Source organism: Loxodonta africana, chromosome Y (genome assembly GCF_030014295.1).
Source record: "Loxodonta africana isolate mLoxAfr1 chromosome Y, mLoxAfr1.hap2, whole genome shotgun sequence".
NCBI lineage: Eukaryota > Metazoa > Chordata > Mammalia > Proboscidea > Elephantidae > Loxodonta > Loxodonta africana.
The window spans coordinates 16,934,281-17,493,555 of NC_087370.1; the positions used below are offsets into that span (position 1 = coordinate 16,934,281).

A 559,275-nucleotide genomic window follows, 5' to 3' on the forward strand; every position below is an offset into this window, starting at 1 on the left:
TTTTCGCCAATGCCTTCAGAGTAGCTTGGACTTCTTCCTTCAGTGCCATCGGTTCCTGATCATATGCCACCTCTTGAAATGGTTGAATATCGACTAATTATTTTTGGTATAATGACTCTGTGTATTCCTTCCATCTTCTTTTGATGCTTCCTGCGTCGTTTAATATTTTCCCCATGGAATCCTTCACTATTGCAACTGGAGGCTTGAATTTTTTCTTCAGTTCTTTCAGCTTGAGAAACGCTGAGCGTGTTCTTCCCTTTTGGTTTTCCATCTCCAGCTCTTTGCACGTGTCTCTATAATACTTTACTTTGTCTTCTCGAGAGGCCCTTTGAAATCTTCCGTTCAGTTCTTTTACTTCATCGGTTCTTCCTTTTGCTTTAGCTGCTCGACGCTCAAGAGCACGTTTCAGAGTCTCCTCTGACATCCATCTTGGTCTTTTCTTTCTTTCCTGTCTTTTCAGTGACCTCTTGCTTTCTTCATGGATGATGTCCTTGATGTCATTCCACAGCTTGTCTGGTCTTCAGTCACTAGTGTTCAATGTATCAAATCTGTTCTTCAGATGGTCTCTAAATTCAGGTGGAATATACTCACAGTCATATTTTGGGTCTCGTGGACTTGCTCTGATTTTCTTCAGTTTCAGCTTGAACTTGCATATGAGCAATTGATGGTCTGTTCCACAGGCAGCCCCTGGCCTTGTTCTGACTGATGATATTGAGGTTTTCCATCGCCTCTTTCCACAGATGTAGTCAATTTAATTCCTGTGTGTTCCGTCTGGAGAGGTCCATGTGTATAGTCGCCGTTTATGTTGGTGAAAAAAGGTATTTGCAATGAAGAAGTCGTTGGTCTTGCAAAATTCTATCATTCCATTTCCAGCATTGTTTCTATCACCAAGGTCATATTTTCCAACTACTGATCCTCCTTCTTTGTTTCCTACTTTCGCATTCCAATCGCCAGTAATTGTCAATGCGTCTTGATTGTATGTTCAATCAATTTCAGACTGCAGCAGCTGATAAAAATCTTCTACTTCATCTTTGGCCCTAGTGGTTGGTGCATAAATTTGAGTAATAGTCGTATTAACTGGTCTTCCTTGTAGGCATATGGATGTTATCCTATCGCTGACAGCATTGTACTTCAGGATGGATCTTGAAACTTTCTTTTTGACGATGAATGCATCACCATTCTTCTTCGAGTTGTCATTCCCAGCATATTAGACTATATGATTGTCTGATTCAAAATGGCCAGTACCAGTTCATTTCAGTTCACTAATGCCTAGGATATCAACGTTTACGCGTTCCATTTCATTTTTGACGATTTTCAATTTTCCTAGATTAAGGTATTTCCCCTCTATTTCTATTTTGTCAAAAGTTTTAATAAGGAAATGGTGTAGGGTTTTATTAAAATAATTTCCTACACATATTCAGATGATCGTATGGTGTTTCTTTTTTTTAGTGTGGTATATTACATTGATTGATGCTAAATGTTGAACCAGGCTTGGATTCCTGGAATAAATACAATTTGATCGTGGTATAATTTTTTGTTGAATGTGCTATTGGATTCTGTTTGCTAAAATTTTGTTGAGAGTTTTTGTGTCTATATTTATGAGGGATATTGGTCTGTAGTGTTCTTTTCTTGTGATGTCCTTGTCTGGCTTTAGTATCACAGTCATGCTGGCTTAATAGAATGAGTGAAGAAATATTCCTTTCTGTCCCATATTTTGGAAGACTTTGTGTAGGATCAATGTCATTTCTTCTCTGAATGTTTACTAGATTCTCCAGTGAGGCCATCTGGTCATCTGCTTTTTTTTTTTTTTGCCTGGTTGGGGGAGAGCGAGGCGTTTGATGACTGATTGAATCTCCTCTTTTCTTATGGGTTAGTTGATATTTTCTTATTTCTCTGTGTGTGTGTGTGTGTGTGTGTGTGTGTGTTAGTAGCAATAGGTTATGTGTCTAGGTATATGTTCATTTCATCTAAGCATTCCAGTTTGTTGAAATGTGACTTTCCATAGCATTCTCTTATGTTCCTTTTCCTAGAGTCACTATGAGTCGTATTGGCTCCACTTGTGCTTGGTTTTCTTCTGTTTAGAAACCTCATTGTGCCTAGCTTCTTCAAACCTTTTGCTCATTCTGGAGTCCAAATGGACTCCCTACAGAAATAGAGAATAATTGCTCAGAATAAACCATATGTTCACATTCCAGGGAGTTTTGATTATTTTGAACACCAGATAAATTCCACCCAAACTCAAGAACCCTGCTCAGCCCTCCATGGCCAGCTTCCTGTGTGTGTGTGTGTGTGTGTGTGTGTGTGTGTGTGTTGTACCGGCACATGAGTATGAGTTCAGCCTTAGCACTTGACTACTAACCAAAAGGTTGATGGTAGGAACTCCCCAGTGGTGCTGCAGAAGAAAGGCCTGGAGATCTGCTGTTGTAAAGACTACAGTCATCAAAACCCCACGGAGCACAGTTCCACCCTGTTTACGTGGGTCCCTATGAGTCGGAGTCAACTGAACAGGAAATGGTTAATCAACTGATTTAGGTTCCTTCTAAAGGACAAGCTTCAGTCTATGCCAGTTGAGGTAGGGAGCATTAAGGGCGGGTTCGAACAACCCTGTCCGTGGGCACTACGTGCGCAGGAAGTACTCAGCTCTGACGGCTGAATTCCACCATGGTCGCCCTGTGTCCACTGTTAGCGGGGGGGCAGGCATTCTCTGCGACCCATGGAGCGGTACTGTCAGCATCCTCATTCAAAGTGGCAATTCCCTGTGATTATCCCGACCTCTCAAACCCAAATCTGCTTTTGAACAAGCTCTGCAGGTGAGTCGAATGCACATGCAAGCTGAGAAGCATTGGTTTAGTGGTTTTTCTACCATAATTTTATACTTGATTATTTACTTGAGCTAGATTTCATTTGAGTGCAGACACTTTTCTGGGGCAGAGAAGTGAAACATTCCCTCTTCAATATTGCCGTGTGTGTGGGAGATGAATTCCAAGTTTTACGGAACGTAGTGTAGTGAAGGTCTGTGAAGGAAAAAAAGAAGAAGACAAAAGGCCACGTTAGCCCAGACCAGAAGGCAGGTCTCAGCATTCGCTGTGGCTGTGATGTTGTGTTGTTTGAGTTTAATGTTCAACAGGGAGCATAGGAGCATTCATTGTTTTCAACGAAAAGCTGACGATTTCCAATTCCCTTCGGTTGATCAATTGTCTCTGAGTAGACCAGGTGAGGTATTATGGGCTGTAATCTTTACAGAAGCAGATAGCCAGGTCTTTCTCCAGTGGCGCTGCTGGCTGGGCTTGAGACTCCAGCTGAAGGAAAGGACCCAAGTGCTTAAGCACTGCGAAACTATCCTTAATGACCAATATGTAAACCAATGCTGGAATTCGGAAACCTCTTCTCCAATCAGGATGCATTCTCCGGTTTTTCCACTAGAGGGGAGCATAAGCGTACGTGTTAGCAAAAACCATTGGCAAGGGTGTCTGAAGCTGTGCTGCCATCTTGTGGAGAAACCGTGCAGTGCTTCCTGAATGGAGATGCCCGCTGCTATTTTCTGTTCAAGGAGCCCTGGTGGTGAAGGGGCTAAGTGGGCGGTTCCAACCCACCAGCTGCTTCACAGCAGAGAAGACTTGGTGCTCCGCTCTGGAAAGATGACAGCCCTCTGGGGCAGTTCTCAGCCACGCAGAGTCGCTATGAGTTAGAATTGATGAGTTAGAATCGACGCTGTGGCACACACCCTCCGACAACAATCGATTGCTTATTCTTTTATGACGTTACCTGCACAAGCAGGTTATTCATTAGACTCATTTTTCTGATAAAAATGACTATATATTCGTTTTAATAGTTGCATAGAGAAGAAAACACAAGTCACGTATACTCACACTACTCAGAGGCAGCCAAGGTGACCAAGTTGGTATTTATTTGACTTTTCTAGGCGATAAGTACAGAAAATAAAGGAAGCTACACATTTTCGAAGAAAATACGCCCTCACCGTAAACTGTTTTCTCATCTTCCCTTTCACATCATGTGTAACTTGAGCTTTTTCCTTGTACCCCTAGAGACTGTTTGATATTCCCAGCTGTAAAGTTTGCATGGTGTTCCATCCTGTGGCTACCTTGCAGCTTGTTTAGCAAATGCAAGTTCATCTTTTAGGTGTTTTACTGGTCTTTAGATTATAAATGATTTCATGTAGAAACTCTACAGAGAAAAAAACAAATCAGACAGCCACGTAATCACTACCCAACTTTGACACAGGTGAATTTTTTGGCATCTTTGCTTCAATTTTATTCTGTGAAATCAAAGTTTATAGGTAAAGTTGAAGCACCCAGTGTACAATTAATTCCTGTCCTCCTGTACCAAAGAAACCTTGAGTCTGAAGTTGCTGTTATCCTTCGTATCCTTAAGCTCATATTTTAATTAAAAAAGATGTATACTTATGTCTCTAGGATATATTCCAAGGAGTGGGATTTCTGGGTTTTATGGTAGTTCTATTTCTAGCTTTTTAAGAAAGCGCCAGATCAGTTTCCAAAGTGGTTGTACCATTTTTCATTCCCACCAGCAGTGTAGAAGTGTTCCAATCTCTCACAGCCTCTCCAACATTTATTATTTTGTGTTTTTGGATTAATGCCAGCCTTGTTGGAGTGAGATGAAATCTCACTGTAGTTTTGATTTGCATTTCTCTAATGGCTAATGATCGTGAACATTTCCTCATGTATCTGTTAGCTGCCTGAATGTCTTCTTTAGTGAAGTGTCTATTCATATCTTTTGCCCATGTTTTAATTGAGTTATTTGTCTTTTTGCAGTTGAGTTTTTGCAGTATCATGTAGATTTTAGAGATCAGGCGCTGATCAGAAATGTCATAGCTAAAAGCTTTTTCCCAGTCTGTAGGTAGTGTTTTTACTCTTTTGGCGAAGTCTTTGGATGAGCATAGGTGTTTGATTTTTAGAAGCTCCCAGTTATGGCTTGGTTGGGCCCAGTTATCTAGTTTTTCTTCGGTGTTCTTAATGTTTTGTATGCTGTTTATGCCATGTATTAGGGCTCTAAACGTTGTCCCTATTTTTTCTTCCATGATCTTTATCGTTTTAGATTTTATATTTAGGTCTTTGATCCATTTTGAGTTAGTTTTTGTGCACGGAGTGAGGTATGGGTCTTGTTTCATTTTTTTGCAGATGGATATCCAGTTATGCCAGCACCATGTGTTAAAAAGACTGTCTTTTCCCCATTTAACTGTTTTGGGGCCTCTATCAAATATCAACTGCTCATATGTGGATGGATTTATGTCTGGATTCTCAATTCTGTTCCATTGGTCCATGTATGTATTGTTGTAAAAGTACCAGGCTGTTTTGACTACTGTGGTGGTATAATGGGTTCTAAAATCAGGTAAAGTAAGGCCTCCCACTTTGTTCTTCTTTTCAGTAATGCCTTATTTATCCGGGGCCTCTTTCCCTGGCATATGAAGTAGGTGATTTGTTTCTCCAAATCATTAAAGAATGCCGTTGGGACTTGGATCAGAATTGCATTAAATGTATAGATTGCTTTTGGTAGAATGTACATTTTTATAATGTTAAGTCTTCCTGTTCTCAAGCAAGGTATGTTCTTCCACTTACGTAGGTCTCTTGGTTTCTTGCAGAAATGTGCTGTAGATTTCTTTGTATAAGTCTCTTACATCTCTGGTAAGATTTATTCCTATGTATTTTATCTTCTTGGGGGCTACTGTAAATGATATTGATTTGGTGATTTCCTCTTCGATGTTCTTTTTGTTGGTGTAGAGGAATCCAACTGATTTTTGTATGTTTATCTTGTATCCCAATACTCTGCTGAACTATTAGTGTCAGTAGGTTTCTGGAGGATTCCTTAGGGTTTTCTGGGTATGAGATCATGTCATCTCCATATACAGATAATTTTACTTCTTCCTTGCCAATATGCATGAACTTTATTTCTTTATCTACCCTAATTGCTCTGGCTAGGACTTCCAGGACAATGTTGAATAAGAGAGGTGATAAAGGGCATCCTTGTCTGGTTCCCAATCTCAAGGGGAAAGCCTTCAGGCTCTCTCCATTTAGGGTGATGTTGTCTGTTGGCTTTGTATAAATACCCTTTATCATGTTGAGAAATTTTCCTTCTATTCCTATTTTGCTGAGTTTTTATTATGAATGAGTGTTGAACTTTGTCAAATGCCTTTTCTGCATCGATAGATAAAATCATGTGATTCTTGTCTTTTGTTTTATTTATATGATGGATTACATTAATTGTTTTTCTAATGTTGAACCATCCCTGCATACCTGGTATAAATCCCACTTGGTCATGGTGAATTATTTTTTTGATATGTTGTTGAATTCTGTTGGCTAGAATTTTGTTGAGGATTTTTGCATCTAAGTTCATGAGGGATATAGGTCTATAATTTTCTTTTCTTGTGGTATCTTTACCTGGTTTTGGTATCAGGGATATGGTGGTTTCTTGGAATGAGTTTGGGAGCATTCCCTCCTTTTCTATGCTCTGAAATACCTTTAGTAGTAGTGGTGTTAACTCTTCTCTGACAGTTTGGTGGAACTCTGCAGTGAAGCTGTCGGGACCAGGGCTTTTTGGCTGGGGGGCGGGGGGAGCTTTTTGACTACATTTATCAATCTCTTCTTTTGTTATGGGTCTATTTAGTTGTTCTACTTTTGTTTGTGTTAGTTTAGGTAGGTAGTGTGTTTCTAGGAATTCATTTCTTCTAGGTTTTCAAATTGTTGGAGTATAGTTTTTCATAGTAATCTGATATGATTCTTTTAATTTCAGTTGGGTCTGTTGTAATATCACCCATTTCATTTCTTATTTGGGTTATTTGCTTCCTCTCCTGTCTTTCTTTTGTCAGTTTGGCCAGTGGTTTATCAATTTTGTTGGTTTTTTCAAAAAAGCAGCTTTTGGTCTTGTTAATGCTTTCAATTGTTTTTCTGTTTTCTATTTCATTTAGTTCAGCTCTAATTTTTATTATTTGTTTTCTTCTGGTGCCTGTGGGTTTCTTTTGTTGCTCTCTTCCTATTTGTTCAAGTTGTAGGGATAATTCTTTAATTTTGGCCCTTTCTTCTTTTTGACTGTGTGCATTTATTGATATAAATTGGCCTCTGGGCCCCGCTTTTGCTATGTTCCAAGGCTCTGATATGAAATGTTTTCATTCTCTTTGGATTCTATGAATTTCTTTATTCCATCCTTAATGTTTTCTATAATCCAGTCTTTTTGAGCAGAGTATTGTTCAGTTTCCAAATGTTTAATTTCTTTTCCCTGCTTTTCCTGTTATTGATTTCCACTTTTATGGCCTTATGATCAGAGAAGGTGCTTTGTAATATTTCAGTGTTTTGGATTCTGCTAAGGCTTGCTTTATGACCTAATAGGTGGTCTATTCTAGCAAATGTTCCATGTGCACTAGGAAAGAAAGTATACTTGGTTGCTTTTGGGTGGAGTGTTCTGTATATATCTACGAGGTCAAGTTGGTTGATTGTGGCATTTAGATCTTCCGTGTCTTTATTGAGCCCCTTTCTGGATGTCCTGTCCTTCACTGAAAAGGGTGTGTTGAAGTCTCCTACTATTACTGTGGAGCTGTCTATCTCACTTTTCAATGCTGATAGAGTTTGTTTTCTGTATCTTGCAGCCCTGTCATTGGGTGCGTAAATATTTAATATGGTTTTATCTTCTTGGTCCTTCAATCATTATATAGTGTCCTTCCTTATCCTTTCTGATGGATTTAACTTTAAAGTCTATTTTGTCAGAAATTAATATTGCCACTCCTGCTCTTTTTTGATTGTTTGCTTGATATATTTTTTACCATCCTTTGAGTTTTAGTTTGTTTGTGTCTCTAAGTCTAAGGTGTGTCTGTTGTAGGCAGCATATAGACAGATCTTGTTTTTTAACACATTCTGCCACTCTCTGACTCTTTATTGGTGCATTTAGTCTATTTACATTCAGGGTAATTATGGATAGGTAAGAATTTAGTGCTATCATTTTGATGTCTTTTTTTGTGTGTTGACAGTTTCTTTTTCCCACTTGATTTTATGTGCTGAGTAGATTTTCTTTATATATTGTCCTTTCCTCATATTGTTGTTGATTTTGTTTTTGCTGAGTCTGTATTTTTCTCTTGTATTTTATTTTGATGAGTAGGATAGTTTGTCTCCTTTGTGGTTACCTTATTATTTACCCCTATTTTTCTAAATTTAAACCTAACTTCTATTTCTTTGTATTGCCGTATCTTCCCCTCCATATGGCAGATTTATGATTACATTTCTTAGCCCCGTTTTATTGTTTTAATGTTGTCTTCTTTTATATTACCCTGTTTTGGGCTTTTTTTTTTTTTTAATAATATTGCTTTGGATTTCCCTGTCTGGTTGACTTCTGGTTTCTCTGCCCAGTGTTCTAGTCTTGGGTTGATACCTGATATTATTGATTTGCTAACCAAAGAACTCTCTTTAGTATTTCTTGTACTTTTGGTTTGGTTTTTACAAATTCCCTCAACTTGTGTTTGTCCGGAAATATCTTAGTTTCACCTTCATATTTAAGAGACAGTTTTGATGGATATATGATTCTTGGCAGGCAATTTTTTCCTTCAATTTTTTAAATATGTCATCCCATTGCCTTCTTGCCTGCATGGTTTCTGCCGAGTAGTCCGAGCTTATTCTTATTGGCTCTCCCTTGTAGGTGACTTCTCATTTATCCCTCGCTGCTCTTAAAATTCTCTCTTTATCTTTGGTTTTGGCAGGCTTGATTATCATACGTCTTGGTGACTTTCTTTTAAGATCTACCTTATGTGGAGTTCGATGAGCATCTTGGATAGATATCTTCTCATCTTTCACAATATCAGGGAAGTTTTCTGCCAATAAATCCTCAACAATTTTCTCTGTATTTTCTGTTATCCCTCCCTGTTCTGGTACTCCAATCACTCGTAGGTTATTTCTCTTGATAGAGTCCCACATGATTCTTAAGGTTTCTTCATTTTTTTTTAATTCTTTTTATCTGATTTTTCTTCAAATATATTAGTGCCAAGTGATTTACCTTTGAGTTCAGAAATTCTAGCTTCTACTTGCTCAATTCTGCTCCTCTGACTTTCTACTGAGTTATCTAATTCTGTAATTTTATTGTTAATCTTCTGAATTTCTGATTGCTGTCTGTCTATGGATTTTTCCAGCTTATTAAACTTTTCATTATGCTCCTGAATAATCTTTCTAATTTCTTCAGTTGCTTTATCTGTGTGTTCCTTGGCTTGTTCTGCATATTGCCTCATTTCCTTCCTGATGTCTTGAAGGGTTCTGTATATTAATCTTTTGTATTCTGCATCTGGTAATTCCAGGAATGCACTTTCATCTAGAAGATACTGGGATTCTTCCTTTTGAGAGCCTGTTGAGATGATCATGGCCTGTTTCTTTATGTAACTTGATATTGACTGTTGTCTCTGAGCCATCTATAAGTTATTGTATTAGTTTATGCTTGCTTACTGTGTCGTAGCTGCTTGCTTTGTTTTGTTTTGGTATACCCCTACGGGTTGCTTGAGTGAGCCAGCTTGATTATTTTCACCTTTGGAGCTCTGGTGTCCTGTCCCCAGCTGGCTAGAGCTGTTATCAGCTATATCAGTCTAGGAGTCCATTCAGTTTTCTTGTATGAATTCAGCTCAGGTGTCCAGGTAGCTGATCATCAAGTGTGTGGTACAGGCTCTGTCCTACAGACTTAGAGGGGCAGGGGTGATTGGCGTATATACCGGTATCTGATTGCAGCAGGGGTCACGCTCTGAACAAGGCAGGGGGGTGAGAACCGACCCCCAAGTGTCTCTGAGGAAAGCACGTCTCTGTTCCCTAGAGCGTGCTGGTGGGTGGGTTGTCCCGAGGGACCATGGGCACCCAAAGTTTTTGGTTGTAAGGATTGGGAGGTACGAGTTACCTTTGGACCCCTGTTGTGGGTGGCTAGGTGACCTGAGTGGAGCTATCAGTCTTTAGGTCCCTGATATGGGTAGGTGAGGACCTTGTTTAATAGGCAAAGCAATGTCAAACGTCAAACACCCACCTCTCCATCATGCAGCTGAAATGATTGGAGTTTGCCAACAAGGGCCTCACAGGTCCATGCAGAAGGGAAGGTGCTCAGGGTCCACGGACTATTTATGCCCAGACAGGAGCTGCTTCTGTCCTGAGCTCCCCCAGTTAATGGAGCTAGCAAATTGTCTGTTCCCCCTAATTGCAAATTTTTTCCTTCTCCAAGGCTGGGAGGATGGCTCTGGGTGCTCACCAGGGTCTATCTCAGGCTCAGGAATTCAGCTACTGAAGCCAGCTTGGAGGTGGGGGGGTAGGTGGGCACAGTAAAATATATGCAAGTACTTAGCTTTTGCCAAGAGCGCTGTTCTTCTCAGGTTCCGGAGGTGTGAGTAGGCTGTGTGGCTGGCTGCTTCTCCCTGAGAAACTGTGGCCGAATGCTAGTACCAGCCCGCTGCTGCCTCCGCCGCTGCCTCTGCCGCTGCTCTGAGAATGGTGCCTGAGGGCTCCCTGTGATTCAGGTCCAGTAACTCCTCTCCACTTCTGAACAGCCTCTTCCTTCCCTTGCCCCTCAGTTCGTTGTCTAAGCTTGCCTTTGATGCTCAGGGCTCCCAGCTTGTCACAAATATACTCGTTTCACTTGTTTTTTTAGGTCTTTGTTGTAAAGAGGGCTCGATGGAAGCGTCTGTCTATTCCACCATCTTGGCTCCGCCCCATCTGGAACTTTTTAAGAGAACTTAAGTTTCACTGCATTTGTAAGTTTCATTTATTATATTTTAAAATATTATTTACCTGGGAAGGTGTTTGTTAATTCAGACCATTGAAACATTCAAACAGGATCTGAATGTGTTAGCTGGTGGAAACCCCAGGTTCTTGCTGGGCATGACTCGCATTGGCCAATAAATGAGAGACCAAGGTGGGAGGACAGGAAAGCCACCTTTATTTTGTTGTACAAGGAAAGGAGTCAGTGGGGGCAGCTGCTGCCAAGACTGTTCACCAAGGGTAGGCAGGCAGGTTACTTTTAAAGGGGTTTACATTATACAGGATTCACACAGGTTGTGCCACAACATTCTTAATCATACTACACAGGTGCAAGGGTGTTACCATAGCCACTCCAAGCAAAAGCAGGATTCAAATGCAAAGCTGTGGGTAAGGGGAAGCAAAGAAAAGGATTTCTCAACACAACACTGTAGGGAGGGGGGAAGGCCAGGTAAAGAATACAGCACTGTGGTGGCCCTGTCTCAAGTGTAGTATACCAAGAGATTCAAATGGGCTTTAAAATGGATTATGGTGATTAATTGATTTGCAAATGCAGTCAAGTACTTACAACAAGCCCCATAAAAGTGGCTGCTATTATTTGCTAGACTTTGAATAGAATAATAAGAATACCAGGTTGAACTTAAAAGGTTAAAGTATTTGAACTTGTAAGTTAAATGAGTTGACTATCAAATTGTAAAACAATAAAGCCTTTAGGCAGACCCTTGGAAATAATGACAACCACCACTTTCAAGGGTCATAATGAACATTGAAGGATGTAGAATGCCCAAATAAATGTGTCCTCAAAGACACACACACACACAAATCTCAAATCTGTTTGTACAACCTATGTAAATAAGACAATCAAATGCCAATCACCAGTGTTGAATAGGAAAATTATAGACATCTCATTTTTATTTTAAGCCTTTTCTTATCAATGAAACCAAATATTAGCCATAAAAACCTGACCCAAACTGCAAAAGACAGGAGAAACTGCTCTACAGCAATGCAAATTTGTCTTATCCTGCTGGAAAGGAATGGTCAAGAAACCTTTACTTCCTAATTTTAATCTCATAAAAAGTCTCTCTGTCTCAGTGGGTGCAGGGCCAAGTTACTTCCAGCCAGACCGGAAGTAACCTGATGCCAGTGGATCTCAGTAGAGGGGAAGGCAGGGTTCAGTCAGTCATGTTAAGATCAGCCTGTGGTGGGTCTTCTCTATTTCTCCCTCCTCTTGTCTTTACAAGCCCCGTTGTACCCAGCTTCTTCCAGCCATTGGCTTTTTCTGGAACCCGAATGGCCTCCCGATATGCATATGGAACAACTGCTCAAAATAAACCCTATGTTCAAATTCCAGTGAGTTTTGACTATTTTGGAAACCAGATAAATTCCACCCAAGCTCAGGAACCCTGCTCAACCCTCCAGAGCCTGCTTAGAGCCCATAAGGTCTGATAGGATTCAAATGGTGTTCCTCCAAAAAAGATGTCTTTCTATTCTTGCACGGCCTGAAGCAAATGTTCTGCCCTTGTCACATTCTCCCCCTTTACAGATTTGTGTGTGTTGTACCTGCACGTGAGTGTGATTACATCATTAGCGCCTGACTACTAACAAAAGGTGAGTGGTTGGAGCGTAAAACTAGTGGCACAGAAGAAAGGGCTGGCAATTTGCTTCTGTAAAGATTACAGCCAGCAAAACCCTATAGAGCACAGATCTACTCTGTTACACATGGGGTCCCAAAGCGTTGGAGTCTACTCAACAGGAAAGAGTTAACCAACTGACTTACAGTCCTTTTAAAAGACAAGACAAGCTTAAGTCTATGCCAGTTTAGGTAGGGAGCTTCTATGGCTGGTCCAAATAACTGTCCGTGGGCGCTATGAGTGCATGAAGTACTGAGCTCTGATTGGTTGAATTCCACCGTGGGCACCCTGTGCCCAACGTTAGTGGGAGACACGCATTCTCTGGCCCCCCCAGAGCAGTACCGTCAGCGTCAGCATTCAAAATGGGAGATCTCTGGGCTTACCGCTGACCCACCGAATCCAAATCTGGCTTTTAACAAGCTCCCCAAGTGAGTTCTATGCATATGCAATTTAAGAAGCACTGGCCTAGTGGTTTCTATACCATAATTTTATACTTGATTATTTACTTCAACAGGAGTTAACTTTAGTGCAGCCACTTTTCTGGAGCAGGTAAACGAAATATCCCTTCTTTATGATAGCCGTGCATGTGGGAAGATAAATCACAAGTTTTACGTATTGCAGTAACATTCTAGGAAATAAAAGGGAGAAAAACATTGGTGCAGACAAGAGTAACAAAACAAACAAACAAACCGAAACCCACTGCCATCGAGTGGATTCCGACTGATAGTTGACCCCAGGTCACAGCAATCGCTATGGGTCTGATGTGCTGTTGTTTGAGTTTAGTGTTCAACAGGAAGCATGGTAGCATTTATTTGTTTTTGGTAAAAAGCTGACAAATTCTATTAAGTTGATACATTGTCTCTGTTGTTGTTGTTGGGTGCCATGGAGTCAATTTCAACTCATGGTAACCCCACGGACAGAGTTGACCTGGTCTGGTTTTCTGGGCTGTAATCTTCACTGAAGTAGGTAGCCAGGTCTTTCTCTAGTGAAGCAGCTGGCTGGGTTTGAACCTCCACCTGTTTTTTCATGCCTTTGATTTTCTTGTTGTCATTTATATTTTCATTGTGGTGGTAATATATATAACAAAACACACACCACCTCAACAATTTCTACTCGTACAATTCAGCAACATTGATTACATTTTTTTGAATACGATATTTTTTATTGCTTCATCAGGGCAGTATTTTTTTCTTTTTTGCTTTAACAAAGAGAAATTTATTCTCTTACAGTCTACCCAGTGCCGTCGAGTTGATTCCGACTCATAGCGACCCTATAGGACAGAGTAGAACTGCCCCGTAGAGTTTCCAAGGAGCGCCTGGCAGATCTGAACTGCCAGCCCTTTGGTTAGCAGCCGTAGAACCACCAGGGTTTGCTCTTACAGTCCAGGAGGCTAGAAATCCCAATTCAGGGTGCCAGCTCCAGGGAAAGGCTGTCTCTCTGTCAGCTCTGGAAGAAGGTCCTTGTCTTCAATCTTCGTATGGTCTACAAGCTTCTCAGTGCAGGAACCTCGAGTCCAAAGGACACACTCTGCTCCCAGTGTTGATTTCCTGGTGGTAATGAGGTCCCCCTCTCTCTCTACTTGCTTCTGTCTTTTATATCTCAAAAGAGATTACCTTAAAATACAACTTAATCTTGCAGATTGACCCTGGCCTCATTAACATAACTGTGACTAATCCCACCTCATTAACATCATAAAGGTAGCATTTCCAATAGGAAAACCACATCAGATGACAAAATGGGAGACAATGACACAACACTGAGAATCAAGTTGAAATGCATTTTTTGGGAGACACAATTCAAGCCATGACAATAGTATTCTATGTGTAGTTTTATTTAGCTAGTTCCCTATTGCTGGTCACTTGGATTGTTTTCAGTTTTCTACCATTCTAAGCAATGTCTGAGTTAATGTTTATATAAATATCATTTGCACAAGTGTACAGATGTTCAAGGGTGTTTGTAGGACAAAGTCCAGAAGTGGGGCTGCTGGCTGAGAGGGCGGACAGATAGTGAAGCCGATAGATAAAGCCAGAATCCCCTGCACAGGAGTCAACTGTACTCTTCTAATAATATCTGAGAATGTTGGTTTCCTTCGGCCCCAACCAAAAACTGTATCATCAGATTGTAGGATCGTTTGACATTCTGAGAGTTGAAAATATTTCAGTACATTTTTAATGCTTACTTCTCTTAATATGTACAATTGACTATCTACTCATGTTCAACACGTGATTTCCTTTTTTGTGAACACTTCTTTTTAATCTTCGTCCATTTTTTATGGGACTAGTGTTTCTAAGCCCTTTTTTTTTAAAAATATGTTAAGGATATTAGTCTTTGGTTAACACTTTAAGTTGCAAATACTTATTTCCAACTCGTCATTTATCCTTTATCATTTCTCCTCCTTCTCTTCCTTTTTTTTTTTTTCTCTCCTATCATTTTATAGGCACGTAAACTAAATTTAGAGCAACTGGAACCATAAAGACTGCCCTAAGAACTAGTCTGATGAACAGTTAATTCCATAGGTGAAAACAGATAATTCTAATAATTTATTTCGACTTTCAGTGAAAAAATCTCCCAACGGCTAAACAAATCTAATTAAAAGCAAACAATAAAAAGTAAACTTGAATTATCTATAAAGCATTCTGATTTTCTCTTTACCTGGGAATCTTGAAGTCAATTAACTTCTGTAAAAATAACTAGTAGTAATGAGGTAGAACCCAGAACCTATTCTACTAGATGCCAAAGCCAATTACACCTTTTTTTTATATATAATTTTTTTGGTGCTTCAGGTGAAAGCTTACAGCTCATGTTAATTTCTCATTCAAAAATGTATACACGGATTGTTTTGTGACATTAGCTGCAATCCCCACCATGTCACAGCACATTCCCCCTTTCCACCCCGGGCTCCCTGTGTCCATTCAACCAGTTCCTGTCCCTTCCTGCCTTCTTATCCTGCTTTTGGACAGGAGCTGCCCATTTGGTCTCTTACATCTGGTTGAATTAAGAAGCACATTCCTCAGGCGTATTGTTTTTGTTTTATACTCCTGTCTAATCTTTGTCTGAAGAGTGGGCATCAGGAATGCTTTCACTTGTGGGTTAACAGAGAGTCTAGGGACCATAGTTTGGGGGGTTCCTCCAGTCTCTGTCACACCATTAAGGCTGATCTTTTTACATGAATTTGGGTTCTGGTCTACATTTTTATCCTGCTCTGTCCAGGACTCTCTGTTGTGTTCCCTGTCAAGGCGGTCATTGGTGGTAGCCAAGCACCATCTAGTTCTCCTGGTCTCGGGCAGGTGGAGGCTCTGGGTCATGTGGTCCCTTAGCCCTCTAGAATAATATTTTCCTTGTGTCTGTGGTTTTCTTCATCCTCCTTTGCTCCAAGTGGGATAGAACCAATACACGTAGCTTAGATGGCTGCTCAAAAGCTTTTAAAGACCCCAGACGCCAGTCACCAAAGTGGGATGTAGAACATTTTCTTAATAAACTTGGTTATGTCAGTTGACCTACATGTCCGTGAAACTATGGTCCCCAGGCCCCACCCCCAGCTACTCTGTCCCTCAAAGTACATGGTTGTGTTCAGGAAACTTCTTAGCTTTTGGTTTAGTCCAGTTGTGCTGACTTACCCTGTATTGTACGTTGTCCTTCCCTTCACCAAATTTGGTAACAGTCTTCGAGTGCGCCCATTCTCGCTATCCTTTTTCAAACCATTCCACCCCCATTAACATAAACAATGCTTCCAAAGCAAAAACTTTCTTTCCTGCCTTTGATTTTTGACAGTGTATGTACAGAAGGAGCCCTGGTGGCACAGTGGTTAAGTGCTCAGTTGCTAACCAAAAGGTCGGTGGTTCAAACCCACCAGCGGCTCCAAGGGAGAAAGATGTGGCAGTCTGCTTCCATGGAGATTACAGCCTTGGAAACCCTATGGGGCAGTTGTCCTCTCTCCTATGGGATCACTATGAGTCAGGTATATATAGAAGGTGATTACCTGCAGATCTCAGGAAGTGAAGGCTTCAAAGAAAGGAACAGGTTTATAGCAAGGGGCACAAAAGGACAAAATCAGTTTCAGACACAACCTGACAAGTCAAATAAGGATGTTTATTTCAAATGAGTGGATGGCTACGACAATGTTATGTATATGTAAGAAATTTCTTCAGGAAAAGTATATGTTGCCATTCCAAAAAGTAAAAGCCCTCAGAAGACTCTTTGTTTTGAACTTCTGCCCCAAATTATGGGCTCCACTTGAATCTGTGGTAGTAAATACTGCTCAAAGAGGAAGCTGAGGGCACTGATAAAAGACATGGCGGCAGTTGTGATTCCTAGTGGGAAGACATAGGAGCTCTTTTCCCGTATCAGTGCTTCTTTTTTAACGGGAAAGGTCTCTGGAAAGTCAAAGGTGGTTTCTCCAGAAAAATCCGCACTGAAATTCCAGATCACTGCACTCAGGGTACAGCAAGAACTGAGGAAAAGAAGGCAGGTGCAGATTTTGTAATACATTCGAAGAAACTCTGGGTACGGAGCTTTGATCCAACTGACCCAAAGGGTCATTGTGCCAAAAATCAGGACTACTAACTTCATCAAATTAGCTAACAAGATCAGCTCCTGCCCATATGTGATTTCATCAGGAAGGGCCCAGCTCTCATCCATAATGTGCATCTGCTCCGTCTTGACCATCACACCAGAGATGTTAAGGTTTTGAATATAAAAAACTTCCCAAAGTCCAATAGACACCATGGGAACGATCTCACTCTCCAACTCCCACACTCGCCAGGATCTGCTCGTTGCCAGGATGATGCCACATGTCCAAGACACGTAGCTCAATAGGACGCCAAAGAGTTTGCGGAGAAAGTGCTTCATTTCAAGTCGACTGCAGACGGGGTAGAGGAGTTATGAAGTCAAGCCAGGAACACCAAGGAGGAAAAAAAAAGACAGATTGGATGAGCTACAGTTTCAAAGGTGCTGACTATTTACATCTTGCCCTTCTTGCCTGAGGTGATATTTACCTATTCTATCTCCTTCCTGGCCTTCAATTAGTGCTCTAAGTATCTTCTGTAAGAATAAAAGAAGCCGAATCTTTAACTTTTAAACCAAAAATCTCCCCTGAAGTCATCTTAACACCTAACAATAGTTTAGCTTAACTGGTAAAAAGGACATTCGTTGCCGTCAAGTCGATTCCGACTCATAGCGACCCTACTGGACAGAGTAGAACTGCCCCATAAGGTTTCCAAGGAGCGGCTGGTGGGTTCAAACCTCTGACCTCTTGGTTAGCCGCCAAGCTTTTAACCACTGTGCCACCAGGGCTCCATAAAAAGCAAGGGAGGAAGCCAAAGAAGTTAAAGAATGGTCCGTGTCCCATGTAGAAATACACATAGACATTTACTAATGAAATACCAAGGCGAAAGGCACGCTTCCCTGGCTGCACACAAAATCTCCCCAGAATGGTCGTGGGACTTCCCCTGGCCTGGCATATAAAGTAAACAATAACACAAGTGAGGAATGTGCTTCTTAGTTCAATCAGGCAGTGGAGACCTAATGGGCAACACCTGCCCAAAAGCAAAGCTGAGGAGGCAGAAAGGGACAGGAACACTGGACAAGTGGAAATGGGGAACCTGGGGTGGAAAGGGGGAGAGTGCTCACACATTGGGGGGATGGCAACCAATGTTCTGAAACAATTGGCGGATACATTTTGGAATGAGAAACTGATCTGCTCTGTCAACATTTACCTAAAGTATATTAAAAAACAAGTGAGGGAGGAACAACTCGGAAAAGGAGGGTGAGAACGGTTGCCCAGCTTGAAGCATGTAATTAACATCACTAAATGGTACATGTAAAAACTACTGAACCAGTGTGTGTTTTGCTGTGTATATTCTCAACAACACCACAATAAATAAAATCTAGAAAAGAAAAGAAGTCTATAAGTCCATGACCATTGTGGGAATATCTACTTGTAAGACATTTTTGGGGTGTAATTTCACTGTATCTATGAAAAACTGACATGTTGTACCTTGCTCAGCAACTCCAATTCCAGGAATTTGTACTAAGTATTTAGACTGTGGGACAGTTCTACTCTGTCCTATAGGGTGGCTATGAGTCGGAATCGACTCGACGGCACTGGGTTTTGGTTTTTTTTATTTAGATTGTGAACCGACTGAAGTGCCTTCCTTGTCAATTCGAACTCTTGGGAGTAAGAAGCAGGGATACTCAGAAAACTGTCCTCATACGACTTCCCCCTCAGTTGCTTTGCACAGAAGGGTATGATATAGGGTCTGCTCAGAGTCACCAGGTGTGTGGCTAATGTAAGTGACTGTCCATATGGAGCATTTTGGAGCCTCCAATCTCTATCCCCTTGCTGCGAAGCCTGATATTCCCAACAACTTCAGAGTTCTTGCCATTAGACACATGCTTCCTGGCTAATAGTCCATGGCGTTTATTCACATCAAAAGACACCAACATACAGACAAATTCCATGCCCACTAAAATCACGGCGATCTGTGGCCTTCTCTATGTCCCACAAAAAGTGAATCTTGACTAATAGCAGCATATGGGAAGATCTAAAATCTACTTCCCTTCTGGTCTCTGTTCTCTCGATTTGACTCAAGACCTTTTAAGATTAGATACTTCATAAAGAGCAAAGATGCAATGGGTTTATTAAAGGAATTACACCCTGTGGTTTGGTGACACCATCACATATAGCTAAGTCACACATTAGGCATTTACTTTCTTCCCACATTGACACTAAATCCTGTCATGGTTCTCATGTAAAGAGCGATGTGGCAGTGGAGGTAACATTGGCCAATGTGAGGAGTTACAACTCACATTCAAAGTGATACTCAGATGGCCTCATTTTAACTGCCAACAGCATACAGCCTAGCAGTCCGTGATGAAAATGAAATGAAGCTTGTTTACAGCAACAGAAAGGCGGCCTAGGCTTACCTGCTTTGTTTGGCCATCACGGGACATCTGATCTTTCACAGAGAAGACTAAGAGATTAAAGGCGGCCACCAAAAAGCCTCAGTGACCTCAGCCAGGGCAAAAATATAACTAAACCACAGTGCTTCACCCTGACAAAGAAAAAAGGAGAAGAGGACTTCTCAGGAGTGCTAACAGCCCTAACTGCCAGCTTGAGAGGTCGTTGGAAATTGAAACATTCTTACGTTTCCATAACTACCAGGGCTGGTCAGAGAATTCTGAAAATGGCAGTCACATGACAGAGGCAAACTAGGGGGCCAGAGGAGTCAGATACCACTTGAAAACTGAAGGCTTTCTAGATTTAAAGTTCTTTTTTGAGGTCCTAACCCACCCACAGAGCCCTGGTGGAGCAGGGGTTAAGAGCTATGGCTGCTAACCAAAATGCTAGCAGTTCAAATCCAACCGCTGTTCCTAGGAAACCCTATGGGGCAGTTCTACTCTGTCCTCTAGGGTCACTATGAGTTGACTTGACAGCAATGGGTTTTCATTTTTTTTTAACCCCATCCCCATGTACCTCGGAAGAAAGGCCTGGCAATCTGCTTCTGAAGTATCCTATTTTAAAAAAAGTAAAACCATTGCCATCAAATCAATTCTGACTTCTAGTGACCTTATAGGATTTTCTTGGCTGTCATCTTTATGGAAGCAGATCTCCAGACCTTTTTTTTTTTTCAATAATTTTTATTGTGTTTTATTTCTTTGTATTGCCGTATCTTACTCTCCATATGGAAGGTGTATGATTACATTTCTTAGTCCCTCTTTATTATTTTAATGTTGTCTTCTTTTATATAATAACATTGCCATTACCCTGTGTTGGGCTTTTTTTTTTTTTTTTTTAATCTTGCTTTGTTTTTTTGGATTTCCCTGTCTGGGTTGACTTCTGGTTCCTCTGCCCAGTGTTCTAGTCTTGGGTTGATACCTGATGTTATTGATTTTTTAAAGAAATAACTCCCTTTTTTTTTAGTATTTCCTGTAGTTTTGGTTTGGTTTTTACGAATTCGCTCGACTTGTGTTTATCTGGAAATGTCTTAATTTCACCTTCATATGTAAGAGACAGTTTTGATGGATATATGATTCTTGGCAGGCAATTTTTTCCTTCAATTTTTTAAATATGTCATCCCATTGCCTTCTTGCCTGCGTGGTTTCTGCCGAGTAGTCCGAGCTTATTCTTATTGGCTCTCCCTTGTAGGTGACTTTTTGTTTATCCCTTGCTGCTCTTATAATTGTCTCTATCTTTGGTTTTGGCAAGTTTGATTATAATATGTCTTGGAGACTTTCTTTTAAGATCTACCTTATGTGGAGTTCGATGAGCATCTTGGATAGATATCTTCTCATCTTTCACAATATCAGGGAAGTTTTCTGCCAATAAATCCTCAACAATTTTCTCTGTATTTTCTGTTATCCCTCCTTGTTCTGGTACTCCAATCACTCATAGGTTATTTCTCTTGATAGAGTCCCACATGATTCATAAGGTTTCTTCATTTTTTTAAATTCTTTTTATCTGATTTTTCTTCAAATATGTTAGTGCCAAGTGATTTACCTTTGAGTTCAGAAATTCTAGCTTCTACTTGCTCAATTCTGCTCCTCTGACTTTCTACTGAGTTATCTAATTCTGTAATTTTATTGTTAATCTTCTGAATTTCTGATTGCTGTCTGTGGATTTTTCCAGCTTATTAAGCTTTTCATTATGTTCCTGAATAATATTTCTGATTTCTTCAATTGCTTTATCTGTGTGTTCCTTGGCTTGTTCTGCATATTGCCTCATTTCCTTCCTGATGTCTTGAAGGGTTCTGTATATTAATCTTTTGTATTCTGCATCTGGTAGTTCCAGGAATGCACTTTCATCTACAAGATTCCTGGATTCTTTGTTTTGAGAGCCTGTTCAGGTTATCATGGCCTGTTTCTTTATGTGACTTGATACTGACTGTTGTCTCTGAGCCATGTATAATTTATTGTATTAGTTTATGCTTGCTTACTGTGTCATAGCTGCTTGCTTTGTTTTGTTTTAGTATACCCCTATGGGTTCCTTGAGTGAGCTAGCTTGATTATTTTCACCTTTGGAGCTCTGATGTCCTGTCTCCAGCTGGCTAGAGCTGTTATCAGGTATACCAGTCTAGGAGTCCATTCATTTTTCTTGTATGAATTCAGCTCAGGTGTCCAGGTACTGATCATCAAGTGTGTGGTACAGGCTCTGTCCTACAGACTTAGAGGGGCAGGGGTGATTGGCGTATATACCTGTATCTGATTGCAGCAGGGGGTCACGCTCTGAACAAGGCAGGGGGCTGAGAACCGACCCCGAAGTGTCTCTGAGGAAAATGTGTCTCTGTTCCCTAGAGTGTGCTGGTGGGTGGGTTCTGCAGAGGGACTACGGGTACCCAAAGTTTTTGTTGTAAGGACTGGGAGGCACCAGTTATCCCTGGACCCCTGTCGCGGGTGGCTGGGTGACCCAAGTGAAGCCACCAGTCCTTAGGTCCCTGTTCTGGGTAGGCGAGGACCTTGTTTAATAGGCAAAGCAATGTCAAACATCAAACACCCACCTCTCCACCGCACCGCTGAAATGGCTGGAGTCTGCCAACCAGGGCCTATTCTCCCGAAATAGGCCCACACGGGTCCATGCAAAAGGGAAAGGTGCTCAAGGTCCACAGACGGTTTATGCCTGGACGGGAGCCACTTCTGTCCTGAGCTCCCCCAGTTAACGGAGCTAGCAAATTATCTTTTACCCCCAGTTGCAAGTTTTTCCCTTCCCCAAGGCCGGGAGGACGGCTCCAGGTGCTCACCAGGGGCCATCTCAGGCCCAGGGATTCAGCCGCTGAAGCCGGCTTGGGGGTGGAGGGGGGCGCACAGTAAAACATAGGCAAGGACTTAGCTTTTGCCGAGAGCGCCCTTCTGCTCAGGTCCGGAGGTCTCCGTGGGCTGTGTGGCTGCTGCTTCTCCCCCAGGAAGCTGCGTTCTCCTCAGGTCCGGAGGTCTCCGTGGGCTGTGTGGCCACTGCTTCTCCCCCAGGAAGCTGCGTTCTCCTCAGGTCCGGAGGTGTGAGCGGGCTGTGTGGCCGCTGCTTCTCCCCCAGGAAGCTGCGTTCTCCTCAGGTCCGGAGGTCTCCGTGGGCTGTGTGGCTGCTGCTTCTCCCCGAGGAAACTGAGTTCTCCTCAGGTCCGGAGGTGTGAGTGGGCTGTGTGGCCGCTGATTCTCCCCGAGGAAGCTGCGTTCTCCTCAGGTCCGGAGGTGTGAGCGGGCTGTGTGGCTGCTGCTTCTCCCCGAGGACACTGCGGCGGAACACTAAGACCAGCCCGCCACCACTGCCTCCGCCAATCCCGGAATGGTGCCTGAAGGTTCCCCGCGATTCAGGTCCGGAAACTCCTCTCCGCTTGTGAAAGGTCTCTTCCTTCCCCTGCCCCTCAGTTCGTTGTCTAAGCTTGCCTTTGATGCTCAGAGCTCCCAGCTTGTCACAAATATATTCGTTTCACTTGTTTTTTTGGGTCTTCGTTGTAAAGAGGGCCCGCCTGAAGTGTCTGTCCATTCCGCCATCTTGGCTCCGCCTCTCCAGGCCTTTTCATTGGCAGTACCACTGCTGGTGGATTAGAACCACCAACCTTTAGGTTGGTAGTTGACTGCAAATTGTTTGTACCACCCTAAATCAAACGAAAGCCATTGCCATTGAGTCGATTCCAACTCACGGCAACCCTATAGGATAGAGCAGGATTGCCCCATGGGTTCCCAAAGCTGTCATCTTTACGGAAGCAGACTGCCACATCTTTGTCCCGCGGGACGGCTGGTGGATTCGAACCATCGACCTTTCAGTTAGCAGCTGAGCATTTAAGCACTGCGCTACCGGAGCTCCATTGTGAAAAGGTGACAGCCATGAAGACCCTATGGAGCACAGTTCTACTCTGCACACATGGGGTCGCCATGAGTCGGAATTGACTCAATTAACAACAGCTTAAAATCACTGTAATTCCTAAGAGTCTTAGTAAGTTGGGAAACTTTGGGAAGGTACACAGTGGATGGAAAGGTCTTCCATGATAGGAGTCAGAAGCCACCACCAGAGAAGTCAGGGTGATCTGGAATGTACCTTCCTAAATTTCCTTGCACAGGCACCCACGGTTAGAAAGCAACAGTCTGAAATTCATACGACCCTTAAAACCTGTTGACCATTGCCATCGAGTCGATTGCGACTCATAGTGACCGTATATGACAGAGTAGAACTGCCTCACAGGGTTTCCAAGGAGCAGCTGATGGATTCGAACTGCGAAACTTTTTTTTTTTGGATTGTTTGTTTTACTGACCTTTATTTATTGTGTTTTAGGTGAAAGTTTACAGCTCAATTTCTCCAAAAATTGTACACACATTGTTATGTGTCCCTAGTTGCTACCCCTATAATGTGGAAGCCCATGCCTCCTTTCCACCCCAGGTTTCCCGTGTCCATTCAACCAGCTCCTGTCCCTTTCTTCCTTTTCATCTCGTCTCCAGACAGGAGCTGCCCATTAGACTCATGTATCTACTTGAACTAAGAAGCACACTCTTCATGAGTATTATTTTGTGGTTTATAGTCCAGTCTAATCTTTGTCTGAGGAGTTGGCCTTGGAATGGTTTTAGTTCTGGGTTAACAGAGAGTCCGGGGGCCAAGCCTTCTGGGGTTCCTCCAGTCTCAGTCAGACCATTAAGTCTGGTCTTTTTACGTGAATTTGAGTTCTGCAGCACACTTTTCTCCTGCTCTGTCAGGGACTCTGTTGTGTTCCCTGTCAGGGTGGTCATTGGTGGTAGCCAGGCACTATCTAGTTCTGGTCTCAGGCTGATGGAGTCTCTGGTTTATGTGCTAAACTGCCAACCTTTTGGTTAGCAGCTGAGCTCTTAACCACTGTGCCACCAGGTTTTGTTTTGTGTTTGGTGACAAAGGTAAATTCCATTCTTCCCCCTCTGTGCTCTAAGTAAGGTTATCATCTGATCAGGCTTAAGGTTGTAAATTTACATCATTTTCCTGTAATATTTGTTGATGTTGTCAGGTGCCATTGAATCGATTGACTCACAGTTTCTGCATGTGAGAGAGTAGAACTGCCCCATAGAGTTTCTTAGGCTGAAATCTTTCCAGGAGCAGATCGCCAGGTCTCTTGGAGAGCTCCTGGGTGGGTTCAAACCGCAGTGGAGTACTTAAGCATTGTACCACCAGGGATCCTTACAAGGAGGAATAATTATGAATGTTTTGGTATAATGTGGCTATGGAAGGAAATGTTCATAGTTTTAGTCCAGAATACTGAACTATGTGGGGATGAAGGGCCATGATGTCTGGGGTTTGCTTTAAAATATTTCAGAAAAAGAAACAGATAAGAAGTGGGGCGGGGAGATCTAGCTAATACGGCAGAATCTTGACCGTTGCTGCATCTGGTGAGGGACATAGGGGATTCCTTACACTATTCACCCTACTTCTGTGCATCTTGAAAAGTTTTATATAATAAAATAGAGAAGTTATTACTGTGCCAGAGGACATAAGGTCAGTTGCTGGTTTTGAAGACAGCTCGAGAAAACTGTGAGAGGTTAACATACACAGAAACTCTTATTTCCATACTGTGATGGTTAAGGTTATGTGTCAGCTTGGCTGGGCCATGATTCTCAGTGGTTTGGCAGTTATGATGCAGTTAAGATGATGTGATCACTTCCATGATGAGATCTGATATAACGTGATCACCTCCATGATGGGATCTGCTGTGAGTAGCCAATCAGTTGAAAGGGAATTTCCATAGGGGTGTGTCCTGCATCCAATAGAGGTGGACTCTCTAGCAAGGCTTTGGGACTTTTGCTCTCTCTGGATCCTGGATCTGTCTCCTCTTTGTCTGACCTTCCGTTCCTGGGACTTGAGCTGGCAGCTTACCTGCCATCTTGCCTGCCGATCTTGGGGTTCATTGGTGTTCGCAGCCTGTGAGCCAGAGCCCTGCTGTCTGACTTGCCAATCTTGGGTTCACCAGCCCCTGCAGCTATCTGAATCAGAAGCCTCCAGCCTCACCCAAGGACTTGGGACAGTCTAGCCTCAACAACTGTGTGTGCCATTTCCTTGAAATAAATCTCTCTCTCTATATATATCTATACGATTTACTATTTTTGCTCCTCTTTTTTTAGAGAAGTCAGCCTAAGGCAATTGGTGAGCACTTTAACCACTACACCACTCTACTCTCTGGTGAAGGACATCAGGCTTGTAGAGGGTCAGTGAAAAAGAGGAGGACCCTCAACTAGATGCACTAACACAGTGACTGCAACAGTAGGCTCAAATATAGCAAGGATTGTGAGGATGAAAGCGGACCAGGCAGTGTTTTGTTCTGTTGTACATGGGGTCGCTATGAGTGGGAACAGACTTGACAGCACCTAACAACAATAATTCAGTTACACAGTGGCCCCGGCTGGGCAGGAACAGAGCAGCGTGTCTTCACCACTTACTTAGTACAATGCTATGCAAAGTTTGTTGAAGGGGCCAAATGGGTACCTGGGTGGGGGCCTTTCCAGAACTTTCTCATATCTGAATTCACCTGTAGGGTGGAGACCCAGCCCAGCGCTGGAGACCCAGCCCAGCGCTGGAGACCTGTTGAAAGCAGGGCTTCCCTAGAGAGTTTTTCCCCTCTCTATAACCCATGCCACATGGTCATGAGGGACAGGGTGACCTTCTGTTACATCAGTGTGGTAAAGCAACACCACCTAAATGGGGTAAAGGATGGCCCTGTATAGTCATCTGTTATGGACTGAATTGTGTCCCCAAAAATATTTGTACAAAAAAAGCCCAGACTTACTGGTCTGACAGAGACTGGAGAAATCCTGAGAGTATGGCCCCTGGACACCCTTTTAACTCAGTACTGAAGTCACTCCTGAGGTACACTCTTCAGCCAAAGATTAGACCAGCTCATAAAACAAAATGAGACTAAATGGACACACCAGGTCAGGGGTAGGGACAAGAAGGCAGGAGGGGACAGGAAAGCTGGTAATGGGGAAACCAAGGTTGAGAGGGGGAGAGCGTTGACATGTCGTGGGGTTGGCAACCAATGTCACAAAACAGTATGTGTGTTAACTGTTTAATGAGAGGCTAGTCTGCTCTGTAAACCTTCATCTAAAGTACAATAAAGAAAAAAAGGGAGGCAGAGCTAAGGCGGCCAAATAGATGCTTCCGGCGAGCCCTCTTTACAAGAAAGCCCTGAAAAAAGAAGTGAAATGAGTATATTTGTGACAAGCTGGGAGTCCTGAGCTTCAAAGGCAAGCTTAGAAAATGAACTGAGGGGCAGGGGGAGGAAGAGACGGTTTAGAAGTGAAGAGGAATTACTGGACCTGATCGCGGGGAGCTCTCAGGCACCATTCCTGGAGTGGTGGCAGCAGATTGGTACTAGCATTCGGCCGCAGTTTCGTCAGGGAGAAGCAGCAGCCCCACAGACTACTCACACCTCCGGAACCTAAGAAGAATGGCGCTCTCAGCAAAAGCTAAGCACTTGCGTATATTATACCACACCCCCCGCCCCCAAGCCGGCTTCAGCAGCTAAATTCCCTGGGCCTGAGATAGGCCCTGTTGAACACCTAGAGCCATCCTCCCAGCCTTGGAGAAGGAAAAATTTGCACCTGGGGAAAAAGATAATTTGCCAGCTCCACTATTTTTACTATCTGGAGGAGCTCAGGTCAGAAGCGGCTCCTGTCCAGGCATAAATGGTCCGTGGATTTTGAGCACCTTTCCCTTCTGCATGGACTTGTGTGGGCCTATTTTGGGAGTGTAGGCCCTTGTTGTCAGACTCCAACCATTTCAGCTATGCGGTGGAGGGGCGGGTGTTTGATGTTTTACATTGCATTGCCTATTAAACAAGGTCCTCACCTACCCACACCGGGGACCTAAGGACTGATAACTCCACTCAGTTCACCCAGCCACCCATGATAGGGGTCCAAGGATAACTGGTACCTCCCAGTCCTTACAACCAAAAACATTGGGTGCCCAGGGTCCATCTGCAGAACTCACCAACCTGCACGCTCTAGGGAACAGGGACGTGCTTTCCTCAGAGACACTCAGAGATTGGTTCTCAGCTCCCTGCCTTGTTCAGAGCGTGACCCCCTGCTGCAAACCAACTATTGGTACCTACACCAATCACCCCTGCCCCTCTAGGACTGTAGGACAGAGCCTGTACCACACACTTGATGATCAGGTACCTGGACACCTGAGGTGAATTCATACAAGAAAAGTGAATGGACTCCTAGACTGATATACCTGATAACAGCTCTAGCCAGCTGGGGACAGGACACCAGAGCTCCAAAGGCAAAAATAATCAAGCTAGTTCACTCAAGCGACACATTTGAGTATATCAAAACAAAACAAGAAGATGCTATGACACGGTAAGCAGGCATAAACTAATACAATAACTTAGAGATGGCTTGGAGACAACACTCAATATCAGGTCACATAAAGAAACAGACCATGATCACCTCAACAAGCTCTCAAAACAAAGAATCCAGGGATCTTCTAGATGAAAGTGCATTCCTGGAATTACCAGGGCCAGAATACAAAAGATTAATATACAGAATCCTTCAAGGCATCAAGAGGGAAAGAGGACAATATGCAGAAAAAACCAAGGAACACACAGATAAAGTAGTTGAAGAAATCAGAAAGATTATTCAGGAACATAATGAAAAGCTTAATAAGCTGGAAAAATCCACAGACAGCAATCAGAAATTCAGAAGATTAACAATAAAATTACAGAATTAGATAACTCAATAGAAAGTCAGAGGAGCAGAACTGAGCAAGTAGAAGCCAGAATTTCTGAACTCAAAGGTAAATCACTTGGCACTAATATATTTGAAGAAAAATCAGATAAAAGAATTAAAAAAAAAAATGAAGAAACCTTAAGAATCATGTGGGACTCTATCAAGAGAAATAACCTACGAGTGACTGGAGTACCAGAACAGGGAGGGATAAGAGAAAATAGAGAGAATTGCTGAAGATTTGTTGGCAGAAAACTTCTCTGACAATGTGAAAGATGAGAGGATATCTATCCAAGATGCTCATCGAACTCCACATAAAGTAGATCTTAAAGTCACCAAGACATATAATCAAACTTGCCAAAATCAAAGATAAAGAGAGAACTTCTTTTTTTTCCATAACATAATGGACCTTAAAGAGAGAATTTTAAGAGCAGCGAGGGATAAACAAAAAGTCACCTACGAAGGAAAGCCAGTAAAAATAAACTCGGACTACTCGGCAGAAACCATGCAGGCAAGAAGGCAATGGGATGACATATTTAAAAAACTGAAGGAAAAAAATTGCCAGCCAAGAATCATTTGTCCAGCAAACCTGTCTCTTAAATATGAAGGTGAAATTAGGACATTTGCAGATAAACAGAAGTTTAGGGAATTTGTAAAAACCAAACCAAAACTATAAGAAATACTAAAGGGAGCTCTTTGGTTAGAAAATCAATAATATCAGGTATCAACCCAAGACTAGAACACTGGGCGGAGCAATCAGAAGTCAACCCAGACAGGGAAATAAAACAAGATTATTAATTAAAAAAAAAAAAGCTCAAAACAAGACAACATTAAAACAATAAAGAGGGACTAAGAAATGTAGTCACAGATCTTCTACATGGAGAGGAAGAAACAGCAATACAAAGAAATAAAATTTAGGTTTAAATTTAGAAAAATAGTGGTAAATAATAAGGTAACCACAAACGAGACAAACCATCCTAGTCATCAAAATAAAATAGAAGAAAAAAATACAGACTCAGCAGAAAAAAAATCAACAACAATGAATATGAGGAAAGGGCAATATATACTCAGCACATAAAATTAAGTGAGAAAAAGAAACTGTCAACAACACACAAAAAAAAGGCATTAAAATGATAGCACTAAATTCATACCTATCCATAATTACGCAGAATGTAAATGGACTAAATGCACCAATAAAGAGACAGAGAGTGGCAGAATGGATTAAAAAACAAGATCCGTCTATATGCTGCCTACAACAGACACACCTTAGACTTAGAGACACAAACAAACTAAAACTCAAAGGATGGAAAAAATATATCAAGCAAACAACAATCAAAAAAGAGCAGGAGTGGCAATATTAATTTCTGACGAAATAGACTTTAGAGTTAAATCCATCAGAAAGGATAAGGAAGGACACTATATAATGATTAAAGGGACAATACACCAAGAAGATATAACCACATTAAATATTTATGCATCCAATGACAGGGCTGCAAGATACATAAAACAAACTCTATCAGCATTGAAAAGTGAGATAGGCAGCTCCACAATAATAGTAGGAGACTTCAACACACACCTTCAGTGAAGGACAGGACATCCAGAAAGAAGCTCAATAAAGACACGGAAGATCTAAATGCCACAGTCAACCAACTTGACCTCATAGACACATACAGAACACTCCACCCAACAGCAAACACGTATACTTTCTTTTCTAGTGCACATGGTACATTCTCTAGAATAGACCACATATTTGGTCATGAAGCAAGCCTTAGCAGGATCCAAAACACTGAAATACTACAAAGCATCTTCTCTGACTATAAGGCCATAAAAGTGGAAATCAATAACAGAAAAAGCAGGGAAAAGAAATCAAACACTTGGAAACTGAACAATACCCTGATCAAAAAAGACTGGATTATAGAAGACGTTAAGGATGGAATAAAGACATTCATAGAATCCAATGAGAATGAAAACACTTCCTGTCAGAACCTTTGGGACACAGCAAAGGCGGTGCTCAGAGGCCAATTTATATCAATAAATGCACACATCCAAAAAGAAGGGCCAAAATCAAAGAACTATCCCTACAACTTGAACAAATAGAAAGAGAGTAACAAAAGAAACCCACAGGCACCAGGAGAAAACAAATAATAAAAATTAGAGCAGAACTAAATGAAATAGAGAACAGAAAAGCAATTGAAAGCATTAACAAGACCAAAAACTGGTTTTTTGAAAAACTCAACAAAATTGATAAACCACTGGCCAAACTGACAAAAGAAAAACAGGAGAGGAAGCAAATAACCCAAATAAGAAATGAGACGGGCGATATTACAACAGACCCAACTGAAATTAAAAGAATCACATCAGATTACTATGAAAAACTATACTCAAATTTGAAAACTTGAAGAAATGGATGAATTCCTAGAAACACACTACCTACCTAAACTAACACAAACAGAGGTAGAACAACTAAATAGATCCATAACAAAAGAAGAGATTGAAAAGGTAATCAAAAAACTCCCAACAAAAAAAAGCCCTGGTCCGGGCGGCTTCACTGCAGAGTTCTACCAAACTTTCAGAGAAGAGTTAACATGACTACTACTAAAGGTATTTCAGAGCATAGAAAAGGATGGAATGCTCCCAAACTCATTCTATGAAGCCACCATATCCCCGATACCAAAACCAGGTAACACCACAAGAAAAGAAAATTATAGACCTATATCCCTCATGAACGTAGATGCAAAAACCCTCAACAAAATTCTAGCCAACAGAATTCAACAACATACCAAAAAAATAATTCACCATGACCAAGTGGGATTCATACCAGGTATGCAGGGATGGTTCAACATTAGAAAAACAATTAATGTAATACACCATATAAATAAAACAAAAGAATCACATGATTTTATCAATTGATGCAGAAAAGGCATTTGACAAAGTTCAACACTCATTCATGATAAAAACTCTCAGCAAAATAGGAATAGTAGGAAAATTTCTCAACATAATCAAGGGCATTTATACAAAGCCAACAGCTAACATCACCCTAAATGGAGAGAGCCTGAAAACATTCCCATTGAGATTGGGAACCAGACAAGGATGCCCTTTAACACCACTCTTATTCGACATTGTGCTGGAAGTCCTAGCCAGAGCAATTCGGCTAGATAAAGAAATAAAGGGCATCCAGATTGGCAAGGAAGAAGTAATACGATCTCTATTTGGAGACAACGTGATCTTATACACAGAAAACCCTAAGGGAATCCTCCAGAAAACTACTGAAACTAATAGAGTTTAGCAGAGTATCGGGATATAAGATAAACATACAAAAATCAGTTGGATTCCTCTACACCAACAAAAAGAACATCGAAGAGGAAATCACCAAATCAATACCATTTACAGCAGCCCCCAAGAAGATAAAACACATAGAAATAAATCTTACCGGAGATGTAGAAGACTTATACAAAGAAAACTACAATACACTTCTGCAAGAAACCAAAAGAGACCTACATAAGTGGAAAAACGTACCTTGCTCATGGATAGGAAGACTTAACATTACAAAAATGTCTATTTTACCAAAAGCGATCTATACATTTAATGCAATTCCAATCCAAATCCCAACAACATTCTTTAATGAGATGGAGAAACAAATCACCAACTTCATATGGAAGGGAAAGAGGCCCCAGATAAATAAGGCATAACTGAAAAAAAAGAACAAAGTGGGAGGTCTTACTTTACCTGATTTTAGAACCTATTATACTGCCACAGTAGTCAAAACAGCCTCGTACTAGTACAACAACAGTTACATAGACCAATGGAACAGAATTGAGAACCCAGACATAAATCCATGCACATATAAGCAGCTGATGTTTGACAAAGGCCCTGAAACAGTTAAATGAGGAAAAGACAGTCTTTTTAACAAATGGTTCTGGCATAACTTGGATATCCATCTGCAAAAAAATGAAACAAGACCCATACCTCACTCCATGCACAAAAACGAGCTCAAAATGGATCAAAGACCTAAACATAAAATCTAAAACGATAAAGATCATGGAAGAAAAAATAGGGACAACGTTAGGGTCCTAACACATGGCATAAACATTATACAAAACATTATTAAGAACACAGAAGAAAAACTAGATAACTGGGAGCTCCTAAAAATCAAACACCTATGCTCATCCAAAGACTTCAACAAAAGAGTAAAAAGATTACCTACAGACCGGGAAAATATTTTTAGCTATGACATTTCCAATCAGCACCTGATCTCTAAAATCTACATGATACTGCAAAAACTCAACTGCAAAAACACAAATAACCCAATTAAAAAATGGGCAAAAGATATGAACAGACACTTCACTAAAGAAGACATTCAGGTAGCTAACAGATACATGAGGAAATGCTCACGATCATTAGCCATTATAGAAATGCAAATCAAAACTACGATGAGATTTCATCTCACTCCAACAAGGCTGGCATTAATACAAAAAAACACAAAATAACAAATGTTGGAGAAGCTGTGGAGAGATTGGGACACATATACACTGCTAGTAGGATTGTCAAATGGTACAACCACTTTGAAAATCGATTTAGCACTTCCTTAAAAAGGAAGAAATAGAACTACCATAAACCAAATCAAACCCACTGCCGTCAAGTCGATTCCAACTCAGAGCGACCCTATAGGACAGAGTAGAACTGCCCCAGAGTTTCCAAGGAGCGCCTGGCAGATTTGAACTGCCGAACTCTGTTAGCAGCTGTAGCACTTAACCACTATGCCACCACGGTTTCTACCACTACACCACCAGGGTTTCTACCATACGATCCAGCAATACTACTCCTTGGAATACATCCTAGAGAAATAAGACCCTTTACACGAACAAATAAGAGCCTTTACATGAACAGACAGATGCACACCCGTGTTCACTGCAGCACTGTTTACAATAGCAAAAGGATGGAAGCAACCAAGGTGCCCATCAATGGATGAATGGATAAATAAATTATGATATATTCACACAATCGAATACTATGCATCAATAAAGAACAGTGATGAATCTGTGAAACATTTCATAACATGGAGGAATCTGTTATGCTGAGTGAAATTAGTCAGTTGCAAGAGGACAAATATTGTATAAGACCACTATTACAAGAACTAGAGAAATAGTTTAAACTGAGAAGAAAACATTCTTTTATGGTTATGAGAAGGGGGAGGGAGGACGGGTGGGAGAGAGGTATTTACTAATTAGAGAGTAAATAAGAACTACTTTAGGTGAAGGAAAGACAACACACAATACAGGGGAGGTCAGCACAACCTGACTAAACCAAAAGCAAAGAAGTTTCCTGAATAAACTGAATGCTTCAAAGGCCAGTGTAGCAGGGGCAGGATTTTGGGGACCGTAGTTTCAGGGGACATCTTAGTCAACTGGCATAATAAAATCTATTAAGAAAACATTCTGCATTCCACTTTGAAGAGCGGTATTTGGGGTCTTAAATGCTAGCAAGCAGCCATCTAAGATGCAGCAACGAGTCTCAACCCACCTGGATCAAAGGAGAATGAAGAACACCAAGGACACAAGGTAATTACGAGCCCAAGAGGCAGAAAGGGCCACATAAAGCAGAGACTACATCAGCCTGAGACCAGAACTAGATGGTGCCCGGCTACAACCGATGACTGCCCTGACAGGGAGCACAACAGAGAACCCCTGAGGGAGCAGGAGAGCAGTGGGATGCAGACCCCAAATTCTCCTAAAAAGACCAGACTTAATGGTCTGAGACCTGGTGGTCTTGGCTCCCTGACCTTCTGTTGGCCCAGGACAGGGACCATTCCCGAAGCCACCTTGTCAGACATGGATCAGACTGGACAATGGGTTGGAGAGGGATGCTGGTGAGGAGTGAGCTTCTTGGATCAGGTGGACACTTGAGACTATGTTGGCATCTCCTGCCTGGAGGGGAGATGAGAGGGTGGAGGGGGTTAGAAGCTGGTGAAATGCACACGAAAAGAGAGAGTGGAGGGAGGGAGCGGGCTGACTCATTAGGGGGAGAGTAATTGGGAGTATGTAGCAGGGTGTATATAAGTTTTTGTGTGAGAGACTGACTTGATTCGTAAACTTTCACTTAGAGCACAATAAAAAGTATATAAAAAAAGTTAAATAGGATTTTTATTGCAGGTGTTTTTTTTTCTTTTTTATTACTATGCTCTGTGAATCTCTATAAGAGGAATACAGTATGGGCTTCTCTAACTCACTAAATGGAGCAAAAGGAACCCGTTATTCTGCTGGATCAGACTGCTGTTACACTGCCAGCCAGCACTGCTCTGTCGTGGACTGTTCCTGATTTGCACCTTTGAAAAGAGGTATCTTTCATCAGTTACATCCCTGGCTTCACTGAGCACTCCCACCTTCCTTATTTGAGGGGTTAGAAGATTAGCACTAAGCATGCTTATGACGAAACTTCCTATTAGGGTTTGCCTCAATGCCCTCTCCTGTCTTACCTGCCTGGGGCACACATAACGCTCCTCCCTAGCTGGATCCTGGAACAGAAGAGGCTGAGGTGGGGAGAAACCAGGAGGATACAGGGAGCAAAACTGAGAATGAGGCTGAAGAAGTTCATATTTGTTTTCCTCAAGCTGTTACTTTTGGCTTTTTGAGCCTTTCACACATACTGTCATTAGCACTTAGTCCACAGTACTGCCTGTGCCTGTACGTGGTGGGTATGCAATACACTACACGTCATGAAAGAAAAGGATGGCAGCTACTCTGCTCAGTGAATTGTACTGTGCTCCCAGCTGTTCTATTTATTCACTTTTGTAAAAATAATATTTTGTTTCTGATGAAGGTTTACACAGCAATTTAGGTTCCCATTCAACAATTTCCGCACAGGTTGTTCAGCGACATTGGTTACATTCTTCAAAATGTGTGAACATTCTCATTTTTTTTTTTTTTTCGTTCCAGTTGTTCTGTTTCCATTAATGTAGCTTCCCTGTTCCCTTACATTCTCACCTTTGTTTTAAAGTAATTGTTTGGTCTCATATAGACGGTTTTTTAAAGAAGCACAGTACTTACAGGTGATATTCATTATTTTTTTAGTCAATTTGCTGTTTATCTACAAGGTGTCCTCAGGAGTTAGTTTCAGTTCAAGGTATGGAAGTATCTGTTGTAGGACAATAGTCCTGGGGAGTCCTCCGGTTTTGGCCGGTCCAGCAAGCCTGGTTTTTTTGTTTTGTTTTAGGAACTTTAGGTTCTGTACCACATTTTTCTCCCACTCTATCAGGGTCCATCTATTGTGGCCCTGAATAGAACGGTTGGTAGTGGTAGCGGGGTACCACTATCTAGTTCTTCTGGTCTCAGGGTAGATGAGGTCGTGGTTCATGTAAACTATCTGTCCTATCAACTAATTTCTTCTTTGAGTCTCTGGTTTCCTTCTTTCTCTTTTACTCTGGACCTATTTATTCACTCTTAATAATCACTCTTTTAAAGAATAAATTAATTGTCCTCTCTGTACCAAGTACTGGGTCAACAATCACAGGTAAGCAGGAAACCTGCTCCTCGAGGGGCTTCAGGACTAGTGGGCAAGTCTCTTATGTAAACTAATAAACTCAATAAGGGATTATAGGTGCTGGAATTAGCTTTGCATGCTGCCATGACCCACACTATGGAATACTGATCATATTAGATCCTTCTGTTTATGATAAAATATGAACTTTAAAGTGCCTCTTGGATACCACATTAAAGCACTAGATGGTTACAACAAAACACAAGAAAAGGAGCTTTGGATGAGGCTGAAGGAAAAACTCCCTTAAAATTAAAAAAAATAATAATAACTTTTCATTTTGCAGTAATTTCAAACTTAGAAAAAATTTTGCCAATACCACAAATAACTCCACATATTTTTTCACCCAGATTTCCCAAATGCAAACAACCTACATTAGCCACACCGCAATGATGAATACCAAGAAATTAATGTCAATACTTTCATCTACAGACCTTACTCACACTCCACCAGCATGTCTCTTGTGGTCCAGGATTCGATACAGAATCACACGAGTTGCCTTTTGTTGTCGTGTTGTCTCCTCTCAGTAAGAGCAGCTCTGCAGTTTGTCTTTTATGACCCGAACCCTTTGAAGAGAACTTCAGTTTGGTTTTTGAAGACTCTTCCTCAATTTGGGTTTGTCTGATGTTTCTCAGTTAAACTCCAGTTGTCTGACCTTCAGTCCCAAGAACCTACTCCAGGACACACACTTCTCGTCCTACCAGCCAGAGAACTCAACTGTCTCTTTGGAGTGGCTGTGACACCTGTGACCACAGATGGCATTTCCTCCAGGTCCCAAGGACGGAGGAGGAAAACAGGATTAACAGCCAACACGCTCCTGCATCACACATGATTTCTAAGCACTTTAACATATATTAAGAAATCCCTTGGTAGTGCAAACAGTTAAGCGCTCGACTGCAAAACAAAAGGTTGGAGGTTCGAGTGCACCCAGAGGCACCTACGAAGCAAAGCCTGGGGAATCTACTTCTGAAAAACCAGCACAGTTCTAGTCTGACACACCTGAGGTCGCCATGAGTAAGAGTCAACTTGAAGGCAACTGGTTTGGTTCGGTTTACCATGTCAACCTATTTAACGTCACAGCGGCCCATCTCAAGTTACCACTGAGGAGAGTGCAGCCCAGAGGCTACGTCACTTGCTCGCAGCCAGATGACTAGGAGGGGACCCAGGTGGCTTTGCTCTAGGCAACATGGCTCCAGGGTTCAGGAAGCTTAGTGGATTCTCCATCAAACGGACCCCGGTGTGGGAGGCTGAGTCCTTCAGGCCCCAATTCTTCACCCCTGCCCGTATCCACATTCTTTGCCATGGGACTTCACGGTTCCTTCCATTGAAGGGGGTAGGGCCCAGCCACGTGACTCTCTTTGGCCAACGGAAGGTTAAAAGCCAGTTGCTGTTGACTCCAACTCATGGCGCCCCTGTGTGTGTTAAGCAGAGCTGTCCTCCACAGGGTTTTCAATGGCCAATTTTCCAGAAGTAGATGGCCAGGCCTTTCTTCTGAGGTGTCTCTGGGTGGACTTGAACCTCCAACCTCTAGGTTATAGCAGCTGAGCACACTAACCGCCCAGGCACTCCTAATGGAAGGTTAGCAGGTGTGATGTGATCCACGATGTGAAAAGCACCTTTGGGACTGGGCTTGTTGTGCATTTGCCATGGACATGCCCCCAGCCTGCTGGTCCTGTGAAGCACAGCCCAGCCTAGGTGGGCCTGCTGACCTATAGACTCATGAGCTCAACAAATACCCCTCGATTACACTGCTGACATCTCACAGGTATTTGTTATGCAGCCTTAGCACGGCAGTAGCTAACTGATACACCCCATACCGTGGACTTCTTCCTGGAGCCCTGGTTGCGCAGTGGTTAAGAGCTCGGCGCTAACCAAAAGGTCAGCAGTTCGAATCCACCAGGCACTCCTTGGAAAACCTATGGGGCAGTTTTACTTTGTCCTATAGGGTCGCTACGAGCTGGAATCAGCTTGATGGCAATGGGTTTTGTCTGGTTTTAGCACATGCATCAGGCTTTAACTAGACTGGCATCAGTAGTCACACACCTACACACAATCACTTAATAGATAATTTACTCCATGGTTTAAGGCTCTGACACATGGTAAGGATACGTCAATTTTTTAAAAAGACGGACTGTGAGTAAATCAAAGACATGGTGCATTCACTCGAACAGACAGTAAATTTATTTTGTTACACAGTCAAGCAGGATGATCTGTTGATAGGTACATGTTAAGTGTCCAGCATGAAATCTGTACACATTTTCCACGGTGGGTGGGCTGCAGGAAAGGAGCCCCAGGCCATTCTCCTGACTGAAATCTTGCTACAGAGCACTCCACAGCTGAGTTCAGACAGACAGAGGTGAGGAGTCAGCCACACCCTGCCCCGGAAAGCCCAGGGCCAACCCTAGCACCAGATTGTTTTTATATGCCAGAAGAGAACTATATACAGAGTGTGTACATCGACTCCCTGGAATCTTTGGGTCCCCACTAAGCAGACAACTGAAGAGACATGTAGGGGAATGGACGGGCCGGTTGTGATGAAACGGGCTTTGCTTTGCTAAAAGGAGAACACAGTGCGGTATATGCTACGTACGAGAAAGCCCAAAGGCAGAAAACCAAAAGGCTGAAGACAAGACACACGGATTCTATTATTCCCATTTGGTACACACAGCACAGAGGTGGTGGAGGGGAAGAATCACAGGTGAAAGAATGTGTGTTTTGTCTAACTGAAAAACCAAATGCACTGAAGCCATCCATGTCTTCTCTGCTCGGAGAGAGACGGAGGTTTGGGGACAGTCAGCTCCATCTTTTGTGACCCGACCAGGTCTAATAACAAGTGACAAATGGGCAATAAAGAGGAGAAACACAGGCTTTTCAAATCAGAAAGAGCTGGCTTTAATAGGAGTACCAACCTGTGAAAGAACACTGAGCTTTCTGAGCTGGGGTGACTGCCAGAAAGGTGGTTGACCCCTGTGTGACTGGCACATGCCAGTCTAGCTCCATGGCTCCACAGGGTGCATTCACATTAGGGTGGCAGCTCTGCAGCCCAGCACACGGCTGATGGCTTGAGCAGGGTGCGTTTCTCCTCCTTAAAACTGTTCCGTGTTTTGGTAAGGCTGTGGTCACTGTTGACCCAGGGAAATCGCCCCACCTTCTGGAAACCTTCGTTTATGGAAATAAAGGGAAAAGAAGATGAAAAGGATCCCTTAATACAACCAATGTCCTAATATTACTGAACAGGAGAGCATCCAGGAACTCGCTCACCGTTAACCATGCATTTAACTGGATGGAAACTTTTGAAGAAACACATGAGATGACTAAGGAGGTTCTACGCCGGCAACTGGAGGTTGCACATCTTCTCACGTGCATATCTTACGTGTGTGTCCTCTTTGGTGAAGGTCTGTTCAAGTGTCCCACCCATTTTTTAATTGGGCTGTTTGTTTTCTTACCATTGAGTTCTCAGTGTTCCTTATACAGTCTGGATACAAGTCCTTCATCAGATACCGGGTTTTCAAATATTTTCTCCCAACTGTGACTCGCCAATGGGAAATGACAGCTAGATAGTATGTTTTCCACGAACAGACTCACTTTAGAATCCCGGAGTCTCCACCAATCAAAGGAGCACCAAATCTCTCAAGTCCATGGCAGAACAAAATGGTATTTTGACGTTGTAGGGTTTACAGGCCCTCTGAAGACCAGCGGGAGGGTTCTGACAATAAATGGAATGTTCTCTCACAGCATGGTCACAGGTTTTGGGAGGCAACAAGAGGACAGCAGCCAACTGTCATGACAGATCACCCATCCACAAAACAGATGGGCAGGGGGAAACATAACTTAAAAAATACTAAGTTGGTCTCATGAAACAAATATCCAACAAGCACATTATCACTAGACACACTTCTTAACCCAACTAATTTGCTTGGCGGGAAAACGTCCTTTGAACCGTGCTGTCGAGCAGGAAGCACCTGAGCTACCTGTCTGCTTTGTGCGTGAGTGTGTTTAACGACTGCGTTAAGTGGCGACTTTCGTCTGAGAACGAGTGAACCCAACACTTGGGCTATTTATTTCACAGCAGGTTTTTAACCACTAGGAAATGATCCACCACACCAAACCGTTAATAAATTATTATTATCTCCACCATCACGATGTTTGCTGGGCCCAGAAACACCAGGATACGGCTGAGACGACCCATGCTCATGCTGCCCCTTCAGCAGAGACAAAACCCACATGGCGGCTGTGTCCTGGAGGCAACGTGAGCGACAATGGCACCAGGCTCCCAGTGGCAAATGCTCACTGGTGTCCCAGCGTCAGTACAGCACCCGAAGACAGGGGAACAGCAGGCTGACCCTCCAGGTAACCACTGCATGTACAACTGCGCCAGCGTCCAGTGTGGAGACTCGGTGCAGGGTCACATTTGAGGAAAGGACCAATAACGAGCTGCCCAGCTCAGCCATGCAAAGGGAAACCAAACAATTAAATACAGCATCCCAAACAAACAGAGGAGTTATTGCTTTTCCAAGAGCCATCTTGCAGGGGACAGTCTCTCCAAGGCTCAACCACAGGGTGGGCTGCCCTGGCCGCTGGAGTTGGGCTGGGCCTCTCCCTACTCACCACGGGAGACCCCTATTTGTTATGCTCAGGCTGGAGGCTGTCGAGCAGACATTTGAGCTGCTCCTCGCCGAGGTGGATCTTGTCCTCCAGCTCCCGCTGCTCAATGATGAGGGCCGACTTCATCTTCACAAAGTGCTTGTGGTCTGCCAGGTTTTCCTCGCTGAGGTAGCTGGCCAGGATGTCAAACACGACGCGCTCCCGTCGGTCCAGGTTCTCCTTGAGCTCCTTGGCATCTTCATGCTGCTGGGTGAGGACCCTCCGCTTCTCCAGCAGCAACTGCTGTGGGAACAGAGACACAACCCAGTCAGGCAGGACCACAGCACGGGTCACCCTGCTTGTCACCCTGGGGTCTGCTCCCACAGCTGTCCACCAGGTTACCAATGGGGACCTGGAGTCCCCTACCCCAAGGACCAGAGACCTGATGGGTTCTGCATGGCTCTCAGTGTGTGAGGTGGACAGCGCCACCTTGTGGCCACAGCAGACCCAACCCTAGCCCTCCCTAAGCCCCTCATGGCCTGAGTTTCCTCCCACAGTTCCTAGGGAGGAACAAACACTTAACATGCTTGGCTGCTGACCCAAAGGTTGGTGGTTCGTATCCACACAAAGGCACCTCGGAAGAAAAGCCTGGTGATATCCTTCTGAAAAATCTGCCAATGAAAACCTGTGGAATGGAGTTCTACTCTGACACACATGGGGTTGCCATGAGTCGGAATTGACTTGATGGCAACCGGTTTTTACAGGCCTTAAGTGGTTAGCAAGAATAGTGGTAAGCAGAACAATCAAGGGACTAAAAGATACAGAATTTTGAGATGTTCCCCCCCAAAAAAGGGATTTTGAGATGCCCAAAAGGATAGTACAAAGGACCAGCACTAGGAGTGAGCCACTAGGAGTGTGCCAACGCCCTTTCTATGACGTAATTGCAGAAAGGTTGGCAAAAGGAAAATATTGTAAGGAAACTCCAGAGAAGGATTTCCAGACCCTTCAGGCAGAAGAGGACGGAGTCTGTGGGTATGTTTATGAAAGCGGACATGTGACCATGCTGGGGGAGGCAGGAGACTGAGATGACACAGGGCTGTGAATGGGGTCTGGCTGGGGATTGGGATCCTTGATCCTAACAGGAGTCCTGCTCTGGCGGACACGGAAGACCCCGCTTCCGAAATGAGAGCTGCCACAACACGCCACTCACAATCACACTCTGCCTGCAGAACACCCTCCTGGGTTCCCTAAGCTCAGCGCTTAGTGAAAAGCACACAAGGACACCATGGAGCTCAAGGAGGAAGAGATGAAGACCATGGAGCTCAAGGAGGAAGAGATGAAGTCGTTTAATGTCTTCAGATGCAGGCTGGTGGTTTCCAACAAGCACCTGCGGCCCTGGCTCAGAGCAGCAAGGCCCTGATAGTAGCTGTGCGTGCCCATGAGCCTAAGGGTCCCACATCTGCCTTACTGAGCACAAAGCACTTTGAGCCAAGGTCAAAGAATTCAGGTCTAAAAGTCATGAATGCAATCAATAGCTTGGTCAAGGTCACTGTTGCTCATGTTATAGAACTGTACCTTCCATACCAAATTTCGATGTTATGAGATTCCTACGTGAAATGCTGTAAAAAAAAAAAGAAAGAAAAGAAAATGTAGGCTGGCAAATGCCAGGGGCTCATTTATGGCACGTGAGCTTCTGCATTGTATCCGGGCATCAGGATAGCCACAGCCTCCTGCCGCTGCACAGCTTTGCGGTGGAAGCTCACCTATCGCCACACACAGGCCTCCAGGATGCAGCAACACTTTGCAAAACGCGGGACACACAGAAAGCATTCCATAAAGGCTAGCTGGTGCCATGGTTATCAAGACAGAGGCTGATAGCAGGAACTGCACTTTGTGGGTTGCTTCCATGATGGGCCGGTGATAGCCTTTCAGGGCACCTGCCTGCAGTGACCACACCAGTACCCCTGTGGCTCTGCCCTTGGAAAGCAAACTGCAAACTGCCCACTTTTAACCCTTGTCTGGGAACACCTGGACCTTTGGATACAGTATTTTCATGCGAAAGGGCAAAGTAAAGCAGGCGAATCCTATCCAAAGGGGACAGAGACACTCACGGACTGCAGAGATGGGGACTGGGTTATTAAAATCAGCAAGGGTCGGGACACACTGAATAAAGAGAAGGAGTTTCGTGGGTACCCTCCGCCTGCATGTTTGTTTTCTATCGGGAAAGGGGGCACTACAGCTTTTAACACGTTAGCACACCCATCTCGGAACGTCTCAGCCTCCCCACAGCTCGGCTGCCTGACACACTGACTCTCCCCCAAGCTGGCCATGCAGGAGGTCCAGGCCGCGGCTCTGCACCTGTGGCATGGAAACGGAACCACTTCCCATAGGCCCAGGAAGGTGAAGCTGAAGGGCGGAGCCTCTCGGTGCCTCGGGTTCCTCATCTGTAAAATGGGCCTCAGGAGAGGCGTCCCTGGGTGGCGCCAGCGGTTAAGCCCTGGCACTCTATTCTGAAAAGTCAGCCACTGAGAACCCTGTGGAGCACAGTTGTACTGTGGTACACATGGGGCCACCATGAGTCCGAGTCAACTCGATGGCAGCTGGTTTTAGGGAAGCAATCACACACAACTGCGTGTGGTCAAAGTTAAAAAGAAAAGATACCATCTAGGAAGAGACAATGGGTAGGAATGAGCAGCGGGAATACGTGAAAAAATGTTAATAGGAGCCAACAGCTCTTTCTGAAGTCCACAGCAGCCCTCGGGCCGTGACGGTGCTTCAAGTCATTGCATCTTATTGGCAACTTTTTCCTTCAATTAAAAGGAAAGAGAGGAGTCCTTGGTGGTGCAAATAGTTAAGTGCTCAACTACTAAGTGAAAGGTAGGCAGTTCATACCCACCCAGGGCGCCGTGGAAGACAGGCCTGGTGATTTGCTTCTGAAAACCCTATGAATCGTTCTACCCTGTACACATGGGGTTACCGTGAGTTGCAATAGACACAAAGGCAAGTAACAACCACCTCCACCAAATGCTACACGATTTTTCCAAGAGGGGAGAGGGCGTGAGCACTGCTCAACATTTCGATAGGGTTCTGCATAAACTGGGCCCGGCTTTAAGGAATTCACTCTCTCAACACCCCAGGGCATGCCCTCCCGGGGACCACCGTCCCACTCCCAGCACAGCCGCGTGTATAGATACCCGGTCCCCAGGAGAAGCACTGTCGTCCAGGTTATTGAGGGCGTTCTCCACACGGGCCAGGCGGCCTGACAGTGACAGCAAGAGGTTCACCACCTTGTCCAGGTCCCCGATGAACATACGGAACTTGTCAAACTCGTTGGGCTTGCAGACATCTTTGGCGATGGCCTCCATTTCATCCCCGAGCTCGTTGTTGGCCTGGATGTCCTCCAGCAGCGTCTCCCGGGCTTCCCGCAACACCTGCAGCTTGCGACTGATGCTGTCAATGAGTTCCTGCTGTGCACAGGGCGGAGGGACAGTCATTAGGTCCCCCAAACGAGCACACCGCTTCCTGCTGGCCGCAGCGCCTACATTACCACACACACCATCCGAACTGGGGGAAGTTCGCTTCTGCAGCATTTAATAAGAACAGAGTGAGCCCTGGTGGTGCAGAGGCTGGGTGCTCGGCTGCTAACCGAAAGGTCGGTGGTTTGAACCCACCAGCCGCTCTGCTGAGAAAGATGTGGCAGTCTGCTTCTATAAAGATTTACAGCCTTGGGAACCCTATGGGGCAGTTCTACTCTGTTCTACAGGGTCGCTTTTAGTCGGAATCGACCCGATGGCAATGTGGTTTTGGGATTTAGATAATAAAGGAGTCATAAGACTGAAAGAAAATTAAAAAAACAAAACAAAACAAACAGTTACCACTGAGTCAGCTCCAACTCATGGTAACCCCATGTGTATCAGAGTAGAACTGTGCTCCACAGAGTTTTCAGTGGGTGATTTTCTGGAAGCAGATTATCCTGGTGGACTCAAACCTCCATTTGGTTAGCAGCTAGGTATGTTAATCGTCTGCACCAGCAACCCCTCTCAATAACAAAAAGAAAACAACCAAACTCATTGCCAGTGAGTCAATTTCAACTAATAGCAACTGTACCACAACCCCATAGACAGGGCAGAATTGCCCCATAGGGTTTCCAAGGCTTTAATCTTTATATAGAAGCAGACTGTCACATCTTTCTCCTGAGGGGAGGCTGGTGGGTTCAAACCCACAACCTTTCGGTAGCAGCAGAGCACTTAACAACTACACCACCAGGGCTCCTTATCTGCACCACGCAGGGACTCCAAAATCAGTTGCTGATGAGTTGGCTGTAATTCATGGCAACCCACGTGCGCTACAGCAGAACTGTGCTCCACAGGCTGACTTTTCAGAAGTAGCTCGCCAGGCCTTCCTCCTGAGGTGGCCGAATCACTGGCATTTAGCTTAAAGCAAAATAAGTATGTCCTTATTCTGGTAATGTCCTGTAAAATAATACTGGAGGCACGGCCTTCTGGTGATACCGAAGGTAGATTCTGTTCTAACCTCCATCTTCCCAAGGATTCAAAGGACCTATGTGGCACTTTGCGCTTCATACTTTGAAACTTGCAATTTAGATTCTTAAATGTACAACAGTTAGTGTGTCTATGTCCAGTACCCACTACTCGCCTGTCACTTTGTCCTACCGTGGGGCTTCTGTGTTCCTGTGAGGCTGGAAGCTATGCCACCGGTATTTAAAATACCAGCAGAGTCACCCACAGTGGACAGGTTTTGGCGGAGCTACCAGACTAAGACAGACTAGGAAGAAAGGCTTGGTGATCCACTTCTGAAACAACTGGCCACTGAAGACCTTATGAATTGCATCAGAACACTGTCTGCTGTAGTGCCAGAAGATGGGCCCCCAGGTTGGAAGGCACTCAAAATATGACTGGGGAAGAGCTGCCTTCTCAAAGTAGGGTTGACCTTAATGACGTGGATGGAGTCAAGCTTTTGGGACCTTCATCTGCTGATGTGGCACGACTCAAAATGAGAAGAAACAGCTGCGAACATCCATTAATAGCTGGAACGTGGAATGTATGAAGTATGAATGTAAGAAAATTGTGGTAGTCATCAAAAATGAAATGGACCACGTAAAGATTGATATCCTAGGCATTAGTAAGCTGAAATGGACTGGTATTGGCCATTTTGAATAAGACAATTATATGGTCTCCCAGGCCATGAATGACAAATTGAAGAGGAATGGCATCGCATTTGTGGTCAAACTAAGAACATTTCAATATCTATCCTGAAGCACAACGCTGTCAGTGATAGGACAATATCTACACGCCTATGAGAAGACCAGTTAATTCGACTATTATTCAAATTTACACACCAACCACTAAAGCTAAAGATGAGGAAATTAAGATTTTTACCAACTTCTGCAGTCTGAAATTGATCAAACATGCAATCAGGATGCACTGATAATTACTGGTGATTGGAATGCCAAAGCTGGAAACAAAGAAGAAGGATCAGTAGTTGGAAAACAAGGCCTTGGTGATGCCGAAGATCACGTTACACAATTTTGCAAGACCAATGACTTATTCATTGCAAATACCTCTTTTCAACAACATAAACAGTAACTATACACATGGACTTAATTGGATGGAAAACACAGGAATCAAATCGAAAACATCTGTGGAAAGAGACGAAGGAGAAGCTCAATATCATCAGAATTAAGGCTAGGGGCCGATAGTGGAACAGACCATCAATTGCTCATATGCAAGTTGAAGCTGAAGAAAATTACAGGAAGTCTACAGGAGCCTAATTTAGAGATCATCTAAAGAACAGATTTGAGGCACTGAACTCTAATGACCAAGAACCAGATGAGTTGTGGAAGGACATCATACATGAAGAAAGCAAGAGGTCATTAAAAAGACTGGAAAGAAAGAAAAGACTAATATGGATGTCAGAGGAGACTCTGAAACTTGCTCTTGAACGTTGAGTAGCTAAAGCAAATGGAAGAAATGAAGTAAAAGAACTTAACAGGAGATTTCAAAGGGTGGCTTGAGAAGACAAAGTATTATAATGAAATGTGGACAGTTCTGGAGATGGAAAACCAAAAGGGAAGAACACCATTGCCATTTCTCAAGCTGAAAGAACTGAAGAAAAAAGTCAAGCCTCGAGTTGCAATTTTCATGCATTCTATGGGCAAAATACTGAAGGATGCAGGAAGCATGAAACAAAGATGGAAGGAATACACAGTGTCACTGTACCAAAAAGAACTGGTCGATATTCAACTATTTCAGGAGGTAGCAAATGATAAAGAACGGATGGTACTAAAGGAAGAAGTCCAAGCTGCACAGAAGGCACTATGAAAAAACAAGGCTCCAGGAATTAATGGAATGCCAACTGAGATGTTTCAACGAAGGGATGCAATGCTGGAGGTGCTCACCCATCTGTGCCAAGAAATTTGAAGACAGCTACCTAGCCCACCGACTGGAAGAAATACATATTTGTGCCCATTCCAAAGAAAGGTGATCCAACAGAATGCGGGAATTATCGAACAATATCAATATCGCACATAAGTAAAATTCCGCTGAAGATCATTCGAAAGCAGCTGCAGCAGTGCATCGACAAGGAGCTGTCGGAAATTCAAGCTTGATTCAGAAGATGACACGGAATGAGGGATATCACTGTTGATGTCAGACAGATCCCGGGTGAAGCAGGAAATACCAGAAAGACGTTTCCCTGTGTTTTATTGACTACCCAAAGGCATTTGACTTTGGGTAGTCAATAACAAATTATGGGTAATACCGTGAAGAATGGGAATTTCGGAACACTTAATTGTGCTCATGTGGAACCTGTACATAGATCAAGAGGCAGTTGTTGGAACAGAACGATGGGATACTGGGTGGTTTAAAATCAGGAAAGATGTGAGTCAGGGTTGTATCCTTTCACTGTACTTACACATTCTGTATGCTGAACAAATAATCTGAGAAGCTGGACTACATGAACAAGAGTGTGGCATCATGACTGGAGCAAGACTCATTAACGATCTGTGATATACAGATGACACAACCTTGCTTGCTGGAAGTGAAGAGGACTTGAAGCACTGGCTGATGAAGGTCAAAGACCACACAGCCTTTCAGTATGGATTACAGCTCAACATAAAGAAAACAAAAATCCTCATAACTGGACCAATAAGCAACATCATGATCCAAACCGCAAAATTCACTGCCATCGAGTTGATTCCCACTCACAGCTAGCCTACAGGACAGAGTAGAACTGCCTTGTAAGGTTTTCAAGGATCAGCTGGAAGATTTGAATTGCCAACCTTTTGGTTAGCAACTAAGCTCTTAACCACTGCGCCAACAGGGCTCCCAATATCATGAGAAAATACTGAAGCTGTCAAGGATTTCACCTTACTTGGATCCGCAATCAACGCCCACGGAAGCAGTAGTCAAGAACTCAAACGATGTATTGCATTCAGCAAATCTGCTGCAAAAGACCTCGTTAAAGTGTTCAAAAGCAGAGGTGTCACTTTAAGGACTAAGGTGCACCTGACCCAAGCCATGGTGTTTTCTTAATCGCCTCACGTGCATGCAAAAGCTGGACAATGAGTAAGGAGGGCTGAAGAGCTGATGCATCTGAATTGTGGTGTGGGTGAAGAGTATCGAATATAACACGGACTTCCAGAAAACAAACTGTCTGGGAAAAAGTATAGCCAGAACGTTCCTTAGAAGTGAGGACAGGGAGACTTCGTCTGACCTACTTTGAACATACTATCAGGAGAGACCAATCCCTGGAGAAAAACATCATGCTTGGTAAAGTAGAAGGTCAGTGAAAAAGGGGAAGACCCTTAACGAGGTGGACTGACACAGTGGCTGCGACAATGGGCTGAAACATAGCAACGACTGTGAGGATGGTACAGGGCAGGGCAGTGTTTCATTCTGTTGTACGCAGGGTCATTGTGAGTCTGAACCGACTCCACAGCACCTATCAGCAACATATAAAACAAAGAAGTCCCCAGGTGGTACAACTAGTTAATGTGCTCAGCTGCTAACTGCGGATTGGAGGTTCAAGTCCACCAAGACGGGCCTTGGAAGAAAGGCCTGGTGATATGCTTCCTAAAGGTCCAGCTATTGAAAACCCTACAGTGGGCAGGTCTACTCTGGCACACAAGGGGTCGCCATGAGCAGGAGTCGACAGACCAGCAACTGGTTTATATAAAACAAAATGAAGTTTAAACAGTTGATTTGAATATTCAAGTCTGATGAAGGTTTTTAAAGCTCAGGCTGTTATAACAAAGACTATCCTATGTAAAACGGACCCCTGGAGGGCCAGGCACAGGGCAGTTTAGAAACTCTGATCCCAGAGGGAGTCGGCTCAGCTCAGCGGTGAGCGGCACACATGCCAGGGTGGGCACGCAGGAGTTTGGAGCCTTGCTGAAGCTCGCAGGACCGTGTTCTAGGGTCAGATGGGGGAGTCCTACCACGACCTCTAAGACTGCCGTGAAGGGGCTGAAATGAAGTAAGTGCAGTGTTTTGAGGCCAGTGGTTGGCATGCACTAAGTGCCTGGGAAATGAAAGTCATCATCGATCCCAGAAATGTGGGGTGAGAAGAAGCTGCAGAAATCGAACATAAATCGACTCTATCCCAAGGACTGATTCAGGCAGGAGAAGCCACTGCACAGGATACTATGCATTGCGTATGTAACCTGATTACCCACTGGGTTTATGTTGTTGTTGCTGGGTGCCATCGATTCTGACTCATAGTGACCCCATGTGGCAGACTAGGACTGCACCATAGGGTGTCCTAGGCTGTAATCTTTAGGGGAAGGAGCCCCGGTGGCGAAGTGGTTAAGCACTGGCCTGTGAACTGAAAGGCTGACTGTTCAAACCCACCAGGGGCTCCACAGGAGAAAGATGTGGCAGTCTGCTTCCACAAAGACTTTAGCTTAGGAAACCCTACAGAGCAGTTCTACTCTGTCCTGTAGGGTCACTATGAATCCGAATTGACTTGATGGCAATGGGTTTGGGTTTTGTAATCTTTGCAGGAGCAGATCACCAGGTTTTTCTCCGGTGCAGCCAATGGTGGGTTCAAACTGCCAGACTTGTGGTTAGCAGCCAAACACTTAACCTTTGCGCCACCATGGCTCCCTTCATCTTTATGACAGGTTAATTATTTTTTTACTTATCCCTGACAGGTGGGTGGTTTTGAAGGCATTTATGTACTTAAAAAAAAAACACTCCTCAAAACCAAAAACACATATTTGGAAGACAAGAATTCCAATCACGTCATACTGCATCAAAGCTCTCTCTACAAAAGAATTTCTTTGACTCAGCTTGTTCCCTTGCTCTGCAAGAATTTTCTTATCACCTGATGTCCTATCTCAGGTGGTTAGCAAACTTTTTCTGTAAAGGGCCAGAGAGTAAATATTTTAGGCTTTGTGGGCTGTATGTTCTCTGTGGAAACACAACTTTGCTGTTGGAGTGTGAAAGCAGCCAGGTCAATGAACAGAAAGGAATGAAGGTGGCTGTGTGCTAATAGGAGTCCCTGGTGGTGCGAATGGTAAACGTGCTTGGCTGCTCATCGAAAGGTCGGAGGTTCAAGTCCACCCAGAGGCTCCTCGCAAGAAAGGCTTGGCGATCTACTTTGGAAAAATCAGCTCCTGAAAGCCCTGTGGAGCACAGTTCTACTCGGACACTGATGGGTTGCCATGAGTCAGAGTCGAGTCAATAGTGACTGGTGAACCAATAAAACCTTATGCAGGTGGTGGGCCACATTTGGCCCCTGAGTTGTAGTTGCCAATCCCAATATTATAATTTTTATTGATCTGTTTGCTGGTCGTCTCTCCCATGAGAACATAAGCTCCCTCAGAGAAAAGTTGTATTCTGTCTTGCCTACTTTTCTCTATCCCCATGTACCCAGGCAAATTTTTGGAGCTGAAAAAATGATACGTTTTGGTTTATAAAGCACTTTTGGATCTACTGTTGGTTACCCAAGATACCTGGACTTGATATTCAGGGAAGGATATGTGACTGGCTGATACAATGAAGTCCACTCAGTTTTTATTGGTGTAGAAGGGACACCCCAGCTAAACTTAAATAGAATGATGCCGATTTAGATAACTGGACACTGGACCCCGTAGACAGGTCCAAGATAGGAACCAAACACTTAACCACAACGGGCTTAATGATGTTGCCCCAAATTTCATTGTTCTGTAGAAGCCGAACACAAGGGCATCTCAGATATCTGGCTGGGGCTCAGAGCTGGGGTACAAACGGTGGAGCTGATGCCGCCTACTGTCCCGCAGGCTGAGGTGACGGCTCTAGCTGCAGGCCTACCTTCTTCACCGACAGGTCATGGTCCAGGTCACTCCCTGAGTCCTCCTGGGCATCCTGCTGCTCCTTCAGATCCTTCATCTTGATTAGCAGCTCCGCCTTAGGGGCCGATGTGCTGTAGTACGTGGAGCTGGTGGCCAGGGACATGGCCGTTGCCACACTCGGCTCCTCTTTCCTGGAGGGGAACGTCAGAACGTGAATCGCTGACAGCGTGTGTGGCCGTGCCCCACGGCCCCTGCCCCCAGGTGTGACAAATAAGTGGTAGCTCTAAAACAAGAACACCAGCCAGGGAGACAGAATAGTAAGAGGGGAAAAAAAGAGGTGACCAGGTTAGAACTCCAAAGGCCTTGACAAATGGATAAAGTCTAAGCAGTCCCTGGGTGGCAACAACAATCAAGCTCTTGATGACTGGCCAAAAGGTTGGCAGTTCAAACCTATCTAAGGGTTCCTCAGAAGAAAGGCCTGACGATCTGCTTCCAAAAGGTCACAGCCTTAAAACCCCACGGAGCACAGCTCTACTCTAACACACAGGGTCGCCGTGAGTTGGCCCTGACTCGATGGCAGCTAACAACAACATGTTAGATCACTATCAAATTAGCACTAAAAACCAAAATGCAGGCTCTTCCAAGATTAGTAAATGGATAAAGTCTAGGGAATGCAGTTTTAAAAAAGGGCAAAGCACTGAACTGAGCAGGTGTGTCTAGAACTCTCCACTGTGGAGGCAAGGGTGCAGGCTGTCTTCACCGGGGCTCGAGTCCACGGTGACGGCATGTGTGTAACAATACAAACGGGACCCACATCCCAATTATGGTTCCTTCACGCCTTTCTGCCGGCTGCCACTCGTCCCTGTCGCTTTGGTCTGTTTTGTCCCATTTCCCTTTTTCTGCTGCATCTCTTTGGCTCTCCGACCTGCTGCCAATGGGGTGTAGAGTGACGACGTCCAACAGGAGAGATGGAACCACGTGCACTTTTGGGGTCAAATTGCTCAATAAGAAAGGCATCAAAGTGCTATTTACAAAACCAAGAAAAATTAATTTAGCCACTCATGTATACATAAAAAAGCCAACAACTCTCTAGCTCGGCTGCTAATCAAAAGGTCAGCAGTTTGAATCCACCAGCCACTCCTTGGAAACCCTATGGGGCAGTTCTACTCTGTCCTATAGGATTACTATGAGTAGGAACTGACTCGACGGCACCTACCAACAACATATTCAACCTGAGCCTTTACTCCTCTGATGATGGGATTTCTCCACCTTGGAGGAGTCCCTGGCTGCCGCAGGTGATTCAGTGCTCAACTATTAGGCAAATGGTTGAAGGTTTGAACCAACCCAGAGGTGCCTCAGAAGGAAGGCCTGGCAATCTGTTTCTGAAAGGTCACAGCCTTGAAAATCCCACGAAACGTGGTTCTACCCTGCACACATGGGGTTGCCATGAGTCAGCAACAACTTGACGGCAACTAACAAGTCCACCTCGACACGACTGACATTTGGGACCGGATCATTCTTTGTGGTGGGGGCTGCCCTGTGCATTATAGGATGTTTTACAGCACCCCTGGATTCTGCTCATTAGATGCCAGCAGCATGCCCCCCTCATCCCAAGTTCTGACAGCCAGGTCATCGCCAAACGTCCCCAAAAGGCACAGCTCTCCTTGGTGGGGGCACCTGGGCGCCGGGGGGCTCGGGCTTGGCTGCCCGGGGTTCGGGCGGCTCCCCGGACTCGGCGCCCTGCCACGTGTACACGCACAATTGCCCCCAGCTGACAACCCACTGTCTTACAGAAAGGAAACCTGTGAGCATTACTCTAGGTCAAATGCCTCAAGCCAGGAAAGCTGGGGGCTGGGGGGTGGGCTGTAGTGGGTATTTTCATGCCCTTCCCAGGTCCCCAGGTAATTGCATCCAGGGATAACACCAGCCAGGGTGCCTTTAACTTCTCTCTTGAGGCATCACAATCAAGCCAAAAAGGGCTAAGCATCGCGGCAGGCCCCCTGAAAATCCATCCACTCCAAAGCAATCCTGGAAGCAGGAGAGCCCTTGCTACTTGCCACCACCCCATTTCTGCCTACGAGACAGCAGGCGGAATCACAAGGGTCAAACGCCCCAACTGGGGACAGCGTTACTCACTTGTCCTCCATTGTCCGCGGGGAGGGGCCTTTGGGGAGCAGCTTTCTCCGCTGCTGGGCCTCCTCCAGGAGTTGCTCGTCCTTGGGGAAAATGCCCCCCATCAGGTCCATGGTGGTCTTCATCTTCACACTGGGGTCCAGGACGTCAGCCAGGGACCGGTCCTTCCCCACGATCTCACGGGCCAGCTCCTCAGACTTAAGGTCCTCTGCTGTCTTCTCTTTGGCCTTCATGTAGCTGAGCCCCCCAGGGGAGGCACAGCTCTCCTTGGTGGGGGGCACCTGGGCGCCAGGGGGCTCGGGCTCGGTCGGCCGGGCTCGGGGTGGCTCCCCAGACTCGGCGCCCTGCCGAGTGTACACGCAGAAGCGGGAATAGGACTGCTCTGATGTGCTCAGCGTCTTGATCTGGTCGCGCTCCAGCCCGCTGGGCAGGGTGGGCGGCTCGGCAGGCTGGGCCAGGCCCTGGCGGCTCTCTTTCTCGGGCTGGCTCTCTGAGTGCACGATCTTGATGGGCACCATCTTCACTGTCGTGTTGTTCTCCATCAACCGCTCAATTCTACAAAGAGCAGAACTGTCAGAAGGCAAAGCATGCCCTGGCCAGCACTCCGCAGGCTGCTGCCCTCCCTCCCCTCCCAGCGGGGGAAACCTGGCTCAAAGACCCCCAGAGCCGGAGCTGGGGGGGGTAGCCACAATCCATCGCATGTGCCCAGACAGGCTCGGCACATTCCCTGCACCCCTAACTCGGTTTCCTGTCATCAGCCGCCCAGGGACCTTCCCACCGGTGCACAGTATTCCCCGCCACCATGGGTTCTGACGATGCCTTGTGGGGTCATGTGGCCAGCGTGTGACAACTGTTTGATTTTCTCAAATCTGCAACTGATGAGCAGTCTTCACAGAATTGTTGTGTCTTATGTCAGTGCCCCTCGGAGCACAGCCGGTGCTGGCCTGCAGATGCTGGGCACATTCTCAGGGCACCGGACACGACCTCTTCTATAAGGACTGGGACTATCTTCACCTGATGCTGAGCTCCACCCGCTCCCCCCGCCCCCGCCAAGCCCGCATCAAAGCTCGCTCACAGGCTCCTGTGCATCCCACATCTTGCCCTCAACCAGGAGTCCACCTTCCATCCAGCTCGCAGCCCTCGACTCACCTCCCATCCACCACACAACCCTCTACTCACCTCCCATCCACTTCCCAGCCCTCCACTCACCTCGCATCCAACTCCCAGCCCTCCACCCTACCTCCCATGCACCACACAACCCTCCACTCACCTTTCATCCACCTCACAGCCCCCACCCTATCTCCCATCCACCATACAACCCTCCATTCACTGCCCGTCTACCTCCCAGCCCTCCACTCACCTCCCATCCACCACACAACCCTCCACTCACCTTCCATCCACCTCCCAGCCCTCCACTCACCTCCCATCCACCACGCAACCCTCTATTCACCTTCCATCCACCTCCCAGCCCTCCACTCTACCTCCCAGCCCAACACCCCACCACCCAGCCCTCCACTCTCCTACCATCCACCTTCCAGCCCTCCACTCACCTTCCATCTACCTCCTAGTCCTCTACTCACATACCATCTACCTCCTAGTCCTCTACTCACATACCATCTACCTCCTAGTCCTCTACTCACATACCATCTACCTCCCAACCCTCCACTCACCTTCCATCCACCTCCCAGATCTCCACTCATCTTCCGGCCCTCCACTCATCTTCCATCCACCTCCCAAGCTCTCTACTCTGACTCCCAGCCCTCCACCCCACCTTCCAGCCCATCACTCCAACTGCCAACCCTCCAGTGCACGTCCACTTCACCTTCATACAGTCTTTTCATACCAGTGAGATAAGGATCCCAGCAGCAAACAGGGAACACAGTGGCTTTGTGTCATTTCAAGTGGCTCAGGAAGAACATATTTCCTTTTTTTAAAGCCTCTCCGTGAAAGGAGCAGGGGAGACAGGGAGGAGGAGGAGGAGAGGGCAGAGAAAGTGCCTGGTCTACGAAGTGTTCTGTCTGTGACAACTGAGGCCCCAGTGTTTTCAGCCACACATGTCGGGGGCAGGGAATATGCCAGCGAGTTCCACCAGGACCAGATCATTTTAAAATATTGTTAAAAGTCATATCTAATAAACACAGCAGTCTGCTGCTGCCCAGGCACGTACACCCAAGGTATACAAAAAAAACAAAAAACCCAACCCCACTGCTGTTGATTTCGACTCATAGCGACCTTACAGGGCAGAGGAGAACTGCCTCATAGGATTTCCAGGAATGGCTGGTAGATTTGAACTGCTGACATTTTGGTTAGCAGCTGTAGCTCTTAACCACTGCACCACCAGGGCTCCTGCATGCATAGGACAGTGGGAAAAAAAGACCAGGCAAAATTTGCAAAACCAAAAATCAGGACTTGTGTCTAAGTCATTGAGCTGAAGCTACTCATACGACGTTGCACTATGGACCTGATTTCACTCAGCACAAGGAAAGCTATTGTGCCCCCAATTCAGTGTTGCTTTTCTCCTTAAACTGGTGGCTGGGGATGTAGTGTGGTTCTTGCCTGTTTCTAACAGTGTGGTCCTCAGGATAAAAGGAAATTATGTTGTCTTTTCTTCCCTTCCTCCTAAAGGAGGCATGGTGGCACAGAGATCAAACACTCGGCTGCAAACCGAAAGGTAGATGGTTCAAACACACCGGTGACGCCACCAGAGAAAGATGTGGCAGTTGGCTTCCGTAAAGATTACCCAAAAAGAAAAAGAAAAAAAAACCCGATGTCCTCTATAGGGTAGAGAACTGCCCTATAGAGTTTCCTAGGCCACTCTCCCCTTGTTTCAACAATTCACGGGCACTCAGGGAGTTGGTGTTTTTATATGGAAGAAGCCAAACCACCAGTGTCCTGGTATGCAGACTCAGCCTGTTGACACTGATCAACATCTTCAGGCCAAGGTCAAACCATGCCTGAACTTGTGACAATGGCACCATGGAATGGGACTGGTTTTCTCCCACCAGAAAAAAAGGTGTATGCCAGCTTAGCTTTGTAACTTCAAAAGATCTGAAAAAGAGGCAACGTGGAAACACTGGACGTCATGGCAATCACCACTTTCACCTCAGCGTCTAGTGCTTAGGTTAAGCCTGATTCTGAGTACAAATATGGCAAGTGCTTAGCAAAAGCGCCCTCTGGATCTGCAGATGGAGCAGTGGTGGCTCAGTGGTAGGACTCGCATCTTCCAGGTGGGAGGGAGACCCAGGTTCAATTCCTGGCCGATGTGCCTCATCCACAGCCACCACCCATCTGTCCGGGAAGGCTTGTGTGTTGCTGTGATGCTGAACAGGTTTCAGCAGAGCTTCCAGGCTAAGACTAGGAAGAAAGGCCTGGCGATCTGCTTCTGAAAATCAGCCAGTGAAAACCCTATGGCCCACAACAGTCTGATCCCAAGTGATCATGGGAATGGCATGGGACCAACTCACAGCAGCTAACAACAACAGTCTGCAGAAGCACCTAGAAAGGGACAGCTGGGATGGAGGGGGAGGGGGGACGCTGTCACTGACTTTACATCCCTCCTGTTTCCTGTGAAGGTGGGCTCTCCCCAATTCATTAAAATTTCGATGATGATAGTTATGGTTTTCCCACTGTGGTTATGCACCGGAACTGCCGTTAAAACTAAATGTTTTGAGCGGAAGCGAGGAGTCCACCAAAAATGACCCCAGAACCATCCACTGAAAACATACAGTGGCCAAGGAGCCACCTCCTGTGCAAGGAGGCTCCATAAATGGAGGAAGGTGTGGGGCTCTGGGTCCAGGACACTACCTTGTTGAGCTCTCATCCTGGATGAGCAGGGGGGGCTTGTCAGTTAGCTTCTGTGGCGCAAACTGCGGGGAAGGGGAGCGGGAGGTCTCCATGGTGGCTCTCTGTGGGTGCCCAGGTTTGGGCGGGTCCTCATTCACATGCTGGTGGTCATGCTCACTGGGGGCGGCCGGCGGGGCGTCATGGGGCCGGGCGACGGCAGGTGGGCTCTGGGAGACAGACAGTCGGCTCACACACACGTCCAGAGGGGCAGCTGGCGGGGCCTCAGTAGGAACAGCTCCCACGGCTGCACTGTCCAGCCCCCTGGCCCTCCGGGGCTCCCGCTTGGGCGGCGGGGGCCTCTGTGGGGCCGGCCGCTTGGTGAGGGGTACAGCGCTCACCACCCAGGCGTCCCCACCTCGCCCAGGCAGGGACGAGGAGGCGCTCGGGGCCGGGGGTCCTGAGCAGAGCAGTGGGAGCAAGTCTGCCGGGCTGTCCTCCTCTGAGTATCGATAATCACGAGGCAGCGTCCCCGCTCGGCACCGGCCTTTCTGGAGCAGCTCCGAGGCTTCTTGTGGGTGGGCGCTGCCCGCAGAGAGTGGAGACTGGCCCTGTGTCCGTGGGTGCGGTGGGTCCCCGCCTCCTCCTGGACTATCTCCCCAACGCTGCACACTGGCTGGTCTGCAGGAAAGATGAGAACATTAGCAAACGATTCCAATTCACAGCTCACTCCCACATTCCCAGTCCCAGCAACCAGTTAGGAAACCAGATGCCGTGGGGTCAGCTCCAACTCGTGGCGACCTCATGTGTGCAGAGTACAAATGTGCTCCACAGGGCTTTCAATGGATGTTTTTTTTGGAACTACATCACCAGGCATTTCTTCCAGGTACCTCTGGGTGGACTTGAACCTCTAACCTCTTGGTTAGCAGCATCTGTACCACCCAGGGACTCCAGGCTCCAGCAAGGTGACCTGAAAATCCCCTTAAACCACTTTAAGTTATTAAATCCCTGTACATTTTCCCACACCTCTCCCCGCTGCAACTCCCAACACAAGGTAAGGTATCTAAACGCACGTCAGATGACGTTGGGCTACATACTACATAGGAAATCAACTGAATACAAGGCATTAAGATACACACACACCAGATATAGATATACATACGTGTACACACAAACTATTTTTTTTTGCAAAAAAAACAAAAGGTTACACAGCAATTTCAGAAACAAATATGTGAAAGTTGTCACATGTTGCTATATTCAGAGCTGTGGCGGTGCCCTGATCTCTCCCTTTCTCCCCACGTTACGCATACCACGTACATGTTCATATGCACATACCTACACCATGTGCCGACAACTCATAGACACGCATGTTCATTGGCATGTTTACATGTGTCTTAGCTAAAGCTTCTGGGCCAACGATTGCCACACCTGCCATGCAGTCACCTGCAATGCCTTTGCAGACACCCCACTTCTGCCCACCCAGATAAAATGGGGCTCAGACAGGCTGTTTCCTTCAAGGTGACAGTTGAGTCATCCACTTCTCAGCAAACAGAGGCCCAGGAGGTAGAGACCAAGGGCGGAGAGAAGATGTAAGCTGTTCGCCAGCAGGCCAGGTGACACTCAGCACACAGAAGCCTGGGTCCCGGCTCCTCATGTGGCCAGGGGACACTCTCCTCTCTGTCTTACTAAAGGGGTACCTTCCAGTTACTGAAGAAGCACACAAAAGAACCCCGGCACTAAGGACTGGCTGAGGCCACTGGGAGGCAATGTGTCTTTCTAGAGTATCGGACAACTGCGCTCTTTATTCTCGGTGTACCCTTGTCTCAGTACCTGCCTCGCTGGCCTCTCATGGGAACATGAGCATGCCGCCTGCTAACCGCGACATATGCTCAGCATTCCCACTGCTGTGGATTTGACTGGACCTGTCTACGACGTCCCTGCCTCCCTGTTCCACGCAGGGATACCTGTTCACAGAGGTTCACTGCAGGGGAGCCTGGAAGGGCAGTGGCTATGTCACTGTTTGGAGCCCCTGAGCAGTGCAAATGGTTAAGTGACTACTAGCCAATAATGTCAATAATGAGTGTACGTGTGGGTACGTGTGCCTGTATGGTATCTGTGTGTAGATGTGTCTGTGCTGTGTGTATGTGTAGATCTGTTTGTGTGGTGTGTGTGCACACTGTGTAGGTGTGTCTGTGTTGTATGCGTGCACACTGTACACGTGGATATTGAGAACGTGTGCACATTGTGTGTGTGTTGTGTACGTGTGTATGCTATATACGTGAGTGTGCTACGTATGTGTGCAGATGTCTCTTGCTGTGTATGTATCCATGTGTCTGTGTGATACGTGTGTGCATGCTGTGCAGGTTGTCTGTGTATATGCTGTATACGTGCGTGTGCTGTGTACGTGTCGATGTGTGTCTGTGTGGTATGTGCATGCTGTCTGGGTGTATGCTGTATACGTGCATGTGCTGTGTATGTGTGCAGATGTGTCTTGCTGTGTATGTGTCGATGTGTGTCTGTGTGATGTGTGTGCACGCTGTCTGTTGTATATGTGTGCACACTGTGTATGCGGATGCTGAGAATTGTGTGCACACTGTGCGTGTGTGGTGTATGTGTGTATGCTGTATACGTGCATGTGCTGTGTATGTGTGCAGATGTGTCTTGCTGTGTATGTGTCAATGTGCGTCTGAGTGATGTGTGTGTGCATGCTGTGCAGGTTGTCTGTTGTATGTGTGCACACTGTGTATGTGTGGATGCTGTATACGTGCGTGTGCTGTGTATGTGTGCAGATGTGTCTTGCTGTGGATGTGTAGATGTGTGTCTGTGTTGTGTGTGTGTGCAGGCTGTGTTCTGTATGAATGCACACTGTGTATGTGGATGTTGTGAATGTGTATGTGTGCATATGTGTCTCTGTTGTGTGTGTATACTGTATACGTGTGTGTTGTGTATGTGTGTAGATGAGTGTGTTGTCTGTGTGTATGTTGTGAATATGTGCAGATATGCCAGTGTATCCGTGTATATAACCCTTTTTTGTACTTTTAAGGATAAAGTAAACGGTGACAGCAAACGCAGGGATAGAAAACCGGCAGGCGCGAGGAGTCTGCCGGGGAAAGCACGGGGGCAGCGTGGCTGGGTTTGCCCTGGGTCCTTGCACAAGCTCCCGGGGAGGTCAGTGACATCACACAAAGGGAAATTGGAAAGGCCCCTGCATTCCAGCATTCGGTCATTGATATTCCAGCCACGGTGGCTGTTCACTGGCAGGTAAACATGCTAACTGCATGTCGCCAAGGAGAGAGCTGCCAGACTATTCCACGGGCAGCTCCAGGTTGCAGAGGCACCCTTGGCCACCTGCCCAGGTGGACACTCACGGGCTCTGCTGAAGGGACGGGGAATGGACAGGCCTGAGCCAGGACTGCAGCCAACCAACCTACAGTGGAAAACTGGACTAAAAGCTGCTCAGAGGTTCACAGACACCATGACAGGACAGAAACCACCGGCTGCTGAGTCAGCTCCGACTCATGGCACCCCCATGTGTGTTAGGCTAGACATGTGCTCCATAAGGTTTCAGTGGCTGGTTTTTCAGAAGTAGATAGCCAGGCCTTTCTTTCAAGGCACCTGTGAGTGGACTCGAACCTCCAACCCTTTGCTTAGCAGCGCAGCGTGTGAACCACATGCACCCCCAGGGAGCCCTTCTACTATACAAGGAAAGAATCCCTTCAGCATCATTACTCAAATCGACGTTTCTGACCTTGGTGTGGGGACACTGAGCACCAGTCAGCCCCACCTCTCAACACCAGGTTCCCATGTCTGGGAGGTGGTGGTTTATTTCTGGAGTCCCTCACTGGACTGGGTCTCGGTGTTCTCCTCCCGGCCCCCCAATCTTCTGTACAGCTGGCTCCTTATCATGCAGGTCCAGCCCCACACCCTGCCGTGCCCTCTCTCATCATCCTGCACTCCGCCATCCTACGGATTACAGCATGCTGGCTGACTTTTTTTCTTTTTAAATCACCATATTCCTTCAGATTAAATGGGTGAAAAACAGGGCTGTGATAAATACTATCTTATCGTGGCAGACATCTTCATATGCCTCAATAATAATTTTAAGAGCATCTAGGTTGTGTAATTTTTATTAGCTACGCTTTACTGGAGCCCTGGTGGTTTGGTGGTTAAGTGCTCAGCTGCTAACCAAAAGGTCAGCAGTTTGAATCCACCAGCCACTCCGTGGAAACCCTATGGGGCAGTTCTACTCTGTCACATGGGGTCACTGTAAGTCCAATTGACTTAATGGCACCCAACAACAATATTCAGTATGCGATTTACTTTTTTAAGAAATCGTTTCTCTATTAAAACTGTTCAGTAAAGTACCTGCACTATTGTTCATTCCCACCAAGAGTGTATGAGGGTTCCAGTTGCTCCATACCTTTGCCCACACTTGGTCTTGGTGGTCTTTTCCATTTTTGCTTTGCTAATTAGTGGACGTGTGCGTAGCAGTATCTCATTGTGGCTGACTGGCATTTCCCCAAGGACCCACGATGTTGGGCATCTTTCAATGAGCTTGTGTGTCAATTGTCTAGCTTTTTCTGCAAAGTACCTGCTAAAACTTTTGTCCATTTTTTATTAGTTGTCTTCTTTTTATTGAGTATTGAGAGTTCTTGATATATTCTGGGTACAAGATTTTTGATACATGTTATCAATAATTTATAAATGACTTCTCCCAACTGTGGCTTGACTTGTTATTTTCTTAACAGTTGCCTTTCAATCCGCAAACTTTCTAATTCTGATGAAATCAAATTTACCTTTTTTTTTTTTCTTTACGGCTTTTTGTGTCCTATCTAAATGCTCTTGGCCTAACCCAAGGCCACAACGATTTCTCCTGTGTTTTCTTCTAGAAACTTTACTGTTTGGGCTCTTATACCTATGCCTATAGTCCATTTTTAAATAATTTTTATGTATGTATCACTCTTCTTCTGCATGATGGATTATACATTTTTCTGCGATTCTATGAAGGCACCCAATAAAATGTTCAACTACTCACCTTACTTTATTCATAAAAATGATCATGTTCTACATTCTGTTTTGTTATGAACATGGTTTTTATCTGCAAAATCCAATGCATTGAAAAAATGGATGGAAGATAAAAACCCGTGTTCGTCGAGTAGATTCTGACACATAGCAAACCTCTACGATAGAGTAGAACTGCCCCATATAGGGTTTCCAAGGCTGTGATCTTTACAGAAGCAGACTGCCACAGCTTTCTCCCACGAAACATCTGTTGGGTTTAAACCGCCGACCTTTTAGTTAGCAGCCGAGCGCTTTAGTCACTGTGCCACCAGGTCTCTTTAGTTTGAAGATAGAAAAGGAGAAAAATGTGGACCAGAACTTGAAATTCTTAAAGAATCCAGACTTACCGGACCCACTGAAGCTGGAGGAATCCCTGAGATCACCACCCTGAGATACTCTTTAAATCTTGAAGTGAAATTATCCCCTGAACTCACCTTTAAACTAAATAACAGTTTAGCTCACAAAAATAAAGAATGTTGCCCTCGAGCTCTGTGCTCTTTAAAAAAAATTATGTATATGAGACCAAATAGACAACAGGTACTCAAAAGCATAGATGAGAAGGTTGGGGGACAGTGAATCTAATGCAACGAGAGTGAAACAACTAGAACACAAGTAATGACAATGTTGACACAATGAGATGAATGTAATCAATGTCACTGAACACTGTGTGTAGAAACTGCTGAATGGAAGTGTGTTCTGCTATGAATATTTTTACCAAAAACACAACAAAATATTTTTTAAAAATACTTTGAAGTCTTAGCAAAGTCTGAGCTGACCACCACCAGCTGATGACAAGCTGCCTCTGCTCCCAGGCAGGGTAACAGTTGGAGCTTAGAAAATGGTTCTCGGTCCAGCTCACTGGGTGAGCAGTGTTTACAGAAGGAGAAAGAAAAGGAGAAGGCACAGTAATTCCCCACCCCTCAATCCAAAGATTTTTCTAGGCATACGCAGAAAGATGGCGGCCAAAGAAAAAGAGCGAAGCTCACACGTGATACATTTCAGCAGCAGAACCAGCCCTAGAGGTGAGGGCAAAGATGGACGAGACCCCAGTTGAAACTCTTGTGAATTACAGCCTGTTTTTGTCTGTAAGGAAGCCCAACTTTACGCAGCAGGTGTTAAGGGATGAGAGTTCTTCAGAACTACAAATCAAATCATGCTCGACGTACAACAGGGAAACACCCCATTTCTACAAATAGGAGGGTTAGTCCACTGACCACGTTCACAAGCTAAGTTTTCTGAAAGCAAAGCCACGTGGCGATAACTTTTCCACCAAGTGCTGAAGCATTCCGTGTGGTGTTGACCTACCACGGCCGTATCCAGTCCTCCTTCTCCTCCATTCGTTTCGTTTCACACACATGCACACACTATCGTCCCGGGCACAGGGACACAAAGTCAGCATGGCAAGTCAGCTCTGCTTACTCCTCTGGCCCTGAATCTTCCGGCCTGCCCACACACCCACCACCAAATGAAGGTCAGAATGCCTGCTTGGATCTTTTAGGCTCACCCCGTTGGGAGCCCCTAGGTGGTGCCAACGGTTAATGTGCTCAGCTGCTAACCAAAAGGTTAGAGGTTCGAATCCAACCAGCGGCGCCTTGGAAAAGGCCTGGCGACCTACTCCTGAAAAACCAGCCACTGAAACCCTGTGGAGTGCAATTCGACTCTGACACACACGGGGTGGCCACGAGTCAGAGTCAGTGCCACGGTACCTGGTTTTCTCTTCCTCCCCAATCACGCTGCCTCTGGTGTCCACTCCCACACCACACACTTTGACTAAAAGCTGGCCCTGCCTGTGCACACCCATGTTCCCCCATCTCTGCTTTGATGCACACTCTTTGGAATTCCCCCTCCTAAATCGGTTCTGTTCTTGAAGATCCAAATTAAATGCGACCTTCCTCAGGAAGCATTTCTACACCTGTTGACAAATATAATCCTTTCTTCTCCCACAGATGGGTGGGTTTGAACTACCAACCTTTTAGTTTGGAGCCAGCACTTCACCGTTGCACTACCAGGATTCCTTTCAATGAGGCTTACTTGCCGCTTAAGGGCAATCTGAAGTAACTGAAGTCTTCCATAAAAGGACAACCATAATGAAAATATTAACTTCTTACTGAGAAACCCTTTACTCTTTAGGGTGTGTTTATAACTAGAGTTACATGGCCCCAATTTGTTTTATTGAAATATATTTAAGCCCCGAATAATCAAATGCTTTGCAGTGCTTCCCAAAGGAAAACCAAAACCACAAGCATTGAAATGAACATAAAACGTCATATGCAGAGAAAATAGAAACCAAAAGTGGAAAGGTATGAGCAAGGAAAAGCATGTGAACGTTATGAGCCCAAGAGACAGAAAGGGCCACACGAACCAGAGACTCCATCATCCTGAGACCAGAAGAACTAGATGGTGCCCGGCTACAACCAATGACTGCCCTGACAGGAAACACCACAGAGAACCCCTGAGGGAGCAGGACAGCAGTGGGATGCAGACCCCAAATTCTCATAAGACCAGACTTAATGGTCTGACTGAGACTGGAAGGATCCCGGTGGTCATGGCCCCCAGACCTTCTGTTAGCCCAAGACTTGAACCATTCCCAAAGCCAACTCTTCAGACAGGAATTGGCCTGGACTATGGTTTTTTTTTATGGGACAGAAAATGATACTGGTGAAGAGTGAGCTTCTTGGCTCAAGTAGACACATGAGACTATGTAGGCAGCTCCTGTCTGGAGGTGAGATGAGAGGGCAGAGGAGGTCAGAGGCTGCCTGAATGGACATGAAAAGAGAGAGTGGAGGGACGGAGAGGGCTGTCTTATTAGGGGGAGAGCAATTAGGAGTACATAACAAGGTATATATAAATTTTTGTATGAGAGACTGATTTGATTTGTAAACTTTCACTTAAAGCACAATTAAAAAAAAAAAACATGAAGGAGCAGACACTCAGATGAATGAAGTTACTATGATGTGTCTCAAACAGAACTGTGAGTTTCCTGTCAACCAGAGCAAAAACGGAGGTACAATGAGCTGGGGATATCGGGAAGCTGGGCACGTCTTAGTTCTTCAACAGGGACGACTAATTATATTACCAACTTAGCATCTGCAGAGGGCAAGCATGACAGAGTACCAGCACGGCCATCTTACAGATGACGACGCCCAAGCCCCGGAGCTTGCCTGACCTGCCAGATCAAAGCTAGATTTAGACATTCATTTCTCAAGCTTGGTATTCTCGCTGCAACCTCCCCACCCCTCCCCGCAAAACAAACAAACAAAAAAAAAAAAACACAGTTGTCATTGATTCAACTCATGGTGACCCTAGGAGTGTCAGAGTAGAACTACGCTCCATAGGGTTTTCAGTGGCAGGTTTTGGGGAAGGAGATCGCCAGGGCTTTCTTCCAAGGTGCCTCTGGGTACCCTTGAACATCCAATCTTTCAGTTAGCTGCTGAGTGAGTTAGCTATTTGTGTCACCCAGTGACTCCACAACACTCCACTAGACACTAATCTGAAACCCCCGACTTCTTTTCTTCCTTAACGGTCTTTGCAATACACTAGAGACTATATCTACACCTCACGTGGAATTTGTGGCAACAAAGCCACTGGTCGTTACACTGCACAGCGCAAGCAGTAACCACGGCATACACAACTGCCAGGAGCCACCGGAACATGAAACTGGCTGTGCTAACCCTCCAGCTGCAGGGGCAACTACAGGACAACAAAGACACCTAGACGTCCAAAAGACCTAACCCTAACCACGCATCCACGTTTGAGAAGCACACCACACATACTGGCGGGAAATATTTGCAGCATAAACGACAGTGCTCAAAAAAGAAAAAAAAAAAAAAGGCCCCACCCTCAGCAGGAAAAGGAACTTGAGATCTGAATAGTAACTCCCAAAAGAAAAAATGCAAATGGCCAGCAAATCCACAAGAAAAGTTCAAGTGAAAAATGAAGTCACTTTTTCGCTTATCAAAACACAGAATTTTGGGGGGGGGGGTGGAATTTCAAATTCTCAAGGAATCTAGACTTTTTGGAACTACTGAGGCCAGATGACCCCTGTCATGAATTGAATTGTGTCCCCCAAAAATATGTGTCAACTTGGCTAGGCCATGATTCCCAGTATTGTGTGGTTGCCTTCCATTTTGTGATCTGATGTAATTATCCTCCATTTTGTGATGTCTTGTAAATCCTAGCCTCTATGCCTGTGGTTATGGTCCCATTTGGGAGTGAGCTATCCATTATGTTAACGAGGCAGGATTAGGTTATGTTTGTTCAGGATTCGGAGGGAATGCATCACCCTTGCTTGAGTCACACCTTTTATCATACAAGAGATAAAAAGAAAGAGAAGCAAGCAGAGCAGGGAGACATACTACCACCAAGAAAGAGAAGCCAGGAGCAGAGCGTGTCCTTTCAATCTGGGATCCCTGAGCTGAGAACCTCGTAGACCCAGGGGAAGATTGATGAGGACCTTTCCTCACAGAGGAGAGAGAAAGAAAGCCTTCTTCTAGAGCCTTCCTCTAGGCACACTGCTTTCCTACTTCTAGCCTCCTAAGCTGTGAGAGAATTTCTGTTTGTTGAAGCCATCCACTTGTGGTATTTGTTATAACAGCACTAGATAACTAAGACAACTCTAATATTATTAAAAAAAATTAACCCTGAGGAAATCTTTAAACCTTGAACTAAAACTATCCCCTAAGTCATCTTTGAAAAGAAAAGATGCACAATTAGAAAACAATGCCTGCATTATCCATGTGATCAAATTGACAACAGAAATTCAAAAGGATGTTCACTGCAGTTTTATTTATAACCGTGAAAGGCTGGCAATTAACCTAAATATCCACAGTATCTCTACATACAGCCGTATCTCTGAATGTCACGTGAGTTTAAAAAAAGGCAGTTTACGTACAATATGTATAGCACAATCTCATCTGTATAAAAATGTGTATTTACCATGAAAAAAGATTTTGAAAAAGATATACTTCAGTGTTGCACAGTGGTATATCTGGGTGGTAATATTAAGGGTGATGTTTAGTTATTTCATTCTGCTTTCCAGAATGTCCATTTTTTTTTGTTTGTTTTACTTTTTTTTTTTAAATAATATTTCATTATGTTTTCAGTGAAGGTTTACATAGCACTTTAGGCTCCCATTCAACAATTTCTACACAAGTTGTTCGTGACACCATCTACCTTCTTCACTCTTCACAATGTGTGAACATTCTCAATATTTCTATTCTGGTTGTTCGGTTTCCATTAATCTAGCATCCCTGTCCCTTAACCTTCTCTTCTTTGTTTTAAAGTAATTGTTGCCCATTTGGTCTCATATAGAGGAATTTTTAAAGGTCCACAGTATTCATGGGTAATAGTTTCCATTTTGTGAGCCAATTTGTTATTTAGCTACCAGGTGACCTCAGGGGCTAGCTTCAGTTCAAGTTTTAAAGAGTTTCTCAGAGTGGTAGTCTCAGGGTGTGCTCCAGTCTCAACAGGTTCAGTAAGTCTGGATTTTTAAAGAATTTGAAGCAGAACTTCCACATATTTTTAACAGAAACATAATTTAGGAAGCAAATTTAAAAAAAGAAAAATATTATAAAAATTGTATATGACAGCCTGGGAAGTTGTAACACCAGATTAGTATAAATCCTGACTCGAAAACAAAGGTCAAAATTATAAAATATGGATCAATTTATGTGGCTTTTTGGATAGATGTTTGGATATATTTATGTGGCAATTTGGGCAACCTTGTTGTGAAATATATTTAAATATAGTTAGAACTGCATGTCATCACCATAAATTAAGAGAAAATCATTTGATTCAGTCGTCCTTCTATCATAATTGCATGTGACTCAAAATTCTGAAAATACCACATCACAGATTATTTATTGCTTATTTATAATTTATTTATTGTTACTCAACTGAACTCAGGGCTTTCAAACTGGTTACAAACAGTCTGGTAATTACCAATGTAAATGAAGGCCGCATACATGTTGACTAGATTCTGACTGAAGTAGGGAACAAACCTAGCGTTGGCGAAAAATATTGAATATACCATGGACGCTAAAAGAATGAACAAACCTGTCTTGGAAGAAGTACAACTAGAATGTTCCTTAGATGCAAGGATGGCGAGACTATATCTCCTGTACTTTGGACATATTATCTGGAGGGACAAGTCCATGGAGAAGGACATCATGCTTGGTAAAGCTGAGGGTCAGCAAAAAAAAAGAGGAAGATCCTCAGTAAGATGAACTGACACAGTGGCTGCAACAGTGGGCTCAAGTATAACGATTGTGAACGTGGCGTAGGACTGGGCAGTGTTTCGTTCTGTTGTACGTAGAGTCGCTATGAGTCGGAACAGACTCGACGGCACCTAACAACGACAACAACAGGAAACAAACAGCAGTGCTCTACTCAAAGATGGCGGCCAACCGCACTGCTCTGAATGTGTGCCGCTCTCCACAGACCTGCCAATAATCCAGTCTCCTGCATGGATCCTGAAAGATTCAGAAGCCTGATGCAAGAGATTAGATTATTGGCGGCACTGTGGAGAGCGACACACATTCAAAGTGGTGAAGCTGGCTGCCATCTTTGAACAGAACACTGCTGTTTCTTTCCTAAACCCAGAACCCAGTGCAGTCGAATCGATTCCGACTCACAGTGACCCTATAGTACAGATTAGAACTGCCCCATAGAGTTTCCAAGGAGTGCCTGGCATATTCGAACTGCCAACCCTTTGGTTAGCAGCCGTAGCACTTAACCACTACGCCACCAGGGTTTCCCACTGGGGTCAAAATCCAACAGGCAACAAATTAGGTTGCTAGGCAACACATATATGCTACCCTTGTTTACATCAGCAATTACTGAACAGTTCCAAACTGGTTCTAAAGCCGTGGCTAAATCACGTTTAGAAATGGATTATTACCCAACAAACTTCAAATATTTATTGTCCATGAAAGCTTCTGCTTTATTATTATATAAAACTACCTATTTTACAGATGAAGGGTGTGTGTGTGTGTGTGTGTGTATATATATGTTAACTATCTCCTGGCATTTCTAGTTACTCTACCTTTCATGGCCTTCAAATATGCTTAAGGGCCCCCTAGCTAGGTTTTTTTTTTTTAAACAAAATACGAAAACAAATTTTATGAAAGTTATACCCAAGAGAACCTCATTTGTTAGCAACTGGCTTCACTGGTCTTTACTCCCGAAGACTTAAGTGGGTTTAACTGTCAAAGACACTGCCCCTGCATCAACAAAGAGCAGTAGGCAGGAAATTTAGCCTGTCAACAAAAGCTAATTATATTTGTAAATGGGTATCCAAAATATTATGTGTGTGTGTGTATGTCTGTCATATGCACGTCTGTGTTTCACCCATATGAATGTTGATGGCAAGCGTACAAAACCACACAGCCTCAAATCAGCCGATGGGAGCTAGACGTAAGATTTTAAGAGGAACTGAAGTTCCTGGCTTTTCTTCTTAAGAATCAGAAATATTACAGATGAAAGGAAATTAAGGTAATTATTACTGCTTTGTTAATAATAACATAGAAGTAATATAAAAATAATGTAATCCACATTCTGACAAATAATGTCATCCACGTCCTTATTTGAGGGAGAAAGCCTAGGCTATTTGAAAGTCGCACAAGGCAGGCTTACGGCACAATGCCCCTGTAGTGGTCAAGGGTATGTGTCGACCTGGCTAGGCCATGATTCTCAGTAGTTTGACAGTTATGTAATGATGTAGTTTGGCAGTTATGTAGTGATGTAGTCATCCTCCATGATGCGATCTGATATGATCAGTCACTCAGTTGTAAGAGGAGTTTCCTCAGGGTGTGGCCTGCATCCAATATACATATGGATTTTCTGGCAAAGTTTGCTCACTTGCTCTGGATCCTGCATCTGGCTCATGAAGAACCTCTGGTTCTTAGGACTCAAGCCAGCAGTCTGCTATCCTGCCTGTCGACCTTGGGATTCATCAGCCTGTGTAGCCCGTGAGCCAGCAGCCTACCATCTAACCTGCCAATCTTGGGTTTGTCAGCCCCTGTGGCTATGTGAGTCAGAAGAAGCCTCCAGCCTGACACCTGACCCACGGGCTTGAACTTGCCAGCCTGTACAACAACATGAGCCATTTCCTTGAGATAAATCTCTCTCTCTACACATCTGTCTACCTCTCTCTCTCTCTCTCTCTCTCTATACCCTTCGCTGGTTTTGCTTCTCTAGAGAACCCAGCCTAAAACAGCCCCCACCCCTCACCCTGGTGAGTGGTTCCTTCTACCGCATCCTACTGGAAACCCAACCCAAATTCCTGCCCCTGTCTTTGTAAGAGCACCGGATAGCAGATGCGAACATTAATAAAGCGAACCTCTTGAACCGGATCTACGTTCAAGCCCTACACCATGCTTAACTTTAGGGCCTTTGGGATCAGGGGTGGTATGGGTGGGCAGACACCCACCAGATGAACAATCAGTAATACTGCAATCGTGTTCCTTACTTGTAAAATGAATACCATGCCCATGTTATGAAGCCCAAGATGTGTATGCAAAAAGGTCTCATGCACTCTAAGGAATTTCAGGAAAAGAGATCTGCAAATTTTTTTAAATAATATTTTACTGTGTTTTTAGTGAAGGTTTCTGCAAATATTTTTTAAAAGTGAGTACTTCAGTAATCCTAGGATTCCTTGAGACATTCCAGGTGGTACAGAACCCCCCCCACCCAGGAATGCCTTATCTATCTAGCCTGCTCTAGGCAAGCCATTAGAGACCACAAGTATCCACACCAGGGAGAGGTGGGCTGATCAGTGGCGTGAACAACACGCTAGCTCTTGGTTGTCCTGCTTCCCCACCCGAACCTTAAGTACTCCTTAGTGCACATAAGAGGAAAAGACAGTGAAGGAAACACTTCCTAAAAACCACATAAAAAGTCAGCTTCCCCAACCTGCAAAATCAAAGGCAGGTTTTGGGGGAGCAGCCAGTCCAGCCACAGCAAGCAGCAGCAAGTGTACACGCCAGGGTCATCTGTCACCCCAGTGAGCCCCAGGCGCGTATGCGGCACCCACGGTGAACATCAGCACGGATGGTTTCCTAGGACTTCTTTCAATATTTGATGTGTGTTTTGTTCATGCCTCTATGAATGAGGCTCCCCCTGTAAATTTTTCCTTAAAAAGTGTGTGTGTGCACACACACGCATGCAGGTGAGAGAGAACAGGGAAAAACAAAATGTTTCTTCCACTATGCATGATAAAAGAAAGCACAGACGTGTCCCCCTTTCTCCTACCTCTGGAATACTTTCCTGCAACAAAGTCACCTAAACCGTTGGTAGAATACGCCCTCTGAAGTTCTGTGTTCAAGGCAAAGAGATATGCCTACCACTCAACTAATCTATTCCAAATCCTCGCTTACCTTCCGTGAAATCTTAACATGTTATTTTTCATTCATTCACTTCATAAATCTTAAGACGCTATGGAAGGCAGCAGGCTGTTTAACGAAAATCCTGCAGGTGGATATCTGAGAACGTTTCCCCAGACGGCTTTTCCTTTTTTACCTTGCAACCAGCATGACCGCTGAACATGCATTTCAAAACGCCTCGTACTCCTGTGAGCCACGAAAGGCAGACCCAATTTGTGTGTGTGAGTGTGTGTGTGAATGCATGTGTGTGTGAGTACATGTGGGTATGTGTGTGGCTTAGGATGTGTGACTGTGCATGCACGAGTGTGTGTACACGCATACATGCAGCAATTTCCCTGTGAAAAAGGCATCCTCCCCACACACAAAAAAGAAGCATCATTTGGTAACCCAAAAAAGACATTTCCGTCATTTAGAAATAGGCCAAAAATAATCATCTGTTCGTTTTATCACAATATACAAGGCAAGGAAAGCCTAAGCAGAAAAACCGTGAGGAAATGGCATGCTTCTAAACTGTCACAACTGCTGACACCAGACAGACAAATCAAATTGGAAGATGCTAAGAACGGCAGAGGTTCCATTTTCTGCATTTAAACCTTCCCGTTGCGATTAGGGGGCTATGCCTGAATTCACCCGGAGCGCATTCTTCATGACTAAACATGCACACCTGATTTCCTCGCCTTTCTCATTCGGATGGAGCTGACTCACCGTTTCCTTTCAATGTCCACATTCAGTGCTTCGCTAGACAAAGTGCCTGCTTCTTACTGCTACTGAGAAGGGAAAGGGGAGGACAAGCAGGCAGGTCTGCACGTGATGCCTCGGTGGTCAGTCTGCAGAGAAGCAGGGTCTGCAGACTCCACGGGGAGCCGCACCCCCCACCCCCCACCCCCGTCCAGGGCCACCAGTCACACCAGGTGAGGGGGCCAGCACTGCGGCTCCCAGCCCAGAATGCGGGCTGAGGCGTTGTCTGCCTTCCAGCTCTGCTGTGCTGTCAGCCAACTATGCAAACAAAAGCTGCAGGAATTGCATGTACATCCATGCACACGTGACCCACGTATGTGAATGCATGCAGAGTTCCAGTGGAGTCAGCACCCGGCTTGCAGGACCTGCCACCCGCGGCCAGAATAATCACCCCACGGGCACGCCTGTACCTCACCCACTGCATTGGGGGTTGTCAGGCAACCTGTCCCCAGAGCCAGGAGAAAAGAGCCTGAAGATAAACCCCTAGAAAACATGCAGGGCATGCATCCCCGATGCCCCAGGAATGAGCACAGTCGTCTCTTACCCAGTCTCTGCCTGTGTCCCTTAGACTCGGGGGTGCGCAGCTCACCCAGCCTGCGAATGTGCTTTGGGGGCACAGACACAGCTGCTGCAGCCCGGGATCCCAACGACTCCACCACCACCAGCTGCCTGTCTGTGCCTATGCCTTCCGACTGACAAGCTCCCACAAGCCCATCAACTGAAACCTCGGAGACTGAAGGCTCCGGTCATGTTTTATGTCATTTCATAGGGAACGCCTGACCTCAGCCACACTTCTGGGACTTCAAAGCTGAACCCCCAAAAGGGTGATCTTTCTAAACTCCAAAAGGCTTGGGTGTCTGTCTTTCTTTTCATCATTTAAAAGGAGATAATACGGAAAAGCAAAGCAGTGCACTCATTTTCTGCAGCTTTATCCATTTAACTCTACTGCTAGATAACCAGACAATGTGTACAATACGTGATTCAACTCCACAATCACAATAAAATCAGAGGAATAATGAAGAAAAGAAAAAATTCAATAGCCCATTTGACATCTATCTATATGCCTGGGGTTATTACACACTCATTAGGAATGTCATCCATCAACCAACTAACCAAGAGTTTCCGGAACTTTACTGTGTACAAGGCACTCAGGGAAGAAGACAAAGGGTCAGGGGGCTGACCCTGACTTACTCAAGTCGTCCCTTTCACAATGGGTCCCTTTCACAATGGCCGTATTTAAAGTCCCTGGGCACCACCTCCACTCCCGTGCGGCCCCAAGGCCTCTCCCTCCCCATGGGAAGCACCCTCCCCGCACACAGAATGTCTGACCCTTTCACGTCCTGCCCTTAGCCACAGGCCGGATTTTCTTTTTCCAACCTGCTTCTAGCAACCTCTTCTAAATTCACAGCAATTTTTCCCGGCTCTTGCTCATTTAACAAAAAATCCGGTGCTACCTTGTAATATCTCCTTTATTACTGCTATTTCGGTTACGGTGACTTTAAAACAAACAACAAAAAAAAACCACACCTACTTGATCCCCCCTCACACACACTTCTTTAAAACACAGCTACTTAATCCTAGGAGTCCCTGGTGGCACAAATGTTTACTATGCTCAGCTGCTAACCGAAAGGTTGGAGGTTCGAGTCCACCCAGACGTACCTCAGAAGAAAGGCCTGGCTATCTAATTCCAAAAAATCAGGCACTGAAAACTCTGTGGAGCACATTTCTACTCTGACACACATGGGTTTGCCGTGAGTTGCAGTTGACTTGACGGCAATTGGTTGGTTTAACTTGATCGTAGGCACTGTGCTGGACACATCGATGCTAGATCCACTAAGCATTTAAGCAAGCCTGGAGGAAATGTGACTCTTGCTATCCCCATCTTGAAGGCAGGCGAGGTTAGCGAGTTTGGTTGGTCTGATGTAATCACACTGAGATGCAGGACGAGGATTTGTCTCTGCGTCTTGGACTCCTGAGTCCACATCCTTCCCACTACTTTTTTTCACATACTGTTTCACCAGGTCAAGGCTCCTGTCACTAAGAGCGCACCATCCCACCTCGTGCTATCTCCATATCCCTAATCCTCGCCGTGCCACGCAAGGCTGCACCCATCACACGCACCCAAGGAGTGCTGGGGGCTGATGAAATATTTCATGACGCTTCCTGCCAAAAGGAGGCATTCCTAATATTTATAAACTGAACAACTTAAAATGCATGATAAGAATTCATTCTTAAATGGAAGTGGGGCAGGGAGACTAGATGAATGGAAATAGAACAACCAGGGTGGAAACAGCGAAAATGTTCACACGTTGTGAAGAATGTAACCAATGTCACTGAACAACTTGTGTGGAAACTGTTGAATGGGAACCTAAACTGCTATGTAAACCTTCACCAAAAACACAATATTATTAAAAAAAAAATTCATTTTTAAATAAACGTTTTATTTTTAGAACAGTTTTAGGCCTACAGACAAATTGGGAAGATAGTCTGGAGAGTTTCCATATACCTCCTACCCAGTGTTCCCTACTACCCCCACACATCTCTCAGTTTGTCGTGCTGTGGGGGCTTACGTGTTGCTGTGGCCCTGGATGCTAGGCCAATTCAAATGCCAGCAGGGTCACCCCCAGCGGACAGGTTTCAGCTGAGCCTCCAGACCAATAGAGACTAGGAAGAAGGACCTGGCAGTCTACTTCTGAAGTGAATTAGCCAGTGAAAACCTCGTGAACAGTAGCAGAACATTTTATATTACGCTGATACGCGTCATGACTAATGAACCGAAATTGATAGATTATCAACTAAAGTCCATACTTTACTCAGATTTCCTCAGCTTCCCCCAGTGTCCCTTTTCTGTCCCAGAATCCCCTCCCCACTCCCCCCGACACCACATTACACTTAGTCTCAGGTCTCCTTAGGCTCCTCTTGGCTGTGACAGTTTCTCAGAGCTTCCTTGTGTTTGATGACCTTGATAGTTTGAAGAGGACGGGTCAGGCATTTTGTAGAATGCCCCGCATGTGGGATTTGTCTGATGTTTTTCGCAGGATTAGACTGGAGTCATGTGGGTTTCCCACCACCTGTTAGTCTGTCCTACTGTGGTGGCTTACGTGTTGCTGTGACGCTGGAAGCTCTGCCACCAGTATTTCAAATACCATCAGGGTCACCCACAATGGACAGGTCTCAGTGGCATTTCCAGACTAACAGAGACTAGGAAGAAAGGCCTGGCGATCTACTTCTGAAAATTCTGTTGCTCAGAAGAGATCATCGTCCGATACGGTGCTGGAGGATCAGAAGAGATCATCGTCCGATACGGTGCTGGAGGATCAGAAGAGATCATCGTCCGATACGGTGCTGGAGGATCAGAAGAGATCATCGTCCGATACGGTGCTGGAGGATCAGAAGAGATCATCGTCCGATACGGTGCTGGAGGATCAGAAGAGATCATCGTCTGATACAGTGCTGGAAGATGAGCCCTCTAGGTTGGAAGGCACTCAAAATACACAGTGGCCACGACAATGGACTTGAGCACACCAAGGATCACGAAGAAGGCATATGACTGAACGACATTTTGTTCTGTTATACACAGGGTCTCACAACTCAGAGCCAACTCGATACCAACTACCAACAGCAGCTTCTGGGTTTAGAGAAGAAGACTACAGAAATAAAGTGACCCTCTCCTCACATCACAGCAAGGGCACATGCTACCAGTATGATTTATGTATTTGACATTGACCTTGATCACCTGGCTAAGGTAGTGTTTGTCAGGACTCTCCACTGAAAGTTACTCACTTCCCCCCTTCCCGTACTGCACTCTTTAGGAGGAGATTTATGCGGGCCCTCCTTGAGGGTGGGACATCTACATAAATGACTTGAAATTCTTCTACATGGGAAATCTCTTTCCCTCATTTTTAATTTGTTCAGTCATTTATATCAGTATGGGCTTACAGATATTTATTTTATATATCGGGTCAAAAGCCAATATAACTCTGTTGTTGTTGGTTTGTTGGAGAATTTCCTCACGTCCTGGCACTACAAGGGTCCATGTTCATCTTGAATATTCTCTGCCCTGGCTCCAGAATCAGCCATTTCTCCCAGGAACCCTGGCTCCTACTACTGAGAAATGGATTTCGCAACCAAGGTGCTGGCACTGGGTGTGCTCTACAAATCCACTCTTAAAGGAGACCCTCAGTGAAGTCTTTCTAAACAGAGTGCTTTTATTTATAATATTAAAACAGCCGCCCATAGCCTATAATTTGGGCTTTTATATAGCAATGTTTCTTAGAGTTAGGCACAAATAAAAGGCTCAGATCTTTCACAGGTTGCGGTGTGTTGATATTATTAAGACTTTCAGCAGTAAATACTTGTAATAAATTACATACAAACCCGCACTTGTATGTAATTTGACACAACACATTCTGAGTATAAGTGCCCTTGAAAAATTCTACAGATACAAAAAAGGAACAGAACAAAGTAATCGGCCTTGAGCCTCCTCACCTCTGGGAGTCTTGGAGAAGCCAGGAACCTTTTCCCAAGAGTCATTTCATGTTAACTGAGCAGCATGTTAGGCTCCTGTGGTCCAAGGACACCTTCCCCTGACCCATGCTGTCCCTAAGCAAGCAAAAACATCACAAAGGCGCGTTTACAGCGTCCTGAGCTTGCCGACATTTCATACCGTGAGCATGCCACAGCCAGCTCTACTTGGGAGGACTAAGCAAGCCACAGCCAGCCCTACTTGGGAGGACTGAGCAAACTCCCCAGAGTAAAACAACCACACTGGAGACAAGTGAAATCAAAATGACAGAGAAATGGTCATCACTGAGCAAAAACACCATAGAAACCTACAAAGGAGCCACTTTGAAACCATCCTGACAGATCGCCCTTCGCCCCCAGGTTCCCAGACCCAGAAGCACACTAATTTGAGACCATTCCTTCCATCTCTGAGCTAAACCAAAACCATTAGACCAGTTGCTGTCAAGTCCATGCCGACTCATGGTGGCTTGTGGTAGAGTAGGGTTTTCAGTGGCTGATTTTTTGGAAGTAAATTGCCAGGCCTTTCTTCCGAAGCATCTCTGGGTAGATGTGCGCTTCCAACCTTTTGGTTACCAGCCAAGCACATTAACTGTTTGTACCACCCTAACTGAATGCAAAGGTCAGCAATTTTTTTCTGTAAGGAGCCAGACGGTAAATATTTTAGACTTCATGAGGCATATGGTTTGCATTGCAACTATTCAACTCTACCGTTTTAGCAGGAAAGCTGCCACAGGCAATATGTAAACAAATGGGCATGGCTATATGCCAATAAAACTTTATTTACAAAAAACAGGCAGTGGCCCAGATTCCACCTCTGGTCTAACCCCTGACTCGACCAGTCCCTACGAAATCCTTCCTTCTGTTAGGCCAGCACCTGCTTCCTTCTAATGCACCCTATTCCCATTTCTGTCCTCCAAGGGAACACACAGTACCAAAAACCAAACCAAACCCACTGCCACGGAGGGCATTCTGACGCATACCCACCCTACACAACAGAGAAGAACTGCCCCACAGGGTTTCCAAGGCTGTAAATCTTTATGGAAACAGAATGCCCCATCTCTCTTCTGCAGAGCGGCTGGTGGGTTCAAGTCTCAGGAATCTTTATCAGATTCTTCCAAATGCAGAAGAAAGCTAGCCTGCTCCCCCATAACCCTGTTCTTCCATAGGAGCTTTATCTAGTTCCTTCACTCCTTCCTGGTTCTACCACTCAAGACCACATACAATCCTACTTAGTTTCATGTGCTGCACAAGGGAGTATATCATTAAAATCACAAAACATGGAGACCCAGCCTTGGTAGACAACTCGACAGTAGTCAGGAGAGGGATTCGAACATGTGGCTTGGTGGACATGGGGGGGTCTATGTTTGCTTTTGACGATGAATGCAATACCATTCCTCTTCAAGTTGTCATTCCCAGCACAGTAGACCATATGATTGTCCAATTTGAAATAACCAGTACCAGTCCATTTCAGCTCACTAATGCCTAGGATATCAATCTTTATGTGTTCCATTTCATTTTTGATGATTTCCAATTTTCCTAGATCCATACTTCCTACATTCTGGGTTCCGATTATTACTGGATGTTTGCAGCTGTTTCTTCTCATTTTGAGTCGTGCCACATCAGCAAATGAAGGTCCCAAAAGCTTTACTCCATCCACGTCATTAAGGTCGACTCTACTTTGAGGAGGCAGTTCTTCCCCAGTCATCTTTTGAGTCCCTCCCAACCTGGGGGGCTCACCTTCCTGCACTATATCAGACAATGTTCCGCTGCTATTCATAAGGTTTTCACTGGCTAGCGCTTTTCAGAAGTAGACTGCCGGCTCCTTCTTCCTAGTCTGTCTTAGTCTGGAAGCTCAGCTGAAACCTGTCCTCCATGGGTGACCCTGCTGGTATCTAAAATACTGGTGGCATAGCTTCCAGCATCACAGCAACACGCAAGTCCCCACAGTACGACAAACCGACAGACTCGTATTTCATACTAAATTAGGTTTAAATGCAGCAGATGGAAACAGGTAGCCTATGGACTTCCCCCAGCCCAGAGATGTTTGATTTGGCCAAGGTTTAAAAACCTCTGGGGCTACTGATCAACATTTTAACATTTGGAAAGATTCATGTAAAAATCTCTATTTCTGGCTTGTCTTTAAGAAAATCTGCATATCACTGGGCTCCTACACCTCCAGCTGGCTGTAACAAGTGCTCTCTGTTGGCCACAGTCTCTACTGCTCCTTATTGGTTCACCCTTGTCTAGTCTCGCCTATTCATTTTCACCAACATTCACTGGAGCATGCAACCCTCTCTGTAATGTAACCTTTGAAAATGGCTTAAGAGCTTAAAATAAATAGAGGAATTCCTTAATTTCAAAAGCAGACTGAGAGACCTAAATGTTGGTATTACATGTTCCTTAATAACTGACAACTTTCTCCTTGAGTACTTGACATCTGTGGTATTTTAAAGTGGCCAGATCAGCCATCCATGATTCAACAATATGTCTCTATTTTCCTGGAGCAACAAGGAGAGTCAAGACTAAGAGGAGGATATGGAATGTGTGGCTCCATGAACAACTGCCTCCTTTGCCATGAAACCAGAAGAACTGGATGGTGCCCTGCTACCATTACTATAGACAAATCTTTGATCAAAAGGGGGAAAATGAAGAACAGAATTTAAAGTTCTCACGGACTCCAGAATTTCTGGAGCCATAGAGGCTGGATGAAGTTCAGAAACTACTGCCCTGAGATAATCTTTAAGACTTAAACCAAAAATATCCCCTGAAATCTTGTTTAAACCAAACAATAAGTTAGCTTACTTAGTAAAGAATGCCTGCCTTCAGCATAGGGCTCTTTTGAAGAACTATGTATATGGGATCAAACTGACAACAGCAACTCGAAAGATTCAATGGGAACTTTAGGCAACAGTGAGTTTATTTCAATGGGAAAGGAACAACTCAGAAAAGGAGGGTGAGAATGGTTGCACAACTTGAATAATGTAATCAATGTCACTGAATTGTACAAGCAGAAACTGTTGAATTGATGTATGTTTTGTTGTATATATTCCGAACAAAAAGTTGTAAAAGTTAAACAACACTAATTATTAACGTGCAAAAAACAAAAGCAGCCAAGTGTCAGCATTTCAGGTGGCTTTTCCGTTGCACAGATATTGCACATTCTCAAGATGACAGGCTGTTGTCAGCCCGTAGGCATGAACACTGCCCCTGGACAAGGCCATCAGTGGTTTCTAGAGTTCACTCCCAGACTTTTGTGTGGTCCTCACTTGCAGGTCCACCTTCCCTCCCATCCTCTCTGAGGCACAGATGCTCTGTAAGCCTCCCTTGGGTACTCCCTCTGCCTGGGCCCCCCCCTGCTCTGCACCACTGCTGGAGGACCAGGGGGCTCTGGCCACTATCTGCTCTGCCCCCACCTGTGGCTAGCCACAGCTCCATCTCTGCCTAGTGAGGAAGTGCATGTGTGGTTCTCTGGAGGTGAAGGCAGTGGGAGCTGGAGTAGGGGCTGGCAAGCTGCCAAAAGCAGCCTGCCGCCTGCTGTTGTCAATAAAGTTTTATTGATGCACAGCCACACCCAATCACTTATGTGTTGTCTATGGCTACTTCTGTGCTATAATGGCAGAGCTGAGTAGCAGTGACAGAGACCATACGGCCTGCAAAGCTTCAAATATTTATTATCTGGGTTTTTTTTTTTTACAGAGTTTGTTATCTCTGAGCTGGAGCTGTATTTTTTAGACTTGAGTAATGCACAGACCCATTTTAAATAATTTCTTGTAGATTTCCCAAATTGACTCAGGTTTTTTTAACTGCAACATAATCCACATACTATAGCTTACTCTTTTACAGTATACTGTTAAGTGGTTTTCAGTAAATTCACAAAGTTGTGCAACTATCACCACTAACTGCAAAACATTTCCATCACCCCAAAAAGAAGCCCTGTGCTCCTTAACAGTCACTGCCCATTCAACCACCCCCCCACCCCCGCCAAGCCCTAGGCAACCACTAATCCTGTTTCCATGCATTTGTCTATTCTGGGTGTTTCATGTAAACGCAATTATACAACATGTGGCTTAGATTTCTTTTTATTCTATTGTTAAATATGTCCAAATACAAAACTTGTCTGATTTCCTTATTTTTATAGCTCTTAGGCTACAAAGGAGTCCCTGAGAGGTGCAAATGGTTACCACACTCGGCTACTAACCCAATGGTTGGTGGTTCAAATGCACCCAGAGGCGCCTTGGAAGAAAGGCCTGGCTGTCTACTTACAAAATATCGGGCACTGAAAACCCTCTGCAGCACCATTCTACTCTGACTCACATGCGGTTGCCATGAGTCGGAGTTGACTCAGTAGCTGGGTATTTTTTTTCTGGTTTTAGGCTAACGAACACAAAACACGTTGGCCAGTTATATGCAGACAGAACTCTAAAGCCAGTGTTTATTTAACGGGACAGGTGCAGGTGACGTGGCTTTGCTTAGAGTAACTGTTACTCTCGCTCCGACAAGGTCGCAGCCACCGTCTGTAACTTCCCTTGGGCTCAGTGACTATTGTTTCCTGAGCACCATAGTGGAGTCATTTCACACGTCCCTGTTCTTCCAGCAGTGGCACGCAGAGCCGTGTTTCTTCCGCACCCCGATGTCTTTGAATCTGGTACAGTGAGAGAGTTTTACTTACGTGTGAGCCCTGCACTTCATCTTTGCTCCCAGAAAGAACCAGCTGGAACTGGTTCTAAATGAGGCGACCCCGTGTGTGTCAGAGTAGAACCGTGCTCCACAGTTTTCAGCGGCTGATTTTTCAGGAGATTGCCAGGGCTGTCTCCCCAGGCACCTCTGGGTAGATTCAAACCACCGACCTTTGGGCTAGTACCCAAGTACTTAACCATGTGCGCCACTCAGGGACTCCTTCTCCCAGCCAGGGACAATGACATTATCACCACTGACACTGATACACCCCTACCCAAAAGGGTCCTGGTCATGCAGACTACCTGGAATATCCTGACACTAATGTCAACATGAACATGGAAACAGAAGCCTCAGAATTTAAACTCTCAAGAGAAGGCACGTGTACCCAAGGATATGTCCCCAGGGGCATGCCTGAGAGAACCTGAAGGAGACGGAATTTTCAGGCCACTGCTGGGCCACTCGACTTCTGTCCTCCTCCACCTGGATTCTGGCGGTCAGGTCTGAGTGGAGGTCAGGTCTGAGTGGAAGCGGGACGGGAGGAGCTGCTTGGTGCTGCCACTCGACTTCTGTCCTCCTCCACCTGGATTCTGGCGGTCAGGTCTGAGTGGAGGTCAGGTCTGAGTGGAAGCGGGAGGGGAGGAGCTGCTTGGTGCTGCCAGAGCGGGAAGCAGACCTAAAGCAGCGCCTGGCTCTGACGTGCTTCCCTGTGAATTTCTGGGGCTTATGCAGCCTTCAAACGCATCTAAGGAGTACTGGTGGAGCAGTGGTTAGTGCGTGGCTGCTAACCGAGAGGTCAGCAGTTCGAACCCAGCAGACACTCCACGGGAGAAAGGTGTAGCAGCCTGCTTCCGTAAAGATTACAGCCTTGGAAACCCTGTGGGGCTCTTCTACCCTGTCCTACAGGGTCGCGGTGAGTCGGCATCAATTCAACACAACTGGTTTGAGCGTTTTTTTTTTTTTTTTTTTTTAATGCATCTGGAAATATTTGAATGTATTACATACTGCGTAAGAGGAAGCCAGGACTCACAGTACAGTTTTCCTTTTTCATTTCAACTGTGTGGGACTCCAGAATATTTGTAACTTAAACAGATTGAGACGAATAGATACAAGAGCCTAAAAACCACTTAAAACATTGATTCTGTGGGAAATGAATTCTGGCAGCCAGCTACGCACTCATCTCTGACTAAAGACGACTGTTTATAGTAAACGTTTACAGTAACTGCATGTACCCGTTGCTGTCGAGTCGATTTCGACTCATAGTGACTGAATATAGTGCTATTTTAAATTATCTTTTTTAATGGAAGATTAAAACAAGCACATTTCAAGGCGGAAAAGTATGTAAGAGAAAAGTAACCTCACAGACAGACAATGGCAACGTGGTCCTATGTGTGTGTATCTACCAGGTCTGTGAGTCCAAGGGAAGGCAGGAAAACTTAGAACCACGTGGGATTTCCAGTCCTGGCAGTTATCTCCGGAGGGAGCTTAGCTTCGGTGGGCCTTAGATCCCTCAACAGTCCTTTCTAGGCACAACGATTTCAGAGTTCTAATGCAAAAATGAGGCGGTGGTGATTCGGTAGCAGCGCTCTCCTTGCATGTGGGAGACTCAGGTTCCACTCCCGGCCAGTGCATCTCATACTTAGCCATCACCTGTCTGTCAGTGGAGGCTTGCCTGTTGCTGTGAGGCTGAACAGGTTTCACGAGAGCATCCAGATTAAGACAGACTAGGAAGAAAGGCCTGGCAATCTACTTCTGAAAATCAGCCAATGAAAAACCTAAGGAGCACAATGGTCTAATCCACAGCTCACCATGGAGATGGCAGAGGACCAGGCAGTGTTCCATTCCATGGGTATGATATGAGGTTGCCATGAGTTTGGGGCCAGCTCAATGGCAGCTAATAACAATATAAAATGTCAACATAAACAGAAAATAGCAAAGGAAAACTGCTACAATGGTACTGCCTTGCCTTCACCCAGAATAAAGAGACTGCCTGTATTTGCTGCCATTTTCCAAAGTTCCTAAACGTGAATGATGTTGAAGGGGTCTAGGCAGCAAGGAAGTAGAGAAGGAAGGCATCAACAGAGCCAGGGCCTTCATCGGTCACCAGAGATGGCCTCATCCACTCCACACGCTCAGCTGCGCGAAGCCGGCCTTCAGCCTTACGGCAGCTTATATCAACCACTTATGCAACGATACTTATTCACTCCACCATCCCTTGCCAAGAATGGCACAACGACCTCTTCTAGGGAGTACCTTCCTCAGGGGATATTCACAATTGATGGGTGACGTATATTTATATTTCTAACACAGGTTAAACACATAGGTTTAATCAAGACATTTGACTTCCCCCATTAAAGGCAGAAAAGTTGACAAAACCTGTATCACAAAAGGCACCAGGCTAGGTCTCATTAGAGTAAACGAGCATCTAAGACCCGGTATTTTAGAATTTGGTTCTAGGGTCAAGAGGAATGTACCTTAAATAAACGAGGAACCAAAAGAGGCTGCAAGAATTTAAGGAAGGCAAAGATGATTTGAAGAGTGGCGGGTGGAGGCTTGCTGTAAACAGTGACTCTGCAAACTGAAATAGCATGAATTTAAGTGGTATTTACCCCCTGTTTGAATCCACCAGCCACTCCTTAGAAGCCCTATGAGGCAGTTCTACTCTGTCCTATAGGGTCGTATGAGTTGGAATCAACTCAACAGCGACGGGTTTGGTTTTTGGTTGGCCTCACCAGTACGTGTTAATATCCTCTCAGCCCGCTCTGTGCAGGGGAATCAACCCAAAATGTAGCAGAAACGAAGCATGGCTGGGAGAGTCTCAAAGAAAAAATGCATATCTCATTGTGTTCAGACTGACTTCAGGAGAAAGACACAAACATGTGAAAACTAAGCCCAGGTCTCCACTCCTGGGTGCACACACAGAAGACTTAAAAACAGGGACTCAAAGAGATACCTGTTCGCCAAAGTTCATTGCAGCATTACTTGCATAGCCAATAGGTGGAAACAATCCAAGCGTCCATCAACCCATGAACAGACAAATGCGTGGGGGGAGAGGAAAAGGGGACATTATTGCTGAAGGGGGTGCTGAGTTTTTGTTTAAGCTCGGCTAAACATCTGGAACGAGTGGTGCCGATGGTCACACAACATGGCAGACGTAACTGCATCATCACTGAACCATACATGTAAGAACGCTTGCAACGGCCACTGTTTTCTTATACATATTTTACAATTAAAAACAACAACAACTAAACCAAGGTCAACCGACAAGGGTGCAGGCTTTGAAGACAGCAGTCAGACAAGGGGATAAAAGAGCCAGGCAGGCTCTCGAATCAGCAAGAGCTACAGAAGACTCTCCATCTGAGAAGAGCTGCGGAGGCTCCCAACTTGTTACCAAGCTACAAGGTGAGCTCCTGTGCAGTCACCATGGGCAGGTGTGAAGGAACAGAGGGGTGGCTTTCTACAGGGCTGCGATCCTCCCAGGGAAGCAGTCCCCAGGCCGGGGCATGGAGTCACAGGGGACAAAGAGACCATGCACTTACGCCTGTGTGGATCACACCCCAGTCGGAAGGCAGGAACTGCTTTCCAAAATGCTTTTTGGATAAGACTTTGCTTCCCTGCCCTGCCTAGGACTTTAGATGCCCATGTTACATCTTTGTCCATATTTCCTCCATTTGGCATTCTAATTGATTCAGTAACTCCTACCCTCCTTTAGCCTGGGGGTGCCTTGTGGCCCTGTCTCCCCGGTCTTCTTTCTGCTCTCCAGCCCCACACCCTGTAACCCTCAAATCTTTGCCTTCAAACTGTTCCATCTGAACAGTGTGAAGTCACAAGACCAAACCCACAAGTAAACAAGCCAGCAGTCACGAGCCCTGGGTCTGCATTTCCTGAACCCATGTGGGCATAAATAAATATAAGGGGGAAAACACAGTTACAAATTAAGACGTAAAAGCAAACCCGCCAGATCCCTGCCCCAGTCTTTTTCCTACGGTTGCCGTTGACCATTCCTGGGATGATGTATGTGAATGTGCTCTGTGTACAAAAGAGAATGTTCTGTGCTCTGCGCTACGCTGGAACAAAGCTACGTGGAATGCTGGAATCGGTCCTAAAACATTCCAAGCTTGCGTTTTGCCTTGTTATCCTGAACTATCTAGCATCGGCTTTATAATTACCTAGCAGAGAAGTCTGGAATGGAAAGCTTCAATTGGCCCGTAGCTAATTGAAGGCCAGGAGAAGTGAATGTCTTCCCTAAAGCAACAAATGGGAGCCAGAGCTTGGGGAATAATCTCCGTTACTTATTCTGTAATCCACTTGGAAGAAGCTTGGTTTGTGAATGAAAACCAGTGCTCCCATTAACCTCTGTACACCAAGTAACTTCTCAGGGAAAACACACCTGAGACGACCCTGGGGTTAGTGTTGCTTGCTTATTAGTTTTATATTAAAGCAAGTTTTCCCAAAAGAGCTCAGTTTCACATGTATTCCATGTTGTGGCGGTAATGTGATAGAACTGACACCCCTCATGCGGGAGACCCAGGTTCGATTCCAAACAAATGCACCTCACGTGTTTGTCAGTCAGGCTTACGTGTTGCTATGAAAAAAAGGAGTCCCAGGGTGGGGTAAACGGTGAGGCACTCAACTAGTAGTTGAAAGGTTGGCAGTTCAAACCCACCCAGAGGCACCTCAGAAAAAAGGCCTGGCGATCTACTTCTGAAAAGGTGACAGCCTTGAAAACCCTACGGAGCCGAGGTCTACTCTGCACACATGGGGTTGCCAGGAGACAGAACTGACAACAATACTGGGTTTTGTGTTGCTCGCTACTCCTCTCCCAGTCCATGCACCCCAACAATACACGAGTCCCAGTGTGTCGGCCCCCGCCCCCTGCCCCATGAGCACTCTGCAGCAGCTCCTAGCGGTGGGAGGAAGTGGCTGGAAGAAGGCGCAGCCGATGGACGCTCCCAGCGCCCACAGTCACCGTACCACTCCTTGGACCTCCTTTCAGCCTCAGCCCCAGGAGCCTCCCAGGACACTGTGCATTGAAGACACTCGTATCTGAGGAACAATAATCAAACTTATTTCGCCTTAGCTTTCTCACAAGGTTTAAAATAGGATTACTGGTAAACCAGCCCGTGTTACCAAATTTTCTTTGAGATATTTGTGTCTTGATTCTAAATGCTATGTCAGCACAGAAAGATAAGTAAAGGCCATTTCACCTATTATGATATAAACTAAACCCTTAAATAAAATGTCAGCACATGGAATGTGCCGACACAGTATTATTGTTCATGACAAGCAAGAAGGACCCGTTCAAAAAATGCAGGGCTGGTACCCAACCACCCATCTGCCCACCCATCCATCCATCTGCCTGCCCTTCTATCCACCCATCCACCCACTGTCCACCCTCCCATGCATCCACCCATCCATCCATCTGCCCACCTATCCATTCTATCCACTCATCCACTTACCCACCCATCAATCCATCCATGTACCATCCACCCATCCACCCTCTCATCCACCTGCCGACCCACCCATCCATACATCTGCTCATCAGCCTAACCATGGTCCATCCACCGGCTCACTCATCCAGCCAGCCACCCACGCCTTGGTCTATCTATACATCCATCTATTTACTGTGCACCTAATTTGTGCAAGTAACTATGCTAGGTACATGAAATGAAATGAAAAAGTAAGATTCCAGATCTCCTGGAGCTACCATGGCAGAGACAATTCCAACATGGTACTTAACCAGTGGTACTTAACCGCCCGCAATGCCTCTGTATCATAAAGGAGGGCACTTAATACCCACAGCACGTACAGGCAAGAACCTGAGCGGAGTCTGAAGGACAAGCAGAAATCATCCAGGTGGTGAGTGGGGAGAAGGGTACTTCAGAAGAAGGGACAAGTTGTTCTGAAATAGGGATAATGAGAGTGTCTGCCTTAGGGTTATGCGAGGTAATGCATATAAACCTCCTAGCAAGATAGCTGGCATACAGTAAGTGTTCGATAAATGGTAGCTGCCATTTTTTTAAGCCTTGATTTTAAATCTGCTGCACATGTAGTACACACATGGGGGAAAAACCCCACAACTGATGAGAAATTACTTATGTTTAACAAGACAGTCTAAAAAACACCTGGGAAGCTGTCTGTGGTAGATGGAATAATGGCTCTCCAAAGATGTCTACCCAACTGACCTCCTTCCCCAGCTCTTGTCCTACCCATCCAGGGGTCCACAGGGCATTTCCTATTAGTCCAGGAACATCTCAAAGTCCACAGTTCTAAAGATAAACTTCTACTCTCTCCTCCCATAAAAAACAGCTTCCAGGGTGCGAACCCAATTTCTGCGAAGGCTGATTGACATCTTGTATCTGGAATTCACGAATGTTTTATCCCAAAAAAATCTTTCCTCTCCTCATCCAACTAGGTTCTTTTTGACACCAACAGTGGCTCAATGTTTACAAATACTAGACGGGATTCATGGGTAATTTAAAATTGTCTTCTGTATGCCTCTTAATATTTAAAAAATTTACTGCAAAGGACATGTATTACTTTTACACAAAAGAAGAGTGACTAAAATAGTATATTTCCATCAGACTGGTTTCACCTCTTAGAAACATGGGTCACCAAGTTCTATATGAGTACTCAACGGGGGTTCCAGAGACTTCGGGAGTCTGTAAACGCTCCGAAATTGAAAATCCATTTTCACTAGGTTTTCAAACAGTTCTATGATCCCACCCGCTCCTCTCAACTGAAGGGAGAGAGAAAGAACAAAAAAAAAAAAAGGAAAGAGAAACTTATAAACAACCACTGTAGAGTGTTTTCTTCCCCAAAACTTTCATTTCTGTTCTTTGCTCTTGATTCGAGGCATGGTATACCCCAGCAGTCACTTCAATCTTGAATAAATCCTCAAACACCACCAGATCATATTAAAACACCTAACTGATAACACCACCACCTTGTTCAACAATGTTCCAGAGAACCTGAACTTGGTGTCTGTGGGCCAAGTTCATCTGGGTCCCAGCCAATCAACAGCCTTGTTTCCAATTTCACACCATTCCAGCCAGATCCTTTCTCCCTCTCCAGAAGTCTCAAGAGACTTTGTGACTTCACCCCCATCCTATCACCTGGTGCATCCTGCCCTGTTCAGGATGACTCCGCCCTTCAAGACAACCCAGCTTGGTATCAAAACTTCACGCAGCCAAGGCCGTCACATGAGGCCCATTCATGCCCAATTCCCGACCTGCCATGGTCCCAGGGTCTCTTTCTGATGGCAGGAATAGGGGGAAAGAGGGAAGACATAGTGAGGGGGGGCAGAGAAAGAAAGGACAGATGGGAACTCATGCTCCCAGGGGTGCTGGGCGTTCCAGGCCCTATGCCAGGCCCCTTCATAGGACATTCCTGCTCATCTTCAAATACCGTGGCACCTCATTTTCATGGACAAGGAACACATGCCCCAAGACAGGAAGTGACCAGCCCAGAAGTCAGCTGGCCCGGAAGTGTCAGCGCTAGAACCGAGCTGCCTTACTCTGATTCTGGGCTCACTTCAAATGCAGAACTGGGTAAGACCCCCTGGTTCCACCTGGGAAAGTGTTACGGGTGCTAACCCAGAGATAACCTTTACCAGCCTATGCTGCTCATTTTCAGTTCAGGCTCCTTGACTCAGGAACACATGGCATTTGCTCACTGCATGCTGTCTGGCTATTCTTCCTTTTCTCCCTCCTGTGCCCCTTTCTTCTTTCCAGTCTTTCTTTCTTCCACAGCTGCCCTTTCACCCTCATGTGTAATACAGTGAGAATCCTAAAACCTACTTAACAGATGTCTCGTCAACACAAAGCTCTGATTCTCCCTAAGTGTTCCAAAAGGAATTTTTTATAGTACATCCTTTAATTTGTCCTAAATCACCAACTTCAAAAGCTGCGAGGGATGCTTCTAATTTGTAAGGTTCCAGAAGCTAATGGGCAAGACTCTCACCCTATTCATGATGTTGTGGGTTGAACTATATCCCCCACAAAGCATGTGCTCAAATCCTAACCCCTGGTCCCTGCGAACGTGACCTTATTTGGAAACAGGGCCTTCGCAGAAGTAACCAAGTTAAAATGAGGTCACAATGGATTAGGGTGGACCATAAATCCAATGACTAGTGTCCATATAAAAGGAGGAAAGTCTAGGGACAGGCACAAAGGAGAAGGCCACATGCTGGCAGAGGCGGAGGCTGCAGTGACATTGCCTGAAGCCAAGCAATGCCAAGGACTGGCAGCAGACAGCAGACGCTGGAGCCAGGCATGGAAGGGATTCACCGCCTGAACCCCTGCAAAGGAACCAGCCCTGCTGACGCCCTGATTTCCTTTCCAGCCTCTTGAACAGCGAGAGAATCAACTTCTGTGGTTTGAAGCCACCCAGCTTGTGGTATTTTGTTACAGCAGCCCCTAGGAAACTAACACGCATCCCACCGATGGTGTTAAATATTTTCATTCTATCTCCTCCTAACTTCCATCTTTTCAGTCTGAAGAGTCCAGTGACCCTTGCTCTGCCTCACGGGAGGCCTGGAAAGAGTCGGGTCGCAAGGAGTCAAGGGAAACTAGTCATCTGAAAGCCTGCTTGGATTTTCAAAGCTTTCAAGAAACCATTTCCACTTCCAAAAAAAAAAAAAACAAACAAACAAACCCATTGCCATCGAGTCGATTCCGAATCAAAACGACTCTATAGGACAGACCAGAACTGCCCCACAGGGTTTCCAAGGAGCATCACATGGATCTGAACTACTGACATCAGAAGGTTCTTGCTCTGATGTTCTCCACGCCCCCGCATCCCAAACTTTTCTCTAAAATGTACTTATTTCCTAAAGGTCAGCCTCCTTTGGGGGAAGAATCTCTCTCCTATTTGTCTCCTATTTTCCTCTCTGTTTGTAATATGAGGAGCCCTGGTGATACAGTGGTTAAAGCACTCAGCTGATAAGTGAAAGGTCAGCAGTTCAAATCCACCAGCGGCTCCGTGGGAGAAAAGACCTGGCGATCTGCTCCCATAAACATTACAGCCTAGGAAACCTTATGGGGCAGGTCTACTCTGACACAGGGGGTCACTTTGAGTCAGAATTGACAACGGTACACAACAACGGCATGTGTAACACAGGATCTTGAACTGCACAAAAAACTTATCCCCATTTGACTTACATGAACCACCAACAAATAAATAGTTCCTATCTCAACTCTCTTCTGTTATCCCCACCGAATACTACAAAAGGCATTTTTCACTCTCATGCATGCCTTATCTAATCAGTAATTTATATTCTTTATACAGACATCTTACATTCCTTTAAACTTACACAAACATTGCGTGTCTTGAAGTCTCTGCATTATAGATGATGTTTTTGGCAGGTTACCCCTTGCATTAAAAACAGGGCAGTCCTTTACTCAAAATATTTGTTTCTATTATCCCCAAATTTAATTCTGCAAGTACACTATTTCTTGCTGATACTTGGGAAATTAAATGTTGTCTGGAAAAAAGTTGATGACATTTCAGCACTCATATTCTAAAATTTCATTGCGTGTAGCCACTTAAAAAAACACCCACATACAACAATTCTGAAAACTGCTGAAAATCGCAGAAAGCTTCTTAGGCAGTCTGCTAGGAGGCACGCCATGATAAAAGAAGCAGGGCCCCTTCCCCCTCCTCTTGGCCCTCTCACTAGTGATAATACTATTTACCAAAAAAAAAAAAAATACATCACCTACATTCTAGCTATTCATGACGCCTCTGGCTCCATTCACAGCCAAGAAGCTTTGTTCCCAAGCAGGACGTTGTTGAGAGCAAGCACCACGAGGGCCCTCTGAAGGGCTTAAACGCTCTCAAATGAGGCGGAGCAGACAACCCCAAGAGCTCCTCCCCATACGCCCCCTCCCATGTGTCCCACTCACCACACACCCCTTCCCCACAGTGCGTGGAAGCTGGTACCTTCCGGCTCCTTGCTTGGATACCACGGTCATAAAGCTCTCATTGTGCTTCTCCAGCACTGTTCCACAATGTAAGTGTATTATCCATCGGCCTTTGTTGCCCACGGGTTCTTGGCTTTAGACGAGAAGATTGCTAAGTAATTGCACTGACGTCCTACCCAGACACACAGAGAATGTCAACCCTGTTCCCTGCTAGCCACGCACAGATTGGGTACTGTCTTACAAGGTGAACAGGGCCCCGTGTAAAGCCAAATGAAACCAAACCTCATTACATACGGCTCTTGAAAAGCAAACACTCAAATCTCAGTTATTTGTGCAACAGGACCTTGAATTTCAAAGTTAATGTTTAATTTCAACAACACACCAATTACACAAGACTCTCAAGGCCATAGGAAAATAAGCCATAGGTGATCTTACCGTGCACACATTTCCATTCCTACGTGAGGCCTTGTAAAGTAAGGTTATACTACTGGGGGTCATGGGGACATGACTAGGTGGAGCCCAGGGCGTTGAAACTCTTCTGCGTGATACTATAATGGTGAACACGTGGCATTATGCATTTGTCAAAATTCACAGGGCTTACAACACAGAGCAAGCCCTGATGTCAACTATGGAATTTAATAATATTGTATCAGTGTTGTTTCATGCATTGTAACAAACGCACCACACAAATGCAATAGGTAAATAATGGGAGAAACAGTGTACAGGGAGGCATAGGTATACGGGAACTCTTTACTTTCTGCACAGACTTTGTGTAAACTTAAAACTGCTCTAAAAAATAGCCTAAGAATTGATGTCTTTGAGTTACGGTGTTGGCAAAGAATACTGAATATACCACGGACAGCCAGAAGAACAAACAAATCTGTCCTGGAAGAAGTACAGTCAGAATGCTCCTTACAGGCAAGGATGGCAAGTCTTCGTCTCATGTACTTTGGACATGTTATTAGGAAGGACCAGTCCCCGGAGAAGGACATCATGCTTGGTAAAGTAGAGGGTCAGCAAAAAAGAGGAAGACCGTCAAGGAGATGGACTGACACGGTGGCTGCAACAATGGGCTCAAATACAACAACAATTGCTAGGATGGCGCAGGACCGGGCAGTGTTTACAGGGTTGCTATGAGTCGGAACTGACTTGACACACCAAACAACACACCACATCTCTTCAGTCATCTACGATTTCTTCTCTGCCCTCCTCATGCGCGAAGAACAAGATGATCCTGCGTACCCACTGCCATTACCCACCGCCATTGAGTCAATTCCAACTCATAGACATCGTACAGGACAGAGAAGAACTGCCCCACAGGGTTTCCAAAGAGCGCCTGGGGGATTCTAACTGCCAGCCTTTTGGTTAGCGCCGTAGCTCTTTACCACTACACCACCAGGGTTTCCATGATACTGCGTAAGTAATGTAAACTCCTTTGCCACAATTAAACAACTACACTTTTAACATCTGAAAATGAAGGCCCCGTTTTCTCAGATGCTCTGATTTTCTCAGATGCTCTGATCCTCTCTCTGGGGAACCCACCGACTTGATTTCCATTTTAAAGCTCCAAAGTAAACTGACGAGCAAGTTCAATGGATACAATTTTGCCCTGTTCCTTTCTGACTAACAGTCTTTGGAGGTAACTTCCATTTTCAGGCAGGGACCCAGTGACCCAGCTGCACACTAGATTGTCACACCATTCCTGGAGTCTGGCGTTTTGACTAAAGCATCTAATTCCAGGGTATTCATTTGGCCTTCTCATGATGTGGGCATAAAGAATCTCACTGGACTGGAAAGAGACCGGCTATTTTCAGAACCCAGAAAGCCCACTCATCAAAAAGTCGGTCGCCCTTGGAAAGCTTCTCCTGGTGCTCTGCCCTGCCCCAGCATCCCAGGACACCTCGGCTAGGGAGACTGGCTCCAAGTCACATGGGCTGGCATCCACTTTGTGTTGGGCAAAAACAGACAATCGGGCTGTTAACCAAGCATTCATTCACACACCACAAAGAAGCGACCCCAAGACATAGCTGCCATCACCCTACATGCACACTTCACCTACCCCAGAGTGGAACCGCCCTCCTGAGCGGGGTCGGCAGGGGTGCCGTGTTCTCTGGGCTCCGCGGGGTCTTCTGCCTGTCTCCTGGACTCCACAGACACTTCCTACAAAAGGCAGCAAACAGAGGCACCAAGTCATCACACCACGCCTTCAGCACATCTGTTATTATGAAACCCCTCATTTGTGGCCATGGAGCCGGTGACGCTGCCCGCTGCCCGTGCTGACGCGGCCATGTGACCGGCTCGGTCAGCTCTGGAGCTGGTTTCAACAAGGGGACTGAGCAACTCGTGTGCCCACTTCTGTCCGGGGCAGAGCACAGAGCTCCTACACAAAGTTGGTAAAACTCTGCGCCACAGCTGGCCAGAAAAACAAAAAACTCCTTGCAGTGGCCCCTAGGGCAAAGTGTGGAAGTTTCTTTGCTCACCACCAGTGCGGCAGCCGCAGAGGTCACTCCAGCGGTCCACCAGCCAAGGACGTCACTGCGGACGCCAACCCCTGCTGTGTCTGCATGTCCTCTCGCCCAGGCGCCGGGAGGCTAACGGGTGAGTTCCCTTACAGACACCTGCAATATGCTGCATTCAATCTACAACTGCTTCAGTTAGAGAGAGACTGCCTCTGACACTGCAGAAATGGTTTCCTTTGAAACGTACAAATGCCGACTTAATAGGCAGGGAAGAGACAGATGGACTGTGTATGTCAGCTCTGAAGTACGGATGAGAACGCGTACTTTTCTACGGAACCTTGACTGCAGCCATCTTTAGAAATGGCTAGCTAGGACACACCTGTACAGTCCCCAGGCAGTGCAAGCGGAGGCTAACGGAAAGGTGAAAGTTAACACTCTCACCATCAAAACTCTCACAAAAGTACAGTAGTTTAGGCACTCTTAATTACACTTTGCCCCAGGGCAATCCCTCAAAATAGCTGCAAATAAAGAAGACTAGGAAAAAGGAACAAAACTGTATGAAATGACTAGCATCAGTATTTGAAAAGTGGCTATATTATGGCATCTTGAAATAAAGCACCGCCTTTTCCTTTAAGAGGAGTCCCTGGGTGGTGCAAACAGTTAAGTGCTTGGCTACTAACCAAATGTTTGGAGGTTTGAATCCACCCAGAGGCTCTGCAGAAGAAAGGCCTGGCAATCTATTTCCAAAGGTCACAGCCATTGAAAACCCAACTGAGTGCAGTTCTACTCTGACATGCATGGGGTCACCACGAGTCGGGGTCAACCTGACAACAACTGGGACTGGTTTTCACTCAGGGTGGGAAGTGCCTCTTGTTCTAATTTTTCCAGGTTCTTTGCTTAATATCCAGGTGGGGCCAGCACTTAGGGGCAAGTAAAACAAGAGACTGGGATTCCAAGGCTGGGAACTAAGGATGTGGGTTTGTGAAAACACAGCACTTCCGAAGGTCCCGAACGTGTTGATTTTTCCCCAAGTGCACTCGACACAGCTGGTGCCAGAAAAGTTGGGGAGCGTAAATGCTCAAACAGCTCGATATACGCGAAACCGATATCTGGCAATTACCCTGCGGGTGTGTGCTAAAAAAACGGTTGCCATCAATCTCGACTCACGGCGACCCCATGTGTGTCAGGGTAGAACCGTGCTCCACAGGGTTTTCAATGGCTGATTTTTTGGACGTAGATCGCCGAGCCTCTGATTGGTTAGCAGCCGAGCGCACTAAGTGTTGCACTACTCAGAGGCTCTGTGGGTGCGACCTTGCCATTCCTAAAGATGGCAGTGGTCAAGGGCAGGCTTCGCCCTGCCTGGATGGGAGCTCACCTCTTTATAGTGGTCCGTGGATGGCGACGACCTGGACCTCGCATGCATGTATTGTGGTCTCTCGTGCTGGTTCAGCCCCACATCCAGAATGTCATCTGCCGAGTGATACCGTCCAGAGCTCCTGGTTTCCAGAGGCTCCCGTTGTTCCTTCCAAGAGGCTTGATACTCAGCAAAGGTCCCAAGTCTCTGGGGCGGCTCGAATTTCCCCACCTTTTCTGCTTTCCTGTGACTGCTGGGGTTTTCCCCAAAGGAGGTGGTGCGCCCCCTCCTCAGGAACCAAGGTTCCGTACCCTCATACCCATGACCAGCTGTCTGCAGCCGCTCTGGCTTCTCTCTGGGGAACCCACACAGAGCCTGTCTCTGCTCTGGCCTCTGATGAGCGGATCTGCTTGTCTCCTCAAAAAACTTCCGCCTGTCAGCAAAAGTGCCCACCGTGTCCTCAACTCTGTTGGGGACCTGGTGAGGACGGTAATTCCCTGAGAGCCCCACCTCATGTATTTTCTCAGGCTCAGAATACGACTTCAGCTTCTGTTCTGCTGTGAAGCGTCTCCGGCCCCCAATGCGGAGGATGTGGGGCACGCCCCCTCCAGGCAAGGACAGCTTGGCCGAGTCCCCCTCCAGGAAATGGGGGGCAGCATCCAGACCCAAGGGGTACAGGGATGAGGTGTCACGGTCCCCAGGCCTGTGCTCCGGTGGCACTGGGCAATGGTCACCGGGGCTGGGGTCCAAGTCACGACGCTTAAATGACGTGGCCCTCAGGACCCTGGCTTGGACCTCCTTCAGGTGGTCTTTGTAGGTGCTGGTGAAGGAACCTTCTGGAGTGGCACCAGTGACAGCCCCCAGCTCCACCCTCCAACCACCAGGGTCTTCCTTGGGCTCATCTGTCCCTGCCAGAGTCACAGTACTCTTGCTCTTCTGCAACTTGGCTCGCCGCATCTGGATCTCATTCCTCAGTGTGGTGGCAAAGCGGTCACTTCTCCGTATTGGCTTTCCTACCTGGGAGTCAAACGGGAGTGGCTTCCCCATGCCACTATCTTGGTGGTGCCCTGGGCGGCGGCCATCTTGGTGGTGCCTCAGGCAATCATCTTGGTTGTGTCCTGGGCCACCAACTTGGTGGTGTCCAGGGCCGCAATCTTGGTCGTGCCTCAGGTGGCCATCTTGGTGGTGTCCTGGCTGGCTCTTCTTCCCTTCTTGAGTCAAGGAGTGCAACATAGGTGTCTTCTGAGGCGAGATCTTGCTGCTTTCTCCGTCCACCCACTGGAAGTTGCCGTCTGCAGTTCTCTTCGGGCTGGCTTTCTCTACATGGCTGGTTCTGGGGGGCTCCTCGGTTCCCATGGGCCAGCCCTCCCCACCTCTATCCAGTGGGTGCCACTGTTCTCTTTCATTGGGGTCTAGCATCTTGCCATGCTGAGGTAGGTAACATCGTGGTTTTGGGCTCATCCGGTGTGTAGAAGGACACTCCTGGACCCCCTGCGCCACGCCAGCACCTGCTACGGACAGCCAACACTCCTTGCTGAGCTGTGGTGTCTGAGCACTCCCCTGGACGGGCTGCTTGGAGGACGCACAATAATAGCGGCTCTGTCCGCCACCCTCCACCTTCTGGTCTGCAGCACCAAGCCACCTCACAGGAGCGAAGCCATTGTCCTGGAAGTGGTCGGCAGGAGACTCCTGGCGGCCTCTGAGGAGGGCCAACTGCCACAGCTCCCTGGGTGATGCAGGGGGCCTGGGGCCCTCATGGAGGATGGGGCTCTCATCACTGTACTGGCGAGGGTGCTGGTGTCCATAGGGGGACTGGGCAAAACGCACATCACAGCTGGACAGGGAGGCCTGTAGCCTACTGGGGGTCCCAGGGAAGCCGCCCACCCGGCCATCTGAGGGGGGCCAGCCACCATCCAGGGGCAGGTCCACATGGTGGCCACAGTTGCCAGGCCACCTCCTGTCCCCAGCCCGGACCAGCTGTCGCGGCGCTTCTGTGGGGTCTGTTCTCCACTCGGCTGGCGGTAGGCCCTGGGACAGGATGGTCAGATCCTGCGTGGCAGCCACCTCTGAGAACAGGGGGCCTGGAGACTTCTCATGGCCCTTGGTGGCGGCGAAGCTGTCGCTACGCAGAGGTGGAGGGGGAGGAGGAGGGGAGGTGGGAGGCTTCTTCTTGTCAGGAACATACCAGACAGGCCCAAAGTTGGACTTTCCCATGCAAGCAGCCAACTTTGGCTCAGGGCTGTCCTCCCGCCTGGGGCTCTTGCCACTCTCGTGGTGTGGGCCGGTGGGCATATAGCTGAGCCTCTCCTCCAGGCCGTGAGTGAGCTCGCCCCCGACCTGGCCCTGCCTGCCGCCTGGCCGGCAGCTCTCCCACAGGCCCACCTTGTAGAGGAGGTTCTCTGTGGACGAACCGTCGGCCCTGGGCAGTGTATGGTCTGGTGTGCTGGAGCTGGTGGAGAAGGAGCCATAGGCCGAGTCCCGCTTGTTTGAGCCACTCAGGTGGTCGATGCTGCTGCTGGACTTGGCGGCCGAGAGGCGGCCAGAGGAGTAGGGCTGGGTGGGGGGGTCCAGGCTGTCAACGCTGCCCAGGGAACTGAAGTGGTCTGAGGTGCGCTGCAGGTTCGTCTGCTCCCACGTGCCAGACAGGTCATGGGAAGAGGAGCTGGAGCAAAAACAGCACAGAAGAGTTTGCTTTAGGACCACACAGCAGCAGAGGGCAAAGGTGGAGGAGGACGGCCATGTGTATGCCACCCCATGTGGACAGGGAGAGATAGGGGAGAGGACGCTTCCCGCAACAGGGTCCCTGGGAGCATGGCCATGTGCACGTGGCCCCATGTGGACAGGGAGAGAGGGCGGAGAGGACGCTTTCCACAACAGGGTCCCTGGGAGCACAGCCATGTGCATGTGGCCCCATGCGGACAGGGAGAGAAGGAGGAGAGGACGCTTCTCGCAAGATGGCCCCTGGTCTGAGGGTCTACCTCACCACATTCAAGTCTTCCCGTTCTAAAAAGCAGCTTTCTGAGGGTGGGTTGAAAAGACTGGGTCCTACCCAAGTAATGCCTTTTTAATTTACACAAAAAAGGCAACTATAAATGCTAGGAGCACATTTTCTCATGTTAAGCCCACTGACTGGCCAAATTCCACCAGGCAATGCCAACCAGGGCTGGCCAAGGGCCCACAAGCTTCGAAGAATGGTTTATATATTTTTAAACGGCTGGGGGAAAAACAAAAGTAGTATCTCGTGACACGTGAAAATTATATGAAATCCAAATTTCCATGTCTATAAATAAAGTATCATTGGTACACAGTGGTGCCCATCCATGGGCGCTTTTGTGCTGCGGCGCTGAGGCAAACAGTTGAGACAGTGACCGCACGGCCTGCAAAGCCAAAAATAGACTATCTGGTCCTTCACAGAGAAAAAGGGCTGACCCCTGGCCTAGTGTGTGAAACGACTCTGAGTATGGATTATTAACACAGAACAAGCTATCTAACTGGAACAGCTTTAAAATTAAACGAGAAAATTCAGGGATAGCATTACTTTTCCAAGCCCACATAGTAATGTATTAATAGCTCCTTTCTAAACTGGTAATATAAAATCAAAAAACCAAACCCACTGCTGTCATATCGATTCTCACTCATAGCAACCCCACAGGACAGAGTAAAACTGCCCCACAGGGTTTCCAAAGAACAGCTGGTGGATTCAAACTTCCACGCTTTTGGTTAGCAGCCGAGCCCTTAAGCACTGCGCCACCAAAGGACAGGCTTTATTAGCCATATGCAGCTGTGCTCAGGTGATGGAGTAAATCTTAACAAGGGTAATAAAAGGGGGACATTAACGCCTATGATGTTGTTATTAGGTGCCGTTGAGTCGGTTCCGACTCACAGCAACCCCATGTGACGGAGTAAAACTGCCCCACAGAGTTTCCTAGGCTGTAATCTTTATAGGAGCAGATCACCAGGTCATTTCTCTCGTGGGGCCACTGGGTGGGTTTGAACCGCCAACCTTCAGGTCAGCAGCCAAGGGCTTAAATGTTGCTCCACCAGCATTCCTTAACGTCAGTAATACAGGGTCATAATCAGGATGGCATCTAAGACAAGGAAATAAAAAGCGAGGCTTATTAAAGCAAGCCAAGCTATAAAAGGATAATTAAGCAATGAATTATCCCGTGAGATGTTAACGGTGTTACATGTGAGACTGATAACGATGGATGGTGAAACTATTTAATCCAGATGTTAAAAGTTTCATTAAAGCTCAATAAAGATGGAACCTTCAGGTTTCAAGGGAAACAAAAAAATAGCTGTGGCTACAATAGCTTTGGGAGCCCTGGTGGCGCAGTGATTAAGCCAAGGACTGTTATCCGAGAGGTTGGCAGTTCAAACCCACCAGTGGCCCCGCGGAAGAAAGACGTGGCAGTCTGTTTCTGTAAAGATTACAGCCTTGGAAACCCTACTGGGCAGTTCTACCCCTACAGGGCTGCTATGAGTCGGCAGTCGGTTTGGTTTTGGATTTTTAGGAGAAGAAAGAAAAACATGTAAACAGTGCAAAGACAGGAAAATGAACTGGCCAAGTGATCTGAGGGAGGGGGATGGCCCGTTAGGTTTTTATAGATGTTCCCAAACACCAAGTACTTTGCTGTCCACTCTGCCCCCAATACTCCTGGGGTGATTTTTCCAAGCAATCCCAAGTCTGAGTGGATATAGGGAACGCTAAGCACTGTGTGGACACAGATGTGGGCAATATTATTCTTCCTTAATAAAGAAACTGCCACATGGGCTTAATGGAGATCATATTCGACAATGAAATCGAAGGCCCACTCTTCATTAAATTTCCCACTCAGATGAGGGTCTGTGGTTTTCAGGATACCGTGGACTCTAAGCACATTGTCCCTCGTGGCTTTAACGAGGTGACATAGTATTTGAGATGCAGTTCCTTCCATCACATACACACTTTACTTTGCGATTGTGCAGCAGACTTGTCATTTGTTAAAGGCCAAAAATGGATTTTGGACAAAAATGAGTTTTGAGATGGTTACGGTTGCTCCAGACACATACAGGCATGCTCTCTCTCACACACACACACACACACCCTTACATTCACACAAACACACACATTCTCATGAGTCCACACATCACACATATACAAACACACATGCACACACGAGTCTCACACCCTCACACTTTCTCATTCTCCCATGCACACACACTCACTCTCTCACGTGCACATGCAACACACACACACAGGCATACACACTCCCACTCAAACACACTCACACACACACACTCCAACACTCTCACACACACTCAAACACAATTTCACATGCACACACAGCAAAAAACACACAGGCACACATTCTCTGAAACACACACACAACAAACACACAAGCACACACTCTGACATGTTTGCACACACACACTGAAACATATCACATGCACACACCCTCTAACATACACTCACATGCATAATCACACACACACACACACACACACACACACACACACACACACCCTAAAGCTACACTACTATTCATCCTCCAGGCAGGAAACCAGTGAGGAATTTCACCACGAACCACTTGAGGTCCCAAGTCAGCAGCACCAGGGACTGGAGGGAGCCATGTGGTGCTGCCGCAGGCCTCGCCCGACGTCAGCCCACCTGACCCTGGGATGTGGGCTCAGCCCCGGCCCATGACTCATGCAGCAGGAAACCACAACGTGACCCCTGACGTGGCTGAGGAGCTCTCTGGTCCCCTGTGTCTCCCGCCAGCACTCAGGAGGCAGGGAAAAGGGTGCAGATGCTTCACAAATCACCCAGGAAAAAAAAAACCCAGGAAGCGCTGGTGAAATATACCTCCCCACCCACAAAGCTGCCATCCCATCCCTGAGGGGACATCTCCAGGAAGAGTAGGGGCTGCAGGTACGTGGGGTACATTCACATCGTGCCACCTGGCTAAGAACTGCCGACATCCTGGCTGACAAGCCTTTCGTCCTAGCGTCCCCGTGATGTTCCCAGAGGGGTGTAGCCAGAAAGGGACCCCAAGGCTCTCCACTTGTCCCTCACAGGGCACAGAAGAGAAAGCACACTCAGAAGTCCTTCCTCTGGTGTTTTCAGCTTTCTTGTTTTCAAGCGCCACAAACCTGCCTGCTCACTGAGACATCAAGACGGTTCCATCTGAAACGGGGCATTGATGGCCTTTTCCTCATCAGAAGAAAACAAAAATCATCCAGAACGGGCGGCCATGCGGGGGTGGAGATGCCAAGGAAGCTTCCCACCTGGGTGGGAGAGCGCCTACCTCGCATGTTGCCGGGTGTGCCAGGATGGGCAGGTGCCGGCCGTGGAGAATGGAATGGCTACCGCCTCAGGGGCGCCATCACAGAACTTGGTGGCATGCCAGGAGTGTGGCCTCCAGCTCAGCTCACTCCTCCTGAAAAGAGAATGCAGAAGGCTCAGGACTCACCCAGGACAGCAGTGCGCCAGGGCAGGACACAAGGCCCATGCTGCAGGGCTATATGTTCGCTTCCAGGGCCTGCCACTGCATCCAACAATCTCTCCTGGTGCAGGCAGTTAATGAGCTTGGCTGCTAAACAAAAGGTTTGTGGTTGAAGTCCACCCAGATGGACCTAGGGAGAAAGCCCTGGCCATCTCCTCCCAAAACATCACCCACTGAAAACCCTATGGGCACAGTTCTACTCTGATACACATATAAGTCCCTGTGCCTCACATTCTACTCAACAGCAACTGGTACTGGTCCACTGCATCTGGGCAAGAACGTTCTGTTTTCAGGATTATTCAGGACTGATTTGCCCTAGTGCCAGGTGGGAATCAGAGGATCCAAAATGTGAACCAGCCCTTAGTCTCCAAAATGTATTCTAAATAAGTACCAGACCAAAAACCAAAGCAGGCACCGCGGAGTCAATGCCAACTCACGGCGCCCCCATGTGTGTCAGAGTACAGCCTCGCTCCACAGGACTTTTGATGGCTCTGATCTTTCAGAAATAGATCCCCAGGACTCTCTTCTGAGGAACCTCTAGGTGGACTCGAATCGCCAACCTTTCAGCTAACGTTCAAGCATGTTTGCCATTTGCACCACCGAGGGGCTCCTCTAAATAAGTAAGAAAGTAAATAAATACTTACTTTGTCCACAAAAACAAAGCCCAAACCTTCTCCCTTACCGGCTTCTGCCCAGCTTTGTGTACGGCCCTGAGCATCCCTGAGGAGATGGGACTGGGCTGGGATACAGTCTAGACTCCGTGTGTGTGTTTACGTAATTAGTTAAGGAAGTAAATAAAGGCTGTCTGAGAGCTGACTGAGACAAGTGGCTGTATCTTCCTCTGAGCCTCTCAGTGCGTACCCCATGATGTCAGTGTGCCCGTGACTCGGTTCATGCCTATGACGTCAGTCCATGCCCGTGGTGTCAGCGCAGGCCTGTGACATCAGTGTGTCCATGCCTGTGATGTCAGTGCATACCTGTGATATCAGTACCTGTGACTTCAAACAAGGGTCCCTGTGAACAGGATGGTGTGAATGGTAACTGCCAAGACAAAGAGCACAAGTGGGTTGAAGCCAGGACTTCTGAATGTGGTGTGAGCCTCCTGGGCCCCCACTGCACCATCCCCACCACCTGGTGTAAGTCTTATTGTTCCTCTGGCCACACCTGCCCAGGGGTGATAAAGTATGTTCAGTTGAAAAGTCCCTACAGAGGCCACAGCTGTAATCTGTGTCACTGAATCGAACACATAAAACATGTTGAAACGGCAAACGTTTTGTTATATATATACTTACCGCAATTTTAAAATCAAAAGAAGTTAAAACCAAAACAACACATAACAAAAAAACTCTACTGAGTCTCTTTATGGAGACCATACCTTTTTCCAAGCCGGCAGAAACATTAAAGAAAATTACCTAAGTAGGAAATAAAACCAAAATGCATTTTAACACCAGCTATTTGATGGCTCAGATCAGTTTAACGAGGTAAAAAAAAACACAGGTGGCAAAACGTAGAACATACGAACTTCATGCTAGCTTCACACGAACTACAGGGAAAACATACGATAGACTAATTCATTACAACACAGATGCAAAGGAATCGTAAATCCAAGACTGTACCTCATAGAATTCCTCAGAATCCTCGTAAGGAAGGTTCTGGCCACGTGAATATCATTTTCAGACAGCTTTTCCTGTGCTACCATATCCACAACTGCTTTCATCTTCCTTTATAGTTAATTAATGACAGGAGTAAACTAGGCTGATTGAGACTGGAGGCAAAGAAAAAAAAGAAAAAAAGAAGGCTCGGAAAAGCCAATGCTCTCCACTTGCAGGGGGTGGTATTTCAACCCTGCAACCGAAAAGGCTGGGGTGTTGGCTGGGGTTACTGGGAAAGGGATGCTCCATTCATGGGCTAAATGTTTTTTCCAGAAAAACTACCACCAGCCAGAGAGCTAAGTGAGACAGAGCAGTTGGTATCACGCCAACAGCCCTGTCCTACCATCTGGATCCCAGGAGATGCCCTCCTTCCCTCACCAGGTATAGCAGATACTCTGGGCCATGGCAGCACTGCGTCAGCAACTTTCTTCTCTGGTCATGTCCAAGACTACCAGAGCCAGCCACCTGAGCTCATCACCAGTTCAGGCTCTCAGACGTTGGCCTGGGCCCCACGGTCGCTTGGACAAACTTCTAGACACCTCTCATCACAAGAGAAAAGCACGCAATGACCTTCATAGACTCCCAAATCTGTAAATACGCATCAAGGGAGAATAAATATGATTCTCTTGACCTGCTCATCTGTAAAATGGGTGCGACGCCCTGCCTCACAGAGAAGGAGCAAAGCTTTCATCTACCAGAAGCGAACAACCATGGGTCAGTGCAGAGTAGATGCTAGGGGTTGCCCAGGCCTGGTCACTGGCTCAGGAAGTGACTGAATTGTTCCTGCTCCAATACGTGTCTCAAAACCAGTGTAAATGACCCTGTGCTATGGGCCTTCAGGACTATAACAGAGCTGATATTGTAAATAGCATGGCCCTGGGTGGCCCACAAAGACCAGCCCAGCACTGCCAACACTCGTTGGCGGCCATTCCAAACACAAGCCAAGCTCGCCGCCTCCTCCAAGACATGGAACCCCACCACCTCCCTACCTCCATGTAGTAATGAAGCACTTCATATCAATGAGCTCATTAAGCCCTGACAATAACCCTGAAAGGTAGCAAGGAGAAGTTTTTTCTATTTACGCTTCAAGATAAATGAAGCTCAAAGAGGGCAGTGACTAAAGCAAGGAGAAGACAACAAGCCGAAGTCGCCTGTCCTCGGATGGATTAAAATGTTCTTTTCACCATGTCCTGCTCATCTCAGACAAAAAGCTGAGACTAAGAATGCATCCATCTCTTCCAAGGCAACACAGGTTTCTAACATTTTGAACTATACCAAAAAAAAAAAAAAAACCTGTTGCTATGGAGTCGATTCTGACTCATAGCAACCATACAGGACAGAGCAGAACTGCCTCGTAGGGTTTTCAAGGCTGTAATCTTTACTGGAGCAGACTGCTACATCTTTCTCCCGCGGGGGGCTGGTGGGTTCAAACTGCCAACCTTTCGGTTAGCAGCCAAGCGCTTAACCACTGCACCAACAGGGCTCCTCTTAGACCACACAGAACAGAATAAAATGGCTTGGTGTACCTCCTGATTCTAATCATGTAAAATCATTTGATATACTAACTTCTGTAAACCAAAAAAAAGCATATTCAATTTTCTGGGCATTTAACTCCAATTAGGCCTGGAGGGTATTTTTGTTGTTGTTGTTGTTGTTTCTGTAGTTCCATAACACTTTTATCAAGATACACAATTATACAGTTCACTCATTTAAAGTGGACAATTTATTTTTGATATATTCACTAGGTTGTGTCTAACAATCATATTGTCTAATGTTGGAATACTTTCATCATCCCCCCAAAAATCCCATATTCCTGAGCAGTCACCTCCCAACGACCCCATACTTGAGCCGTAGACAACCACTAATCTACTTTCTGTCTCTCTGGATGTACCGACTCCGGACATTTCATATAAATGGAATCATACAATACATGGCCTTTTGTGTCTGGCTTCTTTCACTCAACATAACATTCAAGGTTCGTCCACATTGTACCATGTAGCTGAACTTCATTTCTCTTTATTTTTGAGTAAAATTCCATTGTATGGATAGGCCATATTTTGTTTATCCATTCATCTGTTGATGGGCATTTACGTTGTTTTCACTTTTTGGCCCCTGTAAACAGTGTTGCTATGAACATTTGTGTACACGTTTTTGTGTGGACATATTCTCTTGGTAGACCATGAGGTTTTCAAGAACACTCTTATTCACGAATTCTTCGTATCTTGTGAGACTCAATTATAAGCTGCATGTGAACTTTTCTACATTAATATTTTACAAGGAGGAAAACCTCCAAATCATAGATAACATTAATTGTAATTTGCCATTCATCCAGAATATAAGAAAAATATATTGAGAAAAAAAAAAAGATGAGTTTCCCAGCAAATTCTAAGTAACAATTTAAAATAACAGATTTTCTGTGAAACATTTCATAACATGGAGGAACCTGGAAGGCATTATGCTGAGCGAAATCAGTCAGAGGCAAAAGGACAAATATTGTATAAGACCACTATTATAAGTTCTTGAGAAACAGTATAAACTGAGAAGAACACATACTTTTGTGGTTACGAGGGGAGGAGAGAGGGAGGGTAGGAGAGGGTTTTTTACTGATTAGTTAGTAGATAAGAACTGCTTTAGGTGAAGGGAAGGACAATACTCAATACATGGAACGTCAGCTCAACTGGACTGGACCAAAAGCAAAGAAGTTCCCGGGATAAAATGAATGCTTCAAAGGTCGGCGGAGCAAGGGCGGGGGTTTGGGAATCATGGTTTAAGGGGACTTCTAAGTCAATTGGCAAAATAATTCAATTATGAAAACATTCTGCAACCCACTTCGAAATGTGGCGTCTGGGGTCTTAAATGCTAACAAGCGGCCATCTAAGATGCATCAATTGGTCTCAACCCACCTGGATCAAAGGAGAATGAAGAACACCAAGGTCACACGATAACTATGAGCCCAAGAGACAGAAAGGGCCACATGAACCAGAGACTTACATCATCCTGAGACCAGAAGAACTAGTTGGTGCCCGGCCACAATCGATGACTGCCCTGACAGGGAGCATAACAGAGAACCCCTGAGGGATCAGGAGATCAGTGGGATGCAGACCCCAAATTCTCACAAAAAGACCATACTTAATGGTCTGACTGAGACTAGAGGAATCCCGGCGGTCATGGTCCCCAAACCTTCTGTTGGCCAGGACAGGAACCATTCCCGAAGACAACTCATCAGACATGAAAGGGACTGGACAGTGGGTAGGAGAGAGATGCTGATGAAGAGTGAGCTACTTGTATCAGGTGGACACTTGAGACTGTGTTGGCATCTCCTGTCTGGAGGGGGGATGGGAGGATAGAGAGAGTTGGAAGCTGGCAAAATTGTCACCAAAGGAGAGACTGGAAGGGCTGACTCATTAGAGGGAGAGCAAGTGGGAGTACGGAGTAAGGTGTATATAAACTTATACGTGACAGTTTGACTTGATTTGTAAACGTTCACTTGAAGCTCAATAAAAGTTAATATGAAAAAAAAATCAGTTTCATACAAAAAAATAAATAAATAAAATAACAGATTTTACAAGAACAGCTGAAGAATTCCTTGTAGAAGGTTAGCCTGGAGTATAAGACATAAAACAGTACTTGTGAAGAGCGTGCTTCTTAGTTCAAGTAGATACACCAGACTAAATGGGCAGCTTCTGCCCGGAGGTGAGATGAGAAGGCAGAAAGGGACAGGAGCTGGTTGAGTGGACACAGGAAACCCGGGATGGATAGGGGGAGTGTGCGTCACATTATAGAAAGAGCAACTGGGGTCACTTAACAACATGTGCATAAATTTTTGTATGAGAACCTAACTTGAGCTGTAAACTTTCATCTAAAGCACAATAAATAAAATAAAATGTAAAAAGAAGCCCTTGTAGATGTGAGTCGAGAGGCTAAAACCTCAAACATAAACGTTGTTGAAAATACTGCTACTGAACGATAACCACTTAGAATGATAACAAGTTTTATAGTTGCCTAAACTATAAAACTTGGGAATAAAATTCTTTAAGGTAAGAGAAACAAAAACAAAAAACAAACATTTCCTGAATTACATTCTTGCGTACACAAAAATGCAGCCCGGGTGGCACCGTGGTTAAGAGCTACAGCTGCTAACCAAAAGGTTGGCAGTTGGAATCCACCAGACACTCCCCAGAAACCCTATGGGGTAGTTCTACTCTGTCCTGTAGGGTCGCTGTGAATCAGAATCGAAGGCGACGGGTTTGGTTTTGGGTTTTTTGGTACACAACAAGATAGCTGTTGCTATTAAATGTGCCACTTCCGGGTCTTGGACGTCAGACCCTTCAGCCAAACACCAAACCCACTGTCCTTGAGTCGATTCCGACTCATGACAACCCCATATATATAACAGGGTACAACTGCCCCCATAGGGTTTTCTTGGCTGTAATCTTTATGAAAGCAGATCACCAGGGCCAGGGCTTTCTTCCGTGGCACTGCTGGGTGGGTTCCTACTGTCAACCTTGAGGTGAGAAGTCAAGCACAAACTGTTTGCATCACCCAGGGGGCTTGTACCAGACCTTTAGACGCACATTTTTTAAAAGCTCTCAAGTTTGTCAGTACAGACAATTCATGATAAATGCAACTAGACTTCTGTTTTCCCTGCTTGTCAAGAGATTTCTGGATCTCATATGGTTAAGGACTCAGAATGACTAAGGGGACTGAGTGAAAAATTACAAAACAGAAAAATCTGCAAACCGTCAGGCAGCTGTCACGATGCTGGCCATACCCCGGTATAGGCTGAGGGTGCCCAGAAAGCACCCTTCGCTTTAGGCGCAGAAAGAAACGAGGGCGCAGGACAAAGCAACAGAAGGACCGGCTGAGAGTAAAGAGATCGAGTCATTGACATCTCCCTCCTCCAGCCTGAGAAGCAGCCCCTGACCTACGTGAGATCATTGAAGCCTGGCCACGCGTTTAGAAACGAGGCTCAAACACCATGGAAGAGCAAACGTGTTCAAAACATACGTTTTTGAAACAAAAGGAAGCCTTGATACTTCACTTCACAAATAATAATTCTAATCTAGCAGAAAGGGCTGGTAATGACCACTACCCACCTGTCAGTGTGACACACTGTGTGGGCCTGTGTGTTGCCGTGAAGTTGGAAGCTATGCCCCCGGTATTTCAAATACCAGCGGGGCTACCCGTGGTGGACAGGTTTCAGCAGAGCTTCCAGACTCAGACGAGGCAGAAAGGCCTGGAGATCTACTTCCAAAAACCAGTCAACGAAACCCTAAGGATCACAACAGAACACTGGAGATGAGTCCCCCAGCCTGGAAGACATTCAGAGTACACAGTGGCCACAACAATGGACTCAAACATACCAACGATCAAGGATTTCTACACAGAAAGCGGTTGACTGGGTGGAACCTGAGGAAGAAGCAACCAATCTTCTAGACGCTGAGGCTGTACGTATTTCATAGGTGATGCCGGCTATAAAGATCCTCCCCACCCTGGGCCCTGACGGTGGTAAGACGGGCGCCCATGCGTAATAGCTGAGTCGCGGCCCAACATTCTGAGATGCTTTCATAATCTGCAAAGCCAGGCACACTGTTCCCTGGCCACATTTCAAGATGCGCGTTTTCAGGATTCAACCACTGGGTGAGCACCAAGTACGTGTAAAAATCTCAGCAGTCTGCTAAGTGAGAGATGCCAGGACGTAAGGGCAAATGCTGTATGACTGCATTTATACCAAACGTCCAGAACAGGCGAAGCCATGGGAACAGAAAACAGATTAGTGGTTGCCAGGGGCTGGAGGGGAAGGGGCCAGGAGGAAGGCGGAGCGACTGCTAACCAGTGTGGGGCTTCTTTTGGAGGTGATGGAAACGGGAACTAGATAGAGGTGATGGTTCTACAAAAGTACTCGGCTGCTAAATGAAAGGTCGGCAATTTGAACCCACCAGCTGCTCCAGGGGAGAAAGGTGTGGCAGTCCACTTCCATAAAGATTTCAGCCTTGGAAACCCTACGGAGCAGTCCTACTCTGCCCTGTAGGGTCCCTATAGTCAGAGTCAACTCGAGAGGGCAATGGGTTTTTTTGATAATCTTTATGGGAGCATATCACCAGGTCTTTCTCACGCGGAGCTGGTGGGTGGGTTTGAATCACCGACCTTTCCGTTTGTAGCCGAACGCTTAACCGTTTGTGCCTCCAGGGTACCACTAACCCATTACCATCAAGTGGATTCTGACTCATACTGACCCTACAGGACAGAGTAGAACTGCCCCCATACGGTTTCCAAGGAGCGCCTGATAGATTTGAAATGCCAACCTTTTGGTTAGCAGCCATAGATAGCTCTTAACCACTATGCCACCAGTCCATACCCACTAGGGAAGGTGAAATTTTCCCAAAACACAATTGCTTTTCTCACCAATCCTCTGAAGCTCCTGGTGCATAAGGAATGTACTCGGAAATCAAGAAAAATTCAGGCTGGTTTCTGTTTGCTACCACTCTGATGCCCTGAAATGGCTGGATCTGTGCTGCTCAGGAGACAGAGGGACATGTGGCATTTGTCTGCTGGTTGTCCAGTCACAACCCTGTTATGAAGCTGGACAGGGGAGCCTTGGTGCCACCTGGAGTCCTCAGACACTTGTCATTCCTTCAGCGTGGCTCCAACTCCTTTGGGCCAGACACGACTAGAGTGGGGAGGTCTACAGGGTGGCGGTGTGTCTTCCCAAACAAGACACAAACTCACGGGGCTTCAATCCACAGGCTGTTGACTGCCATCGAGTTGGCTCCAACTCATGGCGACCTTGCACAAAGCAGAAAGAAACACTGCCTGGTCCTGCACTATCTTCATGATGGTTGGTATGTTTCAGCCCGTTGCTGACCTACAGCGCTTATCTTCCAGCACTGTATCAGACAACATTCTGTCATGATCCATACAGTCTTCACTGGCTGATTTTCGGAGGTAGACTGCCAGGCCTTTCTTCCTAGTCTGTCTTAATCTGGAAGCTCCCCTGAAACCTGTCCACCATGGGTGACCCTGTGGGCATTTAAAGTACCAGTGGCATAGCTTCCAGCACCACAGCAACATGCAAGCTGCCCAGTAGAACACACTGACAGATGGGTCATGGTTAACCCACACTCACTAGAGCTGTGGATGGCATGAACAGTATGCACGCATGCCACGAGGGGGACCACGATGAAAGGGAAAAACACACGCACTTTGGGGCCCTGACAGTACAGACCACGTGGTATTCAGTTCCGTTCACCACAGCACACCTGCCACATAACAGAGCCACGAGCATCTGACACAAATACAGACCGAACGTATGAAGGGATCTGCCCTTGACCCATTTGTTCACACTTGCACGTCTGCTGTGGTGGGTGAGGTCGTTGCACTGCAGGGAGACACAATATCCAGTCGTAAACTCCCAACAGAAACGAGGGGGAAAGCTGAGGCATAAGCTGGGCCTGGGGGTGATGCGGGTAGACAGAACGGCCTGGAGACCAGGAAGGACACACCTTCCAGGAGGGCAGAACAGACCGGGCGATGGCAGACATGGTGCTGGTGGAAGAGGGTGTATGTCCATGGAGATGACCCAATGGCTCTTTACCTTTGTTCTGCTATCGTGGTAAGGAGCCCTGGTGGCACAGGAGTCAAGCACTTGGCTGCTAACTGAAAGGAGGGCAGTTTGAACCCACCGGCCATCCCATGGGAGAAAGACGTGGCAGTCTACTCTGTCCTGTAGGTTCGCTATGAGTCAGAATCGACTTGGCGGCAATGTTTTTTTTTTTTTAACTAATGTGGTACATTACATTGATTTACTAATACTGAACGACCCGATGGGGTGCTCTGAATGCATACTAAATTAATACGTTAAGCCATGTTGCAAAGCACTCTATAAATGATGCAGGGGTGTTCAGATTTGGGTTGCTAGTTACTATAAGGAAAAGTAGACCCCAATAGCCTTTTAGGGATATCTTAATATGCAGAGAAGGAGCCCTGGTGGTTCAGTGGTTAAGCGCTCAGCTGCCAACCGAAAGGCCAGCAGTTTGAACCCACCAGCGGCTCCATGGTTGAAAAGACCTGGTGATCTGCTTCCGTAAAGATGACAACGAAGGAAACCCTATTGGGCAGTTCTACACTGTCCTAAAGGGTCGCTATAAGTCAGAATCGACTCGACAGCAATGAGTCACACAGCAGAAGTCGTCCCTGGGTTGTGGCTGCTGACTGAAAGTTAGAGGTTCAAGTCCACCCAGGGGCTGGAAGAAAAGCCTGGTTATCTCCTTCCAAAAACTGAGCCATTGAAAACCCTATGGAGCACAGTTCTACTCTGACACACAAGGGGTCATCTTGAGTCAACTCGACAGAAACCAGTACCAGATACGGCAGCGAGTGCTCTCCCTGGGCAGTGGTGCAGACCATACCACGTGGTGGATGGTGACATGATTCAGACAGGATCTGACGCGCTACAGGATATCAGTCAAACAACTCGGGTTAACTGTCCAACATAAACTTCTGCATTGACTCTGTTTCGGCAAGAAAATAAGCACAGTAACAAAGGAGTTCCTGCCTTTATACCCAAGGAGAATTAGGTAAAGATAAAAATTCCCCCATGACCTCAGTAGCTGAAACCGATACAAGACATCAAAGCCACGTTCAAACAAATGCCAGAGCGAGAACCAGCATTCGCCCAAGATGAAAGCGCCAGAAAGTTCCTGCCCCCAGGAGGCCGGGTGTTCCCTCATCTCTCTCAGCAGAGTCAGCAAGAGCACGTTTCTCGTGCAGCGTCAGAGGCTGCTCCTGGTACCTGAGCAGAAAAGACAGCAACGGAGAGGTCATGTGATGAATGGAGCGAGAGGGCACGGTGGCTTCTTTTTCTAGCCACTTTTATAATCGGGTTTTTTTTTTTCCATACCTATGACCCTGATAATGTCCAGAAGAAAGAAAAAAGTCCATCTCCCAGGTACCTGAGAGGTTTGCCAGACCACCTGGACTCGGCACTATATATCCCCTCACTGTCTAAGGCATCATTTAATTCAACTCAGCTTTAGAAAGGGAACCGCCACAAAGTACTGGCAGGTATTCAACCGTGTACGCTACATTTCAACATAAAAGATGGTTGGCGAAAGGAGTCGGGACATTCAAATGCGCAACCATTAACTAATTATAAACAAGCCTGAGGATCAACAAGACTGGGTCTGCTGTACAAGAATAATGAAACAAAAAACTTACCAATACGTTGAGAGCCAGCATGACAAGTAGATAAATAAGAGAAAGCTACACAAAAGAAGCAACAAGAGACTGTGGACTACTGTCATTTAAACAGGAGTGTCTGGGTGGCACAAACTGTTAAAGTACTCAGCAGCTCTCCGAAAGGCTGGAGGTTCGAGTCTACCCACGAGTACCATGGAAGAAAGGTCAGGCAATCTACTTCCAAAAAATTAGCCATTGGAAACCCTATGGAACAGAGTTCTGTTCTGACATACATGGGGTTGCCATGAGACAGAGTCGATGCCACAGTAACTAACGGGGAATAAAAAAAAAAAACATAATATTAAACATGTCACATAATTAGAGATTCATCTGATTAAACTGCCTAAGCCATACACTAAATCCAAATCTAAACAGTTAACCTTCCACTAAGTATAAAACACTCACCATCTGGGCGGTTTTATCTTTTCTCTGGACTTTACTAATAGAAACAAGAATGGAGAAGAGACCAAAGAACTCAGGATATCCATCCAACATAAACTTCTCCATCGACTGCTTCAGCAAGAAAATATGCACAGCAACAAATGGTCACAAGCCCCAAAAGCTTCAGCACAGACACTTTTTACCCGAGTCTGAACAAGCTGACAGCTGACAACCCCGTGAAGCACAGGGTTCCCACGACACGCAGCTCCCCCACCATGGCGCACACCCTCCATCTGAACACCCATGCGTCCGCACCCATGCTGTTTCTGCTCTTGGAAAGGAAGAGGAGAAGACACAGCCTTCCAGCGTCTCAGCCAGCCCCTTCCTCCTGCCACACCAATGCATGTAGTGACCAAGCTGCCCTGGCTTCTGGGAACATCTGTGCTAATCAGCGCGGTGTCCCCTCAGTCACCTGCTGGAGGACAGCTCCAAAGAGCCAGCACAGGAGGGGGGAGCTCAGCCAGATCCCGGCTAGGAGCAGAATTCACTGCTACGGAGTAGCATCCCGGGACGAAGGCAGGGGGCAAGCAAGGTTTTCTGCAAGCATGGGTGCTGTCAGTAAGCTGAAACCGCCCTTCTTCTAATGTTTAAGCACACCACATAGAGCCTGGCTGACCCTCTCAGCTCCAGCACAGTACTCTCCCCCTCTGCGCTAATCTGCTCCCCAGTGCAAGCTTAGTGCACATAATTAGATTCACAAAAGGGTTTAAGGCTGCAGGCAAAGAGGCAGCAGGAAATAATGCAAGTCAAGCCTATAGGTAATTTGGCTTTGCAGCTCCCTAACAAAAGTGCTGGCAACACACTGTACGTTCAAGAGAAACTTCATGGAAAGAGACCAATGATTGAGGGGCAGGTGTGCTTCACCAGAAACAAAATTAATATTAAAGTATAAACGTGGAGAAAAAACTGAAAGCAATTACAAGCTTAAGAAAATAATTTATGATATGTTTGAAAGAAATTTTCTGTAGGGCATTTGAAATTTAGTATACTTTTTAGGAGCTGGCTGTTCTGGGTGGCGCAAACAATTAATGCACTCGGCTGAAAACCGAAAGATCGGAGGTGCGAGTCTGCCCAGAGACATCTCGGAAGAAAGGCCTGGCAATCTACTTCCACAAATCCAGCCACTGAAAACCCTACGGAGCGCCAGCCTACTCTGACACACACAAGCGCAGTCAACTCCACGGCAGCTGCTGCTTTAGGAGAACCTGTGGTTTTTAAAGCCCGTTCATTTGCCTCTGAAATAGGCAAATGGATGGACATGTCCTTGTAGTTGTTGCCAGGTGCCGTCAAGTCGGTTCTGACTCATAGTGACCCTCTGTACAACAGAACGGAACACTGCCTGCCCCTGCGCCATCCTCACAACTGTTGCTATGTTCGAGTCCCTTGTTGTAGCCACCATGTCTATCCATCCCACTGAGGATCTTGCCCTTTTTCACGGACCTCTACTTCACCAAGCGGGATATCCTTCTCCAGGGACTGGTCCCTCCTGGTAACACATCCAAAGTACATGAGACGCAGTCTCGCCACCCTCACTTCTAAGGAGCATTCTGGTTGTACTTCTTCCAAGACAGATCTGCTCATTCTTTTGGCAGTCCATGGTATAGTCAATATTCTTCGTCAACACCATAATTCCAAGGCATCAATTCCTCCTTGGTCTTCCTTATTCATTGACCAGCTTTTGCACGCAAAAGCATGTTGTTGTTAGCTGCCCTCAAGTTGAACTCTGACTCATGGACACCCCATGTACAACAAGATGGGACCACTGTGATCCATGAAGGTTTTCACTGGCTGATTTTCAGAAGGAGATCTCCAGGCCTTTCTTCCTCGCCCATCTTAGTCTGGAAGCTCCACGGAAACCTGTTCCGTGTCACAGCAACACACAAGCCTCCACTGACAGACGGTGGTGGCTGTGCACACGGTGTACTGGCCGGAATCGAACCCAGGTCTCCTGCATGGCAGGTGAGAATTCTACCACTGAGCCACCACCGCCTTCGTGAACGCGTCCAAGTGCTCTCCATAGAGTTTCTAATTGCATATTTTAGGGCACTGGATGGCAGTAACCATAACTCCTAGCAACGGGCAAGAACTATATGCCAGGCATTTCCTGTTTAATTCTCAGCCCCATCATCACCATGCTGCCCCTTCTCAACACCTCCCATGTGTATCCAGCAGCCTGGCACCGTCTTGTGTCCCCAGACAGCACCTACTCCTCTAAGTTCATCAGGAAAATGATGCAAGCAACCTGGTCTTTGGTCCTCAATCTTTTGCAAGCATGCTGGCTTAAGCCTTGGGTGCACCCACCATGGCCATCCATCCAAATCGCCCATGGCACTTTGTGAAAACACAATCACTCAACATCCATCGCAGACATGGCCGTGAGGACCCCCAGGGGTGGACTGATACCTAGGGAAAAGATGTAGCCCCGTACTTTGTGCAGAGATGATGAACAAAGCATAGAAGGGGACCACGTGTGCCTGGGCCTTCCTGCATAGGAGCACCTGCTTGGCCGCGGAGAGATGGAGCAAGCAGCTGCCTGGGAGACAGGGCATGGCACTCAGCCTCCCCCCAAACCTGGCGACGAGCCTGTCACCACACCCCTGGACACCTGGCTGCCTGCAGACACCACCTGGGACAGTGAGGCGGGACATATGTGCCCTTGGCTAGGATCACCGTCATGGCCCTTTGTCTTCCTCCCAGGCTCCTCTGGGAGAAAGGAAGCAAGTGCTCCATCTCGCATGTCTGGGAAAGAGATTCCACTGGCGCAGATACCGATCCGCACGCACATCTCCCGGCGGCTCACATTCCCAGCACCGGTTTCTACGTGATGACACGATACGCTGTGACCACGCGCCAGGGAACAAGAGACCAACCCTTTGTAACCCAGCCCGTCGCAATCCGACCCGGCTGTTCCGTCACCTGGCCACCGTGCCCACCAAAATAAAAGATGCCCACAAAATAAATGGTATATGGCAGCTGTCATTAGGGGGGCAGGTGAGGGACAAGTACATGACCCATGATTAGAATTTGTTTAAAAACTATGTGCATACCAAACACCTTGTGGGACCAGTTTTCTGGGTTTGAAGGCTTCGGGCCATAGTCTAGTGACACAAGTCAATTGGCATAATACAGTTCACAAAGTCTATGTTCTACATTCTAGTTTGGTGAGGAGCGTCTGGGGTCTTAAAAGCTAACGAGCAGCCATCTAAGATACTACTCATCCAGGGAGAAAGAGAAAGAAGGAAACCAAAGACTCAAAAAAGAGTCTACGTGAACCACAGCCTCATCTACCCTGAGATCAGAAGAACGAGGTGGTGTCCAGCTGTCACTACTGACCACTCTGATCACGGCCACAGCAAAAGGATCCTGATGGAATGGGGAAAAAAATGTGGAACAGAGCCTCATATTCTTAAAAAAAATAAAACAGACTTACTGGACTGGTTGAGACTAAAAGACTCCCCGAGACTACTGCCCTGAGATACTCTTTAAACCTTGAACTGAAAGTAGCCCCTAAAGTCACCATTTAGCTAAATAACAGAGTGGCTCACGAAATAAAGAATACCACCTGTGAGTGCTGTGCTCCTTTAAATAATCATCTATATGAGACCAAATGATCAACAAGCACCTTAAAACAAAGATGAGAATGTAAGCAAGCAGGGAAACGAGATTAATGGAAACACAACAACCTGAACGGAAATAAGAAGAAGGTTCATGGGTTGCAAAGAATGTAACCAATGTCACTGAACAGCTAGTACAGAAATTGTTGAATGAAAATCTAAACTTAAAGAAAACTATGTGTATGTGTCTTGGAGCCCCTTGGTGGTGCAAATAGTTAACAAGCTTGCCTGCTAACCACAGGGTTGGTGGTTTGAGTCCACCCGGAGGTGCCTCAGAAGAAAGTCCTGGCCATCTGCTCCTGAAAAATCGACCATTTTAAACCCTGTGGAGCACAGTTCCACCCTAACACACATGGAGGTGCTGTGACTTGGGGTCGACTTGACAGCAACTTGTTGGTACGTGTCTTAGATTTAGGTGAATATTCCCCTTTCCCCACCATCCCCCCAGACAAGCAAACAACCCAACCACGCAGGTGCCGGCCAGAGCTCACCCTCAGGATCCCTACCTGATTTCAGGCCCTAGAAGCAGAGTCCCGCTTCCTGAGGTGCCACAGGTGGGTAGGCAGCTGATTCATGTTAGACAACGGCTGAGCAACCTAATGTACCATTTGGTCATGCTTTTGAATGTTAGTGGTTCACTCTATGGAGCGCCTTTTAAGAGTATCCAATCCTTTTTTGGAGCTTTATATAAAATTCTGGAAAATGCAAATTAATCTATAGTGACAGAAGCAGATTACTGGTTGCCTGGTGTTCGGGACTGAGCTGTGTCCCCTCAAAAGATACGTCCTAACCCCTTTACCCTTGAATGTGACCGTGCTGGGGGCGACAGTTTTTCTTTAAAGATATTACCAGTTAAATCATGTCAGGAAGGAACCCTGGTGCTGCGGTGGTAAAGGTCAGTGGTTCCAACCCACCAGCTGCTCCAAGGGAGAAAGATGTGGCAGTCTGCTTCCGTAAAGATGACAGCCTTGGAAACCCTATAGGGCAGTTCTACTCTGTCCTGTAGGGTCACTATGAGTCAGAATCAACTCGACAGCAATGGGTTTGATTTTGTTGGTTTTAAATCACATCAGAGTAGAGAGGGTACTACTCCAAACCCCTTCTGAAGAGTGAGAACAGACAGGCAGTCAGACTCAAAGAGAAAAGATGCCCCGTGTATATCTGTCTACACGGCAAAGAACACCAGCAAATGCCCGGGGCTACAGAAGCTGTTAACAGACAACGCCTAGAACAGACAAAGGACAAGTATGACACCCAGAATTTACACTTCTAGCTTCCAGGACTGTGAGAAATATCAATCTGCTCTTAAAAGCCACCCATTAAGTGGTATTTTTTGAAACCCTGGTGGCGTAGTGGTTAAGTGCTACGGCTGTTAACCAAGTGGGTTAAGTGGCATTTTGTTATGGCAACTCTAGGAAATTAAGCTACCTGGGGAATGAGAAGGATGAAGAGATTTAAACAGATTTATACGTAGGTAGAAAAGAACACACGTTAAGGATTTAAGAAAAATAATCTAAAAGACACTCCTGGTGCTTTTGTAACAAGGAAAACCATACAAAGTTAGTTGGGTGTTTCCGGTGTCCTTATGATGTGCGTCTTTAGGGATTTACAGCAGTATTCTGCCCTGAGCGGGACGCCAGCAACGGAAACTAATAACCACTAATTAATTATTTTAATATAATAGTAAAATACAACAATTTTAAATTACAACTAATAATTAATTATTAGCACCGGACACTAGCGTAGGCAGGCCCTGCTCTTAGAATTCTGCCAGCAGCCTCAACTGAGAGCTGAGCCTTCCCCACAGAAGAGACAGGCAGCCACCTGAGCAGCGTGCTGCAGCGTTTCAGGTGCTCTGGCACCCCTGCGACCAGGGCGTGCAAGAAGGGGGTCCGCACTGCGCCTGGGGGCAGGGGAGAGGGTTGGCGTCAACCCCAGAGGCAGTGTACAACCCTTGTCACACCTGTGGGGAAGGAGCTTCCCGCCACTCTCATGGCCTCGGCTCTGCCTCGAGCTCCATGTGTGAGAACAGACTGCCTGCCTCCCGAGGGCCAAAGCTGTGGGGGCAGAGGAGCTATCATGCCACCAGATAGCATCTCTCACTTCCCATCCTTCCCACAAGGCTCCAACACTGCCAGTCCCAGGTTTTCTCTTCTCATTTACGAGGACAGAAAGGGTGGAAGGGGTTAATAAAACTGCTCAAGAATGGTTCACGTTGTTGTTGTTGTTGGGTGCCCTCGAGCGAGTCCGACTCATAGAGACCCCAAGTGACAGACCAGAAATGCCCCCTTGTCACGGACTGAATTGTGTCCCCCTCAAAATACCTGTCAACATAGCTAGGTCATGATTCCCAGTATTGGATGACTGTCTACCATTTTATCATCTGATGTGATTTTACCATGTGTTATAAATCTTATCACTATGATGTAATAAGATGGATTAACAGCAGTTAATTAGTGTCTTAAACCAGTATCTTTTGAGATATGAAAGTAAGAAGGCAGCAGAGAGACATGGGAACCTCATACCACAGAGAAAGCAGCGCTAAGAGCAGAGCGTGTCCTTTGGGCCTGAGGTTCCTGCACAGAGATGTTCCCAGGCTAAAGGAAGACTGATGACAAGGACCTTCCTCCAGGGCCGACAAAGACAGAAAGCCTTCCCCCGGAGCTGGCACCCTGAATTCAGACTTGTAGTCTACTGGACTGTGAGAGAATAAACTTCTCTTTGTCAAAGCCCTCCACCTGTGGCATTTCTGTTAGAGCAGCACTAGGTGACTAAGACACCCCCACAGAGTTTTCTAGGCTGTAACCTTAACAGGAGCAGATCACCAGCCTTTCTCCCGCAGAGCCTCTGAGTAGCTTCTAACCGCTGACCTTTCAGTTAGCAGTTGTGCCACCAGGAATGGCACGTACCACTTAGAAACGAGGTTGCTGATGTGGCAAAGAAGGCAGATTTTCCCTTCCTCATTTCTAAAATGGCTTCTTGGATACTGTTTTCGACAAAACTTTAAAAAAGATCAAGTCCTTTGGGGAATACATCTTCCAGTTTGTCCTAGAACCACACAAAATGCTTGAGTCCATTTATTTTTTAAAATTAACAGCCAATCTTTGAAAGAGCACACTAATTCTGCAAAAAAAAATGCATGTAAACACTTTACTATTAATTATTTAACTATGAAAACCGAGGTGGAAAATTATTTCTACATGAAAACAACAAATGGCAAGTACCCTTGGGGTGCCCAGGAATACTACTTTACTTCCTATACATAATGGCATCACCTCCCTAAGTTTGCTTTCGAATCTCTTAAAATCATCCACATTCCTACCAGCAACCTAATTTATAGGACTAGGCAGCGTGCTTCCCCCACACAGCAGCCAGGCACTAAAAACAGCTTGTAGCCGGTTTTGAAAAGCCTACTTAACAATCGTCCTTATTTCCTAGCATACAGACTGAAAACGCCACCTTGTGAAAACAGCAGGCAATAACATGTGGCTGTATAAGAAACATAAGCAGAGAGTTTTCTCCGTGCCAAGAGAATAAACTACATGTTGTTAAATAAAAGATATAAGTATTCAAACTCATGTGTTAAGTAAAAAATAAATAGTCAGTAGTAATAAAATACCACCACCTGTCAGTTTGTCATATTGTGGTGGCTGGCATGTTGCTGTGACGCTGGAAGCTATGCCACCGGTATTTCAAATACCAGCAGGGTCACCCACGGTGGGCAGGTTTCAGTGGTGCTTCTAGACTAGCACTAGGAAGAGAGGCCTGGCAATCTACTTACAAAAATTAGACAATGAAAATCTTATGGGTCACAACAGAACACCATCCGACTCACTTGCTTTGGGCACATCATCAGGAGGGATCAATGACTAGAGGAAGACATCACGTTTGGTGAAGCAGAGGGCCAGTGAGGTTGAGGGAGACCCTCGGTAAGACGGACCAGCACAACAGCCACAAGGACGGACTCCAACACGTCAGCAATCATAAAGATGATCTGGGGCCGGCAACGTTTTGTTCTGCTGTGTCAGTCAGTCAACTCTACGGCACCTATCTATCTGTCTACTGATAAAATGAGGAATCTTTTGAGGTTTTGGTGCTGGATTCATCCTTGATCAAGAGACGTCATTCTAAGAACAAATACCCCCTGCCCCAAATCAGCGTCACCCAGTGACACAGGATGTCTGCCGGGCTGCGCTCACAGGGTGGCTTTCTGCCTGTCTGGTGAACACGGACAAGACACAGCTCTTACCTCTTTACCACCAGCTTCAAGGTCTTGTGGGAACCCTTCACCAGGCAGATGGCTTCCTGCCGGAACCCCGAGAGCCCGATGTCATTGATGCCAACAATCTCGTCTCCAGCCAGTAACTTGTCCACAGCCGCGGCTTTGCTTCCTTCTTCAATCTGTAACAAACAAGCGTGCCCCATCAGCCTTGGGGATGACTGACTGACTGACGAGTCAAGGGTAGTCTCCAGAACACAGCCGGCACACAACACTCCCGTGACACACGAATTGGGCACGTTCATGCACCCGGCTTCAGATGACCCCACAGCCAAACATCACATCTGGGCCGGTGAATGGCACAGTGGTGGGTGACCTTGCTTCCACGTGTGTGTGGGGGTGGGGGTGTTTATAAAAAAAGACAAACCAGTTGCCATCAGGCTGACTCTGACTCACGGCAACCACATGTACTGCAGAGTAGAACTGAATTCCATATGGTTTCCAATGGCTGTGACCTTTGGGAAGGAGCCCTGGTGGCTCAGTGGTTAGGCACTCCACAGCTAACTAAAAGGTCAGCAATTCAAACCCACAGCTGTTCTGTGGGACAAAGGTGTGGGAGTCTGCTTCTGAAAAGATTACACCCTTGGAAACCCTGTGGGGCCGCTCTACTCTGTCCTGTAGGGTCTCTATGAGGCGGAACTGACTAGGTGGCAACAGGTTTGGCTTTTGGTTTGGACTTTTGGGAGCAGATCGCCAGGCCTTTCTTCCGTGGCGCCTCTGGATGGGTTCAAACCACCAATCTCTCAGTTAGTAGTCAAGCATTTAACCGTTTGCACCACCCAGGGACTGCAGGGGGCAAGGGGCAGGGGCAGGAATGCCCCAAATCTTTGTTTCTCTTACAGTACCTCTCGCTTTGGTCTGCCTTTCCAATGACACAGAGCGAATTTGGAAAAAGATAGAGTTCAAAGGGACACACACAACCAGAAAGGATTACATCCAAAGATATTGGTTCATTTTCTAGATTTCCTTTACCCAAACAATAATTATCAACCATCTGTATTACTTACTAATTATTTCTCATGTGTTTATCATCTTATACCTAGATTGTTTCTGCAACAGCTTTACTGCAAAATTGATGCATGTATCATATAATTCACCCATTTAAAGTACACAACCCAAATCGCTCTTAGTGTATTCTGAGTTGTGCAAACATCCCCACAGTCAACTTGAGAACATTTCCATCACCCCTAAAGGAAACCTCAGGCTCAGCAGTCACCTCCCAGTTTCCCCCCAGCCCCTGGCAACCATTCATCAATTTTCTGTCCCTATGGATTTGCCCGTTCTGGACAGCTCATATAAATGGATTTGTACAATATGCAGTCTGCTGGGACTGGCTACGTTCACCCATGTTGCAACACGTACCAGAACTTCATTCCTTTGTATGGTCAGGTAATAGTCTACCATATGGATAGACAAGGAGTCAAAAGATTGGCAGTTTTAATCCACTCAGAGGCGCTTTGGGACAAAGGCCTGGCAATCTACTTCCAAAAGATAAGCCACTGGAAAAGCCTATGGAGTACAGCTCGACTCTGACACATAGGGTCGCCATGAGTCTGAACTGACTCAAAGGCAGTTGTTTTTTTGTTTTTTATAAATAGACCAGACTTTGTTTATTCATTCATCAGTTGATGGACTTTTTGACTATTGTCAATGACGCTGCAATGAATAGCTGCGTTTTTTGTGTGGACATGTTTCCATTTCTCCCAGATACATACCTAGGAGTGGAAGTGTCTGAGGAGCTGGTGACAAGTTTTGCCTCCTTGGGGTGTGGGTGCTCAAGGAAGATGTTCAGGGAGCCAGGGGCACTAGGTATGTCCTTGAAGCTGTCTGGAAAGGACAGCCGGACACCTAGGGGCCAGGCACTCTGAGGACACAGGCCTACATAAAGACACCCAACTGGACAAGGGGCCTAGGTGAGGAAGGAAAGAGGAGTAAAATCAGATCAGGGGCTGGGGGCTGGGGTGTCCTCTGGACCAGGAGGAGCCCCTGGAATGTCTGAGCATTGGCAGGGCTCCCGTTCTGGGAGGAGGATGAATCCAGAGGTATGGAAATGTCGGTATTCCATATTTTTGTCGTTGCATGCCATCGAGTCTATTCTAACTCATAACAACTCCATGTGACAGAGCAGAACTTCCCCATAGGGTTTCCAAGTCTATAACCTTTGCTGGAGCAGATTGCTGGGGCTTTCTCCCGCAAAGCCACTGGGTGGGTTCAAACCGCAGGCCTTACTGGTAAGAGCCCCCGCTCCCCCCAAAAAAACAAACGTGTTGTCGTGGAATCAGTTCCAAGTCATAGCGACCCTACAGGACAGAGTAGAACTGCCCCACAGGGTTTCCAAGGAGCAGCAGGTAGATTCGAACTGTTGACCCTTTGGTTAGCAGCCTTAGCAGCCAAGCTCTTAACTACTGCACCACCAGGGTTCCCGTTAGGTACCCAGGCAACTGCTAATAGTTCTGACTGGAGTATTCCACCCTCCATTTACATATCGGTGCCAGAAAGCCTGACTGTGTGGCTGACCTTTCTCCCTACTCTCCCTACTCTGAACCAAATAACAATAGGTGGGCAGTGTGGAAAAGAATTTGGCTTCTAAAATAACAAAAATAATAAAGTGGGACGAGGAGGCAAATCACCTTAAGCTTTTCACAGTGCCAGGAGCCCAGGGACCCCAAGGCAGGCCCCAAGGCCCAGGGGTTGGCCCTTTCTTTTGTAGACTTTCTGCCTCTAGTAACTTTCTGACTCTGAGGAGTTCGCCCTTGTTCAAAGATCACAGAACTGCTTTCTATCCATGTGCATCCCATGGCGACAAACCCTATGGAATTCTGATTTCTTTTTTCCTCTTTCCCTTGTATTTACAATGAATGGGCAATAATACAGTTTACCTCCAAGGCAGACACTCAGTGCAAGTCAGTAATTTATAAAAAAAAAATTTAAAGAAAAGCAACTCTTATATCAAAAGCATAAATTCAAGGCTTAAACCAAAGTAAATCAAAACTCGATGCCGTGGAGTCAATTCCAACTCACAGCGACCCTACAGGACAGAGCAGAGCTGCCCCACAGGGTTTCCAACGCTGTAATCTTTACGAGAGCAGATCAACAGGTCTTCCTCCCTAGGAGTCACTGGGTGGGTTCGAAGTGTTGACCTTTTGGTTAGCAGCCAAGTGCTTAACCACTATGCCACCAAGGCTCCTGATTCAAGGCTTAAGTGAGAAATAACAAATCATCCTAACAAGCTGTTCCAACAACTTTTAAAGTGTCAACAAAGAACAGTATTCAGAATACATAATAACCCCTTTCCCCAGAAATGAAGACATACAATTTATTTACTACAAATAGGTGGAAAAATCAGACTCTCTCAAGTACATTCTGATAGTAGGTACTTCTCCCAATACTTTGCCATTGTTGGTTTGGGAAATCTGCTTTAGAAGAAAGCACAGGAAGAAATAATTTAAGCGTATTTATATCCACATTTATCTCTTTTAAGTGAGAAAATTAAACACTGACCTCTATGATTACAGACTATACTTTGCAATTTCAACTCTACTGTCAATGGAAACAACGTATAAACTGAAAATACAATCTACACGGTTCTTGACTTAGAAAAAAGGGAAGAATCGAACATCTCAGGTAAGCCATATAAAAGCAAAACATCAAACAATGGTCATAACCACAAGATTCTGAGAATAATAATGCCAGCCACAGGCTAATAAGGCATCTGCTTGAAAATATTAATTTGGCTTTTATTTTGAAGTGTCCAAAAATGCACACGTACAGAGCATAGTTGTAGCATCACAAACTTCGAAGGCCAGAACCCTACCGTGTTTATGACTTTAAAAGGTTATGCATTCCTCAGGGTCTAAAGACATGAAAACTATTTAGATCCAGTATAAAGCCAGTCACCACTGGGTCAGCTCCAACTCATGGCAACCCCATGGGTGTCAGAGTAGAACTGTGCTCCAAAGGGCTGACTTTTTGGATGTAGATAGCCAGGCATTTCTTCCTAGGCACTCCTGAGTGAACTCAAACCTCCAACCTTTCAGTGAGCAGCCTAGTGTGTTTACCATTTGTACCACCCTAGATTCCAGACCCACTAGAAAAGTTAGCATATGTGCTAAATTTTAAAAGTTTCCAAGTGGCCATCTAAGATACACCTATTGGTCTCTACTCATCCGGAACAAGACAGAAAGAAGGAAACCAAAGACTCAGAGAAGAACATAGTTTACAGGACAAGCAGTTTACACAAACCATGGCCTCATCTACCCTGAGACTAGAAGAACTAGATGGTGCCCAGCTACCACTGCCAAAGTTCCCATCAGGGCAACAATAGATGAATCCTGGTAGAACGAGAGAATAATGTGGAACAGAACTCAAATTCCTAAAAAAGTCCAGACTTACTAGACCGATTGAGACTAAAAGACTCCCTGAAACTATCGCCCTGAGATACTCTTTAAACCTTGAACTGAAATTATCTCTTGAGGTCACCTTTTAGCTAAATAAGAGATTGGCTAAAATAAACAGTATCACCAGTGAGTAATGAGCTCCTTTAAAAAATCATTTATATGAGACCAAATGGTCAAAAATGACTCTAAAGCAAAGATGAGAAGGTAAGGGGGCAGAGAAACTAGATTCCTAGAAATGGTACAACCAGAACAGAACAAATGAGAATGATGACAGAAACGAAAACCAAACCCATTGCCATCAAGTCGATTCCGACTTGTAGAGACCCTACATGACAGAACAGAACTGCCCCGCAGGGTTTCCAAGGAGCGGCTGGTGGATTCCAACTGCCGACCTTCTGGTTAGCTGCCAAACACTTAACCGCTACACCACCAGGGTCCCGAGAATGATGACACACTAAAAAATGTAACCAATGCCACTGAATAATTTGTGTGGAAATTGTTAAATGGGAACCTCATTTGCTGTGTAAGCTTTCACCTTAAACACAATAAAATGTTATTTAAAATAAAAAAAAAAAAAGTTTGTCCTGCTCCCTACCATGAATATCTTTGAATTCAATCATCCAGGAAAATCCTTAGGCAAAAGCAATGTATGACTAATTGCCTGCAGGGTTTGGACAAACAGTTTTTGAAGGTAGCAGTTCCTCAGGGTGACCCAGTATCCACGGGTATGCCTGGGTGGGCTCTGAAGCCCCAGTCCCACATAACTCATAGAGATCCTTCAGGGCAGAGCAGAACTGGTCCGTGGGGTTTCCAAGGCTGTAATCTTCACAGAAGCAGACTGCCACATCTTTCTCCTGCGAAGCAGTTGGTGGGTTCGAACTGCTGACCTTTCGGTTAGAAGCTGAGCGCTTAACCACTGCACCACCACCTCACCACCTCAACCAAAGAAAAAAACCAAACCCATTGCCGTCCAGTCGATTCCAACTCATAGTGACCGTATAGAACAGAGTAGAACTGTCCCATAGGGTTTCTGAGAGCACCTGGTGGATTCAAACTGCCAACCTTTTGGTTAGCAGCCATACTGCTTAACCACTATGCCACCAGGGCTTCCAGGGCTCCCACACTCCCACAAACTCTGTATAACAAGTCCTAAGAGACTGCCTCACGGTGCTGTCATTGGCTGCCTGCACCAGGAAGTACGGCCTCTTGTTACTTTTTTTTCTCAGCTGTAAGGGTTTCTTAAAGCTTCTCCTTAGAAATGAAGGCTGCATTCCAAAACAGCTTCTTCCTTCCCCTAGCCACACCCCACCTGCATTTCCCAGCAAAGACTTGTTTTAGTTTGGGAGATAAAGCTGGGTTTTCTTCCCCTCTGTTCTTACTCTCCTCCTCACCAAGAGCAAGCATCTCTTTGGTATTCATTGTGCTCATGGAGAAAGTAGTCCTAAGAGAAAAGGCAGCTTTAGAAAACTCCACTCCAGGCTCTTACCCCACCAAACTTCTCTAGCAGGTAGAATTCATTAGGCTTGAACTTGGTGAAAAGAAAACCTATTTTTTTTAAAGGATCATGGCTTGGAAACTCTGTGGGGCAGTTCTACTCTGTCCTATAGGGTCGCTAAGAGTCAGAATCGACTCAATGGCACTGTTTGTGTGTGTGTTTGTTTGGCTTTGACTGCCAGCACCACTAATGTATATTGCGTATGATACAAACTTTCACATCTTGATGTGAACATTGTAATAACCCCTGTGCATCACAAGACAAAGATAGCACTTGGCATTATAACTATTTTTGACTGTTGCCTAAGTCTGTAGAACGTGGGAGCCGTGAACCACGGCAGTCAGGAAAAATGCTAGGTCTGTTACCCCAAACCATAAGAGCCCCTTTGCAAAAAGCCAGTTGTTGTTAGGGGCCATGGAGTTGGTCTCTGACTTATGGCCAGCCTGTGCACAATAAGATCAAACCGCTGTGATCCACAGGGTTTGCACTGGCTGGTTTTCAGAAGTAGATCACCAGGCTTTCTTCCTGGTCTGTCTGAGTCTGCAAGCTCCGCTGTAACTGTTCAGCATCACAGCAACACACAAGCCCCCAAGGACAGACGGGTGATGGCTATGCATGAGGTGCACTGGCCAGATTTGAACCTGGGTCTCAAGCATGGAAGGTGAGAACCACCACTGCCTCGTTCCGCTGTATTACTGGTTAACATAAAGGTGACACAATTACGTATGTCTGTGCTGATACACATGATGAAGGTCCCATGTGTCCTTACAGATGAAAGCATCGTGCTTCGTACAGCAGGCCGGATGTTTTTGTTTTAGGTATTCATTGGTATAAGGTATCAAAAACTCACTCTATGGCCTTAATTAAGGCACCCTCGTGGTGCAATGTAACACTCAGCTGCTAACTGAAAGATTGGTGGTTTGAACCCACCCAGCGGCTCTGCGGAAGAAAGACCAGGCAATCCGCTCCCTTAAAGATTAAAAAATAAAAAAAACATGGCTGTCAAATCAATTCCATTCTGACTCATAGCGACCCTACAGCATAGGGTCTCCAGGGAGCAGCTGGTAGATTCAAACCGCCGAACTTTTGGTTAGCAGGCGAGCTCTTCGCCACTGTACCACCAGGACTCCCCATAAAGATTAACCAAAACCTAGAAAACCCTGTGGGGCAGTTCTACTGTCACATGTGTTTTCTATGACTTGATGGCCCCCTAACAACAACAACAACTGGCCTCGATTAAGAGTTAATTGTCCCACCAGGCGCAGAATGCCTTCTTGTTCTTATGGAAATGAAGACAATGGCCCACACGGGGAAATGAAGAGATACACAATAGTCTTTTTTGGAACAAAGCTTTTCCATACTCCAGCTAACAGGCTACAGATGATCAAGGAGGAAGACCCACCTAGCCTGAGGATATTCTAGCAGAGGACAAGATCACACCTGAAGGATGGGTATCCACTGTAGCAGGACTGTGAGGTGTGAGTGACGTTCCCTTCCCCTTCCGTGCTGGGTGGAGATGCAAAGACCACAGGAACAACTTGAAAAGGCAGACAGACAGGGAAGGCTCACAGAGAGGCACCAACTGAAGAAAGGGGCCGGAGCAGGAAGCGGGACGCGTCTGAGCAATGAGTCAGCCTGCGGGGTGTAGTGTGTGCCCAGGAGTGTTTGAAGATAAAGGCCAAAGGGGGGAGATTAGCAACCTGACCTTGAATCAGCATCTGGACAGTATCCTGTAGGCAGTGGGGGCCTGGAGAGGGGGAGAAAGCAGGGGAGTGAACCGAATGCTAAAGCAAGGCTTCGGGAAAATTAATCTTGCAGCTCTGCATGAAATGAATGTCTCTGGCTGAACAACAGAACAGCAAGGAAGACAACCCTGACAAGTACCTACTTAGGAAGCCTTTGAAGGAGGCCTAGTGGTGCGAAAGGTTAATCGCTCTGCTGCTAACCAAAAGGTTGATGGTTCGAACCCACCCAGTGACTCCGTGAAAGAAAAGACCTGGTGATCCGCTCCTGTAAAGATTGTTGTTGTTAGGTGCCATCGAGCTGCTTCCAACTCATATACAACAGAAGGAAACACTGCCCGTTCCTGCACCACCCTCACGATCCTTGTTACATCTGAGCCCACTGCAGCAGCCACTGTGGAAAATCTGATGGGGCAGTTCTACTCTGTCACATGGGGTTGCTATGAGTAGGAATTTGCCTAACTGCAACAACAGGAAGCCTTTGAAGTACTCCAGACAGGTGGAAATAAGGATTTGAATGAATACAGGCAGAGAGAACTACAGCAGGCAAGGACTCCAGAAGTGAGGGATAAAGACCCAAGGACATCATCAATGATGGGTGTCAAGGGCAAGAGGAAAGGCAGCTAAAGAGGCTCTGAGGGTCTGAGCTCGAGAGATTCGGAAAATCGTTAATTACCAGAAAACAAAAGGAAAGGAGGAAGAACAAAGAAAAAAACACCAGTCTAAAATCCTATTTCAAAAGCCGTGGATCACACAGGCAATGCATGGGGGTTCTGACTATCCCCACTCTCCAGAGATCTGGTAACAGCGCCTTTTGTTGGCAGAACAATAAGGGAAGTCACCTCCTTCATCCGCTTCACTGAACCATTCTGCTCATTCTGTCTGAGCTCAGAACCTCCAGAAAGGACAACTGACTCATCCAGGAGAAGCGTCCAATTGTGAAACCACCTGAGAGTGCAACTCGCCCACACTGAAGGGTCAACCCAGCACAGCTTTTTGCTCTGAAAACAGTGAAGCCTGTAGGTAATTGAAAACCACCACCCAAATGTGTTGAGACTTAAAAAAATTTTTTAAGAAAAATAATAAAACAAAACAACAAAAAAAGTAACAAACCAAAAGACCCTCCTCACGTACTTTGGACCTGAATGACCAAGGACGTATTTGGTACAGTGTTTAAGAACAGAAAGTCCCACTTTGGAGATTCTAATGCACCCCCTTTGTTGTTGTTCAATCCATTCTGACTCATAGCCACCCCGTGTGACAGAGGAGAACTGTCCCCCAGGACGTCCTAGGCTGTAATCTTCACAGGAGCAGATCGCCAGGTCTTTCTCCTGCGGAGACGCTGGGTGGGTTCCAACTGCCAACCTTTTGGTTACCTGCAAACACTTAAGAGTACTATCACCAGTGTTCCTTACACTCCCTTTTTGTTGTTACTGTTGTGTGCCATTGAATCAATTCCATCTCATAGCAACCCTATAGGACAGAGAAGAGCTGCCCCATAGGGTTTCCAAGACTGTAATCTTTACAGGCAGCCCTGGTGGTGCAATGGTTAAGAGTATGGGCAGTTCAAATCCACCAGCTGCTCCTTGGAAACCCTATGGGGCAGTTCTACTCCTTGGAAACCCTATCGGCAGTTCCTGTAGGGTCACTATGAGTCAAACTCAACTTGATGGCAATTTTTTTTTTTTTTTTTTTGATGGGTTAATCTTTAAGGAGGCAGGCTGCCATCTTTCTCCCACAGAGAGCTGGTGGGTTTTATCTGCTGACCTTCTGGTTAGCAGTTGAGCACTTAACCACTGCACCACCTATGCTCCTACATCCCCTTTCCCCCTCCCTAAAATGAGGGCTGGGTCCCACGTGGCACCAAGGCAAGGAAGGTCAGATGTGGCCTTGAGAAGGGGACAGAACCAGGTTAATGGAAAGAACCAGGCCAAGCAGATGTGTGAGAGACAACAGCTGAGTGACCAGTTCACAGACAAAGAACATCATCGAGGGAAAAGTCCATCAGGGTCTTTGCAGCAAAAGACAAGGACAAGACTGGAAGTTGGTGCAGGCTGGGATTAGCAATCAGAAGCTAACCTCGTTGTCCAAGGAGAGATGTGATGAAACTAAGTCCGGGGAAACTGGCAGGGAATGGAATTTGCATCAGGCGATGGAAAGTGGCAAAGGAGCCCTGTTGGCACAGCAGTTAAGTGCTAGGCTGCTAACCTAAAGGTTGGTGGTTCAAACCTACCAGCTGCTCCTTTCTCTGCGTGAGAAAAGACCTGACAATCTGCTCCCATAAAGTTTACAGCCTAAGAAACCCGATGGGGCAGTTCTACTCTGTCACGTAGGGTCACTATGAGCTCCACAGCACCCAGCAACAGTAAGATTTGGGAGTGGCAGCTCAGACTCCAGACCACCTGGAAAGGAAGCCAATGAAGGAAGCGGTGGCAAGGGTTTACGGGCTTCATGGTAGGCCAGGATAAAGCCCAACGGGTGTGTGCTTCCTCCCGAGATGGGGGGAAAGCTCACGGGATCCAGGGCCTCGGGATGCTGCAAAGTCCTGCTCATCACACCAATACTGAGACCAGAGGTGAATCCCCATAAGAAACTGAGCGACATTCAGTGAACATTTTCTGAACACCACTGCATGTCAGAGACGTTACAAACCAGAAGGAGAAAGATTCGCAACCAACCTATTCTGTCTCCTGTGTCAGCTAGCAACGTATGATTGCCTCTCTACTCTCAACGCACCCTTGATTGCCCTGCTTTGTGATACTGAAGCTGGACCCTGCGGACATTTCTCCTGGGCCATCTGGCACGATGTCAAGCTTTGTCAGTAAAGGGCGCTGTAGGGACACTGGAGGAGGAAAGGGGTTCCCTTCCTAATCCCAATATGCTCTCCTGGCTGCTCGCTCCTGTGGGACATGGCACGCAGTGGTATTAACTCCGTGGCCAGCTTCTTATCAAGTTTCACACTTGCCCCAGCGGCTTCCTAACAAGTTCCACGGGCGCTCTAGCGGGCAGCTTCCCAGCAAATTCTAGCCAGTAGTGATCCCTCTGTTGGCTTCCCAGCCAGTTCCACAGGCACCCAGCAGGCTTGCCAATGAGTTCCACCAGCAGTGCAGCCAGCTACCCAGGGAGTTTCACTGGCTTACCAGGGGCAGCTTCCTGCTTGCCAGCTGGCCCGTGGCACTCTGTGAACTTCTTCACATCCATTGGGCCCCAGCCACTCCACTCCAGCAAGATCGGAATCTGTCTTCCAGGAAAGGTGTGAGGGGAAGGGGTGTCCAAATCTATTCCTTCCCTAGGTACCCTGGCTCACCCCTTGAGGTAGTGGCTGCTCCCTATATCTGCTCTCCTATACTCTTTAGGGAGTCCTGCCTGGCAGTGCAGTGATTAAGCTCCGAACCAAAAGGTCGGCAGTTCAAATCCACCAGGTGCTCCTTGGAAACCCTATGGGGCAGTTCTACTCTGTCCTATAGGGTCGCAAAGAGTTGGAATCGACTTCACAGCAATGGGTTTTATACTCTTTAGAGTTCTCTTTACTTCTTAGTAGTTAATCCCCTGCCATTGTATTGTTGTGTGCCATCAAGTCGATTCCAACTCATACTGATCCCATGTAACAGAGTAGAACTGCCCCACAGGGTTTCCTTCTATGCTGTAATTTTTATGGGAGCACATCATCGGGTCTTCTCTCCTGTGAAGCCGCTGGGTGGGTTCCAATCAGCAACCTTTCAGTTAGCAGCCAAGTTTTACGGAAGCACATCATCGGGTCTTCTCCCCTGTGAAGCCGCTGGGTGGGTTCGAATCACCAACCTTTCAGTTAGCAGCCGAGTGCTTAACCGCTGTGCCACCAGTGCTCCTTAATCCTGTTACTAGCTCATAATTCTTTATGTTGGGGATCAGTACGCTTTTTCAAAAAGAGGCATACAGTAAATATTTAGGCTTTGCAGTCTCTATGGGTTCTGGCACTCGGTTAGTCTCTATGGTAACTACACAACATTGCCTTTGTAGCCCCCAAACAATAGACAGTCCTACACAAAAGCACATGGCAGTGATTTGGCCAGTTTGCCAAACCCTGCTTTATATTAAGCTTTCCCTGGTCAAATTACTGTGTGGTTTCTGTCTCCTATCTGGACCCTGGCTGATACAAATTCCACGTGATGAGGGCAATAACAGAGACATAGAAAGGGGACCCTGTTGGCAGAGAAGAAGGATAATGGGTCATGGGGCGAGGAGGGGCTGAAGGTGGCAGCTGAGTCTCACAGAAGGTCCCAAAAACGTGAGAAGCTGTCAACGGTGTAAGACCTACCTCTACCCCTTATTTAAATATGTGATTTGGAGACAGTCACTTATCTTTTCTTAGTTTTGTTACCCAATATACAGTCAGGACATGGGGTATAGATAAAAAAGAATGACGTTGTAATATAAGCTACAGCATGGATGAACCTTGAAAACATTACACAGAGTGTGAAATAAGCCAGACACAAAAGGAGAAATGCTATATGAGTGCACGTATATAGAGTATCTAGGACAGCCAACTGCATAGATGGAGAAAGCAGATTAGAGGTTACCAGGGGCTGGGGGTAGGGAGGATGGGAACGGGAGTACTTGGTGCTTAAAGGGCACTTAGCTTCTGTTTGGGGTGACACAGAAGTTTTGGAAACAAACAGCGATGACGGTTGCACAACTTGGTGAATATATAACTATCTTTATGCAAATAACGGCACTTTCTGCATTTGTTTGCTGGCTGCAAGCACTCTACCTTAAATTTTTTTTAACGTCAACAGGTGGGAGAGGATTGGCATGGTGGCAGTTGTGAGGGTGCCTTGTGGGAGGAGGGTGTGGCCAGCAAACAAACGCAGAAGGCACGTGTTATTTGTGTAAACATATGGTAATACCACTGAATTGTACGCTTCAAGATGGTAGGAGCTGACTGTCTTATACTGCAGGACAATGGGGAGGGGAGGTAAAAGCAAGACAATTACGAAAACGTTCTGCAAACTCTAACGTACCATAGAAACATCCACAAATCATCTCATTATTACTGCAGTAGTCAGCTAAGTGCACAGATTGGGCTAGCAACCAGGCAGCTCCCATCCAGTGATCAATGATCCCAGTCTTGATTTACACCATGAGGAAACCAGCAGCTTCCGTGGTAAGGGGAGCCAGCTACAATCACAAGACTCAGCGCTATTTGGGGACTGTGCTTTCCAAGTCCTTTACAGAAGACCGTTTGAAAGAAAACTCCCGACGCACAGTTATCCTAGAGGTTCTCATTGTCGACTTCCAAACTAATTTAAAGTTTCCTTGTTCCCTCGCTTAGCTATTATAGCATTACAGAAAACTTCAAAAACAACTAAAGCGGCAATGTACAAACAGGGTGCTTTACAAAAGATTAACCTCAGTGGATTTATTTGGAAACCAGACCGCATTGCCCCCACAGAAAATATGTTTTCACTTCTAGTTGCCAGCTGAGTGGATTCCGACTCATGGTGACCCCGTGTGTTACAGAACAGGACTGTACTCCGCAGGGTGCTCTTGGCTGCATTCGTTACGGAAGCGGATCGCAGGTCTTTCTTCTGAAGTACCATTGGGTGGATTCGAAACCACCAACCTTTTGGTTAGTAGTTGAGAACGAACCATTTGCAGCACCCAGGGACCACAGAAAATATAAACGGTACTTAATTCTCAGGCCTCATGGTATAAGCGCTGTGTGTCTGCAATCAAGCAAGGAAGCGGAAGGAGGTGTACGCATCTCCCGGATGGCCCTTTAATCTCCATCCCTGTATGGTTCTTTGCTGGGATTGGTCAAAAGAGGAACTGGCCCCAGGTTTGAAAGAAGCAGTGTCGTGGACTGAATTGTGACCCCAAAAATATGTGTCAGCTATGGGTTGGAGAGGGATACTGGTGAGGAGTGAGCTTCTTGGATCAGGTGGGGACACTTGAGACTATGTTGGCATCTCCTGCCTGGAGGGGAGATGAGAGGGTGGAGGGGGTTAGAAGCTGGCGAAATGGACACGAAAAGAGTGGAGGGAGACAGCGGGCTGTCTCATCAGGGGGAGAGTAATTGGGAGTAGGTAGCAAGGTGTATATAAGTTTTTGTGTGAGACTAGCTTGTAAACTTTCACTTAAAGCACAATAAAAATTATAAAAAGAAAAAAAAATACGTGTCAGCTTGGCTAGGTCATGATTCCCAGTATTGTACCACTGTATACCATTTTATCATCTGATGTGATTTCCCTAAGTGTTGTAAATCCTATCACTACAATGTAATAAGACGGATTAGTGGCAGTTATATTGATGAGGTCTGCAGGATTAGATAGTGTCTTAAGCCAATCTCTTCTGAGATATAAAAGAGAGAAGCAAGCAGAGAGACATGGGGACCTCATACCAACAAGAAAGCAGCACTGAGAACACAGCGCGTCCTTTGGACCTGCGCTGAGATGCTCCCAGACCAAGGGAAGACCGATGCAAGGGTCTTCCTCCCGAGCTGACAGAGATAGCTTCCTCCCTGGAGCTGACACCCTGAATTTGGCCTTGTAGCCTACTGGACTGTGAGACAGTAAACTTCTCTTTGTTAAAGCCCTCCACGTGTGGTATTTCTGGTATAGCAGCAGCAGATGACCAAGACAAGCGGGGATGCAGCAGACACCCCTCTCAAAAAGAAAGCCCCAATGGCAGCTCCGTGCCTCCCACCAAGCCTCTCTCTCTTCACGCTGGTCTCCATGGTGGTGCAGACGGCCAGCTCCGTCAGGCCAGCAGGGCGCGACAATGTTCAATCAGACTCCTACGATTTCCGTGCAAACAGGCCTTGTTGTTGTGGACGCCATCCACCCTGCCCCAAACCCATTTCCGTGCAAACAGGCCTTGTTGTTGTGGACACCATCCACCCTGCCCCAAACCCCACACGTGGCAACAATGAACCCTTTATCCCTCCTCTTGAGAGAAAGGGGTCTTTCTTGCCTCCAGAGCTTTGTTTACATGGTCCCCTTCGGCCACAGCCCCCAGCCCCGTCGCCGACATGCACACACTTTGACTGGTGTGCCCCAATCACTCTGTAGGATGCAGCAGCTGCCCCCGGCCCCACCAGCCTCCACCACACTCTGGGCCCATCACCCACTGCTGCTCTGAACCTCTGTGTTGATTACCTGGTCGTGCTTCCAGTGTGACGACACAACTGGCATCTCTTTCAGGACAAAACCCAAGCCATACCTCCGTTTCTTCAGCTCCCATATAAACCACTGTCCGCTGGCCCAGTGGCAGAATTCTCCACCTTCCACCCAGGTTCCATTCTCACGTGCAGCCACCACCTGTCTGTCAGGGGAGGCTTGTGTGTTGCTATGATGCTGAACAGATTTCAGAATAAAACAGACTTAGGAAGAAAGGCCTGGCAATCTACTTCTTGAAATCAGTCCCTGAAGACCCTAAGGATCACAACAGCCGGTCCGATCTACAGGTGATCACAGGGGCGGTACAGGGCCAGGCAGCGTTTTATTTTCCATTGTGCACGGGGTTGCCGTTGCCGTGAGTCAGGGGCCCACCCTACAGCAGCCACCAACACAATAGGCAACGCTTCTGGAAAGAATGAACAGGGAGGAAAAGAATCAGCTAAGATAAGCAGAGTTCCTGCCTGAAGCCCAACTTTCATCTGAAGAAGATGGGGGCGGGGTGGAAAGGAACCCCCACCATGGTCCCGGTTTTTCAAGCTATATGGCTGGTTTTAAAAGTGTCAAGAACTGTCCAGGGATAAACACACCCCAAGCAAGCTTCCCACCAGTCTAAAGAACAACCCACTGCTGTCGAGTCAATTCCGACTCACAGCGACCCTACAGGACAGAGTAGAGCTGCCCCATAGGGTTTCCAAGGCTATAATCTTTACAGAAGCAGACTGCCACATCTTTCTCCCACAGAACAGCTGGTGGGATCAAACCACCAACCTTTCAGTTAGTGGCTGAGCACTTAACCGCTGCGCCACCAGGGCTCACAGGTCTGCTTTTATTCCAGCCCCTTCCTCGTAGATCCTTTGAAAACGAGTGGTCGGAACATTTCAGAGCCCAGTTAAACAGAGATTCCTGAACTTACCCAATTCCACAGTTTTCAAAGTGAAAACGCCATCTGATAGAACTGACAGGCCATCAAGGAAAAGGAAAAGGAACTGCTGGACAGCAGAACAAAGTGTCCCCAGTTTCCAAATACAGGGCTGTTTATCTTTAATGCGGGTTCCCATCGTACTGCTATTTCAGAAAGACAGCACTTGCTCCTTAGATAACGCTGCCACTGAGCGAGCGGAGAGAGGCGCTACTCGGGACAGCGTGGCCAAGGTTATGTCACCGTTCCTTTGAAGGAACTCGGAGTTCCCCTTTTATTGGGTAAGTAAGATACAGGTGATCCCACTTATCACAACGGCTATCTTTCTCTTTGAAAAGGTCTTTTCAGTGACATGCTTTCACGGCCAGCTAAGCAATGTGGGCAGAGTGCACTAAACTCTAGGCGCACACCAGGGGCTCAGAGGGTCCGGGAGGGCCTCAATGTTGGATTCGAACTGCTGACCCTTTGGTTTGCAGCTGTAGCTCTTAACCACTACGCCACCAGGGTTTCCACTAACTAAACAGAAGACAAGAATTATCTTAGGTGAATAGAAGGACAACACACTATACAGGGGAAGTCAGCACAACTGGACTAAACCAAAAGCTAAGAAGTTTCCTGAACACAACCAAACACTTTGAGGGACAGAGTAGCAGGGGCGGAGGCCTGGGGACCATGGTTTCAGGGGACATCTAAGTCAATTTGCGTAACAAAGTTTATTAAGAAAATGTTCTGCACTGCACTTTGGTGAGTGGTATCTGGGGTCTTAAAAGCTAGCAAGAGGCCATCTAAGATCCATCAATTGGTCCCAACCCACCTGGAGCAAAGGAGAATGAAGAACACCAAAGACACAAAGAAAATACTAGCCCAAGAGACAAAAGGGCCACATAAACCAGAGACTCCATCAACCTGAGACCAGAAAAACTAGACGGTGCTCAGCTACCACCAATGACCGCCCTGACAGGGAATATAAGAGAGTCCCTGACGGAGCAGGAGAAAAGTGGGGTGCAGAACTCAAATTCTAGTAAAAAGACCAGACTTAATGGTCTGATTGAGACTAAAGGAAACCCCGAAGACATGGCCCTCAGACTCTCTGTTAACCCAGCACTAAAACCATTCCTGACGCCAGCTCTTCAAAGATTAGACTGGACTACAAAACATAAAATAATACTCACAAAGAGTGTGCTTCTTACTTCAAGTAGACACAGGAGACTAAATGGGCAGCTCCTGCCCAGACGTGGGATAAGAAATCCGAAAGGCACAGGAGCTGGTTGAATGGGCATGGGAAACCCGGGGTGGAAACGGGGGAGTGTGATGTCACATTACAGGGATTGCAGCTAGGGTCACATAACAACGTGTGTATAAATTTTTGTATGAGAAATTAACTTGAGCTGTAAACTTTCACCTAAAGCACAATAAATAAATGAGATCTGGTTGCTACGCCAAAGTGCATGCTGCCCTTGTTTTCTAAGAAGGAGATTAAGTTCCTGGCAGGGCTTTGACCCATAATTTCTCCTGTTCCGCTTCACACACATTTTAAAAATTCAGGTCCATTAGGGTTTCGCTTCATCAGCTATGACTGAACCAGGCAGAACTGGTTCGAAGCCCTGTTTTGAACAAAGGCTTTCCTTAAAAGGCATGGGCTTTGGTTTTTGCCTTCTTTTTTCCTTTTAAGATGATCCCTTCTATTCTTTCATCCAGAGTTCCTGGGTGGTGCAAAGAGTTAATGCACTGAGCTGCTAACTGAAAGGCTGGCAGTTTGAATCCAGCCAGAGGCACCTCAGAAGAGAGGCCTGGTGACCTGCTTCTGGAAAAATCAACCACTGAAAATCCTAGGGAGCACAGTTCTACTGTGACACACGCGAGGTCTCCAGAACTCGGAATCAACTTGACCAGCAACTAGTTTGATTTTTGTTGGTGTGGTTTGATTTTAGCTGGACATTCAGAGCATTTCCAGGTTTCTTTTACAAACAGAACCCCGTGAGCACCCTGGAACACACCCCCTGGTTCGCAGGGCTAAGAAACTCCCCAGTGTCTTCATCCAGCGGCAGACCGGCTGGACCCAGGCAAGCACAACCTCAGCCACGGACTCTTGGTGAGGTGGGTTTAACAGGTTCGATCCCCCAAGCTGAGTGTACGAATTCTTGTCTGTCGTGCCCTTGTCTGCCCATGGTATTGCCAGACATTCTTACTTTCCCCAGTATGCTGGGTAAAAACCAATATAACTTTAATGACATAGTAGTTAGGAGTAAAAACAGGAATTTCACAAGATTCCTACCCTGGAGGCGAAGAACTGGGTCAACCTTTGTGCCCAGAAAAGTTCACCCAGGTCTAAAGCCTCCGGGAAACAGCAAAGCCTTCCTCCCAGTCGCTGTTAGCTAGGCAACAGTAGGATCTCGTTGTCGTTCGTTATTGTCAAGTCAGCCCCCAGCTCACGGTGACCCCACACAGGGCAGAATGAAACGCTGCCCAATCCGGCGCCATTCACATGATTAATTACAGGTGGCACCACTGTGATCCACAGGGTTTTCACTGGCTGATTTTTCTGAAGTGGATTGCCACGTCTTTCTTCCTGGTCCACCTTAGTCTAGAAGCTCCGATGAGACCCGTTCAGCATCACAGCCACATGCAAGCCTCCCCTGACAGACAGATGGTGGCTGTACATGAGGTGCACTGGTTGGGAATCAAACCCGGGGCTCCCATATGGAAGGCGAGGAGTCTACCAGTGGACCACCACTGCCCTCTCTACTAGGAGCCATGTTCAAGGAATCCAGGAGACGACGGAGCAAGGTGTGGCAGACGGGAGCATGGGGCTTGCCCACAGCCCTACTTTTGTAGGTGTGAGTCATTTTTCCTAAGAGGTTAAGAAAAATCATGGTGGGGCACTCGTTGGAACACTAACACAGCGTGGCGTGTGCCCCAGGGAGAGACTGAGCATATGAGCAAGAGTCGTTGGAAAGCAATTTCCCAGGTCCGGCTCTGGACAGAGCATCCTGTGCCCACTCCTCCTACTCAGGCGGAGGCATGAGAAGTGAGCCTCGGACACTAAGAAAAACAGGGCATCAAACTGGTTCATTCCAGTTCCAAGCGCTGCTGAGATTTGCTTTTCCACTCCCAGGTATACTGAATCAGAGTCTGCAGTTGAACAAGATCCCCAGGTGATTCTCATGTAAAATAAACCCTGGGACCCACTGCTCTACTAGTGGTGCTCGGAATCGGTCCCTAACCAGCAGCATTAGCACCACCCGGGAACTGGTTAGAGACACATGTTCTCAGCAGGGGTTCAAATCTGAACTTTCAAGCTATGAAGAAAAACCAGGAAGGAGCAAGTCAGGCGTTTGCAGGGAACCTCTGTAGGTGTTCCGGAATCAGGGCTCAGGGCGTTTGGGAGCTGGGCCAAGGCAGGAGGAGCCACTATCCAACGAAAGCACATAGAAAAAACGTAGTTAATTGAAGGTTCCTATTAATCAAAGGAAACCCTGGTTTGGTTTTTAAACTACTCTATATCTCATTGATAGTTCCAATCACACCACTGCTATTACTACCACTGATAGTAGCATTTGGAAGCTACTCCTGCTAGCCAAAAGGTCAGCAGTTCGAATCCACCAGATGCTCCTTGGAAACCCTATGGCGCAGTTCCACTCTGTCCGGTAGGGTTGCTATGAGTCAGAATCGACTCGACGGCAATGAGTTTGCTTTTTTGGTTTAACGTTCTCCAAGGTATTTTCATTGCTCGGCCAGCTAAGAGTCGTATCTTGCATTCCAACGCATCTTGACGGACTTTGGGAAACACTAACAGAACATGCCTGTTTTACCAGACCAAACAAAAAAACCAAACCCGTTGCCTTCGAGTGGATTCTGACTCGTAATGGCCCTACAGGACAGAGTAGAACTGCCCCATAGAGTTTGCACGTAGTGCCTGGTGGGTTCGAACTCCTGACCTTTTGGTTAACAGCTATAGCCCTTAACCACTACACCACCAGAGTCTCCCTCTACTGGACCAGAACTCCGTAAAGAAACAGAATGCGGTAGATACAGGCTTCTTGCGTAACACAAACTTGTATTTGTTCTAATTTGCCATGGAGTCAGCTCCAACTCATGCAAGGTGACCTTATGTATAACAGAAGGAAACGCTGCCTGGCCCTGCACCATCTCCTTCACGCCTGTTGGCACGTTTCAGTTCACTGTTGGAGCTGTTGCATCAACCCATCTCACAGAGGGGCTCCCTCGTCTTCATTTACTACAGACACCCAAGGGAAAACGAATCATCAAACGAATCAAAAGCCATGTATAATAATCTGTATTAGACAAGAGTTCGTGCATTATAAAAATCCTCGCACACATATTATTGTACCATATTCGTTGCCATGGAGGATAAAGAGAGTTTTCAAATTAGAGAAAAACAAAAAGCTTTGAGTCTTCAAGTAACCCTCGCTGGAAAAGCCACATTTGGCAAAGCAAGCTGTATGCATCTATTCCTCGTTTTCAAAATTGTTGGTGATGTCTGAGTGAGGATTACAAATTGAAGGGATAAAACAACTCGGTCACCTGGGGAACATGCTGGCTCTAAATTAAATTCCAGTTTAGACAGTCAGATACAGACTAACAATTTTATACACAGTAACAACGTTTTACCTTCATAAAAGTGGGATAGAGATGGCAGCACAGGCAGACGCCAAAAGAACAGTGTAACCAAAAAAGGAAGACAGCAATATTTTGACAGAGCACTAAGGGTTGTGCACCTTCCCACAGGTCTGTGCGCGCACCTGGAATGGAGCGGTCTCCACACACGCAGGCTCACAGAAAAGACTGCAAGGATGAGCCAAGAATTCAAACGCACCTGGGGCAGGTACTGTCCTGTTCTCTCCCTAAACTCTACTCTCTCTCTCAAGGAAAAAAAAAAAAAAAAAAATGTTGGCTTCAGTTGTAGTTGGCTTCCACTGTTTTTCAGTTCTGCAAATGGAACTGTTTAGCAGTGGTGAGATGGCCTTTGGCTGAATCTGACTTTACGCTTTTACATAGCTAATCACCACAAGGCGTGATTGATGTGACACAACACTGCTGAGCTTTGCCCTAATATGTTCCATTAGGACCAAGTAAGGAGCCTGGTTAGTGCAGTGCTTAAGAGCTCAGCTGCTAACCAAAAGGTCTGCAGTTCGAACCCACGAGCCACTCCATGGGAAAAAGATGGGGCAGCCTGCTTCTGTAAAGGTTACAGCCCTGTCCTACAGGGTCGTTATGAGTCAGAATCCACTTGCTGGCACACAAGAAAAACAAGGCCAAGTACTCTGGACACGTCATCGGGAAAAACCAATCGCTAGAAAAAGACATCCTGTTTGGTAAAGTAGAGGGTCCGTGAAAACGAAGGAAACCCTCCACGAGATGAATTGACTCAATAGCTGCAAAAATGGACTCGAGCATGCCAATGATCATTAAGATGACGCAGGAGCAGACAACACCTCACCCTGTTGTTACACGTGCGGTCACCATGAGTTGGGGCCAATTCCACAGCAACCAATAACAATAACAATAGCTGGGCTTTGGGGTATGAGGGTTCTGATTGAAAGTGCCCATATCAAACTGATTCACAAAGCAAAGGGGTATTTATCACAAGGTGATGGGGGCTCGTAGGATCCACAGGACTGGCATTTCCCCAAAAGGTCCACAGAGTGGAAAGAGGGAATCAGGAAGCTTCCCAGGGCAGACACCAGCTAGGCGGGGCACCAAAGACCGGGAAACACCTGCATGGATGTGCATAGCCACCACGCTTTGCTTGCTACCCTACACAAAGAGCCAAGGCCCAGGGGTTTGCCATATGAAAATACTGACCAATGCCTTTCAATGGGTGAAAGCTAAGGACTGCTATTCAGCAGTAAAAAGAAATGAGCTACTGATACTCAGAAACCTGGGTGAGCCTCCATGGAAGTATGCTGAGTGGAAACAGCCAACCCCAAAAGGTTACATACTGTATGATACCACTTTACAATATTCTTCAAATAGCACCATTACAGAAATGGTGGCCGTAGATTAAGGCATGAGTCGGGTGGGAGGGAAGCAGGATGGCTTTAAAAGGGCAACACTTTGTGGAGATGGAATGTCCTATATCTTGACTGTATCAAGGTCAATATCCTGGTTGTGATGTCACTATTACAGTTTTGAAAAATGTTACCACTTGGGGAAAACTGGATAAAGGGTACACGGGCCCTCTCTGCATTATTTCTTACAACTATAAACACTTGGCTGCTAACCAAGAGCTTGGCGGTTCAAACCCACCCCGCTGCTCTGTGGAAGAGAGGCCTGGCGATCTGCTCCCATAAAGATTACAGCCTAGGAAACTCTATGGGGCAGTTCTACTCTGTCACATGGGGTTGTTATGAGTTGAAATCAACTGGACTGCACTTAACGGCAAAACTAATTATCAATACCATTTCACTGATGTGCACATTTATATAATGCAGTTAAGCCCAAGGCTCTGTGAAACAGATGTGATGGTCCCTTCTCCACTTACTGAAATTGTAACGCCGTCTCTTTAGCAAGAGATTTTTAACTGTATGTTCATTTGAAAATATATTTAATGGGAAATTTTTAAATAAACAATCCGTTGAGGTTGACAAATTAAAGTCTGTCCTGTCTAACTTTTGCTTGGATTCCTAGGTAGTACAGCTTTTGCTTGGAAGCCCTGGGTGGTACAGACAGTTAACACACTCAGCTGCTAAGCAAAAGGTCAGAGGTTTTAGGCCACACAGCGGTGCCTCGAAAGAAAGGCCTGGTCATCTACTTCCAAAACTCAGCCAATGAAAACTCTATGGAACACAGTTCTACTCTGACACACACGGGGTCTCTGGCAGTGGAAGCTGCCTCCCGTGGCTAAGTCCCCCCCTCCCGCCTTTTCTCTTTTTTCCCCTTTGCTATGGCTGCATTCCAACACACTGTGGTCACACAATTCAAAGCGTGCCTGTGAAATAGTATTGCCAGTCCAGCTGACCGTGATATCACCCTAAGAGTCCCTACAGGACGAGGAACGCCCCGAGCACTATAATCTCGTTCACCCACCTGGTCAAGAAGCACAAAGCCCCAGTCAATGAAGGGTGTAGAGAGTCTGACACACGGCGATCCCATGGCCTAAGTACTTTTCCCTGGGCTTGGATGTCATAAGCCTGGTTTGCGAGGTGCACTCTACAAGGCAAGTCGTAGTTGTCTGGTTTTATGGATACTGAGCTGAGGCCAAGACAAACACAGAACAATAAAAATGCCTAACAGCCTCAAAAACCAAAAGGAGAAAAACCAACAGATCAAAGGCCACATTCTGGCGGTCCCATTACCTTTTAAAAGTGGAAAACTGGTACATCTGGGAGCCCACTTTCTGTCTGTGCGCTTCCCCCAAACCTTTAGAACCAGCAAATGAGCCAGATGCAGAAGGAAATAAAACCTAGAAGCAGGGAGCATGGACCCCAACACTCTTCTGAAGTTAACTGTGGGAAAACAAAGAATTTCTGGAAGGTAGTCTCCAACTGAGTGTGGAGCAACCAGGCATGGCTTCTGAGGCAACACAGATGCTAATCTCTGCAGAAGCATGAAAAGGGACCACAGGAAGTTTAAAGCCACTAAGACCTTGGAAAATTACCTTTTTTTCTTTTTTTTTTAAGCTGAGGTTCAGCAATATAGATGAATAAACTACTGCTACTAGCAGTAATATGGATCTTAAAAACCAAAAAAGCCAAACCAGTTGAAGTCAAGCTGATTCTGACTCATGGAAATCCCATGTGTGTCAGAGTAAACCGTGCTCCACCGGGTTTTCAATGGTTGATTTTTCAGTAGATTGCCAGGTCTTTCTTCCAACGCACCTCTGGGTGGACTCAAATCGCCAAGCTTTTGGTTAGGAGCCAAGTATGTTAACTGTTTGTACCACCCAGGGACTCCAAATGAATCTCACGCACCTAACACTGAGCAAAAGAAGCTAGTCACCAAAAGTATGCACTGTAGGACTCCATTTATTAAAAGGTCAAACAGAGGCTAACCTAATCTCCATGTGAGAAGCCAAGGCGGCGATTCCCTTGGAGGGTGCTCGCCACGTTCTGCTTCTTTGTCTGCACAGTGGGCTACAGAGCTGTGTTCATTCTCTGACAACCCAGCCAGCTGTCTCCTCACGTTCTGTGCCTTTCTGAATGCAAGCTACATTTCATGATAAAAAAAAGTTTAATTTAAAATAAGCAGGTGTTCAATGGTACAGTTTTCGCCTTTCACGCAGGAAACCCGGGTTCAATTCCTGGCCTGCACATCTTGTGCACAGCCAGGACCTGTCGGTGGAGGCTTGTGTGTTGCTATGATGCTGAACAGGTTTTAGCAGAGCTTCCAGACTAAGACAGACTAGGAAGAAAGGCCTGGAGGTATACTTCCAAAAAATCAGCCAGTGAAAAAGCTACGGATCACAACGGTCCCAATCTGCAACCCATTACGGGGATGGCACAGGAGTGGGCAGAGTTTTGTTCTGTTGTGCATGGGGTGGCCATGAGTCGGGGCCAACTAGACCACAGCTCACAACAACTATTTTAAAGACATAACAGAACAATAGAAATTTAGGACAAAGGTAGCGACACAGCCCCATCAGTTCCGTTCTAGGGAACACTCTGATAGCTGGATCAGCCACTTCTTGGGGTGTGTAGAGATATTTCCGTAAACCAGGGTTACTATCATTCTTATGTCAATTCAGTCACAACACTGGGCTTGGAGACCATAATTGGAGGACTGCATTCAATGCCAAGACAGCTCATTCCCTGGTAAGGGGACCAGGCCACCTCCACTGAGGGAATTCATCTCGGGACAGGTGTCAAGGCGCCCAAGCTCCTTTCTTCAACTCCAAAACATTTAGCCGTTGGGGGAACTGGGGTGGAAGCCTCAGGTGAACTCAGCAAGAGACTCTGGGCAGAGAGGGCGGTGGTGGGAAGCAGGGACGTCACAGAGCTCGGCCCCCACCCCAGCCAGGCCCGCACCCACCCGGCTGCTCCCGGCGGCCTGGAGAAAGCTGCCAAACTGAGCAGGGCCAGGCTCCCACACTGAGCATGACCTCCGGAATGGGCCAAGTGCAGCCCCTGGCAGGGCACACAGCGCCCGAGCTGGGGAGTCACCAGGCCTGCCCGCCCTTTCCCTCTGAGAGGGTCTGCCTGCCGAGATCACACTGTGCTCTGGCTTTAAGAAAAAGCCACAGCCTAAACAAATGCCTTCATCCCTGCTGCATCCTCCAGTCTCTCCCCATTCCCAGGGGAGAAGGATAGCAGGATTGATGGAAGAAGGGCGAGTCTGGAATCCCAGGCCAGACCCCGGAAAGGAATGCAGTCATTGCTGCTCCATGCAGCTCAACTTCAGGATCCCAGGCCTGCGGGGGTGGGCATTGCAGGCCCAGGGGTCCTATCCATCCCCACAACATCCCCCTGGTAAAAAAGAAAGAAAAAAACATGATTTCAGGACCATTTTGAAAGCCAACTCCGAGCAGCTCAAAATGTCAGGAAATTCATTGTCTGTCTACTTACAGGGAGGGCACGGTGGTGGTTCAACAGGATGCATCTTACATGCGGGAGACCTGGGTTCAATTCCCACCCAGTGCACCTTGTGTACAACCATCTGTTTATCAGCTCTCTATCTATCCTTCTCAGCTGCCTTTACACAGAGCAGGTGCCCAGTAAATATCTGCCAAATAAACAAATGAGGCTGTTATCTAGAGACAGGCTCTGTTAGAAACGCAGGAAGAAAAATCTAGTAAAAAAGGTAATGGCAGTATATACTTTTGCAGTAGGGCAGGAGTCTGCAAACTACAACTCGTGGGCCAAGTTTGGCCTGCCACCTGTTTTTGTAAATAAAGTTTTATTGGAACACAGCCACGCCCATTCATTTCTTTCACGCTACAAAGAGAGTGTGGCATAGTTGCCACAGAAACCATGTGACCCATACCAAGCAGAAAACATTTACTGTCTGGCTCTAAAAGAAAACTTTCTCCATGTCTTGCACTAGGAAAACACATTAAAATATATACACAACCATAACTACCGTGGCTTCCAGCAGACTGAGTCCAGTACAACTAGATAGTACCCAGCTACCACCACTGACTGCTTTGAAAGCAATCACAATAGAGGGACCTGGACAGAGCTGGGGAAAAATGTAAAACAAAATTCCAACTCACAAAAAAAGACCAGAGTTACTGGTCTGACAGAGACTGGAAAAACCCCAAGAGTATGGCCCCCGGACACCTTTATAGCTCAGTAATGAAGTCACTCAAGAGGCTCACCCTTCAGCCAAAAATTAGACAGACCCATAAAACAAAACAATACTAAATAGGCATACCAGCCCAAGGGCAAGGCCAAGAAGGCAGGAGGGGACAGGAACCCAAGGTCGAGAAGGGAGAGTGTTGACATGCTGTGGGGTTGGCAGCCAATGCCACTAAACAATATGCGTATTGTTTCACAAGACAGTAACTTGCTCTGTAAACTTTCACCTAAAGTACAATTAAAAAATTTTTTTAATAAATAAAATACATACAACATTTGGAGCAATGAGAGACAATTCTGCAAGAGTAAGGAAAGGTGAACAAAGTTGCAGATCAATTCACCAAGAAGTCTCAAAACTTACTTTGAAACCTAAAAATACTTATTTCCGGGGCAGAGGACAGCACAGAGAAAGATAAATGGGAGGTCCACAGGACATCTGTAATGGGCTTTCCTGTCTAAGACATTATCTCTACAAACATCCATCCACCTCAGCAACACCAGTCACCACCATCCCACCCCCCCACTCTGACCAGCCCACCCCCCCCGACCATCCCAGCAGCGTTTCTTTGCCAAAACAGTTTTAGAAGGAAATGAGTTTTCTCCCCAAAAGAAATTTCATCATCAAAGGAAAATTTCCAAAACACAGGAGTTACAAAATTCTTCATGAATCCCCAGCGTTAACAAAACTTGGAGAATCAGAGTCAAAAATCAGACCATGGGTGATGAGAGAGGTCCTTTTCCTCTGCGGTTTTCATCCCAAACAAGGCACCACTCCCAGCCTAACCAAGAGGAAAACAACAGACAAATCTCAATTGCAAGAAAAAAAAGCAAACAAACTCATTACCATCGAGTTGATTCTGACTCACAGAGACCCTAGAGCAAGACACCCTGTCTGCCAGCACTCCTCAAAACTGTCGAGGTCATCACAAACAAGGAACGTGTGAGAAACTGTCGCAACCAAGAGAAGCCTAAGAGACATGAGGACTATATGTAGTCTGGTGTCCTAGGTGGGATCCTTGAGCAGAAAAAAGAAATGAAGGAAATCTGAATAAAGTATGGGCTTTAGTTGATATCTGGAGTCCCTGGGCGGGGGGGTACAGAAACCCTGGTGACGTAGTGGTTAAGAACTACAGCTGCTTACCAAAAGTTTGGCAGTTCGAATCCAGCAGGTGCTCCTTGGAAACTCTATGGCGCAGTTCTACTCTGTCCTGTAGGATCGCTGTGAGTCAGAATTGACTCGATGGCAACAGGTTTTTTTTTTTTTTTTGGTCTGGGTGGTACAAATGATTAAGACGCTCAACCGCTAACCCAAAGGTAGAAAGTTCAAGTTCACCCAGCAGAACCTCAGACAAAAGGCGTGGTGATCTACTTCCCAAAACTCAGCCACTGAACACCCCACGGCACACAGTTCTACCTGACACACACGGAGGCGCCACGAGGCAGAGCTGAATCTATAAACAGCAACCGCTTAGTTTTTAGTTAATAATAATGTATCGGTCAATGCTGATTGTGACAAACGCACCATATGTAAAACTACTGTTACTGTATAACTATCTCTGTAACTGTTTTTGTAAACTTAAAAGTATTCTACGTAAAGTTTTTGTGGGTTTTTTTAAGTATCATGTTTGGACGTGTAAAACACAGTCCTGTAAGAGGCAGGACTCTCCTGGACGCTAAGGAGCCCCAGGAGCCTGAGCCAGCTGCTTTGGGGTGGGGTGGGGGGGACAGCGGCTGCCGACTCTGCCAGCCAGAGGGCACACGCTGCCTTTCTGATGAGGGGCATGGTGTCAGCTAAGAGGGTGGGCAAAGCCAGCAGCCCAGCAGCGCTGGTAGCAAATCTGGGCTTTCTATCCCTCCTACCCTGCCCCTCTTCCCTCCAAGGACAGACAGATGCAGACAGACCCACAGCCAAACCAAACCAAACCAAATCCATTGCCATCGAGTCGATTCCGACTCATAGCGACCCTATAAGACAGAGTAGAACTGCCCTGTAGGGTTTCCAAGGAACGCCTGGTGGATTCGAATTCCTGAAGTTTTGGTTAGCAGACGTAGCCCTTAACCACTACGCCACCAGGGTTTCCGACCCACAGCCAGTGGAATGTAAATCTGCATTCCTGGGCCATGGCAGTGATCTGGTTTGCTTTCTTGTTGCAACCAAAACGACCAGATGCCCCCACCCCGACAGCTGCCCAGTTCCCCCAGCCTCCGGGTGGGAGAGGGAGGGGAAAGGGGGATCCTTTTCAGCATTTATGCCCTCAAGTTAGGTCAGACCCTAGGAGAGGAGGTGGAGAGGGGACGTCAAGACTCACTCTCAGCAGTCTGCCACGTTTGTGGTTTATGATGAAAAGTTATTCAGCTGCTGTGTGCCTTTTTATATGAATTATCTCGTGAGGTCCCTCAGACAGCTACTGTAAAAAGGAAAAAATATATAAGAATACTTCAGAGAAATTTCTCAGAATCCCACACAGATTTCAGGAAATTAAAAAAAAAAAAAAAGTATCAATCATTTAGTAGAAAAATCGCTGAGAAGGGAAACTGTCCAAAGTAAATGTATGTTGCTTCAACAAGAATTAGACGAAAAGAATGTCAGGAAGTCATAAATATAAATAGCTTACAACACAAACCGCTTATTGAATGAATTGCCAAATTCTCACATGACCCCAACACGGGGATCACAAAAAAAAACCCAAACCCGTTGCTGTCAAGTCAATTCCAACTCATAGCGACTCTATTGGACAGAGTAGGGGTGCCCCATAGGGTTTCCAAGGAGCACCTAATGGATTCGAACTGCCTACCTTTTGGTTAGCAGCCGAAGTCCTAACCGCTACATCACCAGGGTTTCCAACATGGGGTATCTCAACATAAAAAGATACAATTCTGTGACACTTTAAACTCTTGGTCATCATTTTTGCATGCAACCGCTCTGCTAAGAAGTGCCCAGCAATGATGGACTCAGACCAACCCAGCCTCCGGTGGTAACTGCCACTCACCACACTGTGTGACCCCGGGCCAATAAATAGGAAGTAATAACCCTGGACCTCACAGAGCTGTGGGCAGGGTGACAGGCCATGTACAGCCAATATCTTGTGTCTAGCACACAGCTGAGCCCAAAAAAAAGGAAAAAAAAGGCTACCGTGATTCTATAACCTTCTCCAATATCTTCTCTCCTTTCACTTCCTCCCTTCCTAGGAATTCGAGATGGCCCAAGATGGAATCCCTGCACAGTTCTCATCAGTTATTGCTTTTAACTGCCATTCAGTCCATTCCAACTCACGGCGACCCTATGCATAACAGATCGAAACATTCCCCGGTCCTGCACCATCTTCGTGATTGCTGGCATGTTTCAGTCTATCACTGTGGCTACTGTATCAATCCATCTCATGGAGGGTTCCCCGCATTGTCATTTACTACAGACACCACACAGAAAAAGCATCATCAAATAAAAAAAGGTGTACAATAACACATATTAGACAAGAGTTCATGAATTATAAAAATTCCCGTACATGTATTATTTTGGAAACCCTGGTGGCATAGTGGTTAAGAGCTACAGCTGCTAACCAAAGGGTCAGCAGTTTGAATCCGCCAGGTGCTCCTTGGAAACTCTACGGGGCAGTTCTACTCTGTCCTATAGGGTCATTATGAGTCAGAATCGACTCGACGGCACTGGGTTTGGTTTTTGGTGTATTATTTTACTGTATTCACAGCCATGGAGAACGTGAAGAATTTTTAAAATAGCGAAAAACAAAAAGCTTTTAGTCTTCAAGTAACCCTAGTTGAAAATGCTGAGTTCTACAAAACAACTTGTGCAAAACACATTTATCTGCTCTCTTAAAAATAAGTATTTGCTACACAGAGTTTCAAATTATATAAAAGTATAAAGTGGGGAAAAAAAAAAACAAACTTAGCCACATTCCATAACAAAGGACAACCATTTCCTATTTTGATACACTTCCAATTCTTTTCTCTCTATTGCATATGCAATTTTACACTGAACCATGAGATTATTTGCCCCATTATAAGCTCCTCATAAACAGCAGCACGCACTGCTGCAGAATATTCCATGATCTGAATAATTTCACCAAATTCTAAATCTGTTTCCACTCAGCAACTATGAAAATACTAGCAGCAACAGCCTTTAACCTTGAGGTTAACATTTTTGTTTTTTAACATATGCTCACAAAGATTTAAAATAGGATCCACCCATATACTAAGTCCAATTCACAAGGGTATTTTCTGTATAACTGGGATTTCTCTGAGTACACACACAAACATCCTTTTCATTTTTAAAAACTAATAATATGAAAAAGATGCTAAGAAATGGCAAACTGAAAGGGTAAGACAGGACACAATACTGGGGAAGCCAGCACAACTCGTCCCAGGCAAGGTCATGGAAGCTCCACAGATACATCCAAACTCCCCGAGGGACCAAACTACTAGGCAGAGGGCTGGCGGGGCCATGGTCTCGGGGACATCTAGCTCAACTGGCGTAACAGTTTATAAAGAAAATGTTCTACATTCTATTTTGGTGAGTAGCGTCTGGGGTCTGAAAAGCTTATGAAGAGCCATTTAAGACATGATACTTCACTGGTCTCACCCCAGCGGAAGCAAGGAAGAATGAAGAAAACCAAAGACACAAGGAAAAGATTAGTCCAAAAGACTAATGGATTACAACTACCACAGCCTCCACCAGACTGAGTCTAGCACAACCAGATGGTGCCCGGCTACCACCACTGCCTGCTCTGACAGGGATCACAATAGGGGGTCCTAGATAGAGCTGGAGAAAAATGTAGAACAAAATTCTAACTCACAAAAAAAAAAAGACCAGACTTACTGGTCTGACAGAGACTGGAGAAACCCTGAGAGTATGGCTCCCAGGCACCCTTATGGCTCAGTACTGAAGTCATTCCTGAGGTTCACCGTTCAGCCAAAGATCAGACAGGCCCATAAAACAAAACGAGACTAAAGGGGCACACCAGCCCAGGGGCAAGGACAAGAAGGCAAGATGGGATGGCAAAGCTGGTAATGGGGAACCCAAGGTCAAGAAGGGGAGAGTGTTGACATGTTGTAGGGTTGGAAACCAATGTCACAAAACAATATGTGTATTGTTTAATGAGAAACTAGTTTCCTCTCTAAACCTTCATCTCAAGTACAACTGAAAAAAAACCTAAGTAGAAATAAAATGGAAAAGTAAGTCAAGCATCTGATACAAAGTCAGGATTTAGAGATGAGGCAAGCACCATTGCTTCATGTCCTAAGAGAGCTGCCAAGTCTCCTTCACAGGCAGGGGAAAGAGGGGTGTCTGCTCTCGACACTGGCTGTCCTCAACCATTTTCTAAAATCTAGCTTTGTAAATATATACATATACATATATGTATAAATATACATGTGTATGTGTGTGTGCACATGAGAGTGGCACCAACTGTTAAGCCTTGATTACTAGCTGAAAGGTTGGTAGCTGGTTCGAACCCACCCAGAGGCACCTCTGAAGACACGCCTGGCGATCTGCTTCCAGAAGGTCACAGCCTTGAGAACCCTATGGAGTAGTTCTACTCTGCACACGTGGGGTCGCCATGAGTCAGAATCAACTGGACAACTAACAACCACAACAATATGTGTGTGCGTGTGTTCCACCAGCAAACAGCCTACAACCTTACAATGGAACACTAAAAAAAAACACCCAGTGCCACTGAGTTGATTCCAACTCATAGCGATCCTGTAGGACAGAGTAGAACTGCCCAACAGAGTTTCTGAGGAGCGCCTGGCGGACTTGAACTGCTGACCCTTTGGTTAGCAGCCATAGCACTTAACCACTACGCCACCAGGGAATGGGACACTACTCAGCAATAAATAGGAATGAGCGATTGGTACATTTGATAATATGGGTGAATCCCCAAATAATTACTCTGAGTGACAGAAGCCAGAGAAAAAAAGTACCTTTTGTATGACTCCATTTATATAAAATCCCAGAAAATGCAAACTACACTGACAGAAAGCAGGTCAGTAGTGGGGTCGGGGGCACAGGCAGAAGTGGCCACTCACTCAAGGAAACTTTGGGGGTGATGGCAATTGTTTATCATCTGGACTGCGGTATATACAAACGCCCAAATTTCCACTCAACGGTTCATTTGCATCCGGTCCTTTGTCAACTTCCTTAAAGGATTCTTTTTTTGGGGGGGGGGCGGGGAGACAGGGGGGCAATTCCTCTTGATGGACTTTAAAAGTTCTAGAGGTCTGGCTCCGAGCAGCTCCGAAGAGCCAAAGGCCATCTGAGTTTCAGGTGTGGTTTTCACAGACTCACTAACCCCGCATGGCCCTCTCCATCACCTGTCTTCTGGAGGGTCAGGGCGGGCACACCTGTTCTCACCTTACTACTACCAGGATAACCCACGTGGTTTCTTTACAGCCAGGCTGCTGACCTGGTGTCTTAGTCATCCAGTGCTGCTATCACAGAAAAACCGCAAGTGAGTGGCTTCAACAAACAGAAACTTACTCTCTCCCGGTCTAGTAGGCTAGAAGTCCGAATTCAGGGCATCGGCTCCAAGGGGAGGCTTTCTCTGCTGGCTCTGGGGGAATGTCCTTGTCACTGATCGTTCTCTGGACCAGGGGCTTCTCTGCATAGGAACCCCAGGTCCAAAGGACGCACTCTGCTCCTGGTGCTGCTTTCTTGGTGGGATGAGGCCCCCAACTCTCCACCTGCTTCCCTTTCCTTTCATCTTTTGTAATATAGGCCACATCTCAGAGAAACTCCCTTTACATTGGATCAGGGATGTGACCTCAGCAAGGATGTTACATCCCACCTCAATCCTTTTTAAGATAATCTAATCTTGCCTCATTAACCACAAACAGAAATTAGGGTTTACAACACATAGGAAAATTATATCAATCACAAAACGGAGGACAACCACACGATACTGGGCCAGTGGAGACCATGTCCCCTTCCCATTCCACCCTCCTACTAAGGAAACTGATAACACCTACCATGTCCACTCAGACTCGGCCCCTGACACAGAATGCCAGCGGCAGGAGTCAGGCATGCCAATTAGGAGGTGACAGAGATCATTCGTGTCCTGTGTCACCTGATAGCGCTCAATGCTATGTTAACACCAAGCCTCACCGGGTGAAATTTCAGCCCAGAATATGAACTCCATGGCTCTTATAATAATTCCTCCAGCTCTCTTGTTTGGGTTCTCGTTGCTTTTCATGGAAGAATACAAGCTGCCTCTTAGTGGATAATTTCCCTCACAAGTAAGTAAACTCTGTGAAGCTGGTTCTGGAGAAAAGTGGCAACTCACTGGACCACCATATACAAGTGTTTTCCAAATAAACAGGGGCATTAAGGGGAGGGTTGTTTCTGGCAGCTCAGTGGTTAAGCACTTGGCTGCTAACCGAAAGGTAAGTGGTTTAAACCCACCAGCTGCTCTGAGGAAAAAAGATGTGGCAATCTGCTTCTGGAAAGACTGCAGCCCTGGAACCCTATGGGGCAGTTCTACTCTGTCCTGTAAGGTTGCTATGAGTAGGAACTGACCCAACAGCAGTGAGTTTGGAGTTATTTTTATTTTACTTGTTTAGCTCATGTCACCAGAGGGCCTAAGCTTGCACTAGACTTGATGTGGACAATCTGAGAAGAAACAGATTATCTGCTGAGTTGCTTGCTATCTAGATTGGTGGTGATGTTGTTAACTGCCTCGAGTTAGACTTCTGTGATCCATAGGGTTATCACCGCTTGACTTCCAGGCCTTTATTCCTAGTCCATCTTAGTCTGGACGCTCCGCTGAAGCCTTCTCAGCACCATTGCAACATGCAAGCCTCCACCGACAGATGAGTGGTGGCTGTATACGTGATGCCTTGGCTGGGAATTGAACCCAGGTCTCCAGCATGGAGGGCGAGAATTCTACCACCGAGCCACCACTGCCCCCGCAGACATGGTAAAACTCGTGCCTATGGAAACAGCACTTTTCTTCTACCTTCATTCACATTCCACAGTCAGGAGGGCAGGACGGGACATGTGCACACCACAGACCTTATCATAAGAAAAATTACTCAGAGTCAACACCTCCAGAAGTTCCTCTCCATCTCACTGTCAGTTTAACGAAGCTGGGGATTTTCCTCCATACTACAGGAATTTAGAGTGACTTCCTGAGGTCAGACAGAGACAACATGAAACACATTTTTCAAATATTTGGTTTATTTGATTTTTATAACAGTCCTGTGATATATGAAAAAATCATTCCTACTTCACCCATTGCCATCGAGTCATTTGCGACTCATAGCCACCCTGTACAACAGAGTAGAAGGGCCCCAGAGGGTTTCCAAGGCTGTAGTCTTTACAGGAGGAGCCCTGGTGGCGTAATGGTTAAGCGCTCAGCTACTAACAGAAAGGTGGACCGTTCAAACTCATCAGATGCCCCAATAGAGAAAAATGTTGTATGTGTCAGGGTTGTATCCTTTCACCATATTTATTCAATCTGTATGCTGAGCAATTAATCTGAGAAGCTGGACGATATGAAGAATGGGGCATCAGGATTAGAGGAAGACTCACTAACAACCTGCGTTATGCAGATGCCACAACCTTGCTTGCTGAAAGTGAAGAGGACTTGAAGCATTTAACGATGAAGATCAATGACTAAAGCCTTCAGTGTGGATTACACCTTGACACACAGAAAAAAACAAATATCCTCACAAATGGACCAATAGGCAACATCATGACCAACAGAAAAAATGCTGAAGTCCTCAAGGATTTCACTTTACTTGGATCCACAATCAAAGCCCATGGAAGCAGCAGTCAAGGAATCAAATGACGTAGTGTGTTGGGCAAATCTGCTGCAAAAGACCTCTTTAAAGTGTTCAAAAGCAAAGATGTCACTTTGAAGACTAAGGTGTGCCTGACCCAAGCTGTATTATTTTCAATCGCCTCATATGCATGCAAAAGCTGGACGATGAATAAGGAAGACCAAAGAAGAATTGATGCCTTTGAGTTATGGTGTAAACGAAGAATACTGACTATACCATGGGCTGCCAGAAGAATGAACTGTCTTGGAAGACAGAATCTGTCTTGCAAGAGTATATAGCCAGTGCGCTCTTTAGAAGAGAGGACGGCAAGACTTCGTCTCACATACTTTGGACATGTTATCAGGAGGGACCAGTCCCTGGAGAAGGACATCATGCTTGGTACAGAAAAGGGTCAGCAAAAAAGAGAAAGACGGTCAACAAGATGGATTGACACAGTGGCTACAACAATGGGCTCAAACACTGCAGTGACTGTGAGGAAGGCAGAGAAACAGGTAGTGTTTCAACTCAATGGCAGCTAACAACAACAACATAAAGAAGGAAGACAGAGAGAAAACAGCAAAGAAGGAAAAGGAAGAAAATAGGAGAGGGGAGCAGAGGAGAGAAGGAGAAAGGAAGGCTGACTGGGGGAAAGGCTGGCGTGGGAGTAGGCAGAGGAATCAGGACAGGGCAGAGAGGGAGAGAGGAGGACAGGAGAAGCTCCAAAGCTGCACAGACAAGGCCTGAACTGTTCTCGGTCATTTCCAGCTCCGATGTATCCAACACCATCTATGTGTCAGGCGATATATCTGCTCCCATTGTTAACTGCCATCAAGCTGATTCCAATGGATGACGACCCCAATATGTGAGACACTGTATTTGGCTCCACAATTCCCCAAACAATCCTGCAACGTTGGGTTTTTGGGGTCCTGGTGATGCAGTGGTTAAGAGCTATGGCTGCTGACCAAAATGCCGGTAGTTCAAATCCACCAGCCGCCCCTTGGAAACCCTATGGGGCAGTTCTATCCTGTCTCGCAGGGTCACTATGAATCAAAATTAACTCAACAGCAATGGATTTTTGTTTGTTTACAGATTAGGAAACTGAGGCAGACAAGGGTTTCATATTTCACCTGTGGTCCCACATCAAAGTAGCAAGGAGCTGAGAGAAAGACATGTGGACCACTGTTTTACCCTATCGTGCACACTGCCTTGGGTCTGGCCATAGCCTTTCAGGGCTTCAGGGGGTGGCCTGAGCCTGCCCACCTCAGTCCACTGATCTGCTAGTCTTTCTCCTCCGGCCTCCCTCCCTGGCTCCTAACCATCACAGAGCAGTCTGCAGTGGGCCCAGAAGTACCTCAGGTCTGCTGCCTGGAGCTCCCAGGAAGACGAGGGGGCGTGGGTCAGCCTCCAGGCCACTCTTCAACTGCTCTCATTCCTCTGCTCCCTGACTACAAGGGGTGGGGGGCCCAGCTGGAACACCTTTGTGTTGGAGCCCCGGTGGCACAGTGGTTAAGAGCTCCCCTGCTAATCAGAAGGTTGGCAGTTTGAATCCACCAGCTGCTCCTTGGAAACCCTATGGGGCAGTTCTGCTCTGTCCTAGAGGGTCGCTGTGAGTCGGAATCGATGGCAACAGGGATGTATGTATGTGTTTACTCCCCACACTGAAGCCCAGTCAGGGCCCCAGGATTCTCAGACCATGAGAAAGAGAGGAGGGGACTAAGAGAAACTGAGCTTGGTTCCCAGTTGGTATTTACCCCATATACATCCATACTCACATAAACACAACCCGCACTTCTTCCCATGGACCTCTGGCCCTGGAAACCACCACAAAGTCCAGGTCCTTTAGCACTGGGGGGTCAAATTCCTGACTCCCAGTTGTGAAATGACAACATTAGGTCACCCTATTTACAGTAAGCACTGGCACTGAATGTTTTCCACCAGTGAGCTGTTTTCAGAGTTAACACAATAAAGCCTACTTTACGCAAAGGTTGGGGGAGGAAAAAAAACCTCCCTGTAAAATAAATTCAAATCAATTAGGATTAAGGGAGGGTGACCTTGACCTCCAAGAGCAGCCACCTTCCTATGGAGCCACTTGTTTCTTCACGGTGTGGGGGAAGCTTCTGGGGGGCCCAATGCAAAGCTAAAATGTGAGCCCTCCCGCAGAAATCACACACTAGGTGCAGTCGCACACACTAGGTGCAGTCGCACACACTAGGTGCAGTCACACACACTAGGTTTAGTCCATTGCACTTCTTCCGAGGCCCCCTTCCTCCCTCACCTGGAGTCCTCGCTCATCTGGGCTGTCCTGAGGAAAATCACGGAAGCTGTTGGCGTCTGTCTTTTCGAAGGCCCGTTCACCACTGAACACTGCTGGTATGCGTGTTTGGCTCACCCCCAGTGGTCTTCAGACCACAGTCACACTCTGGCCTCTCCCCAGACGCCTGCTCTTCCTGATGGCTGGCATCCCAACTCCTCACAAACAGGTTAAAAGAGCTGCGCTGGCAGTGTGCAGGCAAATCCCAGGAAGCAGGTAAGAAGCACCCCTCCTGTGTGCCAAGCGGGTTCCCATTCTGTGTGCCAAGTGGGTTCCCATCGGTGCCTTCACACACATGCTGCCATAACAGTTTCCTTCCTGCTTGGCTGCGGCTTCTGTCTTCTTTGCTGAGTTCTCCTCATCTCCTTGCCACCTTCCTCACCCACCGTCCTCCTCCCTGTCCCCATCCATCCCTGGGTCACCTTCTCTAATCCAGTTCCTGCTGGCAGCAAACCCACAACCACTAAATGGAACCCTCTAGCCTCGTCCTCCCTTCTGGTCGCCGGAGCCCTCTAGCCTCGTCCTCCGTCCTGGTCGCCGGAGCCCTCTAGCCTCGTCCTCCTCCGTCCTGGTCGCCGGAGCCCTCTAGCCTCGTCCTCCGTCCTGGTCGCCGGAGCCCTCTAGCCTCGTCCTCCGTCCTGGTCGCCGGAGCCCTCTAGCCTCGTCCTCCCTCCTGGTCGCCGGAGCCCTCTAGTCTCGTCGCCTGCTGAGAGAGGGCATCTCCGGCTCCCTGTAGGACATCCGGAGCACTGGTGGCGCAGCGGTTAAGCCCTTGGATGCCAACCAAAAGGTCAGCAGTTCAAATCCACCAGCCACTCCTTGGAAACCCTATGGGGCATTTCTACTGTGTCCTGTAGGCTCACTACGAGTCAGAATCGACCCGACAGCAACGACCTTACAGAGCATCTAAGGAGCCCTGGTGGCGCAACAATTAAGCACTCAGGCTACTAACAGAAAAGTTGGCAGTTCAAACCCACCCAGCAACTCTGCAGGAGAAAACCTTGTCCACCTGCTTCTATAAAGACTGTAGCCAAGACAACTCTACGGGGCAGTTCTACTCTGTCACATGGGGTTGCTGTGAGTCAAAATCAGCTCGATGGCACCTAACACAACATCAACTGAGAGCATCTTCAGTTACAAAAAGGAAAACGCAAAATGGATCTCGGCGGTGGAAGAGTCCACAAGCTGTAATTCATGTACTGGGTTTAACACAATCCAAGTCCGCTACCCCAGTGGGACGGGGGGCTGTGTGGGTAGAATGCGCCATGAAGCTGTGGGAGAAGAGGCTGAGCTGAAGGACAGGAGTGCTGGGAGCCGCAGCGGAGGAAACACATGCGCCGAAAACAGAAGGAGAGAGAGGAGGCTCCCCAAGAGACTGCGAGAAAAGACAGATAAAGAGGGACCAGGGATCGACTCGTGGGTAAAGAGAGGTGGGGAAAGAGGTATGTGAGCACAACGCAGACAGGTGTTTCTGACGACAAAGGTTCGTGCGCTGACTGCTCTGACGGGGATCACAACGGAGGGGTCCGGACAGAGCTGGAGAAAAATGGAGAACAAAACTCTACCTCACAAAAAAAGACCAGACTTACCAGTCTGACAGAGACTGGAGAAACCCCCAGAGAATGGCCCCCGGATGCCCTTTTAGCTCAGTAATGAAGTCACTCCTGAGGTTCACCCTTCAGCCAAAGATTAGACATGCTCATAAAACCAAATGAGACTAAAGAGCACACCAGCCCAGGGGCAGGGACAAGAAGGCAGGAGGGGACAGGAAAGCTGGTAAGGTCGAGAAAGGGAGAGTGTTTACATGTTGTGGGGTTGGTAACCAATGTCAGAAAGCAATATACATACTAACTGTTTAATAAGCTAGTTTGTTCTGTAAACCTTCATCTAAAGTATACCTACTTAAAAAAAAAAAAAAGAAAAAAGGCTTTTGGATCTCCTACAAAATATTGGATTAATGTAGGCTTACGTTTTGGTTGATGAGAGTTTTTTTTTTTTTTCACCAACTGATTCCGGATTACAGATTTGTGGAGTTTTCTTTTCATGCTATGCCTGTTAATTTCACAATTTTCAATACAGGGCCAGAAGAAATCCTAGCAATGGAACAGAGGAACCACAAAAGAAAATCTCTGTGACTCTGACATAGGGAAATAGTTCTCAAATATGAAATAAAAAGCATTATTCAAAAAAGGAAATACTGATAACTTGACCTTCATCTAAATAATGAATTATTCATATATTCTATATATGAGCCCTTTGTTATGTATGTTGCAAATATTTTCTTCTCTGTGGATTATCTTTTCATTTATCCAATGATGTCTTTCAATAAAAATAAGTTCTCCATTTTGGGGAAAAAAAAGATAGAAGTTTATGAACAACGTCCAAAGCAAAACAGTCTGGATGATTTCAAAGACAGGGACAGACTCTTGTATATCAGCAAGAAATATAAATTCATTAGAGAAGCTTTTAGCCAAAGATAAGAGACAGTGTTTCCTGCACTGTTTTGTCATCTCCAAGAGCAACTTTCAAGTGACACAGAATGCCACACAGTGTCCTCATGGACTCTCGAGCCTGCAGGCTCTGCTCTTCAGAATGCCAACATTAAAACGTTGATTACCTGCTGGGAACAGCACAGGATTCAAAGCGTGCATCATTTGCCACGAGACAGCCTGGACTTGTTTGAGCTCTGGTTTCCTCATTTATAAGCAGATATGATAACACCTAACTAGTAGGTTGTTCGTGAGGCAGCGGTGGCTCAGTGGTAGAATTCTCGCCTTCCACATAGGAGACCTGGGTTCGATTCCTGACCAATGCGCCTCAGGTGCAGGCACCACCTGTCAGTGGAAGCTGTGTGTTGCTGTGATGCCAAACTGGTTTCAGCGGAGCTTCCACACTCAGACTAGAAAGAAAGGCCTGGCAACTACTTCTTAGAATCAGCTAAGGAAAACCCTGTGGATTACAAGGGTCCAACCCACAACCAGTCATGGGGATGGTGCAGGACGGGGCAGCTTTTCATCCCACCGTGCATGGGGTCCCATAAGTCAGGGGCTGACTCAATGGCAGCAAATGACAACAAAGTCGTTCTAGGTTAAAACGAGAATGTATAAATAAAACGGAACCTTAAAACGCCCACCTATTTAAAGAGTCGTTTGTTACTTGTGCTTACTGTGACAAGGCCCGATTTCGGGTTGTCTTTTTGGAGGTGCACGCTGTCCCTGTATTGGGGTCCACACTGTCAGGAGAAAGAGCTGTTACAGTGACCATCTTCTGCACAATCCCGGACTATTCCGTTGGTGCAGACAAGCCTCACAGGGATGCAACACGAGGTCCTGACACCCAGACTCAATTTCCTTCAACTTCCCTGAAAGGAAACAGAGCAGGCCAGTGACATGAGCCTTTCTGCACACATTTCACAGACAGTTCTTAGGTATGTGTGTCACCCCAAGGTGCCCAGGCTGCCTGGCTGGCCGTGGCCGACATGTTACAAGGTCCTCTGGCTTGGGGAAAGGTGTTGTGACCTGATCTAAAACTGATCTGAGTATCGGCAAATCCCAGATGATGTGACCTCAGAGTACATCTCACCCACCCCCAATGTTACCTGGGAGCCCCTAACCCCCAAATCCATTCTGATTCATTCCTTTGCATCTCAAAAAATGACGTCTTCAGCCCCCCGCCAAGACTCTGGTCCCTGGGCACCGCGTTAACTCAGAACTGAAGCCACTTCAGAAGTCCACCTTTCAGCCAAAGTGTAGACAGGCCTACAAAACAAACAATAGCACATCTGAGGAACATGCTCTACGGTCAAGTATACGAGACCAGGTGGGCAACACCTGCCCAAAAGCAAGACAAGAAGGCAGGAAGGGACAGAAAACCTGGATGAGTGGGTACAGGCAACCCAGGCTGGAAAGGGAAAGGGGGAGAGTGCTGACACATTGTGGGGATTGCAACTAATATCACAATACAATTTGCGTATAAAATTTTTGAATTAAAAAAAAAGTATTCAAATTGCTCAGACCACAGAGAGACACGGGGAACCTTCAAGCAGTGAGCAAACTCCAGGTACAAATCAGGGTATGATATCACCTAAGAGTCAGCCTAGCACCCAGCAGATGGCCTGGAGGCACAGGCGCCAATTCGGGAGGCCAGAGGGGAAGTGGACAGCCATCCAGCCCGGCAGGGCTCTGGTGGAGACCCCACGAGGGTTTTCAGTAAGCGAGGAGCTGCCAGGAGTGTCTGTGGAAGAACAGCATCGCTGACAGTGCAGAGAAGAACGGGCAACTCCACGAGCAGGGCAAACACAGGGAGACTGGACATCAGGCACACACAGGAAGGGGCTAAGCTACCCCCAGCAGGAACCCAGAAGGTGTGGACACGGGGTGAGTGGAGGAGTAGGGGCGTGGAGACAGGCTAAGTGGAAGGGTGGGGGCGTGGAGACGGGGTGAGTGGAGGAGTGGAGGGGTGGGGGCGTGGAGAGGGGGTGAGTGCAGGGGCGGGGGCGTGGAGAGGGGGTGAGTGCAGGGGCGGGGGCGTGGAGAGGGGGTGAGTGCAGGGGCGGGGGCGTGGAGAGGGGGTGAGTGGAGCGGTGGGGGCGTGGAGAGGGGGTGAGTGGAGGGGTGGGGGCGTGGAGAGGGGGTGAGTGCAGGGGCGGGGGCGTGGAGAGGGGGTGAGTGCAGGGGTGGGGGTGCGGAGAGGGTGTGAGTGGAGGGGCAGGGGCGTGGAGAGGGGGTGAGTGGAGGGGTGGGGGTGTGGAGACGGGGTGAGTGGAGCTCAGGGGGTGGAAACTGGCCAAAAACTGCAGACGGGAAACTGGGCCAGATGTAGGACATATCACCCGTGGTGTTGGGACCTCGCCCTAAGGCTAAGAGCAGTATGTCTTTATTATGGTATAGTCATCCAGTTGCTCTGGAATCACAGACCAGGAGTGAAACTCGGGCTTGGTCCCTGAGGAGCTGGGTGAGCTGCGGTCAGCGTGGGGGTCTTAGGAACGTTAAGCACCCCCCTAAACCCCAATCTCATCTTCTGCAACACAGGAAACAGCTCCTCCCTGGCGGCTGGTACAGGCTTAAGTGGGTGATTTATGTGCTCCGCTCAGCAGGGCTCTGATACATAATACTCACTCACTAAGTGACACTATTTTGGTAACAATATTTCCAGGGCCATTGTGCAAGAGCAACTGAGCCGGGAGAGAAACTGGCCAGCTGGCAGGATGAGGTGGGGGAAGGTAAAGAAAAAAGGGTCAGACTTTATTGACAAATATCAACATTTCACTCCAAAGGAAGCAGCAGCACGTTCTGCACCTCTGAAATTTTTGAAACTATGTTTTACTTCTGGAGCTTCAGATTGCTAGACCACAGGTTTCCAACGGAACAAGAGCCATGCAACAAAGAGGAGCTCAGGAAAGGAGTCTGCCTTTATCCTGCTTGGGAATGGATCTCTGAAAGCCCGAGGCTGGAAGGGGGATTGTTTTCATAAAGATTAACTGCACTGCTTTGATGACTCTCTTTAGAAGTAATTACGTAGTTTTGTACCATTCATATTAATATTTTTAACCAATAGCCCCAAACAGACCCTGTATCGGACACCTTTATTGCTCAGTCCATACTGATCCCATTTGACAGAGCAGAACTGCCCCACAGGGTTTCCTAGGCTGTAATCTTTACGGAGGCAGATTGCCAGACGTTTTCTCCTGCGGAGCCACTGGTGGGTTGCAACAGCCAACCTTTTGGTTAGCAGAAGAGCACCTAACTACTGTGTCCTCAGAAGATCACCATGAGTTGAAATTGACTTGATGGCACTTAGCGACAACACTGTTCAGTTATTCTGCCATAAACGAGCTGTGTGACTTCGGGACGAGTCCATTGGCTCTCAGGTCTGAAGTATGTTCCCCGTCACACAAGTGGGTAGAACGAGAAGGCCCTTCTTGCCCTAAGACATTACCAGGTTTTGCGGACAATTCCTGAAGAAGTGCAGGGGTCATGATTTTAAGAAAAGAGATCTGCCTGGTGGGGAAAAGGAATGGGTGGAAAATAGCACCTGCGGAAACTCGGAAACTGAATTTCATTTCCGAAATTTCACATTGCTAGTGAGGTGGAATCCACTCCATGGATATGGGTTTTTTTTTTTTTTTTTAGCATCCTTTGTGCAATTCCAGATTCACAAAGGACACGACAGAGTTTGTAAACACAAAGGTAAGACAGAGAAAGGGGGAGCGGATGCTAGAGGACAGTGATGAGCAGTGGTTACCAGGGGCCAGGTGGAGGGGAAAGGGGAGTCACTGCTGAGGGGTACAGAGCTTCTGTGAACAGTGGTGGAACCACCTGGAAACGGATGGTGTTGATGATGTCATGACATGAGGTGTGCAATCACTAAATTGTACACACAAAACATGTTGAATTGACAAATGTTTTATTACATACATACTTTTTACCACAATAAAAAAAAAACAATCATAGACCTCGCAAAGAACATAGGAACTGCCCTTGATCTTCTCAGGTTTACCTCTGTGAACTCAACTCCACTACACCCGACCAAAGCACTCAATGCTGAGCAATCCGTCTCCTCTCTGAAGAACTTCGTATTCTGTGATGGCTTGACTCAGCGAGTATTTATGGAGCACTTGCTACGGACACAGGACTCAGGAGCACACGACCCAAGTGTCCTCTGGGGACCCACAGTCTAGCACCAAACCTGCACAGGCACCTTCTTTTCGTCTGCCGACATTGCTTCCTCTTGAGGAAATCACCTCCCTACACGGTTTCCTGTTACTGTCCTGTTCTCCCTACCCCACTTCCAGCAGCCGGGGCACATAACCTAAATCCGTACACATTCTCTAGGGCTGCAGTTCTCAACCCAGCACTCTCAACATGTTGTGGTGGGGGCTGTCCAGGGCATTGTAGGGTGTTTAGCAGCATCCCTGGCCTTTACCCAGCAGATGCCAGTAGCACACGCCCCCCCACCCCCGGCAGTCATGACAACCAAAAGGGTCTCCACACATTGCCCAATGTCCCCTGGGCAGCAGGATGACTCCGTTGAGAACCCCGGTCTAGATAAGCATCTCTGTGAGATTGACAGGGAGATGCAGGGAGTGAAGGGTCGATTCCCTCCTTGGAGGACTGCAAGGCTGTAGAATATGGGCACAGACCTACTAGGGGTCATCTGTCATGCCCTGTGGGGCAAATCCGCCTGAGAATTAAGAAGCACAAAGAGAATCAGATCGTGGGGCGGGGGGGGGGGGCCTAGAGGGGCTCCTCCACCATCTGTGTGGGCCCTCCCTCAGCCATTCCTGAGTGTCTTTGAGACTTTTCTGCTGGGTGAGTCGGTAAATTCCCTCTTCTACTTAAGTCATTCATCTGTCACTTGCAACCAAGATAATTCTTGCTCACTTGAGTTCCCTTCCGAGAATCAGATCCAGGAGCATGCATACGCTTGCATGTTTCTCTACTGTGAGTATTACTCCAGTACTCAGTGCTCTAGTAAGTGAGCTGCTGTTGTGGTTGTTGGTAGGGTCTGTTGAGTTGACTTTCAACTCAGAGACCCCTGCCGACAAACTAGAATTGCCCCATAGGGTTTTCTAGGCCGTCATCTTTACAGGACAGGATCGCACTTAAAACCAGCTGCCATCAAGTCGACTGCAACTCATGGTGAGACCCCGTGCGTGTCAGAGTAGAAGAACTGGGCTCCATAGGGCTTTCAATGGCTGTGATCCTTCAGAAGTAGATTGCCAGGTCTTTCTTCTGAGGTGCGTCTGGGTGGACTCGAACCTCCAACCCTTTGGTTAGCAGCTGAGCGCATTAGCTGTTTACAGCACACAGGGACTCCACTACAAGAGTTAGGAGGCCCCCAAATATGAGGTCTGTGGTGGGGGAGGGACTGGAGATTCACAAAACAGTTTTAAATAAAAACAATTTACAGATTGCACATCACCCAATACTTTGAAACTTTTTCTCAACCACAAACCTAGAAGAAAGGAATTTCAGAAACGTTAGGAAAAAAAACAGGATTTTCCGTCTCCAGGAAAAGTGGAGATAAAAAAGCTGAAAAGATGTGTATTCATTTCCACACGGGGCAAAGAGAAATCACGGGTGACAGACACTCACCCTGCACAGAAGTGGGCTCCTGTTACAGAACGCGAACTGACATGCTCGTACACGCAGACAGTTAAGAAAGTTTAGCAATGCTTCTATGAGACTGGTTTTTAAGGTGTGTCACTTCCTAGTCAACAGAGTGTAGGGGGATCGCCTGCACTTTTCCTTTGCCAAAACGATACAAAAAAAGATTTGTTAATAAGGACAATGAAAACACTCCTTATCCTGCTGGAAATGTTGCCCCTCCTGCCTCCTCCCCTCTGCACACACTGAGGAGTGTGTCTGGAGCCCCTGGATGGTGCAGGCGGTCAACCAACTCAGCTCCTAACCGAAAGGTTGGAAGTTCGAGTCCACTGGACGTGCCTCAGAAGAAAGGTCTGGCAACCTACTTCTGAAAAAAAAAAATCAGCCATTGAAAACCCTATGCAGTGCCATTCTACTCTGGGGAGAACACAAAATCCTGGCCAGCATCCCTCTCCCAACACCTCTGCTCTGCGTAAATTTCAAAGAGAGATTTCAATCAGTCAGCATCAGAAGCCAGAGACTCCAAAGAGCTCTCATTTTTCAGCTTCTTTGGGTTTTTTTTTTTGTGTGTTTGGGGAAAAAAATTGGAATGTTCTTCTTGATTATATTGCCCTAAAATACGTCAAACCAATGTTAGTTTAAAAAGTGATATTCTAAAAAAGACTTTAGGGAGAATTTAGAGAGGAAAAAAAAAAATCACAGCAAATTTTTTTCTGACCAAAAAACTTCAGCAATCAAGAGCAAGAGAGAAGGAGGTTGAAAAAGTTGTAATTACCTCCCTAGCCTGCAGAACCATTAGAAGGAAGCATGACAAGCATCTCAAAACCTTTAAAAAGCTATCAATTTCAAAAGATTTCTTTATGTGATTAAAATAAAAAACCCAAACCAGCTGCGATCGAGCCGACTACAACTCATGGTGACCCCATGTGTGTCAGGGTAGAACTGGGCTCCATAGGGTTTTTAATGGCTGATCTTTTCAGAAGTAAATTGCCAGGTCTTTCTTCCAAGGCACCTCTGGATGGACTCGAACCTGCAACCTTTCGGTGAGCAGCCGAGCAGTTCACTGTTTGCACCCTCCAGGGACTCCAGATTCATGTGACTGGGAGGGGGCAGAATAAGTCAGAAAACTTGAACTTTGCTACAAGGCAAATTCCCTTCACATACAAGGCAGAAAGACCCTCCTGATTATTAGAACGGTCTGGCATTTTTCACTGGCCTTTGGGGTGAGACTTGCAGGTGACCAAATTCGCCTTTGAGGTGCCTCCCCCCTCCCCCGCCAGCTTCCACTTAAAGGACTCAAACAAGCTGAACGTAGACACGTCTCTCTAAGTCTGAAACTAATTAGATCACGTCCTGAAACTATGAGCTAATGATCTCCAGGAATAGCTGGTACAGACACCCTCTCAACTCAGCCGGAAACCTGAGTTTAATACTGTATTAGGTCTGAGTCCTGGAAACAGGAACAGTGGCCCTCTGGGTCCCTTCCGCAACTACAATGCCATTACAGCACACTCAGATTCTTCCACCGCACCAAACAGGCGTGTACGTTTTCCCAAACTGAATCACACTCTCTATCTGCCTTGGATGCCAAGGTGAAAAGGTATCTTCCCTGGTGATTCATCTTCAGCCAGTAGCTATTTCTCCAGCCCTGAGGTTCCTAGTCCCTGTTTTTCTGTATAACAAAAATTCCTCACACTAAGACTGGCTCCCAATCTTAAGGCCCTACAACCTTCAGTGCAGGCTTGGCACCCAAAGGGCTGAAATCGAAGTGGTAGCAGCCACCTGTGCCATGGGTAGGTGTTGGCCCTGGTATCACCTACCGTGTCATCGTGACTGGACGTTGCTATCACCTTTGATGTCATCGTGATCAGGCATCCCTCTGAGTCCGTTCCCAGAAGATGGCTCTGGTCATTGTCACCATGACCTCCTGGTCAGCTCTTGGCCAATACTGCAGGGGTGTTTGCAAAGTGAAGAATCTGACCTGTACCGTTAGCAACTCGCATGCTGCGTACTATGAGAACACTTCTAAAACGCTTTGGCTCGGTGGAGTCCCTCGGCGGTGCAGACGGTTCGCCTGGCTGTTAACTGAAAGGTTGGAGGCTCAAGTTCACCCAGAGGCACCTCAGAAGAAAGGTCTGGAGATCTGCTTCTGAAAACTCAACCACTGAAAACGCTCTGGAGCTCAGTTCTACTCTGACACACGTGGGGTTGCCGTGAGTCAAAACTGATGTGAGAGCAGCTGGTTTTCCCACAGAGTAGATGTGAGGGTTAAATGAGATAAAGCACAGCGTCGAGGCTCCCAAATACCAGTCTGGAGAGCTGTTGGAACACAGATTGTGGATCCCACCCCAAATACCAGTCTGGAGGGCTGCTAGAACACAGATTGTGGATCCCACCCCGAGTTCCTGATTCTGCAGGTCGGTTGTGGAGCCTGAGAGTCTGCATTTCAGACAAGCTCCCAGGTAAGGCTGACACTGCTGGTCCAGGGGCCACACTTTCAGAATCCATGCTGTGAAGTGTTTAGCCAGGTACATGGCTGGTACCCCATAAATCGCAGCTCTTCACCCCAACTGGGGAGACAACTCCAACCTCGCTAGAAAGGAAGGGGGTCTCCTCCACTTCACAGACCTGGTGGCACCAATCACTTTCCAAGCCCCACTCCCATCTGATCGTGTCTGCTCCTCTGCCCACTGATCCCACAGTAGGGCCCGTGAAGGCCATGGTCTTTAGAACTCCTGCTGTAAAACCCTGAAGCTCTAGCCTTAGCAAAGAGGCTGCCCCCTTCCTTTCCCATGACCCCGCTGGCCACCAGAGCTCAGCCACAGCCTAAGCCTGCTACCCTGCCCTTGCCCAAAGGGAACCAACATGGCCTCCTTGGGCTCAGAAAACATACCTGCTCTGGGCAATATATACACAGCGACAAAACAACCTGTTGCCGTCAAGTCGATTCCAACTCATAGCAAGCCTATAAGACAGAGTAGAACTGCCCCATAGGATTTCCAAGGAGTGCCTGGTGATTTTGAACCACCGACCTTTTGGTCAGCAGCCATAGCTCTTCACCACTACGTCACCAGGGTTTCTGGGCAATATACACACAGCAGCACTATTAGCAATAGCTAAAAAGTGGAAGCAGCCCAAATGTCCATCAACAGGTGGACAGATAAACAAAACGCAATACAGCCATACACTGGAGTATTACTCAGCCATTAAAAGGAATGAACTATTGATACAACGTGGACGAATCTTAAAAACATTACGCTAAGGGAAAGAAGCCAGACACAAAAAGGTCACATAGCGCATGATTCCATTGACATGAGCCATCCAAGAGATGTAGGTCCATACAGACAAGAAAGCAGATTGGTGGTCGCCAGGGGCTGGGGGAAGGAGCGAAGGGTGACCGTTTAAAGGGCATGGGGCTTCCTTTTGGCGTGAAGAAAGCCTTTTGGAACTAGACAGGGGTGATGGCTGCACACCGTGAATGCACCAAGTATCAAGGAGCCGTACACTTTAAGATGGCTACAACTGTACACTTTAGCGTATTTTATGATTTAAAAAAATGCGGTGGGCTGGACCTGGCCCATGGTCCTTACTTTGCAGACCCTTGTGGATATATTCCAAACCCTATGAGTTGATTCTGACTCATAGCGACCCTAAAGGACAGAACAGAACTGCACTATAGGGTTTCCAAGGAGCGGCTGGTGGATTCGAACCGCCGACCTTTTGGTTAGCAGCCGATCTCTTAAGCACTGCACCACCAGGGCTCCAGGTGACTCGAATCTGACCTGGCTCAGCCCTGGCTGAGCGAAGCAGCTACTTAATTTTCCTCGTTGAGACATACACGGTCTGTTTAGCATACCATGGACCCGGCGTGCGCAGGCAGTCCTGTTGTTGCTGTTAGGTGCCAGCCAGTGGGCTCTGACTCATGGCGACTCCATGTACAATCCCAAAAATCGCCTGGTCCTGCACCATCTTCACAATTGTTAGTAAGCCTGAGTCCACTGGTATGACTGGTGTGTATTTTGAGTGATTTCCAACCTAAGGGGCTCACCTTCCAGCACTATATGCAACAATCTTGTGTTGTGATCCATACAGTTTTCGCTGACTGATTTTTGGAAACAGAACACCAGGCCTTTCTCCCAAGTCTGTATGGAAGCTCTGCTGAAACCTGTCCACCACGGGTGACCCTGCTGGAATTTGAAATACTGGTGGCGTGGGTTCCAGCATCACAACACGCAAGCCATCTCCATGTGACAAACTGACAGGCAGGTGGTGGCAGCTGTTTATAAATGCCCATTTTCCAAGTGCTGTGCAGATTGTATTTAACACCGGAGATCCTGAAGAATGAGCTATATACACAAGGTTGCATTTTTATCAGTGTGGACAGACATACAATGGGGACGGGAAATAACAATGTTACTTTCTCTACAATACCAGCCCATTAATGTTCTCATCCCCAATTGAGTTCATGAGAACAAAACACCAAAAGACACGTGGCAGGGAAGGTGGTATTATTCAGCCATAAAAAGGAATAAAAACTAAATGAAACTTAAACACTAAAATGAAAATTTCATGTTATCACAGGATTATTGGTTCAAATATTCTTTTCTTGAAGCAAGAGCTAAGCAACAAAATGAACACAGTCTGAAGGGAGAAAAAGTCGTAATCCAGATTAGCTCAATGAATGAACCAGTTTAAAACACATCACTCACGATCCCTTTCATTATTTTTTCAACAGCTGTCTTCTTTTCAATACTGAGAGCTGGAAAGGAATTTTTTTTTTTTAAACTTGACTTTTCTAAAAGGAGGGTGAGAATGGTTGGTTGCACAAGTCGAAGAATGGAATCGATGTCACTGAACTGTGCATGTAGAAACTGTTGAACTGGTGTGTATGGACCCTTCGTGGCACCATGGTTAAGCGCTTGGCTGCAAACCAAGAAGCGGGTAATTCAAACAACAAAAAAATAAAAGTTTTCTTTAAAACTTGCATTTTCTAGATACAGAGCTTTAAAGCTAATCGAAACACACATCATTCCATAACCTTTGTATTTTGCTATTTAAGGGGATTGTTCCAAAGCTTCCAATGTAAAAATAGTTAACTTTCATCCAATGGAAATCTTTGCTGCTTTACTCCATCACATCTGAAAATGAAATACTTGAGTAAAATCGGACTAAAATTTTGAAGTTACGAATAAGTTTCACATAAGTGATCCCCCCCTCGCCCCCCCAACCAGCCAGTGCCCCAGCTCTGAGAATATTGCACAGACGGGGTCCCAGTGAGCTGGCTGCCTGAGCTGCTCCCCACAGGAGGCTTCTGTGAATGTTTGGCTTGGAGCACCTCTCCTTAACTCACCAGGCAGGCCCAGCTCCGTAACTGGCCGTCCCAACAGGGAAAACAGCCACATGAACTGGTCAGGCCCAACTGAAACCTTGCACAGTTCAAAAGAGGAGTGTTCTCGTGTGTCGGAATCTCAGAAGCACAGCGGGGCTATTGATGCACTCGCTGCAACCCAACGCCCTGAGCGCTCCGCCAGCTTTCCGCAATTGTTCCCGAGACTGGATACTCTCAATTCTGGAAACTAGCTAAGAAAGCCTTCATGCAATTACTTTTGTCCAAAAGCATTGTTTCTGGGAGGAAAAAAAAGAGGCGAAAAAAAATCAAAAGATCTCAGGTTTATGTGCTCCAACCTACGTATGTACGTCTCATTCTCTTATTAAAAACCAGTGATCTCTTTTAATTTTTAAACAGTCATTTGAACTTAAAAGATATAGGAAAGGGAGGGGAAATCACTAACTAGATAGTAGACAAGGATCAACTCCGGTGAAGGGAAGGACAACACACAATACAGGAGAAGACAGCACAATGACCAAAGCAAAAGCAAAGCAATTTCCTGGACACATTCCAACACGTTGAGAGACAGAGTACCTGGGGCTGGGGCCTGGAGACCATGGTTTCAGGGGACATCTAGGTCAACTGGCATAACGGAGTTTATTAAGAGAATGTTCTACATCCCACTTTGGTGAGCAGCATCTGGGGTTTTAAAAGCTTGTGAGCAGCCATCTAAGAAGCATCAGTTGGTCCCATCCCACTAGGAGCAAAGGAGAATGAAGAAAACCAAAGACACAAGGAAAATACTAGCCCAAAGGACTGAAGGGACCAAATGAACCTGAGGCTCCACCAGGCTGATACCAGAAGAACTAGATGGTACTACCACCAACGACCACTCTGACAGGGAACACAACAGACAGTCCTACACAGAGCAGGAGAAAAATGTAGAGCAGAACTCAAATTCACATAAAAAGACCAGACTTACTGGTCTGACAGAGACTGGAGGAATCCCCAAAACTTTGGCCCGCAGACGCTCTGTTAACCCAGAACTGAAGCCATTCCCAAAGCCCACTCTTCAGACAAAGATTAGACAGGGCTATAAAACAAAAAATAATACATGTAAGGAATGTGCTTCTTAATTCAATCAGATATACAAGTCAAAATGGATGACTCCTGTCCAAAAGCAGGATGAGAAGGCAGGAAGGGACAGGAACTGGTTCAAGGGACAGGAAATGGTCAAATGGACACAGGGAACCGGAGGTGGAAAGGCGGAGAGTGCTGTTACATTGCGGGGACAGCAATCAATGTCACAAAACAATATGTGTATAAATTTTCAAATGAGAAATTAACTTGAGCTGTAAACTTTCACTGAAAGCATAACAAAAAGAAAAAGAAAGACAAAAGACTTAGGAGAAAACCTAGAATGCACTAACCTTATCCACCTCAAACCTAAATAAATCCGCAACACCATTTCCCCAATCGCTAACAAAAACAAAGAACAAAAATGACTGTACAGTTCTTGCCTCTGTCTGGGAAAAGTGGCAATACCTGATGAAGTTTTCATGGCAAACTAAACAATTTTGCATGCATCGAATGCATAGATAACTATAAAAATAAAATCTCATTGCTTATAAGGAGACCTGGTAGCGAAGTGGTTAGGCAGTCGGCTAGTAACCGAAAGGCTGGAGGTTTGAACCCACCAGCCACCCCGTGGGAGAAAGATGTGGCAGTCTGCTTCTGTAAAGATTACAGCCTTGGAAACCCTATGGGGCAATTCTACTTTGAGGCAGAATTAACTGGCCAGCAATGGGTTTATGAGAACAAAACAATGCAAAGATTTATAAAATTACATAACGACTTTTTTTTTTTATAGAGCAACTTGAATTGAGATAAATTTGGCAGTAATCACATCACCAGAATGATTATTAATCTGTACAAAATTAGGACGGTGCTTCACTGGATGAGTTAGTTTTGTGGTGATGATTACTATTTATATCGGGCTACAGAGAAAAGATTGAAGTTGCCAAGGATTTCATTTTACTTGGATCCACAATCAGCGCTCACGGAAGCAGCAGTCAAGAAATCATGCAACGTATTACATTGGGCAAATCTGCTGCAAAAGATCTCTTTAAAGTGTTAAAAAGCAAAGACGTCACTTTGAGGACTAAGGTCTGCTTGACCCAAGCCATGGTGTTTTCAATCACCTCCTACGAATGGGAAAGCTGGACAGTGAATAAGGAAGACTGAAGAAGAATAGACGCCTTTGAATTATGGTGTTGGTGAAGAATATTGAATATACCACGGACTGCCAAAAGAATGAACAAATCTGTCTTGGAAGAAGTATAGCCAGAATGCTCCTTAGAAACAAGGATGGCAAGACTTCTTTTCATATACTTTGCACATGTTATCAGGAAGGACCACTCCCTGGAGAAGGACCATCATGCTTGGTAGAGGGTCAGCAAAAAAGAGGAAGACCCTCAACAAGATGGACTGAACACAGTGGCTACAACAATGGACTCAAGCATAAGAACAACTGTGAGGATGGCACAGGACCAAGCAGTGTTTTGTTCTGTCATGCACAGGCTCACTAAGAGTCGGAACCAACTCGATGGCACCTAACAACAACATACCCAAACCAAAACCAAACCCACTGCAGTCAAGTCGATTCCGACTCATAGCGACCCTATAGGACAGAGTAGAACTGCCCCATAGAGTTTCCAAGGAGCACCTGGCAGATTTGAACTGCTGACCTCTTGGTTAGCAGCCGTAGCACTTAACCACTACACCACCAGGGTTTCCAACAACATACTGGGCTACAGTTGGGGACTGGGTTCCACAGGCAAGTGTGGCTTTAAATGCCAGTACTGGGATTGGGCGCTCACAGGTCAGGCAGCTCAGCCCACTGTGGTTGACTCCTCACTGCTTCTCCCTAGTTAAGCTGAATCGTGTAATTACCATCTCCAGTAAGCACAGGTAGTTTCTACCCAGGCTCTGTAATCCCTTAACGCACTAAACACAGTTAGACCTCTTCAAAACAGTTAATGATGGGGACAGATGATCCTTCAGCTCTCTCCTCACTTCTTAAGCTGCTGAAATGATAAAGTTTAACCCTCTCCAGGAACTGCTGGCTACATGAAAGAGAGCAAGAGGGAGGGAGTGAGGGAGGGGGTGTAAAGGTTCTAGCCTTCCCTTCCAGAAGCTCAACACCTCTCTCCTTTTGTCTGCAGCATCTTGACTTAAGTTTCATAAAAAGAAGAAACAATAAGTCAAAGCAACTAAATTGCTTTCCTTAGAAAAGCACTGTTTAAGAAGTCTTATTCTCAAAGTGGAGTCTTTCCCAACAAGTTGCTTCTTTTCCAGCAGTGTGGCTGAGCATGGAAAACGCACCCTCCCCGCCCCCTCACCCCCCCACCCGCTGTCGAGGCCGTTCCTACTCAGAGCAACCCTATGCAACTGCCCCATAGGGTTTCCAAGGCAGTAAATCTTTATGGAAGCAGACTGCCATATCTTTCTCCTGGCTGAGGGGTTCAGACCACCGACATTTTAGTTGGCAGCCGACCACTTTAACCACTGCACCACCAGGGCTCCTGGGAACACAGCACAGTGGGTGTTTGTGCAGAGCCCTGGAACTGGCCAGAGGTCCTGGAGAGTCAGATGGGGCACAGTGCCAGCCCCACGCCCCCAGCACACCTAGGGAGAAGGGCTGGGGGCTGCCCTCTGCACCAGTCCTCCTTGGGGCTTCCTGAGGTGTGCCTACTCTACGTGGGGCTCAGGGTTGGAGCCAGGCCCATCCCTGGCCAGCCCTTCCCCACCCCCCCACCCCCGCCGAGGGAAAAGGCGCAGCACCTGCAGACATACTCTCTGTTCAGGGACCACCTTCTGCATCCTCCAGCCAGGTGTGGTCACTGCACCCAGGTGCTCAGAGACAGCATGCCAATCCCTTCACTTTACTGCCACCAGCAGCCCAAACTCCTAACAACAACAAAAAAGTCTCCCCAAATCCTCTCCGACCAATGGCCCTCCATTTGCCTCCTCTAACCATGGAGCCACGCTGCCGTCACCACCCCGAGCTGAAAAACCTTCCATGCTTTCAAGGTGTCTAAGGGACGGTTCAACTGCAAGGCACCAACCCACCCAGGGTCTCTATGCATACGTGAAAACTCACGAACTATCCACCTAAGAATTGTGCGTTTTACTCGAGGTAAATCATACTGCAGAATCCTGCTAGCTCAGGGTCCTATGAGGCAGAATTGACTCCATGGCAACAGGTTTGGGGTTTTGTTTTATTGAGGTATACATAGTTCACAGAGCATAAAATCCACCCTTTTACAGTGTATGCGTGGGCCGTCGAGTAGAGTCCAACTCACTAGAACCCTATAAAAACCAAACCCACTGCCTTCCAGTCGATTCCGACTCATAGCGGCCCCATAGAACAGAGTAGAGCTGCCCCACAGAGTTTCCAACGAGCACCTGGCGGATTCGAACTGCTGACCTTTTGGTTAACAGCCGTAGCACTTGACCACTACGCCACCAGGGTTTCCTTGGAACCCTATAAAAAAAAAACAACAAAAAATGGAAACCCTGGTGGTGTAGTGGTTAAGTGCTACGGCTGCCCTATAGGACAGCGTAAAACTGCCTCATAGGGTTTCCTAGGCATAATCTTTATGGAAGCAGATGAGTGGTCTTTTCTCCAGAGAAGCGGCCGGTGGGTTCGAACCACGGACCTCTTGGTTAGCAGCCAAGTGCTTAACCACTGCGCCATCAGAGCTCCTTTTAAAGTGTACAGATCAATGCTTTTTGGGTGTATTCACAAGGGTATACAATAATCCCCCCAAAAAAGACCAGTTTCTGTCTGGTCATTTCCTACTTATGATGACCTCATGTGTATCAGAGTAGAATTGTGCTACATAGGGTTTTCAATGGTTGATTTTTTGGAATTAGATCACCAGGCCTCTCTTCAAGCTTATGGGTAGACATGAGGCACCACCCTTTCATTTAGCAGCTGAACTTGTTAACCACGTGCATCACCCAGGAACTCCAAGTTATATTTAAGCCGTGTTTAACAGACTTGAATATTTGAAGACCTACTATGTGCCAGGCAGTATGCTTGGGACAAACCAAGAATGAAGGTGAGCTGGTGGTCTCTGCCCTCAGGGAACTCCTGGTAGATGGAAGATGCTGGGGGATTAGCAATTAGAGAGGTACGGGAAGGCCACTAAGAGAATCTTGTGTCGGGTGGGGAAGGACAGAGACACAGTGTAAGCACAGCCTTCCACGAAACTATAAATGTTTCAGGGAGAAATCAAGAGAAAGAACCTTTGTAAAGTCTCAAACAACTTAGAATGTTGGGGGAGAACCAGGAAATCGGTCTCTAAAGCAGCAATTTGCAAAGCTTATCATACATATAAATCATCTGAGACTCTTTCTAAAAGGCAGATTATGATTCAGAAGGTCTGGGGTGGGGCCTGAGACTCTGCATGTCCAGCAAGCTCCCAATGATGCTCATGCTGCTGGCTCAAGGACCACACTGTGCCTAACAAGAGTCTAACACAGTGTTCTCCAAGAGAAACATGACAGCAATGTATGTAACTAAATTTTTCAGGAGCCACATAAAAGGGAAAAAAAGTGTCAGGAATAGGCGGAGGGTATGGAATGCATAGCTAATTGCCTCCATGAACAACTATCTCCTCTGCCATGAGACCAGAAGAACTGGATGCTGACCAGCTACCACTACTGAACATTTTGGTCAAAGATTCTACATTAGAATCACAATCAAAATGGGGAAAATGCAGCAAATTCTCATGGACTCCAGAATTTCTGGAGCCACGGAGGGTGGATGAACCCCTGAAAGTATTGCCCTGACATAATCTTTAAATCTTACCCCCTGAAGTCTTCTTAAAACTAAACAATAATTCAGCTTAACTAGTAAAGAATGTCTGTCTTGAGTGTTAAACTTTTTTAAGATCTACCTATATGGAATCAAATTGACAACAGCAACAGATTAGACAGGTATCTTAGGGGGCAGTGAGTTTATGTTAATGGCAGAAAAACAACTCAGAAAAGCGGACAGTGAGAATGGTTGCACAATTCAAAGAACATAATTAATGTCACTGAATTATACATGCAGAAACTGCTGAACTGGCATATGTTTCACTGTGTATATTCTCGACAACAAAAATAAATTGTAAAAAAAGAAAAAACTATGTAAAGATTATTTTAATAATGTATTTATTTGACCCAATGTAGTTAATTATCATTTCAACATGGACTCAATAAAAAAATTAGTGTGACATTTTACATTTTTTCCCCAGACTAAGTATAAAATCCAGTGTATATTTTACAGTTACAGTACACCTCGATTGGGACTAGGCACATTTCAGGTTCTCGGTAGCCACATATGGCTAGCGGCCACCATATTGGACAGTACAGGACTAAAGGACCAAGGAAGGTGGAGATAGCTGAAGATGGGGCTGGAAAGCAGGCAGAAGCAAAAACATAAAGACCCTTCTATACCCAGCTAAACTGCTATACAAGGAGTTACCAGAAAATAAGGCTGAAAAGTATGCAGAAACTAAAACACAGAGAACCTTCTATACCCAGCTACGGTGTTTTAAGAGGAGTGGCTGAGACCTTTCCAGCAAGGGCATGAGAACCAGATTAGTGTTTCTGCACATCCACTCTGTTGGAGCTCTAGAAGACGCTGACACATTGACTGTTTAGAGGCTACTGCCATTGTCCAGACAAGGAATAATGCAGGCAGCAACACTGTGGATTAAAAAGAAGGCCCAAAGACAAGGTATTTAGACTCAAACAGACTAGGTGATGAATAGCCTGTGGAAAATTAAGGAGAGGGAGGCATCAAAGACAATTCCTGGATTTGGGAATAAATCTACACTCATGATTAAAAATCCAGGAGAAGTCAAGAAGAGAAGGGAATGCGAATGGATTCCATCTGGGTCACGCTGAACCCAAGGGATCTCAGCAAAATCCAAGGGAAGTCTTGGAATTCAGAAGAGAAGTTGAGGCTGGACATACACATCTGGGAGTTGTCTATGTCCGTGTGTTATTTCAAGAAAGTGCATGAGAGCACCTAGATGAGAAAGAATCTTCAAGAGAAAAACCAACGTCCCAGTAGACAACGAAGGAATAGAGCCAGGGAAGGTCACTGCAGAAACAAAGTCCGAAAGGAAGGCAAACAATGAGCTTCGTGTGAATTAAATATCATTATCACAACAGCAATTATGGCATGAGTAATCTGAAAATTAAACGCTCCGTAAAAGAAATCTCACACCTCGGGGCACAAGATGAGGCATCGTTAGGAACCAGGGACGAATGTAAAACTTACCTCTGTGGGTAAAATTTCCCAGCTATGAAGAGTGGTATGCGGTTTTCATTACTTTCCTCCCAAATACCAGCTACTGCAAATGGCAGGAAGTGAGGAGCCTGGAGGGGCATAACTTCCCCCCCACCCCAGCTTATAAATCCTAGTGGCATCAGCTGTGTAAAATCTGTGTCTTTAAACCAATACAAAATAAATACGATCCATGTAGTAGCAAGCCTACCCTTTCAAGTCCAGGTGTTTTCTTCTAAATTTAATACAAGATTCTGGGCATCTAATTGTAATGAAATGCTACACGTGCCAAAAAAAAACAAAACACAGATGTTTGAAAGACTGACATATTTGACCAAAACAAAGTACTTGGTTTCCTAGGAGTAGTTTTTTCTTTCTTTTTTTTTTTCATATGGCTGTCTACAAAAAAATGTAAATTATGAAGGTAAATAACCCCCTCAAAAGCAACACACGCCATTTTTTATTCCAAATGGCATTCATAAAATTGAACCTCCTTTAAGCTACCATCCAACTTCAAAGATGTCAACAACAAAATTCTTTAGAGAATTACCTTCAAACAATAATTAGTTCTATACGCAACAAAGCAAGGAATTCCATACAGTGGGGAAAAAAATATCAATATAGCCAGAAATAAGATTATTCTATGTTTGGGGCTACCGACCAACCTTTTACTTGAGTTTTCAATATTTTCAATATTGTCTTAATGTTTGTACAAAAAAAATTATCACTTTGCTTATAAAATGTATGAACACATGTACAATTAGCGCAGGTAAGTATCAAGGCGTTTACAAATTTATGAACACTCGCACAATGTGTTTATACATAAGCAGATGCAGAGTTTCGTCACCTTCAGAATGTGCAATCCACAGGCAAAGAATCACCTTCACCTGCTCTGAAAGTCCCAGGCTAGCTTTCGGTTAGGAGGATCACCTGAGGGACCCAGGGCTCCCCCCCCACCTCACCTTTGTAGATGTCCCAGTACCTGGAAGAGTTCTTCCTTCTCTCTCTTCCCCAGTACCCCAGCCCCAACCCTCAGGACCCCCACACCAGGTCCACATTCCATGATGGCCAATTATCTCCACTAGGACTTCTTCCTGCCGCCTACCCCACCTCATCCACTGCTCATAGGCAATCACCTGCAGGGAGGCAAGGAAAATAAATAAATAAATAAAAGCAGGGCGTAAATTAAATTATTAGCTGAGAGCAAAAGCTGAGGTGGAAAGAAGCCTAAACTAGAGATATACCAGGCTCATTTTATATAATAAATAAGTTCCATGCTAATTGGACACCCACAGTGATCCCTTCTATAAGGTAAATAATAACTCCCTCCTGTATGGGTGTGAATTCAGTACAGTATATTCAGTCTTAAGTTAGGTGTAATTGTTAAAAGGAAAACTTTTGATTTCCCTCAGGATCTCATTAGTTAGAATACTCTGTCATGGCAAATAATTTTTAAAATGTATAATAGCGTGGCCACACCAGCCCAGGAGCAAGGACGGGAAGGCAGGAGGACACAAAAAAATGTACAACAGCCCATGCACAAGAAAACCGTTGCAGTGAGTCCACTCAGACTCATGGCACCCCCATGTGTGTCGGTGTAGCGCTATGACCCACAGGGTCTTCTGCGACTGATTTTTCAGAAGTAGATCACCAGCCTTTCTTCCAAGTCACCTCTGGATGAATTCAGACCACCAACCTTTCTGTTAGCAGCAGAGCGCTTAACTGTTTACACCACTCAGGAACTCCTGGCCTAAGCACAATAGAGGCTTATTTCTTGCTCTTGTAATAATACTGAGAGACTGAACCTCCTCTGTCGTTCAGAGATCCGCTGTGATGAGGCTGTGCCCTAGCGCCATCTTCATTCCAGCCAGCGAGAAGTGGGGAAAGGTAGGGTGAGGTGCCCCACGGGAGGTTATCAGGGACCAGGCTGTATATGGCACACATCACTTTCACTCGCATTCCATTGGGTAGAACTGTCATGTGGCCAGATGCAGCCGCAAGAGAAGCTGGGAAATGTAGACCAGCAGCACGCTCAGACGGAAGAGATCTGAACACTGGTGAGCAGATAGCATCTCCACCATGTTGGTAGGTCGAAATGCACCTTCAAAGATTTTCTACTGCCAAAAGGTGAAGCAGTGAAGAAATGGTGCCTGTCACTATGGGGCGGGAGAGGGGGGGATTAATCTTCATCTTTCCCATGATTTTACTTCCCAGTCACTTTTCTAAAATCCTATTCTCTTGAATATCACATTGATCTGAAAAAGTTACTGTTCCTTGATATTATAAAACAAGAGACACTATTATTCAAAAAAAATTTTTTTTGCTGGAAAACCAAACCAAAAATCCATTGTCATTGAGTCGATTCTGACTATTTAATATTTTTAGTGGAAAGAAGGAAGTAATTGCTTCCACTGGGCTGTAAAATAACACAGCCAATGTACTGGTGTCAGGCATTAGCTATGTGTTTTAATTAAATGCTTTCCTAGAAATCCCATACCAAATAGTCAAAATCACTAATAAAATCTCCAGGAGACTCATTAAAATTCTGCCACACAAAATCCAGCCTCAAGTCTTTTTATAATAAATTGGTGGCTCAATTCATTAACATTACTTTTTACAGTTTCAAAATTCTTAATCAACTAGCATTGAGTAGGAATAAAGGGGAGAGGGAGGAGAGAAGGAATTTAAATTTACCAGAGCTGTGTTTTATTGACTGTGCAAAGGCATAACCCGCAAAGAACGGGAATTCCAGAACACTTAATTGTGCTCACGTGGAACCTATACATAGACCAAGAGGCAGTTGTTTAAATAGAACAAGGGGATACTGCATAAAGTCAGGAAAGGTATGCATCAAGATTGTATTCTTTCACTGTACTTATTCAATCTGTACGCTGAGCAAACGATCCAAAAAGCTGGGCTATATGAAGGAGAATGCGGCATCAGGACTGGAGGAAGACTCATTAACAACCTGCGTTATGCAGATGACACAACCTTGCTTGCTGAAAGTGAACAGGACTTGAAGCACTTACTGATGAAGATCGAAGACCATAGCCTTCAGTATGGATTACACCTCAACATAAAGAAAACAAAAATCCTCACAATCAGACCAATAAGTAACATCACGATAAACGGAGAAAAAGGTGAAGATGCCAAGGATTTGATTTTACTTGGACCCACAATCAACACCCGGGGAAGCAGCAGTGAAGAAATCAAACCACGCATTGCATTGGGTAAAGCTTCTGCAAAAGGACTCTTTAAAGTGTTAAAAAGCAAAGATGTCACTTTGAGGACTAAGGTGCTCCTGACCCAAACCACAGTATTTTCAGTCACCTCATCCGCATGTGAAAGCTAGACAACGAACACCGAAGACCGAAGATCAATTGATGCCTTCGAATTATGGTGCTGGTGAAGAGCACTGAATATACCGTGGACTGCCCCAAGTGGATGGCTTCAACACACAGAAGTTTATTCTCTCGGTCTTATAGGCTAGAAGGCCAAAGTCAGAGCACCAGCTCCAAGGCAAGGCTTTCTTTCTCAGTCAACTCTGGAGGAAGGTCCTTGTCATCAATCTTCCCCTGGGCTAGGAGCTTCTCTGCACAGGGACCCCAAGTCCAAAGGACATGCTCTGCTCCTGGCACTACCTTCTTGGTGATATGAGGTCCCCATGTCTCTCTGCTTGCTTTTCTCTTTTATATCTCAGAAGAGACTGACTTAAGTTATAACCTAATCTTTTACATAGAGCCCTGCCTCATCAACGTAACTACTGCTAATCCCACCTCATCAACATCATAGAGGTAGGATATACAACACATAGGAAAATCAGATCAGACGACAAACCAGCGGACAATCACACAATGCTGGGAACCATGCACTAGCCTAGTTGACACAGATTTTGGGGGGACATGATTCAGTCTATGACATCCATATCACAGAAGTCCCCAGAAAGAGAAGAGAAAACAGATGGGGTCAGGGGGCGGTTATCAACAGAATAATTCAAGGAAATTCCCAGAAAGGAAGGACATGAGTTTGCAGACTGAAAGGACCTTAAGAATGACACACAAAAAGAGTCCTCACACCAAGACACACCACTTGGGAAAACTGATAACAAATAGAATAGCCCAGAAGCTTTCTTGAGAATAAGAACAGATTTCATACAGAGGATCAAGACACAGAATGGCCTAACATCTCAACAGCAAGACTGAACACCAGCAGAAAATGGAAGCCCGTCTTCAAAGTGCGGAAGGAAAATGGTTTCCAACCAAGGCTCCTACATCTGCCAAATAATTGATTCACTGTTCAGGTAAAATAACGACATTTTTAGACAGAGATGTCTCACCACGTGTTGGAATGGATTAAGAAAAGGTTTTTCACATTTGGGAATGTACAAGACAGGCCCTATATCAAAGAATCGTCCGACTCCAAATGTCACTACTGCCGAGGCTGAAATCCCCTCTTCTAACCAAAATCAGAATGTAATTATACTGAGAGTATAGGGACCCAAGATATATGCCTGGGTAGCTGGGGGGACCACCCCGTGCCTGTCAGTCTGTCGTACCGTGATGGCTGGCCTGTTGCTGTGATGCTGGAAGCTAGGCCACCAGGATTTTAAATACCAGCAGGATCACCCGTGGTGAACAGGTTTCGGCAGAGTTTGCAGACTAAAACAGACTAGGAAGAAAGGCCTGGCAATCTAATCCCAAAAATCAACCAGTGGAAACCCTGTGGATCACAACAGAACGCTGCCCAATACAGGGCTGCAAGATGAGTCCCCTGGTGGGAAGGCACTCAAAACACACAGTGGCCACAACAATAGACTCAAGCCTACCGGCAACTGTGAAGACAGTGCAGGATCGGGCCACATTTTCTTCTATCGTACATAGGGTCCCCATGAGTTGGAGGCCACTCAATGGCTACTAGTTGAGGGGAGGAGGGTGGGGGGGTATGTGGTGAGGAAAGCTAAACCCTCCTATTTCTACAGTGGGAAGTCCATGTCGTTGTTGTGTGCCGTCAAGTCAATTCCAACTCAATAGCAACCCTAGGTGACAGAGTAGAACTGTCCCATAGGGTTTTCCTTGGCTGTAATCATTATGGGAGCAGATCACCAGGTGTTTCTCCCGGGTAGACACTCACCGGGTTCAAACCACCTACGTTTCGGTTAGCAGGCCAGCAGAAAGCAGCCAAGCGCTTAACCATTGCACCGCAGGGCTCCTTGGGAAGTCCATCGGTCTCCGTAAACCGTACAAACCAGAGTAGCAGTGATACACACTACAAAACCATCATTTCGCAGTGTGGAAGCAAACACCAGAAGAAATCAGCTAAAAAAGTTTCAATGGCTACGGGGAGAAACACAGGAGAGAGCAGCTGGTATGATAACAAACACTGGCCAAGGATGTGACTGTTTAAACTGGGCCAGAATTCCTTTGATAAAAATAAAAACAAAATCTTAAAAAGATACACTAACACTCTGTCTCTTTTCCTTTCACCAAGAAGTAAAACGAAGCCTTGAGAGTTCAGACCATCTACCCTGCCTACACTCTTGCTGACCTTCAAAAACAGGCTTTGATCTGAAAGTCTTAGAGTCACCTTTGGCCAGGAGAAAGATAAGCCCAAACTTCCCACCGGATCCGGAGCACTGTTTTTCTTCCTTCTCCCGTCTAACAGAGGCAGCTGTCATCCTGTGCAACTCAATGCCTCGGGGCTTAGGAGCAGTCAGGTCCTCCTTGTCCAGAAAAAACAGGACCTTTGCTTTGCAAGTCAGAACTTCTGAGCTCTCTGAAGTTCAATCAAAGCAGGTTAGTCCATTTTTTTTTAAATAATACACTATTATTCTTCTAACTATGAAAAAAAGAAACTGAACCCATAGCTATCGAATAGATCCCAACTCACGACAGCCCCACGTGCTTCAGAGTCGAACTGTACTCCACAGGGTTTTCTTAGCTATAAAATTAGGGAAGCAAATCCCAGTCTTTCTTCTGCAGCACTACTGGGTGAATTCAAACCACCAACCTTTAGGTTAGTTGTTGTGTGCTGTCATGTCGATTCCAATTCAAAGTGACCCTGTATGACAGTAGAACTGCCCCGATAGGGTTTTCTAGACTGTAATCTTTATGGGAGCAGATTGCCAGGTCTTTCTCCCTCGGGCCACTGTTGGATTTGTACTGTCAATCTTTCTCAGTTAGGAACTGAGCCCTTAACCATTGATGCTCCAGGGCTCCTCCTTCAGGTTAGTAGTCAAGAGCAAACTACTAACCAGGGACCTTCTAACTAAGGTTAAGTTCCCCCAAAGAGAAGGCTTAAAACACTCACACTGGGAAGCAGTGCCGGGTCCATCCACCTGGGCGATGCAAATATGTGATCAACCAAGGTCACAGAAGACAGTCCTTCCAGAATATACCCTCCCTGTGTTGAAAGGTGGGTGACGCTGGCCATGTTCTATAACGGCCCACAGAGCAGCAGCACACAATCGACCCACAACTCTTTGCAGACCCTTTATCTGGGTGAAAGTTTTCAGCCTGTGTTTGCTGGAGGAGCTGTGGCTTGCAAAACCTGAAGATTTTCTCCTCAAAGCGGCGCGCCACTCCTGACTACAGGGCCTCAAAGAAGCAAAACCGGAATTAAAAAATCTATTCAGCCTGTCTACCCTCAACCAACTCCTAGGATGTTTACACCGTGGCCCAAGATGCAACAAAAGCTCCGTGACGCCTGGGGGGTTCTTGCCAGCGCCCCAGGGTTTCTCTCCTGCCCCCAGGAACTTGGTCACAAGACCTGAAATTATTTGCATTCTGACACAAAACAACTTTGGCAACAGGACAACTCCAAAATGCTTTCTGAAGAGAAAGATCAGCCCTTCCCAAGCAAGGAAGCCCGGCTCTTCACGCAGGAAATAGAAAAGTGAGTTAAGATATCCAGGCTCACTAGGACACGGTGAAAACTCTGGTTTTGTATGCGTCTTTCACTACCACACTACTCTACACTTGGTTCCTGAGCAAACTAGGTTCCTTTACGAAAAGGTGAATGTTACGACATGTTAAAAAATGCTCATAAGTGAACCACAAAGGATGAATTCATGGCACAGAGTGCAATGCGTAAGCTGAAGTTTACAGCTGGTAATAACCGTAGAAGCCTCTCCATCTACAGGTGTGAGTCAAGGGATATTCATGTCCAAGAGAGGAAGAATCTTCCACACATCGGACCTCGGAGCTTCCAGCCTCCAAACCCTGGAAGACGGCTTACGGTCTTGGGCTAGCTGCCCACCCCCGCACCCAGCACACCTCTGGAGGAACAGGGACAGAACCGGCAGACTGGTGAACGCTCATGCACGGTCTGGGCCCGAGTAATGAAGACACATTCCAAAGCCAGCTGGCAGGACAGGTCTACCACCGAAAGGGTCTTTCAGCACAGGAAAGAAGACGCGCTTCTTTCTGCCACACTATTAATTCTTAAATACAAATGAGACCTCAGGATTACACTCGTCCTGACAACTCGAGAAAATGCTGCAAACAGTGACTCAGATGTCACAATGCTGAGGAATCGCTGCACCAGAGTGGAAACCACAGCACCTGGGCTTTAAGAGCTCGGCTGCTGACCAAAGGGTCGGCAGTTCGAATCCACCAGCCGCTCCTTGGAAACCCCATGGGGCAGTTCTACTCCATCAGATATGATTGCTAAGAGTTGGAATCCACTCAACGGCAACAGGTTTTTTGGTTTTTTGGGGGGATGGGGGGGTTGCCAAGGCAGCAGAGTCTCAAGCCCTCACTCATCCACCATTTCTATCAGATAACCTGAAACGGGAGCATATTTCCCGACTGCAGTCACGGACGCCAAATTAAATTTGAACACAAAAATCATCCAAAATCCAATCCATCAATTCCTCATCCGCTGCGTTGGTTGTTCAGTGGTAGAATTCTCACCTCCCAATTGCATGACTCGGTTCGATTCCTGGCCAGTGCGCCTCACACGCAGCTGCCACCCATCTGTCAGTAGAGGATTGTGTGTTGCTAGGATGCGGAACAGGTTTCCACAGAACTTCCAGATTAAGACTAGGAGGAAAGGCCTGGTGATCTACTTCTAAAAAATCAGCCAGTGAAAACCCTAATGGATCACAATGGTCCAATCCACAACCAATCATGGGGACAGCCCAGGAGCAGGCAGTTTTTCGTTCCACTGGGCGTGGAGTCGCCATGAGATGAGGGCCAACTGGACAGCAGCAAACAACTGAATTCGACAGACCCCTATTTTTCCTTTATTCATATTTGGTAAAGAATTTGGCTCTTAGGACAAATATAAGGGCATAAGGTGCAACACCTTGTCCTTACCTGAGAGGTGGCTCTGACTTCGTCCCCCTTCTCTCCCCGCCCCGAGTCACCAGGTCTCTGATGAAGGTTACTCATCATGGCCTCAGAAAATGGGAACCCTTTTCAAACCATTTGGGGTGGTATACTGGGTATTCAGCACCTCTCATCCCCACCCATCACCAAGCCCTGCCTTGGACCTGAACCTTCAGCTCTCATGGAGCCTGGCCAATAGTTTATAAAGGACATCTGCCACCTGGCTGTGTACTCCCCAAAAACGTGCCCCCACTTTCTCCCATCCCACCTTCTGCATCCAGAGTAGAAAGGAAGTAAGGCCCTGGGTAGCACAGTTTGCAATAGGCTGGTAACCCAGAGGGTGACCACCTAGGACCACCACAGAAGAAGCAGGCTTAGCGATCTGCTCCTGCAAAGATTACAGCCAAGAAAACCCTGCGAGGCAGTTGTGCTCTTAACACATGGGGTCTCCTAAGTCACACATCAACCACAGAGTAAAAAGGAGGTTCTCATAGCCAGTGAACTGTTTCAATGGTCTGGGGCCCCCTGAGAAGAAAGTCTGTTTGGGGGCCTGTCTATACACTGCCCCAATCCAGGGCTGGGGGGCTCCAATCATCCCAAGCCACATCTTTTCCACCCCCTCCAAGATGGCTCCGTTCCCAAAAGGCACCCTGAAAATCAACGGAGTCACAAAGGAGACTCCCCTGGCACCAGGCCAGCCCAAAATTAACTGAGGCATTCATGTCTTACAGAGCTTCTGGCTGAAGCTCTGGCATTCTCAGAGACAGAACTCCCGCACTGTGAAAAGGAGGGGCTGGGGGCTTAGGCCTCCCCCTCAGCAGACATTCCTCAGGCTGCAGGGGGCGGCTGACACCCAGCTGGCGCGCAGAGTGCTCCCTAATGAATCCCAAAGACCTTCCCTTCTTGGAATGCAAGCCCCTCCGCTGACACTTTAGAAGTGGCCCTCTCCCCCCTCCGCCCCTTGAAGTTTTACTGTTTGCTGCTTGGATGGAAAGAACATGGAAGAATAAATGGCTGCACCACGGTGACTTACACAGGCTGAGATACCCTGCATCCAAGTGCAGCGTCGGCAACATTCACAGGTCAGGATCTTCATCACCTCTTAGGACCTGGACAGTATTCCTGGCTCCCTCTCCATCCAAAAAACCAGTAGCTGTCCAGTCAACCCTGACTCACGGCGACCCCATGTGTATCAGAGTAGAACTGCACTCCGTAGGGTTTTCCAAGGCACCTATGGGTGGGTTCAAACCACCAACCGTTTGGCTAGCAGCCTAGCACTTAACCATCTGTGCCACCCAAAGGAGCTAGCTAAGACCAAGGTGGGGGGGGGGCGGGCAGTGGTAAACAGCAAGTTAAATGGCAAGTAACAGGAAGGGTACAGGGGACTGAACCTGACTCCTGATGCGGAGTCCCTGCTTCTCCCCAGTGCCATCTGCTTGTGGCCAGGATCACTTGCAGTACTGTATTTAATAGCTTTGTCATATCCAGTATTAAATAACACTGTCAGGTCCAATAGATAAGGCTTCCCACCTCTGCAGTACGGACTTCGGGGCCAATCACTCTTTGTGGCAAGGGCTGTCCGGTGCACTGTACAATGCTGAGTACCAGTCTATACAACCTCTACCCACTAGAAACCAGTAGCAACCAGCCCCCGCAGGTTATGACAACCGACAAGGCCTCCAGATATTGCCAAACGTCGCCTGCGAGTCAGAGGGCAAAGCTGCCCATGGTTGAGAACCACGTCCCATCTTTGCTTTACTGAGTAAGCGAAAGGATACAATTCTGATGCAACCTGCGCCTGACCCAAAACCAAAACCAAACCTGTTGCCATCGAGTCAATTCTGACTCACAGCGACCTTACAGGACAGAGCAGAACTGCCCCACAGGGTTTTCAAGGAGCAGCTGGTGAATTGGAACTGCCGACCTTTTGGTTAGTAGCCAATCTCTTAACCACTCCACCACCAGGGTCTGTGCCTGACCCAAGCCATGGTGTTTTCAATCGCCTCATACGCATGCAAAAGCTGAACAATGAATAAGTAAGACCTGAGACAAACTGACGCCTTTGAATTGTGGTGTTGGCGAAGAACGGCCTGCCAGAAAAAGGAACAAATCAGTCTTGGGAGAAACACAGCCAAAACGCTCTTTAGAAGCGAGGACAGCGAGACTTCATTTTGCTTACTTTGGACACGTTATCAGAAGGGATCAGTCCCTGGAGAAGGACATCATGCCTGGTATAGTAGAGGGTCAGCAAAAAAGAACACCCTCAAGACATGGACTGACACAGTGGCTGCAACAACGGGTTCAAGGATAGCAACAAACACAGCGCAGGACCAGGCAGTGTTTTTTTATTCTATGGACAAAAGGTCGCTATGAGTTGAACCCACATGACAGCACCTAACAACAGCATGTTTGCTTTAACGGGTTTATTAGCTTTTTAAGCCTGTGCTTAAGTCTTCGCAGACACAGGCCTGTAGGGTGGCGTATATGGAGGCACCTAGCAGGGCCAAAGTTTGTGTAAAGGGCTGTTTTCTTCCTCTGAGCCCAGTCACCGCAGCGTTGGCCCTGATAATAGGCTTTATTTACATAGTAAAACTCAAACAAATACTTGCTTCATCTGCATTTTTGTAGCTGGAAAATGGAAACAGAAGCAAGGGCTCCTAAGTCCTGTGTTTTCTGTTTCCCAGAGGGCGATGGATAAGGACTGGCTTTCCTCTGGGCATGGTCTGACCAAGCGTCCGTGGAAGAGGAAGTAACAGGACCCTAAGTCCACTGTAGAGTGGCGTTCTCGGAATTTGAGGTGCCGGTGGGAAGCCCACCAAAGACTTCAAATGACAGAGTGTACAAGATTCTTTGCTCTATAGCGTATCTACATTGATTTGTAGCAGGAAATTTCCACCATGACTAGAGAAAAAACATACGAATTCCTCTTTCTGGAACCTGGGTGGTGCAAACGGTGAATGCATTTGGCTGCTAACCAAAAGGCTGGAGGTTCAAGTCTACCCAGAGGCACCTAGGAAGAAAGGCCTGGCGATCTACGTCCAAAAGGTCACGGTCATGAAAACCTTATGGAGTAGAGTTCTATTCTGCAACACACGGGGTCACCATGAGTCAGAGCCGACTCACCTGCAGCTGGTACCGGGAGGCTCTGCCGCTTCACCTATAAATCAAGCCTGACTCAGGTGACCCTGTGTTTGCCAGAAGGTTTTCCGTGGCTGATTTTTCGAAAGTCCATCACTAGGCCTTTCTTCCAAGGCGCCTCCAAGTGGACTCAAACCTCCAGCCTTTTGCTTAGCAGCCTGGCACGTTCACTGTTTGTACCACCGAGGGACCCCACTTCACCTATAAAATGGGCTGATACGACGTGTCCATCTGAAAACAAGCGATTGAACCAGACTTGCTCTTGACATCTCTTCTGGATAAACTTCCAAGAGGCTTTCAAATGACATCCTCATTAGCACAGAAGTCTCAGTGATCTCTGATATCACATCAAGCTACTCCCAAGATTCTGAAAAGTACAAAGTGGACTGGATAACATGCCAGGGCTTTATATGTAACTATTTAATTACAAGGTTTTTTTTTTTCTTTTAATACAAAAAAAAAAAAACTATTAACAGGAATGATTATTGAACAAGCCTTGACAGGATGTTTCAGTAGTTATTGGGGAAAAGAACAATAATGCCTGGATTCATCACAATTCCGGGAGGGGGCAACAATTTGCCCCCAGTCCTTATCACAGGGAGCCCTGGTAGCACAGTGGTTAAGTGCTTGGCCGCAACCGCAAGGCTGGCGGGTTCAAACCCACCAGCTGCTCCTCAGGAGAAAGACGTGGCAGTCTGCTCTGTAAAGATTACTGCCTTGGAAACCTTTTGGGGCAGTTCTATTCCGTCCTATAGGGTCGCTATGAGTCAGAATCCACTCAACAGCAACGGGTTTGGTTTTTGGGTTTTGGTCTCTGTCATAGCGCTCTCTTTCCTCTCTTTAAGTCACCGTGAGTGGACACTTTTTTCCCTCATCCTTTCCTAATAATGTGAGAGTCAATCCCGCTGTCAGACAGTGGGCACGCATCAGGGCAGGTCTGCAAAATGCTGCCAATACATGGAGAAAGAAAATACCAGACAAAAATCAATCCCGCCAGTAGCCCCATGTGGCTAAAAAGTATGTGTGTATCTATGGGGGGGGGGGCCAGAATTTAGTACAAAAGTCCCAAACTATCCCGGGTCCTCTCCACCTTCTAACCAAAGACACAGTCCAGCCACATAGGGGTATCCATAAACACTAAGAAGCAGCTTACCCAGTGCCAGTCGAGTCCGACTCACGGAGTACAACTGTGCTGCACAGGGTTTTCAATGACTGCCTTTTCAAAGATAGATTGTCAGGCCTTTCTACCAAAGCACCTCTGGGTAGACTTGAACTGCCAGCCTTTGGGTTAGCAGCCGAGCATATTAACTGTGCCACCCAGGGAGTCCAAGCAGCAGCTTAAGGGAGGGACTACGGACATCTCGGACAGATAAGAAGCTTAAGCATTTTGTTATTTTTCTGCAAAATCCTGAAGCACAGTCTGGAAAAGCCAAGCATATACCATGCTACGAGCACCGCCACACAAGCTTTCAAAAAAAACACCTTAACTACTTTGAGAGAGAGGGAACCAAAGGGCAGAATCAAGAACAAATCATCCCATCTGCCCCCAAAAGCCCACGGTGCGTGTCCACCGGGTTTTGCTGCCAACCTCACCTCCTTGCACTTCTATAACGGGGACCTCTCAAAGAGAATAGGAGCTACAAAGAATACGCCTGCAGTTTTAGAACTTGGGGTACCTGTGGAAAGGATTAGGGACACCAGGGCCCTGTTCTCCAGTTCCTGATCAGAGGACTGAGTTGTAGATTATGAAGCGACCTCTGACTTTCTGAGACTGCGTGAGAGCAAAAAGCAAGCTGCCTATCTCAAGGAATGTTTTACAGGTCATTCCATCTGCACGGAGACAAAGGTCTGAGGGACGTGTGTGGAATCATGCCTGCCAACTCTTTTTCAAGACATACGTGAAATGCTAAGATCTGAACAATTTACCTGATATCTTTTTATCTTTAACCATCATAACGCTCCCTGAAACCATTATAAACAAGGCACAAGCTAAGATGCTTCAAAAAACACACAGGAAAGGGCCCTAGGGGCCAGGGGTACATATTTGATGACTGCTCACCATCTTCAAGCAATCTAATTTGATAAACGGTTACACACTAGGAAGTCCCTGGGGGACGCAAACAGTTACACAATTATGGGCTCAACTACTAGCCAAAAGGTAGGTGGTTCGAACGCACCCAGAGCAACTTGGAAGGCAGGCCTGGTGATCTGCTTCCAAAGCATTGAAAACCCAATGGAGGGGTTCTTCTCTGCATACATAGGGTCACCATGAGTTGGGCAGCAACTAGCAGTAATATATGCTCTGGGGTAAATTTATAGTAAAAATTACCACCTCTTTTCTGAGTTCCACATCGATTCACTACGTATGTAAACAAGCCCCTCCAAAAAGTCCCTAGCTTTGTAACTATATAAACACACATGGAGAAAATACAGAAAATCCGGTGTCACAACTGCTCCGTAGACAACAATGCCAGCCACTCATCAAATTCAACTCCCTCGGCGCGGTAAGGAGGCTCTATTTCTTCCAGCTGTGGCCAGACGGGCCAGCAGAGGAAACCAGTAAGTCACCTTCAAACGCTGCCAGTAGCCAAGAATTTTACATTTTGAAGGGAACTTTGTCCCTAGGAATGGCACAGCCCAACCCTTCCCAGAGAAACTGACCAACAGACACGTTTAACTGGAAAAAAACAGGGGCAGTGGTTTGTAGCTTATTTGTTTTTATAGGTTTGTGCAGTTCGCCTGTTAAATTTCAAAGTTTCAGGATGACTTTCTGTTTGGAAACAAGAGAATTCAAAGCTATAAAGCAAACCCCACGCCACACCCCCCCCAAAAAACCAACCACATTCCTAATGAGAGACACTGGAGCTTTCCCTCTTATTAATGGCCCCGAAACCCCCCTTTTCTAAAGTACATTAACTGGAGCTGGAAGTTTCACAGGTAGGACGGCGCCATGGCTCCGGGCTGGAGCCGAGTCGGTAAATATTGATGTCTCACGGGAATCGGGAAGCCGGCCGGCGGCCACTGCGGGTCTGGGCTTCGCGGTGACCAGGGGGCTGGGGGGCAGGGCCGGGACCCCAGCGAGGGCACCCCGGGCTCGCGGGGATGTCCCTGCCCTGACCTCTAGGCAGGCCGCAGGTACAGGCCGCCCCTGGCACGGCCGGCAGGACTGGGGACCCCGGCAGGCCCCTTCCCGGAGGGGGAGGGACGGGGTCCCGGAACCGGAGCCTTTACCTCGGCGCGGCCGGGGGCGCACGGACAGCACCCTCCGCGCCCCGCAGGTGCCCGCGCCCTCGGCTGCCGCCCCGGCCTTACCTTGGTGATGACGAGCGGTTCGCCGTGCTCGCGGCCGCCCTTCAGGGTGAAGCCCCACGGGGCGCCACCGCTCAGCTGCACCTCCACCAGGCGCCCGCCGTCGGCCTCGGCCAGGCGCTCGGGCCGCGCGCGGGCTTCGGCGCTCTCCATGGCCCGGCCTGGCCCTCCGGGAGCCCCGGCGCCGCGAGCCCGCCTGCGGCCGGCCCAGCCGAGAGGCTCCCGGCCCGCGCGGCCGCCAGCCCCGGGCGAACTTACGGCGTAACTTCAGAGAAGTGCCGGCCGGGCGGGAGGGAGCCGGGGAGGCTGGAGGGAGGCCGGGAGGCGGGCGCGGGGGCGGGGCCGGCGCGGGGCGGGGAGGGGAGGGGGCGCGCGGGGAGGGGAGGGGTGCGCGTGGGGGGGAGGGGAGGGGGCGCGCGGGGAGGGGAGGGGGCGCGCGGGGAGGGGAGGGGGCGCGCGGGGAGGGGAGGGGTGCGCGTAGGGGGAGGGGAGGGGGCGCGCGGGGGAAGGGCGGGGCGAGCGCGGGCCGGGGAGGGGGCGCGCGGGGGGAGGGGCGCGTGCGCGCGGGACTCCAGCCAGACGCCCGAGAGGGAGGGCGCGCCCGGGGGCTCCAGGGCCCGAAGGGAAGGGGGCGGGGCAGGGAGCGCGCGCCCGAGGGCTCCGCTTGTCCGTGGATGCACAGCGCGTGCCCAGGGGCTCTAGGGGACGGAGGGCAGGGGGCGCGCCCGGGGGGTTCCGGGGCCCGGAGGGGAGCAGGGACAGGAAGCGTGCGCCTGGGGACTCGGCCCGTCGGCAGGGACAGGACGCGCTCCCCGGGGCTCCAGGGCCGGAGAAGCGGGGCGGGAAGCGCGCGCCTGGGGTCTCGGCCTGCCGGCTCTTGGCTCGCGCGGCCGCCGCAAGGGATGGCAGGGGCGAAACTCCCTTCCTCCCTCAGTGCGCGGCGCACCCTCGAGGCTCCTGCAGGCGACCCAGACCGGGGGCGGGGGGAGACCTCGGGGCGGGCGGCCAGGGCGAGCAGGTGAGGCGGCGGGTGCCGGAGGTGAGGTGGCGGAAGCGCGGGCTCCATCTTGGAGCGCGTGGCCACCTGGGCGTCCCCGCCGGGCCTCCAGCCTTTGTTCCTGGACCTCGGGTTGCGGAGGGCAGCCAGGCAGGTGGGCCGGCTAGCCGCGCTATCCGGCTTTTCCCGCGCGGCCGCTCCTCGGCCCCTAACCGGGGCAGGGGCGCCCGGCAGGCTGGGCGGTGCTCTGAAAGAGGGTGCCGGAGGGGGAGAACGCTGACCTGTCCCCAGCAGGGACTTCCCGCACCCACAGCTTCCCTTCCTCAGCTCCAGCAGGGAGAGTGACAATACAACTTGTTTCCTCTATGTTTATAGCGCAGAAAGCCCTTCTGGCCAAACCGACCCTCGCTTCAAAGGCGTGTACCTCAGGTCTTAATGTCACACGTCGGCATCCCCCACCAAGGCAAGGTGGCGGTCTTGAGTTCAAGGAAGCTTGTGGGTAGAAAGGTATGCCACCCTTCCTACCTCTTTCCAATTTCCATAAAACAACAGTATAACCTGCAGTGACAGGAGTTTGCTGCTTTGCAAAAGTTTGTTTTGTTTCCGTATTTGTCGCTGGGCTGTGGTGAACACCTGTTTTTTCAGAGCATCTCCTTCCAGGTACTTCAGCAGATGACGATGCTGGAAGAATACCGGACGGAGAGTCCAACCGTGTCCCCGGGTCCTTATCTGGGCACTCACACTGTCAGGCTGGCACAAGGAATCTGAATTCTGATCTCAGTTTCCTCAGTGGTCCAGGGAAGGACCTGGACTCTACAACCTCTAGATTCGGTGACTGCCTCAATGGCTGATACTTCTGTGTTTCATGGAGCCTGGGGGGTAAGACTGCAAACTCCACTCAGCTGGCAGCTACCACCCCATAAATAATGTCCAAGCTGTAGTTTCCAGAATGCCTCTAGTTAAAAGTGTGAGCTATCTTTACTTTTTTTGAAGGGGGACATAGGGAGTGTGCCTCTCAGAATCAGTGGATCAAGCTAACCCACACATTTGATTAAATTGCACACAATATACACAAATGAGTGTATGTAAAATGGGGGAAACCTGAATGATCTGGGTGGATTGTACCAATGTCAATATTCTGGTTGTGGTTTTGCAAGATGTTCCCATTGGGGGAGGTGGGATGAAGAGTACTTGGGACCTCCCTGGGTTATTTCCTGACAACTGCCTGTGAATCCTCTGTAGTAAAATCTTGATCAAAAGGAGGAATATGCAAAAGAGAATTTCAAATTCTCCTGGAATTCAGACTTTCTGAAGCCACTGAGGCTGGATACATCGCTGAAACTGTTGCCCTGCGATAATCTTTAAACCTTAAACCGTAAATATGCCTTCAAGTCTTCTTTAAATCAAGCAGTAGCTTACCTTAAAGAATGTCTTCCTTGAGCATCATGCTGTTTTAAGAACTATCTGTATGGAAGCACATTTGCAACAGCAACTCCAAGTATTAGTTAGAAAACTTGGGGGTACAGTGAGTTTATTTAATTGGGAAGGAACAACTCAGGAAAGGTGGGTGCACAATTAGGAGAGTCTAATCAAGGTCTTGGAAACCCTGGTGGCATAGTGGTTAAGTGCTACAGCTGCTAGCCAAGAGGTAGGCAGTTCAAATCCGCCAGATGCTCCTTGGAAACTCTGTGGGGCAGTTCTACTCCGTCCTATACGGCTGCTATGAGTCGGAATCGACTCAACGGCAGTGGCTTTGGTTTTTTTTTTTTTTTAAATCAAGGTCACTGAATTGTACGTGTAGAAATTCTTGAATTGGGGATGTTCTGCTGTGTATATTCTCAACAACAAAAAAAATTAATCAAGTATAATTAAAAAGTGGATGGAGGTAAGAAACCAAAAGATAATGGACCATATGAATGCGTCTAGTATGGGATTTGGGGTTTTTTTGTTTTTTATCCAGGTTCCTGGGTGGTATAAGTGGTTCCCACTTGACCTAAAGGTTGGTGGTTCAAACCCACGCAGTGTACCACAGAAGAAAGACCTGGCGATCTGCTCCTGTTAAGATTACAGCCGTAAAAACCCTATGGAGCAGTTCTACCTAATACATGAGGTCTCCAGGAGCTGGAATTTTATGGTTGGGGGGGGCGTTTTTTTTGTGCAGTTTTTGGAGTTTGCGAAAGTCTACTTAGGAGCCCTAGTGGTGCAGTGGTGGAGAACTCATCTGCAAACCAGAAGGTTGATGGTTCAAGCTCATTAGCCATTCTCCAGGAGAAAGATGTGTCAGTCTGCTCCATAAATATTTACACTCGGGAGCCCTGGGGAGCGGTTCTCCTCAGCCCTGTAAGATCGCTATGAGTTAGAACTGACTCGATGGCAGTGTTTGGTTTTTGGTCTTGGAAGTCTCCTTGTCCCAAAACAGCCTACCCACCTTTCCACAGACCGGCGTTGGGTGTTGACGTTGATCTCAGCTGAAATTCAGAGTACTAGATTCACAAAAAGGACTCCTGGTGGCACAATGGTTAAGCACTTAGCTGCGAATCTGAAGGTTTGTAGTGTGAACCCATCCGGTGGCTCCACGGGACAGGAGGAAGACCTGGGGATCTGCTCCGTAAAGATCCCAGCCAGGAAAACCTATGAGGCAGTTCTCCTCTGTCACATGGGGTCACTGTGAGTTGGAATCAAGGGCAAACAACAAGAGATTCACTGAGACGGACAGTGATTGCATCCTCTCCGTAAATCCAACATTACTGTGCACGGCCCAAAGCCTTTAATGTCTTCTGTTCATTGTATATTCAGAGTACCCATCTGCCACTTGAAAAGATTATATTTTTCTTTGAAGCCTCCCCATTCATCTCGAATTCAGGTGCAAATCTGCATTCATCGTTAGAAACATTTTGCTGATTTTTTTTTTCAGTCTTCACTTTAGGCTTTCCTTCAAGCTTAGCATCTTTGCATATTCATAAAGCCGTTGAATATTAACATTAATAAATCTGTGAAAGCGACTGTCCCATTGCGGTTGATTCAATTCTGATTCCCAGCAACCCCGTGTTTCAGAGTAGAACTGTGCTTCATAGGGCTTTCAAGGCCGTGACTGTCCGGAGACAGATTGCCTCTGGGTAGCTTCAAACCACCAACTTTAGGTTAGTGGTTAAGTGCTGAGCCAATTTCACCACGGACATTCTTGGGATTAAGTATAGTTGAGCACAGCTACCTGTGCTATCATCCTGCTTAGATTTCTGTATCTCGCACATTATATTATCACCAAAAACCAGTTGCCATCAAGTCTGTTCCCACTCATGGCGACTCACGTGTCTCAGGGTAGAACTGCCCTCTACAGAATTTTCAATGACTGACTCTTCAGAAGCAGATCGCCAGGCCTTCCTTCCAGGATGCCTCTGAGTGGATTCAAACAGCCAACCTTTCGGTTAACGTGAGGGCTTACCCATTTGTACCACCCAAGGACACCTTACACTGTCAAATGTCTTGTGAAAAATACCAACGCCTGTGGCTAAAAGGCATCACTGCAGTTTATCAGCCTGGGACCCCTCTTGAGAGAGTTTAGTATGAACCCGCATGGACCACCGTGGGGACTGCTTTCCCACGGAGAAATCACAGCTCTGCCGGAATTCCTGGGATTAGAAGGACTTCTCATTCACTTTTTGTTCTTTTGGAAAGTGAGTGCCCGTCTGTTCTGGGTGGCTACTTACTCCTCGGCCCCTCGGCTCCATTGCTCGGAGAACACTGAGGTAAGGACACCCCCGGGCCTGCCAAGCAGAGTCCACGTGGGCACCTGCATCTTGAGGCTTAATAGCCGCAGGCGTCTGTCTGTTCTAACTCAGGGTCCGTTTCCTTTGACAGAGAAGAGGTAGCTGATATGAAAGTAACTCTGCTTTCACGTGGTCAACATTAAATGAATTAATGAATAAAAGACAGTCAACTTCCAGGGATTTAATAAAGAGCTGCACCTCTATAAAACGGACTCAAATTATTTTAGTTTTTTTTGTTGTAATAAGAAAAATTTATACTCATCATAAGAAGTGGGTGGAGGAGGGACCTCCAACATTTTACTTAGACGTTTTAAATGAGTGGCTCAGTTAGTAGGGCCAAGGTCTCTGGGAAACATGTTAATTCGATATTTTTAAACAGACAGTATCAGTCTTCCTCTTTGACCCACGGCACACCTGAGTTAAGGCTCCTATCAATTCAGCCTGGCCTAGGGCCTGTCAAGATCAGAGATCATGTGGTGATAGCAGGTAAAGGAAAACTCCCACATAATAGATTTGCCCTTGGTCATCAAGGTCTGTGACCTTCTTCTTGACTTCTGCATGTTACTATCATGAACTTTGGGATTAGTCGCAGGTCTTCCACCTGTGACAGAAGTTGAATGCTCAACAACCCCACCGCTGCCACCACCGCCAGCCCAGCTCTTAAGGATTTTACCCTGGATCTTTTTAATTGGAATACTTCTAGATGCCCAGGGGAGAGACCCCCTGTGGCCACCGTCTCCGTCTATGCCTGACACAATTCTCCTGTTTACGGGTTGCATCTTTGGAGTCTGCATCCTCAGACCCACTACCTTTAGCTGATGAAGACTGCAGCCACGGAGCAAATGTTAAGGATTGAATTTATGTTGTAAGCCCTAACCGTTATACATGTGGCTGTAATTCCATCTGGGAATAAGGATTTCTTTGTTATACCAACGAGGCTGTGTCATTACAGGCTGTGTTTTAAGCCAATCAGTTTTGAGACACAAAAAGACCAGATTAGAAGCAGAAGCGAGCAAGCACAAACAGAGGGGGAGACACACACCACGTGCAGAACGCCAAGGAACTGAAATAAGCTGAAAAGAGACAAGGACCTTCCCCCAAAACGGACAGAGAAGGAGCCTTCCCCGAGAGCCGTGTCCTGAATTTGGACTTCTAGTCTTCCAAACTATGAGAAAGTAAATTTCTGTTAGTTAAAGCCACCCACCTGTGATGTCTCTGTTATAGCAGCAGTAAGAAACTCAGCCACTAAAAACTAGTAACTGTCCTTCGTGGAGTACCTGCTGTGTACCAAGCAAGCACATTGTATGAATGGAGCCAGGTCCTCTGTGCGTACTTGCTTGGTGCACATGTCACCATTATTTGGCAGAGGAAGAAACAGAGGCCCAGATGGGTTAAGTAACTTACAGGGACGACTGAGCCCAGGCCCCCCGGGAAGAACTCACGCTCTTCAGGCCCTCGAACCACTCCCTCCACCAATGTCAGGACTCAGAGGGCAGTGTTCACTGGGAGAGGCTGTCAGCTTGCCTCTGCAAAATATGTAGGACACTGGTCACTTTCACAGCTTCCCTTGGTCTCTAAACACCAAAGAGGGCACAGGTTGAAGCCTGCTAGCTTTTGCTTATAAAACTGGATGATTGGTTAGGTCTGTCCAAGTTCTAATTCCTTTGCCTGTAGGACATGTTCTTTGAAATGTTAGCTGAAAAGGGCCAAGTTCATGTCTGGCAGTTGTCGTTGTTAGGTGTCGTTGAGTCGATTTTGACTCATGATGATCCCATGTGACAGAGTAGAACTATCCCATCGGGTTTTTTAGGTTTTTTTTTAATCTTTAGGGAAGCAGATCGCCAGGTCTTTCCCCCCTTGGAGTCACTGGGTACCAACCTCCAGACTTTCAATTAGCAGCAGAGCCTTCACCATTGTGCCACCAGGGCGCCTGTCTAGCAGCTAGAAGAAACTAAACTGGTCATTAAAAACACAGAGAGAGAAAAAGCCCTTGTGGCACAGTGGTTAAGAGCTACAGCCTACTGTGGCTGCTAACCAAAAGGGTCAGCGGTTTGAGTCGGAATTGACTCGACGGCACTGGGTTTTTATGATATGTATATACAACCTAAATTTTAAAATCAGTAGTGCTTAAAAAGAGGAAGGACTTAGCTGGAGCTACTGTAAAAAGATTTTATAATTTAAAATATAGTTTTAATTTTTTTTTTAATCAAATAGCTAATTAGCATATATTTCTTGAGCACTTTTCACTTGCCCAACCTGGGGGAGGGGCTGCTCAGGCATGCGAAGGATGCAGGAAATATGAAAGGTTAACTCTAGCTGTGAAGAAAAAGAAATTAATTCCCGGGAAACAATTAGAGGAGGATTAAGTGCTGAGCCACTTTGAAATGCAAACGGTTCATCAGGGGAGAAATGAAAATAGGGCAAGTGAAAAAGAGCCATTAAGAAAGACATGTTGTTAGTAGCCTTCCAGTCGATTCTGACCCATGGTCACCCCATGTGTGCAGAGTAGAACTGCTGCATAGGGTTTTCAGAGCTGTGACCTTTCGGAAGCAGTCGGCCTGGCCTGTCTTCCGAGGCACCTCTGGGTGAGTTTGTACGGCCACCCTTTCAGCTAGTAGTCGAGCGTTTAACCATTTGCTCCACCCAGGGACTCTAATAAAGACATAGTGAAACCTCTTATTTTTCATATTTTCTTGTGGAAATTCTAAATGGACGCAAAGATGGAGCTCTCTTTTCATCCGCCCCTCCTGCATTTTTTTTTCCTGAAGTATTTCTAAGGAAATCTAGTAGGTAATGGGTGAGCTGTACCTTGAGAGCTGAGTGGAAGTAGGGTGAGGTTTTATCTGGCGGGACCTGGAGAAGGGAGGGTGAGCAGTGATCCCACGTCCTTTGCGGGGAGGCTGAGAAGTCTGTGGACTGGAAGGCAGGCACTGTAGTAATGAGTGCAGACAGAAGTTCCCTGAAACACTCACATTAGATTCTGAAAGACTGTCCCCAAGCCCAAAGCACTGTTCGCCTGTAATCAGTAATGCCTTCTGCTGGTGGCTAGCTGAGCTCTATCCATCCACAAATATGTCTTGACCATCGACCGTTTGCCGGGCACTATCTAGGAAGTGGAGCCATCGCCACAAACAAACTCAATCAGAACTCTGCCCGGGTGGAGTCCAGCTTCTAAGACTGGCTGGCCCTTGAGACCGTGGAGGGATTTTAGTAGCTAGTGGTAATGGTAGGGACAAAGGTATGACCACGATGTGGTTGGGCAAACGAGGACAAGATTGCTGGAACAGAGCAGGTGGAGGGACCGAGAGGCCACAGAACCAGGTGTGTCATCTGCACGGACCCACTGGGATTTATGGAGCCACCAGGATTTCTGCCCGGAGAACAGCAGAAGAGCGTGGCGGTGAGTGAGGACTAGGTTCTTCAAGGAGTAACTCGGGCCTGCCAACAACTGCAGCCAGGAGAGTAGTGGGTGGTACGACCCGAGGATCCCATCTTCAAAGCTGGGCTATTGAGGAGGAAGGAGAGAGCTGGTCAGGAAGGGTTGAGTCGGGGGAGCCAGGAGGATGCCTTCCCCATCATCCTTGCGGGAAGGAGTGATGTGGGAGAAGAAGACAGCCAGCCCTTCAGGGCTGAAGAGGAGACAGAATCCTGGGGATGGGAAGAGCCAGCTTTCCATCTGTGTCCACTGGAGAAGGGAACCTTCAGACAAGAGGTTGAGGTCAGAGGGGGCTTTCCTGATGATTGAGAGGTTTCAAGAGTTGAGAAGGGCAGAACGATGTGGGAGCCTAAGGGTGCTGGGAAGTCATTGGTTCAGTGTAGAATTCTCTCTTTCCATGCGGGACACCCAGGTTCGATTCCCCGCCAATACACCTCGTGTGCAGTCACCCCATATCTGTCAGTGGAGGCTGTGTGTTGCTGCGATGCTGAACAGGTTTCAGTAGAGCTTCCAGACTAAGATGGTCTGGGAAGAAAGGCCTGGTGATTTACTTCAGAAAATCAGCCAGTGAAAACCCTATGGATCACAACAGTCCCATCCACATCTGATCAGGACTGGACAGGGTTTTGTTTTGTTGTGCATGGGATTGCCACGAGTCATGAAGAGGGGACGCAACTCGATGGCAGCCAACAACAACAATAAGGGGACTGAGGTGAGGAGAAGGGGGAACACCTGGAAGACGTGGGCATCTGGGTTGACAGTCATGAGCAGAGATGAAGGGTACCATAAAGGGCAGATGCTCTCCAGGCAGATGGAGGGTGTGGAGTCTGGGAGGGGGAGAGGAGGACTTGGAGGGGATCCAAAAGGAAGGGTGGGGAGAGGTGTGCCCAAACAACTCCTGAGGTTCTAGCTTACGGAACTGATTTGTCTGACTGATACCTGGAAGACTGGAGGCACAGGAGCAGGACAAGGAGGCAGGAATGAGTTTTGTCTGGGCAGGTTGAGTTTGAGATGCCTCTGGATGCTGTATTAGTTGCCTATCACTGCTGTAACAAGTTACCACAAACTTGGTGGCTTAACACAACAGAATTGTATTCCCTTACAGTTCTGGAGGCCAGAAGTCCAAAATCAGAATCGGTGGACCAAAATCAAGGCGCCACAGGGCTGCGCTCCCTTGGAAGGTCTTGGGGAGAATCCATTCCTTGTCTCTCCCAGCTTCTGGTGGCTGCTGTCGTTCTTTGGCTTGTGGCCACATCACTTCAATCTCTGTCTCAAAGGTCACGTTGCCTTCTCCTCTTCCGTGTGTCTAATCTTCCCCTACAAAAATTCTCCACTTGCAGTTGAGTCGATGCTCACTCATGCGACCCCATGTGTGCAGAGTAGAACTGTATTCCATAGGGTTCTCATAGCTGTGACCCAGGCCTTTCTCCCAAGAGGCCTCTGAGTGGATTCGAACCAGCAACCTTTCTCAGCAGCTTAACATTCGTGCCACCCAGGGACTTGCCCTACCTGGGTCTTATAAGGACACCTGTGATTTCATTTAGGACCCACCCAGATAATCCAGGATAGTCTCCTTATTTTAAGATCCTTAACTTAATCATATCTGCAAAGTCCCTTTTTCCAAATAAGGGTCACATTTACAGATTGCAGGGCTTAGGACCAGATATCTCTGGGGACCATCAACCAACCAACTACAGATATCAAAACGAAAGTGCTCTGAGGTGTTCCAAGAGATTGAAGGACAGTTTTCCTGTTAGTCCTGAATTGTGATGAAACCCCCAAAACTGATGACAACAGTTCTCAGTGCCCCTGAGAAACAGCCGATCGGGGTCCTGATGCAAGTTCTCTGCACATCCCCAGGGGGTGCCTGGGGAAGGCTTGCGCACCCTGACAGCCAAGCAAGGACACGCCAACAGAGCTACCCGGAAAGATGTAAGGCCCCAAAAGAGAGTCTGGCATCTCATTCTCTGGGTGGGTTTCTGTACATGTACCAATTTGCTGATATCTGTGTGCACATGAGCAGAGGAGGGGGAAAGAGAATTGATAGGACAGCACTTCTCCCAAATACTGAGTGACCTTCTGCTCCTTCGCTGCCACAATATGTGTGATTATGGGAAGCCCCTCCAGCTTCATACTCCGCATCTGACGACATAAATAAATAGAGATACCAGGCTCTCAGACATCACAGTGCCTCAATAATGTAATAGGTCTTAAACTCCAGTCTACCAGCAGAACTCTCGTGGCAAGCCAAACCTGTTGCTGTCGAGTCAATTCCAACTCAAAGCCACCCCGTGCGTTAGGGAGTAGAAGTGCCCCACAGGGTTTCCAAGGCCATAATCCTTACCAGGGCAGACTTCCGCATCTTTCTCCCAAAGAGCGGCTGGTGGGTTCAAACTGCTGACCTTTCCGTTAGTAGCAGAGCACTTAATGACTGTGCTACCAGGACTCCTTGAACCCCGTGGAGGGCTTGTTAAAACACAGATTGCAGGCCCTGCTCCCACTTTCTGCTTCTACATGGATAAGCTGATGCCTGAGAACTTGCATTTCTAACAAATCCCCAAATAGCGCTGATGCTGCGGGTCCCAGGGCCAAGCTTTGAGAACCACAGGGCTAAAAGGACATAACCGAATAGAGAGGGCATACTGCAGGAACACAGTCCAGGTTATTTACCTCCATTTCTGTCACCACCGGGCGATACCATCGACCTTCTAGAAGCCATTCACAGGTGTAGTGAAGACTTTCACCTTCTCCATTCGTTCCCCAATTCAAAGTCTCTTAAAAGTGTTTTCAAAGCACTGTATGACTATACCTAACACACTGACCAACTGAAAAGAAAATAGTTACCATCAAGTAGACTCCAACTCATGGCCAGAAATGTGCTGGTGGCACTAACTGCTATGAACGGTGACACAGAAGTGGGGTCACTCAGTTCTAGAATCTTCCCAGTCTGGGGACACGCTGCACAGTGCTTGGACAGTCTCTTCACTGACTCTGAGGCTTTGTCTTTGATGATAAGGCACCTGACTACCCCTCAGGATGAGTGGCCTCCAGGAGGCGTCCCATCCTTCACCCAGGTGCGGGGGTCACCTGTCCTGACTGCAGGTCTCTGGGCAAGCCGTGTTTGTCTGAATAACAGTGGGAACTCCTCCCCTCTCCTTCTCTCTCACCCTACAACGCAGGCACAAACGTACTCACAGGCGAAAAGCGACCACCTCAAGATTCTCAGAGTTGAAATAGTTCAATACCACATGAAGAAGGCGAGACCCTGGGTGCTGCAAACTGCTAATGTGCTTGGCTGCTAACCAAAAGGTTAGAGGTTCAAGTCCACTCAGAGGCACCTCAGAAGAAGGGTCTGGTGACCTGCTTCCAAAAGAGCAGCCATTGAGAACCCTGTGGAGCACAGTTCTGCTCTGATACACACAAGTTGGAATCGACTGGATAGCAACCGGTGATGTGTCGGGGAGCAGGGACCCTGGAGCTGAAAGAGCGGCTGCTTTGTTGGTAAAGGGTTGATAATCTGGATTCGGGAAATTCCTCCACTGGCTGCCGGCCAAGATACTTGTTTAAATTGAATCTCTCTTACTGAACTTCGAGGCATGTGGAAGAATTTGACTAGCAGTGGAAAGAACAGGAAGTCATGAAGGACAGCTGCTTGTAAGGCAGTGAATTTTTCACCAGGACAGATTTCTTTTAAAAAGCAGATCTAGGAGGTTTCCAAAAAATTAAATGATAAGGATAATTTTATAGTTTTGCATAATTCTACGTGTGGAAGGCCCTCAGGAGATAAATGTGTAAATTGCATTTTTTAAATACACTTTTTATTTTGGAATGGTTTTAGATTTACCAAAAAGATTTAGGAAAATCTTTTCACACAGGGTACTTTCTTCTTTATAGATTCCCTTTTTTCCTAAAGCAGACTCAAATACGCGTATAAAATTCAGCAAAGGCACATGACGAAACCCCTCGAATGTTTCTTATTTTATTACTATTTTATCTGGTTTTTGCTTTGTTTGGTACCATAGAGCAGCGTTTGGCAAACCATAGGCCAAGGGCTCGTTGCTGTAGCTGGGTGCCCTGGAGTCGATTTTGGCTCCTATGCACCCCACGTGACAGAGCAGAACTGCCCCGTAGCATTTCCTAGCCTGTCATCTTTGGTGGAGCAAATCACCAGGTCTTTTCTCCCATGGGGCAGCTCTTGGGTTCCAACCACCAGCCTTTTGGTTAGAAGCCGAGTGCTTAACCACGGCGCCATCAGGATTCCTTGCCTGAGGGGTAGCCACCTACTTTTGTATAGAAAACTTTGTTGAGTCCTGGTGGTGCAGTGGTTAAGCGCTCAGGGGCTAACTGAGGGGTCAACAGTTTGCACCCATCAGCCGCTGCAGGGAATAAAGATGTGGAGTCTACTTCCATGAAGATTTACAGCCTTGGAAATCCTATGCGACAGCTCTTCTCTGTCCTGTAGGGTCTCTAAGAGTCAAAACTGACTCTATACCAAGGGGTTTTTTTTTTATGGCTGCTTTGGGACACCAATGACAGAGTCAAGTAATTCTGACAGATACTATATAGCCCTCAAAGGCTAAAATATTTACTCTCTGGCCTTTTAAGAAAAAGTTTGCTGACCTCTGTGATAGGAGTCCCTGGGTCACATAAATGGTTAACTTGCTTGGTTGCTATCTGAAAGGTTGGAGGTTCCAGTCCATCCAGACGTGCCTTGCTAAAAGCCTGGCGATCTACTTCCAAAAACTCAGCCACTGAAAACCCTGTGGAGCACAGTCCTGCTCTGACACACACACGGTCTCCAGGAGTCAGAATCAACTCAAAGACAATTGGTTATGGTGATAGACTAAAGAAATGTCACAAGTCTGAGAGACTCTGGCTGCATATAGAGTGTACTCCAGGTATTCAACTTTACAAAAGAAATGCGAAGTAGTGAGACTCAAAGGCTTGGGGACAAAATTTGGGGTGCATTAAGTGTAAGCCCTCAGGCTCTACTCAGAGGATTACCTTATCCACATTTTCTGCATTAGTAGCTTCCAGGGCCTTCTAATAATTGAGATGTGTGTCCTCGCTGGTGTTTCACACGTATGCTTTACAGCGGGCACGGTAGGGTCGAGGCAAGATGAGCTGTCTACCAACACACTGTTGCTGTAACCGTAAGCCAAGTCGTTGAGGTTAATGTGAATTTCCTGATTCCCTGCTGATAGCCCCCGAGGACCAATGAAACACTCATTTCCAAACTAGCCAAGTCTATGGGTTGTGAGAATAATCAGTGCTTTGTTTTAGTTGTGTGAGATCTGACAGTCACAGAAGTGAGGAGTCCTGAAGTAGCGCCAAAGTCCCCATGTGCTGTAAACCGTTAACATATTTGGCTATTAACCTAAAGGTTGGAGGTTCGAGTCCTCCCAGAGGCACCTGGGAAGAAAGGCCTGACAATCTACTTCTGAAAGACCAGCCATGGAGCAGAGTTCTACTCTGACACACACGCGGTTGCCATGAGTCAGGGTCGACTTGCTGGCAGATGGTTTACTGGAAGTACAGCCCTCCAGAGCTAAGAGTCGTCTCCTTTTCCTGTATTAGTATCATGTGCTATGAAAGAAAACATCAGGCAAAATGTGAACAAAGTATTGAAATACAGTGAAACCTGTGAGATCCAGAACGCCACAGGATTGCCTTGTTTTTCCGGGTTTTGCAAGTTTTTCTGGCTTTGACAAGGTGCAGTCTTACCACATTTCTGTTGCTCTCTCTTAGTGGAAAATATTTGAGTTTTCCTTCTCTAATAGGTTTCTGCCTTACATAGGCTATGGCTTTCACAGGTTTTACTGTATATATAACGTGTATATGCATTTCCATCTCATATACACAGATAAACACACACACTTTCTTGAAAGAGTGGTTGTAGTCAACATGCCATCCAATTTTGCCACCTGAGTCTTGCCTCCAACTGCTGAAAGGTGGCCTCCCTGTTGACTCAAGGCAGAGGGGAAAGAAGGTGCATTCCTTGGTCTCACGAGTCTGTAGTCTTTTATAGTGACCGGGAAATTAATCCCCCGTTCCCCTCTTGAAAAGAGTTCATTCTGCCTTCCATCACTGGTATATCCTTGGACAAGCTGCCTCTCCTCTTTTGGCGCATCATACATAAAAGAGGGATAAAACCCATGAACCACAGGGTGGCGCCAGTGAGAGTTAAACAAGACAATGTAGAGTAAGTATCTAATGGTGCTGGGCCCTGGAAGGCACTGAAAATAATGTTTGTGCCCCTTCTTCTCTGGACACAATGTGATTACATTACAAAACATCGTGACTTGCATTTTGCTAGCAGACTGTCTCTTCCTGGCTTTCATGGAGTCAGCTGCCATGTTGTGAGCTGCCCCATGGAGGGGCCCACATGGCAAAGAACTGAGGGCAGTCTCCAACTGACAACCCACAAGGAACTGAATCTTGCCGATAAACACATGAGCTTGGAAGCAAAGCCTGCTCCAGTTGAACCTTTACACCAGACCCTAGCCCTGACTGGCGCCTTGATGGCAGCCTATGATGGGGGACTCAGATAAGCCAGGCCTGGACTCCTGACCAACAGGAACTGCAAAATAATGTGTTGCTTTAAGCTCCTAAGTTTTGGCGACTAGTTACACAGCAATAGGTAACTAATACAGTGGTTTACACCATCTCCAAAAACCTCCTATAAGCCAAAATTCCTCTCCAGGGAACTTTGCCTGGTGTCATTCCGTTTCCGGATTCCATTTCTCACCCCCCTCCTCCATTGGATTTCTCTGGAAACTCTTCCAAATAATCACCTTCCACATGGAGCCCCATCTCAGGTTCTGCACAAGGAAATCCAAGTGGTGGCAGGGAGCCTGCTGGGATCTTTGTGCTCACCGTTAATTTCAAATCTTTCTTTGCAGTACCTTTAGCCTTTAGGATGACAGATTTAACTTCAGAAATGGTTCCTCCTGAGACCCACCATCTGTCAGTCTGTCGTACTGTGGTGGCTTGTGTGTTGCTGTGATGCTGGAAGCTATGCCACCAATATTTCAAATACTAGCAGGGTCACCCACGGTGGACAGGTTTCAGTGGAGCTTCCAAACAAGGATAGACTAGGAACAAAGGCCTGGTGGTCCACTTCTGAAAAATTGGCCATTGAAAACCCTAAGCAGGTAAGTTTATGTTAATGGGGAGGGGGAGGGACAACTCAGAAAAGGAGGGTGAGAATGGTCGCACAACTTGAAGAATGTCATCAACGTCACTGAATTCTACACGTAGAAACGGCTGAGTTGGTACATGTTTTGCTCTGTGTATTTTCAACAACGGAAACCCTGGTGGCGTAGTGGTTAAGAGCTACAGCTGCTAACCAAAGGGTCGGCAGTTTGAATCTGCCACGTGCTCCTCGGAAACTCTGTGGGGCAGTTCTGTCCTATAGGGTGGCTGTGAGTCGGAATCGACTCCACGGCACTGGGTTTGGTTTATTCTCAACAACAACAAAATATAATTTAAAAAAAAAGAAAGAAAACTCTTTGCAGTGTGTTCTACCCTGACACACGTGGGGCCACCATGGATCAGAATTGTTTGTCCAGGTGCTAAACAGGGAGGGAGGGAGGAAGGAGCAAAGGTGAATCCAAAAATGAACTCTGTGTACTTAAATGTCCTCCGTGCTAGTGTTCAAATATCTCAGGGTTCATGCCCAGCTGGCTACAGTTCAGCAGTGCCATCTATGGAACTTCCAGATGGTTCCGGCCCCCGTGTGTGCGTGTGTGCGTGTGTACGTGTGTGTGCATATATGCGTTGGCATTATCCTCATCTACTTCTCCCTTGTATTCGTAGTTGCTCTATTTCAAGAGAACATTTCTGCCGTCTCGGTTTTATTTCTCAAAGTCATCTCAAGCCCTTTCTTGCTCTGACGACAGAGATGAAGATGTAGTCTTCTGTTTGTGCTTCCGCAAGTCGGCTCTGCGGCTCACGTGTGCAGCCTGGGCCCGGGAATCTGCGTTCATAACAGTTCTCTCCCCAAGGTCACGCTGATGAGTGAGCCCCTTGCAAGCTTCGCCTTACCCTTCAGCATCTGGCGTCAGCTGGAGCCGCCCCCCCTGCCTGCAGGTTTGCACATGGAAAGCAGAGGTAGGGTGTGGACGTGGGGTCAGCTGGAGCCGCACCCCCCGCCTGCAGGTTTGCACATGGAAAGCAGAGGTGGTGTGTGGACGTGGCATAAGACAGAGGTTGAATTGTAGTCAGACTTTTGCATGGATGCCATGGAGACTCTGTGTGTGTTCGAGGAGAACTGTGGGTATTCGATGGCTGATTTTTCGGAAGTAGATTGCCAGGTCTTTCTTCTGAGGCACCTATGGGTGGGCTCCACCGTTCAGCCTTCAGGTTAGCAGCCAAGCTCCTTAACCATTTGTACCACCCAGGGACTCCTTTTACAGCGCAAATGTAAAAAAAATACAAAACAATAAACCGTTTTCATTGAGTTGATTCTGACTCCTAGTGACCCGATAGAACAGAGTAGAATTGTACCATAGGGTTTTCAAGGAGCAGCTGGTGGATTTGAACTGCCGACCTTTTGGTTAATTGTACCATAGGGTTTTCAAGGAGCAGCTGGTGGATTTGAACTGCCGACCTTTTGGTTAGCAGCCAAGCTCTTAACCACTGTGCCACCAGGGCTGCAGGGCAAATGTACAGACACTCCTTTTTCGCTTTTATCTTTTAAAGCACGCTCCAGAAGCAACTCTGCTTACCAGGTTAGGAGACAGGAGATTTCAAACCATCAGAATAGATATTAGGGTCCATGATTTCAAAAGGGCTGACAAATCGGCATTTATGTTTTCTGTTCTTAATACAGAAGAGCTGTTGCAGATTTTGAAAATGCTGGTTTACTCTGAGGTCTGTAAGGCAGCTTCAGTGCGAACAGGCTGCATTTATAGACATGCCAGGCCAAGCTCTGCTTCACCTCTTGTCTTCCATGGGGGCCCCCAACAGGAAGCCCAGCCCTGCGGCCCTGGAGGCAAGAAGGAATTTGAGCCGAGTGGAAACTTGACATGATTTAAATTGCAAAGCAATTGGTAGAAATCTAGATGCGCTGCTGGCACGGGGTTGCATTTAAGTGTTTGCATTATGCTGTTCAGTGTGAAAACAATAGTAAAGTCTTAGCTTTGTTTCATCAGGAAAACCTACAGAGAGGATGTTTCACTGGGGGTGTGGCCAAAGGGGGTCTGCAAGGCGACTGAATTAATTGAAAGATCAGTGGTTTGAAGGCACCCAGCAACTCTGCAGGAGAAGACCTGATGATTTGCGCCCAGAAAAATCACAGCTTAGGAAACCCTATGGGGCAGTTCTGCTCTGTCACATGGGGCTCTATGAGTCAGAATCCACTCCAGGGCACCACAGGACAACAGCACTTTGATGTGAGCGGCGTGGGACAGGCAGGTCCCCAGAAACACTCATAGTTTGTGCACTGAGTTCTGATGCCCGAAAAGCATCGAAATTAGGGGTGTCGGCTTCCAGTTAGGAAAGAGCTGGCATCTACCGCATGTTCTGCTGGTGAGACCAGTTAAGACGAGATGGCAGGGCTGAGGCCACAGGGCTTCAGGAATGAAATCACAGAGGGAGGTTTAGTGCACCGTGAGAAAGCTGGCCTGCCCTGACCTCTCTGTCTTCCATTCGTTCCCCACCTCCTCCTCCTCCCCGGGCAGAGCAGCATCCCCCGCCCCCCTCGGGCCCCGGCGCCCTTTCTGCAGGGGGGGTGGCAGTCGACGGGCACATGATACCTGCCCTGCCGGCCAGCACATGACCCAGGCCGCCCGGCGAGGTGCCGGCAGACCCGAGCCGCGGCGCCGCGTCCCCCAGCGGCCCATGGCCTCTCCGCGCCTGGCCACTTTCTGCTGCCCCACGCGGGACGCGGCCACGCAGCTCGTGCTGAGCTTCCAGCCGCGGGCCTTCCACGCGCTCTGCCTGGGTAGCTGCGCACTCCGCCTGGTGCTCGGCCTCCTGCAGCTGCTGCCCCCGCGCCGGCTCGCGTGCCCCGCGGCCAGTGCACCCCTCCTGGCCTCGGCCCCGAGGGCCTCTGCCCGCATCCTGCGCGCTGCCGCCGCCTGCGACCTGCTCGGCTGCCTGGGTAAGGACGCGCGGCCCGCCGGTGCGGACCCTCTGGGTGCCTGGGTGAGGTCGCGCGGCCCGCCGGTGGGGACCCGCTGGGTGCCTGGGTAAGGACGCGCGGCCCGCCGGTGGGGACCTGCTGGGTGCCTGGGTAAGGACGCGCGGCCCGCCGGTGGAGACCCGCTGGGTGCCTGGGTAAGGGCGCGCGGCCCGCCGGTTGGGACCCTCTGGGTGCCTGGGTAAAGGTGCATGGCTAGTGGGTTGGGACCCACTGAGAAGTAAGAACTATGGATGCTTACCTACCTCCTAGGAGTCCCAGGGTGGCATAAACGTTAAGAGCTCGCTGCTAATCAAAAGACTGATGGTTTGAACCCACCCAGAGGTGCCTCAGAAGAAATGCCTGGTGATCTGCTTCTGAAAAGCCCCAGCCTCGAGCACCCTATGGAATAGTTCTACTCTGACACACAGGAGGTCCTTTAGATTAATTGCTTCCTCGAGACTGGTTTTCTTCATTCTCCTTTGCTTCAGACAGAAAAACACCAGTAGTTGTATCTTAGATGGCCGCACACAAGCTTTTAAGACCCTAGTTGTTACTCACCGAAGCAGAATGTACAACAGTGTCTTTATGAACTATCGCATGCCGATGACCTAGGTGTCCCGAGACTATAGTCCCTAGCCTTCAAGCCCAGTAACTCAGTGCTGCGAGGTGTTTGGTTGTGTCTAGGAAGTTTCCATGGCTGTGTACCCCGTGTGATCTTTTGTGTATATGGATATCCACAGTCAAACCTGTATATGCACGTGGGTGTGCCCCTACATGCCCTTCCCCACCTATTCTGCATGCATGTCTAGCTATGTACCCACTCATGAATTATTATTTGTTGTCGCAGGATTGTGTGTGTTAAAGTACTTACCATCATTGCCTTTTATTCTTGCACACCTCTCAGCGTCTTCCCTTGTTGTGGATTCATCACTCTTCTTCATTGCTGTATAATATTCCGTTGTACGTATGTACCACAGTGGCATTATCTAACAAAAACAGTAGTATGTTCCATGAGGGTGTGTACTCTTTTGAGGAGAGTTTGATATTTGAGTCTGATACTAAGGAAAAATCACAAATAATACATGACAAAAATGAAATATGGGGAGCCGACTGGTGAAAATCTTAAATGTATTTTCTGATAGAACGAAGGAACTGTATTTTTTAACTTCAGAATTGTGCTTTTAAAATAATCCTTTTCTATGTGTGCGGAATAATTAACATGGAAATTAAAAACACAGCTTAGAAATACCGATTGTTACTCACACTGTGGCTTTTTAATGCCAAGTAAACAAACAAATTGGGGACAGGTTTTGTGGCTAACGGCGGTTTAAGTTGAACTTGAAGTGCCTGGAATTGCTTTGCCACCATGATAGTTGCTTTCTGAATAACTCAGTATCTTCTTTCTCTCTCTGTACATACCATATATGTGTTTATATCCTTTCTTTATCCCTCCCTCCTTCTCTCTTGTCTCTGTCTGCCTATCTATCATCTATTTTTACATAGCAACAAGTCAGCTTTAGAGCTTGCCTTAGTTACCTAGTGCTGCTATAACAGAAACACCACAAATGGGTGGCGTTAAGCAAACAAACCAAACAAACCAAACCCATTGCTGTTAAGTTGATTCCAGCTCATAGCGACCCTATACGACAGAGTAGACGTGCTCCATAGGGTTTCCAAGGCTGTAAATCTTTCTGGAAGCAGACTGCCACACCTTTCTCCCACAGAGCAGATGGTGGCTTCCATCCGCCTACACTTCAGCTGGTTAGTAGCTGAACACAACCACTGTGCCACCAGGGCTCCTGTGGGTGGCTTTAATGAACAGAAACTTATTTTGTCATAGTTTAGGAGGCTAGAAGTCCAAAATGAGAGTGCTGGCTCTAGAGGAAGTCTTTCTCTGTTGGCTCTGGGGGAAGGCCCTTGTCTCTGCAGCTTCTGTGTCTTGGCTCCGTGGTGAACTTCATGTGGCATGGCATCTGTCTTCCCCCATCACTGCTTGCTCGCCTGGTTGTTTGCTCGATCTGCTGTTTTTATATCTCAAAAGAGATTGATTTAAGACACACCCTACACTGATAAGGCCTTATTAGCATAACAAAGAAAACCCATTCCCAAACATGACTATAACCTGAGGCACAGGGGTTAGGATTTACAACACATGTTTTTTGGGGATGGAATTCAATTCCTAACAGAGTTGAGAACTAGGATCATACCCAAAGGCTCATTTTATTCTCCCTTAGGTATTGTGTTCCGGTCTGCAGTGTGGTTAGGGTTCCCAGATTTCGTTGAAAACATCTCAGAAGTGAATGGAACAGACATTTGGCCTGCTGCATTCTGCGTGGGGAGTGCGGTAAGTGCCTCCCTGGTTGGCCCCAGAGGTCAAGTGTGGGTACCTGAGTGTCCAGGGACGACTTCTAAATTCTAACACCCCCCCACCCCATCCCCCACTTTCCACCCTCCCACCCCTCACTCCCCACCCCCTCCACCCCCCACCCCCTCCACCCCCCCACCCCCCCGCCCCACCCCCGCCAACGTCACGATGAGGAGTCGTTGATAGCGGCGAGGAAAATCAGAACTGAGCGGGCCGTGCCCGGCGCGATTTCCCGCGGCGCTGGCTTCCAGGGGGGAGCGCTGCTGACAGGTGGGCTGCGGGGAGGACGGCTAGGCCTAGGGGGACCGGCCCAGGGCGGCGGCAGAGAGCAGCGCCTAAACGTGCTGAAACCGGCACCCGCTTTCTGGAGCAGCCAAAGTTCTGTATACTTTGGTCTTAGAGGTATGCCTGAATCATGTGGAGTCACCCTCTCTGACAGTGTCACCCGGTGCGGTCCGCACCCCCGCAATCCCCTAATGGCTCCACTGGCACACCCTCGTTCTTGGGCCCGGGGGCAAGTGCCCCCTCTGCCCCTTGCCCCTCGCTAAGCCTCTGGTTCGCTGTCTCCTGCCTACCTGTGCACCTGTTGGATGAGTTCCCCAAGCTGTGTCCCCAGGCCCGAGCAGCTGCATCACCTGTGAATGGCAGCATCGGCATTCCCTAGGAGCTTGTCCCCACGCAGTGCCGCAGTGCCGTAAAACTGCCCCATAGAATTTCCAAGGAGCGCCTGGTGGATTGGAACTTGTCGGAGATGCAAATTCTCAGTCTCCATCCCAGGCCTCCTGACCAGAAACCGTGGGGTGGCGCCAGGCCATGTGTGTTTCCACAAGCCCTGCAGGGCATTCCATGTAGGCTCAAGATTGAGAACCCCGTTGGTGGCGCAGTGGTTTAAGTGCTTGGCTGCTAACTGAAAGGCCAACGTTTGAATCCATCAGCCACTCCACCAGAGAAAGATGCAGCAGTGTGCTTCAGTAGAGAGTACAGCCTTGGAAACCCTACTGGGCAGTTTTATTCTGTCCTGTAGGGTCACCAGAAACCCTGGTGTCATAGTGGTTAAGAGTTCAGCTGCTAACCAAAAGGTCGGCAGTTCAAATCCACCAGGCACTCTTTGGAAACCCTGTGGGGCAGTTCTACTCTGTCCTACAGGGTCACTGTGAGTTGGAATTGACTCCACGGCAACGGGTTTGGTTTTTTGGTTTGACTTAGAATCGACTTGCCCTCAACAGGGTTTTGGGCTCCTGTGTTGGACACCCTGGGTGGTGCAAACAGTTAACGCAATCAGCTGCTAACAAAAACTTGGAGGTTTGAGGCCACCAAAGGTGCCTTGAAAGAAAGGCCTGGCAATCTACTTTCCAAGCCTCAGCCATTGAAAATTTATGGAGCACAGTTCTCTGCCACGCATGGGGCCCATGAGTCTGGGTTGCTGCAACTGTTTTTTTTTTTTTTTTTTGGCTCCTATCTTTTCCCCTCTGCCCCGACATACACCCCTACCTTAAGTAGAGACACAGTCAAGACAAAATCAATCAAAGTTATTGTTATATCGGCTATATTTTGCTTAATGAAATGCAGGTAGCGCTCTGCCGGCAAGTCAGTGCTCACGTGAACAATCTAAAAGTGCCATCTGCAGGATTGTCCCTCTTCTCCCACTCCCTCCCCTCCTGGGCTCTTGGATTTCCTCCCGAGGAAACTTCTGCCTCAGCCCACAATAGCAGGCGTCTGGATCTCGCGCTGCTTCTAGCCCGCGGAGGCCTTTCCTTCCCCTCCACTTGAAAGGTCTCTCCTGTCTGTGCTCATTAGTTCTGAGACAAAGGGCGGCTACTTCAAAGAGCCTGGAGCCCTCCCGGCAGTTTAAGCCGCAAGTCTTAGAACTGCGTCTACGGTGCACACGAGTGCAGGACAAGGAGGGGCTCTTTACTCCAGGTCAGCGGAGCAGACAGGGGAGAAGCGCGCGCGCACACTCACCCACACGCCCGCGCGCACACACCCACACGCGCGCGCGCACACAACCCCACACGCGCGCACACACACCCACACGCCCGCGCACACACACGCACACGCGCGCGCACACACAACCCCACACGCAAGCACACGCACCCACGCGCACCCCAGGCTCGCTGCCATCCTTCGATTTCAAAGACCGCGACCCCATGTCCCAGTGCTTTCATGTGCTGCCCGCCTGACGTCACAGGAAGCCGGGCTCCGCGAGCTCCTTTCGCAGATGGTTTGGGAATCTGATACCTGTTTGCGGAAGCTTTGATGCCGGGCTCTCCCCGGTTGCAGATGTGGATCCAGCTGCTGTACAGCGCCTGCTTCTGGTGGCTGTTCTGCTACGCGGTGGACGCCTATCTGGTGACACGGAGATCCTCAGGACTGAGGTATGCGCCCCAGGAAAGGGGCCGAGACTTCTGCCCTTGCCTTACTTAATGAGAAAAGTCTGGTCGTACCACCGAACGTTCCAGAGTGTTTTGCTGACCAGAACCAGTTCGCTGGCCCTTGCACCTAAACCAAAAACAAGCCTACTGCTGTCGAGTCAATTCTGACTCCTAGCGATGCTATAGGACAGAGTAGAACTGCCCCACAGGGTTTCCAAGGCTGAAATCTTTAGGGAGGCAGACTGCCACATCTTTCTCCCGGTGGGTTCGAACTGCTGACCTTTCAGGAAGCAGCGAAGCCCTTATCCACTGCACCACCAGGGCTCCTTGCTGCTGCACCTAGGAACATAAGAAACCAGTTGTCACCAAATTGATTCCAATTCATGGCGATCCATGCCTGTCAGAGTAGAGCTGCACTCTGAAGGTTTTCAATAGTTGATTTTTCAGAAGTAGATCACCAGGCCGTTCTTCTGAGGCACCTCTGGATGGACTCAAACCTCCAGCATTTCTTTCGGTTAGCAGACAAGTGTGTTAACCATTTGCACCACTCACGGGGTTCTAAATACTAGTTGCCATTGAGTTGACGCCAGCTCATGGAGACCCTGTTTGTGTCAGAATAGAGCTATGGTCCGTAGGGTTTTCAATGGCTGTTTTTTCAGATCGCCAAGCCTTTCTTCCAAAGGACCTCTGGGTGGACTCAAGTCTCCAACCTTTCAGTTAGTAACTGAGTTCATTAACCATTCGCACCACCCAAGGACTCCAAGGAACACACAAGGACCCCACAGACATGATACTACCTGGAAACAGACAGGAACAGTGTCTGGCACGTGGTAGACTCTGAATGAACGGGAGCTGCGTTGTAGTTGTGATGTTCATGCCTCTGGAGGACACTGAAACGCAGAGAAGTTCGGTGACAAGGAGAAGCTGGCACGGAGCAGGGCAGGGTGAGTGCCCAGGTCTCCTGGGTCCAGGTGCAGGAAATATCTGTTCCACTGCCAAGTTTGTGCTGCCCTTGAGTCATGTAGTCCCTTTGCATGGAGTCCTTTCTTCTCTCTGTTTTTCAACAGCTTTGTAAATTTCACACACTAAGAAGTGTGCAATTCAGTGTTTTTTAGAGTTGTGAAAACATCACCATTATCTCATTCTAAAACATTTTTATCATGCCAGAAAGAAACCCTGTGCTCATTAAGAGGGGGAGCCCAGTGGGTGCAATGGTTAAAGCACTCAGCTGCTAACCTAAAGGTTGGTGGTTTGAACCTACCCAGCTGCACAGTGTGAGAAAGATTTGGCAATCTGCTTCTGTCAAGATTACAGCCTTGGAAACCCTATGAGGCAGTTTTACTCTGTCCCATTGGGTCACCTTGAGTCTGAATGGACTTGATAGCAACAGGTTTTTTTTGTTTGTTTTGTTTTTATTTATTGTGCTTTAAGTGAAAGTTTACAAATCAAGTCAGTCTCTCACACAAAAACTTATATACACCTTGCTATGTGTTTTAGTTGCTCTCCCCCCATGGACAGCACACTCCCCCTCTCCAAAGCATACTGCCTGTGTTCATTTAGCCAGCTCCTGCGCCCCTCTGCCTTTTCATTTCCCCTCCAGACAGGAGCTGCCCACATAGTCTCATGCGTCTACTTGAGCCAAGAAGCTCACTCACCAGCATCCTTTTCTGTGTTATAGTCCAGTCCAATCCCTGTCTGCAGAGCTGGCTTTGGGAATGGTTCCTGTCTTGGGCTAACAGAAGGTCTGGGGACCATGACCTCCGGGGTTCCTCTAGTCTCAGTCAGACCAGTAAGTCTGGTCTTTTTAGGAGAATTTGAGGTCTGCATCCCACTGTTTTCCTGCTCCATCAGGGATTCTCTGCAACAGGTTTTTTTTTTTGTGTGTGTGTGGTAACTCATTAGCAATCATCTCCCATTTCCCCTTGCCTATAGGAGCCACTAATCTATTTTCTGTCTCTATAGATAAGACCTTTCATGCCTGGCTTATTTCACTCAGCATAATGTTTTGGAGGGTCGTCCACACTGTTGCATGTATCAGTCCTTCATTTCTGCTTATGGCTGAATAATATTCTGCAATTTGTTTATCCATTCATCTGTTGGTAGACACTTGGCTGTGTCCACATTTTGGCTATGGTGAATAGTGCTGCTGTCAGCATTTCTGTACATGTCCTTGTTTGAGGACCTGTTTTCAGTTCCTTTGGGTATATACCTAGGAGTGGAATTACTGGGTCATATGAATATTTTAGGTAACCACCAACTGCTTTCCGAAGTGGTTGCAACATTTTAGAATGTATGAGGGCTCCAGTTTCTCCACATCCTGGTTAACACTTGTTATTATCTTTCTTTTTTTACTCTAGCCATTCTGTGGAGATGAAGTGGCATCTCATTGTGGCTCTGATTCGCATTTCCTTAATGACTAATTAATGACTAATGGAGCCCTGGTGATGTAGTGGTTAAGAGCTACAGCTGCTACCCAAAAGGTTGGCAGTTCGAATCCACCACCCGCTCCTTGGAAACCCTATGGCGCAGTTCTACTCTGTCCTATAGGGTCGCTATGAGTCGCTATGACTAACGATGTTGCACGTCATTTCATGTGCTTATCGGCCATTTTTATGTCTTCTCTAGATAAATGTTTATTCAAATCCTTTGCCCATTAAAAAAATTATTTTTTGTTGTTCTTGAGAATATACATAGCAGAACATACCCCAATCCAACAATTCTACATGTACAGTTCAGTGACACTGATTACGTTCTTCAAGTGGTGCAACATTCTCACCCTCCTTTTCTGAGTTGTTCCTCACCATTAACATAAACTCCCTGCCCACCAGGTGTCCTCCCTAACCTTTCACATTGCTGTTGTGAATTTGATCCATATACATAGTTCTTTAAAAGAGCACAACGCTCAACCTTTGCCCATTTTCTGATTCAGTTGTCTTTTTATCGTTGAGTTGTAATGGTTCTTTACACATTCTAGACATAAGTCCCTTATCAGATATATGATTTGCAAATATTTTCTCCCATTTTGTGGGTTGTGTTTTCACTTTCTTGATCGTGTCCTTTGAAGCATGAAAGTTTTAAATTTTGATGAAGTCTAGTATATCTATTTTTTCCTTTTGTTGTTCATGATTTTGGGTCATATCTAAGAATTCATTGCCAAATCTGAGGTCGTGAAGGTTTACCCCTAAATCTTTTTTTTTTCATTTTTTAAAATAATTTTTATTGTGCTTTAAGTGAAAGTTTACAAATCAAGTCAGTCTGTCACATATAAGCTTATATACACCTTACTCCATACTCCCACTTACTCTCCCCCTAATGAGTCAGCCCGCTCCCTCCTTCCAGTCTCTCCTTTCGTGACGTGACCGTTTTGCCAGTTTCTAACGCTCTCTACCCTCTTATCTCCCCTCCAGACAGGACATGCCAACACAGTCTCAAGTGTCCACCTGATATAAGTAGCTCACTCTTCATCAGCATCCCTCTCCAACCCATTGTCCAGTCCCTTCCATGTCTGATGAGTTGTCTTCGGGAATGGTTCCTGTCCTGGGCCAACAGAAGGTTTGGGGACCATGACCGCTGGGATTCTTCTAGTCTCAGTCAGACCATTAAGTCTGGTCTTTTTATGAGAATTTGGGGTCTGCATCCCACTGATCTCCTGCTCCCTCAGGGGTTCTCTGTTGTGCTCCCTGTCAGGACAGTCATCGGTTGTGGGCAGGCACCATCTAGTTCTTCTGGTCTCAGGATGATGTAAGTCTCTGGTTCATGAGGCCCTTTCTGTCTCTTGGGCTCATAGTTATCGTGTGACCTTAGTGTTCTTCATTCTCCTTTGATCCAGGTGGGTTGAGACCAATTGATGCATCTTAGATGGCCGCTTGTTAGCCTTTAAGACCCCAGACGCCACATTTCAAAGTGGGATGAAGAATGTTTTCATAATAGAATTATTTTGCCAATTGACTTAGAAGTCCCCTTAAGCCATAGTCTCCAAACCTCGCCCTTGCTCTGCTGACCTCTGAAGCGTTCAGTTTATCCCGTAAGCTTCTTTGCTTTTGGTCCAGTCCAGTTGAGCTGACCTCCCGTGTATTGAGTATTGTCCTTCCCTTCACCTAAAGTAGTTCTTATCTACTAACTAATCAGTAAATAACCCTCTCCCACCCTCCCTCCCTCCCCACCTGGTAACCACAAAAGAATGTGTTCTTCTCAGTTTATACTATTTCTCAAGAACTTATAATAGTGGTCTTATACAATATTTGTCCTTTTGCCTCTGACTAATTTCACTCAGCATAATGCCTTCCAGGTTCCTCCATGTTATGAAATGTTTCACAGATTCGTCACTGTTCTTTATTGATGCGTAGTATTCCACTGTGTGAATATACCATAATTTATTTAACCATTCATCTGTTGATGGGCACCTTGGTTGCTTCCAGCTTTTTGCTATTGTAAACAGAGGTGCAATAAGCATGAGTGTGCATATATCTGTTCATGTAAAGGCTCTTATTTCCCTCGGGTATATTCCCAGGAGTGGGATTTCTGACTTCCATTCACAAGGTGTAATGGTCCAGTACAGCTGCTGGAGCTCCAGCCATCACACCTGTATTCCAGGCAGCAGAAAGAAGGAGAAAAAGGGCAATGCAAAGAGGGCTTATTTCTCACTTGAGCCAGTTCCCATTAAGTAGCCTCCCTGGGAGTTTTGCAAATAATTCTGCTTACATGTTATTGGCCAGAACTTAGTTTCATGGCCGCACTTATGTGCAAGGGAGGCCAGGAAATATAGTCTGCTTGCTGAGCATGCTGCTGCTTTGGGTGACCCTGGGTCTGTGTTACTAAGGAGAAGAGGGAGAATGACTTTGGGAAGGTGACCAGCAGTGTGAAAGAGCTTCTCCCTGAAGCCCAGTGCAAGAAGTATGGCCTTGTCTGATGGCTCCTTGCCCAGTGTGGGAGGGATGGGAGCCAGAGGTCTCATAGACCACAAGCATGGAGATCAGAGGAGCCCTGGAGTGCCAGGAGGAGGCTGGAGAAGAGTATCCCCCACTTGCTCCCCTAGGAGGCTGCTTTACCTTCGCCCCCAGCAGTGGGCAAGAAGCCCCCGTAGCACCTAGGAGGGTGTTTCGGAATTTATGTTGGAGCTCTGCACGGGCGTAGACGGGACGCTGGGACAGAGTTTAGAGTATGGTGGGCATAGTGTGCCTTCTGACAAGGCGCCTAGCACACAGAAGGTGAACTCCCAGGATGCAAACCCCGGACGTCTCCCCAGAGCCAGGGAAGGATTCCAGCTCCACATTGCTGTTGGAGTGGGCTGGGCCTTCCCATCAAAGCAGAGCAGCCCCTCGGCAGAGAAGGCAGGCAGGGGCTCAGTAGCCACGGAAACCAAGGAGGCAGAAGGCGAACTTCCTGACTCCGGCGTTTGAGGTCGCCAAGGGGCCAGCATGGAGTGGTTGGAGCAGAGCTGAGTGTGTGCCTCCAGAAGCTTCTGTTGTTATCGTAGACGTGTCTCTGACTCATGGCAACCTTAAATATAACAAAAGGAAACGTTGCTTGGTCCTGTGCCATCTTCACTACTTTGGTATGTTTAAGTCCGTTGCTTTGGCTGTTGTGTCAATCCATCTCGTGGACAGTTTCCCTTGTTTTCGCTGACCCTCTACTTTATCAAACATGGTGTTCCTTTATAAAGAGCTCTCTTGTTTTCAGGGAAACCCTGGTGGTGTAGCGGTTAAGAGCTATGGCTGCTAACCAAAAGGTCGGCAGTTCGAATCCACCAGGCGCTCCTTGGAAACCCTGTAGGGCATTTCTACTCTGTCCTATAGGGTTGCTACAAGTTGAAATAGACTCCACGGCAATGGCTTTGGTTTTTTTTTTTTGGGGGGGGTGGTTCTTGTTTCCAGAGGAGGACCTTGGGTGGCACAAATGGTTTGTACTTGACTACTAACCTAAAGGTTGGCAGGTCAAGCCCACCCGGCAGTACCTTGGAAGGAAGGCCTGGCAATCTGCTTCTGTAAAGATTACAGCCAAGATAAATCCATGGAGCAGTTCTAGCCTGTAACGCGTGGGGTCGCTATGAATTGGAGTCGACTCAACAGCAGTGAGTTTGGTTTTGGGTTTTTCTTGTTTCCAGAGCCTTGGGAGGGGTTGATTCTGCAGGTGGGATTGAGAGGCTGCAGCTGGGAAGGTGTGGAGGGATTTGGGGGCAGGGGGCTGGGGCTTCAAACGGGTTCATTCTGGCTCAAACTCCTGCTGAGAATTTGCATTCCCACCCTCAGACATACTGAATCAGAATCTACATTTTAAAAGATCCCCAGGTGATTATGTATACATAAGAATCACCTGGGGTCTTGTTAAACATTCTTATGCACACATAAGAATCGCCCGGGGATCTTGTTAAAATGTGGATTCTGATTCAGTATATCTGGGGTGTAAATTCAAATTCTCAGCTGGAGTTGAACTGGAATGAGCTAGTTTGAAGCCCTGGATTGAACTACTCATGACCTTCTAGATTCTTCAGGACTTAGCTATTTTCTTTGGCACTGGAGAATTTTTTCTTCTACTCTTACTCCTAAGAAGTGTCATGAAGAGAGATTTAAAGTTAAAATTTAAACTGCTGCTCTGGCTCTGGTGTGGGATATTGTTTTAAGCAGTAACCGAGGGTGATCGGGATTCTGGGAGCGGCCCTGAATGACAGTAGGGAGCAAAGGGAGTCTGGGGAGGTCCTTTGCACCCCTGAAAGGTTCCCCAGGGCTAGACGAAGGGATAAGGGTCTCTGGCCACGTGCTAGCTGCCCAGGGCTGGGGGAGTGGGTTTCTGATCGGATCTGTGATGAATGTAGCTCCTACCTGTGAGGCTTGGCACATACCCCACCCGGACCCCACGTGGCTGTCAGGGCACAGGGAGCTGTCCACCTAGCCTCCGTGAGCTCCAGCCCCTGCCTGGCTTCCCCTTGCCTGCTGTCTCCCAGTTGAGCAGATGTCTCTAGCACCCCAGCCGACAGCGATGGTCAGGGATGGACAGGCTCTGCCCTGCAGAACAACCCAGTCCCATGCAGCCAACCACTCTGTGTGTTGTCCACGTCCCCCCAAAGCATGCCACTGGATGTGACCCGGCCTTGCTGAGACACACCTACCCCCACCCGAGCCCAAATCCAGAGAGGGCCGGGGAGAGGCTGCCAGGAACCACCTGCCATGTGGGAGGCAAACTATGTTTCTGGCTGCTTCCCAGGGAGCTGGCTGCAAATGCTCCTTCTTCTCCAAAGCTCACGCCCTGGTCTGTCGTCTCTGCTTCTCTTCTCTTCTCACGTGGAAGGGTGCCCTTTTCACCCCAGCCCTTACTCCTCCCTCTGTCTGCCCACGCATCTTCAGAGCTAGAACCCCCGTCAGCTGGGCAAGTTGTCTGCCAAGAACCCGGAGCCTTGTGGCTGGCGGCCAGCACCTCCCATGGAGCCCTCAGCCCAAGTCCCATTGGACAGAGCCAGGAAATGGGCCGCGGGGTCGGCACGTGCGAACGGCCCCTGTGTATACTCAGTCTTCAGTCCTCCCGCCCCATATGGGAGGCCCACTACCTCAGACCCTTTATGGGGCAGGGTGGGTACACAGAAGTCTCCAGATGAAGGACAGAGATTGTCTAAGAATGTGGGCTGTGGGAGGAATGGTGGGGAGTAGGCGTGGGAAGGCAAGAAAGAAAGACCGAGACTCATGGAGCAGCAAAGAGCCACCAATTCCTTCAGACAGTCCCTTAGGTGGGACTGCACGTGTGATTATGGGGTGCAGGGATATCTTTGGGAAGGAGTGGGCATGGGGTACCTTGCTGACTGGTGTGCCCAGTCCTTATGAGGGGGCAGTCCCCCGGGCATGCCAGTACCCACACAAGCTGAGGGGACCCCATGGCACTAAGGGCCTCCCACAAGTAAACCAGACTCAGCTCAAGGTTGGCTTCAGACCCACTGGGTTCGCCTCTGTGCCAGGGACTCAGTGATAGAGAATGGCCTTTCCTCACCCCTCCCTGCCATCACCCTGTAAACTGGGGGGTCACAGTCATTGTCTGATTCCTGCATAAAGCAACGTTCCCCCTTTTCCTGAGCTTTTTTCAGATCATTTTCTTAGAAGCTTTAAAATTTGTGTCATATTTTTCAAAACAATGGAAAGTCTGCCAGTGGGTTCTCTTCATACCTAGAATAAAACCCAAGCCCATTGATTAATCTTGATGAGTTAAGGATAATGTTGCAATTTTAGGGTAATCACTAAAATAATAGAAATAACAAGTTATGTCATTCCAAATAGAGTAGAAAGCGTGGAATGAGAAAAGTTAGCAATGAAAAGAAGACAAGAGAGAAAGGTGCATATACAGGCACACCTTGTCTTATCGCACTTTGCCCGATCGCGCTTTGCAGATACTGCATTTTTGACAAGTTGAAGGTTTGTGGCAACCCTGTGTCGACCAAGTCTAATGGTGCCATGTTTCCAACAGCATGTGCTCACTTGCTGTCTCTGTGTCACACTTTGGTAATTCTTGAAATATTTCAAACTTTTCTTTATCATTGTATCTGGTATGGTGATCTGTGGTCAGTGATCGTTTATGTTACTATTGTAATTGTTTTGGGGCACCATGAACCCTGCCCATATGAGACAGTGAACTTAGTTGATAAATGTTGTGTCTGTTCTGGCTGCCCCACTGACTGGCTCTTCCCCCCACCCCTTTCCCTCTCCTTGGGCCCTATTCTCTCCCTATTCCCTGAGACACAACGATATTGAAGGTAGGCCAATTAATAACCCTACAATGGCCTCTAAGCGTTCAAGTAAAAGGAAGAGTCACATGCCTCTCCATTTAAATCAAAAACTAGAAATGATTAAGCTTAGTGGCAAAGGCATGCTGAAAGCCGAGGTAGGCTGAAAGCTAAGCCTCTTTAGCCAAACAGCCAAGTTGTGAATGCAAAGGAAAAGTTCTTGAAGGAAATCAAAAGTGCTACTCCAATGAACACATCAATGATAAGAAAGCCAGACAGTCTTATTGCTGATAGGGAGAAAGTTTTAGTGGTCTGGATAGAAGATCAAACCAGCCACAACATTCTCTTAAGCCAAAGCCTAATCCAGAGCAAGGCCCTAACTCATGGGAGGAGGTCAAAATATCAACATAAACAGCAGTTTGGAAGAAGTTGATTCCAACGCTCTTGGATGCCTTTGAGGGGTTTAAGACTTCAGTGGAGGAAGTAACTGCAGATGTGGTGGAAATAGTGAAAGAAGTCGAATTAGAAGCGGAGCCTGGAGATGTGACTGAATTGCACCAATCTCATGAGAAAACTTCAATGGCTGAGGAGTTGTTTCTTAGGGACGAGCAAAGAGTGGTTTCTTGAGATGGAATCTACTCCTGGTGAAGATGTTGTAGGCATTGTTGAAAAAAGATTTAGAATATTTCATAAACTTAGTTGGCAAAGCAGTGGCAGGGTTTGAGAGGATTGACTCCAATTCCGAAAGAAGTCCTACAGTGGATAAAATGCTAACAAACAGCCTCGCGTGCTACAGAGAAATCTTTCGTGAAAGGAAGAGTCAATCGATGCGACAAACTTCCTTGTCTTATTTTAAGAACTTGCCTTAGTCACCTCAACCTTCAACAACCATCACCCTGTTCAGTCAGCAGACATCAACATCGAGGCAAGACCCCCCACCAGCAAAATGATTACGACTCACTGAAGACTCAGATGATAGCTAGAATTTTTTAGCAATAAAGTATTTTTTAATTAAAGTATGTGCATTTTTTTTAGACGTGATGCTATCGCACACTTAACAGACTACCAAAAAGCCAAACCCGTTGCCGTCAAGTTGCTTCTGGCTCATAGCGATCCTATAGGACAGAGTAGAACTGCCCCATAGAGTTTCCAAGGACTGCCTGGTGGATTTGAACTGCTGACTTCTGGTTAGCAGCTGTAGCTCTTAACCATTGTAAAAATATAACTTATATGCACTGGGAGACCAAACAATTCATATGACTTGTTTTCTTGCGATATTTGTTTTATTGCGGTGGTCTGGAACTGAAGCTGCAATACGTCCGAGGTATGCCTGTCTGTAATAGACAGGAAAAAATGGCATAAAATCAGACGGTAGAGATATATCCACACAGGTAAGTAACTACAGTGAAACCCGTGAGAGCTGGAACTGCACGGGACTGCCTTGTTTTTCTGGGTATTGCAAGTTTTCCGCCTTTGACAGACTGCAGCCTTACCACTTCCCTGTCACTATTACTGGAAAATATTTGAGTTCCCACATTACACACGTTCCAGCTTTCACAGGTTTCGCTGTATAGTCAATGTGAAACAGATAAATGAGCCAGGAAATGGGAAAATACTGTTATATTGGCTGAAAAGATCAAAATCCAGCTCTGTGTTATTTACAAGAAATATGAGTTTGAAAATAAAAACAATCTATGAAAATTGTAAACACTGAAGCCCGTCTGTGGCCATGTGGCCACCCAAGGCCTGGTCCTTCCACATGTCTTAGTCCTTTCCACATGGCCTGGCCCTCCCCACGTGGCCCAGCCCTTCCCATGCGGCCTGGTCCTCCCCAGGGGACCTGGCCCTCCCTGCGTGGCCCCGCCCTTCCCATTAGGTCTAGTCCTCCCCACGTGGCCCGGCCCTCTCCACGTGGCCCTGCCCTCTCCACGTGGCCCAGCCCTTCCCATGCGGTCTGGTCCTCCCCACGTGGCCCCAGCCCTCCCCATGTGGTCTGTTCCTCCCCAGAGGCCTGGTTCTCCCCACGTGGCCCTCCAACTGCCCCTTTCACTGGCTCCCTCTGCTCTGTCCACCTGCCCCCAGCTTCCCATGCCCAAGTGGAAGTCCTGTGGCCAGGCATGTGAACTCACTGCGATTATCTTCCTGCCTCGAGATCCTGTTTCTCAAAATGTCTACAGGTGACTCCTTCAGGTGACAGCGTCGGGTCACATGTCGACTAGTCAGCGTGCCTGCGATAACTGCCCTAAGAAGCATTTAATACCCACAACAATGGGCTCAAACATCCCAATGATCTGAAGATGGGACAGGACCAGACATCCTTTCCTTCTGTTGTACGTGGGGTCACCATGAATCGGGGACACTTGAAAGCAACTCACACCACCACCAGAGGAACACTGGGAGTCCCTGGTTGTACAAACAGTTAAAAGCACTTGGCTGCTGACAAAAAAGTTGGAGGTTCCAGTCCACCCAGAGGCACTTCGGAAGAAAGGCCTGGCAATCTACTTCTGAAAACCCAGCCGTTGAAAGCCCTGTGGAGCACAGTTGTACACTGACACACACGGGGCCACCTTGTCATTTTGATGGCAGCTGGTTAGGGAACATTTACTGTGACTCGTGGCTTTTTGTTCTTCCTAGCCCTCATTGCCCTCTGTATTACCACTGTATCTCTGCAGCTGTGGATTGTGTGTGCACGTGTATTTGTCCAGTACCTTGAGTCGGCACAAGCACTGACCTGTGGACACGATGCAGTGCCACATTTTAAAGGAGGGTGGAGGCAGATGACCACTGGGAGCCTTGTCCTCCTGCTGGGTGAAAACCCGGGTGGTGCCACGATGTTGCTGCCTGCTCTGAGGTCACAGTCCAATACTAGTTTCTGCTGCTGTGGTAACAAATCATCACACACTTAGCAGCTTAAGGAGCCTTGGTGGCACAATAGTTAAGCACTTGGCTGCTAACTGAAAGGTTGGTGGTTTGAACCCACCCAGCAGCCCTGCAGGAGGAAAGGCCTGGCGATCTGTTCCCCTAAAGATGACGGCCTAGAAAACCCAATGGGGCAGTTCTACGTTGTCACAGGAGGTCGTTATGAGTTGGAATTGACTCGACAGCACATAACAACAAGTGGCTTAAGCCAACACAAACTTTATATAGCAACATATGGGAGTTGGTTGCTCCGTGTACATTTTCCTGACTGGAGGACTTCTAGAAATTTCCGTGTCTGGCCTCTTCATTGCCCCTCTCAGTGGTGGCTGCCCCTGTTCTGCTTCTTTCCTAGCACGATCCTGCTCTACCACATGATGGCGTGGGGCCTGGCCGCTCTGCTCTGCGTGGAGGGAGGGGTCATGCTCTACCACCCATCTGTGTCCAGGTAAGGCACAAGCCGTGCGGGTGTTTTTTAGAAAATGAGTCGGCAGGTCAGGATGTGGACAGAGCAGTGTCACTGGATGGGTGGCTGGCTACCATGCATGGTCACTGGGGCTCTCCTCACCCTCCCCTCCATGCCTGCAGCTGGAAGTAGGGCTCACACACTGCATGGCCCCCTGGGGCTCTCCCCACCCTCCCTTCCACGCCTGCAGCTGGAACTAGGGCTCATGCACTACACGGCCCCTGGAGCTCTCAGTCTGAAAGGAGGTTTTCACCACTAGCCTTCACTTTTGGGCTCCTGGAGACCTGAGGAACCAGCCTTCAGAGCTGAGGGAGCGCCGGCTGCAGGGCTTAGGAGCTCTGAGGGGCCCAGTGGTATTCAGAAAGCTGCTGGCTTCAGCACTTAGCTTCCTCCTCATTCTCCTGGCTGCAGCCTGGAGCCCTGGGGTTAGTTCTTCAAGCTGCCTTCCTCACTCTCCCACTGTCACCTGCTTCAGTCTTTTCCTGGAGTCACATCTCTTCCTCCTTTGTCTCCCTTTACCTTCAAGCCTTTCCAGACACACTTGAAGCTTCACAGCTGAACACAGAAAAAAAAAAAATTTTTTTTTTTTTTTTTTTTTACAGAAGCACCTATTAAAAAGAAAAAGGTGGCAGCATAACTCCTTCCATGGCAAGAAGGAGCCGGCTCTTGGTTTTTGCACATTCTACCATTTTCCCCTTCTGGTTTGACTAAAAAAAAAAACTCCTCTGTGCATATTTGAGCACTTTCATTTTTATCATTTCACCCTCCCTCCATGGCCCAAGGGGCTGTTCCTTCCTCTGCTTTCCTGCCTCCGTCCTTGGTTGGGCCTGAGCTGCCCTTGCCTGGTTGCCTGATTCTCTTCTCCTGCAGGCTGCTTTCCCTTCTCTCCTACATTCTGTGTTTCTCAGCCAATTGCAACGTCCGCGTGGGTGGCCTTCACCACATCTGATGGGGACCCTTGAGTCCTATGACCCAGCAATAGATATCTGTCCTTTTCCCTGAAAGAACCACCAAGACGATTGTTACTCACACCCATGAGAACAAAGGTCCTTTGCACTAGGAAGCCTGGGGACCACAAGCGGCTGGTGGGCAAGGACTGGACTGGCCAGGCCCGGCACTGAGTCAGTGCTCAGATCCTCAGGGGCTCACTGAGTGCTTTCCTCTCCTTGAATTGGATTTTTTCCTGGCCTAGACTCAGTGTGAGGGAGCCCACCATGCCAGCGTGTCTTCTGCTTTCCTTCCTTTACCCTGCGGATACCGTTAAAAGCTCCCCCCAAGGAATAAATCGGAGGCCCTTCCATTCAGGGACAAGGAGAGACATGACTGATTTCCCTTCTTCTCCCGCCATGTCTGCTTGTTCTCAGACAGGAAAAATGAGTCAGATTTCCTCTGGGCAGAGTCAGAATTAGATATGTGCATTTCCCTTTTGGCCCCATCTTATCTCCAGGTCCAGATAAGTAGGCTTGTCTGAGCCAGAGCTTGGCTTTGAGCAGAATGACGTGGTTCTCTTCTCTCAGGTGTGAGAAGGGTCTGGAGCATGCCATCCCCCACTACATCACCACGTACTTGCCGCTGATGCTCGTCCTGGTGGCCAACCCCATCCTGTTCCGGAAGACAGTGACTGCAGGTAAACCAGTTGCCATCGAGGCAACCCTGACTCATGGTGACCCCATGTGTGTCACAGTCGAACTGTGCTCCATAGGGTTTTCAATGGCTGATTTTTCAGAAGTAGATCTCCAAGTCTTTCTTCTGAGGTGTCTCTGGGTAGACTTGAACCACCAGCTTTTCAGTTAGCAGCCAAATGCTTGAATCCTTTGCACCACCCATGGGCTCCTACTGCAAGCAAGTCACAGGGGAATTCTCCGGGTACATGCCCACAGGGGACAGCTGCATGTCGTGGACTCAGATAATGGGCCTAAATACCCTGCACACTTGTGCCCCCAGTGTGATGCATGTTAGCCTTCTAGAATTGTCCAGGACCACTGACCCCATTCGCCGCCCTCCAGAGGTGGATGCAGAATATAGTGGAGAAAATGAGCCGGCTTAGTGAAAGAAAGTGAACAAATCTGTTTAGTTATGGGCTACGCAAGTTCTTTGCCAAAGTTTGTCCAAAGCCAGGACTAGTCCACCTTTTGCTTCCAGGCTGGGCTGGGTGGTCTCTGCAGGAGAAGTAGAGGGCAGTGGAGTGGAGAGCCCTGGGTTACAGACCCGTGACTCCCACAATGTCCTGGGCTAGATATCTCCCTGCAGGATAAACATCCAGCTGTGCAGCAGGAAACAGGAAGTAGGGAGGAGGAAGTGAGTCCAGGCAATAGCAAGAACTGGGTAAGAGGAATGCAGTGAGTCAGCAGGAGGCAGCGGAATGCATTCCAGCCCCACCCCACCCTCAGGGAAGCTCACCTGCAGCCCCTCAGCCAACGAGTGGATTCACACTCATAGCGACCCTGTAGGACAGAGGAGAACTGCCCCCTAGGGTTTCCAAGGCTGTCATCTTTATGGAAACAGACTGCCACATCTTCTTCCCACAGAGCGGCTGGTGGGATTGAACTGCTGACCTTTTGGTCAGCAGTCAAGCACTTAAACCACTGTGCCACCAGGGCTACCTGGACTCCTGTAGCAAGACCTTAGTAATAGGAAAGCAATGTGGCTCTCTGGACCAGCCTTTTCTTATCTACATTCAAAAACAATGTATTCATTCTACTTTGGTGAGTAGCCATCTGGAGAGACAGCATGGCCTCCCCTTCCCTGCCATAGCCTCCTGAAACACTTTCTCACAATCTAATCAGAAGACAGTTTGAAAATTATTAGTAAAAATCTCCAGATTAGGACCATGGTCTCAGGGAACATCTAGCTCAATTGGCAACACATAGTTTATAAAGAAAATGTTCTACATTCTACTTGGGTGAGTAGTGTCTGGGATCTTAAAAGCCGTGAGTGGCCATCTAAGGTACTCCACTGGTCCCACCCCATCTAGAGCAAGGGAGAATGAAGAAAACCAAAGACACAAGGGAAAGATGAGTCCAAAGGACTAATGAACCACGACTACCATAGCCTCCACCAGACTGAGTCCAGCACAACTAGATGGTGCCCGGCTACCACCACTGACTGCTCTGACAGGGATCACAATACAGCGTCCCAGACAGAGCTGGAGAAAAATGTAGAACAAAATTCTAACTCACGAAAAAAAAAAAAAAAAAACAGGCTTACTGGTCTGACAGAGACTGGAGTAATCCTGGTGCTCCCCGGACACCCTTTTAGCTCAGTAATGAAGTCACTCCCAAGGTTCACCCTTCAGCCAAAGATTGGACAGGCCCATAAAACAAAATGACACTAAAGGGGCACAGTAATGGGGAAAGCTGGTAACATGGAACCCAAGGTTGAGAAGGGAGAGTGTTGACATGTCATGGGGTTGGCAACCAATGTCACAAAACAATATGTGGATTATTATTTAATGAGAAACTAGTTTGATCCGTAAACCTTCATCTAAAGTACAGTAAAAAAAAAGATTAAATAAATAAAAATAATAAAATACTCAATATATCTTTTTTTTGTCTTTAAAAAATTTCATGAGAAATTGGAATTCTACTAATCAAACAAATGAAAACAACTTATAGCAAAACAAGGAAAAAAGGATTGGAAGAAAATACACTAGATGCGGACGGTGTTTTCTGGGTGGTGGGACTGGGGGTCGTTAATTCTTCTCCAAGCTTTTGTATATTTTACAAATTGTGATGGAAAATTAGACTCTTTCAATATTTAAAAAAAAAAACCCTTTGCGGTGGAGTTGATTCCAACTCATAGCGACTCTATAGGACAGAGTAGAACGGTCCCACAGGGTTTCCAGGGAGTGGCTGGTGGATTCAAACTGCCAGTGTATTACCCTTTATAATAGAGAAACCTTTAAAAATATAGTTACTACACTGGCAAAATATGAATAAAGTCTGGAGTTTAGTTAGTAGTGGTTTAGTGGTAGGATTCTTACCTTCCATGCAGGAGACCAGGGTTCAAGTCCCAGCCAGTGCACTTTATATGCAGCCACCAGCTGTCTGTCAGTGGAGGCTTGCATGTCTCTATGATGCTGAACAGGTCAAGGGTGTACAGGTATAGGAACATTTTGTAGTATCTTTGCAATGCTTATGTAAATCTAAAATTATTTAAAAGCAAAATCTTTAAAATATATATAGTCTCTGTGGCTAATTGCCTCCATGAACAACTGCCTCCTTTGCCATGAGACCAGAGGAACTGGATGGTGCCAGCTGCCATTACTGAACCTTTTGATCAAAGATTCTGTAGAAGAATCCTGCTCAAAAGGGGGAAAATGAAGAACAGAATTTCAAATTCTCATAGACTGCAGACTTTCTGGAGCCATGGAGGCTGGATGAACCCCTGAAACTATTGCCCTGAGATAATCTTTAAACCTTAAGCCAAGAATATCTCCTGAAGCCTTCTTAAAACCAAACAGTAGTTTAGCTTAGTTAGTAAAGAAGGTCTGCTTTGAGCACTGTGCTCTTTTAAGAACTATCTCTATGGGATCACATTGACAACAGCAACTTGAAAGGTCAGAAAGGAAACTTAGGGGGCAGTGAGTTTACGTTAATGGGGGAAGAAAAACTCAGAAAAGGAGGGTGAGGATGGCTGCACAACTTGAAGAATGAAATCAGTGTCACCGAATTGGACATGTAGAAATTGTTGAATTGGTGTATGTTCTGCTGTGTATATTCTCAACAACTAAAAACTAAAATCTGTATTTCTATCTATATATATCTTCCCTAGAGTCTAGGGGTCTCCCAGTTGGAAGTTGCAGACGAATAATTATCTGCATTTTGCTTTTCTTCTCGGTCTCCTGGCTCTGCCATGGACTCCCGACCGCTTTGATGCCCTTCCCTGTTACTCAACGCCCTTCCCTGCTACTCGACAAACCTTAATAGTGAACAGTACCTGCTGTTCTCTTCTCTTCTTTACAGTGGCCTCTTTGCTAAAAGGAAGACAAGGCATTTACACAGAGAACGAGAGACGGATGGGAGCTGTGATCAAGATCCGATTTTTCAAAATAATGCTGGTTTTAATTATTTGGTAAACTTCTTCAATGTTTTTTTTTTTTTTTCTCATTGCTAGTGGGGATCTGAAAACAGTTTGCCATTTTGTTTGTCTGAGTGTGACCCGGAAGTCCCAGAGGGAAAAGTCTTTAGAAAGGGAATCTTTGAACCTGTGCCAGGTGCCCTGTGAGGAAATTCACAGAAGAAGGAAAGCAAGCCCACAGTTGATGAGCTTCTGGAAACATCTGTATGTACTCAGAGTGTATGTAAAGCCCTTAGAACAGGAAGTCCCGAGTTTAGTTTTCAAACATCCCAACCATACGCTTCCGGTATTTTGTCCCATTGCTGGAGTTAACTTCAAAATAAAGCCGTTGATCATGCTTTTTCTATTTGCCCATTTGTATCCTAGAACTTCTGTGTCCAACAGAGGGGCATGGACACGTCTTTAGTGGGGTGACTCATAGCTCGGTCTAGAAGGGTAGAGAACAGAGTCAAATTTTTCTCTTCCCAGTTCTCCCCACCATTAGTATCCTGCCCCAAAGCGTCAGGTGGATGCTCTGAAAATAGACTCGTAGCCCAGGCCATCAGAAAACTCTTCATTGCGATGAAGTGATACTCCTAAGGACACGGCATGTCTTGGCAGTGTAAATAATTTGTTTGCTACGAGGCAGTTCGTTGGGTGCCCTCCTAGGGCGGCATGTAAATTATCTCCCTCTAGAAATACACTCAGCTCTTCATTTCGAAGTTCACTCATCCACCCACAATAGCACTACAGCATTCCAACATGAAATGCCAAACTGAGATGTGTTTTCATTGCCATCAAAACTTGGGGTGACTCCTCAAAGGAAGAGTGAATTCTGGGTAATTCGATCCAGGGCTGGAGCCTTACACCCTGATGTGGTGTTGAGTGTTACTGCTGTAGGCATTTGTTGGTCTCTGCTTTAGCCTGAAAGAGGGAGCTACATTTCTCCAATTAAATTCTGAATGTCCCTTACTACAGAACTGCTTATCTGTCCCCCGAGACTTAGGACTTTTAGTCCTTGAGGAAAACCAGCCCCCTACCCCCAGTGTCTAAAACCTCATTTTGTTGTATGTTCTTTTTACCTGTGGGCTGTTTCCTTTCCAACAGCTGGTTGTCGAATATCATCAATGAAAGTCTTTTGTTCTATCTTGAAATGCAACCAGATATCAGCAGAGGCTCCTTGAAATATGTCAGGATTGCAGCCAAGACCACATGGGTCATCATGGTAGGTCAATTGTGATATTAAATTTTCTTCCTGGAAGAAAAAACAAGGAAAAAAAAAATTAAAAAAAAAAAAAGAAAGAAACCAGATTCACAATGTATTGTTATTTAAATATATAGCGATTTTAATAGGCTCCTGGGTTACCCACTCTTGGCTGCAGTGTACTGAGCCAGCCTCATTCACTGTTGGAATCATTATTAAGTGGGTACCTCTCGTGAAAATCAATTTGGAAAATTCATAATATCTAGGAATTTGTCCGGAAGCAATATTCCAGACCAATATTCCAGGAAGAGGCATGGGGTGAAGATATTCCTCACAGCATTAACCGTGTTGTACACAGTGTTATAGGCAACCCAGATTTCCAGCAAGAGGGGAATGCTTATGTCAATCATGGTCTTTCCTCATTGCGCCACCAGGGCTCCTGATGGGATGTTATGCAGACGTTAAGAATGATGATTATGAAAACTCCAGTATTAGGTGGAAAACGTAGACTGTAAAATTATAGTATACACAACTACAGAAAAGCAAATCTGTAAAAACATGTTGGGTGGAAACACACGAAATGATTATCAGCTTGTTAGGGTGGGTAGGGTCTTGGGTAGATATTCCTCTCAATATTTTGATTATATGACATTTATAATAAGAAATCTGTACGTGGAGCTGGTGGCAGGAAAGTGTGCTTTGTGCTATGTTAAATGACCATTTATGGTACTTGTGAAGTAGGGGAAAATCTGATTGGCGAGGATGTGAAAATAAGCCCAGCGCCGACCCCCTTGGTTCCTGGGCTTTGGAGTCTCACATGGTCCCCTCGGTTAAGTTGACGTGTTTTTATCACACACAGTGTTCTCCAGGCTCATTCTCAGCCTTCAGGACCCTATGTTTAATCGGATTCTGACTCAGAAGCCCAGGGTGGAGGGTGCAGGGGAGAAAAGCTCCTTCGACAGAAGCAAAGAAGCTGCTCTCTTTCCAGCTAGCTGCTCTGAGGGCTTTCTGCTGGATCTGAGGGCTTTCTGCTGGCTCCCAGGGCTCTTTGCACACCGTTTGAAAAGCAGGAAGGCTAGATTGGACCTACGTAGCAGCAGGTCTGCAAGAGAAAGACCTGGCCATCTGCCCCCATGAAAATTTAAAAAATTTACGGCCTAGAAAACCCTAGGGATGCAGTTCTACTCTGTCACATGGGGTCGCTATGAGTTGGGGTTGACTCGATGGCATCCAAAAAAAAAAAAAAAACCCGTTGCATCGAGTTGATTCCACCTTATACTACCCTGTAGGACACAGTACAACTGCCCATAGCGTTCCCAAGGCTGTAATCTTTATGGAAGCAGATTGTCACATCTTTCTCCTATTTAAATCTAAAGCGGTAAATTTTCACGGAAGCAGACTGCCACATCTTTCTCCTGTGGAGCAGCTGGTGGGTTCGAACTGCCAGCCTTTTGGTTAGCAGTTGAGTGCTTTAAGCACTGCACCACCAAGGCTCCTTACAACAGACCCAGCTTATTATCTGGCAACCAGCTTATTGCTAAAGCCAAAAACCAAACCCGTTGCCGTCGAGTTGATTCCAACTCATAGCGACCCCATAGGACGGAGTAGAACTGCCCATAGAGTTTCCAAGGAGTGCCTGGTGGATTCGAACTGCCGACCTTTTGGTTAGCAGCTGTAGCTCTTAACCACTACGACATCAGGGTTTCTAGCTTATTGCTAGAAGTCATGAAATAGGAAAAAAGAGGCTGTTGACAACTTTCTTGAGTTTTACCAAAGTAAAAAAAAAAAAAATTTTTTTTTTTTTTTTTTTAGTGGCTTTGGTGTGTTTTTGGATCACAGGTGCTGTCTCTGTCTCCTCCTCCTCTCTCCCATTTACTGTGAGAAATGGCCCTGCTATGATTTTTACTTGGGGAGGAATCTGTTTTAGCATTAAAAAAAAAAAAAGCATAAGGCTTGGTTAATTACAAGTTAGCTGAGTGAGTCCTTTACTTACTAGCCTTGGCCTTCCAAAGTTCAGCTCCCTGGGCATGAATCCATGGAATTTCCTCATTGCTACCAGATGGTGGTGTTGGATTTCACCCTGCACGTTGGCACTCCAAGGATTCTGTGTCCTGAACTCACTTGCTCATTCACCAAGACCTGAAGAATAACCAGATCTTTGAAAGCTGGTGGATCAAGCCTCCTTGCCCCGTTGTTTGTGAACTGAGAAACATGCTTCAGATGACATTCAGATGTATTTTGGTGATATGTCCAGATGTTAGCGTTTTTCTCTTTCCCTTGCTTTTCATTTGTTTTATTTTTGGTGGTAGCAGTGGTGGGGATTGGGCAAAGGGCTCTCTAGACATTGGTTTTCTCCCCAACATTTCCAGTTATTTAAATATACTTCCTATTGGAGCCCTGGTGGCGCAGTGGTTAAGAGACTGGCTGCTAACCAAAAGGTTGACAGTTCAAATCCACCAGCCACTCCTTGGAAACCCATGGGGCAGTTCTACTCTGTCCTATGGGGTCACACTATGAGTTGGAATCAACTTGATGGCAGCAGGAAGTTGTTGGTTGTTTACTGGGCTCAATAAGGTTAACCTTTCTGATAGCATTTTCTAATTTAAATAATTATGCTGTTTTACCAGATAACTATTTCTGCCCCCTAATTTTTTTTTTTTGTCTTTTTGCGAAATAATGGCAGGATTCATTGTTTTTATGCATAAACACCTTTGTTTCCTAGTTGCCTTCTACACCAAATGCCAGATCACAGACTGGAACCTTCATATTAAGTAGAGTTAAAACAGTTCACTAAAATAGTTGGGAGAGAAAAAGTGCTGGGATGTGGTGACCAGTGTCAGCCTGCAGGAAGCTTGGAAACCCTTCTGTTCTTCCCCCTTCCTTGGTCCTCCTTCCCGCCTTCTTCACTTTTCCCCCTTCCTTCCCCTCCTTCTTCCTGCCTCTTCCTCCTCCTCACCTCTCCTCCCACTTCCTCTCCCCTCCCTCCCCCTCTTGTCTCTTCCCTCTTCCTCCTCGTCCACCTTGTCCCTCCCACTTCGCTCTTCAGGCCCACCGCAGGCACAGCATCAACAGCCCATCTGTGTCTTGCCCTAGCCCTGTGTTCTGGGCCCCTCCCAAGTTCTCTAGCCCCGTTGGTGGGACCACTGACCACTCTCCTTCCTGCTAGGATGCCCTGACTGACCCCCTGTGTCTTTCTCCTCCTTCCCATCCAGGGGATGCTGAATCCAGCCCAAGGCTTTCTCTTGTCTCTGGCTTTCTACGGCTGGACAGGGTGCAGCCTGGACTTCTCTCCCAGGAAGGAGCTGCAGTGGGAATCCCTGATGACCCCGGAGGCTGAGCAGGCCTGCGCCTCCCCCCCGGGGTCCTCTGAGCCCTGTGACAGCCAGGGGACCAGGAAGAAGATGCCGGGCTTCCGGCTTGCTTCCGATGAGGCTCTGAGCCTGCTGTCTGAAGGTAATGCCCCATCTCCCAAGGCAGGAGGACCAGGGGCCCAGAGCAACCCTGGAACCAAATAATAAGGCGACAGGGTCCAGAGGAGTTGATGACATCCCCAGGGCCCTTCAAATGGAGCCAGTGGACAGTTAGAATAGCTGGCATGGACGCTAATCTTGGGTCTCATCACCCCCTACCTTTGAGTATTTTAATGGCGCCTCTCGTGCAGATAGGAAGCTCTGTGGTCTTGTGGTCTTGTATTGATTATAACCAGGCCCCCATTGGCCTGGGGGGCATTTTGAATATGAGATAAATTGTCACTTTCACCTCCTTCCTAATATTTGCTATCAGACAGTGAATGATACTCCATGACCTCTTTAGATTGTAGGCCTGGTTTAGTTTGTCCAGCTCACTTGGGGCACTGAGGACAAAAAGCCACCAGCCAACTAGTTCCTTTAATCTGTCCTTTCCATTTACAGACTCTGCAGAACCCTAAGGGGGCACTTCAGGCGTCGTATAAATGATTCAAATTCTAGTCCCAAATTCATATTAAAATCTTTGCCTACGGAAAAAAAAAAAAGGCATACCAAAACGTTGTCTACCAAACATTAACCCTTGGGAGCCCACTGACCCATTAGTTTGTGCCAGTAGGTTGGCTCATCTGTGTGCGCTATCGTTAGATGCGGTTGATATGTCTGAGTCCTTTGTTGCAGTGACTGTGTAGTGCCTTCCAACCTGGGGGGCTCATCTTCCAGCACTCTATCAGGCAATATTCTGTTGTGATTCATACGGTTTTCATGGGCTGATTTTCAGCAGATTGCCAGGCCTTTCTTCCTAGTCTTACTCCAGAAGGTCCACTGAAACCTGTCTATCACAGGTTACCCTGCTGGCATTTAAAATACCTGCAGGATAGCTTCCAGCATCAGAGCAACACACAAGCCACCGCAGTAGGACAGACTGACAGATGGGTGGTGGAGAGCTCAGATTAACGTTTCTCCTGCCCTATCTGATTCAGCGAAGACTGTCCTGAGAATGAAAAGTGAACGACTTAAAAACTTCTATCTACCATTTTCAGTTACTTACCCATTTAAAACTAGATTTTCTTGATATGGTGCAGTCAAACCAAAACACAACAAAATTAGATGTTGAAATTGGTAGAAGGCTAAGTTTCACCTCACTTTCTGGTTTCTGAGTTTTGCGTTGACAACTAAAGCAATGTTATATTCATAATTGGTTATATTTTTATTTTTTAGAAAAATCAAATTGTAACTTATGAAATAAATTTTTGCTAATATACTGCTCTTAGGTGCTTATGGTTTAGGGTTCCCTGTAAGGTTTTGTTTTCGCAAAAAAAAAAAATATATATATATATATATATTTTTTGGATTAGAAAAAACATTTAAAATGCACTGCTCTGACATCTGTGACAGTTAAACTGCCCTAACGATTTGAAAGGTACCAGCACATTAACCCTTGCAAGGAGATCTTTGATAACTGTCACTTTATTGTACCCGCCCCCTCTCGCCCCCCGATATCTAAAACAGGAGGGAGAGAGAATCTAAGAGAGTTAGAAAGTTTAAAAAAAGATTGAATGTGTTCAGGGACATTAAGGCTGCTTTGACTTTCTTCAGCAGGGGATTGACAGAGATAGAAGTGAGTTCTCTTTTGCTTACTCTCCCTCCAGAGCAGGGATTCTCAAACTTGGCACTACTGACATTGGCACTAGACCATTCTTTGTGGTGGGGACTGTCCTTGCACCATACGATACGTGGCAGCATCCCTGGCCTCTGCCGGTTACCATACAATACGTGGCAGCATCCCTGGCCTCTGCCGGTTACCATACAATACGTGGCAGCATCCCTGGCCTCTGCCGGTTACCATACAATACGTGGCAGCATCCCTGGCCTCTGCCGGTTACCATACAATACGTGGCAGCATCCCTGGCCTCTGCCGGTTACCATACAATACGTGGCAGCATCCCTGGCCTCTGCCGGTTAGATGCCAGCAGACTGCACGGCTTTGTTGAAGCAGCTCAGTGGGTATTTCTTCAGTTCCGGGGGCGTGTTTTTCACCAGCGTCTTCAGTTACAGCTTGAACTTTTTCCTTCAGTACCACTGGTTCTTGATTTACAACCCATAATTCCTTGTCTCTCCTAGAGTTCTCTGTTTTCCAACAATTCCTACGTTTCTCTTAAAAATTCCTGTTCTACCTCCGAATTCTCGTTTCTCCTCACATATCTCGGCTTTCTTCTGTAATTCTCCGTTCTCTCACACCTCTCCAGTCTTTCCTACAATTTTCTTTTCTCCCCTGCAATTCCTTGTCTCTTCCACGATGCCCTCTTTCCCACAATTCCTCATCTCTCCCACAATTCTGTTGTTTCCCACAATTCCATACTTCCCAGTTTGTCTCTCCCACAATTCTCCATTTGCCCTCACACATTTTCAGTTTCTTCTATAATTCTCCATTCCCTGCTACCTACCTGTGTCTGCCACAATTCTCCCTCTTTCCCAGAATTCCACATATTTCCCACAATCCCTGTCTCTTCCGTAACTCTGTTCTCCCCAATTCCTTGTCTTGCACTTTGCAAACCCCAAACATGCCTCCCCCACTGTGAGTGGGGCCCTTTTCAGTATGCTGTAGAGACAAATGTGGGGCTTCCAGGACACCAAGCAGAGCAGTGGCATCTTGGAGGCTCAGCCATGTTTCTTTTGAGCAGGGGCACGTGGGGAGCTCAGAGGCTGCCTTCAAGGCCTTTTCTTCTCATGTTCTGAAAAGCCCTCGTGCTAGCATGGGCTTCTTGTCTTTTGCCACCATCTGCAACATTTCTCTGCTCTTCATGGCAATGAGACCAGCCACCTCCCCCTACAGGTCCACGAAACCTAGTGTCACGCATGAGTAGGGTTTTTTCCAGCAGCCCAGTCTCCAGCAATGCTCTGAGACCCTGCTCCAGGAGTCGGGCCTTCTCTCACGCCCACCAACCAGTCGAGCTCAGGTGGAGTTTCCCCCACAGCATGTGACATACAGGGGCAGCACAGGCTGTAGTTGCTAGGAAAGTGTGGAGAACGAAGTCCAGGCCCCCGGGCCCTGTCACACTTGCCAAATCAAATTCAACACCTAGAAGGGGATCCAGGCCCAGGTGTCGGAATCTCTTGGGGTTCCTGCTTGGTGCTGCTGGTCATGGATCTGGCTCCAGCTTTTCAAGGGGTCCAGGAATGGACGCTGAGAAGATGGGACCTCCAACACACCTTCCCAAATCTCAGCTCTGCGTGGGGCTGGGGAGGGCTCCGAGGACCCTAGTGGGCTTCGCTCATCAAAGGGGGGTCTCTAGCAAGGGGTTTGGCCCTCAGACACCATGAGGTCGCTGTGGCCTGAGTTTCCTGCTGCAACGCCCCTTAGATACTCAGATCTTTCATTAACGGGAAATTAGCCAACCTCCCCCAGTGGCTGCATTGACTGTCTTCTCGGAGCCTTGGTCTGCCAGCACGTTGTCCTTCACAGAGACCTTCGAGGCCTGGCGCGAAGCCCCAGTGCCCAGCGAACTCACAGGGCGGCAGGCAGGCCTGCTCAGGTGGCAGCTCCAATGGAGCTTGCTTCAGGGCGGGCTGCTGCACACAAACGTTCTCTTCTGTGGAGCCCCGGGGGAGGATGAAAGGACCGGGAACTCTTCAAACCACGGGACCCTGGCATGCCCTGGAGTGAGAGGTCATGGGGTGTGCTCAGCCCAGACTTTGATCACGAGTCACCATGTGACACAGCAGCGCAAGATCTTTTGGAAGAGGCCCACAGAAAACAGCCGCAGTTCCCACGAGCCCGGCACATCGTCACAAACAGTGGGTGACCCTGTTAGAACCAAGTCTTTTTGAAGAGCCACCAGCCCTTCTAGCAGGAATCTCGTGGAACTGGAAGGGCTGTCTAGCAGTCTTCCCAGCTGGTCCTCGGTCTCCAGGAAAAGTGGGTTCCCCTCCAACAAATGGGTCTTCTCCCACCAACCTTGTCAGCAACCTGGACTCTCCTGCTGGACCTGGCTGTAGGGTCAACACCACAGTTGGTCCTTTCCCTAGCTGCTAAACGCCTCCTTCACCCTCTCTTCAGGGAGTACATCCCACCTGCTCTGAGCACACAGACATGTGTCGTCTCAGAGTCCCCTCAACCCAGCGCCGGACCCTGCCTTCTCCCCCCGCAACCCAGAGTGTGGTCTTATGAGGGGAGATGTTGTCCTACTTGCCTGTCTGACAATATTGCCACCTTTCTTGTAGCTCAGGCTTCTCTAGGCCTTTCCAAGCCATGGCCTCTCCCGTCGCCACAATTTATCAGCTCCTTGTTTCCATATAACTCTTAACATTCTTCCCAAACTCTGTACTTCTCGTCGCCCCTTCCCTACACCCATCAGTCTCTACACATGCTCCCGTTGGATGCCAAGGCTCTGATCCCACTGTGCTCATCCCTCGGCATGTGCTCATGGAGCCCCTTCCACGTGTCAGGTGCTGTGCCAGGCGTTTGCTCTGTGGTGGTGACTAAAACCAAAAACACCAAGCCAGTTGACATCAAGTTGATTCCGCCTCATAGCAACCCTAGAGGTCAGAGCAGAACTGCCCCATAGGGTTTCCAAGGAGTTCCTGTTTATGATTAGGCAAAGATTTGTTAGGCAGGGTCTCTGCTCCATGTGTGTTTACATGGGGCCTGGGAAGGTGAGAAGGTTCTCTGTGGGTGGTGTCACGGAGCTGCGGGAGGGGGCAGCTTGCTAAAACCATGAGGCCTCGCCCAGAAAAAGATGATGTGGAAGGGTTTTAGTTCTACAGAGGGCGGCGGCCTCCTTCCCTGGAGGCAGGTCCTGGCGTCGAATACAGGTGACCAGGCCACCAAGGGGTCCTTGACACTAGACTTACTGCCTCCCTGGAAGCTGCACTGAGGTCACAAAGTCCCATGCCTTGTGCTCCTACGTTACGCAGCATCCATGTGGCTTGTCTGAGATACTCAGCTGCCCAGCTTAGGGACTGAATGGGGGGTGCTGGGAGTCCGAAGATGGACCCGGGATCCTAGAACAATTGCCCTAGGGGGTTGTGTAGGGTCTGTCCTGGCCTTTGGAATGCTTTAGTCAAAAGTGAGCGAAAGGGTGATGCAGCCTTGTTTAGGTCCCACACACAGTGCTGAGCCCCAAGAGCGTTTTCTAAGGCTCATGATGGACCATCTCAGACTACAGCCACCATCATAGCCCTCTCTCTCTTCCTCCCCAGGTTCTGATGCCAGCACGATTGAAATCCACACTACTAGTGGGTCCCGCCACGAAAATGAGGCCGACTCAACTCCAGCCCAGGGAGACCCGTGAGGGGCTGGTAGGGCCCAGACCCCAGATTTCTCAACCTCGGGAATGCCCATTCTTTTGAATGGTGCTCCGTCCACAGCTGCACAGCAAGGGGCAGCATCTGCCCCCCTTCCTTTGGTCACCCCGTTAGCACTTCACCTCCAGATCCTCTCAGTGAGGAATGAGCCATGAGGGTGCTCTTAGGATCGGAAGGAGTATCCATTCTAGACCAACCACCCCACTGTGTATCTAGGCTTTTCTTTACCGTTAGGTTTTCTGAGGCTGGCTGTCATCTAAATGCCAGATCCAAGTCCTTGGAAAAGTAGTCAAATAAAAGTTGTTATTCTTGAGCACTTGGATTGTGTCTGAACAACGCCTCCAGCAAATGCTTGGACTACGGTGCCGATGACGTCAAACAGCAGCGAGACACAGGGCCAGCGTTCTTCACACGCCCCTGGGTGGCGGAGAGGGGGCTTACCAGTTCCTGTGGAGTGGACTCCGGCTCATGGTGCCCCCGTGTGTGTCAGAGTAGAACTGTGCACCATAGGGTTTTCAATGGTTGAGTTTTGGGAAGTAGATCTCCAGGCCTTTCTTCCCAGACACCTCTGGATGGACTAGAACCTCCAACCTTTTGGTTAGCAGCTGAATGTGTTAACCATTTGTACCACCCAGGGACTCCAGAGGGTGCATGTTGTTGTTGGGTGCTGTTGAGTCGATTTTGACTCCTAGAGACCCCATGTGATAGAACAGAACTGCCCCATAGGGTCTCCTAGGCTGTAAACTTCACTGAGCAGATGGCCAGGTCTTTTCTCCTGAGGAGCCGCTGGGTGGGTTCAAACCACCAACTTTTCTGTTTGCAGCTGAGTGCCTAACCATTGCACCCCCAGGGATCCTACCCTTTGGTCCCCATGTCGTGTGGAACAATGACATAGTCTAAGGAATCCTCAGGACCTGACTACGCCTTTAACGCTCAGATTCTTGCTTGGGTCTTCATTTTTCCATCATACATTTACTTTCAAGCTTGCTTTCTTGCTCATATTGGGGTCACAACTCACCCAAGTATGCATGCAACCAGGCAAGGCACCCTATTTGCTCAGGACACTGCCAACAGCAAGGCCAGGTGACACCTTCCTATCAAGATTAAGAGGCCCTCTCTAGAAAGGCTGCCCAGGAAGCTTCTGGAGCGGTTGTTTTGGACAGTCACACAGCTGTGGGTGGGTTCAGAGCCCAACCAGGTGGCAGTGCCACAGACAGCCCAGGGCCTCAAGCTGCCAAGATGTTAGGATTTCTGTTAAAAGCTTGCTTGCTAACAAAAAGGTCAGCAGTCCGAATCCACCAGCTGCTCCTTGGAAACCCTACGGGCAGTTCTACCCTGGTCTATGGCGTAGCTTATATGACTTGGAATTGACTCTATGACAACTTTTTTGGGGGGGTTGTTTGCCCTGTTTGTCTCAGCAGGGCATTCTGTCTGCCCCAGAAGCCCTACCTCTATATGAGGGTTTCCCCTACCTGATGAAGGAGTCCTGGTGGCGCAATGATTAAGCACTTGGCTGCTAACTGAAAGGCTGGTAGTTTGAACCTACCCAGAGGCTTCACGGGAGACAGACTGACCCTGGTGATCTGCTCCTGTAAAGATGACAGCCTAGAAAACCCTATGGGGCAGTTCTACTCTGTTACACAGGGTCACTATGAGTTAGAATAGACTTGACAGCACCCAACCGCCACCCACAGGCTGGGGCACAGCCCTCTCCTAACTCTAAAAGCAGAGATGCTAGCTACTCACTTGTTCAGCTTCCCTCGCAGCTAGAACCCAAGCGCATGACAGGGCAGAGCCAACTTGACGTGTCTCCCATCTTTGAGCTAGAAGCTAGTGCCAGTGAGGCAGGGGCTGTGGAGACGAGCTTTTGGGTAGTGGTTGGCCCGGCCACAGACTGTCTGGGAGGTAGTGTCAGGGCATGGGCGGTCACACAGGACCAGTCCTGTGGCCTGAAGTGGCCTGCTGTTCCTGTCTGCTTGGCTGCCCAGCCTGGTTCTCCAGCCATCCCAGAGAAGCTCCGAGTGGCCCAATGCCATCTTCGTGGCTTACATTAGCCAGAGTAAGGGTCTGAAGCTTGCAAAGAACTCTGATCATCTAGTTAAAACGACTCCTGCCGGATGGGACACCCAGCACCACCAGCTGCACCCTGTGGTACAGCGGCTTGATAGGGTGAGGTGAGAGGGAGACTGTGAGGCCTTCTCGTGGCTACTTGCCAGGCACTGGGGACACAAACATGGCTGTCAGCAACGTGCTGCATCCAGCCAACCTAGGAAATAAGAAGACAGTAACTGAGCAAACAGATGACGAGTAAGGTAAAGAGACTCGGCTCTGTCTTCAGGAAGGCTCCTGTGGAGGCTGCTGCCTGAAGCTGGGGAGGTGGATTCTCAGGAGGCGTGTTGTCTTCCTTTAAAGATGGCGGACACCCAGGTATGCCTGGATGCCCGGGGGGTGGTCCAGTGGAGGAGAGTGACGGTGAGGAGACCCAAAGGGCAGAGTACTCGAAGAGGTGAGAGGGAGATGGGGCCTAGAGCCAGGTGTCTGGGTGGGCTATAACAGGAGGCTGTCGATGGAGGGACATGGATGGTGGGGGTTGAGTGGAAGATGACTGTTCCCATCTGATTTTAATTCATAGGCCAGTCTGTTTAGTTTCATTAATCACAACTTTTTAATACGTCTACTTACTTTCCCTGTTTTGGAGTAAGATATCACCACCTGCAATTTTGTAGGGATGGTTATTAGAGGTAGAACATATAGATCCAGTCACCTACCTTGTGAGGGTTCTTAAGTACCTGTTGCAGGAGGTGACTATATTTCAAACCAGTTTCCAGAACACTCACCCAACTTTTCAGTGGGAGGTCAGTACCATAGGTAATGTTCTCCCTGCCCTGTCCCCAGACATTTCCCACACCCTCCCCACGTTGTGCCCAGGTTGACCTGTCTTCTGCCTTGCTTACCTTGGTATGGGCAAGACACTTCTGAGAAAAAGGCCCCCGTCGTCAGCCAAATGGTGTTTTTTTGTGAAGCCTAAGAGAACCCAGTTTCTCCTTCTGTCTCCTTCCTCCTCCTACCTGTTTTTCACACATTTCTCAAAGGGATTTCCAGGTTTCCATCAATAGCAATCAACAGTTAGAACTCACCTGTTGCCATCGAGTCGATTCTGATTCATGGCGGCCCAAAGTGTAGAGGAGAACTGTCCCATAGGGTTTTCTAGGCTATAATCTTTACAGACGGGGCACGATGGTGAAATGATTGGCTGCAAACTGCAAGGTCAGTGGTTCGAATCCACCCAGGAGCTCTGCAGGAGAAAAGACCTGTCAATGTGCTCCTGGTAAAGATTACAGCCTAGGAAACCTTATGGGGGCAGTTCTACTGTCATCTAGGGTCGCTACGAGACAGAATTGACTTAACAACATACAACAACAATAATCTTTACGCATGCAGCACCACCAGGTTGAAACTTAGGTACCCAAAATGAAAAAAAAAAAAATCAAGTTGGAGTCTCAACAGACAAACATGTATAGAGTCACTGTGGTAAAGATGACAAAAACTCTACAGAATGTGGCCAAGCACATGTCCCAGTCCTGCTCGCTCTGCACTGTAAAGAGACCCATCTGGTGCTGTTCATGTCACCAGTGTGGCTGCTGAAAGCCAGGGTGCCATCTGTGACCATGGCCACGTGTGCATTTCCACTGGGCCATTGCCTGCCACGTGGCTCTCCCCAGCAGCTTCCTGTTTCTGTACTGGGATTCAGGGTGCTCAGAACATCACCCAAATTCACCACCTGAACACATGCTCCATTAGCTTGGCAGGTGTTAAAAAAAAAAAAATACTCCAGACCATGCTGGGAGACAGGACACCCTTTTTCTAAAGGTGACAGTTGATTTAACGTTTAGCCTTCAATTGCCAACTCAAGATCTGTAGGCCCTCCAGGAGTCTGAGCCTGAGGTGCCACAGGTGAAGGCCACGGGGACTCAGGATACCCCCTGGGTAGTCATCCTTAGAAGCGAGGAGCCCAGAAAAGGCAGGGACGGTCCTTCGCCCTCCGCTTTGCTGTGATGTAGGAACAAGGAAGGACTAGAGGGAAATGACTGTGACTCCTTCCTGCAGAGAGAGCCTGGACTCAGAGCAACGGCCTCTGCTGAGTGGCCGCCCTGGCCTCTCTGAACCCACCATCAACAGGATAGCGAGGCCCATTAATGAAATTATGCAAGAAAACCAACCAGGTGTCATCAAGTCAATTGACTTATGGTGTGCCCATGGGTGTCAGGGTAGAACTGTGCTCCACAGGGTCTTCAGTGGCTCATTTTCCAGAAGTAGATCACAAGGCCTTTCTTCCACGGTGCCTCAATGGTTAGCACCTGAGCCTCCTTGTACCACCCAGGGACCCCTTCACTTAATTCAAGGGACATGATGAGTAGCATATGCACAGATACATCAATCAATGTTTGCTTGAAGTCAGCCAGCATGTCGCAGAGGCCAAGGGCAAAAGACAATGATTTCCTTTAACTCTGGGCTCTTCCTATAACTCAACGCTAAGCCTTGAACTCAAACTCTGAGAAACCAACGAGAGAAAATGCACTTGCTTTAAACTGTTAAAACAGCCAGCATGAAATCAAATCATGAACAGGAAACTCACGTTTCAGGGTTTCCTGATACTATTGGTACCTTTTATGTATCTCAGTCTGCTGTAATGCAACAGGGCTGCGTTGTAACAAATCACGGTGCCCTGTTCCCTTTTTTCCTGTTTCACTCAGCAGCCCCGGAGAGAGGCCCTCAAACTGTTTTCTCGCTTAGAACATGCAGAGTTCTGCCTTCACTCCTGGGTGTCCACGGGGACGGGCGTGTTCCTGAACAGACCAAGAAAGCAGACCCACAAAGTTCTCTCATATCAAAATAGAGCAATTTATTCAAGACACGGAATATGATCTGTCGATTCTCTCTGGAAACAAATGAGCTGCGACGCACAAGGTGATTCTTCTCTCAGAGTGTGAGGGTGAGTGGGGCGGGAGGGCAAACGTAAGCGGGGGGAGGGGCGTGGACTGAACAGAATCTGAAAAACGCTGAGGGGAACCAGGCCTGGCTGTACGTCTGACACAGACAATAAAAACCGCAGAAGCCAGAATTCAAAACTTCAGTGAGTGGCGGAGAAAACAGTTCTGCATTCGACAAGAAACACAATTGGGGGGGCGGGGGGAAGGCAAAACGAAACGTTAAAAGAGAGAAACAACAGGGAACAAAGCAGACCCTTCCACCTGACAAAAGTGCACTTTGCTTGGCTCCGTGATCTGTTTCAACAGAAGTCCAGTCTGGCGGCATCACATGGGTTTGAATGTGGGTCGCCTTGTGCCGCCCAGCCCTGCGGGTGCCCCATGGGGCAGCGTCCTTTCCCAGGTGTGTGCTAGGCATGGCTCTGGTCACTTCAAACCCAAGTGGAGACTCACTGGAGAATCGTCATGCTGGGGTCGCTTTCGGAATCGGCATCCAATTTGGTCACTAACGTAAGCAGGACAGTTTTTCAGGACTGTAAACGAAGTCAACGACGCAACAGATGGGCTACCCCTTGACCACAAGGATGAATCTACTGGCTTCTGGCGGCAGGACAGACATAGCGTGCAGATGTGGGCGCTCGGTAAACAGCAGTGGACTGGGTTGCGTTTTCTGACTGTGGGGTGCTTACCGGCCACATTCTTTTGGTTGGTCCCCCTTGTGGCCTAAGGCAGGCAAGCTTGTCTCAGGTGGCGGGCTGGGGAGGCCAGCTCTGTGGACCTGGTCCTCCTTTGCCTGTAGGGGGCGCACTACTGTGCACAGGGATTGAGCCCCCGCCCCAGGCCTTGCATCCCTCGGCTCCAACGTAAGGATTCTGGACGTGGTTGGATTTATCAAGAGGCTCAAGTCCACACCTGGGTGAGACCTTGGCTACCTACCTTCGTGTGAAGATTAGCTCACGACTCCCTTAGCACACACATCTGCCATAGCGCTTCTACAGCTCAAACCATGTCCTGACAACAGGCCGTCCTCCACAGCTGACACTCTTGTCAGGATAAGCACACCTCTACCTGGGGCTCGTCTGGGCCCCACAGACTGCATCCCACACAGAATCCAGAACCCCACCTTCCTCACCTGGGCTCCCTGCTGTCCTCAAAAATTGGATCGTTGCCTCTTTACAAGACCAGCCTTCTTGGCTTTCTACAGATGGGGCTTGGATAATTAAACACCCAAGCAAAGGCCAGTTAATTAGCCAAGAACAACCAATCTACCCTAGTGACCACAGCTGGTTCCGGCACATTGCAGATTCTACTGGACGCTCTTTTCCTTCCCTGACCACTGGTTTTTGGCCACCGCCCTTTAATTATCACCATATCTCATTGCTGGGACACACACCCTGCTGACACCTACCCACCGTCACCAGGCTGGCCACCCACCCATCCATTCCTATGCCTGCAGGAGAGAAGAGGCTCTACCTTCCAGAACTTTCTTTCCCCATCGCTAGTTTGAAAACTAGGTCAGTGCCGTGCTATATGACAGGTCACTCGATCCAACGGAACTCCTCTCAAAACACAAAGTTGCATTTAATTTTTTTAAAAAACCAGTAAAAAGACCCATTATTTAAGGGAAACCTTTTACCTTTTCTCTCTTGCCAGAGGGGAAACAAAAACCCATAAAGGTGGCAGGAATGATGAGTGGCGTTCTAACTCTACAATTCCTCTTCAGGATGAAAGCCTGCCTTCCACATTTATTTTTGAGCTGACACAAAAAATCAAATCTTGGGGTCGTTGAAGTCAGCCTTGCATGGACAAGCCAACAGTGGCCACAGGAAAATGGCCGACGACAGCAACGCAGCCTGAGAAAGATGTCGCTAACAGGGGAAACGTAAATCGCACTGTGCAGGCTGACGGCTTCGTCAATACCGCCTGGTTTTGGAAGCGTTCCTCAGGGTCAGAGCGCACATCGTCCTTCATTTCTTTCCCTCTGGTTGCTCAGGTCAACACAAACCGGCAGAGACAATGTCCCTCTTGGACCCAAGGATCTAGAATTTTCCTCGTTGGCTGCAGAACCATCCTGCTGCTAATCCACAGGACCAATCCCTTTCCAACTAGAGTCTTCCTAACTGCCTTTTGTGAAGCTGAAGGAAAAACGGGGAAAAGCTACCTCAGACCTTGCCTGTGTCTTCGTAAAATCTTTTAAAATATGAACCACACAACACTCTCTATGTCTGGTGGCCATTTTAAGATTTTAAAATTGTTTCAACATAAAAATAATTTTTTTTTTCCCCAAAAAATACTCTGGGCTCTTTCTCTTATAAGTCATTTTTTTTCTTTGTCTCCTATAAAAAGTCCCCCTGCCCTGCATTCTTATATAAAGCACTTGTTACATGTCAGAAGTGCCCTCGAGATGCTAAGATCTGAAGCAACTACTGAAGGGGGCAGAAAGAAAGTAGCTGAGGGGCAGTGCAGGTGAGACGGAGAAGGGGGAGAGAAAGCTGTCCATCCAAGAGTCTGTCATCGGTCCATGTGGCTGCATCTATTGAGGGTGTCCTGGGACACACAAGACAAAGGACACAGGTCAGGGAGGGGAGCCCAGGGACAGGACAGAGGCAATGAACCCTACCCAGTTTTTCCTTCCCAGACTGAAGGGCCCCCAGACGACAGGATTCCAACTGATAGAAAAACCACTCAACCAAAAAGGATTCTAGAAAATAGAAAGTGTTGGGATTACAAAGTTGCACATTTCATCCGTACAAACTGGTTTTGAAACGTCCTTTGTGAGAGCAACTGTAGTATCCAAATTGGAAGGGGGGAAAAAAAAACCACACCACAAGGAGGAGGAATTTCCTTTTTTCCCCTTTTGGTTTATCACAGCATTTTGCTCTTTCTTTTTTTTTTTTTTTGGCACAGTTTTCTTTTTTTTTCCTTTCTGCAATCGGAGCCTGTTCCCGATGGAAACCAAACCGTGCGTGCGTGAGCTGGTGGCTTGGTGTTGCCCAGGCTGAGTGAACGTCCCAGGTGGAACACCATCCTTACCCCCTATGATAGGACTGTGGGTTGTGTTTTTTTTTTTTTTGAAACTTCTTGATGAAGGTTATGAAAAATATATAGACTCCTGTAGCCAGGGACGAGTTGATTTCAAAGTACACTCTAATGCGAGTCAGGTTTGTACAGTTTTGGAGCTGATAGAATTGTGTTTGAAGAGGGTGTCAACCCCACATTGCTGGTCCATTAGAATTCTCTTTCCTGTGTTCACTTCCGCAGATCTAAAACACACACCTGGAAAGAAAGATAGAGAATATGTCATCTTGAGAGACAACACACAGATATCTGTAGAATAGAGGTCGTCGGTGAACTGTGGCCCAAGGACCAAATCTGGCCTGCCACTTGGTTTTATAAATAAAGTTTTATTAGAACATGGCCACGTCTTTTTGTTTGTCTGTGGCTGGTTTCGAACTACAATGGCAGAGTTCAGTAGTTATGACACAAGAGCACATGGCCCCACGAAGCTAGCTCTTTAGAGGAAAAGTTTGCAGGCCTGCATTTCAGTGTGATGCCATTAAATTCTTTGATCATTAAAGGAAGTTTAATTCCCTTTCTTGTCTACCAAAAAAAAAAAAAAATTCAATAAGAAAAAAACATTAGGAAAGAAGAAAACAAAGTCACTCAGACTTCTAAAGACACTTTTCACAGTTATCAACCTTATGAGTTTTTTTTTTGGGTAATTTTTAATTTCACGTTACGAGTCTTACTTTCAAGTCATTATGCTTCTTCTGCCGCTGGCTCAAACCACGTACCACAAAAAAGATGAATCAGATCAAAACTGGGCACAACCTCCTAGTTCTCAAAGAATCAGTTAACCTAGGCATTCATGCAACAAACATTGAGAAGCTACTACGTGCCATATGCTGCTAGCCAGCAGTGAACACCCCAGGTACCTGCCCCATGGAGAGAACATTCTAGAACAGTGGTTCTCAACTGCTATGAACCTGTCCCCCAGGGTATTTGGCACTGTCTGGAGACATTTTTGGTTGTCACAATTTGGAGGGGATGATGCTCCTGGCATCTAGTGGGTAGAGATCAGGGGTGCTGCTCAATATCCTACTGTGCACAGGACAGCCCCCACCACAGAGAATGATCCAGTCCCAAATGCCAACAGTGCCAAGGGTGAGGAACGGACAAGCCAAGGGCCACGTAGACAAGTGCTATGAAGTGAGGTATGAATGAACAATGGAAAGAAACAGACAACGGTGGGCAGAGGGCTCGCTCCCTTCAAGAGCCTGACCCGGAAGGCTTGTTCAGGAATAACATTTGTGCCCACCCTGTCTGTCAGTGTGTGTACTGCGGTGGCCTACGTGTTGCTGTGAGGCCAGAAACTATGCCCTGGTATTTCAAATACCAGCGGGGTCACCCACGTGGACAGGTTTCAGTGGAGCTTCCAGACTAAGAAAGACTGGGAAGAACAGCCTGGAGATTTGCTTCTGAAAATGAGTCAATGAAAACCCTATGGATGACAACAGGATATTGTCTGATATGGTGCTAGAAGATGAGGCCCTAGGTTGGGAGGCACTCAAAGTACACAGTGGCTGCACGAGTGGACTTGAGAATATCACTGATTATAAAGACGACACAGGACCAGGCGATGTTTCACTCTGTTGTGCACGGAGTCACCATGAGTCGGAGCCAACTTGATGGAAATTAACAGCAAGGACGATATGTGTGGAGCCCTGAAGGCGCATGCTCAGTGTTATCTGCAGAAGGTTCCAGCAGAAGGAAGCAGCATGTGCAAAGGCCCTGGGGCAGCGCATGCCCGAACCATTAGAAGAACTGCAAAAAGGCGGGGTGGTTGGAGAATTTCTGCTGGGAATTGTGTGGACTCTGCTCACGTGTTACTTGGTGTAAGATGCGTCTATCCCCTCTGGCGGCTTCCCAAGTGTGTGGTTACAGATGAGAGCCTGAGCGGAGGCAGGCAGAGCCCTCTGAGCTGCAAGGGCTGAAAAGTGAACTCCATCCAGCACCAGATACCAGCTGCCTGACTGGCGTTCCCAAGGCTTAAAAAAAAAAAAGTGAGCAAGATTCAGCTCCAGTGTTGGAGGGAGTGGAGACGATGGCCCCAGCGAGGGCCGGCTCTGCCCATGGACCGTGCGAGGATACACCCAATGTCCAAGAATGGTCACAGAAGCTTCAACAGGTTAGCCTTGGAGGTCCTACCACACCGACCCAAGCACAGCCACATAGAAGGGAATGTGCACGTCCAAGGGTGATGGTGGGACCCGGGAGGCCAGCCGCCACCATCACCGGGGTCGCAGATCCAGTGTAGACACAGCTGGGCAGATGGCTGGTGGTATTTTAAACACTGGTGGCACAGCTTCCAGCATTAAGCATCATGCAGGCCACCAAAAGGACAACATACTGACCGCTGAGGGTGTACACAAATGTTCCTATCTGAGCTGTCACACAGTTCTGAGGACACTCGGGGGGCACACTGAGCCTCTGCCACTAGCCGCTGTGACCCCTGCCCTGGATATCAGGATAACCTCATGTTGGGGGACAATCAGAATGGGCAATGTCCCTCCTGGGGGCATTGGCACCCAGGTGGCCTGTGGCCTGAGCCCAAGCTGGGGCACGGACCTGGAGATAAGATGGGAGCAGGTGTCTCACCTCGGCACTAGTGACCTTTGGGGCCACTCATTCCCTGTGGTGGGGGCCGTCCTGTGCACTGTAGGGTGTTGAGCACCACCCCTGGTCTCCACCCACTAGTCATTCTCTGTGGTAGGGGCTGTCCTGTGCACTGTAGGGTGCTGAACAGCACCCCTGGTCTCCACCCACTAGTCACTCTGTGGTGGGGCCGTCCTGTGCACTGTAGGGTGTTGAGCAGCATCCCTGGTCTCCACCCCCTAGTCATTCTCTGTGGTGGGGGCCACCCTGTGCACTGTAGGGCACTGAGCAGTATCCCTGGTCTCCACCCCCTAGTCATTCTCTGTGGTGGGGGCCACCCTGTGCACTGTAGGGCACTGAGCAGCATCCCTGGTCTCCATCCCCTAGTCATTCTCTGTGGTGGGGGCCACCCTGTGCACTGTAGGGTGTTGAGCAGCATCCCTGGTCTCCACCCCCTAGTCATTCTCTGTGGTGGGGGCCACCCTGTGCACTGTAGGGCACTGAGCAGTATCCCTGGTCTCCATCCCCTAGATGGCAGTAGTGGCAACTCATGATGTCTCCATACACTGCTGGCTGTCCCCTGTTGAGGTATCATCACCCTGTTGAGTACCACTGACTTAACTGCAAACATGGTGAGTAGGATGGCATTTCAGAGGGATGAACAATTGGCTATTCCCAGATGTGGGGCATACTGAGATGGGACCCAGCTGGGAAGTTTCCTTCTCTCCGTAGGCACTCCTAGGTGCCTGCTGTGTGCCACGCCCTGGCTGAGCCCTCCGTGGCTGAGGACCAGTCCTACCACTGACGACAGCCCCCTGGACATGGGGCCGTTTGGTCCCTCTCAGGGTCCAGCCTTTGCCATCCATCTCCCTTCCCCGCATCAGTCCTGCAGACCCATGGAGCCACTTACAGAGCCGTCGGACGCGCTGGCACCCACTTTGTCCCCACGCGCGTTCCAGCACACCTCAAAGATGCCGCCGGTGCCCCGGTAGCTGTGCACGAGGCTTCCACTCTGCAAGGCAAAGCAAGAGTTGCTTACAGATCGAACACTTCCTGGGTGGGCAGCCCCCGGCCCCTTCGTTTACCATGGAAAGCTTCAAACACATGAAGGAATGTTCAGAAACACCTGCTGTGGCTGTGGGAACATGCAGCTCAGAGCTCCTACCACAGGGAGCATGGCTGACCCACGGCTACATCTCCACAGAGGCCACAGGCAGCTCCTGGCCTAAGACAGCGTGGCAGGGGGATGCACGACTTGTCTGATGGGCATCTTTCGCTCAAGGACTCCCTATCAGCTTCTCTGAAACATTCTTCATCTGAGATTCTTCCTTCCTGTGATGGTAAATTTTATGTGTCAACTTGGCTAGGCTACGGTTCCCAGTGGTCTGACCAACACTAGACTAACTGCTGCTCTATGGTGTAACGTAATGCAGTTACCTCTGTAACGTCACGTCATGTCATGTCATGACCTTCCGTAATGTAATGACTTTCTGTAATGTAACGTAATGATCTTACGCGTAACACAATGTAATTATCCCCCATAATATAATGTAATTCTCTCCATAACGTAACCTAATATAATCAACCTCCCTTAAGGTTTGGTCTGCCTCCAGACTAAACAGTATATAAGGGGCTGGGGTTGGCTTCCCCCCAGTTGGCTGCTCTGCCCTGGATAGCTTGCATGGAAGCACCCCCCTGCCCCTCCCTGCCGTCTCCTAGTCCAGTATCTAGAGGGCTGCTTCTGTAATGACAATGGACAATGCTTTTCTGAGATGACTGCTCATGCCCAAGAATAAAATGATACAGGTTGAAGATGCCATGCCAGGGGCTCAGAAAAAGCAAAGAGAAGAACGCTTCAAGGAAGAAGATATTCTAAGAAGACAATGGGCTCAGAGCTCTATAAACTTAATGATCTTAAAGCTATGAATTTAGTGGCCAAGAGCCCCGAGGAAAACTGAAATCGAAACTTTCTCTGGGGGTGGGGAGCTGCTCTAGGTACCCACTGGGGGGACGACCCCACAGCCTATGTGAAGCAGAGGGAACACGGCATTGGGGCTGGGGTCTGCCTGGGGAATTGGGTGTGCCAAGAGCCATCTGATTGGGGCAGCTCACTGACTGTACAAAGGGTCATTGTTCTGAGCCTGGGTCACTGAAAATGTGACTGTTTGTGCATCTTCCTGGGAGTCAGGGGATTACCTGAGTATTCCAGATATGGACGCATTTGTCGAAGGAGCCACTGGCCAAGTATTTCCCGTCGGGGCTAAAAGCTACACTGTAGACAGGTTCCTGATGCTTCGTGAGTGTGTGGATGCAGACTCCTCGCTCCACATCCCAGAGTCGAACCGTAGAATCAAACGAAGCACTGGCAAAACGGTGGAGAAAACATGACCACAGGGACACACTGGTTTGTTTCTATGTGTTGCCTTTCTTCCCTAGCTTTCAAGTTGGGAGAGACAGTACACTGGTGACCGTTTTCTCTTCCAAAATGTGCCGCTCAGATGTATTGAAAACAATACCTTAGTTACAAAACAAACCAGAAAACCAGCTGCCGTGGAGTGGCATGCTGACTCATGGCAGCCCCATGTGTGTCAGAGTAGAACTGTGCTCCATGGGGTTTTCAATAGATGACTTTTCGGAATTAGATCTCCAGGTCTTTCTTTTGAGGGGCCTCTGGGTGGACTCGAACCTCCAACGTTTTGGTTAGCAGCCAAGTGTGTTAACCATTTACACCACTCAGTGACCCATAAAAAAAAAAAAAACAACCCTTTTCTGGGTGGGGCTAGTAGGGAAACAAATTGACATCTACGTTCATTTGAGTATTTTATAGATATGGAAGACAAATACTTTTGTAGAATTTTTGCTAAGTTTTCTAAGATAATCCTACAACTTAAAATGTAAAATCTCTTATCATCAATTAAATCGAATGCAGACAGGCTCATTTGGGAAAATCACAAACTGAACAACTGAAAATGTTAATACAAGAGGAATTAAAACATAATCGCATCCAAATATACAATCGCATTGCTGAGGGCTGCAAATGTTAGTTTTCGAATTTAAAAGAAGAGTATGTATCAAGAAGCTGTTATCTGGAGTTCCGTCTCTTGATTAAGGCTCACCATGCCATGGCGGGTCCCTCTTACACTTGCTGACGAACAGGATAATTTACAGTCAAGATGAGTGCCACACGATACCAAAGCACCTTCTGAGCCATCAAAAACAATTCTAGTAAGTATATCAGGGCCACAACAGACGGACCCTGATGCAACGGGAGAAAAATGTAGAACAGAACCTCAAATTCCCCAAAACAAAACAAAAAAAACAAACCAGACCTAGGTGAGACTAGTTGAGACTGGAGGACTCCCCGAAACTACTGCCATGAGATACACTTTAAACTTTGGACTGAAACTAGCCCGAGGTCACCTTGTAGCTAAGTAACAGATTGGCTCACAAAATAATGACTATCACTATGCTCCTTTCAAATTCATCTATAAGAGACCAAATGGTCAACAGGGACTTTAAAACAATGATGAGAACGTAAGGGGGGCAGGGAAACTAGATTAACGGAAACAGAACAACCAGAATAGAAGTAACGAGAATGTCCACACATTATGAAAAATGTAACTGATGTGGGTCAACAATTTGTGTAGAAATTGCTGAATGGGAACCTAAACGGCTGTGTAAACCTTCACCAAAAACACAATAAAATATTATTTAAAGAAAAACCTAAAAAAAAACAAAAAACAAAAACCAAAAACGATTGTAGTGTATGGTGCACCACAGAACTTTATGACAATTGCTTGCATTCTTCGTGGCAACAAGACATTCCTTCCCCAGTCCTTTCTTTTCCAGCCTAGGTTAACACCCACAGGTCCTCAGACATGGTTCCAGACCCCCAAGCGTCCTGGTATCCAGCCTGAGAATCACACTAGCTTGCTCTTTTAAACATTCCCATTAAAACACAGTGAGGAGAATGGATGATGATATTTTGAGTGGGGCCTGGCCAGCGTCAGGATGCTCCCACCCTGTCTGCTGCAGCCTACAGTGAGCTGGTTTTGGGGAGACCACCTTTGTCACCTACTGTCACTCCTTCTGATCCTGGTGTTGGACTGACTCACGTGCTGGTTCCTATGGAGCCTACTACATACATGGTCGGGTGACATCCGTCTGCCACTATTTTTGTTCGGTGCCGTCCAGTTGATTCTGACTTATAGCGACCCCGCAGGACAGAGTAGTGCTGCCCCATAGGGTTTCCAAGGCTGAAATCTTTAGGGGAGCAGATCTCTAGGTCTTTCTCCCACAGAACCGCTGAGTTTGAACTGCCAACCTTTCAGTTACACTAGAGCATTTAACTGTTGTACCACCAGGGGTCCTAATCTGTTCAGGGCTGAGAAACCTGTGATCATCAGTCAAACATCCCACCACCTGCACATCCAAGCTGAGCCAAGCAAAACAAGGCCCAAGCCCAAGCCTACCTGCCTGTTTCCTTTCTGTCTTAACAGAAGCTGCCTCCAAAGCAAGGTGCTTGCAACCTGGACATTTAACAACTACCTTCCACCAGCCTCCTGGCTAAACCGGTGTTGATCTCAAGCTGGCTGTCTGGTAGCAGGTATGTATGGTCAGTGCCTCCAGAGCGAGCGGCTGCTTCTGCCAGCTGGGAGGGGCCGAAACAACTTGCCACAAGCCTCAGCTGAACGTGCTGCTCCGTCTGTGAGTAACTCCGGCGGCGGAGAGCTGCCTGAACAACAGCGAGCAAGGCCACGTTTAGGAGCCGCGCCTGGCTGCCACCGTGTCCCCTACCTTGCGAGCATGATGTTGGAGCTGGGGTTGCTGGTGGCCGGCCCGGTGGGGCCCCACTTGATGGTGTAGATCTCTTTGCTGTGAGCCTGAAGGTCGTGGACACACGCGTCCTGCTTCATACTCCAGATCTGGGGAGGCAAACGGAGAGCGCCATGAACACGCAGCGGCTCCCCAGCCGGGATGCCGCTGCATCATCACTCCATGGCTGCTCCGTAGGTTTCCCGCCCCGCGAGAAGCTCGGAGCACCGTGGGGACCAGAGACAGCACACAGGCTCCTGCTGCCCAGGAGTGCCCGAGCAGAGAGGGGACAAACGTTAAGGAGGTACCAGGCAGGGAAAGGCTGGAGGAAGGCCAGGGCTCTCAGCAGGACTCTTGGCTGATAAACAGGAGTTAACTGGACGCAAGCTAATAACCAGGTTTTTATTTTTCCTTCCAGTTGCTGCTGAGTTGACTCCAACTCATGGTGACCCCATGTACGTCACAGTAGAACTGTGCTCCACAGGGTTTTCTATGGCTGCGATCCTTTGGAAGCAGACTGCCAGGCCTTTCTTCTGAGGCACCTCTGGGTGGACTCGAGCCTCTAACCTTTTGGTTAGCAGCTAAAAGCATTCACCATTCGCACCACTCAGGGACTCCAATAATCGAGTTCGCAATGTGAAAGAATTACAGAGGAAGGACCTGTGTGCAGTAAGAAAATAAAACCCCAAAGTGGCAGTGGGTGTCAAGCTTGCGTCTGTGGGCATCGGGTGTGTGGGACGGACAGCCTGCTCTTTCAGGCGATTTTACCTTTAACGTCATGTCATCGGAGCAGGATGCTAGCAGCATTCCGGAAGGATCCCACTTGATTGCATTGACCTCATTCTGAAAGAGAGCAAAGAGTTGTAAAAAAAAAAAAAAGAAATGAAGGTCTGTGACCAAATTGAAAGTTTAGACAGTTAATGGACGGGAAAAACTTGGAAAAGGAGGGTGAGAATGGTCGCACAACTCGAAGAATGCAATCAGTGACACTGAACTGTGCATGTACAAGTTTTTGTACGGGTATATATTCTGCTGTACATATTTACAACAAAGTAAAAAAAAAGAAAGGTCTGTGAGTAGGTAACACAGCTGTACGGCAGGGGGCAGTAGCACCCTTGTCTTCTTTGCAAACAGACTATTTTGATTTCCCTGTTTTTCTCACTTTGCTTTTCTCATTGATATATAAAAGCACAGCCATACACCATACATAACCAGCCACCCGCATCCATATCTATTTAAAAAAACAAAAAAGACTCACCCAAAATAAAGAATTTATATAAAATAAATGTGTAAATAAAACCAGAGTTATTTTAAGACCAGACTTTCAAATTCACTTCCGTATGCACTCTTAATACAACGGTTACTGCCTTGGTCTACAACTGTACCAAATATTTCTCTTTTGTGGTGAATGGGGGAGCGGAGTGGTGGAATGAAAAATCATAAATAAATGAAGGCTCTGTCTGTAAGAGTTCAACACAAAATGAGGGACTAACCCAGGCTGGAGGCGTTGGGACCACAATTCATAAACACACACGCAGACAAACAGATGTAGGGGAGAAATTGGATGTGCATGCTCATTGCTGGGGAGTCCCTGGGTGCCACAAATAAGTTAACACACTCGACCGGTAACCAAAAGGTTGGTGGTTCCAGTCCACTCAGCAGCTCCTCGGAAGAAAGGCCCGGCAATCTACTTCTGAAAAAATCAGCCCCTGAAAACCCCGCAGCGCACAGCTCTACTGTGACACATACGTGGCCGACATGAGTCGAAATCGATTTGATGACAACTGGTTTGGTTTTTGGTTTTGGTCACTGCTAGGAATACGCGCACAGTCGGAAAAACACAATCCTTGCCTGGGTGGGGTAGGGGGACTCGCAATCTCGGGCAAACAGGCAAGTAGATAAAAAGCCATAGTACGCAAAAGCTGAGTTCTCACAGGTGGTTCTGGCTGCTACGGAGCAGGAAGGAATGAGCTTCCAGGTAGTTTTCCAGGCCCAGAGGCCAGGTGGCCCCTCAGCTAAATCCTGGAGGATATGGCAACCCCACCAGGTGATCAATCAAGGGAGAACAGAGCAGAAATTTACAAAGGAACTGCCTGGGAGTCACCAGGCGGGGATGGGTGCTGAGCTGGGTGAAGCGCAGACACGGTGGGCACGTGAGGGTCCAATGGGACCTGTGGTGTTGGTGGCGGGGACAGTCCCATGCACGCCTGCTGTCCAACCTACCAATGAACTAATTTCACAAACCAGAAACAAAACAAAAAACCACTGCCCTAAAGTCCATTCCAACTCATGGTGCCCCCGTGTGTTACAGAGCAGAACTGCGGTTCATGGGTTTTCTTGGTTGTAATCTTCATGGAAGCACATTGCCAGGTCTTTCTTCCACGGTGCTGCTGAGTGGGTTTGAACCCCCAACCTTTAGGTTAGTACCAAAAAAACCCAAACCCACTGCCATTGAGTTGATTCCAACTCATAGCAACTGGATAGAGTTTCCAAGGCTGTAAATCTCCACGGAAGCAGACTGCCTCATCTTTCTCCTGTGGAACTGCTGGTAGTTTCGAACCACCGATGTTTTGGTTTGCAGTCGGCTGCTTTAACCACTGTGTCACCAGGGCTCCTTTAGGTGAGCTGTGGAGCGCAAACCATTTGTACCATCACTCAACCTGTAACTAATTTCACACTCACACTTAATTTTAGAATCACTTTCAAGATGCATAAGTGCCCTGGTTTGGATCATAATTATATGGTCACATTAACTTTGTGAGGACACTGAGCTTTGAAGGGCGTTAAGCAGAGAAGTGACAAGGCCACGTCTGGTTCCACATGGCACCGGTGGCAGATGGACCAGGAGGAGGAGCAGGAGGCTTACAGTCCAGGAGCATGAGCTGGGGAGGACGATGTGGTCAGACCGAAGAGGGGTCTGTGTGATAGAGGGTCTAGGAGGACCCCAAGAGCACCTGGGGCTGGTGAGAGGCGCTGACCAGGGATGGCTCAGCATGGACAAAGGCAGCGTGGGCAGTTCTCCTCGGGCCTGGAGTGTGCATCCGGTCACACTTACTGTCTGCAGCGGAACCACCTCAGTCCTCCAGGGTGGGATGGTTTGTTTTCGGAAAGGGGTTCTCTGACCCTCCTTCTCTCCATCACAGAGTCCCTGGGTGGTGCAAATGGTTAACAAGCTGGGCTGCTAACTGAAAGGCGGGTGGTTTGAGTCTACCCAGAAGAGCCTCAGAAGAAAGGCCTGGCGACCTACTTCCAAAAGATCAGCCACTGAAAACCCTGTGGGGCCCAGCTCTGCTCTGGCGCATGTGGGACCTCCTTGAGTCAGGACTGGCGCCACAGCAACTGGTTTGTTTTTTCTTTTCTGCAACTCAAGGCACAATTCCCAGGACACAAAGCACTCAGACACGCCTGAAAGGTCTTGGGAAGAAATAGGCTCAAGTATGTTGCACTCCTGTTTTGTTCAGGATGACTGGCTGCAATACGACCCATTTAAAGGGCCCAGGGGTGTGATACGGGTAAAGTCTTGAGGGGGTTAGCTCAAAAATGCAGCCATATCAACAGCTTGACTGGATTCACTTGGCTGAGGAAGGGAAGGCCTAGGATTAGAGGAGAAACAAGCTTAGACCAAAAAATACAGAGAAGGGTCAGAGTTTATAGCCACAGAGAGACGCTAGGAAGGCAATGAATGCCTACACCCTACAGCACTTTCCCACTGGGGCAGGCGCTGGGAAGGTACACAGGAAATAAGCGAGCGCTGAGAACAAAGGGGAAACCCTGGTGGCGTAGTGGTTAAGTGCCGTGGCTGCTAACCAAGGGATCGGCAGTTTGAATCCACCACGCGCTCCCTGGAAACTCTATGGGGCAGGTCTAGTTCTACTCTGCCCTATAGAGTCGCCATGAGTTGGAATTGACTCGATCGCAGTGGGTTTGGGAGGACAAAGGAATTCTTGCTAAAATGCTTGGCTCCGGGCTGGGGATCCTCTCCCCGGGCTTTAACATGAGGGTTTCAGATTTCTGACTCAATTCATAACATTTCATGACACTCCTGGTGCTGAAAGGGAGAAAGGAGAAAGCAACGGATCCCCTCCTTGATACCCTCTGCATCTCCTGAAAGAGCCAGAAGCATCAACAAGCAAGCACTGCCTGCCATTGCCAGGTCAAGACTGAGGTGCCCACATGGACAAATGGGGACCTGGGTGGGAGCCCGGGGATTCTAGATGAAGCTACAGAGAAGAGGACGTCTGAACGGGGTCTGGGAAGATGGAAGGATTTTGTGTCAGACCACGGGGTGCTGTGCAAGAGTCTAAGGTCGGGGAGCATTCCAGGCAGAGGTGAGACAGGCAGTGGTCTTCCAAGAAGACTGAGGCACAAGGGACAGATGGAGCTACCTGCATGGTAAGCCACGCTAAGAAATCTGACGAGGAGCCAGCTGCTGTTCATAGTGTTGCTGTGTGACATTTCCCCCCATCTGGTTGCTTGTAGGAGCCCTGGTGGTGCGGTGGTTCAGAGCTCAAGCTGCTAACCTAAAAGGTCAGCAGTTTGAATCTACCAGTAGCTCCCTGGAAACCCTAAGGGGCAGTTTTACTCTGTCCTATAGGGTCACTATGAATTGACTCAACAGCAACAGGTTTGTTTTGTTTGGAGACCAGGTGGCGCAATGGTTAAGAGCTCAGACTGTTAACCAAAAAGGTCAGTTTGAATCTACCAGCTGCTCCTTGGAAGCCCTAAGGGGCAGTTCTACTCTGTCTTACAGGGTCACTATGAGGCAGAATTGACTTGATGGCAACAGGAACAGCCTGCTTTTAAGACGTTCTCTTTATTACTGATTTTTAGCACGTTTCACTACAATATGGCTAGGTGTATAGGTGCGGTTCTCTTTCTATTTATTCTGCTTAGGGTTTGCTGAGCTTCTTAGATAGAAAGTTGATGTTTATCACCAAATTGGGAAAACGTGCCCATTATTGCCTCAAATAATTGTTCTTTTCCACTTGCTTTTATCTCTCCTTCTGACACTCCTGTTACACATGTGTTGTACACTTTCCATAGGCAAGTAACATTTCTCTGATCTATTTTCAGGCTCACTAATCTTACTTCTGTAATCTCCAATCTGCTGTTAAGCCCCTCCACTAAGATTTTTCTTTCAGGTATTATACTTCTCAGTTCTCTAATTCCCGCTGATTGTTTAGTTTTCCTTTCTCTGGCTGAGATTCCCTACCTATCCAGTTATGACCATCTTTTCCTTTACGATCTTGTACATTTTTACAGTATCTAAAGTCTTTGCCGCAAATTCTAACATCTGGGTCATCATCTCAGGGTTAGTTTTAGTGATTTTTTTTCCCCTTTTTCCCTGTTTCTTTGTGTGTTTAGTAATTTTTTGTTATATGCTGGACACTGTGGAAGTTACATTGTAGGGAGCCTGAATTTTTTTCTGATTTATTTTCATTTTCTCTTAAAGGGTGTTTTGTTCTGGCAAGCAATTAAATAACCCCGTCAGGCTTGGATTTCTTTGTTAGGGCATGTCGATTTTGGTTTGTCCTTACACCTTGGGCATGGCCCTTACTCTAGGGTAAGATGCTCATTCCTAAGGTGTGATGTTTCTGGGCTCTGAGGTGCTCAGTCTCACCACTACAGCTTGGTTGGAATTCCAATGCCTCCCAGCACTGCATAAATGCTCATGTCCTCTTTACTTCTCATTTCTATAGTAGCCACTCTCTGCAGGCCTCCTGGAATTTTGCCCTGTGTGTTTGCAGCTCAGAAGTTGGCCAAGATCTACAAACAACTTCACGCAGCCTTCTGAGGCCCCTGTTCTCTGGGATGGCTCAGTTCTATCTTTTCCAAAACCCTGCTCTGCAAATTCCAGCTGCTTCATCAGTCCTGAACTCCAATCTCTGCCTTCCCTGGCTCTGGGAGAGCAAGACTGCGTGGGCTCCTCTGCAAAGGAAAGTGGAGCCAGGGCAAATGTTGAGCTCACCTTGGGCATTTCCTTTCTCTCCCTGCTCTGCCTGCTGTCCAATGCCTGGACACTGTTGCCTCCTGCATTTTGTCCAGTTTTATGGTTGCTCTTAGTAAGAGACAAAGTCTGAGACCAGTTACTCTGCTAGGGCTGGAGGTGGAAGTCTATGCAAAAAATCTGGATTTTATCCAGCAGACTGAAGCACTCCATCTTTTCTTCTATTGAGATATATGACAGATGACATTTACACACAAGCGTGCTTCCATAGGTTGTCCGTGTTTTGGGAGATATGCTATAGATGAGTCAAACTTGGTTTAGGGGAATCTCCGTCAGCCTTGGCTTCACTTTCTTACTTCCCACCAATTATTGGAGTGGGCTACAAGGAGCCTTCAAATGTTTCATTAAGCAGAGCAATAACATGATCCTATCTTTTTTTAGAAGAATCACTGTAGAATATCGACTGAAGAGGGGACTAGATACAAGAACTCTAAACATTTATATACATGTGTATGTACATACGCATAGAAGTAGGAAGTGGCATAACGTAATTTATGTTAATAAAAAAACTCTTTAGAAAGACGATAATGTCTGTTGGGTGGCATAACCCTCCTTCACTCGGATTCTCAACTCAAACTTATCATTAAGAATGTCACTGCCTACCTATATCTGGGTTAAGCCAACTAGCTGGGATAGCCAGCCAGCACTAGATTGTAGAAGAACTGGTCTGCAGCCACAGTGCCCTTTTCTTTTAAAATAATAATTTGTTGTGTTTTTGGTGAAAGTTTACACAGCAAATTAGGTTCCCATTTGACAATTCTACACAAATTGTTTAGTGACGTTAGTTATATTTTTTGAAACGTGTCAACGTTCTCTTTAATTGCATTCTGGTTATTCTGTCTCCAGTACTCTAGCTTCCCTGCCCTCTTGTCTTCTCGTCTTTGCTTTAAAGTTAACTGTGGACCTTTTGGGCTACCCACTCCACTGCCATCGAGTTGATTCCAACTCATAGCGACCCTATACGATGGAACAGAACCGCCCCAAAGAGTTTCCAAGGCTGCAAAACCTTATGGAAGCAGACTGCCACATCTTATTCCCACGGAGTGCCTGGTGGGTTCAAACTGCCGACTTTTTAGTTAGCAGCCGAGTGAGTGCTTTAACTGGTGCGGCACCAGAGCTCCTTCTTCCCGCAGAGGTACCATCTCTCCACTTTGCCATTCTTGGTAGTAACAAGATGGTGGCCACAGTTTCAAGAATCATATCCAGACACAAGAACGTCTGGCTAAACCGGGAAAGGCGGGCTGTAGTACAGTATCCCTAGAAAGCGGGGGCTGATCTTCCTCATTGCCCACCCCGCAATCCTGCTGAGAGGCAGCGCCTTTGAATTCTAGGTATAAAAGAAACAGCTCCCACCTCCCAGCACTTCTCACGAACTCGAGTCCAGTCATCAGAATTCCCACTTACTGTGTGTCCTTGGAAGGTTTTGACTGGGCGGTCACAGCCGAGTCTGCACACGTGGATACACATGTCCGTGCTACAGGAGGCAAAGGTAGTGTTGTTCTGCCAGTCTACGTCAAGAGCTGGGGCTGTGGGGCAGGGAACACAGGGAAGACATTGGCGTCTATTAGTGGTGCACAGAGCTCAGCTGGAGCAGCACATGTAAGAGCAGTCAAGAGGCCTTATCTAATAACGTGGTGACAGATATTCCCAGCTTGTACACAGCTCCTTTCCTTCAAAGACCTTAAAGACCTTCTCCGTCTACATCCAGAGAGATGACCAAACGCCTCTGCAGGGAAACCCTGGTGCTCCTCTTGTGATCTAGGGTGTACAGTGTTTCTCGTTCTGGTGTTCTGATAGAAAGGCTTAAGTGATAAGTATGTGACTGCCTGCTTCTGCTTCCAGGAATATTGCTGTGATGGGTTAATTTTATTTGTTATAGACAGGGAGGAGAAAAAAAGAGAGAAAAGTAACTTCCTATCTTATGCTCAAGATCCTCTAATTAAAAAGTCTCCCACAACACATTAATGCATTCCATCGACTGTACTTTCCACGTTCCTTAAATTCTTTCATTTTACAGTCTCAGCTTCAAGAACACAGGACAGGTTCCAGAGGTCCTCTTACTCAAAAGAGTCCTTAAGATCGATTTTTCCCCACACAATCTAGTGCATTTTTAGCAATTTTTTTTTAAGGACTTCAGATGACCTCAGCTTCATTTATGAACTTACGTGCAGCTTTGCCCACATTTTGGGAAATAATTTCCAGAATATAAACATATACACATACACATTCTATTCTAAGAACCTGGTTTCCACTATCTTAGAGAATGAGAGTGAGGTGGCAAAATAATTGCCCTTTAGGAAAGAGTTGCATGTTCTGGTTATTTCAAGTCGGGGCATTTGCTCTTACTGGTTTTCTGTGGCCCGAAAATATTCCTTGAATGTGAATCTGCAAATGAACCTGCTTCTACTGACACCATACACTGTGGCCTTTCATTAACCCAGGTTAGCCCCACCCACCTGTCAGTGGACATGCAGTTGGCCTATGCAGGGTCCCTTGAGGGACAAAGGTTTCTCTTAGAATTGGGCCACAAAGAGGAGTTTCTAGGGGGGTCTCAGTTCCTTTTTATATACAATGATGGGGAGGGAAAAGTAGTGTTGGCCTTTAGGATCCCGATTACATTAACCTCCCTCCCAACTGCCCCTCCACTGAGTGAGGTATTCCGCAAGGTACAGAAAGCCTAGTTCCACTGGGGGTGGTGCTGGCAGGAGGGACGAGGGGTAAGCAGGGCGGAGGAGGCTGTGTCTGGGGAGGAGTCTGCATAGTCAGGATGGGCCCTGGCATTGAGTGAGCTCCACAGATGTCCTCAGGAGACGAGGCAAGGTCACACCAACTCCACCAGCCTGCCAAGGCTAGCCCCACTCATCTATTTCTCTAATCACCATTTGCTTTCTTCATTATGCAAGGCACAATGTGGGTTCTCACTCCACCTCCATTGCTCACAACATGTTTTGCCCTTGACTCCACACACGGTCAATGTGGAAATCCTGCCTTTCCCCTCAGTGTCCAAGTGCTGCTGTGACTTTTCCTCTTTTCTGCTAAAGCCCAGAGCTGGGGCAACCAGTTGGACATGAGGAAGGCCTCCCTCGTGGCACAGCTGCTGGGCTTGGCGTCCCCAGCTGCAGGTCGGTCTCTGGGCTGACCTGCCGGTACTGGGCGTAGGGACTCCCCACTCTCCTTCACACTTGATGGGTCTGTAAAAAATACCTCATGACACCCCATTACAGGCCACCATGATTCCCATTTTTCAAATGATGTCACTTAAAGCACTAGGAGTCAACAGACACTGGGGGCTGTTAGTCCCTGGGAGCCCCTGGTTTTGGTTCATGATCAGCCGAGCAGTGGACAACACAGAGCCAGCATGACTGACACACAGCTGGCACCCTTTCCAGCATGTATCACATTTGCTTGGAAACACATCTGAGAAAGAAAAAAGGAGAGGCAGCAGGATTTGGGGGGGGAAGAAACCAAGGTAGAATCCAAATTACATAACCTCCCTGGGTGCAGTGTTCTCATCTAAAACACGACAAGGGCTGGCCAACTTTTCCTGTGAAGGGCCAGGGAGTACCTATTTTCAGCTATGGGGCCATCGGTCTCTATGGCAGCTACTCAACTCTACACAAAGCAGCCACAGACCATACGTACACAAACAGGCATGGCTGTGTTCCAATAAAACTTTATTTACAGAAACAGGCCGCGGGACGGATTTGGGCGGCAGGTTGCCGACTCCCTTCTAAGAGGTTGGATATACTGACTACCAATGTCCCTCCCAGCTGCACTGTGTTCAGTAACAACTGCACCGCCCCTTCCGTTCCCAGTCTTTAAATAGGGGGTGCAACCCTCCACGTGGCTAACTTCCAGAACTGCAGGGATCCCATCAGCTTCCATGTTCACCTCCATCCCCAGGGGAGTATGGGCCTGCAAGGATTTGGCTGAGAGCCAGCAGAGGCTTTTTCCACAGCATACACCCCCAGGGCAGAGGTCGTCTCTCTGTCACACCTTAGCAGAGTGTTTAAACACAGCCTCACGGTTCCTGGCACGTTTCCTGCATGCGCCCACAGGTCTGAAGGGAACAATCACCTCAGTCGGAATGATGATCCGTGACCTGGGGGATAGAGCCTGCAGCTGCTGCTTGGTCTTGGAATGAGGATCAGATCTGTGAGCTGGAGGACAGAGCCTGCAGCTGCTTCTTAGTTGGAATGACGATACTATCCATAAACTGGAAGACAGAGCCTGCAGCTGCTCTCGGTTATTATGAGGTAAACGATGGATTCCAGTGGCGGCCTCTGCGTTCTGGGCTGCTATTAGTATACTTGGAGATGTGACTATCTGATGGGAGGAGGGTTGTTCAGGGGATGACGACTAGTACTGGGACACAGATGTAATGTCTGCTGAGCCTTGCAATCCAAAGAGGGGGAACCTCCGTAGTCAGAGGGCTGACCCATTCTGAGTTGCCCTTTAGGACACCAGGACCCTCAGAGCCTCGTATGATTGCAGTGGCCGTGCGGATGAATGACATGACACAGTGCTGAGCTGTTCTGGGGGTCTGTGCACCCTCCCTGCCCACACGTGGACCAATGAAGTCTATCAGCCAGCACCATTCTGGGCATAGCTAGATGTTTTCTTTTAATACTTTAAAAAAATATTTTTTTTAATTAAAAAATAATTAAGTTTCACAGGAAGTTGCGAGATGGTACAGAGAGCTCCAGGTACCCTTCACCCAGTTTCCCCCAATGGTTACGTCTTATGTATGTTGTATGTAACCATGGTACACTACCAAGACCAGGAAGCTGACATTGGTACAAAGTGTGTGTACACTCCTATGTTATTTTATTGCAAATGCAGATTTGTGTAACCACCACCGCCATCAGGATACAGAACCATTCCATCCCCACACCATCTCCCTCATGCCACCCCTTTATAGTCACACCTACCACCCTCTGGCAGTCCTTGACCTGTTCTCCACCTCTATCATTTTGTCATTTTGAGACTCTTCTACAAATGGAATTGTACAGTTTGTGACCTTTTGAGATTGTTTTTTTTCACTCGGTAGAAAGCCCCTGTGGCGCAATGGTTAAGCACTCAGCTGTTAACTGAAAGGCTGGTGATTGGGACCTACCCAGCAGCCCTGTGGAAGAACGATCTGGCCATCTGCTCACAAAAGATTACAGTCTGGAAAACCCTTTGGGGCCCTTCTACTGTGTTACATCGGGTCAACCATGTGTTGGAATCAACTAGACGGCACCCAACAACCACAATGGAACGCCCTGGACAGCCATTCAACTTGTCACGTGTATCAATAGTTTGTTCCTCGCTCTTGCAATATTTCAGAGTTAGGCCTTTACCTAATGCTCACTGCTGACGATGACTTAGGACAGCCCCAGAAAACCAAACGGGTCAAGGCAATTTCTCAGGTCATCCATTTAGTGATAGGCCTGTGGCTCCTAAGACAAGGTGCCCTCATACCTTGTACCATCTGCAGTTCACCTGGAAAAGCAAAATTCTTCGTTCCTCCATTTTGAGTAATCCCTACCACACTGCTTGACACCGAACAAGAGCAAATATCACCTGGAACATCCTGACCAGGTGTTGGGATGTGGGCCAGTCCCATGGGCAGCAAAACGCAGGCCACTCAGCACAGAAGAATCATGTGGTCTATGGTCCTCTAGGGCCAGCTGATGGAAAGCCCTTCCATGGGGGTCCTGGGAATGCTTGGGGCAACAGTATGGTGTGGTGACTTTATAAACAAGGGTCTTCACCCACGTGTATCTCAGACATACTGCTCTCTGACAAGCAGGAGCTGGAGCTTCTGTATCACAAACATCCCTCCCACCACACAGGTGGGCACGCCTGGTATTCTAGGGCTGTGTGCCTGTCACCGGATCCCTCCAGAAGACAAAGGGAGGGATGGCTTTGGCATTTACACCAAATGCGACAGAAATCCACCAGGAACGATGTTCTCACTTGGTAGCTGCTTTGGCTTGCACAGTCCAGAGCACAGAGCAGCAGGAGTTGGGCATGGGGAATACACACACAGACGAAAACAATGCAGGTTGGCTTGCCAGGGCCTGGAAGTCAGAGTGGGAATGGGGAGTGTCTCCTTCATGGGTTTCCTTCTGGGGTGATGAAAATGTTCCGCAACTAGATGGCGGTTATGACTGTACAACACTGTGAATGAACTAAATGTCACCATGAAGGATTCGTCCCCTGCCTCCACCCCCAAAAAAGAGCTTTGTTGAAGTCGTAACCCTTGGTACCTATGAGTAAGACCTTGCTTGGAAATAGGGTCTTTAAAGAGGTTATCAGTTGTGTTAATATGAAGTCATACTAAATGAGAGTGGGCTCAATCCTAGCTGAGTGGAGGGAGACCTTATTAAAGAAGAGACGCAGAGGGAAGATGGCTATGTGGAGACGGCGGCAGGGATAAGCCTGCTGTGTCTACAAACCAAGGAACACCCAGCCACCAGGAGCTGGGACAGGGGCACCGAACAGGCTCTTTCACAGAGCCCTCACAAAGAATCAGCACTGCCAACATCTCATTTAGACTTGTAGCCTCCAGAGCTGTGAGGCAATACATTTCTGTTCTTACAAAGCCACCTAGTCTGTGATACTTTGTGTCATGGATTGAATTGTGTCCCCCAAAATATGTGTCAACTTGGTTAGGCCATGATTCCTAGTATTGTGTGGTTGTCCTCCATTTTGTGATAGTAATTTTATGTTGAGAGGATTAGGGTGGGATTGTAACACCACCCTTACTCAGGCCACCTCCCTGACCAAAGTAAAGAGAGTTTCCCTGGGGTGTGGCCTGCACCACCTTTTATCTTATAAGAAAGCAGGGAGTTGGAGGCCTCATACCACCAAGAAAGCAGCACCAGGAGCAGAGTGCGTCCGTCCTTTGGACCAGGTCCCTGTGCCTGAGAAGCTCCTTGACCATGGGAAGATTGAGGACAAAGACCTTCTTCCAGAGCTGACGGAGAGAGAAAGCCTTCCCCTGGAGCTTACAGCTGTGAATTTGGACTTTTAGTCTAGTCTACTGTGAAGAAATAAATTTCTCTTTTTTAAAGCCATCCACTTGTGGTATTTCTGTTATGGCAGAACTAGATGACTAAGACACTTTGTTATAGCAGTCCGAGGAAATGCAGAGTGACTAATGGTAAATTTTACGTTACGTGTGCCACAGACCCAGGCACCCAAAACTGTCCGAACAGAAAAGACGCAGATCCCCACACCCACAATGCCTCAGGCGCAGCTGCCAGTGGCTGGATAAAGAAAACATTCACCCTGGCACTCAGACACACCCTCAAAAACAGAAGCGACATTTCCCATTAGAAAAAAACAAAACCCTGTTGGTGCCAAGGAGATTCTCACTCATAGTAACCCTACAGGACAGAGCAGAACTGTCCCACAGAGTTTCCAAGGAACGCCTGGTGGATTTGAACTGCCGACCTTTTTGGTTAGTAGCCGTAGCTCTTAACCACTATGCCGCCAGGGTTTCCTATCCTTTAACGGAAGTGGAATCTACCACCTTCTGCCAACTTTTAGGCAATTTCCTCTAATGGTCTTTTGGTTCTGGGGGTGGGCGTCCATCTCTGTCTCTGGTTAAACGCCGTATCTGCCAAAAGTAACAGAGAATGAGCTGGGAAAGGAAATGAAGAAGGTGAGGATCTGGGATTTCTGAATGTCTAGACACCTGATGGTCCCAGGTGCCAGGTGTGGCCCAAACACATACAGGAATATGGTTAGGTCTGGAGCAGTGTGTCTACACATCTGTGCAAAAAAGAGCTCACACAGCAGGCCTGACTGTTAGCCTGTGAAAGACCTGCCTGCAAGGATGGCCCTTGGCTGGAGTCCGGGAAGTGAGATTTTGGGAGGGTTCCCAGCATTCCCTAACAGATAAGGTGGCTCACTGTGCCCAGACTGTTTGTCCAAACAACATGGTTTATGCTGAACACCTGCTTTCCTTCTGGGGGCCTGGAATTTTGGTACGTGCCAGGCAGAGGGTGTCTATGTGAACGGCCCCCAACAAAACCCTGGGTGCTGTCTCTGAAGAGCTTCCCTGGTAGACGACACTTAGTGCATGTCGTCATGACTCACTGCTGCAGGAATTCAATGTGTTTCGTGTGGGTCCATCGGGAGATGGTCTTGGAAGCTTGTGCCTGGTTTTCCCCAGACTTGGCCCCACGTGCCTTCTGCCTTTGCTGATCGTGCTGCATGCCCTTTCCCTGTGATATCCCTCCTAGTGAATCACCAAACCTGATGGTGGTCTTCAGAAGAGATAGGAGCCCACATCAATGGTGTGGCTGGCACTCTGTTAGTGTTTTCAAACTGCTGAACAGGTGGGTGGTGAGGGCATTTGTATCTTACACGCCTTAAGAGCAACAGTTCAATGAAACAGTTTCCTCCTTACGAGCTGGGTTCCAGGGGCTTGTCTCCCAATCATTCACAATGACTTCCGGAGACATTTCATAAGGCTCTGAACTCTTACGTCTGAACTACAAAAACAAATCATACTCACCTGAGTGAAAAGGAAACTGCTGTTTCGCTTCTCCTGTGTGGGCATCCCAAATTATTGTTGTCTGTGCTCAGGAAATGAAAGAAAAAGTTAGTAACTATTCTTGCAAAGTTTTCTCTAAAAACAAAACGTGATGGACAAGACAAGATAATGAGTCCCTCTTCTTGCTCAACCTGTGCTGTCCAATAGAGGTATAACAGGAGCCACACAGGTAGTTTTAAACTTTACACTAACTGTATTTATAAAAAAAAAGGAAAAAAGAAACAGATAATGATAAAACTGATTCTAACAATATATTTAGTCTCACTCCATTTTAATGTGTAATTACTATAAAAATAATGAGACAATCTGACATCCTGTTTTTCATCCTAAATGCAAATATCCAGCCGCTGTTGAGTAGACCCCAATTCATGGTAACTGCACGTACGCAGAGCAGAACCGCACTCCGTCGGGTTTTCAAGGCTGCGACCTTTCAGAAGCAGACTGTCAGGCCTTTCTTTCAAGGTACCTCTGGGTGGGTCTGAACCACCAATTTTTTGGTTAGTAGTCAAGTGCTTCACCGTCTGCGCCACCCAGGGACTCCTTTTTACACCCTAGGTCTTTGAAATTCAACTGGATGCTTGGAAAACTACCAAAATTGGCTGGGAGTCCCCCTCTACCCACAGCGCTGAAAACTGTTGAAAAAGTCTTTCTGGCACTTTTCCAAGTGTAAAGCTGCTGAGACTGGCATCGTAGAGAATTCCTGATAGACACTCCATGAACAGGGGATGCCAATATCACAGAGCAAGGGGATTCCAGTGGGGTCAGTGGGAGCTGGCAGGGGAGTCACCTATTTATTGGTCTATAGCAAGGGAAACAGTGATCTCCACCTGGAGACAGGAAGTAAACCCTGACTCCTTATCACCGTACTGAACAGGAAGAGCCTTAGAGAAGCCACCAGGGGTAGCTCAACTAAAAACCCAAACCCACTGCCGTCAAGTCGATTCCGACTCATAGCGACGCTATAGGGCAGAGTAGAACTGCCTGATAGAGTTTCCAAGGAGCACCTAATGGATTCGAACTGCCGACCTCTTAGTTAAGAGCTGTAGCACTTAACCACTATGCCACCAGGGTTTCCAGCTGAACTAAGACCCCTGAATTAACTAGGAATCAACTGGAGTGGCCATCTCAATTGGAACTTCTTCTCCCTGTCACCACAATAGAGACTTTGCTTTTAGGAGAACTGAGTATGTTCTCTACTAATCACAGAAATTCTCATAGCAGACGCTCACAGAAGTATCTTTAAAACTTGGTTCTCTTAAGAGTTGGGCCAGCTCTAAACCAATTAACTTTTTTTTTTTTAATTTGGCAGGAGAGGGGGGATAAGTTTTTAATATGTGCTGTTGGGTGCCGCTGAGTCGATTCCGACTCATGGCAACTCCATGTGACAGAGCTGAACTGCCCCATAGGGTTTTCTAGGCTGTAATCATTACGGGGGTAGATTGCCAGGTCCTTCTCCTGCGGAGCCTCTGGGCGGGTCTGAACTGCCAGTCTTTCGGTTAGCAGCAGAGTGCTTAACTGTTGTGCCACTGGTGTTGCTTACTTTTTAAGGTAGTCACCCACCATGAAATCGAGCACTGCAGGAAGGATATAAACTCCTTCACAATTCTGTGATACATTTTCACACCCTGCTTCAGTGACCTCATCATTTAGTAGATGTTTACGTTCCATTTATGTTATGTTTGATCATCATTGGACAGAGAAAAGCAAAGACACAGAAGTTTTTAAGAATCTGAAACAAATTCTAGCAAACACTGGAGGTTAACGCAGCAATCCTCTCACTGAATCTTCTCCCTTGGTGTAACTGTCGAGAGCACTGTTACTACTCCTGCCACGGCTGAGTGAGTGATAATGGCAGACAGTGTATGACCCACAAGACCTGTGTAATTCCAAATGTGCACTGTCACTCAGCAGGGGATTCATCACCTGGCCGAGCAGACATGGATACTCAGGTGCAAAAACACAAATGAATGAGAACAAGAACCTCCGGATAGGAAGAAGGTGATGACGCCAAGGGTTGTTTAGAATTTTACGAATCAAAGTCATACAGAACCTGGTGTTACAGAATCTGGGTTCTATTCCTACCTCCATTCTACAATAGCTGTGCGTCCCCAGGGAAAGTGATGAACGTCTCTGAGCCTCCATTTCCCTCCTGGAAAAATGGAATCACTCATACTAGTACTGCCTCCTATCTTGGGTGCACTGAGTGACTTAGCCAATGTAGTGTAAAGCTCTCAATCCATATCGGCTATCATTTTCGTGAGTTATTTCAATAATTCAACCAGCAGTTACTGATGGCCTACCACACGCATGACAAACTGCTGTGTGTGCATAATCTCTGAATGAGAGCGTCTTAGGAAAAGCATGGCTGTAGTTATGGGAAAGGTTTACTGTGTCAACCACAGCAGCTCAGCTTTCATTTATACTATACACCTGGCTGTCATGTTTGAGCAAAGAGTCCCTTGGCTTTAAAGAGCGATAGAGAGTGAAGGAATTGTTGACTTAGATGGATATACTCTAGAATAGGGGTCAGCCAATGTTTTCTGTCAAGGGCCTGGTGGTAAATATTTTTGACTTTGTGGGCTAGACAGTCTCTGAGGCAACTACTCATCTCGCCACTGTAACAGCAAAGCAGCCACAGACAAATGGGTGTGGCTGTGTGCCAATAAAACTTTATTTATAAAAACAGGTGGTGGGCTGGATCTGGCCCGTGAGCTGTAGTTTGCTGACCACTGACCTAGTGTATCACATCAACAAAGGTCCCTACCGAACAGACACAGTCACTTGTCCTTGTTGCTGCTGAGTCAGCTCTAATTCATGGTGGCCCATGCACAACAGAATGAAATGTTGTCTGGTCCTGAGCCATCTTCACGATCATTGGTATGTTTGAATCCACCAGGAATACACATTCTGACTTCCCCAAGAGTGTGATAATATTTCAAGGCCAAGTCTATTATATTGATTTTTAGAAGCTGAATAAAAAGAAAGTAGAAATCTAACAAGGTCTTCCAATCATTGTGAAATCATTGTGAAAATGCAAAGCCTTCCAGAGCCCAAACCAACGTATATTAGTACCCAGGGATGGTTTTCAAGGCTTTGACCTTTCAGAAGCACATCGCCAAGCCAGTCTTCTGAGGCGCCTCTGGGCAGGTTTGAACCGCCAACCTTTTGGTTAGTAGTCCAGTGCTTAACCACTGGGACTACCCAGGGATTCCTATGATGAAATATAAATGAACAGTAAGAGAGCAAAGGTTATTAGTGGTTACTAGGGGTGTAACCAGGTTTTTTTTTTTTTTTTTTACCAGGGGTGGGCAGGAGGAGGAAAGAGAGTCATTGCTTAGGGGATGCTGAGCTTCTGTTAATGGTGGTGGAATACTCTGGAAGAGGACAGTGACAATACCTGCCAACATGATGAACGTAATCAACGTCACTGAAGTGTATGTGTACAAACCGTTGAATGTGCAAATGTTACATATATTTTTACCACAACTTAAAAAAAATGCCTTTTCATTCAAAACAAAATAAAAACAACAGTTAACATCAAAACAACAAAAACATATAAAACCTAAACAAATTCGTCTGATTTCCTAAGAGGAAGCACAAAGCCTTAGAATTCAAAGAAGCCGCAATGCTACCTAGAGATTAAAAAGAAATAAGTATTTATAGATCAAAGAGAGGTAAGTGATACTCACTTTGTCTACACCAGCACTCAAGATGTAATTCCCCTTTTTGTTCCATTTCAAGGCAAAGATCGGGCCTTTATGTTGGCCTAAGGTGCTGGCCAGGTTGCCTGTTGTGTAAGAAACAAACAAACAAACATGTTGGCTTCAAAGTCACTCAGTGGCAACATTCTGCAACACCTGTTACCCTACAGGAACACGAGGGATGCGGGACTCACCGTCTTCCGTCCATATCCTGGCAAAGCCATCGTAGGAACCTGTAGCCAATAGTGTTCCATCGCTCTGGGGGCCAGAAAGAAACACAAACCAACCAAAGTAGCTCAGTCATTGTAGTACGGGAAGAGCAAAGAGAGCCTCTCCCATTATCCCAGGGCTAGACTTTTCCTAAAGCACTCATGGTTCAAGGTGAAGGGGCTGCCCAGTCACATCTGATGACTCTGGCCACAGCTCCCTCTGGTTAGAACATGAGGCTCACCACGGAGACCCCTGAGAAACAAACACACTCAAACTATGCATCGCTCTTTGGGTGTCTAATTATTTAGCGCTGTAATTAGAAATATGGTACAGAAAGTTATTACAGGCTTTTATCTGCATATAGAGTTGGAAAACAGGATTTGTGAGGAAATGACAGAGTTTGCAAAAACGCTACAGAACGCGACCAAAAAAACTAAACCGAACCTGTTGCTGTCGAGTCAATTCTGACTCACAGCAACCCTCTAGGACAGAGTAGAATTGCCCCATAGGGTTTCCAAAGAGCGGCTGGTAGATTTGAACCCCTGACCTCTTGGTTAGCAGCCGAGCTCTTAACCACTGTGCCACCAGGGCTCCGTAAAAAGCAAGGGGGAAGCCAAAATAAGTAGAATTACACATGGACTTTTGCTACTGAAATGTCAAGGGGGAAAGCCGTGCTTCCCTGGCCACACATAAAATCTTCCCAGAATGGTCTTGGGACCCCCTTGGCCTGGTACCCCTAGTGAAGCGTCCTTAACACAACCATCAGACTCATCTTACAAACCCGTGTTAACAATGGGGCAGGTGTAGCGAAAACACTTGATGGTTCCTCAAAAAGTTAAACAGAGTTACCATAAGATTCGGCAATCCCAACCCTAGGTATAGACCCCAAAGACTAGAAAACAAGGACTGAAACAGATCCTTCTACACCAGTGTTCACTGCAGCATTATTCACAACAGCCAAAAGGTAGAAAACAACTCAAGTGCCCATCAGATGAATGAATGAACAAAATGTATATCCATACAACAAAGTATTGTTGTTGCTATGTGCCATCGAGTCAATTCCAACTCACAGCGACCCTGTAGCACAGAGCAGAACTACCCCATAGGGTTTCCCAGGCTGTAATCTTTACGGGAGCAGATATCACTTATATGAAATCTGTAGAATAGGCAATGAAAAAAGATCAAAGAATCGATGCCTTTGAATTATGGCATTGGCGAAGAATACTGAATATACTGGGGACTGCCAGAAGAACGAACACATCTGTCTTGGAAGTATAGCCAGAATGTTCCTTAGAAGCGAGGATGGTGAAAATTTGTCTCCTGTACTTTGGAAATGTTGTCGGGAGGGACCAGTCCTTGGAGAAGGACATCACGTTTGGTACAGCAGAGGGTCAGTGACAAACAAGAAGACCCTGGATGAGATGGACTGACACAGTGGCTGCAACAATGGGCTCAAGCGTAACAACGATTATAAGGATGGCACAGGACCGGGCAGTGTTCTGTTCTGTTGCACACTAGATCACTATGAGTCAGAACTGACTCGACTGCACCTATCAACGACAACAGACCAGGTAAATATACCGAGACCAAAAGGACAGGAGAAGACTAGTGGTTACCAGGGGATGGTAGAATGCGGGAGAAAAAAAATCAGTGTCCACTCAACATTAGTGAATTGTATGTCATGTGAGTTACTCCTCAATAAAGATTGAAAATAATAACAACAACGGACAGGCATAGGGAGCCGGCCTTGCGAGAGCCCCGGGAAGTGCAGTGCCCTGTGAGAACAGCAGGCAGGTGGTTCTTGCCAGCAGGAAGCCCTGGTCTGGTGGTGGGCAGATGTGACAGACCACCAACCACCTGGGCAGTGGAGGAGCTTACATTCCAATCCAGCGAGGTCACGTCCTTGTTACTGGGCACATCGTGCCCCCCTTCCCGTATACAGTGCCTCAACACGAGCTGGGTGGAGCCTCCGTTGCTGTTCTCGTTGAGGTTCCATATCCTCGCCGTAGAGTCTCCGGACCTGGACAAGGACAACACAGTGACACCCGGTGTCAGCCGAGGTAGACAACACACAGCACAGGCACGTGCCAGCCGGCCCGACCCGGTCTCCTGCCTCTTCTATCCCTTCACTCGTTTGGCTTCCCTGCTGACACTCTCTGTGTTTTACTGTGGATTGACTTGTGTCCCCCAAAATATGCGCTGTAAATCCTAACCCCTACACCTACTACCATTTGGGAACAGTGTTTTCTTTGTCACATTAATTAGGCCACAACAGCGCAGGGTGTGTCTCAAGTGAATCACTCTTGAGATATAAAGGGGCAGATTAGGCGAAGGAGCCAGGACGCACGGATAGAGGAAGACAGATGCTATGCCACGTGAAGGCCACCAAGGAGCAGGGGAGCAGGAGCTGAAGAGAACCAAGGATCTTCCCCCACACTGGACTCAGAGAGAGCTTTCCTCTAGAGCTGGTGCCCTGAATTTGGACACATAGGCTCCAGAACTACGAGAAAATAAAATTCTGTTCATTAAAGCCATGCTCTTGTGGTATTTGTTAGAACAGCGCTAGCAAACTAAGACACCTTCGTTAATGTCAAATGTCTTTGCATTGCTCCCCACCCCACTGAGAAAATGGCCAGGTACGACTTCTCCCTTTCTGTAATATGAGACACACAGGAAAGTGGTGCACAGAGCTTTCCCAGCCTCCATTTCCATCTACTGTGAAGATGTCGCAAACCAAGAGCGAGGCGAGAGCGTGTTCCATGAGTCAGGACTTCAGAGATGAGCGAGCATTCTGGACCCCAACACCTGGAGCGCCCCTGACCTGAAATCCTTACCCGGATGCAAGGAGGTCACTGACAGGGTTCCAGGCACAGATGAACACCTCGGACTCATGGCCCCGGAGCACGGTGGCCTTGTTGGGTGGAATCTCAACTTCCCCGTCTATTTCCATTGGTTTTGAATGGTTATCTGTAGTTGGAAGCAAGAAAAGACACGAGGCTTATAAATAAAAAAGAAACTAGTTCTCAGGGCACTTTTGTGTTAGATGACAAGGATAGTTCCTTCATGGGTTCATCAGTACTGCTGCACTGGGCAGGGTCCCCGGGGGGTACAAATGGTGAATGTTCTCGGCTGCTAATTGAAAGGCTGATGTTGGAGTCCAAGCAGAGGTGTCAGAGTGGAACTGTGCTCCATAGGGTTTTCAGTGTCTGATTTTTCAGAAGTAGACCATGTTTTTTAGACCACTAGGCTTTTCTTCTCAGGCGCCTCTGGGTGGGTTCGAACCGCCAATCCTTTGGTTAGCAGCCGAGTGAATGCATTCATTTTCTGTACCACCCAGGGAAGCCTGGGTGGTGGGCCTGAAGCTCCCACACATGAAATGGCTTTGTTTATGCTGGACAACACTCACACAGTACTTTCCTCGTCATTTCACTAACTGGAAGGAGCCCCAGTGGCACGATAGTTAAGCACTCGGCTGCTAACCAGAAGGTTGATGGTTTGAATCCACCCAGCAGCTCCGCGGAGAAAGACCCCGTGATCTGCTCCAGTAAAGATTACAGCCTCGAAAACCCTAGGGGCCAGTTCTACTCTGTCGTGGAGGGTCGCTATGACTCACGAGTACGAGTCAAATCGACTCGACAGCACCCAACAACAAAATACTGGGTGGAGTTCCCAGATCAGCAGGATTTTCTTGAATTGAGGATGCATGAGTGAAGACTCGGAAACCCTGGTGGCATAGTGGTTAAGAGCTACGGCTGCTAACCAAAAGGTCAGCAGGTCAAGTCCACCAGGCGCTCCTTGGAAACTCTATGGGGCAGTTCTACTCTGCCCTACAGGGTCGACTGTCTTGTCTAAAGACCTTGGTGAAAACACAGAACGGGACACTACTCTGATCAGACGGTCGGCTACAGGAGAAGGCGGTCCAGGAGGAGACTCAGAGCAGGCAGACCTTTAAGGGTTCTTTTAGACTTGAGCAAACCTGGACGTAAATCAAAACAAAACAAAACAAAACAAAACAAAACGATGACCAGCAGCTCAGGGCACGCTGACGCCGGCACTTACTTATTGCGTGTGCCCCGTTCTCCTCCCCGTTCACCGTGGCCTCTCCGTTCTTTGGTGTGTTTTGCTGGGACACAGCGGCTGCTGGGGTGGCTGCTGCCGCCGTTGCCGTTGCTGCCGCCGCCGTTGCCGCCGCCGCCGCCGCCGCACTAGCCTGCTGCTGGGCCAGCTTCTCTCGGAAGGCCTGCTGCCGTGTCTGCACCACGTCTGGCATCACCGCGTCAATCAGTGACAGCGACTCGATGGGCCGGCCGTCGAACACCGTGCCGTCCTGAGAGGAGGACCTCACTGTCAGCGCACGTGAAGCGTGTCCCCCAGCCCGCTGCCCCCAACACAACAGTATAGGGAGTGGGGGAGCGTGGGGGCCAGGAGCGTGGAGGAGGCTGGCATCGCACCGTACACCCGGAGACGCAGGCGGGGGGGCTCCACGGTGCACCAGGGGTAGGGGTGGGTTAGGTGGGGTGTCCGCCCTCAGTAGGGAGGCTCCATGCTGTGGACTGAATTTGTCCCCAAAAGGCATGCAGTGTAAATCCTAACCCCTATACCTGGAGGAGGAGCCCTGGCGGCTCAGTGGTTAAGCACTTGGCTGCTAACCAAAAAGGTTGGCAGTTTGAACTCAGGAGCTGCTCTGAGGGAGAAAGATGTGGCAGTCCGCTTCTGTAAAGATCTACAACCTTGGAAACCCTATGGGGCAGTTCTCCACTGTCCTACAGGGTCCTTATGAGTCAGAATCAACACCACAAAACAGATTTTAGTTTTGTACCTATGGATGCAATCCCATCTGGGATGAGGACCTTCTCTGTTACGTTAATGAGATCATATCAGCGTAGTGTGTGTCCTAAACCAATCACCTTTTAGGTAGAAAAGGAGTGAATTAGACACAGAGAAGCAAGCACAAATGGAAAGGAAGATACACGCCACATTGAGATCACCAAGGAGCCAAAAAACAGAAGCTGAAAATAGACAAGGACTTTTTCCCAGAGCCTACAGACAGAGAGAGCCTTTCCCTAGAGATGGCACCCTGAGTCTGGACTTTTGGCCTCCTGAACCACAAGAAAATGAATTTGTTTGTTAAAGCCCTCCTACTTGTGGTATTTCTGTTACAGCAGCACTAGGAGACTAAGACACTCAGGATTCAGTGAACTGTCAAATCAAATTAAGGGTGCCTGGAAATGTCAACTCCATTCCATGACAAAGAGTGCCATCCTTGATGTAGGGGTTCCCAACCAGGGGTGATGACTGGAGACGTTTCTGGTTTGTCACAATGGGGTTAAAGGTGCTACTGGCATCTAGTGGGTGGAGACTAGGGATGCTGCTCAATGCCCTACAGTGCACAGACGGCCCCCACCACAGAGAATGATCTGGTCCCAGATGTTAACGGTGCCCTGGGATTCTACAACAACTGTGGAGAATGTCTGTAAATAACTAGCCTTTTGTGTGGAAGAAGTAACTCTTTGAAGACATCAAGCCCAGATTAGATGCCTGCACCATTCAGGACTGGATGGCTAGGATGTTTGTTGGGATCTGAAATCACCTCTTGGGTTTAGAGTGAACAGTAAATACAGCCACGGTACAAAAGACAACAACCTTGCTCAGGTACGCTTCGTGTTTTTTGCACTTCCTTTGACTCTCCGGTTTACGCCTACAATTTAACAACCCCCCCTCCACACAGTCAGAAGCACAGAAGTAAAGTGTTTCTTGATCGAGCACTCCAATTACAGGAATCACACGAAGCTCGGCCCCTCAGGGTTGTTTCTGGCGGGCACGTATGCACGTTTGCATTTGTTCTGAACTAGAACTGCCTCCAGAATTCGAAAGACTTAGGACAACGGGAGTTTCAGCTGAACAGGAGCTAACCTAAACCTCGTCCAGGCTAGTTTCTGGTTACAATTCTGTCTCTAAGGTAACAACGTAACACAACACACAATCTGTGAAGCAACAGCCGACCAGCTCCTCGGTCACTGTCCCACCTAGATGTCGGCCACAGAGCGGGCAGTGCTGACCAACGGGACAGCTGGCCGCTACACATGTTCCTCCTTTATACATTCACTCCCCAGATGGATGACCACATCAGAAAGAGCCACAGCTGCCCAAACTAATAAAAACATCTCTGGGCTTAAAATCTGGCAGCGCTCAGGGTCACCTTCCAGCTAACGGAAACCTGAGTGACCGATGAGATGTTCCTTCCCTGGCATCTGGACACGGAGGGAGTCTGACAGGGGAGAGAAGGAACCCAGAGGGAGGGGAAATGGGATGTCGGCACCTGGGAATGTGAGTGTGGGCAGGGCCTGAGGAGCTGTGGGCTCTTCCCTTCACGCTGATAAAGCGACCAGGCAGGACCTGAGGATGGAGGTGGCAGGCCTCGGGAATCTATGTGTTAAGGGACGGGGAGAGGAAATGGGAGCTGACGGGGGGAAGCACACGGGACAGGAGGAAACAAGGTGTTGAAAAACACATGGATTCATGAATGACGGAGGAAAACCAGGGTCGGAAAACAGAAAGCTGCTTTGAGATTTTTTTTTTTTTCAGTCCCTGGGTAAGGCAAATGGTAAACGCACTTGGCTGCTAACTGAAAGGTTGGCGGTTCGAGTCTACCCAGAGGCACCTAGGACTGGCAATCATCTGAAAATTCAGCCATTGAAAACCCTATGGAGCCCAGTTCTCCTCTGACACACGTGGGGTCGTCATGAGTTGGAATCAACTCCACGGCACCTGGTAAGAAAATTTAAAGCTAAAGGGAAGTGGAATAACTACTATGGAAAACAAAGGCTGGCATCGATGGGACCAGTGCAAAGGAAGACAGGGTGGGGAAAACTGGAAGGACTCAAGGAAGATGGCACTGCAACCGGAGTAGCTTCAAGAGCCTAAAGTCTTAAAGTTAAAATAAATAAAAAAACGTCCAACTTATTCTCAAGTTCCTTTGAGAAAATGCAGGTTGGATTCAGGCTTGTTTCCAGGGCTATCATCACGACCTGGACTGGGCAGCGTTCTGTAGCACACTAGCGGCCATACGCTGGGGCCGACTCCATGGCAGCTAACAACTAACGGTAGGAATTTAACGATAAGTTAATGCTGTTTCTACGAGGAGTAGTGAAAATGTACATGAAGAACGCTTCCAAATGCTCTACAATTGTTAATTGTCGCTATTGTTGAGGGTACCATTATTTCAGAACTCACTCACTTTGGACTTGTCATCAGGAGGGACCGATCGCTGGAGAAGGACATTATGTTTGCTACAGTAGAGGGTCACTGAAAACGGAGGAACCGTCCATGAGATGGACTGACACAACGGCCTCAACAATGGACTCAAACGTACCAACGATCATGAAGCTGGCACAGGACCAGGCAACGTTCTGTTGCACGTGGGTCGTCACGAGCTGGAGCCGACCCAACGGCAGCTCACGACATGACCCCGCTTGCCGTGCCCCCGGCAGGCTCCAGGCCCTGGGAGGGACATACCTCGTTGATGCTGATCTCAGCCTCCACATACTGCAGCCCCTTCTGGAGGATGGAGATGAGGGCGGCCGGCGGCACTAGCGTCCCGTTGATGTTGGACTGGCTGATGTGGCTCTCGATTCCGAACGTGAAGGCCGAGTGGGAGAAGCCTGCAGCAAGGGAGACAGGCCAGGTGGCGTCAAACGGGAAGTGCACCCTGGAGATCTACAGGGGCGCCGGTTACTTCAGACACGCTCAACGGGGATGCGTGTGGCTGCGGATGCAAGCACGGGGACAGAGGGGCAGAGAGGGAAGTGGGAGGCCTGTGTTTGCATGGATGGAGCCCTGGTGGCGCAGTGGTTAGGTGCTCTTCAGTTAACAAGCTGGTGGGTTCAAACCAAAAGGCCGGGGCACTCTGAACCCACCAGCCAGTCTGTGGGAGAAAGATGTGGCAGTCTACTCTGTCCTATAGGGTTGCTGTGAGTTGGAACTGATTCCACAGCAGCAGCTTTGGGATTTTTTTGTACGTGCAACTGCAAGTGATGGAGCCGCTGGCTGTCTCACTTGTGGCCCCCCATGTGTGTCAGAGTAGAACTGGGCTCCACAGAGGTTTCAATGGCTGTCCCCGACTGGTACATATAGTTTACGTTGGACTACCAACCTAAAGGCTGGCAGTTCAAATCCATCCAGTGGGGTTGCAGGGGAAAAAGCCTAGTGATCTGCTTCCAGAAAGACCACAGCCAAGAAAACCTATGGAGCAGCTCTACTCTGTAACACATGGGTTGCCATGTGTTGGAATCGACCTGCCTGTCCTGTACCCAATACATCTCCTTAGAGAGTAACAGTAAATGAAACATTTGGCAATCCAAAGGCTCTCGCAGATAAGTGTCCCGATGAAGGAGCTTCAATTAAAACACTGGGAACACACGAGTCAATGCTCAAGGAGCCTCGGTGGAAGAACGATTCAGTGCTTGGCTGCTAACCGAAAGGTCGGTGGTTCAAACCCACCCAGCAGCTCTGCAGGAAAAAGATGTGGCAGCCTGCTTCCATAAAGACTGTTGTTGTTAGGTGCCGTCAAGTTGGCTTCCACTCGTAGCGGCCCTATGTGCAACAGAAAGAAATGCTGCCCAGTGGTGCGCCATCAAAGATGACAGCCTAGCAAACCCTGTGGGGCAGTTCTACTCCGTCACACGTCCACTCCACAGCACTTGACACCACCGCCCATGTTCACTGCAGCACTGTTTACAACAGCCAAAAGGTAGAGACAGCCCAAATGTCCATCAACAGATGGGTGGGTAAATTACAAACTGTGCTACGCGCACACAAGGAAACGTTACTCAGTCACAGGGAGAAATGAAGCGCTGATACGCACTAAGGCGTGCACGAACCTTGAAAACATTACGCTGACTGGAACAGGCCAGTCACAAAGGACAACTATCGTACAAACCCACTTACGCAAAATATCTAGGACCGTCAAGTGCATAGAGACCAAAGTAGATCACTGGCTACCAGGGGCCGGGGCAGGAGAACGGGTAGTTACTGTTGAAGGGGTACTGCCTTTCTGTTTAGGGGGACAGAAAAGATCAGGAACTGGAGAGTGCTGACGGTTACATAACGTGGTGAGTGTCATTAATGCCACTAAATTCCACACTCGCAAACGGTTAAAATGGCAAAAACAAAGCAACAGGCCACAGCCCAGTGTTGGGAGAAGACTTGACACCGTGGCTGGAGGTAGAAACGTGCCTTGCAGGGGCGGATTATCCCGTAAACCAGGTAATCTCATTACGAGTCAGAACCCACTCGAAGGCACCGAACAAGAACAAGGTAATCTTGGGTTGACTTGTGCTTACGTACTAGCCTGTAGTGAACAATTTCACATGGCTTTCACTACATCTGGATTTCATCACCAGATATGGCCAAACCCATGTGAAATTGTTCACTACAGATAGTAAGCACAAGTCAGCTGGTGCTTACCTTGCTTACTAGGTCATCTGCTCCTGTCATGGATTCTAAATGTGAAAAGAGGCTTTGATTCTGCAGGAAGGTGCTGTGGGATGGGAGGAGACAGATGCCATACTCAGAAGCAGAATCTTTGACGTGGTGAAAAACTATGAAATTATTCAGCACAGATGATCTGGTAAGCAAGGTAAACACTGTGCTTACTTTGGGTAACATCATCTTCAAGACCCGAGAGTGATCAAGGGGGTGGAGGAGGCACTGGTGGGGACCTCCCGGGGCCCGAGGGCAATGAGGGCCCCACAGAAGTCCCTCCTCTATAACCGGCGCCTGCGTGGTGGGGCTGGGAGCCTGGAATCCCGGGGAAGGGGCCTCCTGAAAGAGGCTGAAGGCTGCAGGGGCTCTGGGGCCCTGTGTGTGGGACACAGACCCTGTGCTACTATTCCGTGGCTAGTGGTGGGCTGGGCGGGTTTCCGAGATGGGGTGTGAACCCTCACATTGCTCATACCTTCCACTGATCAGGCAAGAAGGAAAAAAGCAAGTACTGTGGAGGTGAACACACCAGCTGCCTCCTTGAGATCTTCTGCCAACTATTTAAGGTTAACAGAGCCCCTGGGTAGTGCCAATGGGTAAAGCACTTGGCTGCTCACCAAAAGGTTGGCAGTTCAAGTCCACCCAGAGGTGCCTCAGAATAAAGGCCTGGCAATCGCCTTCCAAAAATGCAGGCATTGGAAACTCCACAGAGCAGAGTTCTACTCTGACACGCACGGGGTCACCATGAGTTGGAGTCAACTCGAAGCCAACTGGTTTAACTGGGTTTACTGATGGCAATACCAGTTAGTGGGCTTGAAAAGAAAAAAAAAAATTTTTTTTTTTTTTTTTTTTTTAAATCTGATTATTCTGCAAGACTGGGGCCTGTCAACCTTGCTCAGAATGAACACCCTGGCTCTTTGGAATTAACCCGTCCACTCTTTCTTCCACCCACCTCCACCTTTGATTAAAAAAAAACAAAAACCCAGTGCCATCGAGTCGTTAATTTCTGCTCCAAGGTCCTCCCCTCTGAGTCTTCCCACCGCAACCCTTTCATTCCACGCTCTGATGGGGCGCACCGGGCCCCTCTGGGGTCTCCTGCTTCCTTCCTATAAGCCTTGCACGCTACGCCCAGGCACGTAAAACCCCACTTTCATCACTCAAACCGGGGCAGCAGGGGCAGGAGTCAGATTCTGTATCAGCAGCCCTGCCAGCGTTAAGAAACCCAGCCAAACTCTGCAATAAGCCCAACGCTCAGCAGAGGGGGCTGTTCCTCCACGGAAGGCAGCCTGGGACCTCCTCCCCCTCCTGACTCTTCATTTTCCTTCCTTCTCTCTCCACTCTCCTCCCCTCATCTCCACTGTCTCCCCCACTGCAAGGCTAGAATGAATATATGAAATACTAGATCTGTTGAACAGTCATGCGGTAGCTACTTTTAATTTTACAATCAGTTGCACAGAGCCTTGTATATTTCCTAACAAAACGATGCTGTGGTGGTCCGCTCCCTTGGAGTCTGCCCCTGGTACGTAGGGATCCCATGCATAGCAGAAAGAAATGTTGCCCTGAGTGGTTTTTTTAAAATAATATTTTATTGTGTTTTTGATGAAAGTTTACACAGCAAACTAGGTTCCCATTTGGCAATTTCTATACAAACTGTTCAGTGACATTAGTTACATTTTTCATAACGTCTTGGCCATCTAGTGCTGCTATAACATAAATATCACAAGTGGATGGCTTTAACAAAGAGAAGTTTATTCTCTCACAGTCTAGTAGGCTACAAGTCCAAATTCAGGGTGTCAGCTCCAGGGGAAGGCTTCCTCTCTCTGTGGGCTCTGGAGGAAGGTCCTTGTCATCAACCTTCCCCTGGACTAGGAGCTTCTCCTTGCAGGAGCCCTGCCTGGGTCCAAAGGATGCATTCTGCTCCTGGAGCTGCTTTCTTGGTGGTATGAGGTCCCCCTGCCTCTCTGCTTGATTCTTTTTTATCTCAAAAGAGGTTGGTTTAAGGACACCAGCTAATCCTGTTGCTCCCGTCAAGGTAACTGCTGCTAAGCCATCTCATTAACATCATAGTGATAGGATTTACAACACACAGGGAAATCACATCAGATGACAATCACACAATACTGGGACTCATGACCTAGCCAAGTTGGCGGATAGTTTTAGGGGACACAATTCAATCCAGGATTAAATGTTGCCTTCTTTGGTCTCATAAAGATGTGTGTTTAACGGAGCACCATACTCATGGATAATACACTTTATTTTGTGTGCCAATCTGTTATTTTGCTCAAAGCTGACCTCAGGGGATAGATTCAGTTCAAGACCCACAGGCTTTTCAGAAGAAAATCGCCAGGCCTTTCTTCCTACTCCACCTTCATCTGGAAGCTCTGCTGAAACCTGTTCGGCATCAGCGACACACAAGCCTCCAGTGACAGACAGGTAGTGGCCACACCTGAGGGGCACTGGCTGGGAATTGAGCCAGGTTTCCTGCACGGAGGTTGAGAATTTTCCGCTGAGCTCCACTGCCCTCTACAGAGCGACAGATACCTGAATCAGGTTGCACAGGAGCCCCTCGATGGCTTGCCCTCAAAATAAGGGTTCTTCCCTCACTGGATGATACAGGCCAAGGGCCCCTGACAATGGACCTGACCTTTTCCTCCTCTCTATCATGAATGCTCTCCCTACACGCTCCAGCCTGGCCCTGTGTTCACCAATGACTCCACCTGCTAGGTCTCCAACACGCTAGAGTCTCACCACCAGCTTCTTCACTCAGGTTCCGGCAAGGTATAGGCTGGAAAAACCCAGGTCAATGGAGGGAATGGGACCAAGCTGGGCTCTTGGGTTCACTCCCCCATCCTGCAGAACCATCCCTAAACACCCAAGACCGCAGCAACATCTCTCTCCTGAGAATTTCTAAGTTTTCATGGCAGGTGACCCTACTCACTCGGCTGGGACGAGGTACCTCTCTCCCAGGTATGTCCTGCCAGCTGATGGGACTGAGTACGAAGGGGGACGGCAGTTTCTTATATAGCACCCACACTCTGCCAAGCACTGCTCCAAGAACTTTATATGAATTCATCTAAACCTCCCGCAATCTACGTGTCATTACCTCATTTGCAAGTGACATACCAGATTTCCAAAACCCCATTCAGCTCATAGGGAGGGTCTGAGACCCAAACCCAGGCAGTGGGTACCTGTAGTCCCCATGAAACACTGCCTACAAATAGCTACAGAATGATTCCATCCAAGTACAACAAAATTGCCAACGAGGGCTCCTGGCAAATACACTGCAGTGACTTTCTGATGGAACCGTTGTGCAAGAAAAGGCCATTTTTTGGTACAGGGCATTCACTTGCTTACTCATTCATCCATTCATTCCCTCGAACAATACTATGCCATGGAATGGTTATATTTAAGACTCACCAACCAAATTTTTTTGATAGCTCCCACGTTTAGCCAAGCCTAGGCGCTTTGTGTTCATTATCTCAACCTTCACTGCAATTGCTTATAGTTGGTTCTGTTTCATTTTACACACCAGAAGGGTAAATACCGGAGAAATTTGTCAACCTGTTCCAGGTTTATGCACGTGATCAGATACTGAACAAAAATTCAAACCTCAGACTAGGTGATTCCAAGACCGATCTCTTACCATACACTAAGGCCTAGTAAGTACAGCACCGAGACTCTTAAATCCTCTGGGAGGATTCAAATTCCATTCCCAGACCACAAGTGGCTCCTACTGGCACAGCCACGAAGGCAGTGCAGGCAAGTGGATGAAACAACTCGGCACAAAGTCCTTTTCCAGCCCAAGGCTTGAGTGTGTCCTTGATTTCTTTATTCCTCTGTGCTTTTTAATGTTGAGTACACGGTTTGGTTGCATAGCTTGCTTGACTGTCTCCATGAAAATGTTCTTCAATGTGGGTTTGATTTCTAGAACAAGCTCCTTTGATGGGTGTTATTCTCGTCAAGACTTGTTGATATAAGGTGTCTTTGGCTGGGTTCTCTAGAGAAGCAAAATCACTCTATCTTTGAGAGAGAGAGAGAGAGAGAGACTGATTTATCTCAAGGAAATGGCTCCCATGGTTGTAGAGTCTGGCAAGCTCTGAGTCCATGGGTGAGGCATCAGACTGAAGGCTTCTCCTGGCTCATAAAGCTGCAGGGGCTGAGGAACCCAAGATCAGCCAGGTCAGACAGCAGGCTGCTGGCTCACGGGCTGCAGAGACTGGCAAATCCAACGACAGATAAGATAACAGACTGCTGGGTCACCGGCTCCGGAGGCTGACGGATCCCAAGATCGGTAGGCAGTATGGCAGGCTGCCGGCTCAAGTCCCAAAGACTAGAAGTCGGAGGATAACAAGGCGGACGCAGGATCCAGAGCAAGCAAAAGCCAGTGAGCTTCGCCTGATGTCCATACATACTGGATGCAGGTCACGCCCCTTACAGCTGATTGGCTGATCACATCAGATCACCTCATGAAGGTGATTACATTATCTCACAAAATGGAGTATGACTACATCATTACGTAACTGCCAAACCACTGAGAATCACGGCTCAGCCAAGCTGACACACAACCTTAACCATCACAGTCCGCCCCTTGTCAGTGTGGCACTGTACGCATCTCCTTAAACCATACACAATCTCTAAATAAAGACAAAGTCACACTCACACCTAACGTGATACAACTAACACGCGTACAACCAAAAATGCACTAGCCCCATTTATATCTTCTATATTGTAAGGGAAGAAAACAAAAATATTTGATGCACATGTACAGGAAGAAATATTCAACAATTACACGCTTGTTTCTGCAACTGGTCATATGGTCATAACTGGTATTTAGAACTACCTTCTTCCACCACCCACAACCTTAACCGTCACGTCAGGGGAAGGCTCTACTCCTTAGAAGTGAGGATGGTGAGACTCTGGCCTGCTTACATATCATCACAAAAAACAACAAATCACTAGAAAAGGACATCATGTTTGGTAGTGGGCCAGCAAAGGTGGGGAAAACCTCAATGAGATGGGCTGACACAACCGTAACAATGGACTCAAACATACCAATGATCACGAAGATGGTGTAGGACTGGACAATGCTTTTTTCTGTTATGTTTAAGGTTACCATGCATCAGAGCTGACTCAAAGGCAACAACAAGGGTCTGGAACTGAAACTTCTGCAGAAAAGGAGAGCTGAAGGCAGTCTGCTAGAACTCCCCACCACCAAAGCAAAGTGGTAAAGTAGGATAAAGCTAGGTATGGGTGCTGTCATCTTGAACACTTTGGATTAAAACTTGGGTTCTATATTTGAGATAACAGTGAATCACAATTAGAAACTAGATACCTTCATCAAGATGAGCCATAATGCTTCACACCATCATTCAAACTCCTGTTTGCTTCCATTTATATGAGTCCTATTTCTTTGGATGGATCTATACCTAGCCTCTAAATCAGTGGATTTTCAGTCCTTATTGATTTCTGGCCAACCTCACTTAGTCAAGGCAAGCGGGGAGGCCATGTGGTGAAAACATCAGCAATGTCTGAGGAGCAGCCAGGGGCGTGGGGCTCTGTCCTGGCTCCACCGTTAAGGGCTGAGTAACCTCGGCCACATCCCTTCAGGTGGCTGGGCCTCCACTTCCTCTTCTGTGATAACGAGGGGCTGATGTAGACTGAGATACTCAAGCTGTCTGACCCAGACCCTTTGGAACCGAGAGAGAAGACCACAGACTAGTGGAAATACCACTCTCCCTGTTTCGCCTTGTTGATGTAATGAGGACCCTAGATGAAATGGTCTCTAAGATGCTTTCCAGTTCTGATGGTCATTGGTCCAGACCAAGGAGATAACCCCATGAACCATGAAATGAGGCTTCCTTGACCACCTCCTACTCGGCCAAGGTTGCCGGGGCTCCTGCCATGTTCCCAGGTGCCAGGTGAGGCTCTAATAGGGAAAGGATGGTGCCCCCGGCAGGATGTCTCTCTCCCAGCATTGCACATAACCATCCCTACCAGGGCCCACCCCTCCTGAATGAGCATCAAGGCTCAGGATCCTGTGCATTGGCAGCGAGCCTGAGCTGTGTGACTTCCAGACCTCGAGCTTCCTCATCTCTACTGCTGCCCCTCTTCTGCCCACCGGGACGGTAGCAGGAACAGATACTAGGATGCCAGTAAGATACAGGAAACGTGCAGGCAGGCCTAGAGGTTGGTGCGGAAGCTGTTCAAAGGGAGGAGAATGAAGGGCTCAGCAGTACCTGGGTGACAGAGCCGTGTCAGGGCAACGGGCTTGCGACAGAGCCATGTGAGGGCAATGGGCTCACCCTTAGGCGCTGCTGCTCAGCCAGCCTGAACCCAGAGAACAGTTTTCCACCCACCAAACTCAGGACAGCAAGGTGTCTCTTTATGCATTTATGTTTTTAAGAGACTGTTTTTTTAGAGCAGTTTCAGGTGTAGCGAAAAACTGTGCAGAAAGTACAGTGTTCCCATATATCCCCTCTTCCCCTGCACAGAGCTTCCCCTCTTACTAATATCTTACATTTGGTACATCTGTTACAACGATGAACCAATTCTGACACATTACTGTTAAACAAAGCCCGCAGATGACATTCAGGGTCACTGTTTGTGTTGCAATGGTCCTATGGGTTTTGACAAATGCATAATGTCATGTGTCTACCATTCCAGTATCATGCAGAAGAGTTTCACTGTTCTAAAAATGCCCTGTGGTCCACCTAGTCATCCCCCTCCTCGCCCCGAATCCCTGGCAACCACTGATCTTTTCACTGTCACTATAGTGTAGCCTTTTCCAAAATCCCCAATAGTTGGATTGTACAGTAAACAGGTTTCACTTGGCAACACGCACATAGGGTTTCTCCGTATCGTTTCGTGGTTTGATAGCTCATTTCTTTCTATCGCTCGATAATACCCCATTGTACCAATCACTAAAAAAGGATATTCAGCTTGGTAGAGGTTTGCCAAAAACGAGGAAAACCCTCCGTGGGATGGCCTGACACGATAGCTACACCAATGGGCTCAAATACGTCAACGATCGTGACGATGGTGCAGGACAGGGCAGCACTGTGTCACGTTATACAGTCGCCATGAGTTGGAGCTGACTTGATGGCAACCACCACCACCACCACGGATCTACCACACTTTGTTTATCCTAGTATCTGTTCCTGCTACCGTCCCGGTGAAGGGTATCTTGGCTGCTTCCAATTTTGAGCAGATAGCAGGGTTTTCAACCAGACGGACATTTGGGTCGAATCACTCTTTGTTGTGGGGACCGTCCTCTGCTTTGTAAAACATGCAGCAGCATCCTTGGACTCTCCTCTTTAGACGCCCGCAGTCTGCCCTCCCAAGAGTTGTGACAACCAAACGTATCTCCACACATTGTCAAGCTGTCCCCACCACTGTTGAGAATCACTGAAGGAGAGGAATGGGCTCCCCAGAAGGCCAATCCACTGTTCTAGTCTATTCCCATCTCTGCTTGATTTACACAGGCCATGGCTGCTGCCGTTGAAAAGCAAGCCACCCCTCTACATCCAACTGGCCACAGAAAGCAGGTAACACCCAGTAACAAAGATTAGCCAGGTGAGGGAAAAACGCTTCCAAGGAGAAAAACGGGATTGTATTCATGGTAAACCACAAAGGCTTAAGACAAGGCTCTCATTTTAAAAGCACGTAATTAGGACCTTCAGAAGTAAAGTGCTGTCCTTTTGAAATGAAAGGTGCCTTGAAGGAGCCCTGGTGGTGCAGTGGTTAAGTGCTCAGCTGCTACCGAAAGGCCGGTGGTTCACACACACGGTGGCTCTGCGGGAGAAAGACGTGATGATCTGCTCCCGGACGAGATAACAGCCAAGAAAACCCTATGGGGCAGTTCTACTCTGTGACACGGGGTCGCCATGAGTCAGAGTCAACTCAACAGCACTAACAACAACAATGGCCTCCCGGGAGAGGAAACTGTCTGTAGGTTCAGGTGCCTCATCTAACCAGACAATGAAAACAGACTTAAAACAAACCAAGTGCACGTTCTGTGTGTCTTGCGATCATAACGCTGCTAAATAATAGCTCCTTCACAAATGATTTCACAAACCATCTGAGCTGCATGGTCAACCACTTTGCCCAGTTAATGCTGGCCTGATTCATCAGCAAAACCAGCTAAATTATCACTCGCCTGCCCTTGGAAATCCTGCTTACTTGGCAGAGCAGACATCTGATACTTGGGCAGCTGTGGGGTTGGTTTTGCCTCTTCAGCTGTAACAAATACCAAGGGCACCAACTTGTGGCATTAAAAGCAGAATTTTTATAAAGCATTTAACAAACTTGCATACTTGGAATACTGGCACTGATCCAAAGTCAATGAACGCAGTGTATTTATTCCTAATTGTCTAGAACACAGGTTGGCAAACTAAAGGCCCCCCTGGCCAAATCTGGCCCTCTGCCTATGTTTGTATAAATAAAGCTTTATTGGAACACAGGCACACCCCTTTGGTTACATGCTGTCTGTGGTTGCTTTCTGAGCTACAACAGCAGAGCTGAGCAGCTGCATCAGAGATGTAGTGGTCCAAAAAACTGGAAGTTTTTACCATCTGGTCAGTTACAGGGAAAATGTGCCAACCCTTGACATATATTATGCTATCACTACTTAAGTCATGGCCACCCAGACTCACTGCCTCACCTCTCTCCCTATCTCTGCTGCCCATTCTGTCTTTTCTGTTCTCTTTGCCAACACTTGGGGCCTGGATCCTTCTAAGATTTCCATATCCTATTCTAAAGCTGCTGCCCCCTCCCCTCTCCCAGGGTGCCCTGGCTCGAAACACATGCCTGCTCTCCCAAAGGATGCCTTTGACTATTCCGGCCCTTGGTCTGGACCAGTGGTGCTCATGTTCCCCAGGGGGTCATTTGGCCATGTCTGGAGACATTTGTTGTTGTCACAACTTGGGGGAGGTGCTACTGGTATCTAGTGGATGGAGGCCAAGGGTGTGGCTAAACATCCTACAGTGTACAGGGCAGACCCCACAACAGAGAATGATCCAGCCCCAAGTGTAAACAGGGCCAAGGCTGAGAAACCCTGATCCAGAATCCCATTTTCCAACACTGCGGATAACTCCTCAGCAATGAGAGCTCCAGCCAGGTGTCCTGTTCCATGGAAGCCTTCTTTGTCTACACAATGGGAAGCCATCCATTGTGGGCTCTCCTCTCTGAGCCACAGCCCTGCATCTTATCAATGTGTGGCGCACAGTCAATTTATTCACCTGTACCTCTCAGCTCCTGGGAAGGCTGAAGGTCTGTGAAGGTGGGAAGCCCTATTTTCTTGCTAAAAGTTTTTTTTTTTTTAGTAGTTTATTAGCCCCCTGGTGAAAAATCCACATTGCTGCAGCAGATCAAGTCACCGTGGAAGCTTTGCTCCTCCTCTTTGCCAGCACTGACGCTGGCCTTTGCAATTCCCCTGACTTTCTTCATTCTGTTCTTGTGTTCCCTGCCTGTTTTCTTGAGGTCTCACACAGGCCATGTCTTCCAAATCTGTGTTTGGGTTTATTTTTCTTTGCATAACCCAAGGAATCGTAAATCATGCCGAAGCCAGTTGTCTTGCCACCACCAAAATGGGTCCTGAATCCAAGCACAAAGATGCCACCTGGATCTGTCATTGCTGAGCAGTTATTGGCAGTGGTGGAAAATGGAATTCTAGGTCAGGGTTTCTCAGCCTCAGCACTGCTAACACTTGGGGCTGGATCATTCTCTGTGGTGGGGGCTGTCCTGTGCACTATAGTCTTGGACATTTGCGATCTTGTACATTCTAGCTCGTTTTCCCCAAATTTCTGTCTTAGGTGCTGTTGCCTTCCCAGGGTGAAGGACATTCACGATCATTGCTTTCTACTGAAGCAGACGGTTGTCCATGAACTTCCTGGTTTGGATAGTTACCGTGTCATTTGTGACGGTGGTTGATCCTCGGGCAGCCCTTAATTCACTTTACAGCACACAGAGCACCTCTCCTATGCAAACACCCACAGTAGCTGGTGCTCAGGATGAATTTGCGAGCAGGTAAATGAGAGATGGATAAGAGAAGATGGTGAGGCTGGAGATCATGAAAGGTGGGATAAGAAACAGAATAAAGCCAAGTCCTTGCTATCTTCAGAATAAAGGCCTTTACCAGAGCTGTTTAAAAATGAAGGACTGAGGCACAAGAGCATAACAGAACGAAAACCAAGTTTTTAGAAAAAGATGACTGTCACACATTCGCTAATCTCAAAACACCAAACAGGAGCCCCGGCCATGGGTATAACTCTAAAGACTAAGCTATTAAAATATTGGAGAAGAGTAACAATAACAAAACACTAAAGATACTGAGTGCTTACTATGTGCTGGTCACTGTTTTAAGCTCTCTTTATGAATTAACTCACAGAAATCTGGAAATACCCCAATTCCATCCTCTTAACTCACACACCAATATGGCACCCATTTGAAAGAGGAAGAAAAGCATTTAATTAGTAATACCATTTGCATTCCATTCTTCAGCAAAATAAGTTACAAACAAGGTCTATGTTGAGATGACAAGGCAGAAGGCTATCTGCATTCTAAAGAGCAAAGACTAACTGATTCTTTCAGAAACACTCACATACAGAAAGCCACGGCAGGGACAGAAGAGACAACACACAACAACAAAGTGAGAAGCGGCCATGGATGAACTTGGTGTGGTTTCTTTGTGGTCTCAGAGAGAGTGCTTAACCAGGAGCTCTGAGGCCTGGGTCTACTTGCATGAGCTTCCCTGGTTTCCTCTCTCAAGCACAGCCAGGTGGAGTGACGTGGCCTCCATGGGCCCTTTCAAAACCCAAATTGTACTGAGAGAAAAAAAACCTCATTCAATTTGACTAAAGGGAAGGGCTTTTACAACACAGTTGTTATGACAACAGAGCCAGGGACTCTTGTTTCTGCAAATATCAACGTTCTTGCAACATCCTTGTTCCTGGAGGAACCTGCACAGCTTCTCTCCTGTCAGTATTTCCTGGATCATAAAGGTGTCTCCAACACAAAAGCAGCCGCCTGGATAGCTGCCCCCCCCCCCCCGCCCAGGGCAGAGAAAGAGGTGACGCAAGGCGGGATGGGATGGGGGTGCTGATGAAGAGGAGGACAGGGTGACGAAGTGGGAAAAGGGCAAATAAATCAAATGGTGGGGAACACACACACGCACTCTCACACCACACACACGAACCACACATATCACACACGTTCATCAGTCACACATACCAGACACTAATACATACATTTCCACAGCACACACAGCCCATACGCACATCACACACTCACATACACACACCCCATATACACAAACCAAACACACATATGCACTCACAAGACACACACGTGAATACATTCACTCACATTACCACACACACCTCATACACACACCCACACGCTCACATACACACATGAACACACCCACTCACACACCCTGCATACACACACACCACAGCCACATATACCATACACACACACTCACACACCAAACACAAGCCCCCTTCACACACACCACACATATCACACACACTCACCAGTCATACACACCACACACTAACACATACATTCCCACACCAAACACGGCCCATACACACATCACACACTCACATATACACACCCCAAACTGACACATATGCACTCACAAGACACACAGGAACACATCCACTCACATTACCACACACACCTCATACACATACGCACACGCTCACATACACACATGAACACACCCACTCACATGCCCGTATGCACACCCACCAGTCACACACACATATACACAGCACACTAACACACACGCCACATACCACACACATGTCACATACACACTCACTCACACACAGATACATCATACTCACGTCACACACACTAACACACACTCAGACCACGGATGCCCCCTACACACACACAAACAAAAAACAAGAAAGTCCAGAGGACAAGACATTGTGCCCTCATTTTCGGAGAGCTAATTCTCTGTGGGTTCACTTGTACCTTCTAGAACGGCAATGGATTTGTCTCACCAGAGGAGGGCGTTTTCTGCCTGAGAACCGCTTCTTATCTTACACACACACCCGTTTCATCGGTGGTAAAAAGCACACAGAATGCTTTTTTGAATCATCGAACATGTCCACGTTAGCTTTACATTTCAACGTGTTTATCTTAAAAACACAAAAACCAAACCCCAAACGACCCTCAGCCTGTCCTCTGCTCCCATCCCCATTCTCGGGCAGCCGTCCGCTCAGGACACAGAGGGCAGAAGTCTGCACATGCTGTGGGCCTGCTCTGGATGACCCACCCTCCATAACACGGGATGGAGTACAAAATGGAACCGCCTTGGATGGCATCCAAAGCAAATGCCAGAGGGCTTCCTGAACACAGGGCTTTGCTTGGCACATCTGGCCTGGAACCCAAGGCTGGCAGTGCCACAGCTGGGCACTGGCAATTGTAGACTGGGCGCCCCTGCCAAGGCTCTTTTAATATCCTCCAAACCTGTGAGAGGTCCAGGAGGAAACATGACTACGGATAAATGGAGGCTGCTACTTCCTCCAGGGCCAGAAGACTGCCTGGGGGCAGGGAGACACTGTGTGAGGGGTCCTGTTCCTTGAAATGCTTACAGAGAATCGCAGGAGAGAAGGGTGAGGAGAAACCTTAGCCCTCCTTCTAGTCGGGCTCTTGGAAAAGCAAGCTCAGAGACAGCCTAATGCTCTTTGTAGCACCCAAGAGAAGTCCCCAACGGTCTTGAACTCTCCTGAACTTTGCATCTGACAGGTGGAAATGTGGTGCCACAGAAGAAAGGCCTAGCAATGTATTTCCAAAAGATTACAGCCGATGGAAACCCTATGGAGTACAGTGCTACTCTGAAACACATGGGGTAGCACGAGTCGGAAGCAGCTTGATGACAACGGGTTTCGTGTTTTCAGTTTCAGCATCATAGCCAAACCTTTTACAGTTGACTAAAAAAGAAAAAAAACACAGGTGCCATTGAATCAACTCTAACTTATGGCGACCTCATGTGTTCCAGAGTAGAGCTGCATTCCACAGGGTTTTCAGGGGCTGATTTTTCAGAAGTAGATCACCAGGCCTTTCTTGTAAGGCACTTCCGGGTAGACTCGAACCTTCAACCTTTTGGTGAGCAGCCAAGTTCCGTTACCCATTTATACCAACCTGGGACTCTTTTGCCATGAGTAAAAACAAAAAAAGAATTTTTTTTTTTTTTTTACTAGCAATGAAAAAAAGAACCTGTGACTTTGGGACTAATAGAGAACGCCATCTGGAAGATGGAGAAAATAATCCACATTATTCTATAACCAATGCAATGGCTGCCCTCATATGTCGGGAATTTTTTTCCAGTGCTTTTTCTCTGTGCATGTTAACTTTACCTATAACTACTGCGGCCACAGAATTTTGCATCTCTGCGCTTTTTAACTTAGCACAATACCAGTCTTTTCCCAGGCTAGGTCTCAACGGGTCTTGATAGCCACCATTTTGGTCATGTTTTCCTTTTCACTGTGATCAATTCTGTCATCCTTTATCTCATGCTGTCTCCAGATTTAGTGTTCAAACACAAAACAATGGCTTCTGACTAGACAAGTGTCTCGGTTTTCAGCCTGGCTAAGTTAATTTTCTGCCAACCCAACTTTCTAGAATCTTCTCCTCCTTCCATACTTCCTTCACCAAGATGGCTTCTTCTCCCTGAAACATGCCAGGCTTTGCCATGCCTTGACTGTGGGCCTTCACTCAGACTCTTGATATTGCCCCAAACGCTCTTCCTCCTCTTTTGCCGGAGAAACTGGAGGTCAAGACCCACCTCACGTGTATCTCCCACGATGCGACCTATCCTGGGGCTCACTTTGTGCCCAGCTGGTGGCCACCTCCAATATCACGCTTATCAGCCTCAATGACAGGCAATTCTGTAAAGATGATATCATATCCTCCCTGTTGTTGCTAGTTGCAGTCTAATCAATTCCGACTCAGGACGACTCCATGGCGTCTTAGTTACCTAGTGCTGCTGTAACAAATACCACAAGGGGGTGGCTTTAACCAACAGAAGTGTATCTTCTCACAGTTTAGGAGGCTAGAAGTTTGAATTCAGGGATCTAGGGGAAGGCTTTCTCTCTGTCAGCTCTGGAGGAAGGTCCTTGTCTCTTTGAGCTTCTGCTCCTGGGCAATCTTTACTCTTCCCCTATCCTACTGGTTTAATCTCTTTTTTAATCTCAAAGGAGATTATTTAAGACACACCCAATGCTAATTCTGCCTCATTAACATAACAAAACCAATTCCCAAGTGGGACTACAGCCACAGGCCTAGAGGTTAGGATTTACAACATGCATTTTGGGGGGATCCAATTCAATCCACGGAAACTCTGGTGGTATAGTGGTTAAGAGCTAAGGCTGCTAACCAAAGGATTGGTAGTTCGAATCTGCCAGGTGCTCCTTGCAAACTCTATGGGGCAGTTCTACTCTGTCATATAGGGTCACTATGAGTCGGAATCAACTTGATGGCAACGGGTTTAGTTTTTGGTTTTTGTAATTCAATCCATAACCACATGTGTGCAGAGTACAACTGCTCCACAGGGTTTTCAAGGCTGTGACCTCTCAGAAGCTGATTGCCAGGCCTGTCTTCCAAGGTACCTCTGGGTGCATTTGAACTGCCAAACTTTCTACTAGTAATCAAGTGTTTAACTTTTTGTGCCACCCAGGGACTCCTATATCCTCCCTAGGTGAGGAGAAAAAATGAGACTTTGTCTCACCCATGCTTCCAACTGTGCCCCTGAACAGACCGATCAACAGGCATTTGTAGAATTAAAAACTATGACAAATGGCTGTACTCTCGGGCATCAAGAACCATTCTTTCGTGGTACCCATACCTGTGATGGTAAGCAAAGTAACTTTAGGTAGCATGAGAGCAAATATTAACACTCATATTTATTTATTTCAGTGACTATCATGCAGACATACCTAACAGATATAACGGTGCGGTGGCTGTTACTGCGTGCTGTCAAGTCAATTGCAACCCACGGCAACCACATGTAACAGAGTAGAATTGCCCCACAGGATTTCCTGGGCTGTAAGCTTTATGGGAGCAGATCACCAGGCCTTTTCTCCCATGGAGCCGCTGGTGGGTTTGAACCGCCGACCTTTTGCTTAGCAGCCAAGCATTTAACCACTGCACTACCAGGACTCCTTGATATAATGGTACACGTAAGAAAAAGTAACTGTTCCAATTTAAGGACAAATACTGAGTAAATAATATGTCAGGCGGTAAGCAAATATGGCAAAAAATCACGCAGCCTGTGAGCAAAGAACTAAGGTTGGGAAGTGAAAGTTCAGACAATGGGAGGGTACAGACATTTTTAAAAGAAAAAGGAAGCCATGAATAGTCATTATACACTCACTGTGTCCCAGGTATCCTGAAGAGGGAAGAAATTTCTGGATTCTATTAATTGTCTAGGGCAGAGGCTGGCAAACTATGGCCTACAGGCCAAATCTGGCCCATCGCCTGTGTAGGTAAATAAACCTACTCTCATTTACTTAAATATTTTCAATGGCTACTTTTGTGCTACAGAGATGGGTAGCTGCGACAAAGACGAAAATGCTTACTACCTGGTCCTTTACAGAAACCCTGGTCCATGGGAAAACCTGGCCTAAGAGATAGTACCAATAGGTTCAGTTTCTAAACCCCCGGTCTGTTTTCTGAAGCCCACATGGCCCGGTTACCCAAAGCTGACGCGGCCATTAAAAGGCGAACATCACAGCTCGTTTCTCTCTGTGAGATAAATGTGAGCAGGCCAGACCAAGTATTAACAAACCACAGTCACCAACACGTAAAAAGGACAGCGTGTCCTGCCAAGTGGGGCTTCTTCCAGGAACGCAGCAGGATTCACTGTCAGAAAATAAATCAGTGTAATCCACCACATGAGCAGATGAAAGAAAATCGTTTAAAAGAGGAAGATTCTGGAACCCGGTGGCCCATCATGGATCCTAGCTCTATGACTTCCTAGCTGTGAGATGTGGGCATGTTGGTAACTTCTCCATACCTCAGGTTTCTCCTCTGTAAATGGGGTTGTTGCCGTCCATTAGCATAATCTACTTTCTAGGCTGACTGCTGAAAACAAATCATTTCCACTGTCAAGCACTGAGAATTGTACCTGGCACACAGTAAGTGCTCAATAAATGGGAACTACTGGTCACCACCACCACTGTTACTGTTACAGAGCCGCGGTGATTGGGACAGAGGTAACACAACAAGATGTGCTGATGGAGCTGTAGGGGTGAGAGACGGAGACAAGAAGGTGGCAGGAAAGATATTATGAAAAAGAAATATCTGACCCCAAGCCAGACTTGGTGTTGATGGAGAGGTTGAGGATGGATGCCTAGACTTGGGGTCAATGGAGAAATTGGGGATGGACTCTTAGAGTCGGGGTGGATGGAGAGGCTGGGGATGGGCTCTTAGAGTCGGGGTGGATGGAGAGGTTGGGGTGGATGGAGAGGCTGGGGATGGACTCTTAGAGTTGGGGTAGATGGAGAGGTTGGGGATAGGCTCTTAGAGTCGGGGTGGATGGAGAGGTTGGGGATGGGCTCTTAGAGTCGGGGTGGATGGAGAGGCTGGGGATGGGCTCTTAGAGTCGGGGTGGATGGAGAGGTTGGGGTGGATGGAGAGGCTGGGGATGGACTCTTAGAGTTGGGATGGATGGAGAGGTTGGGGATGGACTCTTAGAGTCGAGATGGATGGAGAGGTTGGGGATGGACTCTTAGAGTTGGGGTAGATGGAGAGTTTGGGGATGGATGTCCAAACTTGGGAGACAGCAATACATTGACTGCAGACGCAGATGAGGGAGGGCAAGGACAGGACATCACCTTGGTGGGAAACAACAACAGTGAAGAAGTGGATGGAGGAGGAGACACCAGTGAACAAATGTCCTGGGACCTAGGGAAAAGGGGCAACTTGCTATACGTCTGGAAAGGAAGAAAGGGAATGGAATTTGGCAAGAAACAAAATACATGAATGCAGGCCACTTTTAAGGTCCTGTGAGAACTTCAGAGCAGTCTGGACTGTAAATGGCAGACGAACTGTGAAGAAAGCCCCCTTGGTAAGTGGCTACTTCATTTGCTCTAGAACAGGAAACATGAAGTTTCAGATCTTTGCATATCATCACCTACTTTAGAGCAGGAAGTGACGGCTTAAGTCTTAAAAGGATCTAGCCTCTTCTGACGTTAATGCTAATGGAAATGGTTTGTAGATATTGCCCAATGCCCATATTTAAACAACCGTAATGTATAAACACTCAACCGATTTTCATTCCAACTTACCTTCCTTTTTCTCTAACAAAGCAAGGGCCACAAGAATGGCAAGTCTTGATATATAATCTTAGCTAGTTTTGCTTTCAAAAGTTTTACAAGCTCGGCGGGCATGTAGTTTTCTCAACTCTGACATAACTTTACAAGAACTCGTTAAAATGGATGAGGGAGGATGGAATCTTAGCTTTACACCCATGGAAATTATAACAGCAAACTCAGAAAAGATGGCTCAGCTGAAAACGCACTGGGACCCCGGGGTGGTCGGAATGGGAGTGGACATCCGGAAGTTAGGAAGTTGCAACTTCTTGCCCATTCCATTTTGCCAGTGTAAGTGGTTATAATCAGACCAAAAGAACAATTTAGGAAAACACCCTTCAAATGAAGAGGGGCTTGTTTGTAACTAGCACCATTACGAGAGGGTTTGTGATTAAACAATTAGCACTTAATATACGTTCCTGCTTAGCATTCACACATGGGATGCAGAAGCTGAAAACCTGCAACCCTGCAACAACGGTCTTCTACAAAGGGAATGAGTATGTTCAGTTGGTGGTCCCACTGCTGTCAAGTCGATTCCAACTCACAGCAACCCTTCAGGACAGAGGAGAACTGCCCCATAGGGGCTCCAAGGCTGTAAATTTGTACGAAAGCAGACTGCCACATCTTTCTCCCGCGGAGCGGCTGGCAGGTTCAAACCACCGACCTTTTGGTTACCAGCCAAGCACTTTAACCACTGCACCACCAGGGCTCCCTTCTTTGATATACTTTTGGTGTAATAAACTGTAACCATGAGTATAACAGCTTCTGAGTCCCATGAGTCCCTCTAGTAAGTCATCAAGTCTGAGGATGGTCTTACAGATTCCCAACTTTGCTACTGTTGTTAGCTGTGCTTGAGTTGGACCCTCACTCGTGGTGACCCCACGTAAAACGGGACGAAACACTGTCTGGTCCTGTACCGTGATCAGTTGAGATTGGACCGTTGCAGTCCCCACGGTTGTCACCAGCTGATTTTCAGAATTAGATCGCCAGGCCTTTCCTCCTAGTTCATCTTAGTCTGGAAGCCCCACTGACAGACGGGTGGTGGCTGCACATGAGGTGCACTGGCTGGGAACCGAACCCAGGTCTCCTGCATGGAAGGTGAGAATTCTACCACCAAACCAACACTGCCCTCCAAACACCATCACAGACACACCAGATTGTATGTACGGTATGTCTGTAAGGCACTGTATATGACATATGAGGTCACATTACGTATGAGACATTACTGTTTTATATGGTTTTAAAGGTACTTTCATCCTCTAGGAATATGGAAAGATTATTTAGGGCTTCCTTATCTAGTATTTGGTAAAAATTAACATTTTCCATTATTATTTCTAGAGCAAAAGATACCATTCCCTCAAAGAAATGCTTGCCTTCCACGTTTCATAAAGATTCTTTTTTTTGTTAAACAGGGACACACATTAGCAATGTAAAAGAGCTGCCGCAGTCAAAATATATTTTTAGAGACTTGGCTGAACAATAAGCCTCAAACTTTTGTTTAAATGAAGATAGCTGAGCCACGACAATGACTGCCTGAATCCGTGGAAACGTACCTCGCATAAGAAGACATTCCAGGGTCCAAGGAAACACGGAGAAGCCTACCCAGGAATCTGTCAGCTGCTAGAAATACTGTGGGCACAGTCGCTTCAGGATTTCTACAGACGCCATTATCCACAAATATTAAAGAGTAACACCCTTTTCCTGGTTATCCAACCCACTCGCCAGGTGCCAAGAAAAATCAGATGGAAAGCTGGCTGCTCCCAATTGTTTTATTATCTGTTAAAGGATGCTTCTGGCAGACTTCCCCCTTCCTCAAGGGGAAAAACACCCTGGAGAAGATGAATACAACTCCGGACTGCACTTTGCTCAACACTAACGTCTGAGTTCTGCAGCCAAAGGAAGAAAAGTCCCGCTTAGGAGCAGATGAAACAGAGATATGAGAGACGGGAGGAAGAAATCAGGGTCCCATGTAAACTCTACCCACCCAGAAAAACTGGCTGGAAGAAAAAAAATCCCACAACTGAAGGATTTACATCAGTGGTTCTCAAGTAAGGGTACTCTCACGTAAGCGCCCCCCAACGTACACTGGGCAGGGTCTGGTGATATTTTGGGGGTCACAACTTGGGAGGGGGTTCTACTGGCGCGTGGTGGGCGGAGATCAGGCTGCTGCTGGACACCCTACAATGCACAGGACAGCCCCCACCACAAAGACTGTCCAGTCCCAAAGGTTGATAGTGCCGAGAGGGAGACACCCAGCTCTATATGAAGGGGCTGAGCGCCTCTCGATAGCCACTAGCTGTGGACATTCAGAATATCTCCAGGAATTAGGACCGTCAACTCCAGGCATGTCTCTAAGGCTCAACATTTACCTGGAATAGAACCTTCCATTCTACCAGTCATAAAGAGATATTTTATAAAACATTTTAAAACTCACCAAAAAAGGGTATGGAGAAGCAGCCAAGCACAGACCTTTCCCCCTAAAAAGGCAGTCTGTGCCGCGACTGCGGGGCCCAACTGTTACAGGCTGAATTGTGTTCTCCTCAAAATTTATGGTGAAGTCCTAACATCTGGTGCTTGTGAACACGATCTTGTTTGGAAACAGGGTCTCTGCAGATGTTATCAGTTAGGTTAACAGGAAGTCACGCTGGAGTAGGGCGGGTTCCAATGCAATAAAAGCAGTGTCTTTAACAACGAAGAGCGGGGACACACGAGGTGTGCACAGGGAGACAGCCATGTTATGATGGAGGCAGACTGGGGTGATGCAGCCACGAGCCAAGGAACGTCTGGGGGTCCCAGAAGCCAGAAGAGACACAAAGAGGAGCTTCTTCTACAGCCTTCGGAGAGAACACAGCCCTGCCAATACCCTAAGTTTTGACCATTAACCTCCAGAACCCTGAGAGAACAAGCTTCTGTTGTTTTAAGCCATTCAGTGTGTGGTACTTTGTTATGGCTGCCCTGGGAAACACAACACAAAGAAAACAAGTCCTCACAACTGGACCAAGAAAGAACATCATAAAAAATGGAGAAAAGACTGACATCGTCAAGGATTTCACTTTACTTGGATCCACGATCAACAGCCATGGAGGCAGCAGTCAAGAAATCAAGAGATGCATTGCTTTGGGTACATCTGCTACAAAGGACCTCTTTAAAGTGTTGAAGAGCAAAGATGTCACCTTGAAGACTAAGGTGCACCTGACCCGAGTCATGGTATTGTCAATCGTATCATATGTGCGTGAAAGCCGGACAATGAATAAGGAAGGCCAAAGAGGAATTGATGCCTTTGAACTGTGGTGTTGGGGAAGAATATTGAATATACCACGGACTGCCAAAAGAACGAACAAGTTTGTCCTGGAAGAAGTACAACTAGGATGCTCCTCAGAAGCAAGGATGGCGAGGCTGCGTCTTACAGACTCTGAACATGTTATCAGGAGGGGTCAAGTCCCTAGAGAAGGACATCATGCTTGGTAAAGTAGAGCGTGAGCGAAAAAGAGGAAGACCCCCAATGAGGTGGACTGACACAGTGGCTGCAGCAATGGGCTCAAGCATCACGATTGTGAGGGTGGAGCAGGACCGGGCAGTGTCTCGTTCTGTTGAACATCGGGTCACTATGAGTTGGAACTGACTCGGTGACACCAAACAGCAATAGAAACTCACACAGAAACCAAATGCAGAAATTCTAAGCATGATAAATCTCAAGGAGGACTGGCGGGGGGCGGGGGGCGAGGACCCTGCAGGCAAGGCCCTCCTGAGTTCCCGATGATGCCAAACCCCAGGCTACAGCCACACAACGAAGGCTTCTCATCTTCAGATGGGTTTTCATTATTCTTCTGTATCCAACAGCCCCAGAGTGTGTGTGCAGCCATGCTTCTCTAAACGGATGTGTGGCTGCTGCTGGAAACCATGACACCAAGGAAGAGCCCCATCGAAACCTCTGTCCACAAGACAGCTTATGACTTGCACAATTTAATTAAAATGTCTGCTTGCTGCTTCTGCCATGCTGACCACCCTCTTTCTCTGTCATACACAAAGGTCCCCAGACAATGGAAGCCTAAAAGAATGATGATTTTTTTGGTTTAATTTTCTTTAATCTTTGCATTTTGAATTGATTAGCGACTGATCAGAGAAAGACACAAAAATAGGATGAAAAGTTCCACGTACCTTCTCCTAGCTCTCCCTCGCGGTGACGTCTTACAGAGCTTCAACAGATAACAAAAGCTAGGGAACACTACCGATGGCTAGACTGCAAACCTTACTGTTTTCACCTGCATTTACTGTGTGTATGTATGTGTATGTCTACCCCTACCCCTTGCCGTCAGGTTGATTGTGACCCAGCGACCCCATCGGACAGAGCAGAGCTGTGCCAAAGGGATTCCAAGCCTGTAACCTTTACGGAACCAGACTGCCTCATCTTTCTCCCAAGGAGCGGTTGGTGGGTTCGAACCACCGACCTTTTGGTTAGCAACTGAGCACTTAACCACTGGACTACCAGGGTTCCTTGTGTGGATCTCTATTCTACGCAGTTTTATCCTATCTGCCAATTTGTTTAACCACCTCCAGAGTCAAGCTAGGTCCCCAGGGGGTGCGGCTGGCACTGGACTAGTAATCTAAAGGTTGGTGGTTGGAACCCACCTAGCAGTGCCGTGAAGAAAGGCCCAGGGAAGTGGTTCTGTAAAGATTAAGCCCCCAAACCCACTGCTACTAAGTAGATTACAACTCATAGCGACTCCACTGGACAGGGGAGAACTGCCCCATACGGTTTCCAAGGCTCTAATGTTTCTGGAAACAGACTGTCACATCCTTCTCCTGCAGAGCCGCTGGTCGGTTTGAACTGCTGATTTTCAGCTAGCAGCCAAGTGCTTAACCACTGTGCCACCAGGGCTCCTTGTGTGAGTGTGTGCGTGTCCAGTCTATGTAACTTTATCCTATACATAGATTTGTTTAGCCACTTCCGCAGTGAAAATAGGTCCCTAGGTGGTGCAGTTTGCATGGGATTACTAACCTAAAGGTTGGTGGTTCAAACCCACCCAGGACTGCCAGGGAAGAAAGGCCTGGCAAAGTGGTTCTGTAAAGATGACAACCAAGAAAACGCTATGGAGTACAGTCTACTTTGAAACACACGCGGTCCCTATGCGTGGGAACTGATTCAATGGAAGAGTCAAGACACAGAACTGTCTCATCCCCACAAAAGAGCTCCCAAGTTCCCACCTGTGAAGTCTTTGTGGTCACACCCATCCCAACCTCTGCTGACATTCCTCATTCCTGGCAACCACTGGCTGATCTGTTTTCCATCTCTACACTTCTGTCATCGAGAATGTTCTGAGAGTGGAATCACACGGCCGGCACGTGACCCGGAGTGGAATCACATGGCCGGCACGTGACCTAGACTGGACTCACACGGCCGGCCCGTGACCTAGCGTGGAATCACACGGCCGGCACGTGACCTAGACTGGAATCACACGGCCGGCACGTGACCTAGACTGGAATCACACGGCCGGCACGTGACCTAGATTGGAATCACACGGCCGGCACGTGACCTCGAGTGGAATCACACGGCCGGCACGTGACCTCGAGTGGAATCACACGGCCGGCATGTGACCTTCGGGGACTGACCTGTTTCACTCACTGCGGTTCTTTGGGATTCATCCAGGCTGTCGCCGTTCACGCCTGAGCAGTATCCCACGGTGTGGGTGTACCAAGGTTTGCTTAGCCACTCACCCCTGAAGGACATTTGGGATGTTCCAGCATACAGTTATCACAAATAAAGCTGCTATTTTCTGTCTAATTGTTAAAATGGCCAGATTTTGTCTTATAAATGGCAGGGTGTATACCAACGGCTTACCCCAAACACCGTTTATACGGTTCTATAAAAAAGCCCTAAAATGAAGCCACACTCCTGTGGTGTTAAACCACCCCCTCTTCCTTCTGAGCCGAACTTCCTAAACGCTGGAATACTCTGCACACAAACCTTGCTGCCTCTAACTCTGTGGGGACTTTTTCTTAATGGCTGATTTTTTGGGAAGTAGATCACCAGGCCTCCTGAGGTGCCACTGGCTGAACTCAAACCTCCCAACTTTGGGTCAGCAGCCGAGTGGGTTAATCATTTGTACCAGCCAGGGACCCCCAGAACTATGTATATTGTTAATGGCTGCTGAGTTGACTCCAACTCATGGTGACCCCACGTGTGCAGAGCAGAACTGGGTGCTTCATAGGGCGTTCGAGGCCATGACCTTTCGGAAGCAGATCACCAGGCCTGTCTTCCAAGGCATCTCTGGGTAGATTCCAACCGACAACCCTTAGGCGAGCAGTTGAGTGCTCGACAATTTGGGCCACCCGGGGACTACGTATAAAAACCAAATCCAAACTCATTGCCTTCAAGTCAATCCCGATTCATAGTGACCCTATAGGACAGGGTAGAACTGTCCCATAGGGTTCCCAAGGAGCGCCTGGTGGATTCGAACTGCCGATCTTTTGGTTAGCAGCCGAGTTCGTAACCACTATCGTATAAATAAAAGAAGCATTTGTAATGCTACCCTAACTAGTTAGGCATATAGAAACAGGCTTGCTAAGACCCTGGGTCTTCAGGAAATCTGAGCCCACCTGACAGGCAGACATTTAGACCGACACTCTCGACTTCCAATAGCCCATATATGGTGATTTTAGTGGAGACACGATGAGTATGTATAAGAGACTGGCCTTTCTTTCACCTATGAATCATGGCAAATCAGAAAACAAGATCCCAGCAGACAAGGAGTTTTCAGTCCCACTCAAGGGTCTTTAAATCCTCACAGTTAAGAAAGCAGTTAACCGCCCCTGAGAGTCAGAATAGATGATAAATGAATTTTTACCACCGATTGTTACGGCAGGCATCCCTTAGTGGCATAGTGGTTAACTGCTACGGCTGCTAACCAAAAGGTCGGCAATTCAAATCTGCCAGGTACTCCTTGGAAACTCTATGGGGCAGTTCTATTGTGTCCTACAGGGTCGCTATGAGTTGGAATCAACTCAACAGCAAAAGGTTTGGTTTTTGGTTTTATCATTATGATAAGCTCCTCTTATTATTTAAAATGTTTAAAATTAGAACAGCATTAGAATTACAGCTACTGGTGACACGCAACCTGGTAAAATACCTGGACCTGGAAATATATAAAAAAAAACAAAAAAAATTTTTTTTTTTTTTTGGCGTGAAATTCTATTTCTCATTTGTGTTTCTTGCTCAGTGGGACAGCAACCACCTCCATCTTTAAATGGTTTTTATGAAGCACCTGGCTTCTTCCTGGCGGTATGCAGAGCTCCACTCACAAAACGCAAGATAGGGAAAGAGTTCACCAGGTTTTCGGTGGTTTTAACACCTTGGATAGGCGGGTACACCTGCCCTGGGGCCCAGCCTGCAGGAGCCCTGCTACCTGGCCGCCTGCAGAGCCTGGTAGGCCAGACTCCAGAGCTCTCAAATTTTATGCAGCAAGTTGGGCAGCTACGTTGAAGTAAGAGGAGTGTTCGCAAACCAGGACGCTTCTCCCTCAGGACATCTGAGCCAGAGTTCACGGCAGGGAAACGGTGACCCCGTACAGGCTCATGTAGGCTAATTTTAAACCCAAAGAGGAAGCGTAAAATTTCATCAGTATCCTGCAGATAAATATACTGCAGCTAATGTCCTTTTACCTACTCTCCAACATGCCTCGCCCTACAGGGACAAATCAGCTTTACAACTCAAATCAATCTATAAAACCACTGAGGTTTACTAAGCGCTTTGCTGCCGAGTTAGACAGAAAAGGAGGTAGCCACTTTTTATAAAGTTAAACCTACATTTACCACACAACCCAGCTATCTCACTCCCAGGTATTTACCCTAGAGGACTGCAAACCAAAGTTCACACAAAATATCTGTACACAAATGTTTCTGGTACCTTTACGTGTAATCACCAAAAACGGCACACAACCTCATGTTTCTCAACCGGATGGATGGATGAACAAACACTTTATGCCCTTAAGGAGCCCTGGACGTGCACCGGTTAAAAGCTACAGCGAGCTAGGGCGGCTAACCAAAAAGGTCGGCAGTTCAAATCCATCAGTTGCTCCTTGGAAACCCTACAGGGTTGCTATGGGTCAGAATCAACTTCACGGCAACGGATTTTATATGTCCTCAAGATAGAATATGACCCCTGAAGTCACCTTTTAGCTAAATAACAGATTGGCTCACAAAATAAAGAATATCACCCAGTAAGTACTGTGCTTCTTTAAAAATCACCTATATGAGACGAAAGGGTCAACAATGACTTTAAAACAAAGATGAGAATGTCAGGGGATAGGAAAACCAGATTAATGGAAATAAAATGAGCAGAACGGAAATAATGAGAATATTCACGCATTTGTGAAGAACCTAACCAATGTCACTGAACAATTTCTGTAGAAGTTGTTGAATGGGAACCTTAACTGCTGTGTAAACTTGCACCGAAAATACAAGAAAATGTTTTTAAAAACATGAGACTCGGCAATAGAGATGAATAAAGTACTGACGCACGGAACAGTGTGAGTGAAACACAAGTGCGTAAAAAAAAAAAACAACTCCAAAAGCAAACCAGCTGCCTTTGCGTGACCTCTGACTCAAGGCGACCCCAGAGTAGAACTGTGCTCCACAGGGTTTTCAGGAGCTGTTCTTTAGAAGTAGATAGCCAGGCCTTCCTTCTGAGGCACCTCTGGGTGGACTGGAACCTCTAACCTTTCAGATAGCAGTGTGCGCGTTAGCCATTCGCACCACCTAGGGACTCCACGAATGTATTATGAGGAGTGAAAAAGCCAGTCTCCAAAGGCTACCTACTGCATTCATACGAGATTTCCACAAAGTCAAAATTATAGGGACAGAAAACAAGACTGGTGGTGGTTGCCTTGGGTTGAGGTGTGGGGAGGGGCTGACTGCCAAGGGGCACGGGGACAGTTTCTGGGGGTAAGGGAAGTGTTCTATGTCTTAATTGTGGTGGCTGCTATACAACTATAAACATTTGCCAAAATTTGCAAACCTGCACAGTAAGAAGGGTGAATTTTATTGCACGTAAATGATCACTTAATAAAAAACTTAAGAAAGGATTGTAAGATGAGGGTGGGAAGCGGCAGAAATGCGGCTCTGTCTCCCACTGCACAGTAATATTGATCTTCTCCAAGGCTGTCAACTGAGATCACAAGAACAGTCATATCACCACCTGTCAAGGAAAATCCGGTCCCAAACATTCAGACCTTTTCTCCTTTCCAGAACCAAGTGTGACGTCAACCCAGCTAGACAGGGGACCGTCTCCACCTGTCAGAGCTGGCCCTGTGTGCATGACACACCACAGACAACTGGCTCGCTTCATGTGAAATCACCAGAACCGTTCACTCAGCCTGTTCGGCAGAACTGTGAAAACTGCTGGCCCTGTGCTCCTCGCTGGTGATGCAGAGAGCAACCTTCCCCAAAGCAGGTGACACCTGGGCCCGCGCTCACCTCTAACACGAGGGACCCCGCCACGGCCCCGTCTGCTTTGCCATCAACTCTTTCACAAGCCCCTCGGCTGGAAGCAGCTCCCTGTCCCTCCCTCCCTACCTCTCCCCCTCTCCAGAGGCAGGAATAGGGTGCCAGCTCCGGGGCCTTAGCAAGACTTTCCGCACACGCTGCCTCCTCCACCACCACGCCTTTCTTTCCCCGAACCCAGATTGCCCACCATCTTGCCTGCAGCTCCTTCCAGGTTACGTTTCGTTCCAGTTTGTGGTTCTGTCCCATGCACGGTATTATATTCATAACACTCAAGTTTGTGGGAACGATTTACTATCTGCTAAAAATATCTTTTCATCACCTCCCATGCATGCAAAAGGAAGACCAAGGAAGAATTGATGCATTTAAATTTTGGTGTTGGCGAAGAACAATGAACATACCATGGGCTGCCAAAGGAACAAACGAGTATGTCTTGGAGAAAGTACAGCCAGAGTGCTCCTCAGAAGTAAGGATGGTGAGGCTTAGTCTCACGTACTCTGGACGAGTTATCAAGAGGGACCAGTCCCTGGAGAAGAATACCATGCTGAGTAAAGTAGAGGGTCAGTGAAAAAGAGGAAGGTCCTCAATGAGATGGATCGATACAGTGGCTGCAATGATGGGCTCAAGCACAGCAATGACCATTAGGATGGCGCAGGACCAAGCAACGTTCCTTTCTGTCATACATAAGGTTCCCATGAGTTGGAGATGACTCAACAACACCTAACAACAACAAAAATGTGAACCTGGCAATAACGCCCCAGAGGAAATATAAAACACGCTTATGCTAATGGAAAGGTGGGCAGTTCAAACTCACCAGCTGTTCCGTGGGAGAAAAATGTGGCAGTCTTCTTCTGTATAAAGTTTACAGTGTTGGAAGCCCGTGAGGCAGTTCCATTCTGTCCTACAAGGTCACCATGAGCCAAAATCGACTCAACAACAATAGGTTTGTAGGGAGCCACTCGCTAGGGTTCCCTCTTCATACTGAATGAGAAATGGACTTGACGTCCCTTGCTAGATTCAGAAGCAAGGAAGGGAGGCCACTGTCTCCTGGCTCCTTGCTATCTGTGATGATTAATGCTCTGTTGAGAAGTCTCTTACTTGCAGCCTAAAGCATCCTAAGTGATACAACCAACATTTGGAGGATGGGATGAAGAAGAAGTTGGTGGGGATACAACAGGGGTGACCAGGGAAGGAGTCCGTCGGCTACAGAGCAGGGGAGCAGAGTTCCCTCCACACCTCAGCTCCAGGGAACTGGCTCCCCACTGCACATGTGAAGGTGCGGTAGCACGTTCTGAGTCCATCCCTGGTGGGTGAGGCAGAGAACAGATCTCCCAGGGAGCCAGCTGTTACAACCTCCCTGTAAGATCACCTCCCATCCAACTTCTCCCTCAACCCCACTTTCTACCACACAGCGAGGCTGCATGACAACTGATGATGGGTGTGGGATAAAAGGCCTAATTTTATGCTAACACGGCCTTTGTCCTTGGCCCTGGAGAAATAACCCTTGGCATAATTGGGTGGTCTTAGTGTGGGACTTCCAGGCTGCACCACAGTGGGGTGCTGGCGAGTGGGGGCTGGCCAGACCAGAAAAGATTCACCTGGGAGGCTGATATCAACTAGCTCCAGGAGACATGATTTATCCTATTGTGCAGGATTGGTCAATAAAAGCCTGGAGCTCTAAGATTCAGGGAGCTTACTGGTTGGTGAAGGGAGGGCAATGTACCCTTTCTGAGACAGCAGCTCTCTGTTGGGGGCTCTCCCAGATGTTCCACCAGTGTAGCTCTGCCTTATGAGGGTCCTGATGTATATCCGTTCACTATAGTAAAATCAGCAGTTGTAAGTATAATATCTTCTGGGACTTCTGTGAGTTGTTCTAGCAAGTTAATGAACCCAAGGACAGTGTCTATGTAACTTGTCAGGTCTGCCCTAGCCCCAGGTGGTTAGGGACAGAGAGAGAGAGTGCCATTTGGGTGGCTGGCATCAGAAATGATGGAGAAGTTGGAATGTGGGGAGAAGACTGATATCCGCCTTTTGGGAATTGGCTTTATGCTGATTCGCATCCATGAAGTTATTCTTGGACCAGGTCATTGGATCCAGTGGAAAAAGCCAGGTGGGAAGAGGTGAGAAGTGAATCATTTATCAGAATGCAGAAGTTATTTTTCATGAGTTTGACGGTGAGAGACAGCACGGATGCCTGAGGGAGGAGGAAGGTCAAGAGGAAAGGCTTCTTTTTAGGGTAGAAAGGGAATATTAACAAGTTGAGAAGAAGGTACCCTTTGGACCGGCTGGGAGCTTAGTCAATTATTTGCTCAACTAAAACTTTAAAGTTGGAGATAAACATGAAAAACAGTCTCAAAATGAACACTGAACCATAAGACCCCAAATCTGTTGTTGTCACGTCACACATGGTGACCCATATGTTACAGAGTAGAACTGCTCTACAGAGCTTTGTACTACAAAGCCTTGGTGGCACTGTGGTTAAGAGCTTGGCTGTAATCCTCACGGAAAGTTTGCCAGGCCTTTCTTCCACGGTGGTGCTGGGTGGGTTCGAACCACCAACTTTTAGGTTAGCAGCCAATTGCAAACCACTCGTTTCACATAGCAACCTTATTTAACCATTAGACGTCTTTCTTTTTTTCCTCCCTCCCTTTTCCCTTTGAATATGTCCTTGCATGGTACTCCAATCACTTCCAGAAGGCACAGAATGGTTAGGAGAAAGTACAATGACATCTTTCTTAAATTCCAACTCAATGTGGGGGATTTTACTTTAACAATTCTGGCCAATGGGAAAAGGAATGCAACACATGTTATATAAAGTTCACATGTATGAAATTCTACCCATTGCTGTATCCCACCTCTTCTTCTCAGCTGCCTGGTTACAGAAGCTTTGCAAACAAGAAACAAATGTACACAAACAACTCAATAAGGAAGTCCAACCTCTCTGAAAGGGATGGACCTACTGGGTTTATTCAAAGAGGCCAGCAAAGCTCTTGCCCTAGGACCTGGGGGCCCCTGATTTGTGTCACAGAGAAGTTTTCCTCTCCACACCCTTTAGTTAGCCTGAAAGGAGTCCCTGGTTGGTGCAAGCAGTTAAATATTCGGCTGCTAATCAAAAGGCTGGAGGTTCGAGTCTACCCAGAGGCACCTCAGAAAAAAGCCCTGGCAATCTGCTTCTGAAAAATCAGCCACTGAAAACCCTACAGAGTACAGGTCTGCTCTGACACGCATGGGGTCTCCAGGAGTCAGTGTCGATTCCCCAGCAACTGGTTTAGCTACCTCCACGTTCACAAATAGAGCGGTGACTACTTCAATTTGTAACTTGTTCACACATTCTGACTATATTAACTTTGATTTCATCATAATCTTTGTGTAGAGATGTTTCTAGGAAAAAGACTCCAGAATTCGATGCTGACAGTCGACAGGGAAGCAGGGTTTTCTGTATGGAATTTTCGTTTGCAAACATCTCAGAATTCATTGATTCTGTGATAGGAAAATAACTTGCATTTTGGGTGATGCCCTATGTTCTGAGGTTAACGTGAGGGTGGGTTTTATTTCCCTGATTTACACTGGTGAGGTAGTTCATGTTTTTATATACAACACTGTATATAATATACATATATTGCCTGTATTTGTTCTATATATTATGTGTACTACAAAGCCTTGGTGGCACTGTGGTTAAGAGCTTGGCTACTATCAAAAGGTCAGCAGTTTGAATCCACCAGCTGCTCCTTGGAAGCAGTTCTACTCTGTTTTATAGGGTCGCTTTGAGTTGGAATCAGCTTGATGGCAACAGGTGACTTATCCTACGTTCTACGAGTTCCTGGGTGGCACAAGTGGTTGAGCACTTAATTACTAACCGAAAGGCTGGCGGTTTGAATCCACCCAAGAGGTGCCTCGGAAGACAAGCCTGGCAATCTGCTCCTCCTTGGAGCGGTCTACTCTGACACACATGGGGCTGCCAGGAGTTGGAATCAATTTGACAGCAAGTAACAACGACATACAAGGTTCCCATGACGTACAATCAGTACACTGGTAGAAACAACATGCGCCTTCCACAGATACCTCTAGCTGGGACTCAAGTGACAGGTGCCAGGCTTCAGCAGCGAGAGCTGTTTGTTGACAGTGTGCACAGCCCAGGGCTAAGCGCTCTCTGGACCTCACCGCTCTTATCCACCAAAAAAAAAAACCCCACTGCCGTTGAGTTGATTCTGACTGATAGCGACCCTACAGGACAGAGTAGAACTGCCCCATAGAATTTCCAAGGAACACCTGGTGGATTCGAACTGCTGACCTCTTGGTTAGCAGCCATAGCTCTTAACCACTACACCGCCCAGGTGACCATTTATGCAAGGAAACTGAGGCTTAGACGGGGTCAACAAAGGGTTCAGGGACCAGAGCCTGGGCTGTCCTCTGGCTCCAGCACCTGCTCCTTTCGCTGTTCTAAGATCTCTGGTCCCCGTACCTCAGACGAGGTCCCCTCTAACTTACTGAAAGAGTTATCTGGGAAGTGGGGCCTGGAAATTGGTTTTCCTTCCCCAAACAGAAGATGCAGAATAGACATACCATGATACCACGTTTGAAAACCTTAGAGACACACAAAAACAATAGTTCATATTGCTTAGGGTTACATCTGAAAATTGGATACATGCTGTAAAACGGTGGGAGTAGGGTCAACAGTAGTGGTCTGGTCAGAACCTGTTAACTTTGGTGGGGGGATAATGGCCACCAAGATCACGATCAGCCTACAGGTGATTTCCATGAGGTGGATGTCAGACATAGCTCCACTCTCCAACCTTTTTACCAATTCTGACACCAGCCATCCCTCCCACGGCACTCTCTACTTCTTGGCTGGGTTCAATAATTCGTTGCAATGGCCACAGAGAACTCACGGACCATACTCAAGAGTTAAGTGGTTTATTAAGGAAGTAACAGGGTACAAGTCGAGAGCAGGATGAACAGGCTACAACTTGGGATCGGGATCAAGACGCACGTCCGCCAAGTCTCCCTTCTTCAGTGCAGGATAGCTTTGCCAGTTCCTCTCGGCCAGGCAAGCATGCAGGCCCTTCTCTTGCCCATGCAGGTCTCCTCTCAGCCCCCTCAGGACAGGCCTCCTCTCAGCCCTCTGAGGACAGGCTCCTCTGACGTCTGTCACCAGCAGCTCTGACACTGGACTCCTTCTGAGCCTATCGTTGCTGGGTCCCTTCTAGGCCTTTCGCCGTCTTCAGTGTTACAGCCCTTGACCTGTCTCTTACAGCTCTTTTAGAAGGTTCCTTGCCTCCTCTCTCTCTGCCTCTTCTTCACTCTCTTTTGCCTTCTTCTTCCTGTCTCTAAAAATCTCTGTGGGGACAGCTGCATATGTATACACAACCACTTGTCAATTTCAAGACATGGCTGCTTCTGGTGGGGCCACAAACGGACCGATTCCCTCTCGATAGGCCACACACACTTCATTTGCATAGTAGGCTAAAGTTACTTCATTTGTGTAGTCTATTGACCAATCTCTGCAAGGCACATACCAATCACCGGGCAGGCTGCAGCCCAGAGCCAAGCAGGAAGTATCAAACCAAGTAGTTTACAGCTTACCCAGAAGATGGCAATCAACCTGGACAAAACTAACAAACCCTCTGGGGTAGAAAACTAGGGCAAAACTAACCCCTCAGAGCTTAGGGGAAAAATGTCTCAAGCTGTTTTTCCAAAGAACCAAGGCAAAAGGCCACATAAAAGGACTCACTGCACTCCACATGTAAACCCAAGGGGCTAATAAACACCAAATCCAGGAGGGTAATTAGTGCTGAGGAGATGCTACCAGGGTGTCAAACACAGGGGGGGTCCCCACTGCTTTGGAAACGGTTCATTTCTTAAAGTGGGTGGAAACAAGGATTTTTTTCCCATAATGCCATTTTGTATGTATATTAAGATATTAAAGTTTTCCATTTGATCACACCTACTAAGATGGCTGTGAGTAAAAAAACTGAAAATAACAAGTGTTGACAAGGATGTGGAGCAATCAGAACCCTCACCCATGGCCGTTGGGACTGTAAAATGGTGCAGCCAATATGGAAAAGTTTGGTGGTTCCTCAGAAAACTGAACATACGACTACCCAACGACCCTGCAATTCCACTTCTAGCTATATACCCCAAAGAAACGAAAGCAGGAACGCAAACGAACAACGTTCGCTGCAGCACTATTCATGACAGCCAAAAGGTGGAAGCAACCCAAGTGTCCATCAATAGATGAATGGGTAAACAAAGCATGGTACATATCGTATTTTCACGCAAATAATGAACACCTTCTGCGCTGGCTGGCCGTGCCTTCCCCCCTTGAGGCACTCTCACAAGCTCTGCCATGCCAATCCTCTTTCATGTCGCTTTAAAAAAAAAAAAAAATTAGCATAGTGCGCTTACCAAAATACCTCAGCGGGCGGGGGGTGGTGAGGGGCGGCTGGCAAACAAATGCAGAAGGTGTGCGTTATTTGCATAAAAATATGGTACACACAATGTAATATTATTCAGCCATAAAGAGAAATGACATCCGATACATGCTGCAACATGAATGAACCTTGAAAACAGGATACTGAGTGACTTAAGTCAGTCACGAAAGGACATATATTGTATGATCCCACTTATATAAAATACCGAGAAAAGACAAGTGTGTAATGAAGGGAGTTCATCAGTGGTTACAGGAGTGGGCGGGAGGGAAGGGGAAGGCGGGTCGCTGCTTAGGGGACACTGAGCTTCTGTGAGGGGTGACGACAAAATCTGGAAATGGATAGTGATGACAGCTGTACAGCAGGATGACTGTGAGGAATATCACTGGAATTGTACATGTAAAAATTGTTGAAATGGCAAATGTTTTGTTACATATATATTTAACATAATTAAAAAAAAACCCGTTTTCCATTTTAGAAATTAATTTTTTTTTAAAAAAAAAAAGACAACTAAGTTTGTTAAGCATTTTAAAAAAGCATCCCACGAGCGATTCCCTAAACTGCATTCAGGGTCCACTGCTTGGGGAAACCCCGGTATCCTACGAGGGAGCCAAGTCTCAGCTATGTCATGAGGCTTATTCCTGGAAGTCCCTGGTCAGTGTCAAAGCCAGGCCCTGCGGCCCCCAAATGGTGCTGTCACACGCAAGGTCCACGCGTCAATAAGAAACACGTGCTTGTCTGGCCCTTTAACAACTCGCCCTAACCTAATCCGCCTGGTCATAATCCACGGTGCTATAAGAAACCAGAAATATCCCTGGGCTTTAGAAAATCTCCTACGGTTCATTTATGAGGGATGGGAGCTGGGAGCTTGATCAGCGCCAGGCGCAGATAAATCCACTCACTGGTACTAAGTCTAAGAGGTTCACGTATATACACTAGCCCACAAACGCCTGCCCTCTGACCCAGGCCAAGAGCTCACAGCAGCATTGCAGTGGGTTAATTACTTGTGTGTGTCGGCTTTCTAGCCATGGTCTTGTAACTCCCACCCAGGTTACCGTGTGATAGGGTGATTGTGGCCCGCCAAGGGGATTGGTCAGTTTTGCCTTAAAAGAGCCAATTCCAGAGCAGGGAGGTGGACCCCACCACCGCCACCAAGGAAGGAGAAACCCAGCAGCAGAGACTCAGCAGCAGAAGACGGTGCGGTGGGCTTCCAGGCCCACACAGAGAGAAAGCTGAGTGCCTCTGGGCAGAAACTGAGGGACAGGGAGAGGCGTGCCTACAAGCATGGCTGGGAAGAGGCTGTCCCGATGGAAGAACTGTATCCTGAGGGTTCCTGAGCTTGAATTGTAAACTGTTACTTCCCGAATAACTCCATAATTCTAAGTATGGTCCGTGAGTTCTGTGTGGCCACTGCAATGAATTACAGAACCCAGCAGAAAAGTAGAGAGTGCTGGGTAGGGGACGGTTGGTGTCAGAATTATAAAGATGGCGGAGAGAGGAGGCATGTCTGACCCCGCCTCATAGGAATCAACCTTGGGCTCTTAGTTTTGGTTCTCCTTCCTCCTTGTGAGGTTGAAGAGGTCAGATACCGCACCCACGCCGTTTTTAGAGGCATTCACCCTTTTCCGCCTCCATCATGAGGCTAACTTCAATCTGATTTCATCTGAACAAAGATGTCAAGGGAGGAAAAAATATCCCCCTGCAACCCATTGCCAGGATAGGATGGCCTAGAACCTTCTCTCCTCCCTTCCAACAGTCTTAATAAGACTGTTCTTGTCATGAGACCAGAAAAACTGGATGATGCCAGCTACTGTTATAGAACCTTTTGATCAAAGATTCTATATAAGAGCCCTGATCAAAAGGGGGAAAATGCAAAAAACAGAATTTCAAATTCTCATGGGATCCAGACTTTTGGGAGCCATGGAGGATGGATGAAATCCCAAAACTATTGCCCTGAGATAATCTTTAAACCTGAAACCAAAAATTTCCCTTTAAGTCTTCTTTAAACCAAAAAATAACCAAACCAAAATCAAACCCGTTGCTGTCAAGTTGATCCCAACTCATAGTGACCCCACAGGACAGAGCAGAACTACCTCAAAGGGTTTCCAAAGAGTGGCCTGTAGATGTGAGCTGCCGACCTTTTGGTTAGCAGCCGTAGCTCTTAACCATCGTATCACCAGGGCTCCAACGAAACAACAGTTTAGCTTAATTAGTAAAGAATCTCTGCCTTGAGCATTGTGCTCTTTTAAGGACTACCAGCTCCAAATGTTAGTCTAGAACCTTGGGGGCACTGAGTTTATGTTAATGGGGGAGGAACAACTCAGAAAAGGAGGGTGAGAAGGGCTGCACAACTTGAAGAATATAATCAATGTTACTGAACCGTACACGTAGAAACTTGTTGAATTGGTCTATGTTCTACTGTGGATACTTTCAACGAAAGCAACAAAATAAAATTAAAAATTTTCAGCTCCTCTTTTGCTACAGCCTGCTTTTTGGCCAACGGGTGAGCGTCTGCACATGGTACGTTGAAGATAAACCTCCTGCTGACAAAAGCGAGCCACCTACCTGACTCCTGGAGGTACCGATACACCAAAAAGTTCACCTCGTCACTGGTTATGCTCATCTTAGCCTCACCTGACGGCGATGAGGTCTTTACGAAGCAGGAGCCACCCTCTGTGGGAAGGGGAGAGAAAACAGGAAAAGGTTGTGAAACAATGCACGTATGTATGTATGTTTTTACTACATTCATTTTGAAACAACTGAAGAGAACAATAGATAGACTGTTATATACATGAAGGTAAATAATGTTTGATTCGAGATATATTGTGTAATTATATAAAAATTTTACAATTATACATACTCTCAAGGTTAAATATATCCCAAAAAAGGAGACCTGGTGTATTTTATAAGGCCAGGATATAGTAAGGTATAAACCACAGTCGTGAAGCCAAATTCGGGCACAAGAGAATGAAAACGCACAAGTGGCCTTTTACTTGGGAAGCTCCCGTGTCCACGGGATTCACCATGTACTTGACAATGAGGACGAATGGGACTGCTAAGTGCACGACCACAGAGGTGGCAGGTTAGATGCTCAGCGGTTGTGCCAACTGCTAGAGAAGACGTCTAAGCAGACCAGTCATGTCAGCACCCCCGAGTAGGGTGACCACATGGTCCACATCAAGCCTGTGGTCCTAAGAAATGATTCATTGCCTTGCCTTTCACAAAGGGTTCTGGATTTAAATGATGAAGCTATAGTGGCCACTCTGATAGGACCTACACAGCCAGCTGAGAAGAGACGTCGCTGAGGAGCTTGGTAGTTGCATGTGTTAACATCACCTCCTTTCTGTAAAGAGTTTTGAAACAGTGCGTACATACATACGTAAGTACATACATATATGGAAACCCTGGTGGTGTAGTGGTTAAGAGCTATGGCTGCTAACCAAAAGGTCGGCACTTCGAATTTACCAGGTGCTCCTTGGAAACTCTATGTGGCAGTTCTACTCTGTCCTGTAGGGTTGCCATGAGTCAGAATTGACTCGACAGCAGCAGGTTTGGTTTTTGGTTATATCCACACAAATTTTTTCACTGAATTTACGAATAAAATTTTTATTATCTATATCAAATCATAAATTTTTTACTTCATTTTTGAGATGATTGAAGAAAATAATACACGAGATGTTACCTATACGAAGGCAAATAACATCTGATTTCAGATTTTGTAACTGTGTAATTATATACAAATTTTATAATTAGATTAAACACACAGACACAGACACACAAAGACACACAGACACACACACAGACACACACCCCCAGCGTGGATGAAGACGCACAGGAGGCAGACAGAATCCACGTTGCCCATATTGGCCAACAAAACGCACCGCATCACTGCGCCTACGACTTCTGATACCTACAAGGCTGGTGAAAACTTGGGGGGGGGGGTGAGAATTATGGGGCCTCGGGGTCTGGAGTCCCCAGGGTGCCAACAGTTACCATGCTTGGCTGCTAACCTAAATGCTGGAGGTTCAAGTCTACCCAGAGGTATGTTGGAATAAAGGTCTGGTGATCTACTTCTGAAAAATCCATCACTGAAAACCCTAGAGAGCACGGTTCTACTCTCACACACGTGGTTTTTTTCCATGAGTTGGAATTGACTCAACACCAACTACCAACGGTTGGGTCTGAGGGATGTTTCCGGAGTCCCTGGGTGGTGCAAATGGCTACGGCGCTGTGCTGCTAACCCAAAAGGTTGGCAGTTTGAATCTACTCAGAGGCGCCTCTGAAGAAAAGGCCCGATCGTCTACTTCCAAAACTCTAGCCACTGAAAACTCTACAGAGTATACTTCTACTGTGACACACAGGGTCACACGGTCAAAGTCAACTTGACGGCAAGCGGCCTGGTATGAGGGGGAGGCTGTAAGTCCTCACAGCGAGGCTGGGCGCAGACTCAATACCCAGTCTATGTTAGCTCCTTCTCTCATCCAGCCAACTCTGAAAATCCTCCCAGAGCCATCTGAGAGGCCTCACGACAGAGTCTGGGGACACACACCCGCCAGAGCCCGGTGCAGGGCTCGCTTCCTCAGAACGCTTAATCTGGGATTTCAGACGTGTAGGTGGCTCTCGTCAGCCAGCAGAAGACAGACCTGCGAGCAGAGGTGTGCCAAGGAGCGTGCTGGGAGACACCGCTCTGGTTCTCACTCCTAACTGGGTGCCCCGGAGCGGCCTCTGAGTTCTGAGAGGGCCGGTGGATGCCTTCCGACCTCTCCTGTTTAGGAATAAAAGGGCACTCTCTCGGCACTGACAGGTCCTCCCTGGTGCGAGCAGAAGGGGAAAAGGGGGCTTTAATTAGTGCGATTCTGTTTATTTTCTTTCCTGCCCCAGTCGTGAGGAGAGACACCCTCAGCGAGGCTGGTTTGGTGTCTCTGGAGTTGTGAGCGCACGGAAAGGAAACACCGCCTTCCCCCGCCAGCCCTTCCACGGAGGAGTTATAGCCTAAACAGTGTCTCATTGTGCTGCTTAACGAAGGAGACGAAAAAGCGAGCGCCGGCTGCTGGCGTTTCTGTATTTTCCTCGAGAAAGATGAGGATTTCAATATAAATAACAATTTGGGATTACAGCCACCCAGGAACTGAAGTGAAAATGATCTAGTGTTTCTTCTTTTTACAATTGAATTGCAAAGCCACAAAAGCTCGTACCCATTCACAGTTCCCTTCACAAAACATGGGCTAAGAGTTTCACTTTCTTTAGTACATACTTATTTAATAGGCTATCGCTTCTCTGGGAAGAGAGAGCAGTGCCTTCCACCCAAAAGCAAACAACAAACATCTTAGTGGCTAATTATCTTAAAAGATAAGAGTCACACAAGCACTTTGAGTTTGTACTGGGAGTCAACAGACAGGGGGAAGATGTCTCTTACTACGGGAGGAAGGAGCCTTGGTGATGCAGGTGTTAAGCACTATGGCCGCCAAGCCAAAGGTAGGATGGTTTGAACCCACCCAGCAGTCCCACAGGACAAAGGCCTGGCAAGCTGTTTTCCTTGAAGATGACAGCTTAGAAAACCCTATGGGGCAGTTCTACTCTATCACTTAGGGTCGTCATGAGTGAAAATTAACCTGATGGCACCTAACACCACCACCACCCAATAGGAGGAGAGCCAAGTTTTGAAACAGTAAACTATTAAGCATACATTAAAAGGGGAGCGCTCTGCTCCCAAATTTAGGGAGGAAAATATAATGTAACTGTGACATCGTTTGAGGGAAAGAGTTCTCGTTTAATAAGGTGCCCTATTACCAAAAGACTTTTGAGGTTTTTGAAAGCGGTCCTCTGTCTCTTAAGGAGTCTAAGAAGGTTTGCCTCCTTTCCCATTTCTGCTATCAGCTTGTTGGCATTTGTGCTGGAACAATCCATCGCTTAAAGCATTTGGGAGAGGCTTAGGTGTTGGGGACTTGTTTCCACGCAGACGGGGGGTTGTGTGCCACTTGTTTCCACGCAGACGGGGGGTTGTGTGCCACGGCAGCTGGAAGGTCAGCTGGAAATGAGGGGATCACAAAAGGCACTCTTCTTTTTCTCTCTGCGTTTCTCCCGGAAGTGAACACACCCTTGGCTGGCTTACACGCACCAGCTCCTGCTTGCCCACGGTCTTCGTCCAGAACGCTTTTCTCCATCAAGACACGGAACTGAGCTTACTTTATTTCACAGTCAGCAGCCAGCTGAAGACGAACATTTTAACATTTACCTATTCGATCAGAATGTACCTTTGCTAAAATCTGTTGGAAAACCAGCCTATTTGGGGGACATTTTTATCTTTTGCAGCTGTCTTCCTGCTACGTGATTTTAATTAAGCCAATATTAGCTCTTGAAATATGCTACCGTCCTATGACAGCACAATTAAACAAACTATGGTAAACACACGCTGTTGCTGTTAATTGCCGTCAAGTCAGCTCTGATTCACAGCGCCTCATGTTATCACAGAAAGAAACATTGTCTGGTCCTGCACCACGTCCATGTTTCAGTCCTTTTTTTGTGGCCACTGTGCCAATCCATCTCATTGAGGGTTTCCCTCATTTTTGCTGGCTCTCCAACTTACCAACCATGATGTCCTTCTCTAGCGACTGGCCTTTCCTGATGACATGTCCACAGCAAGAGAGCCAAAGTCTCCCCAGCCTCGCTTCTAAGGAGCATTCTGGTTGTATTTCTCCTAGGCTTGATTTGTTCATTCTTTTGTCAGCTCGTACGTAGTATATTCAATATTCTTTGCCAAAACCACAGTTCCAATACATGTGGGGAACTCAAATGGTTTTAAATAGAGTACAGCGTATCGCAAGGCTTGGATTCCAGGTATGAGGGGTAGTAGTGTATGACTTATGTCACTTAATCATCATGAACACGTCCACTGCTCTTACTATCACCATTTTACAGGTTCCAAAATGCAGGTGTAGAAAAGATAACCCACTTAAATCCTGGGGGAGCCAGGACTTAAAGCTCTGCTGCCTGACACGAAGCCCTATGTAATCTTAAGGTGTAAGCGAAAACTCTCAAAGCTGTGTAATGGGCAGATGCTTAGGGTAGCATCCCAAACAGGGGAAAAAAAAAAAAAAAAACCATGACAAAACAAAAAGAAGGCAAACATGCTCTTATAGTCCGTCCCCAATATACATAGAAAAAAGCTGGGGTAAATACATGAAAGTATCAACTCATTATATCCTGGTTAAACACTTGACTGTTATAGGAAGATTGACGGTTCAAACCCACCCACCCACAGGTTCTGCAGGAGAAAGACCTGGCAATCTTCTCCCATAAAGATTACCACCTAGGAAACCCTATGCAGCAGTACCCTGTCACAGGGGGTCGCTATGAATCTAAATTGACCTGACGGCACCTAACAACATCATCACATGGGTATATTTACAGCTTAAAAACATTTCCAAAAGGGAAAAGATTTTCACCGATTTTACAGTTGTATTTATTTATTTGGAGTCAAATGGTCTGAAGTCCTGGGGTGGCGCAAACAGCTAAGCCCTCAGCTGCTAACCACAAGGCTGGTGGTTCAAACCCACCCAGCAGCACCTTGGAAGAAAGGCTTGGTGACCTGCTTGTAAATATATTTGAGGAAATGCTTTCTTTTCCTTATCAGAGTTCAAATGCCAGGCAGAGGCACTGACATTTAAAATATGAGAATAAACCAGCACAACACAACGCAGTCACTAAAAGGATGTTCCCTGACAGAGCAAAAAATGCTCGATACGGTGGTAAGTGTGGGGAAAAAAAAGGTTTCCAGATGGAAGGTGCATGACGCTAAGTTTTGTGTGGCGCACACACACACACACGTGCAGAAGACAGCCTCCAAACTGTTTACGTGCCCGTCTCTAGCGGCGGGCTGAGGCCGGACTCATCTCTGGGTATGTACAGATTCCTTCTGCAGTTTCCAAGTTTTCTATCAGAAACATGAATTGCTGCCACAGTCATTAAAACGTAACGCAAACCTGGCAGGGCCTTCAGGAATAACCAGCCTGAGAGCGACTCTGAGCTCCTAAGGAGGAAATGAGGCCGCAGGGGTGGGAGGCCAGGGGCTTGGGTTAGAAAAAGAAAGCCACTCTTCAGGGAATTAAAATGGCCCCCACCTGGTTACGGCCTTCAAAAAGGGTTCTTTCTGCCCTCCCCTCGCCCCCCAGCTGCCCTTCTGCTTGGATGAAGGCCCCAGCCAGTTATTCACCAAAGCACAAGGGCGTTGATTGCTTAGGGGCTCTGAGTTTCTGTTACTGTGGGTGGAATAATTAGGCAAAGACCAGTGGGGATGGTCGCACAATATGACCAATGGCATCAATGTTACTGCATCGTACAGTAAATTCTGCAAAGCCAGAACCGGGGTAAGGCAGACACCTGTCAGAGAAGGGGAACTCAAATATTTCCCACTAAAACGAGCCCTAGAAAAGTAGTAAGATTGCATGCACCCTGTTAAAGGCAGAAAATTTTCGAGACCCGGAAAAACAAGGCAGGCAGTCCCGTCGAGTTCCGCCTCTCACAGGTTTCACTGGACGTGTAAAAACCGTCCACTTGGCAAAGGTTTTGTTACATATATTTTTACCACCAAATAAAAGCAAAAAACAAAAAGCAGTCCGAAACCTAGTGTTTGATGGCAAAGTACCCTCATGTTTGCCAGCAAAGCTCTATAGTAATTGCGCAGCACCTGACATTTCCATACCCACGAGACTGGAAATGTTTAAATACAAAATAAAATAAAGGCAGTAGCAGTAAGCCACTTGGGACCTTAGGTTTAGAAGATTCTATTGCACATAGATGTTTAGCCTGAGAGCCGTGGCTGGATTGGAGGGTCTTAACCCATGGGAGCCCTGGTAGCACAGTGGTTAAGAGCTCAGCTACTAACCAAAAGTCTGGCTGTTCGAATCCACCAGCTGCTCCTTGGAAACCCTACAGGGCATTTCAACTCTGTCCTACAGGGTCACTAAGAGTCGGAATCAACTTGACAGCAATTTTTTTTTTTTAATTTTATTGTGCTTTAGGTTACAGTTTACAGCTCAAGTTAGTTTCTCATACAAAAATGTATATACACCTAGTTAATTTCATTTAGTTACGTGACCCTAGCTGCTCTTGCTGTAATGGAGAGCACGCTCCTCCTTTCCACCCTGGATTTCCCATGTCCATTCAACCAGCTCCTGTCCTCTTCTGCCTTCCCATCTCACCTCCGGACAGGAGCTGCCCATTTAGTCTCGTGTATCTACTTGAACTAAGAAGCACACTCCTCACAAATATCATTTTATGTCTTATAGTCCAGTCTAACCTTTGTCTGAAGAGTTGGCTCTGGGGATGGTTTTAGTTCTGGGTTCACAGAGAGTCTGGGGACCATGCCTTTCAGGAATGCTTCCAGTCTCGGTCAGACCAGTAACTCTGGTCTTTTTATTAGAATTTGAGTTCTGTACCCCACTTTTCTCCTGCTCCGTCAGGGACTCTGTTGTGTTCCCTGTCAGGGCTGTCACTGGTGGTAGCCGGGCACCATCTAGTTCTTCTGGTCTCAGGCTGATAAAGAGTCTCTGGTTTTTGTGGCCCTGTCTCCTGGGCTCATATTTTCCTTGTGTCTTTGGTGTTCCTCATTCTCCTTTGCTGCAGGTGGGCTGGGACCAATTAATGTATCTTAGATGGCCACTCGCTAGCTTTTAAGGCCCCAGATGCCACTCACCAAAGTGGGATGCAAAACATTTTCTTGATAAACTTTGTTACGCCAATTGATGTTGATGTCCCCCAAAACCATGGTCCCCAGACTCCTGCTCCTGCTACTCTGTCCCTCAAAGTGTTTGGTTGTATCCAGGAAACTTCTTAGCTTATAGTTTAGTCCAGTTGTGTTTGACTTCTGCAATGGATTTTTTTTTAACAGGTTAATCCCAGAGATATTCTGAGTGGCCACCAAACCAAAAGAAACCAAACCTGTTGCCATCGAGTCCATTGCGAACTTATAGCAACCCCATAGGCCAGAGTAGAACTGTCCCATAGGGTTTCCGAGGCTGTAATCTTTACAGAAGTAGACTGCCGTCGAGTCCATTCTGACTCATAGTGACCCTACAGGACAGAATAGAACTGTCCCATAGAGTTTCCAAGGAGCACCTGGTGGATTTGAACGGCCAATCGTTTGGTTAGCAGTCTAGCTCTTAACTATTGGGCCACCAGGGATCCAAAATGTCCTCAGACACTGCCAAGTGTCCCCTGAGGCGGGAAGAGGGAATGGCCCTGGGGCAAGAACCACTGACTTAGGGCAGGGGCACAGATCCAGGGCCCCTCTGAGTTACACCACAGAAAGGACCTCAAATGGCCTGTGGAAAAGCCGTGGCTGCTGGAACATTTGCAATGCCTTTGCGAAGTAACCACAACCTGGGCTGTGACTTAACCACACTGCAGACCTCTCGGGGCTTGGAGCTCCGGGTGGCCTCCAACTGAAAAGGCTGCAGTTGGAAGAGGTGGAAATAAAACAGTTGTGATCCTCTAGGTTGGGGTCAGCAAAATGTGGTCCATGGGCCAAATCCCGCTACTTGCAAGCTAAGAATGGTTTGTTCACTTTTAATGGCTGAAAGCAAAACAAAAGGAAGAGTACAATTTCATGACCCATGAAAATTACATGAAATCTGGACTCCAGCATCTATAGGTCAAATTTTATTGACACTCTGCCACATTCATTCATTTACATATGGTCCATAGCTGTTTTTAAGGCGTTCTGGTGGCGTGGTGGTGAAGTACTTGGCAGTTAACCCAAAGGCTGGCAGTTTGAATCCAACAGCTGCTCCACAGGAGAAAGATGTGGCAGTCTGCTTCCATCAAGATTACAGCCAAGGAAACCCTATGGGGCAGTTCTACTCTGTCACATGGGTCGGAATCGACTCCATGGCACACAACAGCATCCCACGTGCTATGTAATCTTATGCAGGTTTTCCTTCCAAGGCTTTCTTTTAAGCATAGTAGTTTCAATTAAGGAGCCCTGGTGACACAGCACTTAAGAGCTTAGACTGCTAACCAAAAGGTTGGCTGTTCAAATCTACCAGCCGCTCCTTGGAAACCCTATGGGGCAGCTCTACTCTGTCCTATAGGGTTGCTATGAGTCGGAATCAACTTGACAGCAATGGGTTTGGTTTTTTTTTGGCGGGTGGGGGGGGGCTGGGGGGTTGGGTACACATCAGTCTTAGCTACGGATGTGGGCTTCAACTTTTGACGCCAGTTATACATGCAACTGTCTGGTCGGCTATCATCATCATCGTCTCATTAGATCTACAAATGGCAATGTGTAAGTTTTTTCTAATGTGTCTCAAGGTTAACTGGCACATCAACTTGCAGACAGACACAAATCATATTAAGAAAACTAATAAAGCACAGAATTTAGGTAGGGGAGCCAAATAAAATCTATACTCAGGTGTCCAGTTAGAATTAACTTCTCAGGTTAATTTTAATTCTCAGTGTTGACAAGGAAGATTGATTTTAGAATGTGGCATCTTCTCCTGGTAAGACCCAGAAAAACTGACAACAGATTGTTCAGTATCGAAAATTCGTACAAGGCTAGTAAAAGCCCAACTGGTAGTCAGAATTGACTCCACAACTCATCACGATTTAATTATGCTCTATCTAAACCATCCCCCAACGTGTCTGTCAGTTTGTCGTACTGTGGGGGCTTGCGTGTTGCTGTGATGCTGGAAGCTATGCCACCGGTATTCAGATACCAGCAGGGTCACCCATGGGTGACAGGTTTCAGCTGAGCTTCCAGACTAAGACTAGGAAGAAGGACCCTGCAGTCTACTTCTGAAAAGAATTTGCCAGTGAAAACCTTATGAATAGCTGCAAAAGACCTCTTTAAAAGTGCTGAAAAGCAAAGATGTCACCTTGAAGACTCAGGTGCGCCTGACCCAAGCTATGGTATTTTCAGTCGCATCATACGCATGTGAAAGCTGGACAATGAATAAGGAAGACCGAAAAAGAATTGATGCCTTTGAATTGTGTGGGCAAAGAATATTGAATATACCATGGACTGCCAAAAAAGAACAAACCTGTCTTGGAAGAAGTACAACCAGAATGCTCCTTAGAAGCAAGGATGGCCAGACTATATCTCACATACTTTGGACATGTTATTAGGACGGATCAGCCCCTGGAGAAGGACATCATGCTTGGCAGAGTACAGGGTCAGCAGAAAAGAGGAAGACCCTCAACGAGATGGACTGACACGGTAACCGAAACAATGGGCTCAAACATAACAACAATTTTGAGGATGGCACAGGACTGGGCAGTGTTTCCTTCTGTAGTACACAGGGTCGCTATGAGTCAGAACTGACTTGATGGCACCTAACAACAACAACAACAACCCATTAACCCATCTTATTGCTGTCAAGTCAATTTCGACTCATAGCAACCCTACAGGACAGAGGAGAACTGACCCGTGGGGTTTCCAAGGCTGTAATCTTTACAGAAGCAGACTGCCGTATCTTTCTTCCAAGGAGCAGCTGGTGAGTTCAACCACCAACCTTTCGGTAAGCAGCTGAGCGCTTAACCACCGTGCCACCAGGGCTCCCGTGCTCTGTCTACTACCTTTCAATTCAGCAGGGAGAATGACATACAACGTCCTCCTGAACAAAATAAGTTTAAAGCAGAAGGTGTTTGGTTTTGGCGAAACGCAGGTCTACTTTTCAACCAGAGTTCAGATGAAACGATAACGATCCCAAGTAAGGAGAGACTGCTTACCTTTATGGTGACTTCATGTGTAGACCTTTGGACAACGAACTTTCCAGCATCCGATCACATAAACCGCAAAGCACCTTCCTAGTGAGAAACGGGGAGATTTTTTTTAACTTAAAAATCTTCATCTCTTAACCCTCCCACTCTTTTGTTTTTTTCTTTGAAAATCAACAGCATTGCTTTTCTGTTGCATCCCAAGTCTAACATAACATATTTTACTGGTTCATAATTTTCATCTTAGTCTTCTTCATACACAGACTGTGGGGGAAGGGGAGGTTTTGTTTGCAAAGTTAAAAAAAGACATGAAAACTGCCAGGCAGGTATCATTTACACATGAGGAAACTCTGAGTCTCAGAATAGATAAAATTAATATTAGCTCAGATTTTGCTACTGCTATTGACTATATTGGAGCCCTGGAGCCCTGGTGGTGCAGTGGTTAAGAGCTCAGCTGCTAACCAAAAGGTCAGCAGTTTGAATCTGCCAGCTGCTCCTTGGAAGCCCTATGGGGCAGTTCTACTCTGTCCTATAGGGTCGCTGTGAGTCGGAATTGGCTCGACGGCAATGAGCTTATTGAATACACCACGGATTCCTAAATCAGTCTTATAAGAAAGACAACCAGAATGCTTCTTAGAAGTGAGGATGGCAAGACTTCGGCTTCAGGAAATGTCATCAGGAAAGACCAATGGCTAGAAAACGACATCATGTTTAGTAAAGGGTCATCGAAAATGAGGGAAACCCTTAATGATGAGATGGACGGACACAGATGCCACAACAATGGACTGAAGCATACCAACAATCGTGAAGATGGTGCAGGACTTGGCGACACTTTGTTCCATCATACATAAGGTCACCATGCATCAGAGCCAACTCGACAACAATTAACGATAGGATTTAATGATAAGTCAATGCCCGCGCCAGGTATGTATACCTCAGGGACTGTGTCTTATGCAGCAGACTTGATAAATTAAACTGTATATACCCTCAGGAGCAGAAAACGTTTTAGAGAAACTTTATACATCAATTGAGCTAAAATTTACAGTGACAACGACATTCCAATTTGTGTGTATATATTTATCCTCATATACGCAGTGTTTTTCAGGATACAAAAACCTTAGGATCTCTTTGTCTTTGGCTCTCCTACAATAAAAACAGATGTGCTGACCAATATGTCTCAACTTTTCAATCAGTTATTGTTCTCACGTTTCTATTTCACAGGAGTTCTCTGTTTACATTGATTCTGGAACAATTTACGTCCATATCTCATTAAAACTTTTTTTTTTTTTTTTTTGGTAAAAACACAACAGACACTCACAGTACCCTCTAAGCAATGAAAAAAACGTGTTTTTCATTCTTTAGTCACTACAAACTCCCATCAGTCAACCAGGAATTCCTTAACGATGTTTACCTTCCTCCTTTTAAAAATTTCTCTGGTTGTCAATGAACCCAGCCTCCCAGAGGGTTTAAATGATCCACTATCATCTACAAACCAAAGTTAAGAGCCCACCACTTTCTCTAAAGTCTTATTCAACAATCTTAAGTGATAGAAACAGGGTGCCGGCTTTAACATGACTCTAATCACAGGGCAAGCACTGACTGAGGGTGCTTCTCATTAGACAATTTATACGGGACCACGTGAAGTGTTTTAAGAAGATTCCAGTAGATGGTTCCCGCTGGGCTATGTTTATAGCTTGGCTGCTTAAAGAAAAGAGATTACAAGGATTTCTACAGGCAGCCCAAAGGCCTTTACGGTTTCACTACTGAACATTTAAAAAAAAAAATAAGGATATACAAGATAAAAGTAATAACCACGCCTTTCCCACTCCCCACCTCTAACACTGAAGAAAAGTAGGACTAAATAATGAGATTTAAACAAAATCCATCTACAATTCTGAACAGAAATTAAAGGGCAACAGAGTTTTTTTAGAGCCTAGCAGGCACAAGGAAATATTGATTTTTCCTTATAAAATGAAAAAAACATAATTATTTTATTTAAAACAATTCTGCAGTGAAGACGAATCAGGAAAATACTCTTTATATGAAGCTGAAACCAAAGCCAATTACTGTTTTCAGGATTAGGTGGTAAATTACCAGGGGGGAAAACAGCCTTATGATGATATTGCTAAATACCGTCAAGTATCAAAATATGAACAGATGTCACTACAATAAGCCCCAAATTGCCTGTAAACGAAAACATTAAAACCCATAATAATTCAGTAAGTAATTAATATACAAACAGCTCTTATTACAAGCTGTTCAAGAAAAAGCTTTAAAATCAAATTCATATTCTTTGGTCCAAAACAGATGGTAACTCACAAATGAGAATCTTGAAATGGGAGATTCATTTATATACGTTGCCACACTTGGTAAGTGAAATCCTCGTATCATTGTGGGTGATCAACTCAAAAACTGGGAAAGATGACTGGCTGATAACATTATTCTGAATATGAAACATGCCAAAACTAATGAGTGTCCTGCTAGAAACAATAAATTAAAATCAGAAATTGGATCTTCCTAAACCAATACCTGGAAAACTACTGGTTTTCCCATTATTAGTACCCGGGCAGAACTATTATCAATAAAAAGCGGTGGCAAGAAATTTTACACATTCCAAAATATTTCTGTGAAATGCAAATGATTTTAACAAAGACAAAGCTTTATTTGTTTATTCCCCCCACCCCCCTGCCCTTAAAAGTAAATGCTGAGACTTGGTAAATACAAAAGCACTGGAATTTTCTGGCTAGCATCCGACTTTGGCATGGCATGGCTTGGCGTACACGTATACAGGTAGTCATTCTGCACAGCAGGTTTAAAAACCTTTGGAGACAGTCTCTGAGCTGATGTACAACCTAGTTTATACTTCCTTTTCCCTAGAAAGTGGCTTAGAATAGAGCTTGTGGCGCCACAGGCATATTTTAAAAGAACTAAAACACTACGAATCTACTACGTATTATTTAGAAACCGCTAATTTGGGTAGAATTCTTGCCTCCCATGTACAAGACCCAGGTGCGACTCCTGCCCGATGCACTTCATGTGCAGTACAACCCACCTGCCAGTGGAGGCCTGCAGACCAAGACAGACTAGGAAGAAAGGCCTGGCAATCTACTTCTGAAAATCAGCCAACGAAAACCCTATGAACCACAACAATCAGATCTGCAACTGATCATGGGGATGGCACGGGACTGGGCAGGGTTTCATTCTGTTGTGCGTGGGGTCATCACGAGTTGAGGGCCAACAACAAATACGCTCCCCCAATCCGTTTACCTTTTAGCTACGTAAGCAAACCAAGCCTCCAGGTGGTCCGCTAGGAAGTTCTTGCTGATGGTGTGTGTACAAAGTGGTCAGTGACTCTGGCTCTTGTCTTTTAAACACTGAGCGGACACGATGCCGAGAGCCAGTTGCAGCCCCTGGGAATGCCAGATCAAGATGAAAGGAACCTGGATTCCCTGAAGACCTTGGGGGTTCGTTGCCTACCCTTCGTGGACCACTGTCAGCCCCTGGCCATCATATGAGAAAGAAATACATTCTCTGTTGCGCACAGTATTCTTGATGCTTAATCTATCCCCTAACAAGAATACAGAATAACTGGGGGAATGACCCCTTTCCCAACCTTCCTTTCTCTTTCACCCTGTACCCTGAGATTCCCTCTGTGATGCGCCCATAATCATGATTATACTTCTTCTGCCCTAGGACCAAGAAGACCCACAACGAGACGGATGGACACAGCGGCTGCAAAAATGGGCTCAAACATAGCAACGATGGTGAGGATGGCACAGGACCCGGCAGTGTTTTATTCTGCTGTGCATACAGTTGCTATGAGTTGGAACCAGCTTGATGGCACCTAGGAACAACAAAGCAAGAAGAAAAGGTTCCTCGTAATTTGAACCACCCCACGGTACCACAGAAGAAAGGCCAGGCGATCTGCTACCATTAAGATTACGGCCAAGAAAACCCTATGGGGCAGTTCAACTCTGTAACACATGAGGTCACCATGAGTCAGAATCAATTTGACGGCAACAAATTTTGGTTTGATTGGCAAGGAGGAAGACCGTGATCTGGTTCCACCATAAATACTCATTTATCTCTAGGCTCGACACATAGCGTATCGGTTTAACAAATGTTAGTGTGATGAATGAATTTGAGAATGAGTCACGTACCATCTACGTGTCCACCACACTTACCATATTGGATTTCAAGAATCTCTCTACCTAACTCATTCCTTCACGTCTGCCTTATTTTTATTGCAAAGTCTCAGAATGAAATGTAACATTTTCAGACAGATACTGGAATTCAGAAGGATTTTACTGGAGTTATTTTTGGCGTCTTCCAGAACACAGAGCCATCAAGGGATAAATTAAGGTTTTCTTGTTAGAAGACTGTTCTCTCACAGAAATATACAAGCAATGCATCGTTTTTTTTTAGGTTTGGGAAGCTTGAACTCTAAAATGAATGTAAGTGTGCCGAGATGGTAATGACTTATAAAAATAAATGTTACTTTTAATATAAGAACAGTGTCAAGAAGTAGGGCAGTTCTAGATTACCGAGATCCACTGGGAATGAAAATCAGGCCAGTACCTTCATTACTCTCTTTACTCGTCAAACTATGAAAAGAGGTACTTTGAGGTGAAGAGTCATAATGCATTCATTACTCCCCTATCTCTTATCATCTCACCTTGGAAAAAAGGTCACTTTTGGAATACTCTTTATTTGGATGGGTGACTTTCCGTCATTGTTGTAAAGAGGTGGTCCCATACCTAAAAAAGAACGCTAAGGGAATTCTCCCCTTTTTAAGTTGTATTTATGACACAGACAAAAATGTTTTGTATTGTTTACTCAATGATAAGACCCTATTCTGTATACAAATTCCTAAGGGCTAAACTTTAATAGGAGCCCTGGGGGTACAGTGGTTAAAGCGCTTGGCTGCTAACTGAAAGGCTGGCAGTTCTCTATGAGCTGGAAATAACTCGACAGCAACGGGCTTGGTTTTGGTAACCTTTAATATTCTAAGGAGCCCTGGTGATTAAGTGCTTGACTGCTCATCGGAAGGTCTGCAGTTCAAACTCACCCAGCTGTTATGAGGCAGAAAGACCTGGCAGTCTGTTCCCTTGAAGATTACAGCCTAGAAAACCCCGTGGGGCAGTTCTACTCTGTCACGTGGCGTCACTACAAGTCAGAATTCACTCGATGGCTCCCAGCACCAGCAACAGTTATCTGAATTTATGAGATTTAAAATCTCTCTCTGCCGATGAAACACTAGATTAACAAAAACAATTCAGAAAGTGAAGCTCTAACTAGTGTTCCAAGGCTCATGAGATGGCGCAGGGCCAGGTGACATTTCATTCAGTTGTACACGGGTCGCCGTGAGTCATAGCTGACTCGATGGCAACCAAGAACAACTGCTGTGTCTGAGACATCTTAGGGTGAAAATGCTCCATCCCAGCGGCTGCATTTCACTCCCATGGGTATCTTCCCTGCTATGTAAAATTCCAGAATCATCATCTTAGACTGACACCAAATATCTCATCTCACAAATGAGGAGGCCACATTCACCGAGGCCAAGGAGGTTACTTCTCTCACCATGGGACCACCTGTCTTAGTCACCTAGTGCTGCTGTAACAGAAATACCCTAAGTGGAAAGCTTTAACAAAGGAAAACATTCTGTCACAGTCAAGTAGGCTACAAGCCCAAATTCAGGGTGTCAGCTCCAGAGGAAGGTGCTCTCTTTCTCTCTGTCGGCTCTGAAGGGAGGTCCCTGTCAGCAATTTTCCCCCGGATTAGGAGCTTCTCTGCGCAGGAACCCTGGGTCCAAAGGATGCGCTCTATTCCCAACACTGCTTTCTTGGTTGTATGAGGTCCCCCAGTCTCCCTGCTCGCTTCTCTCTTTTATATCTCAGAAGAGACTGGCTTAACACATTATCTAATCTTGTATATCTCATCAATATAACTGCCGTTAATCCATCATAGTGACAGGATTTACCACACATAGGAAAATCTTATGAAATGACAAAATGGTGCACAATACCTGGAATCACGGCCTAACTAAGCTGACACATATTTTGGAGGTATACAATTCAATCCATGACAGCAGCGGAGAGGAAACTGTGGAAAAGGAATTTCATTTTGACCCATGGAATTCAATCAGTTCTTTGGGAATAAGACCCACACAATTCCTAGGCACTGTAACTCCTGCTTAATCTTTATTGGTTGATCCTGCCATCAAGATTTAAATGCTTCCTTGGATGGACTTCCAGGGTGGAGCTAATGCTGAAGCACTGGACTGCTAACAGAAAGGTCGGAACCGGAAACCCACTCCCAGAGGCGCCTCGGAAGTAAGGCCTGGTGATCTGCTTCTGAAAGGTCATAGCCTTGAAAACCCTCTGGAGCCGTTCTACCCTGCACACATTGGGTGGCCAGGAGCTGGAACCCACATGACAGCTGAGTACCAACAACAATGGTTGTACCTCAGGTGCAAGAAGCTTAGCAAATCACGAGCAGCAGCTACGACTCACGTAAACGGCTGTAAAACCTTACTTTAAAGTGGGCAATGCTCTTTAAGAGTGTGCAATGTTTTATCAGGTCTCGTTTTCTGTGACTATCGCCAGCGACGGAGTCCTTGAGTGAAGCAAACAGTTAATGTGCTAGGCTGCTGACCAAAAGGTCGGAGATTTGAGCCCACCCAGAAGAAAAGCCTGGCAATCTACTTCCAAAAAATCACCCACTGAAAGCCCTATAGAGCACAGTTCTATCTGACACATGGGGTTGCCTTGAAGGCAACTTGGTTTTTGGTAGTACTGCTGGGTGTGTATTATTAAAAGGCTCCGGGGGTGATATTTCTGATAACAAATTAAACATTCATTTATTAATATTCTGAATTCATATATTACCCCATAGATGATATTTTGAAGATGCCATGAAAATGAGAGAAGTTACCAAAGGAAATGGATACTACTTTCGACTTCCCGTTGTCTGCGTATAACTTTTTACAAGTCACAGAAGGCGCTTGTTGCTAAGAAAAGCTTCTTGCAAAAAAATGTTGAAAACATCCTAGCGTTCCAAGTATGACATTTACATGCCTTCATAGAAATATCACAGATTAAAAATAGAAAATTGTGCCTCTTAGTTTTGTACCAATCTTGTCCCCAAAAAACTGTATTAAAAAAGTGAGAAAATTTTGAGAAGTCTTCTTTGATTCCGCCATTACACTGAGATTGCTTTCCTATCTGGTGGGAATACACAGTTCCTTAAAAGTCGCGAAAGAGAGCCCCATTTTGGAATTACAAACAGGAAAGGAAACATGTCTGAAATGGATGTGCCTCAGAACTTGGGGGGGGGGGCGGTTTACACGATGCCTCTCCTACAGAGCGCATGTCCCTGGGGCCTTCTGCAGCTAGGCCTGGTGATAAATGTGAAAAGGTGATCAAGCAGCATTTAGAAGATGTACTTAATTAAGCAGACAACTTGATGAGCCATGCGCAGGTCCTTGGAAGAGCCACCATCTGTCAGCTGGAAACCCTGGTGGCGTAGTGGTTAAGTGTTATGACCGCCAACCAGAAAGTTGGCAGATCCACCAGGCGCTCCTTGGAAACTCTATGGGTCAGTGCTACTCTGTCCTATAGGGTCGCTATGAGTCGGAATCAACTTGACAGCAGTGGGTTTGGTTTGGTTTGGTTTTGGTCTGTCAGTTAGTCGTACTGAGGTGGACTGCATGTTGCTGTAATGCTGGAAGCTATGCCACGAAAGCTGGGCAATGAATGAGGAAGACTGAAGAGCTGACACCTCTGAATTATGGCATTGGCAAAGAATACTGAATATATTGTGGACTACCATTACCAAAAGAACGAACATATCTGTCTTGGAAGAAGTACAGCCAGAGTGTTCCTTAGAAGCAAGGATGGTGAGGCTTTGTCTCATGTACTTTGGACATGTTATCAGGAGTAATCAGTCCCTACAGAAGGACATCATGCTTGGTAAACTAGCAGGTTAGCGAGAAAGACGAAGACCCTCGGTGAGATGGACTGACACGGTAGCTGCAACAATGAGCTCAAGCATAACAACACTTGTGAGGATGGTATAGGACCAGGCAATGTTTCGTTCTGTTGTACGTCAGACTGCTATGAGACAGAACCGACTCAATAGTACCTAACAACAACATACCACTAGTATTTCACATACTAGGAGGGTCGCCCATGGTGGACAAGTTTCAGCTGAACTTCCAGCAAAGAAAGACTAGGAAGAAAGGCCTGGCAATCTGAAAATCAGCCATTGAAAACCCTATGGATCACAACAGAACACTCTCTGATATAGTGCTGCAAGGTGAACCCCTAGGTGGAAGGCAATCAAAATACACAGTGGTAGCAGCAACGGCCTTGAACATACCAATGATCATGAAGATGGCACAGGACAGGGCAATGTTTCATTCTGTTGTACATAAGGTCACCATGAGTGGGAGTGAACACAACAGGAACTAACAACACCAGATGGTCCTAACAGTCAACACGTATGTAAATACGTTTGCCTCTCTTTTTATAATTTTAACCTGTTAGACCAGGGGTCAGCAAATCTGTTCTTAAAGGACCAGAGGGCAAATATTTTCAACTTTGTGGGTCATACGGTCTCTGTTTCAACTGTTAACTCTGCCACTGTAGCTTGGAAGCAGCCATCAATGACATTTAAATGAATATGCGTGGTTATGTGCCAACAGAACTTTGATTACAGCCAATGACATCCAAATTCCATATGATCTTCATGTATCATGAACTCTTCTTTTTCAACCACTTAAAAATGTAGAACCACCCTCAGCTTGCAGCTTGTACAGAAGCAAGATTTGGGCCCCGAGTTCTAGTTCTCTGACACTTCGGTTAGACAACATGTGCCACGGCTAGATTCCATTTTTATCATACAGCTCACAAAGAATATTTAAAAATGAACCTTCAGTGCAAATCTCCTTATTCCAAAGACACTTCTGTTGGTTTAAAAAAAAAAATTAGATAGATCAAAATGGTTGTGACCGAGAAAATAGGAAGCCGACTTATTTTCAAACTGTGAAATTAAGAGTCAAAAGTATCTGCTTTTTTTTACCCACCCACCCGCCGCCCTGCCACAAGGTAGGTTCAAGCCCTTAATTGATACAAAAGATGTAGACATTTATCTTCAAATGTACAGGCGTCATTCTGAGACAGTGCCTGCTGGAGCAGTGGCGTGACCCAGCAACTGTCTCCGAATCTTGGTGGTTCCTGGAATGTCTGAGCATTCAGTCAAACGTAGAAACCCTGCAGCCACAGAGAATTTAGCTATGTGGTAGTGAACGGCAGACTGTGGCTAATTAAATTCTTAGTCATCTGTGTGGCTGGGAAATGGGATGGATGTTTTTGTTAAATCAAGGTTAATCATAAAAATTATTTTAAAAAATCCACACATTATACGCTTACTAATTGCTGAGGTCCGTACCTGTGGTTTTATGCAGGAATCCTCAGAAGCCCAAGAAAAAGAAAGGTATTCAGATATAATCCACATGGGATTATTTTTTCCCATTTTGGATGAAACTCAGAAAAAAAAAATTTAAGCAACATCCTTAGTTGGAAGTTGTCACCCTTAGTTAAAAAAAGAAAAAAGAATTAAGAAAAATTAGATGGTGCCTGGCTACCACCACCGGCTACTCTGACAAGGATCAAAATAGAGGGTTCAGGACACAGAGGATGAAAAATTTAGAACAAAACTCAAATTCACAAAAGAAGACTAGACTCACTGGTCCGGCAGAGACTAGAGAAACCCTTGAGACTATGGGCCCCCAACCACCCTTCTAACTCAGAACTGAAGCCACTCCTGAAGCCCACCTTCTAGCCAAAGGTAAGACAAGCCTATAAGACAAACAACAACACACGTGGGGAACATGCTTCTTAGATCGATCAAACACAGAAGACCAAATGGGCAATACCTGCCCAAAAGCAGAGACCTGAAGGCGGAAAGGAACAGGAAAACTGGGCAAATGGAAACGGGGAACCTGGGTGGAAAGGGGGAGAATGCTGACACATTGCAGGTTGTTGTAACCAATGTCACGAAACACTTTGTCCATAAATTATTTTTTCAATTTTATTGTGCTTCAAGTGAAAAGTTTACAGTGAAAATTAGTTTCTCATTCAAAAATGTATGCACAAATTATTTTGTGGCATGGGTGTGGTGTATAAATTTGTAAATGAGAAATTAATTTGTGCTGAAAACTTTCACTTAAAGCACAATAAAATTTAAAAAATCAGTAAGACGACAACATTAATGTACTTTCCCCTCAAAAAGTCCCTATAGTAGGTTCATTAACTTCTGACTTCCTGGGGGCACCATGAGTCAGAACCGACTTGATGGCCACGGGTTACTACTCTAAGTCTCTCTGGAGTCCCGGGCTGGTGCAAACTGTTAATGTACTTGGCTGGTAATCAAAAGGTTGGCAGTTTAAGTCTACCCAAAAGCACCTCGAAGAAAGGCCTGGCAATCTGTTCTGAAAAATCAGCCACTGGTTTGGAACCCAGTTCTACGCTGACACACATAACGTATCCACAAGCGGGAATCAACTCCATGGCACTGGTTTTCTAAGTTTCTACGAAAATACAAGGAATTATCAAATTAATACTGTAAGTTTCCAAATGCCTTTTTTCTGACCTCTGTGTGCCTCTGGTTAGAACCTTTGAGGCAGGACCCCACCACTGTTTGTCCCCCTAGTGAACTCACCCAGTCCCTGGCTCCAAATCCCAAATACAGACTCCAGTCTGGTGCCCAGCTCCACACGCATCCCTGCTCTGGCACGGATGGTGTCCACTTGGACGTCCAAGACGCATCGTCACCCTGCTAGTATGGCCCTCCTCCAGCCCACCTTGTCTCTGGAAGATACACCGTCCTCCCACTTAGGCATCAAATGCCAGACCCCACGCTTCCCCAGAAGGACATGTGGGCATCCAAATCCAGGCACTGTAACTTTACTAGATGGCCTTGTTGCAGCCAGCTGTCCCTTGTTACTGTCACTACATACCAGTTACTGTTGACGCTGACTCATGGCGAGCCCATGTGTGTCACAGTAGAACTCTGCTCCAAAGGGTTTTCAATGGCTGAAGTTTCAGGGTAGACTGCGAGGCCTTTCTTCTGTGGCGCATCTGGGTAGACTCAAACCACCAACCTTTCAGTTAGCAGCCAAGTATGTTGACCATTTGTACCATCCAGAGACTCCACTGCTACAAAATTGAACTAAATATTACACGCATGAAGTACAAGTGCACACAGAGCGATCCATTAGTTTTCTTTCTTTTTTTTAATGAAAACCAAGTCGAGTGCTTTATAAAGAAGCAATAAGGGTGAGAAATGATGACATAAAAGAGCTGAACAGAAGATTTCAAAAGGTGGCTCGAGAAGATAAAGTAGGGTATTATAATGACATGTGCAAAGACCTGGAGAAAGAAAACCAAAAGGGAAGAACACCCTTGACATTTCTCAGATTGAAAAAATTCAAGCCTTGAGTTGTAATTCTGAAGAATTCTATGGGCAAAATACTGAACAAGCCAGGAAGCATGAAAAAGAAGATGGAAGAATACACAGAGTCACTGTACCAAAAAAGAACTGGTCGACACTCAGCCATTTCAGGAGGCAGCGTATGATCAAGAACCGATGGTACTGAAGAAAGGGGTCCAAGCTGCACTAAAGGCACTAGCGAAAAACACGCCTCCAGGAATATTAAATAAGTGGTTTCAACAAATGGATGCAGTGCTGGAAATGCTCACATCTATGTATGCCAAGAAATTTGGAAGACAGCTACCTGGCCAACTGACTGGAAGAGATCCACATACGTGCCCATTCCAAAGCAAGGTGATCCAACAGGATGTGGACATTATCGAAAAGTATCAACACCACACTCAAGTAAAACTCTGCTGAAGATCATTCAAAAACGGCTGCGCGGTACGTCGACAGGGAACTGCCAGTTATTCAAGACAGATTCAAAAGAGGATGTGAGACAAGGACTACCACTGCTGATGTCAGACGGATCTCGGCTGAAAGCAGAGAATACCAGAAAGATGCTTAGCTATGTCTCACTGACTGTCTTAGCTATCCAGTGCTGCTATAACAGAAACACTGCAAGTGGATGGCTTTAACAAACAAACTTATTCTCTCACAGTTTAGGAGGCTATAAGCTCAAATTCAGGGTGCCAGGTCCCAGGAAAGAATTTCTTTGTCAATTCTGGGGGAAGGTCCTTGACATCAATCTTCTACTGGTCTAGGAGCTTCTCAGTGCAGGGACCTCGCGTCCGAAGGACGTGCTCTGCTCCCGGCACCTCCTTCTTGGTAGCATGAGGTCCCCCTCTCTCTGCTTGCTTTTCTCTCCTTTCATCTCTTGTAAGATAAAAGGTGATACGAGCCACACCCCAGGGAAATTCCCTTTACATCTGATCAGGGTTGTGACCTGAGTAAGGGTGTTGCATCACACCCTAATCCTCTTTAACATAACCTAATCTTGCTTCCTCAACCACAGACAGGGATTAGAATTTACAACACATACAAAAATGACATCATATCAAAAAATGGAGGATAATCACACAATACTGGGAATCACAGCCTAGCTAATTTGATACCCATTTTGGGGGGACACAATTCAATCCATAACAATGACTATGCAAAGGGCATCCAACTGTGTGGATCATAACAAACGATGGATAACACTGCAAAGAATGGGAATTACAGGGTACTTAATTGTTTTCATGAGGAACCTGTACACAGACCAAGAGGCAGGCGTTCGAACAGAACAAGGGCATATGGCGTAATTTAAAACCACAAAACGTGTTCAGTAGGGTTGTATCCTTTCACCACACTTATTCCATCTGTATGCTGAGCAAAAAAATTGAGAAGCCGGACTATATGAAGAAGAATGCAGCAACAGGACCGGAGGAAGACTCATTAACAACCTGTGTTATGCAGATGACACAACCTTGCTTGCTGAAGTGAAGAGGACTTGAAGCACTTACTGATGAAGATCGAAGACCACAGCCTTCAGTATGGATTACACCTCAGCATAAAGAAAACAAAAATGCTCCCAACTGGACCAATAAGCAATATCACAATGAACCAAAAAACTAAACCCACTGCCGCCAAGTCGATTCCAACTCACAGAAACCCTACAGGACAGAGTAGAATTGTCCCACAGAGTTTTCAAGGAGTGTCTGGTGGTGGATTCGAACTGCTGACCTTTTGGTAGCACTTAACCACTATGCCATCAGGGTTTCCAACATCGTGATAAACTGTGAAAATATTGAAGTTGTCAAGGATTTCATTTTACTTGGACCCATAATCAACAGCCATGGAAGCAGCAGTCAAGAAATCAAATGGCATATTGCATTGGGTAAATCTGCTGTACAAGACTTCTTAAAAGTGTTAAAAAGCAAAAATGTCACCTTGAAGACTAAGGTGCGCCTGACCCAAGCCATGGTATTTTCAATCACATCATATGCATGTGAAAGCTGGACAAGGAATAAGGAAGACTGAAGAACTGATGTCTCTGAACTACGGTGTTGGCAAAGAATACTGAATATACCATGGACTGCCAAAGAACAAACAATTCTGAAGTACAGCCAGTGCTCCTTAGAAGCAAGGGTGGCAAGACTTCATCTCACATACTTTGGACATATTATCAGGAGGGGTCAGTCCCTGGAGAAGGACATCATGCTTGGTAAAGTAGAGAGTCAGCGAAAAAGAGGAAGACCCTCAAGGAGGTGGACTGACACAGTGGCTGCAACAATGGGCTCCAGCATAGCAATGGCTGTGAGGATGGTAGAGGACTGGGCAACATTTCGTACTGTTGTACACAGGGTCACTATGAGTAAGAATTGACTCGACGGCACATAACAACAAAGTTGAGTCATTTAAACCTCACTGTGCCATGAGGTGCGGGATGCCACATAGACACCACAGAGATTGGGAGAAAGGTGGGGATCTTGAAAGATTCAGAAATGAGGTTTTTGTGCAGGTTCCTTAAGTTCCTTGAGAGAAACAGAAACTGGAAACCAGGTAAGAAGCCCAGGGACATGGATGGCCCAGGGACGATGGGGCACATTCTAGAGGGTGGGTGCCCCCAAAGCTCGGGCACCGGCACCTCTGGGGTGGCTGGCAGATGACTGTGTACCACATGTTTCAGGTTTAAAAGAAACAAGACATGTGGGCATCATTTTTTATGATTCCCAGCTTTCACTGACATTTTCAATTAACATACCCATGCTCAGGCCGGATTTTTGGGAGGAGACAGTTCTACTGTCCTTTCATAGAAAACCACCTAAGTCATCTTGGTGCGATATATATCCATAGAACACACATAAATCAAGGCGTACCCAGTTAACAGTGGCGACTCACACCTCTGGGATTCCTGAGAAGCCTCTGAGTTAAATGCCTGTAACTTTAAAACACAAAACAAATGCAGTAAAATCACTAAAATATACCTGACACCCCCAATCCTTGGTTGCCCCTTTACGAGATACAAGTGTCTGCACGCTGAATTTATAACAAAGATAAACGAAGAGTGAGCATTTTTACTACAACTACTTTTTTTTACTGTCTTAAAATTACAAAGGGAGTCCTTGAAGCAAGTAAATTCTTCACTAGGTTGAATACAATAACGTGCGTATAAAAATTCATTTGCACAAGAATTTTTTTTCTGAAGACAGGTATCTATGAAGTGAGATATACCAGTGAAATATGATTAAAAACAACCAAAAAAAAAAAAAAAAAGAATATATAGTGTTGAACCTGCTGTTCTAGCCTCTGTCTGACCTCCACTTTTGAGGACAGCTTAATGCTTATTTCTGTCAGGAGAATTTTAAGTCCAATCTTCCTGACTTCAAAAGAATGACTTGGTCATTGCTTTCTTGGGCTTCCTGTCCATGTTGCTATGAAAGACTTTCTCTCAATGGGCTGTGATGGTCTTTTCCATTTCTGATTCCCCCATCTAAATGTAACAACAAAGCTCCCAGGGGACATCTGGCATTTTGTTTTGTTACAACGGGGACGGACGACGACACGTTACTGGCATCTAGAGCGCGAAGACCAGGGGTGCTGCAAAACATCCTGCGAGGCACAGGATGCCCGGACAACAACAAGTTTTCTGGCTCTGAATGCCGAGAGTGTCAAGGCTGAAAACCCACTCTACTCCCTTATCTTCTTGGTGACTTTGCTTGTTCTGCTCCCTGAAGCCAGCTTTCATGTTCTATACATGTTTAAGCTTTTCTCTTGTTCCTGTCTTCTGCAGGGCACCTTCATCATGCTGGTAGGAATGCCATGTTGCTGGTGTTCTCCAACATTCAGAGATTCTACACAGCGTTACGGGTATTACAGTGGGTTAAATGGTGCCCCCCAGAAAGACATGTCCAAGTCCTAAGTCCCGCACCTGTGAATGCAACCTTATCTGGAAGTAGGGCCTTTGGAGACGTGATCAGTTAAGGATCTTGAGAAGACATCACTCATGATTTAAGGTGGGCCTTAAATCCAAGGGCTACTGTCCCTAGAGGAGAAAGGAGAGGGAGATATGAGACACAAAGACACACAGAGAGAGATGGCCATGTGAAGATGGAGGCGGAGACTGGAGTGATGCTGCCACAAGCCAAGGAGCTCCCGGAGCCAGCAGAAGCTGGAATACGCAAAGAAGCCTTCTCCCCTGCAGCCTCCTGAGGGACTGTGCCCCTGCATGCACCTTGATTTCTGGCCTCGGGAACTGTGAGAGCCAGAACAAGCAAAGTCACCAATGAGATAAGGGGGTAGAGTGGGTTTTCAGCCACAAATTTCTGTTGTTTTCAGTCAGCAAGTTTGTGGTAACTTGTTGTCACAGCCCCAGGAAACTAATATAAGCATCATTGCAGGAAGTGAGACCTCTCAGGCCACCAGTCCAAAAATTGTCAGCATTTCCATCTTCTGAAGCTATTGTGCTAATAAGGTAGCCCCCAAGCCCCCTCCTCCCTGGGGCTCTACAGATCAACTCCCATTGGGAAGCAAGTATACCCTCTGTTAAGGATTAAATTGTGTCCCCCGAAATATTGTTTGGAATTCTGTACCTATAGATGTAATCCTGTTTGGAATAGGGTTTTCTTTGTTCTGGTAATTAGACCATACCCTAATAGGGTGGGTTCTAAAGCTAATCACTTCTGAGTTTTACAAAGAGCAGACTGGACACAGAGACTCGCACACACCAGGAAAAGACAAATGCCATGTGAGGACTGTCCACAGGCCAAGGAAACCCAGGAACACCAGGGGCTGCCTGCGAGGAAGGAAATGACAAGGCTGACACCCTGATTTTGACTCTTAGCCCCCAGAACCGGGAAACAATAAATTTCTGTTTTTTAAAGGCACACACTTGTGGTATTTGTTACAGCAGCACTCAGAGACTAAGACAACCTTCAAAACCGCAGAAGATAACCAAGTCACTCCTGAGGTTTACCCTTCAGCCAAAGATTAGACAGGCCCATAAAACAAAACGAGACTAAAGGGGCACACCAGCCAAGGAGCAAGGACTGGAAGGCAGAAGGGGATAGGAAAGCTAGTAATGGGGAATGCAAGATTAAGAAGGGCAGGATGTTGACACGTCATGGGGTTAACCAATGTCATAAAACAATATGTACACTATTTAATGAGAAACAAGTTGTTCTGTAAACCTTCATCTGCAGTAAACCCAGTGCCGTCATCTACAGTACCATTTTAAAAAAACTCTGGAAGAATAGGACACTGTAGATACGTGGCTCGGTTCTACCAGACTAAATAAGACCGCTATCAATATACCATCTTTACAACAAAAATATTTATACTGAGGACATCTTCTTCACCAAGACGAGAAAAAAAACCCAAGCCTGAGCTGAGTCTTACAGACAGTAGGCAATCTGACCGTCTGCTCCAGAGAGGGTGCTCTGCATGTGGATGTGTGCTTTTCTGTTCCATGCCCAGCCAAGGGATGCTTTGTGGAGGGATGGAGGGCAAGGTGAGGAAAAGAGCCCCTAAATGATCAGACACATGTGAACAGGACTACGATTCATATGACGCATCTATTTAAAATGGAGTACACCCATCCTCGTCAGCTCTTACTTTGCCATAAGCCTGCCACGTATGACAGTACCTTCCCGAAGGCCAAACAACTCACCAATCTGGGTAAATTACAAGTACAGCGCCTTGTAGCCGTTCATTCCATCTCCCCAATTTCCTGATTCCGCTGCTTTTTAATGGCTCGGCTAAAAGTGTCACAGAAATGAAGCACACGTCTGAATTTAAACGCTCATCACATATGGCTTTTCTCCCACGTGCACATCCGTGATATAAAAGTCCGCTATAACTGAAAGGACATAACTCCTCACACAGTGGAATTCTTCAAGGGCTAGGACTATCTATATCTACCACTTGTACAACAACAACATGCAAGAGGCCTGGGTTCGATTCCCAGCACATGCGCCTCAAGCACAGCCACCATCCATTCGTCAGTTCGGGCTTATGTGTTGCTAGGATACTGAACAGGTTTCAGCTGAGCTCCCAGACTAAGACAGACTAGGAAGAAAGTCCTGGCCATCTCTTTCTGAAAATCAGCCAACGAAAACCTTACGGATCACAATGGTCTGATTTGAACCAATCATGGGATAGCACAGGACTGGGCAGGGCTTTGTTTCATTGTGCATGAGGTAGAAACCTACAACATGATTCTCCTGAAATGACAGGTTAACAGGTGCATCAAGAATGGATACAGTGGGTAAAAATAACTGTAATGAATTAAAGAGCTCTCTGGAAAACAAAATACTATCAAAGGCTCAGTAATATAAATGTTTTTCATTTGCGTGAATTCTCAACAGCACTGAAACTTTAAGGAAACATGCCTAGTTTTCCTTGCTGGGTCAGAACACGTGATGAAAACAAAATCAGGAACTTTTAGTAATCAGCTCAATTCTGCTGTAAATCACTATTCACCCCATTCAACTTGCAGAATTGGAAACTCATCATGCTGGGGAAAAGCAGTACATTTGCTAATTTCTGCCATGAAGAAACCATTTCTTTTTATGATCCTTCTAACTGGCAAAGGTCCACGAAAAGAGTGGTTGTTTTCTCCAGCCAAATAGTGTTATACAAAGAGAAACGGTGTTTTACATATTTCTCAAAAACAAATATGAATTTAAATGAACTTTAGTTTCCTAATTACACGGCTCAAAATCATACCAAGAACTGAGAGAGACCACAATACCATTTTAAAGTTATTATATAATACTTTACATTTTATAACATTGGTACTGTATTCTTTTTGGGGTATGTGCAGTAGGTGTGTACCACTGTTTAGTATCTGCCTCTCTGAAAACTAGAAAGCCCAAGATAGATGCAAAAATCAAAGTGATTTCTTATATTTTGGGGACCATATCACCCAGTGTGCCATACATGGTATATATTTTAATCTAGTAGATTGTAAGATTTTTGTCTGATTTGCTCACCACTCATATGTCAGTTTGTCGTACTGTGGTGGCTTGTGTGTGCTGTGTTGCTGGAAGCTATGCCACCAGTAATTAAAATACCAGCATGGTCGACAGATTTCAACAGATCTTCCAGCCTGAGAGACTGGGGAGAAAGGCCTGGTGATCTACTTCTAAAAATTAGTCAATGACAAGCCTACAGATCACAGAATATCGTCCAAGACTGCAACTCCCTTACTTTGGACACATCATCGGGAGGGACCAATAGCCAAAAAAGGACATCATGTTTGGTAAAGGGTCAGTGAACACAAGGGAGACCCTCAATGAGATAGACTGACACAGTGGCCGAAATAATGGGCTCAAACATACCAACAATCATAAAGGAAGCACAGGGCCAGGAAACACTTCGTGCTGCTGTACATAAGGTCGCCAACTGTCACAGCTGACTTAATGGCAACTAACAACAACAACAACAAATTTCCATTACCTAGACTAGTCCCGGGCACACAGTAGGTACTCAGGAAGTATTCATGAGTTAATTACATCTGTTACACTGAGAGAAGAAGTGAGCTCAATTGATCATTGAACATAATGTTCCCTGAGAGCTTAACACATGCAAATATCGTGCAAGGTCATACGGAGCAGGGAAGGACACACAGAGATAGACAACAAGCTCATTTTCTGTGCACGGGGCTCACAGTACAAAAAACTCTCATTCAAGTGCAGAGATAACTACCAACGCAGCATTCCACTGCTCCAGCCAAGGATGGGAAAGGCCACGCAAACGCTCACGTTCACATTCATAACTCCATTTAATGCCCTGACTAACACAGGTGCAATCTGTGTGGACGGAGAAGAAGGCTGGTAGCTGCCTCTGGCCACATAGCCAGTTGCTATAACTTGAACCTCCTGATGACATGTCCAAAGTATAGGAGATGAAGTCTCTCCATCCTCACTTCCAAGAAGCACTCTGGCTGTACTTCTTCCAAGACAGATTTGTATGTTCTTCTGGCAGTCCATGGCATATTCCATGTTCTTCGCCAACGCCATAATTCAAAGGCATCAATCGATTCTTTGGTCTTCTGTATTCACTGTCCAGCTTTCACATACATATGAGGCAACTGAAAATACCATGGCTTGGGTCAGGGGCACCTCAGTCCTCAAAGTGACATTTTTGCTTTTTAACACTTTAAAGAGGTCTTTTGCAGCAGATTTGCCTCGTTTTGATTAGTGGCTCTGGAACCCGAAAACAAACAAACAACAAACCAGTTGCCCTGGAGTCAATTCCAACTTGTGGAACTGTACACCACGGGGTTTTCAAGGCTGTGAACTTTTGGAAGCAGGTCACTAGGCCTTTCTTCCGAGGTACGTCTGGGTGGGGGCCTGGTGCTTCATGGTTTGCACGACCCAGAAACTCCATTAATGGCTATGAGCAGAAATGAAACACGAACTTCATGACTGTGACCCTGAAGGCAATGAATGCAGCCCTCCCCAATCGTCCTCAGGGACTGGAATGTGGATGTGATGGCAGGAGCTGGAGCAGCTACCTCTGACACAAGAGGGGACAGAATATTAGGACTCTATTATAAGGCAGCATTTTAGGGGACAAAATGCCTCTTACTCACAACTCCAAAGCTACAGGAGGAAATTATATCATATACCTACAACTAACTATAATCGTCCATTTTGAATTCCAGCCTACCTTCTAGGAAGGTTAAAAGGTGCTAACTAACCTCATATAACATACAGCAATTCATTAACAGAGAAAGGCGAGCAAAGAATTAAAACCGCAGCTTGTAATGATTTCCTGTCAAGAGACCAAAGTCTTTGCAGAATGTTTATACCCTCGTAATTTCAATGTCTGCAGGAACAAATACCATCTGCATCTCCATCTTGTAAATTTACTTTTCTGGATTTAGGACCAGGTTTCCCTTTCTCTGGGGCTCTGGGGTGTTTTACCACATAAACAAAGCTTGAAGAAAGCCAGCCTCAGAGGTTTCTGCTCCAGGCAGCCCTGGGCTTCAGCCCTGGTTTGATTCTTACTGGTTTTGGAGTCACAGAGAAATCATTTAATCTATTTTAGACCCTTCTCGTAACTGTATGGTGGGAATAACCATTTTTCATAAAACTGTGGTGAAAAAATACATGACAAAACATATACCATCTCAACAATTTCCACACGTGTACCATTCAGTGACACGGATTACTGTCTTCAAGTTGTGTGCCCATTCTCACTATCTCTTCACAAACCACACTACTACCACGTACATAAACTCCATGCCTGCCAAGCATAAACTCTTAAGCGTGGATCTTTGGTTTCTATTTGCTTATTTCACGTCAGTGAGAGCATACGGTATCCGTCCTTCTGTAACTAACTTACTTTGCTCAGATTCAGATTTTCAAGGTTCATCCATGTGGTGACATGCATTAGGACTTCATTTCTCTTTGTGGCTGAGTAATATTGCATTGTATGGATGGAATACGCTTTGTTCATCCAATCATCTGTTCAGGGACACTTGGGTTTTCCCACCTTCTGGCTCTTGTGAAAAGTGCTGCAATGTACGTGGGTGCAGGGAATACCCGTTTTTATCTCACAGGGGTGGGATAAGGATGAGAAACAGTACAGGTAGAGGCCTGGCATCCTTCCAAGCAACTTGAGTTTACTCTCTCTTGGCCATCTCCCTTACCCCCTTGGCAAATTTTGTCTTTTAGATATTTTAATTTTTGTTGTTGCTGTGGAGAATACCCACAGCAGAACATAGACCAATTCAACAGTTTCTACGTGTACCATTAAGTGACACTGATTACATTCTTCAAGCTGTGCAGCCATTCTCACTCTCCTTTTCTGAGTTGTTCCTCCACCATTAACATAAACTTGCTGCCCCCTAAACTTCCTATCTAATCTTTCAGGTTGCCGTTGTCAATGTGGTCTCACATAGATAATTCTTAAAAGAGTGTAACTCTCAAGGCAGACATTTTTTGCTAGTTAAGCTAAACTACTGTTTGGTTTTAAGAAAACTGCAGAGAATGTTTTGGTTTAGGGTTTAAAGATTATCTAAGGGCAGTAATTTTAGGGGTTCATTCAGCCTCCATGGCTCCAGAAAGTCTGGAGTCCATGAGAACTTGAAATTCTGTTCTTCATTTTCCCACTTTTGATCAGGATTCTTCTATAGAATCTTTGACGAAAAGGTTCAGTAATGGCAGCCTGGCACCACCCAGTTCTTCTGGTCTCCTGGCAAAGGAGGCAGTTGTTCAGGGAGCCAATTAGCAATATATTTCATTTCTTCCTCCTATTCCTGATTCTACTGCTCCAGAAGAATGGAGACTAACTGTTGTACCTTGGATGGCCACTTGCGAGCTTTTAAGACACAACAAACTACGAGGTAGAACAGACGCAACAAATATGATATGAGGACAATGGGATGTTCAATGAAGCTATGACCCTAAACCCCCAAACCAAGAAACCAAATCACATGAAGCGTTCGGTAGCACGTAATTTTGTTGTTGTTGTTGAAAATACCCACAGCAGAACATACACCAATTCAACAATTTCTACATGTACAATTCAGTGACATTGATGACAGTCTTCAAGTTGTGCAACCATTCTCACTGTCCTTTTCCAATCTTGGCCAACTCTTGATAAACAAGAGGAGGAGAGCAGCTTGGCTGAGGGAACATGAGGTTGTCATGTTTCAAAATGGTTCAACAGCATGCCCATTGATCAAAACAAGCCATCGGGTTCATTCGCTGGAGCATAGGGCATAGTTTGTAACCATCTCAGAATGCCAAGGCTCCCAGCAGCTCTCCTATGTGGGGAGGTAAAGCCCACTGCTAACCTTTCGAGTGTTGTACACTTCAGTTTTGGACAGAACACCCTGTGGAGCCCAGGACATAGCCGCCATCAAGGTGGGCCATGAACTCACAGGAGTGGGGCAGAGCACCTGGTAAGGACCCTACCTGGCTGAGGTTTCCTCACCTAGAAAGTACAGTGACCACTGTAACACGGGTGCTGCCTTTCCTAGCGGGTCTCCAGGGCGAGCAAAGGAGATCACGCTTGTTGCTACTCTGTACCGTTGAGTCAATTCCAACTTACAACCACCTTACAGGACGGAGCAGACTTGCCCTATGGTACTGCCAAGGCTGTGTAATCTTTACGGAAGCGGAGCAGCTGGTAGGTTTGCCAAGCACTTAATCACTGTGCCACTAGGGCTCCTTAGAGGTGATGCTACCACTGGGTTATGTGCAATTCAGCAGTACATACAATCTATGGTGTCACCAGACACAGGTTCAAGTCCCAGCGTGCCACTAATTAAGACTGTGTGACTCTGAACGATGTGTGTTAACCAGCATCACCCTTGGTTACTGTTGTTATTACTGTTATGTTAAATTCCCTTTTAGAAATGACACCCTGCCCCTTAAATTTTCAGCTGGCTCGTTAGCATTTAATTAACTCCTGGCCTTTATAAGCATTGGGGAACTAACACCTCCAGGTCCTCGCCTTCTAGCACAGATAACAGCCTTCCTCTAACCCATGACGGCAAACCAAACTCCGTCGTCCTTATGTTAGTAAGAGGATTGTCATTATGAAGTTCCATTCCATAACTCCTTAAACACCCCCCAGGAGATGGGTCAACACGAAGGGAAAATTCATTCAGTTTTTCTAAAATTTTTATTGTGGTAAAATATATATAACAAATGCTTTGCCATTCTAACCATGTTTAAGCATACAATTCAGTGACACTCATTGTATTCAACCATCACCACTATCCATTCCCAAAAGGATTTCAGCCGCCCAAAGAGAAACTCGACACCCACGAAGCAATCTCTTCCCATTCCCTCCTCCCCTAGCCCCTGCTAACCTCTACTTTCCTTCTGTCTTCGAGTACTTGCTTATTCTAGATACTTCACATAAATGGACTTCGTTCCCCTTTACAGGCTGAATGGAAGGAACTCGCTTGGTAGGATGTAAATTTCGCAATATCGAAAGAGCTTTCTGGGTTATGGATGTTGCGGTGGCGCGATCACAGTCGTGTCAAGGGGCGGTAGAACCTGGTTCGGAGTGTAGGCGCACGCACGCCCCGTGAGTTTCCCTTCAAATTCTAAGTCGTTCTCTTGGAGTCACGTTCAGAGAGGAGCCTGAGAGGGACAGCCACCGCTCTTCATGGCCAATTCTGTGCGTAGCACACTCTGTACACCAAAGAGAAAACTCCCAGGTTGTGGGAGCGGCCAGCACCTGGTCCAAAATATCGAGATAAAATGGAACCTGGAGCCCTGAACATGTCTGGTGTTAGAGAAACACAAGGATTATCTTATCTATTCGGTTTGGCAGGAAATGACTCATTTGAGTCCCAACTTCCTGGTACCCATTCAATATACTTTTTGAGCAAAAATCTACAAACATGATAGAGAAGCTGAGTCCCTGGACGGTGCAAATGGTGAAAGCTTTCGGTTGGTAACAGAAAGGCTGGGGGTTCAACTCCAGGGGCCTTGAAAAAAAGGTCTGGCAATCTACTTTCAAAAAATCAGCCACTGAAAACCCTATGGAGCAGGATCTACCACCACCAAGAAAGAAGAGCAAGAGTGGAGTACATACATTGGACCTGTGATCCCTGTGCTGAGAAGCTCTTGGAACCAGGAGACAGAGAGAGAGAGCTCTAACACCAAAGATGGCAAGAAGCGGTGGCAGAGAAGCAATGGCAGCACAAGGGTGAGAGCTGAGCGCCTTCGGGCAGGAGGCTAGCTGGCAGAGAAGGTGCCTCGGGGCACTTGGTGGAGCATGGTTTGCAAACCCAGGGAGCTAGAGCTGAGCGCCTTCGGGCAGGAGGCTAGCTGGTGGAGCAGGTGCCTCGGGGCACTTGGTGGAGCAAGGTTGGCAAACCCAGGGAGCTAGAGCTGAGCGCCTTCGGGCAGGAGGCTAGCTGGCAGAGCAGGGTGCCTCAGGGCACTTGGTGGAGCAAGGTTTACAAACCCAGGGAGCTAGAGCTGAGCGCCTTCGGGCAGGAGGCTAGCTGGCAGAGAAGGTGCCTCGGGGCACTTGGTGGAGCAAGGTTGGCAAACCCAGGGAGCTAGAGCTGAGCGCCTTCGGGCAGGAGGCTAGTTGGCAGAGCAGGGTGCCTCAGGGCACTTGGTAGAGCAAGGTTTGCAAACCCAGGGAGCTAGAGCTGAGCGCCTTCGGGCAGGAGGCTAGCTGGCAGAGAAGGTGCCTCAGGGCACTTGGTGGAGCAAGGTTTGCAAACCCAGGGAGCTAGAGCTCAGCGCCTTCAGGCAGGAGGCTAGCTGGCAGAGCAGGGTGCCTCAGGGCACTTGATGGAGCAAGGTTTGCAAACCCAGGGAGCTAGAGCTGAGCGCCTTCGGGCAGGAGGCTAGCTGGCAGAGAAGGTACCTCGGGGCACTTGGTGGAGCATGGTTTGCAAACCCAGGGAGCTAGAGCTGAGCGCCTTCAGGCCAAGGCTTATGGGCAGAGCGGGGTGCCTCCAGGCATTTATTGGCAGAGCTAAAAGAGCTTTGTAACACTTGCCCAAGCAAGGCAGAGGCCAAGGGGCCAGAGAGAAGTGTGCCTGCGGGCATGGCTGAGAAGAGGCCGTCCTGATGGAAAAACTGTATCCTGAACATTCCTGAACCTGAAGTGTAAACCTGTTACTTCCCTAATAAACCCCATAATCGGGAAGAAAAAGAAAAGAAAACCCTAGATACGTGGGGTCACCATGAGTCAGAGATGATACGGCAGCAGCTGGTTTTTAGTTAAGAAGCTAAATCTGTGCATTGCTGCAAAATGACGGGCACTCACACAGAAAACGCTGCAGCACTTTTTTTTTTTTTTTTTTTTAACCAATCTATCGATAATTCCTGAATCATCTTTCCCCATCCTTTTCATTAGGGCATTTGGAAAAAATAATAGGAATTATACTGGAAGTAGTACGACAGAGGAGCCCCGCTGGAGCAATGGTTAAGTGCTTCACTGCTAAACCAAAGGCTGTAGGTCGGAACTCACCAGCCACTCCGTGGGAGAAAGATGTGGCAGTCTGCTTCCATAAAGACTGTAGCCTTGGAAACGCCACGGGGCAGCCCTACTCTGTTCTGTAGGGTGTCTATGAGTAAGAATCGACTTGACGGCAATGGGCTATTACGGAAACTTGCCAGTTGTGTGATACTTTAACACTGAAAAGATGTAAACTGATATCTGAGAACCGACTGAAGAAAACTACAGAAGGTAGTCAACTCACCCCATCCTGAGCGGATTACGAGGTAGTGCGACGCATCAAGGAGACCTGGTTGCTAACCGAAAGGTTAGTGGTTCAAACCCACCAGCCACTCTGAGGGAGAAAGATGTGGCACTCTGCTTCTATAACGATTACAGCCTTGGAAACCCTATGGGACAGTTCTACTCGGTCCTATAGGGTTGCGATGAGTCGGAATCGACTTCATGGCGGCAGGTTTAGTTTTTTGCGTCAAAGGGAGCACGCAAAGTGGGACACACAACAGATCCTCCATCGAGTCATGTGCCCAGTAAAACATATGTCACACAGACACACGCACACACATCCCTGGAAAACATCCATCTTTGGCTAACAACTAGTAGAAACAAATGGGCAAGCTTGCCAATTTATAATTATATTTTTAAGAAAATAATCCTTTATTGGTGAACATAAGAATCTGTGCTTTTCCCCGAGTGTCATTCTATAAAAATACTGTCTTTGAATAAGCATACCAGAAAGATGAGTACCACTCACACATCCTGGTCACATTCAAACACATCAACTCCCGTTAACAAAAAGTTGTAATTAATGCATAACAAAGACCATTAAGAAAATGGATATTATAGCTAAAAAGAAACCAGCTGCTGACGAGTCGACGCTAACTCGCGGCGACCTCATGTGTGTCAGAGTAGAACTGTGCTCCTTACAGCTTTCAATGGTTTTTCAGAACGAGCCTGCCAGGGTTTTCTTCCAAGGGCACTCTGGGTAGACTTGAACCCCCAACCTTTCTTTAGGTTAAGTGCTGAGCATGTTAACGGTTTGCACCACCCATGGTCTCCATAGCTAAAAACGAGTGTACATATAATCTTACCAAACTATTTTATTGTCTTTCTTTCTGGTCTAAGTTCCTGTTTAATAAACCAAACCAAATGCATTGCCTTTGATTCTGACTCGTAGTGACCCTATAGGCCAGAGTAGAGTTGCCCCACAGGGTTTCCAAGACTCTATAAATATTTACAGAGGCAGATTGCCACATCCTTCTCCCACGGAACAGCTAATGGGTTCAAAGTGCCAACCTTCTAGTTAGCAGCCGAGTGCTTAACCCCTGTGCCACCAGGGCTCCTCCTGGTAAATATGTAGCCCCAATATACAGACTCATAGTTTGCCTAGAATCGGGAGACAAATGTACCAGCAAACACCAGCAATGACCCAATTAACTTAAACTCTGACATCACCATCCTTAAACAAGTGGCCCTCAAGGGAAGCTCAGACAGTGGAATGAGCTAGCCCTTCAAATGAAATACAAATGGCCGATAAACACAATCAAATTGTCCACCTTTTCCTCCTCCGTTGGCCGCGAGCACGTACGTGAGCTATTTGTGAGGACTGTACCACGTCCCTCCCCACCCCCACCCCACGCTTTGTACAAATGGCACAAGCTTTCAGGAAAGCAACTTGGTAATCGGTCTCAAGAGCCCTACAATTCTTTTCCTAGCGGTCTACCCTAAAGCAAAAATTGGAAGCAATCTACATCTCCAACAACACATGTTAAATAAATTACAATACATGCACTTGATGGGTAAGATGCATAAAAATATTTTCCGTAACTGTTGGCAGATTATCAAACACTTACTCTGTAAGGCTAAGTGGAAAAACGCATAATACAAAGCTGAATACGTAGTATGTCACATGCACCCATATATATATATATATATACACACACACACACACACACACATATACATTTGGTGGCACTGTGGTTAGGTGCTTAACTGCTAACTGAAAGATAAGCAGTTCAAACCCACCACCAACTCCAACTGGGACAAGACCAAGCGATCTGCTCCAGTGAAGATTACCGCCTAGGAGACCCTACGGGGCGGTTCTACTCTGTCATAAGTGTTTGCTGAAAGTTGGAATTGACTCGATGGCACACAACAATATACACATTTGAAAGAAAATATACCCAAACACCAATGGTGACTGTCTATGGTTTACAGGTATTTATTCTCTTTTTCACACTTGCTTTTATTTTTCAAACTGCTTCCAGCTTATTATTTTTATAATTAGAAAAGAGTTATAAAACCCCCGGCAAGCAAAGAATAATTACAGAAACGTCACCTGGTGAGTATCAGTGAGGTTAAATAAGAGAGCTATCGAAAGAATGTTTACGGTGTTTTCCCTTATATAACACCATGTGCTAGGCAAGTTTTTTCCTCTTCTACATATTCACTAGCCGGTCTCCTCAAAAACAACTTCCTGTATTTTTATGATGTTAAAGTCTATAAACGCAGCATTAAATATTTATGGTTGATATTTGCTGCTTCTAAAAATACCAAGAGGAGAGGCTACTTAACAGGTCCCCACTTAACCTTCTCCTGAATTAACCAAGGCTCTCCATTCTGAAAACATGGTGTTGGCTGTCTGTGTCCTCTTGAGTTCACAAGTCTTGGGACCTCCTTCCTCTCCAGCAGGCCCAGGGCCTTCCTGTCTATGCTGGCTAACTGTGGACTTACCAGAACCCAAAATGACAACTGGTCCCAAATCTGCTTAAACCAGCTGAACTCATTACTGGACTTATAAAATCTAATTAAATTTAAGTAACTCTTAAGCCCTCGGCAGCTAACCGATAGGTTGGTGGTTTGAAACCCACCCAGCCGTTCTGCAGGAAAAAGATTTGGACATCTGCTCCTGCGAAGATTACAGCCTAGGAGACCCTACGGGGTAGTTCTACTCTGTCACACGAGGTCACTATGAGTTGGAATCAACTCAATGACATACAACAGCAATGCAACAAATGGAGTGTCCTGGAGGCACAACTGTTAAATGCTTGGCTGCTAACTGAAAGATTGGAGGTTTGAACCTACCCAGTTGCTCTGCGGAAGACAGACCTGGCAACCCGCTCCCGTAAGATTACACCCTAGGAAACGCTGTGGGGGCAGTTCTATTGTGTCACAAGTCAAAACTGAATTGACGGAGGTTAGAAGTTCGAGTCTACCCAGAGGTGCCTCAGAAAAAAGGCCTGGAGATCTACTTTAGAAAAATCTGCCACTGAAAACCCTATGGAGCACGGCTCTACTCCGACACACATGGGGTTTCTATGGGTTTGAACTGAACGATGGCAACTGGTTTTAGTAACTCTAAAAGTTAGGCCATAAAAACATGACTAAAACAGTTTTTCTAGCATCTTCTGATGATTATACCCAAAAGAGTTTTACTCTAACAACAATGCCAGCGCAGGCGTGTAAAAGATAAGGGGGACTGTGGTAGCCAGAGCCCTGGTGGCACAGTGGTTAAGCACTAGGCTGCTAACCAAAAGGTCAGTGGTTCAAACCCACCAGCCACTCCAAGGGAAAAAGATGTGGCTTCCATAAAGATTACAGCCTTGGAAACCCCATGACGCAGTTCTTCTCTGTCCTATAGGGTTGTTATGAGTTGAAATCGACTCGATGGCAACGGGTCTGGTGGTAGCCCGCCTCCAAGAGGGCTCCAAAGAAGCCTGCCACCTGGTAGTCAGGCCCTACTGCCGTCCCGAACCACAGCGGAGCAGGGTGGTCTTGCACGGCCAAGAGAACATGGCAGAGATGATGATGTCGCTGCGATTTTGGAGATTAGTTTTCAAAAGCACTGTGGCTTCCAGCGGAGCTCTGGTGGCGTAGTGGTTAAGGGTTATGGCTGGTAACCAAAAGTCGGCAGTTCAAATCCACCAGTCGCTCCTTGGAAACCCTATGGGGCAGTTCTACTCTTTCCTATAGGGTCGTTATGAGACAGAATCGACTCGAAAGCCAACGGGTGGCTTCCAGAGCTTTCTCTCTCTCACACGCAGGCACACACAAAGGTTATTCACAGTAGGGAAGCAATGACGTCAGCAGTCCTACAAAGAAACCCAAGGGTGAGGAAGGGGGCCTTCTGCCCACACCCATGTGGGCGAGCTGGGAACAGATCCTCCAGCCCAAATCACATCTTCGGAGAGCGCAGCCCAGGCCGATGTCTTTGGCCCAGGCCGATGTCTTGACCACAAGCTCTTGGGACACCCTGAGCCAGAATCACCCCACCAAGCCGCACCTGGGTCCCGACCCTCAGAAATGGTGACATAGTAAGCGCCCGCTGTTCCATGCTGCTAAACTGTGGCGTGATTTGTTGCACAGCAACAGATAACTCAGACAGGGCCTGAAACGCCAGTGCCCCAGTGGAAACCGGGGAGCCGTGATGTCGAAACTAAACCCATCCATCTAGTCCCCCTTCCGAGGCAGGCGGTAACTATGATTTCACTCCGTTTGTTTGCCTTCACGCCAGCGAACAACAACAAAACAACACACAGGCCCAGCAAATAAGATGAACATTTCTCGCCAGCATCAGAGAATAAGCTGGCTTTTAGTAAAATCTGTGTCTACAGGGTTAGTCACGTACCTCCCAGATTCATGTGGCCTTAGAAACCAGACTGTTTTTTTCCTAAATCCCCAGAGAATAACTTCCTCCCCTCAGCTAAACATCCCCCTAACCAAATGGAATAAGTGGTGTTTTCATTAGATCAGAAGAAAATGAGGTAAAACCTAAACTCGGCTGATTCATTTTAGCAAATTCCTGACATAAAGACCCGTGAAGTTGTTACATTGTTTATATCACCATACAAGAGTACTAAGTTCACCTGAAGGAAAGGGTCCCCGTGGGGTTTTAACGCCTTATATTACCTTATGTACCAGAATTTTGGTATTTCCTCCAAAATAAGACTCTCGCTCTTGCTTGCTATTTTATGCATCTGACGTGATCCCCGGAACAAATGGAGCCAATGGGTGTGTGCTCAGTATGTGGGCTCCAATTATGAAGCCGGATCCCATTCTGGGCTCTAATTATGAAGTGAAGCCTCACCCCTGGAAGCCGATACTCCAGGGCCCCACATCCGTCCTCGGGCTGGACTCCATGGCATGACCCCCAGGTGACCTGCTGTTTACCACCTGAAGCCATCACTGCCAAGAGAGGAAATTCCAAGGTCAAGGTTTTACTTACCAACACTCAGAGACTTCCAGACACAGAACGCTTCTGAACAGATGTTTGTTTACAGCATTTCGCTGAAAAGAATCCAACAGTCTTCAAGGATGTCTGACTGAGCTTCAGAGACAAGCTAAAGAATGTAATTTCTCTCAACAATAGTAACGACAAAATAAATAAAATGGTATCATTTCTCTCAAGGAAAGCTGGACGAGACTCCATGGTTCTGACTGCAGGCACAGACCCGCTGGGGCAAACCTGCCTGCCTTCCTGCCCACCTCTCACTAAACAGATGGAGCTTGCATGGGTGCCCTCAGGCTGCCAAAACAAGGATCTACACGCTGGGTGGCTGAAGCAACAGGAACTCATTGTCTCACTGTTTGGGACGCCACAAGTCTGAGTTCAGGGTGTCAGCAGGACCACGCACTGTCTGAAGGCTCTAGGGAAGAATCCGTCCTTGCTTCCTCCAGCTTCTGGTGGCCCCAGGCATTCCTTGGCTTGAGGCCGCATCACTCCAATTCTACCTCCATCTTCACATGCTGACTTCCCTCTGTGCCTCTTTTCCTCTTCCATAAGGACACCAGTCATATTAGATTAGGGCCCACCCTACTCCATGGAGCTCTGGTGGCGCAGTAGTTAAGAGCTCGGCTGCTAACTAAAAGGCTGGCAGTCTGAATCTACCAGCTGCTCCTTGGAAACCCTATGGGGCAGTTCGACTCTGTCCTATAGGGCTGCTACGAGTCGGCATCTTCTTGACAGCAATGGGCTTGGTTCTTCTTTTTGTTAACTCATCACATCTGCAAAGACCCTATGTCCAAACGAGGTCACATTCACAGATACTGGGACTGGGACTGCGACACATTTTTTCAGGGGGCCACAATTCAACCGTAACAGGGCTGCAGTCCAATCACCAGGCTTGGCCATCTCCCTTGGCAGTCCTGGGCCTCGCAGAGTTAATTCTCTGTGGCTGAATCACCAAGTATTCCAGGGGGACCAGGCCAGTGGGCACATAACGTAATTCTTCTTCCGGAACATGCGCGGGTCAACAGCATTCCTCCGACCAGTCAGCTGAAAAGGCTCACTGAGCTAATGTGTAACCAAGAGGTTTTTGGGCATGAGGTTGTGCTGAGACGGGGACCAGCTAGACATCAGCTGGCAACATCAAGACCACAGTCACACCGACCTATTACAGAATACTGCACTTGGACATTTGCCAGACTGACACATTAGTTTGGTTAATGACAAAGAATCTCGACTGCTAGGGTTTCTTCAGCTGCCCCATGTCTAATGTCCACTGGGCCTGGGTCACACCTTGTGCAGTAAGACAGGGGGGTGGGGTACACAAAGGAAACCCAGAAGGAGAGGAGTGGGGCTGATGACCACCACGAGCAAACTTCAGTCCACTCCCCTAGAGCGTCCACAGGCTGGAAAAGGCGCTCAGATCAACTCTGCCCTCATTTGAGACTTTGGCTGCTTCCTGTCCAGAGCGGTTATGGCTCAACTGTAGTCAAGTGAGCCTTGTGGGAGAAACCTGGGGCTGGGTGGAAACACCCAGTGGGAGGCAGAAGATCCAAAATTATGGATTTGATATTTTAGTCATTACAAAATGTTGTCTGTGTGGCCCCTGGACAGCCTTTTAACTCAGTATGGAAGTCACTCCTGAGGCGCATCCTTCAGCCAAAGATCAGACAGGCCCATAAAACAAAACCAGACTAAGTGGGCACACGAGCCCACAGGCAAGGATGAGAAGGCAGGAAGGGACAGCAAAGCTGGTAACGGGAAACCCAAGGTTGAGAAGGAGAGAGTATTGACATGTTATAGGGTTGGCAACCAACGTAACAAAACAATATGTGTCTTGTTTAACGAGTAACTAATTTGTTTTGTAAACCATCTAAACTACAATTAAAAAATTACCATAAAAAGGGGAAAAAAGGTTGTCCACACATGTAAACATATAAGCATATTTGTTTAGATGACTGATAACTGTGTATGTGTATGTGTCCACATGTGGATTTCTGCAGTCCTTGGGTGCACGAACAGATAAGCACTTGGCCACTAACTGGAAGACTGATGATCCAAACCCACCCAGAGACACCTCGGAAGAAAGTCTTGACGATCTGCTCCCAGATGGTCATGGCCATGGAAACCCTACAGAGCGCGGTCCTACCCTGCACACATGGGGTCGCCATAAGTCAGAGTCAAGTTGGCAGCAACTGGTTGGTTATATCTATTTTTAGGTCTTTTAAAATAGTACAATTTTCATCACGTTTAATATCACGAGATAATTATTCTGAAAGCAAAAGTGGTGAGTAGGTGTCAGGTGACTAAAAGAGACATAGGAACTAGAGCTTTGTCTGATCCCTGAGGACTGTGACCCCAAGCCACAGAAGGGATGAAAACCCATTACTATAATGAGGTCTTTCTCCATTGCCTGTAATCAGCCCTCCTGAAGAATTAGTTAAAAATCCTGAGCTGGCTTCTCTTAAAGGAGAAAGGTGTTTGTCTACTAGGGCGAGAACCACCTCAGATCAATGAACTGGTCTGCTACCTCCTTCCAGTCTAACATTTGGAGGAGTCTAAGGAACCCATGAGTTTATTCCCTGGTATGTCCGTCAATGTTAGGAGCTCTGGAGGCACAGCGGTGAAGCACTCAGAGGCTAACCAAAAGGTCAGTGATTCAAACCCCCCAGCAGCTCCCCCGAAGGAAGACACAGTGGTCTGCTTCTGGAAAGATTCCAGCCTAGAAAACCCTACGGGGCAGTTCTACCCTGTTCCATGGGGTTGCTACGAGTCTGAATGGATTTGATGGCAACAGCTTTGGCATTTACTATTCAACTGGCTTTTCCGTCACAGAAACTGACCTAAGAATGCCAATTTCACATGTATTAATGACAAACATTTCAATATTTAACCAAGAACTGAGTTGGCTTTTAGAACTTCTGGAGTCTACTGCCCTCCCACCCCTCGAACCAATTATTAGAAAATACAAAATTGAGAAATTTCTGACATTTCTAAAAGGGAGGAAATTTGGTCTGTTAAAACTTATTCAATGGCATACATCCTGTTATGTAAGAATTGAAATTCGGCATTTGTCTAGAACTCGCCTGCCAATCAAAAGGTCAGCAGTTCAAATCCACCAGGCACTCCTTGGAAACCCTATGGGGCAGTTCTACTCTGTCCTACTGGGTCTCTACGAGTCAGAACCGACTCAACGCCACCTAACAACAACGACATTTTAGCCAGCCGTACTCAATACGGAGCTCTGGTGGCACAATGGTTAAGAGCTATGGCTGCTAACCAAAAGGCCAGCCGTTTGAATCTACCAGCTGCTCCTTCGAAACCCTCTAGGGCAGTTCTGCTCTGTCCTATAGGGTCACTAGGAATTGGAATCAACTAAATGGCAATGGGTTCTATCAATACTTGCAGTCCCTCGGTGGTGCAAGCAGTTAATGTGCTTGGCTGCTAACTCAAAGGCTGGAGATTTGAGTCTGCCAGAGGTGCCTTGGAAGAAAGGCCTGGAGATCTACTTCTGAAAAACCAGCTATTGAAAACCCTATGGAGCACAGTTCTACTCTGATACACATGGGGGCGCCGTGAGTTGGAGTCAACTCAATGGCAACTGGCTTGGCTGTGTTTCTTTACGGGTCCTACAGCATAAAAACTAAAGGACACATTTGGCTCAGGGACTGCTTGATCTAAACATTCCCCATAAACATTGGGCATTTCATACATTTTCTTCCTTAAAAAGCATTCTGTCAGCTGCTGTGACTCCTGGCATTTAGAATATATTCTGGCGAGTGGGTCGTTGAATACGGTATGTGTGTGGGCTGAAGGCTTGGGAGACAGTGCTCATTCACTGCTGTCCCAAATTAACATCTCTGAGAGCAAAAAAGCTCCCAGAATTTCATAAAGGCACTGGAAGGCAAAGAATTCTGTAAGGCCATAAAGAACTTTCCTGGCACAGGTAGTGGGGACTCCCACAGATGGCTAAAATCACAATCTAAGATAAAGCACAATACACAATCATAGCACCCCGAGCTAAGTAGCACTCACGCAGATGCTCGAACACTTTTGCTCAGTATTACTCAAGTCTTTCCTCAATGTTTGCTCTTTTCTCTACTTGTACACTTTACTGCTGTGGTTGTTAACTGCCATCAAGTCGGCACCCAGCTCACAGAGACCCCACACACAATGGAAAAAATATACTGCCTAGCCCTGTTCCATCCCTGTGATCAGTTGCAAATTGGACTATTGTGATCCATAGTGCTTTTACTGGCTGGTGTTGGCAGGCACATCGCCAGGCCTTTCTTCCTAGTCTTAGTCTGGAAGCTCCGTTGAAACCCATTCAGCATCACACAACATGCAGGCCTCCACTGACAGACGGGTAGCGATGGCACGTGAAGTGCATTCATTGGGATCAAACCTCAGTCTCTTTTGTGGGAGGCCAGAGCTCTGCCACTGAACCACCATTCCTAAGTCTTTCAAACACACTGATCTTTCCTTCTATCAGCGTTGATCCTACATTTCTAACCTGTCTTTCCCCAAGACTTCTACCCATGCAGGCCTCAACTTCCTTCCTTGATGATTCGTTTCATTTACGGGCCTCAACTTTCTTCCTTAACAATTTGTCTCATTTATGGCTTTTTTCTGTTATGAATATCTGAGAACCCATGTCAAACATGGATAGTCTCAACCTAATTATTTATAACAAGGTCCTCCAGACACAGTCACCTTTACAGGAAACCGTGGGCCACCGGGCTCCGGAGTCCTCCAGCTCACTCCTAGGTCTTCCCAGGAAGGGTGGGAGAAACTGCAGGAGGCCTTTAGCAATTATCTCAACTTTCTGCACTGGGCTGCACACCTATACCTCACCTTGTTTTAAGTGAGAGAAAAACACAGCTACAGAAAAACTGGGGCACGTTACAGATTACCGCGAGTGCCATGGACGTGATCTAGTCCCTGCACGGTGCAAACAGTTAATGTGCTCCACTACTAACTGAAAGGTTGGGAGTTCAAGACCACCCAAACCTTCTCAGGTCGCATATTCACCACCTCCAGGAATGATCTTCAATCAGCATCTAAAACAACTTAAGATTAAGGCAGCCCAGATGGCCGCCCTGAGATCCTACCGTGTCCGTTTCTGGGGAGTACAACACAACTCAGCATAGCCGTGTCCGTGGGAAGGCGCTGGATGAGGACAGGGCCCAAGCTTCTATTTCTGCCCCTGCCAAAGAGCCACTCAAGCTTGGAAGAGTCACTTCACCTCTATGGGCTCAGAGGCCTTGAAGGGGGGCAGGCGGACTTACATGGTTGATTTTAGAGCCTTCTAAGAGTTTCCAGCAGTGGTTTTCAAATAGCTGCCATTGTGTGCTCAGGGGATATCCGGAGACATTTCTGCTTGTCACAAGATGGGGAGGGTGCAACTGGCATTAAGTGGATGGGCCTTTTTTTTAAATTATTGTTTTATGGGTGGATCATTGTCTCTTGGTGGGGCTGTCCTGTGTACTGCAAGGTGTTGAGCAGCATCCCTGGTCTCCACCTCCTAGTCATTCTGTGTGGTGGGGGCTGTCCTGTGCCCTGTAGGGTGTTAGCAGCATCCCTGGTCTCCACCCACTAGTCATTCTCTGAGGTGGGGGCCGTCCTGTGCACTGTAGGGTGTTGAGCAGCACCCCTGGTCTCCACCCCCAGCCATTCTCTGTGGTGGGGCCGCCCTGTGCACTGTAGGGTGTTGAGCAGCATCCCTGGTCTCCACACCCTAGTCATTCTCTGTGGTAGGGGCCGTCCTGTACACTGTAGGGTGTTGAGCAGCATCCCTGGTCTCCACCCACTAGTCATTCACTGTGGTGGGGGCTGTCCTGTGCACTGTAGGGTGTTGAGCAGCATCCCTGGTCTCCACCCCCTAGTCATTCTCTGTGGTGGGGGCCGTCCTGTGCACTGTAGGGTGTTAGCAGCATCCCTGGTCTCCACCCCCTAGTCTTTCTCTGTGGTGGGGGCCATCCTGTGCACTGTAGGGTGTTGAGCAGCATCCCTGGTCTCCACACCCTAGTCATTCTCAGTGGTGGGGGCCGTCCTGTGCACTGTAGGGTGTTAGCAGCATCCCTGGTCTCCACCCCCTAGTCATTCTCTGTGGTGGGAGCCGTCCTGTGCACTGTAGGGTGTTGAGCAGCATCCCTGGTCTCTACCCAGTAGTCATTCTCTGTGGTGGGGCCGTCCTGTGCCCTGTAGGGTGTTGAGCAGCATCCCCGGTCTCCACCCCGTAGTCATTCTCTGTGGTGGGGCTGTCCTGTGCACTGTAGGGTGTTAGCAGCATCCCTGGTCTCCACCCACTAGTCATTCTCTGTGGTGAGGTCCATCCTGTGCACTGTAGGGTGTTGAGCAGCATCCCTGGTCTCCACACCCTAGTCATTCACTGTGGTGGGGGCCGTCCTGTGCACTGTAGGGTGTTGAGCAGCATCCCTGGCCTCCACCCCCTAGTCATTCTCTGTGGTGGAGGCCGTCCTGTGCACTGTAGGGTGTTTAGCGGCATCCCTGGTCTCCACCCACTAGATGCCAGGTGTATACCCCACCTCACAATTGTGAGAACCACAAATGTCTCCAGACATTGCTAAGTGTACCCTGTGAGGGAGGGTGTCAAAATCACCCTCTGTAGAGAACCACGGGCCTAGGCCAACTGCCAATTTCACTGATCCCTTTGTTTTCTATGGCTGTCTAGATTTCAGAAGTTAATTAATTACAAACACATCTGACCTTCTTGATAGGACATACATGCCCCTTGAGAAAAACCAAACCAGCTGCTATGAAATTGACCCCAATTCACGGCGACCGCACGTGTGTCAGAGTAGAACTGTGCTCCCCGGGGGTTCCCATGGCTGATTTTTCAGAAGGAGATCACCAGGCCTTTCTTCTGAGGTGCCTCTGGGTGCACTTGAGCAGCTAATCTTTTGGTTAGCGGCTGAGTATCACCCACGGACTCCTTAGCAGTTTGAGGGACGGTCCCATAGTAGGTCTCCTAAATCACTGAGCACCAGGGAAGGCTCCGATCAACATGCATCAGGTGAGCGCACCATCACACGCCCACCCCCATTGCTAGCATGCAGGTGATGTTGACAAAATACACATACACACACCTTGCACAGTTCAACGTCTCAGTGTAGCTTTTAAAAACATCACGCTTCTGGCATCACTGATGAAGCCACGTATCTGTCTGCGTCATTCTCCCGCATTAGCCACCAAAAGCTTATTCTGTTACAGGCAAAATAAAAAAAAGCCCTGGGATTTTATTTACAATATAATTTATACCACAAAATCGAAACAGGAAAAAAAAAAACTTGCAGGGTTCCTGTGTACATGGTTTTTAGCTGTCTTTCGGATTAGATTAAAAAATTAAACGAATAACCTAAACGCCAGGAAGGACTTCTCCCTTGCTGCAGGAGTGCCTGGTGTATCATTTTGTATGCACCGCAGTGTGATGTTCAGTTTCATTTCTATCACTTGGACGTGTACGACTCTGTTGCCAAGATTTCACTTGTGAACACCTGGCACCATTTAAAATTCACACTGGTAGCAAACTAAACTGGGGCACTAGTACACTTAAAAAAAGAAAAGGAGCCTCAGTTTATAAACTCTGCCAGTTTGCGTGAAAACCCCTTGCGGTGAAGTCATTCCGACTCACGGCAACCCTACGGGGGAGAGTAGAACTGTCCCATAGGGTTTCCAGGCTGTAACCCTCATGGAAGCAGACAGCCACATCGTTCTCCAGAGAAGCGCGAAACTACTGCACCAGTGGAGCTGCTTGGTTTGCATGAAGGGCTTTTAATTCTTAAAACGTCCTAAGGCTTCGCTACCATAGTACGACCATCAAGTTGTAGTTAAGGATTCCTTCTCATCCTCGTCTCCATCTTCCTAAAAACTGGCAAGACGCCGCAAAGAACACATCTAATGAGCCAATGTTTGAGGAATGTGTAATCGGCGAATCTATTAAGGGAATTATTTATTACAGGAACCCTCTAAATTGAAAAACTGAAATAACATTAACATTTGAGCAAAAAGGTATTTACATTTCAAACACGAAGTAATTAGTTGCCTCTTAGCAGCAGCGCTGTAAGACACCAGGCTGTCAGCAACTGCGGTCGACCTGTACCGCACTGATTCAGCCTCACTGTCGGCCCAAATCTGCACTATTGCAGTCACTGCACCCTTTCCTAGCTGTCTGCGGCCCTGGGCAAGCCACATGTCTGATGCTGTCCCTCCTCAGTCCGTGGCAGCCCTGGGCGGTGAACACGGTTAACATATCCGGCTGCTAACCGGAAGGATGGAGGTTTGAGTCCACTCAGAGGCACCTCAGAACAAAGGCCTCGTGATGTACTTTTAAAGAAGCAGCCATTAAAAACCCTACAGAGCACAGTTCCCCTATCACACACACGGGGCTGCCATGCGTTGGAATGGACTCCGTGGCCACTGGTTGGTTTGTTTCTGTTTGTGTCCCAGGCGGTGGGGTCCCTGGGTTGTGCAGTGAACAACCTCGGCTCCTAACCAAAAGATTGGAGGTTTCAATCCATCCGGAGGCGCCTCAGAAGAAAGGCCTGGTGAGCTACGTCCAAAAAAATCAGTCACTGAAAACCCTACAGAGCACAGTTTTACTGTGACTCCCATGGGGTCACCGTGAGTCAGAGCTGACTTAACCGCAATCGGGACTCATCCATCAAACAGGGAGGAACACAGGGCAGAGGGAGGACAGCCCTCACCGTGTGGGGGAGACCACTTGGCACATGTGAACCTCTTCTCATTAGGAGGGTCGGGGGCCCACTGCCGTTGGGCTAAGCTGCAAAAGTAGTAACCACTCTGCCCAGGGGGTTTCTAACCTACAGCATAATTTATATAACCCCACTCAAAGAAAAGACCAGCTGCACAAATACAGGGATGCGAACGGAAAATTTCTTAGAGGCGAGAGGCCAGGCAAGGGAGAGAATACATCTGATCCTCTGGTCTGTTTGTTTTTTATTTTGATGTGTATACTTCCTAAAATCACAAAACCCAGAAACCTAAGACGTTGTAGGTACAGAGAGACTTGTTTTACTTTACTGTAACTTTCTTTAGAAACTTTGAAGCCCTGATACTGTGTACAGTTTGGGAGCTGACACTGTGCTCAGGATGAAACGGTAAGTTTTGAAACTTCAAAGACGACTGTTTAAAGGGCCAAGCTGCCAGACAGAGGAAATACAAACTATAGCGTCTGGAGAAATGCAGCAGAGACAGGTGTGCAAAGAAGCCAAGAAATAAACAGTATAAGTTAATAATTCAAGAAAAAAATTAAAACAAGCCCATTAAAGGTACTACCTGCTGGTGTGAGGTGCCCTGATTCAGTTCCAACTCATGGTGACTGTACGTACAAAGGAAAGAAATGGCGCCCGGTCCCACACCATCCTCACAATCACAGCTGGGTTTGAGCCCACTGTTGCAGCCACTGTGTCGGTCCATCTCATTGAGGGTTTTCTCTTTTTTTGCTGACCCTCTGCTTTACCAAGCATGATGTCCTTCTCCAGTGACTGATCCCTCCTAATAATATGTCCAAAGTATGTAAGACATAGTCTCACCATCCTTGTTTCTAAGGAGCATTCTGGTTGTACTTCTCCCAAAGCAGATTTGTTCATTCTTTGGTAGTCCGCAGTACATCAACAGACTTGTACCTCCTGATAGCATGAGTACATGAGATGAAGTCTCACCATCCCCACTCCAAAGAGCACTCTGCCTATATTTCTTCCGAGACAGATTTGTTTGTTCTTCTGCAAGTCCATAGTATACTCGATATTCATCACCAACACCATAATTCAAAGGCATCAAATCTTCTGTGGTCTTCCTTGTTCGTTGTCCAGTTTTCCCATGCATATGTTGTTGTAGCTGGTGCCATCCAGTCTATTTTGACTCATAGCAACCTCATAAGACAGAGTATAACTGCCTTATAGGGTTTCCAAGAAGCAGCTGGTGGATTTGAACGGCCGAACTTTTGGTTAGCAGCCAGAGCTCTTAACCACTTTGCCACCAGGGTGCGGCATGCAAATGAGGGGAGTGAAAACACCATGGTGTGGCTCAGGTGCACCTTGGTCCTCACAGTGGCATCTTTGCTCTTTAACACTTCTTTTGCAGCAGATTTGCCCAATGCAGCGCATCATTTGATTTCTTGACCCCTGCTTCCATGGGCATTGATTGTGGATCAATGTAAAATGAAATTCTTGACAATGTCAATATTTTCTCCATTTATGATGATGTTGCTTATTGGTTCAGTTGTGAGAACTGAAAATCCCATGGCTTCTGGTGGTGCAGCAGTTAAGCTAGCTGAAAGCTTGGCAGCTTGAACCTACCGAGCGACTCTGAGGGAGAGGGGCCTGGCAATCTGCTCCAGTACAGATCACAGCCTAGAAGGCCCTGGAGAGCAGCGTCACGTGGGCTCACGACGTGTCCACATCCACTCAAGGGCATCCAGCAACTACAGTTACATGCGTGGCAAATATCTTCTCTTAGATGGTGGCTTATCTCTTCACTTTGTATTTAGTCTCTTTTGTTTTAGAGAAAATTTAAATTTTAATATAACCAAAAGCATCAATTTTTTTTCTTTATGTTAGTGCTTCCCGGGTTTGGTTAAGAAAAAAAAAATTCTCTACTCAAAAACCATTAAAATAACACTTTTTTCTTTAAAAATATGATTTCGTTACCTTTAAGTTTTTAAAACTCATCACCATCAAGTCGATTCCTACTCATAGGGATCCTGGTGGCACAGTGGTTAAGCGCTCAGCTACTAACCGAAAGGTTGGAGGTTTGAACCCGCCAGCCGCTCCTCAGGAGAAAGATGTGGCAGTCTGCTTCCGCAAACATGTACAGCCTTGGGAACCCTGGGGCGCAGTTCTACTCTGTCCTATAGGGTCACTATGAGTTAAGACTTTAAACCATCTGTAAATTATTTGTGTACTCAGTGTGGTTTGGATATAATTTTCTCTTTTTCCTTATGGATAGCCACTTTTCTCAGCACCACTGGAGCTGTCCTTTTCCCGTGATGTTAAATGCCACCACTGTCATATATAAAAATCAAAACCAAACCAGTTGTCGTCGAGTCGATTCTGACTCCCGGCCACCCCATGTGCTTTAGAGTGAAGCTGCTCTCCATGGGCTTTTCAAGAGCTGTGACCTTTTAGAAGTAGATCACCAGGCCTTTCTTCTGAGGTACTATCACATATAAAAACCAAAAACCAAAGCCAGTGCTGTCAAGTCGATTCCGACTCACAGAGACCCTATAGGACAGAGTAGAACTGCACCATAGAGTTTCCGAGGAGCGCCTGGTGGATTCGAACTGCCGACCCTTTGGTTAGCAGCCTTAGCACTTAACCACTAGGCCACCAGGGATTCTACTATCACATATAAATGATTTTAATTCTAGGTTCTCCGTTCTGTCTCATTTGCCTAATTGTCTATCTCTGGGCCAGTACTACATTATTTTTAAAGACAGTCTTGATATCTGATAGAATTATTAGCCCCATCACAGACACGTACACATTTTATTTTTCATCTTAAAGGTTATTCTAGCTATTCTTGACCTTTTACTTTTCTGTATGAATTTAATGATCATCTCATCACATTCTGAAAAGTATGCAGCTACAACCTTCACTGAAATGACATGGCATTTACAGGCTAATTTGGGAGAAAATGGCTGTCTCGACAAAATTCTATCTTTCCACCAATGGATATGGTTTTTTATCAACAAAAGTCTTGTACATCTTTTGTTAGATTTAGTCCTAGGCACCTCATATATTCTTTTTTTAATTAGTTTCTCATTTGAAAATTTATACACAAATGGTTTTGTGCCACTGGTTGCAATCCCGGCAATGTGTCAGCACTCTCCCCTTTCCACCCTGGGTTCTCCATGCCCATTCGCCCCATTTTCCTGTCTCTTCCTGCCTCCACGTTTCTGTTTTTGGGCAGGTGTTGCCCATTTGGTCTCATATACGTGACTGAACTAAGCAGCATATGCCTCACTGTGTTACTGTTTGTTCTACAGGCCTGTCTAATCTTTGCTGAAAGGGGGACTTTGGGAGTGGCTTCAGTTTTGAGTTAGCAGAGTGTCCGGGGGCCACAGTCTAACAGATTTCTCCAGTCTCTGTCAGACCAGTAAGTCCAGTCTTTTTTATGATTTTGAATTTTGCTCTACATTTTTCTCCTGCTCTGTGTGGGACCCTCTATTGTGATCCCTGTCAGAGCAGTCGGTGGTGGTAGCCGGGCACCGTCTAGTTCTACTGGTTTCGGGCAGGTGGAGGCTGTGTTTCATGTGGTCCATTACTCTTTTAGACTAATATTTTCCTTTGCCTTTCGTTTTCTTCATTCTCCTTTGCTGTGGATGGGATGGGACCAACAGATGTCTCTTAAACGGCCGCTCACAAGCTTTTAGACCCCAGAAGCTACTCACCAAAGTAAAATGTAGAAAATTTTCTTTATGAACTATGCAATGCCAATTGACCTAAACTTCTCCTGAGACCATGGTCCCCAGCTCTCAGCCCCCATAACTCCATACCTCAAGGTGTTTGGATGTGTCTAGGAAGCGTCTATGACTGTGCCCTCTTTGTGCTCCATTATACGTATGAATATACATGCTGTACGTACAAATATATATGAAAATTAGGTTATTCTTGACATTGAAAAAGTATGTTTTTTAAAGTTATGCTTTCTAACTTTTGTTGCTGGTGAATGGCAATGCTATTGATTTTATGAATTTGTTTTGCATTCAACAACCTTAATAAACTCTTTTTTCTAATTAAAAAAAAAATACCATGGCTTGGGTCAGGCACACCTTAGTCATCAAGGCGACATCTTTGCTTTTTAACACTGTAAAGAGGTCTTGAATACATCATTTGACTTCTTACTGCTGCTTTCACAGGCGTTGATTGTGAACTGAAGTAAAATGAAACTTGATCATTTGACAAAATATCGACAACTTAAATCTCTTCTCCATTTACCATGATGTTGCTTATTGGTCCAGTTGTGAGGATTTTTGTTTTCTTTATGTTGACGTGCAATCCATACTGAAGGCTGTGGTCTTTGATCTTCATTAGTAAGTGCTTCAAGTCCTCTTCACTTTCAGCAAGCAAGGTTGTATCATCTGCATAACGCAGGTTGTTAATGAGTCTTCCTCCAATCCTGATGCCCCGTTTTTCTTCATATAGTCCAGGTTCTTGGATTATTTGTTCAGCATACAGATTGAATAGGTATGGTGAAAGGATACAACCCTGACGCACACTTTTCCTGACTTTGAACCACTCAGTATCCCCTCGTTTTGTCCAAACAACTGCTTCTTGATCTACGTAAAGGTTCCTCATGAGCACAATTAAGTGTTCTGGAATTCCCATTCTTTGAAATGTTATCCATAATTTGTTATGATTCACACAGTCCAATGCCTTTGCATAGTCAATAAACAGGTAAACATGCTTCTGGTATTCTCTGCTTTCAGCCAGGATCCATTTGGCATCAGCAATGATATCCGTGGTTCTACGTTCTCTTCTGAATCCGGCCTGAATTTCTGGCAGTTCCTTGTCGATGTACTACTGCAACCACTTTTGGTTCTTTGCTCTTCTAAATCGAAACAAGGGGAGATGAAAACATTTAAAACAATTTAACTGATCAGGACTATGGTGGTGTTTTCATTAGCTGCCGCAGAGTCAGCCATCAACCCATGGTAACCCATGTACAGCAGGATTCGACCATTGTGACCCATAAGGTTTTCACTAGCTGATTTGTAGATCACCAGGCCTTTCTGGCTCGTCTTAGTCTGGAAGTTCTGCTAAAATCTGTTGAGCATCACAGCACCACAAAAGCCTCCTCTGATAGAAGTGCACTCTCTGGAAATCAAACCTGGGTCTCCCGCATGGAAGGTGAGAATTTTCCCACTGGACCATCAGTGCCTCCTATCAGGACTATATCTTCCCTAAAATATCTGGCTCCAGAAAACGTTGTTTTGCTACAAGTACTTATCTCATCAAAGACAATACAAAGATCCCTTGTGGCTAAAACCTGTTTCCTCTAGATTTTTAAAAAGTTAGTTTTCAAAATGATTCTCACCCTATCTGGGCGTGGGAGGCATCCACAGAGATAGCGGAGGAAAGGTTACATAAATTCCAGACAGAGCAGAAAACCAGGAGGGGAGGGAGGAAAATCAATCTGGAAAGTGTTCAGGGAGAAAATTTCCCACGACAGAGTACTATTCATACCAGTGCTATCAGATTTCTGCCTCTTTACCCTCCTACAAATGCCTGAGAACCAAAACATATTATTCTCTACCTAAAAATGTTTCTGCACACAACTATTCCTCTTTAAAAATAAGGACGTTTAGAACCAGTAAAGTTATTACATTATGAGCTGCTATACAAATCTGAAAGGCTCGGCTGTTAAAGGAAAGGTTGGCGGTTCGAACCCACCAGCCGCTCCCCATGGGAGAAAGATGTGGTGGCAGTGAGCTTCCATCAAGATTTACGGCCATGGACACCCTATAAGGCAGTTCTACTCCGTCCTACAGGGTCCTTACGAGCCGGAATTGACTAGATGGCACACAACAACATACAAATTTGTTTAAGGTGTTTTCTTTAGAGCTGAAAAAATGCGAACGCAGGGAGCATGCCCTGTTTTCTAACCACGTAACTAACCTAACCAGCTGCCATGGAGTCAACCCCCACTCACGGCGACGCTATGTGTGTCACAGTAGAACTGTGCTCAGTAGTTTTTCCAGGAGCTCTTTTTTTCAGAAGTTCACCAGGTCTTTTTTCGGAGGCACTTCTGGGTGGGCCTGAACCTCTAACCATTCAGTTAATAGCTAAGCACGTTCACCATTTGCACCACCCAGGGCCTACAAACACAGGATGAGGACAAGAACATCCTTTAGCTGACCTAAGTCCACCATGAAGCCACAAACCTGCATCAGGCAACTAGGCCCTGTACAGCCCACTGTGTTTATCCAGTTTATACCCAGCGCCTACCATTCTGCCAAGGAACCCTGGTGGCGCCACGGTTAAGCACTTGGCTGCTACATGAAAGGTTGGTGGTTTGAACCTACCAGCCGCTCTGCGGGAGAAAGATGTGGCAGTCGGCTTCCGTAAAGATTACAGCCTTAGAATCTTTGGGGACAGTTCTACTCCGTCCTTGTTGTGGTTAGGTGCCATCGAGTCAGTTTTGACTCACAGCGACCCCGTGCACAGCGGAAGGAAACACTGCCTGGGTCCTCTGTCCTAGAGGGTCACTATGAGTTGTTATCAACTCAAGAGCACACAGTAAGTAACACCACCACCATCCCGCCTGGCTCGAACACAAGCTCAGTGGATGTCTGCTGCGTGAAGGGATGAAGAAACACATGGATGGATGAACGCCTTTACTGGTCTGAATCCACCAGGTGGGCACTATTCTACTACCACAAAATCAATGGGATGCACGACTGACTCTCTCTACTCTGCCCCTACAGAAGCGTGATCTAAAAACAGACAACATATAGTAAAACTCACAAAGGAAACACCTTTTCCACAAGGTCCACATGACAACACGTACAATGGGTAGACAATCAGAGTTGTGGCCTCCCCTGCCCCAATTTGGGCAGCAAATTTATCCCTCTTCTAAAAGAATCTAGAGTCCCTGGATGGTGGAAATGATGCAGGTTGAGGGTTGGAACCCATCCAGAGGCTCCTCAGAAGAAAGGCTGGTGATCTCGTTCCGATAGGTCGCAGCCTTGAAACTTGTATGGAGCAGTTGCACTCTGCACACATGGATCGCCATAAGCCAGAGTTGACTTGACTCGACAGCAACTAAGAACAATAACAACTAAAAGAACACACGCTCAGATATGAAGGTTTTGCTAATAATTTGACAGTTTCTTCAACCTGTGGTTGAAATAACGACACACAAGTTAAAATTCCCTAATTGCCGACACTCAAGGCGGGTAAGGAGCTATGAGAAGGACAAGCTACACCACAAGGAGCTGTGTGGCTGGACGTTCGTCCAGAAAAGTCCATGCAGTGAGCTGGAGGGAAAGGTTCCTTTGACGCACCAAAACGAACTAAAGAGGGTGGGGAGACAGAAGCCATCGATAACAATAAAAGATCCAAAATTATTAAGCAAAAACCAGAAATCCAAAGACAGGAACAGAAGCCAGCAATAAGGAAAAAATAATGTCCACAAATAAGAAATTTTAAACATGTTTAGGAGAATGAGAAGTTAAAAATGCATTTATCACCGGGAAAACTGGGTTTTACATTCTTATTCAAACAGCTTCTTGTTGTTAGCTGCTCTCAACTCAGCCCCTGACTCATGCACCCTGTGTATGACGGAAAAAACGCTGCCTGGTCCTGTGCCGTCCCTGTGATCGCCTGAGGTTCAGACCACTGTGATCCAAAAGGGTTTTCACTGGCTGATTTTTAGAAGTAGATGGCCAGGTCCTTCTTTCTAGCCTGTCTCAGTCTGGAAGTTCCATTGAAACCTGTTCAGCATCACAGCAACAGGCAAGCCTCCACTGACAGACGGGTGGTGTCCACGCATGAGGTACACTGGCCAGAAATCGAACCCGGGCCTCTGTCACGGAAGGCGAGAATTCTCCGCTGAACCACCGCTGCCACCTAAAACGGCTTAAACGAATAAACTGAACGCTCTTCTTCAGGTGGCGAAGGGGCTTTATCTTTCACCCCTTGCCAGTCCCCTGCTCCCCAGGCATCTTCTCTGCCCTCTTGCACCAAACAGCCCATTTCCCAAACACTCCCTTATGAGCCTTGTTCAGGCTGCCTGCTCAGCGGGAGATGGCTTCCTCCTTGGGGACCAGAGAAACCCCCTCTTCATCGCTAGTGCTCTGGCTCATGCCACCTCTCTGGCCTCCAGAAGGCAGAACTGCCCCTTAGTCCTCCCTAGGCCCCCAACTCCACCACAGTCCTCAGTACACCCTAGGGCCTGCTCCCCAGCTCCAAATGGCCAGGCTTGGCTCTTCGGGGGGTCTGGGGGCTCGTCCCCCCATGCTTGTACAATCTCTGCACCCCCATGCTTATGGGTAATAATGGACTCAAAGCAGCAGGCAGCCCTCCACCCCTGAATGAAGGAACGCTCGCCAGAGTACCAGGGTTTTGTTTTGTTTTTTTTAAATAATATTTTATTGTTTTTGGTGAAGTTTACACAGCAGTTTAGGTTCCTGTTCAACGATTTCTACACAAGTTGTTCAGTGTCATTGGTTACATTCTTCACGAAGTGTGAACATTCTCAATGTTTCCATTCTGGTTGTTCCATTTCCATTAATCTAGGTTCCCTACCCCCTTACATTTTTTTTCCCTTTAGTCTCAGTTAAGTTATAACCTATTTAACCATTTTTATATGCTGTTTTCATTTTACTATTATAAATACATCACAACAGACATCTTTGTATTCTCTACAGTAGTATATCCTTTGGTGTTCTTATTATTAAGAAAAGAAATTTTTAAAGTAATATTTCACTGTACTTTTGGTAAAGTTTTACACAGCAGTTTCAGTTCCCATTCAACCATCTCTACAGAAATCGTTCAGTAACATTGGTTGCCTTCTTCACAACCATGGACATTCTCAGTATTTTCATTCTCGTTGTCCCCGTTTGCATTAATCTAGTTTTCCTGCCCCATACATTTTCTTTTCTCCTTTAGTCTCAGCTAATCTGCGGAGAGAAAGGAGCAGCTGGCTGTCTGTGTGAACTCTCCCTCCGGCTTTATAAAACGAGGATGGCAATAACAATGGACTCGGCAGAGCGTTTGTGGAAGGGTCGGTGCGGTGCTAAGCTTTCCACGGAGGACCGAGCTAATAATCCTCACGACACATCCCGGCGGGGAAGAAGGACGCTGCTGTTCTGGCCACTAATAACATTACTACATCTCAGTTGGTATTCCGTCAGTTCCTGGAGCCTTGTTTTTCGCCCACATCTTCAGTGCAGCTCGGAAGACCCTCAACCACGTGGACGGATGCAGTGGCTGCAACAACGGGCTGAAGCACAACAACGGCTGTGACGATGGCGCAGGACCGGGCAGTGTTTCGTTCTGTCGTACATAGGGTCGCTACGAGTCGGAACCAACTTGAGGACGCCTAACGACAACAACAACAATTATTATCATCAGTAGCAGAGTCCCTGGGTGATGTAAATGCTTACCGTGCTTGGCTGCTAACTGGAAGCTTGGCGGTTCAAACTTACCCAGAGGTGCCTCTGAAGAAAGGGCTGGTGATCTAGTTCTGGAAGATCACAGCCTTGAAAACCTTACGGAGCCGCCCTACTAGGACACGCACAGGGGTGCCACGAGTTGGAGGTGGTTTGCCTTCCCCGATGTCATCATCTTCCATAAACACAGCGATTCTTAGAGCTGAGAGGTCAACACTGGCCCAAGACAATAAACTGTGGCCCTTATTCAGACGTTCCTGGGGTCCCGCTCATGCTGGTCTTCTGCCCAGGGTCAACACTACACGCAGTCGTCAAGCCTCCCCTCCTCGGTGCCCTCTCCCCTGGGGCACTCCTCAGCCCTCCTTCCTCCCCCAGGACCCTGACGCTTTGGATGAGGGCGGGCAGGTATTCTGCAGAACGCCTCTCAGCTTGGATGCCCGGTTATTTCTCATGAGGAGGCTGATGTTAGGCGTGTCCGGCAATAATGCCACAGAACAGAAACCGTGTCCTTCTCAGGCCATGACATGATGCTGACATGTCGTCTTACTTATGACACTGACCTTGATAACTGCACCATAAAGTTACTATTTCTTTTTGTGAAATATAATATAATATAATATATATTATATTTCATATATATATTTTTGGGTTATATATTTTATATATATATATATAAAAATATATCTTGGGGGAGACAGTTTAAGCCTAATTAATATCGAACTAATAATATTCTTATATGCTCAAAAAAATGCTAGGCATATAAAATTTAACATATGAGTCACAGTGCATAATTTAAATTGTAGCTCTACTTGGATCTTTTCAGAAGGAAAACTTCCAGGAAGCAATCTTTAAAAATGCAGTTGTTTTTTTTTTTTTTTAAAGACTCCCAAGTTCCATCACTGATTTTGGGTAAACACGAGCAAGCACAATCCTTAAAACGTTGAGAGAACTTTTGTTTATAGTCGGGATAAAAATGACACAAAATTAAGCGCTGACTAGAACATCTTTAGGATTGCTGGCCAGTTGCCATCTGCCCTCGTAAAGATCGCAACCTAGAAAACCCTATGGGGCAGCTCTGCTCTGTCACATGGGGTCACTATGAGTCGGAACCAACTCCATGGCAGCTAACAACCACCATTTGTGTAATTAACCCTACCAAGCAGCAGCAGGTTAGGCACCTTGACTGCTAATCAGTTAAGAGTCCAGGCAGCTTACCAGCAAGAAAGCCAGTTCCCACACTAGACTAGGCAGAAGACTTGGTCCACGTGGCAACTGTCCAATAATCCGAAAGATGGTCCTAGTCAACACTTAATTTTGTTAGTTTTTATCCTTGCTATGAACAAAAGTTGTCTTAGAGTATCTATTCCAAAATGATACTGAAAACATAAATAAGCTGAGGGTTAAATTCATTCCCAATAAACACATTAAAAAGAAAATGAGTTATAACGAACAAATCACGAAAAAACCATGACTCCAAGTAATGAACAGACACATCCTAGAACCATCACTAAGACGAAGGAGTTCTAACCCAGCTGAGCCATTTGCCTCCAAGAATCAACCTGCGATCGATGAGAAAAAAATACGGGCCCATCCAGAAAAAGCCACCTCTCAGATGTTATTGACAGGCAGTGTAGAAATGAGAAAAATGGCCTAGATGAGCGTATTTAAATAAATACACGAGACATCATCTTTAAAAGTTTAAAAGTATACACCAACCCTAATAAACCATAGTGTATTTTTTTAAAGAGCTAATAACTTTCTTAAATACATACAAGGGAACAGATGTACAGCCTTACGGGAACACAAGAGCCTTTAATACAAAGTCTGTGTTCCAAAAGTTCAAGCAAACACGCATTTCTCACGAACTCCGACTGTAAACTACGGCCAGTTTCCCCGGATTTGGAACCAGAGGCGTGGGTTCATCCCCGGCCCACCGCCCACAAGCCCCTGACCCTGAACAAATTCCCTCTCCTCCTTCCCAGGGCTGGGATGACAGGTAAACGCACTTTGCAAGAAAAATCACCAGCAACCGAGCACATTTTAATTGACAGCTAAAATTTTACATCAAAATTTAAGTAGATGCAAAGGATGAAATTTTCAACATATTGTAAGCATAGACATTAAAAAACAAAACTGTAACATCACTCTAAATACTATAGCAATTTGATACCTATTTAAGTTAATCAAGGAGCCCTGGTGGCACAGTGGTTAAGAGCTCGGCTGCTAATCAAAATGTCCGCAGTTCCAATCCACTAGCCGCTCCTTGGAAATCCTATGGGGCAAGTCCACTCTGTCCTATAGGGTCTTTGTGAGTCAAAATTGATTTGACAGCAAAGGGTTTGAGTCTGGTTGAATTAATTAAAAAAAAAAAAAAAAAACGAAAAGCTCTACTTTAACACTGGAAACCTTTACGTAATTTCTTTTTCTCCTTGAATTTTAGCTTCAATTCCACTATTCTTACAGAATTTTATCTTAATGAAATATTTTATGCTTGCAAATCTTTTACTCTTAACTTATTTTACTTATCAAAAAAACTATATTTAAAATGTTACTTTTTAAAAAGTTCCTGTAACAGTAAGACTCTAAAATTTCCTCTATTTTGAGTTATCACCATGTTTACATTATTACATAGTCAAAACAAAACATATTACAAATTGATAATTATTAAATAAAAAATTATTATAAACTAATCTCTTAATCAGATCAATAAGGTTTTCATTTTTCTGTCTTTGATTTATTTAAGTATCCACGTATCAGGAGCCCTCGTGGCACAACAGTTAAGTGCTCGGCTGCTAACCAAAGGGTTGGCAGTTCAAACCCCCCAGTGGCTCTGTGGAATAAAGACCAGGAGATCTGTTCTTGTAAAGATTACAGCCTAGGAAATGCTATGGGGCAGTTCTACTCTGTCATATGGGGTTGCTATGAGTCAGAATCAACTCAACGGCACCTAGCAACAACCACCACAACCATTTGTATAATTAACCCTACAATGTAGCAGCAAAGATTTAAGGTAGATTGTGCATTCATCAATGAAGAACCACTCAGGGTAGCCGAATCAGAATAAGTAAGGTAACAGTAACCGTTGTGGGTTGCACTGTGTCCACCAACAAAGATACGCTGGAGTTCTAACTCCTGGTACCTGTGAACACGACCTTGTTTGGAAATAGGATCTTTGAGGATGTTATCATTAAGTTAGCATGAGTCCATACTGGGTAAGGTGGGCCCTGATCCTATAGGAGTGGTCCTTATAAAAGAGAAGAGTCACAGACAGAGAGGAGAAGGCCGTGTGATGACCAAGGCAGAGGCTGGAGTGCTGTATGTACACCCAAGGGTTCCAAAAGCACCAGAAGCCAGGGAGACACAGGAAGGGTTCTTCCCTGGAATCTTCAGTCAGATCATGTCGTCCTCCCGCAGAGCTTCCAGAAGGAACCAACCCTGCAGACGCCTTGACTTCAGACTTACAGCCTCCAGAAACCTGAGACTATCAATTTCTGCTGTTTTAAGGCCCCCAGTTTGTGACAGTTGGCCACGGCAGCCCTAGGAGACATACAGGATGATAATAGTATCATTAAATGATTCCATTTTACTTGGATCCTCAATCAACACCATGGAAGCAGCAGTCAAGAAATCAAAAGACGCACTGCACTGGGCAAATCTGTGCTAAAGACCTCTTTAAAGTGTTCAAAAGCAAAATGTCACCTTGAGGACTAAGGTGCACCTGACCCAAGCCATGGTGTTTGCAATCGCCTCACGCGCATGTGAAAGCTGGACAACGAATAAAGAAGGCGGAAGAAGAACTGACGTCTCTAAGTTGTGCTGTTGGTGAAGAATACTGAAGATACCATGGATGCCGAAAGAACGAACAAGTCTGTCTTGGGAGAAATACAGCCAGAATGTTCCTAAGAAGCGAGGATGGCGAGACCTTGTCTCACATACTTTGGACATTTTATCTGGAGGGACCAGTCCCTGGAGAAGGACATCATGCTTGGTAAAGTACAGCGTCCGTGGAAAAGAGGAAGACCCTCAACGAGATGAACTGACACAGAAGCTGCAACGATGGGCTCAAGCGTAACAACCATCACGAGGATGGTGCAGGACCGGGCAGTGTTTCGTTCTGCAGTACAAAGGGTCTCTGTGAGTCGGAACCCACTCGACAGCACCTGACAACAACAACAACGGTAACATGGTATAAAAAATCTTCTATACTAGAGATACATCCTCAAATATTTACGGGTGAATGACAGTGAGACAAGCTCGTTGACACACTGATGACAGTGGTTGAGGGTAGGTAGGGGAGAGTACACCAAAGTACCCCATGTACTTTTAAGTGTGTTTGACAATTTCCATATTAAAAAGCTAAGAGTGTCTATGTCAGGAACCATTAGGCAAGGACCTAAACTACACATGTGTTGTTGGTAGTGGTGTGTGCTGTTCAGTCGATTCTGACTCATAGTGACCCTAAGGACTGAGCAGAACAGCCCCATAGGGTTTCCTAGGCTGTAATCTTTACAGAAACAGACTGCCACATCTTTCTCCCACAGAGGAGCTGGTGGGCTTGAACCGCCAAACTTTCGTTTAGCAGCCAAGCACTTAACCACTGCACCACCAGAGCTCCTTATATATATGATACTTGTCCCAATTTTTAAATCACACATTTAACATCATCAGCCAATTTTATTCACTACCTCCTCTAAAATACTATGGACTATCAGAAGAACGAACAAATCGATCTTAGAAGAACTACAACCAGAATGCTCCTTGAAGTGAGGATGGTGACACTTCAACTCAATTACTTTGGACAAGTCATCAGGAAAGACCAATCGCTAGAAAAGGACAGCATGGCTGGTAAAGCGGAGGGTCATCAAAAACTAGGGAGAGCCTCCATGAGACGGACTGACACAATACCCACAACAAAGACCTCAAACATGCCAACCACCATGGAGATGGCACGCAGGACGGAGCAACGGTTTGTTACATCATACACAAGGCTACCATGAGCTGGAGCCAACACAACAGCAACAACAAACAACGCCATCCCAAACAAAACAGATAACTAAAACTTTTGAGCCCTGTTCATTAAAGCCGCTGTTGGCACGCTGACCTATGGTCAGAAACCATCCAACCAAGTCTCCTGAAATAAATCCTGAATTCATAAGTCTCTTCTCTCCATGTGCTTGCTCAGATAAATAATATCACAAACTTAAATGATAGATGTGTTTGGAAAAAATAATGGATTCTTCCTCATATGCGCGGCACGGGGAGTGCTGAATAGAAGTGTGAGGTGTGGTATGTTTAAAATATTACCTTTTCGGCAAAAATATGGAGACAGTGTATGGGTCAGTGGTTAGGGGCACAGGGGGAAGGAGGATGAACAAGTGGAGCTCAGGGCATTTTTAGGGCAGTGAGACTTCTGTACCATACCACAATAGTGCACACAAGACATTACGGATTTATCAAAACCCAAAGGACTATATAACACAGAGTGACCCCTAACGTAAACTGTACCCTTCATTGTTAATAACATATCAACATTGGTTCATCAATTATAACAAATGTACACAGGAGTGTAAGGTGGTAATAACAGGAGAAACTACCTGTGTGGCGGAGAGAAGGGGACATATGGGCACAATATTTTTCTACCTAAAAGTGCTGTAAAAAATTTCTATTTTTTTCAACTACTTTTTTCTAAGGCTACTACTGCTGGAATTAAAAAAGTGCTGTAAAAAATTTCCATTTTTTTCAACTACTTTTTTCTAAGGCTACTACTGCTGGAATTAGGGTCCCCAAAAAAGCAAGAGAAGCATCAGCAAATTGTTCACAGAGGAGTGTTCTGTTGACAGATGAATTGGGATAGATGGTGGACAGATGGATGGGTGGATGAGTGGGTGGGCAGATGGATGGACGGCTGGATGGTAGGTAGGTAGGTAGCTGCCAGAGACCCCAACTTCATGGCAACCTTATATACAAAACAACGAAACACCACCTGGTCCTGCGTCATCCTCACAAACTCCAGCATGTTCGAGTCCATCGTTGCAGCTATTGTGCCAATCCATCTCATCAAGGGTCTCCCTCACCCTCTCTGGCCCTCTACTTCACCAAACACAATGTTTTCCTCCAGCAATTGATCCCTCCTGATGACGTGTCCAAAGTAAGCAAGTCAAACATGCTCTGTTGTGATTCATAAGGTTTTTCAATGGCTAATTTTTGGAAGTAGACAGCCAGATATTTCTTCCTGGTCTGTCTTAGTCTCAAAGCTCTGCGGAAACCTGTCCACCATGGGTGGCCCTCCCGGTAGCTGAAATACCAGTGGCATAGCTTCCAGCATTGCAGCAACACGCAAGCCACCACAGGAGGACAGACACACAGTTGTGGTTCTGCTCACAGGCTTAATTACTGTAAGGTGAGTTACAATGACACAACCCTAACATCAGAGATCACACTTAAAGCTTCTAGAAGACTCTGTTTCAACATTAACTAGCAGTGCTGCAGCAATGTAGAAGAACTGAGAGCGCTACCTGGGAACAGTTACAGCATTCACAGGGCACACCTGAAGCCACATGCATTTGTTAGGCCGCGGCAACCCCCATACCACCACAGAGCACAGTGTTCTGTGAAAATGGTTAGCCGCCTTCTTGTAAAGATGTTGACATTTCATGATACATTTATTTAGCATAGGCCCAGCCTGATTGTTCTAATCCTTCCTCAGGGAACACTTGGCTCCAACTTGGCTCCAGCTTCCTCTAAATTGAACTGGAAAGAAATAAAACGGGAGGGGCTGCCTTCTCCAGGAGAAACCTCGGTGGAATGGAAGTGAAAACCACCAAGCCCAGAACCCATCTGCCTCTACCAACTCTACCTGGTCTCTGCTTTGCTCAACATGGAGTAGGTTTTAGGTTTCCCTTCTCCAAAAAAAAAAAAAAAAAATTTTTTTTTTTTTCTCCTAGACCGTAGCATTTCCAGCTTCCTTTCTGAATTTGGAGAGCTGCCCATATAGCAAGCACAGGGTCTTGGCCAAACCTTCCTGCGACACTGAGCAAGTGTAAAGGGCCCCAAGGCAGGCTTTCTCCACGTGACACCACTGACCTTCTGGGTGGTGGGACCTCTCCCATGTACCGCAAGATGCTTAGCAGCACCCCTGGTCCACCCGCTAGATGCCAGTAGCATCCCTTCCCCACATCTGATGACTAAAGTGCCTCCAAACATTGCCAGGTATCCCCTGGGGGGCAAAACTGCCCCAGTTGAGAATTAGAGCCCTAGAAAGTTCCTTCTGGGGAACCCACACCCAAATCCTTTCCCACTGGACTGTTCAGAGCTATTTGGTGCAAACTGTGTGCTCAGTTATCTTTTTATCCTACCTGGTGGACAAGAAATAGTAAAATGAATTGATAACAAAGAGACTACAAAATAAGAACGTGCAGATGTGAAGAACTCCACCACTCCAAAACCCCAGAACGTGGAAGTTTAACGAGACTCCCTGAAATGGATTTGTGGGGAGGTTTAAAAAAAGAAAAAGAGAATTGTTTGTGAATAATTATACAGTTACGCCTCATGTAAAAAAGGTTTTAAAAATTTTACTTTGTTGTCTTTGTTCACTGCTGCCGAGTTGGCCCCAACTCATGGCGACCCCATGCCCAGTGGAACAAGTTGCTGCCCGGTCCTGTACCATCCCCACGACTGGTTAGGAATGGGACCGTTGTGATCCACAGTGTCTTCAGTGCCTCATCAGAAGTAGATGGCCAGGCCTTTCTTCCTAGTCCATCCCAGTCTGGAAGCTCCACTGAAACCTGTTCAGCATCATAGCAACATGCAAGCCACCAGTGACAGATGGGTGGTGGCCGCACATGAGATGCACTGACCGGGAACTGAACCCGGGCCTTAGCTAAGTGAAGTTTCTCAGGACTCAAGATGGACAGTGAGGTAAGTTTTCTACAGTCCTTGGTCTCCCAATAACAACAACAACAACGACAACGGTTTAAGGACATATGACTTTAACACATATTAAAAGCCTATCAAGCACGGTCCCTCCCTATTTTGGCTTGAACCTATTATTTAAAGAGTCCCTCAAATAAGGAAGCCCCCAGTCACTCCCCTTTTTATTTGTCCCATCCTCCAATTTCCTCTCAATCACAGCAAATGGAGAACGTCCAGGACTCTGTGTGTGAGACAGACATACCTCTGTGCTCTCTCCTTTGCTCTCTTCCCAAGGGGAGGAGAGAGGAAAGTGCTGAAATGAAATAGCTCTGGTGGAGAGAAAGGAGTCACCGGGGGGGTGCAAATGGCTAATCCACTCGCTGCTAACCAAAAGGCTGGAGGTTCAAGTCCACTCGGCAGCATGTCGGAAGAAAGCCCTGGCGATTTGCTTCCCAAAAAATCAGTCATTGCAAACCCTACAGAGCACACTTCTACTCTGACATACTTGGGGTCACCAGGAGTTAAGACAGCAACTGGTGGGCACAATACAGAGTTGTAAATAGCATGCACCCCAAAACACTCCCTTCTTCTCTTCAATATGCAGTCTTCCTCCCATGGGGCTCAGTGAAAACAAAGACTTTTCCCTAGAAGTAGCCACCCAGGGCTTCTGACATCTAATCCTCTGAATCCAGAATTCCTAAATGCAGAGGGGCCCTGCACTGTGTAAATGAAAATTATACCTGTAGCTTCATCATTCACCTCCTGATCATGTCTTTCTGTGGTATTTAAAATTAAATAGGATGTGCTTTCAAGTCCTTCCTTAGCTCACTCCAGAGACCCACAGAGTCCATATCTCGTTACTGTGGTGCCCACGTCCAACTCTGTCAATGCTCCCCTGGTACAGGTAATCAGAAAACCTGCCCCTAAACAGGGCAGAATCAGCAACCCAGGAGCTGTGATTTGCCAGCCCACGGGATGGTGGCCCAAGCTCCATTGCCCCAGAATTTTAGATGTGTGCTTGCATCTTGAAAGGTTAGATAGGAAGCTTAAGAGACAATGAGTTTATATTTATATTAGCAGGTGTGGAACAATTCGGAAAAGGGTGGCGGGAATGGCCGCACAACCTGAAGGATGTCATTGAATTGTATGTGTAGAAAAATGTTGAGTTGCTGCATGTTCTGTTGCATACATTCTCAACAACAAAGAGATCCGTGCTTGCAATGGCAACCTTGAGACTTTGTCGGTGCAAGGCTGGTGAACACCCCTAGGTTAGCTGCCTGCCAACTCCTCCCTCCCCTTAGAACAAGACACTTCAAGTTAAGCTGTCTCTATTTGCAGATGAAATGATACTATACACAGAAAACCCAAAAGACTCCATGAGAAAACTACTAGAACTAATAGATTCAGCAGAGTAGCAGGATACAAGATTAACATACAAAAATCAGTTGGATTCCTACACACCACTAAAGAGAATGATGAAAAGGAAATCAGGAAAAAAATACCATTTATAAGAGTCCCTAAAAAAAAAAAAAAAAAAATACTAGGGAATAAATCTAACCAGGGATATAAAAGACATATACAAAAAAACCTACAAAACGCTACTGCAAGAAACCAAAAGAGATCACTACATAAATGGAAAAACATACCATGTTCATGGACAGGTAGACTCAATATTGTGAAAATGACAATTTTTACCCAAAGCAATCTACAAATACAATGCAGTCCCAATCCAAATACCAACAACATTCTTTAAAGAGATGGGAAAACTTATCATTAACTTTATACAGAAAGGGAAGAAGCCCCAGATAAGTAAAGTACTACTGAAGAAGAATAAAGTAGGAGGACTCACACTACCTGACCTCAGAACCTACTGTACAGCTATGGTAGTTAAAACAGCCTGGTACTGGTACAACGACAGATACCTTAACCAATGGAACGGAATTGCGAACCAAGATGTAAATCCATCCACCTATGGTCACCTGATCTTCAACAAGGGCCCAAAGTGCATCAAATGGGCAAAAGACAGTCTTTTTAACAAATAGTGCTGGCAAAACTGATGTCCATCTGCAAAAAAATGAAACAGGACCCATAACCTCATACCATATACAAAAACTAATTCAAAATAGATTAAAGACCTAAACATAAAGCCAAAAACTTCACATAGAAGAAAAAATAGGATCAACACTAGAGGCCCTAATACATGGCATTAATAGAATACAAATGACAACCAACAACACACAAGCTCCAGAGGATAAGCTAGATAACTGGGATCTTCTAAAGACTTCATCAACAGACTTCACCAAAAGAGTAAAAAGAGAACTTACAGGCTGAGAAAAAAATTTTGCCTATTACAAATCAGACAAAGGTCTAATCTCTAAAATCTACGAGAAAATCCAACACCTCTATAACAAAAAGAACAAATAATCCAATTAAAAAATGGGCAAAGGAAATGAACAGACACTTCACCAAAGAAGACATTTAAGTGGCCAAGAGACACATGAGGAAATGCTCACGATCTCTAGCGACTAGAGAAATGCAAATCAAAACCACAACGAGATACCATCTCACCTCCGGCATTACTGGCATGAATCAATAAAACAGAAAACGACAAATGTTGGAGGCTGCGGGGAGATCAGAACTCTCATGCACTGCAGGTGGGAATGCAAAATGATACAACCACTTTAGAAAACGATATGGCGCTTACTTAGAAAGCTAGAAATAGAAAAACCATATGATCCAGCAATCCCACTCCTAGGAATATACCCTAGAGAAATAAGAGTCATCAAACGAATAGACATATGCACACCCATGTTCATCACAGCACTATTCACAACAGCAAAAAGATGGGAAGAACCTAGATACCCAACAACAGAAGAATGGATAAACAAACTGTGGTACAGACACACAATGGAGTATTACACAACGATAAAGAACAATGATGAATACGTGAAGCATCTCATAACATGGATGAATCTGGAGCGTATCATGCTGAGTGAAATAAGTCAATCACAAAAGGACAAATATTGTATGAGACCACTACTGTAAAAACTCATGAGAAGGTTTATACACAAAAAGAAACAATCTTTGTACAAAGTAACGGAAGCTCCATAGACACATCCAAACTCCCTGAGAGACCGAATTACTGGGCTGAGGGCTGTGGGCACCATGGTCTCAGGGAACATCTAGCTCAATTGGCATAACATAGTTTATAAAGAGTATGTTCTACATTCTACTTTGGTGAGTAGCATCCAGGGTCTTAAAAGCCTATGAGCGGCCATCTAGGATACTCCACTGGTCTCACCCCTTCGGAAGCAAGGAAGAATGAAGAAAACTAAAGAAACAAGGACAAGATTAGTCCAAAGGACTAATGGACCGCATCTACCATGGCCTCCACCAGACTGAGTCCAGTACAGCTAGATGGTGCCCGGCTACTACCACTGACTGCTCTGACAGGGATCACGATAGAGGGTCCCGGACAGATTTGGAGAAAAATGTAGAACAAAATTCTAACTCACAAAAGAAGACCAGACTTGCTGTTCTGACAGATATGGCCCCTGGACACCCTTTTAAACTCAGTAATGAGGCCACTCCTGAGGTTCACCCTTCAGCCAAAGATTGAACAGGCCCATGGAACAAACCATGATCTGGAGAAAACCACAGGCATGAATCTCAGGGCATAATCTTTTAATTTTTTGTTCAATGAAAGCCAAGATAATCTGTTTTCTAGTCACCACAGTAACAGCAATCTAATAACTACACCTACAGAACTGTTAAAAGATCTCAACATAGCCTTCTGATTAAAATGAACAAAGAAAACATAAATTCCACTATGACAGAGAGTCCCAGACGGAGGTGGAGAAAAATGTAGAACAAAATTCTAACTCACAAAAAAGACCAGACTTATTGGTCTGACAGAGACTGAAGAAACCCTGAGAGTGTGCCCCCCAGACACCCTTATAGCTCAGTAATGAGATCACTCCTGAGGTTCACCCTTCAGCCAAAGATTGAACAGGCCCATGGAACAAAACAAGACTGAAGGGGCGCACCAGCCCTGGGGCAAGGACTAGAAGGCAGGAGGGGACAGGAAAGCTGGTAATAGGGAACCCAGGGTTGAGAAGGGAGAGTGTTGATGTGTCGTGGGGTTGTTAACCAATGTCGTAGAACAATGTGTGTACTAACTGATGAAAAACTAATTTTGTTCTGTAAACCTTCATCTAAAGTACAAAAAAAAAGAACAAGAGACTTCACTCCCTGCTGAAAAGGAATTCATCTGCGCCTCCCTCCCCGTTCCTGTGGCTTCCCAGCTGACACACAGAGTGATTCACACATTCACAAATATTTAGGAAAAACAATAATAGCCTACAACCATAAGTAACAGCATGCCTCCTCATATCTGCTTCAAGGAATTTTGAATTAAATAAACTCCCAATCCCCCGGGGCCTGGGGCTTGCCAGCGCTTCCTTCTGTGAATGATTTCAATTTAACTCCCCGAATAACTATCTTATTAAGTTGCTGACACGGCTGGCCTACTTAACTCTGTGGCTTTTGCAAAATAGGATAAAAAGATTTTCCAGCGACTAGGAGCATCATAGTTTCTTTTTCTTTATTATCATCAATATTATCTGTTTGGCAAGCTGTCCCTGCTTCCGCGGGATGATAAACGCTGCAACACTTTGCAGGATCTTTAAAAGAATCAGGCAATTCCAGGAGCGCTGGCTGCCAAAACCGCCCCTGCATCCTGGCCCCGGCAGCCCGTCTGCACCCAGCACAGGCCACTCTTGTCTTGTGGCTGCAGAGTCTAGCTCCACTCTGAACCACCAACAGGGCCCTACTTCAGTGCTGCCATCGTGGGGCCCCCTCCTGCCCGCTCTGGCCTGGTGTATCTGGGTTTTCAACGTCAACACCAGGATGTATGCAAGTTCATGACCGTGATGTTCACAACTGATGCTTTTCAGAATCGGAACATTTCCAACCACAGAGCTCTGGGGATGCGGTGGGGGTGCGGCAATTTTTCTTTCAGTGGTTGTTGTTAGTTGCCGTCCAAAAAAATCTCTTAATTTAGAAAACATTTTAAGGAAGAGAAAATGTTACGTAGTGGAATGATGCTCAGCTGGACTTGGGGTTGGAAGGGTAGGGTCTTAGTCCCAAGATTCATATTGTCTTGCTCAGCCACCTCGCAGCTTCAGTCTCTTCATCTTTGTGCTCAAGGAATCGGCTTAGCTAACTTGGGCTTGATAAAGAAATCTTCACTTTACCTTCAGGTCTCCATTCAAATGTGAACCAAAAAACCCATCGCCACCCAGTGCCCCACAGAGTTTCCAAAGCTGTAATCTTTATGGTAGCAGATCACTGGGTCTTTCTCCCGAGGAGCTGCTGGTAGGTTCAAACCACTGACCTTTCGGTTAGCAGCCAAGTACTTAACCACTGAGCCACCAAGGCTCCTATTCAAATGTTACTGCTACAGGATAGGATTGTCTGATTCCCAGGTCCGTGTCTCCTGACTCTCCACAGTTTCTCAAAACCAGAATTTACCTCTTCTGTTTTTTTTTTTTATGGTAGTTAGAAACCCTGGTGGCGTAGTGGTTAAGTGCTACGCCTGCTAACCAAAGGGTCCGCAGTTCAAATCCGCCAGGTGCTCCTTGGAAACTCTATGGGGCAGTTCTACTCTGTCCTATAGGGTCACTATAAGTCAGAATCAACTTGACAGCAATGGATTTGGTTTGGTTTTATGGCAGTTGTAAGGAGTCCCAGTGGCTTACTGGTTAAGCGCTCAGCTGCTAACCGTAAGGTCGGCAGTTCCAATCGACCAGCCACTCCAAGACAGAAAAGATGGGGCAGTCTGCTTCTGTCATGGATTGGATTATGACCCCCCAAAAATACATGTTAACTTGGTTAGGCCATAATTCCCAGTACTGTGTGTTGTCCTCCATTTTGTGATTGTAATTTTATGTTGAGAGGATTAGGTGGGACTGTAACACGACCCTTGCGCAGGTCACCTCCCTGATCCAAGGTAAAGAGAGTTTCCCTGGGGTGTGGCCTGCACCACCTTTTATAATCAAGAGATAAAAGGAAAGGGAAGCAAGCAGAGAGTTGGGGACCTCATAACACCAAGAAGGCAGCATCAGAAGCAGAGTGGGTCCTTTGGACACCGGGTCCCTGTGCCCGAGAATCTCCTTGACCGGGAAGATTGAGGACAAAGACCTTCCTCCAGAGACGACACAGAAAGCCTTCCCCTGGAGCCGACGCCCTGAATTTGGACTTGTAACCTACTTGACTGTGAGCAAATAAATTTCTCTTTGTTAAGGGCATCCACTTACGGTATTTCTATTATGGCAGCACTAGGAATCAACTCGACGGCACTGGGTTTTCAGATGACTAAGAATTCCATAAAGATTACACACCTTTGGAAACCCTACGGGGAAGCTCTACTCTCTCCTATAGGGTGGTCCTTCTGAGGCAGCATTGACTTGATGGCAACGGGTTTGGTTTTGGTTATGGCAGATGATGTTGTTAGCTGCCGCTGAGTGAACCCTGACTCACGGCAACCCCACACGTATCAGCGTAGAACTGCACTCGGTAGGGTTTCCAATGGCTGATTTTTCGGAAGCAAATCACCAGGCCTTTCTTCCAAGGTGCCTCTGAGTGGACTGGAACCTCCAACCTTTCAGTTAGTAGCCGAGCACGATCCCATCTGCAGCACCTAGGGGTTCCTATATCACCAACAGGGTGATGACCATTTTGTGGCCCCTTAGGTCACGCCAGCCCTTGCTAGCCCCCGAGTCCAGCATTCCTTCACTCAGGGCTCAGCAACTCACCACCGCCACAGAGTTCTGCAGTTTTAAGAGCCATAAATCCATCTGTCCTCTGCTTATCAGCATTTCATATGAGATTAACATTCTCCCTACACTGGCTGACAAAGACAAATGGTTATAGAGTGCAAAAAGACACTGTTCCATGTAAATAAACACCGTGAGGAGAATTCGCTTGAAAAGATGTTTGCAGCCCAAACCTGGTTTGAAGACATATATATTTGGTAAACAAAACAGTGTAGTCGCACAGAAAAATGTCTTTCAAGGAGGTGGAAAAAATATTAAAGGTCAACCAGTACCCTGCTCTTCATTACTGTCAAGTACAGCACCTCCGACATGAAGTTTTGAACCAAAACATGAACCAAAGCAGTGATAATTCAATTAATGGAATATAAAAGGGCACTCTAAATTAAAATTTGAATCATACTTAACATTAACCAGGAATGTAAAATAAAGAGTAAACGCAGCCTACTACATCAGCCCAAAAATTCTTCTGCTGTGAGGACGTACTTTAAGAATGAAGTTTTCCTCTGGGTTTACAAAATGAAAAGGCCACATTTAGTTAGTCTGAAATAAGAGAAGGCAGACGTGTACTGTAACAGACTTAAAAATGTCAACAGAACAGCGAGTAAACATCAACCGCTGCACACAACACAGGTTTTGAAGTGGGTTTTTAATCACATTAACAATCTCACTTGGAACTCCACGCTTGCTCCCTACATCCCCTACCCCTAACCAAAAAGACTCCCTGGGGGATGCGAATGGTTAAAACCGTCGACCGCTAGCCGAAAAGTTGGCGGTTTGAACCCATGCAGAGGCACCTCGGAGGAAAGGCCTGGCGGTCTGCTTCAAAAAGGTAACAGCCTTGAAAACCCCATGGAGGTGCTCTACTGTGTACACGTGGGGTCGCCATGAGTCAGCACCGACTCGACAGCAACTAACAACAACAAGGAAATGGCTAATCCAACCACAGGCATTGCCTTGCTGGAAACACTTCAATACCTTTTCTAGAAAGCGTCTTAAGAATATAATGCGGACTTGCCACCCTGCAGGGGCTGCTACCGACCCTGTTCTCCAGCCCCGTCTCTAGCACTTCTTGTCCCCCTTCAAAGCTCTAGCCATGTGGTCTTCCAGCTCCTGCAAGGCCTCAAGCTCACGGGCTGAGCCTCAGGATCGTGGCCATGGGAGCTCTCTGTTGAGAACGTCCATCTGGTAGCTCTTCTTCAGACTATCACCTACACAACCTTCCCGGCCTCCACCCAGAGGACCCAGTCCCCAAGGAGTCTTCCCTAGCCCTCAATGGAAACCACTACATTCTCCCTTTAACATGTCTAATTCATTCTTCCTAGCACCCTACCGATGACAGCTTCCTATTAATTAGTGCTACTTTTTGTCCACGGGAGCCCTGGTAGTGCAGTGGTTAACGCTCAGCTGCTTAAACGCAAGGTCGATGGTTGGAGCCTACCGGCTGCTCCACGGGAGAAAGACGTGGCAGTCCGCTTCCTTAAAGATTACAGCCGAGAAAACTCTATGGGGCAGTTCTACTGTGTCCACAGGGTCGCTAGGAATCGGAGCCAACTAGACGGCACACAACCACGTTTTGATTAGCACCGCTTTCCCCCATTAAACTGTAAACCCCATGAGAGCAAGGCAGAAAAAAAACGCCACGGAATCGACACCAACTCATGGCAGCCCCGCGTTTGTCAGAGGGAACTGTGCTCACTGAGGTTTTCCTGGCTGATTTTTCAGAAGTAGGTCTCCAGGTCTTGCTTCTGAGGCACTCCTCGGTAGACTCAAACACGATGCTTGTTTATTCACTGCATTATCCCCAGCACCTAACACTCAGAAGCACGTTTGCTGAATAAATGAATGATAAATATCAATTTTGTTGTCTTATTTCATACCAAAATGTCAAAGAAACCCATTTTGATTACCCCGTATAAATAAACTTATAAACTAATTTGATTTGAAAAGATACCCTTACAAGTAAACATAAGGAGCCCTGGTGGCACAGAGGTTAGGCACTCAGATGCTAACCGAAAGGTTAATGGTTTCAGCCCACCAGCGGCTCCACAGGAGGAAAGAAAGACCTGGCAATCTGCTCCGGTAAAGATTACAGCCTAGGAAACCCTATTGGGCAGTTTTACTCTGTGACACAGGGTTGCTATGAGTTGGAATCAACTCAACAGCACACAACAACAAGTACACGTGCCAATCTTTTAGGATTAAGAACTGCAATAGCACTCTAGAACCAAGTCAGACTGTAACTCAGAGCAGTCATCTTTGCAGACGAAGTTTACCTTACAGACACCAAAATTTCAAAGTAATCAAGAATCCCTTCACATAGAGATAAAACCTCATCAGACTGATTACAAACTGTCTCCAAAGTTTACACACACAGGGCACAGGTTTGCACTTTGGCAGAAAAGTCAAGTCACAGTGGATGGAAGGACAAAGGCAAATTCAAGAAAAGTGAGGCAGAGGGTGGGCTGTCATATATTTCTGCTACAGAAGCCTGTGGTTAACGGCTGAAGAAGGGACATTCCCAAGAAGAGACAAGATAGCGAAGATGATGGTCAGAAGGGGGCTGACGTAGGGGACCATTTTAGACATTTATGCTACCGCTTTAGATTATTTCTTCTGTTTTTCTTGCCTTTGGAAACTGCAGGGAACAACAGAAAAGTAGGTGCAATGAACGGAAAAACCTCTCTCAGAAGAGTGATTTGTAAAACAGCAGAGAATCGTGGATATGAAGAAAGCCCAGAAGGTCTTCAGGTGGGTGGGATATGACTTCAGTGCACACCTGCTGGAGTTACTTTCAGCGTCTGAAGAGGAGTCATGTGCCAGCCGTAACAGATATAACTCTAAAAATAATTTGATGCAAACCTAAGGCCTGGTGGTGCCTTAAATTTAAGCAGCCTTAGCTGCTGCTCGACAATAATTGGGAATACAAACACATATGTGCATTTATAATATATATTATATACTAAAACATATACATTATACCTATTTAAGGAGCCCTAGGGGCGCAATGGTTAGGCGCTCGGCTGCTAACCAAACGGTTGGTGGTTCACCTATGCAGGAAAAAGACCTGGCCATCTGCTCCCGTGAAGAGTACAGCCAAGGAAACCCTATGGGGCAGGTCTACTCTGCAACACCGGGTTTCTGTGAGTCCAAATTAACTTCATGGCACCCAGCAACAAGAACAAAACTTGATTTAAGTAGGTATTAAGCAAAGGTCAAGACCTTTCGGTTACTGTCTTTTCTTGGGGGATTTTTATTTTGGAGAATTGTATACTTATTCTAAGTAGTTAGATTTCAGAATTACTGGCCATGAAAAAGTTCAAATTAAGCAGATTATTTTCCTTTGTAAGAGATTATAAATTAAATACGGTTAAAATAAATTGATGTCTATGGAAGTACACATATGATCACGTTGTCAAAGTATTATTTTTTAATAAAAAGATAATAAAGATAGAATGGAAAATCACAGTTTAGGAATACAAAATCAAGTCTATATACTTATTTCCTTCCAAATTTAAGGTTATATCAAGAATAACAGGCTAGACAGAAGTATATATAATTTCTGACCACAGTGCTTCATGTCCAATGCAAATACTTGCTAAACTATTAAAGAGGATGGGGGATGGTATTCTGTATATGCAAAGTTTTTGGCCATAACTCCAACCAACCAACCTTGCCACTATTGACATTTGCGGCCGAACGATTCTCTGGTGCAGTCTGTCCACTGCACTGTAGGGTGTTGAGCAGCATCCCTGGTCTCCACACCCTAGTCATTCTCTGTGGTAGGGGCCGTCCTGTGCACTGTAGGGTGTTGAGCAGCATCCCTGGTCTCCACACCCTAGTCATTCTCTGTGGTAGGGGCCGTCCTGTGCACTGTAGGGTGTTGAGCAGCATCCTTGGTCTCCACACCCTAGTCATTCTCTGTGGTAGGGGCCGTCCTGTGCACTGTAGGGTGTTGAGCAGCATCCTTGGTCTCCACACCCTAGTCATTCTCTGTGGTAGGGGCCGTCCTGTGCACTGTAGGGTGTTGAGCAGCATCCCTGGTCTCCACACCCCAGTCATTCTCTGTGGTGGGGCCGTCCTGTGTACTGTAGGGTGTTGAGCAGCATCCCAGATCTCCACCCACTAGTCATTCTCTGTGGTGGGGGCCGTTCTGTGCACTGTAGGGTGTTGAGCAGCATCCCTGGTCTCCACACCCTAGTCATTCTCTGTGGTGGGGCCGTCCTGTGTACTGTAGGGTGTTGAGCAGCATCCCTGGTCTCCACACTCCAGTCATTCTCTGTGGTGGGGCCGTCCTGTGTACTGTAGGGTGTTGAGCAGCGTCCCAGATCTCCACCCCCTAGTCATTCTCTGTGGTGGGGCCATCCTGTGCACTGTAGGGTGTTGACCAGCATCCCTGGATCCCTGGTCTCTGCCCACTAGTCATTCTCTGTGGTGGGGGCCGTCCTGTGCACTGTAGGGTGTTTAACAGTGTCCCTGGTTTCTACCTCCTAGTCATTCTCTGTGGTGGGGCTGTCCTGAGCACTGTAGGATGTTTAGCGGCATCCTTGGTCTCCACCCACTAGTCATTCTCTGTGGTGGCGGCCGTCCTGTGCATTGCAGGGTACGCACTGCAGTGTTCGTAGTCACCACTCACTGGATGCCAATATCACACACCCCCCTCCACACCTTAGTCATGAAAACCAAAAATGCCTCTAGACATTGCCAAATGTCCCCAAAAACCAAATCCATTGCCATGGAGTCAATTCCAACTCAAAGTGATCCTACAGGACAGAGCAGAACTGCCCCATAGGGTTTCCTAGGCTGTAATCTTTACGAGATCAATCGCGAGGTCTTCCGCCCTCAGAGTTGTCGGGTGGGTTTGAACAGCCAACCTTCAGGTTAGCAGAGCTCCTTCTGGGTTGGAGGGGAGGTTAATACCTGTAGCTTCTCCAGAGAAAGCAAGTTTCTGAAGTTTCTAGAGGGCCTCTGAAGAGCATTCTTGGCTCTACACATGTGTGCTTTGGGTATGTGGGAAAACCACTGAAAAGAAATGTTTGAAAGAAAAGAACATTGAATATTTGAACTGCAGAATGTAACAGAGGAAAAAAAGAGCTGAATCGATTTATCAAACACCAAGTCATCAGGAACTTTTCATCAACTGGAAACCACAAGAAGCCATTGTCCCTACTGGAAGATCCACACAGACGTCACAGTCTTTAATTCCTCAAATTGTGATTCAGAAATGCCCGTAAAGCTTTAGCTTTTATGTGTGCATGTGTGATAAAAATACTTAAAGTAAAACACAATTCAGTGATTTTTACATATACGGTTCAGTGACGCTGATTCCAATCATCGTGTTATACAACCATCACCGCTATCCTTTTCCAAATTATTCCACCACCATTAACAGCAACACAGTGTCCCCAGTGCAATGAGTCTCCCTTGCCCTCTCTGTCCCACCAGTGGTAACTCACAAGCTTGGTCTCTATACATTTGCCTCTTTCTTTTAAGTGGGATCAGACAATATTTGTCCTTTTGTGTCTGACATTTCAGTCAGTAATGTTTCCAAGACTCGTCCACGTTGTAGCATGCATCAGAACTTTGTTTCTCTTTATGGCTGAGTCATAGTCCCTTGTGTGGATGGACCACATTTTGTTTATCCACGTATCTTCTGATGGACGTTTGGACTGTTTCTACCTTTTGGCTATTGTAAACTGTGTCGCAGTGAACAATGGTGTACAGGTTTCTGTTTACATTTCTGCTTTCATTCTTTTAGGTATATACCCAGGATTGGGATTGCTGAGTCCTATAAAGCCTTACTTGTTTTGATAAAATAGATCAGCAACACCCCCCACTCCACCCCCCAACCCATGACTGCAGCCCCCACCTGTGGAATTATCTCTCTAGGGCGCTGCCTTTACCAGAGAAGTCTGAGGAGTCCCTGAGCTCAGCTTGGTCCTTAACATGGCAAACCATCCAGTTGAGATCCACAGAGATCCTTTATAGTCCTTACTGGAACTCCCAGTTGTAATTCTCCTAATAGGGAAGCCTGTAGGCTCCAGAACGTGGCCTCTCTTAGGAGCTGTGGCTCCCCCAAAAAGTCCACAAGGAAAGTTCTAGAGCTAATAGAGGAATTTAGCAAAGTTGTAGGGCCCAAGGTCAACAAATAAAAACCAGCTGGGGTTCTATACACGAGCAAGAGAAATCTGAAAGGGAAATTAGGGAAAAAATTCCATTTACAACAGCATCTAAGACAATAAATCACCTAGGAATAAATCTAACCAGGGACATGAAGGACTTATAAATGAAAACTATAGAACACTGCTGAAAGAGATTAAAGAAGACTTAAATAAATGAAAGGATATTCTACATTCATGGACTGGAAGACTTAACATAGTTAAGATGTCAATACTATCGTAAGTGATCTATAGATTCAATGCAATCCTGATCAAAATTCCAACAGCATTCTTTACAGAAACAGAAAAACCATTTCTCAACTTTATATGGAATGGCAACAGGCTCCAAACAGCTAAAACACTGTTGAAAGGGAAGAACAAAGTAGGATTCACACTTCCTGATTTTAAAACGTACTACAGAGTCACTTGAGTTGGAATCAACTAGATGACAAGGGTTTTTTTTGTTTTGTTTTTTTAATACAGCTACATTAATCAAAATAGCCTGGTGCTGGTATAATAATAGACTCATAGGACCAATGGAACAGAATTGGGAGTCCAGAAATAAACCCACACATCTATGGTCAATAGATTTTTGAGAAGAGTTCTAAGCCCATTTGATGGAGAAAGAAGAGTCTCTTTAATAAACAGTGCTGGGAAAACTGGATTTCCACATGCAGAAAAATGAAACAGGGTCCATGCCTCACGCCATATACAAAAACAAATTAAAAATGGATTTAGGACCAAAATGTGCAAACTAAAACCATAAAATTCTTAGAAGAACAAGCAGGGATAATGCTGTCAGGCCTACCTTCAAGAATGGATTATCGAATATAATAACAAAACCACAAACAGCAAAAGACAAAATAAGTAAACAAAACTTCACAAAAATTAAACACTCTTTGATGAAAGGAAAACAACACACTTATAAAGGGGAAGTCAGCACAACCTGACCAAGGCAAAGCCACAGAAGCTTCCTAGACACATCTGAACATCTTGAGGTACCAAGTTACTGGGGCTGAAGGCTGGGGACCATAGTCTGAGGAGTCATCTAAGTCAACTGGCATAACATAGTTCATAAAATCTTCTACATCCGACTTTGATGAGTAGTGTCTGGGGTCTTAAAAGCTTGTGAGTGGCCATCTAAGAAACATCTATTGTCCTATCATGTTCAGAGCAAAAGAGAATGGAGAAAACCAAAGACCCAAGGAAAATAAGAGTTCAAAGGACTAAGGGACTACATGAACCGAAGCTTCCACCAGCCTGAGCTAAGAAGAATTAATGATGTCTGGCCACCACCACCAACCACTGACGAGGATCACTAGAGAGGGTTCCTGACACAGTGGGAAAAAAATGTAGGACAAAATTAAAATTCTCAAAAGAAGACCAGACTTACTGGTGTGACAGACCTTGGAGAAAATTCCAAGACTACGGCCCCCAGACACCCTGCTAACTCAGAATCGAAGCTACTCCTGAAGTCCACCTTCCAGCCAAAAATCAGACAGGCCTATAAAACAAATAACAACACATGAGGAACGTGTTTCTTAGTCCAATCAAGTGTACGAAACCAAGTAGGCAACACCTGCCCGAAGCAACGATGAGAAAGCAGGAAGGGACAGGAAACCTGGACAAATGGACACGGGGAACTTGGGGTGGAAAGGTAAAGGGAGACAGTACTGACACATTGTGGGGATCGCAACCAATGCCTGAAAACAATTTGTGTAAAAATTTCTGAATGAGAAACTAACTTGTACTGCAAACTTTCTCCTAAAACACAAAATTTTTTTTAAAAAAATGAGACACTTCTGTTCACAAAAGACTTCACCAAAAAGGTAAAAAGACAAGTTACTGACTGGTAGAATATCTTTAGAAACCATATATCCAACAAGAATCTAATAACCAAAACATATATAAAACTTTGACAACTTAACAACAGAAAGACAAATAACCCAATCACAAAATGGGCAGAGGAGTTGAACAGACATTTCACCAAAGAGAACATTTAAATGGCCACCAACCACATGAAAAGATCCTCACCGTCATTACCCATCAGATACAAATCCAAACCACAATGACGTACCATCTCACTCCCACTAGGATAACTAAGATTAAAAAAAAATAACATGTTGGCGAGGACGTGGGGAAGCTGGAACCCTTACCCATTGCTGGTGGGAATGCAAAATGGTATAGTCATTGGGGAAAACAGTGTGGCAGTTACTCAAAAAACTAAAAACAGAACTACCATATGACCCAGCAATTCCACTCCTACCTATACACCTAGAAGACTTGAAAGCAGAGACTTGTACACCAGTGTTCATCGCAGCACTGTTCACAGTAGCCCAAATGTGGCAACAACCTAAATGCCCATCAACAGATGAATGGACAAACAAAATGTGGTACATAGATACAATGGAATACTACTCAGCCAGTGGGAGAAATGAAGTCTCCATACATGCTACAGTGTGGACGGAACTTGAAGATATTACGCTGAGTGAAATAACCCAACTGCAAAAGGACAAATATTTTATGACCTTACTTACATAGTAAAACTAGAAAAGGTAAGTATATAGACACCAAAGTTTGTTAGTGGTTACTAGGGGTGGGAGGGAGGGGAAAAAAGGGGTTAACGGTGATGGAAAAATCACATTAAGGGTAAGGTTACACAGTCGATTATTGTAATTGCTGTCAGTAAGTTGTACACCTGTAAACAGCTGAATTGGCAAAAGTTGTGTGATAAATGTATTCACAACAACAACAAAAAGAGTAGCTGCTGAGGCTGTTTATGTACAACCAAAAACCTCATGGGTTTTGGTTCCTTAGTTTGGAGGTTTAGGGTCATGGTTTCATGGGACGTTCCAGTTAATTGGCCTAATAACAAGTTTAGTGTTTCTGTTTCATCTCCTAGTTCACTGTGTAGTGCCTGGCGTCTTAAAAGCTTACAAGCGGTCATCCGAGGCACAACAATTGGTCTCTGTTCACTTGGCCCAACAGAGGAAGAAGGAGAGCCAAGAATAGGAGGAGGATATGGAATGTGTGGCTAATTTCCTCCATAACAACTGCCTCCTTTGCCATCAGAACAGAAGAACTGGATGGTGCCTGGCTACCATCCCTTTGCCACCAGACCAGGAGAATTGGATGGTACCCAGCTACCATTACTGGACATTTTGATCAAAGACTCCATAGAAGAATTCTGATTAAAGGGGGTAAATGTAGAACAGAATTTCAAATTCTGATGGACTCTAGACTTTCTGGAGCCACGGAGGGTGGACGAATCTCTGAAACTACTGTCCTGAGATAATCTTTAAACCTTAAACCAAACAACATCCCCTGAAGTCATCTTAAAACTGAACAACAGTTTAGCTTAACTACTAAAAAAGAGGTCTAACTTGAGCATTAGGCTCTCTGAAAAACGATCTATATGGGATCAAACAGAAAACAAATTCTAAAGATTAGATAGGAGCCTTAGGGAGCAGTGAATTTATGTTAATGGGGGAAGAACAGCTCAGAAAAGGAAGATGAGAATGGTTACACAACTTGAAGAATGTACTCATGTCACTACATGGTACAGGTAGTAACTGTTGAAATGGTGTATGTTTCGCTGTTTATATCCTCAACAACAAGTTAAATAAAATGTACAAAAATAAACAATCAAACTGACCCCCCAAAAATTGAGTCGTGGCTCTTCTCAATGACAGCCACCTGGCTCGTTTGTGTCCTTGGATTTCACGAATAAAAGGGAACTGGCAAGGACTGGCTAACCATCTCTGTTACAGAGACCTCTAAAAGGACAGTCATCAGAGCCCAAAGAGAAAGCACCACTCCAGTGTTTAGGAACAGCAACACTTGCCACATGCCCTATATAAAACATATGGCAGCCCCAGAGCAATGCACCGTACATCTGGGGGTTCTCAAGACCTTGAGGAAATATCTTACAAACACTTCCAGGTGGTTAAGAGAAAAAAAAAAAAGCCACTGAGTTGGCCCTGACTCACGATGACCCCATGGTATTAGAATAGAATTGTCCTCCATAGGGTTTTCCAGGCCTGATTTTTCTGAAGATTGCCAGCCCTTTCTTCCAAGGCACCTCTGGGTAGACCGATTACCTACAACTCTTCAGTGAGTAGCCAAGCTCATTCACCATTTGTACCACCAAGAGACTAGCTTACCTATTGTTTCCTTAAAAAAAAAAAGTTTCCTTTTTCCTGTCTCCTCAGCTTTGCTCATAGAACCCCCTTTCTAGAACACACTTCACCCATGTGTACTGAAATCCTACCTGCTATAAATCCCAGCCTGAGACTCCCTTGCCCACTGCCACCACCTTTGCCCATGGATAGACCTTACCTTGGAATTCCCACTGTGAACAGCGCCACGCACCAGACACATACCCACACCACAGCTTTGTGCAGGCCCATCTTTCCACAAAGCACCTTTAACCTCTTACCCCAAGAGCCAACACACATCACACACATCTGTGTACACTCCCAGTGCGCCAGAGATAACAGGTTCAAAGAACGCTCACCCCAGAAATGGAAGGCTTTTCATACAGAAAAACATTCTTGATTCAGGTAAGAACCAGGCCCCAGTGCAAACTGGGTGAGATACAACAGCCAAGATGACAGCAGCAGACCGCAGAAGGCGCCGTTCCTAAAGGAGTCTGGGTTCTCTCTACCCTGACAGCAGTCCACGTAGGCCCCAGAATGAAGGAAAACTCCTCCCCAGGAGTCTACCTCACAGGCCATGCTGCCTCAGAATGGTGTCAAAACAAGGCTTTTCAGGAACATTCTGGCCAGCTCACCAGCAGTTACACGGCAGCCCGTCATTTCCCAAACCCATTCTCAGAACATACAAGAAAAAGGGAACCTGCAGCAGATAAATGGGTCAAAAACCCTTTTTTTGTTTGTTTGTTTTTTAATCAGCCAGTTTCCTGAGGAAAAATAAGTACCTCAAGTTTACATAAGAGAGATGACCAGAAACTACGCTTCTCTCCACAGCATATGCGTTTTAATCCTCAACGTTTTTCTTCACTAAAGATGTACATCTGGCTTCCAGGGGCTAAAAAAAGTAAGGTTGTTATAAAGTGCTGATGGAGATAAACTGCATCTCTCTGCTAGCAAAATCACCACTTACAAGAAAGCTTGAGTCATCCTCACCGTTTCCAGTCCATAAAGCCAACTCAGTAATATTTATTTTTTAAGCACAGAAACCAGAGAGGAAGTTGACAGGTCATTCATTATGTAATAAGAAATCCATTTTACAATTCCACTTACTCAGAGCCAAGCGTACACCAATCCCTTCTTATGTCCAGGGTTTATTTTTAGGCCTGTTTTCCCTCTTCAGTTACCTGTTAATGAAAAACACCCAAAGTGAGGCAAAAATATCAATGGAAACATCCAGAAGCCCAGTCTCAGCCGTTCCATAGCCAGGCATATATATGAATTAGCAGTACTGGGATACCGAAATAATAACCATATTTTCAGCTACAAGGCAGACAGACAACCATCTTTGGTGAGCTGAAGGCTTAACTTTCTGTTAAAAGCACACACTCAGATTGTTCCCAGAAATCTGTTCAAAACTTTCATTACCTTGAACTGATCACAGACCACACACCCAGGGAATTTCAAACACTGAAAAATCTACTCAGCTCTGATGACGGACATAATTTTCATTACCTTGAACTGATCACAGACCACACACCCAGGGAATTTCAAACACTGAAAAATCTACTCAGCTCTGATGACGGACATAATTTTCTCTATCAGCCCAAAGCACGCTAGGTGAAAGTACAGGTATTTCTAAAGTCAGTGTTAGATCTCTGCTGACAACTTTGCGTTCAGCCTTGTGGAAGTCAGAAATGCCACATGAGATACTCGCTGGGCAGGTGTCAGGGACACAGGAGGTCTCTGCCCTCATGACTTGCCTACTCTGGCAGTGAGAGGAGGGAGTTTGGGGAGGGAAGAAGTACACAAAACGCACAACAAGGTCATCTCAGATGAAAGAATCATGAAAGGTAACCTGGGCAGTAAAAAAGAAAGTGACTGGGTGCCCAGGAGTTTGTTTTGAGGTGAGGCCGCGCACACAGCAAGTGCAAATGTCCTGTGGTGACAATGACCTTGGCACATGGGAAGAATGCACAGCCCACATCATGAGGGATTTTGTGGCCCACAGGAAGGAATTTCATCCTACCAATGCCCCACTACAACGACCCCTAGCGATGCAGTAGTTAAGTGCTCAGCTGCTAACCGAAAGGTTGGCAGTTCAAACCCACCCAGTGGTTCCACAGGAGAAAGGCCTAGTGATCTGCTTCCTATAAAGATTACAGCCTAAGAAACCCCATGGGGCAGTTCTACTCTTTCCCACGGGGTGGCTACAAGTAGAAATCAACTCGACAGCACACAACAGTGCCCCACTATTCCCTATCCTTCACAGCAGCCAGACTTAATTAATAATAATTTTAAAACTGTGACAATGGCACTCTTCAGCTTAAAAACCTTACAGGGCCTTCCCATCATGCTTAGAGCCATATGCAACGTAGCTCCTGCTCAGCTGGTGGCTCGTACAGTTGCTGGCTGGCAGAGAAGAGGAGATGAAGAGAAACATGTGGTGTTCCGATGAAGTGAGGAGGTAAGACCAAGAAGACTCTCAAATGCAGCCAATGGTGGCGGTACGGGGCGGGGCAGGGGTGCAAGGCAAGAACACCACCTGTATTTGGGGCTTGACGGAAAGCCATTACTGGAATGCAGGAAGACTTAAGTAAAATCAAGATTTTTTTTTTTAACATGTTAATCTGAGATGTCCATTCAACCTCCAAGTGGAGTGTTAACTAAAAAGACAAAAATCAGCTGCCGTTGACTCATGGTGGCCCTATGATTGTCAGAGTAAAACTGTGCTCCACAGTGTTTTCAATGTCTGATTTTTGGAAGTAGATCACCAGGCCTCTCTTCCAAGGCACCTCTGGGTAGACTCCAACTGCCAACCTTTTGGTCAGGGCTCAACCGTTTGTAGCCCCCAGGACTCTGTAGTGTTAGGTAAGTAGGTAGTCACGTATCGGGTCTGGAGCAGGCAGGCGAGGCCCCGGTTGTGGAGGTGGGGTCAGTGGTCACCAGACAGCCATGGATGAGCCCACAGTCTTTTCGTTCCTGACTTGCTCCCACATCATCCTAGACACCCTGCCCCCCACAAGGAAGCACAATTCTGGACCATCAGGAATTAGGGTAAAGGAGCACCTCACAAAAACAAAATAGAAATTGTCCTTCCTGCCTCTTCCGTACATTTTCTCTAAGTTCACAAAAGTTCACACCCCGTTAACCATGGGGAACACCCAACAAACTCCGCCGATGAGCCAGACACCAGAGCCTCTTCTATTCATTCTCTCTTTTACAGCCTATCAGTGCTACGTTTTAAAAAAAGGGGGGGGGAAGCAGGAAAGAAAAGACGAAAATCCCCAGAATAAGAAAAACCAAGTCCTGGGCCCCACTTTTCTAATTAATTATAAGAAACTCTGCCTAGGCCAGAGTTTCGTCAACTGTGAAATGAGGGTATTAAATTATCCATGAGGTTCCATCCACATTAAAAAAAAAATCAGCAGAACCATTTTCCTGTTGACCTCCTTGGTAAAATCGAGGGGAAAATATTTGCAAAGAACAGAACCAACAACTTGCCAAAGCATTGCTGAGGAAGGAAGGAGGAATGTGTGCTTGTGTGTGTGTGCACGCGTGCACGTGTACCCTGCAGTCAACCAAGCTCTGAAATAGATCCAAAGGCTGTGACATTTGCCCGGGGTGGCCATCATGATTAACGTCTCCACTTCAGAGACACGCATGCTGTACCGTCATTAAAAAAAAAAATGCAAAAAATCTAAAGTATGTTTTCAGAAGCCACTAAGCATGACAGAAGCTGCCGTTGCCTCTTAATTCCTCTTTTTTTTTTTTTTTAGCCAAGTCCTGAATTAAGCAGGCCAAGAGCCAGGTGCTAAGATGGGTGCTGACGTGCGGAGCAAGGGTGTTAAAGTACCAGTGTTCTGGATTCACTCGCTACTAGGCTCACGCTCTGTATCATGAAGCTGCCGCTTCCTGTTTTACCAATTTCCAAAACATTTTTTATACGTTGAGATGGTTTGTTCCATAACAGATTTTAAATCCTATAAACCAGTGGTTCTCAACCAGAGGTCATTTTGCTCCCCTACCCCGCCCCTCGAGGGACACTGGACTGTGCTGAGACATTTTTGGTTGTCAAAATCAGCAGAGGTACCTGGCATCTAGTGTGTAAACACCCGGAAGGCTGCTATAATAATATATTTTATATACAATGGACAGTGCCCCATGGCAAAGAATCATCTGGCCCAAAACGTTAACAGTACTGATGCTGAGAAAACTGCTATAAAATTTCTGTTTTTAAAACAGAGGGCATAGCTTATAGACTTTCCTTTTTCCAAACCATTTTTTTTTTTTATTATTTTCAAAGTACTGCATATACATAGTAACATACAATTGAGGCAAAGTATTTCTCTTTTTAGGTACAAGCCTTTTAGTGCCAAAAAAAAAAAAAAAAAACCTGCTGCTGTTGAGTTGATTCCAACTAATTGTTACCGTATAGGACAGAGCAGAACTGCCCCATAGTGTTTCCAAGGAGTGAGTGGCTGGTGGATTTGAACTGCTGACTTTGTGGTTAGCAGCCGATCTCTTAACCATGGTGCCACCAGGGCTCCGTAATTGGGGATAGATGGACTGGAAGCCCTGGTGGCACCGTGGTTAATGATCTGGCTGCTAACCAACAGATCAGCAGTTCAAATCCATCAGCCGCTCCTTGGAATCCCCTATGGATCAGTTCTACTCTGTCCTATAGGGTCGCTATGAGCTGGAATCGACTTGCTGGCAGTGGGTTTGCTTTTGGGGTAGGGGAGGTTATTCCTGGGTGGCACAAATGGTTAAGTGCTCGACTACTAGCCAAAAAGTTGGGGGTTTGAACCCACCCAGGGATATCTCCGAAGACAGGCCTGCTGATCTGCTTCCAAAAGGTCAGAGCCTTGAAAACCCCATGGAGCAATTCTGCTCTACACACAGCGAGGTCAGCACGAGTTGGAATTCACTCAGTGGCAACTACCAACAACCCAAATCCCCAATTCCACTTCCAGAAGCAATCACTTGCAAATCTAAGAGCTATTTTTTTTTATTGGTGGTATCTTTTTATTCTCCAGCAATGACTTCCATGCTTCTAAACAATTTGCTTACAATACCCTCAATAAATCAATTTTAAATATTATTTATTGGTTGTCTAATACATAAAGATTTTGCCTTTTAAAAATTAGCACTAGCATTCCTGCGCTTGCCCTCCCACGTTTTCCCAATGGTTTTATATAGCAATATTTGGGTAAATCTATATTCCACACAGGTTCCTAGGTGGCAAAAATGGTTTACACTCAACTACGAACCCAAAGGTTGGCAGTTTAAACCCATCCAAAGGTACTGCAGAAGAATGGCCTGTCGATTTGTTACCAAAAAAAAAAAAAACCCCGTTGCCATCGAGTCGATTCCAACTCATACTGACCCTATAAGACAGAGTAGAACTATCCCATAGGGCTTCCAAGGAGGGGCTAGTGGATTTGAACTGCCGACCTACTGGTTAGCAGCCGAGCTCTTATCCACTGTACCACCCGAGCTCCTCATTGAGATTGCAGCCAAGAAAACCCTATGGGGCAGTTCTACTTTGTAACACATGAGGTCACCATGAGTGAGAATCTGTTCAACAGCAAAGGGTTGGGTTTGGTTTATTTGCTACACTTGTTAGTTTGACAGTGGAGTTGGCACTACTAAGCAAGCAGTACACTATGATAATTCCTTTCTTATACAACTTTTGGATTTTCCTTGTAGTTATTAGTTGCCTCCATTTTTATTTCCTTAGTTTTCTTTGTGTTCTCTGTTAATTCTTCCAGCACTCTCCAACAATGTTAAAATACATTTTTTCATAAGGTAAAAATCTCAGTTCCACATCCTCCCTCCACACACACGCAAGACCTTCCTAAAACTTCTCACTTCCTGCTCCAATCTGTACTGGCCTACTGGAGAGCTGCTGATCTTAAACACCACCAATGTCTTGGGAATTCCTTCTGCCTCTTTCTGTTTCCTGGATCCCTAATCTTTCCCCTTTCGTGGTTTACTCCCTCATTTTGGCAATGCATGAAAGCTCAATTTTTCTAAGATCCTTAAAGTGTACAAATGTCTTTATTCTATATTTAACTGATAATTAGCAGAGCAATACCTTCAAAAAAATTTTTTTTAATCAAACTTTACAGCTCAAATAGTTTGTCATTCAAAATTTTATATACAAATTGTTTTGTGACATTGGCTGCAATCCTACCATCTGTCAGCATTCTCCCCTTTTCTCTTTATACCCCAGGTTCCCCATGTCCATTTGTCCAGGTATCCTGTCCCTTCCTGTTTTCACATCTTTGCTTGGGGGTAGGTATTGCCCACAAGGTCTTGTTTACGTGATTGAACTAAAAAACACGTTCCTCACGTGTGTTATTGTTTGTTTTATAGGTCTGTCTAATCTTTAGCTGAAAGGTGGACTTCAGGAGTGACTTCAGCTCAGAGTTAGCAGGGTGTGTCTTCAAAGTTTTGAGTGAATTCTACATTGTCTGTTTTCTAATTTCCAGTGATGCTGTTAAGAAATCCAATGTCACTTTGATTCTAGGGACTTGTTTTTTTAAGTCAGAGAAGTATTTACATATTTTCTTTAACCCTAATGTTCTAAAATGTCATGACAATGAGCCTTGATTTAGTGATTCTTCTTAATATAGTTAATTTTTATTCACTGTTCAAGATGTTGATGGAAAATTTCTCTCCTCTCCAGTTTTGAGAAATATTGTTTCTCTATTTTCAAATTCCGACTAGGAATTTGTCTGAATAATCACAGCTCATCTGTCCCACAGAACTTTCTATGATGGGGAAAATGTGCTCTGTCTGCACTATCCAAACAAGTAGCCACCAGACACCTGTGGCTACTGAGCGGTAAAAATGAGGCTCCAGCAACTAAAACACTGACTTTTTAATTGTATTTAATTTTAATTCATTTAAGTTTAAATAGTGACATGTGGTGAGCAGCTACAGTATTAGGACAAGTTTAATGACTATGACAAAAAGTGAAAAAAAAATAGTCAAAACAGGAAGGCAGTGCCTTTAGTGACAACTGTAAGATAATAGTAAACCCAAGTCTAAGGAGCCCTGGTGGCGCAATGGTTAAGCATTCAGCTGCTAACGGAAAGGTCGGCGGTTCAAACCCACCCAGCAGCTCTGCGAGACAAAGACCGGGTGATCTGCTCCCATGAAGATTACAACCAAGGAAACCTATGGGGGCAGTTCTACTCTGTCCTATAGGGTCGCTGTGAGTCACAACTGACTTGATGGCACCTAACAATAAGAACTGTATGGTGTATGCTATAAAAAAAAAAAAAAAAAAAAAAACCATTGCCATCGATTGATTCCTACTCATAGGGACAGAAACTGAAAAGGCATACCAGAGCATTCTCTGTGAGTTCATTTAACAAACATAACCAATTATTAGCCAGAGGCTCTACAAACAATGGCCCTACCAGAAAACAGAACACAACCAAATGACTAAAGCTGTGAGCATCTGCTATAACACACATGGGTATATCGTTCCACATGAATTTCTGGGACCCACTTCTCATTAAAGCTTAGCCCCTAGAAGATGGCAGTTATGTTAAAAAAGAAGAAAATAAAAAGCAGGATCAAAACCAAATGGAAGTCGCTATTTTTTCCCCCAGCTTTACAGACAAATAAACACACAAGTGCTGTGTCTACAGAGACCCTGGGTGGTGCAAAGGGTTAAGCGCTTGGCTACTAGATGAAAGGTTCTGGGGTTGAATAGGCCCAGAGGTGCCTCGTAAGAAAGGCCTGGCTATCTGCTTCCGAAAGGTCACAGCCTTGAAAATCCTACGGAGCAGTTCTACTCCGCACACATGAGGTCCCTGTGTTGGAACTGAATCTACGGCAACTAACAACAGCATTGCTTCTGTACAAAAATAAATACTGAGGGAGAATGGCCTGTTTTTTATTTAAGGATCGATGAAGAAACATTCTTAGTCTTCCCTTCAGACAAGCCATTCAGCATCCACACGTCCCTGCAAATTATAAGGCTGTATTATGCTTACAGGTTTTACAAATTCAACATAAAAGTATGAGGTACTAAAAGGAGAGGAACGAGGCACTAAAGATACTTACATAATACCTGATTTCCTATTTCATGTATCATGAGGCTTAACAACAAATATTTCACGCTTGTAGAACTAGCAAAAATCAATACCTCTAAGCTCATGTTGACTTACCATACTTTTACGCAAATAACCCGTGCCTTCTATGTTTGTTTGCCAGCCATGCCCTCTGCCCGCAAGGTTATTGTTGAAGCTCGCTATGATAATTTTTTACAGCAACATGTGAAAAAAAAACAAATTGGCATGGCGACACTTATGAAAATATCTCACGGGGGAGGGTACGGTTGGCAAACCAACGTAGAAGACAGGAGTATTTGAGTAAAAATCCGGTATATGGATGAATACATGGAACACACACATGTTCACACATCACCATAAACCAGTATTCAACCACGTACACACGTGATGACTAAGAAGTGCGTTTCCAACTCACGTCATGAGATAGCCAATAAATCCAACACAGAAAGACCACGATATGATCTGTCATGTGTAAATCCAGTCTGAGACAAGATAACAGCATGACCCAATTGTGCTTAGAAGTGTGTAATTCATCTAGACGTAACATCACTGAAGAAACAAACCCACAGGAAGTTTCAGTAGGCTATCAATCCCACAATATTTGTTTTGGAACGTTTTTATCAATTCATACATTCAGGTGTTAGATTAAATCTTATGTTGTGCCATGGAACTAATCTGTGGTGAAAGAAAAAGAACCTCAACATGTAAACACGATATATTAAAGTATTGGGATAATACGCTATTTCTTAATCTGCAAAATTGTCAATCAGCAACAATTCCAATCTCTTCCCACAGAAACATTACCAAACGTTAGACAGACGATCTTCAAGTGATACTAGCATTTTTTTTTTACATAGATGAAATAGTCCATCATGCGGGAGAAAAGAATCCTAATTAATCTCTTCCTAATTCCCCAAAGCACAGAATCCACAGTTTGCAAGGGGCACTCTCCACAATTTCAAATGTTAATTGTCAAGCATATTATTTATTCACTGAAACTATGATAAAAATTTCTGAACACCATATGGTGTTCGCCTTTCAGCTTCTATCGTTAGCAAAACACATCCTTCTCCCCTCCCCCAACCCACATCTGGAAAGGTCAACTTTACTGTGTTCAATTTCATGTTACGAGTCAGCAAGTAAATCCCCTCCCCGAAACCATCAAATGTGTTCAAAACTACCCTCTGCCAATCACCAAATAGATGCAAGTACGTACTTATGTAAATATATACCCCCCAAAAATGTATAAGCTAATTCAAGAACTGGATATTGACACACAAGCACACACACACATTTCTATTCACAGACCCAACTTTTTTCTAGTGTCACCACCATATTTTTGCACCCAGGAAGTGCTGCGGCTAACATTTCACGTGTATGAATCTCAAGAGGCTTGACTTCCAGCCCAGAGAACCACAAGCATGCACACTCGTGATGGCAGAACTAACTAGAACTCAAAGAGAATTAGCTTAGAAAACAGAAGTCAAAAGTACAGCCAGTTCAAGATGGCGCACGGGCCTCTGTGTTGGCTAAACCCAGAGGTTGCTTGTGTGGCCTGGGTGTTCCTGGCCTCCTTCAGTAAGGTTCCACCGTTTTCCTCCCTACAACTTGGTTGAGTTGTAGGAAACAGTCCTTCAATTCCTTCCTTCTTATTACATAGTGCCGATGAGTCAACTCTGACTCATGATGGCCCCATGTACAACAGAAAGAAATGTTGCCCCGTCCTGTATCATCTCAAGATCGCCAGCATGTTTAAGTCCAGCGTGGTGGCTATTGTGCCAATTCACCTGGCCAAGGGCCTCCCTCACCCTCGCTGGCCCTCTACTTTGCCAGACATGTTCTCCTCCAGCAACTGATCCCTCCCAATGACGTGTCCAGAGTAAGCGAGCTGGACAATGTACTCTGTGATCCACAGAGTTTTCAGTGGCTGATTCTCAGAAGTAGTCAGGGGTCCAACTCCATGAGAACTAACAACAAGATTAAGGGGGAACAACCGAAGAACTGGAGTGATCCTAAAAAACGGCTCCACAAAAATGACTCCTCCATATAAATCGAGAAATAAAATAGCAATTCTTTGTGTACGAATCCTTTATGCTTGTTTGGTGTGAGTCACTTAACAACTTTTATTTCCAAAGCCTCATTTTATTTCCTGCTTTTCAGTAAAAATTATGAAGCACACTCAACACCATGAGGCCCAGTTTTCAAGGAGTTTAGAGGGAACTGCTGCACGACACTTAAAGAGATATAAAAAGAATTTCTGCTGCCTTCTATGTATGTACCGCTGAGCCCAAGAATTTATTAAAAATTTTTTCTCCAGTAAAATTCAATGATTCAGGAACTTGTTAACCATTATGAATCTTTCTCTTAAAAACTGATTTTAAAACACTGTAATTTTCCAACCTAAAAAGTCTCTAGACCTTTACCTGGGGTCTGTTCAACAGCTGCGTATACTAAGGCACTCATCGTACTAAATTTAGAAACATACTGTGTCCCCCTGTCGTTCAACAGGAAGTGGCTACATTAAAATGAGATGCCACTAGCACATAAGAATTCAAAAGCTATTGTGAGCCAGCACCCTCCTAGAGGCCACAGGGCTCTCCTTTCACTGAAATACTGCTGGTCCCCCACCCAAGAAAAGAAGAAAAAGATTTGAGACAGCTTTCAGAAACATATGCAAAGTGCAACAAAGAACTGGGTAAATCAGGACCAACAGAAGATCCTTGCTGTTCGCTGTTGCCCAGTCAGCCTCGACTCCTGGCGACCCCAGGCACAACAGAACTAAATGCTGCCCAGTTCTTCGCCATTCCCACAATTGGTTGTTCGTCAGAATGCTGTGATACATAGGGTTTTCACTAGCTGATTTTCAGAAGATCTCCAGGTCTTTCTTCCTAGTCTGTCTTAGTCTGGAAGCTCTGTTGAAACCTGTACAGCATCCTAGCAAAGGCACCACTGACAGACAGGTGGTGGGTGTGCAGCACTGGGGAGGAATTAAGCCCGGGTCTCCCCGATGAAGGCAAGAATTCTACCACTGAACCACCACCAATGCAGAGAAAATGAGATAAAGCCAAGAGGTGTGGCTGGGTGGTACAAAGTTTGCATCTGATAGAACTTTACAGTTGTTACCAGGGAACTATAAATCTGATTCTGTGTCGAGGAAACACGTCTACTCAAAGAAAAAAATACAATTAAGAGTTAGATGCTGGATTCACAGTCTCCCAAAAATAAAGATCGACGTATGAAACACACAGCTTCTTGAGTTTGATACATGCACAAAATTTCTGCCCTGGGTCCCCAGAGAGAGGAAATTGTGGACGACGTACCACGCTGTCCTCAATAAACATGTGGGAAGTTTTCACTGGGCTATTTCTTAAAACAGCCCTCAACCTTGGATAACTGTGGAACACCAAAACGCAGCTAAGTAAATTAATTTCATGGGCACATAAACAACGCTGTAGAGGCGTGCGGACCTCCCCCGCCTGGTTCCTCCAAGGATACATTGTACAAGCACTCCCAGTCCCAATTGGACTGCGCCTCTCTGGGGGTTGCAGAAACACTTTGCAATATACCGTAAACATATTTCAGTGCCAATAAATACAACTCTTCTATAATATCATTTTTAATGGTTGCCTAGTAACCACTGGGTTCAAATCTTTGCTATTGTTAACAATGAATGCTAAATAATGACCACTTTTTTAATATAAAAAAGATATGTACAGAAGAACTAGATGGTGCCCAGCTACAACTGATGACTGCCCTGACAGAGAACACAACAGAGAACCCCCGAAGGAGCAGGAGAGCAGTGGGATGCAGACCCCAAATTCTTGTAAAAGGACCAGACTTAACGGTCTGACCAAGACTAGAAGGACCCTGGTGGTCATGGACCCCAGAACTTCTGTTGGCCCAGGACAGGAACCATGCCTAAAGCCAACTCTTCAGACAGGGATTGGACTGGACAATGCGACAAAAAACGATACTGGTGAAGAGAGAACTTCTTGGATCAAGTAGACACATGAGACTATGTAGGCAGCTCCTGTCTGGACGGGAGACGAGAGGGCAGAGGGGATCAGGAGCTGGCCAAATGGACACGAAAACAGAGAGCAGAGGGAAGAAGCATGCTGTCTCATTAGGGGGAGAGCAACTAGGAGTATAGAGCAAGGTGTATATAAATTTTTGTATGAGCGACTGACTTGATTTGTAAAGTTTCCTTAAAGCACAATAAACATTTTTAAAAAATGTATCATCTGCTAAAAAAAAAAAAAAAGATATGCAATATTGAGTTTCTGAGTGTGGTGGTTGGGTGCCATGGAACTGATTTCGACTCATAGTGACCCCATGTGACAGAGTAGAGCTGCCCCATAAGGTTTCCTAGGCTGTAATCTTTCTGGTAGCAGATCGCTAGGTCTTTCTCCCGCAGAGCTAATGGGTGGCTTCAAACCGGTTTGCATTTCCACCCCAGATATACTAAATCAGAATCTACATTTTAATAAGATCCCCAGGTAATCAAAAATTTTAATTTTTGTATGAAAAAATTTGGAGAACCACTGCTCTACCAGTGGAAACCCTGGTGGCATAGTGGTTAAGTGCTATGGCTGCTAACCAAAGGGCTGGCAGTTCGAACCCGCCAGGCGCTCCTTGGAAACTCTATGGGGCAGTTCTGCTCTGTCCTGTAGGGTCACTATGAGTCAGAATCGACTTGACGGCACTGGGTTTGGTTTGGTTTGGCTCTACTAGCGGTTCCCTAACCAGTAGCATTAGCGTCATCAGTGAACGAAATGCAAATTCTTGACAGCGGTTCAAACCGGAAAGAACCAGTTGGAAGCCCTGGTTCGAACTGATCTTTCTGTTTGGAGTGATGAAAAACTTGGAAATGAACTAATGTCAATGAACTGTGCGTTTAAATGATTAAAATGGTAAAAATTTTGTTATACATACAACAATTTAAATGAAAACTGTGGGCCATCTACATTTAAAAAAAAAAGGGGAAGCTGCACTTTTTATTATCTAATGTTTGAGGAAAATATACCCAATGGCAAGAATACAAAAAGGCTATAAATTCAATGAGAAGCCCTGGTGGTACAATGGTTAAGCACTGGGCTGCTAACCCCGAGGCTGGACCCCACTACCAGCTCTGCAGGAGAAAAGACCTGACAATCTGCTCCCGGAAAGATTACAGCCTAGGAAACCCTATGGGGGCAGTTCTACTCCATCACACAGGGTCACAATGCGTTGGAATCGATTCAACGGTACCCAACAACAACATAAATTCCATGATGCTTTTAAAATGGAGTCTATTAATTCACATTTGTCTTTCAAAACTACCAGTACACGAGACAACTGACTGACGCCCATAAACTGCCTTTCGCCGGCCGTGCATATGAATAGTTTTCCCGATTTGCTGAGAAATAATTACAAATCATCTAGTATTAAGCCTTTTTCACAAGCTGAGTTGAGGATTTCCTTGGTGGATTCAGATAGGAAAACCTTAATGATTAACGAGCTAATTAATTATTACTTCTACTTCAGGACAGCCACAAAGCCAGTAAAGCCAGCTCCCAGTGTGGTCCCTGGTTTCCTGATGAGCCCCCTGCCTTGTCTCACAGCCCCCTCACAGACCCTTGCTGTGCCCGGGTCAGACCCTCTTCACCAAGCTTCAGTGCTCCTTTGTCAAGTCTGAATCTGGATTCCACACCTCAGAGAGGCCTTCCCTGCCCCTCCACACTCACTCAGTCCCCCTGCCAGGATCCCACCAAGATGTCTCCATCCTAATTCCCAGAACTGGTGAGTATGTTGTTACACAGCAAGGAGTGAAGACTGAAAGGACAGTTAAGGTTGCTAGTCAGACGATACTAAGGAGCACTGGGGGCGCAATGGTGAAGCGCTTGGCTGCTAACCAAAAGGTTGGCAGCTGGAACCCTGCCCACCAGCTCCACGGGAGAAAGACCAGGCAATATGCTCCTGTAAAGAGTAAACCCATTGCTGTTGAGTCGATTCCATCTCACAGCAGCCCTGCAGGATAGAGTAGAACTGCCCCATAGGGTTTCCATGGAGCAGCTGGTGGACTTGAACTGCCCACCTTTTGGTTAGCAGCCAAGCTCTTAACCCCTGTACCACCAGGGCTCCCTGTAAAGATTACAGCCTAGGAAACCCTATGGGGCAGTTCTACTCCGCCACACGTGGTTACTATGAGTCAGAATAGAGTCTAGGGCACCTAATACCAACAAGCAGCAGCTAACCTTAAAAGGAGGTGACTATCCTGGGTTATACATGTTGGCGCAATGTAATCACAGTGGTCCTTACATGTGGAAGAGGAATTGTAAAATAGTATAGCCACTTAGGAAAACAGTTTGGCAGCTCCAGAAAAGTTAAATATAGAACTACTATAAAAACCCATAAAAAAAAAAAAAAACCCCATTGCCAACAATTCCAACTCATAGAGACCCTACAGGACAGAGTTGAACTGCCCCGTAGGGTTTCTATGAAGTGGCTGGTGGGTTCGAACTGCCGACCTTTTGGTTAGCAGCCAAGCTCTTAACCACTGTGCCACCAGGGCTCCAGAACTACCACATGACCAGCAATTCCATTCTTGGCTATATATCCAACAGGCACATATATTCACAAAAAGCTTGTACACCAACGTTCACAGCACTACTACTCACAATAGCCAAAAAGAGGAAACAACCCACGTGTTCATCAACAGACAAATGGACAAACAAATACTCCAAACCCGTGGCATCAAGTGGACTCTGACTCATAGCGACACTACAGGACATGGTAGAACTGCCCCATATGATTTCTAATGCTGTAATCTTTATGGAAGCAGACTGCCCCATCTTTCTCCTGTGGAGGGGTTGGTGGGTTTGGGCCGCCAAACCTTTGGTTAGCAGCTGAGCGCTTAACCACTGTGCCACCAGGGCTCCTTAATGGAGTATTACCATTAAGCCATTAAAAGGAATAAAGTCCTGATGCATGCTACAACGTGGCTGAACCTTGAACACATAACCCTAAGCGAGAGAAGTCAGATCCAAAAGGCCTGATACCGTATGATCCCACTTAGGTGAATTACCCAGAACAGACAAATGCGCAGAGACCAAAGTTTCTGAGTGGTTACCAGCGGCAGGTGGGAGGGGGAAAGGAGAAATTATTGCTTAAGGGGTACTTGAGGGAAACTGAACAGAGTTTCTGTTACGGGCGATTACGGGCAATGAAAAGCTAAGCATTGAGAAACACCCTATACCCCCTTGACAGATACATTGTAACCAAACAATGTTTCCAGCACTTACAATGGGCCGATACAATGATCCCTCTGTATTTACAGGGGATTGCGTGCTTGCTTCAAGCCTCTCTATCTTTACCCACCACACTGCATACCTTCATTTTGAGACTAGGAATATACTGTAGTGTGGACCCTGGAGAAAGAAGACAAGAGGCTCTTTGTCTCATCAGTACCTGCAGCACCATCCTCGTAGTATAGGAAGCTCATCACTGCCTCTCTACCACAGCACGAGGAAGGGGACCTCAGAACTGACCCTGTAGGACCATGCCCACACCAGCCACCGCGAGAGGGTCTTGTCACGCTTTCCCTTAACCCACAGTGACGTCTCATGTGTACACACACATACACACAGGTGATCCCGCACTGCCGGCGAGAACCGTGCAGTGGGAATGTCCTCTGGTGTCTGGTAATAGACTCAGCAGCCAGCATCGCCCTCGGGGTACCGATTTCCTAAGGCTGCAGCACAGGTGATGTCAGTGTGGGGGATGGGAAATCACCGCAAGGCCCTTTTGAGATGGCTCATTGTGCCATGGTGCCGCAGTATACGTGTGTCTATATTTAACATTTTCCCAAAAAAATTTTTTGAAGATCCGAAACACTCTTTAGTCCAAGGTTTCTCTCCCTCAACACTGCTGACATTTGTGCCGGATCAGTCTCTGTGGTGGGGGCCGTACTGTGCACTGTAGGGTGTGAACAGCATCCCTGGTCTCCACCCCCTAGTCATTCTCTGTGGTGGGGGCCGTCCTGTGCACTGCAGGGTGTTGAGCAGCATTCCTGCTCTCCACCCCCTAGTCATCCTCTGTGGTGGGGCTGTCCTGTGTCCTGTAGGGTGTTGAGCAGCATCCCTGGTCTCCACACCCTAGTCATTCTCTGTGGTGGGGGCCGTCCTGTGCACTGTAGGGTGTTGAGCAGCATCCCTGGTCTCCACACCCTAGTCATTCTCTGTGGTGGGGCCGTCCTGTGCACTGTAGGGTGTTGAGCAGCATCCCTGGTCTCCATCCCCTAGTCATTCTCCGAGGTGGGGGCCGTCCTGTACACTGTAGGGTGTTGAGCAGCATCCCTGGCCTCCACCCCCTAGTCATTCTCTGTGGTGGGGGCAGCCCTGTGCACTGTAGGGTGTTTATCAGCATCCCTGGTTTCCACCCCCTAGTCATTCTCTGTGGTGGGGGCAGCCCTGTGCACTGTAGGGCGTTTAGCAGCATCCCTGGTCTCTATCCCCTAGATGCCAATAACACCCTCCCTCCCCAGTTGTGACAACACAGAATGTTTCCAGATACTGCCCAGTACCCCTTGGGAGCAGAGCTGCCCCAGTTGAGCTCGCTGTAGCCTTACCAAAACATTCACAGTGGCCCTGAGATTACAGCCCCCAGACACCCTGCTAACTCAGAAGTGAAGTGACTCTCCAAGTCCACCTTTCAGCCAAAGATAAGACAAGCCGATAAAACAAATAATAACCCACCGAAGGAATGTGCTGCTATCAACCAAGCATAGGAGGCCTCATGGGCAACACCTGCCTAAAAGCAAAGACGAGAAGCAGGAAGGGACAGGAAACGTGGAGGAATGGACACGAGGAAGCCAGGAGGCCAAAGGGACAGTGCTGACGCACTGTGGGGATTATAACCGGTGTCACAAAAAAAATGTGTGTATAAATTTTTGAATGAGAAAGTAACTTGAGCTGTAAACCTTCACCTACATCACAATTAAAGAACAAACACCATTCATAGCAGGTGTGAGACCTGAGACTCTATAAAGCACGTACAATGCTTAAAACCAGAACAACCTGCTTTCCGGGATGACCATGAATTATAATTAGAATTATCTTCTTCAGGTGGGAGATTTTTTTAAAATGCACTAAATTCTGCCTGCCTTTTTTTCAGTCCTATATACCACTAAAATGACCAAAACATACACTCTTACAAGGCAAATCCGTATAAATCATTTTTTCATGCCAAAAAAAGGGAAGTATTTTATCAAGATGATAGTGTGTAGCCTAACAGAAATGAAAATCACCTTCTTTCATAGCACATAGCCTAACAGAAATGAAAATCACTTTTTCATAAGCTTTACAGGGAAGCCCACAACTGGGGAAAGAACCCGTGAGATGGTCCAGCACACACTTTAGATGCCATCTTTTCCTCGGTCAACCAAGATCTTTGTAGGCTACATAAATATTACAATTTAGGATTACTGTTTATTTTGATTTGGCTTGTGGACAAAGAATCAAAACGCTTACTGGGAAGAGAGACGACATCAAAGCATCATTCTACCCTTTTAACAATAAAGAAGGATTTTCAGGCTTTGGCCTGACACGTCCCTCCCATTCCCCCTAAGGATGGCGAACAGCCTTATTCCAGAATGACAGAGGAATATTTCTGGGATCCCATGCCCACAACGCCTTTCCAAAACGGCTAAGATCAGAAGTGCAGGGTTCTTAGAAATCGGACAATCCTCCAGGGCGGACGAGGCGTCAGTGGCATCGTAACCCGTTGGCGTGCTTTGCCCCCATCTTCACAATGCTGTTTGATCTGCATCTGTGATTCTCCCCGGCACTGTTCTCCCAGGTTGGAAGCCGACCGTCATGAAAGCAATCCTTCCCGTTGCTTTCGGTTCTGAGCAAAGGGGAGACAGCTGGGTACCTCTTTTTCTCCAGAGATCCACAGTAAATTAACTACCACACATGACTAAGTCTAAGGAGCCCTGGCGGCTCAAAGGTTAATCCACTCAGCTGCTAACTAAAAGGTCGGCAGTTTGAACCTACCAAGCGGCTCCACGGGAGAAAGACCTGGCAATCTGCTCCAGGAAAGATTACAGCCTAGAAAACCCCATGGAGCAGTGCTACTCTGTCACATGGGTTTGTCAAGGGAAGGGCCAGAGAGTAAATAGTTTAGGCATGGCAGCCTAAGAGGCAAATTGAGGAAATTATATGGGTACTTACTTATGTAACAAAGGGGCTATGGTGGAACAACGGTTAGGCACTGAGCTGCTAACTAAAAGGCAGGTGGTTTGAACCCACTGAGGGCTCTAGGGGAGAAAGACCTGGAGATCTATCCTAGTAAAGATTAGAGCCTAGGAAATTCTACGGGGCAGTTCTGCTCTGTCACATGGGGTCCCTGGGAGTTGGAACTGACTTGATGCCACATAGCAACAGCAACTTACATCACCAGAAGAAACAAATTTCCACAAAATTTTTACTGAAAAAATTCAAAACTTTGTTTATGAACACTGAAATCTGAATTTTCATACAATTTGCTCATGTCATGAAATATCCTTTTGATTTTTTTTAACCACTAAAAACGTCAAAACCATTCTTAGCTGAAAGGTTGTACAAAAACAGGCGCTGGGTTTTGGAACGGACCATCAGGAGGCATCAATCGCTGCAGGAGGACACGTTTGGTGAAGCAGAGGGCTGGTGAGGGAGAGACCCTCCGTCAGATGGATTGGCACAACAGGTACAAGCATGGACTTGAACATGCCGGCGATTGTGAGGATGACGAAGGGCCAGGCAAAATGTAGTTCTTTCATACATAAGGTGGCCATGAGTCGGAGCCAACTCAAAGGCAACTAAAAAGCATTAGCAGAAACAAAAAAACACTGAATGGAAGCTACTGTGGAGGGCAGGATATTCACGCCATCTCAAGGTATCACACCTGTTGTAGGGTAAAAACATCACATGGTAAAGCAAAAGGGAAGTTTTATTCGGCATACACTCCAAAAGGCAAAGTGGGAAGCAGACAGGCATGCTGCCGGAGCTAGTGTCTGTCCGAGTACAAGGAATATTACAGAAATAAGCAAAAGTGGGAAAACGGACAAGCACGCTGCCAGGGCCATGTCCCAGGAAACTGACAAAATCATCAGTATATATTTACCATCACACATGGGCAAAACCTCTGAAAGCTTCACCTTCTCACAGATGGGCTAGAAACTCTGTTCCTACATTTTGTCTTTCTTAACAACCACTGGTACAGATTTCAGTAAGGACAGTCAAGAGAATCTTCACCAGTCCGACAAATCTTACTATTTACTAAAAAAAAAGGCTAATAAAAAAAGAGTGGCAAGCATGTGGGTCTTCTGGGCTGTGTTTTATGATTTGTTTATGTGAGAGTCTTCCTAAAAGATTTTTCCAAGATTCTCCTAGCTATTGTCTTTATACCTCAGGGGCCAGTTAATGTGTCCTTGTGAGTCCTTGTGGGTCCAGCTCCAGCTGGGTCACATTTTACGGCAGTGAATAAGGACTCCTTTATTACCCCCTAAATCACACCACAGATTACTGGCTGATTACACCAAGAGAAAAAGGTGCCTTCCAAGGGCGAGATCTGGTGGCTACACCTGCAGGAAGGATCGAGGAGGAGATTATGAGTCTCCCGAGGGGAGGTGTAGCCACCACCAATGCAGTGTTCTTGCCCAAAACTCTAATCTCAAGGAAACAATCAGACAAATCTACCTCAAAATTGCCAATGTCAGGGAAGGAAGCTGGGAGACTAGAGAGATGTGAAAACCAAATACAATAAAAAAATGCATGATCCTAAATTATGCACTGCATCAAGTGGCCAGAGAAATTTATATTGTATTTCTATGATACCAATGTATATAAATTATACCTGATATAATATATTGTGTTGTACATTTAAATAATAATAAAATACACAGAATTCTTTGGGTCTGACAAAAGAATTGTGGTAGTGCTGAAAAAAGCTGCCCTTGAAAGCTGTGGCCAATGACTTGGACAATTTACCCTCTAAAGGTTCAGCAAAAAAAAAAAGAGGAAGGAGAAAAGGAATGAAGATAAAGAAAACAGAAAGGAAAACTGCAGAGAGAAAGGAATTTAACAAAATGTTAACAAGTGGTGAGTCTGTTTTTTAAGCTTTTCTGTGGGGTTGAAGGAAACGCTGGTGGCATAGTGGTTAAGAGCTCGGCTGCTAACCAAAGGGTCGGCAGTTCAAATCCAACAGGCACTCCTTGGAAACCCTATGGAGCAGTTCTACTCCGTCCTATAGGGTCACTATGAGTCAGAATTGACTCGACAACAATGAGTTTGGTTTTCTAGTTTTTGTGGGGTTGAAATTTTTCAAAATAGAAGGTGAGGTGGGGGGAAAATTGTATAAACCTCAGGTTGAACCAAGCCATTCTGCTCCATATACCAGTCTCACCTAGCTACTGTTTACCTTCAACAACAACAACAAAAACCTACTTAGGTCAGTCTGAATCTTGGACAAAAGTTCAATTCCTGCTGGTACAGGCGCACAGGCAGCATCTGTGCAGAGCTGACTGAACTTGCCTGGCCTCTCACGTGTGAGTGTGGTCTCTCAGGAGTCTCCCCGTGTGAGCAGGCAGGCTAACCCTCTCCCACTTATCTGCTCTCAGGAAGGTGGGGATTACTCCACTGACCTTGAGCACCTCTAAGTGGAAAGCTGGACCAGTTTTTCCAGTCTCACTGCTTTCCTACATCCCGAACCGAACCCGGAGCTCTCCTGGAGGCCACTCTTCCAGGCAATTCCGCAGATGCCCTTTGACAATAAGAGTTCGCTGAGCAAATGCTGGTGGTGGTCACTGCTATCGGGTCAGCTCTGACTCACGGTGACCCCACGTACAACAGAAGGAAACACTGCCCGGTCGTGCACCATCATCACAGTCACTGGTGTGTTCACTGTCGCCAAGGGGCCACTGTGTATTTTGGGTGTCTTCCAACCTAGGGGGCTCATCTCCCTGCACTGTATCAGTTGATGTCCTGTTATGATCCATAGGGGTTCACTGGCTGATTTTTGGAAACAGATCACGAGGCCTGCTTCCTAGTCTTAGTCTGGACACTCCGCTGAAACCTGTCCACCATGGGTGACCCCCGTGGCACAGCTTCCAGCATCACAGCAACACGCAAGCCACCACAGTACCACAAACTGACAGACAGGTGGAGGACTGAGCAAATACCTAATGGTTAATAGGAGTCTGGAGTATTTTTAAGTAATTCATGACAGTATCCAAGCACACTTCCTACAATGCTGGGGTTTGAGGAACACGCCCGACTCCTTACAACAAACGCCTCCCACCAGTGCAGCCACTGAGGCTGAGCAGAGGAGGGGAAACACAGGTGTGATTTTTTGAAAGAACAGCAGCTCACCTTTTTAAACAGAATGAGTTTAAACTCTAGTGAAGTTGGCAGAGAATTTTCTGTATTCCGCTATTCTCACTCGAGGTCAGTGACCAGCTCCTTAGATGACAAATGTCACCTCTCTCGTTTCTCTGGAGACAAAATGTAAGAGTAGCCATAATTGCCTTCTCAGGGACAGCACTTAGTCCCCAAGGGAAACCCAAATGAATATGGTTAATTATATCAGATCCAGAAGCTCCACCTAAGAGTAGCCGTTCTTAGGAAAGGCTGTCCCGGAGGATAAGCCTCCCCGTCCTTACCACCTTAACCTGGGCTGCAGTGCGCTCCAAGCCCCTGAATTATTTAAAACGCAATTCTACATTTGGTAATGAATTTAATAAACGGATGTGCGTCTCTGTCGGGGTGAGGAACGGGAGCTCTCTGGCTCTGGCGTTTTCGCGGTTTTCCTCTTCGTGATGTCCTCACCCTGAGGGGCACTTGTGGTGGTGATGGAATGCTAAGTCTTCCAAGATTAGATTTTCTCTTTCACACTTAATCTTCAGGACTTTTCCCAGCACTTAGCTAACTTAGGTGCCTTCTCTAGAACCTTCTTGCTTCTGTGCTAAGGGTCTAAACCTCCCGCCTGGCTGCGTCAGAGGGCAAAGGATAAATGGTTATTTCTTGGTCCTGGGATTTTTGGTTTGTATGGATACTTTCTATTTCCCTATGGCCTGGCACACAGAGGATGAGAGATAAGGTCAAGAGAACAGATTATTTAAAAGTAAGATTTAGGAGCTCCTGGGTGTGCAAACGGTTAATCACTCGCTATTAACCATTCATGGAATGAATGCAAAATTCCTGAACGAACCAACCACACCGCGACAGCCTACAAAACTGAATTGGTACAGTTAATTACAGCTCAATGCCACCAAACAGCATTTTGGCTTTTTGTGTTGTTTTGATACGGTTGAAGGAGCCCTAGTGGCACAGTGGTTAAGTGCTCGGCCACAAACCAAAAGACTGGCAGTTCAAACCCACCAGCCACTCTGTGGGAGAAAGATGTGACAGTGTGCCTCCATAAAGATTACAGCCTTGGAAACCCTATGGGGCAGTCCTACTACACTGCCCTATAGGGTCGCTTTGAGTCGGAATCGACTCAACAGCAATGGGTTGATACCATTGGATTTCCAAGCTGCTTCTTTCCCCCGGTGAAAGAAAAGCTCGCTCTTTGTCTACTACTGACGCCAACAAACAAAAAATACATTCTGCCTTTATTTCCAATCAGAAAAGAGAAGTAGAGTTAGAAACAGGTAGGGTGGGTGTGTTCATACTGTATTATTAGTTTGATTATTGTTGCCGTTGTTAGCTGCCATGGACTAAGCTCCCAACTCACGGTGACCCCATGTATTATAGAGTAGAACTGTGCTCCACAGGGTTTTCTTGGCTGTAATCTTTACAGGAGCATATTGCCAGGCCTTTTCTTCTGCAGAGCTGCTAGGTTGGTTCAAACGAAACCTTGAGGTTAGCAGCCTATCACAAACCACTTGTGCCACTCAGTCTACTTGATTACATTAAAAAAAAAAAAAAAAAAAAGCACTGATATACCCTTTACAAGACAATAAGAGGAGCAGACAAACAACATAGGATGTTGGACCAACTAAGAGTAATATTCTCTAGGGCCTGCCACAAAGTTGGAGGGTTTTCCAAAGAATACTCAAAGCATTAGTAAACTCATAAGCATTGTCTCTCTCACTTTTATCTCTATTAAAAATTATGGGGAAAAATAATCTGGTCTAAAGCACCGAATTTAGACTTGTTTGTGATGAACTTAGTTCTTCCGTCAAATGTTAACATAAAACACTTTGCACTGCTTCTAAATTAGTACATATTTGAGGGGTTGGTAAACAATTTCCTCCGAGGTCACTTTCCTCAGCTGCTACAGTCTGTGCTGAGGAGCCCAGGGATTTTCATGTAATGACCTAGCACCAAGGCTAACTGTATAAGGAGGCAAACCTGCAGGAAGACTCGGTTTCCAAGGCCAGAGCAGGGCCTTTCTGGTCTGCGGCTTCTCTCTGGCTCCCCTTCAGCCTCCCGCAGACTGAGAACAAGTTCCAGCCAGCCAGCTGGGCATCATGGGAAGCCCGTAGCCAGCCTGGTTCTGATCATGTTCTGATCATAATGACCAGGCCCCAGCACGCCCTGTTTTTGTGACTCGGTTGCCACCTAACGTATAAAGTTCTGGTAACCTGCCTGCCATGTTGTTTCTTTCTCCTGGTAACCTACTCAGTGCGCTTGTCCTGCTAGGTCCCGAACCCTGCCTGGCACGAGGTAAGTGCTCAGTTAAGGGTTAGCCCTGACATACAGGACAGCGACGATAATGATCAGTTGCTAGGATGCGATCATTACCTCTGCTCATAGTGTGGAACTATCACCACCACGGACACATCCATGTGTGTCGGAGCAGAACTGTGCTCCGTAGGGTTTTCAATGGCTGCTTTTTTGGAAGTAGATTGCCAGGACTTTCTTCTGAGGCGCCTCCAGATAAACTCAAACTGCCAACGTTTTGGTTAACAGCCTGACGCACTTAACCATTTGCAACAGCCAGGAGCTCCACGGTGTGGAACGACCCCATCATTTCATGTTAGACCATCCCACTTCTTGTGTCAAATGCTTCTTGCATAGTAACTACCACCTGCTGTATGTTTACATGTCCTCTGGATATCCCGCTCTGCCATACCTACGGATGTCCTATAGGACCCCGCCCAGAGCCAAATCTGTCCCCCAGCACCTTGTCGAGCTGACTGGGTCGCTTCAGTGCCAAGTCTCGGCCTATTATCATTTTGCAATTGACCAAGGCACACCCTGTCCATGACTCAATAGTGGAGAGGGAGGGAAGCCTCAACAATCCTGTCTACACCTGTTTTACTGAGTACTTCGACCACTACACCCACCAGCCAGGATCCATACACAAAGGTGAAGATGAGACAGACCTGGCCATGATGCCCAGTCCAGTTTGGTGGGAGACAGATATAGCAGAGACTATTGAAACAACTATCACAAAACAAAACAAAAAAAAAAGACCAGACTTGCTGGCCTGACACAGACTGGAGAAACCCAGAGAGTATGGCCCCCCGGACACCCTTTTAGCTCAGTACTTAAGTCACTCCTGAGGTTCACCCTTCAGCCAAAGATTTGACAGGCCCATAAAAGAAAATGAGGCTAAAGGGGCACATCAGCCCAGGAGCAAGGACTAGAAGGCAGGAGGGGACAGGAAAGCTGGTAATAGGGAACCCAGGGTTGAGAAGGGAGAGTGTTGACATGTCATGCGTTTGTTAATCAATGTCATAAAACAATATGTGCACTAACTGTTTAATGAGAAGCTAGTTTGTTCTGTAAACCTTCACTTAAAGTACAATAAAAAAAATGATTGAAAAAAAAGTAAAGACAATTTAAAATGCAGAATCACGCAGATTAAGTAGTATCTAGCCAATCTGTGAAAAGGTGAAGCTTTCAATGGTATTGCCCGTTTGTAACGTTACTATATACCCTGCTGATTCTGCAGTGTTCCTCGGACTTGGGCAGACATGGCTCTGGCAGCACGCTTGTCCACTTCCCACTTTTGCCTCTTTGAATATGCCAAAAAAAAAAAAAAAAAAACCAGTGGTGAGGGCTGCACAGTATGACGGGTACAATTAGTGTCACTGAACTGTACACGTAAAAAATGCTAATTAAGGGATGGAAAAATCTGGGAATGGTTAATAGTGATGGCTAAACAACAATGACCATACTTCATGTCACTGAACAGTACGTGTGAAGACTGTTGAGGTGGCAAGGGTCTTCTTACCTATGTTTTCCACAATTAAAGAAAAACAAAGTGAAAGAAAGCAAACAACAAAAAACCATTGAAACGGCAAATGTTTTATTACGTATATACTTGCGGCTGTTCGCTGCCGTTCACTATGAGTCACAGCAACCCCATGTGTGCAGAGGAGAACTGTGCTCTGTAGGGCTCTCAAAGCTGTGACCTTTCAGAAGTAAATCGCCAGGCCTGTCTTCCCAGGCACCTCTGGGTGGGGTTGAACCTCCAACCTTTCAGCTAATAGTCAGGCACTTAACCATCTGCGCCACCCAGGACTCCTTATATATCCACTCACCACACACAAAGACCATCATAAAACAACAGAGAAGTGCTACTAACAGAATACTCTCAGCATATTATTAAACACTGATAGCACGGAAGCTTCCTGGTTGGGACACTTAGGGGTGGGGGCTTCCAGGAGAAGGTGACGGACATCTCAGCGAAGTCTTACAGAAAAGCAGAAGTTAGCTGTGAGGATAAAAGGGGAGCAGGGATCATTACAGAATATTCCAAATTTATAATAGAAACTAACCTTTCCCAAGCACCCAGGTGTCGAGGTCTCTACACATAACCTCACGCAACTCACGCGACGACCTCACAAAGTAGACGCCATCAACTCTGCTCTCCTGATGAGGACACCAAGGCTGAGAGAGGCTACCCGGACAAGGTCCCACAGCAGGGCCACAATCCAGCCTGACGTGTGAATCACCCTACGGTCAATGCAATCTCCCTCCTGCCACGACCTTCGTCCAGCCACGAGACCACAATGATGGTCGCGCGATCGACTCTGCATCTAAACAACTACCCTAGATGCACGGACAGTCCTCTTACCCCAGCCCAATTCAATCTATCCTTTTCTTCATAAAAAAAAAACAGCCACTAAAATCCCGAGCAAAGGCTCAGAAATCAAGACTGTCAAAACAAAGAAAAGACACTTGGAGATATTTTATGGCAATGAAAGTACAAAGGGTAAAATGTTGAGAGCTGATTCAAACTCAGGGGGAAAAAAAAACCAAACCCCTTGCCGTTGAGTCAATTCCGACTCACAGTGACCCTATAGGGCCAGAGCAGAACTGCCCCATAGGGTTTCCAAGGAATGGCTGATGGATTCAAATTGCTGAACTTTTGGTTAGCAGCCACACCTCTTAGCCACGAGGGTTTCAAATTTAAAAGAATATGACAATTTGCCAAATCACAGAAAAGATGTTTGCTCCCTACTGTAAATTATATGAAGAGAAGAACAAGGCAAGCCCTCTTTAAACTACTCTTGGGAAGTTTTTTTTTTTTAAACAAAGGAGTAAAACACTTAATTCATGGCGTACCCCCAAAAATAAGAAAGGAAAATGAAAAAAAAAAAAAGTTCCAGGACAGAGCAGAAGAAAAATGTAGAACAAAATCCAAATTCACCAAAAAACTCAGACTTATTGGTCTGACAGATACTGGAAGAACCCCTGAGAGTATGGCCCCCGGACACCCTGCTAACTCAGAACCGAAGCCACTCCCGAAGCCCACCTTTCACCCAAACATCAGACAGGGATACAGAACAAACAATGACACACGTGAGGAAGCCTGGACAAACGGACACGGAGAACCCGTGGAGGAAAGGGAAAGGGGGAGAGTGCTGACACGTTGTGGCGATTGTCACGAAACATTATGCGTATAAAACTTTTAACGAGAAACTAACTTGAGCTGTAAACCTTTACCTAAAGCACAATAAAATTTAAAAAATATATAAGAAAAAAGACTGCCATTGTTCCTTCTCAGTGTCTTCTGCCCCCTCAACCCTGACAGGCCACGTGTTGACCCCCTCCTCCTGGAGCAAGGTGCTTCCAGCAGCCTTGGCGGGAATGGACTACTGAGCCCTGGTCTGTTCCATTGTCCTGAGGCTTTGTCTGGTGCCAGGGGAGGTGCCCTACCCCTGCCTCTCCCCACCAGGTGCACACACTTGGCCCGCAGCCATCTAACCTTGACCCGGCTACCCTGAACTACGCTTTGAACTCCTGAAGATCGATAACACAGACCTGAGGTTCACCAGTGGATAAGCACCACACTCTGAGGCTCCAGACACCTGATGCCCGCCAAAAAAAAAAGACAAGAACGCATGTCACGTAGGCAACGGGCAAGACAGAGTTGGAAACTTCCCTTCGAGGAAAGCATGGAGCAAGAGACATAGGGTAGGAGTTTTTCGGGCAAGAAAGAAAGGAGCCCTGGTGCTGCAGTGGTTAAGAGCTCAGGCTGTTAAGCAAAAGGTCGAGAGTTTGAACCCACCAGCAGCTCTTTGGAAACCCTATGGGGCAGTTCTACCCTGCCCTATAAGGTCACCATGAGCCGGAACCGATTCAACAGTACCTAATAAGAATGAAAATAATCAGTTCTCAACCAAGCCCCCGAACAGAAGCCTTCAGTCTCAGGGAGGGAGGCCTGGCATGTCCTAATTTCTTAACAGATGTGGGCAGTTTTATATGCTTCTGAATTTAAGGGCTGTGGACATTTAAAAAAAAAAAAAGTCCTTTAACCAAAGTTCTCTTTGATGAACTGATATTTAAAGTCAGTGCTTTTGAAAACAATTCGTGTTACTGTTTAACAACTCCCAGCAGATGGGTATACGGTCAAGCGTATGGCCAATGGAGTCCCCAGGCATGGGAACAGTTAACGCACTGGACTACTAACCAAACGGCTGGAGGTTCAAGTCCACGCTGTAGAAGAAAGGCCTGGTGATCTACTTCTGAGAAATCAGCCACTGAAAACTCTAGGCAACACCGTTCCACTCTGACCCACACGGGCTCACCATGAGTCAGAGTCAACTCAACAGCCGATGGTGCTGGTGGATACGGCCGGCCAGACCCAAGGCCGATCTGCCATTGTTTTCGTGTTAGGGAGCAACACAAGCCAGGCCGGAGCTATTAAAACACAGAGCAGCATGACCACCAGTGAGACCTGGGCCTCTGGCAGGGAAAACTCAGACAGATGAAACGTAATCTCCCGTCTCCGTAATCAGAGGTTTTTAATTATTAACTGAATCTGCAGACAAACAAGCCACAAACGTCCCAAGCAGTTAACACTTAACAAACTCCTCCCGTCGGCGTCTCCTCTGGCCCTCAAGGCCACTGACCCTGACTGCACAAGCACTTCGGCCTCCTCAAAAAGCCACATCTTGGGCCTCGTCCCCGTCACAGAGATGGCTTTACCTTCCAAAACCTTCAATTCTGAAATTCCGTTTTGGACTCCAACTTCCCACGTGAGACCTCATAAACATAGGACCCCAGTCCCAGCCCACCAGCTCACTTGCTTCCCTACCCAAGCTGGGTCCCCAGGTCTGTTATTTGAAGTAGCTACAGCTGCACTATCCAATATGGTAGCCACTAGCCACATGTCAGTCTGTCGTACTATAGTGGCTTACGTGTTGCTGGGACACTGGATGCTATGCTACCAGTATTTCAAATACCAGTAGGGTCACCCATGGTAGACAGGTTTCAGCAGAGCTTCCAGACTAAGGCAGACTAGGAAGAAAGGCCTGATGATATACTTCGAAAAATCAGCCAGTGAAAATCCTATGGAGCACAGTTCTCTGACGCACATGGGGTCGCTGTGAGTCAGGGTCAACGCGACAGGAACTGGTACTAGTGGCAATTAAGGAATGGGTAGAATGTGCCGTTTAAAAATAATTTTATATGTAATATACATATTTTGCCAGAAAAATCTTTCTCTTATGGCATTTTAAGATTTCATAGATTAAAATCAACCCAGATAAATGAAAAGTATCTGAGAGATAAATATAATTCCTTAAAATTGAGAGGCTAAGGGGTTCCTCCTCCTTTTATTCTGAAACAAAAATGTAAAATTTTTTTGAGAAAAAAATGGAAACAGACAGTACTTTTTATTTAAGGAAAAAAAAAGATCACATTTTACAGCTTTAAAGCCATGGATAACTTAAGAACATAAAGCTATATGATGCGGTCTGTTCATTAAGTCTCTAAGTTTTAATATAAATTGAATTTTCAGCTATAATTTTTTCAGACAATAACTACAAATTTAGTAACTGAATTTGATTTAATTGCTTTTAAATTATGCCGGAAATTTCTGAGAAAACTCTTAATTTCTGCCAATTTATTAGAAGCAGACAAAATTGAGGGCAGAAGAAAAATCATTATAATAAAACGAAGACAGTTTTCTGGGTTTGATGTCCTGCACAGTATCGAGTAGATCCAGAAGCTACTCAGTTTAACACAAGGAGAAAAAAGAGAGACAAGACCCCTGTGTTACATTAAAAAACATCTGGCTTACAGACTTAAGTTTATTGTATTTTCACACTGGAAGCCGCAGACTAAAACAGAATCCTCACCGTGTTCATTTTCTTTTTACATCACGTTTTCAAATCTTCTAAAACGAGATGACTTCATAGGAGCTTTCTCCACGGTCATGAGATTTTTGGTTCTTTTTGGGGGTTCAAGTAGTCTGCGATTTGGTGTATTTCTAGACATTGACCCGTTTATTCCAGGTTATTGAGGAGGAAGGGCTCTGGAATGAAGGTATCCCCTAAAGGTTTTCACCCTGCACCTCACAGCCCCTGGCTAAGCCAGCACAAGCTGCTGTCAAGTCAGCTCTGACTCCTGCCAACTCCATTAGTGTCACAGGAGAACTCTGCGCCACAGGGTTTTTGGTGGCTGACTTTTCACAGGTACATCGCCACCTTCTTCCGAGGCACCTTTGGGTGCACTCGAACCTCCAACCTAAGTCCACATTATTATTACTCCCAAATGATATCAGAAGAAACTCAGGTAGGCAACATGGAGCATCTCAGCCCTCTACAGCAGGGCGTCACAGTCTGGCTGTGTCATGGGAACCACCTGGCACACACTTGGCAGAACTGCAGAGCAGGTATTCCGAAAGTTATACGCAACATCCTCAAGCTGGAAGATGTATTCCACGCGAATGCTGAGCTTACAACACCTCATTCTCGGTTCTGCCTTTGACTTCTGGATCCAAGAAAAGGTGGCAACCACACAGAGCAGGGGTCAGCTGACTTTTCCTGAAGAGGGCTAGGTAATAAACATTTTAGGCTTTGCAGTCCTTAAGTCTCTGTTGCGACCTCAACTTTGCCATTGTAGCACAAAAGCCATATGTAAATGAATGGGCATGTCTGTGTGCCAGTAAAACTTTATTTACCAAAAAACAGGCCTTTGTCCTGACATACACTGGCATTACAAATACCTTGCTTTAGGTATTCCACTTGTAATAGCACTCAGCTCTTGACCGAAAGGTTCGCGGTTCAAAACCACCCAGCAGCTCTTTGGGAGAAAGGCCTAGCGATCTACTTCCATAAAGATGACAGCCAAGAAAACCCTAAGGGGCAGTTCTACTCTGTCACGTGGGGTATTGTCATGGATCGAATTGTGTCCCCCCAAAATATTTGTCAGCTTGGCTAGGTAGCTGTCTACCATTTTATCTTCTCATGTGATTTCCCTTTGTAAATCCTATCACTATGACATAATATTATCAGCAGTTATATTGATGAGATCTACAACATTAGATAGTGTCTTGAGCCAATCTCTTATGAGATATAAAAGACAGAAGTGAGCAGAGAGACATAGGGACCTCATACCACCAAGAAAAGCAGCACCGGGAGCAGGGCGTTTCCTTTGGACCTGCAGTTCCTGCACTGAGATGCTACCAGACCAAGGGAAGACTGATGCATCCCAAGGACCTTCCTCCAGAGCCGACAGAGAGAGAAAGCCTCCCCCTGGAGCCAGCAACCTAAATTCAGACTTCTAGCCTACTGGAGTGTGAGAGAACAAACTTTGTTAAAGCCATCCACTTGTGGTATTTCTGTTATAGCAACTCTACATGACTAAGACAGGTATCTATAGGTAGGAATCAACTCAACGGCACTTAACAACAGGGGATGCTGTGGTGTCAGGGATTCCACCGCCCCGAACTGCAGAAGGTGTCCTTCAAGAATTGCCTTCACCCCAACTCATGCCCCAGTGAATGGTCAGTGAGAGGGGTTAGAAAGGCCAAGCCCCCTGAGGTGAGTCAGGACAACTCAGCAAGCAACCCAAGCCTCAGAACTTCCCTGGGGCTGGAAGGCCTGCTTCTCCCTCTACATAATCCTACCTCCTTCTCACTCTCCCACCCCCAGGTATTAATGCTGAGAGCCCTCCCCCAAACCACCCTGCAAGCTAATCCCCCACCTCAGAGAGGCTTCCCAGAAAACTCACCTGCAGCGGTGGGGTCACCTTCCCAGGAGCTCAAGAGTCACATGTAGACAAATGAGGAGAGCCTAAGAAATTCTAGAAAAGGCAGAGCAAGATACCATTCCCAGTTTTCTCACTTAATCTGACCGAAGTCTTCCATTTAGGAGACACTGTCGCTTAATCAAGGTGCCATTACCCTAAAATTTATATTTAATGCTCAAGTGTGTCTTAGGGCCTCTGATGAACAGCGTCAGTCTCCAAATGGAGAAATTAAATAACGCTTATTCCTAAAACCCAAAAAACCCAAACCCACTGCCGATGAGTTGATTCCGACTCATAGAGACCACAGAGGGTTTCCAGGGCTGTAAATCTCTGCGGAAGTAGGCTGCCACATCTTTCTCCCGTGGAGCCGATGGTGGTTTCAAACCGCCGGCTTCTCGGTTAGCAGCCAAGAGTTTGACTTACTACGCCACCAGGGCTCCTTATATTCCTAAGACGTCTTCAGTCAGAATTCCTGGGAAACCACACGGAGTTTAAAATGACTTTACATAACAAAAGAAAATTTAGTTTCAAATATTTATCAATTTTCATTTAAATATAATTTTAAAATGGTAGCAAGTAGAGTAGTTAAATCTACACAGGCTGGGAGACGAAAGTATGGTAGGAAATGGTGTTGTGCTTAACAACCATATTTCTATCCTTTATTTACTCCCTGTCTTGTAAAACTTTGTGCAAATTCAGCCATAAAGCCTTTTGCATCTCTGTTTTTATTTATTGCCCCAAATCTGTGACCTGCAGAATATGGCCACACAGAACACACAGGCCATTCTACAAACATGATTAGCCCACATTCTAGCCCACCCAGTACAGAGACATACGGTTGTTTATAAACGACAGGAAACCTGGTTGTTCATATCAACGTAAAGAAATAACACAAACCAGAAGTTGGCAAACTCCAGCCCGTGAGGCAAATCCAGTCCCTGACTGTTGTATGTACAACCCACAAGCCAAGGATGGGTTTTCCTTTTTTTTTTAAATGGCTTAAAAAAATAAAAAACAAAAAATATATATATTTCATGATGTATGAAAATTATATGAAATTCAAATTCCAGCATCCATAAAAAATGTCTCACCGGAGCACAGCCAGGCTCATTCGTTCGTTCGTGTGTTGTTTTCACGTCACAACGGCAGAAAGTTGAAGAGTTGAGCAGTTGAGACAGATGGTCTGACCCTCAAAGCCTAAAGTAATACATACTATCTGGCGCTTTAGAGAAAAAGGTTGCCAACCCCTACTCTCAACAAGAGATCAGGGAGTTGGGAGCCAGGAAAGTTATATCCTAGCCTGAGCCCCGAGTGACCCTCAGCAGCCAGGCAGGTCACTCAGCATCTGCCTCCCTCAGTTTCCACATCTACAGAAGGAAAAGGCTGTACCGGATATTCATCAATACTTCTCCCAACTAAGTATTCTGACTCTTCCTGAAATCTTCTGCTCGGAGAGGATTCAAGAATATAAAGAGGGAAAAACTTGGATCTGTTGTCGAGCAGGTTTAATCTATGAAAGATAATATAGTCTATCCTGTTAATTTAGGCAACAGGCAAATTTTGTTTACTTATTTTGAACATATCTCCACCTCCCACCCCAAAATAAGTAAGGAAGAAGTTCAACAAGGCTCATGGAACCAAATTTCTGGTGAGTGTGAACCAACTGAGTTTGTATAAAGAGGCTGTGTTCTCTCTCTCTCTCACACACTTCTTTCTATATATACGCTTCTATGTCTGCCACACACACCCCCATATATATGCACACCCATACACATACACTTCTTTCACACACACATTCTACCTCACAAGTCTCTCACACACCCATACACACATATTTCACACATTCTCTCACTCACACACCACACCCATACATACACTTCTTTCACCCACACATTCTCTCTCACACACACACCCCAATACGAATACTTCTCTCACACGGTCTCTCTCACATACACACTCATACAAACATACTTCTCTCACAGTCTCTCTCTCACACATACACCCCATATAAACGTACTTCTCTCACACACACGTTATCTCCCTCAAGTCTCTCTCTCTCACACACATCTACATGCACACTTCTCTCACACACCAGTCTCTCACATACACACCCATAAACACATACTTCTCAGTCTCTCACACAAGTCTCTCTCTCTCACACACACACCCATATGCATACTTCTCTCTCTCACATATACACCCATACAAACATGCTTCTCTCAGTCTCTCACACAAGTCTCTCTCACACCCATACATACGTCTCACACACACTCTCACACATACACCCATACATACGTCTGTCATATAGTCACACAAGTCTCACACACACACACCCACATACATACTTCTCTCACAGTCTCACATACACACCCATACTTCTCTCACACAAGTCTCTCTCTCACACACACACCCAAACACACATACTTCTCTCACAAAGCCTCTCACACAAGTCTCTCTCACACACACATACTTCTTTCACACACTTCTCTCCTCACAGATACACACCCATACACACATATACCTGTACACAAATACTTCTTTCACAAACACATACATTCTCTATCAGACACACATTCTTTCTCAGACACCCCCCCAACACACACACATATATTCTCTCTCATACACACACCCACGTACATACACATTCTCTCTCTGGCAGAAACACACACTTCTCTCACACATCCTCTCTCTGACAGCCATATACTTCTCCCTCATACACATACACAGACTCTCTCTCACTTACATACACACAAACACGCACCTTTATTTTGAACCTCGGGAGCAGCCGGACACATTAATCTTATTTCTTACACAGAAAACAGGACTGGAAGCAGAAATAAGGCAGGAAGGTTCCCACGCACCTAACATGACCAGACGCTTCAGTGTTCAACCCTCTCAAGCAAAAAGGGAAAAAATAAATGTAAGACATCTCACACTTCCAACAGTCTTGGGGATTGTTTCAAAACAAAATCTCTTTGGGAAGAAATTATTTTCTCTGTGCCAAGAAAATAAAGAAAAAAATACTGAGAGTAATGTGCATGTTAAAAAATGTGATTTACCTATTTAAACGCGGCCGCACTGGGATTGTTTTCCATGTCACATGCACTTTAAAAGCCAACGCACATTTATATTACAGATGAAACGGGTTATTTCCTTCTGCTCACAATTCATTATCTTAAACAGCCCGGAGCCAAAGGCACAACAACACCCAGGAGGCTGAAACGTTTCCATTAAAATCTGGGAAATTTCTTTTTTAAAAGTAAAGCTCTGTAATGTAAATCTTAGCAAAAACTTCTCCTTTTTAAGCAATTCTATATCATTTGGATACTCTGGGGAAGGCCTCGTAAGAGGTTTTTCCAGAGAATGTGTCTTGAATACTCCCACAGCGTTGGCTGATACAAGCTATAGTTATGTTTTCACTTTTCTTATTAAGAAATCCACCCAGACCCCCAAAGAATGCAGAATCCAAAGAAACCATACGTTCAATTCAATGTTTTAAATATTCAGAGCAAGTAAGACTTAGACTCTGACCTCAAATCTAATAGGGAATTAGGAGTACAAAAACAGTTCTACTCGAAGACTGGAACATAAATAGTGTTGAAGAGTGTTTGGGTTTCAGTGGAAAGACAAGTGGAAAGAAACCCCACACAATAAACGGAAATCAAGAAACCTAATAAATCCTGCAGTCTTGCCTGTAACAGATGCCCTTCTGTTCATTTCCGAGGTCATCTCCTGGGCTGAGTTACCGCCCCTCTAAAAACACCCCAGTAGGCACCAACTGCTCAACCCACTTCTATTCCCAACTCCCTCCAAGTCATTCATTCTCCCTGAGCTTGAGGTCAGGCCTCAAAGTGCACAGCTGGCTGTGCCCCTCAGCCGACAGCTGCCTGATGCTCTCAGGACACCAGCTAACCCCTTAACACAGCCTACAGAGTTAGAAGGGCGTCCCTGGCTACTCAGTCCCTCTGCTCATCCGCTCTAGACGTCTCACCATTTCTTATAAAGCACAGCCCACCCCAGGACCTTTGCACAAGCTGTTTAATTAATCCAGCAGTCCCACCTCCTCAGATCCCGTCGGAAACCTCTCTTCTTCAGTGACTACATAGGACACTCCTACAACAGATGTTCATGGCCACCTGGACCCCCGTTATATTCATCACTCTTGTAATTCAATAAAGTTCGGAGGTACATATTTGCTTCTCCTTCCCTTACCAGCTGGGCTGCGTGCACCATAGCAACGCAAACCTCAAATGTTTTGTTCACTGTTGTATCCCTGGTACCTAGGGTGGCACTTATCAAATAGTCAAATATTTGTTGAGGGAATAAAAGAATAGGTGGGTGGAAAGAAGGCTGCCAGCAAGGTGAGCGTTTTTGATGGGTAGGAATTTTAGCTGAAGGGAACAGACAAGAGGGGGCAGTAGTGCTTTAGTGGCAGAATTATTACCATCCTCAAGGGAAAAAAAAAAAAAAATTTTTTTTTTTTTTTTTCACGGAAGACCGGGGTTCGATTCCCAGCCAATGCATGTCAGGCACAGCCACCATCCATCTGTCACTGGAGGCTTGTGTGTTGCTGGGATGTTGAACAGGTTTCAGGGGAGCTTCCAGACTAAGACAGACTAGGAAGAAAGGCCTGGCAATCTATTGCCAAAAAATCAGCCAATGAAAACCCTATACGGTCCAACAAACAAATGGATTAAAAAAAAAAAAAGGTAAAATATACACACAATGGAATACCACTCAGCCATAAAGAGACATGAGGTCTCAGTGCATGCCACAACATGGATGGACCTTGAAAACATCACGCGGCACAAAAGAAGTCAGTTGCAAAAGGACATATACTATATGAGCTTGCCTATATGAAATAAGCCAATTTTTAAAAACCAAAGATTATTGTGATTAGCAGGGGTGGGGGGGTAAAGGAGCAGATTTTGCTCAGGGGGTAGTGTGTTTATGTGAACAGTGGAGGCAAGATTTGGAAAAAGATAGTGAGAATGGCTACACAACTTGAAGGATGCAATCAACGTTACTGAATTGTCCGTGCAGAAATTGCTGAGACGGTGTATGATTTCTTATATATATTTCTACCACAATAATATATTTTTTAAAAACCCCATGGATCAGAATGGTCCAAACCACAACCAATCATGGGGATGGCCCAGGGCTGGGCAGTGTTCTGTTCTGTTTTGGACGGGGTTGCCATGAGTTGGGGCGACTCGTTGGCACCTAACAACCAATGGCACAGAGGGAAAGCCTTGCCCCAGTGACAGGCAGAAAGTTCCCCCTGAGATCTGGGAGTCAGTCTTCCCATGTTTCAGGAATGCAAACACAGGTTCAAGTTCACAAGCTCAGTGAACCTGAAGGGGTGGGCGGGGGCGAGGACTTCGTCATTTTCACCAGCCTTTCCCCAATGATGTTAAAAATGTAGGCAACCAAGTTGTGCGGTATTAGCAGACCCCTGAGTTTTTCATCAGTAAAGATCATTTCGATTTCCCTGTCACTTCACAGATGTTCTAGAAACTTCAAAATATTGTTGACACTCGTAACCTCTGTGAAAGTACGGTCCTAGTTAAACCCACCACTAAAAAAAAAAAAAAGATTGCCCTCAAGGAGACTTCAAGTCACAGCGACACGTGCATCAGAGTAGAACCACGCTCCAAACATGCTCCACAGGGTTTTAAATGACTGATTTTTCACACGTCACTCACCAGGCCTTTCTTCTAAGGTGCGTCTGGGTGGACTCAAACCTTCAACCTTTCAGTGAGTAGCCAAGTGTGTTAACCATTTGCACCAGCCACGGGCTCCGAAACCTACTATTAAACTGTGTTACTTAAACTGTTTAAAAAGCACATATTACTATTCAACAAACTAATTTTGTTTTTATTATCTTGACAACTCTATTTATAACCGCTTCCTTTGCAATCCTATTTTTAATGCATTTTTAAATGTTCTTCTGAGAAGGCTCTGAGGCTTTGCCAGACTGCTGAAAGTGTCCACCCACCCACCTACCCACCCACCCACGACACACACACACACACACACACACACACACGAGACCCAGGACTCCGGGTATAGGAGAAGAGGGCCAATAAAGCAGCCAGCGGTGCAGAGCCTTGGGTACCAGGGGGCTGTACTTACTGTCCCAGCAGGGTGCGTGCATGGGCGTCTGGGGAGAGCCACGCAGGCATCAAGATGAACAGAGACTCAGAGATCCCGAGTGGAGAAAGGCCAGCCAGCTGCCCAGTGCAGCTGCCGGGGGGCATGGGGAGGGGCAGAGGCAGATGGGCTGGGAAGAGTCTGTGGGCTTCTCAACTCCAAGTTCACAGGTGAGCTGGGAAAAAGGGGTTCTCTAGAGTGGAGGTGGTAGCCAGTTTGCATGTGGTTAAGTAGTACATGGGGCTAAACGGTGAAGACAGAAAGGTTAGCAAGAGTCCCCTGAAGAAGTGTGACAGGGAGAAAAAAAATGGAAATAGTAACAAGTGACTGGACCGAGAACACAGGTTTTGCTAATTCTGTTGTTTGTGATTTGTTAGTGCTAAAGGCAGGTGAAGAATCAGGAAGGAGTAAAGGGTAGAAGATATAGGTGAGAGCATCTTTCCTTTATAACCCTGTTTTTAATAAATCTCAAACCACACGAAGAATTCTTGGCTGCGCTCACAAAACGAAAGCCATGTTTTCAACACACTCAGAAACTTGTGGATTGCCTCTTCCTTTCTCAGGGCTAAATGTCAACAGAGAAGATCAAGAGCTGGATAAGGGGGAGCTACCCGCTGCAGTCGAGTTGATTCTGACTCGTAGCCACCCTATAGGACAGAGTAGAACTGCCCCATAAGGTTTCCAAGGAGTGGCTGGTGGATTCAAACTGCCGACCTTTTGGTTAGCAGCCAAGCTCTTAAGCACTGCGCCACCAGGGCTCCAAGGGAGCGGGGAGGTACTGATGCCTTTTTTATAGTCGCCATTCAAAGAGAGGTGCCAGGGAAAGTGAATAAATGGAGGAGGTGCTCCTGTGGTGGAGATGTCCTACCACCTCCCCCAAAGCCAATGAGCAGAACTTGAACTCTCCAGCTTTTCATTAGAGACTGCCAGCCTTAATTAATTAGCAAAGAATTACCAAGTACACGCCAGACTGGGTCCAGCACAACTAGATGGTGCCTGGCTACCACCGCTGACTGCTCCGACAGGGATCACGATAGAGGGTCCCGGACAGAGCTGGAGAAAAATGTAAAACAAAACTCTAACTCACAGAAAAAAAAAAAAAAAAGACCAGACATACTGGCCTGACTTGGAAATCTTTCTTAGAAAGAGTACAACCAGAATGCTCCTTAGAAGCAAGGATGGTGAGACCATGTCTCACATACTTTGGACATATTATGAGGAGGGATCAGTCCTTGAAGAAGGACATCATGCTTGGTAAAGTAGAAGGCCAGTGAAAAAGAAGACCCTCAACAAAATGGACTGATAACAGTGGCTGAAACAATGGGCTCAAACATACCGATTGCGAGGATGGCACAAGACAGAGCGGTGTTCTGTCAGAACCAACTCAACAGCCCCTAACAATACTGGACTGACAGAGACTGGAGAAACCTCGAGAGTACGGCCCCCGGACACCCTTTTAGCTCAGTAATGAAGTCACTCCTGAGGTTCACTCTTCAACCAAAGATTAGACAGGCCCATAAAACAAAACAAGACTAAAGGGGCACACCAGCCCACGGGCAAGGACTAGAAGGCAGGAGGGGACAGGAAAGCTGGTAATAGGGAACCGAAGGTCGAGATGGGAGAGTGTTGACCTGTTGTGGGGTTGTTAACTAATGTCATAAAACAATATGTATATTAATTGTTTAATGAGAAGCTAGATTGTTCTGTAAACCTTCATCTAAAGTACTATAATAAAAAAAAAAAACCAAAGAATTATCAAGTACAAAGCCCTTTCCCACACTTAGTGCGGAACCAAAAAGAAAAACCACATGGTACCAAACTCCTGTAGTTTACAAGGTAGTAAAAAGAAACAGAAGCGAATAAAATACAGGTAGTCATACACTGGTTTATGAGACGTGTTGGACTCTTTTGCTCTTCCACCAGGTCCTCTGGGACTCTGGTGGCACCGTGGTTAAGTGCTACGATTGCTAACCAAAGGTCACCAGTTCGAATCTACCAGGTGCTCCTTGGAAACTCCATAAGGCAGTTCTATTGTCCTGTAGGGTTGCTATGAGTCAGGATTGACTCAATGACAATGGATTTTTTTTTTTAACCAGGTCGTCTACCATCACCTTGGATAACATCCCCCTCACGTGCCTGAATCACCTTCCCCCATGCCACAGCACCTAGAGGTTTTGCTCTCAGAACTATGCTAACCAGTTAACCCAACCAGCTGCCGTCCAGTCACGTCCAACTCATGGCAACCCCATGTGTGTCAGAGTAGAACTGTGCTCCGTAGGGTTTTCAGGGGTTGAGTTTTGGAAAGTAGATCAGCAGGTCTTTCTTTGAGGTGCTTCTGGGTGAACTCCCATCTCCAACCTTTCAGTTAACAGCTGAGCATATTACTGTCTGCACCACCCAGGGACTCAAGAACTATCCTACTGGGATATTAGACAAGCCCTCATCTTTCCTTGTCCGTCAGAGCCCAAGCAATCTGCCTGATTAACCTGAGCTGCCCTATATACTAGCCACCAACCCATGTTAGAACTAAAATGAAACAAAATGACACATTCAGTCCCTGCGTCCAGAGCTTCAAACTGATTGGGACCACTCAGTAATTGCTTCGTTCGGATTTTGACCCAAGGAGGAGGCGCCGCTCTGTTATTTGGGTCACTCTCCACAGTTGTGCCAATAATCCCATGTCCCACATGGACCCCAAAAGTTTCAGGAGCCTGATGCAGAGACTGGATTACTGGCAGGCCTGTAGAAACTCACCCACATTCAAAGCGGTGAGGTTGGCTGCCATCTCTGAGCGGGGCACCACTGTTTGCTTCCTACTCAGGTCAAAATCTGCCTGGCAACAGATTTGGTTGTTATGTAACATGTGCAGTGCCTTTGTTTACGACAGCGATTACTGACCCACTTCAAAGCCCTGCCTGTGAAGACACATTTCATCTCACGCGCTTCATGGCCACATGTGGGTGTCGGCTACCATACTGGACAGTGTGGATACAGAACACTTACATCATGGTAGGATGTTCCAGTGGACATCACTGAGCCAGACCATCTTCATGCAATCATTTTAGTGTGCCTTGGTTTGTGGCCCAATCCACTGGTTTTTCAAGTTTTTTTTTTTTAAGAATTGAAACTAATTAGCTCAAATACACTCTTAAACAGGAAGCCACAGCGGAAATAGATTTAATGAGAGTCTGTGGATAGTGCAAACAGTTAATCACTCATCTGCTAACCGAAAGGCTGCATGTTCAAGTTCACACAGAGGCAACTCAGAAGAAAGGCCTGGCAATCTGCTTCCAAAACACTGACCACCGAAAATCCCACAGAGCACAGTTGTACTCTGGCACGCACAGGGGTCAGCATGAATCAGAGCTGACTCGACGACAAGTGGAATATTAACAAATCCAGTCCAACAGTTCTTGTTATACATGTTTTGTCTTGTTCACACCTTCTGTACACATATCCCAGTTTGAGGTTACATAAAGGTAAGTGTGGGCAGAGAATCACAAGAGGAGTAAGAAATGGAAACCAGAGATCAAATAGTTGGAATGGTGAGAAGATTAGAGTAACAGGCCCCGCCCATCAAGGCCAACTACGAGGACAGTGATTGAGGAACGCGCAGTTTCTGTTGGCCTCTCTCCTAGCAAGAACTATCCCAGACCAAGGAGATGAAAGGGCCACGTGCCATCACCTCCCATGCTAATGTTTGGATCTTGTCATCGTGCAGGACAGGAAAGAAAAAGCGAGTTTCCAGTCCACAATTCCCTGTGCAGTTTTTAAAGCAGGTTAGCACACAATACCACCAGGCCTGCCACTGTTGCCTTTATGTTCCAGCAGATTTAATTCCTTTTCCTCCCAACCCCCATCCACATCACTCCCCCCTCAGAAGAGGCATATGCCTCCAGGAGATTTTAATCATACTTGGAGAAGTCAGGAAAGAGAATGTAAAACTTGAGAAGGAAGTGAGCCACTTCCAAAGATACCTCAGCTACTATAAGAAAAAGCTTTGCCTCCCGACCACGCACAGGAAAAAGAACACAGTGAAAGAAGGAACCTTGAAATGACAGAAGTCTCCAAGCTCCAAGTGGGACACAGTCTGTGCTTTCACTGTTTCTCACTCAGGAATGTTTTTCCCCCAGCAACAATGCTGTGAAAAATATGGCCAAGTTCCCCAACAGTCTAAAAAAAGGCCTTAGAAGTCCACAATGGAACACTGTGGAAATTTGTCATGAACAATATACAAGTACATTGTGGGTTGAACAGGGTCCCCCAAAAAGATGTGTTGAAGTCCCAACCCCTGGACCTGAGCACGTGACCCTGTTAGGAAATAGGGTCTTTGCAGATGTTATCGGTTAGGTTGTCAGGAAGTCATACGGAGCAGAGTGGGTTCTAATCCTATGTGACTGGTGTCCTTACAAAAGAAAAGATACTCAGAAACAGGGAGACAGAGGATGGAAGCCAGGTGACGCTGCCGCCGCAAGCCAAGAACACCTGCACCACCAGGTTCTCCCTCAAAGCCTCCAAGGCAATCAACATGGCCGACACTCTGCTCTCAGACTTCCAGCCTCCAGAGCCAGAAGTGAGACAATCAATTTCTGTTCTTATAAGCCACCCACTTTGTGGTATTTTGTTACAGCAGCACCTGGGAACCAGTACAAAGTACTTCACCACATTGTAGCAACTGCACATTGTGGTATTATCCACCTCCATCTTAGTGTACTTGCACAAATCATCATGGCAAAGGCAGCTGCAATTGTAACTTAAAAAAGGCTAGAATGCCGTTTTCAGAACCAGAATCTCCTTGGGTTTTCCACTCTCCATCTCTCAGGTGAACAAGATCAAAACAAGCAGACACACCTCGCCTTCAAACAAAACAAAACACAGATAGTATTTCTGGGGGAAAATGTTCCCTAGGTATCAAGGGCAACTCAGAAAACCCATCACATCCTCTCCACACATTCCCCCACTTAAGCCTGTGGAGAAGCGACCATCCAAATGAGTGGATAAAAAGTCAAGAAATGGGTCATCGCATTAGGTAAGCCAGGCGTGTCTCTGTGGAAGGTAGAGAACAGAATTAAGCCCCAGGACAGGAAGGATGGGAAGGCCCAGTCCCAGCTCCATCCCTTCCCAGCTGCAGGCCATGCCTTGTCCCACCACATGGGCAGTCTCTGGACGCGGCTGCCACCTCCCCCCACTTAATGGGAGAGAAGCCAGGCCAGGCAGCTCTCTGAAGCTGAGGGCAATTCAGAAAGGACTCAGCTGTGGCCACACTCCCAGCCTCTAGGGTAGCTAGAAGGGGCTCTGGCAAAAGGTGGCTACCAGCAAAAGTCTCTTTTGAGCACCCAGCCTCCCTCTCCTGGCTTTCCTCCCCTACTTTCACAGAGATGGTCACCACACCCCTCATTTGCTGCAACTGCCCTGGGGCTCTGAGACCCCTCTCCCCCATCTCTGCTCCGAAGGAGCCAGCAATACTGTCTGGCAACACTGAGGCATGCGTGACTGGTAACGTTTCATGCCTTGCCCCGCGCCCAGGGTTATGAGCACTTTAACTGGGGGCAAAGTCTCACATCCAATGGAGGACTAATTGTGGAAACCCAGAGTTTGCTAGAGTAGTGAGATGTGAACTGGTCAGAGCAAAGAGATCAGGAGGGGAGCAGTGGCCCAGCTCACACCTCAGAGGTGGTGGAGGCTGTGGTTAGCTGCCCTCGAGGAGATTCTGACTCGTGGCGACCCAACATGCACAGAGCAGAACTGCTCCTTAGGGTTTTCACCGCAGAGGCCTCGCAGAAGCAGATGGCCAGCCTGACTTCTGAGGCACCTCTGGGTGGGGCTGAACTGCCAATCCTTTGACTACTACCCCTGTGCTTAACCATCTGTGCCACCCAAGGATGCTCGTTCTGTAGAAGGCCGGAGAGTAAATATCTTCTGCTTTGCAGCCAGCCGGTCTCTGCTGCCGCCACCACAGCAGCACCCGTTGCAGTGGGAAGCCACCACAGCAGCACCCGTTGCAGTGGGAAGCCACCACAGCAGCACCCGTTGCAGTGGGAAGCCACCACAGCAGCACCCGTTGCAGTGGGAAGCCACCACAGCAGCACCCGTTGCAGTGGGAAGCCACCACAGCAGCACCCGTTGCAGTGGGAAGCCACCACAGCAGCACCCGTTGCAGTGGGAAGCCACCACAGCAGCACCCGTTGCAGTGGGAAGCAGCCGCAGGCAACACACTAGCAGACGGGCGTGGCTGTGTTCCAACAAGAGTCCTGGGTGGCTGTCTTAGTCACCTAGTGCTGCTGTAACAGAAACACCACAAGTGGATGGCTTAACAAACGTAGCATCCTCTCACACTCTGGGAGGCTAGAAGTCTAAATTCAGGGTACCAGCTCCAGGGAAAGGCTTTCTCTCTCTGTCAGCTCTAGGGGAAGGTCATTGTTATCAATCTTCCCCGGTCTAGGAGCTTCTCAGAGCAAGGACCCCAGGTCCAAAGGACGCATTCTGCTTTTGGCTCCTTTTTCTTGGTGGCTTGAGGTCCCTCTTCTCTGCTCGCTTCTCTCTTTTATATCTCTAAAGAGACTGACTCAAGGTACAACCTAATCTTCTATATTGTGTCCCACCTCATTAATGGAACGGTCTCTAATCCTGCCTTGTTAATATCACAGTTAGGATTCACAACACATAGTATAATCATATCAGATCCAGGAAATGGAGGACAACTACAAAATACTGGGCATAATGCCCTAGACAAGTTAACACATTTTGGGGGGACACAATTCAATCCATAACAGTGGTGCAAACAGTTAACGCTGGGCTGTTAGTCAAAAGGTTGGATGCTCAAATCCACCCAGAGGCACCTGGGAAGAAAGGCCTGCTGATCTACTTCTAAAAACTCAGCCATTGAAAACCCTATGGATCCTACCCAGAGCAATAAGGCCAGAAAAATAAATAAAGGGCATCCAAATTGGTAAGGATGAAGTAAAACCACCCCTACTCGCAGATGAAATGATCTTATACACAGAAAACCCAAAAGAATCCACAAGAAAACTCCTGGAACTAATAGAAGATTTCAACAAGTATGAGGACACGAGATAAACATACAAAAATCAGCTGGATTCCTCTACACCGACAAAGAGAACTTTGAAAAGGAAACCACCAAATTAATACCATTTACAATAGCCCACAGAAAATTAAGTACTTAACCAGAGACATAAAACACCTATACAAAAAAAAAAAAAAAACTACAAGACACTACTGCAAGAAACCAAAAGAGGCCCAAATAAATGGAAAAGCATACCATGCTCATGGATGGAAAGCTCAACACCACAAAAATGTCAATTCTACACAAAGCGATCTACATACAATGCAATCTCAATCCAAATTCCAACAGCATTTTTTAATGAGACAGAGAAACAAATCACCAGCTTCATATGGAAAGCAAAGAAGCCCTGGATAAGTAAAGCATTACTGAATTAGAAGAGCCAAGTGGGAGGCCTCACACTACCTGATTTTAGAACCTATTATATCACCACAGTAGTCAAAACAGCCCAGTACTGGTACAACAACAGATACGTAGACCAATGGAACAGAATTGAGAATCCAGACATAAATCCATCCACATATGAGCAGTTGATATTTGACAAAAGCCCTAAATCAGTTAAATGGGGAAAAGACAGTCTTTTTAACAAATGGTGCTGGCATAACTGGATATCCATTTGCAAAGAAATGAAACAAGACCCATACCTCACTCCATGCACAAAAACGAGCTCAAAATGGATCAAAGACCTAAATATAAAATCTAAAATGATAAAAATCATGGAAGAAAAAATAGGGACAATGCTAGGAGCCCTAATACATGGCATAAATAGTATAGAAACCATAACTAACAACGCTCAACCACCTTCGAAAGCTAGAAATAGAAGCACCACATGATCCAGCAACCCCACTCCTTGGCACAGATCCTAAACAAGAGCCACCACACGAATAGACATATGCACACCCATGTTTACTGCAACATTGTTCACAACAGCAAAAAGATGGAAACAATCTAGGTGGCCATCAACAGATGAATGGATAAACAAATCAGGGTATATACACAGAACTGAGTACTACACAATCATAAAGAACAATGATGAATCCAAGAAACTTCTCACAACATGGATGAATCTGGAAGACATTATGCTGAGTGAAATTAGTCGATCGCGAAAGGACAAATACTGTATGAGACTACTATTAAAAGAACTTAAGAAAACGTTTAAACACAGAAGAAAGCAGCCTTCAATGGTTACGAGGGTGGGGACGGGGGAGAGGGGGATTCACTAACTAGATAGTAGACAAAAATTATCTTAGGTGAAGGGAAGGACAACATACAACACACAAAAAGGGAAGTCAGCACAACTGGACCAATGTAAAAGCTAAGAAGTCTCCTGGACACTTTGAGGGGCAGAGTAGCTGAGGCTGGGGCCTGGGGGCCATGGCTTCAGTGGACATCTAGGTCAACTGGCATAACAGAGTTTATTAAAAGAATGTTCTACATCTGACTTTGGTGAGTGGCACCTGGGGTCTTAGTAAGTCTGTAAGCAGCCATCTAAGATGCATCAATTGATCCCAACCCACTCGGAGCAAAGGATAATGTACAATACCAAAGACACAAGGAAAGTATTACTGCAAGAGACTAAAGGTCCACATAAACAAGAGACTCCACCAGCCTGAGACCAGAGGAACTAGATGGTGCCCAGCTACTACCAGTGACTGCCCTGACAGGGCACACAACAGGGAGTCGCCGATGGAGTGGGAAAAAAGTGCAGACAAGAACTCAAATTCATACAGAAAGACCAGACTTAATGGTCCGACAGAGACTGGAGGAACGCCCGAAACTATGGCTCCTGGACACTCTGCTAACTCAGAACTAAAACCATTCTTGAAGCCCACTCTTCAGACAAAGATTAAAACCCACCGCCGTCGAGTCCATTCCGACTCGTATTGACCCTATAAAAAAAAATATATAGGACAGAGTAAAACTGTCCCTTCAGGGTTCCAAGGTGTGCCTAGTGGATTCAAACTACCAACCTTTTGGTTAGCAGCCATGTAGCTCTGAACCACTACGGCCCCAGGGTTTCCAGACAAAGATGAGGCAGGACTACAAAACAAAAAATAATAAACGTGAGGAGTGTGTGTCTTAGTTGAATCAGATACACGAGACCAAATGGGTCCCTCCTGTCCGGAGGCAGGCTGTGAACGCAGGAAGGGACAGGAACTTCTTGAACACACACAAGAAACCCAGGGATGGAAAGGGGGGGTGTGCTGTCACATTGTAAGGACTGCAACTGATGTCACAAAACAATACGTGTATAAAATTTTGTATGAGAAACTAACTTGAGCCGTACACTTTCACCTAAAGCAGAATCAAAAAAGAAAGAAAACCCTATCGAGCCCCGTTGTACGCTGACACACACGGATGGGGCCGCCACGAGTGAGAGCCCACTCCATGGCACCTGGTTTGGTTTCCTCCCACACCCTGCAGTACCTGTGTCTACTCCCGTCAGGCCCTACCCTAGGTGGTTCCCCCAAAGCCTGCTGGTTCAGTGCTCCCGTCTGTGCCGCAGTTACAGCTTGTAACAACCATGTGTTACAATGTGCTGTAACAAAATAGCACACGACAGCTTTTTGCACAGTATTTCTCAAGAGACTAAATCCTGGTGGCTTTTAACTTAATGTGCAATTTCAGTTAATTCCTTTTCCATTGTCCTCTTGTCTTATTTTAACACGCTATTGAAACAATTTGAGAAAGCCCACACGGCAAAACTGATTAATACAGAGAAAAGCTAAATGACCATCTGAACAGCATTAGCTTTTTTAAAAAATGCTTTTCACCGAGAAGTGTGTGTGTATGTGTGTGTTTTAACTAAATCGCACTTTATGAATGGAGAAATAATTGTTTAAAACTACAGGCATTCAACCATGTCCCTGTGAGGTTCACTGGAAACCGACGCAAACATTAGTTATCAGGTGCACTGGAAATTTCCCTTTCCTTTCCCTTAACAGCTCACTAGGGAAACACCTACTTCTATTCCATCAGAGATAAAAGGGTGATTGGAGGTGTCAGGTCTTCCCCCAGCTCTGGAAGGACGGATAAATGTTCTACTAGTCTGTCCTGGCTATCTCTATCTCCACGCTTGATTCCTGAGGGAGCTTAGGTGGCTGTACTTCCGCTTTGTTTTATCTCCCTTAGGTGCAATGGCCCTGGTGGTGCAGTGAGTAAGTGCTCAGCTGCTAACCGGAGGGTCAGCTAATCCCACCAGCTGCTCCGCTCCGCGGGACAAAGATGTGGCAGTTGGCTTCTGTAAAGATTACAGCCTTGGAAATCCTATGGGTAAGTTCTACTCTACCCTAATCAACTCGACGGCAATGGGTTTAGTTTTTTAGACGCAATGGTTATATGCTTAGCTGCTAACTGAAAGGCTTTTAGTTCGAACCCACCCAGCGGCTCTGCAAAAGAAAGACCTGACGATCTGCTCCCAAAAAGATTAAACGATCAAACAAAAAAAGACCTTTTTCCTTCCCTTTTCTTTTACAACATTTCCATCTCCCTCTTAAAAGAAACGCAACAGTCTTCAGCAGTCACTCTTAATCCCAGCACCCTCCACCGGCCCTGTTTTTGTTATGTGCCATCAAGTCAATCCCAACTCACAGCGTCACCATGTGACACAACAGAACTTGCCCCATACGGTGCCAAAGCTGCAATATTTACGGGAGCAGATTGCCAGGTCCTTCTCCCTCAGAGCTGCTGGTGGGTTCGAACCGCCAACCTTTGTTACCAGTGAAGCAATGAAGCATTTTCCCACCCAGAGTTCCTCCTCCCCAAGCCCTAGATCACCACTAATCTTTCTATCTGGATAGATTTGGTATCACACCCTTTTTCACTTAGCCCAGAAGCCTCTATGAATGTCTGTCAGGCTTCCTGGCATCTCAGACTTTTCAGAAGCAACTTCCCAGTCTTATCGCCTCCCACGTGTGAAAGCCAGTAGAGGGACCTGGCTTTGGTTTCTAAAACCACGGAGGATTCTCACTCACCACAGCTTCTCAAGCCACAGTCCAAAAGCAACTGTATGGAATTCTTAACCATCTGGCATCCTGGACCCCAGACTGGGGGGTGACCCTGGCTTGCTGAGATAACTTGCTGCCTGTCACCTTCACCACTTCACTGAGCTCTAAAACTCCAGGGTATTTATGCTGCCGTTAACTGTTTCCAAGTCCACCACTTTCCTGGCAAAAGAGGTGGGAAAGAGAAGGCATTCCCCCATATCCCGTGTTACAGGAGATTCGTGTCTATCACAGAGTCCATGGTGCAAACAGTGAACACACTCGGCTGCTAACTGAAAGGTTGGAGTTTTGAGTCCACCCAGAGACACATCAGAAAAAGGGCTAGTGATCTACTTCCTTAAAATCAGCCATTGAAAGAAAGCCATTTGGCACTGTGCTCTTTTAAGACTGGTCTATATGGGATCGAACTGACAAGAGCAATGTGAAAGAGGAGATAGGAACTTTAGGGGGCAATGAGTTTATGTTAATGGGGGAGGAACAACTCGGAAAGGAGGGTGAGAATGGCTGCACAATAAATTGTACGTGCAGAAACTCTTCAACTGGTGTATGTTTTGCTGTGTTTATTCTCGACAATGTCAACCACAAAATAAATAAATTAAAATTCTTGAAAAAAAAGAAAGGAACCGCTATGGCGCACAGCTCTACTCTGACACACGAGGTCGGCCATGAGTCAGAATCGACTCAACCGCACGTGGTTTTTTGAGTTGGACAAGTGGAGAAAAGCCCACGAAAAAGAAAAAAAAAAAAAAGGCACTCAAAGGTGGGGACAAAATGAGGTTAAAGATACAGAAGATGATGGTAGCACCACTTCAGAAAAATGTAACAGGTGGACCCATCTACTTAGAAAATAAGTAATTGATAACGCTTGTAAGTGAATCCAGGGCCAAGGATTTCTGGTGTTATAAGATGTTTTTGTTTTCTTTTTTTCCCTCCCCATTATACTCTGCATAGGTTCTGCTGACTCTTAAAGGGGAAACGCTCTGCCTGATTTCAGCCTCAAAGACAAAAGGAGGCCCCACTGGCTTGTCCACTGAGGCTGACCTTGAGACACCGCGTCATGGATTAAATTGTGCCCCCCAAAAATATGTCAGCTTGGCTAGGTCATGATTCCCTTGTACAACTGTATGATTGTCTACCATTTTACTCTCTGATGTAATTTCCTTATGTGTTGTAAATGCTATCACTATGATGGAATAGCAGCAATTATACTGATGAGGTCTACAAGATTAGGTAGCGTCTTAAGCCAATCTCTTTTGAGATATAAAAGAGAGAAGCAAGCAGAGAGACATGGGGACCTCATACCAACAGGAAAGCCGCTCCAGAAGCACAGCTGTCTTTTGGACCTGAGGTTCCCGCGCTGAGATGCTCCCAGACCAAGGGAAGACTGATGCATCCCAAGGACCTTCCTCCAGAGCCGAAAGAGAGAAAGCCTTCCCTTGGAGCTGGCACCCTGAATTTGGTCTTCTGGCCTACCAGATTGTGAGAGAATAAACTACTCTTTGCTAAAGCCATCCACTTGTGGTATTTCTGTTACAGCAGCAGTAGATGACTAAGACACAGCAGGTTGGGTGTAGGTCCAGAGTGGGCTCTCAGATGGACAGAGTGGAAAGAGAACAATGCAGGGGCCCAGCCCACGAGGGCCCTTACACTGGCTTGGCTTTGGCTACGCAGCACGGGTCGCTTCTGGTGAGATCATGGGCTGTGCAGAAGTACATACAGCATCCCATCCCTGGCTGCCGAGCTCCTCTTCGGAGGGCTAGTAGGCCTGGGTGCTTACCACCTCTCTCTGGATGCCGGGAACATCTGGGTTTTCCTAGCTACATCTGGGACCCTGGCTGGCATATGGGAATAAGATTCTACCACTCTGGAAAACGTATGCCTCTGGACTTCACTGCGGGGCCAGTTTCCTAATGGTCGCCAAACTTGGAGTTAGTATGTTGACTAGACCCCACCAATCGTAGGCATGTCTCAGCTTGAACTCACAAGGAATTAAAAATCTCCAAGGTTCTACTATTTTTAATGTAAGAGAAATAAACACAAGGTTTAAGTGCTTTCACATCTTCTGACCTTTACTTAAAAAAAAAAAAAAAAAACAAATATCAACACTGAACTTTGCAGGAAAAAGTCAGTCATTATCATGACAACCCTACAGAGGTAGGGATTATACACCCTCCAACCTTATGATTGCACCCTCATGCAATTTGATTCTTGTACACTGACGTCATCTCTTCTTTCTGTAACTAGGGATACATTCTCAGTGGGCAAAATGTATATGTCAACATTTGGGGTCCTGGAACTTCCCGGCCTGCTCTGAGGAACCATGTGAAGGAAATCTCTTAGGAGATTTAAGGTAAGCCACCTTAGAGCACAGACCTCATTTGAAATTGTGTTACATAAAATAACAATGGAAATAAAATTTTACTATAAATAAATAAAAACAAGGAGTGTTCACATGCCCCATACATGGCCGGGACACATATTCGGTTTCTAACCACCGGTTCCATCTCCTGCCTTCCTAGGGTGCTATGACCTGCCCCTTCCACCATGACAATAACAACTACCAGATGCTCGTGTTAGCTCCACTGTCAAAAAAATGAGCAAATCAGTCTTGAGAAGAAATACAAGCTGAATGTTCCTTAAAAGGTAGTGTGGCGAGACTTCGACCCTCCTTGGACACATGAGACCAATTGCTAGCGGACATCATGGTTGATAAAGCAGAGAATTCACAAAGATGAGGGAACTCCCCCCATGAGACGGATTGACGCAATGGTCACAAACACACCAACAATGGTGAAGACGACACAGCAGAAAATCAAACCTTAAGTATATAGACAAACTCAACAACAGTCTTAATACCTTGGTGCCTTAGTCATCTAGTGCCGCTGTAACAGAAATACCACAAGTGGATGGCTTTAAAAAGGAGAAATTTTTATTCTCACAGTCTAGTAGGCTACAAGTTTCTCTCTCTGTCGGCTCTGGAGGAAGGTCCTTCTCATCAATCTTCCCGTGGACTAGGAGCTTCTCCCTGCAAGAACCCTGGGTCCAAAGGATGCGCTCTGCTCCTGGCGCTGCTGTCTTGGTAGTACGAGGTCCTCAACTCTCTGCTCACTTACCTTGCCTTTTACCTCTTGCAAGATAAAAGGTGGTGCAGGCCACACTCCAGGGAAATTCCCTTTACATTGCACCAGGGCTGTGACTTGAGCAAGGGTATCCACTCTAATCCTCTTTAACATAAAATTACAATCACAAAATAGAGGACAACCTCACAATACTGGGAGTCATGGCCTAACCAAGTGGACAGATATTTTTAGGGGACACAGTTCAATCCACGATGGTCCCCTCCTCACAGTAATTCCGGAAGGAGGACCTCCTGACAGCCAAGCAATCAAAACTGTCCAGTGGTTCCTGATGCTGCTGACGGGCTTCCCTTATGGGTCAAATCAAGTTTCCAACAAGGTGACATCGGATTTTTCTCAACAAGTGAAGGCACAGGTGTTATCCTCATTTCAAACCACACTGTTTCACTTTAAAAAGATTCTATTAGGTTGAACCACATAGCCACATGACACTGCTATTAAGCTGATCATTTTTTGATCCAAAAAGGCAATGTCATATATTTAACCTAATATGTTTACAAAAAAAAAAAACCTTTGGTATTCCTTACATACAACCGAAATCAGGAGTTTGGTTTCCAACCCTGACAGCCACAGGAGTACACAGCGTGGATCTCCTTTCAAGAAAGAACTTGCCGAATTGCCATGGCCAAGCTCTTCTCAAGCCGCCCCAGGCAGCCGACAACTGAGGGTGCCGGGGCACAAGGACCAGGGCGTGATCCTCTCACCCTCACCAGCAGCCTTTGCTCTGGAGCTTGCTGTTGGGCTGGCCAAGTCTTTGTAGCAGACTGGCATGGTGGCCTGGAGGCTTTTTCCACCCCCATCCTGATAGTCCTGTAATCTGATAGGCCCCCAAGGTATCTTTCACAGGCCTTCTCCCTCACACAGCCACTGGAACCCCAAGACTCCACCTGCGTCTGCTCCTCAGAAGAGGCTAACGCACGCAACAACTTGAACATTGACTTCTTTCAGGTTAAAAACTCTCTCAAAATAGAAATGTGTATGTGTGTGAGTCCATACATTTGCATACACTATGTATGTAATCTATATATATACATATGATGCATATGATTAAAAAAAAAAACCAAACCCATTGCCACTGAGTAGATTCCAGCTCATAGTGACTATACAGGACAGAGTAGAACTGCCCCACAGGGCTTCCAAGGAGTGTCTGTTGAATTCGAACTGCCAACCTTTGGTTAGCAGCCGTAGCTCTTAACCACTACACCACCAGGGTTTCCATACCATAGATGGACATATATACCGTTTAGCCATCACAGTAACCTCCACACCACCTACAACAAATCTTATACCCTGTTCCCATATTTCCATCACAGTCCACAGTCATCTGTGAATAACACGGCACCGTTACCCGCTCCTCCCTTTTCTTCCTGCCCTCCCTCCATTCCTGTTGAATGGGCGTGTGCTTTGTTGTGTATACTTTCACCACAATGAAGGAAAGAGACAGAAAGCTAGGCAAGAAAAAGGCCAGCGCCAAAGGGAAGACACTACTACGCAGACGGGGACAGAGATAAGCCCTTTCCCTTGGTGTTTGATGTCTCAGGAACCACCCTCTATCATGCCAGGTGCCTCGGGGGTCCTCGTCATGACTGGGCGTCTCCAGAGCCCACCTTTGGTGTCAAAAACATCATATTCTGGGCATGAAGCAACTGTCAGTTAGGAAAAACAGTACGTTTATCTTCCTGCCCTACCAGTCTTCTAAGACCAAACGTGGAAACATTCCAAGAAAGCAAGTGAGCAACAACAGGGACTAAAGGTAGAAATTCCTTTTGTAAGGTGAGCCATGTTACCCAGGAAACCACCAAAGAGTTTGGCATGTCCGCTTTCACTGAAGATTGTTCCAGCCCTAAATTCTAAAGGGACTAGTCTACCAAGAGGGAAGGAATCTTTTTAAAAGGTACCAAACCCTAAGTTTGCAAACTGACAAAAGATTACCAGCTTTTCAGTCATACAGAAGATGAACTCTTTAAACCCTGAACAGAAGCTAGCCCCTGAGGTCACCTTGTAGCTAAGTAACAGATTGGCTCACAAAATAAAGGCTATCACCCATGAGTTCTGAGCTCCTTTAAAAATTCACGTGTATGAGATCAAAGGGTCAACAATGACTTTAAAACAAAGATGAGAATGTAAGGGGTTGAGGAAACTAGATAAATGGAAACAGAACAACCAGAAGGGATATAATGAGAATGTTCACACAAAGTGAAGAACGTAACCAATGTCACCAAACAATCTGTGTAGAAACTGCTGAATGGGAACCTAACCTGCTGTGTGAAATACAATATTGTATTTTTGCCAGAAATACAATAAAATACTATTTTTAAAAAAGTAACTATCTTCTTTATTTAAAAAAAAAAAGGATGAATGGTTGGGCTTAGGGCCACAGTCTTCTTGGGCCAATCCAACAATTTGCATACTATAATTCTTAAAGTTTATGTTCTCCCTCCCAGAATACAGTGAGTAATGTCTGGGTCTTAAAAGCTTAGGAGCGGCCATCTAAGACACAACTATGGTCTTTATTCACCTGGAATAAAAGAGAAAAAAGGAAACACAAGAATTAGAGAAGGAGCTGGACTACAGGGCTAACTGTCTCCATGAACCACTGCTTCCTTCACCTTGAGACGAGAAGAACTAGATGGTGCCCGGCTACCACTAATGAATGTTCTGACCAGGAACACATAGATGAACCCTGATAAAAGGAGACAGAAATGTGGAACAGAACTTCAAAATCTTAAAGAATCCAGGCTTACTGGACCTATGCAAGTTGGAGGAGCCCCAAAGACTATAGCCCCGGGTTACTGCACAAACCTAAACTGAAACCATTCCCTAAAGTCACCTTTAAACTAAGTAACAGTTTAGCTGAAAGAATAAATACTGTCAACCTTGAGTACTGCGTTAAAAAAAAAATTATCTATCCAAGACCAAAGAATCCGCAGCTATTTTGGAACATAGATGAGAAGGTTGGAGACATGGAGAGTAAATAAACGTAAGTGAAAGAGCTGGAACGGAGATAATGAGCATGTTGACATAACGTGAAGAATGTAACCCATGTCACTGATCATTATGTCTAGAAGCTGTGGAATGGGGGTGGATTTTGCTGTGTATATTTTCAGCAACAATTAAATTGAAAAAAACTTGAATGGTTTATGAATTGACTCTCCAGGTGCTTTTCAAGAAAAAAAGAAAAAGTCCCTCCCTTGTTATAAACTTGCATATTTTCCAAAGAGAACTAAGATGACAAAATAATGGCAACAGTATTCCTAACCTCTATTTACACTAAGTGTCTGAACTTGATTTTCTCTGGTCAGATGCAAACCAGCCTTTAATTATGTTAGATCCACTGGGCTAGAAAAGCAAGACATGGACCCCGAGATCTCAGGAAAAGACAACCCCATAAAATAGAACCTGCTGGAAGGTAGGCCTTTCCTGGTTCCTATTCAAGACAGTTTTGTCACTAGAAAGTTCCAGGGAAAGTGATTATTCTAGAGCACCACCTATAAGGTGCCAAGTACGGATTCCAAAGACAGCCTTCCAGTAACTGGGTTGCACCATATGCAATTTTCATATGAGTGAAAGGATGAGTGAGCGGCAGGATGACCCCAGGTAACTGCACTGATTCAACCTAGGGGCTTTTGAGGAACAGAGCTTTTAATTTTCATGGAATCCAGGTTTCTGGAGCCGTGGGGGTTGAAATGACCTAAGATACCCTTAAACCTTGAGAAAACTGGTTTCCCCAAAGTTACCTTTAAATCAAACAATAGTTTAGCTTAATTGGTAAAGAACATTCTGCCTTGGGCATTACGCTCTTTTAGAGAATTATCTATGTGCAGTTTTGACAATAGACACTCCAAAAGTCATACTAGAAGCTATGTTTTAGGATAAATCAGTAGTTATCTGAATTGTTCTTCAAGAAAATGCTGCATGTCCACAAGTTTTATGTAAACACTGTCCTGGCCCTGTTTCCATAGCAATGTGGAACTACTAGAGATAAGCTGGAGTATAAGAATCTGTGAAAGATTTTTCTTCTTTGGAACATTTTTTACTTTCTAGTCAGAAATGTTGCCCCAATTTGCAGACCTTATATTAAATAAACTTCACTTAATTTCTATTATTGGCTTAGTATCATTTTTGTTTTAACACTTGTAAACACTCTCAAGGATCACATCATGTTGTGGAGCTAGAACAGACTACAAGAGCACTTGGCCCAAACCCCTCTGTGATGGAAAAACCCAGACAGTTCCTATGCTCTTGGGGCCAACGTCACAGGGGTGGTTGTCAAGGACTGAACAGTGTCTTCCCCAAAATATGAGGCAACTTGGCTGGACCATGATTCTCAGTGGTTTGGCAGTTGTGTAACAACGTAATCATCCCCATGATGTGACTGAGCCAATCAGTTGTAAGAGGATTACAGTAGAAGGCAACACCCTTACTCAGGTCACAGCCCTGATTACATTTAAGGGGAGTTTCCCTGGGACTAGGCCTGCAGCACCATTTATCTTACAAGAGATAAAAGGAGAGACAAGCAAGTAAAGAGGGACTTCATACCACCAAGAAAGAAGAGCCAGGAGGAGAGTTCATCCGTTAGACTGGGGTCCCTCACTGAGAAGCTCCTAGACCCAGGGAAAGACTGATAACAAAGACCTTCCCTCAGAGCCAATAGAGATAAAGTCTTCCCCTATAGCTGGCATCCTGAAATTGGACTTCTAGGCTCCTAAAATGGGAGATAATAAATTTGTTTGATCACGTACAATTAGATCAGGTCCCTGGGTGGCACAAGCAACCTGCAGTTGGCTGCTAACTTAAAGGTTGGATTTTGAACCCACCTAGTGGCACTGAAGAAGAGAGGCCAGGCGATCTGCTTCCATGAAGACTGTTGTTGTACACCTTCGAGTGGATTTTTGACTCACATTGACCCCATGTGACACAGTGAAACTGCCCCACAGGGTTTTCTAGGCTGTAATCTTCATAGAAGCAGACTGTCAGGTCTTTCTCCTGCGAGCCGCTGGGTGAGTTCAAACTGCCAACCCTTCAGTTACCGGCCAAGCACTTAACCATTTTGCCACCAGGGCTCCTGGAAGCTTACGGCTAAGAAAACCCTGCAGAGCAGTTTTACTCTGTAACACAAGTGGTCGCCACGAGTCGGAGTCAACTCGACAGCAACAGGTTAAGAGTTACCATCAGATCAGCCTTCAACTTAAGCCAGCAGCTCACACATAGTGTCGGGAACTAACTTACACTGGGTCAAATAACCCCAGCTTCCTGTCAGGAGAATCGACGTGTCGCAGACCTCTTCATTTAGTACACACGGTGCACAGGTGGACCTCGGGAGGATGGTGACCAGACAAAACATCATGGCAACCTCACACCTAACAAACGAGACAGTCGTGAAAGGGACTCCACCATCGCTCATCTGATAATGCCAGCTCCTGATTCCTTAACACAGTGGAGGAGCCCAAAGTCCCACAGAGCACAGAGCTCCTAGAGAGAGTTCCTGAACTCTTCCCTGCGGCCCTGATAAGGAGCAGCACCAGGTAAAAGACCAGCGAGATCGCAGGCACGCCCGCTGAGTCACAAGAAAATGCAGCTGTGACTTTGCCCGCCAAGTCAGAAACCAGCCCTACACAGTCGCCATTTCAGTCTCTGTCCTCTCAGTGGTTCTGCCCTCCACACAGTTTCATCATCTGCTCCATTCTCCCCTGCAGTGCACACACACACGCACACACGCACGCACGCACATACCCACACGCACACGCACGCGCCTTTTCTAATCTCAATAATTCTAACCAGCACCTGTTGAGTCAACTCCGACTCACGGTGGCCCCGTGTGTGTCAGAGTAGAACTGTACTCCCTAATGCTTTCGATGGTTGATTTTTCAGAAGCAGATCACCAGGCCTTTCTTCCAAGGTGCCTATGGGTGGACTCAAACCTCCAACCTTTCAGTTAGCAGCCAAGTACACTGACCATTTACACCACCCAGGGACTCCCCAACACTCCACTCTCTCTATATTGTATTGTCAACCCAACTTGACAGCAACTGGTGGTTTTTCTACTCTGGCACATGAATTAATAGTCAACACATCTTGTTACTGTTTGACATTGAGTCGATTCCAACTCTTAATGACCCTATGGGACAGAGCAGAACTGCCCCGTAGGGTTTCCTAGCCTGTAATCTTTACGGGAGCAGATCACCAAGTCTTTTCTCCTGCAGAGCAACTGCTGGGTTTGAACCACTGACCTTTTCTGATTAGCAGCTAGGCCACCAGGGCTTCTTAAACATCTTGACACAAACTAGAAAGAAGAGTTTCATCTCTTCCTGAGACAATCACTGCCCAATTTGTTCTGTACCTGGAACAGCCAGGCACCTTTATGAGGGGCACCTCTGCTGATGTGGGGGGGTGGGGGGGGGCTCCTTTTCCAAAAACTGACACTGGCTTCTAATTGCTAAATTTTCAGTTTAAAAATCTCAGCTCATTTCCATGTCAATTTTATTCCAAAGAAAACAGTTGGAAATGACCAAGATTGTTAGCACGAGGACATCTGAAATCACTAACCCTGCACTGGGAAGTGGCACTTAAAATACACAAAGTGGCTTTCTCACTTTTTAACGAAGCCAAGTCGTTCTAATTTAGTTTGCACACTTCTATTTTCATCTCTCTTGCTACAGTACTTGTGAATTCTAGGTCACCTGCTTGGCAGACACACAGTCTTAACGGCCAAGGAGATAAGAGGCAAGTTAACGGAAGGAGAAAAAGCAACCGAGGGCAGTGTTGATTCAGAGATAGAAGTGTGGCCTTCCACATGGGAGACCCGGGTTCAATTTTTGACCAACACACCTCAGTTGCAGGCACCACCTACCTGTCAGTGAGACTTGCATGTAGCTACGATGCTAAACAGGTTTCAGGGGAGCTTCCAGACTAAGACTAGGGAGAAAGGCCTGGAGATCTACTGCTGAAAATCAGCCAGTGAAAACCCTATGGATCACAATGGTCGAATGCACAACCAAGTCATGGAGTTGGCACAGGAGTGGGGTCTCCATTAGTTAAGCCAACTTGACAGCAGCCAACAACAGCAACAACAATAAAAGAGCAGCTGAAGGTCGGAGCTGTCCTCACCTGCCCCAACTTCCTCTCTGCATCTGGCAAACCATTACATGTCTTCTCCCACAGCAGCATCAGGAACAGTGGCCCCCTTGCTCACCCAACTATATATACTATAGACACATACAATGAGAACTGTTAGAAGTGAATCATTGAAAAAACCAAAAAGAGTTCATTATAACGAAGTTATTTCCATAACTTGCTGGTGGCCGGAAGGGCTCATCCTTGGCTGATCTGATTGTAGCAAACACTACGGGACACACCGTTCTCTAGAGCAAATCCTTCCCCATCTGGCTCTGGAACTGCGCACTCGCCTGATGTGTGCAGTGGAGGTGGGGGCAGAGTGCTTTAGCTGGCTGCCCTGCGGTTCAGCTGTGCTGTCGGCCAGCAATTCCTGGGTCTTCTCATACCTCACACAGTACAGTCACCAAAATAAAACAACGCACATTCAGGAAGAGGAACAAGGCTGGCAGCCAGTCAAAGGCAGGCCTGTCTTCCCCTAATGAGATCAACGCTTCCTCTGGGACACACAGCAACCCAGAATCAACATACAACCATCGGTCCCCAAGGATTAGAAGCAGGATTTACAGCAAGGTATAAAAGTCTTGTCCGTGGTAACCTGATGCAGGAATCATAACCACAGAGGGTGCTCCACGGATACCACTGTAACGCACCAGCAATGGCCGTCTGCGGACCACTGGGCAGGGCAAAAAGGAAGTGTCACGCACGGCTCTGATGACTCAAGAACTGATCATCTCACTGGTGAGAAACGAATACGTACACACGCATAAAGTCAACACTTGGCAAGAAGCTGCCGGAAGAAAAAAAGATACTAAGCACATAAAGGAAATCTCTGAATAAAAATAATTTTTCAACACCAAATCAATGGTGCATTTATTAAGCTGGATGATACGAAAGAATTAATAGAATTTAAAAAATTAACAAGTAGTCCCTGGGTGGCACAAACAGTTAAGCGCTTGACTTCTAGCCGAACGGCTGGCTGTTCAAACCCACCCAGAGGCACCTCGGAAGACAGGCGTGGCAATCTGCTTCTGAAAGGTCACCACCTTGAACACCCTATGGAAAATCTTTATTCTGCACACGTGGGGTCACCATGAGTCAGAACTGACTCAATGGCAACTAACAACAAGAAAGAATGTATAACAGAGTACACAGCAAAAGATAAAAAGCAATGTAACATAAGACAGACCTAGCCAAGACCCTTGGGTTTTTAACTTGCCTCTACGAAGCTATCTGTGAAGCCCAGAGGCTCCGGAGGGTACAGTGATGGTTCAGTGGTACAACTCTCACTTGCCCTGTGACAGACCAGGGTTCCATTCCCAGCCAACGCACCTGACGTGCAGCCACCACCTGTCTGTCAGTGGAGGTGTACATGTTGTTGTGATGCTAAACAGGTTTCAGTGGCACTTTTGGACTAAGACAGACTGGGAAGAAAGGCCTGGCGATCTCCTTCCAAAAGTCATCCAACGAGAACCCTATGGATCACAACAGTCCAACCCGCAACCAAACACAAGGATGGACCAGGACCAGGCAGAGTTTTGTGTCATTGTGCACTGGGTCACCATGAGTTGGGGGCCGACTAGACCACGATTAACCAAAACACACTTGTACCTTCAGTTCCCAACACTTCTTGACAGCCCAGAGCTATCACAGAATGTTTACCAAAGAAACTAGGTCAACACATGCTACAAAGTGGATAAACCTTGAAAACATGCTCAGCGAGAAGCCAGACACAAAAGCCCACATGCTGTCCATTTCTATTACATGCCCTGAACAGGCAAAACCAGAGACAGAAAGTAGATCAGTGGATGCCAGGGGCTGGGGAGAAGGAGAACAGGGGTGACTGGTGATGTGTGCAGGGTTTCTGATTGGGGTGACAAGAGTGTTCTATAATTAGATACTGGCGATGGTTGCACAACTCTGCAAATACACTAAATTGTACTCTTTAAATGGGCAAAGTGTCTGGTATGTGAACTATACTGCAATAAAGCTGTCATATTAAAACATAAAAGAAAGTAGGCCATTAGCCAATGATTACAAATCACTGCAAATTTTAAAAGAATTTAACCATCCCAAAGACATCAGTCTACTTAAACAGTCTTGTATCTCTCACAACGCAGTCCTTGGGTGGTGTAAATGGTCAAGGCATTTGGCTTCTAACTGAAAGGTTGGCAGTTCGAGTCTACCCAGAGGCATCTTGAAATAAAGGCCTGGCAGTCTGCTTCCAAAAAGTCAGCCACTGACAACCCTTCGAAGCGTCGCTCTACTCTGACACGCACTGGGGTCATACTGGATCGCAACTGGTTTGTTTTTGTCTTTTCCTCGTGCCCGCTGCAACCCAAGACATGGTTTTCAGGAAGCATCCAGAAATAGCCGAAACGTTTTGGGAAGAAACAGGCTCAACTATGTTTCACTTGTGTGTTGTCATCCTGCGTTGAAGTCCACTCAACGGCTACCAGTCTTTAGCCCTCACAATGTCCCGTGCACGAATTCTCCTGAGTAATGACTCGGAAACCAGTGAGATACCAGTGTCTAAAGACAAGATGTGACCCGAGGGTGCACGTGAAATTCACTCAGGAGCAAACTTGGAAGGCCTGGGTGAACAGAGTGATTAAATTCATCCAGAAAGGTGCTTTTGCAGAAAAAATAAAAAAAAACAAAAAGCAAGTTGCCAGTAAATCAACTCCAACTCACGGTTACCCCACGTGTGTTTCAGCTGGACTTCGATCCACAAAGTTTTCAGCGGCTACGACCTTTCAGAAGTACATCACCGGGCCTTTCCTCCGAGGTGCCTCTTGGTACTTTCAAAAGGCCAAACTTTCAGTTAGCAGCCCAACGCTTAACTGTCTGCACCACTCAGAAGAGTCACTGAGAGCTGCTCTCTCAAAAAAAAAAAAAAGGAGTCTTATCTTCTCCCCAAATAAAAAGCAATAATAAGGAATTGACGGGCTGTTGTAGTCAGTCTTTTCGCAACTCGAAGCTGCTGTTTGTACCAAGCAAGTTACTTGACTCCAATGAGACTCCTGAAAAGCAAATCGGCCCCACGTGTTTATCGGTTGGGACTGGTTGGCGTAGGTGCCAGGGGGATACAAACCCAAACCTGGATTGTGCTGCGTAACTCAGTAAATTTACAAAAAATCACTGCACTGTACACTTAAAATGGGTGAATTTTTAAACAATGTATTCTATTTTTGCTGTTGTTGAGAATATGTACAGCAGGACACACAGCAATTCAACACTTTCTCCACGTACAGTCCGTAACACTGATGACATTCTTTGAGTTGTGCAGCCATCCTCACCCTCTTTTTCTGAGTTGCTCCTCCCCCATTAACTAAAGTGGGTGAATTTTATGGTACATAAATGTTTTGGAACGAATTGTGCCCCCCCAAATATGTATTGTAAATCCCAACCCCTATACCTGTGGTTATGCAGCCCTGATGGCGCAGTGGTTAAGCACTCAGCTGCTAACTAAAAAGTCAGTGGTTCAAACCCACCAGCCACTTTGAGGCAGAAAAATGTGGCAGCCCGTTCCTGCAGAGATTTACGGCCTTGGAAACTCTATGGGGCAGCTCTACTCTGTCCTATAGGATCGCTAGGAGTCAGAATCGACTCGACAGCAATGGATTTTTAAGGGAATCTTTACACAAGCAGTTCTGCTCTGTCCTATAGGGTCGCTATGAGTCGGAATTGACTCGACAGCAGCGGGTTTTACGGAAACAGATCGCCAGGTCTTTTCTCCCCAGGAGCCAATAGGTAGGTTTAAACCGCCAACCTGTCGATTAGCATCTGAGGTAGGAGTGATGACAGGGATAGTTACAATCCCACTGGGGAACTGCGAGCGGGTTTGTTATGTTAATGAGACAGTGTTAAAGTAGAGTGTGTCTTAAGTCAATCTCTTTTTAAACACAAAAGGAGATTAAGGAAGCAGAGATAAACAAAAACAACAACAACAAACCCAGGGCCATCAAGGCAATTCCGATTCACAGCAACCTATGCAACTATTGTTGTTATTAGGTGCCCTGGAGTCAGTTCTGACTTCTAGGGACCTTACGCACGCTAGAACAAAACACCGCCCAGTCCTGCGCCATCCTCACCATCTTTGTTACGCTTGACCCCTTGTTGTGGCCACTGTGTCGATCCATCTAGTAAATGCCACACTACATGAAGATAGCCCAGGAACCAAAGAACAAAGACCTTCCCCCACAGTCAGCGACCTGAATTCAGACTTCTAGCCTCCTAACCCATAAGAAAGGAAGCCCTGCCGGTGTAGTGGTTAAGCGTTTGGCTGCTAACCAAAAGGTCGGCAGTTCAAGTCCACCAGCGGCTCCTCTGAAACCCTATGGGGCAGTTCTACTCTATCCTACAGAGTTGTTATGAGTTGGAATAGACTTTCAGGCAATGGGTTTAGTTGGGAAACCTTGGTGGTGCAGTGGTTAAGAGCTACAGCTGCTAACCAGAAGGTCGGCAGTTTGCTATGAGTCAAAATTGACTTGGTGGCAGTGGGTTTTGGTTTGGTAAACCATAAGAAAATAAATTTGTTAAAGCCACTCCCTTGTAACATTTGTTATATCAGCAACTAGATACATAAGACTGTAAATTACACCTCAATAAAGATGTTAACAAAAGACAATTTGATTTTAAGTTGCACTTAAGAGTTCTATAGCAAGTAAAATATCACCAGGAGCTGAGAGCTATGCCATCCCAAAGGCAAAGGAAACATCTGCAAACCCAAAGGAAACAAAGTAAGGTGTCATCTACAAACTGAGTTATCACCAAGCCTGCATCCTCCACTTTCGTAACTCAAAAGCAAAAAAATACCAAAGCTGTTGCCCATCGAGTCAATTCCGACTCACAGCAACCCTACAGGACAGAGTAAAACTGCCCCATACAGTTTCCAGGGAGCAGCTAGGTGGATTCCAACTGCCCACCTTCTTAGCCACTGCAGCACCAGGGCTCCCATGTAACTCAATTCTATGAGACAGAAAACGTGTTTCCCTTCAAACACTTGCAACTATCCAACCCAGTGGTGTGGACGGAGGAACCTCGCTCCAATCAACATCTGAGCCGTCAGAAACCCACACAGAAAACTGCTGTCCAAATACCGAGCACTGTATGGAAAAGTAAACACAACCAGAAATTAGAGTAAGGGAACATTTACTTGTAGATAGCCCACGATGAACGGGCCCCAAGCTTCCCTTAGAGCAAATGGCACAAAGAAAAACGGCAAAGTGACACTGGCTGGCACCTTGACTGTGCCAGGCATGTAACACGTATGTCACACAGCGAGAATTCCACTGCAAAAAGGATTCCTTAAGCTGTTTGCCATTTTATTTTTAATTTGAATTGGGAAACAATTAAAATAGTCTCTTGTTTCAACAGTCTTTTCTGAAAACATGTCCAGGATGACCAAAATATTAGCAGATGTCTCAAAGGCAATGCGTTAACGGGTTGATCTAGAAATTAGATACCTAACGCCTGAGTAGACACGGACTGTCCCGGCTGAGATTAAAAATGGAGTATTTCCATGAACTAATCTCATTCTATAGTTCATTTGAGCATCCTAATGTGATTAAGATGAGCTCTGGTGGCGCAGTGGCTAAAGCGCTCGGCCACCAGCCAAAAGGTCAGAGGTTTGAACTCATCAGCCACTTTGTGGGAGAAAGATGTGGCAGTCTGCTTCCGTGAAGATTTACAGCCTTGGAAACCCTACGGGGCAGTTCAGCTCTGGCCTGTAGGATCGCTAGGAGTCAGAATCGACTTGATGATGGCACAGGGTTTGGTTTGGAATGTGATTAAATAATGTTATATAATTCTGCTAACTTCAAATTTCCAATTATAAAGCTTCCCGTACAATGATTTCTGTGGAAAAAAATGAAGGTAGCTAATTTTAATAACCCAGTTTTCCTAACGAGAAGTAACTGCCTTCAGTGATATAAATCACGTAAACGGTACTTCAACAACGTTATAAGTGAATTTGTTTTTATATTCTCTAAGGTGAGTGTACCAAGAGATTTAATGTCCCAGTGGCTAAAACCATTTGGCTTTACCATTCTCTCACCTTCCACTTCATATGCCACAGCCTCTCTCTCAAACGCCCAGGAATTATACCCAGTATCTGCACTTCCTGGGTGGCATAAACAGCTAAGCACTGGGCTGCTAACCAAAAGGCCGGGGTTCAAACCCACCCAGAGACGCCCCGGAAGACAGGCCGGGTGATCCACTTTAGAAAACTCAGCAATGAAAACCCTGTGGAGCACAGTTCTACTCTGACACACGCAGGGTTACCGTGAGTCGGAGCCGGACTGGTTTTTTGGTCTGTTGGCACTTTATGAGTCTCTGGAGTATGAGCCTAGGAAATAAAACCAACTCTTGTGGGGGCTTCCGCGAAGAGGCTCTATTTGTGGCCGTTCTCCGGGACATATTTCTGAAATATTATAGAAAATAACTTTGCAGACAAATAATGAAAACCTCGTCATCAGTACTGTTGCTCCACAAGGGCCACAGAAGAGGTGTCCCTGCCCAGAGCTAAAGCAATTATATATGATGGCACATTGACCTTTGTTCAATACCAAGTCAAGTTCTGTCCAAACTTCAAGGACCCCGTCTAAAGCAAATCCATCGGTGTTGTTGCCGGTTGGCTCCGACTCACGGCACCCCCATGTGCAAGGGAACAAAACCCAGTGCAGTCCTGCGCCATCTTCACAATCAGTGCTATGGCTTCAGTTCATTGTCATGGCTACTGCGTCAAGCCAGAAACTTTGTGTCATTTCTCTTTCCTTTTAAAAGGGTGGGGCAGTTATGGTAGATTCCCAAATACACTCAATATTTGCTTCACACTGTTGAGAACTAAATTTATTACAGGATCCTAACTGTATCGATCTGTAGAGAGTACAGACAAAGGTGTATAAATTTGAGTAGTAAAAAACCCTCCTTCCTGTTTCTCCTGTTCTTCTTTACTGCAGGTGTTTTCTGAGTATTGCTACAAACAGAAACAAAGAATTAAAGAAAGAAGGAGATAAGTATTGCAGTTTACCCAAAGAGAGATGACTACGGATTCTGGCATGCATGAGGCGTCCTGGCGGTATGCTGAAATCCACAAGCACTGTGGTTCAGTGGTAGAATTCTCACTTCCATTCGAGAGACCCAGGTTCAATTCCTGGCCAAAGCACCCCAGGCACAGCCGCCACCCATCTCCCAGTGGAGGCTCTGTATCGCTGCAACGTCGAATAGCCTTTAGTAGAGCCTCCAGACTAAGGTGGATTAGGGAGAAAGGCCTGGCGATTTACTTCTGAAAATCCTACGGATCACAACAGCCCAATCTGCCTATCACAGGGATAGCGCAGGGCCTGACAGCGTTTCACTTCCCTGGGCATGGGACTGAGCGAGTTGGGGCCAACTCAGTGGCAGCTAACGGGCTTTTTATTGCACTGTGCAAAGTATCCTCATACCGTGGTGTATATTCAAAGTTATACTGCAAAGTCAGCATTCACAAAGAGGGGAAAAAAAGATACAAGCCCAAAAAAGTATGATAAGCTAGAACAAAGTTAACATATCAATCCTTTCAATTCCCGGGGGGGCGGGCATTTCAGCTGTCTGCTGAAAACCAGCCCCTCAGCCATTCTGAGCAAATGGGCCCAGCCCAAAAACCTCCGCTTCGGAGGCCAGCTTTCTCCTCACCTCCACAGCACACACCACGGCCCGGATCACTTAGCCACTCTCTACAGCACAACCAACAGCGCGTCAACTAAAGCTGCAGTTTTCTCTTTAAAAGCACTAATGTGAAACGACAAAAGATAATCGCTTAATAACCACTGTGACGGATGAAATATGTCTCTGGAAAACAAAAAACAAAAAAACAGCCAGATTGAAGACACCCAAGGATAATGATCACAGCCACGACCTCAGCTGCAGTCTTTAAAAGCTCCAGCCACCTCTTCCACACAAAGCCTGAGGCTCCAGAGCCCCCAGGGCATCCTTCAGGGAAAGAGCTGATTTATAAACAGATTGAGTGATTACCAAAACACCACAGAGTCGCAGAGCTTTGTCGCAAGGCTTGTTTGCTCGCACACCTGCAGCCGGCCGGCCGGCCAGCCCAAATACTGTCCTCCTGCGCCAACACACACAAATATTGTTTCAGCTTTCAGAACTGCGCTCACCATCCAGGAGACCCAAGTTGCACCACCCAGGCACCGCGTGTTCTTTCTGCTCCGAGGCAGGCACTAATGGCAGGACCTGTGCGGTGACGACCAACCTTTAAGCTGGTAGATCACAAAGTCACTTAATACATACACGTGTGATGTATACATACGTGCACACACTAACACATATACACACATGTGCACACATGCACACAGGTGCACAAATGTGTACATATGCACACTGACATACGTATACTGACAAACGCATGGGTGTGCACACGCACGTGTACACATACACACACTCACATGTACGCACACACATGCGTGCACACACAGACACAGCCCTTGGCAGACAAATCCAGGGACAAGGGGAGTACAACTGCCTCCCACCTGCATTCAGAAATTTTAAATACCACCCCATCTCCCCACCCACTGTGAGAAAGATGTGGCAGTTTGCTTCCATAAAGATTTATGGCCTTGGAAACCCTATGAGGAAGTCCTACGTGTCTTGTAGGGTTGCTATGAGTTGGAATTGACTTGACAGCAACAGGTTTTGGACCCACCCTCTGGGGACCCAAATGAATAATCTCCAGTTGTTTTTAATTGCTCATCCCTATCAGTGAAAAGGAGCCCTGGTGGCACAGTGGTCAAGGGTTCAGCTGCTAACCAAAATGTCAGCAGTTTGCATCCACCAGCCACTCCTTGGGAACCCTGTGGGTTTCTACAGGACTCTGTCCTACAGGGTCGCTCTGAGTCGGAATGGACTGGACAGTAGCGGGTTTCGTATCAGTGAAAAGGAGTCCCATGTGGTGCAAACAGTTAACACGCCCGGCTGTTAACTGAAAGGTTGCCAATTCAAGTCCAGAGGGGCCTCAGAACAAAGGGCTGATGGATCTACTCCCACAAAATCAGTCACTGAAAACTCTGTGGAGCACAATTCTATTCCGACAGGCATGGGGATGCCACGAGTTGGAAGTGACTCGACGGCAACTAGCATGTGCTCCTAGCTCACGGATTTATTTGTTCGCTCTACACACTGCTCAACCAGCATTACATACATGTGATCCACAAAAAAGATTATCTCCTAACTACTAGATCAGAAGAACCAATGGACTTGCTACTCGTTTCTTCCTGCACTCCATCGGTCTTACCAAGCATCTGCCCCAGGAGGCAGCATAAAACCCACCTGGGAGAACACTTAGGAAATGAAAAGCTGAGACACGTCACTTCTTCCCCTCCCCACCCCCCCGACTCCCACCAGATTTAGAGACCATTAGGTGTGAAGAAGACACATTGGGAGCCCCACGAAATGTATAAGGCAAGTCTCTTTTCCACAGGTCACCCGATTCCCATCAGGTCTATGATAATTTACACCAAATGCTGGACCCGCACGATGGTTACTTCTAATTTTCATGACGTTCTGACCTGTGTGAAGGGGTTTCTTTCCGCTGGGCTTTTTGACGTCATTAGGGTACAGACCACTGGAAATGGCTGGAATTGGTATAAAATCACCAGTGTGTTTTAGAAACACAAAGCTAAGGTGGTATTTTTTTCATAACCAAATTAGGATTTAAACCAAAGCATGTCTCTCAGACTGACCCGTGACTCAGATATTGCCACAGCCATTTGCAAGTTATTGTGAATACTTACTAACTTGGGGGCGGTTAAAGTGGCACGGAATTAAAATGCCTCAGTTCCCCACATAAACCAAATGGTAGGGACTTTAAATCCCCTTTATGTTGCTTTTCAGAGACACAGCCTAAAACTGTGAAACCACCTGGATTTTTATACAAGTACTATTTGCTATCGAGTCGATTCAGACTCATGGCAGCCCATGTGCATCTGAGTAAAACTGCACTCCATAGGGTTTTTCAATGGTTGATATTTTGGGAAGTAGATCGCCAAGCCTTTCTTCCGAAAATGCCTCTGGGTGGAAACAAACCTCCAACCTTTTGGTTAGCAGCCGAGTGCCTCCTGGATTTTTATAGATAACGGGAATTCCATTTGCTCATTGGTGCTACTGATTTTTGTATCACACAACATTGGTAACAGATCTGCACTTGGCTTTCTCATTTCTCAGCTTCCAATGGATGTGAAGATAATAAGGCTACCTAGGAAATACAGGAAACCCTGATGGCATAGTGGTTAAGAGCCACGCCTGCTAACCAAAGGGACAGCAGTTCGAATCCGCCAGGCGCTCCTTGGAAACTCTACGGGGCAGCTCTACTCTGTCCTATAGGGTCGCTATGAGTCGGAATCGACTCGACAGCACTGGGTTTGGTTTTTGGTTTTAGGGAATATAGCTGACTTGGTCAAGACTTAAGAATTACCCACAGTCTTGGCCATCTAGTTCTGCTATAACAGAAATACCACAAGTGGATGGTTTTAACAAAGAAAAATTTATTCTCTCATAGTCCAAAGGAGGCTAGAAGTCCAAATTCAGGGCACCAGCTTCAGGGGAAAGTCCTTGTCATCAGTCTTCCCATGGTCTTGGGACTTTTCCGTGCAGGAACCCCGGGTCCAAAGGACATAGTCTGCTCCTGGTGCTGCTTTCTTGGTGGTATGAGGTCCCCCTGTCTCTCTCCTCACTTCTCTCTTTTATATCTCAAAAGAGATTGGCTTAAATTGCAGAATATTCTTCTAGATTAAGTTTACATAACTGCCACTAATCCCACCTCATTAACATTATAGAGAGGGTTTACAACACATAAGAAAATCACATCAGATGACAAAATGGTACACAATGACACAATACTGGGAATCATGACCTGGGGGGACACAATTTAATCCATGACACCCATGTAGCACTGGAAATGGCCATCACTGCTCAGTAGTGAATTTGTCTCCAGGTTTTAAAAAGATGTATATGGTTCTACCATATTGAAGTACTTGCTATTATGGAGTTAAGACATAAAATGGCTCCTTGTAGGGTAAACTTCATTTTGTCCAAACTCCACCCACCAGAAAGCTCAGACAAGCAGAGATGCTTGCAGAATTAAATAATACCAGTTGGCTGCAAAGACTGCAAATTCTAATGACAATGGGAAAGTCAATGATCAAATAGAGTGAACACATCTAGTAGGGGACAGGTAGCCTTTGCGTCCTTGATCCAACATGGATGGAGATAACCAGCAGTTTTCAGTAAACATGAAGACATGTTCCAACAGGGAGAGCTGGGAAGCTGAGTCTGGGGACAGTGGCCTCTGCCTGATCCATCACCAATGGAGTTGTCAGTTGACCTGAGGACATGTTCCAACCAGGAGAGCTGGGAAGCTGAGTCTGGGGACAGTGGCCTCGGCCTGATCCATCACCAATGGAGTTGTCAGTCGACCTGAAGACATGTTCCAACCAGGAGAGCTGGGAAGATAATTGGGCTGGGAAGGTCCTGCTTTATCCTTGTACTCTAGCTGGGGTTGGTGGCAAGTGTCCCAGAAAGGAAGGAATCTGGTGCTGGCTCTCTGGGGTCACAGTCTATGTTTCACAGTCAAGGGAAGGAAGCATTCCAGTCTCATCCGCCACAATAGGAAAAACCACAGGAATCCGAGGCAGACACTCTCCTCGAGAATAAACACTGTGAATTTTAACAGGCACACTGTGCTGCTTTGCTGGGGTTTTGAGAGGATGGGAAACTCCAACTCTCCTAAGAACTATTCAGAGGCACCCAACTACCCAAAGTGCCTTCTGAGTCTTCCGTTTTTAAGTAAAATATGCAACTAACTTATTAATGTGAAGTTTAATGTTTATCTTAATCACTGAAAAAAACTATAATCTAGGCATGAGACATAAAATAACTGTCGGCTCACACAAACTTCTAGGTAACATAAAACCACGACAATCATTGTTGTTAGGTGCCCTCAAGTCAGTTCCAGCTCACAGTGACCTACGTACGACAAAAGGAGACACTGCCTGGTCCTGTGCCATCCTCACAATCGTTGTTATGCTTGAGCCCATTGTTGCAGCCACTTTGTCAATCCATCTTCTTGAGAGTCTTCCTCTTTTGCAATGACCTTCTAACAAGCATGATACCCTTCTCCAGGGACTGGTCCCTCCTGATAACATGTCTAAAGTATGTGAGATGAAGTCTCGCCATCCTTGATTCTAAAGAGCATTCTGCTGTTACTTTCTCCAGGATAGATTTGTTCATTTTCCATATTCTTCTCCAACACCGTAATCCAAATGCATCAATTCTTTGGGCTTCCTTATTCATTGTCCAGGTTTCACGTGCATATAAGGTAATTGAAAATATCATGGCTTGGGGGTCAGGCGCACCTTAGTCCTCGAAGTGACAGCTTTGGATAATACTCTACCAGTCTAAAAATGGCCAACCCAACATTTAAGTAGTGTCCCTCTCCCAAATTAAAAACTTCACACATGAGAGGTAGGAGAAGCGCATGGCGGTCAGCTCACCCAGCTGTCTTATCCTACCTTCAAGGAGATGCAGGTTAAACGCCTTCACACAACTAGGCAGGCAGTCCACGAAACCACCCAAGGAGCCAGACCACCAGCACAGCTTGTACAGAACATGCGTCTTCGTACCAGATCGCGACACGTAACTACTAAAACGTACACTAACCACATGGAAGCAAAGAGGTAGGGACACATTCACGTAACAAGCTAATTCTGAACAACTGCTACATAGTCACATTAACTCACTGGAGAAACTGCAATGCCTCTTAACATTTACAGACGGTATCTAGGAAACTTAAGGTATTACTTTAGCCTTCTGATACATTTTACATATTAACTATCTCTTGGTAGTACTCTCTGGGAAGGCTAAGGAAACATTCTCCAAAAGTGTATCAAAAATGTTCCCTCTCCACTAGTTTGGAGGCAAGAATTAACCAGCAAAGAAAAAGACCAAAGCTTTAGCAAATATTTAACCAACTGGCTGCTAACCAAAAGCCTGGCAGTTAGAGTCCAAAGAAAGGCCTGGCAATCTACTTCCCAAAAATCCGTCAATGAAAACCCTACGGAGCTCAGTTCTACTGTGACATTCACAGAGTTGCCACGAGTAAGAGTCTACTTGATGTCAACTGGTTTGTTTTTTGTTTTTTATACCCTCAAGACACGTGTATATTCCTTGAGAACTATAGATGACCGATGCATGGATGGATGGATGCATTGGTTTTTTTCCCCTCAGCTTACCCCTCCCCAAAAGACCTCTCCCAGAATGGAATTCTCCTGGTTGTCTGTGTTTCTCTATCTTGGCACTACTGACATTCCAGGTGGGCTCAGTCTCTGTGGTGGGGGCTGCCCTGTGCATTGGATGGTGCTGAGCAGCATCCCTGGTCTCCACCCCTCTAGATAACCAGGAGCACTCCTTCCAAGCCTGTAGTAACAACCGAAACTATCTCCAGAAAGCACCCTGGTGGAGAACCACAAGTCGACCATCTGGGAGATTCTGGAGCTCAAGGTCGAATACACGACTCTTGATAAGGAGCTGTCTTCTCTCTCTCCGTTTTTTGAGATCCCCCTTTCTCTTGAACCTGCCTGTCACAGCCCAGCTCCATCTCTCAGCTCCATCTGCCCAGGGCAAACCTAGAAGACAAAGGAGGGAGTACCCACCTTCCGTTATAAAGTATTGTCTCCTCTGTGTTAACCTGAAATTTGCTTCCAACTCAACTTTTTCACGGCTCCCAATTCACCTCTGAAGTCAAACATGCAGTGCGTTCCCACTAAATATTTGACAGTGATGATAACGTAGGGGCTGACCCTGTGGGAGACTACCAGCTTGCTTCAAAGAACCTTCTCAAGTCCCATGTCCCATGTTGCGCTCGCAGGCCAGGGAGGAGCCTCAGGAGGGAATTCCTTACTGACTTGCATTTTTCCCTTGAGACGTTAATCCCTTTTTCTCAGACTAGTCTCTCTTGGCCCTTTATAAACCTTTTTTTTTTTTTTTTGCATTTTTTTTTTATTGTTATAAAGACACAGATAGGATGATGTCAGCCAATTCAGGATTTCTCATGTGTACGATTCAATAAGACCAATGACATTATTCATGTTGTACAACCGCCACCCATACCCGATGCCAGATTTTCCATGACTTTTTAAGCTCCTTCCCATAACCAAATTGTATTTTTGTTTTGCCGGGTCTCCTCTGTACCAATCCGGCCAATGCGTCCACTGGGTTGAGGCTCTTTGGAAAGGATGGAGGGGAGGGAAGGGCAAAGAGAGCAAGACCCGAGGGGGGAGAAGGACACTGAGGCTCACTTTCAGGAGGTCAGCCGCTTCCTCTGCACTAAAAATAGTGATGGGGAAAAAAGTTTATCTTTCCAGCTTAAAAAAAACGTGTTTACAAAATGACTTCAGACTTGCTTCCTGATTGAAACTATTCTGTACATGTCCTTGATGGTGAAAGATTAACAGCCTATATCGGATGTCAACCACTTTTATTTTTTTGTAAACCCAGTGCAGTCCAGTCAATTCCGACTCATAGTGATCCTATAAGACAAAGTAGAACTGCCCCATAGTGTCGCCAAGGCTGTATTTTTTTTTTTCCTTTTTTTTAATCTTTAACCAAGATTTTATTTGGGAGTAAAAGAAATTGCTGCAGCAAGGGAGCCTGGGACTCGAGAGGAGATACCAAGAACTTTAATTTCAGAAAGTCAGCAACCTCTTTTTATAGAGCCTTTTTTGAGGAAGTTAGCTGGAAAAAAGGGATCAGTTCTGGAACTTATCCTTTAAGCAAAGGCAGGTCCTTTCAAAGCGGGGGCAAGTTTACGACTGGGCCACACATCCTTTTTTTGTTGTTTGTTTGTAATAGGCGCAAGGGTTCTTGGCTTTACTGTGATGAATTTTCATGGAATGTGGGTTTGCAAAATACCAGGTAAGTAAATTTTACAGGTGGAAGAGCCTGGGGCTGGTCTAAACTGGTTATGACTGTTCCTGATTGACATGAGGGAAAGACCAGGGGGGTCCTAGCTGCTGGAGGTGGTATGCAAAGGGTTTTTTTTTTTTAAGCTATACATAGTTTGAGTAAGTCGGGAGCCCTGGTGGAGCAGTGGTTAAAAGCTGGGCTGCTAACCAAAAGGTCAGCAGTTCTAATCCACCAGCCACTTCTTGGAACCACTATGGGGCAGTTCTGCTCTGTTCTATACGGTCTCTATGAGTTGGAATTGGACGACAACGGGTCTGGTTTTCTGGTTTTCGGTTTTGGCAAGCCTGTAATGTTTACGGGAGCAGACAGCTACATTTTTCTCCCATGGAGAGACTGGTGGGTTCCGACACTGACCTTTCGGTTAGCAGCTGAGCACTTAACCACTGCGCCACCAGAGCTCCTTCATTTTTTGCAAAAACAGGTGAAAAGGGCAAATATAAGGTCTCAGGGAGCTACAGCTGGGACATTAACATCTCTGACGCTGCACAAAAATCTTGATTATCCTCTAGCCCAGAGTCCAACACCACACAAGAACACATATGCGGAACGCTGAATCTCAACACCCGAGTGGAAAGGCGGGCAAGGCCAGTCCCAGGATTTCACTGTGGTGTTCTCCTGTGGAGCAGGTAACCGAGGTTGTTGTTAGCTGCTGCGAAGTCAGCTCCAACTCATGACGACAACCCATGCACAACAGAACGAAACACTGCCCCATCCTGCATCATCCCCGCGATCGGTAGCTGATGGAACCATTGCGATCCATGAAGTTTTCATTGCCTGGTTTTCAGAAGTAGATTGCCAGCCCTTTCTTCATAGTCTATCCTAGTCTGGAAGCTCCGCTGAAACCTGTTCAGCATCCTAGCAACATGCAAGCCTCCACTGACAGTGACAGCTGGGTGGTGGCTGCAGATGAGGTACACTGGCCAGGAATTAAACCCAAGTCTCCTACATACCCAAAACCCATTGCCATCGAGTCAATTCTGAATCATAGCGACCCTACAGTACATGGCAGGTGAGAATTCTACCACAGAGCCTTAAATCCGGACACAGAGGGCCCATCGGTGGGCACGGCCGGAGATGGCCTTTCTGGGCCTGGCCTCTTTCTGCAGCGACCCCTTCTGCCTCTAGAAGATAATGTCAGGGTTCCCAGGCTTTTCCATCCTTTCAGCCAAAGGCTGTAAGGTCCCCCGGGAGCCCTGGAAGGGGGTAAGAGTGAGTCAGGACAAGGGGCAGAACTGGGAAGCCAGAGCTGGTGGCCATGAAGATGGGCTTTTCCTCCACCCCCTTTGACAAATAAAATGTCTAATCTTCTCCTACAAACAACCCAGAGATTACGCAAAGGGCAGCCAACTAAGTAACAAAAATAACATCCCAAAGCAGGCCTGGGTGTGCACGCACAGACTCCCCGAAGCCTCACTTTGTCGGAAGGAGTCCTTATCAGCCTTTCAGCACGGAAGAGCTTGACCTCGAGCGTGAGCTTTAAGGCTTCTGACCTAGACTCCACGAGGTGGGAGCCCCAGGTACCTAGAACAAGCGAGGCTTTGAAAATATCAGTCTGCCGCAGCGCTCAGCCTCCAGAGCCCCAGCTCTCCGCCGTGCACAACCCTTCCACCATGCTGTCCCAGGGATGCGCACCGCTGAGGCAGGCAGAGAGGGGGCCTGGGCTCAGCCATCCCCGTTTCAGAAGAGGAAACTGAGGCGCGAAGGTGCTAAAACACCTGGCCTTCCCAAGGTAAGGTCACCAACCAGCTTGGAATTTTGGTTTCCTGACTCAAAACTGGTCCAAAGAACCTCCACCTAGGGCACTAGCCAGTTCTCCATTCCTGGTTAATAACTCAGGCTGAAATCACGTTCCTGGGCAAATCGCAGGCCGAAATACAGCTATTTAATAAAAAAAAAAAGGTCCACCTATGAATCATTTCCAGTCTATTACAGCCTCTCCTCTCCTTCCCCTAAAAAAGCATGTTAACTCTGTCCACTACTTTCATTGTTAATGTTTTATTGCAGTGCAAACGTTACAGTAGCTACTGCCCCGTAGAATTTTGATATGCATTCTCTCCCTCTCTCTCTCTCCCTCTCTCTCGTGTGTGTGTGTAATTTATATTATCTTTTGTCTCCAAATGAGAAAATCCACTGTAGGTAGATAGAAAGGCAAAACGTCAAAGCTTTGGGAATCTGATACACTCAGGTTCAAATCCTGGGTCTACTATGGATTACCAAGGCAGTGGTTAAGAGCTTGGCTGCTAACCAAAAAGGTCAGCAGTTCACATCCACCAGCCGCTCCTTGGAAAGCCTACAGGCAGTTTTACTCTGTCCTACAGAGTCCCTGTGAGTTGGAATCAACTCGACAGCAACGAGTTTTTGGTTTTTTTTTTGGTTTTCATAGGGCGCTGGGTTTGGTTTATTTTTTTTTGGTGTTCATAGGGTATTAAGTGTGTATAAAATCGTCAGTGTAAGGCATCCAAGTAATAGACAATTATTCTACCTGCACAATAACTAAAATTTACAGGTGGCTTCACAGTTTTCAAAAATCTCAAACACAAATTCTCCCTTCTGGTCCTTGTACTATTCCATAAGTACCACTATCTCAGTTCCCCCTTTTTATGTTCTTTGTATAGTCACACACATAGAAAACAACACTCAGAGAGGCTGCAGGAGTTCAAGATCCAGCAGCCGGTCAATGAGCATGAACATGGCCCCTGGCACTAGTTCAGGTCAGGCAGAAAGAAAGTCTGCTTCTCTAGCACACGCTACCTGTGCCATGACATGGCTAGACTGGCAACAATTGAGCTTTTTGCTGCTCACCAAAAAAGGTTGGCCCTCGTATGCCATCAAGCCCATTTAAACCCTCATCAGCACAGCGGAACAAATGTAAGAGACCATTACACACATGAGGAAAGGAAACTTTGCTAGCTAAAGATGACATCCAACATCAACCCCCTACAGCACTGGCTACCCTACAAAAACAAACAAAAAACAGCCGTTGTGGAGTTGATTCAGACTCACAGAGACCCCATGTGTTTGAGAGTACCTGATTCAGACTCAAGGAGACCCCACGTGTGTTTGAGTAGTTGATGCAGACTCATGGAGACCCCACGTGTGTGAGAGTAGCTGATTTAGACTCATGGAGACCCCATGTGTGTGAGTAGTTGATGCAGACTCATGGAGACCCCACGTGTGTGAGAGTAGCTGATTCAGACTCACAGAGACCCCACGTGTGTTTGAGTAGTTGATGCAGACTCACAGAGACCCTATGTGTGTGAGAGTAGCTGATTCAGACTCATGGAGATCCCATGCATGTCAGAGTAGAACGGCGCTCCCCAGGGTTTTCGATGGCTGATTTTTCAGACATAGATTGCCAAGCCTTTCTTCTGAGGCAGCTTTCAGTTAGCAGCTGAGCACGTTAACCCCTTGCAACACCCAGGTGCCACTAAAACATGCAAACTTTCAGGAGAGGTGAGAAATTGGGGACATTGAGATATGAAGACGTGAACTTTCTCAAGTCTTTAAAAAGCCTCGTGGGTCATTCCTGGAGGGATCAAGCCCAGGGCAGAACAAGAGCCAACATTTGAGGATGATAAGGATGCGTCTTGCTCATGGTGTTCCCGTGAACATCACGCAGTGCCTGGCAGCTGGTACCAGCTTCGTATGTTTTTGAATAAATATCCATCACTACGAGAAGAAAAAAGTCGCCTTCCTTAGATAACGTTGTATAGAATCAGGTGTATTGATGGAAATACAAATACAACTGATAGAAAGACAAAAATTTTGAAACATTCACTTAGGTATCCCCACGTGGTCACTAAGAGTGATTGTAATTTTTTGCACATCTCTTCCCTTTTAAAACCACTACCAGACAGACTTCTCTGAGCCCAAAAGGAGAACCCAAGTGCCCGGGGTGTCGGCAGGAGACGGCACAACACCAAAGGTCTCGGTATTTGTCCCACAGGTGTGGGATGGCCTCAGCTGGGACCCCCTTAAGGGTCTATTTTAATAAGTGGGTCAAACAATGCGCTTTAACTTTTGCATTCATTAGTTACCCAGCTAAGTGGTTTTCCACAAAACCTACAGCACGTGACACGGGTACCCTTAGAGAAAGAATCCATCATCTTAAATTAAATCTTAATTATTTAATTCTCCGCCTTCCCCCGCCCCCAACTGCGTCTCTTCTAGGAATGACTACTATAGCTGTAAACTTTTTTCATAAAACCATCCGAAACCAATTCCTAAGTCCGAAGCCACCGCCTGCGACCCGAGCAGGGCGCTCCCCTCCCCCTCCAGGTTAGGACAGGGACCGGTGGGTCCGGAGACAAACGCCCCAAGGCAGGTCAGGCCCCACGTGGCCGTGCAAAGCAGGGCAGTTTCCTATAAGGGGGGAGGGGATATTTCTTTGGGGGTTTGGCTCAACCATGTCGCCGGCTCGGATACAAACGCCGAAGGTTGGAACTTTGTGAAATGGACGATGCGGTGGCTCAGGCGCGGGAGGCCGACCGCGCAGCGCACCGCCAACGCACGTGAGATCCGGCCCAACAGCCCAATCCCAAAGTTGTCACCTGCGCAGCACCCCGGTCCTACGCCAGCCCCCGCGCTGGGAGGCCCTGAGCCCGGCCACCCCGCAGCAACAGGTCCCGCCCGCGCCAGAGCCGAGGCAGCGGACCCCCGCGTGCCAGGGCGCCCCCCAGCCCCGTCCCCATGCGCGGGCGAGGGCCGACTTCCCTGACAGTTTCTGCGGCTCAGACTCTGTGCGCACCCGGGCCGGCCACCACATCCCACTCGGCGCACCCGGCCCCGCGCCCAGATGAATGGACGCCCCCCCGCCGGACCCCGTCCCCCAGGGCCGCCCTGCGCCGTCCTGCCCCGGAGCCCCGGGACCCACAGACAAAGGGTCGGCGGGAGAAGCGAGCGCATTCCCAAACTTGCCGGCCGCCGCCCCTCCCCAAAACAAAGGGGCCCCCGCCTCCGCGCGCCGGGATTGGGGCGCGCCACCGCCGGCACTGTTGCCGGCCCGCGCCCCGGGGACCTGCCCCAGCGCCCGGCCCCGCGCCCAAGTTTGCGCCCCCGGCCCGGCCGTCACCACTCACCTCCACGGCCGCGCAACTCGTGGGCGCCGCCGCCCTCTTCCGGCGGCCGTCCCCGCGCCGGCCCGCGCGGCCGAGGAGGCCCGGCCCGAGCCGCCCCGCCGCGAGTCCCGAGAGCGCGGCGCTGGAAAGTTTGGGTGCGGAATGGCGGCCGGAGGCGCTGCGGCGGCGCGGGCGGGGGCGCTGGCGGCCCGGCCTCCGAGCGAGCGAGGGGGGCGGGGGGACGGAGGGCGGGCCGGGCGGCGGGGACCTCCGGAGGCCCGAGAGCGCCCACCGCCGCCAGCGCGGCCGGGCCGCCCTGTGCCCAGCCGCCTGGGGGACCCGCGCCCCGATCGGGCCCTCCCCTCCCCCATAGCGCTGGAGGCCCCCACCAACACGGCCCCTCCCCCACGGCCTCTAGGGAGGACCCAGACCCAACACGGCTCCTCCCCAACGGTCGCGTCCCTACACAGCCCTTCCCCCACGGTGCTGGGGACCCACGTCCCCCACGGCCCTTCCTCACGGTGCAGGGGACCCGCGTCCCGCACAGCCCTTCCCCCACGGTGCAGGGGACCCGCGTCCTGCACGGCCCCTCCCCCACGGTGCAGGGGACCCGCATCTCTGCACGGCCCCACCCCCACGGTGCAGGGACCCGCGTCTCTGCACGGCCCCACCCCCACGGTGCAGGGACCCGCGTCCTGCACCGCCCCACCCCCACGGTGCAGGGGACCCGCATCCCTGCACAGCCCCTCGCCCACGGTGCACGGGACCCGTGTCCCTGCACGGTTCTTACCCCACAACCTCCCCCTCCCTTGGCCTGGGTGAGGAGTAGAACTAGGGCCGCTCCCAACTCGCCCCAAACCTTGCTCCTTCCTCGTGGCCCCCGTGGGGGAGGAGGGGGGCCCAGGCCTACCGCCACCCAGTCCTCAACCCAACCTGTTCCAACTGCCCAGGGGGAAAGGGGGTCCGGGCCGCGGCTAGAGGGTTCCCCTCCCCCACTTCCACAAGAAGCCGCTGGGCAATCTCAGGAGCACCCTCTGCAACCTGCCCGAGGGGGCACCTCCCTCAAAATCAGCGGCTTACAGGACAGCCCAATTACCTCTCCCCCCTCCCCAAAAAGGGGAAACTCCGGCGGGGGCTCGACCCTTGCAAAACACCTCGGGAGATATGCCAGGAATGTTTGGGGAGAAACTGGGGCACACGGGGTGGGCGGGGACAGGGTAGCCGGGGGAGGGGGGAGACCTAGCCCCCTGACCCCCACCCCATCAGACTCCAGACCTCGGGCGTCTGCAAAGTGTTGGATGTTGTAATGGCCTCTCCGGCCCAGCCCTAGTGCACCCGTCCCCAGCGCGCCTTCCCCTTCCACACCGGTGAGGCTCGCGTTTAATCCAATTAGCTCCCCCCCCCCACCTACCCTTTGGTTGTCTGCCCTGTTGGACGTTTTTTTTTTTTTTTTTTTAATCGGTTTGCCCTTCTGCTGGTATGTAGTGGGCTTCGTGGTCTGAGTCCATAACACTCAGCAATTTAAATCGTAGCCTCATTTGGTCCTCCTGAACACTAGACCATTTGTTGTTCTGGGTGGGGGGGGGGTGCTGAGTTTTTAAGGGGCTGGCCCTGCATGCCAAAGGCGGGACAGCAAATCCCCCTGCCAAACGCTGCTGTAAACGTCCACGATGGAAAACGACGGCGGCCACACCAGTATCAGAGCACATCCAGAAAAAGTCCACACTTACACGGTCTCCATAATTGTGAATCAGCAGAATGGGCCGGGGCTGATACTGTATCAGTGGCCATTCGAGGCCCCCCAGAAGGACCTGGGAGGGCCTTCCCTGGAGCCTGCCAGGCGCTGCTCCGGGCTCCCGGGGCTCGTGCAGACTGAGGCTGAGGGATTGCATGCAATCGAAAACCAAGGGTGCAACCGAAAACCCAGGCGGGCTGGATCATGATGCAACTCGGGCCCGCTTACACGTGCTTCCCTGCCCCCACCGCCGCTGCTGGGAGCGCTGCGTTTTTTCCGCCTGTAGGGTCACATTGTGCTTGATTGATTCTCCTTTCGCCTTGCTCAGTCATTCAGATTTGGAAAGTAAATAACAAGTTGACATCATTACAGTTCTCGGCTTTACCCGGCCGCGGCCCTCGGCTACCGCACACTTTCGAGTAGCCGCGCAGCCAAACCTGCCCTCTGGCTCCCCAGCCGTGCTAGGCGTTAAAAAAAAAAAAAAAGGCGTTAGCCTGCTTGGAAATTTCAAATGGAACCTGGTAAAAGGCCTCAGATAACTCTGCGGATGCCAATCATTTAAATTAAAATTAAGGAAAAGTGGAAATCTTCACTCCCAACTATGGCCAAGTTTGTTTATAGCACCCCGCACACATACGCTGCTGGCTAACAATAGCTATTTGCTGTTGTTTGCCTCCCAAGTGTGCAGAGTAAAACTGCTTCATAGAATTTTCAAGGCAGGCACCTTTTGGAAGCAGGTCACCCGATCTTTCTTCTGAGGCATCTCTGGGTGCGTTCAAAGGGCCAACCTTTCTGTTTTGCGGATTTTTCAAATGTGCACTCTTATAACGTGGGAGAGAATGAGAAAGAAAGGAAACAGAGAAGAGAAGGAGCTAGCGCTTTCTGATAAAAGTACACCATGGAGAGGAAAGTATCGATGATTCCACAGGGACCCCTGAGCAATCACAGAATCCAAACAATTGTCTTCAGGTGCTTTTTGAGAGGAGAGGGAAATACCATCAGCATTGCCCTAAACAGTCCCATTTTTTTAAATTAAAAGACAGTGGGGCCCCTACACATGGGGACAGTGGTGGTTCGGCTGCAGAATTCTCACGTTGCATGCTGGAGACCGGGGTTCGATTCTCAGCCAATGCATCTCATGACAGCCGCTGCCTGTCTGTCTGTAGAGGCTTGTGTGTTGCTGTGATGCTGAAGAGGTTTCAGTGGAGTTTCCTGACTAAGATGCACTAGGAAGAAAGGCCTGGCAATTCGGTCAGCTCTCCAACAAATCATGACACAGGACCAGGCACGCTTTTGTTCTTTTGTGCATGGGGTCTCCATGAGTGCAGGGCTGACTTCATTTCAGCTAACAACAACAGGGACCCACACAAATACAGTCGATCTTTGACAAAAGAGCAAAGGCAATTCAATGGAGACAGCATGATCTTTGCAACAAATGGTGCTGGAACAACTGGACAGCACACACACACACAAAAATCTAGACACACATTTATACCTTTACTAAAAATTAACTCAAAATGGATCATAGACCAAAATGTAAGCTGCAATACTATAAAACTTCTAGAAAATAGCATACGAGAAAATCTAGGTGGCATTGGATTGAGTGATGAGTTTTTAGATACAGCACCAAAAGCATGATCCATAAACAACAACAAAAAAAAGATAAATTGGACTTCATTACATTGTACACTTCTGCTCTGTGAAAGACACTGTTGTTAAGAGAATGAAAGGACAAGCCACAGACTTGGCGAAAATACTTATAAAACCCATATTTCATAAAGGACTTGTATCCAAATATACAAAGAACTCTTAAAACTCAACAATAAGAAAACAAACAACCCAACTGAAAAATGGCCAAAAGATCTGAACAGACACCTCACCAAAGAAGATGTACAGATGGTAGACAAGCACATGAAAAGATCCTCAACATCATATGCCATTAAAACCAAACCCAACCCATTGCCTTGTAGTCAATTCCGACTCATAGCAACATATGTTATTAGGGAATTGCAAATTAAACAACAATGAGATACTACTACTAACCAAAGTCCATTGCCTTTGAGTCAATTTTGACTCATAGCGACCCTACTGGTAGGTGGAACTGGATTTCCAAGGCTGTAATCTTTATCACAGAAGGAGACTGCCACATCTTTCTCCCGCAGAGCAGCTGGTGGGTTCAAACCCCTGACCTTTAGATTAGCAGCCGAATGCTTAACCACTATACCACCAGGGCTCCTACAAATCTTTTACAGTGGTTTAAAAAAAAAAAAAAAAAACTGGCAATACCAAATGCTGGCAAGGGTACAGAGCAGTGAGAACTCTCATTCATTGCTGGTGGAAATGCAAAATGGTATAGCTACTTTGGAAAACGATTTGGCAGTTCCTTACAAAGCTGCACATAGTCTTATTTTATAACCCAGCAATCGCACTCCTAGGTATTTACAACAATCACGAAAAACTGGAAGCAACCAAGATATCCTTCAGTAGGTAAATGGATAAACTGTGATACATCCGTGCAAGGGGGTATTACTTAGCAACGAAAAGAAATGAGCTATCAAGCTACAAAAAGACACAGAGGCACCCTAAATGCATAAGTGAACAAAACCGGTCTGAAAAGCTGCACACTGTGTGATTGCAGCTATAGGACATTCTGGAACAGGCATGATTATAGAGACAGTAAAAGGACCAGTGGTTACCAGCAGTTGGGAGGAATGAATAGGTGGAGCGCAGGGGATTTTTAAGGAGGTGAAACTATCCTATAACCATTGCTGCTGAGTCGATTTCGACTCATAGCAACCCTACTGTGATGGTGGCTACATGACATTATCCATTTGTCAAAACCTGTAGGACTTTACAGCGCAAATAGGAAACCCTAATGTCAACTGTAACCCATGGCCATCAAGTCGACTTCAACTCCTAGCAGCCCTATAGGACAGAGTAGAACTGCCCCCTACAGTTTCCAAGGAGCACCTGGTGCATTTGAACTGCCAACCTCTTGGTTAGCAGCTGTAGCACTTAACCACTGTGGCACCAGGGTTTGACTTTAGTTAATAATAACGTATCAGTGTTCGTTGATCTATTGTAACAAATGTATCACAGGAAGGCAAGGTGTTTAGTACTGGAAAAGGTGTGCGTTTGTGTGAGAGAGACGGTGTGTGTACTTGGGAGGTATAATATGGAAAGTGCACTCTCTGCGGAATTTTCCTGTAATCTACAACTATTTTAAAGAACAGGTCCTCCTTGGAGAAGTCACCAAGGAGAAGAAGCAAAAGCTTTCACTGCCAGGGCCGTGAGATGAGGCAGCTGCAAACCCCTCTGTCCTCCCTCCCCCAGTACAACGATTTTGTAATGTGAGTTGTTGCTCTTCTTTGCCATTTAGAAAGTCACATTTAGTTCGTAACATTTGAAGTCACTTTGCACGTGCCTTTAGCAGTTCCTGTTCAGTATCTCTTTTGATCCTCAAGGTCAAGCTGGAGGGCAGGGATTTTTATTCCCACTATTCAGAGTTTTTTTTTATTCAGAGAAAGGAAACTGGACACAAAACCATAAGTGACTGCAGGTGGGGGTCTGTCCCTCGGACCTTCTTTGGGAGTTTGGTGAATATTGTTTCTAAATAGATGAAATGATACATAAAATACACAGAATACTACATTAAAAATAATGCAGAGAATTGTAATGAAAACCAAATACATTAAAATATAGTTACCAAAGAATTTTTTTTAATTCTAATATAGTGATGTTATGGACGGAATTGTATAGGGGTTTTTATTCCCACTTTTATTCAGAGAAAGGAAACTGGGCACAAAACTATAAGCGACTGCAGGTGGAGGTCTGTCCCTCGGACCTTCTTTTTTTACATTAAAAATAAAACAGAGAATTACAATGAAAACCATGTACGTTAAAATATAAAAAAATATATATCGTTACCAAAATTTTTCTTTTTTAATTCTAATATAGTGATGTTATGGACAGAATTGTATCCCTCCAAAATATGTGTTGGAGTCTTATCCAATATACCTGTGGACGTGATCCTGTTTGGGAATAGGGTTTTCTTTGTTGTGTTAGTGAAGCCGTATCAGCGTAGGGTGTGTCAGAAACCTAATCACCTCTGAGTAATATAAAGAGTAGCATAGACCCAGAGATAAGCAAGCACAAACAGGAAGACAGATACCACGTGGAGATCACCAAGGAATGGAGGAACAGAAGATGAAAGAGACAAGGACCTTCCCCCAGAGCCAACAGAGAAAGCCTTCCCCTGCCACCCCCCAGACTTCTGGTCTCCTGAATGGGGAGGAAATAAATTTCTGTTCTTTAAAGAACTCCCTGTGGTATTTCAGATACAGCAGCACCAGAAACTAAGTCATGTGATATACATGCTTTCTTTTTAATACAAGCCCTAGAGGTGGGTCTAAGAACTTCTGCCATTTCAGAGTCTCACGTGATGATTGTAAACATAATGTGCCTCTACTGTAACCTGATAGGAAAATATATCTGATTCCTCTTGATGACAAATTGGTGGCAAATTACAGATACTGTTTGTGCTACTGTCATTTGTCCTCTATAGTCACATTTATCCCAAATGCCAAACTTCAGATGGTGGTTAATGGACATAAACTGACCTGTTTTCCTCACGCAAGTTTGCAAACCTCAGGCAATCTCTCCCTTCAGCCTTCTTGCCTAGGGAAGCTGTGAGAGCTGAAACCCATGGACTTCTCTTTCCCCCATGGCTGTGGTGGTGTCCGCTGTCAATTTATGGGGACCTACGCACAGCTAGAAGGGAGCATTGTGACTAATAGGGTTTTCATCGGCTGATTTTTCAGAAGTAGATCTCCAGGCCTTTCTTCCTAGTCTGTCTTAGTGTGGAAGCTCCCGTGAAAGCTGTTCAGCATCTCGGCAACACAGAAGTCTTACGGACAGACGGGTGGTGGCTGCACATGAGGTACATTGTCCGGGAATCGAACCCGGATCTCCCACACGGAAGGCAAGAGTTCTACCACTGAGCCACCACTGCCAGTCTCTCCCCATACCTACCTGAATTCATTCCTTCCACAAACACGGACCATCATCCATGGGACAGGGGCTGGGACTGGGGTGACGAGAGTTGAAGGGGGCGCCAAAAACTGAGCCATCAAGGTAAGTAACAGAATAATACTTTATTTTAAAAGCTCAAAACTAATGCAAAAAAAAAAAAATCCATTGTGAACAATACACCAAAATGTTAGAGACGGACAAGATCGGAGCCTGTACTTGCTGAACGCGCCGGACTCACCTCGTCTGGCCTTGGCCCTGCCGGGCACACTGTTCCAGGCACCAGGGGGCAGAGGACGGAGGGAAGGAGACAGGCAGACATTTCTCCGCTGATGGCTCTTCCGTTCGAGGACAGGGGTGGGAAAACTACAGCCTATCAGCCGGACAGACCAACCACCTGCTTTCATACAGCCTGTGAGCTAAGGAGGATTCCTGTATTTTTAAATGGTTGGACAAAATCGAAAGAAGAATACTTTGTGACATGTAAAAAAAAATAGGTGAAACTCAGTTTAACGACCAGAAATAAAGTTTCATTGGAACACCGCCAGGTCTATTGGTTTATGTACTCTTTATGGCTGGTTTCAGAGTTTCTGGGTGGTATAAATAAATGGTTAACGTGCTCGTCTGCTAACCAAAAGATTGGAGGTTCGAGTCCGCTCGGGGTGCCTCAGAAGAAAGTCCTGGAGATCTGCTTCTAAGAAATCAGCCATTGAAGACTCGACAGAGCACAGTTCTGTTCTGACACACACGGAGTCGCCACAAGTCAGAGTCCACGGGACGGTGCCTGGTCCGGGCGGTTTGGCTCCGTCATCGCTATAATGACAGAGTTGAGTAGTTACAACAGGGAGAGATCCTGTGGCTCGCAACGCCTAAAACGTTGACAGTCTGGCCCTTGATAGAAAAAAGTTTGCCAACACCTATTTTAGGAGATTGAGTATTGTAGTATGTGTGTTTCAGAATAAATTAAGAAAGCTTAAAAAAAAAAATTTTTTTAAGAAACAAACCCAAACCTGTTGCTGTCGATTCCAACTCATAGCGACCCTATAGGACAGAGTAGAACTGCTCCATAGTGTTTCCAAGGAGCGCCTGGTGGATTTGAACTACCCACCTTTTGGTTAGCAGCCGAGCTCTTAACCACCGTGCCACCAGGGATCTCTTGAAGAAACAAGGGGAAGGAAAATAACAGTAAAAAGATGCCAAGAGTCTTTAGCAAGCAAGCTCCTTCTGTTTGTGGGTGGTGATGGACTCTAAGGCAGCTGCCTCCGTGTCCCTTCCGATTCGTGGCGTCCCCACGTGTCAGAGGAGAGCTGTGCTCTACAGTGTTTTCAATGGCTGAGCTTTTGGAAGCAGATCACCAGCCTTTCTTCCGAGGTGTCTCTGGGTGGCTTCAGATCGCCAGCCTTTCGGCTAGCGGTCAAGCCCTTAACCATTTGAAGCACCCAGACACTCTGGCTATGATAGTTACACAATGACAATGGATTATGGTTTTTAAAAGGCTCCTGCCCCGTCCCTGCTTTCGTTTGGTAACCGTATTTCATTATAAAACGTTACGACGTGTCTTTCTGTTTTGTTTCCACGTCTGACTTTGGAGTTAGCTTTAACAGGGGGTAGAGGACAGGCATGGGAGAGAGGACAATTTTATAAACAGTTGGTGCACACGAGTCATCTCCCATACACTCCAGCTCCAGACCCCATTGACAAAGAAAACCCAGCAGGTTGGAGGAAAGCACAGTGAAACTGATTGGAAGTAGAATGTTCTGTTTGTCCCCTGTGCCTGTGTAATTAATAAAGCTGTTTTGATGTTGTTGTTTTTATGAAATTAACGGTGATTTCATGAGATCAGATATATGTTACGTGCACATACACCCAGCAGTACCGCTCCTAGTTACATGCTCAAGAGAAATGAAAACAGGTTCACACGGAAATCTGCTCCCAAAGAGCACCAAAAACTCACAACAGCCCAGATATCCTTCCACAGGCGACTGGATAAACAAACTGCAGTCCAGCCATACAGCGGAATGCTAACGAACACTAACAAGGAACAAGGTATTGAGCCATGCAACAAAATGGATACATCTCCAATGCAATATGCTGCGCAAAAGAAGCCAGACTCCCAAGGCCAGACTTACAATTCCATTTATATGGCACTCTGGAAAAGGCAAACTACAGGGACAGAAAACAGATCAGTGTGCCTGGACTGGGCATGGAGACAGAGGTGACTACAGAGAGGAGTGGGGAGTTTTGTGTGTGGGTTGGGGGGGTGGGGGGTGATGGAACTGGTCCTATCTTGCTTTTGGTAGTGGTTACTCAGTAAATACATTTGTCCAAACTCATAGAATAGTACTCTAACCAGTTACAGTTGCCATCACGTAGACTCCAACTTACAGCGACCCCATGGGCTTCAGAGTAGAACTGTGCCCCACAGGGTTTTCAACAGCTGATCTTTGGGAAGTAGATTGCCAGGCCTTTTATCCGAGGCACCTCTGGGTGGACTCAAATCGCCAACCTTGTGGTGAGCAGCCAAGCATGTTTACTGTTTGCACCACAAGGGACAAGTTTCCTGATTAAGAGTGTCCCCAAGCACAACTCAGGGCAGAGCCCCTAGCCAGGTGTCCAGCGCTCTCCTGATGCCAGTTAAAAGTTAGCCAAGAAGTGTGTTCACAAAATTAAAGTCTCGACTGTTAGCAGACTTGAGCAGAAGGAATGGTGGCAGTGGACCGGCGGGTCTTTTCCCTCCATGCCCAGGCCGGGCACGTGCCCGGAGCTCTGCTGTGAGACCCTGAGTTTCAGGGAGCAGGGTCCCAGGCTCAGCAGGGACCTGCTCTTTCGGGCCAAATTCACCCAATCCGGATCTGACGGTGCTCAGAGCCCATTCAATTATTCACAGGGAGGGAATCCACAGCCTGGTGTCTGCTGCTTGAGTGACTGATCGGCACATTCTCGCCCTTGAAGAAAGGGAGGAGAAAACAGAGGAGTGAGTGGCTGAGGGCCACATGGGCAGGGGGCTTGGAGGGCGCAGCCGAAGGACCCTGCCGGCAGGCCAGGACTGCTCAGATGGCACCCAAAGCCCACCCCTCTTCTCGTTCTTTCTCTCGTCCTATCTCTGTTTTCCCTTACTCTCTCTTCTCTTTCTTCCTTTCCATCTCTTTTCTCCCCTCTTTCTCTCTTTTGCCTTTCTTTCTCTTTCTTCTCTTCTATCTTTCTTCCCCTTTCTTCTTTCTCTTTTTCTCTCTCTCCTTCCTTTGTCCCTTTCTGTCTCTTTTATTCATTTTACCTGGATCCACAATCAACACGGAAGCAGCACTCAAGAAAACGAACAATGTATTCTGCCAGGCAAATCCGCTGCAAAGACGTCACTTTGAGGACGAAGTGCGCCTGACCCAAGCCATGATATTTTCAATTGCCTCTTTACGCCTTCGAAAACTTGACAATGAAGACGGAAGACTGAAGAAGAATTGATGCCTTTGAATTACAGCATTGGTGAAGAATACTGAATATATCGTGGGCTGCTAGAAGAACGAACAAATCTGCCTTGGAAGAAGTACAGCCAGAATGCTCCTCAGAAGCAAGGATAGCAAGACTTCGTCTTACACACTTCGGACATGTTATCAGGAGGGACCAGTCCCTGGAGAAGGACATCATGCTTGACAAAGTAGAGGGTCAGTGAAAGAGAGGAAGACCTCAATGAAATGGATTGACACCACAGTGGCTGCAAGGATGGGCTCAAGCATAACAATGATTGTGAGGATGGCACAGGACAGTGCAGCGTTTTGTTCTGTCGTACAGAGGGTCACTACGAGTTGGAACCAACTCCACGGCACTTAACAACATTTCTTTTATCTCTCTCTTTTCCTTTGTTTTTCTTGTTCTGTCCCTCTCTCTTTTCTTCCCCCACGTCCTTCTTTCTCTTTTCTGTCTTCCTTTCAACCTCTTTCTCCCTGTCCCTTTTAGTCTCTCTTCTGTCCACTGTCTTTCTTCTGTTCAACCCCTCTCCTCCTCCTCCATATTCTTCTTTCTCTCTCTCTTCCTCACTTCCCACTTCTGTCTCTACAAAAAGGTCTTTCAATTTTGGCTATAACAACAGTTTTACACCAAACACACCCAACTGGGTGTGGCTATAAGTCCTCACCTGGCAGAAGCCCATTGAGTGGGCTTCCCTCACACCCCCACCTAGGTGTTATTGAATTCTCCAGGGGCAGCACCATAGCCCCAGAGGACCCTGAGAGGCCATTACTCTTGGGGGCGTCCCCTACCCTCCCTTCAGGCCAGGCTGCACTCTCAGACGCCCTGCAGCTTTGCACACGCAGCACCTCTGTGTTCTCTGCCAGCCAGCTGACGGAAGGAAAGGAAGCCTAGAGCCAGTGGAGTGCCAACTGAAAACACTTGGATGACCCCTCTGAATGTGTTGCCCCCCACCCCAGACAAAGGCTTAAATATGGGCAATAGAGATCCCTGGTTCAAACATCGTCGTCGTTGTTAGCAGCCACTGTACCTGACTCACGGTGACCCCATGTGTGTCAGAGTAGAACTGTGCTCCATAGGTTAGTCAATGGCAGATTTTTTGGAAGTAGATTGCCAAGCATTTCTTCCGAGATGCCTTTGGATGGTGTCCAAAGGCAGTTGAGCACATTAAACACGTGTACCACTCAGGGGCCTTGGTCCAAACGTGGGGCTGAGAATGGTCTAGAATCAGATGTAAAGCATCAAAAGAGAATATTAACCGCAGCTAATGACTAATGGTGATTTATTTGTTTTAGTCCATTTCTTGCCGGAGGGGAGAAAATGAGACAAGATTTGGGACTGAAAGAAAGGAAAAGGGCAAAGCCTCTTACAGAGGCAGCACCCTGGTAAAACCCCTGCTGCCAGTTCAGGCCGGGAGATTCTGCCGTACAAGCGGTTATACAATTTGTTCTAGTGAAACTTACCATGAGGTGTGACCTGCAAAGACTTGTCCCTGGCCAGGCTCTTGACACCAAGACCCCGCACTGTGGGGCAGCAGAGCGAGGCCTCTCTGCCCACAAAGGTTAATGTTTAATTCCACACCAGGCAAGTTCCAAAGGTGTCATTTTGACCTGCGTTTCCACAAAATATTTTCTATTTAAGCATACTCAGGAAGGCATTTTTAGGCTTAGGTTTAAAAATTGTAAATGGAGCCCAGAGATTGGAGCCCCGATACCTAGCTTTGCCGCTCCGTTGTGGTGCATTCAATATTCTTCGCCAACACCACAGTTTGAAAGCATCAGTTCTTCTTCTGTCTTCCTTTTTCATTGTTCAGCTTTTGCATATGAGGCGATTGGGAAGACCATGACTTGGATCAGGCACACCTCAGTCATCAAAATGGCATCTTCGCTCTTAAAAACTCTAAGGAGTCTTTTGCAGAAGGTTTGCCTGGTGCAGTGTGTCATTTGCTTTCTTACTGTTGCTTCCACAGACGCTCACTATTGATCCAAGCAGAATGAAATGGTTGACGGCTTCAACTTCTTTTGACTAATTCTGATATTGCTATCGTGGTCCAGTTTGCAGCCAGGGAAGGCATAGTAATAATAACAGGGGTAAAAATGATGCCTTCCTACCTCACTAGATGTGATGAGAATCTCATTAGGTATTGTATGTAAATGTAATCTAGCTCGGGAAATACACCTGTGGGTATTTACATGTATCCCGTCTAAATCACATATTTGGATAAGATAAGCATTTTTTCTTTTTCAGGAGCTCTTCCTGCTACAACCTCGACAATCACTCAGGTGTAAGCATTTTAGATTCCTGTAATTGTCAGTTCAGTTGACTTGAAAAAAGGAACTTTGCCAGAACTTATTTGCAAAGTTCAAAATTCACGTAAATATGACAAGAATGGTGCTCCAAGCATGAATCCGATATTTTATTTGCCACGTAAAATGCTTTAGAGAGGAAGCCCAAGGTGGATAAATTAATTAAAAAGCAGGTAAAAGTTTTCACAGGGTGCTTTTATGTATCTTCTCCTCATTTATCAACTGTCTCGTTATCTGACGTTTCACGTTTACAACAACAGTAAAAAATCTACTATCCAACTGTTTTGCACATTAACCATGTACATCTGGCATTAACAAACACCAAGGTGGAGGCAAGAGTAATGTGGCTTTGATGGCTAAGGTTTCTGCGTCAGCTTGGCTGGGCTATGATTCTCAGTGCTTTGGCAGTGATGTAATTTGGCAGTTATGTAATGATGTAGTCATCCTCCATTTTGTGATCTGATGTGGTCATCCTCCATTTTTGCATAACACCGATTTTGCATAATGACCTGGTCTTGAAGTCTAACCATGTCGACAAGTGAGGATAAAAAAAAAAAAGTGAGGATAGGGTGTACTAAAATAATTGAAAACTGAAACTTGTATGAAATGAATTCCCCCAATTTCCTTTCAAAGTACAAGAGTTAAAACTTCTTAATAAGGCAAGAAGTTTTTAGATCTTACTTCAGGCAATTAGGTGGAATTCTGTCCCCTGAAAATATGTGTTATAAATCCTAACCCATGTACCTGTGAATGTAATCCCATTTGGGGTTTTCTTTGTTATGTTAATGAGGGTGTGTCTTAAGCCAATCACTTTTGAGCTATAAAAGGAGCACTTTAGTCACAGAAGCAAGGGAGCAGAAATGGGGGAAGATAGATGCCATGTGGTGACCTCCCAGAAGCACCGAGAAGAATGCTAAGACAAGGATTTTCTTCCAGAGCGGACATAGAGATCCTGCCCCTAGAGCCAGCGTCCTGAATTCTGACTTCCAGCCTTAGAAGTGTGAGAAAATAAATTTCTGTTTATTAAAGTCACCCACTTGTGGTATTCCTGTTTCGGCAGCCCTGAGAAACTAAGACAATATGTGAAAGAGTAACCAAAATGCATTTCCCCACAGGACTGCAGGAACACAAAACGAGGCTCTACTTGATGTTTGGACATAGTTTAATTTCAAAAGTAGCAAAGAGAAACACACATTGTAAGAACCCACAATAAATCCACATAGTAGCATCAGTTCCTATCCCACCAGATGTTTGACACAGCTGTTCTCTGCTCCACCTGTAGTGAAACTTGGTCATTGACTGTTTGAGCTTGGTGGCACAGAGAACTATTGTTTCCCCCTTAGAGCCAAAACCAAAACCAAACCCATTGCCTTGGAGTCAATTCTGACTCATAGCGACCAAGTAGAACTGCCTCCGTAGAGTTTCCAAGGAGCGTCTGATGGATTCAAACTGCCGATCTTTTGGTTAGCAGCCGTAGCTCTTAACCACCACGCCACCAGGGCTTCCTTCCCCGTTAGAAGAAGTAAATAATAAGTACTTGTTGTTGTTAGATGCCGTTGAGTCCCACTCCATCATCTCTAACACCAGCTATACACTCTCGACTCAGTATTCTCCCTCCTGTCTTTGGGTTCCCTAAGTCCCTGCAATCTCTCACAGAACTCACGAATCATATAAAAAAAATGGCTCACGTCGTGGAGGCTGGCAAGTCCCAAATGCGTGGGTCAGGAGTAGACTTCTCCCTGGCCCTCGGGCTCTGCCCAAAGGCACTCAGCTTTCTCTCTCCGTGGGCCAGGAAGCCCACTGCACCGTCTCGGGCCTGTCTCTGCCACGGGTCTCTCCTTTTACGGTGGTGGTGGCCACCCTCCTCTCTGCCCTGGAGTTGGCTCTCTTTTACTGCAAAACTGACCAATCCCCTTGGTAGGTGACAACTAACCTATCATACAATCCCCTGGGTGGGAGTTACAAGACCATGGCCAGAAAGAACATGCACAAAAGTAATTAACCCACCGCAGGAGCCGATGGCCAGGACTCCCCTCAAAGAGTCGCTAGGGCGTTTCAACCGCCAACTTTTCTGTTAGCCAAGTGCTTACTGCTGAGCCATCAGGGCACCTTAACTTACATACCAGACCAAACCTGTTGCCGTCGAGTCCATTCCAACTCCCGGCGAACCCTATAGGACAGGGTAGAACTGCCCCATAGAGCTTCCAAGGAGCGCCTGATGGATTTGAACTGCTGACCTTTTTGGTTAGCAGCCATTGCGCTCAACCACTACGCCACCAGGGTTTCCAACCTACATAAAGTGCAAATGATTTACCTGTGTAGACAGCTGCAAAACCATCACCCAGATCAAGACACGAAATATTTCTAGAAGGGTCCTATGAGCTCTCGTCGACCTGGCCACACAAGTCGGCCCTCCATTGGGATTCATTTCATCTTATGTGAGTTTTGCCTGTTCTAGGCAGGGCTTCAGTGAGGGCTTACTGGTTTCAAGTGACTGCATTGTCTCTATTTTAAAACTGTTTATTCTAACTAAGTCTGGAAGAATAACAAACGTCTTTTCTTATAGTCCTAGAGGGTCGTTTCACTCCCTTTCATTATAACAAACGAACGCTTTGCGGTTATAAAATAAACAGATGTGGAAAGAACCCGCCGCCCAAAAGCTGTCAGGTAGAAGTGCAGAGGAAGACGTAGGCATATTTTCCCATTTGCTACATCCCCCTCTCAGCTCCCTCCCCTACTTTCTGCTTCAACAGCTCCCGATCAATAGGGGAAAAATCCAATTGATGTATTCCCTACAAGGGTGGTTTTTCCTCTCTTTTGCAGAATGTTTTCTAGTTATATGAAAACATCAACGCAAGACACCATAATGCATTCATTCCCACCAGAAACACCGCCTTAGTCTTTATCAGCCTTTGGGAACTTCAAGTCATGGAAAAACCGAGCCACGTAAAAAACAGACACATGATAAGTAGCTCTGAATTTAGCACCGTTTTATTAAGGACCCAGTGCAACCCATGGACAAAACAGCCAGACACGCCGACCTCGGGTTACCTCTCCTAAAAGCCCAGATGAAAACAAGAAGTTCTTTAAGCAGACAAAAAGAAGCACCATCATTTGCTGCAGGTTAAACGGGCTTGGAGAGGGCCTCCGAAGATACTGGACATTTTAAACAGGTGGTTAAGAGAGCAAAAGGTAAATAACCTGGAGGTTTTTTTTTTCTCTAAGTTGTTTCAGGGCTGCAACTTGCAAATGGAAGATGGTAAAGACCTACGTAAACCAACCTTCCCCTGGATTTTATCTCATCACATTCGTAATCTAAACCCCTTAGAAAACAGTTTCTGCTCCATGTCTTTGGGAGGGAAGGGTCTGACGAGGTATCTTTGAGGTTTGAGGATGGAATACAGGGCCAACCTCAGGCAAACACGTGAAGGAGCAGAATTTCCCCTGCTGGCTTTCCTAGGCAGGGGGCTGTCGAAAACAGTTTCTCTCAGCTACTAATCTAAAGGTTGGTGGTTCAAATCCACCCAGTGGCACCAAGGAAAAAGGCCCATCAACCTGCTTCCAAAAAGATAACAGCCAAGAAAGCCCAACGGAGCACAGTTCTACCCTGTAACACATGGGGTCGCCATGAGTTGGATTTGACTTGACGGCAACGGGTTTGGCTTCCCTGTACCCAAGGTGAAGCAGACAGATGCTCAGGGGGCCCCCATGATCTTCGTCCCCTCACGCTCACCCACTTCGGGCCTCCTTCCCCTGGAATGTGGGTTGGACCTGGGACTTACTGGTGACAGAATACTGCTAAGCCCTGTCACTCTTGTGATTAACCAAAAAACCAAACCTGTTGCCATTGAATCGATTCTGACTCATAGCAACCCTCCAGGACAGAGGAGAACTGCCCCATAGGGTTAGGTTACACCAATCCTTGCCTTCCATTTGGGAGACCCAGGTTCAATTCCCAGTCAATGCAACTCACGTGCAGCTACCATCTGTCTGTCACTGGATGCTTATGGGCTGCTAGGGTGTCAAACAGGTTTCAGTAGAGCTTCCAGTCTAAGACAGACTAGGAAGAAAGGCCTGGCAATCTACTTCCAAAAGTCAGCCAGTAAAAACCTTATGCGTCACGTTAGTCCAATCCACAGTTGATCGTGGGGATGGCACAGCACCAGGCAGTGTTTTGTTCCATGAGGTGCCATAAGTCAGAGGCCGACTAGGCAGCAGCAAACAATATATAAGCTCTAGGTGCTCTCCCGCTGGCTGGATGAAGCAAGCCGCCATGCGGTGAGGAACCGAGGGTATACTGTCTAGCAACTGTGGCTGGCTTCCAGCCAAGAAGCGATGAATTCCACCAACAACCTAGTGAGCTTGGGCATGGACTCTTCCCCAGTCGAGCCTCCGGATGAAACCACAGCCCCAGTGACACCTTGAATGCAGCCTTGTGAGTTACTGACAGCAGACGAGCCAGCTACCTTGTACCCGGACCGCTGAACTACGGAAACTGTGGGAGAATAAATGCGTGTTGTTTAAGCCACTGTTTGTGGCCATTTGTCATGCAGCACCGGATAACTAATTCACAGGGCTTGTGTTTTATTCTGTTGTTACGAGACCTGTTCTCACTGACTGTTGGGTAACTAATTCACAGGGCTTGTGTTTTATTCTGTTGTTACAGGATCTATCCTCACTGACTGTTGTTGGGTAATTTCATCCATTGCTATCCAATACCCCCACCCGAAAATGATAGGATAAGCATTTATAGCTTTAGCTCTCTTTCTCATTAGGGGAATTCTGAAAATAGAAATGTTGTTGTTAGCTGCCGTTGAGGTGGCCCCTGACTCATGGCAACCCCATGCTCGACAGAATGAAACACTGCCCAGTCCTGTGCCATCCCCATCATCGACTGTGGACTGGCCGTTTGTGAGCCACAGGGTTTTCCGTGGCTGATTTTCAGAAGTAGATCTCCAGGCCTTTCTTCCTCATCTCTCTTAGTCTGAAAGCTCCCTTAAAACCTGTTCAGCATTACAGCAACACACAAGCTTCCACTGACAGACAGGTGGTGGCTGTGTGTGAGGTACATTGGCGGGGAATGGAACCCAGGGCTCCCACATGGAAGGTGAGAATTCTATCACTGAACCACCACTGCCCCTTGGGTTTGCTTAGGGAGTCCCAAGTATCATTCTTGATGTCACACGCAACATCTGAGAGATGGGTGGTGGGTGTCTCCATTTCTACAGAGGCTAAAAGTGGAATCTGAAGAGAAGGGTCCACACTTGAGCTCCCAGGGTGGGAGTGAGATGCGGGCAGGGTGTTATGAAGGCGGACCTGGGAACTGATTCCAGGACCAGCTGCAGGGAGCCAGGAGCTCGGAGTTGGGACAGGGCCAGCAGAATAGAAAGGCTGAGCTGCTCTCCCCGGGCACCAGACCAACACAAGGAAGGTCTTTGATCTTGGTTTGGCATGGTCTGCTCTGTTCCTCAAAGAGGCGTTGGTTCTTTCAGGACAAAAAGAATACACTTCACACATAATCTTGCCAGACCAGCAAGCTGTGCCCTTAACAATACAACAGGAAGGAGCCCGTTTGATGCTTTTCCAGCCTCTACTGGTTGTGCCTCGTGGTATCTCCACCAAGCTGCTCTGGGTTGCAGAAAATTTGGAGGGAACAGAGTTGGGTCCTTTTATAAGTGAAAGTCTAAGGCTTCCAGACAATGGAGTTTGTGGTTACAGGCCCCAGGTTTTGAATGAGACACCCTGGCTTTGAATGGCAGGCCTGGTACTACTAGCTTTGGGAAAGTGGTTGTTGTCAGCTGCCGGTGAGTTGACCCTGACTCATGGTGATCAGACCGTGGTGACCCGTAGGGTTTTCACGTGCTCATTTTCATAAAAGAGATTGCCAGGACTTTCTTCCTAATCTTATTTAGAAGCTCTGCTGAAACCTGTTTAGCATCCTAGCAACACACAAGCCTCCAGTGACAGATGGGTGGTGCCAGCCCATGGGGTGCCTTGGCTGGGAATGGAACCCAACCTTCTGCATGGAGGGTGAGGAGTCTATTGCTCCCTTGGGAACAAGGACAAGTTATTCCAGCAGCTGTCCATTGAAGCAGGCCTAAAACTGCATCTCTCCTAGAGCCCACTGCAGAGTGACGGAGTAGAACAGCCTCACAGGGCTTTCTAGGCTGTAGTCTTTACGGAAGTAGATCCCCAGATCTTCCTCCACCCCCACAGAACTGCTGGGTGGGTTCAAACCACCAACCTGTAGATTAGCAGCTGAGCAATTGTAGTTTTACTATAGTTAAGAACGTATTTGTGAGAAAGAGGCGGCAATCTGCTCCTGTAAAGGTTACGGCCTTGGAAACTCTATGGGGGAGTTCTATTCTGCCCTATAGGGTTACTGAGTTGGAATGACTCAATGGCAATGGGTTTGGGGTTGGGTTATGTATTTGGAATTTTATTATTATAAATGTTTCTTTATATGTACCCCACTTAATATTTTAAAATTTATTTGATGCCTAGAAATTAGCTATGGTTTGAGAACATTGGGGAGTGTCACGGATTGATTTATGTCCCTCAAAAAATATGTGTATCAATTTAGCTGGGCCATGATTCCAGGTATTGTGTAACTTTCCTACATGTTTTAAATCCTGCCTCTTTGGTGTTAATGGGGAAGAATGGGCGGCAGTTGTGTTAGTGAGGCAGGGCTCAACCTACAAGATTGGTTTGTGTTTTGAGGCAATCTCTTGAGATATAAAAGGCAGAAGTGAGCAAAGAGACAGGGGGACCTCATACCACCAAGAAAACAGTGCTGGGAGCAGAGCGTGCCCTTTGGACCTGGGGTCCCTGCGCAGAGAAGCTCCTAGTCTGAGGGAAGACTGTTGAGAACGCCAACAGAGACAGAAAGCCTTCTGCTAGAGCTGAGGCCCTGAATTTAGACTTCTAGCCTCCTGGACAGTGAGAGATTAAACTTCTTTTTGTTGAAGCCATCCACTTGTGCCATTTCTGTTATAGCAGTACTAGATGACCAAGACAGGGAGGGAATAAAAAGAGCTTCATTCCATAAGAATAATTTAATTTCCAGTTCATATCTCCTCTGCACATATTTAGTAAGTTCTAAAACTGGTCCTAAAATTGTTGCTCATAGGCAAAAAAAAAAAAAAACTCTCAAGTCATTAAATCTCATTATTTGTAACAAAAAATCTGCAGAATTTCTAGTACAGAGAAGTAAGCTCAAGATCAAACCGGTTATATCAGTAACAGTCATTTGTAGGCACGAGCTATAGATCACAATAAACTGTCTGAGTAATAAAAGGTAAAAGCTGTTGACTGAGATCATGGTAGCGGCTATTCGTCAGCACTGGCCATTCTGCCGCTGCTGAGACTATACAAATGAGCTAGAATTTATCTCCTCAAACTAATCATTACTTAAATTTCATCTCCTTCATTTTTCCAATAGTGTCCCACTTCAAATTCTGAAAGACTTACCCTTCTTTTTGATGAGAAAAACTCAATTTTATATGTACTTTGTAACTAAATTGCATTCAAACATCTCCAGTTTTTGCAAAAATAAAAGACTGTATAAAAACCTGGTTTAGGTTAATAGTGTTTCGTCTTAAGGATGTCCTTTGAGGGTTTGCTTTAATGAACAAATGAGAATAATTCATCATTAGTGTAGCACTTTTATGGGAGCTTAGAGAACAAACAAACAAAAAACCAGTTTGAAACTAGGTACTAACTGTCGTGATAGAATTCAAGACTCAATTTGGAATTGTTAATGCCACATTTTTGAATTCATGCCAAAAATATCAGCACCACAAGGAGGGAAAGCCTAATTTCTAGTTATTTAATATTTATTAAATGCACGAAAAAGAATTTACTTGTTTTGTTAAAAAGAGAAGCAAGAAGAACTTGTGACAATCAATTTATCAGAGCTATATTTGAAGAAGGAAGCCCTGGAGGCGCAGTGGTTAAGAGCTACGGCTGCAAACCAAAAGGTCGGCGTTTCGAGTCTACTAGGTGCTCTTTGGAAACCATTCTACTCTGTCCTATAGCATTGCTATGAGTTGGAATTGACTCAGTGGCAATGGGTTTGGTTTTTTGGGTTTTCATATTTGAAAAAAGGATGCGCCTGATGGTACAAGAGGTAAGCGCTCAGCTGCTAACCAAAAGGTGTGGGGTCACTATGAGTCAGAATCAACTCAACAGGCCCAACAACAACAATATCTGAATAGACTTTTGGAAACACTTATCTTCAGCTGTTATTCTTACACGTTTACTGGAAAATTATAACTCAAATGTGGCATTCCTAAAAAACAATGAGACTTTTCTCCAGACACAAAAAATAAATAAATAAATAGGTTAAAATGGCTAATGTTTTGTTATATATATTTGTGGTGGTTAATATTATGCGTCACCGTGGCTAGGCTATGATTCTTAGTGGTTTGGCAGACACTACATAATCACCTTTCATTTTGTGATCTGATGTGAGCAGCAATCAGCTGAAAGGGGAAGTTCTTGGGGGTGTGGACTTTTTCCAGTATATAAATGGATATTCTGGCAAAGCTCAGTCTCTCTCTCGACCCTGCAGCATATTTGTTGCCTGACCTCAAGTTCTTGGGACATAAGCCTGCAAATGTCTACAGCCTGCTGACTGACTTGCAGATTTGGATTCGCCATCCCCTACAACCACATGAGCCAGCAGAGGCCTCAAGCCTACCGCCTGACCTACAGATTTTAGGTTCATCAGCCCCTGTAGCCACGTGAGCCAGCAGAGGCCTCCAGCCTGCTGCCTGACCTGCAGATTTTATGTTTGTCAGCCCCTGTAGCCACGTGAGCTACCAGAGGCCTCCAGCCTGCCCCCTGACCTGCAGATTTTATGTTCGTCAGCCCCTGTAGCCACGTGAGCCAGCAGAGGCCTCCAGCCTTCCACCTGACCTGCAGATTTTAGGTTCATCAGCCCCTGTAGCCACGTGAGCCAGCAGAGGCCTCAAGCCTACCGCCTGACCTGCAGATTTTAGGTTCGTCAGCCCCTGTAGCCACGTGAGCTACCAGAGGCCTCCAGCCTTGCACCTGACCTGCAGATTTTAGGTTCATCAGCCCCTGTAGCCACGTGAGCCAGCAGAGGCCTCCAGCCTTCCACCTGACCTGCAGATTTTAGGTTCATCAGCCCCTGTAGCCACGTGAGCCAGCAGAGGCCTCAAGCCTACCGCCTGACCTGCAGATTTTAGGTTCGTCAGCCCCTGTAGCCACGTGAGCTACCAGAGGCCTCCAGCCTGCCCCCTGACCTGCAGATTTTAGGTTCATCATACCCTACAATTATGTGAGCCATTTATTTGAAGTAAATCTCTCTGTATATATTTGTGTATATACTTCACTAGTTTTGCTCCTCTAGAAACCTAGACTAAGACAATATTTTATGACAATAATTTTTTTTTTTTAAGGTGACTTTCCTGTGTTTATTTATTTTCTGGTAATTAATGCAACGGTCACTACAGTGTCACAGACATATGAACGCCTCCCAGGTCATGGGCATTTTGGCAATTTTCCAGCTCTTTTTTCACAGACTAGAATATATATTCCTGACCCCACAGTGCCTCCAGAAACTGGAATTTTTATCTCAAATGTCTGTCTTTGCAAGTTGAGAATTTTTTGTTCATTCTTTTAACACCATCTTTAGGAAATTCAGAGTCCCTGGGTGGTGCAAATAGAGCCCTGGCAATGCAGCAGTTAAGGGCTATGGCTGCTAACCAAAAGGTCGGCAGTGCGAATCCAACAGTCACTCCTTGGAAACCCTATGGGGCAGTTCTGCTCTGTCCTATATGGTCTTGTCATGGATTGAATTGTTTCCCTCCCAAAATATGTGTCAACTTGTTTAGGCCATAATTCCCAGTGTTGTGTGCTTGTCCTCCATTTTGTGATTGTCATTTTATGTTAAAGAACATTAGGGTGGGATTGTAACACCCTTACCCGGGTCACATCCCTCATCCAATGTAAAAGAAGTTTCCTTGGGGTATGGCCTGCACCACCTTTTATCTCTCAAGAGATAAAACGAAACGGAAGTAAGCATAGAGTAGAGGACCTCATACCACCAAAAAAGAAGCACCGGGAGCTGAGTGTGTCCTTTGGACCCGGGATCCCTGTGCAAAGACTCTCCTAGTCCAGGGGAAGATTGACAGGAAGGACCTTCCTCCAGAGCTGACAGAGACAGAAAGCCTTCCCTTGGAGCTGACACCCTAAATTTGGACTTGTAGCCTACCAGACTGTGGGAAAATAAACTTCTCTTTGTTAAAGCCATCCACTTGTGGTATTTCTGTTATAGCAGCTCTAGGTGACTAAGACAGGCCTCTATGAGTCAGAATTGATCAGGTTTGGTTTTGGCAGGGTTAACATTCTCAGCTGCTAACCGAAAGGGTAGAGGTTTGAGTCCACCCAGAGGCACCTCAGAAGACAGGCCCGGTGATCTACTTTTGAAAAAGCAGCCATTGAAAACCCTATGGAGCACAGTTCTACTCTGACACACCTGGGGTCACCATGAGTCAGAGTCAACTCAATGGCGGTCAGTTTAGGAAATTCACAACAAGGTCTTGTTCCTTGACTCAGAGGGCCATTTTCTCTTTGAGTTTTCTCTCCAACTAGGTTTGGCTTTTACATGAAGGATCCAGCGCCTCAGAACTGCTGAGAAGCAAAATGAACTGAAAATGTGTTTACCTGTTCCCAGGTTCCAGGGTGACAGTCAGTGAATATAAGGACAGGACAAACACAAATGGAACCACAATGCAAATAATAAAACAATAATCCAAGAGGATGCTTGTGTTGTCCAAGAATGGGAGAGCTAAAGAGAAAGTCCCGAAAACCAAAGATCAATATTCTTACGTGTATGAGAGCACTGTGAACCATTAAGTAAATTGATCTCACCCCCTGCAATGTTTACACCATGAAAGCAATGAGACGGTCCTTCCTCCACAATGCGAGGGTTCGCTCTGGCCCAGCTCCTGTCGAAACATTTGTAGAATATAAATCAACCCGTTGCTGTCAGGTCGATTCCAACTCAAGGCAACACTATAGGACAGAGTAGAACTGCCCCATAGGGTTTCCAAGGAGCGCCTGGCAGATTCAAACTGCCGACCTTTTGGTTACCAGCCATCCCTAACTCTCAACCCGTACACCACCAAGGTTTCCGTAATATAAATTAGTGGAGTCCAAATGCATTAAAACAAACAACCAAAAAAAGGCAAACCTTTTGACTCCTAGCGACCCGATAGGACAGAGTAGAACTGCCCTGTAGGGTTTCCAAGGCTGAAATCTTTATGGGAGCAGACTGCCACGTCTTTCTCCGGTGGAGCAGCTGCTGGGTTTGAGCCACTGAGCTCTTTAACTACTGCACCCCCCAGGGCTCCTGATACATTAGATTTTATTAATTACAAGCTTGCTCTTTCCTAGCAAGAAACATAGAACAAAATACCAAAAAAAAATTCATGAACATGTTATAAACCAAGCTCTGAGTGGTACTAACAGTTAAACTGCTTGGCTGCTAACCGAAAGACTGGAGGTTCCAGTCCAACCAGAGGCGCCTAGGAAGGGAGGCTTGGTGATCTACTTCTGAAAGGTCACAGCCATTGATAACCCAATATGGAGCACAGTTCTACTCTGACACACATGGAATCGCCATGAGTTGCATTTGGCTTGGTCACAGCTGGCGGTGGTGGTTGTAAACCTGGGAAGCAGGAAAGATGAATAAGGAAGGAAAAGTAGAATAAGTTTCACAGTTCAAAAACAGGAAGTATGGAAAATGGTAACAGAATTGAGTTGGAATAAAATTTTAGTGGGACTACAACTAAATAAATACTTTGGACATGTTATCAAGAAGGATCAGTTCCTGGAGAAGGACATCTTGCTTGGTAAAGTAGAGGGTCAGGGAAAAAGAGGAAGACCCTCAAAGAGATGGATTGACACAGTGGCTGCAACAATGGGCTCAAACATAACAAGGATTGTGAAGATGGTAAAGGACCGGGCAGTGTTTCGTTCTGTTGTACATAAGGTCACTCTGAGTTCAAATCGACTTCACGGCACCTAAAAACAACAACTAAGTGGAAAAGACCCCTGGTGGTGCAGTAGTTAAGCACTTGGCTGCTAACCAAAAGGTCAGCGTTTCAAACCTACCAGCTGCTCTGCCAGAGAAAGATGTGGCAGTCTGCTTCTGTAAAGATTTACAGCCTTGGGAACCTTATGGGGCAGTTCTACTCTGTTACATAGGGTCGCTATGAGCGGGAATCAACTCCACAGCAATGAGTTAGTTAGTTTGTTTTTTATAATTAAGTGAGTTTCACATTCAAAGTCATTACTAGATGGTTAGATAGCTGGTGTCTCTTGGCAGGCTGGAAGCATGGCAGGGTGAGTGAGGGAACTGGATTCTGGGTGGTGATGGAAGACAGTGGGGGTAGAGGAGGAGGCTGTCTCAGCACCCAGCTTTGTTTCTGACCAGGAAGGAGGTCTGAGGGCACATTCAGAACTTGCTCTGAGCTCAGGCTGGGCTCTGGATTTAAATCCATTCTACAGAATTCTGTTCAAAACCCACAGGCTTTGTTTTCAGGATGAACCGCTCCATGGCAAAACACCCAAACATAGCTTATTCCCCATCAAATTGCTCAGTAACCCAGAGAAACAGCCAAGGGCCACGTTAGTCCTATGCCATCGTCATGATCATTGGCCAAAGAATGAGAAGTTGTTGGTTTTCAGGAGTGAGTGGCTGAGGGAGTGAGGAGACAGGGACGAGGAGATCAACAGGGAGAACTGTTTTATTTAATTATGTGTATTCTTTAGTTTAAATAATTACTTTTTTTTAAAAAAATTACTTTTTTAAAAGCACATAGCAATTCTCCACCTAAGCTCCCTCGTATTAAATAAAATTGCACCAGAATTTGGGGCTTTATAGTCTATTTTTCCTCATGCAACATAAAGATGTTACGTTTCAAAAAGATGCTACTCTTGGAAAAGAATTTCCAAAACCACTGGATCGATGATACCTTATATGAGCCACCTTTTAGAATGCTCCTTAGAAGTGAGGATGGTGAGACTCCGGCTTGCTTACTTTGGCCGTGTCATCAGGAAAGATCACCCACTAGAAAAGGACATCATGTTTGGTAAAGCAGAGGGTCAGCGAAAATGAGGGAAAGCCTCCATGAGATGGATTGACGTGGTGGCTGCAATAATGGACTCAGCCATACAAATGACCATGAAGATGGCAGCAGGTCAGGACGAGGCAAGGTTTCTTTCTGTTGTAGGTGGGTTTGCCAAGAGCTGGAGCCTACTTGGTGGCAACAACAACAATAACATGGTTACTTTAGGAATAGGAGCCCTGTACTTATTTCTGTCCTCTCTGAAGCTAACGGCAGGTGTCTGTCTGTCCCTTCCCATGGATCCAGCTGTTTCTGCCTTTCCCTTCAAGTCCCCCCACCCAAATCCTCCGGCCACAGAATTCTGTTTGGAATCTTTCCTCCTCCTACCATTCCCAGATATTGAGGTCACGGTGGATGATTGTAGAGATGGTGGATAAGACGCTAATAAATATACTTGGAATAGCACTTGTTAAAAATAAAATGTGTGCATGTACATTTTAACAGGAATCCGTTTGGCTCCAAAATAAAAATAGCTTTTGGGAAGACACTCAAGGGGGCCTCTTTCCTCTCCTGGTATTTCATCAGTGGAAAGTTGTTTTTCTAGGCAGCTATTTCTTTACCTATTTACCTCATTTTTTCCCCAGCTACATTTTCAGAGAAAGAGTTCTCATATCTCGTATTTCACAAGGGGCAGCATTTGCCAGGTATTTACTAGGAAAACAAACAAACAACAAAGAAATACCTTCTTTGTGTATATAGATGTGAGCCTATGTAAAAAGTCAGATAGGGACAATCAGGTGGATTTCTAAACTGCTGCTTGTTTCTGGGTAGAATTAAGGTCTCCCTTTTTAGCCCTTGAGTCCTTGGGTGGTACAAGTGGTTAACACATTTGGCTGCTAAGCAAAAGTTTGGAGGTTGGAGTCCACCCAGAGATGCCTTCAAAGAAAGCCCCTGTGATCTACATCTGAGAAGTCAGCCATTGAATAACCTGTGCAGCATGGTTCTACTCTGACACACATGGGGTCGCCATGAGTCGAAGTCGACTGGTTAGTTCCACCAAAAACCAAACCCACTGCCGTCGAGTCGATTCCGACTCATAGCGACCCTACAGGACAGAGCAGAATTGCCCCATAGAGTTTCTAAGGAGCGCCTGGTAGATTTGAACTGCCAACCTCTTGGTTAGCAGCTGTAGTACTTAACCACTACACCACCAGAGTTTGGGTTAGTTATTTACAGTTCTTATTTCTTCCATGTTCTCTCTCTCTCTTTTCTTTTCTCATTTGCAAGCTCATGTAGCCTTGCACAAATAAATCCTCACCCTGGAGATAGTCACAGCAGAACTGAAGGTGCCCAAGGAAATAAATGACACAAGAATTGGAACACCATGGTGACAGATGGCAAAGGGAGCCTAGGTAACATTTCAAAAAAGCTGACTGTTTGGTGGCTATCACAGTGTGGGGGAGGATATGATTGTTCAGTCAATGCAAAGATGACAGAAATCAAATGATATATCGCCTGGCAAACATTTGTCTTGGGTCAGCCTCTTTTTTTTGCAGTTTTGAAAGGAGAGTTTCTGTGAGCTAGTAAATATGCCCTCTTTATCAAGGTTCTTCTTGGGTTTTTATTTTTCTTTAGCAATAGTATGTAACTGTTTTCTGCCCATCAAAATAAGTGTTGGCTATGGCTCCATATCAGTGCCTGTCAGGTCACTTCACTCCTGCATGTATGGTATGGCTTAACTAAGGAGCCCTGGTGGTGTAACAGTTCAGCTCCTGGCTGCTGACCAAAAGGAATCGACTCAACAGCACCCAGCAACAACTACATGGCTTAATTTACCCAGTCCCTTATTGGTGGACATTTCTGCTATATCCTGGCTTTTGCTATTCAGACAATGCTGTCATGAATATCTCTACACACGCTCATTTCAATGTGAGTATAGCTGTAGGATGAAAACCCTTTGGGTCATAAAGGGACATCTTCCCATTCCACAACTGAGCATGGAGTTGGCGCCAGATCAGGCGGTGTTTCCTTTCGTTGTGCATGGGGTCTCCATGAGTCAGCGCTGACTCGATGGCAGCTAACAAAGCCTACCACAGAAGGAGAGTTCTGGAACGAGGAGTGTTGAGTCAGAAGGATGTGAGTGTTGAAACTTTCTCAGTTATGGCCAAATACATTTCCTAATTTGTATCTTCAACATTAGCCTTCCCCTTGGGGGGTTTTCACTAATTACTGTTGCTACCTCCACATTGCTTAAGGAATATTCTTCCTCCAAAAGGGGCACCCACTCCTTCCTCTAATTCTCCGTAGCATGACTGAGATGAGGTTGACATTCTAAAACCAGACTTCATTAAATGGAAATAAAGAGAGAGAAAGTGGATAAAATTAGAAAAACTTTGCTTCCAGGTCATGGCTCTCCCTCTCCATCCACTCCACCCTTTGGTTTGTCTCCATGTGGTGGGTACCATCTTAATTTCCAATACCACGGAGCCACTCCTGCTATTGTCTTAAAAAACATTGATTAGCATTTAGTCTGGGCCAGGTACTATATCATTTTGTATCATATTTATATCAATGATTTTTGTATCATTTAGGATGGTTTTGGAAACCCTGGTTTCCAAACCCTGGTTGCGTAGTGGTTAAGTGCTACGGCTGCGGACAGAAGGGTCAGCAGTTCGAATCCACCAAGCACCCTTTGGAAACTCTATGGGGCAGTTCTACTATGTCCTATAGGGTTGCTATGTGTCGGATTCGACCCGATGGCAAGGGGTTTAGTTTTGGTTTTTGGTTTAGGATGCTTTTGAGTGCAAGCAACAGAAACCCCAATTCAAACTGGCTTAAGCAGTGATACCTCCATAAGACTGGAGTACTAGATAAATGTGGCTTTTCTGTTTCTGGAAACCCAGTGGAAGGTGGGTCCAGGCACCATCGGTGGTGTCAGTCGAGGGCCCAGGCTCTTTCCATCTCTCCCCTCTGCCCTCCTTAGTGGGTTGGTTCTTCTTTCAGGCTGGGCCCCCTCATGGCACCAGATGTCCAAAGCTGTTCTGGGTATCTCGTCCAGACACTGCCAAGTCCTGGGGCAGAAGGATTATATCTTTGCCTATCTGCTTAAGAGAGTGGAGAGTTTGGTCAGAAGCCCCTCAGACAACATTCCTTCCCAGCACCATGGGCAGGACTGGGTCATCTTTCTCAATTTTAAGCCAATGGGAAATGGAGCCCCTATTACTAACTTGAAGGCAGCGGCGGTTCAGTGGTAGAATTCTCATCTTCCATGCAGGTTTGACTCCTGGCCACTGCATCTCATGAGCAGCTACCACCTGTCTGTCAGTAGAGGCTGTGTGTTGCTATGATGCTGAACAGGGTTCAGGGGAGCTTTCAGATTAAGATGTACCAGGAAGAAGGACCTGGCAATCTACTTCTGAAAACCAGCCAGTGAAAACCCTATGGGTCACAATGGTCCAATCTTATTGTGCATGGGATCACCCTGAGTCAGGAGCTGGCCCACCGGCAGCCAACAAGAACAACACCATGGCCCTTTGAACTGGGAATGGGCTTACCGTCCTTTGACTCATGATGGAAAGAGGGGAAGCATCCCAGCAGTACAATCAGGGTTCTCCTAACAAGAGGAGGTGTGTTGGGGGCGGGGGTGGGATGGACGCTGGGGGGCTGCAATAGGATCTGTTATTCTAAACATAGATGAACTAATTTTATCCTCCCAGTAATCCCATTTTTACCCCTGACTTACCATTAGGAAGTTTTTAGTGAAATTGCTTAAAGAGTAGTAAGTGGTGGAGCTGTGTTGAGCCCAGGTAATTAGACTCCTAAGTTCTGTGCTCGTACCCATTTCACTACATTGATGTAACAAACGATAGAATAACACAGAACAACAAAGTGACGGTGTGCTTGCATCTCTCAAATGACTACATACAAATCATCTCTTCATAAATGCATTCTGCAAACATTTATTGAACACCTCCTCTGTATCAGGGGCTTTCTAGTCAGTGGGGCGGCCACAGGAAACAAAACAGAGTCCTTGCTCTCTGCATTCAAGAGACAAATGAGCTCATGCATGTTCAGCACTTCGACCAGGACCGTGATATATACGTCCATGCCCATTTGGGTGGGAAGTAGACAACGAGGGGAGTGTTGTCTCTGTCACGCCCTGTCCGAGGGGTCCTTGCCACACTTTTCATAGGGTGCTGGGCTGGTTTCCTTGGTGCTTCCAGCTGCCACCAGGACCATGGGACATAATATGCTTCCAATGGACAGAATTTCAAATTCTCATGGAATCCAGACTTTCTGGAGCTATGGAGGCTGGATGAACCTTCAAAACTATTGCCCCGAGATGATCTTTAAACCTTTAACCAAAACTATTCCCTGAAGTCTTTTTTTGAAGCAAGCAATAGTTTAACTTGATTAGTATAGACTATTTGCCATGAGCATTGTGCTCTGTGACGGTTAAGGTTGTGTGTCAGCTTGGCTGGACCACGATTCTTAGTGGTTTCGCAGTTATGATGTAGTTCGGCAGTCATATAATGATGTAATCACCTCCATGACGAGATTGGACATAATGGGATCACCTCCATGATGAAATCTGCTTTGAATAACTAATCAGTTGAAAGGGAGTTTCCTTGGGGGTGTGGCCTGCATCGAATATAAGTGAACATTCTGGCAAGGTTCCCGAGCTTTTGCTAACTCTGGACCCTGCAGCTGGCTCCTGTTCATCTGATCTCCAGTTCTTGGGACTTCAGATAGCAGCTTACCCGATAATCTTGGGATTTGTTGGCCTCCACTTGCGAACCAGAGGCCTGTTGTCTGACCTGCTGATCTTGGGTTCACCAGCCCTCCCTCTAGCTACATGAGTCAGGAGAAGCCTTCAGCCTGACCCACAGACTTGAGATTTTGTAGCCTCTACAACTGCGCGAGTCATTTTCTTGGTATAAACCTCTCTTTCTCTGTATGTGTATGTAGATACATATATACAGACGTATATATACATATAAACCAAAATGTACATGTATATATATATATATATGTACACAGAGATGCTTTACTGGTTATGCTTCTCTGGAGAACCCAGCCTAAGACACATGCTTTTTTAAAGAATTATCTATGTGGAATCAAATTGACAACCGCAGCTCGAAAGGTTAGATGAGAAGGTTAGCGGGCACTGAGTTTATGTTAGTGATAGAGGAATAGTTTCAAAAAGCATAGTAAAATGGTGGCACAACTTGAAGAATGTAATCAGTGTCACTGAATTGTACCTGTAGAAATTTGTTAAAGTGGTGTGCGTTTTGCTGTGCATATTTTCACCAAAACATAAATTATATATATACATATATTCTAATGAGAACCAAGTCATTGAAAACCTGCTTTCTTACTCAGCGTTTTTCCTCCCCTGGTTTGTGCTTGGAGTGTAAAAACCATTACTTAATTTCTAATGTCAGAACAAAATCAAAATACAGCATAAAATTCACCTTGAGGGCAATACCTGTATTTTTTACCTGCGTGTCATAAAAGAAGCTGATTTCAAAACAACCCGAGCAAATGTGAGCACAAGAGAAAGAGGGGCCTGTGGGACCTGTGTGAGCCAAGCCCTCTGGCCACATCCAAGTCACGAGTCTCAGATCTGAGTCCAAGATGGAGATGTTGGAAAGGAAACACTGCTCTCTGTACACATGTTGATGTTCTTTGATGATGCTCGGTTCCTGCAGGCACTGCCAAGGCGTCTTGTGCCACACTGCCATACAGCACCTACAGCCACAAAGGAATTCTTGTCCACATGAACGCCGCCCAGTGAAAGCTGACATTGTTTCCTCCACGTCTTTGGCCCTTGACAAATAACCTTAAAAGTTCTGAATTTTTCTTTTACTTTCTTACAGCAGGATTTTGAACAAACCACCCGATTCCAGAGAGAATTGTTTCCCTTCAAAGAAAAAGCTCAGTTCTAATCCAGGATTAAGTAAGGCTCCGTTGTTAAGCCATGGCTTTTGAGTAGAACTCATCAGGGACCCAAATCGCTGGTGTGCAAAGACGGTTTTCTTTCAAACTGGAAAATGGGGATGAAAAATAAAAACATTAAAAGTTTGTTGGGCCTGCTCTGGAATTAGCCTGGCAGTTTTGTAAATAGTTAAATACACATTTATCGTGTGACTAAGCAATCATATTCATGAGACTTCATCTCAGAGAAGTGAAGACAAGTTCACACAAACACCTGTCCACAAATATCCACAGCAGCTGTGTTTATAAGAGCTAAATACTGACGTCAGCCCAGATATCTTTGAACAGACAAATCGTTAAACCAATTGTGGTACGTCCACACTGTGAACTATGATTCAGTAATACAAAGCAATGAACCATTCACTGATACACACAAAACTTGGATGTATCACCAAGGAATAATGCTGAGTGTAAAAAGCTAATCTCAGAAGGTCACTGTCTTAGTTTCCTAGTGCTGCTGTAACAGAAATACCACAAGTGGGTGACTTTAAAGAGCAGGCATTTCTTTTCTCATAGTTCTGGAGGATAAAAGTCCAAATTAGGGTCTTGGCCATGTAGATGCCTTCTTGAAGATAGTCCCAAGCATCCTGGTTCCTTGACTTGTAGACAATACTCACGTAATGTCTGTCTTTCCCCATTTGTGCCCACTTCTGTGTCTCATCTTTTTTTTTTTTAATTTTGGGCAGTTTATGTAAATGGTAAGAATAGGATGTATCCACTTTGGAGAGCAGCGTCTGGGGTCTTAAACACTAGCAAGCAGCCATCTCAGATGCATCAAGTAGTCTCAACCCACCTGGAACAAGGAAGAATGAAGACCACCAAGGGCACAAGGTAATTATGAGCCCAAGAGACAGAAAGGGCCACAGGAACCAGAGACTACATCATCCTGAGACCAGAAGAACTAGACAGTGCCCAGCTACAACCGATGACTGCCCTGACAGGGAACACAACAGAGAACCCCTGAGGGCGCAGGAGAGCAGAGAGATGCAGACCTCAAATTACTGTAAAAAGGCCAGACTTAATGGTCTGACTGAGACTAGAAGAACCCTGGTGGTCATGGCCCCCAGACCTTCTGTTAGTCCAGGACAGAAACCATTCCCAAAGCCAACTCTTCAGACAGGGATTGGACTGGACAATGGGATGGAGAGCGATAATGGTGAGGAGTGAGCTTCTTGGATCAGGTAGACACTTGAGACTGTGTGGGCATCTCCTATCTGGAGGGGAGATGTGAAGGCAGAGGGGGTCAGAAGCTGGTGGAATGGACACGAAAAGAGAGAGTGGATGGAGAGAGCAGGTTGTCTCATTAGGGGGAGAGCAATTAGGAGTATATAGCAAGGTGTGTATAAATTTTTGTGAGAGACTTACTTGATTTGTAAACTTTCACTTAAAGCACAATAAAAATTAAAAAAAAAGAATAGGATGTAGTATATTATTATTTCTCCAGTTGGAATAAAAGAGTCACACTAATTTGTGACTCAAAGCAGATCACTTACTAAAACTTTGTGTGGGTTTGAAAACACAATAGGGCAAGAATGTTTTGCTTAGTCTGCTCTTTGTATAACTCAGAAGTGATTGGATTTAGAACCCACCCTACTTGGGTATGGTCTAATTAACATAACAAAGAAAACCAAACCCTCTTTCCAAACAGGATCACAGGCACAGGGGTTAGAATTCTGTCTTGGTTATCTAGTGCTGTCCTAAAAGAAATACCACAAGTGAATGGCTTTAACAAAGAGAAATTTATTTTCTCACAGTCTTTTTTTTTTAAATAGGTTACAAGTCCAAATTCAGGGTGTCGTTTCCAGGGGAAGGCTTTCTCTCTCTGTTGGCCTTCTCATCAACGTTCCCCTGGATAAGGAGCTTCTTCACGCAGGGATCCTGGGTCTAAAGGATGCGCTCTGCTCCTGGTGCTACTTCCTTGGTGGTATGAGGTCCCCAACTCTCTGCTTGCTTCCCTTTCATCTCTTGAGAGATAAATGGTGGTGCAGGCCACACCCCAGGGAAACTCCCTTTACCTTGGATCAGGGAGATGACCTGAGTAAGGGCGGTGTTACAATCCCATCCTAATCCTCTCAACACAAAATTACAATCACAAAATGGGCAACCACACAATACCGGGAATCATGGCCTAACCAAGTTGATACATACATTTTTTGGGGGACATAATTCAATCCATGACAGATACCAACGCATATTTTAGAGGGGACACAGTTCAGTCCATAACAGTGAAATATTGTGTGGGCCCATTTATATACCATTTTGGAAACAACAAAATTACACAGATGGTGAACACCTGGTTGGCTGCCAGGGGTGGCAGCAGGAGAAGGGAGGTTACATGAGGGAGCTCACTTGTGCTGAGGGAACAGACACTCAGGTTTGTCGTGCAGAAACTCATCTAGTTTATTGCAAGGTAGTCGTGGCAATGTGTGGGAGGAAGAACTCACCACATTCATTTAGAACTAAATCCAAAAACCCAGTGCCATCGAGTCAATTCCGACTCACAGCAACCCTATAGGACAGAGTAGAACCGCCCCATAGAGTTTCCAAGGAGCGCCTGGCGTTTCGAAATGCCGACCCTTTGGTTCGCAGCTGTAGCACTTAACCACTACGCCACCAGGGCTTCCTCATTTAGAACTAGAGAATCAGAACTAACAACTGTAACGTTAGTTCAATGGTTAGAGTCCACCTCTTTAGACTTCGGGCTTTTCCCTTTAACAGGAGATCCTGAGGCAAAGCCTTTACCACAGCTTGAACATGGCGGAAGGTCCTTCGAAGCTAGGGTCCAAGGTCGGTGTCGGCAGGCAGAGTCTCAGTCCCACCTCTGCCTTCTCTCAGTGGGTGAGTAGAAATTTAGGGTTTATATGTGAATTTGTCACCTTGGCTCCACATGGCCAGGGCTAGTGTGACATCAAAGACTACTATGTAATGTTTTTTCTCCAAGGTTAGAGAGTAGCTGAATGACTCATTTTCTCTTCAAGGTTAGAGGTTAGGGAGGTTGTTTAGATTTATGTTATGTTTTCTTGTGTCACAGCATGCTGGGTCAAAGTGACATTAAATGTTTTTTCCATTTTATATATCCTTCACCTGCTTCTATGTCTAAGTTCAGGAATTTTCTTAATAACTTTCTATCGACTTACAGATTTCTAGTAAGTTATAGTTAATATTTGAAAGCCTCACAAAGGTAGATATATTTCTCTTTAATAGCTCACACCATGAGTGCTTAGACCTATGCACTTTGAAAGCATGGGGTTTGAGATCATTATAGACGCATGCAGAACAACATCTAAGCGTGTGATAAATGTCCTAGACTCGTGCAAAGGACATGCAAACTGGGGAGATCCGAGTAAGGTCTGCATACTAGCCAACAGTATGGTGCCAACGTCAGTCTCCTGGATTTGATGGTCACTAAGTTTTTTTTTTAAGGCTGTGTAAGATGTGGCCATTGGGGGACACTAAGGAGAACGGGCACTCTGTACTATTTCTGCAACTTCCTGTGAGCCTATAATTATTTCAAAATAAAAAAGTTAAAAAAAATTGTTGGAAAAATATTGGCTGCAAGAAAATCATCAAGGAGATTTGTTGAATCCGTTCATTTGCGTGCCCTGCAAAAAGCTGACGCCGGGAAGGATCTCACATCCCACCCCTTCCAGCTTCTCATCAGGCACAGCTTCGGCAGGCAAGCAAGTCTGCTAAGTAACTCCACTTAAAAATTACATTTTCCCTAAGTTTCCATGATTCTAGAGAATAACAAAAGCCAAACACACAATGAGGTCTTACCACGCAGAGCCTTGGTTTTCTAATGAAGGGGTTGTCATTAGTGGCCGTGGGGTCAGCCACAACTCATGGCGACCCCATGCGTTACTGAACAAAACGCAGCCCAGTGCTACACCATCCCCACGATCCAATACGAGTCAGATCGTTGTGATCCATTAGGGTTTCATTGGCTGATTGTTGGAAGCAGATTGCCAGGCCTTCCTTCCTAGTTCATTTTGGCCTAGAAGCTCTGCTGAAACCAGCTCAGCATGATAGCAATATGCAAGCCTCCAGTGACAGATGGGTGGTGGCGGCTCACGAGGTGCATTGGCTGGGAATCGAACTTGGGTCTCCTGCATGGAAGGTGAGGATTCTACCACTGAGCCACCAGTGTGCCCACATTTTCCCTATGTGTCCATTGTCACCGAGAGCAACAAAAGGCAAACACACGATGAAGCACTCAGAGCCTTGGTCTGCTAAGGGGCGCTGCCAGCACTTACATCATGACTGTTGGTGGATTTGATGTCTGCACTTTCTCTTTTGAAACGCATGTTCCGCCCCAGGGGCTGAGTGTGCTGAATCTCCACACCTGTGGCAGCCTGTCAGCCCACCACTCTCCTGCCCTCCCAGACACTGTGAATTCTTCGGTGACAGCTTGGCCTGCTTCTCTCTAGGACTGCACCTCCAGAAGCGCTTCCTTCCTGTGAGCTCTCAATGAATAATTAATTTTTAGCTTTAAATAATTCACTACTTGTGGCCTGCATAATTGCTGGGGCCCAAAGAATTAATTTGCAGGGTGGTTTCCCTTTCTTCTCCTTTCCTTGGAGGGAGGGGTAGGCATTGCTGAGTGGAACACAGCTGGCCAGCTTCTAACTAGGCCAGGAACTCAACGATATCTGATGACATAATGGCAAAGGGGCAGTCATAGTTGAGATCCTGCTATGGTGTCATACAACACTGGTGGCCTCAACTCTGTCCCATTGTTCCTTCCTGGCAGCCACTCATCACCCCTGGATTATTCTTGGTAGTAAGGACCAGGCAGACTATACATACAAAACACAAACAGGACCCTAAATCCTCAGTTTAGAACAGGTGTCCACAAACTGCAGCTCGTGGTGCAAATCTGGCCCACCACTTGTTTTGTGAATAAAGTTTTATTGGAACACAGCCACTCCCACTTGTTTAAATGTTGTCTATGACTGCTTTCTGTGCTGTAATGGTAGAGTTGAGGAGTTGCAACAGGGGCCATATGGACAGCAATGCTTGTGATATTTCCTCTCTGGTTTTTTACAGAAAAAGTCGGCTGATCCTGACTTAGAACACTGTTTAAGCAGCCTGCACCTCCTCTGTCTAAAGCAGCTTTGCTAGAAATGTCAACACTGTGGAACCTGGTATGAGTAGGACTTCTGACTGCTCTTGCTGGCCTTAGGGAGTGGATAGAGGGAAGAAACATGAAGACAAGGGGCAAAAGTCCTGGATAATCCATACCTGGACTCTGAGCCTTTGACTATGTGAGATTTCGATCTAATCAAACAGAAATCAATCTTTCTCATTCAGTCAGCCCTCACCTGTCTTCTACTCAGCAGAGGAAGGAGATGACAAATAGAAAATTAGCTGTCGTTGAGTCGATTCTCGTTCATGGTGTCCGCATGTTTGTCAGAGCAGAACTGTGCCCCGTAGGGTTTTCAATGGCTGATTTGTGGGAAGTAGATCACCAGGCTTTTCTTCCAAGACACCTCTGAGTGGACTCAACCCATCAACCTTCAGTTAGCAGCTGAGTGTGTTAACTGTACCACCCAGGGAGGTTTAAATCCACACTCTGGCTCTTATTGACTGTGGCTCATAGGGCCAGTTCCTGAACCTGTTTCATCAGCTGATAAAATGTAATAATTCTCCCTTCTCCTTTGGGTTGTTGGAGGGTCACACGTGCTAAGTGATGTAAAGTGGCTGGCGTCTGGCGCAAAGTACGCAGGATGGCAATTTGGTTTATTTTTATCGTTATAATGATTGTCTTCCCAAGATAAAATTTATCTTTCCATGATCTCTTGAGCAGATACACTGCAACTGTCACTGTGTATAATTTGAACAAGAAGTTACACTCCCAAGGCTTTCTTAGACCTAGGCAAGCTCGGTTGTATCACACGGCCCTGAGTACTGGGCAGGTTGGACAGGTTGCCCAGAAGGAAGCCAAGTTTATGGACTGGTTGAAACCATATGGACTAAGCCGATATCTCCACCAACAGAAAACCAGAGTGCTTTGGGGTAAACACGGTTAAATGAATAATTTCTTTTATAAGGATCAGCACAATGCTGGTTCCTATGAGGCAGAGGTTAAAGATGAACCACACGTCCACCTTCTCCAAACTGCTGTCCCACTCCATCGTCTCTAATACCAGCTGCTCCCCCTATTCTCAGCACTCTCCCTCCCATCTTAGGATTCCCTAATTCACTGCAACCGATCACAGAACTCAGGAACTGTATCAAGGAAATGGTTCATGTGGTTATGGAGGCTGGCAATTCCCAAATCCGAGGCCCAGGCACAGGCTTCTCTTGACTCATGTGACCGCTGGGCCAACCAACCCAAACTGACAGGCCAGATGACAGACTGCTGGCTCACAAGGCTGCGGAAGCTGGCGAATCAGGTCTGACGATAGAAAGCTGGCAAATCCTAGAATCAGCAGGTCAGATGGCAGGCCGCTGGCTCAAGTCTCAAGAGCTGGAGGTCAGCTAGTGATGCAGGATCCAGGTGCAGACAGAGAGAGAGAGCCCTGCCAGTGCGCCAATATATATACGTAGGATGCATACCTCAGGGGTGAGTGTAACTTGAGTAAGGGTGGGACTTGAGTCACTCCTTCCTGCAAGGTTCTGACTCAAGATACACCCTACACTAATCGTGCCTCATTAACATATAGAGGTTAGGATTTATAACACATAAAAGGGAGGATAATTACATCAGACCACAAAATGGAGGAGATCTATACAATACTGGGAATCACAGCCTGGCCAGTTTGACACCTAATCCCAACCATCACAGGCTCCACGTATCTTATGTGCATAGTCCCACTCAATCGTTATGTGTGAATCACAAAGACCATGGCCAGAAGGGCCATTATTAATTCACTGCACCGCAACTGTTATATCCCAGTGCTGTTGAGTCGATTCCGACTCATATCAATGGAAATAACTCCAATGCAAAATCTGTACTGTCCAGTAACAAGCCACACACTTGGAGGTTTGAAGAAGGAAGAGAAATGTGAGAAAAGAAAAGTCATTCCTGAGATGTTTTGACCTGCCATGTTGTCCAAGCCAGAAATCTGTGCTTCATCCTCGGTGTCTCCCTCTTCCTTTTCTCTGCAGTCACTCAATCACCAAGCCCTGTCTTAACTTTGGGATATCATTTTCACCTATTAACTTCCTCCCATCCCACCTACGACTCCTCCTCCATCATTTTTCTCCTGAATTAAGTGGTGTTCCTGGTCTCCTTGCTTCCAGCTAGTTCTATTTCCAATCCATAGGACTACTGTGATATTCCTACAATCCTTGTACCATATTCCTTTCTTTAAAATCGTGATATAATATACATAACAACAAAAAATGATGATTAGTGATTTAGGACACTTAAAAGGTTGTGGAACCATCACCTCTATCTAGTTCTAGAAAGTTTTTATCGTGCCAAAAGGAAACCTGGTACCCATTAAGCAGTCATTCCCCATTCCTCCCTCCTTTTCCCCTTGGCAAATCTCTACGGATTTGCCTGTTCTGGATATACCATGGAAATGGAATTATACAGTATGTGACTTTTTGTGCCTGTCTTCTTTCACTTAACATAATGGTTTCAAGGTTCATCCACATCGTAGCATGTTATAATTTTTTTATATCATTGAAAATGCTGCTACTTTTGAGTGGTTGGAAAATAATTTTCACATCACAAATCTTGTATGCTTACTACACACACACAAAAAAAATTTAAATCTTTTAAAATCCTTGTATCAGGCAGCTTTTTGTGTTTAACGAAAGGCTCCAAAATTTAATGACTTAAAACAATATTTATGTAGCTTACGATTTGGAGTTAGAAATTTGGGCTGGGCTCAGCTGAGTGGTTCATCTGGTGTTGGCTGGGCTCAGTCACGTACTTGCAGTTTGCATCTTCTTTGTACAGACTGATTTATCCAAGAGTGTCATTGGCATTGCCATTGGCAGTAGCTGTGAAACCTGATAAAAGGCCAATGTGTGGATTACTTGTCATTTTTAAGAAGGGTAGAAACTTTATTAAGATCCAAATTAGGCGTGACTGAAAGGCAGAAACCAAGGCGTTAATTTCACCATCCTCCCAACCGCACACTTTCTACCTTGGAAAGGGGTCCCTTCTCTGTTTGGCTTTGGCTTAGATTTCTAGTGCTGCTGTACCAGAAATAGCACAAGTGGGTGTCTTTAAAGAGCAGACATTTATTTTCTCACAGTTCAGAGGGCTAGAAGTCTGAGTTCAGGAGACCAGTTCGAAGGGAAGGCTCTCTGTCGGCTGTGGGGGAAGGTCCTTGTAACAGCTTCTCTAGCCCTTGTGTTCCTCGGTTCCTAGACAATCTTCAGATAGCATCCATCTCCCCCAGTTTGTGCTTAGTTCTGGGTCTAATCTGCTCTCTTTATAATTTAGGAAGGATTAGGTTTAGAACACACCCTACCTTGATATGACGTCATTAATATAACAAAACTCTATTTCCAAATGGGATTATATCCACATGTATAGGGGTTAGGATTCCAACACACATTTTGGGGAACACGATTCAACCCATAACATGCTTCTTCTGTGACCCAGAATTGGAACATCTCCTGATAGCAAAAGCTAGCTGCCATGTCCTCCTTGGTCCTTGTGATTAGCAACAAAGCAGCTTGATATAGTTTTACAAATACACGAGGAAATCACTGAGGGGATTAATGCCAGCGGCTGAGAGTAATGCAGGGAACATCGGGTGGTGCTGGAAACCTCACCCTCAACTTGAACAGAACTACCCACTCTAACTACCCATTTTTCAGTATAAATATGGATGAGGGTTTGGTAACCATTGAAAAAAGAGGGATAGAAAGATTGCTGTTGTTAGGTGCAATGCAGAGTCGATTCCAACCCATAGCGACCCCATGTGACGGGGTAGAACTGCTCCATAAGGTTTTCTAGGCTTCAATCTTTACAGGAGCAGATCTCCAAGTCTTTCTTCTACAGAGTCTCTGGGTGGGTTCAAATCAGCGACCTTTTGGTTAGCAGCTGAGCACTTAACCATTGTGCGACTAGGCCTCCTTACAGAAAAATTAGAACGGCTAAAATGAGCCACCCTTGCTTATTTCACGTTTAAAAAGCCATAAACAAGAAATTGATACACTCCTTCGTCAAAAACAAAAATCGGTTACTTGAACACTCACAAGAGATGGGTGATGAGAAGCAGCCTTTGAAGCACCTTTTTAAATCAAGTTGATTTTGTTTGTATCATTCATCTATTTTATGATACTGATCCCTGAGGTCACCCTGTAGCTAAATAACAAATCGCCTCAAAAAATACTGAATATCACCCCTGAGTACTGTGCTCCCTTTAAAAATCATGTGTATGAGACTAAATGGTCACCAACTACTTTAAAACCAAGATGAGAACGTAAGGGGGCAGGGAAACTAGATAAAGGAGAATGGAAATAATGAAAATGTTTACACATTGTGAAAAATGGAACCAATGTCACTGAACAACTCGTGTAGAAATTGTTGAATGGGAACCTAAACTGCTGTGTAAACCTTCACCAAAAACACAATAAAATATTGTTGAAATGAGTAAGTAACAGAGTGGTTCATAAAGTATACTACCAGTGAGTACTGCCGCCTTTAGAAAGTCATCTATAGGAGGCCAAATGGTCAACAGTTACTCTAAAGCAAAAATGAAATGCCAAGGGGACTGAGAACCCAGCTTACTGCAACGAAAATATCCAGAATAGAGTCAACGAGAGTGTTGACATGTTGTGAAAAATGTAACCAATGTCACTGAACAATTTTGGTGCCATAAACTCATTGCCATCGAGTTGATTCCAACTCATAGTGACCGTATTGGACAGAGTAGAACTGCCCCACGGGGTTTCCAAGGAGCAGCTGGCGGATTTGAACTGCCGTAGCAGTTAGCCACTATGCCACAATTTAGATAAAGAAAAAAAATTTTTTCTTTAATTTAGATAGTAGTTATTAAATGGGAACCTAATTTGCTGTATAAACTTTCACAGAAAACACAATAAAATATTATTTTTAAAAATGTATTTTTTGTTGTGGAGCATGTACACAGCAGAACGTACACCAACTCAGCAGTTTCTATGTGTACAATTCAGTAACATCGATGGCATTCTTTAGGGTGTACAGCCATTCTCACCCTCCTTTTCCCGAACGATTCCTCTCCTGCTATTTTTAAATCCATTTCTTAAAAAAGGGGTAGTAAAAAATCATTGTAACCTTGTGCATGAAGTTTTAATGCTAATAGCTAATAATTCTGACACTCTGCACATACATTTATGGAAAGACGTATTTTCTCCGCAGGAGTTGGCCATGATTTTTTTTCAGTGACAATTACGGCAAATGATTACCGTGAGGCGGTTCTTCCAAGCACCATTTATTTCATAAAAGTTGGAGAGTCGGCACGGGCGCGCAGGAGGCCTCGAAGGGCCCCCACGTAGGGGAGAAAGCTTCAGAAGCAGGGAAAGCAAAACCCAGAGTGTACTCCTTCCCCCCGCCCCGGCCCCCCAGGATCAATATTTAATCTTTTCTGCTTGAGAACGCTGATCCAGTTAGTCAAATCATCGAATGCTCCCCTGTGCCACCTCTACTCTGTCATTGCTATTTTTTTCAGAAAGATATTAATTTTCTGAAGGGTCAGATTTCTGTTTTGTGGAGAAATTGATTTAGCTTTCCCATGTTACATTTGTGAACTAAATGTGGGGAAAAAAAATGAACCTATATCATACCTCCTGTGGTGCTGGTATTTTGCTGTCTCCACTTTCTCTGTGTTTGTCACAGCTGTGTCTTCTTTGTGAACCGGGTGAACTAATGTCTGTCCACTTTCGTGGCAACGAGCTAACTGTCTAGGCTTGGTCTTGCTGCGCCACCATTGTTTTAAAATACCGATTGACCCAAGTTTCTTCCTGTATAAGCTGAGCTCCAAGTAAGACAACTGTCTACCTTTGTTGTTGTTAGGTGCTGTCAAGTCTGTTCCAACTCATAGTGGCCTTATGGACAACAGAACGAGACACTGCCTGGTCCTGCACCATCCTCACAATCGTTGCTGTTTGAGCCCATCTTTGCAGCCACTGTGTCAATCCATCTCACGGAACGTCTTCCTCATCTTCTCTCCTTTACCAAGCATGATGTCCTTCTCCAGGGAATGGTCCTTCCTGGTAACATGTCTAAAGTACATGGGAGGAAACCTCGCCATTCTTGCTTCTAAGGAGTATTCTGGCTGTACTTCTTCCAGGACAGATTTGTTTGTTTTTCTGGTAAATTCAATATTCTTCTCCAATACCATAATTCAAATGCATTGATTCTTCTTTGGTTTTCCTTACTCACTGTCCAGTTTTCCCATGCATATGAGGTGATTGAAAACACCATGATTTGGGTCAGGCACACCTTAGTCCTCAAAGTGATATCTTTGGTTTTTAACACTTCAAAGAGGTCTTTTGTAGACCAGGCTTAATGGTCTGACGGAGACTAGAAGGACCCCAGTTGTCATGGCCCCCAGACCTTCTGTTGGCCCAGGACAGGAACCATTCCCGAAGCCAACTCTTCGGACATGGATTGGACTGGACAATGGGTTGGAGAGGGATGCTGGTGAGGAGTGAGCTTCTTGGATCAGGTGGACACTTGAGACTATGTTGGCATCTCCTGCCTGGAGGGGAGATGAGAAGGTAGAGGGGGTTAGAAGCTGGTGAAATGGACACGAAAAGAGAGAGTGGAGGGAGGGAGCGGGCTGTCTCATTAGGGGGAGAGTACTTGGGAGTGTGTAGCAAGGTGTATATGGGTGTTTGTGTGAGGGACTGACTTGATTTGTAAACTTTCACTTAAAGCACAATAAAAATTTTAAAAAAAGAAGTCTTTTGCAGCAATATGGTGCTGGTATTTTGCTGTCTTTGCAGATTTGTCCAATGAAATACATTGATTTCTTGACTGCTGCTTCCACGGGTGTTGATTATGGATCCAAGTAAAATGAGGTCTTTGACAACGTCAATATTTTCTCAGTTTTTCATGATGTTGCATGTTGGTCCAGCTGTGAGGATTTTTGTTTTCTTTATGTTAAGGTGTAATCCATACTGAAGGATGTAGTCCTTCATCTTCATTAGTAAGTGCTTCAAGCCCTCTTCACTTTCAGCAAGCAAGGTTGTGTCATCTGCATAACGCAGGTTGTTAATAAGTCTTCCTCCAAATCTGATGCCCCATTCTTCTTCATATAAGTCCAGCTTTTCAGATTATTTGCTCAGCATACAGATTGAACAGGTACGGCAAAAGGATACAACTCCGACGCACACTTTTCCTGAGTTTAAACCATGTGGTGTCCCCTTGTTCTGTTTGAATGACTGCCTCTTGTTCTATGTACGGTTCCCTCATGAGCACAATTAAGGGTTCTGGAATTCCCATTCTTCACAAAGTTATCCGTACTTTGTTATGATCCACATAGATCTGTGTCTCCCAAAAAGAAAGGCCTCTGACAGGGCTGGGTGCAAGTGGTTCGTATGTGAGCTAATCCCAGGAACCAACACCCATGGGTCAGTTTGCCGTACTGTGATGAGTTGCACGTTGCTGTGATGCCGGAAATTATGCCATGAGTGTTTCAAATTCCATCAGGGTCACTCATTTTGAGAAGGTGCTTCCATACTAAGATGGACTAGGAAGAAAAGCCTGGTGGTCTACTTGCAAAATCTAGCCAATGACAACCTGATGAATCACAACAGAACATTGTCCAACTTGCTTGCTTTGGACATGTCATCAGGAGGGATCAGTTGCTGAAAGAGGACATCATGTTTGGTGAAGTAGAGGGCCAGTGAGGATCACATGGGTTGGCAGCACAGCCGCAACAATGGACCGGACCATGCTGGTGATTGTGAGGATGACGCAGGACCCAGCAATGCTTCATCTACAGTACGTAGGTCACCATGAGTCAGAGTGGACTCCACGGCAGCTTTCTCTCTCTCTACGTAAACCCACTGGTAGGAGATAGGGGAAATGAGACAAAGAAGAGGAGGCAGCCCATGGAGGGAGCAATATAAAGCCAGTTACCACGGTGGGCAGCTGGAGTTCAATCCCCCTGGGGACCTCTAGGAGACTATGTAAAGCACACCTCAGAGTTCTCCCTTCGAGAGGTGTGAGAGCTGGGTTATTTATATACCAACTTCCAGGAGTCATTTGTTGAGAGCTGCTTCCCAGAAACTCATCGCTTCAGCACTGTGGCTGTCCTGCATAGTTACTCCTTCCCGTGTAGAGGTGAACTGTGAGGAAACATGGACAGACCCTCAACCCTTCAGCACTGTGGCTGTCCTGCATAGTTACTCCTTCCAGTGTACAGGTGAACTGTGAGGAAACATGGACAAAGCCTCAACCTTTCAGCACTGTGGCTGGTCCTGCACATGTACTCCTTCCCATGTAGAGGTGAACTGTGAGGAAACATGGACAGAGCCCAACAGCATCGACTACCACACAACACCACCATACTGGCCACATAGAAGCCCTAAGAAAGAAATACTCCCTTATGGCTCTTTTAGCACAAGTCGACCATCTATGGAAGGACATGTCTTAGTTATCTAGTGCTGCTGTAACAGAAATACCACAAGTGGGTGGCTTTAACAAACAGAAATCTATTTTCTCATAGTTCAGAGGGCTCTAGGGGAAGGCTTTCTCTCTCTGCCAGCTCTGAAGGAAGGTCCTTGTCTCTTTTCAGCTTCTGTTCCTTGGGTCCTCGGTGATCTTCTTATAGCACGACATCTATCTTCCCCATCTCTGCTTCTTGTGCTTAATCTGCTCTTTCATATCTCAAAATGATTGATTTAAGACATACGTTACATTAATACAGCCTCATTAATATAACAAAGAAAACTCATTTCCAAATGAAATTATAACCACAGGTATAGAGAAGGGTTAGGATTTACAACACAGATTTTTGGTGGACACAATTCAATCCATAACAGGCATGTATCTTTACATCATCAGGAAAAAAAAAAAAAAAGGATATTTATTGGCAGGACAGACTACATAATTGCAGAGTCTAGTGCAAAATGAAAACATGGGGCTTCTTGTTCAAAAAGCAGGAAAAAGTGTCAGATGACTGGATCAGGGCGGATGAGAGGCTCACCCCCTGTCCCCCCGAAAGCTGCCCGGAGTGAGGATGGCCACCTTCCTGCCCTGTTATAGAATAGACCCTCGACTCTGCATCCAGGTTCCTGCAGGGATGAGGGGCAGCAGAGGGGGCAGTGGGGGCAAGGTGACTGGGTGGTTTCTGCCTCAGAGCCCCAGGTGGCTCTTCCCTGTCTAGCACCCCATCCCATTCCAGAGGAGAGAAGGAGCCAAGGCACCAGCCCCTTCCTCTAAGTTCCACACGTCATTCTTGTCCAAATCACCATGGCCAGAACTTGGTCCCATTAGAACCCAGTTGCTAATGAGGCTGGCAGAATGAGACCTTTATTCTGTACGACCATGGGCTCAGCTAGAAATAAACAACAGCAACAAACCATGGCCAAGGACTCAGCTAGAAACAAACAAACAAAAAAACTATGACCATGGGTTCAGCTAGACATAGACAACAACAACAGCAACAAGCCATGGCCATGGGCTCAGCTAGAGATAAACGACAACAAAAAAACTGTTGCCGTAGATTGATTTCAACGACTCATGGCGACCCCATGTGTACCGTAGTAGAACTGCTCTATAGGGATTTCTTACAGAAGCAGAACGCCAGGCCCTTCTTCCACAGCACCGCTTGGTGGGTTCCAATCACCAACTTTTCAATTAGTAGTTGAGTGCATTTGTGCCACCCAAGGACCTTCAGCTAGAAATGGCAGGTTTTATTACCACAGAGCAGGGTTTCTCAACCTTGGCACTAGGGACATCTGGGGCCGGGTCTTTTGTTGCCGTGGGGGGCTGTCCTGTGCACTGTAGTGTGTCGAGCAGCATCCCTGGCATCACTCACTAGAAGCCAGTAGCACCCCTTCCCCAGCTGTGACAATGAAAAACGTCTCCAGACATGGCCTAATGGCCTGTGAAGGGCTCGATCACCCTCAGGTGAGAACCACCACTGTAGGGGGAGGGAGAAAGCATATTGGGAGACACATCCGGACACCCTCTCTTGCCTGGAAGCTCATTATCTGTCCTGTATCTAAGCAAACCCTTTTCTCACTCCAGGTCAAGCCATGGTGTCAGTCAAGGTTTGCTGGCAGTCCAGTCTTTGCTGGCGCTGCTTTGTGATGGTTCAGCCTCGCTCCTGACCTCGTAACCTCCGGGTCTGATGCACCCTCTCTGAGAATCTGTGAACTGCTTACTCTTCCTCAGTAAATTCATTTTCTGTTTAAACTACCCAGAGACGGCCCTGTGGTTGACAGCTAAGAATCCTGACTGATACAATTGGGCTCATTGAGATTCATCCATGATCCGCTCCTAAGACCTTGGTCTTTTGTTCCTCGGGCTATGAAGCAAAGCAAATATTCTAGGAATTACTCACAAAGGCCAATTCCCAGGCTTGGGACCATGGGAACATGCTAATTTCCAGGTTGCTTTTATATGTTAAATTCTGTCTCCATTATCTTTCGCTCCCTCAGGAGCAGGGGAAGTTTTCAGGAGTCGCATTCCCTCTGGATCCGTACATGTTGGTTTACTCTTTCCTGCCCTCCTGGTGGCGCAGTGGTTAAGTGCTACAGCTGCTAACCAAGAGGTCGGGAGTTCTAATCCACCAGGTTCTCCTTGGAACTCAGTGGGTCACTATGGGTCAGAATCGACTCGATGGCTGTGGGTTGTTTTTTTTTTTTTTTGGTTTTGGCCTTCCCTCTAAGGAGTCTTGGTGGCACAATTGTTAAGTGCTCAGCTGCACCTGAAAGGTCAGTGGTTCAAACCCATCAGTTACTCTGGGGGAGACCTGGTGATCTGCTCCGATAAAGATTACAGCAGCCTCAGAAACCCTATGGGGGCAGTTCTACCCTGTCCTACAGGGTTGCTATGAGTTGGAATCAATTTCATGGCACACAACAATAGGTAACACATTGCCTTTCTTAAGTACTAGGCTTAGTAGTTCAGAGTTTGGCTTCTAATCAAAAGGTCGACAGTTCTAATCCACCAGCCACTCCTTGGGAACCCTATGGGGCAGTTCTACTCTGTCCTACAGTTGGAATCGACTCAACGGCAACAGGTTCTTAAGTACTAACTCACCCATTACAAAATGGCAGAACTGAAGTTTGAACTGCAGTAGTCTGACCCCTAATCCGGTGAGTGTAGTTTTATCCCATATTCCCACAGGAGTTGAGTGTAGTTGTATCCCACGTTGCCACAGGAGTTGAGTGTAGTTGTATCCCACGCTGCCACAGGAGTTGAGTGTCGTATCCCACGTTGCCACAGGAGTTGAGTGTCATTGTATCCCACGTTGCCACAGGAGTTGAGTGTCGTCGTATCCCACGTTGCCACAGGAGTTGAGTGTCGTCGTATCCCACGCTGCCACAGGAGTTGAGTGTAGTCGTATCCCACGCTGCCACAGGAGTTGAGTGTCGTCGTATCCCACGCTGCCACAGGAGTTGAGTGTCGTCGTATCCCACGCTGCCACAGGAGTTGAGTGTCGTCGTATCCCACGCTGCCACAGGATTTGAGTGTCGTCGTATCCCACGTTGCCACAGGAGTTGAGTGTCGTCGTATCCCACGTTGCCACAGGAGTTGAGTGTCGTCGTATCCCACGTTGCCACAGGAGTTGAGTGTCGTTGTATCCCACGTTGCCATAGGAATTGGACGCTGGGTGCTGGGATGAGTCAGCAAGTCACCACCTGGTAGATCTGGAATAGATAAGGCATCTTGCATAGCTGTCCCTGCCTTAAGATGTTGTGAGCTGCCATTGAGTCAGCTATCGACTCAGTCCCTGATTTATGGACTGAAAAATGCTGTCTGGTCCTGTGCCATCCCCGTTTTGTGCTCCACAGGGTTTTCATTGCCTGATTTTCAGAAGTAGATCACCTTTCTTCCAAGTCCATCTTAGTTTAGAAGGTGCAGTGAAAACTGTTCAGCATCACAGCAACATGCAAGCCTCCACTGACAGATGGGTGGTGGCTGTGAATGAGGTCATTGGCTGGAATCGAACTCTGGTCTTCCACATGGAAGGTGAGACTTCTACTACTGAACCACACTGCCTCATTTTAAATCTACCCTACTCTTAGAAAGTGTTGATCACTTTCACGCTCTCTCTCTATGACCTCTCTCTCGCAGAGATCACTGTGCTACACCGGGCCAGGCACAGCCCACTGGAAACTCTATGTGTGCAGGAGGCAATGGCCCTAGGCTCTTCTGTGCATGCTGCAAAAACACTTCAGACTCAGCAAGATTGTTGCATCTGTCTTCCCTATTCCACTTAATGGCATTGGACTCTGGTTGCGGAGGTTCTAAAGTCCAAAGCCTTTATTGTTGTCATCTCCCTCTTCCCTGTCTTCATCACGCAGTGGACTCATCCAACACACCTCACTGAGCTGATCAGTATTCCAAGCCAAGGATCCATGACAGGGATTGAGTCATTCGTCAAAGTCAGTCAACTTCACCTTCCCCATCACCGCTTCATGTCATGTTGTTAGTTGTCGTCGAGTTGGCTCAGACTCATGGTGACCTTATAGCTAACAGAACTAAACAGTGTCCAGTCCTAGGTCATCTTCACGGTCCTTGGTATGTTTGAGTTCATTGTTTTGGCTACCGTGTCAATCCACCTCACTGAAGGTTTCCCTCGTTTTCGCTCACCCTCCACTTTACTAACCAGGGTGTCCTTTTCTAGTGATTGGTCTTTCCTGAAGACATGTCCAAAGTAATTGAACCAAAGTCTCACCATCCTTGCTTCTAAGGAGTGTCCTGGTTGTACTTCGGCTATGGCCGATTTGTTTGTTCTTCTGCAAGTCCACGGTATATTCAATATTCTTTGCCAATGTCACAATTCAAATACATCGATTCTCCTTCAGTCTTCCTTACTCAGTGTCCGGCTTTCACATGCATATTGAGGGAATGGTTGAAAAGACCATGGTTTGGGTCAGTCATCAAAGCCCTTCCATTGGCCCTCATTATTTCCCACAGCCACTGCCCTAGCTAACCTCGTCGTCATCTTCAGATTATCGCTCCCCAGCCTCAGGTCTGGTTTGCAACCCTCTTCTTTTCCAACATACGAACTCTAGGGCTCACAGCTTCCATAATAAACCTTCAATGGCTCCAGTTTGATACAAAATGATGTCTAAACTTCTTCGCCTGGCTCCAGGAAATTTCACCATCTGGCTCCAGCCTGCCTTTCCAATTTATCTTCCTTTACCTGCATTCATGAAATTCAAACCCCAGCCACCCCAGGCAACTTGCCCATCTCAAAGATGCTTCCTGTTCTTCCAACCCCAGGAGATGCCCTCAGCTTGGAGTGTCATTCTGACTCCTTCTTTGGATGTCTCACCTACCTCCAGAGCTCCCCCATCAGGTCTTTGTAGATCTGTCACCGCTATCCTGCTGTGACGTGGTGTATCTATGTGTGTATAAGGCAGCGCCTGCACGTCCTCTGGCTGCTATTCAGAGGTACTGTGTTTCCCTGTTTGTCCTCTGGCTACATAGTTAGCTCCACCCTACTGAGTCCACTTTAAGAGAATAGAGGAGAGAACGTTTTTTCTTCAGGAAGAATAGCCTAGTTTGTTCTGATGTTTGCTCTAGATTTGTTTTCACATTGTGGATACATAGGGTGATCGTGTTTTCCTCTTTACATAGGCTGCTAGGAAGCTTGAAGCCAAATAGAGGTCCCTTCCGTAACAGGAGGATGCGGCCTTATAGGATGACATCTGTGTACTGACATTATCCCTTATTTAGCCTTGTTTTTTCCTCTTTGTTTTCAATACCCACATTTCTTCATCTGATTTTTAAAATAGCTTTATTGAGCTATAATTCACATGCCATGCAATTCACCATTTAAAGTATATAGTTCAGTAGTTTTTAGTCTGTTTGGAGTTGTGCGCCCACCCCCACAATCACTTTGAGAACAATTATCATCACCCCAGAAGGCAACCCTGTATTCCTCAGCTGTCACTATTCCTAGCCCCCTACACCCAGCCCGAAAAAAACCCAGTTGCTGGTGAGTCTGCTCCGACTCCTGGTGACCCCATGTGTGTCAGAGTAGAATACTGCTCTGTAGGGTTTTCAACGGAGGTGATGTGAGGGAGGACAAACTTGGAGGGTGCCCCTGCGCTTGTTATCCTGGCTACACCTCTGGTTTCAGTGGCTGAGTTTTTTGGAAGTAGATCACCAGGCCTAAACAACCATGGGTCTACTTCCTGAGTTTATGAATTCTGGACATTTCATTTAACTGGGATCATATAACATTTGGTTCTTTGTGAGAGGCTTCTTTCACTTAGCATGTTTTCTAGGTTCATCCATGTTGTAGAATGTATCAGGACTTCATTACTGAATAACGTTCCATGGTGTGGATAGACCGCATGTTGTTTATCCATTCATCAGTTGATGGACATTTGGGTTGTTTCCACTTTTCGGCTATTAGCAATAATGTTGCCATGAACAATTACGTACAAGTTTCTATGTGGACATATGTTTTCAGTTCTCTTGGCAGATGTCTAGGAGTGGAATTGCTAGGTCATATACTAAGACCCAACCAGTGGTCCTCGGGAGGAAGACCTGGCAGTCTGCTTCTGTAAGGATTACAGCCTTGGAAACCTTATTTGGCACTTCTACCCTGTCCTATAGGGTCACTATGAGTTGGAACCCACTGGACTGTACCTGACAACAACAACAACATAGTTACTCTATTTTTAACAATTTGAGGAACCACCAGACTGCTTCTAAAAGCTGCCCTCTTCAAGGTCAGCACAACTAGACTAAACCAAAAGCAAAGAAGTTTCCTGAATAAACTAAATGCTTCGAAGGCCAGCGTAGCAGGGGCAGGGTTTTGGGGGCCATGATTTCAGGAGACATCTAAGTCAATTGGCATAATAAAATCTATTAAGAAAACATTCTGCATCCCACTTTGAAGAGTGGCGTCTGGGGTCTTAAATGTTAGCAACGGGCCATCTAAGATGCATCAGTTGGTCTCAACCCACCTGGATCAAAGGAGAATGAAGAACACTAAGAACACAAGATAATAACGAGCCCAAGAGACAGAAAGGGCCACATGAACCAGCGACTACATCATCCTGGGACCAGAAGAACTAGTTGGTGCCCGACTACAGCCCACGACTGCCCTGACAGGGAACACAACGGAGAACACCTGAGGGAGCAGAAGAGCAGTGGGATGCAGACCCCAAATTCTCATCAGACCAGACTTAATGGTCTGACTGAGGCTGGAAGGACCCCGGTGGTCATGGCCCCCAGACCTTCTGTTGGCCCAGGACAGGAACCATTCCCGAAGCCAACTCTTCAGACATGGGTTGGACTGGACAATGGGTTGGAGAGGGATGCTGGTGAGGAATGAGCTTCTTGGATCAGGTGAACACTTGAGACTATGTTGGCATCTCCTGCCTGGAGGGGAGATGGGAGGGTGGAGGGGGTTAGAAGCTGGCAAAATGGACATGAAAAGAGAGAGTGGAGGGAGAGAGCGGGCTGTCTCATTAAAAAAAAAAAAAATGGAGAGTAATTGGAAGTATGTAAAAAAAAGGAAGTATGTAGCAAGGTGTATATAATGTTTTTATGTGACAGACTGACTTGATTTGTAAACTTTCACTTAAAGCACAATAAAAATTATTTACAAAATTATTCAAAAAAACAAAGCTGCCTTCTTCATCTATTTTTATCTTCTTATAGATAGATTTTATCACGTTTCTTCTCATAGCAGGCACTCAGTATATCTGTTTAATAAAACAATTGATTTCATTGGAATGCATCAGAGAATAAACGCACAAACAAAAATCATTTTTCTAAAGGCTGGAGGCTTGATTTCTTTTTATGCCTCACCCCCAATAGCTGAGCACACGTGGAAACTCAGTGTTAAATTTCATAGGATTACAAAAATGGACTTGGCTCAAAGTCATCACTAAATGGGTACCGTCGTGAACCCCTGGATATAAATTTATTTCTGTTACAGAATGATTATAAAATGTAGGCGTGACAAGGTGTGTATAAATTTTTGTATGACAGACTGACTTGATTTGTAAACTTTCACTTAAAGCACAATTTAAAAAAAAATGTAGGCGTGAACTGAAGCCAAGAAAAAGAAGCGATTTCTCGTGCCCTTAGGAAGCGCTGTTGCATTCAGGGCAGCGACAAGCTGTGCAAGAGGCTGGCGAGGAAGGAGTCGTGGCTACAAGCCTTGGATCGTGTGAAGATGGCAGGAATGAGTGTCTTGGGAGTCCTCGCACTTCTGGGGGTCTGTCAGAAGGCTGGTTGTGGCTGTCACAACAAAAGGAATAGGTAAGATGGGATCAACGATTCTTTTCACCCTTCTTTTTATGCTCACATCAACCCTGTTACATACAAACTTGAGATCGATGCATCAAGAGAGCAGGTAACCATGCGAGCTTAGGAAATGTAAAGACTTGTGGTGCTCTTAGCTGCTGATGGGTTGGCCCCCATTCCTGGTGACCCCATGCAAAATGGGATCATCAGACCGATGTGCTCCATAGGGTTTCCACTGGCTGATTTTTGAGAGTACGTCGTCAGGCCTGTCCTTCTAGTCTGTCATAGTCTGAAAGCTCTACTGAAACCTATTCGACAGCATAGCAACGTGCAAGCTTCCACGGACAGGCAGGGGGCGGCAGTACCTGAGGTGTCTTGGCTGGGAATGGAACCCAAGTCTCCCTCACGGAAGGGGGGAGTTCTGTCACTGAACCACCACTGCCCTCCTTACAGACTGGTGGGAGGGACATTTTTTTCCACCGTGAACATTTGTCCTGATTATGGTGGTCGATTTCATCCCTGTTTCCCACTGACGTTCCCTCGGACTCTGTCTCTGTGTGGGTCTCCCTGAGGCTCTTGGGGTGTCTCCACAGGTCTATCAGATGCAGTCGCCCTCCGCCTCTTCTGATTCAGCAGGAGGTGGTTGCCCTGGCTCCAGCAATGAGGCCCCTCGTGCTTCCACTGGGCTGCAGCAGGCCAGCACTCCTCAGCTGCAGAGACAGTGCTCAATACTGTGAAGGCCGGTGAGAGGCCTTTCTCGTCAATGCGAGATGACCTGAGGCCACTCAGAGGAGGAGCTTCTTAGGTGGAAGCTCAAGGAGTGACCACCCAACCATCTGTCTTCAGCCAGTTTTCTCCCCAGTCACCCCAACAAATGACATCTCTCCTCCCTATAGGGCGTGCTGGAAGGAGAGCTCAGGAAGTCCTCCTCGGTGTCCCATTCTGGGGCTGAAACTTACCCACCCCAACCTCCCAGGAGAATTCAGCCTTATACCCACCCAGCCAACATAAAACAATGATGGGCGCTGGTTGTTCAGTGGTGGAATTCTTGCCTTCCGTGAGAGAATCCCGAGTTCAATTCCCGGCCCATGCACCTCACGCGGACCCACCACCTGCGTGTCAGCAGAGGCTTGTATGCTGCTAGGATGCTGAACAGGTTTCAGCGGAGCTTCCAGACTAAGACAGACTGGGAAGAAAGGCCTGATCGTCCAGTTGGGAGAATCAGCCAATGAAAACCCTGTGGATGACAGCGGTCCAGTCCAGTAGGGCCGTGTTATGTGCCATTGTGCATGGGGTCCGCCGCTAACAATAACAACCTAAAAAGCCCTGGGAGGGGTGGAAATGTTGTGGGGAGGGACGGGGGCGGCGGGGGTGGACTGCAGTAACCGAGAATCAGCTCACTGTGTGTTACCTTGATGAGGAATTTCGAAACTGTCCTGCAGTTTCTGTTGCTGCCTTAATTTCACTTGCTGTTAGTCTGTGGGCAGCTAAGCAAGATAACTCTATCATCATGTGGTTTTCCTTCCAGTAAATTTTTTAACCTGAGAAATAATGCGGTTTTTGTTTCTTTCTTTTGTCTTACAGAAAATCATCAAACACACCAGGACATAAGAATTTGCCCATGGGAACTGATGTGCTTGGTTTCCATCCCCCCTTTTTTATTTTTGAGATAGGTTTGTATTTTTTATTTTGCAGAGAACACACACACCTGCCGAATTAGAATCTGCATCTCACACCATGCCACTACTCCTTTTTCACTGCTGGCAATGCTTTTTGCTTTTTAAATTAGACTTTTTTTTTTCCTTAAATAATTTTTATTGTGCTTTAAGTGAAAGTTTACAAATCAAGTCAGTCTTTCACATATAAACTTATATACACCTTACTCCATACTCCCACTTACTCTCCCCCTAATGAGTCAGCCCGCTCCCTCCTTCCAGTCTCTCCTTTCGTGACCCTTTTGGCAGCTTCTGAATCCTCTACCCTCCCATCTCCCCTCCAGACAGGAGATGCCAACACAGTCTCAAGTGTCCATCTGATACAAGTAGCTCACTCCTCATCAGTATCTCTCTCCAACCCATTGTCCAGTCCCTTCCATGTCTGGTGAGTTGTCTTCGGGAATGGTTCCTGTCCTGGGCCAACAGAAGGTTTGGGGACCATGACCGCCGGGATTCTTCAAGTCTCAGTCAGACCATTAAGTCTGGTCTTTTTATGAGAATTTGGGGTCTGCATCCCACTGTTCTCCTGCTCCCTCAGGGGTTCTCGGTTGTGATCCCTGTCAGGGCAGTCATCGGTTGTAGCCGGGCACCATCCAGTTCTTCTGGTCTCAGGATGATGTAAGTCTCTAGTTCGTGTGGCCCTTTCAGTCTCTTGGGCTCATAATTACCTTGTGACCTTGGTGTTCTTCATTCTCCTTTGATCCAGGTGGGTTGAGACCAACTGATGCATCTTAGACGGCCTCTTGTTAGCATTTAAGACCCCAGATGCCACAAAGTGGGATGCAGAATGTTTTCTTAATAGAATTTATTTTGCCAATTGACTTAGAAGTCCCCTTAAGCCATAGTCCCCAAACCCCTGCCCTTGCTCCGCTGACCTTCGAGGCATTCAGTTTATTCAGGAAATTTCTTTGCTTTTGGTCCAGTCCAGTTGAGCTGACCTTCCCTGTATTGAGTGTTGCCCTTAATTCACCTAAAGTAGTTTTTATCTACTATCTATAAATAGACTATTTTTTTAGAGAACTTTTAAGCGTCCAGAAAAACTGTGCAGAAAGTACAGAGTTACCATATATTCCTCTCTCCGGGCTGTACACAATTTTTCCTATTACTAACATCTTGCACTCACGGAGTACATATGTTACAACTGATGAAACAATATTGATACATTATTATTAATGAAAGTCCATAGTTTGCAGTGTGTAGCACAGTTTGTGCTCCACTACTAACCTAAAGGTTGGCAGTTGGAACCCACCCAGAGGCACCTCTGTAGAAAGGCCTGGCCATCTGTTTACTTAAGGATTAGAGCCAAGAAAACCCAATGGGGCACAGTTCTACTCTGTATCACACAAGGGCGCCATGACTTGGGGTCATCTCAAAGACGATGGGTTTGGTATGGGGTTCACTGTTTGTGTTGCAGAGTTCTCTGGGTTTTGCCAAATGCATATCCCGTGTCCACCAGGACGTTATCCTGCAGAGTAGTTCCACTGCCCTAAAAATACCCTGGCCACCACTTTCTGTGTGAGCCTTTGGTCTTCAGCCCTTGCCCATCCATGGCTGTAAATCAGGGCTTCTCCTCCACGGTGCTATTGACATGTAGGCCCAGATGGCCCTTTGTCGTGCATGGTAGGGTGTCTGGTAGCATCTGTACATTGTAGGGTGTCTGGAAGCGTCCTTTGCATGGTAGGGTGTCTGGTAGCGTCCTGTGCATGGTAGGGTGTCTGGTAGCGTCCTGTGCATGGTAGGGTGTCTGGTAGCGTCCTGTGCATGGTAGGGTGTCTGGTAGCATTCGGTGCATTGTAGGGTGTCTGGCAGCATCCTATGCATTGTAGGGTGTCTGGTAGCGTCCTGTGCATTGTGGGGTGTCTGGTAGCGTCCTGTGCATTGTGGGGTGCCTGGTAGCATCCTGTGAATTGTAGGCTATTTGGCATTGTAGGGTGTAGGGTAGCATCTCTAGCCTCTACCCACTAGATGTGAGGAGCACCCTACAGATATTGCCCAATGTCATCTGAAGGTGGAGGGGCAAAACCACCCCAGCTGAAGGCCCGTGCTGTAAAGAAAATGGTCTGGGAAAATCAGAGCAAGTCTAGTTCTCTTGAGGTGGTTGTTTCAGCCGCCAAGCTTTAAGCACGTATATATTTGTTTTGCACTTGTAATACCCATTTCCTTAACCTCTACTACAGGGAGTCCCTGTGTGGCAGAAGCGGTTAAGTGCTCAAACCCACCCAGAGGTGCCTTGGAAGGCAGGCCTGTCCATCTTCTTCTGAAAGGCCACAGCCTTGGTAACCCTATGGAGCAGCTCTACTCTGCACACAACGGGTGCCAGGAGTTGGCATTGACTTGATGGCAACTAACAACACTGTGTAGCAGAACTAGTTAAAACTGTTTTTCTTCCGCCTTCTCTCTCTTTCTTATGATGGTGTACAAAACGACAAAGGTCCAAAACCGCAAGGTCCACAAAATCCCTCCCTTCCCGCGTGGTGATGCTCCCCAGCTCCCCTCAACACTCTGACGATAGGCCCTTTATTCCTGCTCCTCCCTCCATTTCTATGGGCCCCCTCTCTCCCCGGTAGCTCTGTCTTACGGAAAGCTCCCTTTTCCGTAAGATGCACTGAGGTCCTCGTTTCCTTGCTGGCTGTCAGCCGGGGACCACTCACAGCCCCTAGAGTCCAGCCCACCCTTTGCCTCGTGGCCCCCTCCACCTTCAAATCCAACAGCAGAGAATATCCCTTTCACAAAATCCTACTCACGTTGCTTCACATCTCTTTCCAGGAATTCTCCTCACCTGATTAGGCCAAACCCACCAAAGATAATTTCACTTCCTTTAAGTCAATGGGGAAACCCTGGTGAAGTAGTGGTTAAGTGCTATGGCTGCTAACCAAAGGGTCGGCAGTTCGAATCTGCCAGGCGCTCCTTGGAAACTCTATGGGGCAGTTCTACTCTGTCCTATAGGGTCGCTATGAGTCGGAATCGACTCGACAGCCCTGGGTTTGGTTTTTTTGGTTTTTTTAAGTCAGTGGATTTAGGGTTTAATTACATCTGCAAACCCCCTTCTGAGAAGCATCTGGATTTGTGTTTGAATAACCGGGAAAAGCCATGTATACACCAGGGTAGGTCCTAGAATTCTGCCTATGGAAACCTCTAATATGAAAACAGGTGGTCACACGCCACTAAACAGTCACCACGTTTTCAAGGAACCATTGACTGATTCATTTGTTCATTTACTCTGCTTAACTCCACATCAGACACATAACAAATGCTTGATTAATATGCATTGGCTTAACGTTTTTAAGGAGCAATTTAATTCATTCCACAAATATTTATTGAATATCAATTATATTTCTGACATTCTTCTAGGTACTGAAGATGTAATGATGAGTGGCCAGACCAGGCTCCTGACTTAATGGCTCTTCTGTTCTAATGGTTGACTGGATAAACAAATACAGGTAATAAGGGTTCGTTGAGTGCCAACTATAAGCAACTGGTTTTTTGTTTTTGTTTTTTAGGAAAAAAAGGATTTTTCTTTATATGTTCCCAGTAGAATGAACTATCTTGTGTTTGTGTGGGAGGTGTGTGTGTGTGTGTATATATATATATACACACACACACATACATATATATCTACCATCTATCTGTCAGTTGGTTGTATTGTAGTGGTTTGCATGTTGCTGTAAAGCTCGAAGCTATGCCACCAGAATTTCAAATACCAACATGGTCACACATGGTGGATAGGTTTCAGCAGAGTTTCCAAACTAAGACAGACTAGGAAGAAAGACCTGACAACCTACTCCTGAAAATTAGCCAACAAAACCTTATGGATCACAACAAAATATTGTCCAATATAGTGCTGGAAGATGAGGCCCCTAGGTTGGAAGTCACTCAAAACACACAACAAGGAACTTGAGCATACCAACAATGGTGAAGATGGCGCAGGACCAAGCGTTGTTTCACTCTGTTGTACGTGGGGTTGCCATGAGTCAGAGCCTACTCAATGGTAACTAACCACAACAATGTAAGTAGACAGATGGATATAATTTGTATATAGTGTGGTGTGGTCTACCATATCCTTCCCTTCTTGGGAAGCACTATATTATTTTAGAGTCCTTGACAGGAGGCCTTTGAAGGCATTAGGACAAAAATCATACTGTGACTCAGAATAAGGCCTCTGCGCCCTACGGATTCACACCGCAGGAATAATCTGGAGGGTCTGGTCTTTATTGGTGAGCAAAATGGCCAAAGAGAGACACTGACCAAGATTATTCTGTATCCATTGTTGTGAAGGGTGACTACATACCAGTCCCTCTGCTTATCGCCACCCACAGCCCAAATCCAAGGGGCGTACAGATTCATGCCCTTTAGTCCCACCCTGGATGAATACAATACAAGAGACTTCGGACTTGGCTGTACTGCACTTCCTGTCTTGCAGGGAAGACTTGTTACTAAAAAGATCAGGAGTTTGTCCTCAGAGGTCCCTGTGCCAGTCCATCTGGAAAGACAGCATTCCACTCAAGGGCATCTCTGCTCCAATCCAGAGTTGAATTTAGGAAAGGAAAAAGAGGACTTGGCTCCTTTTCAGATCACCATGAAGCTCACCAGCAGGCAAGGTTGAAAGCTCTATCAAAGGAACATTTGCTAGTTGCTCGGGGTGGTTTGAATACAATGGTTTGATGAGGAAGGAGATATTTGCCTGGTTTCAAAACTCTGTGAAATTCTTACTAGGTACAGTTAACCTGGATTAACTTGTGTTCTTTCCTAAAATATGTTGGAATCCTAACCCCTAAATCTGTGGCTGTGATACTGTTTGGAAATAGAGTTTTCTCTGTAATGTTAATGAGGTCATGCCTGAGTAGGTGGGCTCTAAATCTAATCACTTCTGAGTTATAAAAAGAGCAGATTAGACATGTGTGCACGCACACACACACGGGAAGACAGATGCCATGTGAGGATCATATAAGGAATGACGGAAGGCCTGGGGCTACGGACAAGGAAGGAATTGACACAGCTGAGACCCTGATGAGGACTTTTGGTTTCCAGAACAGTGAGAAAAGAAATGTCTGCTCTTTAAAACCACGCAGTTCTGATGTTTCTGTTATAGCAGTTCTAGGTCACCAAGACACTTAAAAAAAGGGAAAAAGAGGAGTAACTTCTCAGGGGAGCAACCTGGCAGATACCATCAGAGTCCAGGGATACAGCGAGCAGTCCCTGTGAGGGTCAGATGGAAATTGTGTGTTCACCAGGTAGGATGCAACGAGAGGAACAGAACGTCATGTCTGTGTGATTCCTGCAAAGACGCATTGTTGTTGTTGTTAGGTGTCAACGAGTCAGTTCCAACTCACAGTGATCCTGTTACGTACAACAGAACAAAATGTTGTCCGGTCCTACACCATCCTCACAATCGCTGTTATGCTTGAGCCCCTTGTTGCAGTCGCTGTGCCAATCCATCCAGTTGAGCGTCTGCCTCTTTTTTGCCGACCCTCTGCTCTACCAAGAGTGATGTCCTTCTCCAGGGACTGCTCCATTCTGATAACATATCCAAAGTATGTGAGAAGTAGTCTTGACATCCTCGCTTCTAAAGAACATTCTGGCTGTACTTCTTCCAAGACAGATTTGTTAGTTCTTCTGGCAGTCCATGGTGTATCTGATATTCTTCACGAACACAATTCAAATGTATCAATTCTTCCTCAGTCTTCCTTATTCATTGTCCAGCTTTCTCATGCACACGAGGTGATTGAAAACAGCAGGGCTTGGGTCAGGCACACCTTACTGCACCTAAGGTGAGCAAAGATGCGTCATCACCAGGAAACATCAGACAATCCCCAAGTGAGGGATAGTCTGCAAGATGCCTGTTCTGTCCTCAAAACCCTCAAGGTAGTGAAAGTCAAGGGCAGACGAGGGAATTTCCAGACTGAAGGAGACTAAACAGACAGGGCAAACCAAGGCAGCATGGGATTCCAGGTGGTACCTTTGGCTGTGAAGGATGTCTTAGGGACAAATGGAGAATGGTGATGGGAGCAGAAGGGTTGGATGGTAACAGGCTTTTTTTTTTTTCCATTTGCAAAACATTTCTTGTGTAAAAAATTTTAATGAGTGTTCATTTGTGTGTGTGTGTGCTCTAAGTGAAAGTTTACAGTTCAAGTTAGTTTCTCATACAAAAATTTATACACACATTGTTATGTGATCCTAGTTGCTCTCGCTATAATGTGACAGCACACTCCTCTTTTCCACCCCAGATTTCCCGTGTCCATCCAACCAGCTCCTGTCCCTTTCTGCCTTCTCATCTTGCCTCCAGATAGGAGTTGCCCATTTAGTCTCATGTATCTGCTTGAACTAAGAAGCACACTCTTCATGGGTATCATTTTATGTCTTATAGTCCAGTGTAATCTTGGAGATGGCTTCAGGAATGGTTTTAGTTCTGGGCTAACAGAGGGTCTGGGGGCCATGTCTTCCGGGGTCCCTCCAGTCTCAGTCAGGCCATTAAGTCTGGTCTTTTTATGTGTATTTGAGTTCTGCACCCCACTTTTCTCCTGCTCCTAAAGGGACTCTCTGTTTTGTTCCCTGTCAGGGCCGTCATTGGTGGTAGCCGAGTACCATCTAGTTCTTCGAAAATAGGCTTAAAAAATTTTTTTTTATTGTGTTTTTGGTGAAGCTGTAAACAGCAGTTTAGGGTCCCATTCAAGGAGGTCTACACAAGTCGTTCAGTGACCTGGTTACATTCTTCACAGTGCGTGAACATTCTCAGTATTTCCATTCTGGTTGTTTTTTTCCATTAGTCTAATTTCCCTGCCCCCTTAATTTTTTTTTTTAAATAATATTTCATTGTGTTTTCAGTGAAGGTTTACACAGCAGTTCTTTTATTGTGTTTTCAGTGAAGGTTTACACAGCTGTTTTTGTTCTCATTCAACAATTTCTACACAAGTCGTTTAGGGACATTGGTTACATTTTCACAAGGCATGTGAGCATTCTCATTATTTCCATTCTGGTCGTTTCATTTCCATTGATCTAGTTGAAAGCGGGCTTGTTTTCATAAGATAAAGAGGATTTCACCTTCCTGGCTTCAGTCCCCAGCCCTTCTGTTTCTCAGGGTGAAGTGAGCGGCGTGAACAGAGGAAGAAGGAAGTCACTTAAGCCTTCTTTGTGGATGTCTATTTCGCCGTAGTAGACAATTGGCCTAAGCACCCCTTTCACTGTCATTTGCTCACCCACAGGAGGTGGGTTACAAGTAAAGCGACCATACTGGCAACACTTTCTCGTGTTCTGGCAGAATATTAGTCAGGCTGTGGGGCGCTCCTGTTCCAACCACCTCTTCCTGTCTCCCTCAACTGGAGGTTGTCTCTGACCCTCCAAAGTGTTTGAGTCATCCCCCTTCCTGTGACACACGCCTCTTTCACTCTTTCATTTAACAGACACTTGGGTCACTGGTTACTTAGTAAGTGCTTTTCTTCCCTAATAAATTACCATCTCCTTGAGGGAAAGAGCTATGTTCTGCTGATCTCTACATGTTCATGACAAGTAGCCCCACGCCTTATACATATCAAACCAAAACCAAACCCGTTTCTGAAGTCAGTTCCCACTCAGGGCAACCCCATATGTGCAGAACTGTTCTCCACAGGGTTTTCAAGGCTGTGACTTTTAGGAAACAGATTGCCAGGCCTTTATTCCTTGGTGCCTCTGGGTGGGTTTGAACGGCCAATCTTTTGGTTAGTAGCATAGCACTTAACCACTGGTGCCATCCAGGGACTCCACTGTATACATAGATGTTCAATAAATGATTTAATAAATTAATGAAAATAAAGAAGGGAACTACCCACAGGCCCAGGAGGCCATGATGTAATTCCTTCCCTGTATGACTGAATTCTCCATCAGATATTCTCAGTGCAATCCATGGGCTATGCCAGCATGATATGTTCAGTAACATATAATTAACCTCCTGGATTGCCACAACAATGGACACAAACATACCAATCCCCGTGAAGGTGGTGCAGGGCCTGGCCATGTTTCCTTTTATGCCTAAGTCACCATACTTGCAGCTGACTCAACAGCCGCTAACAACAACTACCCTTGAGAGCACGTCTTATTTTCACACCAGCGATACTGGGGATGGAAGGAGCGATGGATTTATCATCTGAAAATGTGCTTCCAATGTAGAAAGGCTGGTAAGAAAGTAATTTGACGCTGTTCTTGCAGGCTGCTGTGACGTTTTAGGAAATCACACAGTGTGTGCAAGACGGTTCAATGATCCTGGGAAAGGGAGAGGGGAAGGGGAGCCTCTGAGCCACGGGCAATTGTCTGTTGCAGCCAAAGCACAGTTTTTACCAGGGAAGATACACCTGATTTCCTTTATTCTCAGTTAATGCTCCCTTCTTACGAAATTGGCGTTCCTCTCCTGCTGCTTTCTCTTTTTCCTTTTAATAAAGTTGGCTTCCTCCCCCACCACCCTGTTGCATTTCGAACCGAATACGAAAACGATGAGGCTGTTTTGTTCAACAGCAATGAACTTTAGCTGTGTAAAAGCTTAGATCAAATAAGTTTTTTTTCCATTGGCGTAGAAGCACTAATCTGTACAAGCATCATATGTGATATTCCGCTGCCGTGGGAGATGGGTAATTATTTTACCAAGCAATGATACAGGCCACTTTGGGAGTCACTTAAGAATCTGACGCTGAGTACAGATACGTAGCCAGATTTCTCAAAGTTTAAAGACACTACACGTTCAGAAAGCTGGGCTTGTATAGATCAAATACAGTGAATCCAATATGGAGATGGCTAGTCTAAAACTCCTTTGCCCCACTCTTCTTTATAGGGTTGTGTTAAACACACACATACACAATAGGGGAGAATGTGTTTATAAAGATGGAAGTAAATACTACAGTAACCAAACCAAACCCATTACCACAGAGTCAGCTCTGACTCATAGCAACCCTAGAGGACAGACAGAGTAGAACTGCCCCACAGGGTTTTCAAGGCTGTAATCTTCACAGAAGCAGACTTCCACACCTTTCTCCAGCAGAGCGGAGCAGCTGGGGAGTTGGAACTGCCAACCTTTTGGTTAGCACCAAGCCTGTTAACTGTTGCGCTACCAGGGCTCTTAAATACTACAGTAGATTGGAAATACGGCCATGACCCTTCACCCTTTCCACATGGGGTCAGTGTCAACGGGAAGTGACGTGACTGGACTGCAACTGGTTTTTTTTTTTTTTTTAATAGGCTCTGGGGAGCCTTAACAATAATGTTGCTGTGTGCTATTGAGTTGATGTTGACTCCTAGTGACCCCACGTGACAGAATAGAACCGCCTCATAGGATTTTCTAGGGGATGATATTTACGGGAGCAGATCACCAGGGTCTTGCTCCTACAGAGCAACTGGTACGTTCGAACCGTCAACTGTTTGGTTAGCAGCCTAGCACTGGAACATTGCACCACCAGGCCTCTTTCAATGATAACAACAACTATTTATTAGGAGGCACCTCCTGTGCCCTAGCTGTGTGGTTTCCAGCACGTGGGTCCAGGTCACATAACCCCTAAAACCAAGGAGAGGTTCTGGCTGAGTCTGTCCCATGACCAGCTGTAAAAATGGCACATCTATCTAAATGAATACAGGTGGTGATTGTTATCAGCCAGACCAGGTCCGTACGTGGCTGTCTTACTGAAATTTGCCCATCAATGATGCAATAATTAAGTTGGGCTAGTGGCCATGGAGTTGACTCTGACTCATAGTGACCCCGTGTGTCAGAAAAGAACTGTGTTCTCTGGGGGTTTGATGGCTGTGACCTTTCAAAAGTAGGTTGCCAGGCCTTTCTTCCTTTGCACCTCTGGGCAGACTCAAACCTCCAACCTTTTGGTTAGCAGCTGAGTGCGTTAGCCATTTGTACCACCCAGGGACTGCCAACTGATACTCAACCATAATTTGACCAATCAATTGTTTACGAAAAGAGATATATTTGCTTACTTCAAGGCAGTCTTTTGGAGGCCCCTGAGAAATGGCTGTCTGGGGACACAATCCACATCGTTCTGTTCACAGCAGTTGCCTTGGATACACGGAGTTAAGCAGATAGGTGAGACTCACCATCCCTCACCTTTTCACCTGCCCAGACACAGCTGTGCTAAGTTTCTAAAATTCACCTTGCCTGGGGTGACTCATGTCAAGTGGCTAAAGCTCAACAACCCCAAACTCCTTCTAGTAAATGAACTTTCTTCTTAAAACTTGACTGCTATGGCCATGAATTGCCACTTGGTCCTATATTAACAGGTGATGACCCTACCCTAGCTGGTCAGGTCTTAGCCTTGTAATTAGGATGTTTTGTTTTTTTTGTTGAGAGAGAAAGAGGTTTATCTCAAGGAAATGGCTCTTGATGTTGTGGAGGTTGGCAAGTCCCAAAGTCTGCGGGTCAGACACGGGCTAGAGGCTTCTCACATGGCTGCAGGGGCTGACAAACTCAGAATCAGCAGATCAGACAGCAGAATGCTGGCTCACAGGGCTGCAGAAGCCAGTGAACCCCAAAACCAGTAGATATCTGCTGATTCAAGTCCCAGAAACCAGAGGTCAGATGATGATGAGCTGGAAACAGAATCCAGAGCAAGTAATGACCTTTGTCAGAACATCCATATGTGTATACTGCATGCTGGCCACACCCCCAGGGAAACTCCTCTTACATCTGATTGGCTGATGGCATCAGATCACATCATGGAGATGATTACATTGTATTACAAAATGGAGGATAATTACATCAGATCACAAAATGAAGGATAATTACATCATATTGGGAAGCATGGCCTAGCCAAGTTGTAATCCCTAAAGATTACAGCCAAGAAAACCCTGTGGGCTGTTCTACTGTGGCACCTGGGGTCCCTATGAGTCAAAATCGACTCGATGGCATAAAACAGCAACAACAGTAATGATAAATGGTGGCTTCTATGGAACCTGATAATATGACAGTAGATTTTGCCATCTTTTAGCAGCCCACACCCCCTGTGGAGTTAAACCCTAAATCCTTAGCTGGGCTCGCAGGCACCCTCATATTCAGTCTCCCCTCTCCAGGCCTGCTCCTCAGCTCTCTCCCAGGACACCCTGGCCCCACATGCCTCCCACTTCATAGAGTTCACAAGCTGGTTCCTCTTCTCCACTGGGGACGGTCTCCTGACTAGCACAGTAACTGAGGGCTAGAAATCTCCGTAGCAGCTACAGAGATGACAGCTGTGATCCTACTAACATTTATGGAATCAGAGGGAGTGTGTGCATGTGAAAGAGAAAGAGTGTCCCAGGATCCGCACATCACAGGATTCGAATATTCTCTCTGTACCCTTGGAGCCGCACCAACAGCATCGCCTGTCTACTTTTCAGAAAGGCAGATTCAGACCCCACCGGGGCCTACTGAATCAGAATTGCTGGGGATGGGGCCCAGGAAACTACGTTCAACAAGCTCTCCAGGTGATTCTGATGCAGGTCAATTTCAAGAGCCTGTGGCTCAGTGCTAAGATCCTGCACCTTGAAGACCACCTTACCTGGGTGTGGAAATAAGGTCACTTTCTGAGAGGTTCTGGGGGTTAGGACTTCCACATATCTCTTTTAGGGCGACACAACTCAGCACCTACCAGAAAGTTACTGTAAGGTGGCAGAAACACGAAGAGAATTTACCAGGAAGGTTGGTTGTGAGGATTCAATGATATTTGTATCCATAGCTGTGTTGGTATCTTCATGTACACCACGGCAGGTTTTAAGGTGTTGTTGTTGTTAGGTGCCATCAAGTCCATTCCGGCTCATGGTGACCTCATATGACAGCATAGAGCTGCCCCACAGGGTTTCCTAGACTGTGATCTTTACAGGAGCAGATCAGCAGGTTTTTGCCTCACAGAGCCATTGGGTGGGTTCGAACCGCGAACGTTTCAGTTAGTTGCAGCTCTTGGGGTCCTTAAGTTTTAAGTAGTTGTTATTAGCCAGAGTTCATTCATTGAATACCCACTGCCATCCAGCTGATTCAGACTCCTAGCGACCCTGTAGGACAGAGTAGAACTGCCCCATAGAGTTTCCAAGGAGCACCTGGTGGATTTGCACTGTCAACCTTGTGGTTAGCAGCCATAGCTCTTCACAACTATGCCACCAGGATTTCAATTCATTGGCTAGTTCATTAAAAGCCTTACTGCACATTTGATGGGTGCCAGACCTTGCAGCAGGAGGAAGGAATATGATAAAGTATGAGGTTAAGGGGTCTCGACTAAGAAGTCCCCTCTCCAGGAAGCCAGGCTCTTCACCACCCACTAACAAGGTCCTGCACCCCACAGCCCTACCCCCCTGCCCGTGACAAATGCTCTCTTTGATGGCCTGTCTCTCTTCCGAATTGTGACTTCCTCCAGAGCTATCGTCTCATGAGCTCTGGGGCCCAAGCTCTGAGGACCTGTACTCCCAGACTCTGAGGGGCCCTTCATCCCTGATCAAGTTCACATGCAAGGGGATTTTATGTGCCTCAGGTCTCCTTGTCCACTGATGTGCCAGTATTTGAGACCCCACCACCTGTCTGTCAGTTCACTCTACTGTGGTGACTTGCGTGTTGCTGTGATACTGGAAGCAATGCCACCAGCACTTCAAATACCAGCAGAACAACTGTGGTGGACAGGTTTCAGTGGTTCTTCCAGACGTAGAGACTAGGAAGAAAGGCCTGGAGACCTACTTCCAAAAATCAGCCACGAAAACCCCACGGATCACAACAGGACATTGTCCCATGTGTTTGCTTTGGAGACTTCATCAGGAGAGATCAGTCACTGGATATCACGCTTGGTGAAGCTGAGGCCCACTGAGGGCAAGGGAGATTCCCCGGGAAATGGCTTAGCACGATAGCTGCAACGATGGACTCAAACATGCCGGTGAGTGTGAGAACGACACAAGACTGGGCGACATTTTATTCTGTTGTGCATGAGGTCGCCATGAATCAAAGTCGACTTGATGGCAGCTGAGAACAACAGCTATAAACTTCACTCCGAAGGTGTTCGAGTTTACAGCGTTCATTTCAGTTTGTGTTCTTCATGCCAGAGCTGTTTGAACCCCTTCCCACCAATTTTGACTCCTTCGATAAAGGGACCATTTTTAATTGGATGTTCCCTGTCTCCTTCCCCTCAACACCTAGCACAATGTTTTCCCACTTAAGTTGTTCTTCAGTTAAATGAAATGTGAAAACTTAGATGAACGATAGCATTGATGAGAAGGCACTTCCTTTGTTCTGAATACAGCTCTGCCTTAGACACCCTGGTTCATTTGCTAGTGTCTTCTCATTGCTTGGGTATCCATCTGGTTGCTTTTGGAGGAAGGCAAGATAAGGATAATAACTCAGTTATTTTCACTTTGTCACCGCATTTATTGAACAAGGAGCCCCTGCGTGGCCAAAATGGCTAATGTGCCGGGATGCTCTGAAAGGTTGGAGGTTTGAGACCAACCAGAGGTGCCTTGGAAGAAAGGCCTGGCAATCTACTTCTGACAACTCAGTCACTGAAAACACTGTGGAGCAGAGTTCTACTCTGACACACACGGAGCCACCAGGAGTCGACATCGACTCGATGGGAACTGGTATCAGAACTGTTTATTGAAGTAACCTGCACACCTTGGTTCATGGAGCTGGTAAGGCTAAAGACATTGTGATAAACAAAACATCGTGGACCCCAATAACTGTTCCCATTGGCCCTTTTACAGGAGGCACAAGGGCTGGAAAAGCAGACCAAATGTTATTCGCCCGTTGGAGCAGAGAACTTTCTATCTGCACCCTTCCCAACACACAGGCCTGTGTTTTGTAACCAAGAGTAGGTCACTGGTCAGCAACAGTGGGCTAACTGGTAGTAGCTGCTGTTACGCTGGCCCTACAATTTCTCTGCCACCTGGGAAGGCAGCTAGTCTTGGCACCCGTCCTTGGCTGATGGTCCCCTGTACCCTCAGATCCTCACGAGAAATGGCTTTCTGCAGTGAGGCCTCCAGCAGTGCACGCTCCAGGGTCTCCTGCTGTGGTTGGGTGCTGGACTGCAAAGCCCAGCCCAGCCAAGCCTGACGAGCCTCATCTGGAACCGCTTCGCTGTGCCATTCTCACTTGTCAGGAGCATCTCAAAGGAGCCCTTCCCTTTGAACGGCCTGTGCTAAAATCAAACAAGGGTGTCTTCGTACCCAGAACAGATGCAATGTCACCTTTTGCTTCTTCATCTTACCTCAAGGGCTCCTCCTGAGTTTCCTGACCAGCTCCTGCTTCCTGACTTTAAAACCATGTTGGCAAAAAAGGAGCCAAACCGAAAACAAACCCATTGCCGTGGATTCGATTCCAACTCATGGTGACCCCGTGTGTTATAGAATAGAACTGAGCTCTACGGGGTTTTCTTGGCTGTCATCTTTACAGAAGCAGATTGCCAGGGCTTCCTTTCATGGTGCTGCTGGGTGGATTTGAACTGCCAGCCTTTAGGTCAGTAGTCCAGGGCAAATGTTTTTTGCACCACCCAGGGACCTTGAAGGAGCCCTGGTGGCACAGTGGTTAAGCGCCTGGCAGCTAACCAAAAGATTGGTGGTTCAAACCCACCATCAGCTCCATGGGAGAAAGATCTGGCTATCTGCTTCTATAAAGATTACAGGCTAGCAAGGGCAACTAACAACAACATCGGGGACTTTAACAAGGCCTGTTTCTATTGTCAGGTGCCGTCATAGTGACCCCATGTGACAGACTAGAACTGCCCCATAGGGTTTCCTCAGCTATAATTTTTACAGAAGCAGATTGGCAGATCTTCTCCTGCAGAGCCACTGGGTGGGTTCGAACCCGCCAACCTTTTGGTTAGCAGTGGATTGCTTCACCATTGCACCACAGCGCTCCTTGGAAACAAGGAGGCTGGGGGAGAGAAAAGGGAAACAGAAAGGCGAGCTGGCCCAGGCTCTGTGAGGACCCGCATTTGCTTGCCCCATTCTTATACCCTGAAGGCACAGGGACACTGTGCAGCAAAGTCGTGCAGAGCTCCTGGTGGGTTTCACTTCCTGTGCCATTCTCTGAAAACCCTCCAGATTACTGACAGTTATGAAAGCTTCTCAGCAGTCATCTGTAGCCTGTTTTTTTTTTTTTTTTTCCTTTCATTTCTTGCCCTGACAAAATTTCTTTTGCACCTGGGCCTCCGTGTGCCCTTGTATTTTAAGGTATATAAGTACAATTCAATTTAAATACAATGCAATTTAAATAATCAATCCAACATGTCACCTGGGGCAAAATTAAAATTTCAGAGGAGGCAGGCAAAGTTTTGTTCGTGGAACCCTTGCAAAAGTATGCTTCTGTAAAGCTAAGGGCGGCTGCTTCCCTTGGGTCTCCTGGAGGAAGGCATCATGATGTATGCATGGCTTGGTAAGTGGAAATGACAGGTAGATGGCATTTTAGACACTCCAAAATAGATGCCAGGGTCCTCAGTGTCTAATGCATCTCAACACTCCCTGTTCCCCCCCACAAAAAAAGAAACGATGTGTGTTAACTACAATGAAAGAATAATGTTAAAGAAAAAATGTGCCAGGTTGGCAGATTTCTATCTCAAGGATTTAATGAAACCATTTCTTAGGAGAGGATTTTTTAAAGTTAAAAAAAAGTGACCTCGTAAAAAAAAGAAAGGAATGTGATCCCCCAGCACAAGGTATTTGCTGCTGAGTTTTTGCTTGCAAGCAGGGATTGTGCAAAGAAAGTGTAAACACAAAGAACAAGAAGAGTGTTTGAGTTTTTCAATACCTGGCTCAGGAAAGCTGGGGAACAAAGAAGAAGGAGTGTGATGAATTAACTCCTGAAGGTACACCTTTAGCCCAGCGTGGCCCAGAGCTGGGTTTAGGGTCCGGTGAACGGACACCCACATGCTCAGGGCTCCATGTATCTGTGTGGCGCAGTCTCAGTTACCTAGTGCTGATGTAACAAAAACCACCATAAATGGATGGCTTCAAAGAGCAGAAATTTATTTTCTCACAGTTCAGGAGGCTGGAAGCCCACACTCAGGGTGTGGCTCCAGAAAGATGTCTTTCCTTTTCTATTCGAGCCTCTAGAGGGTAGCTGCCAGCACTTCTTGGCATTCCCGGGCTTGTCGATGTATCTGCTGGGTGTGTCTGTCTTTATATGGCATCTTCCCCCGTGTGTGTCTCTGTTTCTTGTGGTCTTTTTATAACTCAGAAGTGATTAAGTTTAAGACCCGCCCTACTCTGTTATGACCTCATTAACATAACAAACATAACATAACAAAAACCTCTATTTCCAAACAGGGTCATATTTCCAGGCACCAAAACCCAAAACCCCCTGCCGTTGAGTCGATCCTGGCTCACAGTAACCCTACAGGGCAGAGTGGAACTGCCCTGTAGGGTTTCTAGGGGTCATCTGGTGGATTCGAACCACCGACATTTTGGTTAGCAGCCGTAGCTTTTAACCACTACGCCGCCAGGGTTTCCTTTCCAGGTACAGGGGCTAGGATTTCAACATATGTTTGGGGGGCACAGAATTCAATCCATAACACAGGGTGTCTACGCCTTTAGTCAAATTGTGTCTGTGGATTTCTGGTATTTCAGTCAAGGCACGTATAAGAATGAGCCTAACAGCTGTGCCAAGGGGGGGCTCATAGTGATTCTGGAGGACGGCGTGTTACCCCCAATTTCCCGGAGACTGTCAGAGTGATGGGGCCCTTGTGGCACAGTGGTTAAGCGTTACGGCTGCTAACCAAAAGGTTGGCAGTTGGAATCCACCATCCCTTCCTTGAAACCATATGGGGCAGTTCTACTCTGTCTCACAGGGTCAGTGTGAGTTGGAATCAACTTGATGGCAATGGGATTTTTACAGGTCAGAGAGATGGAGGCGCTGGGTGGTTCAAACGGCTAGGCACTCGGCTGCTAACTGAAATGTTGGTGGTTCAAGTCCCCCCCAGGCGTGCCTCAGTAGAAAGTCCTGACAATCTGCTTCGGAACAATCAGCCCTTGAAAACCCTATGGAGCACAGTTCTACTCCGACACACATAGGGTCGTCATAAGTCAAGTCGACTCCACGGCAGCTGGTTACTGGTTGATCAGAACAATGGTCAGACTGGACAGTTCTCAAACTGTTGTGTGCCTATTTGTCACCTGGTGGTGTTCTATAAAAGGCAGATTCCAAAGATCTCAGGCCTGGGGTGTTGATCTCCCAGACCTGGGCAGATTCCAGTGCAGATGGTTCAAGGGCCCCATGTGGAGAAAGACTGGATGAGAGGCAGCAAGCTCATGGCAACAGCCCTTGACCGTTACACTCTACCACTTGTGATCTGCACTGCTTAGCCATTTGCAAACTCACCCTCACGTGATTCCATTGTATTTTCAAGAAAGGGACAATCCGACCTTGGGGAAATTGTATTTTTCTGCCTCAGCATATATTACAACTCTTTAGTTCTTTTCATTTATGTTACAAATCAATGAAGTAATGGATGGCAGGAACTGCAAAAAATGCAAGCTTAGTTTTATTTGTCCCTCAATATAAATTTTATGTATCCAAACCAGCTGTTGTCGTGTCAATTCCCACTCATACTAACCTTGTAAGACAGAGTAGAACTGCCACATAAGCTTTTCAAGGAGCAGCTGGTGGATTTGAACCGCCGGCCTTCTGGTTAGCAGCTATAGCTCTTAACCATTGTGTCACCAGGGCAGTTAGTGTTAAATAACTGATTGGAAAATACTTTCGAAAAATATTTTTTAGTGTAGATAAAAGCAAAACAGAAATCTACCTTGGAATAGTTTTAAATCATTGGTTCTCAGTGTGGGTAACTGTGCTCCCAGGAGACATTTGGCAGCAGTTGGAACCCATCAGTGGCTCCACAGGAGAAAGACCTGATGATCTGCTTCCCTAAAGATCAAAAAAAAAAAAGATTACAGGCTTGAAAATCTTATGCGGCAGTTCTACCTTTTCCTGTTGGGTCACTATGAGTCGGAATCAACTTGACCACAGCCAAGTTGTTAGCCATTTTTGGTTGTCATAAGTGGATGGGGGGAGTACTAACATCTAGTGGGTAAAGACCAGGGATGCTGCAAATATCCTACAATGCACAGGACAGACCCCACCCCAGAGAATGATCGGACTCCAAATGTCAAAAGTGCTGAAGAGGACTTAAAACATATTTTCAAAATGTTGCTCAATTCCACCCCTCCAGCAATAAATAGCCTAGTAGTATTTCTCTCCTAGGAGGGGCTTCCATGAATCAGAATGTTCACTTACAGGAGAGTGTGCCCCACCCCCACACACAAAGGTGATCATGAGCTTGTTCCTGTCATAAAATAAGGAGAAATGTTGGTTTATAGAATGTTTCTACAACCTGCCGGTCAGTTTATTGTACTGTGGTGGCTTGCATATTTCTGTGATGATGGAAACCATGCTTCTGGTAAAGCGGGGTCACTCACGGTGAACAAGTTTCAAGGGAGCTTCCAGACTAATACAGACTAGGAAGAAAGGCCTGGCAATTTACTTCTGAAAGTTAACCAGTGAAAACTCAATGGATCACAACAAAATATTGTCTGATACAGTGTTGGAAAATGAGCCCTCTAGGTTGGAAGGCACTCAAAGTATGCTTGGGACAACGGGCTCAAGCATACCAACAATCTTGAAGATGGCAAAGGACTGGACAACGTTTCGTTCTGTTGTATGTGGTGTTGCCATGAGCCAGAGGAGACTTGACAGCAACTCACGGCATCGTTACTGTCAGGTGCCGTGAAGTTGGTTCCAACTCATAGTGACTCCGTGTACAACAGAAAGAAACAAACACTACCCGATCCTGCGCCATCCTCACAATTATTGTTATGCTTGAGCCCACCGATGCAGTCGTCGTGTCCATCCATCTTGTTGAGAGTCGTCCTTTTTTCCGCTAACAATATACAATGTTTAAAATGGGAGCAAAGTGAAGAAATGCAGCCATGCATTGGGCGTTTCCAAAGGGATCTATCGGGAGTCCCCAACATTGGCCACATATTTGAATTTCTTCTATGTTCCTGAAGATTAGTTGGTGACAACTTACCTTTTGTCATTAGTTGTTAGGTGCTCTCAAGTCGATTTTTGGCTATTAGTGACCCCATGTGACAGAGTAAAACTGCCCCATAGGGTTTCCTAGGCTGTAATCTTTATGGAAGTGTGCCAGGCGTTTCTCCCGAGGAGCTGCAGGATGGGCTCGAACAACTGACCTTCCAGTTAGTAGCTGAGCACTTAACCACTGAGCTGCCAGAGGTCCTTTTGGCCACACATTAGAATCCCCAGGGAGCTTTCAAGAATTCCAGCACACAGATTCCCACCTGGAACCGATGTGATCCAAGTCTTCGGGGTGGGTCCAGG

The 559,275-nt window shown here is 46.4% G+C and overlaps 4 protein-coding genes and 2 pseudogenes across 8 annotated transcripts; 2 read left to right on the top strand and 4 right to left on the bottom strand.

Annotated features, from left to right (window-relative positions):
- Positions 1-37,728: 37,728 nt before the first annotated feature.
- LOC100658435 (protein Shroom2) lies at positions 37,729-56,648 on the bottom strand. Of its 2 annotated transcripts, none has more exons than XM_023539684.2 (5): positions 56,376-56,648; positions 52,575-53,126; positions 50,458-50,629; positions 43,339-43,608; positions 37,729-40,447 (listed from the first exon to the last, which is right to left on the bottom strand). In XM_023539684.2, the coding sequence occupies exons 1-5, from the start codon at positions 56,465-56,467 to the stop codon at positions 40,181-40,183; spliced, it is 1,353 nt and encodes a 450-aa protein (XP_023395452.2). In that variant the 5' UTR covers positions 56,468-56,648; the 3' UTR covers positions 37,729-40,180. The 2 variants fall into 2 exon arrangements, with proteins under 2 accessions (XP_023395452.2, XP_010598503.2); XM_010600201.3 differs by having other exon boundaries at positions 43,339-43,611.
- LOC135227219 (protein Shroom2-like) lies at positions 56,509-197,570 on the bottom strand. Its single transcript, XM_064278771.1, has 9 exons — positions 197,482-197,570; positions 193,305-194,021; positions 192,781-193,042; positions 120,143-120,294; positions 100,752-100,883; positions 94,486-97,126; positions 92,711-92,811; positions 56,631-57,032; positions 56,509-56,581 (listed from the first exon to the last, which is right to left on the bottom strand). Exons 1-9 carry the CDS (start codon positions 197,568-197,570, stop codon positions 56,509-56,511), a joined length of 4,569 nt encoding a protein of 1,522 aa, XP_064134841.1.
- Positions 197,571-210,805: 13,235 nt separating this feature from the next.
- Positions 210,806-242,943, top strand: LOC100658154 (G-protein coupled receptor 143). The gene is made up of 9 exons (XM_003420627.3): positions 210,806-211,082; positions 213,338-213,447; positions 215,749-215,843; positions 227,813-227,905; positions 229,441-229,550; positions 232,888-232,996; positions 234,089-234,206; positions 237,398-237,638; positions 242,852-242,943. The coding sequence occupies exons 1-9, from the start codon at positions 210,821-210,823 to the stop codon at positions 242,941-242,943; spliced, it is 1,230 nt and encodes a 409-aa protein (XP_003420675.2). The 5' UTR covers positions 210,806-210,820.
- Positions 242,944-247,834: 4,891 nt separating this feature from the next.
- LOC100657866 (transducin beta like 1 X-linked) lies at positions 247,835-487,182 on the bottom strand. 4 transcript variants are annotated; one of them, XM_010600191.3, is made up of 17 exons: positions 487,017-487,182; positions 407,297-407,370; positions 332,340-332,417; positions 322,179-322,286; positions 284,399-284,544; positions 280,943-281,210; positions 279,718-279,850; positions 278,762-278,903; positions 276,868-276,931; positions 276,662-276,759; positions 272,934-272,994; positions 265,826-265,947; positions 259,183-259,257; positions 258,397-258,524; positions 255,796-255,961; positions 254,510-254,611; positions 247,835-251,220 (listed from the first exon to the last, which is right to left on the bottom strand). In XM_010600191.3, exons 4-17 carry the CDS (start codon positions 322,234-322,236, stop codon positions 251,194-251,196), a joined length of 1,590 nt encoding a protein of 529 aa, XP_010598493.1. In that variant the 5' UTR covers positions 322,237-322,286; positions 332,340-332,417; positions 407,297-407,370; positions 487,017-487,182; the 3' UTR covers positions 247,835-251,193. The 4 variants fall into 4 exon arrangements, with proteins under 4 accessions (XP_010598493.1, XP_064134971.1, XP_064134972.1 ...); XM_064278901.1 differs by lacking the exon at positions 487,017-487,182 and adding an exon at positions 485,308-485,425; XM_064278902.1 differs by lacking the exon at positions 487,017-487,182 and adding an exon at positions 465,508-466,781.
- On the bottom strand, positions 285,693-297,415 carry LOC111747949 (small ribosomal subunit protein eS24-like; annotated as a pseudogene).
- LOC135229099 (transmembrane protein 14C-like) lies at positions 455,161-457,054 on the top strand (annotated as a pseudogene).
- Positions 487,183-559,275: the final 72,093 nt, after the last annotated feature.

Coding starts and splice junctions, on each gene's coding strand:
- LOC100658435 (XM_010600201.3), bottom strand. CDS start 56,467: ATGGAGACCTCCCGCTCCCCTTCCCCGCAGTTTGCGCCACAGAAGCTA. Junction 53,127..56,375: donor CAGGATGAGAGCTCAACAAG/GTAGTGTCCTGG, acceptor TGCTCTTTGTAG/AATTGAGCGGTTGATGGAGA. Junction 43,612..50,457: donor ATGACCTGTCGGTGAAGAAG/GTAGGCCTGCAG, acceptor CCCTGTGCACAG/CAGGAACTCATTGACAGCAT.
- LOC135227219 (XM_064278771.1), bottom strand. CDS start 197,570: ATGCAGGTGCCCACGTGGACTCTGCTTGGCAGGCCCGGGGGTGTCCTT. Junction 100,884..120,142: donor TTGAAGCTGGTGGTAAAGAG/GTAAGAGCTGTG, acceptor TTCTCTTTTCAG/GAGGAGTGAGCTGAGCTGGA. Junction 57,033..92,710: donor GAGGGCGGTTCCACTCTGGG/GTAGGTGAAGTG, acceptor TCTTTCCTGCAG/ACCAGCCAGTGTGCAGCGTT.
- LOC100658154 (XM_003420627.3), top strand. CDS start 210,821: ATGGCCTCTCCGCGCCTGGCCACTTTCTGCTGCCCCACGCGGGACGCG. Junction 213,448..215,748: donor CATTCTGCGTGGGGAGTGCG/GTAAGTGCCTCC, acceptor CCCCGGTTGCAG/ATGTGGATCCAGCTGCTGTA. Junction 232,997..234,088: donor ATGCTGGTTTTAATTATTTG/GTAAACTTCTTC, acceptor CCTTTCCAACAG/CTGGTTGTCGAATATCATCA.
- LOC100657866 (XM_010600191.3), bottom strand. CDS start 322,236: ATGAGCATAACCAGTGACGAGGTGAACTTTTTGGTGTATCGGTACCTC. Junction 281,211..284,398: donor CTGAGATCAGCATCAACGAG/GTATGTCCCTCC, acceptor TCCTCCTCTCAG/GACGGCACGGTGTTCGACGG. Junction 255,962..258,396: donor TCCAACATCATGCTCGCAAG/GTAGGGGACACG, acceptor CCGTTTTGCCAG/TGCTTCGTTTGATTCTACGG.